Source organism: Halichoerus grypus, chromosome 6 (assembly GCF_964656455.1).
Source record: "Halichoerus grypus chromosome 6, mHalGry1.hap1.1, whole genome shotgun sequence".
Taxonomy (NCBI): domain Eukaryota; kingdom Metazoa; phylum Chordata; class Mammalia; order Carnivora; family Phocidae; genus Halichoerus; species Halichoerus grypus.
Genome location: NC_135717.1, coordinates 94917504 through 95470765, shown reverse-complemented (window position 1 = coordinate 95470765; position 553262 = coordinate 94917504). Strand labels below are relative to the sequence as shown.

The 553262-nt window shown below is 42.0% G+C and overlaps 9 protein-coding genes, 3 long non-coding RNA genes and 5 pseudogenes across 33 annotated transcripts; 9 read left to right on the top strand and 8 right to left on the bottom strand.

The window, feature by feature from the left end:
- Window positions 1-1473: 1473 nt before the first annotated feature.
- On the bottom strand, window positions 1474-7279 carry SPX (spexin hormone). The gene is made up of 6 exons (XM_036119167.2): window positions 7274-7279; window positions 6802-6882; window positions 6554-6608; window positions 5801-5863; window positions 4731-4814; window positions 1474-2798 (listed from the first exon to the last, which is right to left on the bottom strand). Exons 1-6 carry the CDS (start codon window positions 7277-7279, stop codon window positions 2740-2742), a joined length of 348 nt encoding a protein of 115 aa, XP_035975060.2. The 3' UTR covers window positions 1474-2739.
- Window positions 7280-13020: 5741 nt separating this feature from the next.
- Window positions 13021-26091, bottom strand: GOLT1B (golgi transport 1B). The gene is made up of 5 exons (XM_036119203.2): window positions 25933-26091; window positions 20375-20466; window positions 18372-18550; window positions 17362-17443; window positions 13021-15459 (listed from the first exon to the last, which is right to left on the bottom strand). The coding sequence occupies exons 1-5, from the start codon at window positions 25955-25957 to the stop codon at window positions 15421-15423; spliced, it is 417 nt and encodes a 138-aa protein (XP_035975096.2). The 5' UTR covers window positions 25958-26091; the 3' UTR covers window positions 13021-15420.
- Window positions 26092-26209: 118 nt separating this feature from the next.
- On the top strand, window positions 26210-79212 carry RECQL (RecQ like helicase). 4 transcript variants are annotated; one of them, XM_078075728.1, is made up of 16 exons: window positions 26247-26317; window positions 33635-33677; window positions 46139-46310; window positions 47291-47488; window positions 48360-48539; window positions 50684-50790; window positions 57385-57583; window positions 65367-65533; window positions 66367-66463; window positions 67421-67569; window positions 67658-67775; window positions 68333-68471; window positions 70035-70126; window positions 77190-77409; window positions 77724-77853; window positions 78374-79212. In XM_078075728.1, the coding sequence occupies exons 5-16, from the start codon at window positions 48455-48457 to the stop codon at window positions 78515-78517; spliced, it is 1647 nt and encodes a 548-aa protein (XP_077931854.1). In that variant the 5' UTR covers window positions 26247-26317; window positions 33635-33677; window positions 46139-46310; window positions 47291-47488; window positions 48360-48454; the 3' UTR covers window positions 78518-79212. The 4 variants fall into 4 exon arrangements, with proteins under 4 accessions (XP_035975090.1, XP_077931852.1, XP_077931854.1 ...); XM_078075727.1 differs by having other exon boundaries at window positions 46139-46460; XM_036119197.2 differs by lacking the exon at window positions 46139-46310 and having other exon boundaries at window positions 26210-26317; window positions 66382-66463.
- On the top strand, window positions 26265-147232 carry LOC118546527 (cationic amino acid transporter 3-like). Of its 5 annotated transcripts, XR_013449100.1 has the most exons (4): window positions 112165-112370; window positions 134805-138196; window positions 143250-143344; window positions 147021-147232. XR_013449100.1 is itself a non-coding variant. In XM_078075733.1 (3 exons), the coding sequence occupies exons 2-3, from the start codon at window positions 134992-134994 to the stop codon at window positions 136786-136788; spliced, it is 1764 nt and encodes a 587-aa protein (XP_077931859.1). In that variant the 5' UTR covers window positions 112165-112370; window positions 134805-134991; the 3' UTR covers window positions 136789-137929. The 5 variants fall into 5 exon arrangements, 2 of the variants coding, with proteins under 2 accessions (XP_077931858.1, XP_077931859.1); XR_013449099.1 differs by lacking the exon at window positions 143250-143344; XR_013449101.1 differs by lacking the exons at window positions 143250-143344; window positions 147021-147232 and having other exon boundaries at window positions 134805-136914; window positions 137131-137929.
- Window positions 77368-107778, bottom strand: LOC118552633 (pyridine nucleotide-disulfide oxidoreductase domain-containing protein 1). Its single transcript, XM_078075740.1, has 12 exons — window positions 107594-107778; window positions 96978-97055; window positions 94019-94139; window positions 91088-91203; window positions 88531-88604; window positions 86154-86254; window positions 85005-85140; window positions 83014-83136; window positions 80269-80405; window positions 79209-79511; window positions 78072-78312; window positions 77368-77466 (listed from the first exon to the last, which is right to left on the bottom strand). The coding sequence occupies exons 8-10, from the start codon at window positions 83092-83094 to the stop codon at window positions 79505-79507; spliced, it is 225 nt and encodes a 74-aa protein (XP_077931866.1). The 5' UTR covers window positions 83095-83136; window positions 85005-85140; window positions 86154-86254; window positions 88531-88604; window positions 91088-91203; window positions 94019-94139; window positions 96978-97055; window positions 107594-107778; the 3' UTR covers window positions 77368-77466; window positions 78072-78312; window positions 79209-79504.
- Window positions 147233-173491: 26259 nt separating the features above from the next.
- LOC118542154 (uncharacterized) lies at window positions 173492-174572 on the bottom strand. Its single transcript, XR_004920442.2, has 2 exons — window positions 174428-174572; window positions 173492-173915 (listed from the first exon to the last, which is right to left on the bottom strand). It is a non-coding gene; the product is annotated as an uncharacterized LOC118542154 (long non-coding RNA).
- A 133-nt stretch (window positions 174573-174705) lies between these two features.
- Window positions 174706-511343, top strand: LOC118527529 (ATP-dependent DNA helicase Q1-like). Of its 5 annotated transcripts, XM_078075738.1 has the most exons (13): window positions 174706-174799; window positions 185538-185709; window positions 186867-187057; window positions 194474-194672; window positions 202620-202786; window positions 203706-204895; window positions 205609-205764; window positions 206840-207045; window positions 207629-207720; window positions 498830-498965; window positions 503501-503604; window positions 503927-504024; window positions 504756-504842. In XM_078075738.1, exons 3-6 carry the CDS (start codon window positions 187007-187009, stop codon window positions 203784-203786), a joined length of 498 nt encoding a protein of 165 aa, XP_077931864.1. In that variant the 5' UTR covers window positions 174706-174799; window positions 185538-185709; window positions 186867-187006; the 3' UTR covers window positions 203787-204895; window positions 205609-205764; window positions 206840-207045; window positions 207629-207720; window positions 498830-498965; window positions 503501-503604; window positions 503927-504024; window positions 504756-504842. The 5 variants fall into 5 exon arrangements, 2 of the variants coding, with proteins under 2 accessions (XP_077931864.1, XP_077931865.1); XM_078075739.1 differs by lacking the exon at window positions 206840-207045 and having other exon boundaries at window positions 204754-204895; XR_013449106.1 differs by lacking the exons at window positions 174706-174799; window positions 185538-185709; window positions 186867-187057; ... (4 more) ...; window positions 206840-207045; window positions 207629-207720 and adding exons at window positions 473106-473394; window positions 483562-483733; window positions 484892-485080; window positions 492671-492869; window positions 508636-511343 and having other exon boundaries at window positions 504756-504801.
- Window positions 174737-275156, top strand: LOC144382351 (cationic amino acid transporter 3-like). Of its 3 annotated transcripts, XM_078075731.1 has the most exons (3): window positions 174737-174832; window positions 271748-273257; window positions 273291-275156. In XM_078075731.1, the coding sequence occupies exons 2-3, from the start codon at window positions 271935-271937 to the stop codon at window positions 273762-273764; spliced, it is 1797 nt and encodes a 598-aa protein (XP_077931857.1). In that variant the 5' UTR covers window positions 174737-174832; window positions 271748-271934; the 3' UTR covers window positions 273765-275156. The 3 variants fall into 3 exon arrangements, with proteins under 3 accessions (XP_077931857.1, XP_077931855.1, XP_077931856.1); XM_078075729.1 differs by having other exon boundaries at window positions 271748-275156; XM_078075730.1 differs by lacking the exon at window positions 174737-174832 and adding an exon at window positions 246956-247067 and having other exon boundaries at window positions 271748-275156.
- Window positions 217486-237844, bottom strand: LOC144378790 (pyridine nucleotide-disulfide oxidoreductase domain-containing protein 1-like). Its single transcript, XM_078074162.1, is given in 13 exon segments — window positions 217486-218544; window positions 219041-219178; window positions 221289-221411; window positions 221978-222090; window positions 222968-223103; window positions 224133-224242; window positions 226749-226909; window positions 230002-230075; window positions 231929-232011; window positions 232014-232053; window positions 235067-235186; window positions 237156-237267; window positions 237802-237844. Coding segments are annotated over 12 exon segments (1425 nt in total). The 5' UTR covers window positions 237234-237267; window positions 237802-237844; the 3' UTR covers window positions 217486-218295.
- On the top strand, window positions 327871-330375 carry LOC118546521 (cationic amino acid transporter 3 pseudogene; annotated as a pseudogene).
- LOC118546524 (cationic amino acid transporter 3 pseudogene) lies at window positions 353351-401185 on the top strand (annotated as a pseudogene). Its single transcript, XR_013449098.1, has 2 exons — window positions 353351-353421; window positions 398421-401185. The product of XR_013449098.1 is annotated as a cationic amino acid transporter 3 pseudogene (transcript).
- On the top strand, window positions 371722-373705 carry LOC118546522 (cationic amino acid transporter 3 pseudogene; annotated as a pseudogene).
- On the top strand, window positions 396675-397140 carry LOC118546526 (ATP synthase F(0) complex subunit g, mitochondrial pseudogene; annotated as a pseudogene).
- Window positions 436398-437468, bottom strand: LOC118549785 (uncharacterized). The gene is made up of 2 exons (XR_004924227.2): window positions 437320-437468; window positions 436398-436801 (listed from the first exon to the last, which is right to left on the bottom strand). It is a non-coding gene; the product is annotated as an uncharacterized LOC118549785 (long non-coding RNA).
- On the top strand, window positions 437598-461219 carry LOC118527527 (cationic amino acid transporter 3 pseudogene; annotated as a pseudogene). 3 transcript variants are annotated; one of them, XR_013449103.1, is made up of 4 exons: window positions 437598-437692; window positions 437985-438063; window positions 440463-440560; window positions 458475-461219. The product of XR_013449103.1 is annotated as a cationic amino acid transporter 3 pseudogene, transcript variant X2 (transcript). The 3 variants fall into 3 exon arrangements; XR_013449104.1 differs by lacking the exon at window positions 437985-438063; XR_013449102.1 differs by lacking the exons at window positions 437985-438063; window positions 440463-440560.
- LOC118527530 (uncharacterized) lies at window positions 472079-473188 on the bottom strand. Its single transcript, XR_004913154.2, has 2 exons — window positions 473022-473188; window positions 472079-472503 (listed from the first exon to the last, which is right to left on the bottom strand). It is a non-coding gene; the product is annotated as an uncharacterized LOC118527530 (long non-coding RNA).
- LOC118527528 (pyridine nucleotide-disulfide oxidoreductase domain-containing protein 1) lies at window positions 504853-532713 on the bottom strand. Of its 5 annotated transcripts, XM_078075735.1 has the most exons (13): window positions 532530-532684; window positions 528123-528200; window positions 527901-527981; window positions 522419-522538; window positions 519322-519450; window positions 517400-517473; window positions 514349-514509; window positions 511723-511814; window positions 510364-510499; window positions 509383-509495; window positions 508677-508799; window positions 506432-506569; window positions 504853-505737 (listed from the first exon to the last, which is right to left on the bottom strand). In XM_078075735.1, the coding sequence occupies exons 4-13, from the start codon at window positions 522488-522490 to the stop codon at window positions 505489-505491; spliced, it is 1287 nt and encodes a 428-aa protein (XP_077931861.1). In that variant the 5' UTR covers window positions 522491-522538; window positions 527901-527981; window positions 528123-528200; window positions 532530-532684; the 3' UTR covers window positions 504853-505488. The 5 variants fall into 5 exon arrangements, with proteins under 5 accessions (XP_077931861.1, XP_077931860.1, XP_077931862.1 ...); XM_078075734.1 differs by lacking the exon at window positions 528123-528200 and having other exon boundaries at window positions 532530-532711; XM_078075736.1 differs by lacking the exons at window positions 509383-509495; window positions 510364-510499; window positions 528123-528200 and having other exon boundaries at window positions 532530-532713.
- Window positions 532714-553262: the final 20549 nt, after the last annotated feature.

The window sequence follows — 553262 nt, the reverse complement described above, 5'->3', positions numbered from 1 at the left end:
TCAAGGCACTTGGGGAGGTCCAAAGGGTGAGGATACACTTCTGTGAAGTCATGTGGGGGATACAAGTGCTGGCTTCACATGGTGGTTATAAGGATCAGATCATATTCGAAATAACTCTTACTAAAGGAATTCATAGTCCAGTAGGAGGGGACCAACTGGTTACATTCCCAACTTCCCTTTCTCCTGAGGCTGAAGCAAAACAATGTAACTCAAGGTGGATAGGATATAGACTTTCATTTCTCGAAACCAGATAAAGGGGAAATGTTAGTTGGAGGCTGATTTTTTTTTTTTTTTAAGATTTTATTTATTTATCTGAGAGAGAGAGAACGGGAGACAGAGAGCATGAGGGGGGGAGGATCAGAGGGAGAAGCAGACTCCCCGCCAAGCAGGGAGCCCGACGTGGGACTCGATCCCGGGACTCCAGGATCATGAACCGAGCTGAAGGCAGTCGCCCAACCACCTGAGCCACCCAGGTGCCTCTGGAGGCTGATTTTTAACGGGCGGGGGCCTCTGCTTTCTCTCCTTTCTTGGGGTCATAATGGTGCTGTCAGGGGAGAGGAGGTATCCACTGGGGAAACCCAGGGAAACAAAGAGTAATTGAGAGCCCAAGCTGGAAGGCAGATAGCCACAGGGGAGGAAGGATTCCCGCCCAAAGAGGGGAAGAGCTCCAGGAGCTGTGCTCAAAGGGGCTGCAAGTCCCACCTGAGGCAGCGATATTCAAGTACGTGGGTTTGCCTGGCGGGGGGGTATTTCCCAGTTTTAAAATACAAGCCATACAATGTGAACATCTTTTGTTCATTTCAATTTTGAAAAAGATAGAAATAAAGAGAATTGCAAAGATATCCCAAGAGAGACAGAATGTTATAGCAGCTGTATGCAACTACTATGCTTTTTTTGTTGTTGCTGTTTTAGGATTTTTTTTTATTATTATTTGAGAGAGAGGAGAGAGAGAAAGAATGAGTGGGGGGAGAGGCAGAGGGAGAGGGAGAAGCAGACTCCCCACTGAGCAGGGAGCCAGATACGGGACTCGGTTACAGGACCTGAGATCATGACCTGAGTCGAAGGCAGATGCTTAACCAACAGAGCCACCCAGGCGGCCTGCAACTCCCATGTTAATCAGCACATCTGTATGGCAGAACAACATTCAAGGAATTCAAGCACCTATAATACTTGGTATTATATACAATACTAATAGTCTTCCAATATGATACTGAATTATTTTAATAATTGTTGGCCATTTAGAAGGTTTTTAAAAACTCTGTTTTAGTGTGAAAGACTTGAGATTGTTCTATTTAGTTGTGGGAAGAATTGTTTCATGTGTTGGGGTTTTTTAAACAGTCTTGGAATAAGCATAATGTTTAAATAGCCAGTATGTACACCTCTATGTCAGAGGAGTAAAATCTCAATAAACTGGACATATGCACTATCTAGAAAATCCACTTAAATCAAATCATAATAAATGACAAGTGCCTATTATGATACCACATATTTTTTAATGCTAGCATATTATTTTTTGGAAGAGATCAGTGTGACAATGACTTGAATATAGTTTCATTATTCAGTTACGATACAAGATACAGACAAATCTTATAAGCAGGGTTTTGACTTCATAACACAGTGAAATTGTAACTCCTAGGTACAGATACATTCGCATAAAGATATCCTTTAGCTACTGAATAATGGCTATATACTGATGACAGTAAGAATTAACAATACTTTCCACTTATGACATTTATCAATAACAACTCTCAACTAACTAGGTCAAAAAAATTAACATGTTGATCATATTGTAACTCCAAATAAATAGGTTATTATGCTCACTGTGTGTGTGTGTGTGTGTGTGTGTGTGTATTTTTTCAGATAGTTTTAAAAGTCTTAGAAGGAGCAGATGAGGCATATCACCGAGTACTGATGTTATCGGGGTGCCTTTATCTAACGTTTTAATGTAAAATAAAGCCTAGAGCTCTAGTCAGAGTAAGCAGAGTCTTTGCGTCTGTTTAGCTGTGGAACATGAGTTACCTCTGAAAAACTGGTTTGTTCCTTTTGTACAATGTACAGAAGAGCAGAGTGTGTCTCCATCTGCTTATTTCCCAGTAACCCCCTGAATTCAGGGAGATCCCCAAAGAGCACAAAGGGGAGCACCCCACTATGGAACCTTCTACCAGCCTCACAGATCCCCCCTCTCCCTCCTTCAGCAACTACAGTGAAGTGTTCTTATCACGGGCTTCTTCCCAGTCACCTCCCTCCCTCTTCCCTTCTTAACAACTTCCGTCTCCAAGATGAACTGCTAAGAGAACACACTCTACTCTTTCCCATCCTGCCATGCTTCTCCCCTCACCCCCGATGGAGATGGGAAAAAGGCAGAAAAGGAGAGGGACATTCGCTGCTGAGTGCAAGACAATGCAAGGGGTAAAGGAATGAAAAAGCCAACAACTAAGACTCACTAGATCAAGATGGATACTTGTAACAAATAGAAAACACACTCTACAGAGTCTCTAGCCTTATAATTACAAATGGGAGTAAGACACAAGGTGACCTAAACAGGACCTGAAGCAATGAAAGAAGGCCATGATGTCCCCAGCTAAGAACCCTACATTACCTTTACTTCTGGAAAGAATAAAATTGGTTATGCATGTTCCTAACATTACAATGGAATTAAAAAGGGTCCAAGGGCTTTATTTACATGCTTTATGTATTCAGCAGGAATGGAACTGTATTCGAATGTAAGTTGGTCTATTTTCACCAGTTTAGTAGACTGTCTTCTAGGACTCTCGTTTGATCAAAGTTTTCTTCTCCAGCTGTAAGGAAAAAAAGGTGCATAAAATAAACAACTTCTCTGTGTTTTAAAAGGGGAAAAGATAAGATGAAGAGAACTTCAAGAAATAAACATTTAGTTTCCTAAATTATGTTAACTACTGCACTTTGCTACTGAGAATCCAAAAAAGTGTGTTTCGATTGATTTGGTTTAAAAATCTTCCTCCTCAGCTCAAGACACATAGGGGAACTCACATTTCACATCTGACTCTCCAGAATGAATGAAACTATAACTGATTCTCAAAGACTAAATTACCTTCATTCTTCATCCCAGTTCCAGTACATACCTGCTATGTAATAGTGGACAAGCTACTTCATCTTTCTGTGCCTCTATTTCCTCGCCTGGAGTGTGGATAATACTGTGCTTACCTCCCAGGGTCACTATGAGGGTTAAATGTATTAATGCATATCACATGCTGAGAACAGTGCCTGGCCCCCTGTATTATTGTAAGCCCTCAACAACTATTAGCTCCAGGTAGTAGTAGTAATAATAACAGGTAATCATAGTCCTAGCTCTAACATAACCACTCCTCCTGCGTTCTGCTATTCCACTGACTGCTCGCCCTATCTTTTTTTTTTTTTGAGATTTTATTTATTTATTTGAGAGAGAGCGCCCACGAAAGCACAAGTGGGGGGACGGGCAGAGGGAGAAGCAGACTCCCTGCTGAGCAGGGCTGATCCCAGGGACCCCGGGATCATGACCTAAGCTGAAGGCAGACGCTTAACTGACTGAGCCACCCAGGTGCTCCTCACCCTATCTTTTTGCTACAAGGGTCGTTCTCATTCCTGCTTCCCCTTAATCTGCTTTCTCGTCTGCCTGCCAGTAGCTGGCATCTCACGGGCATAAGTGCATGTAATCCCCTCTCCCCACCCACAGCTGCCCTGGCCTTGCTCTGAATTCAGAGGACCCCCAATGCCACTCTCTTGCATTTGCTTCTCATCGGTATCTTTTTCACAAGAAAACCATAAGCTTGAAGTGAGAAAGTACCCTTTGCTCTCTTCTCCCCGCATGGCCCCTTCCATACTGGGCACCGAGGATATATATATCTTCTCCATTAGCATAAGTCTCAGAGCACTAGGCCAGCAGCAACCTGTGCTTTGACCACCAGACCACTTGCTATATATTTTTAAAACATTTAAGCATTTAAATTATGTCACAGTATGGCATTACTACAATTTTGAGAGGGAAAACTCTAGGTCTGTTTATTATGCTTTGATGACCTCTATTGTTAATAGTAATTCAAATTATGTACCTTGTTTCAATCGGCTCTCATAGCAATCGTGCATATGGGTATCATTATTCCATTTTACCAATTATGATACTAAGACTCAGGATCATCCAGCTAGTAAAGCAGCAGAACCAGGATTTGAACCCTCTCTGCTACATACCCCAAAGCGCTGGCTTATCTATTACCAAGATGCTTTAATTCAACTAGTGGTTTCAGGGCCCCATGGACAGAGTGTCTCTATTTGAAAAGTACACCTAATCTTCATATAGAAGAAGCTGTATAATGAAAATCACACAGGCTTAGAATCAGAACTGGTCCATATCTATTAGGATGTACCATATAATATTGCTATATTTGCAAATAAAAATAAGTCATTTTCAGCAATTTCATTTGGTTCAGTCATTTGGTTCTAAGTGAAATAAGATTACAATAGGCTCTGGATTATGAAATTAATATGAAATTCCCCAGTGTCATCAAGGAAATGTTTTTATGTTCCTGGGGACTCGCTTTAATGAGAAATGTACTAGTGTTTATATAATAAACCTGTCTGAGTTTCTGGAGCCGGGGGCAACTGTTAATTATATTTAAAAATCTGAGTAAAAGCAACTTTGTTGTATTCAACACAGAATCCCAAAAGTGATTAAAGCTTCCCTGTCCTGCAGCTGAAATAAGTCACTATACTTGTACCTTCTTGTGGTTTCTGCAAGGAAGCCAAGAGCAGAGCTGCTGCTTCTGGAAGAGTTAGTAGTTGGGGATTTGGGCTGCGTCTCTCTGGAGAAACAAAAGTATATACAGGTTCTATTAGCATTTAAATATTCCTGTTCTGATATGCTCCAAATAGAAAAACCTTTATGAAATAGATTTTTGGTCCCTTAGCAAATCACCCCCCCCCCCACACACACACAGAAGACTGATTTTTAGGAATTTAAACATTTTATAGTTCCGGTGGATGTTACTTACAATTGGTTATGGTGTGTATTACAGGTATGGAAGAGATTTTAAACTCTACAGAGAATTTCACAAAAGGAGGGTAAATTAAGGTAAAGAACTCTGAATAATTTCACCCTTCAGAGCTTAAAATTGAATGTCTGGGCAGAAACATTGAGATGTAATGGATACTCCTGGGAGCCTGGGCTACTTCCTCTTCCATTCCGTCCAAAGCTGTTTGAAATAATAATTACATTCCTGGCCACGCGTAGGGCACATAACAGTCCCTGGCCCTATTCTTAATGGCCCCTACCTGTTAACAATTTCTGGTTTTTAACTGCTTTATAGCCCTTCTAGTAATGCAATAGGGGCGTACACTTGAAGTTTCCAGGTAAATCACTACTTTAATAACAACAAAAATATTTAAGAGGAAACCGTTTAAAGGTCTTGGCATAAACGGGGAGATACATTTTAGGGGCAGTTGCACCGTTCTCGCTCGCCCTCCTTCACTCCTGGAAGGTGAACCCCCAGGCCTGGCCTGTCCCTGGATAACTCCCCCGGGGACCTCTGCACACCCGGCGGCCAGAGGGCGGTCGGAACAGCCGAGACCGAGTTGTTCAGCTTCGGGAACCTCAGCTCCAGCCTCAGCCGCCCAATAGTGCAGGGCGCCGCGGCCGCCAGCTTAAGCTCGGCCCTGGCTGGCTCTCTCCCAGGGCGTCCCCGGAGTCGCGTCCCTCGCGGAGGGGAGCCGCTGTCTTGGGGCGCGCGCCCCGCCCGCTGGATCCTGCTGTGAGTCGCCGCACGGGCCTCCTCCTCCCTCGCTCACTCACCCGGCGGCGGCCGGTCGGAGAGGTCCTTCTTCCGGCTCTGATCCGAGATGAAGGGACGCCCCTCTGCAAAGGCGAGACGCGGGGCTCAGCGGCTGCCAGGTGCTCAACGATCCTGGTTAACCTGGGCTCCGCGCCGTGAGTCCCCAGGCCTGGAGGGGTGGGGCGGCGGCGGCGGCGGCGGCCGGGGTCCAGGCTGCACTGCCAGTTTTCCGGCGCTGGGAGTGCAACCCCAGGCTGCACCAAGCGCCCTGCCCGCGCCCTACCCCTGCGCTGCCCGCACCGAGCCTTGTCCCCTACCCCTGCGCTGCCAGCGCCGAGCCTCGTCTCCGCGCCTGCCCGCGCCCTGCCGAGCCTTGTCCCCGCGCCTGCCCGCGCCCTGCCGAGTCCTGCTCGCGCCCTGCCTGCACCTGCGGCGTCCTGCCCGCGCCCTGCCCGCCTCGGGGAATGGGCTTTGGAGCAGTGGTCGGGTTCAAGGGTCCTTGCGGTGTTTCCCAGGCTACTCCGGAGTCTTCCTGTGCGTCAAGAGCCAGCAACCCTCCAGCTCAGAATGGAAAGGTTCTAATAATCAGGGAATCTTTCTCTTCTACTGCCAGACCCCCCGCCCCTTTTCTTTGACCGAGACCAGGCTGACCTCGATTATTTAAGGGAACACACTCAATATTATTCTCTCCCCACACATCTATCCCGTGGATTCATGCACCCCGAAGGATCCTCCTTTATTGCTGTAGGAAGAGCAAAGTATTTGGAACATACGTGCACCCTTCAGGTAGAGCATAGATTGAGGAGTCCAGTTCCTTCTCTCGAGTCCCTACAACCCAGGGAGAAGAGAAAAGCAGTTAGCAAGACATTGTAGCCCAGTCCTCTGTTAGAAAAAAGAAAGGAAGAGAGGGAGGGAGGGAGAAGAAAGAGAAGAAACAAAAGGAAGGAAGGAAGGAAAGGAAAGGAAGGAAAGGAAGGAAAAGAAAGAACATCCAGGAGCCCCAGTTTTTGCGTTTGATTACCTGTGGTGCACTGCTGGAATTTCCTAAGAAAGAAAACACTAGAAAAAGAGTCAAGGTTGTTGCCACCAGACTTCTGAGTCCCTACAAGAGAAGATCAAAGAAAGTAATTTCTGTGCCTATAGGATCTTCTACTTCCGTGACACCTGGACAATTACAAACTTCCTAACTTTTCAATATGCTCTGTTTTAATAATACTTAGTATGTGGGGGAGAGGGGGATTCCCGAGGCTACCTTCTAGTTAATCCACAAGAGTTCTCTTCTTAAAAAAAAATTTAGAAATATGTTACTTTCATTACTTCACCCAAAATGAGTGATTTTTTTGTAGCAAAATCAAATGATTCTGGTATTTTAAGGCATATTGTTTAAATATCCTTTAGCCTATAAAATGCTTATTAAAGGTAAAATAGGTAAAAAGCTATAAAGCTTTTTATAAATAGCTTAAAAGTCTCGAGTAAATAAAACTTTTACTTACCTTCATGTTCAGCTCCTTTCCAGAACCTGCGATAACTGTAACTTTACCTGTCAGTTTTCTAATCCTTTTCTGAGAGTGGGGCTTTTAAATCTTAGTGTCAAGGACCCCTCCTGATCTTCAGTAGAGTTAGGGAGTCCATAGGGACTTCTTGTCAGTATTCAAGATTGAGAGGATCTGACAATTTTTCCACGGAGATTTGTTCGCAGGAAGTAAAGAAATGATTGATGAATGGACATCACTTATTTACATACTGACCACATCAGCCAGGAGATATTCTGAATATATCAGCATCATTGTTTTTGCTTTTCCCACTAGCTTCCCAAAGTATTTATTATTAGTAGTAGAGAAAATGATTAAAAAGCCCAGGCTGAATCAAAAGTAAATGAATAAATAAGTGAACTTGTCTTGGGTAGCTAGTTATCAAGCTATCACTGATGACTAAACATGAATCATTTGGGTAGAAATAAAAATGTTAGGGAATCTCAATGGAATTCAGCATCACTCCTTCACTTATGTATCCATTCAATTATTTAACAAACATTTATTGAATGCCTACTATGTATCAGACATTTTTCTTTCTAGTTCAAGGGATACAGCCATGCATTAAAAAGACACAGTCTTTGCTGTGATCAAGCTTATCTTCTGGTCAGGAGAGAAATTCTGTAAACTAGTCAACAGGTAAATTAGGTAATTTTAAAATGTTTTAAATGCTTTATAAAGTAAAAATAAGCGAGGTGATGTGATAAGTGGTGGGTTACTTTAGGGAAGGCAGCAATTGAGGGGGTTCTGGAAAGATCAGGTAGAGTCAGACATGAGATGAATCAGAGTGAGAATTAGTGAAACAGGCAGAGAAAGAAAAACAAAATCTTGGGATGGCAAAGAGCTTGGCTTGTTTGAGGAATAGGGAGACCAATGAGGGAGGCCAAACTGAGTGGTCATGGGGTGATAAGGGAGAGTACTTTGAAATGAGGTCAGAGAGGAAGAAATGGTTCATATGGAAACATGGTCATAAGCAAAAGATGATGATGGCTTAGACTTGGGGGGGACTTGCAGGGAATGGAGAGCTGTAAATGAATTTGGGATGTTTGTTGGAGGTAGAAAATTCAGAACCTGTGGATAAATGGGATAAGAGAGTATAAGAAAAACAAATCAAGGATGAGTCTTGGGCTTCTGGCTTAAACATTGGTTATGATAAAGCCATTTACTGAAATTGGGAGACTCCAGTTTAGAGAGGGGAATTAAATTTCAATATTAAGATTAAAACATACATTAAGGATCTAAGTTGAAGTGTGAAGTAGGCAGTTGGAAATGCAAAACTCTACACAGCTCAGCAAAGAGGTCACCAGCCTACAGATTTTTTCTAAGGGCAGAAATTGTCAAATTTAAGAATTGTAAGAATTTTAAGGCAGGAAAGGGATTGAACGAGAACACTTTGAGAGTGAATGGAATTAAAGAAGAGAAGCAGGGACAGAGCTATGAAAACAAACATGCAGAAATGAGCAAAGGGAGAGCCAGCAAAGCAAGTTGAGGTGAAGATACCAGAAAGAAAAGAGAAATTCCTGGAGACCATGAGGCCGTGGAAGCCAGCAGAATATCCAACGACGTTGAGAGGTCATGGTAGATGAGCACCAGCAAGTGTGCACTGGATTTGGAAATATGATGGTTTTTGAGGACATAAGCTAGATTGGAGTGGGTTGAAAGTGAATAGGATATGAGGAAATAAAGACAAGTGCAGATAGCATTTTTAGGTTAGCTTCACTACATTTCACTAAAAGGAGGCAAGGAAAAATGAAAAAAATTTTTTTTAAAGATTAGATGCTTGAGTGTGGTGGAAGTGTGCTATTATTTTTTGGCCTTTCAGTAACATCTGAACCCTTTCATTTTTAGGGAATTCCTAAAATTCCCTAAATTATGAATTATGGCATTATGAATCTTGGTGGGAGGCAAAGCCTTCCTTCTATTGTGCAAGGTGAAAATGTCAGACACTCATTTTCCCAGCCTCCCTGTCAGGTAGGATGTGGGCACATGACACAGGCTTCACCAGTCAGACCCACTTGGATGGGAAATCTGGAGCTAGGATGGAGGAAATGGGAATCAGGAGAGACATTTTCTGGTGCAGCAGTGGTTGCGGTAGGTTTGGTTTGCAGGGGCAATACTGCCTACAGTGCTCATGTAGATTCCAGGATGGGGACACCCCTGGAGTGTCCTGCTAAAATCAGGTTTGTTGGTTTCCTCTGATGTCAACTAACAAACCATTTGCAGAACACATATGTTGATGGAGATGATCAGGAGGAGACATTGATGATGCTGAAGAGAAAGTAACTGCTTTAAAGGAATGTGTAGAAGGCAAGAGGGAAGGGGTGCAAACTATGTCAATATCCAGGGGAAACAATTACATACACAGGCAGATACTGAACAAGGACCTGAGTACCCACCATAGGCTAAGGTAAGAAGATAGGCTAAGGTAAGGTAAGAAAGAGAATCCCTTTCCTCTAAAAGTTAGAGTAGTGCTCCTTAGGAATTAATATGCATGTGAATCATCTGGGAACCTTGTAAAGATACAGATTCTGATTTAGTACAGGTGGAGTGAGATCTGAACTTCTGCCTGTCTTTTTTTTTTTTTAAGGTTTTATTTATTTGAGAGAGAGCATGAGCAGGTGGGAGGGGCAGAGGGAGAGGGAGAAGTAGGCTCCCTGCTGAGCAGGGAGCCTGACCCTGGGACTCCTTCCCAGGACCCCGGGATCATAACCTTAGCCTAAGGTAGGCACTTAACCAACTGAATCACTGAAATTCTGCATTTCTAATAAACTCCCAGGTGACGCTGATGGATGTTACTCCACTGATCCTAGGACATTTTGAGTAGTAAAGCTTTAGCGGATATAAGTGATAAAAATGAAACTTTGAAAAAAAAAAGAAGATAGTAGGAAGGGAAAAATGAAGGGGGGGGAATCAGAGGGGGAGACGAACCATGAGAGACTATGGACTCTGAGAAACAAACTGAGGGTTCTAGAGGGGAGGGGGTGGGGGGATGGGTTAGCCTGGTGATGGGTATTAAAGAGGGCACGTTCTGCATGGAGCACTGGGTGTTATACGCAAACAATGTATCATGGAACACTCCATCAAAAACTAATGATGTAATGTATGGTGATTAACATAATAACATAAAATTTAAAAAAAAAATGACACTTTGGAGTCTGTGTGGCTGGGAGAATGGTTGGCCATAGAAGTGTCAAGGAGTATGGGGACAGAACAGATAAATTTGATTCAGGATTGAAGTTTGAGGGGCTGATGAGATCTATCTGGAAATACTTGTGTAAGAGAGATTGGGATTTGGGCGATTGATATTTAGACTTGCCAGCCTGTAAAGACATGAGGTTTGGTTAGTAAATGAGAATGGAATACAGAAAGTTGTCTGTAGGTAGAAATTTGTGCAGTATTTACTCCTTTTAAAGTATAAGTCCAAGCAAGAAGGAGCCAAAACCATTACTGCAGTGTTTCTCACAATGTTAGAAGAAGGGAAAGAATAAAAACCAAGGACTAATAGGTTAACACCAAAACTGGGTAAAATCTTAATATTTCTTTAAATATTAGACTTCAGGATTTTAGGATTTAATTTCAAGGGATTATAGCAACTTTCAAAAAAGGGCAATAAAAGAAATAAAATTATACATGTGTTTGTTTCAAATGAACTCGTAAGTGAAACCCAATTGCTAGGTAACCTAACAAGCAAAATGCCTATTTCCCCCTCTCCGTACCAAAAACACATAAACATTTTAGAAAGAGGGACAGGAAAATGATTCACCGATAAAACTGTGTCTTGAATTTACGATTTTAAGGAAAAAGGTATGATGTAGTTTGTTTATAAAAGTTTAGCTAATGAATTCACAAGCAGATGCTTTACGTCAAAGCTGCCATTTTCAGCATAATACACACAAACGAGGAGAATGGTTTTGACATATTATCAATATTGTAGTCTTATCAAAAGCAACATACTAGAATGCATTTGTCTAAAATGGCATTGCCTCTTAATACGATTTTGTTAAATCATAACACTTTAGGACTTTTACAGGTCCAAACTTAGAGATGGGCTAAGAAAAGTTATTTGATGAAAGCACTTGACAGATAAAACCATTGAATTTTGTCCTGCTGACATTATGATCAGGCAATGGGCATTGGACAAATTAAGATAAACATTTTTTAAAGGCATATTCAATGGAGACCATTTTGCCCGTATCACTGACGTTATCTGAATTCTTCCAGTTGACTGGATCATGCCCAGGTCCACTTATACAATAATGGTCACTGTTTAAATTGTATTTTACAAGGTTAGTGATTATTGTGTTTACATAGAAACTTGGGTAGTTACCTGGATAATATGGCTGTTATGATAATAAAAGATCCAAATTACTTCTTTGATGACAGAATAGAGGATTTTGGTATAATATGAATGAGGTCATTGGTTCATTCTCCTACTTTGGCTTTATTCAGTACCAGGGCCGGTCTACCCTATAGGCCGGCTGTCTCACAAACAGAAGTCATTTCCTCAAAGGGCTACCAGTCAGATTCAGCGGCACAGAGAAGGCCTGCTCTCCAAAATAAAACTCCCCATTCATTGGTCAGCGTCTACTGTCTTCCTTTTACTTAAGGCGTTGAACCTCGAGAATCTCTTTTCTGTAATCAAATAATACAAACAAGTGGAAAGTTCTATGAGAGGACAAGGATGGACCAGCTGTTTTGCTATAGTGGGTCAAGAAAGATAGGACAGATGTGGACTTTTGATTAGGTCTTGAGAGCTAGTAGAGGTAAGGTTGTGGAAAAGTGTGCCAGTTGTTGGATTTGGGGCATCCTACTTCTGTGTCCTACCTCCTACATGGGGTACAGGTAGCAGAAGGGTAGAGGTTGGAACCTTTCAGCACAGAGGACAAGGTTAGAAAGATACCCATTAAAAAAGACTTAAGACTTCTGGTTCACCAGACAATAGTCAAGACCTGCAGTTCAAGTATTGGATTCAACAAATACTTATTGGGTACTTTAAGTGGTAGACATGGCCAGTGATTTTTAGCCTTACCAAAATTTATAATCAAAACACTGAAGTGGTTTTGTCTGTCACAAATACTTATTGTATTATTCTTTTCATTATTATTATTAATTTTATTTTTATTATGTTCAGTTAGCCAATTCTTTTCATTTTGAGAAAAAAAATTTAAATATTTCTCCACTATTTCTAAATTCACTGCCCACTTTTTTACCTGAAGTCCATTTCTATTTATGATTACATTTAAACAATTTGGAAATGGAAAATGTGATGACCATTTTATAAAAAAAGGAAAACTGCATATAAGGCTAATTTTAAAAAAAGAGGTGAGTTATTGTGCAATGCTAAATTAATTTTTAGAATTTCATTATAAAGATACATTTGACCATGGTTAAGGACTGAATATGTATCTTCCCCAAATTCATATGTTGAAACCCTAACCACCAATATGAGGGTATTTGGAGGTGGGGTTTTGGGGAAGCATGATGGGATTGGTGTCCTTATAAGATGAAGAGACTAAAGCGCTCTCTGCCGTATGAAGATGCAGCAAGAAGGCAGTTCTGCAAGCCGCAAAGAGGGTCCTCACCAATAACTGAATCTACCCTCACCTTCTTTTTGGACTTCTCCACATCCACAACTGTGAGAAATAAGTGTTTAAGCTGCCCAGTCCACAGAATTTTGTTATAGCAGCCCAAGCTAAGACAACCACCAATTAATAAAAAGTACCCTTTTATTGAGAGGTAAGACAAGTGTATTTACAATATTCAATTGTTAGATCATATAATCTGACTGTGAGACTTTTTAAAGCAGCAGTATTCCAGAAATTACAATTTATAAGGGGAAAAGAAAAACATTGCAAGTATGTTTCTGTTACAGAAAATACATTTGAACAATGCCAGGTACACTTAAGGCTAAGTAGTATTAGACCTTTTGCTCCATCTTTATAGCAATAATCAAAGTACATTTTTGTCACAAAGACAGAAGGCTAATTTTGGAAAGAAACAATATAATGTACAGTGCTTTCTGTCAGAAGACTAATATGTTTAAAAATAGAGCCTCATCAGTGGTTCTGAGAAGAAATATACAATGCTGCCAAGCAGTCCCAAACTCACATTTGAAATTAACTGTGGACTCTTTGAAAACTGAAAACTGCTCCAGCCTCTCAATCTTACTAAGGACTGGGAGATTATCAAATCCTTTACACAACTTCTAATAACGCTTCTGAAGTAAGATTTTGAAAAAGAGATCCGTTACAGTGCAAAGAACATTTTGATAGAAATTCATGTCTACAAAGGAGTTAAATAATACAGATGTTCCTTACATTAACAGATACAGTTCTTGTTCTAAAAAGATAGAATTATCTAGCCACTGAAAATAATATGGATCAGTCAAAAATATGTATAAGAGTCCTACAGGGCAACTTGTATAAGTCGATCCCCAAAATATGTATATATTTGACACTCTCCAAATGAGGATATTACTTTTTTGAAGAACATTAGACACAACACTAGGTCTCTTATTATTCCATGAACTATTGAGGTAGGAGTCTCAGTTTGTCAATATCATCTAGTTTCACAGATTATGTCATAAGTCAAATGCCAGTACCAAAAGACAATAATCCACAAGACTGAACCATTAAACTATATACCAAGTTTTTCCTTCTTTAGACAAGCAAGGATGGGAGTTCTCTGTGCATTGAGATTTAACTAAAAATAAAATAAGCTGTGATATATTTTGTAGACATGTTTGTAAATAAAAATCACAAATTTCAGTTATGATTTTGTGCATTAAAAAGCTTTGCAACTGTTTAAAAAAAGTAAATAGTGCAATCATTAGTGGTAAAACAAATAGTACTATGGCTGTTGACATATGTTCTTATCTCTACCAAAAAAAGCTGCCACCTTGGAAAACTACTAATGAAGAAACGACCACTGTTTCTTCCTGCCAGTCAAGCATCAATGGTAGAAGAAAACAATATATTTTTTTAGTGTCATGTTTTTAAGAAACTATAGCCCATTTAATTACAGTAAACTACCTTTAGCATGTCAATTCAGATATTTTCTCCATGAACTCAAGATGAAGAGTGATCTTATGAAGCATTCATCATGCATTTTTATGTTAGGAAAAAGCTAAAAATAAAGGAAAACTCAGCTTTCATGAAAAGCCCTTAACAAATATAAGTTTAACCTTTTAACATGTTACATTTCAAACATTATCAATAGTTATTTAATTTATGAAAAGCAAAATGATAAAATCACTACTAAAATTAAAAAAAAAGAAAAAAAAAAAAGAAAAACTACACCATGACGGAAAAATCCATTTGGTTTGCATCGTTTGGTATCTTAAATAAAAGACTATTCAATGAAACAAGGCATGTAACAGACTACTTCATGGTTTTTGTTAGATGCTTACATATAACAAAGGATACAGATAATTAGGTCAGATTCTCAAGAAGTATGAGTAGTTCCGGAGTGTTTAGTTATAAAGAATGACCTTTGCATAACTGACAGTGAATATCTAGTTCAGATTTTCATCCGGCTTTAAAATATTAAGAATCAGAAGAACCACAAATGTTTTATTTTAACCATATGTTTACAAAAAAAAAGTGATTCATACATCAAAACTGGGTTTTCCTTGGTTTTAATACATTAAATGACATAATCCAATCTAACTCAGGCATCACTTTCAGACACACAGTGCAACTGAAAATACTTTTGCCATTCCAGTGGATATTTCTAAAAAGCAAAGACCTACGGGTGCTCCTGCGCCTTCAAAATAAGAAGAAAAGAAACAGGCCCCACAGTTCTCCAAGGATGGCTGTGTTTTGCACGTTGTGGATAAACAATAAAAATCGCCTTCAAGAGTTTCAATAAGTATTGTAACATAGATTCATCTCCTTTAGTTTGCTTGCTGACTTCTTAGATCACTTGATTAGAAGCCTGTTCTCATTGCCTCTTTGTTAACTGCTATTGGTACTTTGTAGACTATACGTTTTAAACTTCTGTAAAGAATATTACAAGCTATTTCATGTAATTTAATTTTGTGCTGAATATTCTTCAAAGGATTTTATAAATAATACAATATTTTAAATGAGTCTTCAATTCACTTGTTGTTATACCATATTGTTGCTTTCTCCAACTTTATCTACAAACTGCAAGGAGAAGAAAAACAGGTAATTAGAAGAAAGCCCAGATCTTTATAAAAACATTGTATCAACATTTTAAGTGTTGATTAAAAACCCAGCTTTATAAGATTTGTGGAAATTTAAGGTGTGACTGACAATGGTTAATCCAGTCCTACTCACCACAATCTCCTAACACGTAAATGTGTATAAAAAAATTTTCTTTGCTAAGGTTGTTTTTGCATGACATGTTATGCATATGACTTTAAGGGTACAACACGAGAAATGCAACACGATGAATAAAACAATTGGACAAAATGAAGTTAACACTGCTAGCTTAACAAAAAAATAAAAAAATAAATAAAAAACTGAAATGTCAGCCATTCATGCATCAATGAACCCAATAAGGTATTTCAACTGACCATTACTGAGGATCTCTTCTGGGCCTATGTAGTCTTTGAACAAACAGATTGAACTCCATTAAGTTCAGTAATTAACAGCTATTGACTAAAAATACTTTAAATGTGTATTCTGGACTTCAGACTGAAAGTGGCATGGGCATTAAAAACAGATGTAATGAGGCGAGCATAAATTTATAGGTACTGAATATAAATTTTCACACACATTAATGTAAGTTGTTATTCACTTTGGCTAGTCTACCCCAAACGTAAAGCAACTGGGCCTTCTTCAGCATTCCAGATGGTGATGCAAATATTGAAACAAAATCATTAGTGGAGATATATTAAAAGTTATATAACCCAAGTGGTCATAATACTATCAAAATCTAGCAATCATTTAACCCTTCCTTTCATTTCACTACTCACATTTTTACTGAACCATTTATTATAATGAAGTAATAATCATAGGAAACATAATTTACAGCACTGGGTGTCCACTTATGCAAATACTGAAGAATCCTTAAGTTAAGGACATGAATAATGATTACACAACTGTATAACTAGAAGTTTCGATAAATTCAGAAGCCATTCTAAGTAAAAACAACATTGACTACAGTATGAGTTTGGAGATTAATGTAAATGAAATCTGAACATAACCCCCTATAAGCTCACATTCCAACATTTTATATTATTATAAATAGGTGAATGGCATGCCAAAACTAAAAACTGCTTTGAAAGTACCATAGGCTCATTAGGATTTTAAGGTAAATTTACGTGGAAAGAAAGCACAACATTCTCTCTCCAAAGGTAACTTCAAACATCTAGGTTGTCTAGGCGGTAAAATTCTGAGTGTAAAATTGACTTGAGGTTGGAAATGAGATTTTGTCTTACAGCAAAACCCATTCTTCAGTGGGTAAGCCATCCTTTAGCTCTCTGAGAAACCAGTAAATGCTATGGATTATCTCTCTATAAACATCTACAAATGTCTGTAAACAACTTTAGGAAGTTGATCGCCCATCTTGGAGGAACAGATTTGATGAGATCATTCAAACTGTGGAGAGAGCTGGGAACAGAATTTTATCATCTGACTTCCAGTATAATCGTGCTTGATTTAATTGTCTTAATGCATGCTATTTGGTGATACAGTCTAAGAAAGAAAATATTATTAGATATAATGATGTCCTTTTTACATAATGGCTTCTAAAATTAGAAATCATATAAAAGTTAACTGAAAAGTGCCTTGAACTCTCAAAGAGAAAGGTAGCATAGCATATCAATCTGAGTTACATTTAAAAAAAATCGAGAATATTAAAAATGGATATAATGAAACAAAATTTCAGGTTTTTTACGTTAGCAATGATTATTTTCTCTGGTATTCATGGTAACCATGATCTATGGTGATGTAATAATTTATATCATAATAAAAAACATCAATTAATCAGGTATCAATTACTTGTACTTCTAGAGGTAAAGAACATCAAAAAGTATTATTTTGATGGTTTAAAAATTTTATTTCTAATACATGATAACTTACTGATCTAATTCCAGGTAAATTCAAGAGGGATCCAAGGACTGGCACTCTTCTAATAAAGCCAATGACCACAGGAAAGAAGCCCCTAGGAAGAAGGAAAAAAGGTTCTCAGAACTTACAGATTCTTTATTACCAAAATCAACTGCTAACCAGGTAAAAAGAAAGGATCCACTTAAAATTTTGAATGTTTTAGAGACTTTAAATTTCAAATGTTACCTTTAGTGGTAATGTTTCTTACCTCTCCCCGGATATGATCTCTTTCTTAATTATACTCCTATTGTATTGTGCTTATACATCTATAACACATTACTACTATATCCTGCTGGTATCTTTATAGTCTGTTTCCCATATCAGAAATGAGAGATTCTCTAAAGCAGATTTGACACTTAATTCAGTTTTATGTCTCCCGTGAATAACACAGTGTTTGGCAGACAGAAGATAAAGGATATACACTTTTTGAATAAATAATTAAACCAACCTTATTTAAAGGTATTTTCTCACACAGAATACTATTGTTTATTCACTTAGTAACTAGCATTTGTAAAATAGGACTGATCAAAATCTACCATAGTGTGTTCAGTACAAAATTTTCTAATGACTGTATGTACTAAAAGAATTGTCATCAAGTGGCAGTAACTATGCAGTATCAGGTTCTATGAATTAAAATGCTTTATGTATGTATGTATCACTGTTTAGTTGCTAAAAATAACAAAGTGCCTTAAATGCAAAGTGCCTTAAATAGAAAGACAGTGCCTTAAAATCCCAATAAAACCTACTGCATTGAAAATACAAGATAATGACCTTATTGGCAATCATCTACATTTAATAAACATTTTTATAGTTGACTGAATTAAAGAGATTCAATAAAAGATTCAATGCAAACAAAAATCCGCTTGAGAAAATTATGGTGTTTGTACTCATGCTGATGCAAATATCTGGGTTTTTGTAATAATTAATTATTTGACATACTGGTTTATTGAAAGAGAAAAAGTACAATAAAATAATTGCCTTACCTGAACAAGAGAAAGAATCCATAAATTTCAAAGATCATGCCTATCAAAGGCCAACCAATAAGGACTACAAATACTCCACCCAGGAAAAATCCTGTAGCTTTCATTTTATGTTTTTGGAAGAAGAATCTGAATGTTCTTTCTAAACCAATGACAAAAGCCAAGCCAGCCACAAATAAAACCTAGAAGAGAAAGAAAATGCGAGATAGAAAAAGTAGTTAAACATACTGCATAGATTTGAAAAGCAAGGTCAAAGCTAAATATAATAAAAAGCAGTACATCTGTCTCTTAGTGGGGGCAACTGGCTGAAGGAAACTATGATGCACGCCAAGAGGCAGAATCAAGGAGTGGGCTAAGCATGCAAAAGTTGGAGCTGGATTCCACTCTTCTCAGTCCTCTTCTATCTTGATTAGATGGAGAAAAAGAGAACCAAAGAAAGATCAGATGTTACCAATGGGCATGCACATATGCAGTGGTTCTCCCAGGTAAGCAAGATGGAGAGAGCTTTAGTTAAACAGAGGAGGGGCCGGGCAAAAGAGGAAGGCTGCCCATAAACACGTCACCCGAAAGTACTCCTGGTTCTGCACACTTCACCACAGGCTATAGGAGTGCCTATGGGTGGGAGAAATACTGATGTGGCCAAGCTGATAGAAGAAACCATGCAAAGCCAGGAAGGATTCTAGTCTTACTAATCTCAGAATCTCTGGTGGCAGCAGAAATAAAAATAAAGCCATATGTTCTCAAATATACATATATTTTGTATGTTTCCAGATAGTGAGCCAGAAATGGTCATTGATTAAAAGCTTGCTTCCCCCCAGGTTTTATTCCCAGTATCTTGCCTTTCTTTGTAACTATCTTTAATGAAAAATTTTTCACACAAGTATTGATTGAGCCTAATGGTTAAGCTTCATATTCTCAGATAGCAATGCTACTTATTTATTAATTAAAATACCAATTTTGAGGGCGCCTGGGTGGCTTGGTGGGTTGGGCATCTGCCTTTGGCTCAGGTCATGATCCCGGAGTCTTGGGATCAAGCCCTGTGTCAGGCTCCCTGCTCAGCCGGGAGTCTGCTTGGCCCCTCTCCCTCTGCCCTGCTCGTACGTGCTCTCTCTCTCTCTCTCTCAAGTAAATAAATAAATAAATAAAATCTTAAAAAAAAAAAAAACCAATTTTGAATAGTTTTGTTAACCTTTATATTTTCTAATTTCCAATTAAAAGCTCTATGGTAATATACATTTCAAATATATTTAATATTATTCAGTAACTTTGTTGTCTTCTTAAAAGGGTTATGATTTATTTCTAGAACTCCTGCACAACCTTCACACATGGACAACAAAGTACACATTCCAAATAAACAACACATATACCTTTCTCAGCAAGCTGACTGTTAATATACAGGCATATTAAGAGGTTTAAATGGTTTTTAAAAATCTGTTTATTTTATGCTATTGAACCAAATGTTTCAAGTCATATGTTTTAAGTCAAACATATTAATAAATTTACCAAGACATGGGGGCTACCAAGTCATCTATTTTGAACTCCTATCTAAAGGCAGCCTTGATTTAATCTATTGTATATTACATATCAAACACTCAACAGAGTAGTCACTCAAAAACCTCTTTAAGTGTTTACCTTTTACTTAAACAGGTTTTTTTTTTAAATTTTTTAAAAAGATTTTATTTCTATGATAGAAAGAGAGCGAGCAAAAGCAGGAGGAGAAGCAGAGGGAGAGGGAGAAGCAGGCTTCCCACTGAGCAGGGAGCCCCCGATGATGCGGGCTCGATCCCAGGAACCTGAGATCATGACCTGAGTGGAAGGCAGGTGCTTAATCAACTGAGCCACCCAGGCCTAAACAGGTTTTATTTCTGATGTAAACAGAGAAGATAATAGGAATCTTTACATGAGTAAGAGTGAATTATTTCCCCCCGATTTAACAGCAGGCAATAATTCATTTGTAATTAAAGTTTCCTTATGAATTTAGTTAAAATATATGTTGAAAAACTCACATTTCCAATAGCCAGTAGTGCTTTGTCAAAAAAGAGAATCATTCCAAAGAACAGGAAAAACACTCCAAATCCTGTTAATCCCATTCCAATTTCTGCAATATAAGTTATATAGTTAAGGGTAGAGAAAAATAAAAGTTACATTAAGATCCCGGTAAACTAAGTAAGAAAAATTTTCAGTTTTTCTTTTGGCTGATATAAGAAAATAGGTCCCCAACATTGCAGGTTAATTTTATGACATTTATTAAGATCTATAATAAATTAAACTAACATCAGCAAATAACTTCAAAATTTAAAATATAAATGGAAATCTCTAATCCTTATATGAGAGATAGCACTTCTCATAAACATATGCATGATAGAGGAAGATAATCAGGATTTTAAACCTTTGATTATATTTTTTCCCTCCCAAGAACGCCTCTGGCATCAGACATAAATATATGGGTTTTCTTTTACTATTTATCTCCTTTCATATCCTAGGACTATTATTTATATGCACAACATCTAGACTTACTTCTTTCCCCTCTTAAATTAATTCCTTCTTTAACCCAGTGGAAATGCTACCATAGGTCAGCACAATATACTTCACTCGATGATACACTGCTTCTCACAAGGGCAATATTTTGAGAATCACGTTGTCTCCTCAAAAGTTAATTTTCAAGAGGTTAGTCATCACTTTTAACTTCTTGATGATATGAATTTATCTTCTATAAATTATCTAAACCATGAATCCATTCACACACTTAGTGTCTAAGTCCTAATATCAGCTCTCCAAAAGTTTCAAAGAACAGTTTTACTTAATATTTTAATACGCTGGGGTTTTACTCTTTTCATTCAAAAACAAAGAACAGTTGATTAACTCCTAGATGCCAGCATCTCTTCTAGGTACCAAGTGTACGGTGGTGAATGAAGTGTAAGCATTGAAGTTTATGTTCATCCTTATATAAAACTCATAATTTTATTACCTTTACATTCTCTTGGTCTTATCTTTTTAGTCTGAGGATTCTTAACTTCTGTCAGTGCTAAAAGCATAAGCCACTAAGTCACCTCTTTGATTATTTTAGTTTTGCTTTCAGGAAATACTTACCAATCCTTATTTTACCCAGATACATATTATCTGCATGAAATAATGAAACAAGAGCAGAAACCACCATATTTTTGGAAACCCAATTCTAAATACACTATTAATGATTTCTGATCTGTGACTTAACTTTTTGGCCTCGGCTCCAGAAAGCCAAAACCTAGGTCACAGCTACTTAAAAAAAATTTTTAAGCCTTGTAAAATGTTCTGATGAGTTGAAAACTTCTATCATATATTTTTCTACATCTCCCACCTCCTCAATTTACAGTTAACTATTGCCTTCCATTCCAACTACCTTTTTCCCCAAAGTTAGTCTAAAAGAATTCAGGTCCTGGCATATAAATATACATTAGTGTATTCCACAGACACAAAATCCTATGAAAATGTGAGGCTAATACTTTCATCCCTTAAGAGACTTGACCAAAATAACTGTTTAGCTGTCAGACATAATTTCCTAGAGGAAAGTATGGACAAAAGAACAAGCAAAATTCCATTGTATAACTATTTAGTAGTTAGGATTTAGTCACTGGCAGTTGAGTGATTTGAATATGACTAATTTCTACCTTTTCATAAATTATCCTAATGATTACATAAAAATTTTGAGTTTTTTTTCAAGATTTTATTTATTCGAGAGAGAGAGAGACAGCGCAGGTGGGTGGAGAGGCAGAGGGAGAGGGAGAGCAAAGAATCTCAAGCAGGCTCCGCGCTGACTGGGGAGCCGGAAGAAGGGCTCAATCTCATGACCCTGAGATCATGACCTGAGCTGAAATCAAGAGTTGGACTGGCCACCCAGGCGCCCCCAAAATTTTGAGATGTTTGTTCATCAGAAGGAAATTATATGGAAGTACACCTACTATGTACTGAGAATTTGCCATGAATTATCCATTATGGGGTGCTTTACATACCTTATATAACTTAATCCTTCCCATACTACTGCAAGCTAGGTGTGATTACATCCTTTTAGAGATGGAGGAAATTGAGGTTTAGAGAAACGACTTTGCTTAGAGTCACACTTCTGGTTAAGCATTTGAACTCAGTCCCTGTGCTTAACTATTACATCATACTGCTTCCTACAGGATTTTTTTTTTTTTTTTCAGGTTAAATATGTTTGATTAAATGAAACTCAAGGACACTGGAGCATACTGAACTTCTGGGGGAAGTATCTTTAGGATCAAGTTTAATGGGTTAGCATCAAGTTTAATGGGTTAGTTTCTCATCTAACAACTAAGTAGGTGTTAGTAGAAGTATTAAAAATTGACTGCAGTGAAAAAAGACAGTATCTGGATATGGTTTCACATTCACTGAAATGTTTAACCAAACTGTGAGGTGAAAAGTAGCACTAGCCCCATATTTCACAGACTCAAGAGATTCGTAACTTACCCTTGCTCACAGAATCAGCAAATGTATGTATGTGTGTGCGGTGGAGGGGGGGCCCACAGGCGGTTGGGCAAGAAGAGTGGTGGTTGTGGGGAGTCAGGCTAGAATTCAAACTCAGTTTTTGGACTCCGCAACTTACAACTGTAACATGGGCACCAAAACATTTGGACTATTTCATCCAGTGTAAACCTAGGAGGAGACAGTTGCCTGTAACATATTTGCCAGAACTGGCACTGGCATGATGTTGCCAAGTATTTCCCGGCCTAAGTGGGCCAAAAGTCTCTCACTGGCCTCACTGTGTCCTTTCTCATCTCCCGAATTCCCATCTTCCCTGTACCTAAGCATTCATAAGCCCTCTGGTTAATAAAGCCCTACACAGAGCTGCCCGCTCACCACTGGAATCATACCCAGTAAAATAAATTTATCTTTCTCTGGTGCAACTATCCAATCTGCATTCCTCTTGCCTACGTATGTGGGTTTTTTTTTTTTTCAAAGAACAATCTGATAAAAGCAGTTCAATAAAATTTGTCTAAAATGAAAAAAAAAAATTGTGGAAATTTTACAAGGAAAGATGCTTAATCCAATAGCAATCACTATTAGCATTTTGATATCTTAGTTGAAAATTTTAATATTAGTTTTCTCTCTCCTACTGTACCTTTTTAAAAACAGAAAATTTCATAATAAAGAACTCAATGGAATATCAACCAAGTTGAACAACTCATGAACATCATGGTAGGATTTCAGGCAATTGACATAATGAAGTAAAGATCTAGAGGCAGCATGGGAACTACCCTACTCTGTTCCCCTCAATAAATCTTGTGTTTTTATGGAGGGAGGTGGGGAGAGTGCTATTATAGAACCCCTTAAAACAATCATGAATTGCTTTTTTATTCTGTTCAATGCTTGGTCACCCTCTCCCAGAATCAGAATCCCAGAATAATCTTGGCAAATCACTTGAATGATGGCCAATTTCTGTAGTTAAACACACACACAAACACCATCTGAAATCCAAAGAGCTTTTGGTTCACTAACCATTTTGTGTTCCAATCCACTGTCCTACCTAAAACATTTGGCAAACGAGCAACGAAGAATATAATTTCATCTTCTTCATCAATTTAATGAAGGAGAATGATCCCTATTCTGCCCATATTCCAACTCAATCCCCTTGTTCTGCATTTTGGAAGAATGTAAATCAGGCACTTGTCCCTATAAGAAGTCTTCAATAGAAGAAAATCTCTATGCAAAGGATAAATAGTTCAGATTTTTAATCTATGTAATAATTAGACTTAGATAGAAAGGAGAAGTAATAATCCTTCACAGTTAGAAAAGCTGTGTAGAGATTAAGTACTTTCTCTAATTAGTAGAATTAGAAACAAATTCTAGCAATTTAGGTATACAATTCTAATTTTCTTGGACAACCTAATTTTAAGTTTGGGATTCAATCAAGAGGAACAGAACACTATCACAAAGACAAGAGACTCTGAATATCCTACACAATCTCTCAAAAAAAAAAATCAATGCATAATTTTGTAGGATAAATTATCTACTGTTGTATCTATTCTTGCTATGAAAGAACTACATCATTCTAAGACAGATCTCAAATAAAATTTATATCCAGTTTTCTTAGTAGGGTACAGTGAACACAAAAGTTTCTGAGCCAGCAGACCTGGGATCAAGCCTTCTTTCTGTCACTTTCTTTATAACCACACATTGAGTTTCTTTCGAGCCTCTTTTAATTTATAAAAGAGATATACTTCTCCCTGCCTTATAGGGCTCTTATAAAAATTCAGTGTAATTATTTATATGAAGGTACTTGGTAAAATGAAAGAAGATGCCTTTATACAATTGCTAGTTTCTATTATAACAGTTAAAAAAAAAAAAAAAAAAAGGACTTTATGTGTCTTCTGATCAGAACAGGCCAATAGACCAAAATGGGTACCCTTCCTGGGCCAGTGCAGGTGGCTCCAAGGTGCAGACCCATCCAACCATAGGAAGAAGAGCCTGATTGGGGTGGTAGTGTATACAGAAGACCTTAGAAGTTCTGTCAAGTTCAAGTCAGCCATGACTTCAAACCTTAAGACTCCACTTTAAAATAGGGCATTTAAAATGAAATTCTATTTTTAATAGACTGTTTAGTTCTTAAAATCTTGAAAATCAAAGTAAGTGAAGCAGAATAAGAAACGAAGATCATAGCGGATAAAGCAAAGTGAGACAAAAAGACTATCATGACCATTAAAAGATAGGACCCACAGGGTTGGGCAGATATGTAAATACGAATATGATTAAGGCTGACAAAAGGGTAAAAAAAGTAGGAGTGTTATAATGAAAGAGAAAAGGAAACAGATAGCAATGCTAACCTTAGACATAAGCTAGGCCTGGAGAACTCTGTGGTAGGCAGAAAGAGATGCTAAAATAATAAAACAGGCCACAAAGCACATTATACAATATTAAGGAAAGAAATCGTTTAACTGAACACAAGGTGGCTTTTTACTCCTGCGGAAACATTAGGTGGTAGAAAAGTGAAGTTTCAAAGAATCTTTGGAAGGTCATTTCCAGAGGTGGCAAAAAGGCGAAATATTCAGAATATTTAAGTGTAAGCATATTTAAAAAAAACAAAAAACAAAAAAAAACCCCAAAACCTGTGATAGATGACACTTAAAATACCGCTTCCCAAACAACCGGCCAGTAACTTGTAGAGGACCCCAAGTTTGTCATGTGCACAAACATCCCCAAGGGTGAACCACGGGCACCGCGCATCAAACTTTCTCTTGTGGCCACCTGCAGGAACAAAGCGCCCTTCTTACTGAGAGTGGGAGCGGCGAGACCCTGGTGCAAGACAGGCACTCAGCAAAGACTTCCCCCTCCCCAGATCGGGCGTCTCCCTAGATCCCACTGACCCTCTTCCCAAGCCAGGTCTGCCACTGCGAATCCAGCTCCCGCCCCCTCAAGGCAGCCCTCCGCGCCCCGCATCCCTAGCTCAGTCCCGCAGGCCGCCGCCCCCAACGCGGAGCTTCATTCATTGACCCGGACAGAGGGGCGGGCGAGATGAGCTCGAGCAACAGTGTGCCAGGATCCAGGCGGGGATCCCGGGGCGAGTGCTTACTCTGGGTGTCTGTTAAGGAGATCATGGCTGCAGTAGTGAGGGCAGCGGCGACAGCACCTCTGGGCGCCCAAGGCGTGAAGCAAAGTCGGGAGAAAAGAAGCCGGGAAACAGCCCAGGGGAGAGCCGCCACGTCTTCCGGAAACACGCAGCGGCCCCTACCCCAGCTTCAAGACCGCTTCCCATTGGCTAATCCAGCCCCCAATATCAACCAGTCACCCGTAGTCTTGTTCGGTGACGCACATCGTGGCCACACCCCTTCACCAATTAGAGAAGGGTGTTACTTGCAATTGGTTGAGGAGACTTAACCGGAAGGGCGGATGCTCGCGGCTGGAGAAAAAGGAAAGACTGGTGGCGGGAAGTTTTCATTGGAGAGCGGCTGAAAACTGTAAGTAGTTGCCTCGATGGCCGGCGCTCTGAGGTCAGAGAATGAGGCGGCTGGGCTGGAGTGGGGTGAAGGGGTTCTTTAACCCCTTGGGGAGAGGTTCTGGGGTAAATGTGCTTTGAAAGGGCTAATTTTTTCTTTTCCTTCCTGACGGTGCGGCCGGTCTATCGCGGATCACTTCCGTTCACCGATATATTGGCAGGAGAGAAACGGGCGTTAATCCTCGCCCATCTCTGATGGAACTTGGTCCTTTAAGGGCACGTCGGACTGCCTACCCCTCTCTTTTTATCTCCAGCCTTTTTCTATGCAGGAAGCTTGGTTACCAGAGTCTGTATTTGGCAGTCACCGTCGGGGGACGCATAAGCATAGTGGAGGGTATTATTACATTGCTGTTGTTTTCTAAACGCAGGTGGTGGGGAGAGGGGGACGTGTGTCTGATTTAGCCTGTGGATGCCTCAGTAAATGCACCTCAGTGGCATTTACTCCAGTATCAATGACTGACTGTGACTTCGTGAAATATTTACTGTGGGTGCTGTCAAAAGTTCAGAAATAGCAGAGGTAAAACCAATGAATCACTGAAGTAGTAGTTTAAAAGTAAAAGTTTATTGTGCACACACCAAAGAGACAACTGTGGCACCAGGAGCATTCAAGCCAAAACGGGAATGAGGCTTTTGGTATTTTTACAAAGCGACTTATGTAGTAAGAAGTCTGTGATTATTTTTTCTTCACAGTGATTAGAATATTAATATTTTCTTAAGTGACAGGTAATTGGTTAGTGGTTACTTCATATCAACCTTGGGAAACAGTTTAAGTTTTGCTTATGATTTCTGGAGGCATAAAAAGGAAATTATCTGAGTCAAGTTAGTCTCACAAAATAAGCTCATTTGAGCTTTGTTTGACTAAACTGATTTTGTCTGCTCAGGGAATTTTCAAGACTGGTTTGCTTTTTATTTTAACAATCACCCCCTTTTGGTTATTCTGATCAACCAGTGTAGTATTATTTTCAGTTTCCTCTGTTGAGGTACTCAGGCTGAAGAATCACATTTTTGCTGTTGCCATTAGTTGAGTCATCAGGCTCAGGCCCTGTAGTCACCTTCTTCATCATTTATGTTGTTGATTTCATCCCGTTGTCTGATCCTGATGGGTACCATTTGGCCTGAGTGGCTGCTGACAGGTCTTTAAAACCCTTGAGAGTGTGCAGCCCATTAGAGAGGTAAATATGATTTAAGGAGAACAATAGCCAAGGACTGAAAAATTCCCAGAGGAGATTCCCAGGTGCCAACATTTAACCAACTAAATAAATCAACTGGGTTTCAATTTTTTAAAAGGTATTTACATAGGCATAACATGATGTATTAACCATCACATCTTCATGATGACTTAGGCCTGGATGAAGGCGAGGATGTTTTATTTTAGGAGGCAGGTAGCAGGTGAATTTCCACCTAAATTCGGCCTTTGTATGGTGTGAGAGGTATAGACAGTCAGATAATTTAATGAGAAATATTTCTATGGAAACAAAAGAAAAACAAAGATTAATATTCAAGAAAATTATAAATTCAGTGTCTTGAGTTTGGAGAGAAGCCATTTGAGAAAATTTCTAGATGTGTTCAAATTATCTTCAGATGGAGTGAGGGCAAGAGTGACAATCTGACAGATTCTCCTGGTTTGCAGTTTGAATATCTCTGGTGATCTCTCTGAGCATAGGCACATTGTCCTCCTCACATGAGCTCTTTTGGTGGTTTCTCTGAAGCTTATATCCAGTTGTCCAGCTTTAGCTTGCATGGCTTTGGGAAGAAGGCCATTTTATTTTGATATTGATTCCAAGTCAGAAGAGTGGAAGGAAATTGGAAGTGTTTGGAGAGTTCTGGAGAGTTTGGAGAGTTCTAGCCAAATGTTGGAGGAAACTAGAAGAATTCAGGATCTGGTCCAGTTTATAAGTAGAAAATAAAACCTTAAGGACAGTTAATAGCAGTAGAATCTGATATCCAGAAAGGTGTATTACTGAAACATAGTTTTTCTCTATAAACATCCCATTTCTATCAAGATAACTACTGTTAGACTAATTTGTTTGCAAATTGAATCTAGTTTCAATAAATTTGGCCTGATTATTTACATAAGTGCAGCAAAAATAGTGATCATATAAACCTTCGTGGAACTTTTCATAAAGAATCTTGAAAAGATTCATTCTTCTGCATGTGGCTGTCCAGTTTTTCCAATACCATTTGTTGAAGAGACTGTCTTTTTTCCATTGGACATTCTTTCCTGCTTTGTTGAAGATTAGTTGACCATAGAGTTGAGGGTCCATTTCTGGGCTCTCTATTCTGTTCCATTGACCTATGTGTCTGTTTTTGTGCCAGTACCAAGAGACCAAGAGAGACTATGGACTCTGAGAAACAAACTGATATTTATTTATTTATTTTTTTTAAACTGAGGGTTTTAGAGGGGAAGGGGGTGGGAGGATGGGTTAGTCCGGTGATGGTATTAAGGAGGGCACATATTGAATGGAGCACTAGGTGTTATACACAAACAAGGAATCATGGAACGCTACATCAAAAACTAATGATGTAATGTATGGTGATTAACATAACATAATAAAATTAAATTAAAAAAGAATCTTAAAAAGAAGAAAAAAAAGAATCTTAGATTGACCTTTTCAAGGCTCTTTGGGCTAAGCAGCTAAGCTAAGAATTGTCTAATTGTGTCCTATTACAAGGAGATCAGATGGAGGTTATATAAATACATATATTGTCATGAAAAATAAGAATAATAAGAGTTTCTAAATTCTGGCGGGATCAAGTAGGGAGAAAAAGATAAATGTTTCACCTGTTGATTACAAAAGTAGGTTTTACTGAATTGTAAGCTATAGATAGCTTAAAAGAGAGGAGAAATGGAGCCTTTTAAATCTGGAAAACAAAACATTGAAGAACCATCAATGTTTTAAGCGAAGTCATAAAAAATTATAATCATCTTCATTAGTTCATTGAGTCTCCTGTAATTCTTGTTCTGCTTCATCTTGGATTAATAACTTTATGAATCAGTTTTCCACTAGACTTTTAAACATTCTTACCCAGTTCAGTGTTAGGATTTTAAAATTAACAGAAACCTGTACTTGTCAGAGTCTTTTCCATGAATCTCTTTGGAGATGAAGCACTTTTGTAGGAATAGTTTTACAAAAACTTAACTTAAATCCATTTGAGTCTTAGCTAGACCACACATAAAATTCCTTTCTCGATTCCTTTTCCATAAGCCTTCTACAACTTTTTTTTTTTTTTTACAGATTTTATTTATTTATTTATTTGAGAGAGAGAGCACAGGAGAGCATGAACAGGAGGGAGGGGTAGAGGGAGGAGAAGCAGACTCCCCAATGAGCAGGGAGCCCGACGTGGGACTGGATCCCAGGACCCTGGGATCACGACCTGAGCTGAAGGCAGATGCTTAACCGACTGAGGCACCCAGGCGTCCTCTACAATTTTTTATATCCATCCAGTTTTTATTTCATCTTTTTCCTTTCTCATTCTGGAATTATCATTTTACTTACAGACAAAATTACTTTCCTTTTTCCCTTACCAAAACAACAACAAAACCCATATTCTTCATATCTTTTCTTGTCCAAAAAACATATTCTATTTTCTTCAACTACTTTTCATATACATTGTTTTCTTTCATCCTTATTATTTCTAGTAGCTTTAATTACATATATTAGAATTCTTAACTCTTATAATCTTTAATTCCTAGTAAAAACCAAGAAGTAAGCAATTGTGGACTGGCAAATTTATAAATACACAGTTACAAAAACTTTTTAGAGACATACATTTTTTTATTGTTTTTTAATGTGGCAAAGGACATAGTTATTAATAGACCCAAGTATCTTTTATCTCTCTGTAAAAATTAAAAAGCCAAAAGTTGGGGTTGTTCTGATGAATCCTAGGCTACTAAAGCCTGAGTGACTCTTTAAAGGCTGTATAAGCAAGCCAGGGTAGGGTAAAAATGTTGGGAGGTGCCAATAGAATATAGTGATTTCTGATAAATGAAAGGATAATTGGCATAGCTTGAATTTATTCAGAGAGTTTTGCTAGAAAATGAAGAACTAGATTTAGGTTACCTTGTAGCAGATGATGCAAATGGAAGTAGAAATTATATGCAAACAATAAATCATGGAACACTACATCAAAAACTGATGATGTAATGTATGGTGATTAACATAACATAATAAAAAATAGAAAAAAGAAATTAAACATAAATAAGAACCTTGCATAGTAGTACAAAGGAGATGCTTAATAAAAACCATTCATTCTAATGATAGATTTGAGTTCTTAGGTAGATTTGAGTCAGTGTAGTAGTACTGATAGATAACCATGACAGGAACCCATTCAAAGAGCAAACTTAAATGGGTTTAAATGGCATTTCCAAAACACCGATTTACCGAGGTCAATTTTAGTTGGCACCCAGACATGATAAAAAGTATATTGAATCATATAGCAATAATTGTTTCCTTTTTAACTTTTTTTTAATGCTTATTAGCTTCAGGGAAAAATTATTAGTTGAGGTTGTATATCTTTAGTAATTCTCTTATACCTGCTAATGATTCATTTTAACAAAAAGAGCAACTCCCAAGCTCCAGACCCCAGCAGGCAAAAATATCATTGGTTTATGTTTATTACAGTTATAGATGTGGTTATGTTTTACTTCCAGCAGGTGACAGGTTTTTTGTTTTTTTGTTTTTTTTCCATTTTTGGTAGTAATGTATAGTTTTATTTCAGTATAAGTTTAAATAAAATTAGTTTCCTTAAATAAAATATTAGTAATACTATAATACTGTACAGAAAAAAAAAAGCCCAAACTAGGTAAACTTATGTTTAGTATTTAATGATTCAGTATATTATCTCATTTTGACGTGAGTTAGGTATTCAAGAATATTCATTATTTAGTTTAACTTGGTACAAACTTTTCTGTTATTTACATTTGTTTAAATTATTTGTTTTTAACAATTATGCTTGGATTAGACATTAAACAGCTAACCATCATACTAAATTATTTTTCTTGTTGACGGATTTTGAAGACATGCTTGCTTTTATTAAGCCAACAAACTTAAACTAGGTTTTACTTTTCAAAGGTTATGTCAGGTCATGTGAACTTGAAAAACATTTGGGTTAGTTTTTATGTTTCTGAGGGTTTCAAGAATACTTACTTTATAAGTGCTTATTTTTCTTTAAGCCAATTAAATAAGAGCTCATTACACATTAGTTTTGGCAATACCATCTGAATTAGAAAAATATCACACCTCTGTAATGTGCATACATAGACATACATAAATATACAGATAGATGCAAACAGATCTTATAGCTTTTGTTTAAAAAAATTTAGTCTTGAGCTGACATAATAATGCAAAACTCACTAGTTTATAAAAGAACAGTTGGATCCAAATTGTGTTTCTGGCAAATGGACTAAGTTGAGGTTACTGCTTGTATAGCAAAGTGGTTTTTTCCAGTAAAGTTTTTTTGTTTGTTTGTTTGCATGATGTAAGGATCTTTTGTTTTATTTTTTATTTTTTTGTTTTTTTAAAGATTTTATTTATTTGATAGAGAGCACAAACAGGAGGAGCAGCAGAGGGAGAGGGAGAAGCAGGCTGTCTGCTGAGCAGGGAGCCTGATGTGGGACTCGATCCCAGGACCCTGGGATCATGACCTGAGCCGAAGGCAGATGCTTAACCGACTGAGCCACCCAGGCGCTCCTTTAAGGATCTTTTAAAGCTCTTTTTGCAGTCATTTTGTCTTTTAGAAGTTTCTGCTTATTAATCAAAGAATGCATTCCATTGTCACTGAGAGGTTTGAAATCCTCTCGTGTCAAAGGCACAGCTCAAGATCCACTTCTCTAAGTTGAAGTTGCCCTACGGTGGCCACTACAATTCCACAAGTTCACCCATTTTCCAAAAAGGCACAAAATCCTGGTCCATAGACCAGGTGAACCCCATCTTTGCCTTTAGATTCCCTAAGAGTTCTTAACTATGAGGGACCCAGTTTTCCAAAAAGTGTTCTAAAACACAGGGAACCAACCATGTGTTTCCCTGCCCTCCTCCCTTTGGAACAGAATAGGATGATTCATTAAGAAGCTTCAACAAATAAATGTAGTATGCAAATTAAAGTCAGTTCAAGATGTAGGGAACAGAGCTCAAATATAGGAGAGACTTACCTTCAGACTCTAGGGTCATTGAGAAAGCATTGAACTCAGTGGACTCTATCTGTTCCATCACCATAGGGGCCTCAGAGTTGAGGGGGATGATGGGAGGGGGTATCTTCTTTGGATCCCATTTTTACACCATAAATTGTCAAAAGTTTAGAAATAACAGAAGTAAAACTAAAACCAGTGAATCATTGAAGTAGTATTGTGCACACACCAAGAAGACAGTTTGCAAACCAGGAGCATTCAGACCAAAACATGGAAGGAAGCTCAGAGTTATGTTGTAAAGCAGCTTATATAGTGAGAAGTTCCTGCCCTCAAACCTCCTCTCCTTCCACTTGCTCATGTGTGCTCTTAAATTTTAGTCATTCAGAGGTATTTAGAGTTCCTTAATTACATATCATGTGTTTCCCCCACTTCTGACCTTTTCATATTCTCTCCTGAAATCTAATCCTTCTATAGAATACCAGTTCCTCTTTTAAGATTGAACCTAAATTGTAACTCTTTAAGCAGGTATTCAGTAAAATGTTGAATGATTAATTTGAGTTTTTATGTGGATGGATTTTCCTAATGTGGGGCATTTGAATCTCTTATTTATAAGATAGGTTTTATCATCCCAATTTTAGAGATAAGGAAAGAGGCTAAGAGGAACAGGTTGTTTAACTGCTAAGATCATGCAAAAATTTACTGCTAACACTCTTTAGCTTCAAAGCTTTGCTCTTTTTTGCTAATCACTTTGTATGTGGTATATAAGTGTTACTGATGTTATACTTGTTTATGTGATTTTTGGACACTTCTCTGAAATCTAGAGAATTCTCCATAAAAATCAGTGTGGGAATAATCACATAGTCCTTATTTTAAAAGTCACTACAATGGGGGCGCCTGGGTAGCTCATCCGTTGAGCATCTGACTCGATCTCAGCTCAAGTCTTGATCTCAGGGTCGTGAGTTCATGCCCGTGTTGGGCTCCACACTGGGTGTGGAGCCTACATTAAAAAAATAATAAAGGTATAAAAGTCACTACAATATATAATTTACTTTGTAACATTTTTCATGCTTAGTAGTGAAAAATTATTGTTGGTTAGGCATTATCCAATATAGTATGGTTTAAAAAATATTGCTGTGATTTTTCTTTCATTTTTAGAAAGACGTTTGGATCTCCAGTTTTAGAATGGCATCCATTTCAGGTTAGTGAAAATGATTACATTTTATAGTACATTCTGTTTTGTTTCTAATTGCATGGTCTTTGAAAAAAAATTGTTTTTCTCTGTACTTTCCTCTCTTTAAACTGCTCTAACAGGAAAGTTTTGATAAAAATAAAGAAACATAAATTATAAAAATATTTGTTTTAAAAATTCTGATTATTGAAATGATGTTTTGTGAGTTGTTTTTTTATTGTAAAACATACATACCAAAATTTACCATTTTAACTAATTTTAAGTATACAGTTCAATGGCAGCAATTCACATTATTGTATAACCATCACCAGTATCCATCTCCAGAACTTTTTCATCATTCCAAACTGAAATTCTGTGCCCATTTTATAATAATGCCCCCTTACTTCCTTTCCACCAATTGCTGATAACACTATTCATATTCTGTTTGTGTGAATTTGATTACCTCATGTAAGTGGACTCATACAGTATGAGTCCTTTAGTGTCAGGCTTATTTCCCTTAGCATAATGTCTTTGAGCTTCATCCATTTGTAACATTTTTCTTTTTAAGGTTGAGTAATATTACAGTGTATATATATATATCACCTTTTGTTTATCAGTTTGTCTGTCAGTGGACATCTGGGTTGTTTTATCTTTGGCAATTGTGAATAATGCTGCTATGAACATTGGAGTCCAAACGTGTTTGATTCTGTTTTCAGTTCTTTTGGGTATATACCTAGAAGTAGAATTGCTGAATCACATGGTATTTCTGTGTTTAATTTTTCAGGAACTGCCATGTTATTTTTCATACTCACTGTTCCATTTTACATTCCCACCAGCAATGCAAAAGGGTTCTAAGAATTATAGGAACCTAAGAAATCACAAAGTAGAAAATATAAATCACTCCAAATCCCTCTACTCAAATTAATACTGTAATATATAGATGTATTATTTTTCAACAAATATTTTTAGTTTGCAAAGAGTTTTTATTATTTTTTTAATGAAGTACAATTAATATATGTTACAGGAGTACAATGTATTCCCCAATTCTGTCTATTAATCAGGGCTTAGCATGGTAAGTGTAGTCACTGTCACCATACAACATCATTATAATATTATTGACTATATTTCAAAGCTGTATTTTTCATCTCTGTGACTTATTTATTTTATAGCTGAAGTTTGTATCTCTTAATCCCCTTCATCTATTTCACCATTCTCTCTACCTACCTCCCATCTGGCAACTTCCAGTTTATTCTCTGTATTTAAGAGTTTTTTGTTTGTTTGCAGATTTTATTTATTTATTTGAGAGAGAGAGGGAGGGAGAGAGCGAGCGTGCACAAGCTGGGGGGAGAGGCAGAGGGAAATGGAGAAGCAGACTCCCCGCTGAGCAGGGAGCCCAATGTGGGGCTTGATTCCAAGACCCTGAGATCATGACCTGAGCCGAAGGCAGAGGCTTAACCAACTGAGCCACTCAGGTGCCCCTGTTTGTTTTTATTATTCCACATGTAAGTTAAATCATATGGTATTTGTCTTTCTCTGACTTATTTTATTTAGCCTTGTACCTCTTAGGTACGGCTTGTTTCCATCTTGTTTCAAATAGCAAGCTCTCATTCTTTTTTTATGGCTGAGTAATATTCCATTGCATATATATACCACTCTTCTTTATCCATTTGTCGATAGATGGACACTGGATTGCTTCCATATCTTGGCTATTTTAACTAACACTGCAACGAATATACCTTATATCTTTTTGAATTAGTATTTTCATTTTCTTTGGGTAAATACCCAGAAGTAGAATTGCTAGATTAGGGCGCCTAGGTGGCTCAGTTGGTTAAGCGACTGCCTTCGGCTCAGGTCATGATCCTGGAGTCCCAGGATCGAGTCCCGCATCGGGCTCCCTGCTCAGCAGGGAGTCTGCTTCGCCCTCTGACCCTCCCCCCTCTCATGTGCTCTCTCTCTCTCTCATTCTCTCTCTCAAATAAATAAATAAAATCTTTAAAAAAAAAAAAAAGAATTGCTAGATTATATGGTATTTCTATTTTTAATTTTTTGAGGAACCTCCATGCTATTTTTCACAGTAACTATACCAATTTACATTCCCACCACAGAGTGTGAAGGATCTTTTTTCTTCACATCCTTGTCAACACTTGTTATTTCTTTGTTTTTGTTACTGTTATGTCATTTGAACTGGTGTGAGGTGATATCCCATTGTGGTTTTGATTTGCATTTCCCTGATGATTAGTGATGTTGAACATCTTTTCATGTATCTTTTTGCCATCTCCATCTTTAGAAAAATGTGTTTTCAGGTATTTTGTCTATTTTTTTATTGGATTGTTTGGGTTTTTTGGGTGTTAAGTTGTGTAAATTCTTTATGTATTTTGGATATTAATCCCTTATCAGATATATCATTCACACATATCTTCTATCATTTACTTTGTTTTATTGATGGTTTCCTTTTCTGTGCAAAAGCATTTTATTTTGATGTAGTCCCAATAGTTAATATTTGCATTTGTTTTCCTTGCATGAGAAGACCTATCCTTAGATAATGTTGCTAAGGGCAGTGTCTAAGAGTTTACTGTCTCTGTTTTCTTTTGGGAGTTGTATGGTATCAGGTCTCACATTTAGGTCTTTAATCCATTTTGAGTTTGTGTATTGTGTAAGAAAGTGGTCCAGTTTCATTCATTTGCATGTAGCCACTCAGTGTTTTGAACACCATTTATTGAAGAGACTATCTTTTCCCCATTGTATATTCTTGCTCCACTGTCATAGATTGATCAACCAAGTAAGTGTGGGTTTATTTCTGGGGTCTCTTGTCTGTTCTATCAATCTGTCTATTTTTGTGACAATAGCATACTGTTTTGATTACTACAGTTGTATTATCTTGAAATGTGGGATTGTCCAGCTTTGTCCTTGTGGTTCCATAATTTTAGGATTATTTGTTTTGGTTCTGTGAAAAATACTGTTGGAATTTTGGTAGAAATTGCATTTGTAGGTTGCTTTGGATATTATGAACGTTTGAATAATATTAATTCTTCCAATCTTGGAGCAGAAAATATCTTTCCATTTATTTGTGCTTTCTTCAATTTCTTTTAGCAGTGTTCTCTAGTTTTCAGTATATAGGTCTTTCACCTTTATGGTTAAATTTATTCCTGGGTATTTTATTCTTCTTGGTGCAGTTTTAAATGGGATTGTTTTCTTAATTTCTTTTTCTGCTACATTATTATTAGTTTATAGAAGTGCAACAGATTTCTGTATATTGATTTTGTATCCTGCAACTTGCCTGAGTTCATTTGTCACTTCTAATAGTGTTTTGGTTGAGTTTTTAGGGTTTTCTAGTTAGTATCATGTCACCTGCAAATAGTGACAGTTTTACTTATTCTGTACCAATTTGAATGCCATTTATCCTGTTTTTTTTTTTTAATTGATTGCTGTGTCTAGGACTTTCAGTACTATGTTGAATGAAAATGGTGAGAGTGAACATCCTTGCCTTTTCTTTTTTTAAATATTTTATTTATTTGAGACAGAGAGAGACAGAGTGTGAGAGCAAAGGGGAGTGGTAGAGGGAGAGGGACAAGCAGACTCCCCGCTGAGCAGGGAGCCTGATGTGGGGCTGGATCCCAGGACCCCGAGATCATGACCTGAGCTGAAGGCAGGCACTTAACCCACTGAGCCACTCAGGCACCCTGCCTTTTCTAACATTAGAGGAAAAGCTCTCAGTTTTTCACCATTTGAGTATAATGTTAGTTGTGGCTTTATCTTATATGGCCTTTATTATGTTGGGTATATTCCCTATAAATCCACTTTGTTGAGAGTTTTTATTATGAATGGATGTTGAATTTTGTCAAATACTTTTTCTGCATCTGTTGAGATAATCATATGATTTTTATCCTTCATTTTGTTAATATGGTATATATCACGTTGGTTGATTTGTGAATATTTAACCATTCTTGAATCCCTGGAATAAGTCCCACTTGATTATGATAAAAGACCTTTTAGTGTATTGTTGAATGTGCTTTACTAATACTTTATTCAGGACTTTTGCATCTATGTTTATCAGGGATAGTGGTCTGTAGTTTTCTTCTTTTTTGTAGTGTCTGTGTGGCTTTGGTATGAGGATAATGCCAACCCTGTAGAATGTATTTGGAAGCTTTACTTTCTTGTTTATTTTTTGGGATAGTTTGAGGAGAATAGGTATTAACTCTTCTTTAAATGCTTGGTAGAAAAAAAGATAAATGCTTGGTAGAATTCACTTGTGAATTCATCTGGTCTTGGACTCTCCTTTATTGGTAGTGTTTTGATTACTGATTTAAATGTGTTACCTATAATTGGTCTGTTTCTATTTCTTTCTGATCATTTTGGAAGGTTGTAAGTGTCAAGGAATTTATCCATTTCTTCTAGTTTGTACTATTTTTTAGCATATAATTTTTCATAATAGCCTCTTATAATCTTTTGTATTTCTGTGATGTCAGTTGTTACTATTGCATTTCTAATTTTATTTGGTTCTCTTTTCCCCCACCCCCTTCTCTCTCTGTCTCTTTTTTTTTTTATGAGTCTGGTAAAGGTTTATTAACTCTTTTCATCTTTTCAGAGAACCAGCTCATTGAAACCACTAGTTTTATGGATTTTTTTTTTCCTTTTTTGGGGGAAGGCCATCTCTATTTCATTTATTGCTCTTATGGTTTTTATTATTTCTTTTTACTAACTTTGGACTTCGTTCTTTTTCTAGTTCCTTTAGATTAAGGTTAGATTGAGATTTATCTTGGCTTTTGAGGCAGGCCTCTAGCGCTATAAATTTCCCTCTTAGAACTGCTTTTGTTGTGTCCCAAAGATTTTGGACCATTGTGTTTTTATTTTTGATTGTCTCAGTGTAGTTTTTGGTTTCTTCTTTTGTTTCCTTGTTGAACTGTTAGTTGTTTAGTAGCATGTTGTTAAGGCTCCATGTGTTTGTGGGTTTTTTGCCTATTCCCCCACCTTCTTTTTTCTTGTAATTGATCTCTGGGTTCATGCTGTTATAGTCGGAAAAGATGCATGATAAGATTTTAATCTTCTTAAATTTATTGTAGCTTTTTTGTGGCCTAACGTGTTGATTTATCCTGAAAAATGTTCCATGTGCACTTGAAAAGAATGTGTATTCTGCTGTTTTGGGTTGGAATGTTCTATATGTATGCTAGCTCCATCATTCTAATGTGTAATTCAAAGATACTATACCCTTATTGATTTTTTTTTGTCTCGATGCTCTATCTGTTGATGTCAGTGGCGTGTTCCAGTCCCCTATTATTATTGCATTACCATCAGTTTCTTTCTTTATGTCTCTTAATATTTGCTTTATGTGTTTAGGTGCTCCAATATTGGGTGCATAGTTATTTACAATTGCTATGTACTCTTTTTTTTTTTTTTTTTTTAAGATTTTTATTTATTTATTTGACAGAGACACAGCGAGAGAGGGAACACAAGCAGGGGGAGTGGGACAGGGAGAAGCAGGCTTCCCGCGGAGCAGGGAGCCCGATGCGGGGCTCGATCCCAGGACCTGGGAGCACGACCTGAGCCGAAGGCAAACGCTTAACAACTGAGCCACCCAGGCGCCCCACAATTGCTATATACTCTTGTTGGATTGATCTCTTTATCATCATATAATTCCATTCTTTGTATTTGTTTTTAAGATTTATTTATTTGAGAGCGAGACAGAGAGTGCACACCCATGCATACCTGTGCATATGCGAACAGGGGGAGGGGCAGAGAGAGAGAGAGAATCCCCAAGCAGACTTCCGCTGAGCACAGAGTCGACACGGCTCAATCCCAGGACCATGAAATCATGACCTGAGCCAAAATCAAGAGCCAGCTATTTAACCAGCTGAGCGACCCAGGTGTCCTCGTTCTTTGTTTTTTAATATACTCTTTGTTTTAAAGTCTATTTTGTTTGATATAATTATTGCTATTCCAGTTTGTTTGTTTCTGTTTGCATGGAATATCTTGTTCCATGTCTTTACTCACAGTCATTAAGTCTTTTTAGGTCTGAAGTGAGTTATAGGCAGCATATAGAAGGGTCTTTTTTTTTTTTGTATACATTCAGTCACCCTATGTCTTTTGATTTGAGCACAATTAGACCAGTCACATTTAAAGTAATTATTAATAGAGATGTACTTATTGCCATTTTGTTACTTGTTTTCTGGTTGTTGTAGTTCTTTGTTCCTTAATCTCTTGCTCTCTTTCCTGTGATTGATGACTTTCTTTAGTATTATGCTTGGCTCTCTTATTATTATTATTATTTACGTATCTATTAGAAGTTTTTGTTTTGTGGTCACCCAGAGGTTCATATATAACATCTTATGTGTACAGCAATTTTTATTAAGTTGATGGTCACTTAAGTTTGAACACATTCTAAAAGAACTTCAATTTTACTGCCCTTCCTCACATTTTATGTGTGTGTTGTTATATTTTACATCTCTTTATTTTGTGAGTTTCCCTTAACTAATTTTTTAGATTAAATTGATTTCACTACTTTTGTCTTTTAACCATAGTAGCTTTATAAGTGATTTCTCTACTATCTTACTGTATGTTCGATTTTACTCATAAGAATTTTTTCCCTTCATAATTTTTTTACTTGTAATTATGGCTTGTTCTTTCCCACTTAAAGAATTCTGTTCAACATTTCTTATAAGGCCAGTTTAGTAGTGATGAACTTTTTTACCTTTGTCCACAAACTCTATTTCTTCTTCATTTCTGAATGATGACCTTACTGGGTAGACTATTCTTCGTTGCAGGATTTTTCCCTTTCAGCACCTTGAATGTATCAGGCCACTCCCTTTTGGCTTGCAAAGTTTCTGCTGAAAAATCAGCTGATAGCCTTATGGGGTTTCCCTTCTATGTAACTTTTTGCTTCTCTTGCTCCTTTTAAAACTCTCTCTTTATCTTTAATGTTTGCCATTTTAATTTTTATATGTCTTGATGTGGCCCCCCTTGGGTTCATCTTGTTAAGGGCTCTCTATGCTTCTTGAACTTGGATGTCTGTTTCCTTCCCCAGGTTAGGGAAGTTTTCAGCTATTGTTTGTTTTAATAAATATTCTGCCCCTTTCTTCTCTGCTTTTGAGACCCCCTATAAATGCAAATGTTATTATGCTTGAGGTTATTGCAGAGGTCCCTTAATCTTATCTTGTGATCTCTTTATTCCCTCTACTATATTTTTTTAATTTCAGTTATTCTATTCTTCACCTCTAATTGGTTTCTTTTTGTATTTTGTATCTCTTTGTTGAGGTTCTCACTGAGTTCATCCACTCTTCTTTCCATTCCAGTGAGCATCTTTATGACCATTACTTTGAACTCTTCATTAGGTAGATTTGCTATATCCATTTCATTTAGTCCTTTTTCCGAGGTTTTGTCTTCTTCTGTTTGGAGCACATGCCTCTGTCTCATATTTTTGACTTTCTGTGTTTGTTTCTGTGAATGAGGTAGAACAGCTACTTCTCCTAAGTATGGTTGTCCTCTGTGCAGACTATGTGCCTGGTGACTTTCACTGGCTGGCTGGAGCTTTGGTGTGGGCCAGGGGTTCTGGGGCAGCCTGTGCTGGTGCTGCCTTTGGATGGCCAGAGCTAATGTGGACATTGGCTGGGACAGTCTCAGGCCTCTCCGTACAGATGGTGCCCTGGCAAGAGAGCTGAAGCTGAAGTGGGTACAATCCAGGCTGTATTAGGGTATTTAGCATGAGGGTGCCTGGCTGGAGCTGAAGTGGACATGAGCTGGTTGTGCTGAGGCACCTACACTTGTGGCATCTTGGCAGGGCTGCTGGAACAGAGGCAGAGTGTGTGGGGGGGAGGGTCCCAGGGCATTCCATGTAGGGGGTGCCCTGGCAGGGCAGTAGTAGCCAAGGTGAATGCAAGCCAGGGGTTCCTGTGGCACTCTGTGCAAGTGGCGCTCTTGTAGGGTGGCTGGAGTGGAAGAAAGCATGAGCAAGGAGGTCCTGGAGTGCTGTGCACCATGGTATCCTCGCAAGTTATCTGGAGCCGATATGGTGCAGGTCTGGATTGTTCCAGGGTGCTTTGTGCCTGTATCACTTCGCCAAGATGGCTGTAGCTGTAGTGAGTGCTGATCAGAAGTGTCCTAGCATGCATCGCACTGTGGCTGCCTTGGTAGGTTGGCTTGGGATGATGTGGGCTAGGGGCCCAGGGCTCACTGAGGCAGTAGGCCAGCTGGGGTGCCTGGACTGTGCTCCCATTCACATAATGAAGGTGGAGGGGAATGTAAACTCTGGCACTCACCAGCCCCTCCAATCCAGAGAGATTTCCAGCAGCTTCTCTGCCATTTAGTGGAATTCTAGGGCTGGATTTTTTATATTCTAGTTGTTCTTTTAAACTGCGGCTCTTTTTTCTGGTCCCAGGGGATCCAGGGCTGGTGTGGCCCGGGGCTCACTGAGGCAGCAGGCCAGCAACGGCATCTGAAACCTGCTCCTGTCTGTACTATCACGGTGTACTGGGAACGTAAACCATGGCACTTGCCAGCCCCTCAGATCGGAGCTGCCCCACCATTTGGTGTGTCCTAAGGCTGGTTCTTTTATATTCTAGTTTCCCTCTCAAACTGTGGCTTTTTTTTCTGTGTCCCAGGGCAGATGAAGTTCAGGCTCTTCCTGTGTTGCCATCTTGAATCAGAAGCTCTCTGTCAGGTGGGGCTTGATCAGAGAAGCAGAGGTACTCTGAGTGATGTAAGGGATTTACTAGAGGGATTTAACCTTATGTGATTATGTGAAGTGGTCAAGCTCTTCCCTGGCGTATGTTTGCCTGTGTGTTTGGCACTGGGCCTGAAGTCAGCAGAGCCAGCAGTCAGGAAGAGAAGGCAGATACACAGTGGGGAATGCAAAAACAAACTGCAGCCTGTGAAGATGAATCCTGTTTCTTAACAGAACCTGCATTAGTCTCATTGCCTCAAAGTCTCCAATTTGAACGATGCAAGAGACCTGCCAAAAAGCCAGTGTACCTGCCCATGGAGTTGCATACTGCTTGGCTGAGGACTTAGAGAAGCTGAAGGAGAACCCACAGGGTCTGGAGCAGCTGCAGACTCTGCTCTTTCCCCAAGGATATCTGGCAGCAGCCAGAGTTGTGGGCCCAGTGCTGCCCTGTGCCAGTGAGGTCACCAGGCCTGACCTTACACTAAGCTTTTTAAATTTGGAAAATAAGCCCACTGTTTCACTTCTGCCCTCCAAATCTCTCTGGCTGCCCAACAAAACACAACTGATCCTTTCCCCAAAGAGGGCACGTATTCTTGTTATTCGTCTTTGGATGCTGCTCATTTCTCCTCTTGCTCAATCACATCCAACTTGGTAATCCTCTAATGATTTCTCTGTACATGTGATAGCATTTTACTCACAGTAGAACTTCTATCAAAATTGGAGTCAGTCCTCTCAAAACCTGCTGCTGCTGCTTTATCATCTGAGTTTATGTAATATTCTAAATCCTTTGTTGTCCTTTCAACTATCTTCACAGGGACTAGATTCCATTTCAAGAAACCACTTTCTTTGCTCATTTAAAGTTTTGTCATGAGATTGCAGCAATTCAGTCACATCATCAGGCTCCACTTCTAATTCCAGTTCTCTTGCTGTTTCCACCAGTGACTTTCTCCACTGAAATCTTGAACCCTCTGTCATCCATGAGGATTGGAATCAACTTCTTCCAGACTCCTGTTAATGTTGATATTTTAACCTCTTCCCATGAATCATGAATTTTCTGAATGGCATCTAGAGTGATGAATCCTTTCCAGAGGTTTTCAGTTGATTTTGCCCAGATCCATCAGAGCAAGCATTATCTGAGACAGCTATAGCCTTATGAAATCTATTTTGTAAATAATAAGTCTTGAAAGTAAAAAATTACTTATTGATCCATGGGTTGCAGGTGGATGTTGTGTTATCAGGCATGAAAAGAAGATGAATCTCTCTGGACATCACCAGAGCTCTTGGGTGACCAGGTGCATTGTGAGTGAAAGAAATCTTTTTTTCCTGAGCGCTAGGGCTCAGCAGTGTGCTTACTCAGTAACCCATGTTATAAACAGATGTGCTATCATCCAGGCTTATAGAACACAGGCAGAGTAGAGTTAGCATAATTCTTTCCCCTACAATTTTTGGAATTATAAATGAGCATTTGCTTCAACTTAAAGTCACCAGCTGCTTTAGATCCTACCAGGAGAGTCAGCCTGTTCTTTGAAGCGTTGAAGCCAGGCTTTGACTTCTCCTCTCTAGCTATGAAAGTCCTACATGGCATCTTCTTCCAATAGAAAGCTATTTTGTCTACAATGAAAATCTGTTGTTTATTATAGCTACCTTCATTAACTATTTTAGCTAAATCTTTTGGATAACTCAGTGCATCTTATACATCAACACTTGCTTCTCTACCTTACACTTTTATGTTATAGAGATTAAACCTCATGAACCAACCTCTCCTAGCTTCATACTTTTCTTCTGCGCCTTCCTCACCTTTCTGAGCCTTCATAGAATTGAAGAGAATTAGGGCCTTGCTCAGGAGAAGGCTTTGGCTTAGGGGAATGTTGTGGCTGGTTTGGTCTTCTATCCAGACTACTAAACCTCTCTCCATATCAGCATTAAGGCTGTTTTGCTTTCTTACCTTTCATGTGTTCACTGGAGTTGCATTTTTAATTTCCTTCCAGAACTTTGCCCTTGCATTCACAACTCAGCTAACTGGCTCAAGAGACCTAGCTTTCAGCCTGTCTTGGCTTTTGACATGGCTTCCTCACTAAGCTTAATCACTTCTAGTTTTTTATTTAAAGTGAGAGATGGGCAACTCTTCCCTCCATTTGAACAGTTAGAGGCCATTGTAGGGTAACTTAGCTGGCCTGATTTCAGTTGGGATGTGCCCAAGGGAATAGGGAGGCCCATGGGAGAGGCAGGAATGGCTGGTTGGTGGAGCAATCAGAACATGTACCCCTTTTATTAAGTTTGCTGTCCTATCTGGGTGTAGTTTGTGGTTCCCCAAAGCAATTACAATAGCAGTATCAAAGAGTACTGATCACAGATTATCATAACAATTGTAATAATAATGAAAACGTTTCAAATATTGCAAACACTACCAAAATGTGACATAGAGACATGAAGTGAGCAAACACTATTAGAAAAATGGCGCCCAAGACCAGCTCAACACAGGTTGCCACAAACTTTCAATTTCTTAAAAAGCTCAATATCTGCAAAATGCAGTAAAGCGAAGCACAATAAAATGAGGGATGCTTATATATACTGGCAAGTGCAGCTCTTGGTGTGTTTCATGTCTTTTTATGCGTCACACTTTTGTACATCATTCTCTAGGGCTTCCTATTCTTTTTTTTTTTTTTAAAGATTTTATTTATTTATTTATTTGACAGAGAGAGACAGCTAGAGAGGGAACACAAGCAGGGGGAGTGGGAGAGGGAGAAGCAGGCTTCCCGCTGAGCAGGGAGCCCGATGCGGGGCTCGATCCCAGGACTCTGGGATCGTGACCTGAGCCGAAGGCAGACGCTTAACGACTGAGCCACCCAGGCGCCCCTAGGGCTTCCTATTCTTGAAGCACTGAGAGGTGGCAGGCAGATTTTTAGTGGGGCTTAGCAATCCCTTCCTTACAAGGCAACTCTCTCAGGAAAGACCATCACAGGCATTCAGACAAGAGGAGACTGAGAAAGAGGAGGAAGGGCAAGAGAGAATGGCAGAATTTAGTGGTTTAAGGTCCCCTGCCTGCTTCATTGGAATCTGCCCAGATGTTCCCTTCCTAATTGCAGTCTCACTTCTTCCTAATAAGTGCCCTTAACTTTAACATAAGAGTCTGTGCAAGGCTGGGAGTTCAGTTTGCATTGTAATTCAGCCACTTGCAGAATGCTGGTATTCAGTGATCTTGGCCCGGTAGCTACAGGAGATAAGGGGTTCTTTTAGGACAGTCATAGAGACTTTGAGGTCCCTTTATGCAGATCCTGCATTTCTTCAGCTTCTTCAGCATATTTAGGAGCAATCAACCCCATTATTCTCACAAAAAATGTTCTGTGACAGCAAACACTTGGTCACCCAGAGCCTTTTCCTCTCTAGATACTTAATTATTAGTGTCTAGATTATAATTTACATAACTTTGTCTACTGCGTGCCATGGAATACCACTGTCCCTTTTACCACTGCAGGCAAGGGTCATTAATGCCTTTAAATCTTTAAATCAGAGACTATTCTAGGTGGCATAGAAGCAATTTAGAGAACCTACTTTTAACTTTCTTTTCTCTGGAACAACATTTGGTGTTGGTTAGGGTTCAGAGAAGCTGAATCATTATGAGTGATATAAGGGATTTATTATAGGAGTTAGCTCCTACGTGATCACAGGACGTGGTTAAGCAGTCCCTTACTGGTCCTGAAGTCAGCAGTGCCAGCAGTAGGGACAGGAAGATGGAGTGTGAGTGTGGGAGGGTAAAGAAGAGCTGAAACCAATGAGGACAAAGTGGAACCTGTCTGTCTCTCGCTTGCACTCATGTCGGTGTGTCATTGCCTCCAAGGCTCTGACTGCCAGGATGCTGGTGCCCTGCGGAAGGGCTGGTGCGCTTGCCATAGAAAATGACAGAACGTGGCCAACAATTCAGAGAAGCTGAGGAAGCTGTGGGCCAAGCTGCTGCCCCAAAGAGATTGAGCAGGAGCTGGAGGAACTGGCTTCTGCCCGATGCCAAGAAGGTGAATGAGCCCCAACAGCACCTGACATTACACCAGCCGTCTGAACGTAAAGCTGCTGCTGTTTCATTTCTGCCTTCCAAGTCTGAAGCGGAGTTCACTTGTGGCCAGTCCTAACCCAGAATCCTGGAAGGAAGTGAATGCTGGTAGTTGGTACAATACAAATCCACCAGAATATTCTATTTTAAATCATAACCGTAAGATTTCATCTTATGAAAATTTCAGGCCTTCAAGCTGGATTAATGCAGGCTGATGTTTTAGAAAGCACCAAGGACATCTTTAAAAAATTTTTAGTTTCTATTGTGGTGGTGTCGAAAGTAATCTCACTTTGACTTTAATACTCGGATTGCTTAGAATCATACTTAAGGCTGCTTTATAAATTATTTATGATGGAATTATAATGTCATTTCCAGTAGCACACTTGATTTCTCTTTTAGTTGTTACATCAGCTTGTTTATAATCACCGACTCCTTATCATGCCAACTATATGAACCCAAATATGAGTGTTTTTGTGAAATAATATCTAAGTAGTTAGGGGATTACTTTAAAATGCCTTCCTTTTGTTTCAAAGTCTGGTCACTTTACTTAAATGACTTAGGAGATTGTTGGACCACTGTCCCACAATACAATAAAAGTAATAATGATCATTTATTAAATGCATAACTGTGTGCCAGGTACTATGTTAAGAACTTTCCATATGTTATCTCACTTAATTCTTTAAAACAATACTATGAAAGCTAGATATTACCTAGATGGGGAAATTTTCCAGATGGGGAAATTGAGGCTCGCTTAAGTACTTAGCCTGAGCTAAGAAGAGGACCTAAGATTTAACTCAGGTCGTGTGACTTCAACACATATGCCCTTAACCACCCTGCTCTACTACTATAAGTTTGTCTGTAATTTCAATGGTGAGCAATATCCAAAAATCAGTAGGGAAACCTAAAACTATTTAGTCATTGTATCTTTTTTTTCCTTCCTTATAGGTCTAACTGAAGAATTGGATTCTGTAACCAATGAACTACATGCAGTAGACATTCAAATTCAGGAACTTCTGGAAAGGCAACAAGAGCTTATTCAGAAAAAGAACATTCTAACAAACCAAATAAAGCAGAATTTAGAGGCTTCTGGTGCTGGGGAAAGCAGTGAATGGGATTCTTCACCTGCTGCTTGGAATAAAGAAGGTTTACTCTGTTTTTCTTTGCTAGTTTTGTTTCTGCTCGTTTCTTCATGTAGGAGTTAAATCATTGTTCCTGGACCAGTGCTTTCCACTGGCTTAGAGGGAAACTGGCCACTCTTTAAGCGGCATGGGAAACCAGTATGCAAACCATTCTTACCCATGTTCTTTTTGAATGAAGCTTTATTATTCAGACTTCATTATTTTTTTCCAAATCTGGTTCTAGCAGCATCAATCAATGCTTGGAAAAAGATTTTTAACTAAATTTTCTAAATTTTAACTAGAAAAAAATTAAACCACTAAGAAAAAAAGGTAGGTTCAAACTTCTTGCCAGAGTCTAGTTCATTTTCCTGCCCACCTTTCTTGATTCAAGATCTTGCCAAGCATCATGTTTATCACTGGCTATCACATTATAATGGAATACTATGACTCTCAAATTGCAATGCTTTTATGGGCCCTGCTTTCCAGGGATTCACTTCTAAACAAGATATTTATATAAAAAAATTCCACATAATTGTTAACTTGATGATATTTGAGATTATTATGATCCTATGAATTCCCTGATCAACATTCAGACTGTTTTTTGAATACCTGTCAAGTACCTTCCTCTTATGTGTAGGTTAATTTTCAACTGGCAAATGTTTTCATTTTTTCTGATGTACTGTTTCTTATCATATAACATTAAATGTGTTTTTGCTTAGCTTCATGAGCTAAACTAATCCCAAAATTGTTAGTATAAAAGTTAAATTGTTAATAGTATTTAAAATCATATAAATTCTTACTTGTTTTTCTCTAGTATAAAAGCAGCCATTCATGTTTGTATCTCATTTATAATCCTAAATAGTTCTAATGTATTAAACTTATTTTTCTCTGTCTAGATTTTCCCTGGTCTGGTAAAGTTAAAGATGCTCTGCAAAATGTCTTTAAACTGCAGAGGTTCAGACTGCTTCAACTTGAAACTATTAATGTAACAATGTCTGGAAAGGAGGTATTTCTTGTTATGCCTACGGGAGGTGGAAAGAGCTTATGCTACCAGTTACCAGCATTATGTTCAGATGGTATGTATTAATAAAGATTCATTTAAATTGAAGAAATGCCATTTCTCTTTTAATTCCTTAAAAAAGTCATTTCTAATCATACCTATGTAAAAATCAAGTGCAGTTTTATTTTATCTTTATGTTAATAGACATTTTAAAGGGTTCATTTAAAGAGGGTATGTTAAAGACTTTGAGTGGAATTAGTTCTTTTATCTCATTCTTAAAACATAATAAAAAAACATGTTGTAGGAGAAAAAGTACCAGAAAAGGAATCCCTGGGCCTGGATTCTACTCCCAGATCTTTATTGAGTGTCACTATGGTGTTAAGCACGGGAGATAACAGTAGTGAGAAAAACGGGCAAAGTTCTAGTTTTCACAGAGCTCACGGTGTAAAGTAGGGCTTTCTCAAACTGTAACATGTGTAAGAATCGCTGGTGATGTGATTAACATGCAGATTCTGAGTTTGTGTGGGACCCAAAATCTTGCAAGTCTAACAGGCTCCCAGGTGATACCCGTGTTGCTGTTTGGGAACTAGCAAGGGTATAGAGCAGGGGTCAGCAGACTTTCCCTTAGGGAGGCAGTCAGTAAATGGGATAGTTGTGGTCCATATGGTCTCTGTGGCATCTTCTGAACTCTGCCACTGTAGCATGAAAGCAGCCATAGACAACACGTAAACTAATGGATGTACCTGTGTTCCATTAAAATTTGAATTACCCAAACAAGCAGCTAGTCCTTAGTTTATTGACCCCCATTTAGAGAATATAGGTAATTGTAAGCAATTGCAATAAAGGTTTTGTGATTAAGATTTTAATAGGGAATTAAGTTAGTGCAAAGATCTGGCCTAGGGGCTGTTAGAGAAAGCTGTCCTGCCAACATGACATTTAAGCTAAAAGCTGAAGAATAAGTAGGCAAAGATAGGACAGGGGAGTAAGGAAAAGTGTTCATGCAGGGGAGCACTATTTCTGAGCTCAAAAGTAAGAACGTGCATGGTTGGGAGTATTCAGTAATGTGGAAGAATTTCAGTGTGGCAGGCAGTGAGGGGCAAGACTTGTGGAAAGAATCTTGATTATAAAAACTTCCTTAGATTAGTGGGAAACCAGTGAAGGGTTTTGTATAGATAAGAGACTAGTCAGAATTGTGCTTTAGAAGATAGAAGAATTCTAGAAATAATTAGGAGGTAGATTCAGTAGGACTTGTTTTCATTGGATCAGCAGGGTGGTGGGGGTGGTAAGAGAAGGGATAGTCTAGAATGATGTCCAAATTCTAGGCTGGGACAAATGGTGAAGTTGTTCACTGAAATAGGGTACATTTGGAGAAAGAACTGTGGGAATGGAGAGAGAGAGAAGAGGAGTTGAGGAAGTAGAACTAGTGAATGGGACATTCTTTGGAAAGAATTGTTATGCAGGAAAAAGAGAGGGGGCCCTAAATTAGCTGTCCAGGGTGTTTTAAAGATGAGGGAGACTTGCCCATGTTTAAATATAATGAGAACATACCACTGATGAAGGAGAATGTGAAAACACAGCGGAGACACTATTTGAGATGGCAAATCCCTGCTAAAGTCTGAATCTGAGTATATTTTTTAATTGGTCTGCTCTCTGTCTGAGGTTATTTTAAGGAACAAACTACAGAACATAAGTTAGTGATTCTAATAATGTAGAATAACTTACAGCTGTGCACAATTTCAGTAATAAGAGAAAGGGGATATACTATCAGCATTTCATTCAGTCAGTAAACTGTTCACTGATTTCTACTTGGCATGTATTAACCTGGTACAGTAAGTAGAAGAATACTCATGTCACTATCATTTGTAATTATACAGGTTGCTGTGTTTTCTTTGGAAAGCTTTGGAATAACTTTTTCCTCATATAACTGGACAGTATTTGACTAGATTTATAACATTTTGCTAATATGACCAATACTGATTGTTAAAATAAGTAAAAATTCAGAATGGTATCTATTTTTATTTTTATAGTATTGAATGAGGGAAGAGATTTCTGTCTAATCTTATATTTGCTTATTTGGCTAATGGTCATTTATATCTATCTCTTCTATTAATTAGAATGAAAAATAGGTAGTATATTGATGTTGTGATGCCCTCAGGTGAGTGGATGAAACTTATTCTAGAGGTAGTGTAAAATTTAAAGTAGATACTTTTTCTCTTTTAGGTTTTACCCTTGTGATTTGCCCATTGATCTCTCTTATGGAAGACCAGTTAATGGTTTTAAAACAATTAGGAATTTCAGCTACCATGTTAAATGCTTCTAGTTCTAAGGTATGCTTCTGCAGCTCTTTTTTTTTTTTTTTTTTTTTTAATTTAAACTCTTCACTGAAGTAGGAGCCTTGGTTACAACTGAGTTGGTTATAAAATTATAAAGTGATAACCATATGTGGAGTTGCAAACTACTGTTGATGGGCCAGTGTTAGCCCACTGCCTATTTTTATATGGTGTGTGAGCTAAGAATGGTGTGTGTATTTTTTTTTAATTTTCAGATTTTTATTTAAATTCTAGTTAGTTAACATACAGTGCAATATTGGTTTCAGGAGTAGAATTCAGTGGTTCATCACTTATATACAACACCCATCTTCATCATAACAAATGCTCTCCTTAATTGCCATCACCCATCTAGCGCATCCCCCACCCACCTCCCTCCATCAACCCTCAGTTTGTCAACCCTCAGTTTGTTCTCTATGGTTAAGAGTCTCTTATGGTTTGTTTCCCCCCTCCCATATGTTCATCTGTTGTTTCTTTTTTTTTTTTTTTAAATATTTATTTGTTTTAGAGAGTGAATGCAAGCAGGGGGAGGGGCAGAGGGAGGGAGAGAGAGAATGCTCAAACGGACTCCCTGCTGAGCACAGAGCTCGATGCGGCGCTCGATCCCACAACCCAGAGATCATGAACTGAGTGGAAACCAAGGGTCGGATGCTAAACCAACTGAGCCACCCAGTCACCCCTGTTTTGTTTCTTAGATTCCACATATGAGTGGAATCATATGGTATTTGTCTTTCTCTGATTGACTTATTTCACTTAGCATAGCACACTCTAGCTCTATCCACATCCTTGCAAATGGCAAGATTTCAGTCTTTCTGATGGCTGAGTAATATTCCATTATAAATATATGTATACACGCACACATACATACATGCACACCCCACATCTTCTTAATCCATTCATCAGTCGATGGACATTTGGTCTCTTTCCATAGTTTGGCTATTGTTGATAATGCTGCTGTAAACATCAGGGTGCATGTACCCCTTCGAATCTGTATTATCCTTTGGGTAAATACCTAGTAGCGCAATTGCTGGATTGTAGGGTAGTTCTATTTTTAACTTTTTGAAGAAACTCATGCTGTTTTCCAGAGTGGCTGCATCAGTTTACATTCCCACCAACAGTGCAAGAGGACTCCCCTTTCTCCACATCCTCACCAACACCTGTTGTTTTTTATGTTGTTAATTTTAGCCATTCTGACAGGTGTGAAGTGGTATCTCATCGTGGTTTTGATTTGTATTTCCCTGATGTTGAGTGATGTTGAGCATCTTTCCATGTGTCTGTTAGCCATCTGGATGTCTTCTTTGAAAAAATGTCTGTTCATGTCTACTGCCCATTTCTTAACCAGATTTTTGGGTATTGAGCTTGGTAAGTTCTTTATAAATTTTGGGTACTAACCCTTTATCAGATATATCATTTGCAGATATCATCTCCCATTCCGTAGGCTGCCTTTTAGTTTTGTTGGTTGTTTCCTTTGCTGTGCAGAAGGTTTTTATCCTGATGAAGTCCCAATAGTTCATTTTTCCTTTTGTTTCCCTTGCCTGTGGTGATGTGTCTGGGAAGAAGTTGCTATGGCTGATGTCAAAGACATTGCTGCCTATGTTCTCCTCTAGGATTTTGATGGTTTCCTACTCACAGTTAGGTCATTCATCCCTTCTGAATTTATTTTTGTGTATGGTGTAAGGAAGTGGTCCAGTTTCATTCTTCTGCATGTTGCTGTCCAGTTTTCCCAACACCATTTGTTGAAGAGACTCTCTTTTCTTCATTGGATATTCTTTCCTGCTTTGTCGAAGATTAGTTGACCATAGACCTGTGAGTCCATTTCTGGGTTTTCTGTTCTGTTTCATTGATCTATGTGTCTTTTTTTGTGCCAGTACCATTCTGTCTTGATGACTACAGCTTTGTAATATAACTTGAAATCCGGAATCATGATGCCTCCAGCTTTGGTTTTCTTTTTCAGAGTTGGTTAGCTCTTTGGGGTTTTTTGTGGTTCCATAAAAACTTTAAGATTGTTTGTTCTAGCTCTGGGAAAAATGCTGGTGGTATTTTGGTAAGGATTGCATTAAATATGTAGATTGCTTTGGGCAGGGTAGTATAGACATTTTAACAATTTTCTTCCAGTCCGTGAACATGGAATGTTTTTCCATTTCTTTGTGTCCTCTTCAGTTTCTTTTATAAGTCTTACATAGTTTTCAGAGTACAGATCCTTTACCTCTTTGGTTAGGTTTATTCCTAGGTATCTTATGGTTTTTGGTGCAATTGTAAATGGGATTGATTCCTTGATTTCTTTTTCTGTTGTTTCATTATTGGTGTATGGAAATGGAACGGATTTCTCTACATTGCTTTTATATCCTGTGACTTTGCTGAATTCTTGTATTAGTTCTAGCAATTTTTTGGTGGAGTCTTTTGGGTTTTCTACATAGAGTATCATGTCGTTTGTGCATAGTAAAAGTTTGACTTCTTCCTTGCCGATTTGGATGCCTTTTATTTCTTTTTCTTGCCTGATTGCTGAGGCTGGGACTTCTCTTACTATGCTAAATAGTAATGCTGAGAGTGGATATCCCTATATTGATCCTGACTGTAGGGTAAAGCTCCCAGCTTTTCCCCACTGAGGATATTAGTTGTGGGTCTTATCTTATATGGTCTTTATGATGGTGAGGTGTGTTCCATCTATCCCTACTTTATTGAGGGTTTTTATCAAGAATGGATGCTATATTTTGTCACATGCTTTTTCTGCATCTATTGAGAGGATGATATGGTTCTTACGCTTTCTTCTATTAATGTGGTGTATCACGTTGATTGATTTGCGAATATTGAACCACCCCTGCAACCCAGGAATAAATCCTACTTGATCATGGTGAATAATTCTTTTAATGCACCATTGGATTCAATTGCTAGTATCTTGTTGAGAATTTTTGCATCCTTGTTCAGGGATGTTGGTCTGTAATTCTCCTTTTTAGTGGAGTCTTTGGTTTTGGAATCACGGTCATACCGGCCTTGTAGAATGAGTTTGGAAGTTTTCCTTCCATTTCTGTTTTTGGAATAATATGAGAAGAATAGGTACTAACTTTTCTTTAAATGTCTGGTAGAATTCCCTTGGAAAGCCATCTGGCCTTAGACTTTTGTTTGTTGGGAAATATTTGATTACTCATTCAGTTTCTTTGCTGGTTATGGGTCTGTTCAAGTTTTCTGTTTCTTCCTGTTTCAGCTTTCATAGTTTGTATGTTTCTAGGAATTTGTCCATTTCTTCCAGATTGCCCAGTTTGTTGGCCTATAATTTTTCATAAATTCTCTTATAATTGTGTTTCTGTGGTGTTGGTTGTGATCTCCTCTTTCATTTGTGATTTTATTTTGGGTCCTTTCTCTTTTCTTTTTGATAAGTCTGGCTAGGGGTTTATCAATTTTATTAATTTTTTCAAAGAACTGGCTCTTGGTTTTGTTGAACTGTTCTGTTTGTCATGTTTTCATTTTCATTTGCTTCCATGTACTTTTTAATTTTGTCTTAAATTTCCTGGTTGAACAATTCATTCTCTAGTAGGATGTTCTTTAACTTCCATGTATTTGTGGTCTTTCCAAATTTTTTCTTGTTGTTGACTTCAAGTTTCAGAATGTTGTGATCTGAAAATCTGCATGGTATGATCTCAGTCTTTTTGTACTTGTTGAGGGCTGATTTTGACCCAGTATGTGGTCTATTCTGGAGAATGTTCCATGTGCACTTGAAAAGAATGTGTATTCTGCTTTAGGATGAAGTGTTCTGAATATATCTGTTAAGTCCATCTGGTCCTGTGTGTCATTCAAAGCCATTGTTTCCTTGTTGATTTTCTGTTTAGATGATCTGTCTTTTGCTGTTAGTGTCCTCTACTATTATTGTATTATTGTCAATGAATTTCTTTATGTTTGTTATTAATTGATTCATATATTTGGGTGCTCCCAAGTTGGGGGCATATTTAAAATTGTTAGATATTCTTGATGGATAGACTCCTTAATTATGATATTAGTGCCCTTCTTCATCTCTTGTTACAGTCTTTGGTTTAAAATCTAGTTTGTCTGATATAAGTATGGCTAATCTGGCTTTCTTTTGACGTCCATTAGTATGTTAGGCATTTCTCCATTCCCTCTCTTTCAATAGGCAGGTGTCTTTAGGTCTAAAATGAGTCTCTTGTAGGCAGTGTATAGATGGGTCTTGTTGTTTTATCCATTCTGATACCCTGTGTCTTTTGATTGGAGCATTTAGTCTATTTACATTCAGAGTGATTATTGAAAGATATGAATTTAGTGCCATTGTGTTACCTGTAAAGTTGGTGGTTCTGGTGGTGTTCTCTGTTCCTTTCTAGTCTTTGCTGCTTGGTATTTATAAAAGTATATATAAACTTTGAAGATTTATTTATTTCAGAGAGAGAAGGTGCATGCGGGCGCAGGCAGAGGAGCAGAGGGAGAGGGAGATGGGGAGCACAGTCCCCACTGAGTGTGGAACCTGGCATGGGGCTCGATCCCACAATCCTGAGATCACGATCTGAGCTAAAACTAAGAGTCAGACACTCAACCAACTGAGCCACCCAGGCACCTCTTGATTTTTATATTTTTGAATGTTTAAAAAAATGAAAAGAATGAGAGTACTTCGTGAAGTGTGAAAATTATATGAAATTTAGATTTCAGTGTCCATAAAGTTTTATTGGAACACAACCATGCTTATTCATTTACACATTGTCTACCACTGTTTCACACAATAATGGCAGAGTAGTTGTGATATTGTATGGCCCACAAAACCTAATATTTACTACCTGGCACTTTACAGCAAACATTAGCTGACCTGTTTTAGATTTTCTGTTAGAAAATGGTAAGCAAGAATTTCTAATTATGGGATATAATTAAATACAAACGGTGCATTACTAGCAAGGTACCCTTTCCCTGTGGAATTTCGTCTGTTTGGGAATGGACTCTTACCTTCATCTGTTGAATAAGCATTTCTCACCTATTCTTTTTTACAAAGGATATTACTGAAATTTTCAAAAGATAGAAAAGTAGAATCATAATACAACTGCCAAGTACCCATTAGCCACCTTTAACAGTTATCAGCATATGACCAATTTTTTTTCATTTGTATACCTGGAGTTTACCCCCCCCCTTGGTTTGTTTGTTTCTTTCTTTCTCTCCCTCCCTCCCTCCCTCCCTCCCTTCCTTCCTTCCTTCCTTTCTTTCTTTCCTTTCTTTCCCAGACATTATATCATTTCAGTTGTAACTCCTTCAGTATGTATGAGAAAGATATAATTAAAATGACATCATCACACCTAAAAAATTTAGTGTTGATTCATTAACATCATCAAGTAAAAATATTCTCATCAAATTTTTTTTTTTTTAAATCATGTTCCAGAATAGATTGATGGAGTATGCTGTATTTTATTGATTTTTCTGTAGGTTCCCCTTATTTCTTGTTTGTTTCCCATGCAAATTTAAATTATTTGTTGAAGAAATCAGGGTCTTTGTCTTGTAGTTCACTACATTTTGGTTTTCTGATTACCTCTTTGTGATGTTCAATTTGGTTTTTTTTAAGTATCATTATAAACTTATGGACATTTAACATATTTGATAGATCTTAATCCATATTATTCTTTATTATGCTGAAATAGTCCTGTCTTTGGGCAGTGAGCCCCTCTTCAGGTTGGCTCCTGAATCTTTTTTCTTCACCCCATAGTTTTTGACTCCTTGCTTGCTTTTAGGAGAAGTTACTCCATGCTCATTTTGCATATTTCCTTCCAGACCTGGTGTCAGCCATATCTCCAGGTAGCCATGCTTCCTTTAGTTTTTCCCATCTATTTCTGTTTTATTTAAACTCTCATGTCTGAACTACTGTCTCATTCAACAAAATGAATGTGGAGAACATTGCTTTCTACTACTGTATGTCCTTAACCCTGAAAAAGAGAGTAATAATAATAGAAAGCAGCTAGAAGTTGCAGATAACTAGAGGTTCATGCCACATCACTGCTATTTGAAAAATTGGAGAGAAAAAAAGAGAAAGGATGGGTCAAGGTCAAGTCCAGTTTTCTGTTTGCTCTCACTAGCAGTTCATAGGCTGTGAATACAACTTTTCTTAACCTTGCTTCTCCACTTACTCTGCCAGAAGTTCTGGAGAGTCAGGGATTTTTTTTTTTAAGATTTTATTTATTTATTTATTTGATAGAGCAGGAGTTGGGGGGGGAGGGGCAGATGGAGAGGGACAAGCAGACTCGGCACTGAGCGCAGAGCCGACCCGGGGCTTGATCCCATGACCCTGAGATCATGACCCGAGCTGAAATCAAGAGTCTGACACCCAACCCACTGAGCCACAGGTGCCCCAGAGTGTTTTCATTTTTATTTTTTGTTCTGTTTTTTTGTCAAATGAGATCATTCTTTTATCAGCATTTGGATACAAGTAAACATGTAAAATGCTATTTACAGCTGCCCTGAAGTTTAGTACTGGGACATAGGCTCAGTTTTAATGAATGCAACATCTGCTAAAACAGTCCAAGGCTGTGGCTTGAGTAACGAGCATCTTCATTTACTGCTTAGTATCCCAGTCTACTAGCTTAGTTCCATCATTGTGTCTGTTTTTGCTTTCAATAGGAGCATGTGAAATGGGTTCATGCTGAAATGGTAAATAAAAACTCCAAGCTAAAGCTAATTTATGTGACCCCAGAGAAAATCGCAAAAAGCAAAATGTTCATGTCGAGACTAGAGAAAGCCTATGAAGCCAGGAGATTTACCCGGATTGCTGTGGATGAAGTTCATTGCTGTAGCCACTGGGGACATGATTTCAGACCCGGTATGTATGATGTATCTAGAACACTCCTTGATACTAGGGACTATTTTCTTACTCACTTACATGATGGAAATCCTTGCTTTCATTAAAATTATTTCGTCAGCCAGTTATTACTCATTTTCTCCTGCCTTAATATAAGGAGAACCAAGAGGCAGAGTCTTCAATGTCTTTACTACCCTCCAGGGTAGCGCTTAGTCTGATTGCCTTTATCCCTTGAAATGCTTGTTTCTCAGCAACATGATTCTCTCCCACTTTTAGCCATAAAGGTTTACTGGCACTGGGTTCTCCCTCACATCCATTGAGGAATTCATATCTGCTTTGGAGCTGTCTTCTTTAGTCGTCAGTCAGGGTCTCTGGCATCCACTTCCAGGTCTATACCCAACTATCACCACTGGGTTACAGTGCTGTGGGGTATTTTAGTAACCCCATTCTTTACTCCTCCAACCTAATCCTGCAGTCATAGCCGGAAGCAGATCACCCAGACTTGCTCTGTGCAAAACAACCTTAAATTTAAGAAATCCTGGGCGCCTGGGTGGCTCAGTTGGTTAAGCGACTGCCTTCGGCTCAGGTCATGATCCTGGAGTCCCTGGATCGAGTCCCGCATCGGGCTCCCTGCTCGGCAGGGAGTCTGCTTCTCCCTCTGACCCTCCCTCCTCTCATGTGCTCTCTCTCATTCTCTCTCTCTCAAATAAATAAATAAAATCTTTAAAAAAAAAAAAAAAAAAAAAAAAAAAAAAAATTTAAGAAATCCTGCTCATGATTTCAACCACAGTTCTTTTTGAACCTGCTTTCACACACATATGGACCCCTAGGGTCCCCTTTAATCCCTCCGTGTATTTGTCCACGGCTCTAAATGCCACCTGATGGTCACTCTCTCCTCCTTCCAGACTCTGCTGTTGCCACTTCTGTTTCTCGTGGATTGCCTGGCATTTTACCTGCCTCAGGCTCTGTGCCAGACTGAGCTGCTGGACCCCTCCCGGCTTCTGCTTCCCCCATTCGTGCTGTTTTAATACTAAACACTGCTGGGAAAAAATTGCACAACTGCATTCATTTCCACCTCAGGTCGCTGTCATCAGACCCCGCTGTGCTTTTACTTGTTCCTGATGCGTCTCCTGTAAGCATTTCTCCCAGCAAGCTTTTCGTGCCTTTAACTTCCCTTTAGGTCCTACCTCCTACTTAGTGGACGCCTCCTGGTCCCCAGGAAATAGGTGCCAGCAGGTCTGGAGGTCTCCTCTTTCTCTTTCCATACATTAGTAATCTTGTTTTCTCTTCTTAAGGTAAAAGAGACCATTTCTTGTAAGGGTTACCGTGACTCCTCCCACTTCATCCTTTCCTGCCTTCTTAAGATCTCGCTCTGTCAAAGTCTTCACTCCTGCATTGTTTTTTAAAATTTTTTAAATTTAAAAATTTTTTTAAAAAAAGATTTATTTATTTATTGAGAGAGAAAGAGTGAGTGAGAGAGAGAGAGAGAGAGAAAACACAAGTGGGGGGAGGGGCAGAGGGAGAAACAGGCTCTCCGCTGAGCAGGGAGCCCGATGGGGGCTCGATCCCAGGACCCTGGGATCATGACCTGAGCCGAAGGCAGACGCTTAACTGACTGAGCCACCCAGGCACCCCATCTTTTTTTTTTTTTTTTTTTAAGATTTTATTTATTTATTTAACTTGAGAGAGGGAGAGAGTGAGTAAGCAAGTGAGTGGGAGGGGGAGGAGCAGAGGGAGAGGGAAAAGCCAACTCTGCCCTGAGCCCGGAGCGCATCACTGAGCTCCAGCTCACAACCTGAGATCATGACCTGAGCCGAAATCAAGAGTCAGACACTCAACTGAGCCCCCAGGTGTCACTCCTGAATCTTAAGACTCTCTAAAAACAAAGAAACTGAAATAGCCTTTGACCTTTCCCACCCCTTTATGGTGTTGTCCTATTTCTGCTCTTCCTTTCGCCTCATCCTCTAAACTCACCATCTGTTTCTCACCTTCCTTCCTTTCTGAATTCACTGAGTCGCTTCTGCCTCACAGGTGACTGTGGCCCCCCACTCCTCACTGGCTTAATCCAGGGGGCTCGTCTGCATTCCTCTTCCCGATTAACTTCCGGAGCAGGAGGAGCGTTTCCTGGTTCACCTGTCTCCTTGCCCCTTGCCCCCATGGTTACTGCGGTTACTGTGACAGAGGCTTTGACGTGGTTCCTCTGCATTCTCACTGCCTTCGTTCTTCCTTTGCTGCCACCCTGAATGTTAGTGTTCCCTGTGGTTCTGATCTCTTCTCACCTTTTCTTACACTTCCCCAGACATGGTGGACTCGTGGCCTGAAGACACGGTTCTCTACCTTGAGAATTATTGGGGGCACAGTTATTTTTTTTAATTTTGATTTAAATGCCTTAGGCAGTATATATATTGTCCTTTAAACTGGAGACCCTACCATGTTAATCAGACTACTCCAAAGAGTTGTTATCTGTAGCTACTGAAAATATCAGGTTTCTCACCTTTGCCCTGTCTTTCCAGCCTCAGTGGTCTGATCACTTCGGATGAGAACCCTTGCTTGTGTGTTACCATCACTTGCATTGTCTCTGCAGATAAGCTGCCACCTGTCATCAGTTGTTCCCGTATCTAGTCCTCTTCCTTCTCAGCTGCAGATTTATGTTCCTAATTGTTTATTGGAAATGTGTACCCATTTTTTTTTATTATTATGTTATGTTAATCACCATACATTACATCATTAGTTTTTGATGTAGTGTTCCATGACTCATTGCGTATAACATCCAGTGCTCCATTCAATACGTTCGCTCTTTAATACCCATCATCAGGCTAACCCATCCCCCCACCCCCCTCCCCTCTAGAACCCTCAGTTTGTTTCTCAGAGTCCATAGTCTCTCATGGTTCGTCTTCCCCTCCAATTTCCCCCCCTTCATTCTTCCCTTCCTACACCCATTTTTAAAAATGTTTAATTGAGATATAATTGACATACAACCTTGTATTAGTCTTAGTTGTATAAGACAGTTGTATAACTAAAAGTTTGTACCTTTTGACCCCCTTCACCCATTTTGCCCACCCCCATCCCTCACCTCTGGCAACGACCAGTGTGTTCTCTGTATCTTTGAGGTTGTTTTTTTTAAAGATTCCACATATAAGTGATATCATATTAGTGTTTGTCTTTCTCTTACTTATATCACTTAGCATAATGCTCTCAGGGTTCATCCATGTTGTTGCAAGTAGCAGAATTTCCTTATTTTTTAAGGCCAAATAGTATTGCATTGTGTGTCTATGTATATATACATATCGTATTTTCTTTATTCATGTGTCAGTGCACGCTTAGATTGTTTCCATGTGTTGGCTATTATGCGTAATGCTCCAGTGAATATAGAGGTGTAGATATCTTTTCAAGATAGTGGTTTTGTTTCCTTTGGATAAATACCCAGAAGTGGAATTGTTGGGTCATATGGTAATTTTATTTTTAAATTTTTGAGGAACCTCCACACTTTTTTTTTTCCTTTTTTAAACATTTATTTATTTATTTTAGAGAGAGAGTGCATGCTTACAGTAGTGGAGGGAGGGGCAGAGAGAAGCAGACTCCCTGCTGAGCACGGAGCCCATCGTGGGGCTTGATCTCCTGACTCTGAGATCATAACCTGAGCCGAAATCATGAGTCAGATGCTTCACCGACTGAGCCCCCCAGGTGCCCCCGATACTGTCTTCCATAGTGGCTATACCAATTTACATTGCTACCAACAGTGTACCAGGGCTCTCTTTTCTCCCACACTTTGTTATTTCTTATATTTTTGATGATAGCCATCCTAACAAGTGTGAAGTGATATTTCATTGTGGTTTTGATTTGCATTTCACTGATGATAAGTGATGCTGAAGACCTTTTCAGGTACCTATTGGCTATTTGTATGTCTTCTCTAGAAAAATATCTATCCAGATCCTCTGCCTATTTTTCAATCAGATTTTTGGGTTTTTTTTCTGCTGTTGAGTCGAATGAGTTCTTTGTATAGTTCTTATGTTAACCTTTTATCATATAGTTGCAAATATTTTCTCCTAGTCTATAGGTTTCTTTTTCGTTATGTTGATAAGGAAATTCTGCTACTTGCAACAACATGGATGAACCCTGAGAGCTGTACAAAAGCGTTTTATAGTTTTATGTAGTCCCGCTTACACATTTTTGCTTTTGTTTCCTTTGCTTTTTTGATGTCAGATTCAGTAAATCGTTGCCAAGTCAGTGTCTCGAGCTTATTCTCTATTTTTTTTCTGGTAGTGTTATGTTTCCAAGTGTTATGTTCAAGACTAATCCATTTTGAGTTGAGTTGTATATGGTATAAGGTTTCAGTTTCATTTCTTTTGCATGTGGCTCTCTAGTTTTCCCAATACCATTTATTGAAGAGTCTGTTGCTTCTCCATTGTATATTCTTGATGCCTTTGTCATAAATTAATTGACCGTATATGTGTGGGTTTATTTTTGGGTTCTTTATTCTGTTTTGTTGATCCATGTTTGTGTTTTAATGCTAATACCATACCATTTTGATTACTGTAACTTTGTGATATGGTTCGAAATCAGGAAGTTTGATGCCTCCAGCTTTGTTCTTCTTTCTTAGGATTGCCTTGGCTATTGGGGTCCTTTTGTGGTTCCATACAAATTTTAGGTTGTTTCTAGTTCTGTGAAAAATGCCACTGGACTCTTGATAGGGATTGCATTGAATCTGTTGATTGCTCTGGGTATATGGATATTTTAACAGTGCTAAATCTTCTAGTTCATAGACACAGAATATCTTTCCATTTATTTGTGTTATTTTCAATTTCTTGTATCAGTGTCTTACAGTTTTCAAGTGTATAGGTCTTTTACTTCCTTGGTTACGTTTATCCTTTGGCATTTTATTCTTCTTGATGCAATTATAAATGGAATTGTTTTCTTAATTTCTCTTTCTAATAGTCTGTTATTAGTATATAGAAACACAACAGGGGCACCTGGGTGGCTCAGTTGGTTAAGTGTCTGCCTTTGGCTCAGGTCATGATCCCAGGGTCTTGGGATTGAGCCCCACGTCAGGCTCCCTGCTCAGTGGAGAGCCTGCTTCTCCTTCCGCTTCTGCCACTCCCCCTGCTTGTACTCTCTCTCTCTCTGTCAAATAAATAATCTTTAAAAAAAAAAAAACACACACAACTGATTTTTGTGTATTCATTTTGTGTTCTACAAATTTTCTATATGTAATTGCATGTCATCTGCAAATAGTGACAGTTGGAACTTATTCTGTTTCAATTTGGATGCCTTTTATTTTTCTTGCCCAATTTCTCTGGCTAGGACTTCCAGTACTATGTTGAATAAGGGTAGTGAGAGTGCGCATGCTTGTCTTTTTGCTAAACAGGAAGACAAGGTTGGAAGTAATAAGCTTGAGAGGAGGGTCTTTGTGGAGCTGAAACTCTGACCTCTAAGGAGCCACAGCTCCCTGGTGCTGGTGTCTCTTAGAGGAGGCAGAGGTGGGGGGGGACCTGTGATGAAGCGGGTTCTCCAAAGCTTGGAAAAACAGCCAACTGTATTCAGCTGCTCCTATGAAGATATAGTGCTGCTGTAGGGATGAAGACACCTTCTGGGGTGATGTTCTTGAGAACACAAGTAAACCTACAGGAAGCAAAAAGGAAGGAACAAGACCCTTCTTCCTCCCCCAGCCTCGTACTCTGTCCTTCTAGGGCCAGCTGGCAAAGCAGATATGGAGTGTGCAGATTGCCCGCTCCAGTGCCGCAGAGCAGGTTATAGAAGGGTGGAGTTGGAGCTAAGAACAAATAATGTAATAGTGGCACATCATGCTTGGTTCATCCTACCTCTGCAGATCCAATCCATCACCAAGTCCTGTCAATTCTACCTCTGAACTGAATCTCAAGTTTGTCCACTTCTCTTTGTCAGTACTGCTGTCTCTTAGGTCCACTTGGGTTCCTTTCCACTGGCCTACTACAATGGCTCCCTCACTAGTCTGTGATTCCAGTCTTACTCTTTTATAGTTCATTCCCCACACAGTAACCAAAGTGGTCTTTTCTACGTATAAATCAAACCCTGTACTTCCCTTCCTAAACTACCTGGCAGATCTTCTTTGTACTTAGAAAAAATTCCATATTCTTAACTGGGGTCCATAAGGCGATATGTGGTCTGTCCCCTTTGTCTCTACCCGATTTCCTGTTCTTCCTTCCTCCCTCCTTATATTCCTACTACACTGGGATTACCACTATGAGCTCTTCTCACTCTCTGATAATAACATACTTACTGGTTTACTCTGTTTTGTCTGGTTTCTTTGCTTGAATTGTACTTCCATTGGCATAGCATCCTTGTTTTGTTTACCACTTAATCTTCAGTACCTGGAGACATGCTTGACACGAATGGATGAATCTTGGATTCTTTCCCTCCCCTTTCCTCCCCCTGCTCCCCACTCCCATCTCCCCCAGGGCCCATATCCCAATAGTCACCAGAACCTATGGGGTTCTAGTTCTTGGGTTTCTACTGTGAATGGCAGGTGATGAGGGATTTATGTTAGGAAGCAAACCCTGTACAATGGTGTGAGGACGGGGGATGTAAAGGATGGAGGATCAGAGAAAAGTCACTGGTTTCCTGAAGCACTGGTGTGGGAGATCAACTAGAGCTTGTAGGGGAGTCCAACTGGCATGGCCAATGCCAGAGGGAGCCACAAAGGGGAAGCTCGTGAGAGGTCTCTGGTAAGCTCTCTCTGAATAGCTGTCAGCGCTGTGGGTCTGCTGCCAAGCATGTAGTGGGGCCTGTTGGTGGGCAAGGCCTACAGTTGGGAAGAAGTGCAAAAAAAAACTAGGATAAGCTAGAACTGGCTGGGCACCTCGCATCTGTCCCTCTTCCCATCTGCCTGGAAAGATCTTCAGAGAATCATGGTAGCTGGTTCACTTCTGCCTGCCCCACCTTGCACAAGGTCCTCTTTTGGGCCAGCCCTCACCTGGAGCCATACAGAGAACATGGTTCCCAGCTTCCTAGAGTCGACAGGAGATGCACCCAGCTCGACACCCTGTGAGTTAGCCCGACGGACCTGCTGGCTGTTGTCTGACTATGACAGGTCATTTCATGCCCGTGTCTTTGCAGTATATGTCCGTGTCTCTGCCTGGTGGTTTCTTCTGCCCTTCCTAGTGAGCTGGTGTCCTTCAAGACCCAACTCAAATGTTACCTCCTTGAAACCTTCACGACTTCCCCAACAGCAACCTTCTCTGTTTTCATAGTAGTCCTCTAGCTTTGCATTTAGCAGTTTTGACCACAGTTCCTTTCCACTTTCTCCAAGTAGTTCAAGTACTTAAGGACAGCTCTTCTAGTGATGGAAACGTTCATGACAAATATGAGCCCAGAATGGTTTCCCAGAAATAAGTTCTATAAAACCCAGCGCATTCACCAAAAGCTTTCTGGTGTGATTTTGCCACACTTGGAGGATAATGGTGGTAGCAGGAGTTTGGCTGATGGCCTCTTTTACCTCTTGTCAGTTGTAAGAGATTCCACACGCTATGGCCACTCCCACTGTCTCTTGGAGCCACTGGTCAGAGGGTGCAGACCAGCGCACAGCTTACTGGAAATGTGTTAGTATTCCCTCTCTTCAACAGCGAGTTCGCCTGCGGGCCAGAACAGTGTTTCTGAGAACCAGTTAGAAGTAGCCTGCCTACTCTGAAAGGCCAGGCAGCAACGGCAGATTAGATATCTCAAGCTGGGGAAAGAAAATCCAGCAACCATTGCTTAACTGCGTAATGGTAAGATGTCATTTACTCCTTACGCGTAGGAAGTGGGTCACTTGGTGTTTTCTCTTTTCCAGATTACAAGGCACTTGGTATCTTGAAGCGGCAGTTCCCTAACACCGCACTAATAGGGCTGACTGCAACCGCGACAAGCCATGTTCTGAAGGATGCCCAGAAAATACTGTGTGTGGAGAAGTGTTTTACTTTCACGGCTTCTTTTAATCGGCCGAATCTTTATTATGAGGTAACTTCTATGTCAGTTTATTACTTTCGTGAAGGATTGCAATGGAGGTTACCTTTTCATTATGTTTATTTACATGAGTAACAGTTAACTCTTTTTAAAAGTTTTTAAAATCAGGAGGCGATTATAAGCAGATCAGTAATTAATGCTTTCTTCATGTATCTCTGTTGCTGCATAATCCTTTGCTGGGTTAAATAAAAGATATCGCCTTGTGAAATGGATGCACATTCTTGCAGGGATGGAGAGAAGGTGTAGATTGATACCAAGGACCCTAATGACATTTCTTGAAGTTACTTACAAAATAATACATTACTATGCCATTAAAGATTTGCTGATACTCCATTTAGATTATATAGCTTAACAGCTAATTTTTCCCTTCTTTCTAATCCTTTTAAAAGAATAGATAATATTTTTCTGAGTTTTCACTGAAATTATTTATACCATGGTTTATGTTTTTATGAAAGTAGCATCAGAAAATAGGGGCGCCTGGGTGGCTCAGTCAGTTAAGCTTCGAACTCTTGATCACAGCTTAGGTCTTGATTTCAGTTGTGAGTTCAAGCCCCACATTGGACTCCACACTGGGCGTGGCGCCTACTTAAAAAAACAAAAACAAAAACAAAAAAACCCAGAAAATAAAAAGGTCTCCTTCTTTACAAATTGTTTGCTGCTTCTGTGCCTCTTCTTCCCCAGTAAATTCAAAACCAAGAATCAAGAAGAGTCAGGGAGGTGAATATAAGAATAAGAGAAAAAGCTCTGTGCCCATAAAAGCATGGTACCCTGAAAGTTGTAAGTAAACAGCTACATGGATGGTGCTCATTAATTTATTCTGTAATAAGTTAGCTTTTTCTCAGATTCGGCAGAAGCCCTCCAACACTGAAGATTTTATCGAGGATATTGTAAAGCTCATTAATGGGAGATACAAAGGGCAATCAGGTAATATATAAAAACAAACCAACTTTGAAGACTGAGAGAGAACTTTTGAAAAGTAATTAATATTACACTGATCTACTGATACATGATTAGCAACCAAAAATATTAGTGCATGGCAGAAGATACTTGAAAATGGTATGATAAAATTCATTTGCTTGGTCATCTTAGAAATTGGGTGTGTCATTTGCTCATGGGACAGATTATGAGTCATAAAACTTTGTTTTTGTTTATTTGCACCTAACTGCTTTAAACAGTGGACCTAATGATATAATGCATATTTATATACACATGTAGTAAGTATCCACTGTGTATAAGATAGAAGGTTAAGCAGTGATTTTCTGAAGGGATGTAATATACAGTCCTTCATAGCAAAGGACACATTAAGGAATAAATAGTACATATTGAATGAGTTAACTGTAGATGGAACTGAGATTATTTGTCTATGTGTTCCAGGATTAATGCATAGACAGGTGTTCCTGAAGCACAGAGTCTGTGTAAAAGTGAGCCTTTCAAAGCTGTTCTACAGATTTTCAGGAGATATTAATGGTGCCCTGGGTGAAAGGAGCTCCAGGGTCAAATTTGAGAAAGACTGCAGCTCTTTATCCCTCCCGGAGCTTCACAGGGTGTATCAGTCAGCACATGAGAAGTTCTGGCCAGCCCCGCAAATAGAGAAATCTGTTACCTGTGTTCAGTGCAGGTCCCCAGTCACTTGCACATAAAACTTTTCACATCATACTCGAGAGAAGAAAGAGGTGATGGGAACCAAGACTGGTGGCCCGGGGCTTATTTGTGCTTTAGAGCAAGCTGCTGATCAAATCTTGAATTATATGAGAAAGTCATTAGGTGTCAGGACCTTTGAATTTTTTCTAAATCTTTTTCTACCATGCGTTATATTAATCAGTATCTTGAATGTGTGTTAAAAATTATATATATCTAACAATTGAACATATTTTACTACAGGAATTATATATTGCTTTTCTCAGAAAGACTCTGAGCAAGTTACAGTTAGTTTACAGAAACTGGGAATTCAAGCAGGAGCGTACCATGCCAATATGGAACCGGAAGATAAGACCAATGTTCATCGAAGATGGTCAGCCAGTGAAATTCAGGTTAAGTATATATCTTCAATAGAGGCCTAGTTAACATTAAAAATATTTTAACTTGATTTAATTAACATAAAATGTTAAAACATTTTAGGTAGTAGTGGCCACAGTTGCATTTGGTATGGGAATTGATAAACCAGATGTGAGGTTTGTTATCCATCATTCAATGAGTAAATCTATTGAAAATTATTACCAAGAGAGTGGACGTGCAGGTATGTACAACTCTTATCCAGAAGTAAATTTTAACAAAGCTTTTCTAAAAAACACACTATAGATGATGTTTAATGATTCTGTATTTTTAACCTTCTTTATTAGCTAGTATTTTAGAACAATGAAGTCATTTTTGTAGTTTTTTAATTTTTAGTTTTTATTTTTTTTTGCAGTTTTATACTTAATTGTACCTGTGTACCTAAGTGCTTATCTTCCTTGTATGGGAGTGTTATGAATTGTTTCCTATGTTTGCTAAGATCATTTGATGTCCATCTTTGCCTTCTGAATTTTTAATTAGTGATTTCAAGTTTATAACTTCAGTAACTAGATTATGCACATATTTTTTTAAGTTATAAAGCTGATTGTTGATAAGTCTCTTTAGTCATTTTTTTTCTTTTTATAATTTGAGGGCAGCTGTTAAAAATTAACTTTCATTTCTCTGAAATTTCTAGATGCGATACATGTACACTGTGAAGCATTGTCAGCTGATTTTATACATATTATTTTTGCATATTTTGAAATTTTCAAGTAATCAATCTCAAGATTTCTCACACTATAGGTCGAGATGACATGAAAGCGGACTGTATTTTGTATTATGGCTTTGGAGATATATTCAGAATAAGTTCAATGGTGGTGATGGAAAATGTGGGACAACAGAAGCTTTATGAGATGGTGTCATACTGTCAAAACATAAGCAAGTAAGCCACATACATTTTTATAACTTGTTATTTAAACATAAGCACTATATGAAAGTCTATGAAATTACTTTGAGTACTTGCTCAGTAAGTAAATACACTGGTAGAATATCAAGTACAAACCTGTAAAAGCAAATGTCAGTACATGAACCCTCAGGATCTGCCTTAATTCAAGAAGAGATATTCTCTCTCTCTCCCTGATAATCCTCCAAAACTATTTTTTATTGTTTTGTTTTTAAAGTAAAACAAGCATATTGAGATGCTGATTTTAATTAAAGAATAACTGACACTACGTTTTAGGTATACAACATAGTGAATCAGTATTCATATACATTACGAAATGGTCACCACAGTAAGTCTAGTGACCCTCTGTCACCCTACAGAGTTGTTACAATATTAAGGACTATATTCCCTCGGCTGTGTATTACATCCCCCAGTCATATTTATTTTATAACTGGAAGATTGTACCTCTTAATCCCCTTCACCTTATTTTATCCATCCCCCTTTTATTGAAAGTTTTGATACAAATGAGTCCAAGCCTTTTCTCTCTGGCTCTGGAATATAGCTACATGCTTTACTAATTTTGAAAAGGTATACATGATAGGCATTTTGAGAGCTGAGCTTGGCTCGGTAACAGGTACCATCTCACCAGCTGATGAGCTGATGAAATAGTTGAGAACAGGGTTAAGTTTCTCCTTAAGAAATAAATTTAAATCTATTTAGGGTGGTTTTAGTTAGACCATATAGTTCCCTGATGGCTTTTCAGTGTTAGTCCTATTTTTGTACTCTTATTGCCCATCCTAAAAAGGACTCACAAATTTTGAACTTATAAGCAGTTATTGGACTGTGACAGAAAATGTCATTTCTTTCCTACAGGTGGTGCAACAATCTCGTTAAAGAAATAAGAAAATGAAAATTTCCTTAGATATCCAATAGACTCCCAAGAAGCATATTTTGGGGTTTAGAGTCAAATACAAGAAACTGCTACAATACAAGAAACTGCTTTGCTATCAGGGAAAGTCTCTTAATTTTTGCACACTATTGAATCTCAAAGGGAATCTTAGACAACTTCTGGAAGAAGTATTTATCAAATACATATGGAAAAAATTATATGTGGTAGGCAGAAGAACAGTCTCCCAGAGACTAGGGTATAACCCTGGGTTGTTTCGATGGGTCCAGTATAATCACAAGGGTCCTAAATGTGGAAGGAAGCAGGGAAGGTCAGAATGATACTTCACTGGCTTTGAAGATGGAGGAAAGGGAGGCATGGCCAAGGAATTCACGCATTCTCTAGAAACTGGAAGGGACAAGGAAACAGATCTTCCCTTAGAGCCTCCAGAAGAAATCCATCCCTGATGACACCTTGATTTTAAGCCAGAGAGACCCATGTCAGACTTCTATAGAAATTTAAGATAATAAATTTTTGTTGTTTTAAGCCACTAAGCTTGTGGTAATGTTATGACAGCATTAGGAAACTAATATAATGTATAACTCTGTGTTTTGAAATAGGGATTCTTAAAACTTCTTAGGTCATTTAATAATTTGTATCTCTAAATGTGTTTGCAGGTGTCGCCGTGTATTGATAGCTCAACATTTTGATGAAGTGTGGAATTCAGAAGCATGCAACAGAATGTGTGATAATTGTTGTGAAGACATTGGTGAGTTCACAGGTTTTCTAATTGAAGTAGTGTTACGTTAGCGTCAGGTGTACAACGTAGTGATTCCGTAAGTCTGCGCACTGTGCTGCCCACTACAAGTACAGCTACCGTCCGTCACCGTGCAGTGCTGTTACAGTACCTTTGACTATATATTCCCTGTGCTGTACCTCTCACCGCATGACTTACTCATTCCATAACTGTAAGCCCGTACTCCCACTGCCCTTCATCCATTTTACCCATCCCCCCACCTCCCTCCCCTCTGGCAAACATCGGTTTGTTCTCTGTATTTGTGGGTCAGTTTCTGCTTTCTGCTTATTCCTTTGTTTTGTTTCTTAGATTCTACATATAAGTGAAATCCTATGGTATTGTCTTTGTCTGACTTATTTCACTTAGCATAATACCCTTTGTCCATTCGTATTGTTGCAAATAACAAGATCTCATTCTTTTTTATGGCTGAGTAATACTGCATTGTGTATATATACCACAGTGGCATATCAGTGGACACTTGGGATGCTACCATATCTTGGCTATAAATGTAATGGTACATATATCTTTTCAAATTAGTGTTTTCGTTTTTGGGGAGGGTAAGTATCAGGTAGGGGAATTACGGGATCATGTGGTAGTTCTGTTTTTAATTTTTTGAGGAACCTCCGTACTGTCTTCCACAGTGGCTGCATCAGTTTGTATTGCTGCCAGTGGTGTACAAGGGTTCCATTTTCTCCACATCCTCACCAACACTTGTTGTTTCTTGTGTTTTTGATTCTAGCCATTCTTATAGGTGTGAGGTGATATCTCACTGTGGTTTTGATTTGTATTTCCCTAATGATTAGTGATGGTGAGCATCTTTTCATGTGTCTGTTGGCTGTTTGTAGGTCTTATTTGGGAAAATGTCTATTCAGGTCCTCTGCCCATTTTTAATTGGATTATTATTGTTGTTTTTTGGTTTTGAGTTGTGTAAGTTCTTTATATATCTTGGATACTAAACTTTTATCGGATATGTCATTTGCAAATATCTTCTCTCATTCAGTAGATTGTCTTTTAGTTTTGTTCATGGTTTTCTTCACTGTGCAAAAGCTTTTTGGTTTGCTGTGGTCCCAGTAATTTATTTTTGCTTTTGTTTCCCTTGCATGAGGAGACATATTCAGAAAAACGTTGCTATGGCCAATGTCAGAGAAATTACCGCCTATGTTCTCTTCTGGCATTTTATGGTTACAGGTCTTACATTTAGGTCTTTAATCCATTTTGAATTTGTTTTTGTATATGGGAAGAAAGTGGTCCAGGTTTCCCAACACCATTTATTGAAGAGAGTGTCTTTTTCTCTATATTCTTTCATCCTTTGTCATAGATCGACCAGATATACAAATGTGGGTTGATTTCTGGGCTATTCTTTTTCATTGATCTGTGTCTATTTTTGTGCCGGTACCATATCGTTTGATTATTACAGGTTCGTAGTATATCTTGAAATCTGGGATTTGAACTAGCTTTGTTCTTTCTCAAGATTTCTTTGAGGTCTTTTGTGGTCCCATACAAATTTTAAGATTATTTGTTCTACTTCTATGAAAAATGGTGTTGGTATTTTGATAGAGATGACAGTGAATCTGTAGATTGCTTTGTGTAGTAGGCATTTTACCAGTATTCTTCCAATCCATGAGCATCGAATATCTTTCCATTTGCTTGTGTAGTCTTCAATTTCTTTCATCAGTGTTTTATAGTTTTCAGAGTATAGGTTCTCTTGCTTCCTTGGTTTAAGTTTATTCTTGAGTATTTTATTATGTTTGGTGCAATTGTAAATGGAATTGTCTTTTATAATTTATCTTTCTGCTACTTCGTTATTAGCATATAGAAATGTAACTGATCTCTGTGTATTTTGTATCCTGCAACTTTACTGAATTCGTTTATTCTAATAGTTCAGTTGAGTCTTTAAGGTTTTCCATGTATAGTATCATGTCACCTACAAATAGTTTTAACTTCTTCCTTACCAATATGGGTTTATTTCTTTTTCTTGCTGTGGCTAGGACTTCTAGTACTGTGTTGAATAAAAGTGGACACCCTTGTCTTGCTCCTGACCTTGGAGAAAAAGCTCTCAGTTTTTCACCATTGAGTGTAATGTGAGCTCTAGATTCTTCATGTATGGCCTTTATTATGTTGAAGTATGTTCCCTCTACACCTGCTTTATGGAGGTTTTATCATGAACAGATGTTGAATTTTGTCAGATGCTTTTTTTGCCTCTATTCAGATGATACATGGTTTTTATTCTATCTCTTATAAATGAGTATCACATTGATTGATTTGCAAATATTGAACCATCCATGTATCCCGGGAATAAATATCACTTCATTCTGGTGAATGATCCTTTTAATGTGTTGTTGAATGTGGTTTGCTAATATTTTGTTGAGGAATTTTGCATCTGTGTGCATAGGTGATATTGGCCTGTAGCTTTTTGTGTGTTGTCTTTGTCTGGTTTGGTATCAGGGTAATTATGGCCTCATGGAATGTATTTGGAAGCTTTCCTTCTTCTGTTTTTTGGTATAGTTTCAGGAGATGTATGTTTGGTAGAATTCATCTGTGAACCCATCTGGTCTTGGACTTGGCTTTTCTTTTTGCTTCCATTTTGCATGTTTTTCCATCCCTTCACTTTTAATCTGTATGTGTCTTTAGGGCTGAAGTAAGTCTCTTATAGGCAGCATATAGATGAGTCTTTTTTTTTTTTAAAGTTTTATATATTTATTTGACAGAGAGAGCAAGAGAGCGAGAGAGAGCAGGAGCAGAGGGAGAGGGAGAAGCAGGCTCCCCACTGAGCAAGGAGCCCGATGCGGGACTCCATCCCAGGACCCTGGGATCATGACTTGAGCCAAAGGCAGACGCTTAACTGAGCCACCCAGGCACCCCGAGTCTTGTTTTGTATATCATTCCAGCACCGTGTTTTTTGAGTGGAACATTTAGACCATTTACATTTAAAGTAATTATTGATAGCTGTTTACTTATTGCCATTTTGTTGTTTTCTGGTTGTTTTGTAGTTTTCTTTTCTTGCTTTCTTTGTGATTGATGACTTTCTGTGGTGTTATGTTTGGCTTTCTATTACTTTTTTTCCCACATTTTTTTAAGTTTGCCTTTTTATTGTTTTATTTTTAAAATTTTTTAAAAAGTAATCTCTATGCCCAGTGTGGGGCTCAAACTCACAATCCTGAGATCAAGAGTTGCATCCTCCACTGATAAGCCAACCAAGAGCCCCTATTTTTTTAATTTCTTATTTCTTTTATTTGAGTTAACGCAATGTTACATTGGTTTCAGATGTACAACATAGTGATTCAGCAACTCTGTAAGTTATGCTGTGCCCATCAGAAGTGTAGCTACCATCTGTCACCACATAACACTATTGCAGTACCATTGACTATATTCTGTATACTGTATTTTTTCCCTTTATCTATTACAGGTGTTGGGTTTGTGGTTACCATGAGGTTCATATATAACATTCTAAGTATAAAGCAGTGTATATTAGATGATGGTCATTTAAGTTTGAACACATTCTAAAAGAACTTCTTTTTCACACCCCCTCCATGGTTTATGTATATGTTGCCATGTATTACATCTTTTTATTGATAATTTCCCTACATCTAATTATGGCCTTTTCTTTTCCACTTAAAGAAGTCCCTTTAGGATTTCTTATAAGGCCAGTTTAGTGGTGATGAACTCCTTTACCTTTTGTTTGTGAACTCTCTCTCTTCTTCAATTCTGAATGATAATCTTCCTGGGTATTCTTGATTGTAGGTTTTTTTCCTTTCAGCACTGTGAATGTATCGTGCCACACTCTTCTGGCCTGCAAAGTTTCTGCCAAAAAATCAGCTGATAGCCTTATGTGGTTTTTCTTTTATGTAACTTTTTGTTTCTCTCTTGCTTTTACACTTTTCTCTTTAATCTTTGACATTTTAATTTTGTGTTGTGGACCTTCTTGAGTTCATCTTGTTAAGGGGCTCTGTGTGCTTCCTGAATCTGGGTGTTTGTTTCCTTCCTTGGGGAAGTTTTCAGCTATTTCTTCAAATTTTCTGCCCCTTTCTCTTTTCTGTTTCTGGGACCTCTATAATATGAATGTTCACTTGATATTGTCTAACAGATCCCTTAACTTATCCTCATTTTTAAAAATTATTTATTTTTGCTGGGTGCTGTCCATTACCCCACCTTCCAGATCATTGATCTGTTCTTCTGCATCCATTAATCAACTGTTGATTCCCTCTAATGTATTTTTCATTTCAGTTGTTATATTTTTCAACTCTGGTTCTTTGTAGTTTCCAGTTTTTTGTTGAAGTTCTTAGAGTTTTTTCATCCTTCAGTCCAGCAAGCATTTTTAAGATCATTACTTTCAACTCTTCGTCATGCATATTATCACCATTTCATTAAGTTCTTATATTGAGGTTTTGTCTTGTTTTTTGATTTGGAGCATATTCCCTTGTTTCCCCATTTTGCTTGACTTTGTGTTTGTTTCCATGAATGAGGCAGAACTGCTGCTTATCCCAAAGTTGAAGGAATGGTCTTGGTGTGTGGTTGTCCCCTGTGTATGTAGATAGTACATGTCCGGTGATTTTTGTTGACTGGCTGGAGCTGTGGCTGGCATGGGCTAGAGGTTGCAGGGGACCCTGTAGTGGGGTCACCTTGGTGGGATGGCTGGAGTTTAAGTGGGTGTGGGCTGGGGCATTTCTGAGTCTCTTTGCCGAGGGTACCGTGGCAGGACAGATGAAGCTAAAGTGGGTGCAAGCCAGGGGTGGTCCTGGGGTTCTCCATGCATAGGGCACCCTGGCAGGATGGCTGAAACCGAAGTGGGTGTAAATTGGGGTATTCTGGCATGCACAGAAGGTGCCCTGGTTGGGGCAGCTGGAGCTGCAGCGGGTTGCTGGCTGAGGAGATCCCTGGGTGCTTCGTGCAGGGGACAACCTGGCAGTCAGCTGTAGTTGAAAGGGCTGGGGCATTCACAGGGCTCTTTGCACAGATGGTGCCCTGGAAGGACAGCTGAAGTGAGTGCAAGCCAGGTTGTCCTGGCAGGGAAGCTGGGGGATGGCCTAGAAAGCTGTCTGAAGCCAAAGTCGTGCAGGCCTGGAGTGTTCTGAGGTGCTTTGTGGAGCTGTAGTGAGCACTGACCAGGGCTGTCCTCGTGTGCACCACCATGGGGCTGCCTTGGTGGGACAGCTGGGGCTGGTGTGCTTTGGGGGCCCAGAGCTCACTGAGGTGGTAGGCTGATAGGGCGCCTGGGCCATGCTCCCATCTATGCTGTCAAGGTGGTGGGGGACATAAACTGTGGCATTCACTGGACCCTCCAACCCACAGATAGTTAGCATGGTTCAAGGGCTATTTCCTTTATATTCTGGTGGTTCTTTGAAGCCATGGCTTTTATTTTCTGTGGCCCAACATAGATGAATCTGTTCCTGGTACCTCGTTACTATCCTCTGCACTGCAGTTTGCAGCATCGGGGGTGGGGTCACCCTTTGTTACCACCTCTCAGTCTCTCTCGCTGTTCTCTAGGTGGTCTGTGTTGTTGTACAGAAGCTGTTCAGTGAGCTCTCAGTTGTTCTTCAGGAGGAATTGCCTATAAATAGGTGTAGATTTGGTGTGCCCATGGAGGGGAGTTCAGGATCTTCCTGTGTCACCATCTTAGACTGGAACACTCCCTAGTTCATTGTTTTTAAATTTTTATAGGCTAATATATATAGCTAGGACTACATGGGGGCAATATTAGACCCCAAAATGGATTAAGCAAGCTGTGAATAGCATTTTCTAGGTTCAAAAGCAACAATTCAAAAGTTTGGTTTTTTTTTTAATATTTTTATTTATTTGACAGAGACAGACACAGCGAAAGAGGGAACACAAGCAGGGGGAGTGGGAGAGGGAGAAGCAGGCTTCCTGCTGAGCAGGGAGCCCGATATGGGGCTCGACCCCAGGACTCTGGGACCATGACCTGAGCCAAAGGCAGATGCTTAACGACTGAGCCCCACCCAGGTGCCCCGTTTTTTGTTTTTGTTTTTTTTTTAAAGATTTTATTCATTCATTTGACAGAGACAGCGAGAGAGGGAACAAAGCAGGGGGAGTGGGAGAGGGAGAAGCAGGCTTCCCACTGAGCAGGGAGCCCAATGTGGGGCTCGATCCCAGGACCCTGGGACCATGACCTGAGCTGAAGGCAGATGCTTAACAACTGATCCACCCAGGTGCCCTGCAACAATTCAGAAGTTTTAAAGCTAAGGTAAATAAAGGGAAAAGTGCTGTGTGGATGTATGTATCTTACATTGCTATATTATAGGCATGTTAAATTTTTAAGAAGTGAAGGAAAGTTTAAATTCTTCTGAATAGTAATGCTATTATAAGAAAAGGCTAGTCACCGATTGGGAAGAGAAATTTAATGCAAAAGAGAGATTATGGTCAATCATTTCTGATCTAGATAATGGCTAACCACTCAGACACTAATTTAGCAGTGTTTTGGTGCTGTATTTTCACTTTTTTTATCCTGTGTGTTGTGTCTGAAGAGTTGGACTAACCAGTTCTCTCAGTTTTGATGTCTTGGTGGGTGAAGGTCACTATAATTTTAACTTTGCAGCTAGAGAAACTTGTATATGAGTTTATTATACTGCATTATACTGACCACATTAACAAAAGTCTGATACATATATAAGTCGGGTGCTAAAATCAGTAATTAGGAGTATCTGAGCAGGACATTCTTGTCTCTAAATCAGAGTGCGGAGGAAGCCATAGTTTTCAAAATGTTGCTTAATGAGCACAAATCAGGTAAATATGAAAAACAGACGGATTCTCTTATAACTCTGTCATGTATGGCATACACCGTAGTTCCTAGAGCATACCCCAAGGCCTTCTGGTAACCAGCTTATTGTCTTTACATTACTGTAAATTCAATAATGTCTTACAGAGACTCTAACTTAGTTTAGTGATAGACTTAGGGAATAGCCTAGTTCTAATGCAGAACAAAACAGTTTAGGGTGGCTGATGTGGATGACTCATTTTAAACCACTTCAACTAGCCTGTGCTTGCTGTAATTTCTAAATCCCAGTTGCCTGTCTCATTACAGCATGTGAAAGAAAGAATGTCACAGCACACTGCAGAGATCTAATCAAGATCCTGAAGCAGGCAGAGGACCTGAATGAAAAGCTCACGCCACTGAAACTGATTGATTCTTGGATGGGAAAGGGTGCAGCAAAATTGAGAGTGGCAGGTGTTGCTCCGCCCAAACTTGCTCGTGAAGACCTGGAGAAAATTATTGTACATCTTCTTCTACAGCAGTATCTTAAGTATATACAAATCCATTTCTTGTCCTTTGGTGTTGTCTTTATGATTGTTTCTCATAACTGCAACAGAACAAGTAGTTTTCCAGTTGTTTCATATAAAACTCTTAAATGCCATATAAAATTTACCTAGTAAACTCCAACTTTAACTGATCACTGTTTGTCAAAAAAAGTGCAATTTATAGAAAGTATTTGTTTTGTGCAAGTTTCAGTCCCTATCAGTGTATTGAAATTATTAAAATTTATGGATTTTTTTTAATAAATTTGTTTGTTTATAATTTCTGCAAGCCTTTCTGAGTGTCAGCCTTTACTTTCCACAGAGAAGATCACAGTTTCACAGCGTTTGCTACCATCTCATATTTGAAAATAGGACCTAAAGCCAATCTTCTGAACAGTGAGACACATGTCATTGCTATGCAAGTAAAGAAGCCCATGCAGAGCTGTTTCAGGGTAACTAGCTATTCCTTTCTATATACTGAAAAAAGCACATGAGAGCTTATGGGATGCTCTAACTAGTACTGTCCTGGGCCCAGTGGAACATAAGAGATAAGCAGTTTTCTTCTTAGAATCTGAGCATGGAAGAGAGAAAACAAACCTTTACTTTCTGTAGAGATGGTAACTAATAGTTTAAACTAGTCTCCCTTTTAACATAGACTAGAGTTTCCAACCTTTTAGAATGTGAAGAGTCCGTTTTAGTGTTGTTTAATTTGTGATGCATCCTGCCCTCACAATGTTGGCTGTGGATCAACACTGGTTGAGAAGTCGGCCTGAGCAGCAGAGGTCGAGAACCAATGACCCTCACACACTCAGTACTCTCAAGCCTGCAAAAATATGCTGTGTACCACTGTGTCTCTGACAGCATATCCCTTCAGCGTAGGGCTCCTATGAAGGACCAGTGGGATTATTAATCTGAAAAGAAAATGGAACAGCTGAGTTGTGACCAGAGTGTTTGCTTTGTTTTTATTTGCAGATTGAATCATCTCAAACTTGTCATTCTGAAGGAGCTGATAAAAAAAGGGAAGAAAAAAATTCAGGTAACTTCAAGAAGTCTGCAGACATGCTCCAGCAATCTAAGAATACAGGGACTAAGAAAAGAAAAATTGATGATGCATGAGTGTTTCTAAATTATCCAAGAAAACAGTTTATACATGTATACACCATTATTTTGTAGTTAAAAGTTAAAGACAATTTTATTAATATTTTATACATATGGAACTTACCTCTGAAGTATTGAAGACTTGAAAATTTGAGATCATGACTTATATAAATTTACAGTATGAAAGAAAAATAATTTTAATGTAAAATATTTAAGAATGAGTTCACATATCTTAAATCCTTTATCCCTTCACATACCTTTTGATAGTAATGTTATATGGAGTATTTTACATAGGCTTATCACAGAAAGGGAGTGATTTCAGCTCGTAACAGCTGTAGAATCCAAATGTAAAAGGAATAAGGTATCAATACTAATGATATTAGCAAGGAAGCTATTGCTATATCTCTAAGTAAAACAAAACAATAAGCCTCTTGAAACCATAACCCTCTCATATTTCATAATCATAGAATGAGTCTGGCATACCAGACCAAGCTGTTGGCCAATACTTGATAACAGCCTAGCTAAATCTGCTCCAAGGCTAAATCAGGATTAACTTAAATCCTTACACTTATATAAGTGGTCATTTTTCTGTTGGAAAAAAGTAACTGTATATTAGTTGATCTTTGCAATTTTATTTATACTTTAGTACTTTCTCACTGGAATCATTATCACTTCTGTATTCTTAATTTCATTAAATCAGTGCATTTACCTTATTGTGACTTTCATGTGTTGTTTCGAACTTCATTTTGATTAAAAAAGGCATTTTAAGAACTACATAATCTTCTAAATCAGTATTTGGATCTAGCACATCTCCATATGATGAAAGATCCGTCTGATTTAAAATTAAGTTTTCAAATGCTTCTTCTAAATCAGTTTCACCAATTAAGACAGCTCCCATCATTCGCCCATTCTGCATGACAACTTTGACGTATTCTTGTCCTTTTCGTACATCTCAGCATTAATTCATGATCTGAACCTAAGCCCTGTGCGTTTTATCTTCCAGCATTACGACCTGTACACAGAGATGATAAAAGTATTCTAGTAAGTACCAAAAAGGAAACATGATATGCAGTTACACTGTGTTAACCTAGAATGGCCAGCACAAAAATCTATTCACAAAATTTTACAGCTAGAAGTGTCAGTGGAGAGGTGGGTCACAAAGAAAACATTTGAATGACATTGCATTTATTGTACAGATGACACTACCCCACAATCTCTATGATCATTAAAAGTATCTAGTGAATTAAATATGTAGGATCTGGACTATATTAGCCTAGAGTCATGACTTAAAGATTTAATAAGGAACTGAGTTAGATCTTTCACGAGCAAATTAATCTCCTTAAACTTTAGGTATGTGTGTTCCTCCTCATCAGTAAATTATGAAGAAAAGACTTGGCTCAGAGTAATGTAACGAGGAGTAAATAATATGCAAGGCAAAGCACCTGGTTCATTCTTGAGTATGATAGCTATTAGTTCCCCTCACAAAGCAAGAATGAATCTCAAATAAATGCAGAAATGCATCAACAGGGAACAAATCTGAAAGAGACTCCCCCCCCCTTAACTATAAAATAGTATAGCAAGAAGGTAGGTAATGATTAGTAATTAAGACCAGTAATAATACCAGGTTTGATTTGCAAGAACTAGGAAACTGGTGATTTTTTCTAAAATGATGAAAACCATGTAAATTCTTATTCAATGAGAAAACCAGATAATTAGTTACAAGACTAACAAGCAGAAAAAGTCACTAATCTGCTTATCTAGAATCTTACCTATAGTTTAAAAATTTTGTTACATGAGCAAAAAGTTCAAAGCTGAAGTTCATGTCAGTAGATTCTCCTAAACTAGCTGCAGCCATGCACTTTGCTGCATACCATCCCATCTGTCTAGCCTGCGTCCACAGCCTCATCTGCAAGAAAAAAATGTTATGACATAAAAGTTTTCATTGTTCTACTTTAACAATACCTTACAAAATTTCTTAAAGGGGTTCACTGTTGACAGTCCTTGACATTGGCTAGATCTAGCGAGCTAGAGGACTAGTTGGATTGTCTCTGGCATAGATAAGCAGTCACCAATCCACACTAACCAAACTTGATTTTGCTATTTGATATTACTGCCTTTAAAATTAAAGGATGATACCAAATCTGTATGTTTCAATAAACGATTACATATAGATACAACATTTCAGGGTATACCAGGTAAGAATACTACTAATTAATAGCAGTCTCTTTTTTCAGAGTAAGTTCGTCATCAGAAGTAGAGATGACAAATTATCATTGAAAAATTCATTCCTTTTCCTAATCCTTAGTTTTTTGTGCTAGATAGTTAAGGCCTCCCATGCAGTTAAACCTCAGTGGTCAGGCAGATCGATATAATAGGTGATGCCCAGCCTCAGGAAATCTTAACTGATTTCAGCAACTAATGCTGGGAATTCATTTTTGTTTGAGAGAGAAAGAGAGAGCGAGCTCAAGCAGGGGGAGAGGCAGGCAGAGGGAGAAGCAGGCTCCCCGCTGACCAGGGAGCCCGATGTGGAGCTCGATCCCAGGACCCTGGGATCATGACCTGAGCCGAAGGCAGACGTTTAACCGACTGAACCACGCAGACGCCCCTGGAAATTCGTTTTAAATTTTCCTTACAACATTGCTAATTTCTCCTCTACTGTATTTATTTTTATTGTATTTCTACAAAGTTTTGGGAATCGCTGCTAGAACACTTGCCTTGAGAGCCAAGAGATTTAAATACCAACTCTTGTACATATTTAACTTTTTATTTTTATTTAATTAACTGAAACTTGATTTCTTTACCTGAAACATAAATGTACACCATCTATTCCATGGCTACTGAGAGAATTAAATAAGCTAACCTACACCCCTGTGTATAACTAATGTCCTTTTGTGTGCAAAAATACCACCACAATCATGGATGTGATTTTCAAGCATTTCTGGTAGAAGTGATAATGTATATATTTTTTGAGAGACAGAGAGAGAGAAAGAAAGAGTGCGAGCAGGGAGGGGCAGAGGGAGAGAATCCTAAGCAGGTTCAATGCCCAGTGCAGAGCCCGACATGGGGCCAGATTCCCCGACCCTGAGATCATGACCTGAGCTATGAAACAAGCATCACTTGCTTAACCAACTCAGCCACCCAGGTACCCTGATAATTTTTTTTCTTTTAATTCCGTCTCCTGTGTATAAACAAGATCGGTTTGATGAAGTGAAAGGGGGTCTGTGGGAAGGGAGCAGAGCAAACTGAGCACAACACTCGAGAACGGCTAATGGAGGCGGCCGGCAGTGTTACACTGTTGGACCGTTATTAATGTCTACCAGCCTCTGAGTCCCTCCAGTTTGGGTCTTGGATCATGTAAAACTAATTAGTGTACTTATTGCTTCTACAAATTAAGACATGAGGTCTATTAGATTCACTCAGAACAAGAGACCTCTGTTTTGTTTTCGGATATTGCCTGTAGCAGAGTATGACACATAATAAGGATATAATTTATCCTAGAGGGTTTAAAGTGTTCAAAAAAATCCCACAAACGCCAGTTCCTGAGAGTTGAAGACATATATGCCACAGAATGATTACAGAAAAAAACTGAAAACAAGCTAGCACTTTAGAAACAGGCCAAAAGCACTCTTCCTATGACTGTTATCTCTGTAAAAACAAAGTATTGAAGGTGCCTCTTAGAATGCATCTGGCCCTTCCGCTACTTCACACTCCACAGTTAATCTGAAGAAGGAGAATCTCTACCTGTGGAGCTAGTCTTTCACCAAGTGTTGCTTGGTTCTTTTATCTGTAACATCTACCTGTGTCTCTACTCCTCCTAAGACCACCTCGCCTACGGCCGAGGTCTGAATATCTTCCTCAAGGATTTCTGCTCCACCGTGAGGAGGCGGGCAGCACCATGAGGGCAGGAGGACGTGGACATCCAGTTGGACGGAGTTGTGCGGCTGAGGAAGAATGGTCGCTTGAGGAAATTTTTTCAGTCATAATTCCCACAGGGACAGAACTGGGTCATCAGGATCACAAGGGGTCATCATCTATACGGTTTATACCTCAGTATGTTATTTATTCATCTAAAGCTGCTCTGTCTAGTCTGGTAGCCACTAGACACAGGGAGCTATTTAAACTTAAATGTAAATAAAATTCAGTTCCTCGGTCTCACTCAGCACATCTTAAGTGCCAACAGAGACATGTAGGCTGGTGACTACCTGACTGGACACTGCAAACGTATAGAACGTTTCTGTCATCACAGAGTTCCACTGGACAGTGCTGGTAAGTATTTGAAGATGAAAAAGTCATAGCCCATAATTCTTTTTCAATTACAAGACATACCAGTGTGTTCCATCACTATATAATAACTTACCAAAAGGGAAACATTCTTTTTTTTTAAATGTCTAGGATAGCCTCCTACTTAAAGTAGCAAAGTGGGAAAACCAGAAATTTGGATTTGCTGGTAGTGACTCACTCCTTTACCGTCAGATGGAATCTGATACAAGGTGTGATGGTGGATGCCGGCTTACCTGCTGCCACACCGGGCTGGGCCTCCAGGACGCAGTGCAGATGTCACCCGCAGCGTAGACATCAGAGAGAGACGTGTGCATGTGAGCATCCACCTTCAGGCCTCCATCTTCTCCTAGATCAAACTAAACAGGGTTCCTGATAAGCATATGTGGGAAGAAAAAGGAAAGAGGTCTTTTCTGTTCTAAAGTAAAAGAACAAGTCAAATTTTTACACCTCGGTATGCTGATCTTCGGTGAGAGAGTAAAAAACAGCTGCCAACTTTAGACAACTCAGCTGAATTTCCAGGGAATCAAAATCCTACTAGGACAGCCCAACTAAAAAATTCTTAGACTTTTAAGATCAAGAACACTCAGTAACCATATGATTACCCCACTCATAATTACAATATTACTCAGTTTTCTGAGCTTCAAATGCTAAAAGGCAGAAAATATAAGATAGTTTCTCTAAAAGAATCATTTGTAAGATTTTATAGGTGTCTGTCTCATCAACCTTTAGACAAGTGAACTGTGCATTATGTTCCATTTATGAGGACACTGATGCTGGGACGTTTACTGCTTAAGGACTTAAGGCAATACGAAATACTGTAAATCAAAACATGACTGTAAACGAAATTGTTTTCAGCTTCCTTAAGTTACAGTTTTACACTAAGACAATGAACAGTTAAAAATAATCATAGCAGGACAAAAAATTTCACCTTACATTGTTGCCACAGAGAAAAGGTTCTATATTTGGTGTTAACTCCTAGTACTGACAATGAAATCACAGCCGTTTTTCTTTTCATTAGTCAATTCCACATATATATACCTCTTAAAAAAAGAACCACAAAACAAAAACAAAAAAAAACCCTTTAATCTCAAATGTAATCACCTTCAGCTGTCCATAGAATTATGTGATAATGCCTAGAAGAAAGAAAGAAGGCAGGAGAGGACTTTAAAACAACACTCCTTAAGGGGCACCTGGCCTTCTCAGTTAATAGAGCATGCGACTCTTGATCTCATTTTGAGTTCTAGCCCCAGGTTGGATGTAGAATTTACTTTAAAAAAAAAAAGGAACCATGACAGACCCTGGGAAACAAACTGAGGGTTACAGAAGGGAGGGGGGTAGGGGGATGGGGTAGCCGGGTGATGGGTACTGAGGAGGGCACCTGGGATAAGCACTGGGTGTTATATGCAACTAATAAATCGTTGAACATTACGTCAAAAACTAATGATGTACTATATGTTGGCTAATTCAACATTAAAAAAAACCCTTAATTTTTATAAGGCACATTTGCTAAAACAATTACAATGTAATCAACATTATCTCCTTGTTTTGGGTATGACAAAATTATGACATTCTAAACATTTTTCCTTCAAATTTAGACACAGAACTTCTAACAAAGTAAATTTAAATTGATAATCACTTTATAAATTATTTCTTTAAAAATACTAATACATTATACTCCACTGAGAGTTTAGTCCAACGAGATAACTCACTTTTCAATGTTTTCCCTTTACTACTCATATTCAAACTCTAACACTACCTTTTCCCATGGAAACATTCAAAGAATTCAAAAACAGTGGAATATCTCATATGCTAGTTCGGCTGAGTGTATTTCTTCCAATGGTGATAGTTCTCACAGAAAGTGTGGAATAGGAATTAGTCTGTTTCTTAATCCCAAATTTATAGATTTTTAATCTGTTTGATTTGGGGGAAGTCACTTCACCTCTGAGAGCATAAAGGTTTTTTTGGTTTAGATTTGTTTTGATCTGCAAGATACTCTGATTGACTCACAGAGCTGTGGTGGTCATAGCACCGTGAGTCCCATGTATTAGGAAACTTGAAGACTAAGTAATGAAAAGGAAATGACTTATTAAGTAATGGTTTCATTTTTACTTTTTATGTTTAAATTTCATATGGAAATCTTAAGTTTTTTAATATAGGAAGACTAAGTAAGTTTTCTTCCTTTTAAATTAGTGGTTATTGTATTTTTTCTTATTTTATTACTTACCTTTATCAGTTGTGACTGACTGATTACAATGGTCTCTGGGAAAAGGCAACGACTTTTTCTTAGAAATTCTAAATTCTTCCTGAAGGTAGATTTTCTTTACTTCACATACAGTTTCGATGTGAATCTTACGAGAAAACTAAAAGCAATGCTGATCACCATAACACATCCCCCCCAAAATTACAATACACTCGTAGAAACATACAGAAAAATAATTCTTACAATATAAATGGAAACACACTGGATGCCCCAAAATAAGCCTCTCACGATTTTTGTGCATGAAGGGAGTGAGGGAAATCCATTCAGAACTTAAGAGAACAAGTAGTTGCATTGGCAGGTAACACCAAGGGTATACTTTTTAGTATAAGCTTCATTGATAATTTCAAATGCAGTCTTTAAAAATTACAACTGCTAGAGACTATAAAAACCTCTTGAGGGCAGTCTATGCCGACTTACTGTTATATCCAGAACCTTAGGAAAGTGCCAAGTACATAGCAGATAATGTTTACTGAACCAAACTGCTGAAGTTCTCAGGTTAAAAATACTATTAATCTTTGGATCTGAAGATGCAGGAAAAAAATGATTTTGTATAATTTCTATCACAAAAATTAGATATGCCGTGAAGCCAGCTCCCCTCCAAACTACCCAAGGCTGAAAAGAGATCATACACAGTAATGAGGACTCTATATATGCTTCTTACAGTACTTAAATATCACAGCCTTTTACTATTTAAATATAATGTATCTAATAAATAAAATGAGTAAAAGCAAGTCATCTGCTTATCCAATTAGGGTGTTAAATACATATTTTATTTAGAATTCATCTAATAAACTTTGAAATATTATAATGCATGTGAAGTGACCTTTGAGAAAGGATTAATTTAAAATAGGACAGCTATATTCACTGTAGTCCGGGTCTGGAAATCTCTCTGCCTGGGGAACTAAAAAGAAGGGCATGAGTCAGTTTTAGATGAGTGAAATACTTAACTGGTAAGGAACTGGGCCACATGCCATTGGTCCTGTCTGTCCTAGCATTTTGGATTTTAAGTAAAATGACCTAGCAGTTGTTTTGACTTACTTGTAATCAGTCTTTAATGAATGGTTCAAGAATTTAAAATTGCATCTTAGGTTTAATTAGTATATGAACACATACCTCTTTTGTACCTTTAAGATTCAAGCCTTCATGCCAATCAGGTCACAAGGCACTGCCCATATTACCAGCACCAGCTTTGGTTTGTGTTTCCTTTTTCCTTCCTGAAAAGATAAACGCAATTCAAAATTCAAATGATCTAAAAACTGCCAGGCAGAGAAGTATGCTTTTTGTTTTCAAGTTTTTAGGCAATGTTATGATTCTCATATGTTTATACAGCATGACTAAACTAAGTTATGTGTTTTGATCGTTTTATTCATTATTTTAATATTTTGTGATAAACAGTTATAAAATGGATCTTTCAATCAAGTGTTTATTGTATATACAATGTGTTTTTGCATGTTATATACATGGTTAATATGAAAGGTACAATCTATCCGATAAAGTGTTGATATCCAAAACATATACTCATACAACTCAGTAACCAAAAAAAAAAAACCCCAAAAACAAAACAAAAAAACCAACCAAAATAAAAATGGGCAGAGGACCTGACAGACATTTTCCCAAAGACATATAGATGGTAACAGACACATGAAAAGATGCTCAACAACACTAATCATCAGAGAAGTGCAAATCAAATCCACAATGAGATATCACCTTACACCTGTTGGAATGTCTAGAATCAAAAAGACAAGAAATAACAAGTGTTGGTGAGAGTGTGGAGAAACAAGACCCCTTGTGCTCTGCTGCTGAGAATACAAACTGGTACAGCCACTGTGAAAAACAGTATGGAGATTCCTCAAAAAATTATTAGAATGACCAGTAACTCCACTCACGAGTATTTACCCAAAGAAAAAAAACACTAATTCAAAAAGATATGCACCCCTATGTTAACTGTAGCATTATTTATAACAGGCAAGATATGGAAGCAATCCAAGTGTCCATCCATAGGTGAATAAAGATGTGGTATATATGTGTATGGTGTGTGTGTGTGTACTATTATTCAGCCATAAAAAAGCATGGGATCTTGCCATTTGCAACAATATGGATGGACCTAGAGAATATTATGCTATGTGAAATTTAAATCAAAAAAGACAAGTACCCTATGATTTCACTCATATGTGGAATTTAAGAAACAAAATAAAAAAGAGACCAAAAAAACCCAGATTCTTAAATTCAGAGAACTGGTGGTTGCCAGAGGGGACGTGGGTAAGAAGTACGAACCTCCAGTTATAAGTAAGTCACGGGGCTGTAAAGTACAGCACAGGAAAGATAGTCAGTGGTACTCTAGTAAGTGTGTACAGTGACAGAGGGTAACTAAGCCTACTGAGGTGACCACGTCATAATGTATAAAAATATTCAATCACTATTGTTGTACACCTAAAACTAATATAATGTATGTCAAATATAATTCAATAAAAAAATTAGCCATCAATTTTTAAAATTTTGTCAATTTTTAGCATCCTCAAAACTTAAAAAATTCTTCTTGAATTTTATAAGCCAAAAGTTAAAAACAAACAAAAAACTCTTTTAAAATAAAAAAACTGAGGTCTGTATTTCTTTTATAACTCACTTGCATTTTTTGTAAAATTACCTTAGGTGCTGTCCAACTGCAGCATGTTTGCAAAGGTGCAGATGGGCTGCTTCATTTAATTCACTAAGTTTCCAGTTTTACTTATACATATTTTTCATGAAAAAAAAAAATCCTAGAAAATCTAAGTCATGTAGAATATAGAAATAAATATTATCTATATTCCTATCTCCCCCAACTATAATATTTTGCTCAATGTCCTTATGGCCTTTTTCTATATGGCTTTCATCTGTGAATTAATGAACCAGATGCTATATCTTCAGTTGTATACCTGGTTCTTTTATGTGCAATTCTAGCCCCTGATTTTTCAGCAATGAGCTCTGAAGTCAAGAATTCAGCTGCTCCTGCATCAAAGAACTAAAGTTTCAATTTCCAAAAAGCCAAGAGCTGAGAGTACCACAGATCTTGAAATAGGGAGTCATGGGCCAGACAGGTAACCATATAAATGAGTGAAGCAGGATGGGTATAAACAATAAAAAGTGGTGGGGGCTGTGACTAGAAATCTCTAAAAGTGTGCACTTTAGAGATTTAGAAATCCCTAAAGTATGAAAAAATGTTTTTCAAGATAGTCCATGCTTACCAAACACCTCTATGGGTCACACCTCTCCAGTCACCTGTGTGTGACCCCTTGAGACAGAAAACATTCCCTAAACTCATGTTTGGCAATGACATTTCTACAACTATGAATTCCATGAAAGCCAAAAATATAAAGTGGACATTTTCCTTGAAAATATATGAAAACCAATTACATTTATCTTTGAATTTCAGAATACCAAGATGTTTCTAGTCTGCCAATAATCACATGAATCACAGAGCAGTGTTTAAATAGGATTTAAAATATATACTTACACCAGTTCAAGTGCAATGCCGCCATTCCCTATGATCATTATTCTTTGAGCTTTAGTAAGCTGTTCCTGAAATTCCTGTATTAAAAAGAAAAGGAGACAGTGTTCACATGTAAATAGTGGGCAAAACTTGAAGCAAGAAGCTTCAGTGATAATATTCTCAAAATGTAGGAATTTTATCTGATTTACAAAGGAACAAAATAAATCTCTTTCCCACTCTGCCAGGACGGACCCTCCCAATATTACAAATGCTCTCTGTTTCACCCAAGCTGTCTTCATAGCAATGCCTCTGCTGATTTTCCTTGCCTTTTAGGTCAGTACATTTAGAGTAGTTCAGAATTCCAGCAAGCGGCACGACCTCTAGTTCAACACATTCCTAACTCCTTGATCAAATCAATTTACTAACAGGACACTGGTCTGTATCCTACATACAGGGTTATTCCTTTTCGTCTAGTCCTTCAGTTGACACTTTCCCTGGAGTCACTCAACACTCAAAACTTGCATGAATGAGCAGCACAACAGCTTGGTGGTTAAGAGTCCCTGGCTCTAGGAGTTAGTAACTGCCCGCAGTTATTAACTTGGGCAAGTTGCTTAACCCCTCTGTGCCTCCGGTTCTTCAACTATAAATGGAAACAAGAAGTGACTCTATCTCATTAGGCCTCTGCAAGCATTAAGATAATGTAAATAAAGCTGTTAGGAGCAGGCACAATAATGTCTAACATTTATCAGAAAAAAATGTTCCGTCTTATCATTATAAGACAACTAACTGATGCCTTTACCACCTTCCTCCTCTGCCCCCTAAAAAAGATCATAATGAGCTTAGAGAAGCCATGGTCATTTTTTTTTTTAAAGATTTTATTTATTTATTTGTATGAGAGAGAGCGAGAGCACGCGCGAGCATGAGCGGGGGGAGGGGCAGAGGGAGAAGCAGGTTCCCCGCTGAGCAGGGAGCCCAATGCGGGACTCGATCCCAGGATCCTGGGATCATGACCTGAGCCGAAGGCAGACGCTTAATGACTAAGCCACCCAGGTGTCCCAGCCATGGTCATTTTTGTGGCACTTTCAAAAGTACAGAATAGTCCCACTACTTCAGGATGACATCTAAATAGCCAAATTCCTCTTCCTACTATGTCAAGTTCTATTAAATTCTATTTCTACTAAATTTCTATTAAATTCACCCAAAACTTTACTGTAATAATCAATAAATAATGCCTGAAATTGACTTGTTTAAAATGCTACAAGAAAAAAAAAGTTAATTTTAGTTTGTCCTTCACTGAGGACAGTAAATAATTTAAGAAAGGTGTTAAAAACGCTGGACATGGAGATAAGTGGCATGAGTTTAAATTGTACTTCTGGGGGCGCCTGGGTGGCTCAGTCGTTAAGCATCTGCCTTTGGCTCAGGTCATGATCCCAGGGTCCTGGGACTGAGCCCCGCATCGGGCTCCCTGCTCAGCGGGAGGCCTGCTTCTCCCTCTCCCACTCCCCCTCTACTTGTGTTCTCTTTCTATGTCTCTCTCTGTCAAATAAATAAATAAAATCTTTAAAAAAATAAATAAATAAAAATAAATTGTACTTCTGATAGACTTAACAACTACTTTAGTATAGGTAAAAAATTAATTTCTCCATCAGAGTTTCCTATTTGTAAAATGGGAGTAATACTGTCACACAGGATTATCATAAGCAGTTAGGTCATGTATGTAGAGGGCTTAGCTGGAACATAGTTATGAACTCAGTCTTTGATAATAGGAACCTGAAATGTTTACAATTATAATTAAATTATAATTTATAATTAAGTTTTCTAGTTTTCTCTAAATTCCTATTTAATTAAGAACAGGCTGAAAGAAAACATCAATTTTCAAGAATATAAAATATTATTAATAAATGTAAAATTATGACCCTATGAGACAGAACTACAACAGTGAGCTTGAGGTAAGACAGAATATTATAATCAGAAACCAGGAAGAGTTTCTTGGCAAGAAGGGTCACTGAACCCCAAAGCCCTGAAATCCATTACCAGAAGTTGTAGAAGGTTCCACAGAGTTTCACCTTATTAAGATAGTTTACTATAGTTCCTGAGCACAACAATAAACCAAATGAATTTTTCAGTTCTGGGATTCTGTCATGATTCTGTACCACAAAGATCTTCTGAATATAAATTTTTTTTGCTAAGGGGTAAGTTCACTAAGTTTGGGATATGCTTTACCTTTTTGGAAAAAGATCATTACATTATTTAGATTGCAAATCACATATTCCCAATCAAAGTACAGTAATGAATGTGTGTATAAGTTATAACCTTCAGCTTAATTGTTGTATCTGGGATACATGCACAATGGAAAAAACACAGAACACCAGCATGAACTAAAAAAAACCCAAAAATTATCAACCAAAGCCAAACTGAAATTGGCAATAACATTATAAATACTTCCTGGTTTATGGATCATAAAACAAACCTCTTCTATAATTTAGGAATTAACACTGTAAGTGGAATAGTTTGATTCAAATATAGAAAAGTCAAAGAAATATGCATGTTCCTTTCCCATGAACCAACCTCAAAATGTTACCTGAGCACTCTGTGTACCACGGATTCCTAATACGTAAGGATTTTCTTCACGTATCAACTTTGGTTTCGCTCCAGCACACAAACAGAGCTTCTTATACACATGCTGACTGCCATCTCCTGTTAAAATGCATTGTAAAAACACAGAGCAAGGAAGGGGAGAGGAGAAACATATTCATCTATGGGTACAATTTCATTTTAAATAAAAAACTCAATATAAGGAAAGCAAAAAATACATTAAGGTTGCCTCTTGGTGACACTCAATACTTTGTTACAGCAACTGCAAATCAAAGTAAACATGAGAATGCATTCAGTCAGTCATTCACCATCATTTCAGGGCCATGAACCATTCTGGGAATTTGGCGAAAACTAGTCTTTCTCCCCCTGGAAAAAAAGGTACATTCATACCAGATTTTGCATAAAACGTAAGGAATCTCATGATATTCAGGGAGGTATGTTGACCTCAGGTTAAAAACTAAACATTCAGAAATTTTAAAATTGAGCATTCTGATATTATACCTGGGGCAGGCCTTAATGAATATTTCTGATCTCAGTGGAAGTTACTGTAGGAAGATCTAGTAATTCTAATGGTATCAGACCTTAATAGGTGGTATGGGTACAGGGGGGGTACAGTGTGGTAGGAAAGAGTACATCATCTAAAAACATTAGAAGTGCTAAAAACACAGTATTTATATGCTTAAGTACAAATAACAATCACTTCACCAGCAAACATGCTCTTTGGGGATATTTTCATATATATTTCATGTATTTTCACATGAAAAATGTGTTAACCTTAAATCCTAGCATGTACTGGTTTTAAAGTTATTTAAATTAATTTTTAATGACATCATTGAGTCTAAAACTACATATTTGAGATCAACTATTTTTGTTCCTTAATATCGAATGAAAACCTACATTGAAGTAGTAGCCTTCAGAAGGTACATATCTATAAGTACATATGACTGAGAGATGCCAGACTTTGTCAGAGTGGTTTAGAGCTTAACACTGTGCCATGTGTTTGATTTATAAAACATGGCAAATCATAACTGTAGCACTTGATACCCACTGAGACATTGGTTACCCGTTGTAACTCTTCAGCTGCTTAACAAAAACATAAAGCCAATAATTCCACACAGTATAATGCATACAGGAATTCTACACAAGTCTTCCTGCAGATAATATGGTTAGAATTTTATCTGGCAAACAGTAGTTATAGACCCTGACCAAATCTAAAAATAATTTGCATTTAGCTACTGTTAAAACACATACAAGAACTCTTTTCATTGGCTACTATTATGTTTTTGGAAGTAGACATGAAGATAAAACACATAATCTCTAATTCATTAAAGAATATAAAGGACAGATAATACAAACATCTCATTTAGGACACTTCAACATGGTAATGGGCGGCACTCTAATTTATTCAATGCCCGAATATAAATTCCCTCACAATTAGTACACATTTGAGCACACTCTATTTGCAAATTAACTGACATGGATGTTATATAGGATATGTACTACTATAAATATTAGAAATTCATCCTGGTTTTAGGATTCAGATTAATTTTTTCTCATAAAATTCAGTACTTATTTTTTCCTGTCAAATTATTTGTGTTCTGAATGTATTATAAGTGTGTTTTCTCCCTAAGGGAGAACTCACAAATGAGAGCTGCTCTAGGGAAACAACCGCAAACTCCACTTCCCATCTTGCCTGAAGCTCATCTGAGGATATTGTTGATCATCTGACAACACCCTTTTCTGAGCCCGCCTTATTCAGTCCCATGTCCAGTGGGTTACTGGGTCCTGCTGAGTTTACAGTAGAAATCTCACTCATATCTGGGCCATTCTTTCCACTACACTGTCCCTGTCTTAGTTCAGGCCTTCTACCATTCTGGATGATTGCAACCACCTTCTGATTTGGTTGCTGGCAACCAGCCCCTCACTCCACCCCACTTCATCCTCAACACTGCTGTCAGATCTACCTTCCTAAAAGAGTATCCATGGTATCACCCTGCCTCCACCTAAAATGTCTTCATTTCTCCATTGATTACAAAATAAATTCTTGGCATGATATAAACAGCTCTTCACACTCATTTCTTTGGCCTCATCTGCCAATCTCCTTTCCTTGTCCCCACTGCAGTCCCTCTGAGTGTCACTCTTCTACATGCTCCTTTCCTTTTCTTTGGGCCTTTGAATAAGCCACCTCCTTTTCCTACAATGCCCCTAATTAAAAACTCTTAATTCACCCACCTTTTAAACCCTATTCAAATATTACTCCCTCTGTGAAGTCCTCGCAAGTCTCTAATATCAGAGATTATTTCATTATTATCACCAGCTCTTTGATATCAAAGAGTTCAGTGACTGCTTTTCACGTCCCTATACTTATACGTGTGCATGTGTATATTCGCTACGACACTGGGCGCTCCCAGGGCAGGTTCACTGTAATATTCCTGTTGTCTCCCAGCACTTACCGTGGTGCCCAGAACACAGCAGACACTGTAAGTGTTAATGCTCATGTAAAATGTAAAAGCTAAAACGCAAACTAATTATAGAATCATAATAAACTCACAACAAGTATAAATTTTCCCAGTAATAATATAAATCACTAAACTTTATATGCTAAGGACCTTAGTGGTGGTGGCGGTACAGACGGGGTCAAAAGAAAGCAGGCAAAAGCTCATCGAGATTGAACAGTGGGCTGACATTAAGAAAGAAATCCTCGGGCGCCCAGGTGGCTCAGTAGGTTAAGCATCTGCCTTCAGCTCAGGTCATGATCCCGGGGTCCTGGGATTGAGTCTCACATCGGGCTCCCTGCTCCTCAGGGAGCTTGCTTCTCCCTCTCCCCACTCCTCCCCTCCCCACTCATGCTCTTTCTCTCTCTTGCTCTCTAATAAATAAAATCTTAAAAAAAAAAAAAAAAAAGAAATCCTCTTACATGTTCTTTACTCTTTAGTTGCTTTACTCTGGATTCTATAATCTTAATATTGGGAAAACGATTTTCTAACATGGTTTTCGGTTGCTCTTCAACATCAAAACTCCTCCAATACTTTAGAGACCTGTATTAGATCAGAAAGGTAAAAATATTTGTTTAAAAAATATTTCAAAAATTTTAAATAATAAAAATACTTTCATTTGTTTTTCTACACTACTTACTTCATATTCATAAAACAAAGTCGGCCAATTGCACTATATACAGTGTAAAGAGGGCTAACTCCACATTTTAAGACTTGAACTCAAATATTAGTCCTCCCTCTCGGGCAAGTCAGCCAGGTCACTGCGCCTTAGTCTCCTAGCCTGGAAAATGAGGGCTGACTCTACTCACTTCTGCATACTTTTACCACACACCTTGTTGATTCCTTTATCCTTACAGTTTTCTCTGTCCACTTACTAGCCAACTTTATTGTGATCTAGCCTTTAGACTCTTTCCTGTTGTCTAAACCCAAGAGCATCCTCTTGGACTCACTTCTCTTCCTGTGCAGCCATGACTCCACTGTAGATCATTTCATGTTTTGCCCAAACTTTTACTTCCTTGCTTTCTTTTCTTTAACCATTAATTACCCTGAAAACCCCCCACCACAGACTGAACTGCCTGCTTTTTCCAGTCCTATACCCAGTGTGCTGTGGAAGGACCACACCTTGCAGACTGGCATTTGACCTCAGCTGCCCCCTAAATACTACTGGGAAATCCTACTACATGGCCCTAGTGGTTCTCAAACTGTTTAGTCTCAAGACCCCTTTACACACTTACAGATGACTGAGGACCCCAAAGAACTTTTGTCCATGTGAGTTAAACCCAGTGATACCTGCTACATTAGATATGAAAACTGAGAAAAATGTAAAATATTTAATTTAATTAGAAGTATAATAAATCCGGGGTGCCTGGGTGGCTCAGTCGGTTAAGCGTCTGCCTTCGGTTCAGGTCATGATCTCAGGTCCTGGGATCGAGCCCCACATCAGACTCCCTGCTCAGTGGGGAGTCTGCTTCTCCCTCTCCCTCTGCCTGCCACTCTCCCTGCTTGTCCTCACTCTCTCTGTGTCAAATAAATAAATAAAATCTTAAAAAAAAAAAAAAGAAGTATAATAAATCCAATACATGTTAAACAGATATAATATCCTTTTAATAAAAAATAACATTTTTTTTTCCAAAACAAAAGAAATTAAGTGAGAAGAATGGCACTGTTCCACATTTTTGCAAATATCTTTAATGTCTGGTCTTAATAGAAGATCTGCTTCTCCATTCAAACTATTACAATATGTTAATCTCGTTGACGTATATGCAGCTTTTTCAGAGAATGTATATTCTTCTTTGACGTTACACTAAAACTCAACAAGCGTGATTTCTTAAAGATTAGTTGCAATGGAGAATTTGAAACCATATCAAAGAATTTTTCGTCCTCTGTTCCTGTGAAATCCACTGGTCTATCCTGCACTTTGAATGGATCTTGTAACATCACATTCGTCATCTGGACAACAGTGGTTCCCTAAGTTACGGAGATCTGCCCAATGTTAACACATTTTATATCACTACAATACCAAAAGATCACATTATTATCACCAACAATCTCATCAGAAACGTCTTTAAGTACCACGAGGCTCACAGTGAGGAAATGAGTTTTCCAAAGTTCTAATTCTGGCTGGAAAGCTCTAATTTTGTCCTATTGGCAACAAATACTATCACCTGTGTTCCTTGAAGTGACAGGCTCACTTCACTCATTTTCCAAATATGAATCACTATAGTGTGTCAGTTGTTCTTTCAAGTAAAGCTGGTGTCTGTAAGAGTAATTAGCTCCTCTTGTAACCCAGCAACAGCACAACTGCTTTTCCTTGAGACAACACTACTCCTGTATGTAGAACAAGTGCTTTATGCCTACAACCCATTTCATCATACAGAGTATTAAAAACGTACACTTATGAGTCAGGACTTAATAAAACATTTTTTACTGGCTCTAATTTATTTAACTGAGTGCGTGGCAGTGAAGAATACAATGACCGCCAGTCCAGTTTAGCCACCGTTGCTCTTATACCATCGGTGCTTAAGTGTCAATATAGTGACAACTTGTATCAAAGACTGTGGGTAGTATTCTTCACTGAAGTATGGGAAGAAAACAGTTACTTATTTAACTTTTTTGCATAGGCATTATAACATTCATAATTAGAGCACTATAGCATATGCATATAATTTATAAACATATAAATATACATATATTAGGATTTTAGCAAACACTCTTTAACAGGTGACATACCAGATCAAAACTGTTTAGAGATTGGGGTGCCTCAGTTGGTTGAGCTTCTGACTCTTGATCTAGTCTCAGGTCTTGATATCATGGTTGTAAGTTCAAGCACCACTTTGGGTGTGGAGCCTACTTAAAAAAAAGTCTGTTTAGAGATCACTCTTCTATGATACTATGACCCAAATGATCTTAGACTTCTAATGTAATGTTATAATGTGTGTAATATACATTTATGGAACTACAAAGTGTTCTCAGATGCTTATTACACATGTGAAACATTAATTATCTGCAAATGTGGCTGAGAAGCACTTTTCTGATTTTCAGACACACACATTTATACACATACATCTATTTATAATAATGATATACCCATATATATGTACCCATAGTTAGATTTGCATAGCATTTTTCCTCAAAAGAACTTTAAAATTTTCTAAAAAGTAATTCTGAGTGCGAGGAAAAGATGGGGGAAAAAAAGACAAATTCAACATCATTTAGGTGCTTTTGATACTTAATTCTAAACTTTGAGCTTTGATCTTAAAATGACTATCAAAAGAGTATTTGTCATTTTAAACACTTAAAAACTATAACTACACTAAATGCTAGTCCAGTTACTGAAATTTAAAAACATTAATACTAAGAAAGTTATACAAAAGTTCTTACCTGCTTGAAATTTGTAACCGCTTTAATAACAGAAGCTGTTACCAGGAGAATATCTTCTGATGGAAACTGGATAGCCAACTTATTAAAAAAAAAAAAAGTTGGGAGAAAATATATGATAAATAACTTTAGGTACTTTAGGTATTAATATATATGCCATGGAGGGTGAGACAGGGATAATGCAATTTTAATAATGTTATTAACCTAGGAAACTATAAACTCACTTTTCCTCATCTAAAGGTCTCCATTATTCTGTGTCTTCTTATTTATGGGGTAGTGGTGAGTAATGTCCAACTCTGATACTGATAAAACAAGTAATACATTTACACTAAACACTAACAAAGACCTCCTGAACAAGAAAAATGATACAAAGAGGTATTCCTTATTTAAAGTTGTCATGTAGAGAATGAGAAAAAAAAATTTTCCTAATTAACGGTTAAACCAACTTCTATTTCTTTTAAAATAATGTTTTCATTTCCCTTCAGTGGGATGAAATTATACAGCAAACCCTTACTAGTAAGTACTCAGAATCTTAGCCTGACTTTTCCCAAGTGTTCTGGCATTGCTATTCTGCCTCTTCCAAATGCCCAACCAGTATACACTCTGGGAAAACAAAACCATTTTAGTAGTAGCTTCAACAGAATTTAGAGGCCAAACTTGCCATTTTTTCCCATCATTTTCCCTGGTTACAACCTCTCTCTTTCTCACTTTAAACTTCTTGAAAGAATCTTCTTAAATCACACTCCGGTTCCTCAACTCCACCACATTCTATTTCTTTCCCTACTATACCATTAAAACTGACCATGTTCAACCAAAAAACTATTAGAATGAACAAATGAATTCAGTAAAATTGCAGAATACAAAATTTACATACAGAAACCGGTTGAGTTTCTATACGCCAATAATGAGCCATTGGAAAGAGAACTTAAGAAAACAACCCCATTTACAATTGCATCAAAAATAATAAAATACTTGGGAATTTATCCAAAGATGTAAAGACCTGTAACTATAAGCCACTGATGAAAGAAACTGAAGAAGATATACATAAATGGAAAGATCTATCATGCTCATGGATTGGAAGACTTAATATTGTTAAAATGTCCATACTACCCAAAGCAATCTACAGATTCAATGCAATCCCCATCAAAATACTAATGGCATTTTCCCCAAAACCGGAACAAAGAATCCTAAAATTTGTATGAAGCCACAAAAAGACCCTGAATAGCCAAAGCAATCTTTAGAAAGAAGAACAAAGCTGGAGGTATTATGCTCCCTGATTTCAAATCAAACTACAAAGCTGCAATGATCAAAACGGTATGGTACTGGCATTAAAAAAAAAAAAAGGACACACAGAGCAATGGAATGGAACAGAGAGCCCAGATATAAGCCCACATATAGATGGTCAATTAATCTATGACAAGGAGGCAGGAATACACAATGGGGAAAAGAAAGCCTCTTCGTAAATAATGTTAAGAAAAGTGGGGAGGGGCGAAAGATGGCGGAGGAGTAGGGGACCCTATTTCAGATGGTCCCCGGAATTGAGCTGGATATCTACCAGACCACTCTGAGCACCCACGAAACCAGCCTGAGATGTAAGAAGATCTGGATCTCTACAAACAGAATATCACAGGCGGTTGGTTTTGAGGTACGAAGCAGAGAGCCGTGATTCTGCGGGCAGATATCGGAGGATAAACGGCAGCGGGACGGTGCCTGGACGTGGGGATCCTACACCGCTAGTGAGCGACAGCCTCACGCGCTGCTGACGGGCACAGACTCGCAGACCGGTAGCAACAGGGAAAGGACTCTGGGGCCGCCCCCGGGGTGGAAAACCAGACCGGGCGGGGTCGCGCGCACGCGAACCGCAGCCCCCCCCCCCCCGACAGAAACCTGGAGCGACGGTCGCGGGCACGCAAACTGCAGCCTCCGAGACGGAAACCCGGTGCGCTGGGGTCGCGCCGGTGAACTGCAACCCCTGGGGTGGAAACCCCGAGTGGCAGGGTCGGGCGCCCGCGAACTGGGAGCGGCCAGCAGTTTTAGAAGCACAAAGGGCAGAGACGTGCCCCGACCTGGAGGCAGGACTGGGAGCGCTGCGGAGGGGCGCACAACCCAGGCCGCTGCAGTTTATAGCAGCACGGACAGAAACGGAGACAGTGTGGCCTGGAGAGCTCACTGAAGAACAGACTGAGGTCTCTCTGCTCTGAGGCAGAGGGTTGGAAACGGTCTCTTCTGCTCTGACTCGTGGAAGAGACTCGGAAAGCTGCCAGGGAAAGCCGCCAGAGAAAAGCCCCCAAAACTGATTCCTGCTGAGCCCATCCCCTGCCACAGGGGCACAGGGCAACTCCGCCCAAACAGGGTTGCCTGAGTAACAGTGCGGCAGGCCCCTCCCACAGAAGACAGGCTGGGAAAACAAGAGGCCAGCAACCCTAAGGTCCCAAGAAAACAGGTGCCTCTTGCTTGGGTTCTGGTCAATAATTTGGACTCTATACATTCCCTCAAACACCCATCAACAGAATGACTAGGAGGAGGAGCCCCCAAAACAGAAAAGACTCAGAGATTATGACTTATGCTGCAGATTTACAAATGGATGCAGATATAACCAAGATGTCGGAGATGGAATTCAGGCTAGCAATTGTGAAGACAATGGCTAGAATGGAGAAATCAATTAATGGCAACATAGAGTCTCTAAGGGCAGAAATGAAAGCTGAACTGGCAGAACTTAAAAATGCTATCAATGAGATCCAATCCAATCTAGATAATCTAACAGCTAGGGTAACTGAGACAGAAGAGAGAATAAGCAACCTGGAAGACAATATAATAGATAAAAAGGGAAAAGAGGAGGCCAGGGAAAAACAACTCAGAATCCATGAAAATAGAATCAGAGAAATAAGTGACACCATGAGGCGTTCCAATGTCAGAATAATTGGAATCCCGGAGGGAGTGGAGAGAGAGAGAGGGCTAGAAGATGTATTTGAGCAAATCATAGCTGAGAACTTCCCTAATCTGGGGAATGAAACAAACATTCGAGTCCTAGAGGCAGAGAGGACCCCTCCTAAGATCAAGGAAAACAGGCCAACACCCCGGCATGTAATAGTAAAACTTGCAAATCTTAGAACCAAGGAAACCATCTTAAGGGCAGTTAGGGGGAAGAGATTCCTTACGTACAGAGGGAGGAACATCAGAATAACGTCAGACCTATCCACAGAGACCTGGCAAGCCAGAAAGGCCTGGCAAGACATATTCAGGGTACTAAATGAGAAGAACATGCAGCTAAGAATACTTTATCCGGCAAGGCTTTCATTTAGAATGGATGGAGAGATGCAGAGCTTCCACGACCAGCAGAAGTTGAAAGAATATGTGACCACTAAGCCGGCCCTGCAAGAAATATTAAGCGGGGTTCTATAAAAGGAGAAAGACCCCAAGAGTGATCTACAACAGAAATTTACAGGGACAATCTATAAAAACAACGTCTTCACAGGCAACATGATGACAATTAATTCATATCTTTCAATAATCACTCTCAACGTGAATGGCCTAAACACTCCCATAAAACGGCACAGGGTTGCAAACTGGATAAAAAGACAGGACCCATCCATATGCTGTCTACAAGAGACTCATTTTGAACCTAAAGATAAATCCAGACTGAAAGTGAAGGGATGGAGATCTATCTTCCATGCCAGCGGACCTCAAAAGAAAGCTGGGGTAGCAATTCTTATATCAGACAAATTAGATTTTAAACTAAAGTCTGTAATAAGAGACACAGAAGGACACTATATCATTCTTAAAGGGTCTATCCAACAAGAAGATCTAACAATTGTAAATATCTATGCCCCCAACATGGGGGCAGCCATCTACATAAGCCAACTGTTAACCAAAATAAAGAGTCATATTGATAACAATACGTTAATTGTAGGAGACCTCAATACTCCACTCTCAGCAATGGACGGATCATCTAAGCAGAAAATCAACAAGAAAACAAGAGCTTTGAATGATACATTGGACCAGATGGACCTCATAGATATTTACAGGACATTCCACCCTAAAACAACAGAATACTCATTCTTCTCGAGCGCACATGGAACTTTCTCCAGAATAGACCATATACTGGGTCACAAATCAGGTCTCAACTGATACCAAAAGACTGAGATTATTCCCTGCATATTCTCAGACCACAATGCTCTAAAACTGGAACTCAACCACAAGAAAAAATGTGGCAGAAATTCAAACACTTGGAAGCTAAAGACCACTCTCCTCAAGAATGTTTGGGTCAACCAAGAAATCAAAGAAGAACTTAAACAATTCATGGAAATCAATGAGAACGAAAACACATCGGTCCAAAACCTATGGGATACTGCAAAGGCGGTCCTAAGGGGGAAATACATAGCCATCCAAGCCTCACTCAAAAAAATAGAGAAGTCCCGAATTCACCAACTAACTCTACACCTTAAAGAACTAGAGAAAAAGCAACAAACGATGCCTAAGCCACGCATTAGAAGAGAAATAATTAAAATTAGAGCAGAAATCAATGAATTAGAAACCAGAAACATAGTAGATCAGATCAATGAAACTAGAAGCTGGTTCTTTGAAAGAATTAATAAGATCGATAAGCCACTGGCCAGACTTATCCAAAAGAAAAGAGAAAGGACCCAAATTAATAAAATTATGAATGAAAGGGGAGAGATCACGACTAACACCAAGGAAATAGAAACAACTATTAGAAATTATTATCAACAACTATATGCCAATAAACTGAGCAATCTGGATGAAATGGAGACCTTCCTGGAAACCTATAAGCTGCCAAGACTGAAACAGGAAGAAATTGACAACCTGAATAGGCCAATAACCAGTAACGAGATTGAAGCAGTGATCAAAAACCTCCCAAAAAACAAGAGTCCAGGGCCTGATGGATTCCCTGGGGAATTCTACCAAACATTCAAAGAAGAAATAATACCTATTCTACTGAAGCTGTTTCAAAAAATAGAAACAGAAGGAAAACTTCCAAACTCATTCTATGAGGCCAGCATTACCTTAATCCCCAAACCAGGCAAAGACCCCATCAAAAAGGAGAATTTCAGACTGATATCCCTGATGAATATGGATTCCAAAATCCTCAACAAAATCCTAGCTAATAGGATCCAACAATACATTAAAAGGATCATCCACCACGACCAAGTGGGATTTATCCCCGGGATGCAAGGGTGGTTCAACATTCGCAAATCAATCAGTGTGATAGAACACATTAATAAGTGGAGGGAGAAGAACCATATGGTCCTCTCAATTGATGCAGAAAAAGCATTTGACAAAATACAACATCCTTTCCTGATTAAAACTCTCCAGAGTATAGGGATAGAGGGAACATTCCTCAAGCTCATAAAATCCATCTATGAAAAACCCACAGCGAATATCATCCTCAATGGGGAAAAGCTGAGAGCCTTTCCCTTAAGATCAGGAACATGTCAAGGGTGCCCACTCTCACCACTGTTGTTCAACATAGTACTAGAAGTCCTAGCAACAGCAATCAGACAACAAAAGGAAATAAAAGGTATTCAAATTGGCAAAGAAGAAGTCAAACTGTCTCTTTTCGCAGACGACATGATACTTTATGTGGAAAACCCAAAAGACTCCACCCCCAAATTACTAGAACTCATCCAGCAATTCAGTAATGTGGCAGGATACAAAATCAATGCACAGAAATCAGTTGCTTTCTTATACACTAACAACGCAACTGTAGAAAGAGAAATTAAAGAAACGATTCCATTTACAATAGCACCCAAAACCACAAGATACCTCGGAATAAACCTAACCAAAGAGGTAAAGGATCTATACTCTAGGAACTACAAAACACTCATGAAAGAAATTGAAGAAGACACAAAAAGATGGAAAAATATTCCATGCTCATGGATCGGAAGAATAAACATTGTTAAAATGTCTATGCTACCCAGAGCAATCTATACCTTCAATGCCATCCCGATCAAAATTCCAATGACATTTTTCAAAGTGCTGGAACAAACAATCCTATAATTTGTATGGAATCAGAAAAGACCCCAAATCGCCAAGGAGATGTTGAAAAAGAAAAACAAAGCTGGGGGCATCACGTTGCCTGATTTCAAGCTATATTACAAAGCTGTGATCACCAAGACAGCATGGTACTGGCACAAAAACAGACATATAGACCAATGGAACAGAATAGAGAACCCAGATATGGACCCTCAACTCTACGGTCAAATAATCTTTGACAAAGCAGGAAAAAACATGCAATGGAAAAAAGACAGTCTCTTCAATAAATGGTGCTGGGAAAATTGGACAGTGACATGCAGAAGAATGAAACTCGACCGTTCTCTAACACCATTCACAAAGATAAACTCAAAGTGGATGAAAGACCTCAATGTGAGACAGGAATCCATCAAAATCCTAGAGGAGAACATAGGCAGTAACCTCTTTGACATCGGCCACAGCAACTTCTTTCAAGATACATCTCCAAAAGCTAGTGAAACAAAAGCAAAAATGAACTTTTGGGACTTCATCAAGATAAAAAGCTTCTGCACAGCAAAGGAAACAGTCAACAAAACAAAGAGGCAACCCACAGAATGGGAGAAGATATTTGCAAATGACACTACAGATAAAGGGCTGGTATCCAAAATCTATAAAGAACTTTTCAAACTCAACACCCAAAAAACAAATAATCAAGTCAAAAAGTGGGCAGAAGAGATGAACAGACACTTCTCTGAAGAAGACATACAAATGGCTAACAGACACATGAAAAAATGTTCATCATCATTAGCCATCAGGGAAATCCAAATCAAAACCACGCTGAGATACCACCTTCCACCAGTTAGAATGGCAAAAATGGACAGGGAAAGAAACAACAAATGTTGGAGAGGTTGTGGAGAAAGGGGAAACCTCTTACACTGTTGGTGGGAATGCAAGTTGGTACAGCCACTTTGGAAAACAGTGTGGAGGTTCCTCAAAAATTTAAAAATAGAGCTACCCTATGACCCAGCAATTGCACTACTGGGTATTTACCCCAAAGACACAGATGTAGTGAAAAGAGGGCCATATGCACCCCAATGTTCATAGCAGCAATGTCCGCAATAGCCAAACTGTGGAAAGAGCTGAGATGCCCTTCAACAGATGAATGGATAAAGAAGATGTGGTCCATATATACAATGGAATATTACTCAGCCATCAGAAAAGATGAATACCCAACTTTTACATCAACATGGATGGGACTGGAGGAGATTATGCTAAGTGAAATAAGTCAAGCAGAGAAAGTCAATTATCATATGGTTTCACTTATTTGTGGAACATAAGGAATAACATGGAGGACATTAGGAGAAGGAAGGGAAAAATGGGCAGGGGGAATTGGAGGGAGAGATGAACCATGAGAGACTATGGACCTGAGAAACAAACAGGGTTTTAGAGGGGAGGGGGGAGGGGGGATTGGTTAGCCCAGTGATGGGTATTAAGGAGGGCACGTACTGCATGGAGCACTGGGTGTTATACGAAAACAATGGATCATGGATCACCACATCAAAACTAATGATGTATTGTATGGTGACTAGCATAACATAATAAAATTAAAAAATAATAATAATAATAATAAAAGAAAGAAAAGTGGGCAGTTTATGTGCCGAAGAATGAAACCAGACCATTATTTTACACCATACAGAAAAATTAATTCAAAACGAATTAAGGACTTGAATATAAGATGTGAAACCATAAAACTCCTAGAAGAAAACATAAGCAGTAAGCTCTTTGACACCAGTCTTAGCAATATTTTTTGAACCATTTTCCTCAGGCAAGGTAAAACAAAAAGCTAAAAAGCTAAAACAAACAAATGAAATCACATCAAACTAAAAAGGTTTTGCAGGAGAAGGAAACCATCAACAAAACAAAAAGACAACCTACTGAATGGGAGAGGATATTTGCAAATCATACATCCTGTAACAGTTTAATAACCAAAATATGTATTTTAAAAACTCATACAACTTAATTTAAAAAACCCAATTAAAAAATGGGCAGAATTTGAATAGACATTTTTCCAAAAAAGACATACAGATGGCCAACAGACATACGGAAACGTTCACAATCACAAATCATGGAAATCAAAACTACAATGAGATACCACCTCACACCCGTCAGAAATAACAAGTGTCAGTGAGGATGTTGAGAAAAAGGAATCATTATGCACCATAGGTAGGAATGTAAATTGGTGCCGCCACCACGGAAAACAGTATGGAGGGTCCTCAAAAAATTAAAAATAGAACTACCATATAATCCAGCAATTCCACTTCTGGGTATTTACCCGAAGAAAACACGAACAGCAATTCAAAGAGATATATGCATTCCTATGTTCACTGCAACATTATTTGCAATAGCCAACCTAGAGAAATAACCTAAGTGTCCATTGATAGGTGAATGGATAAAGATGTGGTATGTATATATTCAATGAAAATATTAAGCCATAAGATAAATGAAATCTTGCCATTCATCACAACATGAACGGACCTAGAGAAATAGGTCAGAAAAAGATAAATACTGTACGATTTCAATATTTGTGGAATCTGAAAAACAAAACAAACAAAACAGCCTCACAGATAAAGGAAACAAACTACTGGTTACCAGAGTGGAATGGGGTTGGGGCAGAGCAGGTGAAATAGGCTAAAGAGATTAAGAGGAACAAACTTCCAGTTATAAAATACATAAGCCAGAGGGATGTAATGTACAGCATAGGGAATACAGTCAATAATACTGCAATAACCTTGTACGGTGATGGATGGTAACTATGCCTACTGAGGTGATCATTTCATAACGCATAAAAATATCCAAACATTATCATGTACATCTATGAGACTGTATGTCCATACTTCAATTAAGACAAAAAAAATGAGCATCTTCAATTCACCTATACATCCTTAAAACCCACCAGATTCTTTTTAACATCACCTTATTTGAGCTTTCTGTAATACTTAATAATATTACCACTCTCTCCACCTTTCTTTTCTGTATATGTTCTGTAATTTATTTCCCCACTTTCTCTTTTCATTGCTACACCTAGCCCTCAAAACGTTTTTTTAAGTAATCTCTCTGTCCAAAATGGAGCTTGAACTCACCACCCCAAGACCAAGAGTCGCATGCTCTACCAACTCTGCCAGCCAGGCACCCCTCAAAACTTCTTTGTACTACCAAAATCACCTTTCTTTTTTTTTTTTTTTAAAGATTTTATTTATTTATTTGAGAGAAAGAGAGCACATGAGACGGGGGAGGGTCAGAGGGAGAAACAGACTCCCTGCCGAGCAGGGAGCCCGATGCGGGACTCGATCCTGGGACTCCAGGATCATGACCTGAGCCGAAGGCAGTCGCTTAACCAACTGAGCCACCCAGGCGCCCCCAAAATCACCTTTCAATTAGCCATCCAGTCTCATTTTAACCAGTGCCCCTGCCTCAAACACACTGCAACTAATCATCTTTCAAAATGTATTATTTGACCATGTTAGGCCACTGCTCAAAATCATCTCATTACTTGTAAGTTCTTGTTAAATTCTTAGCAAGACTTATGAGACCCATTATTATCTGGTCTCTGCCAACCTTCCTACCTTCATCTCTGGTCACCTCCCCCACACACCATGTTCTTTAAGCTTTGCTGCTCTCAGGTAATGCCATGCTTTTCCACATGAGATAATATCCTTGCCTTCCTTTGGCATGTCTGGCTTTTCCTGTCTACCTGGTGAACTTTTACTTTCTTCTATACTGAGACAAAAGGATACCTTACCTCTAATTTACACCCTACCAATTCCACAGGCACCCCTAAGCTGGCAAACACACTGATGAAATGATTTATTTACATGTCTCTTCCATTAGACTGTGAGTCCCTATAAAGGAAGTACATTGCTCTATTTATAATGGACTAACCAGCCCTTAGCACAGTACCTGGATCACAGTTGTTTATTTGGTGAAAAAATGGAAAATACACAACTAAAGATGAGAAGTTTGAAACATCTCTTGAATTTCTTCCACGACTTCTGTGACTTCAATGATTGCTTATGTTTACTTTATATCAACGAAACAGTCCTTTTTGGAATATATAGGTATATATTTGGTCTGATTATTCACTAGAACCAGAAAAGCACTCCCCAGCTACATTTAATCTCTTGCTGGTTGTTTTACAAAACATTACTAGAAATGAAATCTCTTCTGGGAATTCGAAGTATAGGAAACAACGTAAAGATTTATCTATTATTTACAATGAACTGAGGACCTGGCTTCTACGTAGAAGCTGAATTCAATCAGCTAATTAAAAAAGGAGGCTGAATTTTCTGACCAAGTACTTACTAGTTTTAAGCCCTGTTGCTGCTCTGACATAACTAGGACCAGAGCCTGGTTCGGTCAGCTTTGGGGTTCCCCCCTCAAAACCTTGCTCCCAACTCCTCCCTGTGCCTAAGGCGAAGCTTGAGAGGTACTAAGAACTTCATTCAAGGGCCACCACGCAGTCTCTTAATATCTGAAAGCAAGAATGAGTGCGAGGAAAAGGAAGCGGCTAACGAGGGATCTGGAAGGACACGGGGAGGGGCGGGAGGGTGCTCTGAACGCCACCGCCTCCGGGGTCGGAGAAGCCAGCCTACCTGCTCAGCACAGGTGACAGCCGCGATGCCACCGCCGACCACCGCAAAATTCCCTGCCACCGAGGGAGGGCGCGCTGCCTCTATGCTTTCCGACTCCTAGTGCTTTACTGACAACCAGGGCGTGAGCCACGGGAGCTTGGACTCTGGGAGCGGAAGTCAAACTGGGCGGCCACTTCCGGTGCCGGTGCCTGAGCTCGAGAACCTGAGCTACGGGTGCCCAGCAGCTCATACTTAATGTGCTTGCGTTTGCGCTTCAGATTGTGATTTAGAAGCACAAAGACGTCTCTTTGATTCCAGGGTTTTGTTTTACTGCCACTACACCTGAGTGTGTTTTTTGCACGTAGATTTGATAAAGAGAAGACAAGCAAAACAAAAACAAAGTAAAGAGGATGGGTCGCCAAGAGAAGCTTGGTCAATTGTCTGAACACAGGACAGAGCATTCTCAGAATAAATGAACTGCCCTGAAGTTTTCACTACTCATTCTTGCGAGAAATTTGACATAGGCCTAGCTTTTAAACTCTTACGCCAGAGGCAATATCATCCTTCCCTACCTTTTGCCTAGCAATCCAAGATTTTGTATTTTGGAAGCACATTTCATCATAACGTAGTAAAGCAATACTACTGAATTATTCTCTGAGAAATTATTTCCATTTCCATTTACTGCCCAGAAGTCCCCTAGAGCTTTGGATTCATTTTCCAGGGTCAAGATCCTCCTATACATTATGAAAGCTACCCCTTTAGGGAGGGCAAGGAGAACAGACTGGAACTCAAGCTCCCAGAGAAATGGAGAAAGGCCATTGGACTGGAATTATTGTTTAATTACATCAGTGTTTAAGTATTTCCCATTTTAGTGTGTAAGGCAACATTTTAACATCAACTACATTGAAAGTAAGAGAAATTCAGATTTTCTGATAAATAAATAAAATATTTCCCGCGTCTAGTTATTATAACACTTTGTATTTATACTTTTTGTTTATTGAAATCCCTTGTAGTTCCTGTAAAATAAATGAAGGTATAAAAAAGGTAAAGCATATTTTCTTCCAAATCAATAAAAGACTAAATTATGGTATCAAATGGATGTGGCTAATTTATTTTAGTTGACATAAAATACTGACATTAGAAATAGGTATTATGCTAAGTGGAATAAGTCGATCAGAGAAAGACAATCATCATATGGTTTCATTCATATGTGGAATATAAGAAATAGTGCAGAGGATCAGGGGAAGGGAGGGAAAACTGAATGGGAAGAAATCAGACAGGGAGCCAAACCATGAGAGACTCTTGACTCCAGGAAACAGACTGAGGGTTGTGGAAAGGGAGGTGGGTCCGGGGATGGGGAAACTGGGTGATGGGCATTAAGGAGGGCACTTGATGTGAAGAGCACTGGGTGTTATATGCAACTAATGAATCATTGAACACTACAACAAAAACTAATGATGTACTAGATGTTGGCTAATTGAATTTAAATTTAAAAAAAGAAATAAGTTGTATCAAAGAATTTTATCTGTTTTAAAAAGAAAAAATTATGTTGTTTCAAATAATACTGCAAATACTGCATTATCTTACCCATTAATTTTTTCAAGTACACATTAACCTGAGACAGATTTTTATGAAAGTTTAAGCATAAATTTCTCCTCTTTGGTCTTGAAAATACTTTCTGGTTTACATGAAACGTTAAAATTCCAGCTGTCCAAATCACCTGCAATCAAATCATATTTGGCAGAAACAACGATTCACATTGAACATGCCAACTCAAACACATTACGCTAAAGGTGAAAAGAAATTCGCATTTTGCCATTAGACTTGGGGGACACAAGTTTAACCAATTCTGGTTTGGTTCAGCTGAGGTCATTTATTGTAGGGTTACATTTTTTTTTTTTAGATTATTTATTTATTTTAGAGGCAGGGAGGGGCAGACAGAGAGGGAGAGAGAGAATCCTCAAGTCTACTTCCCGCTGAGCAGGGAGCCTGACCTGGGGCTTGATCCCAGGACTCTGAGATCATGACCTGAGCTGAAATCAGGAGTTGGCCACTTGGCTGACTGAGCCACCCAGGTGCCCCTCCCTGTATGGGTCACATTTTGAAGAACAGCTGTTTAAAAAAATACTTGTAAAACAACAACAACAAAAAGCTGTTATTATTGTGGCTATGAAATTGCATTCACAAAAGGAAAAGTTTTTCCTCAGAAAGATGAAACACTTGTTTAAAGACACATATCAGCTGGCTGTGCAATGATTCACTTTTTGACATGTTTGAAGTAATCTAATGTATTACCAGTTATGGAACAGTTAGTGTGTGGTGTTTGTAGAAAACTGGACACCCATTTATTTCCTCCTTTCTTTAGCTCCACCCATCTGCCCCAGGAACCTACACTATCTTTATATATATATATAAAGATATTATATATATATATATCAATACTCCATTTGAGAAGGAATATTAATTATCAGATGGCATGACTTACAGAATCATAATGTAATGATTTTCCTCACATTAAAAGATAATTCAAAAATGTGTCAAAATATTATACAAACCTAATCATATTGCAAAACATAAATATCTCCTTTAACGATATTCCTATTTTCCTTTTACATCTCTAGGTCCTTTTGTTCTCTGTCCTATGATGATCTACTTGCTTTTGCCTGCCCCTAAATGCACTCGTTTCTCAAAACTCTATCGTCTGTGAAGTTCTCTTCCCTTTCTCTACTACCTTTACAACACCTCTGCTCCTTGTTGCCTATTGAATATACGTCTTCCCTTCTTTTTTTACTAACAGAATCCTAATTTTGTTTAAATAAACAATGTGCTACCTAAAAATCTCTGTCTTTCCATACCCTTTTGCTGCTGAGGTAGCCCAGTGATAGTGTTCTGGCCACCGAGTAAGTAGAAATCAGGCAGGGTTTTAGGAAACCTTTGTCCTCCTGATACAAGTACTGCTAGTTCTTTCTTTTCTTTCTCCTTCTTCCTGTCTGGAATGTGGATGTGAGATTAGGGGTAGAGCAACCGTCTTGCAACCATGAGATCAGAAGTATGAAGATGAAGATCTATTTGCTAATGATGTGCAGGGGAGAGATGGAAAGACCCTTCTCTAAGACTTAATTGAGACCCTTTTAAGACTCTGGATTGCCTACCTCCAGGCCTCTTGTTGCCTGAGACAAATAAATCTCTGTATGTTTAAGCCACTACTAGTTTTCTGTGCTTATTGCTGAAAATAATCCTAACCTAGCCCCCTTATATTTTATTTATTACCTAAGGACAAAAACATTTGATTCACTCCTGTTGTATCTTCAAGCTGTATTTATTCCTATTGCTTATCTTGGATTTCCTTTCAGGGTGCTGTTTGTACAGAACTGAAGGGAATATTTTATATCATTTGCAAAGTCAAACAAATCACTTTTATTTCAAAGGAATTCAATGATTTATTGTGGCATCTCTCACTGTGATTTATCTGCAACATTTTGCTGTAGGCATGATGTGATTCATAATTTGGGGACCTTGCTGATAGTTGATTTCCTTATCTGATTGAGATATCAAATAGTTGTATTTGATATATAGTGTTTATGTTATATAAGTATAAATATAAATATAACTGTTTCCAAGTCAATGGCTTTGTTTTCCTCCCAGTTGTTATGGATTCTATTTAATAATTTAATGTAGCAAATTTCTAAGTCTGAATATATTTCTTCAGTTTCATAAAAGTTTGTATTAATCATTATTAGCCAAATATGCTCAATAAGCACAATAATTTTTACTTTTGTAATAAAAAACGTTATGAAGTGAATTAAGAGAAGTACATTTAGGTTATACAAATGCAAATCAGCATGATCATTCTAATGTCATTTAAAAGTTTAAAAATCATTAGACTTTCACTGATTTATTCATTTAACAAATATTTACTGAGCATCTGCTATGAGCCAGATATTGTTTCAGGCCCCTGGGATATATCTGTGAATAAAACAAGCAAAGATTTCTGTCCTACCAGGGAAAGACAGACAATAAAAAAATAATATAAAGTTGTCCGTTTAAAAGTGCTAAGTGCATGGAGAACAGAACAGGAAAAGTGGGATCAATATGTGTGGAGGTGTGCCTTTACAATTTTCATTAAAGTCAGTAGGGCAGTCTCATTGAAAAGATGATATTTGAGCTAAGACATGAAGGCAGTGAAAGAGCCATGCGGATGTCTGGGAGAAGAGCATTATAAGTGATGGGGCAAGGACAAGGTGGTGGGCAGTAAGGGCAAAGGCCCTGAAATGGGAACATATCTGGCATGAACAAGGCATTGCCAGAAGGCCAATCTGGCTGGAGCAGAGCCCTGAGAGGGAAAGAGTAAGAGAGAATCAGCAAAAGGGTGGACAGATTAAGTAGATGTTTGTAGGCCATGTGAGAACTTTGGCATATTTAATGAACTGAAGAGTCATAGCATTGCTTTGAACACAGGAGTGACATGCTCTGAAGGCAAGGTCAAAAGCAGAGAGACAAAATGCAGCAGGTGACAGGAAATGGTGGCTTGCACCACCTCCTTTCTACTTTCACATCCTTCCCAGGCCCCTTCTGCCCTTTGGCCCCAACTCCCTGAGGCCCAGCCTTGTTAGTGCTCACACTCTTGAGGCCCCTCCTCCATGAGGACCTTGCCTCCCCAGGGCCTCAGCTCCCTGAGGGCACCCTGTCAGCACCACTCCTTGTGCTGACTCTGCTTGGCCAAGTTCCTTCCCTCTTCCTGGGTTTGACTTAAACTTTCTTCCTAAGTGTTTTTCCTCTGAGGCAGAAAAAGCCCACGGTAAGTGATTTCTCCTGTTTATAGAGTTGGCAGGAAAACTGAGACAGAGCCAGGGAGGAAGAAGGCTGGGCTAGGAATGCCACTGGCTATAGAAGCTGTGTAGGGTTGGAGCAGAGGGTATTTCATGGCACCAGGGCTAGACTTGGGTTTGGGGCCTGTAGACCAGCACCTTGGGAGTTTGGGAAGGGCAGGTAGGTTTGCTGGGGTCAGAGTGATGTGGAGGTCTACACTCTGTTCTCTTCCAGACCAGAAAGTTTCTCAGCTCTGATGAGCAAAATATAAGTTAGGGGAGGTTATTCCTTGGTGCTTCTCCTCCAGCATCCTTCCCACCTGTTTGCCTGCCCCCCTTCTTGGTCTTTCCTTTCTGACCTGGTGCAGAGCTTGCTTTTTTCATCTTTGTCTTTCCATAGGTCCCAAAACATAGTATGCTTAGACATGTTCCTTGAATGAATGAAGATTTTTCCATCAGTCTTTCCTGACTCCTTCATGTTTTGCTTCATTTCTCGCTGGAGATTCTGAAAGTCTCTGTGTCATATCTTCTTAGGGAGGACATTGGTGTGCACTTTGCAGAACAGCAGGTCCAGTGTGATAAGGTGGTCCCCCATCACCAGAGAGGATTTGAGGGTCTTTGTCCTCCAGGCTCAAGGAGCTAAATATCTATTTTACAGCTGCTGAAGGTATCGTCTGGCCTTTCTTATATAATTAAAAAAAATTGTGGTGGGGATGGATTATAGGCCAGGTCTGGCTATAGGAAGAAATATTACCACCAAGTTCCCCTGCAGTGTGGCTGCCTCATGGTCATTAAAACACTGAGTCACCAAGAGGCAGCTTGCTGTTATCAGAAAACTCATTTATAACTCTTTAATTTTGAAGGCCTTTGGAACCTTAAACTGTTCTTCACCCTCCAGCTTCCGCATTGCTACACTGCGGGTAGCACCCCAACACCAGAAGCCCAGACACCACTTACCCATGCATGACACCTGTTTTATTGAGTATAAGTGGCAAATGTTGATTTCCAGGTTGTCTTTCTCTTGTCCTCTAGCAGTTCTTGGGCTATTTCTCTCCATCATCAATTGATACCTGTTATGTGCTTCCAGAAGGCAGATTCATTTTAACCTTAGTTAAAGCAAAATCATGTGTAAAGGTCAATTTCTTCACCAAGTATATTCCAAATTGATAAATATAATTTTTGGATTGTATTCATTTGCTTTATCCTTGTCTCTTTTTTCTTTGATTATCACAGAAATCACAAAGCAGAGTGGGGATGAGAAAGAAATAGGAAGAGGGATACAGAGTGTCCCTCGAAAGTGGTGGCAGAGGCTCTTTGTTGTAGATTATGTTGTCTGAGTTGGGATGAGGCAAGTGGGTCTTGGTGGAGAAGTCATATGCATCTATATTTGGAGAATAGCTCAGGACTTTGAGGCACGATACAACTTTCATATAACTCAGATGATTTGGTGTCTTTCCTGCAATAAAACAAAACAAGCAAAGTGAAACGAAACAAAATAAAAGGGTGTGTATTGGGAGGAGGTACATGGAGGAAGGAACCAAGGGCTCTGACCACTCACAACTGCTAGTCTAAAATGGAAATAGAGGATAATTATGGATGGGATAAGTGGATGGATTTCTAGATTCTGTGCTTACAAGGAGAGGAAGGATTTGGGGGAAAAACAAAGCTGTTCAGCAAGGTTTCTTGGAAAAAATGACTGTGGATCAGTGCTCCACTACATTATAGTTGTAGTTTGGAAAATGAGGTGGACAGGCAGATGCATTTTCTTCTACTGCTTTCTCCTGAGGACTTTCATTAGGTGTTCTGTGTTTGGCAGGATTCAGAATTGAGAAAATGGAGTGGAGAATCATAGGGAGAAGTAGAAAAGAAAGTGATTTTCACTGTTGACATCAGTGTACCCCATCATTTTCTAATCCCTTAATTGCACAAGCTTCCTGGCTTTCTCAGCTCTCTTTCTGCTTCCTGTTTGGAAAATCTCATTCTGATTCTGCCTGGTAGCCCATCTAGTTTCTGAAGACCTCTAGAAGCAGAAGCTCAGGCTGTTCTAATTTGTCAAGTGATCATCTTGTTTTGGAGTGACAGAGAGGTTAAGATTTTCCAACACTGGATTCTGACTGAATCTGAACCTGTAAATGTGTCAAGTCATGTTGAGAAACATTGCATTTCACTCTGTCTTCTCTGTAGTTATCCCAGAAGCACTAAGAAAAGACACCTGTTCACAACCATCCCAGAATGATACTAGATAATATGGAGTCTATACAGCCTCTAGAGAAGCTCTGGCTATCTGATTGTTTACCCAAATAATGGTGCAATGATACTAGTATAGTGTGTGCATGGAGCAGGGACTGCATATATTTTGTGGGAAGGAAGCAAAATGTTTTGGTCTCCATCTACATAGATTTTGGGCTACATTTGGATGGATGGATTTTGTCTACAGACTGTTGGTCTGGTGTGTGTTAATCTGCACCAGGATGGGTTTTCACTGACTTGGAATTCAGCCTCTGCCAGACTAGGATGGGATTTGGGAGCTGTAGTGCTGGGTCTGGTAGGGTAGGTAGGTGAGGTGGAGGAGGTGGCTGTGTTTCCTCTTGGTCTAATGAGCAGGCAGTCTGAGGCTGCCATGCCTTCAAGTTCAAGTCTTGGTTGCACCTAGTAAATATTACTTGCAGAACTTGGGTTTCTAGCCTCATGGAGGTTTTAACCTAAGGAGTTTTTATTTTAGAAAGGGAGACAAAGGCTTCTTCCATGTAACATGCAAACAGAATACAGTACAAAGTAAGATCATAGGTGGGAGGATGCCTGGTAAATGATTTGTTTGGTGAGGTTGTTCTCAGAAGACTCCTGGGAGATAAGTTGGGATATTTATTTTCTTTGGCATGAGCTGAATTTGGTTACCTCAGCTTTCTTTCCAGCCTTTCTGGGAAGTTATCTGACCTTTACTTTTCTTTTCCTAGGAGACAAATTATACATTTATTATTACTGCAATGGTTTTTCCCTTCTTTTTCTGCACAGACCAGGACTGAGAATTATTATTATTAGTATCATTATTATTAATATTATATCTTAGTATCTTGAGCTGTATTAATATCTGTAGCAAATATTTAACTGCATCTGTCTAATTGGGTAAACTGGATTTAATGGCACAAGGTGTGGTGGAGTTTGTTTTGTGTTTTTGGTGGGGGGCATGGAAGGAAGGCCTAGAGAGGCTCTATTTATTGGATCACGGCCAAGCTGAAGATGCAGCTTGAACTGATGTTTTCCTGGGAAACATTTATACACAATGCCAAGATGAGGTAATTCCCGCCTCTGCCATGCAGCCTTCTCAGGCTGACCCACAGTGCATAGAAGATTCTCACTAGTTTTGCCAACACTGGAAAATGTGATACTTAGTACTCTTACCTTTCATCAGCCATGTGGGATTTTGACATGCCCTTGCCTTGACTGTTCATTTCTTCCTTAGGAATATCCTTCCTGGTTCATAGTTCATCTATCTTTTACTTACTTTGGCAAGTGGGGAGGTGTTCATGAAATGCACTAAATTATAAGTTCCCAGAGAGGAGAATTCTGTATATGCCAACATTGTCTTCCACTGTGTGTAACTGAGTACATGATGATTTGAGGGTAATTGTGGTGGTATTGATAAGTTAGGGGGAAGAAAAATGTTGCGTTTGCTTGAGTTCTTTTGCACAGAGAATCACTGTACTTCTTGAATTTTCTAATTTGGAATTTGCATTTGTATTCATTTATACTTAGTTCAAATCTGATCTTTAATAAACGAAATCTAGTCTTTCTCACTTAGAAACTTGTGTGGTTTCTACTTGAGGGACCATCCCATTTCTCTGTTTAGACCCAATCCAAAGTATACTGAGCATATCTGTGTAGTTATTTACAGGTAGTACAGGAAGAATGGCAGCAAATACAGAAATAGCTTTTCTCTGGGAGCTTACACTATAAGGATACTTCCCTATCCTCCTGAAACAAGTGAAATCCTGTTCTACACACCAGTCAATCCTTCGACTGTTGTCCCACTCCTCCCTTCTGCAGGCTAGCCTTACATGTAGTTATTGCAGTTTGAGTATCGTGTCCTGTTGCCTGATGCCAAAGCATTAGGTGACTTGTTTTCCAAATAAAGTAAAGCAAGAAAGAAGTAAGAAAACTCTGCATTGTCTGTCTGTTCAGTTGTCATACATCAAGGTCATGAACTGGAGCAAATCATAAATGCCAAAGATAATACACTTTGTCTCAGCTGACTTGTGATACTTCCTTTGTACTTTCACTTTGTTGTGGTGAAAGAGACTTTGACCTTGGTTCTTGTGTCAGATCTCTGACATCCAGACTGGGCTGTAGAGCCTGGAGGTACTTCCTTGGCTGTGGCCAGTTAACTCTTTGTACCTCAGGCTCTAGCTGGGGAATGAAAAGCAAGCTGGCAGAAGCTCTGCTCCTGGGCTCCACCTCACCACCTACTACTCCTACCCTCTTCCCTAACTGGGATTTCTCCCAGTGCTTAGTTCTAGGCCCTGAGTTCTGCCACTGGACATTAATGAGGGGAGAGCAGGGGGCAAGTGGAGCATACTGGAGAGATCCGATATCTACCTGTAAGAGTGACCAAGCCAATTCTGGAAGTAAAGTCGTGTTGAACAGGGTTTGGGAAGAGTGTTTTTAGGCAGAGAGGGACAGTCTGTGAGAGGGCTGATGTTAATGCCAGCAAGATGTGCATTTGTGGGGAAAGATTTGTCCTGTTCAAGCAGGAACCACAGAAAAGGTTAAAAGTAGGAAAGTGGTAAAAATAGTTAAAAAAAAGAATTAGAAATATAATCTTAGAAGTTTGGATTTGATAGAGAGCAGGAAGCTATAGATGTGTTTGGGAGTGTGTGTGTGTGTGTGTGTGTGTGTGTGTGTGTGTATCTTTTTAAGACTTGAGGAAAGTGTCCTTTTCCAGAAGGACAATAGAGAGTACTCAAACTTCAGTTATGTGGTGCAATGTAGTAGTCAGGAAGAATGTGATTTAGGGCTTTATCCTGTTTCAAGGAAGGGCAGCACTCTCTGATTGCTGCTGGGTGATTCCAAGTGAGAGATGAGAGTATCTGGTTGTTAGAGTTACCAATTTTATGAACCAGGAGGGTGGACCAAGGAGTATGTCAGGAGGCAGGTCCTAGATATGCAGTATTTGCAAACCATAGGAACCTACTAGGTAGAGGGAGTATGGACAAGGTGCTAAGTGTCTATGTGACTTCATGTCCATTGAATTGAATTGCAAAGATCTGAATCCAATGATTTCAGTTGGAATTCCTTAGATTTATTTAAAACTTTTATGTAATTACCCCCGAATAAAGCCATTAGAGACTGCTTTGTTAATCACCTTGTTTCTGGACATAATTAGGGTTTTCTTTGTTTTGAAACTAAAATAGAAAGGCAGTCCCTTATCTTCTCTGTAGATCCTCCTATACTAATAGCATTTTCACAATGCCCATTATTCCTTATGTCAAGTCCATATTTGTTAATAACTTAAAAAAATATAGTGAGGTGATCCAAAAAGAAACAAGGAGGTCTGCAATGATGCCTGATGTCCATTGGTCTTTGTGATTATTTCTATGAGTGATCAATAAATATTAACAATGCTCTAGGTGCTGTGTGCTCAGGGCTAGTCACATGCATGGGTCACAATGGGGAACACCAATGCCCATTTTAGTCCAAGGAGGGTGTCTTCTATTTGGCATCTAGAGATCTATTGTCCTTTATTTCCACTAAAAGCCAAGCAAAAGGAAAAGGGCTAAAGTTTTGGGCAGGAATTAACAATTAGCTGTAAAATTCTATCTGGGGACTATTGGAATAGGTATGGGGATGCTTTGGAATCTTTCTTGGCATCTAAAAGGATGGTCTGGAGACATTTTGGCCCCAGATTAGTTTTGGATTTTATCAGGACATGGTTTAGATGGAGCTTTCAGATTCAATGGTCCCAATACTTCTAGCTCCAGCCTATCACTATGTATTCAGGAGGAAAGGGAAGACGTCAGCAGAAGGTCACCTAGTCACAAAGAGAAGAACTGACTCAAATACTCAAATACTTTATTAGCCATGCCCAGCAGCCTGACTCTTTGTGGAGATAGGGTGCTGCAGGAGCAAGACCATGGTCTTCCAAGTGACAAAGAACCAAGATCAAATTCCAGCTCTTTTTGTACTGGCTATATGAGCTTGGGACACTTGTCTAACTTCTCAGTCTGTGAAATGGAATAATAATGCTCATGTCATTGGGTTGTTATGGGGGTTAAATGAAATAACATCTGTGCATTATTTGCAACTCAACAAATTCTGGTTCTCTTTCACCCCTCTCTCCATATAGCCCTAAATGTTGCACATATACCTTGATATCCCTATTTGCCAGATACCATTTTTCTCTGCCTCCAGCCTCTGCCCATGTTCCCCAATGCTTCTAGAGTTCAAGCCTTGGTCCCTGGTATATTAGTTTGTGTTAGTCCAACAAAATAACAATAAGAGGCAGAGTTTTTATAAGCATACTAACATGAACCAATGTTGGACCTTCTTTCCAGGAATTTTTGCTTGCTGAGTACTGATGTTCAAAAATTGTAAGATACCTAGGAATAAACCTAGATCGATTGATTTTATCATTAGATTCAGGTTACACATTTTGGGCAGGAATATTATATAAGAACATTGTTAAATGCAATTAGTGCCATATAGGCAGGGAATACATCTTTTTCCTCTCCATTGTGTACATAGCATCAAGCACTAGGACTGGCATTTAGAAGGTGCTTAATATTTATTAAATGAATGAATGATGAATGACATAAGACTTTCACTGCTACTTAGGTCTATTATTATTCTACTAGATAACAGGAGAATGAGCAGCCTTCTCCAATATTATAGTCCCATTTTTATAATACATGTTTGAAGGTTAAGTGTAACCCAAGACCTCTATAAAGAGCCCACAGGAAGGGAAATGAAATGGGGATGATGATGTGAGGCAAACAGTGGAGTCTCTTTACCCTAGGGTGGGTGGTGATCATACTATGTTGAGAGTGGAGAATGAATAAGGTGGTCCTTAGTGGAAAGAAACAGAACCTAGGAGTCCATGGCCTGTTGCCTTGCTGAGATAAATTAGTTATTTTGATTTCCAGATTTTATATCTTTCCCTCCCCTAACTGCCATTTGAATCCTAAGATGCCGTAGTGAAAATTGATTTCTGTCTTTCCTCCTCTCCTGCTTTCTCAGCAGGGACAGCCCCATGAGTCTCTCCTTCTCTACCTTCCACCTCCCACCACCCCCCTCCACACACATAAGTGTATGTTTTCTAACATTTATATTCAGTGTTTGGGCAGCCATTCACTCCAGATTATTTGTTGTTGAGAAACTGTATAACTCCTGGGACTTCTTACTTGGATGTAGAAGCTTTCATCCCTGTTCCCCAGAGGAAATGAGGTTATGAGAGGTATTTTTTGCCTCACAGAAATGTGTTTTTAGGCTTCCCTTTGAGGATTCATTTCTCTCTAGCTCTGAGTATTTCAGACATTTCTGACAGTTTTTCCTGAGGCATCTGGGGCTTGGGACTGGATTCATCTATTTAATTCTGCACTGGTGAGTGCCTGACTCACATGGTTTCTGTCCCCTTCCTGAGAGTTTACCTATCCTTGTCTTTGCGGTCCTTAATTTCACTAGGTTCCAGAAAAAAGCGCTGTTTATCTCCATGTCAGCTCTTGATTATCCACAATACTGGTGGGCATAACCTAAAATAATGGATGATACTAAAATGACTTTTATTTCATTTTCAAGTGATGGAGTCCTGCCTGGAGATAATCTAGACCATGAACAGCTTCAGTGAAAGCAATTTGTCATGTTACTGTCCCATGGGTGGCTATATGGCATCTCTTCTTTGGCATCTAGTGAGGGAAGCACCTAGAAGCACGGAGTTTGTTCAGCTCATTATGTTGTCAGAACCACCAGCCATCTCCTGAGAGCTCTGTGCAAATTGTCTCCATGCCTTGTTTTCAAACTTTGGAGGAGGTCTTTCTTTAGATCCCAATACTTAGTTCAAAGAACTTGAAAATCGGTATACAACATGTGAAACTCTCAGTTTTTCTAGGGTTTCCATCACACCCAGAGTAAGAGCCAAAGTCCTCACAGTGACTCTCAGACCGTCTGTGAAGGACCTGGCTTCCTGCTTTCTCTCTGATCTCATCCCCTACTGCTCAAATTAGTCAAATTCATAGGGACAGAAGGTAGAATAGTGGTTGACAGGGGCTGCTGGGAGGGATAGATGGGGAGCTAGTGTTTAATGGCTATAGTGTTTCAGCTGAGGAAGATGAACAAATTCTGGAGATGGATGGTGGTGATGGTTGCACAACAGTGTGAAGGGGAATCTGTCTTGGACCACCCATTTTAAAATCACAACACCCCTTCTGAGCACCTTCTAAGATTTGCTTGCTTTCCTTTTCTCTGTAGTACTGATTGCAAATCTAACACAATATATACTCGTATTACTAATGTGGTTTGTTTTTTTGCTTCTTACTGCAAGAATGTAAGCAACATGAGTGGAGGGACTTTTTTTTCTTTGCTTTATCCATAATACTAAATAAATAGGGAGTAGTTTACTTATTGAATTAATAAATGACAGACCATGTTTGGACACAGACTTCTAGAGAAGGCACAAACAGAGAGAGAAAATGGGAAAATTACATATTTCATTTGTTTTGTAAACTATTTTTTGACCCTTGAATATGAGACACAGCCCCAGTGTTCATGGGGGGCTTTCATTCTGTTTACCATTGCCTACGTATTCTGAACTGTTTCTATGATAGAAGTGTTGGTTACACATGTGAAGCAACTGGTATCCAAACTATCTTTGAAGCTATTCAGGAGAGGCCACAGGGCCAACTTCCTGATTGGCAGGAGTATTAACCCCCTACCATGGAAACCAGTGGAAGTTACTGCCTTGGAAAAAAGTTTTGAAAATGAAGGGTCGAGAGTGAGGGCAGTACCATTCTTAGAGACAGAGGAGGGAGCACAATGACCTCTAAGACTAAGGAGAGTTGGGGGGGGGGTGCGGAGCAAGATGGTGGAGGAGTAGGAGACCTGGATTTCCTCTGGTCCCAGGAATTCAGCTGGACAGGGATCAAACCATTCTGAACACCTACGAACTCAACAGGAGATCGAAGAAAAGAATAGCAACAACTCTCTGAACAGAAAAGCGACCACTTTCTGGAAGGTAGGACGTGTAGAGAAGTGAATCCGAGGTGAATTTCTGGAGGATAGACAGTGGGGGAGGGGCCTCCGTTGGCCGCTTCTGGCAAGTGATAGAACCGCGGAGCACAAAATCGGAAATTTTAGAAGTCAGTTCTGCAGAGGGACGTCGCTCCAGTGGCTAAGGGGGGGGTGGGACCCTTACTGGGACATTGTGGTGTGAGGACCCTCAGGGTCACAGAAAGACCGGGGGTCCCTGAGTGTGGCAGAGCTCCCAGGTATCGGAGCACGGAAGCCGGCTGCAGAGACGGAGCCGAGGTGTGGGCTCTCAGCTCGGGGTTGCCATAAGCCCTGATCCACGGCACAGTCGGGCCACTGCTCCTCCAGCAGGGACCCAACAAGCGGCAGATCCTGGGAGACTCACCTTCCTCCCCCGGGAGGAGCGGCACGGGAGTGCTCCTCAGGGATCTACTGGGTTTGGAGACTCCACACCGAGTGGGGTGCCAGAGACAGAAACGCGCGGTCACAGGCCGGGTGAGCACGGAGTGCGGCCGGAGACCGGGGAGACGGGAGTGATTGACTGCTTTTCTCTGAAGGCGCACTGAGGAGCGGGACCCTGAGTTCTCGGCTCCTCCGGGTGGAAATTGGGAGGCCGCCATTTTCACTCTCCTCCTCCAAAGCTATACGGAAAGCTTGCAAGGAACAAAAGCTCCTGAGAGCAAACCCGAGCAGATTACTTAGCCCAGACCGGCAAGGGCGGGGCAATTCTGCCTCCGGCAAAGACATTTGGGAACCATGGCAACAGGCCCCTCCCGCAGAAGATCAGCAAGAACAGCCAGCCAAGACCAAGTTTACTGATCAATGAGAACAGCAGAACTCCAGCGCTGGGGGAATAATGCACATAGAACCATGGCTTTTTTCCCATGATTCCCTAGTCTTTCAAAGTTAATTTTTTTAACTGTCTTTTTTTTTCTTTTGAATTTTATTTTTCCCTATTTCAACCAACATCTTATCAATCCCTTATTTAAAAATCTTTTTTCTTTTTCATTTTTAGAGTCATATTCTATCCTTTCATAGTAGTTACCCTTATTTTTGGCATATATATATAAGTTTTTCTCTCTTTAAAATTTTGAGATACAGTTTCTTCTAACAGATCAAAATATACCCTAAATCTCTAGTGTATGGCTTTGTTCTAATCTCCTGCCTGATCACATTCTCTCCCTTTTTTTTTTCTTTTTTTTTAAAATCCTCTTCTTTCTTTTTTCAAACAACTTCTTATCTAAAATTCCTTTTATAAAATTTTTTATAATTTTCATCTTTACAGTCATATTCCATCCCTTCATTGTATCAACCCTTATTTTTGTACATATATAACTTTTTCTTTCTTTAAAATTTTGGGAGGCACTTTCTTGTAACAGACCAAAATACACCCAAAAGCTAGTGTGTGGCACTGATCTATGCACCAGCATGATCATATTTGATCACATTCTATTCTTTTTGTTTTGTTCTGGTTTTGTTTGTTTTTATCTTTTTCTTGTTCTTTTTTCTTTCTTTCCCTTTCTTTTCCCCCAGCTTCAGGTCTTTTCTGATTTGTTTAGAGTATATTTTCTGGGGACATTGTTACCCTGTTAGCATTTTGTTCTCTCATTCATCTATTCTCCTATGGACAAAATGACAAGATGGAAAAAAATCACCTCAACAAAAAGAACAAGAGGTAGTACCGACTGCCAGGGACCTATTTAATACGGACATTAGTACGATGTCAGATCTAGAGTTCAAAATCATGATTTTAAAGATACTAGCTGGGCTTGAAAAATGCATGGAAGTTATTAGAGAAACCCTCTCTGGAGAAATAAAAGAACTAAAATCTAACCAAGTCGAAATCAAAAAGGCTATTAATGAGGTGCAATCAAAAATGGGGGCGCTAACTGCTACAATAAATGAGGCAGAAGAGAGAATCAGTGATATAGAAGACCAAATGATGGAAAATAAAGAAGCTGAGAAAAAGAGAGATAAACAACTACTGGATCACGAGGGCAGAATTCGAGAGATAAGTGATACCATAAGACGAAACAAGATTAGAATAATTGGGATCCCAGAAGAAGAAGAAAGAGAGAGGGGGGCAGATGGTATATTGGAGCAAATTATAGCAGAGAACTTCCCTAATTTGGGGAAGGACACAGGCATCAAAATCCAGGAGGCACAGAGAACCCCTCTCAAAATCAATAAAAATAGGTCAACACCCCGACATCTAATAGTAAAACTTACAAGTCTCAGAGACAAAGAGAAAATCCTGAAAGCAGCTCAGGAGAAGAGATCTGTAACCTACAATGGTAGAAACATTAGATTGGCAACAGACCTATCCACAGAGACCTGGCAGGCCAGAAAGGACTGGCATGATATATTCAGAGCACTAAATGAGAAAAATAGGCAGCCAAGAATACTATATCCAGCTAGGCTGTCATTGAAAATAGAAGGAGAGATAAAAAGCTTCCAGGACAAACAAAAACTAAAGGAAATTGCAAATATGAAACCAGCCCTACAAGAAATATTGAAAGGGGTCCTCTAAGCAAAGAGAGAGCCTAAAAGCAACATAGACCAGAAAGGAACAGAGACAATATACAGTAACAGTCACCTTACAGGCAATACAATGGCACTAAATTCATATGTTTCAATAGTTACCCTGAATGTAAATGGGTTAAATGCCCCAATCAAAAGTCACAGGCGGGGCGCCTGGGTGGCTCAGTTGGTTAAGCGACTGCCTTCGGCTCAGGTCATGATCCTGGAGTCCCGGGATCAAGTCCCACATCGAGCTCCCTGCTCAGCGGGGAGTCTGCTTCTCCCTCTGACTCTCCTCCCTCTCATGCTCTCTGTCTCTCATTCCCTCTCTCAAATAAATAAATAAAATCTTTAAAAAAAAAAAAGTCACAGGCCATCAGATTGGATTAAAAAACAAGACCCATCGATATGCTGTCTGCAAGAGACTCATTTTAGATGCAAAGACACCCCCACATTGAAAGTGAGGGGGTGGAACAATATTTACCATGCTAATGGATACCAAAAGAAAGCTGGGGTGGCAATCCTTATATCAGACAAAGTAGATTTTAAACCAAAGACTGTAATAACAGATGAGGAAGGACACTATATCCTACTGAAAGGGTCTATCCAACAAGAAGATCTAACAATTGTAAATATCTATGCCCCTAACATGGGAGCAGCCAATTACATAAGGTAATTAATAACAAAAGCAAAGAAACACGTTGACAACAATAAATAATAGTGGGGGACTTTAACACCCCCCTCACTGAATGGACAGATCATCGAAGCAAAAGATCAACAAGGAAATAAAGACTTTAAATGACACACTGGACCAAATGGACTTCACAGATATATTCAGAACATTCCATCCCAAAGCAACGGAATACACATTCTTCTCTGGTGCCCATGGAACATTCTCCAGAATAGATCACATCCTAGGTCACAAATCAGGTCTCAATCAGTACCAAAAGATTGGGATTATTCCTTGCATATTTTCAGACCACAATGCTTTGAAACTAGAACTCAATCACAAGAGGAAAGTCAGAAAGAACTCAAATACATGGAGGCTAAAGAGCATCCTACTAAAGAATGAATGGGTCAACCAGGAAATTAAAGAAGAATTAAAAAAATTCATGGAAACCAATGAAAATGAAAACACAACTGTTCAAAATCTCTGGGATGCAGCAAAGGTAGTCCTAAGAGGAAAGTGTATAGCAATACAAGCCTTTCTCAAGAAACAAGAGGGGCGCCTGGGTGCCTCAGTCATTAAGCGTCTGCCTTCGGCTCAGGTCATGATCCCGGGGTCCTGGGATCGAGCCCCGCATCAGGCTCCCTGCTCAGCAGGAAGCCTGCTTCTCCCTCTGCCTGCCACTCCCCCTGCTTGTGTTCCCTCTCTCACTGTGTCTCTATCTGTGAAATAAATAAATAAAATCTTAAAAAAAAAAAAGAAACAAGAAAGTTCTCAAATACACAAGCTAACCCTACACCTAAAGGAGCTGGAGAAAGAACAGCAGATAAAGCCTAAACCCAGCAGGAGAAGAGAAATAATAAAGATCAGAGCAGAAATCAATGAAATAGAAACCAAAAGAACAGTAGAACAGATCAACAAAACTAGGAGCTCGTTCTTTGAAAGAATTAACAAGATTGATAAACTCCTGGCCAGACTTACCAAAAAGAAAAGAGAAATGACCCAAATCAAACAAATCATGAATGAAAGAGGAGAGATCACAACCAACAGCAAAGAAATACAAACAATTATAAGAACATATTATAAGCAACTCTACGCCAGCAAATCAGATAACCTGGAAGAAATGGATGCATTCCTAGAGATGTATCAACTACCAAAACTGAACCAGGAAGAAATAGAAAACTTGAACAAACCTATAACCACTAAGGAAATTGAAGCAGTCATCAAAAATCTCCCAACAAACAAAAGCTCAGGGCCAGATGGCTTCCCAGGGGAATTCTACCAAACATTTAAAGAAGAATAAATACCTATTCTTCGGAAACTGTTCCAAAAAATAGAAATGAAAGGAAAACTTCCAAACTCGTTTTATGAGGCCACCATTACCTTGATCCCAAAACCAGACAAAGACCCCATCAAAAAGGAGAATTACAGACCAATATCCTTGATGAACATGGATGCAAAAGTTCTCACCAAAATACTAGCGAATAGGATGCAACAGTACATTAAAAGGATTATTCACCATGACCAAGTGGGATTTCTTCCTGGGCTGCAAGGTTGGTTCAACATCCACAAATCAATCAATGTGATACAATATATTAATAAAAGAAAGAACAAGAACCATATGATCCTCTCAATAGATGCAGAAAAAGCATTTGACAAAGTACCGCATCCTTTCCTGATCAAAAGTCTTCAGAGTATAGGGATAGAGGGTACATACCTCAACATCATAAAAGCCATCTATGAAAAACCTACAGTGAATATCATTCTCAATGGGGAAAGACTGAGAGCTTTCCCCCTAAGGTCAGGAACACAGCAGGGATGTCCACTATCACCACTGCTATTCAACATAGTATTAGAAGTCCTAGCCACAGCAATCAGACAACAAAAAGAAATAAAAGGCATCCAAATCAGCAAAGAAGAAGTCAAACTCTTACTCTTTGCAGATGATCTGATACTTTATGTGGAAAACCCAAAAGACTCCACGCCAAAACTGCTAGAACTCATACAGGAATTCAGTAAAGTGGCAGGCTATAAAATCAATGCACAGAAATCAGTGGCATTCCTATACACCAACAACAAGACAGAAGAAAGAGAAATTAAGGAGTCCATCCCATTTACAGTTGCACCCAAAACCATAAGATACCTAGGAATAAATCTAACCAAAGAGGCAAAGGATCTGTACTCAGAAAACTATAAAATACTCTTAAAGAAATTGAGGAAGACACCAAGAAATGGAAAAACATTCCATGCTCATGGATTGGAAGAACAAATATTGTGAAGATGTGAATGCTACCTAGAGCAATCTACACATTTAATGCAATCCCTATCAAAATACCATCCACTTTTTTTCAAAGAAATGGAACAAATAATCCTAAAATTTGTATGGAACCAGAAAAGACCCCGAATAGCCAGAGGAATGTTGAAAAAGAAAAGCAAAGCTGGTGGCATCACAATTCCGGACTTCAAGCTCTATTACAAAGCTGTCATCATCAAGACAGTATGGTACTGGCACAAAAACAGACACATAGATCAATGGAACAGAATAGAGAGCCCAGAAATGGACCCTTAACTCTATGGTCAACTAATCTTTGACAAAGCAGGAAAGAATGTCCAATGGAAAGAAGACAGTCTCTTCAACAAATGGTGTTGGGAAAATTGGACAGCCACATGCAGAAGAATGAAACTGGACCACTTCCTTACCCCACACACAAAATTAGACTCAACATGGTTGAAAGACCTAAATGTGAGACAGGAGTCCATCAAAATCCTAAAGGAGAACACAGGCAGCAACCTCTTTGACCTCAGCCACAGCAACTTCTTCCTAGAAACATTGCCAAAGGCAAGGGAAGCAAGGGTAAAAAAGAACTATTGGGACTTCATCAAGATAAAAAGGGTTTGCACAGCAAAAGAAACAGTCAACAAAACCAAAAGACTACTGACAGAATGGGAGAAGATATTTGCAAATGACATATCAGATAAAGGGCTAGTATCCAAAATCTATAAAGAACTTATCAAACTCAACACCCAAAGAACAAATGATCCAATCAAGAAATGGGCAGAAGACATGAACAGATATTTTTCCAAAGAAGATATCCGAATGGCCAACAGACACATGAAAAAGTGCTCAACATCGCTCAGCATCAGGGAATTCCAAATCAAAACCGCAATGGGATACCACCTCACACCAGTCAGAATGGCTAAAATTAACAAGTCAGGAAACAACAAATGTTGGCATGGATGCGGAGAAAGGGGAACCCTCCTACACTGTTGGTGGGAATGTAAGCTGGTGCAGCCACTCTGGAAAACAGTATGGATGTTCCTCAAAAAGTTGAAAATGGAGCTACCATATGATCCAGCAATTGCAGTACTGGGTATTTACCCCAAAGATACAAATGTAGGGATCTGAAGGGGTATGCGCACCCCGATGTTTATAGCAGCAATGTCCACAATAGCCAAACTGTGGAAAGAGCCCAGATGTCCATCAACAGATGAATGGATAAAGAAGAGGTGGTATATATATACAATGGAATATTATGCAGCCATCAAAAAGCATGAGATCTTGCCATTTGCAATGACATGGATGGAACTGGAGGGTATACTGAGCGAAATAAGTCAATCAGAGAAAGACATGGAACATATGACCTCACTGATATGAGGAATTCTTAATCTCAGGAAACAAACTGAGGTTTGCTGGAGTGGGGGTGGGTGGGAGGGATGGGGAGGCTGGGTGATAGACATTGGGGAGGGTATGTGCTATGTAGCGCTGTGAATTGTGCAAGTCTGTTGAATCACAGATCTATACCTCTGAAACAAATAAGGCAATATATTTTTTTAAAAAAAGAAGAAGATAGCAGGAGGGGAAGAATGAAGGGGAGGAAATCAGAGGGGGAGACGAAACATGAGAGACTACGGACTCTGAGAAACAAACCGAGGGTTCTAGAGGGGAGGGGGTGGGGGGATGGGTTAGCCTGGTGATGGGTATTAAAGAGGGCACGTTCTGCATGGGGCATAGGGTGTTATGCACAAACAATGAATCATGGAACACTACATCAAAAACTAATGATGTAATGTATGGTGATTAACGTAACAATAAAAAATTAAAAAAAAAAGACTAAGGAGAGTGGGTAGGGCTGGCTGGGAAAGCAAGACAGCCTGCTCTTCAGGGAGTGGATTGCTGGACTTGACAGGAGTTCTTCCAGGAAACATGGGATGGAACTTGTGTTTTAGAGTTTGGAAGGAGCTCAGAGACTGAGAGAAACACAGGGACGAGGTGAGAGGGAAGGGGGAGCCAGGGCATTATGAAATCCATACAAGCTGGCTTAATGTTCCCTGGCCCATGTCTGCATTTCTTTAAGCACCTCCCCTGACCAAGCACCTCTTTTGGGAGAGACTGTTGGCTAATGAAACTGAGATTCGTAGACCCAGGTCCCTCATCAGGAAATGTCCTGAGGACACTCTTGAACTAGATGACGGTGCATGTTCTAGTCTCCTGTTTACGCCTCTGTTTGGCCCTTTCTCTTTTTCCACAACACTTCTTCAACTAATCTCAAGTTATAATAGTTATTTAATACATCTCTATATTCATTTTCTCTGTCCTAAATGCCTCTTTTGGTTGCTTGCTACAATTATGAGCAAATCCTTGTCCTGTGTAAGGAGGGTTGGAGATGGGAGTGTGGAATCCAGAATGAAGAGGCATTTAGATCCTGGCCCTGCCCTCTGGAAGCTCTTAGATTATAATGGAATTTAAGGAACACACTCAGGACTGACAGATAGGGAAAATTGGTTTCAGCTGACCAACAGGATGGACTGCAAGTGCTGGTGGGAAGGGGAGGAAGGTTGGAGATAGAGATCAGTCAGGATGGCTTAGGAAAGTCTTCCTAGATCCAGGGTGGGGAAAGGTTGTAGAATAGGGCTGAGAGAGGCTTCAGGGTCAAGACGGTACAGAAAGGAGTGAGGAGGGCATCCCTGGCAGGGTAGGTCACTTACCCAGGCCACAGGCTCATCCCAGGAAGGGTAAGTCAGGATGTGAGGAGCTGAGTTAGGAAGGAGGTGATGTATCTGAAAGTAGGGGGAGAATCGGGTGGGGCTCTGACAGCTGGGTCAGAGAGTATGGACTGAATATAAACCATTGGAATAATTATAGATTATTGCATGATAATGGGCATATCTGAACATGGTGTTTGAGGACGATGATTCTCTGTGTTGTTATAAACTGGATTTCTGGTAGGCTCTCTCAGGATTCCCAATCATGGGTGTGCTTTCTCTTCTATATGTTTGGTTGATGTTCATTTCTGCCTACTCCTGTGGAGTCATAAAACATGATTATTTAATTCCCAGATGTTTTGTTCTTTGGGTTGCTTCTCTGGTATCTTGATACTTTGTCTGTAGGCCCACTGTCCCTCATCTTCAGAAAAAGTGGGAAGAGCACAAGGACCACCCTGCACAACACAGTTGAGAGAAATAGAAATTATCAAGCATTACCAGTCTCTGACCTTGCCATTCAGATGGTCCTCCTCTAGGATTCCTGCTCAGGGTCCATGATGGATCTCAGAAGGTGTATGACATTTTTTTGAAGTGACCAACCTCAGAGAGGTGTGTGATTCAACAAATGTTTAGAACCACTGTTGTGGTCTTTGTTGAGTGGTAGGTGGCTGGGTATGGTTCCCCAGAGAGAGAAACATGGCAGAAGCATCCTTAGTGCCAACTACAGGAGCCTCCAAAGACAGTTGAAGGGGCTGGAAGAGAGAGAGGAATTAGGAAAAGGGAAATGGGTTCAGAGGGAAATAGTAGGACAGGTGCCCCATCATCTCTGTTCTTCACCCTCTTTCAGCAGGTATTCCTTCTTTGTATTCTCCATATCCTGCAGTTACAGGATTCCAGTTCCCCTTCAATTTAAATCTACTGAACGCCTGCCATTTATCAGGCTCTGTACCAGGTCCTCTGCTGCAATTACTGTGTTGAACCTGCAGTGCACAGAGTGGAGTCAGTCCCTCCCTCAGTCATGGTGTGTTCCCATCATCACTTCCTGTCAGGCCCCTTTTCTTTCTTTCCTTTTTTTCTTTTTTTTAAAAATTTTTTCATTATGTCTAGTTAGGCCCTTTTCAATGCATTTATTATCCTGTTTCATCCTTATCTCTATTTTCATTTCCCCTCTGCATTGGAAGCATTTGCTTTAGTGTATTTAACAAATGCTCTTCCAGTCCGTGTTCTATATTTGTTTTAGATCCATTCATCCATTCAACAACTACAGTGCCCAGTTGTGTGTGTATTCTGAATTATACTAAGATTGTGCTTCAGGGTGGTCCGCAGTGACGCTCCCACCAGCAATGTGTGATAGTTTGTATCTTCTTATGGAATTCTCATGTTGACCCAGTGAGGGAGGTCAGGTAAGGTTCCTAGTGGATGAAGAGACTGAGGCTTAGAGATATTAAGGAAATTACCCGAGTTCATGTCATCACGAGAAATGGCCAGGGCTCACAGCCAGCATTTCTGACCAAGTGTTCATTGTTCTTATCTCTATAGTACCCAGCACTGCCTGCTCCAGATGGGGCATCTGTAGACTAAGATACTATTATTATTATTATTATTATTATTATTGTATTGAGCCTTGCATTTCTCGATACCTGGTTTAACACAGTAAGCCTAGGACCCCCATGTGTTAGCACCAGCATGGATGAGGAAGTCTAATTAGAGTCCTAGCATTTTAATGTGAATCATATGGAATAAAACTGTTTTCATTGTCTCATGAGGGTTGGCTAACAAGCTCGAGCTTTAGTGGATGATTTTGAGCCTGCACATTTATAAAGACTGACTGATTTTCAATGTTTGGTTACTTTGGACCAGATTTCAATATGAAGTACTAGGTAGATGATATTAATTCCATGTTGTCTGCTAGGCACTGAGCTACGTACTTACAGACAACATTTCACTTACTTCTCACAGCTGTGCTGTGACTTATTTACTTTTACTCCCATATGACTGTTGTGGAAACTAAAGCTCAGAGAGGTAAACTAATTTGTCCAGAGTCACCGGGGGTGAGATTGAGGTGTGATTTGAACCTGAACAGTCTACCTACAGAGCCTTACTCCTAACTTCTGAACTGCACTGCATTCCTGTGAAGGAAGCTTTTAGAATCTCTTCCCCTTGAACTTGAGGACAATTTCTTCTCAGTTGGGTTTTTTAGAGCAATCATTGGAAGTACAGGGCTACTGGACAAGAATCTCCAGAGGGAGAGGATCTGAAGTTTGAAAATGTCCCCAGGTGTCCTCATTATGTCTTCCTCTATCCCTAAAGTGAGAACCTCTGCCTTAGGACATCCTACCTGGATTATAGGGCCTGGGCATGATGCCTTCAAAAAAGTAGGGCTTCTCTACCTGGGTGTGGGTGGTTGGTTGCCCATAACCCCAGGCAGCCTGATATTTTTAACAAGTGTCCCTAAAGGCAAATGATTCTTTATCACTCTGTGTGACTCATAACCTGCCATGAATGATGGGCAGTCAAGGATTTATCACAGTTGGTTTTCCCTTCACACTATGCATTTTGCTCGCCTTCTATGAGGAAGGTAATACCATGTATATCTTTACCTGAGCCTACGTTATAAAGGTTTCTTGGCTACAAAGTATGTATCTATCTCCATGACCAGTAGATAGGGATTCTGGATTATGGCCTCTTTTAGGTTTCTCTTCTCAGCATGTTCATTTGTTCAACAAATACTTATTGAGTACCTACCTCACAGTCTGATGGAGGAGACCAGCAGCTGACCTGGAATTTGGATACATGAGGATCAATGGCACATGGGGGAAGCTGGTCCTAGGAGAGCACATAGGAAGGGCACTGTAAGGGTCAGGGGAGGCCTCCTGAGGAAGCAAATGCTCAGCTGGAAACTGAAAGAGAAGTGGGGGTTAGCTAAGTGAAGGGGCCAAGAGGGCATTAGAGGCAAGGGAACAGGGTGAGTGTTGAATTTTGTGGCTGGAGCAGGAACTGGGCAGGGGATGAGGCTGGAGGAATAAGCACAGGTCATATTATAAACAAAGGAAGGACTATGAAGGAAGGGAAGTGTGGAACCACGGAAAGGTTTGAAGCCTGGTTGTGGGTTGGGAACACCTCAGATAGTATAAAAAGATTCCATGAGTTAAGAATTGACACTCAGGGGTGCCTGGGTGGCTCAGTCATTAAGCTTCTGCCTTCAGCTCAGGTCATGGTCCCAGGGTCCTGGGATCGAGCCCCAAATCGGGCTCCCTGCTCAGTGGGGAGTCTGCTTCTGCCTCTCCCACTCCCCCTGCTTGTGTTCCCTCTCTCGCTGTCTCTCTCTCTGTCAAATAAATAAATAAAATCTTAAAAAAAAAAAAAGAATTGACACTCATTGTCTATCTCCTGTGCTTGTTGGTAAATCATAACATTGGAACTGGTGAGTGGCAAGTAAGGAGTCTAGATGGATTTGTAGACAAAAGGTCTGACCCATAACCCAGGGGTTCCTTTTGATCATCTATAGAGAAGACTTCTTAATTTAGTCTTGAAATTTCTGCCTTTAAAAACTTCTGAGAACATTTCTTAAAATTCTCTTAAAACTGAAGCAGGAGTAAGGAGGAGAGTGGGGCTGCATGACTTTGTTTTCTCTGTTCTCCACTTCTCATTTCCTAGGCATTGCTGTAAATTGTTCATCCAGAGGCTTGCTTCCCTTGTGGAAGGGGCCATTTGAAGAGAAGTAGGGGAGGAGGGGTAAGAGGGAGCCACACACAGGATTCCTTCATTAAGAAAACATTCAGACAACAGTTTGAATGAGTTAAAAATAACTCCTTGTGAAAAATTCATTGGAAGTTACAAGTGAGTGTTTTAATACAAGCTCACAGAGCAGGACAGACCAGGCCCCTGGCAGCTGACGTCCCAGATGGCTCAGGGTGTGTAGAGAGCACAGTGTGGCCAATGAGGAGACTGTCTGCAGAAGTGAGCTCACCTTCTCTCCTGGAACCCAGAGAGGGAGGAGACAGAAGGAATTGTTTTGGTTGAGAGCAACTGAGCTAAGTGACTCATTTCTTTTCTCCCTACCTATCACACTGTCATAACTGTGGACATAAAAAAGGTAGCTAATTTTTATCTGGTTGCTTTGGGGGCTATTCACAAAATAGCCTTTCTAGCTCCTCTCCCTTCTCAGTCATGGACCCTGGGTTGGCTGTTGCCCCCATTTCTCCAGTGTTTCCTTCCCAGGCAGCCTGGTCCTCTCCTTCTTGCAGGTAGTTATGAAGACCCTGCCCCTTTCTCCCTCCTCCTCTCTGTTCACAGTGCCCCTGTGGGCCTAGGTGGGTAAAGGGAAGGGATGCACTCTACATTCTTGGTCATCAGTACAGCTGAATGGATGATGCAGAATGAGGAGAAAGGGGGCCAAATTGGCATCTAACCTTGGGTAGCGGATTTGGGGTCTAAGAGTTTTAAGACAGAGACCAATATTTGTATTTAAACTCTGATGATATATAAAGAATGGGTCTTTCATTGCAAAGTGGTATCTAGTCCATGAATTAATGTGTCATAACTCATGCTCAATCAGCGCATACACATCCTGTGTATGAATTCTTGCACAATACATTCATGCTCTGTTGTGTCTTACTGCCTAATTAGCACACGAAGCTACATGACTTATGAACTCAAAGGGGATTATGTTATGTGGTGTGTAAAAAAGGAAAATGTTGGGGGCCTGGGTGGCTCAGTCGGTTGAGAGTCTGACACTTGATATCAGCTCAGGTCTTGATATCAGGGTTATGAGTTTGGGCCCCGTGTTGGGCTCCATGCTGGGCATTGAGCCTACTGAAAAATAAAATTAAAAAAAAAACAGCAGAATGTTAGGAGGTATTTGGTACCTTTTCTGGAGGGAAAGCAGGATTGATTTTTCTATGGTGTCTTTTAGTGTCAGTTTCTATGACACTTTGGCTGCAACAAGTTACATGTGACTTTTGAGTTTTGGTTGGTTGGTTGAACACCATTGTTCGGTAAATATTTATTTTTTCTCTAGGCATTCTGGAAGGACAGCATTTACCAGATGAAAAATGAAGCAGCAGCTCTGAAGCCTGAGCAACGGACCTCAGCAGCCTCAACCCAACTTGGCTTAACTCAGCCTCACTGAACCAGATCCAACACTCTTGGCTCCCTGGGCTTGCTACAGCTCTCTGATCCTTAGAATCTTCTCAGTTCCAGCTAGAATGCTACGTCAGGCACTTCGCAGATTTGGTCAAAAGCTGGTACGCAGACGTCCGCTGGAGAAAAAAGTGTATCCCTCTAAATCTGGCATAAAACTGAGCACTCTGGACTTTGTGGCCCTTGGTGTGGGCCACACAGTGGGTGTTGGTGTGTATTTCTTGGCTTCGGTGGCCAGTAATCAAGCAGGACCATCCATTGTGATCGGCATTTTGGTGGCGGGCCTGACATCGTTGTTGGCTGGGCTGTGCTATGCAGAGTTTGGTGCCCGGCTTCCCCGTTCTGGCTCTGCGTATCTCTACACCTATGTCACTATGGGTGAACTCTGGGCTTTCATCACTGGCTGGAACCTTATCCTCTCCCTTGTTGCTGATGCAGTTATTGTGGTCCATGCAGGGACCTTAGCTTTTAACATCTTGTATGGGGACCAGATCTCTGAGACCCTGCATGAGAGCATTTCACAACATGTTCTCCAATTCATTGCAGGCAATCTAGGCTACTTTGCTATGATCCTACTGTTGTTTATCATAGAAATTCAATATCTGCTGTATCATGAGTACCACATAATTTTCAAACTGCTTACATTGGTAAAACTTTTGGTTCTCAGTTTTGTCATCATCTCTGGCTTCATGAAGGGGGACCTGCACAACTGGAACCTCACAGAAGAGGACTACATACAGGCTGGACTCAATGACACCTTTAGCTTGGGCCCTCTGGGCTCTGGTGGATTCGTGCCTTTTGGCTTTGAGGGGATTCTCCGTGGAGCAGCTACCTGTTTCTATGCTTTTATAGGCTTCGACAATATTGTTACCAAAGTTGAGGAAGCCCAGACTCCCAAGTGTTCCATCCCCAAGGGCATTGTGATTTCACTGCTCATCTGCTTTTTGGTGTATTTTGGAGTCTCTGTGGCACTTACACTCATGGTGCCTTACTACCAGCTTCAACCTGGGAGCACCTTGTCTGAGGCATTTCTCCATATTGGCTGGGCAACTGCCTATTATGTTGTAGCTTTTTCGGTTTTCTTTAATATTGTTACTGGCAATTATATGAACTTTACATTACCCGTACGTCAAGTGATATATATGATGGCAATGGATGGTCTCCTGTTCCCTGTTCTTGCCAGGTTCCTTTTCAGCACATATGGCCGCTTCCTGACCACTGTGATCTTTGTCACTACTGGAGTAATCATGGCATTCCTCTTTGGACTCACTCATCTTCTGGACCTCAGGTCACTTGGGACCCTGATATCTTATTCCCTGGTAGCTTTTTGTGTTCTCATCATCAGGTATCAGCCTGAGTGGACGAATGAAGAAAATGAAGCACAGGTGCAGGAGGAGAATTTGGGAAATGAAGCGCAGATGCAGGAGGAGAATGGCCCTGCAGCAGAGAAGCTGACTCTACAGGGACTATTCTTTCCAGGCAGCCCCACCCCCACTCCACTCTCTGGCCGGATTGTCGTTCTTTGCTCCTCACTGCTTGCTCTGCTGCTGACTCTTCTCTGCCTGGTGCTGGCCCAGTGGCCAGGTCTGCTCTCTGGAGACCCAGCGCCGATCACAGTGGTTGTGCTGCTCCTGGGGCTCATCACTGGGATCACTGGGGTCATCTGGAGGCAGCCACAGAGCTCCACTCCCTTTCCCTTTAAGGTCCCTGCTGTGCCTCTCCTCCCACTCCTGAGTATCTTTGTGAATGTTTACCTTATGATGCAGATGACAGCTGCCACATGGGCCCAATTTGGTGTCTGGATGCTTATTGGGTTTGCTCTCTACTTGGGGTATGGGATCTGGCACAGCCTGGTGGCTTAACCCCACTTAAAGGCCCAAACTGTAGACTCAGCAGTGAACTGAGCAGTGCCAGTACATATTCGGTTTGACATCATCACACCTGAATGCAGTCTGGTCCCCTGCACAATAATGGGGAGTACTCTTGGGGTGCCTGGGTGGCTCAGCCGTTGGGCGTCTGCCTTCGGCTCAGGTCATGATCCCAGGGTCCGGGGATCGGGCCCCGCATCGGGCTCCCTGCTCGGCGGGAAGCCTGCTTCTCCCTCCCCCACTACCCCTGCTTCTGTTCCTGCTCTCGCTAACTCTCTCTCTGTCAAATAAATAAATAAAATCTGTAAAAAAAAAATAATGGGGAGTACTCTTGAGCACATGGAAATCTAGGGCTCCTATGAGCTATTGATGAGGAACACTAATAGAGCTCTGTATTTATGGTAGAGTGAAGGTTGTGTCTTTGCTCTTCCGTCCCTTTTCTTCTTTACTTTCTACTTTTTAATTATGTCTATAGCTGCTCGCTGGCTTTTAAAAAATTAGTATTAAAAGAAACTTGAAAAAGTGTTTTCCTTTTCTTTGGTTAAATATCCACTAGTGAAGGAGGTGTCTAGCTGGCTCAGTCAGTAGAGCATGATTCTTGATCTCAGGTTGGTGAGTTTGAGCTCCACATTAGCTGTAGAGATCACTTAAAAAAAAATCCAGTAGCAGAATTATTAGATCCTATGGTAGTGCTGTTTTAATTTTTTGAGGAATCTCCACACTGTTTTCCGTAATGCCTGGACCAATTGACATTCCTACCAACAGTGCATGAGGATTCCTTCTTCTCTATATCTTTGGCAACACTTGTTATTCTTGTCTTTTTGATTTTAGCCATCCTGACAGGTATAAAGTGACATCTGATTGCACTTTTTTTAGAGTTTAATATGTTTAATTTTTTTATGTTCAGTTAGCCAACATATAGTACATCATTTGTATTTCCCTGATAATTAGTGATACTAAACATCTTTTCATGTGTCTGTGGCCATCTGTATGTCTTCTTTGGAAAAATATCTATTCAGGTCCTCTGTCCATTTTTTAATTGGATTTTTTTGGGGTTTTTTGTATTGAGTTGTATAAGTTCTTTATGTATTTTGAGTATTAACCCTTTATTAATATATCATTTGCAAATATCTTCTCCCATTCAGTAGATTGCCTTTTTTTGTTATTGATGTTTACCTTTACTGTGTAAAGGTGTTTTTGTTTCGCGAACTGGAAAAGATACATGCACCCCTATGTTTATTGCAGCATTATTTACAATAGCCAGGATATGGAAGCCACCCAAGTGTGCATCAGTAGATGAATGGATAAAGAAGATGTGGTCTATCTGCATATCCAATGGACTATTGCCCAGCCATAAAGAAGAATGGAATCTTGCCATTTGTAACAACATTGGATGGACCAGGTGGGTATAATACTAATTGAAATATGTCAGTCTGAGAAAAACAAATGCCATATGTTTCACTCTTATGTAGAATTAAAGAAATAAAAAAATTAAAATGATAAAAGAAAAAAGAGAGACAAATAACAATACCAAAACAAAAGCAAAAACAAAAACACAACACCCTAGACCCCTATTAAATAAAGGGAACAAACTTGTGGTTGACAAAGGGGAGATGGGTAGGAGAATGGGTGATTTAAATAAAGGGAATTAAGAGTATGCTAATATTGATGAGCACTGAGAAATATGTGGAATTGTAGAATCATTGTATTGTACACCTGTGAATAATACATTAACACTGCATGTACATTATACTTACATTAAAAAAAAAAAGAAACTAGAAAAAGACCAAAAAAAAAAAAAAAGATGAAATATGGCCCTTGCCATTAAGCAGCTTATATTCTAATACAAGGGGTAAAGCATAGCTGTAACACAAAGTAGAAAGTGTTGTCATAAGTAATATAAAAATAAAATGTCTTGGGAATTCAGAGTGGAAGATGATCATTTGTGGCTGGCACAGAGGTGAAAGTTGATTGGTGAAATCAGAGAACGCTTTGTAGAGGAATGGTTTTGAGTTGGCTCACTTCAGGGATGGGATTTGCCACATCTGGGCAGCAGGGAAAGAGTGTAGGCAGTGAGAACACCAGGAGGAAAAGCAGAGGAAAAGGAAGCAGCGTTCAGAGCACACTGAGCAGGCTGTGTAGCTTGAGCCTTGGCTCTGTGAGGGGGCAACAGAGCATGCACAGGTGGATTGGAGCAGAGCTTTCCTCTGAGCACAGAGCACTTTGGCTTTGAACCCACTGCCCATGCTGAAAATCCCTGGGTTGGTACTTTTCTTAGCAACATCTGCATTCTTGGACTTTAAAATTTCTCTACTGTTGTCTGCTTTGGTCCACCTCCGCAGAAAGTGCACAGTTGAGAGCCATGTGTCCTGGGTTCTGGTCTTGTTTCCACCACTAACTAGCAATGTGACCTTGAGCATGCCTCTCAGTTCCTTCCATGCTCTGCTTACTTATCTGTAACATGGGAGGTCACAACTCATCATCTCTCATGTTCCATTTCCTTAAAAAATTCTAGGATTTCCTCTGGTTCTCCTGTCCTGTTATTCTCTTAACTAGGTCTCTCTCCTGCACATGATCTGTACCCGCATCCTTCCCGCCTTTCTCTACAACCTATTATTGGAGCTGTAGAGGTCCAATGAATAACACCCCATTTCCCCCTCCTGTGTTTGGAACCTATTGATAATCACGACCTAGAGAGAGATGAGTAAACCATCAGCTGTATAGCTGCAGCCTAATTGGCTTGCTAATCCTGCATCACTAAATTAGACAGACTTACTCCTCATCACAAGAAGTCCTGAGATCCCTCGCCTGCCATCACAGGAGAGAGTCTGCTTTTATTAGTCTTTCTCTTCTATCAGGATGAATTACATGTGGCCAGTGGGCAGGTTTGTTCTGGACCAAAAAAAGAAACAAGAAAACATTGGAAGAAGCTAACCAGGCATGCTTGGTGTTATGTCTTCACTTCATTAATCAAGGTCCCAGTGAGAGAGGGCCCCATGGAGAGCGGCGAGGAATAGTACTCTGCTCAGTGGTGTTCAAACTTCAGAGGGTGCCATGACACCTGGAGGGCTTGTGAAGACAGATTGCTGGGCCCCTGTCCCCAGCGTTTGGAATTCAGGAGGTCTGGGTGGGCCCCAGAACTTGTACTTCTAACAAGTTCCCAGGTGATGCTGATGCCGCTGGTCCACAGACCACACATTGAAAAGCAAAGCTCCACCTGAAGCCTCTTCACATGTAAAGATGAAGTGAAGGAAACAAAGGTGCCTTTGTACACTCACCTTCATTTAATGAAACATTTATATTAAAATACCATCGTTAATCCTTTCACAGTGGGCAAATTATAATCATTTCACAATTATATGTATATCAAATTAACACCACGTACACTTTAAATATCTTACAATTTTATATGTCGACTGCACACTAATAAATCTGAAATTAAAAAAAAATAGCATACCACAATTATGTGTGTGTCTTTCTTTTCTTTTTTTTGTTCTTTATTAGACACCATAGGTACATAGTGTGTCCTGTTCACTCCCCCAGAGCATCCAGCTGGGGACAAGGAACATAATGAGCATTTGATAAACTCATGTTAAATTGAATTGAGCCTTACACATTTCACTGGTACAGAAAATTCTCCTTCCTTTCAGGCTAGCACTGTGCTACTTCTTTAAAATTATCTTCTGAGAGACTTCCTTGAAAAACAGCATTTCTTTCCATCCAGAATTGTCTGTACCCAACATCTAGAACTGTACCCAGGCACTTCTAATTTTGCTTTCATGTGGCTATGCCTGAGTTCCTGTGACTATCCTATCTGTTCCATCACAGTACAATCTTGCTCAGGGCAAGGAGTAGGTTCTACATTTCCTCTAGATCCAACAGTAAGAACAGTGTTGTTCATTCAAAGAGCAACAGGGAAAATACAGACCTGGGGCAGGAGAAGGCCTGACATGACCTCCCCTAGTCATGCTCCATCTCCTCCCATGGGATGTAGGGAGGGGTTACAAGGAGTGAAATTGATATAAGACCCAACCAGTTCTTCCTGATTCCAGGGAATCCCTGAAGAGGAGACTAGCTCCAGCGTGGGCACAGCAGGCATCCTTCTTGACGCAGTCAGTTTTATGCTTTGGTATAGGAGGACCAGAGTTTTTCTATTGTATTTATGCATGGGGCCTGACCTGGGAGGGAAGGAGAGAAGATACTTTCTTATCTGCTGAATTTCTCATCTTCCTAAAGGATGTAGGTGGTTGCAGGGAAGACTGCCAGAGGCAAGATTACCCATATACTTACCTACTCCTTTAGATGCTTCTTTGAGGGACTGGTGCAAAAACCTTGTGAGAGCATCTACGATTCTTTGGGGAGAGAGAACTGATACCATACGTGGGGAGAAAAATGGACTGAAATAGGAGGGTTAATAACTGGATAGGAATTGAGGCATCATTATTCTGGAAGGGAAGGTATGAGTTGAAACTGAGAAAGAGGTATCGGTCAAGAAACACTTCCTGGAGAAGGTTGTCAATGGAGCAATTTAGGAAATAAAAGAGAGATAGGTGAGTTGGAAAAGAAATGGGACAGTAATTCTAGTTACATGGACCTTTAAGAATCATGAATTAATGAAACTCTTGTGATGGATATGTTTTCTCACATATGAAGGGAATTTATGAGCCAGCCAGCTTTGTACTGTGTATCATGCCATGGAGTGAGATTCCTGAATCAGGAACTGATGAGATATGATTCTCATTGCCATCCGGAGGATATACAGAGAGAAAGGTGCGGACAGATGTACTCTTCCAGGGAGACCGTTGTAGCAACTGCCACAGTCATATAGATCCTGCTCTTCAAAGTGTGGTCCATGGACCAGAAGCCAGGGTGTCCCCTGGGAGCTTCTTAGAAATGCAGATTCTCAGGCCCCCATGCAATGTGCTGAATCAGAATCTGCATTTTTAGCAAGCTCCCAAGTGACTCGTAAGGTCTTTTAGGTTTGAGAAGCACTCACCTTAAATGTTGGATGACAGGTGTCTGGCCTCAGATGAGCACTATGGAAGGTGTGAAAACTTTGGAATTGGGAGTCAAGAGGAGGGGCCTAGGCTGGGGAAGTTGAATTTGGGGAAGAGGGAGAAGCGTGGGGTCTGACTGCCCTCCTGTCCCCAGGCCTCCCTCACCAGTCACTATGGCAGGGTTTAGCACTCTGCCCACTGTGGGAAAAAGCCCGCGGTGCCCTGGCTCAAGTCTGCCTGGTCCTCAGGGCTCCTCTGTGGCAAGTATTGGGTGGGTGGCAACCACTGCCAATTCTATTTCCTCTCCTTCATATGATGGCCTGAAAGGGACTGGGAAGGTCATATTAGTCATGCCCTGACTCCGGGCAGTACTGTCCCTTAATCAAATGAGTGATAAAGTGATGACACTAATTGAGGAGGCTCTGGAGGTTGGGGGATGAAATAGGAGTTCTTAACTATCTGTCCTGGAAATTAGGATACTTTCATCTTTCAAATGCTTTCAGGAGAAACAAGATGTCTACATAAGGGGTTATACCCTAATAGGGACCAAATTATGCTTTTTAAGGGATCTTTGATGATTCTTTTTTTGAAAAGATTTTATTTATTTATTTATGAGAGAGAGAGAGAGAGTGAGAAACACCATGAGAGGCGAGAGGGTCAGAGGGAGAAGCAGGCTCCCCACCGAGCAGGGAGCCCGATGTGGGACTTGATCCCAGGACTCCAGGATCATGACCTGAGCCGAAGGCAGTCACTTAAGCAGCTGAGCCACCCAGGTGCCCTCTTTGATGATTTTTAATGGGTTAATAACAAACTATATGAGACCTATAATTCCAGAGACCTGGACTGATAGGCAATGGAACAACATTACCAGGTGGGCATTGGAGAATTTTCTTAGCCTTTCGCGGGTTTGTGTACCTCATCCCCTATAAAAATAGGTGGTAGATAGAGGCCAATATTGAAGGAAAACAGATAAGAGATTGAACATAAGGAAGAATTTTCTAAGATTAGAGAGTGACGGGGGAGACGGGAGGGCGCAGGCTCTCTGGCCGAGCGCATGGTTCCTCACTTGGCTGTGGAATGTCTCAGATGGGCTCCTGTCCAGAAACAGGGAAATGTACACAATGAACTCTCAAAATCTTTGTTATCTCAAGAATTCTCCATTCACCTTCTTAAATGAATGCCTGGGGTGGATGTGTGGTGTATGTGAGGTGGTGAAGCATGGGGATGATGAATGACAGAAGAAAAAACACAGCCTTATTAGAGCACTGAAATCTGCTATCAGTTCTCCTAAATCTCCTTGGATTTAGGAGAATATATAGGACATTAGGGCTCAAATAGAGTTTTAGGTTTACAGGTCCTTCCTCTCTCCATGTATTCATTTTGTGCCATAGGAGATTTTAAAATCTCCTAAGGGAAAGGAACATCTCTCTTATGTATTACTTCTTTCTATGTCCACAGCCTCACAATGATGATGATGAACTTATAATAGTTACCATTTGCTGAGTACCCCAAACACTTTACATAATCACCTATTTCATACAAAGTTGAATGAGGTGAGTGATATTATGCTCATTTTACACAAGTTGAAACTAAGGCTCAGGGAGGTTAAGTCATTTGTGCAAAATGAGTAGTGAAGCTAGGATTTGTACCAAATTTGAACAAAGTCTTCTGCCTGTAACCCTTGAGCTATACTCAGCACGGAGTGTCAGCCAGTGAGGGACTGATGATCATTGAAACTTGATGGCATAGAGGTAGTTGAAAGACTGGATAATTCCCAATAGTGAATAATGAAAAACCAATTTCTATTGTTTGTGGCATGTAGTCAGAGACACACTTAGTGACACATGCAGCTCAAAGTCAGACCCTCTCTCCTTCACCTTCACTGGGGCCCACCCTGCAGTCAGGTGCTTGCAGGGTGAGCAAGAGGGTGAGGCTGGGCGTGTGTATATATATCTAAAGCACCTCATTGAAAGCCATGTGTGTGTACCAAATATATGGACAGTTGTGTTTGAATTTGAGTGGAAATGTGCACCAAGGAGTGGGGTATGTTTCTCTCGGTACATCTACAAACATGGGCATATATTTTAGACTTACTGGGTATGGTGTGTGTGTGTGTGTGTGTGTGTGTGTGTGTGTGTATGCATGTGCGTATGCATGTGCGTGTAGACAAATCCTGAAGGAGTTCAATCAGCACTAAGGAACCAGCTGCCTTCCACCCCTGGCCATGCTTGGTGTGTTTGTACCAAACCCAGGTATTTATTTTTCAGCACCTCTCAAGGAAACCTCAATGAGTTTCCTTCTGGTAAGTTCATGGCTAAGACGCTGGGCTGCTGTGGGGCCCTGTACATCTGCTATGATCAGAAGAGGTTTGCAGAGAAAGAGAAACAGCAGCTGCAAGGAAATCCCCTCCTGTTTTCTACCCTCTAACCTAATACACAGCTGCAGTTATATGTACACCACCCACATAACCACTTCCCCTCTCCTAGAACGCCCTCATGGAAGGTATACTAAGAGAAGCCATTTTATTTACCTTTTATTTCCAAATGTGACTCACTATTTGAGCCACTCCCAGAAAGAGGAGAATTAAAAATTATACTAATTAAAGTATCTAGAGTGGAGATTGTGAGAAACTAGGCATTTGTGGAACTAATTTCATAAAAATGCAATGACCACTGACAGAAGCAAGGATGGTAAGGGGAGTTGAATGTCTCTGTTACTTCTTTAGAAAACCTGAAGCAAAGCTCCTGGAAGCTGGAGGCAGGATGACCTGTAGGTGACCTGAAGGCAGACACAGCCCAGGAACCCCTCCTCCACCTTCCAATGCCAGTGCTTGGGAGACTATTTTAGGAGGGTTTTTTATGACAAACTGTAGTTTACATCTGACATTTCACAGTGTCTCTTATGCAGAGAAGGAGGAAATACAGATATTTATTGACATGTAGTGTCGGAAGATCTAGGAAAATTGACGATGAAGATGGAAGGAGGAGGGGTTTATCTCTTTCCCCAGGTATGCAAATTACCTAACTTAATTTTGTAGCATATGCTTTTCTGCGCTTTGTGCTCCTCTGGGTAATGAGATTAAGGAATCCTTTCATTCTTATTAAATAACTCAGTGGGCGGAGAGAAGAGATGAGAGATACTTAGATGGAGGCATAATGGGTATCCTGTCCCATTTGAACCATTACCCCTTCAAGAAGATCATGTGCAAGAGAAGTGGGGATAAATGGAACCTGAGCTGGGACCCAGGTCCTTGTATTCAAAGCCTTCGGCTTCTGCAGTTTTATCTTAAATTTCACTGGTCCTTGCATTTCACTATCTCATGATGAACAGAAGTTTAATATCAAATAATGCCCAAAGTCATGAAATCCTTCCCAGTGGCTATGTCTTTCCTTGGAATTCTGTCCTCCCAATCTCTGACTACTAAAATCCCACATAATCATCAAGGTCCATTTTATTTATTATTTTTTAAAGTTTTATTATTTATTTGACAGACAGAGACAGCGAGAGAGGGAACACAAGCAGGGGGAATGGGAGAGGGAGATGCAGGCTTCCCGCGGAGCAGGGAGTCTGATGTGGGGCTCGATCCCAGGATCCTGGGATCATGACCTGAGCCGAAGGCAGATGCTTAACGACTGAGCCACCCAGGTGCTCCCAAGGTCCACTTTAAATGTTACCTCTGTCCATGCCTTCCTGGATTATCTGCCTCTGAGGGAACTTACTTCCTTTGATCTCCTCTATTCCTTTGTGTCACTCTTACCATAGCTGTCTCTCTGCACATTGTCTTCATTTGTAATTACCCTGTGTCTTCTCTTTCTCCCTCACTCAACTGTAAGCTTCTGGAGTGGGGAAACTGTGCCCTGCATATTTTTATATTCTCTCCACTGTGCTTAACGCACAGCTAAAGAATTAGCTAAATAACTTTCATGTGTGGTATAAAATGGGGGGAAAGAGCCCATGAAGAGAGATGTAGAGGTAGAGGTATTATGAATACTGACGAAGGATATTACTGTGATTGTAGATCTGCACATGATACTTTCAGGTATGGATCATCATATTAGGAAATGTTGATCCCACCAGTAGATTTATTCCCATATAATATATTTATTCATTGTTCATTTTTTCTCTCATTCAAATTTAGAGCTTTTCCTAGAGGGAAATAGACAATAAGCAAGAAAACAAATGTTCAATAATTCCAGAGTGTGATGAATCCACAAAGGAAATAAACAGGGTCTTGTGATAAAGAATAACAGGGAATTTTGTTTAGATAGGGAGGCCAGGAACGGCCTTTATGGTCACTGTCATATATTTACCCTACTACGATTATGAGTTAATTCAATTCCTAATCTGAAGAACAATAATAATAAAATCAATAACAGAAGGAGAATAGAAGCCTTCCCACCAGGGTGTGTGTTTGTCAACCCAATCTTAGGACTGATTCGTTCTCCGGTCTAACATCCAACCTCCCCCCTGCCTTGGGAAGAGAGGAAGTCAGGGCCCTCCCCTTGCCTCAGGATGGACCCTGTCCCCACTTCTCCAGCCTAGAAGTCTGCAAGCAAAACAGGGGTTAAGACCTTTGATCTTGCTAGAGAATTGGAGACATATCAAAGCAGAGGACTCTGAAATAATGCCCAAGGATGTGAGGTTCTGGGGAAGAGATGGAGACAGAAGTTCACGAAGAGAGAGGCAAATTGCTGCCACAGAGACTCCCTCCCACCTCCCACCTCCCACCTCAGTCTCAGTGGGTCCTGGGCTCTCTACTCCTTGGGGGAGATGGTCAGGGCTTTTGGACTTTTGGGGAGGGGAAGTTATTCCCTGAATGAGTTTAGAGACCAGTCATCCTTGGATCCCTGCTCCAAGGCTGAATACCCCCTTGGACTGTGAGGAGAAGGCAGTCTGCCAGTATCCCAGCAGCCTCAGCTAGCTCTTTCATTACCAGCATCTTCCTTGGACTACTTTCCTGTTCCCTCCTCCTGACACAAGTTGGTAGCATTAGCTTCTGTCTCTTGCAGAGCCGGGGTCCTATTTGGGAAGGGGGTTTGGGAATGGGTAAGAGGAATCTGAGACTGGTAACTGGAGCTTTTACACTTGTCTCCTGTACCCTCCCTCACCTCCCTAAGCCCAGCTTCTCAATGGGCCATTTCACACTTATTACACACCTGCTGTGTGCACGGAGCTCCAAAGTGTTCTCTGGCCATTCTCACCCCAGTAACTGCTACCTTCTCCTTGCAGCCCACGCAGATGCTCAGCTGCCCTTCGGTTGAACTCCAAGCCCAGAAGCCTCCTCTGAAGCCTGGGATCTGGCACCTAGACATTTGGGACAAACCACGGAGAAGCTGAAGAAGTGGGGAGAAGGGGAAGGTTGGGAGAGAGCCCCACAATTTCCCGGGACAATATGATTACTTACAGCAGCAAGAACGATTAAAGCGAGAGGAGAGGAAGAAGTTCCCTGGAGCAGACAGTGCTGCTTATTTTCTGAAGCAAATCCTGGGCCTGATACAGGGAGAGACAGCATGAAAAGGGACCCATAGAGGGAGATCCTCTCCCCAGGAGTGTTGGGGTTCAGCAAGGTGTGGCAGGGGAAGTGGAGACCACGTAGAGCAAACAGGCAGAACACAATGTGAGGCTCTGGGGGGATCTTTGGCTTCCACGTGGAGGTGCAAGTCCTTTCCCACACACAGGGTCATTGCTAAACCATGCACCCTCAGCTGGGCTCTCAGATATCATTGATCTGGGGGGAGAAAAGACACAGAGGCTGCATGAGGTCCTTTCTCTCCCACAAACCCACTCTGGGAGCTGAGAGGGAGTCTCCCTCCAGCTGGAGTAGAGGCCGAGGTGGTGGGACAACCTGATGGGGGAACAGTCACCTTTTGCCTCTGTCGTCTAATGAGAAGGAGTGGTTTTGGGGTGACCAGGTCATCACGCCCTCCCGAGGCCCCAGGGCTGCCAAGGGTCCCTTCTAACCTGGGCAGAGCCAAGCTGTGTGGGGCCCTGGCCACCCCTGAGGCCACTCAGGAGGGGGCGGGCCTCACCGTGGTGGGTGGGGCTTCTCCCAGGTGGACTGAAGTGCCTAGCAGGATTTCCCCTGGTCATCCTGTTCCTCTGTGCACCTCTGCGCATCACTTTGCTGTGACCTTACCGGACCTCACCGGGTCTGCGTGCAGGAAGAGAAGGGAGACGGTAGGCAGAGGGCAGGAGGAGAGAGAAGGGGGCAAATGTCCTTCCTTTCATTGGGCTCTGAGACCTGCTCTAGTCCCTAGATTCTGAAGGGTGGGAGAGGTGTGAAAAGAGATGTAGAAATGACTCGAAAGGGGGCAAAGTGGTAGGATGCAGCAGGCTGGAGAGATGGAGGTAATGGAAGGTGGAGCCCACTGGGAGGTGGGATTGTCTAGGGAGGTGAGCCAGGAGGGGAGGGAGGCAGGCTGGGTTGGGTGGAAGGTTGTCCAGGTGGAAGGGGACAGAGTGGGAGGTGGGCAGGGGAGGGGTCAGAGGGATGGGGGTGGGCAGGGATGAGGTGGAGGCACCAGGATGGGGCAATTCCATATGGAAACACAGAGATGGTCAGGGCGACCAGTTGTCTGGAAGGAGGACTGCAGGAGGATCCCACTGGGAGGAGAGGAAGCAGACAGCAGTTCAGCAGCCGTCAGAGCCTGGGAAGATGTAGGGAGTCAAGGCTGTGGCAGGGAAACAAGGGTGTTTGTGGGTCCTTGGAGGGTCCCAGGAAGGTGAAAGTAAGACCTCCAGAGCCACTTCCCGCTCAGGCTGAGGCCTGATTCTGGAGGGGAGCTGAGGAGGCCACCTGAGCAGCAGGGGCAGGGCAGCCATCCCAGCTCCCCTTGGCCCAAGGCACCTGCAAGTGTTGCTCATCTGGGTGGGAGGGACTGGGCTGCTTTCCAGTCTGAGCACAGAATCTAGTGGGGTTCTTCCAAAGGGTCATTTAGTATTTGTGGGGCAAAACAATCTCTCCCTTGACTGCTTAGCACAGCAAGTCCTGTCCTATAACTGTGTCCCGCACTGTCTGTCCATAAAGAATGTCTCAGAATGGGTGTAATTCAGGGACATTAGGGATGACTTTCTGCAGGACAGCTCCTTAGGGGCTGATTAACCATTCATATCCATCTGATGGGAGGGCCTAGTGCTCCATCCCAAAGTTTTTCACCATGGTCAGCTGCATTAAAGGTTATTAGGGAAAAGGCCACCTGCAAAGGGACAAGAGGCCCTAGGGACCAGGAGAGGTGGGGGCAGGGCCAGGGGCAGGGGAGTCAGATGGAGTTGGCCTAGTCAGAGATCAAGTTTCCCCAGGTTTGGTTTGGGCACCTGGGGTCTGATGCTGAAGGAGATGGGGTTTCCATATCAGGGACAACAGGACTGGAAGGGTATTGGGAAGATGCTCACCACAGGGGCTGGGGAATGGAGTGGGGTGGCTGTCCATGGTGGCCACATTGCTGATGGAAGCTTTACCTGTCTTAATCTTCACAGAGGTATTAGGTAAATTTTAATGATCCCACCTTATACATGATGAAACTGAGGCTCAGAGAGGTTATGTCAAGGGTCAAAAATAACACAGCAAATGAAGAGGCAAAGGCAGGATTTGAACTCAGGTCCTTCACTCCTGAGCTCTTGCTCTTTCCCCCACATCACTGGGCAGAAGGTCTTACTCTTTTATGTGTCTGCCTCAGCTGCAGGCCAGGGGGTGGGGGTGAGGTGGGGGTGGCAGGTAGGTGCTCAAAAGTGTCTGTTGTGTGAAGGAAGGAGTCATCTCTGCAGGTTGCACTCCCACAGCGTGGGCCACAGTCCCAGAGACTCTGGTGGCAGGAAGGGGATAGAGCAGAGGAGCTCCAGTGTGGGCCAGGAAAGTGGAAATAGCTTTCCTGTGGGTTTCCCTGCTTTCCCTGGACATTCTAGACCTCTAGGATCTAGAGGGCTAGCTCTGGATCCTTAGAAGAAAGGACTAGAGTGGTGTGTATGTGTGCATATGTGTGTTTGATGAGTGTATGAGAGTGTGTAAGTCTGGATGTGCATGCCGGTCTGTAAATGTATGAGTGTGTGAGGATGTGTCTTTGTGTTGCATACATGTGAGAATGTTTGTGATGTATGGGTGTGTATATGTGTGTATTTTGAAGGTATGTGTCTGTGTGTATGTATGAGTGTGAGCATCTGTGTGTGTATCTGCATGTGTGCGTGTGTGTGCGTGCGTGCGTGTGTGTATGTGTGTGTGTGTGTGTGTGTGTGTGTGTGTGTGTGTGTGTGCTGTCCCAGGGGAGCCTGAAGACTCATAGCTGAAGGTATCCCTGATTTGATTTGTGGAAATCTCCACCAGGTTCCAGGCTGTGCTATGGGGTGGGGGAGGGGGAAGGCCAGGAGAGGAAGGCTATTACTGCTGAGGGTGTGGGGGATGGGGAGCCTGAGCAGTGGGGGTCTCTGTCCTGCCAGGCGCAGGGGGATGGCATCAGGGTCCCAGGTCTGAGGCTGGGTGGAGACTGGGTCCTGAAGCCTGTGCTCAGGGCTGCATGGGAAGAGCTCAGAGGCCCTGCTCTGACCAGGGAAGGTCATAAAGAGGGGGCCAAGGTGGGAGGTGGGCAGACACCCCCATATCCATGATTTGGGAATGATAGAACCAGGCTGCAGTTCCTAACTTAGGCTCCACTCATTCTGCCTGAGGTCCATAGAGTCCCCAGAAGTCCTTGTGTGCCACCCGCTGAGGCTGGCATGACCAGAATCACAGTGGAAACTTCTGTCTCTAGTCAGTACCACCCAGTCAGGTCCAGAACAAGTCCTTGTCTCTTGGAGGCCTCTGGTGAGGCTATGTGTGCATTCTTATGGAATTTCACATAAGCTGAGGCATTTAGACCCCTTGTGCTGGGAAGTCTTACTGTGAATCTGACTCATCTTGTTGCCCTTTGTGCCTTATAAGCCCAGGCTGAGTTTGTGAAATTGGAGCCCAGCACCCCTCTCCGCTAACACGGAAGGAGTTTCTTCTGGTCAGGGAAGTGGGTCAGGGGGTAGGGACGCTTTGAGGATGAGGGGTAAAGCCTGGTGGATCACAGATGGTCAGAATTTTCCTGGGTAGGAAGCGGTGATCAATGGGGCAGATTCAGAGAAGAGTGCTCAGGGACCACCAATTTTCTGTCTGCTTCCCCTGTTACTCCATGAAGTGCTGGGGGAAACTAGAAACAGAGGTTGTGGTAGGAGGGACCAATATTAGAATGGGGAAAGTGTTTCTCTGTCTGCAGCTTTGAGGAGACTCTGGAAACACAGGACAAAGAGCAAATTAGGAATGAGGAGATGGTATTTTTTGATGACAGAACCATCTTAAAAACACACTAACATCCCCCTTTTCCCCTCTTCAGTGGGTTCAGATTTTGGACCCCGGGTAAGCAACCAGGCCCCATCCCCCACTGGCCCAACTCCCACCTTGTACTGCTCTGTCAGCCCTGCCTGCTCCTGCCTGCTGGTTACCAGGTCCACGTGGACTCCTGAACTTGGCCTCTCGCTCTGTCACCTGCCCCTCCAGCTGTCGCTTCACCTGCATCAGGTGATCCCTCTCTTGCTGGCTGTCATGCAGCTAGTTCAATGGGGTGTGGGAGTGTGGGGGCAGGATGAGGAGGGGTTTGTGCTTGTGAAGCCTCCACTCTAAGGTGCCATGCCATCGCTCTGCAGATGCATTCTGGGGCTGGGAAGTTACAGCAGTACTGGCTATAAGGAGGTGAGTCGGGGAGGCTTGGTGCACCACTAAATCCTGCCGTCCACCCATCGCGCACACCAGCTCTGACCCTCTTGGAAGAAATCTTTCTCAATCCCAATCCATCTCAAAAGGGATGGCTCCCCTAATTTTATTCTATTCTGGAGTCAGACAGAAGTGAGTTTAAATCTCCAATACAATTTTTACTAGCTGTGTCACCTTGAATGAATTACTTAACTTCTCTGAGTTCTGTTCTCATCTGTAAAGTGATTCCCTAGCTTAAGTTTTGAAAGGTAATGGTAATGAGAATAACGAATATAAAAACAGAACACGGGGAGGAGCTCCCACATCTCTGACTTATGTACCATATAAACATCTTCTTTCTATTCTCGTGGGGATTCCAGGACATAACAGTTGGGAGAAGGAATCCTCAAAAAGTACTTATGAATTCTTGAGTGACATTAGCCTGGGTGGCTTGCTTTCCTGACCTACATGTTTGTGTCTATGTTAGATCAAGATTATCTCAATGGCAAGACTGTAACTCCCAGTGAGGTCTTCAGGTGAGGTCACCACCGAGGGAAGGGTGAAGTGAGAAGGGGTCCCTTGCCTTGTTGCCCCCCCAATTCCTTGCCCAGGAGCAGCTCTGTTGCTCTGTTCTCACCTGCAGCACAGTGGCCTTGGGGACAACCAGCATGATGTCAGTGCCACCATCAGTCTTCTTCAGAGTCACCTGTTCATCCATGGGCCTTGGCTCTTGGAACTGGAAACGGGACTCTGCCCATATACTCAGCCCTGGCAGTTCACATATCGGAACTGGTAGAGCTGGGGCTCTGGGTCTGGGCAGGTAGCTGGCTGTGGAAAGAGGAACAGATCCAGGGTCCCAATATGATCCCAGGCCCTCGAGTGCTTGGCAGGTCCCCCCATCCCCTTGATGTATCTTATCACCCACTGTCCTTGGCTCTAACCCCTTGTTCCCTGTTACGTATACTGCTTTCTTTCCTCTCCCCCTTCTGCAGGCTATTTCTATTCTCTGGGGCTACTATTCTCCATTCTTTCTGCTTAGCCCTGTCCTTCCTCTCATTCCCAAACCTACCCTCCTTAATAATAATAATAATAATAATAATAATAATAATAATCGTTACCACTTACTGAGTGCCCACCATGTACCAGACATATGCTAACCTTTACCCACATCACTTTAAACCTTCATATTGTCCCTATAAACCAGGCATCCCCTTTTACTGTTAAGATAACAGACATAGATTAAGTAACTTGTCCAAGATCAGACTTGGTAGGAGCAGGACTAGTGGCTCTCTACAGTTCCTTCCACCTCTAAGTCCTTGATTCTGTAATAATCCCATGATTCTATATCTGCTGAACCCTGAGGGATAGAGTTCTTATTTTATTTATTTGCACTTATATTTCCTTGTCCTCTGTGCCTAACTTTTGTTTCTGAGCCCTCTACCCTCCTCTAAACCTCTATCCCCTTGGCTCCTGCCTCCCTGTTTTCCATCTTTTCTTGTACCTTAGAAGTGTACGCTGGCATGGACTAAAGACCACACGAATGTATGGTGATCCCAAACACAGGCAGCCTCCACCTGGGAGAGCCCATGGTGGGAGAGGGGTATGCTGATGGAACTACCAGCAACCAACCCATGGTCCATAAATCTGAGCCAAAAGGGGTTCCAGGGAGACCTTGCAGATGCCAATCTAGTCAGTGGCACTGGGCATGGTGCCTGGAGAAAGGGCATAATGACATTTCACCTTGGTGTTGGGGAGGTAGGTCCAGGCTCCATTCAGAAAGTTAACTCCACCTCAGGATGATGCCAGGCTTAGTGATGCCTCTTCCATCCTGCCCTCAGATAGCTGCCCTCTTATGAAACAAAGGGTTATTATTCTAAAATCTCTCCAAATCATCTCTTCTTCGTCCCAGCTCCACCCCCTCCCACCCACAGCCCCTGCCACTGCACCTAGAAATGAAGGCATATCTGGTTTCCAGCCCCTGAGGGTTACAGGACCCTTTAGATATCATTCTAGTCTTAGGACATAGGTCTGGCCTTCTGAGTCAGTCCCCATCCTGTCTCACTCTGTACTCTCTCTAGGCTCTTCCTAGTGTTAAGATCTCTCTCATTTCTCCTCCCTTTCCATAGCCCCATTGACTAACTCTCAGTATCCCAGGCTCTGGCCCCTCAGACCCTCCTTTTCCTCCTCCTAACATCCTTGAGCATTCCAAATTCTTCAGCCTCCAGCTCCCCATTCCATCCCCCCACATCTTTTGGCTATTGAATTCAAAATCCTACTGAAGTGTGGGGCCTGCTCATTCTGAGCAGCTCTCCTTGCCCACTCCAACTGTATCCAGGAATGATTTATAACACTGAAAACAGCCACTAATGTCTGAAAGTAATGACGGAGTCTTCAGATGGATAATGGCTGGGGGATCCAACAGCCCAATCCTTAGACCCCAGAGGTCTCAGGTCTCCTCCCTCTCCCAGTTGTCTACCCCATGCACTGAAGGGAAAAAAAAAAAAAGCTTCTGCTCTCATTCAAGAGACAAATGGAAAGGGAGGATATAGGGAAAGGAAGGCTCTGTCTCTCAACTTCATTGCTCCAGGAAGTCAAGAATTCTGGAGGGGGCTGCTTCAAGGGTGGAGTGAAACCCTCAGCAGGAACTTGGTGGTGTGGGGAGATGGAATGTGGGAGCCTGGAGTGGGGAAAGCCCCTCCCCTGGGTAGGGGAAGACTGGAAGGTGGGAAGTAAGGGGCCCTGAGAGGGGGAAAAGTATATATGATGCTGAAAAGGAAGAGAGAGTTCAAAAAGAGCCTAACATTCTCTAGATCAGGTCTTGCCAGGAGCAGGACTAGAAACCTATGGTTTGACTAAATGTTAACCCAGCTCTAGTTTTTCCCTCCCATTTTCTCTCTGCCCCCTTTAGCCTCAATTCTCAGTGCTTGGATGGGTAATTGGAGGCATACTATAAGATGGGATGGAGAGGAAGAGGTGTTGCAAGTTAGGGGGGAAAGTTAATTGAGAACTATGGGGGTGGAGTGAGGAACAACAACAATCACGAGAACTCAGCCCAGGGCTGTGAGATGGTCTTTGTCATTGCTCTTTTCCAGCCACTAATCTTCATCCTATGTCAACCGAAGAGGACAGCGTCCAATCAGCCATGACCACTAGTCACGTGCACACCCCCAAGCATCATAACCCTGTGCCAGGCTAAAGCTGGGGGTGTGGGGGGGCAGGGAAGGTGGAACTTTAAAAGACAACAGGAACTCAATAGAGGAATGGTGGGCCACCTCCACAAAAAGAAGGGACTTCTCCCTCCAAAACAAGAATTGGATTGAGAACAAAAAGTTTCTTTGGGTTTTCATCTCTGAAAAATCCCTAGTTAAAAATAATCCATGTTTTCTCCAAATACAATTTTTCTGGCTTTCTAAGTGGGGATGACTTTCCCCACAGATCTAAGCCTGGGGAACTCCAAATACTGCTCACTAATAAAATCCATAATAGCTGGAAACATTCATCAGAGGTGTAACAAAGCTCATGGTGGGGGAAGAGTTAGGGCTCTAAGGCCTTCTGTATAATGCCTTAAAGGGGGCAGAATGCTTTGGTGTGCATTCTCCCATTTGCTTTCCACAACAGGTTGGGGGATAGTTATTATTGTTACCCACACTTTACGGATGAGGAAACTAAAGCCCAGGATGGTTAAGAACTGGTCGAAAGCATCAAAGCGATGAGATGGTAGATCTCCACTGGTGCTGCAGGACTCCAAGGGCAGTGCTCTTGCCACTACGTCACAGCTACTACTATTTAGGGGATGGGGAGCTACTAGCGGGGGTAGCAGTTTCTTCTTTGCTTCCACCTCAGGGACAGCCCCTGTAAAAACTGTGTGTTGTGCATTGCTTTTTTTTTTTTTTTTTTGCCAACTTGGTTTCAGTGCCAGGGGCCCACCAATGCTCACACACCTGGACTGGGCTCCCATAGAGTGGCCTCTAGGTCTAGGAAGGGGATCCATTGCCTAAGATGGTGGTGGTGATGGGGAGGTGAAGAAAGAATGAAGTTGAAAATGGAGCCTGATATAATTCAGGAGCAGTCACAGCTCATGAACAAGCCACTTGAGGGCCTGGTTTGCCCAAGCCTTTTAACTGGTTTAAATGACTTAGGATAACACCTGTTGTTGCTCCTGTCTTTATTTAGAAGTAAAGGATTCACACTCCTCCCACAACCCAAGTCAAGTTATGGACTTGGGCATCCTTCTCTCCCCACCCCCCCACCTCCGACCACTCCCTTCCCAGACCCTCCAGATCATCTGAGGCGTTCCAATGATCTCTCTCCCTGTCTCAGTATTCAGGGATTACAGTTGAAGGATTGATTTGCTCTTCCTGGGTGCCTGCTTTAATTCTCTGCTGTACGAAGTTATGGAGCCTCTGCTTTCCCTAAGTTTTTTGGTTGTATTTTGCTTTTATGACTAAATAGGGTGTCTGGGTGCCTTTCATCTGAAGATCTCCAAGCACTTAACAGTAAGTCACCGGGCTACACAAACATTAAGGTGACATGTCTGTGTCATTAGTCAGGATTTGTCTTCCCTCCAAAATAAAGGTCTGAAAGAAAATGTGGTCACAGCTAGAGTTAAAATTAATAACAATTTCCAGGTGTTGGTTGCTTTCAATGTGTTTATGCTAAGAATTTTTCCATTTAATACAACAGGCTTATGTAGTAGGCCCTCTTTTTATCCACATTTTACATGTGGTACTAACTCCCATTGTTCTAGGAAACAGTTCTATTCATCAAGGGACAAATGTTCGCTGAGCATTCGTGTCTAAGGCGCAGGTGATGTGAAACAGGTTCATTCTGATGCGGTTCTGAGATATCAGTGAGGTGAGGTCCAGAGCCAATGACCAGGAAGGAATTCTTGAGGTGTCTTTGGTGCAAAATGGTTTATTAAAGCATGGGGACAGGACCCGTGGGCAGAAAGAGCTGCTGCACCGGGGTTGTGAGGGGTGGCTGATTATATACTATGGGGTTGGGGGAGGTGAGGAAAAAGGGAGGTTTTTCAGATGCTAAAGAAGACTCACAGGATACCGGAGGCCTTGCCATTGTCAAGTTAAGGTTGTTTACCCATCTAGTCAGGCATTAACATTAAGATAGCTGGGAATTTCCTAGAGGAACATGACACTTTAATTGTATTTACATTCCCTTCTGGAAGCTATTGTTAAGGCTTTTGTAAGTAAACTGAGGGAGACTCAGGTCTTGCAAGATTGTGATCTCTACACGTTAACTATTTGTTTTTCCTTCAGTGCAGCCAGGAGTGCCTGAGGCATGTCACATATATCCCATGGGGGGGGGCGGGGATTGTGGGGTGTTAGCTTCTGCTTTGTCCTCAGCTTGCCTTCTGTTCCCTCAATTCAGCAACTATGTCTGTGAGGTACTGTGCTGGGTATTCAATGAATTTTGTTGAAAGAATGGACGTAAAATAGAGATCCTTGAAGGATGGATTGGATTTGGATAGTGTGGCAGGAGAAGGTCTGGGAAGGCTGAGCTTATTCCAGGCTGAAGCAAAGATTCAGAGATGAGAATCTGTAATGTTTATGGGAACCTGTGAGGTCATGTAAGTACAGCATATCAATTTTAGCTTTTTGTTTCAAACCCGGAGTATTGGCAATGACTGCCTGAAATGTGTTGAGAAGGATTCTGAGGAAAGAGTGCTGGGATTAATTAGTAATGTCTATCATGTACCCTAAATGGAGGGGAGCAGTTGTAATAGATTCACATATTGTTTGAAATTATTTACTTTCTCTTTGGCTGCCCATTGCCATGTGACTTGAAGTATCTCCTGCAGGAGTATATATATCTCATTTCATTGACTTTGGACTTGGCCATGGTTGATATTTTGGCCAATGGGATTAATAACAGGACCCCATGGGCATATGATTATTTGAACAACTGGAAAATGGGATCGATTCCCCAACAATTGTATAACTCCACTAGCACCTTGACCAATTCTATGTGGCTGGGATGATGAAATAATTCCCTAAAAGCCAGAGCATATCCCACTCCATAGGGTTAACTATAGACTTGTGGAGATAATGGATGACCCCACTTTCTTTATGATTGGATTGGATGATGCACCTGGGGATGCCCTTATCTCTTAACAAGTCTTCTCCCACTTGCCAGTGATTCCCTGTAATTAGGATATTGATGATTTACCTCAACCAAAAAGGGCTTCTTAATGGTTTTGTCTCATACTCATATTTATCCTAGAAGCCGTCTCTATGGATGTACAATTGAAACAAAGGCTTTAGCTGAGCATACAACAGTGCTCCTGGTAAAAGGAGCCTCCAAGCTCACTTCGGGACAGTCCCTGACTGCAATGACTTCCACACCAGGTTCAGAATGTCTTAGAGACCAAAGGCCACCAATAGGTGTTGGGAAGCTTAGTTATTAAGCACAGGCAATGCTTGTAGATATGCCTGAAATAATACTAGAAACCTGTCAGACTTTAAACACAGCTACCCTTATGCCTGGACCTGACCATTGTACTTCTATAGAGCATAACTGTTCAGAGGTTATTGAGTTGACCAGATTTAAGATGCCCCAATTAAAATTGTGAATGACAGCTGGTTTACTGATGACAATAGTTTCATGGAAAAAGGAATAAGTGGGCGCCTGGGTGGCTCAGTCATTAAGCGTCTGCCTTTGGCTCAGGTCATGATCCCAGGGTCCTGGGATCGAGTCCCATATCGGGCTCCCTGCTTGGCAGGAAGCCTGCTTCTCCCTCTCCCACTCCCCCTGCTTGTGTTCCTGCTCTCACTATCTCTCTCTCTGTCAAATAAATAAATAAATAAAATCTTAAAAAAAAAAAAGAAAAAGGAATAAGAAAAGCTGGGTATGCTATAGTCAGTCTAACTCAGACTGTTGAGGCCAGAGCTCTGTCAGGAAACACGTCTGCCCCTAAAGCAGAATTAATAGCACCCACCTGTGCTTTGCTATTGATAAAAGCCTTAAAAATATTTATACTGACTTCAAATATGTCCTTCTAGTCTTACATGCCCTTGGAGTAATTTCTTTAAAGAAAAGGGGATTATTATCAAGCCGTAACTCCCCAACCAAATATGGGCCTGAAATTATTGCATCTTCAAAAAAATGGCCCTCCAAAATTGAGTAGCCCTTAAAATCCTGACTGCAGTTCAAGGAGGCGCAGTGTTAGATGGCTGGCTTCTGGCTGGGACCCAATGGCTATGCAGCTCTAACCTGTGGCCATGGCTTCCTCCAGGCTGGATAGGCCACTGTACTCTGGGTTTTGCCCGGATGCACAGATGCATTATTAAAACCTTTACCAACCCGGCTAACCCTTGAGATTTAAAACCATGGTGGACGTGTTCCGTGTCTCATTGGTATAACCACTTAGCATCCATCCTTGTTACCTCTTTGAGACTGAGAATGTTGTGTGACACATGGAAACTCTTAAGTACATGGTCAAAGCCCTAAATGATACCCAAACCAGTATTCCTCTACTAAATACTGAAATGACTCAAATGCATAAAGCAGGTCTACAAAATAGAATGGCATTAGGTGTTTTAACTGCTGCACAAGGTGGAACTTGTGCTAGTATAAAGACAGAATGCTGTGTGTACAGTCCAGATTACCAGAAAAGACTTCTGGGTTTCTACCTGACATGAATACTCAAATTGGTGCTTTATTTATTTATTTATTTTTTAAAGATTTTATTTATTTGACAGAGAGCGAGAGAGGGAACACAAGCAGGGGGAATGGGAGAAGGAGAAGCAGGCTTCCCGCCGAGCAGGGAGCCCGATGTGGGGCTCCATCCTAGGACCCTGGGATCATGACCTGAGCTGAAGGCAGTTGCTTAACCAACTGAGCCACCCAGGCGCCCCTCAAATTGGTGCTTTAAATGATCTCTTTCCTTTAGTGATTGCTTTAAACTCATGGACTGGAAGAAAATTATCAAAGGTCAACTATCAAAGATCTTCTATTCAGACTTCTCTTTCTCATTATAATATTAACATTATTTTGTTGCCATTCCTGGTGTCTCCCTGCCTACTGTCAAGACTCCTTCACCGCCATAACTTCCAGCTAACAGATGATCTTTTCTACTCACGGAGGTTCATCTGTGTTGACCGCATTGGATTCAGCTGCCTCCCCTTCCATAACTCCCCTCTACATTTCCCAACTGACCAATATTGACCCATAGGTAGGGACATCTCTATGCCCCTATTCAGCAGGAAGACGTTACAGAAGATGAGACCTTCCACCTTCAACGACCTTAAAGATTTAAGGGTCAAAATTGTTAGGGGGGGGAAGGATGAGGGAGCAGAAGGCTAGCTGAGGACAAAGCCGAAGCTGGCACCCTACACCCCCCCCCCCCCATGTGGTATGTGTGACATTCCTCAGGCACTCCTGGCTGCCCTAAAGGAAAAACAAATGGTTAACTGATAGAGATCACAGTCTTGCAGGACAGGCGTCTCCCTCAGTTTACAAAAGTCTTAGCAATTTACAAGAAAGGATAAAGCATTTCTATCAATGGCCTAGCTTCCAGAAGGGAATGTAGATACAATTAAAGTCCTTATAATCTGCAACCCATTGACAGATACTTGAAGCTGGCAAAGTGTAATGTCTCTCCAGGAAGCTCCCAACTATCTTACTGGTAATGCCTTATTAGAAGGAAAAACAACCTTAACTTGATAATGGCAAGGCCTCTGGTATCCTGTGAGTCTTCTTTAACATACAAAAGTCCTTTTGAAAACTCCTTTTTCCTTACCTTCCCCAACCCCATAGTATATAATCAGTCACCCCTCACAACCCAGGTGCAGCAGCTCTTTCTGCCCACAGGTCCTGTCCCCGTGCTTTAATAAACCGCCATTTTGCACCAAAGACGTCTCAGGAATTCTTCCTTAGTCGTCGGCTCTGGACATCGGCTCCCCACTGAACCTCACTTATATCCCAAAACCCCATCAGGATGTGAACAGATGTGACTTTGCCATGTGTGTATGTGTGAGTTTCCACTTTCTTGTTCTTCTTCTCTGCTACCAGAAGAGGCATATTCCACATGAGAATCGTTCCTTCTGCCTGGGTCCTGGAATGGGAAGACCCATGGAGCAGCGCTGTAGCCTGCCCAGAGCCTGCATGTACAGAAGTCAGAAATAAACTTGTTGCCGTAGGCCACTGAGATTTGGGGATTGGCTGTTAATGCAGCAAAGTTGACCAGTGCCTCCCAAGGGAGATTTTCATGTTGTTTCCTTTGTGGTTTGAGACATAGGACCATAAACACACTGACCTTGAAGGCAGGTTGGAAGCAACCCTAGTTCCCTGAATCACCACTTGTCAGAGAACTGCCTGCTAATCAGGAACATGTATTTTGGACTCTACTTGACCAATAAATCTATAGCTGTTTGTTACAACACTAAAATTTTGGGCTCTAGGTTGTATAGTAGTTAATGTTTTCCTAACCAATATGTCAGGTTAAAAGGTCTGGACTTGATTCTTATCAGGAATAGGAAGGTTGGGACATCTGAGTGGCTCAATCGGTTAAGTGTCCACCTTGGGCTCAGGTCATGATCCCATCGTCCTGGGATCACGTCCCACATGGGGCTCCTTGCTCAGCAAGGGAGCCTACCTCTCCCTCTACCATGCCCCCTGTTTGTGCTCTTTCTCTCTGACAAATAAATAAACAAAATCTTTAAAAAATTAAAAAAAAAAAAGGGAATAAGGGATGCCTGGGTGGCTCAGTCGGTTAAGCATCTGCCTTCAGCTCAGGTCATGACTCCAGTGTCCTGGGATCAAGTCCCACAATGGGCTACTTGCTCAGCAGGGAGCCTGCTTCTCCCTCTGGCACGCCCCCTGCTTGTGCTCTCTCTCTCTAATAAATAAATAAAATCTTTTTTTTTAAATGAGAAAATTTAACAAAAGGAATAGGAAGGTAGTTGCTGATGATTTTTTTGAGAAGGGGAATAATAATGTGAGGACCAGTGGAAGCTACAGTTACAAGGGGTGAAGAATATGAATGAGGTTGTGAGATCTTGGAACTGTTGGTGTCGGCAGAATATAGGTGAACTCTTGACTGAGGCTGAGGGAAGGTGGACATGATTTTGAAAGTCTCTCTAGAGGCTGTGGAAGGAGCTGCTGCAAAATGAATGCTATCTTCCTCAAGTTAAAATCTGTTTGCTCTTTTGTAGAGGTCCTGGCTCTGGTATTGCTAGTCCAGTGCCTGAAACGTAATAAATGCTGAGTGGATGCTGGTCCTGGGCTCCCCACTAGCTGAGTGTCTATGGTGTGGAGAGGGCTCTTTCACACACAGAATCATTACAATAACCATGCAAGGTGCTGGCCAATTTTATAGGTGAAGAAATGTAAATTTCAAGAGTTACTTGCTCAAGTTGTCTTGAACAATCTTATTCTGAAACCCATATCTTTTCCAATATAACAGGATGTTTTCTCAGAAAATCATAATGGCTAGTATTTACTGAGTGTCTGCCTGTGCCAGATGCTCTGCTGGGTGCTTTACAAACATGCAGAAGCAGCTGGTATATCAGATATTGTAGGCTGTTACTAGTGTTTCTAAACTGTGGCCTCTGTGGGAAGTAGGCATCCTCATCCGCTCAGGCTGCCATAACAAAATATTGTAGGCCAGGGATTTATTTTTCACATTTCTGGATGCTGGGAAGGAAGTCCAAGATCAAGGTACTGGCTGATTTGGTTCTTGATAAGGACTCTCTTCCTGGCTTGTAGACAGCCGATTTCTCAGTGTGTCCTCACATGTCCTCACATCTCTGGTCTCTACTTGTCAGGGCACCAAATCCATTATGTGGGCCCCACCTTCGTGACCTCATCTAACCCTGATTGCCTCCCAAAAGGCCCATCTCCAAATCCCATCACATTGTGCTTTAGGGCTTCAACATACACATTTGGGGTGGACACAAACATTCAGTCCTTAACAGTAGGAAAAACATTAACATAATTTTAGGGCAAAGTCCAATTTTTTTGGATTTTTTTTTAAGGCTCCTTATTCATTTTCTTTTGTCCTCTTGGTTCTTTGGACTGAGTGGAAGGGTGGTTTCAGGTTCTCCCTAATGCCCTGCCCCTGCAGCTCCCACTTCACCCCACAGACCCATGGGCCCACTCTAATCTCATGGTGTTCAGATCACCTTGGTCCTTCCTTTATTAGTGGGGAGCAAGATGCGGTTTCGAGCACCCCCCATCCATTTATTCACATTCCTTCATTCGTATTTATTTATTCAACAGATTTTTAATAAGCATGATGTGTCACCTGTTAGAATAATAGCCAATGACACTTGTAGCTCCCTGGTTTCAAAGGCCTTTTACATTCTTGGACTCTTTTGATCCTCACAACAATTACTATGAAGCGGGTCATATTATTACTATGAATTTGTATCATTGAGAAAACCCAGGCTGAGAAATGCTAAATAATTTGCTTAAAGTCACACAGCAGGACGAGATTCAAATAAAAGTTCTCTGATTTCCCAGTCCTCTTCTCTGCCTTCCATGCATCACAGTCCAAAGTCTACAGTGCCTCCTGCCTCGTGGCTTGCCAGCTGTGGTCTCATTACTTTGATTTGTGCATTATTTAGGGTGTATCTAACAGCTACAAAGGACAGCCCTCAGATCACAGTGGCTTCACACGATAAAGATTTAGGTATCATATAGTCCAGTGTAGAGATCTGTGGTCAGGTAACTCAGGAATCCAGACCTGCTCAAGCTGTGGATCTGCCATCTCCAACATGTGGCTTCAGGTGATGCAGGTGTCACCTGCCAGGAGAGGGGGAAGGCATGTGGAGAAGGCACAATCACTCTCAGCTTCCTCAGCCTGGACGTTTATAGTCCGTCAGTGATGAGCAGTCATATGGCCTCACCTCACTGCAGAGGGGCTAGAGATCAAGTTTAGCCGCTCTCTATCAACACTGAATTGACGTACCATTCTAAATTTGATAGAATTGTACTAGGAGAAAGAGGCCTCTGGAGAGAATGGCCCTAATCTGCCCACATATTCATGCCTCTACTTGTCTCTCATTCATTCCACCAGAACTCACAGAGCACCAACTTTGTGAGCCACTCATAATCAAAGATCTCCTGGCCAAAGAACAGATTAGAGCCCCATCAACCAAAATGGTGGTGGGACATCAGGCCACAGGCTGATTGATGATGGAAGTGGTCTTTTCCTTTCAACAGGGTCTTTGTTACTCTTATAGTTTTTCTTTATTTTTATATTCTATTGAAAAGTTTGAAAATGTTTACACTATCACAAAATACACAGAGGTTTGTTGTGGTCACAACGTATGTAGTTGGTTTCATGTACTTAAGAGTTCTATCACCTGTCTAGCACTTTCAAAATACTTCTATCTGGGAAACTGTGGTGAGCACAGCCTATTTGCTTCCTGGGCCTCCCCAGTACAAAGGGAAGGGAGAGGGTTAACTCTGGAGCTTGGGAGAACAGGAAGGAGACAGCTCAGATATCCTGCTGAGAACTCACTCTCATCTGCTAGATGGATAGACTCCAGAGTTATTTAGAAGGTAGCCTGGGCAGGATGTGGGGGTACTGAAGGAGAGGAGGCAGGACATTTTGATTTGTGACATCATTTGGATGCTTGTGGATGTGTGACCCTAAAAAAGCTCAACTTTTAGCTTTTTAAAAAATTTGTCACTTCAGTCACTTAATGCATGCAACAGAGTCCCTTGTCCCATCCATAACCCAGGGAGAAGGAAGAGTCATGTCTAGGTGGAAGGGGTCCCTCCTTGAGATGAGGACCTTGGCAGGAGGAGCAGGTTTGGGTGGGTCTGGGTGGGATTGGGATGGGGGTTCCTCTACTTCTGGACATAGAGATTTTGAAGTACTTCCTGGTCTTCAGAAAGCCATTCCTTGTGCCGCGGAGCTCAGCCTGATGTGGGAAACAAAGGCAAAAGAAAAACTAAATTTCCTTACTACTTATAGTCCATTGACAAGTCCCTGAAACAGGCAGAGTGACATTCCTCTAGGAACTCAGCTGCCTGGATGCTAATACTTTGCTAAGGGCAAAAGACAAAGCCCACTACTTCCCTTCACAATCTGGCCCTGGGCACAAGCCACATGGTGGTGGCCATCAACCTGGCCTCTTGCCCATCCATTATAGCCTCAGCTGCCAGGCTGCCACAGGTATTACAAGGAACTTCTACGAGATTTCACGTCCCCCAGTTCCGTTCCCAAGGCTAAAGTGGTGGAGGGTCATATGGACAGAACACACTCCGGGTGGGAAACCGTTGCCAACATATACCCTTTAATGGTGGAAGGGGGTGTCTTTGCCTTGGGGAGGACCACTGAGGCACGAGGCTGTAGTCCACGGAGGAGGAGCACCTTAGTGTGCGCTTGGGCTCCGGGCAAGGAGGAGACAGCAGTGGTTGCTATGGTGTGAAGGAAGACTCCCTACCAGATCCTAGGGTGTGTTTCTTCCTCTCCCTCCATGTCTGTGCACAGCCTGTGGACGTGTGCATGTTTCCTACCATGGCTGTACCCGCAGGTGGGAGTGTGGGCAGGGCTCTGATCCCAGAGGTGGGGAGGAGAGGGGGCAGGAAGTCTGAAAAAGATGGAGAATTTATGAACTGCTTTTTGTGGGGAGACAGTCTCGATGAAGAAAATTCAATTTTCTGCAGCTCAGAGAGTCAATATGTTAAATCTCGGAGAAGCTGAGGAGTGACAGCAGAATGACAAAGTCAGTGGGACATGCTTTGGGGCGGGGGGAAGCTGTCTATCCGTGTCTGCAGTGAAGCTGCCTCCTCTCTGTACGCTTGAACTGCAGCTGGGGGACAGGATGGAGGCAGATAGCTGAGTTCCGCAAACTGCCCCTTTCTCCTCCACCTCGGTGTCACCACAAGTGACGATTAGCTAAGCTGCTGGCTGTGTAATTGGTGTGTGCCCGCATCCCTGGGGTCCGATGTGTCAGTAGTGGACCCTGTGGTATGCCGGGATGAGATCATGCCCGGGGCTGGTCGCACAAGCTAATGCATTAATGCTCCTCTGGTATCTAGGAATGAGGAGGATCTGAGGGAGTTGGTGGTGCGGGTGTCTCAGAGGCCAGGAGCCCAGCTCTTCAGAGCCCAGAGACCCACGTTGGGCTGCCCATCACTCGAAAAGCCGATACTGAAGACAAGTTTTTTTTTTTTTTTTTTTAAAGATTTTATTTATTTGATAGAGAGACACACAGTGAGAGAGGGAACACAAGTGGGAGAGGGAGAAGCAGGCTTCCCACTGAGCAGGGAGCCCGATGCGGGGCTCAATCCCAGGACCCTGGGACCATGACCTGAGCTGAAGGCAGACGTTTAACAACTGAGCCACCCAGGCGCCCCTGAAGACAAGTTTTGATTGCAAAGGAATATGAGCTTTATTCAGGAAGCCAGCCACCTGGGGAGAAAGCCGACTCTTGTCCAAAGGCCAACTCTGAGGTTTCTGCCTGGCCCAGGTGTTATCAACGGAGATTAGGGCAGGTAATCAGTAACGAGAGTATAGTGGTCTGTAAAACTTCCTGATTGCAAGCACACTCGATGGTGCCAGCTAAGACAGTATCTCAGTGCCCCGAGGTTATGCAAGACTCTCTGGTTTTGATTTCATGGTGTGCAGAAGGGCTCTGTTCTTTTCTAGGAAATAATGCATGATCTATAGGGATACTAAGAGAGATTAATCATCATATGGGCCAAGGGTGCTGGCTAAAGCTTAAAGACTACTAGGTTGACTGGAGGGTCCCAGGTGGCTACAAGAGGTCCCCTAAGATTCTGCCAGACTGGGGGCACTCAGGCTGGTGTGCAAAGTGAGGGGTCAGAGATCTGGGAGCCCCGGCTGAAGAGAGAGTGTGTGGTTGGTGAGGTGAAGGTACAAGTGGCTGGGCTCTTGGGGTTGGGTGTCCTGGTGTCCTGAGCTGGGCTGGGTGGAGGTGGATGGAGGGGAGGACACCCCCCTCAGCTTAGGGAGGACTCCAGGCTCAGGGCCTGTCTTAGAGCACATTCTCTCCAGATGGCCCAGAGGGGAAGGGAGGAGAATGGGGAGCAGACACATCAGACCAGTCCAGCCTCATTCCTTCCCCTCTACCCTCCCACACCTCCCTAAGCCCAGCTTCTCAATCGGCCATTTCATACTTATTACACATCTGCTGTGTGCACAGAGCTCCAAAGTGTTCTCTGGCCATTCTCACCCCAGTAACTGCTACCTTGCAGCCCACGAAGATACTCAGATTCCTCAGCCCCTGGGTTGAACTTCAAGCTCAGAAGGCTCCTCTGAAACCTGGGATCTGGAACCTAGATATTTGGGACAAAGCACGGAGAAGGTGAAGAAGTGGGAGGAAGGGGAAGGTTGGGAGAGAGCCCCACAATTTCCCGGGACAGTAGATTACTTACAGCAGCAAGAACGATTAAAGCAAGAGGAGAGCAAGAACTTCCCAGGAGCAGACAGAGCTGCTTGTTTCCTGAAGCAGAAATCCTGGGCCTGATACAGGGAGGGACAGCATGAAAAGGCACCCATAGAGGGAGATCCTCTTCCCAGGAGTGTTGGGGTTCAGCAAAGTGTGGTGGGGGAAGGGGAGACCGCTTACAGCAAACAGGCAGAAAAGGGGGTGAGACTCTTGGGGGATCTTTGGCTTCCAAGTGGAGGCAGGAGTCCCGTCCCGCTCACACAGGGTCATTGCTAAAGCATGCGCCCTCTGCTGGGCTCTCAGATGTCAGTGATCTGCGGGGCATAGAGATGCAGAGGCTGTGCAGGGTCCTGTCTCTTCAGCAACCCTGCGCTGGGAGCTGAGGGGGAGTCTCCCTCCAGCCGGAGTGGAGGCCGAGGTGGTGGGACGACCCGATGGGGAACAGTCACAATTTGCCTCTGTCGTCTCCTGAGACGGAGTGGCTTTGGGGTGACCAGGTCATCAGGCCATTTGGAGGTCCCAGGGGTGTCAAGGGTCCCTTCCAAACTGTAGCAGAGCAGAGCTGCGGGCTGACTAAGCGCCCCCTCTCCGAGGCTACTCTGGAGGGGGCTGGGCTCGCGGTGGTGGGCGGGGCTTCCCCAGGTGGGACTGAAGTGCCTGGCAGGTTGTCCCTGTTCAACCTCTTCCTCTGCGCACCCCCGCCCGTCACTCTGCTGATGGGGAGATGTCTCTTCAGCTCAGCACGCGACCTGGTCGGCCTGCAGGAAGAGGGGGGAAGACAGGCAGAAGGCAGGAAAAGAGAGAAGGGGGCAAATGTCTTTCCTTTCATTGGGTTCTGAGACCTGCTCTAGTCCCTAGATTCTGAAGGGTTGGAGAGGTGTTGAAAGCAGATGTAGAAATGACTCGAAATGGGGCAAAGTGGTAGGATGCAGCAGGCTGGAGAGATGGAGGTAATGGAAGGTGGAGCCCACTGGGAGGTGGGGTTGTCTGGGGAGGTGAGCCAGGAGGGGAGGGAGGCGGGCTGGGGAAGGTAGAAGGTTGTCCAGGTGGGAGGGGACGGAGTGGGAGGTGGGCAGTGGAGGGGTCAGAGGGATGGGGGTGGGCAGGGGGGGAGGTGGAGGCACCAGGATGGGGCAATGCGAGATGGAAACTCAGAGATGGTCATGGTGGCGAGTTGTCTGGAAGAGGACTGGACACATCCCAGTGGGAGAAGATAGAGAGCAGTTCAGCAGCAGTCAGAGCCTGGGAGGATGTAGGGAGTCAAGGCTGTTGTGGGGAAACAAGGGTGTTTGTGGGTCCCTGGAGGGTCCCAGGAAGGTGAAGGTAAGACCTCCAGAGCCACTTCCCACCTCAGGCTGAGGCCTGACTCTGGAGGGGAGCTGAGGAGGCCACCTGAGCAGCAGGGTTAGGGGTGAGATCCCTGCTCCCCCTTAGCTTAAGGCACCTGCAGGGGCTGCTCATCTGGGTGGGGGTGGCCTGGACTGCTTCCCAGCTCTGAGCACAGAATCTATTGGAGTTTCCTCTGAGCGATTGTTTAGTATTCATGGGGTGATGCAATCTCTCCCACATCTGCTTAGCACAGCAAGCCCTGTCCTACAACTGTCTCCTGCACTCTGTCCATAAAGAGTATTTTAAAATTGGTGTAATTCAGAGAAGTAAAGACCATTTTCCATGGGACAGCTCTGTGGAGGCTGGTTAAACCTTCCTGTCCATCTGATGCACAGGCACAGTGCTCCATCCGGAACATTTGGGCCGTGCTCAGCCACAATAAAGGTTATTATGGAAAATGCAACCTGTAAAGGGGTAAGAGGCATGATGGACCAGGAGAGGTGGGGGTGGTTGGGGCAGGGGAGTCAGATGGAGCTGGCTTAGTCAGAGATCAAGTTTCCCTAGGTGTGGGCAACTGAGGGTCTGAGGTTGAAGGAGATGGGGTTTCCATATCAGGGACAGCGGGACTGGAAGGGTGTTGGGGAGATGCTCACCACAGGGGCTGGGCAATGGAGTGGGGTGGCTGTCCATGGTGGCCACATTGCTGATGGAAGGTTTACCTGTCTTAATCTCACACATTAGGCAAATTTTATTAATCCCATTTTATAGGTGATGAAACTGAGGCTTAGAGAGCTATGTCAAGGGCCCAAAGTAACACAGCAAATGAAGAAGCAAAGGCAGGATTTGAACTCAGGTCCTTCACTCCTGAGCTCTTGCTCTTCCTCACACTCCTGGGCAGAAGGACTTACTCTTTTATGCGTCTGCCTCAGCTGCAGGCTTGGGGGTGGGGGGTGAGGTGGGGGGTGGCAGGTAGGTGCTCAAAAGTGTTTGTTGTGTGAAAGACTGACTCATCTCTGCAGGCTGCACTCCCACAGCGTGGGCCACAGTCCCAGAGACCCTGGTGGCAGGAAAGGGATAGAGCAGAGGAGCTCCAGTGTGGGCCAGGAAACTGGAAATAGGTTTCCTGTGGGTTTCCATGATTTCCCCGGACATTCTAGATCTCTAGGATCTAGAGGACTGGGCTCTGGGTCCTTGGAAGGCATAGAGTAGTGTGTATGTGTGCACATGTGTGTTTGATGAGTGCATGAGAGTGTGTAAGTCTGCGTGTGCATGCCTGTCTGTAAATGTATGAGTGTGTATGTGTCTTTGTGTTGCATACACGTGAGAATGTTTGTCATGTATGGGTGTGTATATGTGTGTATTATGAGGGTATGTGTCTGTGTATGTCCGAGTGTGAGCATCTGTGTGTATCTGCATGTGTGCGTGTGCGTGTGTGTGTGTGTGTGTGTGTGTGTGCGCGCGCTGTCCCAGGGGAGCCTGAAGACTCCTAGCTGCAGATGTCTTTGATTTGTGCACATTTCCAGCAGGTTCCAGGCTGTGCTATGGGGAAAGGGAGGGAGAAGACCAGGAGAGGAAGGCTGTTAGTGCTGGGGTGTAGGGGATGGGAGCCTGAGCAGTGGGGGTCTCTGTCCTGCCAGGCACAGGGGGATGGCATTAGGGTCCTGGGTCTGAGGTTGGGTGGAGACTGGGTCCTGAGGCCTGTGCTCAGGGCTGCACGGGAAGAGCTCAGAGGCCCTGCTCTGACCAGGGACGGCCATAAAGATGGGGGGCCAGGATAGGAGGGAAGCCAGACAGGGGAGGGTTCAGCCCTGCTCTCTCCCCACTCCCACCCCTGGATTTGGGAATGATGGAACCAGGCTGTAGTCCCTAACTCTAGACTCCACCCATTCTGCCTGAGGGCCTTAGAGTCCCTAGAAGTCCTTGCATGCCACCTTCTGAGGCTGGGATGACCTGAATCACACTGGAAATTTCTGTCTCTACTCAGTACTACCCAGACAGGTCCAGAACAAGTCCTTGTCTCTTGGAGGCCTCTGGTGAGGCCCTGTGTGCATTCTTACTGAATGTCACACAAGCTGAGGCTTTCAGACCCATTGTGCTGGGAAGTTCTAACTCAAATCCTACTGTGGCACTTCATGCTCTATAACCCCAGGCTGAGTTTTTGATATTTGAACCCACATCCCCACCCCCAAGCATGGAAGTAGTTTCTTCTGGACAGGGAAGAGGGTCAGAGTGTGTGGATACTGAGAGGATGTGGGGTAAAGCCTGGTGGATCACAGATGGTCAGACCTTTCCTGGGCAGGAGGGCGACGATCAGCAGAGCGGATTCAGAGAAGAGAACTCAGAGACCTCCAGTTACAACACTCCTACTTTACAGACAGGAGCCAGAGGCCCTCGGGGTGGGAATACTCAGTATCCCTTGCTCCGTGATGGCTGCCTCTGGAAATCCCAGGCCCCTGAGTACCTGGTCTAGGAGTCCTTCTTGTGCCCCATTTGGAGGCCCGTAGACTCTGTTCCTATTTTCTTCGCTTTATGGGATGGGAAGAGGGGGAGAATACTTCAGCTAGACTGGGGTGCTGTCCCCCTTCCTCTATTGACTCCTTTCCAGCCTTCCCAGCTGGGCTTCAGGGCCTCCCGCCCACTGACACCTGTTCCTGGTCCTTTCCGCCCTCCCTCCACGGGCTCCCTGGATCTGGTCTCTCAGCTCCACCTTGCCAGACAGCCCAGTATTCAGCTTCCTGGCCCGCTCCTAGCCTCCTAGTCTGTCCCCAGTCTGACCCATCTTCTCTCCTCCTCTCCCTGCAAACCAGCCTCTCAATCCCTTGCAAAATTATCCCATACTCTCCTCCTCTGGGAAGTCTTCCATGATTAATTCTCCTGGTTCTGGATCCCACACTATTTCTTTCTAAACCACTGCCAAGGTACCTGCAGGCCTGTCCTTGTTCTTCTGTCTTCTCTTTCCTGTCTGTGTGCCTTGTCCCTGCTCCCCGCTTTGATCGCCTCCCCCCAACATGAAGCTGTGCCCCCCACAGGCAAGGCTGGGTTTTCTCCTCCTTCCCAGGACTCCCCAGGACCCTCACCAGGAGGGTGAGGACTGCACTGGAGAATTGCCTGAGCCCCTCCTCATTTTCTGTGTTCTGGGAATAGCAGAGATAATGGTGTCCAACTGGGTCTCATCCCGAGGAGGGAGGTGGCAGTGCGGACCCTCCCCTGTCTCTATGCTAGTGTTTTATTCAGGTTTAGGCCTCAACCCAGCCCCCTGTCCTCCTCCTGTTCCTGGTGGCCTCTGACCCAGTGCCCAGGCCTCTGGAGACGGCTGCCCTGGAGCCCCTGGGATGCTGGGCCTGGTTGGGGAGCGGCAGGCAGTCCACCGAGATTTCTCAACTTGGGCTTCACACCCTGACCACCTGCTTCCTGGTTGGGTCTCTGCACACCTGTTTTCTCTCCCAGGCTCCTCTCCCCCCTCCCTTTCCTCCTCCACTCCCTCCTCACACAGCCCATCTCTCCCCACAGCCTGAGTTCTTTTGGCAAGCTCTGCCTTTCCTGAGATCCTTGGGGTTGGCGTCCTGGGTGGGGAAAATGTTGGGTGGGTGGAGATGTGGGTGGAGAGGGTCGTGGCTCTGGGGAGGCACCAGGTCTAGCTCTGGACCCGGCAATGCGTTGGCCGCCACCTTGTGGCCATCCCAAGAACTGCAGGGTTGGGGTCCTGCTGAGAGGGGGGAAGGAGGGGAATGCCCCCCTGGGTGTGCTTTAGGAGGGGAGCAGGCCTCACTGACACTGGAGCCTTCCTCAGGGAGCCTTTGAATTCTTAACTGACAGGGAAATAGAAACCTGGGGGAAAATCCAAGTAGGAAGGACAGGTCTAGAGGGAGAGAGATCACTGAAACTCTGTTCTCAAGTCTCAAACCTACTAGTCAAATTCTCCCCGAGCCCTAAAAGGGAATCGATCTGAAACTAAAGCAGGAGGAGTTGACATCTGACCCGAGAAGAACTTCCCAAGCAATCCCGAATCTAATCTAATGTCTGCCTCAATAACACAGATAAATCTTGTATAAAACTTTCACACAATACATTTTAGACCCAAGTGGATTTTTGAAAATTTATCAACAGTTTTGGATTGTCTGTGCTGTTGTTCTCCATTCCCAGTGGTCACAGAATATAGGAATTTACAATCTGGGGTAGAAGTGGAATCTTACAGAGATTTATCCTGCATTATGGTCTTGGGCTATTTCTTATCCCATTTAGGGGGTTTGACAGTTTGGAGGAAGCTAGGGGTAGATTTTCCCATTCATTACCGTCTGGGGATACAGATCTGCTCTCCGCTCTCTGCAGTGACCCTGTAGTTGTCCCTACACAGAGAGGTCCTGGCTTAAGTCTCCTAGAGCCATTTTCGACCAGACCTTAAGAAAGTTCTCAACCTGCTGCAGATAGGTTTAGTGAACCTAAAGCAAGAGACTGGCATTTGGCCTCTCTGTTTGGGCACACATAACAGGAGTGAGCTGTCCTACAGTGTTTGCTCCTATTGTTTTTTATGGGGTGAGTTCTCCAAGGATATTTAGTGGATGCATGTTTTGAAGGAGAGATGTAAACAAACTCTTGTGGGTTTCTTGTCTTCAAAGTTCCTCACTTGGCAAAGAATACCCAGAGTGCTGAGTTTAGAAGGGGCTCAGAGATTTGACAATGTGGCTTGGGGCTTTTACAGTCAGTTTCTGGGGTACGTAAATGAAGAAGGGTCTTTCTTTTCTCCTTTTCCAAATAACAGGAAAAGAGATCATTTAAAGCTGGATGTGCTGAGGTTAAACTTAGTAAAGGGCTTCCTGACAGCACAACATGACCAACTCATTTAGTTTAGAGGCCATTCTGGCCTTCCTCCCTGGCCTTCATTTCTGCTGCCCTGCATCGGGTGCGAAGGCCAAGTGTCATTATGGCATCTCTTACTGCATCAACTTCCAGAGTTGACTATCTCCCTCTCCCTTCAAGTCCATCCCTCTTGCAGCTGTATTCTCAGGAAAAAAAAAAAAAAAAAGGGAAGTCCTTTTCTTTGGTTAAAAATGCTTTCTTTGGTTAGATAGAAGCAGTCTTCCCAAGCCTCCAAACAAGTTCCCTTGGGGTTTTTTGTGCTTCTTCTTCTTCTTGGGGTTTTTTGTGCTTCTTCTTCTTTTTTAAAATATATTTATCTGAGAGAGAGAGAGAGAGCGCTCAAGCGAGAGTGAGCAGGAGGAGGGGCAGAGGAAGAGGGAGAGACTCCCAGATTCATCTTGAACCCAAACACGACATTCTAAACGAAGTTGTTTTCAATAGACTGTTTAATTTTTAAAATCTTGAAAATCAAAGTTAGTTAAACAGAATAAGAAACTCAAAGCGTGGCAGATAAAGCAAAAACAAAAGACTATCATGACCATTAAAAAAGACAGGACCCACATGGTTGGGCAGACATGTAAATACAAAAATTCTTAAGATTGACAAAACGGTAGAAAAGTGGAAATGTTATAATGAAAGAAATGTTAACAAATAGCAATGCTAACCTTAGAAATAAGATAGGCCCGGAGAACTCTGTGGTACGCAGAAAGATGCTAAAATAATAAAACAAGCTACAAAGCACAATATACAACATTAAGGAAAGAAATCGTTTAACTGAACACAAAGTGGCATTTTACTACTGCGGAAACAGGTGGTAGAAAAGTGAAGTCGTTTCAAGGAATTTTTGGAAAGCTGTTTCCAGGGGTGGCAAAAAGGAATAAAAATATTTAAGTATACGCATTATTTATAAAACATCCAAAACCTAGAATAGGTGACATTTAAAATACCGTCTCCCAAACAAACGGCCAGTAACTTGTAGAGGACCCCCAGTCTGTCATATGCACAGACGTTCCCAGAAGCGAACCACGGGCACCGCGCATCAAACTCTCTCTTGTGGCCACCCGCAGGAACAACGCGCCCATCTAACTGGGAGTGAGAGCGCGCGACCCTGGTTCAAGACAGACGCTCAGAAGGCTTCCCCCTCCCCAGATCCCACCGACCTCCTCCTCCCAGGCCAGGTCTGCCACTGCGAATCCAGCTCCCGCCCCCTCAAGGCAGCCCTCCGCGTCCCGCATCCCTAGCTCAGTCCCGCAGGCCGCCGCCCCCAACGCGGAGCTTCATTCGTTGATGACCGGGTCAGTGGGGCGGGCGAGACGAGCTGGAGCAACGAGGATCCAGGCGGGGATCCCGGGGCGAGTGCTTACTCTGGGTGTCTGTTACGGAGATCATGGCTGCCGTAGTGAGGGCAGCGGCGACAGCACCTCGGGGCGCCCAGGGCGTGAACCAAAGTCCGGAGTTTTAAAAGAAGCCGGGAAACAGCCCAGGCGAGAGCCCACGGGTTTTCCCGAAAGACGCTCGCACCCCAGCTTCAAAACCGCTTCCCATTGGCTAAGCCCGCCCCCAATATTGCCCAGTCACCCGCAGTCTTGTTCGGTGACGCAAATCGTGGCCACACCCCTCCACCAATTAGAGAAGCGTGTTACTTGCGGTTGGTTGAGGAGACCTACCCCGCTCGCCGCTGGAGAAGAAGGAGAGAGTGGTGGCGGGAAGTTCTCATTGGAGAGCGGCTGAAAAGTGTAAGTAGTCGTCCCGAGGGCCGGCGCTCTGAGGTCAGAGAGAGAGGCGGCTGGGCTGGAGTGGGGTGAAGGGGTTCTTTAACCCCTTGGGGAGAGGTTCTGGGGTAAATGTGCTTTGAAAGGGCTAATTTTTTCTTTTCCTTCCTGAGGGTGCGGCCGGTCTATCGCGGATCACTTCCGTTCACCGATATATTGGCAGGAGAGAAACGGGCGTTAATCCTCGCCCATCTCTGATGGAACTTGGTCCTTTAGGGGCACGTCGGACTGCCTACCCCTCTCTTTTTATCTCCAGCCTTTTTCTATGCAGGAAGCTTGGTTACCAGAGTCTGTATTTGGCAGTCACCGTCGGGGGACGCATAAGCATAGTGGAGGGTATTATTACATTGCTGTTGTTTTCTAAACGCAGGTGGTGGGGAGAGGGGGACGTGTGTCTGATTTAGCCTGTGGTACCTCAGTGGCATTTACTCCAGTGTGAATGACTGGCTGTGACTTCGTGAAATATTTGCTGTGGGTGCTGTCAAAAGTTCAGAAATAGCAGAAGGAAAACCAAAGAATCACCGAAGTAGTAATTAGTAAAAGCCTGTTGTGCACCCACCAAAGAACAGCTGGGGAAGCAGGTGCACTCAAGCCAGAACAGGGAATGAGGATCAGGGGTATGTTGTTACAAAGCAGCTTAGAGAGTAAGACGTCAGTGACTCTTTCCTCTTCACAGTGATTAGAATATTAACGTTTTCTTAAGCGGTAGGGAATTGATTAGTGGTTACCTCATCAATTTTGGGAAACTGTTTTTGCTGATGTTTTCCAGAGGTATACACAAGTAATTATCCAGGTGAAGTTAGTCTTACAACATAAGCTAAAGTAAGCTTTGTATGACTAAAGTGGTTTTCTCTGCTCAGGGAATTTTTAAGGCTAGTCTCTCTTAGGTTTTTTTTTTTTTTTAAACAATTCTCCCCTTTTGAACATTAGCTCAGCAGGGTGAGAGAATGACCAACCAGTATAGTATTATTTTTCAGTTTCCATCATTGATGTCGTCAGGCTGAAGAATCACATATTTGCTGTTGCCATTAGTTGAATCATCATGCTGAGGGCCATGTAGTCACCTTCTTCATCATTTATGTGGTTATTGTTGATTTCATCCAGTTGTCTGATCCTGATGGATACCATTTGGCATATGAGTGGCTGCTGACAGGCCTTTAAAACCCTTAGGGTTAGACAACGTATTAGTTAAATAAGATGACTGAAGGAGAACGATAGCCAAGGACTGAAAAATTCCCAGAGCAGATTCCCAGGTGCCAAGATTTAACCCACTAAATAAATCAAATGGATTTCAGTTTTTAAAAAGTTATTTACAGGGTGCCTGGGTGGCTCAGTTGGTTAAGCAACTGCCTTCGGCTCAGGTCCTGATCCTGGAGTCCCAGGATCGAGTCCCGCATCGGGCTCCCTGCTCAGCAGGGAGTCTGCTTCTCCCTCTGACCCTCCCCCCTCTCATGTGCTCTCTCTCTCTCATTCTCTCTCTCAAATAAATAAATAAAATCTTTAAAAAAATAAAAATTAAAAAATAAAAAGTTATTTACATTAGCATACCATGATGTTTTAACAATCACTTCCTCATGATGACTTAGGACTGGTTGAAGGTGAGATTGATTTATTTTAGGAGGTCGTGTGACAGGTGAACTTCCACCCAAATTAGGCCTCTATGGTGTGAGCAGTGAGGTAATTTAATGAGAGGCGTTTCTATGGAAACAAAAAGGTTAATAGTTCAAGCAAATTATAAATTCACTGAGTTTGGAGATCAGCTAGTTGAGATAATTTCTAAATATTGGGCTTAAAACATCTTCAGATGGAGTGAGGGCAAGAATGGCAATCTGACAGATTTTCCCGGTTTGCAGTTTGAATGTCTCGTGATCTTGCTGCATGGCCACAGAGCAACAGACACAAAGATTGCCCTCCCATGGGTTGTTTTGGTGGTTTCTCTTAAGTTCATGTCAAGTTGTCCAGCTTTAGCTTGCATGGCTTTGGGAGAAGCGCAGTTTTATTTTCATAGTGATTCCAATTCAGAAGAGTGGGAGAAAATTGGAGATGTTAGTTCAGAGAGTTCTAGCCAAATATTGGAGGAAGCTAGAATTCAGGATCCAGTCCAGTTTGTGGGTAGAAAACAAAACCTCAAGGACAGTTAACAGCAGTAGAATCTGATATCCACAAGGGTGTATTACTGAAACCTCATTTTTCTCTTTGAAATTGTCCTTGTTTTTATCAAAGAGGACCACAGTCAGACTAACTTGTTTGTAAATTCAGTCTAGTTTCAAAAATTTGGCCTGATTATTTACATAAGTGCAGCAAGAATAGTGATTGACCAAATAGGCGCTTTTAAATCTGCTGTGCTGGAACTTGTGTCCTAGTAAAAGGAGAACAGATCGAGCTTATGTAAATACATATATTGTCATGAAAAATAAGTATATTCAAAAAGAATTTCTGAATTCTGGAGGGATCAAGTAAGGAGAAAAAGATACTTGTTTCAACCTTTGTTTACAAAAGTATATTTTACTGAAGTGCTGTAAGCCGTAGATAGCTTAAAACAGAGGAGAAAATAGGGCCCTTTATATCTGGAAAACAAAACATTAAAGAACTAGCAATGTTTTAAATGACGTCATAAAATTATAATCATCTTTAGTTCAGTCTCCTGTAATTAATTCTTGTTTTGCTTCAACTTGGGTTAGCAACACTATGAATCAGTTTTCCGTTAGACTTTTAGAAATCCTTACCCGTTCAGTGTTATGATCTTAAAGTTATCAGAAACCTGTAGTTGTCAGTCTTTTCCATGACTTTCCTTACAGGTGAAGCACTTTTGTAGGAACACTTTTATGAAAATAACAGAGTAAAACAATAACTGCCAAGGAGTGAAAAAAGATTTAAAAATAGCCATGGTTAAAGATCTCGTGAGAGTTGACACAAACACACAAACACACACACGCACACACAAATGGAATTGACAAATAAAATTGGTTATTTTTGTGATCTGTAGTATTTTAAGATAATAGCTGGAATTATGACTAGATAACATTATACCAGGACATGTCAAATTTTTAGGAATTTCATATAATCTTTGAATTAGTTATTTAATAATATACCCCATATAAATTATGATCTAAGATAAAACATTATTTTTTGACAGTGTTTCCCATGCAAATATATCAAGTAAGTCTACATAAATTAACATTTCTCTTTTTACTTCATTCAAAAGTTGATTTGGGGAAGTTTGTTGAAAATGTCAAAAGATTGAAAACATTTGGTCAAATAGAATCATAGGTCACTCTTAAATAATACTTAGTTACCCATTCAAGCAGAATGACAATGAAAAGATTTCAAAGGCAGAGACTCCTGTGGTGCTCTCTGTAAGTAGTGCTGTCACTGAGTGGCTGGAGTTGAAGAGAACCTGAGTGAGGAGGTCCTGGAGTACTGCGCATTATGGTGTCCTAGCATGTTATCTGGAGCCAACATGGTACAGGTCTGGATTATTCCAGGGTGCTTTGTGCCTGATGACTTTGGCAAGATGGCTGTTGCTGTAGCGAGCACTGACCAGGGGTGTTACAGCGTGCATTGCATTGGGGCTGTCTTGGTAGGTTGGCTTGGGATGATGTGGGCTAGGGAACCAGCGCTCACTGAGGCAGTAGGCCGGCTAGGGTGCCTGGACTGTGCTCCCATCCATGCTATGAAGGTAGAGGGGAATGTAGAATCTGGTACTCACCAGGCCCTCCAATCCAGAGAAATTTCCAGCAGCTTCCTTACCATTTGGTGGAGTTCTAGGGCTAGATACTTTATATTCTAGTTGCTCTTTTAAACCGTAGCTTTTTTCCTGTGCCCTAGGGGGTCCAAGTTTGATGTGGTTTAGAGGCCCAGGGCTCACTGAGGCAGCAGGCCAGCTGTGGCATGCATAACCTGCTCCTGTCTGTGCTGTCAAGATGTACTGGAAACAAACCATGGCACTTGCCAGCCTCTCAGATCTGGAGAGAGTTCTAGTTGCTGTCCTGCCATTTGATAGGGTCCTAAGGCTGGTTCCTTTATATTCTAGTTTCCCTCTCAAACTGGCTTTTTTTCTGTGTCCCAGGGCAGATGAATCTGCTCATAGCCCCTCAGTGCTATCCCTCCCACTGCAGTTCCACAGCATCTGGGGTGTGTGTGTGGGGGGTTCCTTTGTTAGAGTGTGTCTGTCTGCCTTGTTGTTCTTTTTTTTTTTTTTTTTTTTTTTTTTTTTTTTAAGATTTTATTTATTTATTTGACAGAGAGAGAATGAGAGAGACAGAGCACATGAGAGGGGGGAGGGTCAGAGGGAGAAGCAGGCTCCCTGCTCGGGACTCGATCCAGGGACTCCAGGATCATGACCTGAGCCGAAGGCAGTCGCTTAACCAACTGAGCCACCCAGGCGCCCTGCCTTGTTGTTCTTTATGTGATCTTTGTATCTTTTGTTGTGCTGAAGCTGTTCAGTCCATCCCCAGTTCTTCTTTAGGAGGAATTGCTCTGTTAATAGGTGTAGATTTGTTGTGTCTGTGGAGGAGATGAGTTCAGGCTCTTCCTGTGTTGCCATCTTGAATCGGAAGCTCTCTGTCAGGTAGGGCTTGATCAGAGAAGCAGAGGCACTCTGAGTGATGTAAGGGATTTACTTGAGGGATTTAACCTTATGTGATTATGTGAGGTGGTCAAGCTCTTCCCTGGCGTCTGTTTGCCTGTGTGTCTGGCACTGGGCCTGAAGTCAGCAGAGCCAGCAGTCAGGAAGAGGAGGCAGATACACAGTGGGGAATGCAAAAACAAACTGCAGCCTGTGAAGATGAATCCTGTTTCTTAACAGAACCTGCATTAGTCTCATTGCCTCAAAGTCTCCAATTTGAACGATGCAAGAGACCTGCCAAAAAGCTGGTTGCATACTGCTCGGGTGAGGATTTAGAGAAGCTGAAGGAGAACCCACAGGGTCTGGAGCAGCTGCAAACTCTGCTATTTCCCTGAGGATATCTGGCAGCAGTCAGAGTTGCAGTTATTTGTTTGGAAAATAAGCCCACTATTTCACTTCTGCCCTCCAAATCTCTGGCTGCCCAAGGAAGCACAACTGTCCCTTGTACAACCAAATATAAATTAATCCTCTCCTCAAAAGAGGGCACACGTTCTTGTTATACATCTTTGGATGCTGCTCATTCCTCTTCTTACTGAATCACATTCTTTTTGATAATCCTCTAACTTAAATCCTGAGATATGAAGTCAGCTATTATTAACATTTTATTTTAGATGTTGGGAGAATAGGAAAAGGGACCCAAATACATAGATATATACATACATACCCACCACCACCACCAACAAAATAAGGAAGAAATACTTATAGTTATTATAGTCCTGTTTCTCATCTGGTCATGTGGTCATTAGGTGTTATTTTATAACTGTCTTCTTCAGTTTCCCATTCCTTATTCCTTTGCTCTCAGCAGGCACCTCATCGAGTCACAAATGTCTGGTGTGTGGACTTGCCTTAGCAGTTTGCTTGTATTTGGCTTTTGAGTTTTCCACTAACTTTAATCACAGGACATGGGAATACCAGAAGGTACCCTAGGGGATCCCCTACATTTCAGACCTACTCCTCCGTACTTCAGTAGTGTCACAGCAATCCTATTTCTCTTGAAGAGTCAGACTCACTCACCCCAGCCAGTACAGTAACCTGCTTCTTTGCCTGTTGATTCATTGGCATGAGGAGCTCGAAGTGGTCAAGAGGCAGTCCACTTCCATTTAAATGGAGCCATTGCTTTTTCCCCTGGCGGAAGCATTCCTTCCTTGCTGAGACCTCTAAACCAGCAAAGTTCAAAAGTTTCAGGGAGGGAAAGCAACATTTCACTAGAGGATCACTAGAGGCTAAAAATAAGAGGAGCCACTCCCATTTCCACCCCGATTCCTAGGCCCAAGCATCCTTCTGTGGAACAAACAGCCTATTTTGGTAGGTAAGGGCAATTATACTGGCTTCCACTTGGTCTTTCTTACCATAATAGTCCTTACTTATAGGCCAGGGGACCAATATGTGGATTTGGTTAGTTGCTGACTTTCTCTGTTCTAATAATACAACCTGGAACTGGGGAAATAATCACAGGGTGGGTTAGAGAACCTCCTGAGCCCACTGTGTGATGGACTGAGCAAAAGTGCACTGATCACGTGACTTGCATAAGTCCAGTCCCTGTTCTGACTGGTAGAGCACCATGGCATTTTAATCATCCAGGAACTGTCAGTTCTGAGTTAATGTCCAATAATTTCTGAGAAGTTATTTTCCTTTCCCAAATACACAATTACCCTGATAAGTTGCTCTGGAGAACACTAGTGTGAAGATTTCCTACATAATTTTTTAGTTGTGTAATAGAGGCCTTCCTCAAAGGGCCCCAACCTCCACTTTATTCAAGGGACTCTGGGTCTATAAATTGGCTCATTTCTGGGAACTGGTTGAAGGACTATGACACTTGTAGTGATTCAAGTCAAACTTACGGGTACTGGAATCAGGGCTTTGTATTCTGCATTTTTAAATCAAGTAATCTGTTTCAGAGTCATCATGATCAACTAGCCAATGCCAGAATTCTCTTTGGGTCAGACTATCCTGATTACTGTGTTGCTCTGTTGCATGTTATAGCAACCACATGTACCTTTTCTTTGGTTGTGAACTGAATTGCTACCATTTAGCCCCCATCCCTTGGAATCCATCATTCTCATTGATTCAGGTAGTTTAGTTCAAAGACAGTACTTCCCCTCGTCATTCTTAGCTTACAGAAAACAGCCACTAAAAGCTCTTCAGGGATGCTGGGACTCCCTCCTCTGGATCTTCCCTGGGGACAGCAAGAGAGTAGATGATCAGGTAGACTGAGACTCTGGCATTCCCATCGCCCTAAGCATCTGGATTCCTCCTTTAGGGTATAGCCAGGGAGTTCTAGCCCTTCAGTGTCTTTGGAATCTACCCCTGTGTCATTCCAGCCCAACTTTCTGATACTCATTTTTGGAGCCAGGTTTCTAGCAAGCAACTAAATAAATTATTAGAGCCACTCCTGGCCACTATATTTAACACAATAAACCAGAATTTCATATTGAGTCCATATCAGTAAATTTAGGTTCGTTCAAGATTTTATTCTGTTCACTCTGGCTTAGTACCCTTAGGATCTCTTCCCACAATTATTTCTTACTTTTTTGGTGATACAGGCATACCTCAGAGACCTTACAGTTTTGTTTCCAGCCACTACAATAAAGCCAGTATCACAACAAAGCAAGTCAGAGAGTTATTTGGTTTCCCAGTACATATAAAAGTTATATTTACACTAAACTGTGGTCTATTAAGTATGCATTAGAATGTCTTAACAATGTTCATACCTTAATTAAAACCATGTTATTACTGAAGAATGCTAGCTATCATCTGAGCTTTCAGTGAGTGTGATGTTTTTTGCTGCTGAAGAGTCGTGCCCTGATGTTGATGGCTGCTAACTAATCAGGGTGGCGGTTGCTGAAAGTTGGGGTGGCTGTGGCACTTTCTTAAAACAAGAAAGTTTGCCACATCATAAACTTTTCCTCCCATGATTTTTCTGTACACGTGATAGCATTTTGCCCACAGTGGAACTTCTTTCAAAATTGGAGCCAATCCTCTCAAAGCCTGCTGCTTCTTTATCAACTAAGTTTATGTAATATTCTGAATCCTTTTTTGTCCTTTCAACAATCTTCACAGCATCTTAGGAAACCACTTTCTTCACTCATCCATAAGATGACTCCTCTCTATTAAAGTTTTATCATGAGGTTGCAGCAACTAACTTCAGGCTCCACTTCTCATTCTGGTTCTCTTGCTATTTCCACCATATCTGCAGTGACTTCCTCCACTGAAATCTTGAACCTCAAGGTCATCCATGAGAGTTGGAATCAACTTCTTCTGAACTCCTGTTAATGTTGATGTTTTGACCTCTTCCCATGAATCACAAATTTTCTGAATGGCATCTAGAGTGGCAAGCCCTTTCCAGAAGGTTTTCAGTTGACTTTGCCCAGATCCATCAGAGCAATCCCTATCTGTGGCAGCTGTAGCCTTATGAAATGTATTTTGTAAATAATAAGACTTGACAGTCAAAAATTACTTATTGACCCATGGGTTGCAGATGGATGTTGTGTTATCAGGCATGAAAATAAGATGAATCTCTTTGGACGTCTCCATCAGAGCTCTTGGATGACTGGATGGATTGTCAATGAAAAAAACAATGTATTTTTTTCTGAACACTAGGTCTCAACAGTGGGCTTAAAGTATATAGTAAACACATTTAAATAGATGTGCTACCATCCAGGTTTACAGAACACAATTTAGCATAATTCTTGCCCCTATGATTTTTGCAATGGTAAGTGAACATTGGCTCCATTACTTTGTAACGAGAGTGAGCCTATTCTTTGAAGCTTTGCAACCAGGCATTGACTTCTCCTCTCTAGCTATTAAAGTCCTAGGTGGCATCTTTTTTCCAATATAAGACTATTTTTTTTTTTTTTTAAAGATTTTATTTGACAGAGAGAGAGAGAGAGACAGCGAGAGAGGGAACACAAGCAGGGGGAGTGGGAGAGTGAGAAGTAGGCTTCCCGCAGAGCAGGGAGCCCGATGTGGGGCTCGATCCCAGGACCCTGGGATCATGACCTGAGCTGAAGGCAGACGCTTAACGACTGAGCCACCCAGGTGCCCCTCCAATATAAGACTATTTTGTCTGCAGTGAAAATCTGTTTAGGGTAACCACTGTCATTCATTATCTTAGCTAGATCTTCCAGATAGCTTGCTAAGCTTCTATATCAACACTTGCTTCACTTTACACTTTTATGTTATAGAGATGATTTCTTTCCTTAACCTCATGAACCAACCTCTTCTAGCTTCATACTTTTCTTCTGCACCTTCCTCACCTTTCTGAGCCTTCATAGAATTGAAGAGAGTTGAGGCCTTGCTCTGGATTAGGCTTTGGCTTAGGGGAATGTTGTGGCTGGTTTGATTTTCTATCCAGACTACTAAACCTCTCTCCATATCAGCATTACGACTGTTTCTCTTTCTTATCGTTCATATGTTCACTGGCACTTTTAATTTCCTTCCAGAACTTTGCCCTCGCATTCACAACTTGGCTAACTGGCTCAAGAAGCCTAGCTTTCAGCCTGTCTTGGCTTTTGACATGGCCTCCTCACTAAGCTTAATCGTCTCTAGATTTTTATTTAAAGTGAGAGATGTACAACTCTTCCTTTCATTTGAACAGTTAGATGCCATTGTAGGGTAACGAACTGGCCTAATTCCAGTATAGAAGTGTCTAAGGGGATAGGAAAGGCCATGGGAGAGAGACTGGGGAATAGCTGGTTGGTAGAGCAATTAGAATACGTACACCATTTATTAAGATTTCTGTCCTACATGGGTGTAGTTTGTGGTTCCCCAAAGCAATTATAATAATAGTATCAAAGAGCACTGATTACAGATTACCATCACAATTGTAATAATAAAAAGGCTTCAAATATTACAAGAATTACCAAATGTAATAGAGAGACATGAAGTGAGCAAAGGGTGTTAGAAAAATGGTGCCCATAGACCAGCTCAACACAGGTTGCCACAAACTCAATTTCTTAAAAAGCTCAATTTCTGCGAAACAGTAAAGCAAAGCACAATAAAATGAGGAATGCTTATATATATTGGCAAGTGCAACTCCTGGTGTGTTTCATGTCTTTTCATGTGTCACTCATTTGTACATCATTCTCTAGGGCTCCCTATTCTTGAAGCGCTGAGAGGTGGCAGGGCAGATTCTTAGTGGAGTTTAGCAATCCCTTGTGAGGCAACTCTCTCAGGAAAGACCATCACAGGCATTCAGACAGGGGAAAGCTGTCTGAGAAAGAGGAAGAAGGGCAAGAGAGACTCGGCAGAATTTAGTGGTTTAAGGTCCCCTGCCTGCTTCATTGGAATCTGCCCAGATGTTCCCTTCCCAATTGCAGAGTCTCACTTCTTTCTAATCAGTGCCCTAACTTTAACATAAGAGTCTGTGCAAGGCTGGGAGTTCAGTTTGCATTGTAATTCAGCCACTTGCAGAATGTTGGTATTCAGTGATCTTGGCCCGGTAGCTACAGGAGATAAGGGGTTCTTTTAGGACAGTCATAGAGACTCTGAGGTCCCTTTTTGCAGATCCTGCATTTCTTCAGCTTCTTCAGCATATTTAGGGGCAGATAATCAACCCCATTATTCTCACAAAATTGTTCTGTGACAGCAAACACTTGGTCACCCAAAGCCTTTCCCTCTCTAGATACTTTATTATTAGTGTCTAGATTATAATTTACATAACTTTGTCTACTGCGTGCCATGGAATACCACTGTCCCTTTTACCGCTGCAGGGAAGGGTCACTAATACCCTTAAATCTTTAAATCAGAGATTATTCTAGGTGGCATAGAAGCAATTTAGAGAACCTACCTTTAACTTTCTTTTCCTCTGGAACAACATTTGGTGTTGGTTAGGGTTCAGAGAAGCTGAATCATTATGAGTGATATAAGGGATTTATTATAGGAGTTAGCTCCTACGTGATCACAGGACGTGGTTAAGCAGTCCCTTACTGGTCCTGAAGTCAGCAGTGCCAGCAGTAGGGACAGGAAGATGGAGTGTGAGTGTGGGAGGGTAAAGAAGAGCTGAAACCAATGAGGACAAAGTGGAACCTGTCTGTCTCTCGCTTGCACTCATGTCGGTGTGTTATTGCCTCCAAGGCTCTGACTGCCAGGATGCTGGTGCCCTGCGGAAGGGCTGGTGCACTTGCCATAGAAAATGACAGAACGTGGCCAACAATTCAGAGAAGCTGAGGAAGCTGTGGGCCAAGCTGCTGCCCCAAAGAGATTGAGCAGGAGCTGGAGGAACTGGCTTCTGCCCGATGCCAAGAAGGTGAATGAGCCCCAACAGCACCTGACATTACACCAGCCGTCTGAACGTAAAGCTGCTGCTGTTTCATTTCTGCCTTCCAAGTCTGAAGCGGAGTTCACATGTGGCCAGTCCTAACCCAGAGTCCTGGAAGGAAGTGAATGCTGGTAGTTGGTACAATACAAAGCCACCATAACATCCTATTTTAAGTCATAACCATGAGGTTTCATCTTATGAAAATTTCAGGATTAAAGCCGGACACTGATTAATGCAGGCAGATGTTTTAGAAAGCACCAAGGACATCTTTAAAAATTTTTTTAGTTTCCATTGGTGTGGTGTCAAAACAAATCTCACTTTGGCTTTAATACTCAGATTGATTAGAATCATATATTAAGGCTGCTGTATAAATTAGTTATGATGGAATTGTAATGTCAATTCCAGTTCTCTTTTTATTGTTACATCAGCTTGTTTATAATCACCAGCTCCTCATCATGCCAACGTATGAACCCAAATATAAGTGTTTTTGTGAAATAATAGCTAAGTAGTTAAGGGGATTACTTTTAAATAGCATTCTTGGGGCACCTGGGTTGCTCACTTGGTTAAGCATCTGACTCTTGATATTCGCTTAGGTCATGATCTCAGGGTTGTGAGATTGGGCCCCGTGTTGGGCTCTGCACTGAGCGTGGAGCCTGCTTAAGGTCTTTCTCTCCTTCTTCCTCTGCCACTCCCCGCTCACACTCTCCCTCTCTGCCTCTCTAAAAAAAAAAAAAAAAAAAATTAGCTTTCTTTTGCTTTAAAGTCTGGTCACTTTACTTAAATGACTTAGGACCACTCCCTACAACAGAATAAAAAATAATAAGGATCATTTATTAAATGCATAACTTTGTTCCAGGTACTATGTTAAGAACTTTCCGTATGTTATCTCACTTAATTCTTTAAAACAGTACTATGAAAGCTAGGTATTATCGCCTTTTACAGATGGGGAAATTGAGGCTCAGTTAAGTACTTAGCCTGAGCTGGGATGAGGACCTAAGATATAACTCAGGTCGTGTGACTCCAACACACATGCCCTTAACCACCCTGCTCAACTACTAAGTTTGTAATTTCAAGGGTGAGGAATATCCAAAAATCAGTAGGGAAACCTAAAACTAGTCATTGTATCTTTTTTTCCTTTCTTATAGCTTTGAGGAATTGGATTCTATAACCAATGAGCTACATGCAGTAGACCTTCAAATTCGGGAACTTCTGGAAAAGCATCAAGAGCTCATTCAGAAAAAGAACATCCTAACAAACCGAATAAAGCAGCATTTAGAGGCTTCTGATGCTGGGAAAAGCAGTGAATGGGATTCTTCCCCTGCTGCTTGGAATAAAGGTTTATTCTGTTTTTCTTTGCAAGTTTTGTTTCTGCTTGTTTCTTTACGCGGGAGTTTAATCATTGTTCCTGGATCAGTGCTTTCCAGCGGCTTAGAGGGAAAATTGGCCACTCTTCAAGTGGCATGGGAAACCCGTAGGCAAACCATGTTCTTTTTAAATGAAGCTTTTCTTATTCAGACTTCATAATTTTTTTCCAAATATGGTTCTAGCAGCATCAATCAATGCTTGGAAAAAGAAGATTCTTTTTTTTTTTTTAAAGATTTTATTTATTTATTTGACAGAGAGAGACAGCGAGAGAGGGAACACAAGCAGGGGGAGTGGGAGAGGGAGAAGCAGGCTTTCCCGCGGAGCAGGGAGCCCGATGTGGGGCTCGATCCCAGGACCCCGGGATCATGACCTGAGCCGAAGGCAGACGCTTAACGACTGAGCCACCCAGGTGCCCCTGGAAAAAGAAGATTCTTACCTAACTTTTCTAAGTTTTAACTAGAGAAAAATTAAACAAGAAAAAAAGATTCAAACTTCTTGCCAAAGTCTAGTTTATTTTCCTGCCCTAGTGAACACAACTTTCTTGATTCAAGATCTTGCTAAGCATCATGTTTATCACTGGCTATCACATTATACTGGAATACTATGACTCTCAAATTGCAATGCTTTTGTGGGCCTTGCTTTCCAGGGATTCACTTCTAAACAAGATATTTACATAAATTCTACGTAATTGTTAACTTGATGATATTTGAGATTTTTATGATATTTTGAATTCCCTTATCAACATTCAGACTGTTTTTTGAATACTTATCAAGCACCTTCCTCTTCTTTGTAGGTTAACTCTCAACTGGCAAATACTTATGTTTTTTGATATACTGTTTCTTATCATATATCATTAAATGCATTTTTGCTTAGCTTTATTAAACTAATTTTGAAATTGTTATTTCTGCTCTAATGTTTATTATTTCCCTTCTGCTGGCTTTAGGCCTTATTTGCTGTTCCTTTTCTAGCTCCTTTAGGTGTGAGGTTAGGTTATGTATTTGAGACTTCTTGCTTCTTGAGTTAGGCCTGTATTAGAATATACTTCCCCCTTAGGACTGCCTTTGCTGCATCCCAAAGATTTTGGACTGTCGTGTTTTCATTTTCACTTGTTTCCATATACTTTTATTTCTTCTTAAATTTCCTGGTTAACCCATTCATTCTTTAGTAGGATGTTCTTTAACCTCCATGTATTTGTGATCTTTCCAAATTTTTTCTTGTGGTTGACTTCAATATTCATAGTGTTGTGGTCTGAAAATATGCATGGTATGATCTTGATCTTTTTGGACTTGTTGAAGGGTGATTTGTGACCCACTATGTGATCCATTCTGGAGGATGTTCCATGGGCACTTGAAAAGAATGTGTATTCTGCTGCTTTAGGATCCAATGTTCTGAATATATCTGTTAACTCCCTCTGGCCCAGTATGTCATTCAAAGCCATTGTTTCCTTGTTGATTTTCTGCTTACATGATCAGTCCATTGCTGTAAGCAGGGTGCTAAAGTTCTTTAGTAATATTATGTTATTATCAATGAGTTTCTTTATATTTGTTAAGTGCTTTACATATTTTGGTGCTGCCAAGTTGGGGGCATAAATATTTACAATTGTTAGATCTTCTTGATGGATATACTACTTAATTATGATATAATGGCCTTCTTCATGTCTTGTTCAGTCTTCAGTCTAAAATGTAGTTTATCAAGGGCGCCTGGGTGGCTCAGTCGGTCAGACATCTGCCTTTGGCTCGGGTCATGATCCCAGGGTACTGGGATCGAGCCCCACATGAGGCTCCCTGCTGAGCCTCCCTCTGCCACTCTCCCTGCTTGTGCACTCTCTCTCTCTCAAATAAATAAAACCTTTAAATAAAATAAAATAAAACCTAGTTTGTCTAGGGGTGCCTGGATGGCTCAGTCAGTTAAACATCTGACTGTTTTTTTTTTAAATTTTTTATTGTTATGTTAATCACCATACATTACATCATTAGTTTTAGAGGTAGTGTTCCATGATTCATTGTTTGTGCATAACACCCAATGCTCCATGCAGAACGTGCCCTCTTTAATACCCATCACCAGGCTAACCCATCCTCCCAACCCCCTCCCCTCTAGAACCCTCAGTTTGTTTTTCAGAGTCCATCGTCTCTCATGGTTCATCTCCCCCTCCGATTTCCCCCCTTTATTCTTCCCCTCCTGCTATCTTCTTTTTTTTTTCTTCTTAACATATATTGCATTATTTGTTTCAGAGGTACAGATCTGAGATTCAACAGTCTTGCACAATTCACAGCGCTCACCATAGCACATACCCTCCCCAGTGTCTGTCACCCAGTCACCCCATCCCTCCCACCACCCCCCACTCCAGCAACCCTCAGTTTGTTTCCTGAGATTAAGAATTCCTCATATCAGTGAGGTCATATGATACATGTCTTTCTCTGATTGACTTATTTCGCTCAGCATAATACCCTCCAGTTCCATCCGCGTTGTTGCAAATGGCAAGATCTCATTCCTTTTGATGGCTGCATAATATTCCATTGTATATATATACCACATCTTCTTTATCCATTCATCTGTCGATGGACATCTTGGCTCTTTCCACAGTTTGGCTGTTGTGGACATTGCTGCCATAAACATCGGGGTGCACATACCCCTTTGGATCCCTACATTTGTATCTTTGGGGTAAATACCCAGTAGTGCAATTGCTGGATCGTATACAAGCTCTATTTTCAACTTTTTGAGGAACCTCCATAGTGTTTTCCAGAGTGGCTGCACCAGCTTGCATTCCCACCAACAGTGTAGGAGGGTTCCCCTTTCTCCGCATCCCCGCCAACATCTGTCATTTCCTGACTTGTTAATTTTAGCCATTCTGACTGGTGTGAGGTGGTATCTCATTGAGGTTTTGATTTGGATTTCCCTGATGCCGAGCGATGTTGAACACTTTTTCATGTGTCTGTTGGCCATTTGGATGTCTTCTTTGGAAAAAATGTCTGTTCATGTCTTCTGCCCATTTCTTGATTGGATTCTTTGTTCTTTGGGTGTTGAGTTTGATAAGTTCTTTATAGATTTTGGATACTAGCCCTTTATCTGATATGTCATTTTGAGGGACTCCTGTCTCACATTTAGGTCTTTCAACCATTTTGAGTCTATTTTTGTGTGTGGTGTAAGGAAATGGTCCAGTTTCATTCTTCTGCATGTGGCTGTCCAGTTTTCCCAACACCATTTGTTGAAGAGACTGTCTTTTTTCCATTGGGCATTCTTTCCTGCTTTGTCAAAGATTAGTTGACCATAGAGTTGAGGGTCCATTTCTGGGCTCTCTATTCTGTTCCATTGATCTATGTGTCTGTTTTTGTGCCAGTACCATACTGTCTTGATGATGACAGCTTTGTAGTAGAGCTGGAAGTCCGGAATTGTGATGCTGCCAGCTTTGCTTTTCTTTTTCAACATTCCTCTGGCTATTCGGGGTCTTTTCTGGTTCCATACAAATTTTAGGATTATTTGTTCCATTTCTTTGAAAAAAGTGGATGGTATTTTGATGGGGATTGCATTGAATGTGTAGATTGCTCTAGGTAGCATTGACATCTTCACAGTATTTGTTCTTCCAATCCATGAGCATGGAACATTTTTCCATTTCTTTGTGTCTTCCTCAATTTCTTTCATGAGTATTTTATAGTTTTCTGAGTACAGATCCTTTGCCTCTTTGGTTAGATTTATTCCTAGGTATCTTATGGTTTTGGGTGCAACTGTAAATGGGATGGACTCCTTAATTTCTCTTTCTTCTGTCTTGTTGTTGGTGTATAGGAATGCCATTGATTTCTGTGCATTGATTTTATAGCCTGCCACTTTACTGAATTCCTGTATGAGTTCTAGCAGTTTTGGGGTGGAGTCTTTTGGGTTTTCCACATAAAGTATCAGATCATCTGCAAAGAGTGAGAGTTTGACTTCTTCTTTGCCAATTTGGATGCCTTTTATTTGTTTTTGTTGTCTGATTGCTGTGGCTAGGACTTCTAGTACTATGTTGAATAGCAGTGGTGATAGTGGACATCCCTGCTGTGTTCCTGACCTTAGGGGGAAAGCTCTCAGTTTTTCCCCATTGAGAATGATATTCGCTGTGGGTTTTTCATAGATGGCTTTTATGATATTGAGGTAAAACATCTGACTCTTTCAGCTCAGGTCGTGATCTCAGGGTCGTGAGATCCAGCCGCATATCAGGCTCCACACTCAGTAGGGAGTCTGCTGAGATTGTCTCACTTCCTCTGCCCCTCCCCGCACGCACGCTCTCTCCCCTCTCTCTCTCTCTAAAATAAATAAATATTTTTTAAAAAGTCTAGTTTGTCTGATATAAGTATGGCTACCTCAGCTTTCTTTTGATATCTATTAGCATGATAGATGGTTCTCTATCCCCTCACTTTCAATCTGTAGGTGTTGTTAGGTCTAAAATGAGTCTCTTGTAGGCAGCATACAAATGGGTCTTGTTTTTTTTTTATATCCATTCTGATTCCCTGTGTCTTTTGATTGGAGCATTTAGTCCATTTACATTCTGAGTGATTATTGAAAGATATGAGTTTAGTGCCATTGTGTTACCCGTAAAGTTGGTGTTTCTGGTGGTGGCCTATGTACCTTTCTAGTCTTTGTTGCTTGGTTTTTTATATTTTTGAATGATTAAAAAAACCAAAAGAAGAAGCATACTTTGTGAAGTGTGAAAATTGTATGAAATTTAGATTTCAGTGTCCATAAAGTTTTATTGGAACACAACCATGCTTGTTCATTTACGTGTTGTCTACCACTGTTTTACACAATAATGGCCGAGTAGTTGTGATATTGTATGGCCCACAAAGCCTAATATTTACTATCTGGCACTTTACAGTAAACATTAGCTGACTTGTTTTATATTATCTTTTAGAAAATAGTAAGCAAGAATTTCTAATTATGCAAGATAAGTAAATATAAACGGTACATTACTAACAAGATACCCTTTCTCTGTGGAATTTCATCTGTTTGAGAATGGACTCTCTTACCTTCATCTGTTGAATAAGCATTTCCTAGCTATTCTTTTTTTAAAAAGATGTTATTGAAATTTCCAAAAGTATAGAAAAGTAGAATTGTAATAAAACTGCCAAGTATCCATTAACCACTTTTAACAATTATCAACATATGATCAATCCTTTTTCATTTATATACCCGGAATTTTCCCTCCCTCCTCCCTCTTGGTTTGTTTATTTGAAACAATTCTCAGACATCATATCATTTCAGTTGTAACTCCTTCAGTATGTATCAGAAAAATATAATGACATCATCACACCTAAAAAATTTAATATTGATTCATTAAAATCATTAAGTAAAAATATTCACATTTCTCGGTCTCATCAAAACTTACTTTCCTTTTTTTAAATTGTGGTCCAGAATAGATTCATGGTTTATGTTGTATTTTGTTGATATTTCTGTAGGTTTCCCTTATTTCCTCTTTGTTTCCCATGTAAATTTAAATTATTTCTTGAAGAAATCAGGGTCTTTGACTTATAGTTTGCTATATCCTGGTTTTTCTGATAACTTCCTTGTGATGTTGTTCATTTTGTTCCTTTTAGTTAGATTTAGAAGCTTGACTGTATTTGGCCTTTTTCTTTTTTTTTTTCAAGAGTATATTTCGCATGGCACGATTCAGCAGGTACATCATAACCTGGTTATTTTGTGTGATGTTAAGCTCGGACAGTGGGTTCGGGTGATATCTGCCTATTCTATTATTGTCAAGTTCTCTGTCACCTCTTCATCTAATGGCTTTAGAGCTGCTGATGATTATTGCCTGCCTTAAATAATGGCTTTAATTAGGGGCTTCCAAAGTGATGATTTCTCATTCTGTCACTCCTTATATCAGCTAGACTTTTTCTATAAAGAACTTGTTCCTTGTTAACTCTTTGCAGATCAAAAATTCTTTCCCTTTCTTTACTGTTTTTCAGAAAGAGATGCTTTCCTGACATTTCTAACTGGGGTCAATAAGGTCTTTTTTTTTTTTTAATATCATTATAAACTTATGGATATTTAACATATTTGATGGATTTTAATCCATATTATTCTTTGTTATGCTGAAATAGTCCTGTCTTTGGGCAGTGAGCATCTCTTCAGGTTGGCTCCTGAATCTTTTTTCTTCACCCCATAGTTTTTGACTCCTTGCTTGCTTTTAGGAGAAGTTACTCCATGCTCATTTTGCATATTTTCCTCTGGACCTGGTGTCAGCCAAATCTCCAGGTAGCCGTGGTTCCTTTAGTTTTTCCCATCTATTTCTGTTTTATTTAAATTCTCATGTCCGAACTGCTCTCCTATTCAACAGAATGAATATGGAGAACATTTTTTTCTACTACTGTACTTCCTTAACCCTGAAAGAGAGAGTAGTAATAATAGAAAGTAGCTAGAAGTTGCAGATAATTAGACGTTCATGCCACATCACTGCTGTTTGAAGAATTGGAGACGGAAAAAAGAGAAAGGATGGGTCAAGGTCAAGTCCGGTTTTCTGTTTGCTTTCACTAGCAGTTCATAGGATGTGAATATAACTTTTTTTTTTTTTTCACCTCTCCATTTCTGAGGAAATAGCCTTATATTTGCTTCCCTAAGATTTCTGGGGCATTTAAGGACCAGTTGAAATATTTAATACACTTTAGCCATTTCTTAATAAACTTAAGGATATCTCAAGGAATTTGCTGGGACAATGAAAGCAGTTTGAACATTGTCTATCACATCCACAGTTGTTTCTTTATACTTGTTTTGTTCCTAATTAGGTTAGAAAGAAAAATATGACCCCTAATGTGCTCAGTATTTTATGAAATAGAGCACTAAGAACCCAATAATTGTGAGCTTTTAAGATATATTTTTATTATATAAAAGTGTATATTTTATATTACAAAATCTTAATGAATAGGATGCTTTACAAAACCTAAAGAGATTGAGTAGATTTGATAGCATCATTAAAGTAACTAGCTAATCAAGAATAAATTTTGTTCAGGTATATGAAGTGATCACAAATACAATGTTAAAATTAATAAAACCCAACTTTATAATCATCCCTGTTGCATTTAGTTCATATTTTGGCATTTATTATGAACAATTTAGAATTATGTCTTCGTAGAGTAAATACTTGGAGTGTTCTCATTTTTATTTTTTGTTCTTTGTTTTTGTTTTTTTTTGGTTTTGTCAGATGAGATTATTCTTTTATCAACATTTGGGTACAAGTAAACAACTAAAATGCTATTTACAGTTGCCCTGAATTTAGTACTGGCACATGGTCTGTTTTAATGAACTCAACATCTGCTAAAACAGTCCAAGGCTGTGGCTTGAGTAACGAGCATCTTCATTTACTGCTTAGTATCCCAGTCTACTAGCTTAGTTCCATCATTGTGTCTGTTTTTGCTTTCAGTAGGAGCATGTGAAATGGGTTCATGCTGAAATGGTAAATAAAAACTCCAAGCTAAAGCTAATTTACGTGACCCCAGAGAAAATCACAAAAAGCAAAATGTTCATGTCGAGACTAGAGAAAGCCTATGAAGCCAGGAGATTTACCCGGATTGCTGTGGATGAAGTTCGTTGCTGTAGCCACTGGGGACATGATTTCAGACCTGGTATGTATGATGTATCTAGAACACTCCTTGATACTAGGGACTATTTTCTTACTCACTTACATGATGGAAATCCCTGCTTCCATTAAAATTATTTCCTCAGCCAGTTATTACTCATTTTCTCTTGCCTTAATATAAGGAGAACCAAGAGGCAGAGTCTTCAATGTCTTTACTCCCCTCCAGGTAACGCTTAGTCTGATTGTCTTTATCCCTTGAAATGCATGTTTCTCAGCAACATGATTCTCTCCCACTTTTAGCCATAAAGGTTTACTGGCACCGGGTTCTCCCTCACATCCATTGAGGAATTCGTATCTGCTTTGGAGCTGTCTTCTTTAGTCGTCAGTCAGGGTCTCTGGCATCCACTTCCAGGTCTATACCCAACTATCACCACTGGGTTACAGTGCTGAGGGGTATTTTAGTAACCCCATTCTTTACTCCTCCAACCTAATCCTGCAGTCATAGCCGGAAGCAGATCACCCAGACTTGCTCTGTGCAAAACAACCTTAAATTTAAGAAATCCTGCTCATGATTTCAACCACAGTTCTTTTTGAACCTGCTTTCACACACATATGGACCCCTAGGGTCCCCTTTAATCCCTCCGTGTATTTGTCCACGGCTCTAAATGCCACCTGATGGTCACTCTCTCCTCCTTCCAGACTCTGCTGTTGCCACTTCTGTTTCTCGTGGATTGCCTGGCATTTTACCTGCCTCAGGCTCTGTGCCAGACTGAGCTGCTGGACCCCTCCCGGCTTCTGCTTCCCCCATTCGTGCTGTTTTAGTACTAAACACTGCTGGGAAAAAATTGCACAGCTGCATTCATTTCCACCTCAGGTCGCTGTCATCAGACCCCGCTGTGCTTTTACTTGTTCCTGATGCGTCTCCTGTAAGCATTTCTCCCAGCAAGCTTTTCGTGCCTTTAACTTCCCTTTAGGTCCTACCTCCTACTTAGTGGACGCCTCCTGGTCCCCAGGAAATAGGTGCCAGCAGGTCTGGAGGTCTCCTCTTTCTCTTTCCATACATTAGTAATCTTGTTTTCTCTTCTTAAGGTAAAAGAGACCATTTCTTATAAGGGTTACCATGACTCCTCCCACTTCATCCTTTCCTGCCTTCTTAAGATCTCACTCTGTCAAAGTCTTCACTCCCTAAAATCAAAGATAGAAACTGAAATAGCCTTTGACCTTTCCCACCCCTTTATGGTGTTATCCTATTTCTGCTCTTCCTTTCGCCTCATCCTCTAAACTCACCATCTGTTTCTCACCTTCCTTCCTTTCTGAATTCACTGAGTCACTTCTGCCTCACAGGTGACCGTGGCCCCCCATTCCTCACTGGCTTAATCCAGGGGGCTCGTCTGCATTCCTCTTCCCGACTAACTTCCGGAGCAGGAGGAGCGTTTCCTGGTTCACCTGTCTCCTTGCCCCTTGCCCCTGTGGTTACTGTGGTTACTGTGACAGAGGCTTTGACGTGGTTCCTCTGCATTCTCACTGCCTTTGTTCTCCTTCCTTTGCTGCCACCCTGAATGTTAGTGTTCCCTGTGGTTCTGATCTCTTCTCACCTTTTCTTACACTTCCCCAGACATGGTGGACTCGTGGCCTGAAGACACACAGTTCTCTACCTTCAGAATTATTGGGGGCACAGTTATTTTTTTTAATTTTGATTTAAATGCCTTAGGCAGTATATATATTGTCCTTTAAACTGGAGACCCCACCATGTTAATCAGACTACTCCAAAGAGTTGTTATCTGTAGCTACTGAAAATACCAGGTTTTTCACCTTTGCCCTGTTTTTCCAGCCTCAGTGGTCTGATCACTTCGGATGAGAACCCTTGCTTGCGTGTTACCATCACTTGCATTGTCTCTGCAGATAAGCTGCCACCTGTCATCAGTTGTTCCTGTATCTAGTCCTCTTCCTCTTCAGCTGCAGATTTATGTTCCTAATTGTTTATTGGAAATGTGTACCCATCTTAAAAAAATTTTGAAATATTATTGATATGTAACATTGTTTTAATTGTATAAGGTAGATAATTGATGTGTGTATATACTGAGATGTGATTATTACAGTATGTTCACTTATATCCTTCACCACACATAGTTACAAAATATTTTTGGTCCTCATGAGAACGTTTTAGATTTATTCCCTTAGCATCTTACGAAAATATAGTACAGTATTGTAACTATAGTCAGTAGGTTGCACATTACATCCCCAAGCCTCCTTGTATGTTTAGAAGTTTGAATCTTTTGATCCCCTTCACCCATTTTGCCCATCCCCATCCCTCACCTCTGGCAACCACGAGGGTGTTCTCTGTATCTTTGAGTTCTTTTTAAGATTCCACATATAAGTGATATCATACAGTGTTTGTCTTTCTCTGACTTATATCACTTAGCATAATGCTCTCAGGGTTCATCCATGCTGTTGCAAATGGCAGAATTTTCTTATTTTTTATGGCCAAATAATATTCCATTGTGTATGTATGTATATATACATACCATATTTTTTTATCCGTGTATCAGTGCACACTTAGATTGTTTCTGTCTTGGCTATTATAAATAATGCTGTAGTGAACATAGAGGTGTAGATGTCTTTTCAAGATAGTGATTTTGTTTCCTTTGGATAAATACCCAGAAGTGGAATTGTTGGATCATATGATAGTTTTAGTTTTAATTTTTTGAGGAACCTCTGTACTGTCTTCCATAGTGGCTGTACCAATTTATATTGCTACCAACAGTGCACCAGGGTTCTCTTTTCTCCCACGCTTGTTATTTCTTGTGTTTTTGATGATAGCCATTCTAACAGGTGTGAGGTGATATTTCATTGTGGTTTTGACTTGCATTTTACTGATGATTAGTGATACTGAACACCTTTTCATGCACCTGTTGGCTATTTGTATGTCCTCTCTAGAATAAAATGTGTTCCCAGATCCTCTGCCTATTTTTCCGTCATATTTTTTTGAGGTTTTTTGCTATTGAGTTGAATGAGTTCTTTGTATAGTTTTTATGTTAACCCTTTATCAGATAGTTGCAAATATTTACTCCTAGTCCGTAGGTTGCCTTTTCATTATGTTGATGGTTTCCTTTGCCGTACAGAATCATTTTCTAGTTTGATGTAATCCCACTTATTTTTGCTTTTGTTGCCTTTGCTTTTGATGTCAAATCCAATAAATGATTGCCAAGATCAGTGTCGGGAACTTATCCCCTATGTTTTCTTCTAGTAGTGTTATGGTTCCAGGTCTTATGTTTAAGGCTTTAATCCTTTTGAAGTTTATTTTTGTATATGGTGTAAGGGTCCAGTTTCATTCTTTTATATGTGGCTGGCTAGTTTTCCCAACACCATTTATTGAAGAGTCTTGCTTCCCCATTGTATAGTCTTGATTCCTTTATCATAAATTAATTGACCATATATGTGTGGGTTTATTTCTGGGTTGTCTGCTCTGTTTTGTTGATCCATGTTTCTGTTTTTATGCTAATACCATACTGTTTTGATTACTATAGCTTTGTAATAGAGTTTGAAATCAGGAAGTTCAATGCCTCCAGCTTTTTCTTTCCCAGGATTGCTTTGACTATTGGGGCCTTTTGTGGTTTTAGGATGGTTGTTTCTAGTTCTGTGAAAATGCCTTTGGATTCTTGATAGGGATTACATTGAATCTATAGAATCTATAGACTGCTCTAGGTATATGGAAATTTTAACAGTGTTAAGTCTTCCAGTTCATGGATACAGAATATCTTTCCATTTATTTGTGTATCACACAATTTCAATTTCTTCAATTTCTTGTATCACTGTCTTATAGTTTTTAGATGTATAGGTCTTTTACCTCCTTGGTTAAATTTACCCCTCGATATTTTATTCTTCTTCATGTAATTGTAAATGGAATTGTTTTCTTTTCTCTAATGGTTTGTTATTAGTATATAGAAACACAACTGATTTTTGTATAGTGATTTTGTGTTCTGTTACTTTAGTGAATTTTAGTTCTAATGAGTTTTTGGTGGAATCAAGATTTCCTGTGTATAATTTCATGTCATCCGCAAATAGTGATGGTTTTATTTATTCTGTTTCAATTTGGTGCCTCTTATTTCTTTTTCTTGCCTAATTTCCATGGCTAGGACTTCCAATGGTATGTTAAATAACACTGGTGAGAGTGGGCATCCTTGTCTTGTTCCTGAACAGGAAGAAAAGGTTGGAAGTAATAAGCTTGAGAGGAGGGTCTTTGTGGAGCTGAAACTCTGACCTCTGAGGAGGCACAGAACCCTGGTGCTGGTGTCTCTTAGTGTGGGGGGACCGGTGATGAAGCGGGTTCCCCAAAGCTTGGAAAAATGGTCAGCTGTATTCAGCTGCTCCTATGAAGACATAGTGCTGCAGTAGGGATGAAGAAACCTTCTGGGGTGATGTTCTTGAGAACACAAGCAAGCCCACATGAAGCAAAAAGGAAGGAGCAAGACCCTTCTTCCTCCCCCAGGCTTGTACTCTGTCTTTCTAGGGCCAGCTGGCAAAGCAAAAATGGAGTGTGCAGATTCCCCACTCTAGCACCACAGAGCAGGGTACAGAAGGGTGGATGGAGTTGGAGCTGAGAACAAATAATAGCTCAAACTCTGGTACTTCTCTTCCTAAACTACCTGGCAGATCTTCTTCTTCTTCTTCTTCTTTTTTTTTTTTTTAAAGATTTTATTTATTCATCAGAGAGAGAAAGAGAGACAGCACACACAAGCAGGGGGCGCGGCAGGCGGAGGTAGAAGCAGGCTCCCGCTGAGTAAGGAGCCTGACGTGGGGCTCAATCCCAGAACCCTGGGATCATGACCTGAGCCAAAGGCAGACACTTAACTGACTGAACCACCCAGGCATCCCATAGATCTTTGTACTTAGAATAAATTCCATATTCTTAACTGGGGTCCATAAGGCAATATGTGGTCTGTCCCTGTTTGTCTCTACCCGATTTCCTATTCTTCCTTCCTCTCTGGTCATACTCCCACTACACTGGGCTTACCACTATGAGCCCTTCTCACTCTTGGATAATAATGTACTTATTAGCTTACTCTTTGTTTTGTCTGGTTTCTTTGCTTGAATTGTACTTCCATTTGCATAGCATCTTTGTCTTGTTCACCACTTAATCTTCAGTGCCTGGACAGCAAAGGAAACAGTCGACAAAACCAAAAGACAACTGGCAGAATGGGAGAAGATATTTCCAAATGTCTTATCAGATAAAGGGCTAGTATCCAAGATGTATAAAGAACTTCTCAAACTCAACACCCAAAGAACAGATAATCCAGTCAAGAAATGGACAGAAGACCTGAACATTTCTCCAAAGAAGACATCCAAATGGCCAAAAGACACATGAAGAAATGCTCCACATCACTCAGCATCAGGGAAATACATATCCAAACCTCACACCAGTCAGAATGGCTAAAATTAGCAAGTCAGGAAATGACAGATGTTGGCGAGGATGTAGAGAAAGGGGAACCCTTGTGCACTGTTAGTGGAAATGCAAGCTGGTGCAGCCACTCTGGACAACAGTATGGAGGTTCCTCAAAAAGTTGAAAATAAAGCTCCCCTAGGCCCAGCAATTGCACTACTGGGTATTTACCCCAAAGGTACAAAAGTAGTGAAACAAAGGGGTGCCTGCGCCCCAATTTTTATAACAGCAGTGTCCATGGTAGCCAAACTATGGAAAGAGCCCAGATATCCATCGACAGATGAATGGATAAAGAAGATGTGGTATATATACACAATGGAATCCTACTCGGCCGTCAAAAAAATGAAATCTTGCCGTTTGCAATGACGTGGATGGAACTAGAGGGTATTATGCTAAGTGAAACAAGTCAGTCAGAGAAAGACAACTATCATATGATCTCACTTATATGTGGAAGTTAAGAAACAAAACAGGATCATAGGGGAAGAGGGGGAAAAATCAAACAAGATGAAATCAGAGAGGGAGACAAACCATAAGAGACTCTTAATCATAGGAAACAAACTGAGGGTTGCTGGAGGGGAAGGAGGTGGGGGGATGGGGTAACTGGGTGATAGACATTAAGGAGGGCACGTGACGTAATGAGCACTGGGTATTATATAAGACTGATGAATCACTGACCTCTACCTCAGAAACCAATAATACATTATATGTTAATTGATTGAATTTAAATTAAAAAAATGAAAAAAAAGTCTTTAGTGCCTGGAGACATGCTTGACAGGAATAGATGAATCTTGGACTCTTTCCTTCCCCCTGCTCCTCACTCTGCCTCCTTTAGGCCCATATCCCAATTGTCACCAAGACTTACGGGGCTCTGGTTCTTGGGTTTCTATTCAGTCTCTTCCTTCTGCTCTATCCTCATTGTCATGCGTTGTTTCCTATTCTTACTGGGTCTCTGGTCTGCTGCTGCCATCTTTGAACTAATCTTCCTTTCTTTAGTCTTTGCCTCTTCCAGCCCATACTTTGCACTGCCACCAAAAGATGAATCTATTTATATCCCTTGTGCGCTTTAAAAATTACATGGTGACTCATTTCCTATAGAATAAAGTCCTAGCTCCTTAGAATCAATGGACCATGTTGTTCCCAGTCTTACTTAAGCCTGCCTTTTTATGCTCTTCAGGGTAACGGTATCAGTCAAGGTGCAGGCAGGGAAGCAGAGCTACTGTGAATGGCAGGTGATCAGGGATTTATGTTAGGAAGCAGACCCCGTACAATGGTGTGAGGAGCAGGGGATGTGAAGGATGGAGGATCAGAGAAAAGTCCCTGGTTTCCTGAAGCACTGGTGTGGGAGATCAACTGGAGCTTGTAGGGGAGTCCAACTGGCATGGCCAGTGCCAGAGGGAGCCACAAAGGGGAAGCTCGTGAGATGTCTCTGGTAAGCGCTGTCCTCTGAGTAGCTGTCAGCACTGTGGGTCTGCTGCCAAGCATGTAGTGGGGCCCGTTGGTGGGCAAGGCCTACAGTTGGGAAGAAGAACTGAAGGAAGAGTGGAAAAAAACCAGGACAAGCTAGAATTGGCTGGGCACCTCTGCATCTGTCCCTCATCCCATCTGCCTGGAGAGGTCTTCAGAGAGTCATGGCAGCTGGTTCACTTCTGCCTGCCCTACCTTGCACAAGGTCCTCTTTTGGGCCAGCCCTCACCTGGAGCCATACAGGGAACGTGGTTCCCAGCTTCCTAGAGTGGACAGTAGATGCACCCAGCTCGACACCCTGTGAGTTAGCCCGATGGACCTGCTGGCTGTTGTCTGACTATGACAGGTCATTTCATGCCGGCGTCTTTGCAGTGAATGTGCTTTGTCCCTGCCTGGTGGTTTCTTCTGCCCTTCCTAGTGAGTTTCTCATGTCCTTCAAGACCCAACTCAAATGTTAACCTGCTTGAAACCTTCACGACTTCCCCAACCACAACCTTCTCTGTTTTCATAGAAGTCCTCTAGCTTTGCATTTAGCAGTTTTGACCACAGTTCCTTTCCACTTTCTCCAAGTAGTTCAAGTACTTAAGGACAACTCATCTAGTGATGGAAACATTCATGACAAATATGAGCCCAGAATGGTTTCCTGGAAATAAGTTCTATAAAAACCAGCACATTCACCAAAATCTTTCTGGTGTGATTTTGCCACACTTGGAGGATAGTGGTGGTAGCAGGGGTTTGGCTGATGGCCTCTTTTACCTCTTGTCAGTTTTAAGAGATTCCACACGCTATGGCCACTCCCACTGTCTCTTGGAGCCACTGGTCAGAGGGTGCAGACCAGCGCACAGCTTACTGGAAATGTGTTAGTATTCCCTCTCTTCAACAGCGAGTTCGCCTGCGGGCCAGAACAGTGTTTCTGAAGAACCAGTCAGAAGTAGCCTGCCTACTCTGAAAGGCCAGGCAGCCAACTGCAGATTAGATATCTCGAGCTGGGGAAAGAAAATCCAGCAACCATTGCTTAACTGCTTAATGGTCAGATGTCATTTACTCCTTAAGGGTAGAAAGTGGGCCACTTGTTTTTTTCTTTTCCAGATTACAAGGCACTTGGTGTCTTGAAGCGGCAGTTCCCTAACACCGCACTAATAGGGCTGACTGCAACCGCGACAAGCCATGTTCTGAAGGATGCCCAGAAAATACTGTGTGTGGACAAGTGTTTTACTTTCACGGTTTCTTTTAATCGGCCGAATCTTTATTATAAGGTGTGTAACTTCTATGTCAGTTTGTTACTTTTGTGAAGGATTGCAGCTGAGGTTGCCTTTTCATTATGTTTATTTACATGAGTAGCAGTTAACTCTGTTTAAAAGTTTTTAAAATCAGGAGGTGATTATAAGCAGATCAGTAATTAATGCTTTCTTCATGTATCTCTGTTGCTGCATAATCCTTGGCTGGGTTAAATAAAAGACATCGCCTTGTGAAATTGATGCACATTCTTGTGCAGGGATGGAGGGAAGGTGAAGATTGATACCAAGGACCCTAATGACATCTCTATTGAAGTCACTTAAAAATAACTCAACATGGGGCGCCTGGGTGGCTCAGTTGGTTAAGCGGCTGCCTTCGGCTCAGGTCATGATCCCAGGGTGCTGGGATCGAGCCCCACATCAGGCTCCCTTCTTGGCGGAGAGTCTGCTTCTTCCTCTCCCACTGTCTGCCGCTCTGCCTACTTGTGTTCTCTATCTCTCTGTCAAATAAATAAATAAAATCTTTTTAAAAAATACAACATTAATACGCCATTAAAGATTTGCTAATATTCTCTTTAGATTATATAACTTAACAGCTGTTTTTTCATTGTTTCTCATCCTTTTAAGAATAGACAATATTTTTCTGAGTTTTCACTGAAGTTATTAATGCCATGTTTTATGTTTTTATAAAAATAGCATCAGAAAATAAAAATGTCTCCATCTTTTTAAGTTGTTCACTGCTTCTGTGCCTCCTCGTCCCTGGCAAATTCACAACCAAGGATCAAGAAGAGCCTGGGAGGTGGCAGGGTCAGAGGAGGTGAATATAAGAGTAAGAGAAAAAGCACTGTGCCCATAAAAGCATGGCACCCTGAGAGTTGTAAGCAAATGGCTACATGGATGGTCCTATTAATATACTGTGTGATAAGTTAGCTTTTTCTAGATTCGGCAGAAGCCCTCCAACACTGAAGTTTTTATAGAGGGTATTGTAAAGGTCATTAATGGGAGATACAAAGGGCAGTGAGGTAATATGAAAACAAACCAACTTTGAAGACTGAGAGAGAACTTTTGAAAAGTTATGAATATTACACTAATCTACCAATGAATGATTAGCAGCCAAAAATATTAGTATATGGCAGAAGATACTTGAAAATGGTATGATAAAGTGAATTTGCTTGGTGATCTTAGAAATTGGGTGTGTCATTTGCTCATGGGACAGATTATAAGAGTCACACTGTTTGATTTATTTTTGTTTATTTACACCTAATAGCTTTAAGTAGTGGACCTAATGACATAATGCTAATTATCAACAGCACATGTTTAGTAAGTATCCACTGTGCATAAGATAGAAGGTTAAACGTTGATTTTCTGAAGGAATGTAAAAAACAGACCTTTAATAGCAAAGGACACATTAAGGAATAAATAATACATATTGAATGAATTAACTGTAGATGGAGTTGAGAGTATTTGTCTATGTGTTCCAGGATTAATGCATAGACAGGTGTTACTAAAGCACAGAGTTTGTGTAAAAGTAGCATTTCAAAGCTCTTCTACAGATTTTCAGGAGATATTAATGGTGTACTGGGTGAAAGGAGCTCCAGGGTCAAATTTGAGAAAGACTGCAGCTCTTTATCCCTCCCGGAGCTTCACAGGGTGTATCAGTCAGCACATGAGAAGTTTAGGCCAGCCCTGCAAATAGAGAAATCTGTTACCTGTGTTCAGTGCAGGTCCCCAGTCACTTGCACATGAAACTTTTCACATCATACTCGAGAGAAAAACTAGGTAATGGGAACCAACACTGGGGGCCCAGGGCTTATTTGTGCTTTAGAGCAAGCTGCTGATCAAATCTTGGATTATACCAGAAAGTCATATATGTTCAGGACCTTGGAATCTTTTCTAAATCTTTTCCCCCCATGCATTGTATTAATCAGTATCTTGAATGTATGTTAAAAAATTATATATATCTAACAGTTGGACGTATTTTACTACAGGAATATATTGCTTCTCTTAGACTCCAAGCAAGTTACAGTTAGTTTACAGAAACTGGGAATTCACGCAGGAGCGTACCATGCCAATATGGAACCAGAAGATAAGACCAATGTTCATCGAAGATGGTCAGCCAGTGAAATTCAGGTTAAGTATATATCTTCAATAGAAGTCTAATTAACATTTTAAAATATTTTAACTTGATTCAATTAACATATAATGTTAAACATTTTAATTACTAGTGGCAACGGTAATTAAACAGGTTGCATTTGGTATGGGAATTGATATAGCAGATGTGAGGTTTGTTATTCATCATTCAATGAGTAAATCTATTGAAAATTATTACCAAGAGAGTGGACGTGCAGGTATGTATAACTCCTATCCAGAAGTACCTTTTAACAAAGCTTTTCTAGAAAACACACTATAGATGAGGTTTAACGATTCTGTGTTTTTATTAGCTAGTATTTTTAGAACAATGAAGTCTTTTTTTGCAGTTTTATACTTATTTGTACTTATGTACTTAAATGCTTATCTTACTTATATGGGAGTGTTATGAATTGTTTCCTGTGTTTGCTAAGATAATTTGATGTTCATCTTTGCCTTCTGAATTTTTAATTAGTGGTTTCAAATTTATAACTTCAATAACTAGATTATTTATGCACATATTTTTTAAGCTGATTGTTGATGTTTCTTTAGTCATTTTTTTCTTTTTATAATTTGAGGGCAGTTGCTACAAATTACCTTGCACATCTCTGAAATTTCTAGATGTGATATATTTAGACTATAAAGTGTTGCCAGCTGATTTTATATATATTATTTTTGCATATTTTGAAATTTTCAAGTAATTATGCAATCTCAAGATTTCTCACACTATAGGTCGAGAGGACATGAAAGCAGACTGTATTTTGTATTATGGCTTTGGAGATATATTCAGAATAAGTTCAGTGGTGGTGATGGAAAATGTGGGACAACAGAAGCTTTTATGAGATGGTATCATACTGTCAAAACATAAGCAAGTAAGCCACATACATTTTTATAACTTGTTATTTAAACATAAGCACTATATGAAAGTCTATGAAATTACTTTGAGTACTTGCTCAGTAAGTAAATACACTGGTAGACTATCAAGGACAAACCTGTAAAAGCAAATGTCTGAAGGGTGGGAACCAGTACATGAACCCTCAGGATCTGTCTTAATTCAAGAAGAGATATTCTCTCTCCCTGATAATCCTCCAAAACTATTTTTTATTGTTCTTTCTTTTTTATTTAAGTAAAACAACCATATTGAGATGATTTTTTTTAATTGAAGAATAATTGACATACAATATTGTATTAGTTTCAGGTATACAACATAGTGAATCAGTATTCATATACATTTTGAAATGGTCACCACAGTAAGTCTGGTGACCCTCTGTCACCCTACAGAGTTGTTACAATATAATGGACTGTATTCCCTCTGCTGTATATTTTATCCCCTGATTATTTTATAATTGGAAGATTGTACCTCTTAATCCCCTTCACCTATTTCACCCATCCCCCTTTTATTGAAAGTTTTGATCTAAATTGACAGTGCGTCCAAGCCTTTTCTCTCTGGCTCTGGCATACAGCTGCGTGCTTTACTAATTCTGAAAAGGTGTATACGGTTGGCATTTTGAGAGCTGAGCTAGGTAACAGGTACCATCTCACCAGCTGATGGGTTGATGAAATAGTTCAGAGCAGGGTTAAGTTTTTCCTTAAGAAGTAAATTTAGGGGTGTCTGGGTGGCTCAGTCGGTTAAGCATTTGCCTTTGGCTCAGGTCAGTGCCTCAGGGTCCCTGCTCAGCAGGGAGTCTGCGTCTCCCTTTCCCTCTGCCCCTCCCCCCACCCCACCTATGCCCGCTCATGCTCTCTGGCTCTCAAATAAAATCTTCAAAAAAAAAAAAAAGAGAGAGAAAGAGATTTAAATCTATTTAGGGTGGTTTTAGACCTTTAGGTCCCTTTTCAGTAGTAGTCATCTTTATACTCTTATTGCCATCCTAAAAAGGATTCAAAAATTTTGAACTGATAAGCAGTTACTGGACAGTGACAGAAGATGTCATTTCTTTTCTATAGGTGGTGCAACAATCTAGATAATAAGAAAATGAAAATTTCCTTAGATATCCAATAAACTCTCAAGAAGCGTATTTTGGGATTTAGAGTCAAACTGATACTGTAAAATACAAGAAAATGCTTTGATATCAGGAAGATTCTCTTAATAGCTGCAAAATACTGAATCTCAAAGTGAATCCCAGACAACTTCTAAAAGCAATGTTTATCAGGTACATATGGAAAAAATTGTATGTAGTAGGCAGAAGAATAGTTCCCCAAAGCTGTCTACATCCAAATTCCTGGAAACTGTAATTTACCTTCCATGGCAAAAGAGAATTAAGATTGCAAATGTGAATTAAGGTTGCTAATCAGCTGAGCTTAAAATTGGGATATAACCCTGGGTTGTTTGGATGGGTCCAGTATAATCATAAGGGTCCTTAAATGTGGAAGGAAGCAGGAAAGGTCAGAATGATACTTGTTGGCTTTAAAGATGGAGGAAAGGGGGACATGAGCCAAGGAATACACGAAGTCTCTAGAAACTGGAAAGGACAAGGAAAAGATTCCACCCTAAAGCCTCCAGAAGAAATCCATCCCTGCTGACACCTTGATTTTAAGCCAAGGAGACCCATGTCAGACTTCTAACCTGTAAAAATGTAAGATAATAAATCTGTGTTGTTTTAAGCCACTAAGTTTGTGGTAATGTTAATGACAGCAATAGGAAACTAATATAGTCTATAACTCTGTGTTTTGAAATAGGCATTCTTAAAACTTCTTAGGTCATTTAATAATTTGTATCTCTAAATGTGTTTGCAGGTGTTACTGCATATTGATAGCTCAACATTTTGATGAAGTGTGGAATTCAGAAGCATGCAACAGAATGTGTGATAATTGTTGTGAAGACATTGGTGAGTTCACAGTTTTTCTAATTGAAGTAGTGTTACATTAGCGTCAGGTGTACAACGTAGTGATTCCGTAAGTCTGCGCACTGTGCTGCCCACTACAAGTACAGCTACCGTCCGTCACCGTGCAGTGCTGTTACAGTACCTTTGACTATATATTCCCTGTGCTGTACCTCTCACCGCATGACTTACTCATTCCATGACTGTAAGCCCGTACTCCCACTGCCCTTCATCCATTTTACCCATCCCCCCACCTCCCTCCCCTCTGGCAAACATCGGTTTGTTTTCTGTATTTGTGGGTCAGTTTCTGCTTTTTCTTTGTTTATTCCTTTGTTTTGTTTTTTAGGTTCTACATACAAGTGAAATCCTGTGATATTTGTCTTTAACTTATTTCACTTACTACAATATCCTCTAGGCCCATTCATATTGTTGCAAATGGCAAGATCTCATTCTTCTTTATGGCTGAGTAACATTCCATTGTATATACATACCACATCTTCTTTATCCATCCCTCAATGGACACTTGGGTTGCTTCCATATCTTGGCTATAAACATAGGAGTGCATATATCTTTTAAATTAGTGTTTTCAATTTCTTTGGGTAAATACCCAGTGGAATTACTGGATCATATGGTAATTCTATTTTTAATTTTTTGAGGAACCACCATACTGGTTTCCACAGTGGCTGCACCAGTTGTATTCCCACCAATGATGCAAAAGGTTTCCCTTTTCTCCCCATCCTCATCGGCCCTTGTTGTTTCTTGTCTTTTGGATTTTAACCCTTCTGCCTTGTGTGAAGTGATATCTCACTGTGGTTTTCATTTGTATTTCCCTGATGTTTAGTGATAGTGAGCATCTTTTCATGTTTCTATTGGCTATTTGTATGTCTTCTTTGGAAAAATGTCTATTCAGGTCCTTTGCCCATTTTTTAATTGGATTATTTGGGGCTTTTTTTGGTGTTGAGTTATTAAGTTCTTTATCTATTTTGGATACTAACCCTTTATTGAATATGTCACTTGCAAATATCTTCTCCCATTCAGTAAGTTATTAGTTTTGTTGATGATTTTCTTCATTGTGTAAAAGCTTGATGATCTTCTTCATTGTGCAAAAGCCTTTTATTTTGGTGTGATCCCAGTAATTTATTTTTGCTTTTGTTTCTCTTGTGTTAGGAGACGTATCTAGAAAAATGTTGCTATGACCAATGTCAAAGAAATTACTGTCTATGTCCTCTTCTGACATTGTATGGTGTGAGGTTTCATGTTTAGGTCTTTAATCCATTTTGAGTTTGGTTTTGTATATGGTATAAGAAAGTGGTCCAGTTTCATTGTTTTGCATGTAGCTGTCCAGTTTTCCCAGCACCATTTATTGAAGAGACCATCTTTTTCTTTCTTGTATTTTCTTGCATCCTTTGTCATAGATTAATTGACCATAGAAGTGTGGGTTTATTTCTGGGCCCTCTATTCTGTTCCATTGATCTGTGTCTATTTTTGTGCCAGTAAGATACTGTTTTGATTATTACACTGGTGGTATATCTTGAAATGTGGGATTTGAAATCCAGCTTTGTTCTTCTTAAGATTTCTTTGGCTGTTTGAGGTCTTTTGTGGTTCCACACAAATTTTAGGATCATTTGTTCTAGTTCTGTGAAACATGCTGTTGGTATTTTGATAGAGATTGCACTGCATCTGTAGATTGCTTTGTGGAGTAGGTATTTTACCAGTATTCTTCCAATCCATGAGCATCGTCTTTCCATTTGCTTGTGTAATCTTCAATTTCTTTCATCAGTGTTTTATAGTTCTCAGAGTACACGTTCTTTTGCCTCCTTGGTTAAGTTTATTCCTGGGTATTTTATTATGTTTGGCACAGTTGTAAATGGAATTGTGTTTTTAATTTATTTTTCTGCTACTTCATTAGTGTATAGAAATGTAGCTGATTTCTGTATATTAATTTTGTATCCTGTAACTTTACTGAATTCGTTTATTCTAATACTTTTTGGTGTAGTCTTTAGGGTTTTCTTTGTATAGTATTATGTCACCTGTAAATGGTGGCATTTTAACTTCTTCCTTACCAATATGGGTTTCTTTTATTTCTTTTTCTTATCTGATTGCTGTGGCTAGGACTTCCAGTACTATGTTGAATAAAAGTGATGACAGTGGACATCCTTGTTTTTGCTCCTGATCATGGAGCAAAAGTTGCCACTTTTTCACCATTGAATGTAGGCTGCAAAATCTTCAAGTATGGCCTTTATTATGTTGAGGTATGTTCCCTCTAAACTCACTTTGTTGAGTTTTTATCATGAACAGATGTTGAATTTTGTTAAATACTTTTTCTGCATCTATTGAGATCATATGGTTTTTACCCTTCCTCTTATAAATGTGTAATTGATTTGCAAATATTGAACTATCCATGTATCTACAGAATCACTTCTACTTGATTGTGATGAATAATCCTTTTAATGTATTGCTAAAAGTGGTTTGCTAATATTTTGTTGAGGATTTTTGCATCCATGTGCATTGTGGATACTGGCTTATAGTTTTCTTTTTGTCTGTTGTCTTTGTCTGGTTTTGCTATCAGGGTAAGTCTGGCCTCATGGAATGTATTTGGAAGCCTTACTTCCACTTCTATTTTTTTGGTATAGCTTGAGGAGAATAGGTATTAACTCTTTTTTGAGTGTTTGGTAGCATGTACCTAAGAATCCATCTGGTGTTGGACTTTGTTTGTTGGTAATTTTTTGATTATCACTTCCATCTTGTTACTAGTAATTGGTCTATTCAGACTTCTATTTCTCCCTTATTCAGTTTTGGAAAATTCTATGTTTCTAGGAATTTATCCATTTATTCTAGGTTGTCCAATTTGTTGGCATATGATTTTTCATAATACTCTCTTACAGTCCTTTGTATTTCTGTGGTGTCAGTTGTTACCTCTCTTTCATTTCTGATTTTATTTGGCTCCTCTCATTTTTTCTTGGTGAGTCTGGGTAAAAGTTCATCAATTTCATTTATCTTCTCCAAGAACCAGCTCTTGGTTTCCTTGAACATCTTTTTTTCTTTAGTCTCTATTTCATTTACTTCTGCTTTGATCTTCATTATATCCTTCCTACTTATGTTGGGTTTTGTTCTCTGCTTCCTTTGGGTATGAGGTTAGATTGTTTACTTGAGATTTTTCTTGTTGCTTGAGGTAGGTTTATATTGCTATAAATTTACCTGTCATAGAACTGCTTCTGCTGTGTCCCAAAGATTTTGGACCATTGTGTTTTCATTTTCATTTGTCTCCATGCATTTTTTAAATTTCTTCTTTGTTGACCCATTGGTTGTGTAGTAGCGTGTTTTTTAGCCTCCACGTGTTTGTGTTTTTTCCAGTTTTTTTCTTGTGATTGATTTCTAGTTTCATACTGTTGTGGTCGGAAAAGATGCATAATATAATCAGTCTTCTTAAATTTATTGAGACTTGTTTTGTTCCCTAATGTGATCTGTTCTAGAGAATGCTCCATGTGCACTTGAATGTGTAATCTGCTATTTTTGGATGGAATGTTTGTATATATCTGTTATGTTCATCTAGTCTAACATGTCATTCAAAGACAGTATCCTTTATGACTTTCTGCTTGGATGATGTATCCATTGATGTAAATGAAGTGTTTAAGTTCCCTATCATTATTGTGTTACCATCCATTTCTCCCTCTATCTGGTTGTGTTTACTTTGTGTATTTTTTTCTTAGCATTTTTTTAAGTTTTTATTTATTTAAGTAATCTCTACATCCAGTGTGGGGCTCAGACTAACTGACCCCAAGACCAAGAGTCACATATTCTTCCTACTGAGTCAGCCAGGCGCTCCTGCTTGATATATTTAGATGCTCCTATGTTGGGTGCATAGGTATTTACAATCCTTATATCCTCTTGTTGGATTGGTACCTTTATCATTACATAATGTTCTTCTTTGATTCTTGATACAGTCTTAGTTTTGTTTGTTTGTTTGTTTTTTAAAGATTTTATTTATTTGACAAAGAGCACACAAGCAGGGGGAGCAGCAGAGGGAGAGGAAGAAGCAGACTCTCCGCTGAGCAGGGAGCCCGATGCGGGGCTCGATCCCAGGACCCTGAGCCAAAGGCAGACGCTTAACTGGCTGAGCCACCCAGGTGCCCAATACGGTCTTGGTTTTAAAGTCTATTTTGTCTGATGTATGTACTGCTACTCCGGTTTTTCTTTTTGCTTCCATTTGCATATGTTTTTCCATTCCTTCACTTTCAGTCTGTATGTGTCTTTAGGCCTGAAGTAAGTCTCTTGTAGGCAGCATATACATCTGTCTTTGTTTTTTTAATCCATTCCATCACCCTGTGTCTTTTGAGTGGAACATTTAGACCATTTACATTTAAAGTAATTATTGATAGTTACGTACTTACTGCCATTTTGTTGATTGTTCTTTGGTTGTTTTTGTAGTTCTTCTCTGTTCCTTCCCTTGTTCTCTTTCTTTGTGATTGCTGACTTTCTGTAGTATTTTGTTTCACCTTCTCTTTTATTCTTATTCTTTTTCATTTCTTTTTACTTTTTTGAGTATAGTTGACACACAATATTATATTAGTTTCGGATGTACAACATAGTGATTCAGCAACTCTATACATTATGCTGTGCCCATCACAAGTGTAGCTACCATGTGTCACCATGCGACACTGTTACAGTACCATCGACTATATTCTGTATACTGTACTCTCCCCCCCCTTTTTTTTTTTTTTACCTATTCTAGGTTTGGCGTTTGTGGTTATATATGAACTTTGGGTTCATATATAACATCCTAAGTATAAAGCAGTCTATATTGAGTTGATGGTCACTTAAGTTTGAACACATTCTAAAGGAACTTCTTTTTTATTCCCCCCTCCATGGTTTATATATATGTTGCCATGTTTTATATCTTTTTATTCATAATTTCCTTTAGCACTTCTTGTAATGCCAGTTTAATAGTGATGAATTCCTTTAACTTTTGTTTTGGAACTCTTTATCTCTTCTTCAATTCCAAATAATCTTGCTGGTTATCTTTTTTTTTTTTTTTAAGATTTTATTTATTTGACAGAGAGAGAACGAGCCAGAGAGAGGCAGAGGGAGAGGGAGAAGCAGACTCCCTGCTGAGCAGGGAGCCTGACACAGGGCTCGATCCCAGGACTCTGAGATCATGACCTGAGCTGAAGGCAGCAGCTTAACCAACTGAGCCACTCAGGTGCCCCTTTGTGGGTATTTTGAGTGCAGGGGTTTTTGTTTTGTTTTTTTCCCTTCAGGCCTGCAGTTTCTGCTGAAAAATCAGTTGATAGCCTTGTGGAGTTTCTCTTGAACATAACTTTTTGTTTCTCTCTCACTGCTTTTACAATTATCTCTTTAGCCTTTGACATTTTAATTATGTGTTGTGGTGTTGAGCTTCTTGAGTTTATCTTCTCAAGGGGCTCTACGTGCTTCATGAATCTGAATGTCTGTTTCCTTCCCTAGGTTAGGGAAGTTTCCAGCTATAATTCTTCAAATAAATTTCCTACCACCTTCTCTCTTCTCCTTCTGGGACCTCTATAATATGAATGCTTGTTCACTTGATGCTGTCCCACAGATCACTTAACGGAACCTCATTTTAAAAAATTCTTTATTTTTGGGGGGCACCTGGCTGGCTCAGTTGAAGGAGGATGTGACTCTTGATCTCCGGGTCGTGAGTTCAAGCCCCATGTTGGGCATAGAGTTTACTTAAGAAAAAGAAATAAGAATTAAAATATTTATGTCTGCTGTCAGCTTGGGTGCTTTCCATTACCCCATCTTCCAGATCATTCTTCTGCATTCATTAATCTACTTGTGATTCCTTCTAGTGTTTTTTCTTTTCAGTTGTATTCTTCAGCTCTGGTTTTTTATATTTTCCAGGTCTTTGTTGAAGTTCTCACTGAGTTCTACTCTTCTCTCCAACCCAGTGCCCATCTTTATGATCATTACTTTAAATTCTTCTTCAGGCACATTGCTTATCTCTGTTTCATTTCTTTCTTTTTCTGAGGTTTTGTCTTGTTCTTTCATTTGGGGCATATTCCTTTCCCCATTTTGCTTGACTTTGTGTCTTTCTATGAATTAGGCAGAACAGCTACTTTTCCTAAACTTGAAGGAACGGTCTTGGTATGTGGTTGTCCCCTATGTAAACTGTATATACCTGGTGACTTTTACTGGCTGGCTGGAGCTGTGGCTGGCATGGGTTGGGGATTGCAGGGTGCTCCATACTGGGGCTGCGCTGGTGGAATGGTTGGAGATTAAGTGGGTGTGTGCTGGCGGTGGGTCCTGAGGCTTTTTGCAGAGGGTGCCCTGGCAGGACAGCTGAAGGTAAATGTGTTCAAGCTGGTGGCTCTCCACACAGAGGATGCTCTGGCAGGACAGCTAATGCTGAAGTGGGTGCCAGCTAGTGTGGTCCCTGGGCTCTGTGCACAGTGGCACCCTGCAGGACACCTGAAGCTGAAGTGGTTGTAAGCTGTGGGTGGTCCCAGGGTTCTCTGTGCAGAGGACACCCTAGGAGAATGGCTGAAACTCAAGCGGGGGTAAGCTGGGGTGCTCTGGAGTGTGTGGAAGGTGCCCTGGGGGGGCAGCCGTAGCTGAAGTGGTTGCTGCCTGGTGGGTCCCTAGGTGCTTTGTGCAGGGCGCCAACTGGGAAGGATAATTATAGCTGAAATGGGCATGGACTGGGATTGCCCTAGGGTTCTCTAGACGGTGCACTGGAAGGACAGCTGAAGCAGGTGTAAGCCAGGTTGTGCTGGCCAGGCAGCTGGATCTGAAAAAAGGCATCAGCCAGGGGTGCCCTAGAAAGCCATCTGAAGCCAAAGCAGTGCAGGCCTGCAGTGTTCCAGGGTGCTTCGTGCCTGCCTCAGTGTGGCAAGACAGCTGCAGCTGTAGTGAGCACTGACCAGGGCTGTCCTCGTGTGCACCACCATGGGGCTGCCTTGGTGGGACAGCTGGGGCTGGTGAGGTTTGGGGGCCCAGGGCTCACTGAGGTGGTAGGCTGATAGGGCGCCTGGACCCTGCTCCCATCTATGCTGTCAAGGTGGTGGGGGAACGTAAACTGTGGTACTCACTGGACCCTCCAACCCAGAGATAGTTAGCAGGGTTCAAGAACTATTTCCTTTATATTCTGGTTGCTCTTTTAAGCCATGGCTTTTATTTTCTGTGGCCCAGGTAGACAAATCTGCTCCTGGTACCTCGTTACTATCCTCTGCACTGCAGTTTGCAGCATCGGGGGTGGGGTCACCCTTTGTTACCACCTCGCAGTCTCTCTCGCTGTTCTCTAGGTGGTCTGTGTTGTTGTACGGAAGCTGTTCAGTGAGCTCTCAGTTGTTCTTCAGGAGGAATTGCCTATAAATAGGTGTAGATTTGGTGTGCCCATGAGGGGAGTTCAGGATCTTCCTGTGTCACCATCTTAGACTGGAACATTCCCTAGTTCATTGTTTTTAAATTTTTATAGGCTAATATATATAGCTAGGACTACATGGGGGCAATATTAGACCCCAAAATGGATTAAGCAAGCTGTGAATAGCATTTTCTAGATTCAAAAGTACTCAAAGTTTTAAAACAAGGTAAATAAAAGGAAAAGTGATACGTGTATGCATCTATTTTATATTGCTATACTAAGGGCATGTTTTTAAGAATTGAAGGGAGAGGTGTAAATTCCTCTGAACAGAAATACTATTTATATAAGAAAAGGCTAATCACTAATACTTTATAGCCCCTGATTGGGAAGAGAAATTTAATGCAAAAGAGAGATTATAGTCAATCATTTTTGAACCAGAGAATGGCTAACCACTCGTAAGACACTAATTTAGCAGTATTTTGGTGCTGCATTTTAACTTTTTTCATCCTGTGTGTATGTTGTGTCTGAAAAGCTGGACTAACCAGTTCCCCCTCACAGAGTTCTGATGCCTTGGTGGGTGAAGGTCATTACAATTTTAACTTTGCAACTAGAGAAACTTGTATATGCATTTATTATACTGCATTATACTGACCACATTAACAAGAGTCTGATATATATAAATTAGGGTGCTAGAATCAATAATTAGGAATATCTGACCAGGACATTCTTGTCTCTAAATCAGAGTACCGAGGAAGCCCTAGTTTTCAGACTATTGCTCAATGAGCACAAATCCAGTAAATATGAAAATAGCAGGAGGGGAAGAATGAAGGGGGGGAAATCGGAGGGGGAGGTGAACCATGACAGACTATGGACTCTGAAAAACAAACTGAGGGTTCTAGAGGGGAGGGGCGTGGGGGGATGGGTTAGCCTGGTGATGGGTATTAAAGAGGGCACGTTCTGCATGGAGCACTGGGTGTTATACGCAAACTAGAATCATGGAACACTACATCGAAAACTAATGATGTGATGTATGGTGATTAACATAACAAAAAAGACTGAAAAAAAAAAGACTAGACTGATTCTCTTATAACTCTCAGTCATGTCTGGCAGACACCCTGGTTCATAGAGCATACCCCAACACCTTCTGGTAACCAGCTTATAACTTAGTGATAGACTTGAGGAATAGCCTAGTTTGGGTTCAGAACAAATTAAATCAGTGTTGAGGGTGGCGCATGTTGATGGCTCATTTTAAGCCAGTTTAACCACTTAGACTAGCCTGTCCTTAATTTCTAAATCCCAGTTGCCTGTCTCATTACAGCAGGTGAAAGAATATAACAGCACACTGCAGAGATCTAATCAAGATCCTGAAGGAGGCAAAGGATCTGAATGTAAAGCTTACTCCACTGAAACTGATTGAGAGTGGTAGGTGTTGCTCCTCCCAAACTTCTCATAAAGACCTGGTGAAAATTACTGCACACCTTCTTCTATAGCAGTAGCTTAAGTATATACAATCCATTTCTTGTCCTTTGGTGTTGTCTTTATAACTGCAACAGAACAAGTGGTTTTCCAGTTGTTTCACGTAAACTTTTAAATGCCATATAAAATTTACAAATACAATTTATAGAAAGTGTTTTGTGCAAGTTTCATATCAGTATATTAAAATTATTGCACTTAATTATAATTTTTTTTAATAATTTCTTAAAACCTTTCTGATTGTTGGCCTACACCTTCCACAGAGACTTCATATTTGAAAATAGGATCTAAAGCTAATCTGAATAGTGATGCACATCTTATCACCATGCAAGTAAAGAAGCCCATGCAGAGCTGTTTCAGGGTAACTGGTTATTAATTTCTATATAGTGAAAAAACACATTAAAGCTTATGGGATAGTACTGTCCTGGGTCCAGAACATACCTTTGTTTTCTGTAGAGATATTAGGGAACAGAATTTAAACTAGTCTATTAATTTTAATATAGACAAGCGTTTCCAACCTTTCAGAAGAGGAAAAATCCATTTTAGTGTTGTCTAATTTGCGATGCACCCTGCCCTCACAACATTGGTTGTAAGTCGGCCTGTGCAGCAGAGGTCGAGAACCAACGACTCTCCCACACTCAATACTCTCAAGCCTGCAAAAGCATGCCACATACCGCTGTGTCTCTGACAGCATATCCCTTCAGGATAGGGCTCATATTTGAGTAGATACTTGGAAGATACAAAACAAGACCACTAGACACTTAACTGAAGAGCTGATATAGAAGAACCAGTGGTATTATTAATCTGAAGAGAAAATGGAACCACTGAGTTTTGACCAGAATGTTTGCTTTGTTTTTATTTGTAGATTAATTCTGAAGGAGCTGATAAAAAGAGGGAAGAAAAAAATCCAGGTAACTTTCAGAAGTCTTAAAACATGCTTTAGCAATCTAAGAATAAATTGATGATGCATGAGATAGGTGTTTATTTTCCAAGAAAACAGTTTATAACAATTTTATTAATATTTTATACATATGGAACTTATCTCTGAAGTACTGGACTTAAGTATTTTACATTTTTCTCATTTCATACTGTCAGTTATTTGAACTTGAGTATTTCACATCAAAAATTATCTTAAACTCTTATGCCTTGATATGTTTATTTTCTTTTGATATAACCAACATTTGATAGTGAAGTTATCATATGGAATATTTTACAAAGGCTTATTACAGACAGGGAGTTATTTCAGCTCATAACACCTGTAGAATCCAAACGTAAACACAATAAGGTATTAATATAAATCTGAAACCATAACCCTCTGAGATTTCACAATCAGAGTGACTCTGGCATGCCAGACGAAGTTGTTGGCTAAGTAGATAACAACTTAGCTAAATCAGAAATGAGTAACTTAAATCCTTACATTTACATAAGTGGTCAGTTTTGTGTTATAAAGTTCAAATACTTTACATATATTTTCCCACTGAAATCATTATCACTTCTGTTTTTTTTTAATTTTTTTATTGTAATGTTAATCCCCATACATTACATCATTAGTTTTAGATATAGTGTTCCATGATTCATTGTTTGTGCATAACACCCAGTGCTCCATGCAGAACGTGCCCTCCTCAATACCCATCACCAGGCTAACCCATCCTCCCACCCCCCTCCCCTCTAGAACCTCATTATCACTTCTGTATTCTTCATTTAATCAGTGCATTTACCTTATTGTGACTTTGTGTTATTTGGAACTTTCTGTAGTTCTTGAAATGCCTTTTTTAGTCAAAATAATCTTCTAAATCAATATTTGGATCTAGCAGATCTTCTCTATATGATGAAAGATTGGTCTGATTTAAAATTAAGTTTTCAAATGTTTCTTCTAAGTCAGTTTCACCAATTAAGACAGCTCCCATCATTCGCCCATTCTGCATGACAACTTTGACGTACTCTTGTCCTTTGGTACATCTCAGCATTAATTTGTGATCTGAACCTAAGCCCTGTGCGTTGTATTTTCCCAGCAATACAACCTATAGGTGGGGATAAAAACATGATTCTAGTGAGTACCAAAAAGGAAACACTATATGCAGTTATACTGTGTTGTTACTCTAGAAATCTACTCACAAAAATGAGTGGCACTGCATTTATTGTACAGATGACACCACCACACAATCTCTGAACATTAAAAATATCTAGGATCTGGACTGCATCAGCTTAGAGTCATGAAGAATATGCAAGGCAAAGCACTGGGTTCATCGCTGAGTATGACAGCTATTGGTTCCCCCCACAAAGCAAGAATGAATCTCAAAATGTACTCAAACAGGAAATAAGCCTAGAAGAGACTTTCCCCCCCCCTTAACTATGAAACAGTATAGCACAGGAAGGTAGGTAATGATTAGGAATTAAGACCAGCAATAATACCAGGTACTGATTTCCAAGAAATTTTGTAAAATAATAATTATTTACATGGTTTTAGTTATAAGACTAACAAGCAGAGAAAGGCACTAATTTGCTTATCTATCTTACCTTATAGTTAAAAAATTTTGTTACATGAGCAAAAAGTTCAAAGCTGAAGTTCATGTCAGTAGAATCTCCTAAACTAGCTGCAGCCATGCACTTCGCTGCATACCATCCCATCTGTCTAGCCTGCATCCACAGCCTCATCTGAAAGAAAAAAATGTTATGACATAAAAGTTTTCATTGTTCTACTTTAACAATACCTTACAAAATTTCTTAAAGGGGTTCACTGTTGACAGTCCTTGAGATTGGCTAGATCTAGCGAGCTAGAGGACTAGTTCGATTGTCTTTGCCATAGAAGCAGTTACCAATCCACACTAACCAAACTTGATTTTGCTATTTGATATTACTGCCTTTAAAATTAAAGGATGATACCAAATCTGTATGTTTCAATAAACGATTACATATAAATACAACATTTCAGGGTATACCAGGTAAGAATACTACTAATTAAGCAGTGTCTTTTTTCAGAGTAAGTTCATCATCAGAAGTAGAGATGACAAATTATCACTGAAAAATTCATTCCTCTTCCTAATCCTTAGATTGTGGTGCTAAATCGATGTATTAGTTGGTTGTCCAGCCTCAGGAAATCTTATCAGATTTCAGCAACTGATGCTGGGAATTTTAAATTCTTCCCTTACATTATTAATTTCTCCTTTACTGTATGTTTATTTCTACAAAGTTTTAGAAATCCCTGATAGAACACTGGCTGTGAAAGTCAAGACACTGACTCTTCTACATATTTATTTTATTAACAGCTTTAACTTCTTCACCTGAAACAAATGTACACCATCATCTATTTCATGGCTATTGAGAGAATTAAATAAGCTAACCTACACCCCTGTAACTAATGTCCTTTTTTGTGCACAAATACTACCCCAATCATTTCTAGTAGAATGGATAGACTTTTTAATTCCGTCTCCTGTGTATAAACAAGATCGGTTTGATGAAGTGAAAGGGGATCTGTGGGAAGGGAGCAGAGCAAACTGAGCACAACACTCGAGAACGGCTAATGGAGGCGGCCGGCAGTGTTACACTGTTGGACCGTTATTAATGTCGACCAGCCTCTGAGTCCCTCCAGTTTGGGTCTTGGATCATGTAAAACTAATTAGTGTATTTATTGCTTCTACAAATTAAGACATGAGGTCTATTAGATTCACTCAGAACAAGAGACCTCTGTTTTCTTTTCAGATATTGCCTGTAGCAGAGTATGACACATAATAAGGATATAATTTATCCTAGAGGGTTTAAAGTGTTCAAAAAAATCCCACAAACGCCAGTTCCTGAGAGTTGAAGACATATATGCCACAGAATGATTACAGAAAAAAACTGAAAACAAGCTAGCACTTTAGAAACGGGCCAAAAGCACTCTTCCTATGACTGTTATCTCTGTAAAAACAAAGTATTGAAGGTGCCTCTTAGAATGCATCTGGCCCTTCCGCTACTTCACACTCCACAGTTAATCTGAAGAAGGAGAATCTCTACCTGTGGAGCTAGTCTTTCACCAAGTGTTGCTTGGTTCTTTTATCTGTAACATCTACCTGTGTCTCTACTCCTCCTAAGACCACCTCGCCTACGGCCGAGGTCTGAATATCTCCCTCAAGGATTTCTGCTCCACCGTGAGAAGGCGGGCAGCACCGTGAGGGCAGGAGGACGTGGACATCCAGTTGGACGGAGTTGTGCGGCTGAGGAAGAATGGTCGCTTGAGGAAATTTTTTCAGTCATAATTCCCACAGAGACAGAAATGGGTCATCAGGATCACAAGGGGTCATCATCTATACGGTTTATACCTCAGTATGTTATTTATTCATCTAAAGCTGCTCTGTCTAGTCTGGTAGCCACTAGACACAGGGAGCTATTTAAACTTAAATGTAAATAAAATTCAGTTCCTCGGTCTCACTCAGCACATCTTAAGTGCCAACAGAGACATGTAGGCTGGTGACTTCCTGACTGGACACTGCAAACGTATAGAACGTTTCTGTCATCACAGAGTTCCACTGGACAGTGCTGGTAAGTATTTGAAGATGAAAAAGTCATAGCCCATAATTCTTTTTCAATTACAAGACATACCAGTGTGTTCCATCACTATATAATAACTTACCAAAAGGGAAACATTATTTTTTTTAAATGTCTAGGATAGCCTCCTACTTAAAGTAGCAAAGTGGGAAAACCAGAAATTTGGATTTGCTGGTAGTGACTCACTCCTTTACCGTCAGATGGAATCTGATACAAGGTGTGATGGTGGATGCCGGCTTACCTGCTGCCACACCGGGCTGGGCCTCCAGGACGCGGTGCAGATGTCACCCGCAGCGTAGACATCAGAGAGAGACGTGTGCATGTGAGCATCCACCTTCAGGCCTCCGTCTTCTCCTAGATCAAACTAAACAGGGTTCCTGATAAGCATATGTGGGAAGAAAAATGAAAGAGGTCTTTTCTGTTCTAAAGTAAAAGAACAAGTCAAATTTTTACACCTCGGTATGCTGATCTTCGGTGAGAGAGTAAAAAACAGCTGCCAAGTTTAGACAACTCAGCTGAATTTCCAGGGAATCAAAATCCTACTAGGACAGCCCAGCTAAAAAATTCTTAGACTTTCAACATTAAGAATACTCAGTAACCATGGGACTACCCCACTCGTAATTACAATATTCCTCAGTTTTCTGAGCTTCAAATGCTAAAAGGCAGAAAATACAAGATAGTTTCTCTAGTAGAATCATCAACCTTTAGACAAATGAATTGTGCATTATGTCCTATTTATGAAGACACTTACGCTGGGACGTTTACTGCTTAAGGACTTTAGGCAATACGAAATACTGTAAATAAAACATGAATGTAAACTAAATTGTTTTCAACTTCCTTAAGTTACAGTTTTACACTAAAACAATGAATAGTTATAAATCTCATACTACTTTAAAGATATTCACAGCAGGACAAAATAGTTCACCTTACATTGTTGCCACAGAGGAAGGGTTCTGTATTTGGTGTAACTCCTGTAGCACTGACAATGAAATCACAGCCGTGTATCTTTTCATTAGTCAATTCCACATATACAGGCCACACCTCTTTAAAACAAACAAACCAACCAACCACTTCACTCTCAAATGTAATCACCAGCTGTCATTAGCATTATGTGAATATAATGCCTAGAACAAACAGTGAAAGAAAAAAGCAGGAGAGGACTTTAAAATGTACCCCTTAATAATTTTATAAGGCACATTTGCTTAAACAATTATAATGCAATCAGCACTACCTCCTTGTTTTCAGTATAGTTACAAAATTACGGCATTCTAAACATTTTTCCTTCAAATTTAGACAGAGAACTTCCAACAAAATGATTTTAAACTGACAATCACTTTATAAATTATTTCTTTAAAACTATTAAGCTATTATACTCCACTGAGAATTTAGTCCAAATAGACTACTCACTTTTCAGTGTTTTCCCTTACTATTCCTATTCCAACTCTAACACTACCTTTTCCCATGGAAAGATTCAAAGAATTCAAAGACAGTGGAATGTCTTATATGCTAGTTCTCACAGGAAGTGTGAAATAGGGATTAGATCTGTTTCTTAATCCCAAATTTATAGATTTTCAATCTGTTTGATTTTGGGGAAGTCACTTCATCTTCTGAGAGTATCAAAGTTTTTTTAGTTGATAACTGTTTTGATCTGCAAGATATTCTGATTGACGCACAGAGTTCTGGTGGTCAAAGCACCAGGAGCCCCATGTAAAATGTAAAGCTGAATACAAACTATTAGGAAACTTGAAGACTAAGTAATGAAAACAAAATGACTTACGTTATTAAGTAATTGTTTCATTTTTACTTTTTATGTTCAAATTTCATATGGAAATTCAAGTTTTTTAATATAGTAAGATTAAGTAAGGTTTTTTCCTTTTAAATTACTGGTTATTGTATTTTTTTCCTTATTTTATTACTTACCTTTATCAGTTGTCACTGACTGATTAGAATGGTCTCTGGGAAAAGGCAAGGACTTTTTCTTAGAAATTCTAAATTCTTCCTGAAGGTAGATTTTCTTTACTTCACACATAGTTTCAATATGAATCTTATGAGAAAACTAAAGAAATACTGGTCACCATACAATTCCCAAAAAACGACTTAGGTCGCTAATGATTATAAAAAATTACAATACACTTATAGAAACATATAGAAAAAATAATTCTTATAATATAAATGGAAACACACTGGATGCCCCAAAATAAGCCTCTCAATTTGTGTGTGTGAAGGGAGTGAGCAGAAATCCATTCAGAACCTAAGAAAACAACCAGTTGCACTGGCAGGGCATGCTTTTAAGTATAAGCCTCAGTGATAATCACAAATATAGTTGTTAAAAAATTACACTGCTAGAGACTATAAAAACCTCTTGAGGGCAAGTCCATGCCGACTTACTATGATATCCGAGAACCTTAGTAAAGTGCCAAGTACAAAGGAGATAACGTTTAGTGAACCAAACTGCTGAAGTTCTCAGGTTAAAAATACTATTAATCTTTGGATCTGAAGATGCAGGAAGAAGTGATTTTGTATAATTTCTATCACAAAAATTAGATATGCCATGAAGCCAGCTCCTCTCCAAACTACCCAAGGCTGAAAAGAAATCATACACAATAATAAGGACTCCATGTATGCTTCTTACAGTATTTAAGTATCACAGCCTTTTAACTATTTAAAAATAAATATCTAATAAATAAAATGAGTAAAAGCAAGTCATCTGTTTATCCAATTAGGGTGTTAAATATGTATTTTATTTAGAATTCATCTAATAATCTTCAAAATATTATAATGCATGTGAAGTGACCTTTGAGAAAAGATTAATTTAAAATAGGACAGTTATATTCACTGTAGTCCGAGTCTGGAAATCTCTCTGCCTGGGGAACTAAAAAGAAGGGCACGAATCAGTTTTAGATGAATGAATACTCACTTACCTGTGGTAAGGAATCGGGCCAAGTGCCATTGGTCCTGTCTGTCCTAGCACTTTGGATTTTAACTAAAGTGACCTAGCAGTTTGACTTATTTGTGACCAGTCTTTAACGAATGGTTTAAGAATTTAAAATTGCATCTTAGGTTTAATTAGTATATGAACACATACCTCTTTTGTACCTTTAAGATTCCAGCCTTCATGCCAATCAGGTCCCACCAGCACTAGTTTTGGTTTGTTTTCTTCCTGAAGAGATAAACTCAACTCAAAATTCAAATGACCTAAAAACTGCCAGGCAGAGACGTGTACTTGGGTTCTCAAGCTTTTAGGCAAGGTTATGATTCTCATACGTACATATATACAGCATGACTGAACTAAGTTACCTGTATTACTTTATTATTTTAATATTTTGTGATATAGAGCTATAAAATGGATAATCTTTCAACCAAGTGTTGAGTATAAACACAGCGTGTTTTGGGGATGTTATATATATATCCCCAAATATATGTTAATATGAAGGGTAAGATCTGATAAAAGGTTGATTCCAAAATACATAAAGAACTCCTCCAGGGGCGCCTGGATGGCTCAGTCGTTGTTGGGTGTCTGCCCTCGGCTCCGGTCATGATCCCAGGGTCCTGGGATCGAGCTCCGCATCGGGCTCCTTGCTCCGCGGGAAGCCTGCTTCTCCCTCTCCCACTCCCCTTGCTTGTGTTCCCTCTCTCACTGCGTCTCTGTCAAAAAATAAATAAAATCTTTAAAAAAAAAAAAAAAAAAGAACTCCTACAACTTTGTAACGAAAATACAACCAAAATAAAAAATGGGCAGAGGGCCCGAACAGACAGGTTTCCAGAGACATACAGCTGGCTAACAGGGACATGAAAAGATGCTCAACATCACTAATCATCAGAGAAGTGCAAATCAAAACCACAAGGAGGTATCACCTTACACTTGTAGAATGGCTAGAATCAAAAAAAGACAACAAGTCTTGGCAAAAATGTGGAGAAATAAGTTCCCTCATGCACTGTTGGTGGGAATGCAAATTGGTACAGCCACTGTAAAAAACAGTATGGAGTTTCCTCAAAAAATTAAAAATAGAATTACCAAAAAAAAAAAAAAAAATTACCATATGATCCAGTAATTCCACTACTGGCTATTTATCCAAAGAAAACAAAAACACTAATTTGAAAAGGTATGTGTAGCCCTATGTTAACTACAGCATTATTTACAACAAGCAAAATATGGAAGCAATCCCAAGTGTCCATCAACTGACAAATGGGTAAAGAAGATGTGGGGTATATATGCGATGGAATATTACTCAGCCATAAAAAAGGATGGGATCTTGCTATGTGCAACAACATGGATGAACCTAGAGGGTATAATGCTAAGTGAAATAAGTCAAAGACAAAGACAAATGCCATATGATTTCACTCATATGTGGAATTTAAGAAACAAAATAAACAATAAAGAGACAAACCAAAAACCGGACTCTAAATGGTTGCCAGAGGGGAGGTGGATGGGGGTATGGATGAAATATAGGGGATTAAGAGTATACTTATCATGAGGAACACTGAGAAATGTATAGAATTGTTGAATCATTTTATTGTACACCTGAAACTAATATAACACTGTATGTTAACTATACTTCAGTAAAATTGTTTTAAATAAACACATGCAAGTTAAACTAGGAAAAATATTTATTTTTATTATTCAGTTGTATACCTAGTTCTTTTATGTGCAATTCTAGCCTCTGGTTTTTATTATTTTTATTATTATATTTTATAAAATATATTTTAAAACAACAAAATAAATAAAACAAAGCAGAAACAGGCTCAGATATAGAGAACTGGTGGTTGCCACAGGGCTGGTGGTGGTGCGCAGGCAAAACAGGTGAAGAGTGAAGTAGTAAGAAGTACAAACTTCCAGTTAGAAATAAGTCATGGGGCTGTAAAATACAGCACAGGAAATATAGTCAGTGGTACTGTAACAAGTTTGCACAGTGACAGGGTAACTAAACCTACTGAGTGGACCAAGTCATAATGTATAAAAATACTGAATCACTACTGTTGCACACCTGAAACTAATATACTGTAGTCCGTTACAATTCAATAAAAAAATTAGCCATTCTGTTTTTAAACATTTTGTCAATTTTTAGCACCCTCAAGACTTACAGAATTCTTTTCGAACTGTATAAGCCAAAAGTTAAAAAAAAAAAGCTCTTAAAAAACTAGGTTTGTTGTATTTTTTTCTTTTCTTCTAAAGATTTTATTTATTTGCTAGAGAGAGAGAGAGAGCGCGTGCGTGTGCACACACACACACACACACACACACACAAGCTGAGGGGAGGGCGAAAGGGAGAAGGAGAAGCAGGCTCCCCGCTGAGCAGGGAGCCCCGATGCAAGGCTCTATCCCAGGACCCTGAGATCATGACCTGAGCCAAAGGCAGATGCTTATTGACTGAGCCCCACAGGTGCCCCTGTATTTCTTTTTTAATTCATTGCATTTTTCGTAAAATTATCTTAGCTCCTGTCCAGTTGTATCATCTGTTTGCAAAGATGCAGATGGGCTGGTTCATTTAATTCACTTTAAATTTCCAGTTTTAATTATATATATTTGTCATTTAAAAAAAATCCTGGAAAATCTAAGTCATAAGATATAGAAATAAATATTATCTATATTTCTATCTCTCAACTATAATATTTTGCTCAATGTTCTTATAGCCTTATTCTATATGGCTAAAAAGTTAAAACAGTTTCATCTGTGAATTAATGAACAAGATGCTGTATTTACCTTCAGTTGTATACCTAGTTCTTTTATGTGCAATTCTAGCCTCTGGTTTTTCAGCAATGAGCTTTGAAGTCAAGAATTCTGCTGCTCCTGCATCGAAGAAAGTATTCCCAATAGCTTTATCTTTAATGGCCCAAATGATTTCACAGCCTTCAATTTCATACCTAAAAGGAATATTAAAGTTACTCAGAGCAATTCTGAAAGTCTGAATAGAAATCTCTGTATTTGGGGCGCCTGGGTGGCTCAGTTGGTTAAGCGACTGCCTTCGGCTCAGGTCATGATCCTGGAGTCCCGCATCGGGCTCCCTGCTCGGCAGGGAGTCTGCTTCTCCCTCTGACCCTCCCCCCTCTCATGTACTCGCTCTCTCTCATTCTCTCTCTCTCAAATAAATAAATAAAAAATCTTTAAAAAAAAAAAAAAAAAAAAGAAATCTCTGTATTTGCAAATAACAATTATCTGTGAAGGTAAAAGTAAAGAAAGTATTTTACGACAAACTGAGCAAGAATGATTATAAGGAGCAATGTAATACTCCATCAGGATCAACAGTTAAAGTAGAATAAGTAATAAAAGAAATTTAACCAGTTTATTGAAAGAACATAAAAATGACAAACATATGTAACTATCAGGTAAAATTTCATTACAGTGAGCATCACCTCTTAAGTGCTCAATTTCCCCAACATAGTTATTGTATGAATGTTCCCCAGGGTTCCATAAATGAGCAGTGCTTTTTTGACGTGGGTATAGTGTAATCAATAATGGATGGATGGATGGTATACAGTTAAAATACTGAAAATACCTCACTTCTTTGGTAACAAGTATTTCGTGTACTCAAAGCACAACATTATGGAAGGAGATAGAAAAAGGAGAGAATCAGAGTTATCAACTAAAATTTTAATTCTATTATAAAGGAACCACTACTCTGCAGTCCTCTCCCTTTGCCTCAGAAATTTCCAAGCCATCCAGCCAAAGAAAGATCCGGTTCACAGAAAAATCAAGGAAAAAGAAATGGTCGTGGTCTATACAGGCCAACACCACTCATGAGGGGCCGGAGCTCCTGCACAGTTTTCTCTCTAGGTTTGCTCACCGAGAATGTGGTTTGCTTAGTATTCATTTCACCAAGGCCCTGAAGTCCATTAGATTTTTCTGCTATTAGTACTTGTTTTGGTACAACTGATGAACTGGGACAATCCTAGACAAACAGGATATACGGTCATCCTAACTATACTAGGATTTTCTTTGAACCTGTAGTGATACTAAGAGTATCGTGTGCTAAGAACTGTTAATGCTGACTTATGGTCAGAGTATCACCATCTTTATGTCACAGATGCTATAACATAACACGTGGACTTTTCAAACTAATCAATAAGTAGATGATACAAAAAAGAAGGTTTAGTGTACATCTGACTTCAGGTCACCTGATGTTCATGCTTTCTGACAATATGGTCAAGGATCCCCCTGCCCCATCTAATGAGCCTTTATTTTTCCTGCTCCCCTATGGCAGAAACAAATATTTATAGTTACTAAATTTCACATTCTTTGGAGAATATTCTATTTTATCCTGCTCAGGTCATATAGGATTGCTGATGAGCAGAAAGTAGAATATACATTCAGTAATAAATTTCATATCTTAATTTACATATAGGCACATCATGAAATACTTTCTTTAGCTGTTATAACTTAGAAATTCCTCTACCATTTTTTAAAAATTTTTAAGTAATATAACAGTATGATGCATATCAGTATAGCTTAAAATACTGATGCTTGACTAGTAGGCCACAGTAATAAGTAACCATGAGAACCCCTGTACATGCCCTACCTCACAGGACACCCCGTACTCCCCTCAGCCTATGAACTATGCCCTCAGCAAGATGCATCACCACAGAGGTATCCTCACACATAGCGGAACTACTTTCATTTTTAAAACCACTCTTAAAAAAACAAACAATGAAATACGGTTTTGTGAAATTATTTTTTAAAAAAGTCCTTTTAAAAAGGAAAGGATTAACCTACACTAAGTAAAGAAGAAAAATACACTGAAGAAAATGAGCATTTGCCTTGGGGGAACATGAGGGCTATTGAAGAGCAGAAAGGGTTTGTGTGTGTCATTTCTCATGAGATGACAAACACCTGATCATCAGTGGACCTAAGCTGAGATAACAGCATTATATGTGGCCTTTCTTTAGGAGTTTTATTGAATTATATAGTCTATCTCCAACTTAAAGAAAATGAGGAACAGGATTAAATGTTCTAAGACTATGAAGATTTCTGAATGTAGGAAAATTTTCCAATGTAAAGAATAATAGTATTAAGTTATACTTTCGGTGATCGCTACTGGAGAAAATTTGTCATGTGCGTCCTCCTTTCTCTTGCCCCTGTTTGGTTTTGACTTGTCCAGTTTTTGTTTGTTTTTCTCTGCAGTTCTCCATAGTGCCACAAACTTCATAATTATAAGAATGACTGCCGGCCCCTAGTACTCAGGCAATTTAGGAACTCTTATAAGCTTCCACTGGGATCCACCACCCTGTCCGAAAAAGGAGCAAAAACCTAGTCCAAGAGTTAGAATGGACAGGGCTTTGGCAAATTCATCATTTTGATACAAATTTGTCCTCTTTGTAGTTGGGCTCAACTTTCTGCCTGAAAATGTCCAGACTATTCCATATCAGCCATCCGCTGAAAGATAAAATCACAAAGAAAATCTATGCTCTGTAGACCAAAGCAGGATATTGATTCCTCAATGTTCTCTGAACTTGAAATATCATCTTAAGATAGTATTTTATATTAATTTATGTGTTCACCATTTTCCAACTTCCAAAAAACCAAGAGCTGAGAGTACCACAGATCTTGAAATAGGGAGTCATGGGACAGACAGGTACCTATATAAATGAGTGAAGCAGGATGGGTATAAACAATAAAAAGTGGTGGGGGCTGACTAGAAATCTCTAAAACTATGCACATTTAAATTGTTTTTCAAGATAGTCCATGCTTACCAAACACCTCTATGGGTCACATCTCTCCAGTCACCTGTGTGTGACCCCTTGAGACAGAAAACATTCCCTAAACTCATGTTTGGCAATGACATTTCTGCAGCTATGAATTCCATGAAAGCCAAAAATATAAAGTGGACATTTTCCTTGAAAATATATGAAAACCAATTACATTTATCTTTGAATTTCAGAATACCAAGATGTTTCTAGTCTGCCAATAATCACATGAATCACAGAGCAGTGTTTAAATAGGATTTAAAATATATACTTACACCAGTTCAAGTGCAATGCCGCCATTCCCTATGATCATTATTCTTTGAGCTTTAGTAAGCTGTTTCTGAAATTCCTGTATTAAAAAGAAAAGGAGACAGTGTTCTGTAAGTAGTGGGCAAAACCTGAAGCAAGAAGCTTCAGTGATAATATTCTTAAAATGTAGGAATTTTATCTGATTTACAAAGGAACAAAATAAATCTCTTTCCCACTCTGCCAGGACGGACCCTCCCAATATTACAAATGCTCTGTTTCACCCAAGCTGTCTTCATAGCAATGCCTCTGCTGATTTTCCTTGCCTTTTAGGTCATCACATTTAGAGTAGTTCAGAATTCCAGCAAGTAGCACGACCTCTAGTTCAACACATTCCTAACTCCTTGATCAAATCAATTTACTAGCAGGACACTGGTCTGTATCCTACATACAGGGTTATTCCTTTTCGTCTAGTCCTTCAGTTGACACTTTCCCTGGAGTCACTCAACACTCAAAACTTGCATGAATGAGCAGCACAACAGCTTGGTGGTTAAGAGTCCCTGGCTCTAGGAGTTAGTAACTGCCCGCAGTTATTAACTTGGGCAAGTTGCTTAACCCCTCTGTGCCTCCGGTTCTTCAACTATAAATGGAAACAAGAAGTGACTCTATCTCATTAGGCCTCTGCAAGCATTAAGATAATGTAAATAAAGCTGTTAGGAGCAGGCACAATAATGTCTAACATCAGAAAAAAATGTTACGTTCTTATCATTACAAGACAACTAACTGATGCCTCTACCACCTTCCTCCTCTGCCCCCTAAAAACGCTCACAATGAGCTTACTACTGAAATTGACTTGTTTAAAATGCTACAAGAAAAAAAAGTTAATTTTAGTTTGTCCTTCACTGAGGACAGTAAATAATTTAAGAAAGATCTGTTAAAAACACTGGACATGGAGATAAATGGCATGAGTTTAAATTGTACTTCTGATAGACTTAATAACTACTCTAGTATAGGTAAAAACTTAATTTCTCCATCAGAGTTTCCTATTTGTAAAATGGGAGTAATACTGTCACACAGGATTATCACAAGCAGTTAGGTAATGTATGTAGAGGGCCTAGCTGGAACATAGTTATGAACTCAGTCTTTGATAATAGGAACCTGAAATGTTTACAATTATAATTATAATTTATAATTAAGTTTTCTAGTTTTCTCTAAATTCCTATTTAATTAAGCACAGGCTGAAAGAAAACATCAATTTTCAAGAATATAAAATATTAATAAATAAAATTATCACCCTATGGGACAGAACTACAACAGTGAGCTTGAGGTAAGACAGAATATTATAATCAGAAACCAGGAAGAGCTTCTTGGCAAGAAGGGTCACTGAACCCCGAAGCCCAGAAATCCATTACCAGAAAAAGTTGTAGAAGGTTCCACAGAGTTTCACCTTATTGGGATAGTTTATTAGGGCTCCTGAGTACAACAATAAACCAAATGATTTTTTCAGTTCTGGGATTGTGATGATTCTGTACTACAAAGATCTTCTGAATATTAATTTCTTTGCTAAGGGGTACGTTCAGTAAGTTTGGGATATGCTTTACCTTTTTGGAAAAAGATCATTCATTATTTAGATTGCAAGTCACATATTCCCATTCAAAGTACAGTAATGAATGTGTGTATAAGTTATAACCTTCAGCTTAGTTGTTATATCTGGGATACAATGCACAATGGAAAGAACACAGAACATCAGCAAGAACTAAAAAAACAAAAATTATCAACCAAAGCCAAACTGAAACTGGCAATAACATTGTAACTACTTTCTGGTTTATGGATCATAAAACAAACCTCTTCTATAATTTAGGAATTAACATTGTAAGTGGAATACTTTGATTCAAATATAGAAAAGTCTAAGAAATATTCACATTCCTTTCCCATGAACCAATCTCAAAATGTTACCTGAGCACTGTCGGTATCACGGATTCCTAATACGTAAGGATTTTCTTCACATATCAACTTTGGTTTCGCTCCAGCACACAGAGTTTCTTATACACATGCTGACTGCCATCTCCTGTTAAAATGCACTGTAAAAACACAGAGCAAGGAAGGGGAGAGGAGAAACATATTCATCTATGGGTACAATTTCATTTTAAATCAAAAATTTGGGGTGCCTGGGTGGCTCAGTCGTTAAGCGTCTGCCTTCGGCTCAGGTCATGATCCCAGGGTCCCTGGATCGAGCCCCGCATCGGGCTCCCTGCTCAACGGGGAGTCTGCTTCTCCCTCTCCCTCTGCTCCTCCCCTGCTCGTGCTCGCTCACTCTCACTTGTTCACTCTGGCTCGCTCACTCTCTCTCTCAAATAAATAAAATATTTTTTAAAAATTAAAAATTCAGTAAGAGGAAAGCAAAAAATACATTAAGGTTGCCTCTTGGTGGCACTCAATACTTTTGTTACCGCAACTGCAAATCAAAGTAAACATGAGAATGCATTCAGTCCAGTCATTCGCCATCATTTTAGGGCCATGAACCATTCTGGGAATCTGTGAAAACTAGTCTTTCTCCCCTGGGAAAAGAAGGTACAGTCACACCAGATTTTGCATAAAACTTAAGGAATCGCATGATATTCAGGGAGCTATGCTGACCTCAAGTTAAAAACTAAACATTCAGAAATTTTAAAATTGAGCATTCTGATATTATACCTGGGGCAGGCCTTAATGAATATTTCTGATCTCAGTGGAAGTTACTATAAGGAAGATCTAGTAATTCTAATGGTATCAGACCTTAATAGGTGGTATGGGTACAGGGGGGGTACAGTGTGGTAGGAAAGGGTACATCATCTAAAAACATTAGAAGTACTAAAAACACAGTATTTATATGCTTAAGTACAAATAACAATCACTTCACCAGCAAAAATGCTCTTTGGGGATATTTTCATATAAGTGAAAAATGTGTTAACCTTAAATCCTAGCATGTACTGGTTTTAAAGTTATTTAAATTAATTTTTAATGACATCATTGAGTCTAAAACTACATATTTGAGATCCACTGTTTTTGTTCCTTAATATCGAATGAAAACCTACATCTAAGTAGTAGCCTTTAGAAGGTACATATCTATAAGTACATATGACTGAGAGATGCCACCTTTGTCGGAGTGGTTTAGAGCTTAACACTGTGCCATGTGTTTGATTTATAAAACATGGCAAATCATAACTGTAGCACTTGATACCCACTGAGACATTGGTTACCCGTTGTAACTCTTCAGCTGCTTAACAAAAACATAAAGCCAATAATTCCACACAGTATAATGCATACAGGAATTCTACACAAGTCTTCCTGCAGATAATATGGTTAGAATTTTAGCTGGCAAACAGTAGTTATAGACCCTGACCAAATCTAAAAATAATTTGCATTTAGCTACTGTAAAAACACACACAAGAACTCTTTTCATTGGCTACTGTTAAATTTTTGGAAGTAGACATGAAGATAAAACACATAATCTCTAATTCATTAAAGAATATAAAGGACAGATAATGCAGACATGATCTCATTTAGGACACTTCAACATGGTAATGGGCGGCACTCTGATTTATTCAAATGCCTGAATATAAATTCCCTCACAATTAGTACACATTTGAGCACACTCTATTTGCAAATTAACTGACATGGATGTTATATAGGATATGTACTACTATAAATATTAGAAATTCATCCTGGTTTTAGGATTCAGATTTTTTTCTCATAAAATTCAGTACTTATTTTTTCCTGTCAAATTATTTGTGTTCTGAATGTATTATAAGTGTGTTTTCTCCCTAAGGGAGAACTCACAAATGAGAGCTGCTCTAGGGAAACAATGGTAAACTCCACTTCCCATCTTGCCTGAAGCTCATCTGAGGATATTGTTGATCATCTGACAACACCCTTTTCTGAGCCCGCCTTATTCAGTCCCATGTCCAGTGGGTTACTGGGTCCTGCTGAGTTTACAGTAGAAATCTCACTCATATCTGGGCCGTTCTTTCCACTACACTGTCCCTGTCTTAGTTCAGGCCTTCTACCATTCTGGATGATTGCAACCACCTTCTGATTTGGTTGCTGGCCACCAGCCCCTCACTCCACCCCACTTCATCCTCAACACTGCTGTCAGATCTACCTTCCTAAAAGAGTATCCATGCTATCACCCTGCCTCCACCTAAAATCTCTTCATTTCTCCATTGATTACAAAATAAATTTCTTGGTATGATGTAAACAGCTCTTCACACTCTTATTTCTTTGGCCTCGTCTGCCAATCTCCTTTCCTTGTCCCCACTGCAGTCCCTCTGAGTGTCACTCTTCTACGTGCTCCTTTCCTTTTCTTTGGGCCTTTGAATAAGCCACCTCCTTTTCCTACAATGCCCCTAATTAAAAACTCTTAATTCACCCACCTTTTAAACCCTATTCAAATATTACTCCCTCTGTGAAGTCCTCGCAAGTCTCTAATATCAGAGATTATTTCATTATTATCACCAACTCTTTGATATCAAAGAGTTCAGTGACTGTGCTTTTCACGTCCCTATAGTTATATGTGTGCATGTGTATATTCGCTACGACACTGGGCGCTCCCAGGGCAGGTTCACTGTAATATTCCTGTTGTCTCCCAGCACTTACCGTGGTGCCCAGAACACAGCAGACACTGTAAGTGTTAATGCTCATGTAAAATGTAAAAGCTAAAACGCAAACTAATTATAGAATCATAAACTCACAACAAGTATAAATTTTCCCAGTAATAATATAAATCACTAAACTTTATATGCTAAGGACCTTAGTGGTGGTGGCGGTACAGACGGGGTCAAAAGAAAGCAGGCAAAAGCTCATCGAGATTGAACAGTGGGCTGACATTAAGAAAGAAATCCTCGGGCGCCCAGGTGGCTCAGTCGGTTAAGCATCTGCCTTCAGCTCAGGTCATGATCCCGGGGTCCTGGGACTGAGTCCCACATCGGGCTCCCTGCTCCTCGGGGAGCTTGCTTCTCCCTCTCCCCACTCCTCCCCTCCCCACTCATGCTCTTTCTCTCTCTTGCTCTCTAATAAATAAAATCTTAAAAAAAAAAAAGAAAGAAATCCTCTTACGTGTTCTTTACTCTTTAGTTGCTTTACTCTGGATTCTATAATCTTAATATTGGGAAAACGATTTTCTAACATGGTTTTCGGTTGCTCTTCAACATCAAACTCCTCCAATACTTTAGAAACCTGTATTAGATCAGAAAGGTAAAAATATTTGTTTAAAAAATATTTCAAAAATTTTAAATAATAAAAATACTTTCATTTGTTTTTATACACTACTTACTTCATATTCATAAAACAAAGTCGGCCAATTGCACTATATACAGTGTAAAGAGGGCTAACTCCACATTTTAAGACTTGAACTCAAATATTAGTCCTCCCTCTCGGGCAAGTCAGCCAGGTCACTGCGCCTTAGTCTCCTAGCCTGGAAAATGAGGGCTGACTCTACTCACTTCTGCATACTTTTACCACAGCTTGTTGATTCCCTTATCCTTACAGTTTTCTCTGTCCACTTACTAGCCAACTTTATTGTGATCTAGCCTTTAGACTCTTTCCTGTTGTCTAAACCCAAGAGCATCCTCTTGGACTCACTTCTCTTCCTGTGCAGCCATGACTCCACTGTAGATCATTTCATGTTTTGCCCAAACTTTTACTTCCTTGCTTTCTTTTCTTTAACCATTAATTACCCTGAAAACCCCCCACCACAGACTGAACTGCCTGCTTTTTCCAGTCCTATACCCAGTGTGCTGTGGAAGGACCACACCTTGCAGACTGGCATTTGACCTCAGCTGCCCCCTAAATACTACTGGGAAATCCTACTACATGGCCCTAGTGGTTCTCAAACTGTTTAGTCTCAAGACCCCTTTACACACTTACAGATGACTGAGGACCCCAAAGAACTTTTGTCCATGTGAGTTAAACCCAGTGATACCTGCTACATTAGATATGAAAACTGAGAAAAATGTAAAATATTTAATTTAATTAGAAGTATAATAAATCCAATACATGTTAAACAGATATAATATCCTTTTAATAAAAAATAACTTTTTTTTTTCCAAAACAAAAGAAATTAAGTGAGAAGAATGGCACTTTCACATTTTTGCAAATATTTTTACTGTCTGGTCTTAATAGAAGATCTGCTTCTCCATTCAAACTATCACAATATGTTAATCTGGTTGACGTATATGCAGCCTTTTCAGAGAATGTATATTCTTCTTTGACGTTACACTAAAACTCAACAAGCATGATTTCTTAAAGATTAGTTGCAATGGAGAATTTGAAACCATATCAAAGAATTTTTCGTCCTCTGTTCCTGTGAAATCCACTGGTCTATCCTGCACTTTGAATGGATCTTGTAACATCACATTCGTCATCTGGACAACAGTGGTTCCCTAAGTTATGGAGATCTGCCCAATGTTAACACATTTTATATCACTACAATACCAAAAGATCACATTATTATCACCAACAATCTCATCAGAAACGTCTTTAAGTACCACGAGGCTCACAGTGAGGAAATGAGTTTTCCAAAACTCTAATTCTGGCTGGAAAGCTCTAATTTTGTCCTATTGGCAACAAATACTATCACCTGTGTTCCTTGAAATGACAGGCTCACTTCACTCATTTTCCAAATATGAATCACTATAGTGTGTCAGTTGTTCTTTCAAGTAAAGCTGATGTCCGTAAGAGCAATTAGCTCCTCTTGTAACCCAGCAACAGCACAACTGCTTTTCCTTGAGACAACACTACTCCTGTATGTAGAACAAGTGCTTTATGCCTACAACCCATTTCATCATACAGAGTATTAAAAACACGTACACTTATGAGTCAGGACTTAATAAAACATTTTTTACTGGCTCTAATTTATTTAACTGAGTGCGTGGCAGTGAAGAATACAATGACCGCCAGTCCAGTTTAGCCACCGTTGCTCTTATACCATCGGTGCTTAAGTGTCAATATAGTGACAAGTTGTATCAAAGACTGTGGGTAGTATTCTTCACTGAAGTATGGGGAGAAAACAGTTACTTATTTAACTTTTTTGCATAGGCATTATAACATTCATAATTAGAGCACTATAGCATATGCATATAATTTATAAACATATAAATATACATATATTAGGATTTTAGCCAACACTCTTTAACAGGTGACATACCAGATCAAAACTGTTTAGAGATCGGGGTGCCTTGGTTGAACTTCCGACTCTTGATCTAGTCTCAGGTCTTGATCTCATGGTTGTAAGTTCAACACCACTTTGGGTGTGGAGCCTACTTAAAAAAAGTCTGTTTAGAGATCACTCTTCTATGATACTATGACCCAAATGATCTTAGACTTCTAATGTAATGTTATAATGTGTGTAATATACATTTATGGAACTACAAAGTGTTCTCAGATGCTTATTACACATGTGAAACATTATCTGCAAATGTGGCTGAGAAGCACTCTTCTGATTTTCAGACACACACATTTATACACATACATCTATTTATAATAATGATATACACATATATTTGTACCCATAGTTAGATTTGCATAGCATTTTTCCTCAAAAGAACTTTAAAATTTTCTAAAAAGTAATTCTGAGTGCGAGGAAAAGATGGGGAAAAAAAAGACAAATTCAACATCATTTAGGTGCTTTTGATACTTAATATAATTCTAAACTTTGAGCTTTGATCTTAAAATGACTATCAAAAGAGTATTTGTCATTTTAAACACTTAAAAACTATAACTACACTAAATGCTAGTCAAGTTACTGAAATTTAAAAACATTAATACTAAGAAAGTTATATCAAGATTCTTACCTGCTTGAAATTTGTAACCACTTTAATAGCAGGAGAAGCTGTTACCAGGAGAACATCTACTGATGGAAAGTGAACAGCCAACTTATTAAAAAAAAAAAGTTGGGAGAAAAAATATGACAAATAATTCAGATGTTAGTACATATGCCATGGAGGGTGAGACAGGGATAATGCAATTTTAATAATATTATTAACCTAGGAAACTGTAAACTCACTTTTCCTCATCTAAAGGTCTTCATTATTCTGGGTCTTCTTTTTTTTTTTTTTTAAAGATTTTATTTATTTATTTGAGAGAGAGAGAATGAGAGAGAGCACATGAGAGGGGGGAGGGTCAGAGGGAGAAGCAGACTCCCTGCCGAGCAGGGAGCCCGATGCGGGACTCGATCCAGGGACTCCAGGATCATGACCTGAGCCGAAGGCAGTCGCTTAACCAACTGAGCCACCCAGGCGCCCTCTGGGTCTTCTTATTTATGAGGTAGTGGTGAGTAATATTCAACTCTGATATTGATAAAATGAGTAGTACATTTACACTAAACACTAACAAAGACCTCCTGAACAAGAAAAATTATATAAAGAGGTATTCCTTATTTAAAGTTGTCATGCAGAGAATGAGAAAAAAAAAAATTACCTAATTAACAGTTAAACCAACTTCTATTTCTTTTAAAATAATGTTTTCATTTCCCTTCAGTGGGATGAAATTATACAGCAAACCCTTACTAATAAATACTCAGAATCTTAGCCTGACTTTTCCCAAGTGTTCTGGCATTGCTATTCTGCCTCTTCCAAATGCCCAACCAGTATACACTCTGGGAAAACAAAACCATTTTAGTAGTAGCTTCAACAGAATTTAGAGGCCAAACTTGCCATTTTTTCCCATCATTTTCCCTGGTTACAACCTCTCTCTTTCTCACTTTAAACTTCTTGAAAGAATCTTCTTAAATCACACTCCGGTTCCTCAACTCCACCACATTCTATTTCTTTCCCTACTATACCATTAAAACTGACCATGTTCAACCAAAAAACTATTAGAATGAACAAATGAATTCAGTAAAATTGCAGGATACAAAATTTACATATGGAAACTGGTTGAGTTTCTATACACTAATAACAAGCCACTGGAAAGAGAAATTAAGAAAACAACCCCATTTACAATTGCATCAAAAATAATAAAATACTTGGGAATAAATTTATCCAAAGAGGTAAAGACCTGTAACTTTAAGCCACTGATGAAAGAAACTGAAGAAGATATACATAAATGGAAAGATCTATCATGCTCATGGATTGGAAGACTTAATATTGTTAAAATGTCCATACTACCCAAAGCAATCTACAGATTCAATGCAATCCCCATCAAAATACTAATGGCATTTTTCCCAGAACTGGAACAAAGAATCCTAAAATTTGTATGAAGCCACAAAAAGACCCTGAATAGCCAAAGCAATCTTTAGAAAGAAGAACAAAGCTGGAGGTATTATGCTCCCTGATATCAAATCAAACTACAAAGCTGTAATGATCAAAACGGTATGGTACTGGCATTAAAAAAAAAAAAAAGGACACACAGAGCAATGGAATGGAACAGAGAGCCCAGATATAAGCCCACATATAGATGGTCAATTAATCTATGACAAGGAGGCAGGAATACACAATGGGGAAAAGAAAGCCTCTTTGTAAATAATGTTAAGAAAAGTGGGCAGTTTATGTGCCGAAGAATGAAACCGGACCATTATTTTACACCATACAGAAAAATTAATTCAAAATGAATTAAGGACTTGAATATAAGATGTGAAACCATAAAACTCCTAGAAGAAAACATAAGCAGTAAGCTCTTTGACACCAGTCTTAGCAATATTTTTTGAACCATTTTCCTCAGGCAAGGTAAAACAAAAAGCTAAAAAGCTAAAACAAACAAATGAAATCACATCAAACTAAAAAGGTTTTGCAGGAGAAGGAAACCATCAACAAAACAAAAAGACAACCTACTGAATGGGAGAGGATATTTGCAAATCATACATCCAGTAACAGGTTAATAACCAAAAAATATATTTTAAAAACTTATACAACTTAATTTAAAAAACCCAATTAAAAAATGGGCAGAATTTGAATAGACATTTTTCCAAAAAAGACATACAGATGGCCAACAGACATACGGAAACGTTCACAATCACAAATCATGGAAATCAAAACTACAATGAGATACCACCTCACACCCGTCAGAAATAACAAGTGTCAGTGAGGATGTTGAGAAAAAGGAATCATTATGCACCATGGGTGGGAATGTAAATTGGTGCCGCCACCATGGAAAACAGTGTGGAGGGTCCTCAAAAAATTAAAAATATAACTACCATATAATCCAGCAATTCCACTTCTGTGTATTTACCCGAAGAAAACACGAACAGCAATTCAAAGAGATATATGCATTCCTATGTTCACTGCAACATTCTTTGCAATAGCCAACCTAGAGAAATAACCTAAGTGTCCACTGATAGATGAATGGATAAAGATGTGGTATGTATATATTCAATGAAAATATTAAGCCATAAGATAAATGAAATCTTGCCATTCATCACAACATGAACGGACCTAGAGAAATAGGTCAGAAAAAGATAAATACTGTACGATTTCAGTATTTGTGGAATCTGAAAAACAAAACAAACAAAACAGCCTCACAGATAAAGGAAACAAACTACTGGTTACCAGAGTGGAATGGGGTTAGGGGCGGAGCAGGTGAAATAGGCTAAAGAGATTAAGAGGAACAAACTTCCAGTTATAAAATACATAAGCCAGAGGGATGTAATGTACAGCATAGGGAATACAGTCAATAATACTGCAATAACCTTGTACGGTGATGGATGGTAACTATGCCTACTGAGGTGATCATTTCATAATGCATAAAAATATCCAATCATTATCATGTACATCTCAGAGAATACTGTATGTCCATACTTCAATTAAGACAAAAAAAAATGAGCACCTTCAATTCACCTATACATCCTTAAAACCCACCAGATTCTTTTTACATCACCTTATTTGAGCTTTCTGTAATACTTGATAATATTACCACTCTCTCCACCTTTCTTTTCTGTATATATTCTGTAATTTATTTCCTCACTTTCTCTTTTCATTGCTACACCTAGCCCTCAAAACGTTTTTTTAAGTAATCTCTCTGTCCAAAATGGAGCTTGAACTCACCACCCCAAGACCAAGAGTCGCATGCTCTATGAACTGAGCCAGCCAGGCACCCCTCAAAACTTCTTTGTACTACCAAAATCACCTTTCAATTAGCCATCCAGTCTCATTTTAACCAGTGCCCCTGCCTCAAACACACTGCAACTAATCATCTTTCAAAATGTATTATTTGACCATGTTAGGCCACTGCTCAAGATCATCTCATTACTTGTAAGTTCTTGTTAAATTCTTAGCAAGACTTATGAGACCCATTATTATCTGGTCTCTGCCAACCTTCCTACCTTCATCTCTGGTCACCTCCCCCAAACACCATGTTCTTTAAGCTTCGCTGCTCTCAGGTAATGCCATGCTTTTCCACATGAGATAATATCCTTGCCTTCCTTTGGCATGTCTGGCTTTTCCTGTCTACCTGGTGAACTTTTACTTTCTTCCATACTGAGACAAAAGGATACCTTACCTCTAATTTACACCCTACCAATTCCACAGGCACCCCTAAGCTGGCAAACACACTGATGAAATGATTTATTTACATGTCTCTTCCATTAGACTGTGAGTCCCTATAAAGGAAGTACATTGCTCTATTTATAATGGACTAACCAGCCCTTAGCACAGTACCTGGATCACAGTTGTTTATTTGGTGAAAAAATGGAAAATACACAACTAAAGATGAGAAGTTTGAAACATCTCTTGAATTTCTTGCACGACTTCTGTGACTTCAATGATTGCTTATATTTACTCTATATCAAGGAAACAGTCCTTTTTGGAATGTATATAGGTATATATTTGGTCTGATTATTCACTAGAATCAGAAAAGCACTCCCCAGCTACATTTAATCTCTTGCTGGTTTTTTTACAAAACATTACTAGAAATGAAATCTCTTCTAGGAATTCAAAGTATAGGAAACAACGTAAAGGTTTATCAATTATTTACGATGAACTGAGGACCTGGCTTCTACGTAGAAGCTGAATTCAATCAGCTAATTAAAAAAGGAGGCTGAATTTTCTGACCAAGTACTTACTAGTTTTAAGCCCTGTTGCTGCTCTGACATAACTAGGACCAGAGTCTGGTTCGGTCAGCTTTGGGGTTCCCCCCTCAAAACCTTGCTCCCATCTCCTCCCTGTGCCTAAGGCGAAGCTTGAGAGGTACTAAGAACTTCATTCAAGGGCCACCACGCAGTCTCTTAATATCTGAAAGCAAGAATGAGTGCGAGGAAAAGGAAGCGGCTAACGAGGGATCTGGAAGGACACGGGGAGGGGCGGGAGGGTGCTCTGAACGCCACCGCCTCCGGGGTCGGAGAAGCCAGCCTCCCTGCTCAGCACAGGGACAGCCGCGATGCCACCGCCGACCACCGCAAACTTCCCTGCCACCGAGGGAGGGCGCGCTGCCTCTATGCTTTCCGACTCCTAGTGCTTTACTGACAACCAGGGCGTGAGCCACGGGAGCTTGGACCCTGGGAGCGGAAGTCAAACTGGGCGGCCACTTCCGGTGCCGGTGCCTGAGCTCGAGAACCTGAGCTACGGGTGCCCAGCAGCTCATACTTAATGTGCTTGCGTTTGCGCTTCAGATTGTGATTTAGAAGCACAAAGACGTCTCTTTGATTCCAGGGTTTTGTTTTACTGCCACTACACCTGAGTGTGTTTTTGGCACGTAGATTTGATAAAGAGAAGACAAGCAAAACAAAAACAAAGTAAAGAGGATGGGTCGCCAAGAGAAGCTTGGTAAATTGTCTAAACACAGGACAGAGCATTCTCAGAATAAATGAACTGCCCCGAAGTTTTCACTACTCATTCTTGCGAGAAATTTGACGTAGGCCTAGCTTTTAAACTCTTACGCCAGAGGCAATATCATCCTTCCCTACCTTTTGCCTAGCAATCCAAGATTTTATATTTTGGAAGCACATTTCATCATAATGTAGAAAAGCAATACTACTGAATTATTCTCTGAGAAATTATTTCCATTTCCATTTACTGCCCAGAAGTCCCCTAGAGCTTTGGATTCATTTTCCAGGGTCAAGATCCTCCTATACATTATGAAAGCTACCCCTTTAGGGAGGGCAAGGAGAACAGACTGGAACTCAAGCTCCCAGAGAAATGGAGAAAGGCCATTGGACTGGAATTATTGTTTAATTACATCAGTGTTTAAGTATTTCCCATTTTAGTGTGTAAGGCAACATTTTAACATCAACTACATTGAAAGTAAGAGAAATTCAGATTTTCTGATAAATAAATAAAATATTTCCCGCGTCTAGTTATTATAACACTTTGTATTTATACTTTTTGTTTATTGAAATCCCTTGTAGTTCCTGTAAAATAAATGAAGGTATAAAAAAGGTAAAGCATATTTTCTTCCAAATCAATAAAAGACTAAATTATGGTATCAAATGGATGTGGCTAATTTATTTTAGTTGACATAAAATACTGACATTAGAAATAGGTATTATGCTAAGTGGAATAAGTCGATCAGAGAAAGACAATCATCATATGGTTTCATTCATATGTGGAATATAAGAAATAGTGCAGAGGATCAGGGGAAGGGAGGGAAAACTGAATGGGAAGAAATCAGACAGGGAGCCAAACCATGAGAGACTCTTGACTCCAGGAAACAAACTGAGGGTTGTGGAAAGGGAGGTGGGTCCAGGGATGGGGAAACTGGGTGACGGGCATTAAGGAGGGCACTTGATGTGGTGAGCACTGGGTGTTATATGCAACTAATGAACCATTGAACACTACAACAAAAACTAATGATGTACTAGATGTTGGCTAATTGAATTTAAATTAAAAAAAAGAAATAGGTTGTATCAAAGAATTTTATCTGTTTTAAAAAGAAAAAAAATATGTTGTTTCAAATAATACTGCAAATACTGCATTATCTTATCCATTAATTTTTTTAAGTTCACATTAACCTGAGACAGATTTATATGAAAGTTTAAATTTCTCCCTTTGGTCTTGAAAATACTTTCTGGTTTACATGAAACGTTAAAATTCCAGCTGTCCAAATCACCTTCAATCAAATCATATTTGGCAGCAACAACGATTCACATTGAACATGCCAACTCAAACACATTAAGCTAAAGGTGAAAAGAAATGCGCATTTTGCCATTAGACTTGGGGGACACAAGTTTAACCAATTTCTGGTTTGGTTCAGGTGAGGTCATTTATTGTAGGGTTACATTTTTTTTTAGATTATTTATTTATTTTAGAGGCAGGGAGGGGCAGACAGAGAGGGAGAGAGAGAATCCTCAAGTCTACTTCCCGCTGAGCAGGGAGCCTGACCTGGGGCTTGATCCCAGGACTCTGAGATCATGACCTCAGCTGAAATCAGGAGTTGGCCACTTGGCTGACTGAGCCACCCAGGCGCCCCTCCCTGTATGGGTCACATTTTGAAGAACAGCTGTTTAAAAAAATACTTGTAAAACAACAAAAACAAAAAGTTGTTATTATTGTGGCTATGAAATTGCATTCACAAAAGGAAAAGTTTTTCCTCAGAAAGATGAAACACTTGTTTAAAGACACATATCAGCTGGCTGTGCAATGATTCACTTTTTGACATGTTTGAAGTAATCTAATGTATTACCAGTTATGGAACAGTTACAGTGTCTGGTGTTTGTAGAGAATTGGACACCCATTTATTTCCTTCTTTCTTTAGCTCCACCCATCTGCCCCAGGAACCTACACTATCTTTATATATATATATAAAGATATTATATATATATATATCAATGCTCCATTTGAGAAGGAATATTAATGTCAATTATCAGATGGCATGACTTACAGAATCATAATGTAATGATCTTCCTCACATTAAAAGATAATTTAAAAATGTGTCAAAATATTATACAAACCTAATCATATTGCAAAACATAAATAACTCCTTTAACGATATTCCTATTTCCTTTTACATCTCTAGGTCCTTTTGTTCTCTGTCCTATGATGATCTACTTGCTTTTGCCTGCCCCTAAATGCACTCGTTTCTCAAAACTCTATCGTCTGTGAAGTTCTCTTCCCTTTCTCTACTACCTTTACAACACCTCTGCTCCTTGTTGCCTATTGAATATACGTCTTCCCTTCTTTTTTTACTAACAGAATCCTAATTTTGTTTAAATAAACAATGTGCTACCTAAAAATATCTGTCTTTCCATACCCTTTTGTTGCTGAGGTAGCCCAGTGATAGTGTTCTGGCCACCGAGTAAGTAGAAATCAGCCAGGGTTTTAGGAAACTTTGTCCTCCTGATACAAGTACTGCTAGTTCTTTCTTTTCTTTCTCCTTCTTCCTGTCTGGAATGTGGATGTGAGATTAGGGGTAGAGCAACCATCTTGCAACCATGAGATCAGAAGTATGAAGATGAAGATATATTTGCTAATGATGTGCAGGGGAGAGATGGAAAGACCCTTCTCTAAGACTTAATTGAGACCCTTTTAAGACTCTGGATTGCCTACCTCCAGGCCTCTTGTTGCCTGAGACAAATAAATCTCTGTATGTTTAAGCCACTACTAGTTTTCTGTGCTTATTGCTGAAAATAATCCTAACCTAGCCCCCTTATATTTTATTTATTACCTAAGGACAAAAACATTTGATTCACTCCTGTTGTATCTTCAAGCTGTATTTATTCCTATTGCTTATCTTGGATTTCCTTTCAGGGTGCTGTTTGTACAGAACTGAAGGGAATATTTTATATCATTTGCAAAGTCAAACAAATCACTTTTATTTCAAAGGAATTCAATGATTTATTGTGGCATCTCTCACTGTGATTTATCTGCAACATTTTGCTGTAGGCATGATGTGATTCATAATTTGGGGACCTTGCTGATAGTTGATTTCCTTATCTGATTGAGATATCAAATAGTTGTATTTGATATATAGTGTTTATGTTATAGAAGTATAAATATAAATATAACTGTTTCCAAGTCAATGGCTTTGTTTTCCTCCCAATTGTCATGGATTCTATTTAATAATTTAAAGTAGCAAATTTCTAAGTCTGAATATATTTCTTCAGTTTCATAAAAGTTTGTATTAATCATTATTAGCCAAATATGCTCAATAAGCACAATAATTTTTACTTTTGTAATGAAAAACGTTATGAAGTGAATTAAGAGAAGTACATTGAGGTTATACAAATGCAAATCAGCATGATCATTCTAATGTCATTTAAAAGTTTAAAAATCACTAGACTTTCACTGATTTATTCATTTAACAAATATTTACTGAGCATCTGCTATGAGCCAGACATTGTTTCAGGCCCCTGGGATATATCTGTGAATAAAACAAGCAAAGATTTCTGTCCTACCAGGGAAAGACAGACAATAAAAAAATAATATAAAGTTGTCCATTTAAAAGTGCTAAGTGCATGGAGAACAGAACAGGAAAAGTGGGATCAATATGTGTGGAGGTGTGCCTTTACAATTTTCATTAAAGTCAATAGGGCAGTCTCATTGAAAAGATGATATTTGAGCTAAGACATGAAGGCAGTGAAAAAGCCATGCGGATGTCTGGGAGAAGAGCATTATAAGTGATGGGGCAAGGACAAGGTGGTGGGCAGTAAGGGCAAAGGCCCTGAAATGGGAACATATCTGGCATGAACAAGGCATTGCCAGAAGGCCAATCTGGCTGGAGCAGAGCCCTGAGAGGGAAAGAGTAAGAGAGAATCAGCAAAAGGGTGGACAGATTAAGTAGATGTTTGTAGGCCATGTGAGAACTTTGGCATATTTAATGAACTGAAGAGTCATAGCATTGCTTTGAACACAAGAGTGACATGCTCTGAAGGCAAGGTCAAAAGCAGAGAGACAAAATGCAGCAGGTGAGAGGAAATGGTGGCTTGCACCACTTCCTTTCTACTTTCACATCCTTCCCAGGCCCCTTCTGCCCTTTGGTCCCAACTCCCTGAGGCCCAGCCTTGTTAGTGCTCACACTCTTGAGGCCCCTCCTCCATGAGGACCTTGCCTCCCCAGGGCCTCAACTCCCTGAGGGCACCGTGTCAGCACCACTCCTTGTGCTGACTCTGCTTGGCCAAGTTCCTTCCCTCTCCCTGGGTTTGACTTAAACTTTCTTCCTAAGTGTTTTTCCTCTGAGGCAGAAAAAGCCCACGGTAAGTGATTTCTCCTGTTTATAGAGTTGGCAGGAAAACTGAGACAGAGCCAGGGAGGAAGAAGGCTGGGCTAGGAAAGCCATTGGCTATAGAAGCTGTGTAGGGTTGGAGCAGAGGGTATTTCATGGCACCAGAGCTAGACTTTGGTTTGGGGGGTGTAGACCAGCACCTTGGGAGTTTGGGAAGGGCAGGTAGGTTTGCTGGGGTCAGAGTGATGTGGAGGTCTACACTCTGTTCTCTTCCAGACCAGAAAGCTTCTCAGCTCTGATGAGCAAAATATAAGTTAGGGGAGGCTATTCCTTGGTGCTTCTCCTCCAGCATCCTTCCCACCTGTTTGCCTGCCCCCCTTCTTGGTCTTTCCTTTCTGACCTGGTGCAGAGCTTGCTTTTTTCATCTTTGTCTTTCCATAGGTCCCAAAACATAGTATGCTTAGACATGTTCCTTGAATGAATGAAGATTTTTCCATCAGTCTTTCCTGACTCCTTCATGTTTTGCTTCATTTCTTGCTGGAGATTCTGAAAGTCTCTGTGTCATATCTTCTTAGGGAGGACATTGGTGTGCACTTTGCAGAACAGCAGGTCCAGTGTGATAAGGTGGTCCCCCATCACCAGAGAGGATTTGAGGGTCTTTGTCCTCCAGGCTCAAGGAGCTAAATATCTATTTTTACAGCTGCTGAAGGTATCGCCTGGCCTTTCTAATATAATAAAAAAAACTGTGGTGGGGATGGATTATAGGCCAGGTCTGGCTATAGGAAGAAATATTACCACCAAGTTCCCCTGGAGTGTGGCTGCCTCATGGTCATTAAAACACTGAGTCACCAAGAGGCAGCTTGCTGTTATCAGAAAACTCATTTATAACTCTTTAATTTTGAAGGCCTTTGGAACCTTAAACTGTTCTTCACCCTCCAGCTTCCCCATTGCTACACTGCGGGTAGCACCCCAACACCAGAAGCCCAGACAACACTTATCCATGCATGACACCTGTTTTATTGAGTATAAGTGGCAAATGTTGATTTCCAGGTTGTCTTTCTCTTGTCCTCTAGCAGTTCTTGGGCTATTTCTCTCCATCATCAATTGATACCTGTTATGTGCTTCCAGAAGGCAGATTCATTTTAACCTTAGTTAAAGCAAAATCATGTGTAAAGGTCAATTTCTTCACCGAGTATATTCCAAATTGATAAATATAATTTTTGGATTGTATTCATTTGCTTTATCCTTGTCTCTTTTTTCTTTGATTATCACAGAAATCACAAAGCAGAGTGGGGATGAGAAAGAAATAGGAAGAGGGATACAGAGTGTCCCTCGAAAGTGGTGGCAGAGGCTCTTTGTTGTAGATTATGTTGTCTGAGTTGGGATGAGGCAAGTGGGTCTTGGTGGAGAAGTCATATGGATCTATATTTGGAGAATAGCTCAGGACTTTGAGGCACGATACAACTTTCGTATAACTCAGATGATTTGGTGTCTTTCCTGCAATAAAACAAAACAAGCAAAGTGAAACGAAACGAAACAAAAGGGTGTGTATTGGGAGGAGGTACATGGAGGAAGGAACCACGGGCTCTGACCACTCACAACTGCTAGTCTAAAATGGAAATAGAGGATAATTATGGATGGGACAAATGGATGGATTTCTAGATTCTGTGCTTACAAGGAAAGGAAGGATTTGGGGGAAAAACAAAGCTGTTCAGCAAGGTTTCTTGGAAAAAATGACTGTGGATCAGTGCTCCCCTACATTATAGTTGTAGTTTGGAAAATGAGGTGGACAGGCAGATGCATTTTCTTCTACTGCTTTCTCCTGAGGACTTTCATTAGGTGTTCTGTGTTTGGCAGGATTCAGAATTGAGAAAATGGAGTGGAGAATCATAGGGAGAAGTAGAAAAGAAAGTGATTTTCACTGTTGACATCAGTGTACCCCATCATTTTCTAATCCCTTAATTGCACAAGCTTCCTGGCTTTCTCAGCTCTTTCTGCTTCCTGTTTGGAAAATTTCATTCTGATTCTTCCTGGTAGCCCATCTAGTTTCTGAAGACCTCTAGAAGCAGAAGCTCAGGCTGTTCTAATTTGTCAAGTGATCATCTTGTTTTGGAGTGACAAAGAGGTTAAGATTTTCCAACACTGGATTCTGACTGAATCTAAACCTGTAAATGTGTCAAGTCATGTTGAGAAACATTGCATTTCACTCTGTCTTCTCTGTAGTTATCCCAGAAGCACTAAGAAAAGACACCTGTTCACAACCATCCCAGAATGATACTAGATAATATGGAGTCTATACAGCCTCTAGAGAAGCTCTGGTTATCTGATTGTTTACCCAAATAATGGTGCAATGATACTAGTATAGTGTGTGCATGTAGCAGAGACTGCATATATTTTGTGGGAAGGAAGCAAAATGTTTTGGTCTCTACCTAGATTTTGGGCTACATTTGGGTGGATGGATTTTGTCTACATACTGTTGGTCTGGTGTGTGTTAATCTGCATCAGGATGGGTTTTCACTGGCTTTGAATTCAGCCTCTGCCAGACTAGGATGGGTTTTGGGAGCTGTAGTGCTGGGGCTGGTAGGGTAGGTAGGTGAGTTGGAGGAGGTGGCTGTGTTTCCTCTTGGTCTAATGAGCAGGCAGTCTGAGGCTGCCATGCCTTCAAGTTCAAGTCTTGGTTGCACCTAGTAAATATTACTTGCAGAATTTGGGTTTCTAGCCTCATGGAGGTTTTAACCTAAGGAGTTTTTATTTTAGAAAGGGAGACAAAAGCTTCTTCCATGTAACACGCAAACAGAATACAGTACAAAGTAAGATCATAGGTGGGAGGATGCCTGGTAAATGATTTGTTTGGTGAGGTTGTTCTCAGAAGACTCCTGGGAGATAAGTTGGGATATTTATTTTCTTTAGCATGAACTGAATTTGGTTACTTCACCTTTCTTTCCAGCCTTTCTGGGAAGTTATCTGACCTTTACTTTTCTTTTCCTAGGAGACAAATTATAGGTTTATTATTACTGCAATGGTTTTTCCCTTCTTTTTCTGCACAGACCAGGACTGAGAATTATTATTATTAGTATCATTATTATTAATATTATATCTTAGTATCTTGATCTGTATTAATATCTGTAGCAAATATTTAACTGGATCTGTCTAATTGGGTAAACTGGATTTACTGGCACAAGGTGTGGTGGAGTTCGTTTTGTGTTTTTGGTGGGGGGCATGGAAAGAAGGCCTAAAGAGGCTCTATTTGGATCATGGCCAAGCTGAAGATGCAGCTTGAACTGATGTTTTCCTGGGAAACATTTATACACAATGCCAAGATGAGGTAATTCCCGCCTCTGCCATGCAGCCTTCTCAGGCTGACCCACAGTGCATAGAAGATTCTCACTAGTTTTGCCAACGCTGGAAAATGTGATACTTAGTACTCTTACCTTTCATCAGCTAGTAAGCCATGTGGGGTCTTGACATGCCCTTGCCTTGACTGTTCATTTCTTCCTTAGGAATATCCTTCCTGGTTCATAGTTCATCTATCTTTTACTTACTTTGGCACGTGGGGAGGTGTTCATGAAATGCACTAAATTATAAGTTCCCAGAGAGGAGAATTCTGAATATGCCAACATTGTCTTGCACTGTGTGTAACTGAGTGCATGATGATTTGAGGGTAATAATGGTGGTATTGATAAGTTAGGGGGAAGAAAAATGTTGTGTTTGCTTGAGTTCTTTTGCACAGAGAATCACTGTACTTCCTGAATTTTCTAATTTGGAATTTGCATTTGTATTCATTTATACTTAGTTCAAATCTGATCTTTAATAAACGAAATCTAGTCTTTCTCACTTAGAAACTTGTGTGGTTTCTACTTGAGGGACCATCCCATTTCTCTGTTTAGACCCAATCCAAAGTATACTGAACATATCTGTGTAGTTATTTACAGGTAGTACAGGAAGAATGGCAGCAAATACAGAAATAGCTTTTCTCTGGGAGCTTACACTATAAGGATACTTCCCTATCCTCCTGAAACAAGTGAAATCCTGTTCTACACACCAGTCAATCCTTCGACTGTTGTCCCACTCCTCCCTTCTGCAGGCTAGCCTTACATGTAGTTATTGCAGTTTGAGTATCGTGTCCTGTTGCCTGATGCCAAAGCATTAGGTGACTTGTTTTCCAAATAAAGTAAAGCAAGAAAGAAGTAAGAAAACTCTGCATTGTCTGTCTGTTCATTTGTCATATATCAAGGTCATGAACTGGAGCAAATCATAAATGCCAAAGATAATGCACTTTGTCTCAGCTGACTTGTGATACTTCCTTTGTACTTTCAATTTGTTGTGGTGAAAGAGACTTTGACCTTGGTTCTTGTGTCAGATCTCTGACATCCAGACTGGGCTGTAGAGCCTGGAGGTACTTCCTTGGCTGTGGCCAGTTAACTCTTTGTACCTCAGGCTCTAGCTGGGCAATGAAAAGCAAGCTGGAAGCATCATCAGGCAGAAGCTCTGCTCCTGGGCTCCACCTCACCACCTACTACTCCTACCCTCTTCCCTAACTGGGATTTCTCCCAGTGCATAGTTCTAGGCCCTGAGTTCTGCCACTGGACATTAATGAGGGGAGAGCAGGGGGCAAGTGGAGCATACTGGAGAGATCCGATATCTACCTGTAAGAGTGACCAAGCCAATTCTGGAAGTAGAGTTATGTTGAACAGGGTTTGGAAAGAGTGTTTTTAGGCAGAGAGGGACAGTCTGTGTGAGGGCTGATGTTAATGCCAGCAAGATGTGCATTTGTGGGGAAAGATTTGTCCTGTTCAAGCAGGAGCCACAGAAAAGGTTAAAAGTAGGAAAGTGGTAAAAATAGTTAAAAGAAAGAATTAGGAATATAATCTTAGAAGTTTGGATTTGATAGAGAGCAGGAAGCTATAGATGTGTTTGGGAGTGTGTGTGTCTGTGTGTGTGTCTTTTAAGACTTGAGGAAAGTGTCATTTTCCAGAAGGACAGTAGAGAGTACTCAAAGTTTAGTTATGTGGTGCAATGTAGTAGTCAGGAAGAATGTGATTTAGGGCTTTATCCTCTTTCAAGGAAGGGCAGGACTCTCTGATTGCTGCTGGGTGATTCCGAGTGAGAGATGAGAGTATCTGGTTGTTAGAGTTACCAATTTTATGAACCAGGAGGGTGGACCAAGGAGTATGTCAGGAGGCAGGTCCTAGATATGCAATATTTGCAAACCATAAGAACCTACTAGGTAGAGGGAGTATGGACAAGGTGCTAAGTGTCTATGTGACTTCATGTCCATTGAATTGAATTGCAAAGGTCTGAATCCAATGATTTCAGTTGGAATTCCTTAGATTTATTTAAAACTTTTATGTAATTACCCCGAATAAAGCCATTAGAGACTGCTTTGTTAATCACCTTGTTTCTGGACATAATTAGGGTTTTCTTTGTTTTGAAACTAAAATTGAAAGGCAATCCCTTATCTTCTCTGTAGATCCTCCTATACTAATAGCATTTTCACAATGCCCATTATTCCTTATGTCAAGTCCATATTTGTTAATAACTTAAAACAATATAGTGAGGTGATCCAAAAAGAAACAAGGAGGTCTATAATGATGCCTGATGTCCATTGGTCTTTGTGATTATTTCTATGAGTGATCAATAAATATTAACAATGCTCTAGGTGCTGTGTGCTCAGGGCTAGTCACATGCATGGGTCACAATGGGGAACACCAAAGCCCATTTTAGTCCAAGGAGGGTGTCTTCTATTTGGCATCTAGAGATCTATTGTCCTTTATTTCCACTAAAAGCCAGCAAAAGGAAATGGGCTAAAGTTTTGGGCAGGAATTAAAAATTAGCTGTAAAATTCTATCTGGGGACTATTGGAATAGGTATGGGGATGCTTTGGAATCTTTCTTGGCATCTAAAAGGATGGTCTGGAGGCATTTTGGCCCCAGATTAGTTTTGGATTTTATCAGGACATGGTTTAGATGGAGCTTTCAGATTCAATGGTCCCAATACTTCTAGCTCCAGCCTATCACTATGTATTCAGGAGGAAAGGGAAGACATCAGCAGAAGGTGACCTGGTCACAAAGAGAAGAACTGACTCAAATACTCCTTTATTAGCCATGCCCAGCAGCCTGACTCTTTGTGGAGATAGGGTGCTGCAGGAGCAAGACCATGGTCTTCCAAGTGACAAAGAACCAAGATCAAATTCCAGCTCTTTTTGTACTGGCTATATGAGCTTGGGACACTTGTCTAACTTCTCAGTCTGTGAAATGGAATAATAATGCTCATGTCATTGGGTTGTTATGGGGGTTAAATGAAATAACATCTGTGCATTATTTGCAACTCAACAAATTCTGGTTCTCTTTCACCCCTCTCTCCATATAGCCCTAAATGTTGCACATATACCTTGATATCCCTGTTTGCCAGATACCATTTTTCTCTGCCTCCAGCCTCTGCCCATGTTCCCCAATGCTTCTAGAGTCCAAGCCTTGGTCCCTGGTATATTAGTTTGTGTTAGTCCAACAAAATAACAATAAGAGGCAGAGTTTTTATAAGCATACTAACATGAACCAATGTTGGACCTTCTTTCCAGGAATTTTTGCTTGCTGACAAATTTGGTTGTAAATCAAAGCCAAGGGAGTTCTAGCCTCCTACCCACTCCTCTGATCTAATGTTCCTGATTTGGAGCTAGATCACTCTGAGCGGGATTTTGTTCTAACCAAAAGTGATGGCAAGCTTGTTTATAAAAGACATTTAGGGAACGAGAAACCATAACCTTTAGTACTGGGACATTGTTTTCCTCCTACCTTTTCAATTTGACAAAGATCAAACCTACAGAAGTTGTAAGAATGGTAGCATTAATACCCCTTTATCTTTCAATGAGATTGAGCAGTTGTTAATATTTTGTCGTATTTGCTTGCTCCCTCTGATGTGTGTGTATGTGTGTAATTATGTGTACGAAATATGATCTATATGAAAGTTTACTAATTACTCAATTTTTTATAGAAAAATATCTCTCCCTGATCCAGGTGCAATCCAGGGCTCTGCACCGCATCTCATGGTCGGGTCTCTTTATGCTCCTTTAATCTGCAACAGTTCCTCAGCCAGACATTCCTGACATTTACAGTTTTGAATAGCATAGGTCAGTTGTATTATAGAAAGTCAACGTTCTGTGGAAAATTGTTTTGTAGATAGATCGTTTTTTAATTTCAAGCTTTTTATTTAAATTCTAGTTAGTTAAGACATATGGTAAAATTGGTTTCAGGTGTAGAATTTAGTGATTCATCACTTACATCTAACACCCAGTGATCATCACAACAAGAGCCCTCCTTAAAACCCATCATCCATTTAGCCCATCCCCCACCCACCACCCTCCAGCGGTTTGTTCTCTCTCATTAAGAGTCTCTTATAAACAAACAATGAATCATGGAACTAATGATGTAATGTATGGTGATTAATATAACAATAAAAAATTTTTAAAAAGTCTCTTATGGTTTGCCTCTCTCTCTTTTCATCTTATATTATTTTTCCTTCCTTTCCTCTATGTTCATCTGTTTTGTTTGTTAAATCCCACATATGAGTGAAATCATATGGTATTTGTCTTTCCGTGACTGACTTATTTCGCTTGGCATAATACCCTCTAGTTCCATCCACATCGTTGCTAATGGTAAGATTTCATTCTTTTTGATGTTGGAGTAGTATTCCATTATACACACACACACACACATGCACACACACACACACACATCTTCTTTATTTATTGATGAACATTTGGGCTGTTTCCATAATTTGGCTATTGTTGATAATGCTGCTATAACCATCGGGGTGCATGTTCCTCTTCAAATCAGTATTTTTGTATTCTTCGGGAAATACCTGGTAGTTCAATTGCTGGATTGAAGGGTAGTTCTATTTTTAACTTTTTGAGGAACCTCCATACTGTTCTCCATAGTGGCTACACCAGTTTGCATTCCCACCAACAGTGTAGGAGGGTTCCTCTTTCTCCACATCCTCGCCAACATCTGTCTTTCCTGACTTGTTAATTTTAGCCATTCTGATTAGTGTGAGGTGGTATCTCATTGTGGATTTGATTTTTATTTCCCTGATGATGAGTGGTGTTGATCATCTTTTCATGTGTCTCTTAGCCATCTGGATGTCTTCTTTGGAAAAATTTTTGCCCATTTCTTGACTGGATTAATTTTTTGGGGGGTGCTAAGTGTGATAAGTTCTTTATAGATTTTGGATACTAATCCTTTAGCAGATATGTCCTTTGCAAATACCTTCTCCCAATCTGTAGGTTGTCTTTTAATTTTGTTGATTGTTTCCTTTGCTGTGCAGAAGCTTTTTATCTTGATTAAGTCCTAAGAATTCATTTTTGCTTTTTATTCCTTGCCTTTGGAGACGTGTCTGTAAGAAGTTGCTATGCCTGAGGTCAAAGAGGTTGCTGCCTGTGTTCCTCTGTAGAATTTTGATGGACTCCTGTCTCACATTTAGGTCTCTCAACCATTTTGAGTCTATTTTTGTGTGTGGTGTAAGGAAGTGGTCCAGTTTCATTCTTCTGCACGTTGCTGTCCAGTATTCCCAACACCATTTGTGGAAGAGACTGCCTTTTTTCCATTGGATATCCCCTCCTACTTTGTTGAAGATTATTTGACCATAGAGTTGTGGGTCCATTTCTGGGTTTTCTATTCTATTCCACTGATCTAGGTGTCTGTTTTTGTACCAGTACCATACTCTCTTGGTGACTATGGCTTTGTAATATACCTTGAAATCCAGAATTGTGATGCCTCCAGGTTTACTTTTCTTTTTTAAGACTACTTTAGCTCTTCGGGTCTTTTGTGGTTCCATACAAATTTTAGGATCCTTTGTTCTAGCTCTGTGAAAAAATGCTGGTGGCATGTTGATAGGGATTGCATTAAATGTGTGGATTGCTCTGGGTAGCATAGACATTTTATTTTATTTTTTTAAAAGATTTTATTTATTTATTTGACAGAGAGAGACACAGCAAGAGAGGGAACACAAGCAGAGGGAGTAGGAGAGGGAGAAGCAGGCTTCCCGCTGAGCAGGGAGCCCGATGCGGGGCTAGATCCCAGGACCCTGGGACCATGACCTGAGCCGAGGGCAGACGCTTAACCGACTGAGCCACCCAGGCGCCCCAGCATAGACATTTTAACAATGTTTGTTCTTCCAATCCATGAGCATGGACTGTTTTTCCATTTCTTTGTGTCCTTTTCAATTTCTTTCTTAAGTGTCCTATAGTTTTCAGAGTACTGATGTTCAAAAATTGTAAGATACCTAGGAATAAACCTAGATCGATTGATTTTATCATTAGATTCAGGTTACACATTTTGGGCAGGAATATTATATAAGAACATTGTTAAATGCAATTAGTGCCATGTAGGCAGGGAATACATCTTTTTCTTCTCCATTGTGTACATAGCATCAAGCACTAGAACTGGCATTTAGAAGGTGCTTAATATTTATTAAATGAATGAATGATGAATGACATAAGACTTCCACTGCTACTTAGGTCTATTATTATTCTACTTGATAACAGGAGAATGAGCAGCCTTCTCCAATATTATAGTCCCATTTCTATAATACATGTTTGAAGGTTAAGTGTAACCCAAGACCTCTATAAAGAGCCCACAGGAAGGGAAATGAAATGGGGACGATGATGTGAGGCAAACAGTGGAGTCTCTTTACCCTAGGGTGGGTGGTGATCATACCATGTTGAGAGTGGAGAATGAATAAGGTGGTCCTTAGTGGAAAGAAACACAGAACCTAGGAGTCCATGGCCTGTTGCCTTGCTGAAATAAATTAGTTATTTTGATTTCCAGATTTTATATCTTTCCCTCCCCTAACTGCCATTTGAATCCTAAGATGCCGTAGTGAAAATTGATTTCTCTCTTTCCTCCTCTCCTCCTTTCTCAGCAGGGACAGCCCCATGAGTCTCTCCTTCTCTACCTTCCACCTCCCACCACCCCCCTCCACACACATAAGTGTATGTTTTCTAACATTTATATTCAGTGTTTGGGCAGCCATTCACTCCAGATTATTTGTTGTTGAGAAACTGTATAACTCCTGGGACTTCTTACTTGGATGTAGAAGCTTTCATCCCTGTTGCCCAGGGGAAGTGAGGTTATGAGAGGTATTTTTTGCCTCACAGAAATGTGTTTTTAGGCTTCCCTTTGGGGATTCATTTCTCTCTAGCTCTGAGTATTTCAGACATTTCTGACAGTTTTTCCTGAGGCATCTGGGGCTTGGGACTGGATTCATCTATTTAATTCTGCACTGGTGAGTGCCTGACTCACATGGTTCCTGTCCCCTTCCTGAGAGTTTACCTATCCTTGTCTTTGCAGTCCTTAATTTCACTAGGTTCCAGAAAAAAGCGCTGTTTATCTCCATGTCAGCTCTTGATTATCCACAATACTGGTGGGCATAACCTAAAATAATGGATGATACTAAAATGACTTTTATTTCATTTTCAAGTGATGGAGTCCTGCCTGGAGATAATCTAGACCATGAACAGCTTCAGTGAAAGGAATTTGTCATGTTACTGTCCCATGGGTGGCTATATGGCATCTCTTCTTTGGCATCTAGTGAGGGAAGCAGATAGAAGCACGGAGTCTGTTCAGCTCATTATGTTGTCAGAAGCACCAGCCATCTCCTGAGAGCTCTGTGCAAATTGTCTCCATGCCTTGTTTTCAAACTTTGGAGGAGGTCTTTCTTTAGATCCCAATACTTAGTTCAAAGAACATGAAAATTGGTATACAACATGTGAAACTCTCAGTTTTTCTAGGGTTTCCATCACACCCAGAGTAAGAGCCAAAGTCCTCACAGTGACTCTCAGACCCTCTGTGAAGGACCTGGCTTCCTGCTTTCTCTCTGATCTCATCCCCTACTGCTCAAATTAGTCAAATTCATAGGGACAGAAGGTAGAATGGTGGTTGACAGGGGCTGCTGGGAGGGATAGATGGGGAGCTAGTGTTTAATGGCTATAGTGTTTCAGCTGAGGAAGATGAACAAATTCTGGAGATGGATGGTGGTGATGGTTGCACAACAGTGTGAAGGGGAATCTGTCTTGGACCACCCATTTTAAAATCACAACACCCCTTCTGAGCACCTCCTAAGATTTGCTTGCTTTCCTTTTCTCTGTAGTACTGATTGCAAATCTAACACCATATATACTCGTATTACTAATGTGGTTTGTTTTTTTGCTTCTTACTGCAAGAATGTAAGCAACATGAGCGGAGGGACATTTTTTTTCTTTGCTTTATCCGTAGTACTAAATAAATAGGGAGTAGTTTACTTATTGAATTAATAAATGACAGACCATGTTTGGACACAGACTTCTAGAGAAGGCACAAACAGAGAGAGAAAATGGGAAAATTACATATTTCATTTGTTTTGTAAACTATTTTTTTACCCTTGAATATGAGACACAGCCCCAGTGTTCATGGGGGCTTTCATTCTGTTTACCATTGCCTACGTATTCTGAACTGTTTCTATGATAGAAGTGTTGGTTACACATGCGAAGCAACTGGTATCCAAACTATCTTTGAAGCTATTCAGGAGAGGCCACAGGGCCAACTTCCTGATTGGCAGGAGTATCAACTCCCTACCATGGAAACCAGTGGAAGTTACTGCCTTGGAAAAAAGTTTTGAAAATGAAGGGTCCAGAGTGAGGGCAGTACCATTCTGAGAGACAGAGGAGGGAGCACAATGACCTCTAAGACTAAGGAGAGTGGGGGGGGGTTGCGGAGCAAGATGCTGGAGGAGTAGGAGACCTGGATTTCGTCTGGTCCCAGGAATTCAGCTGGACAGGGATCAAACCATTCTGAACACTTACGAACTCAACAGGAGATCGAAGAAAAGAATAGCAACAACTCTCTGAACAGAAAAGCGACCACTTTCTGGAAGGTAGGCTGTGCAGAGAAGTGAATCCAAGGCGATATTCGGGAGGATAGACGGCAGGGGAGGGGGCCTTCATCAGTCGCTTCTGGCAAGTGATAGAGCCGCAGAGCACAAAATCGGATTTTAGAAGTCGGCTCCGCTGAGGGACATCGCTCCAGTGGCTAAGTGGGGGGTGGGACCCTCGCTGGGACATTGTGGTCTGAGGACCCTCGGGGTCACAGAAAGACCGGGGGTGCCTGAGTGTGGCAGAGCTCCCAGGTATCGGAGCGGGGAAGCCGGCTGCAGAGACGGAGCCCAGGCGTGGGCTCTCAGCTCGGGGTTGTCATACACCGTGATCCCTGGCACAGTCGGGCCACTGCTCCTCCAGCAGGGACCCAACAAGGGGCAGATCCGGGGAGACTCCCCTTCCTCCCCGGGGAGGAGCGGCGTGGGAGCGCACTGCAGGGATCTGCGGGGTTTGGAGACTCCACACAGGGTCGGGTGCCAGAGACAGAAACGCTCGGTCACAGGCCGGGTGAGCACGGAGTGCGGCTGGAGACCGGGGAGACGGGAGTGACTCACTGCTTTTCTCTGGGGGCACACTGAGGAGCGGGGCCCTGAGTTCTTGGCTCCTCCGGGCGGAGATTGGGAGGCCGCCATTTTCACTCTCCTCCTCCAAAGCTGTACCGAAAGCTTGCAGGGAACAAAAGCTCCCGAGAGCAAACCCGAGCAGATTACTTAGCCCGGACCAGGCAAGGGCGGGGCAATTCTGCCTCCGGCAAAGACATTTGGGAACCACGGCAACAGGCCGCTCCCCCAGAAGATCAGGGAGAACAGCCAGCCAAGACCAAGTTTACCGATCAATGAGAATGGCAGAACTCCAGCACTAGGGGAATACTGCACATAGAATCCATGGCTTTTTTCCCATGATTCCCTAGTCTTTCAAAGTTAATTTTTTTAACTGTCTTTTTTTTTCTTTTGAATTTTCTTTTTCCCTTTTTGAACCAACATCTTATCAATCCCTTTTTTAAAAAACATTTTTATTTTTCATTTTTAGAGTCATATTCTATGCTTTCATAGTAGTTACCCTTATTTTTGGCATATATATATAAGTTGTTCTCTCTTTAAAATTTTGAGATACAGTTTCTTCTAACAGATCAAAATATACCCTAAATCTCTAGTGTATGGCTTTGTTCTAATCTCCTGCCTGATCACATTCTTTCCCTTTTTTTTTCTTTTTTTTTAATCCTCTTCTTTCTTTTTTCAAACAACTTCTTATCTTAAATTCCTTTTATAAAATTTTTTATAATTTTCATCTTTACAGTCATATTCCATCCCTTCATTGTATCAACCCTTATTTTTGTACATATGTAAGTTTTTCTTTCTTTAAAATTTTGGGAGGCACTTTCTTCTAACAGACCAAAATACACCCAAAATCTAGTGTGTGGCACTGATCTATGCACCAGCCTGATCATATTTGATCATATTCTATTCTTTTTGTTTTGTTCTGTTTTTGTTTGTTTTTATCTTTTTCTTTTTCCTTTCTTTCCCTTTCTTTTACCCCAGCTTCAGGTCTTTTCTGATCTGTTTAGAGTATATTTTCTGGGGATATTGTTACCCTGTTAGCATTTTGTTCTCTCATTCATCTATTCTCCTATGGACAAAATGACAAGATGGAAAAAATCACCTCAACAAAAAGAACAAGAGGTTGTACCGACTGCCAGGGACCTACTTAATACGGACATTAGTACGATGTCAGACCTAGAGTTCAGAATCATGATTTTAAAGATACTAGCTGGGCTTGAAAAATGCATGGAAGTTATTAGAGAAACCCTTTCTGGAGAAATAAAAGAACTAAAATCTAACCAAGTCGAAATCAAAAAGGCTATTAATGAGGTGCAATCAAAAATGGGGGCGCTAACTGCTACGATAAATGAGGCAGAAGAGAGAATCAGTGATATAGAAGACCAAATGATGGAAAATAAAGAAGTTGAGAAAAAGAGAGATAAACAACTAATGGATCATGAGGGCAGAATTCGAGAGATAAGTGATACCATAAGACGAAACAAGATTAGAATAATTGCGATCCCAGAAGAAGAAGAAAGAGAGAGAGGGGCAGAAGGTATATTGGAGCAAATTATACCAGAGAACTTCCCTAATTTGGGGAAGGAAACAGGCATCAAAATCCAGGAGGCACAGAGAACCCCTCTCAAAATCAATAAAAATAGGTGAACACCCCGACATCTAATAGTAAAACTTACAAGTCTCAGAGACAAAGAGAAAATCCTGAAAGCAGCTCGGGAGAAGAGATATGTAACCTACAATGGTAGAAACATTAGATTGGCAACAGACCTATCCACAGAGACCTGGCAGGCCAGAAAGGACTGGCATGATACATTCAGAGCACTAAATGAGAAAAATAGGCAGCCAAGAATACTATATCCAGCTAGGCTGTCATTGAAAATAGAAGGAGAGATAAAATGCTTCCAGGACAAACAAAAACTAAAGGAAATTGCAAATATGAAATCAGCCCTACAAGAAATATTGAAAGGGGCCCTCTAAGCAAAGGGAGAGCCTAAAAGCAACATAGACCAGAAAGGAACACAGACAATATACAGTAACAGTCACCTTACAGGCAATACAATGGCACTAAATTAATATGTTTCACTAGTTACCCTGAATGTAAATGGGCTAAATGCCCCAATCAAAAGGCACAGGCTATCAGATTGGATTAAAAAACAAGACCCATCGATATGCTGTCTGCAATAGACTCATTTTAGATGCAAAGACACCCCCAGATTGAAAGTGAGGGGGTGGAACAATATTTACCATGCTAATGGACACCAAAAGAAAGCTGGGGTGGCAATCCTTAGATCAGACAAATTAGATTTTAAACCAAAGACTGTAATAAGAGATGAGGAAGGACATTATATCCTACTTAAAGGGTCTATCCAACAGGAAGATCTAACAATTGTAAATATCTATGCCCCTAACATGGGAGCAGCCAATCACATAAGGTAATTAATAACAAAAGCAAAGAAACACGTTGACAACAATACAATAATAGTGGGGGACTTTAACACCCCCCTCACTTAAATGGACAGAGCATCAAAGCAAAAGAACAACAAGGAAATAAAGACTTTAAATGACACACTGGACCAAATGGACTTCACAGATATATTCAGAACATTCCATCCCAAAGCAATGGAATACACATTCTTCTCTAGTGCCCATGGAACATTCTCCAGAATAGATCACATCCTAGGTCACAAATCAGGTCTCAACCAGTACCAAAACACTGGGATTATTCCCTGCATATTTTCAGACCACAATGCTTTGAAACTAGAACTCAATCACAAGAGGAAAGTCGGAAAGAACTCAAATACATGGAGGCTAAAGAGCATCCTACTAAAGAATGAATGGGTCAACCAGGAAATTAAAGAAGAATTAAAAAAATTCATGGAAACCAATGAAAATGAAAACACAACTGTTCAAAATCTCTGGGATGCAGCAAAGGCAGTCCTAAGAGGAAAGTATATAGCAATACAAGCCTTTCTCAAGAAACAAGAAAGGTCTCCAATACACAACCTAACCCTACACCTAAAGGAGCTGGAGAAAGAACAGCAGATAAAGCCTAAACCCAGCAGGAGAAGAGAAATAATAAAGATCAGAGCAGAAATCAATGAAATAGAAACCAAAAGAACAGTAGAACAGATCAACGAAACTAGGAGCTGGTTCTTTGAAAGAATTAACAAGATTGATAAACCCTTGGCCAGACTTACCAGAAAGAAAAGAGAAATGACCCAAATCAACAAAATCATGAATGAAAGAGGAGAGATCACAACCAACACCAAAGAAATACAAACAATTATAAGAACATATTATGAGCAACTCTATGCCAGCAAATTAGATAACCTGGAAGAAATGGATGCATTCTGAGAGATGCATCAACTACCAAAACTGAACCAGGAAGAAATAGAAAACCTGAACAGACCTATAACCACTAAGGAAATTGAAGCAGTCATCAAAAATCTCCCAACAAACAAAAGCCCAGGGCCAGATGGCTTCCCAGGGGAATTCTACCAAACATTTAAAGAAGAATTAATACCTATTCTTCTGAAACTGTTCCAAACAATAGAAATGGAAGGAAAACTTCCAAACTCGTTTTATGAGGCCACCATTACCTTGATCCCAAAACCAGACAAAGACCCCAACAAAAAGGAGAATTACAGACCAATATCCTTGATGAACATGGATGCAAAAGTTCTCACCAAAATACTAGCCAATAAGATGCAACAGTACATTGAAAGGATTATTCACCACGACCAAGTGGGATTTCTTCCTGGGCTGCAAGTTTGGTTCAACATCCGCAAATCAATCAACGTGATACGATACATTAACAAAAGAAAGAACAAGAATCATATGATCCTCTCAATAGATGCAGAAAAAGCATTTGACAACGTACAGCATCCTTTCTTGATCAAAAGTCTTCAGAGTATAGGGATAGAGGGTACATACCTCAACATCATAAGAGCCATCTATGAAAAACCTACAGTGAATATCATTCTCAATGGGGAAAGACTGAGAGCTTTCCCCCTAAGGTCAGGAACATGGCAGGGATGTCCACTATCACCACTGCTATTCCACATAGTATTAGAAGTCCTAGCCACAGCAATCAGACAACAAAAACAAATAAAAGGCATCCAAATCGGCAAAGAAGAAGTCAAACTCTCACTCTTTGTAGATGATCTGATACTTTATGTGGAAAACCCAAAAGACTCCACCCCAAAACTGCTAGAACTCATACAGGAATTCAGTAAGGTGGCAGGCTATAAAATCAATGCACAGAAATCAGTGGCATTCCTATACACCAACAACAAGACAGAAGAAAGAGAAATTAAGGAGTCGATCCCATTTACAATTGCACCCAAAACCTTAAGATGCCTAGGAATAAATCTAACCAAAGAGGCAAAGATCTGTACTCAGAAAACTATAAAATACTCATGAAACAAATTGAGGAAGACACCAAGAAATGGAAAAACATTCCATGCTCATGGATTGGAAGAACAAATACTGTGAAGATGTGAATGCTACCTAGAGCAATCTACACATTTAATGCAATCCCTATCAAAATACCATCCACTTTTTTTCAAAGAAATGGAACAAATAATCCTAAAATTTGTATGGAACCAGAAAAGACCCCGAATAGCCGGAGGAATGTTGAAAAAGAAAAGCAAAGCTGGTGGCATCACAATTCCGGACTTCAAGTTCTATTACAAAGGTGTCATCATCAAGACAGTATGGTACTGGCACAAAAACAGACACATAGATCAATGGAACAGAATAGAGAGCCCAGAAATGGACCCTCAACTCTATGGTCAACTAATCTTTGACAAAGCAGGAAAGAATGTCCAATGGAAAAAAGACAGTCTCTTCAACAAATGGTGTTGGGAAAATTGGACAGCCACATGCAGAAGAATGAAACTGGACCACTTCCTTACCCCACACACAAAATTAGACTCAACATGGTTGAAAGACCTAAATGTGAGACAGGAGTCCATCAAAATCCTAAAGGACAACACAGGCAGCAACCTCTTTGACCTCAGCCGCAGCAACTTCTTCCTAGAAACATCGCCAAAGGCAAGGGAAGCAAGGGTAAAAAAGAACTATTGGGACTTCATCAAGATAAAAAGCTTTTGCACAGCAAAAGAAACAGTCAACAAAACCAAAAGACAACTGACAGAATGGGAGAAGATATTTGCAAATGACATATCAGATAAAGGGCTAGTATCCAAAATCTATAAAGAACTTATCAAACTCAACACCCAAAGAACAAATGATCCAATCAAGAAATGAGCAGAAGACATGAACAGATATTTTTCCAAAGAAGACATCCGAATGGCCAACAGACACATGAAAAAGTGCTCAACGTCGCTCGGCATCAGGGAATTCCAAATCAAAACCTCAATGGGATACCACCTCACACCAGTCAGAATGGCTAAAATTAACAAGTCAGGGAACGACAGATGTTGGCATGGATGCGGCGAAAGGGGAACCCTCCTACACTGTTGGTGGGAATGCAAGCTGGTGCAGCCACTCTGGAAAACAGTATGGAGGTTCCTCAAAAATTTGAAAATAGAGCTACTATACGATCCAGCAATTGCACTACTGGGTATTTACCCCAAAGATACAAATGTAGGGATCCGAAGGGGTATGTGCACCCCGATGTTTATAGCAGCAATGTCCACAATAGCCAAACTGTGGGAAGAGCCAAGATGTCCATCGACAGATAAATGGATAAAGAAGAAGTGGTATATATATACAATGGAATATTATGCAGCCATCAAAAAGCATGAGATCTTGCCATTTGCAATGACGTGGATGGAACTGGAGGGTATGCTGAGCGAAATAAGTCAATCAGAGAAAGACATGTATCATATGACCTCACTGACATGAGGAATTCTTAATCTCAGGAAACAAACTGAGGGTTGCTGGAGTGGGGGTGGGTGGGAGGGATGGGGCGGCTGGGTGATAGACATTGGGGAGGGTATGTGCTATGGTGAGCGCTGTGAATTGTGCAAGACTGTTGAATCACAGATCTATACCTCTGAAACAAATAATGCAATATATTTTTTTAAAAAAAGAAGAAGGTAGCAGGAGGGGAAGAATGAAGGGGAGGAAATCGGAGAGGGAGCCGAATCATGAGAGATGATGGACTCTGAAAAACAAACTGAGGGTTCTAGAGGGGAGGGGGTGGGAGGATGGGTTAGCCTGGTGATGGGTATTAAAGAGGGCACGTTCTGCATGGAGCATTGGGTGTTATGCACAAACAATGAATCATGGAACACTACATCAAAAACTAATGATGTAATGTATGGTGATTCACATAACAATAAAAAATTTAAAAAAAAGACTAAGGAGAGTGGGTAGGGCTGGCTGGGAAAGCAAGATAGCCTGCTCTTCAGGGAGTGGATTGCTGGACTTAACAGGAGTTCTTCCAGGAAACATGGGATGGAACTTGTGTTTTAGAGTTTGGAAGGAACTCAGAGACTGAGAGAAACACAGGGACGAGGTGAGAGGGAAGGGGGAGCCAGGGCATTATGAAATCCATACAAGCTGGCTTAATGTTCCCTGGCCCATGTCTGCATTTCTTTAAGCTCCTCCCCTGACCAAGCACCTCTTTTGGGTGCTGTTTGCTAATGAAACTGAGATTCACAGCCCTAGGTCCCTCATCAGGAAATGTCCTCAGGACACTCTTGAACTAGATGATGGTGCATGTTCTAGTCTCCTGTTTATGCTTCTGTTTGGCCCTTTCTCTTTTTCCACAACACTTCTTCAAGGAATCTCAAGTTATAGTAGTTATTTAATACATCTCTATATTCATTTTCTCTGTCCTAAATGCCTCTTTTGGTTGCTTGCTACAATTATGAGCAAATCCTTGTCCTGTGTAAGGAGGGTTGGAGATGGGAGTGTGGAATCCAGAATGAAGAGGCATTTAGATCCTGGCCCTGCCCTCTGGAAGCTTTTAGACTCTAAAGGAATTTAAGGAACACACTCAGGACTGACAGATAGGGAAAATTGGTTTCAGCTGACCAACAGGATGGACTGCAAGTGCTGGTGGGAAGGGGAGGAAGGTTGGAGATAGAGATCAGTCAGGATGGCTTAGGAAAGTCTTCCTAGATCCAGGGTGGGGAAAGGTTGTAGAATAGGGCTGAGAGAGGCTGCAGGGTCAAGACTGTACAGAAAGGAGTGAGGAGGGCATCCCTGGCAGGGTAGGTCACTTACCCAGGCCACAGGCTCATCCCAGGAAGGGTAAGTCAGGATGTGAGGAGCTGAGTTAGGAAGGAGGTAATGTATCTGAAAGTAGGGGGAGAATCAGGGTGGGGCTCTGACAGCTGGGTCAGAGAGTATGGACTGAATATAAACCATTGGAATAATTATAGATTATTGCATGATAATGGGCATATCTGAACATGGCGTTTGAGGATGATTCTCTGCGTTGTTATAAACTGGATTTCTGGTAGGCTCTCTCAGGATTCCCAATCATGGGTGTGCTTTCTCTTCTATATGTTTGGTTGATGTTCATTTCTGCCTGCTCCTGTGGAGTCATAAAACATGATTATTTAATTCCCAGATGTTTTGTTCTTTGGGTTGCTTCTCTGGTATCTTGATACTTTGTCTGTAGGACCACTGTCCCTCATCTTCAGAAAAAGTGGGAAGAGCACAAGTACCACCCTGCACAACACAGTTGAGAGAAATAGAAATTATCAAGCATTACCAGTCTCTGACCTTGCCATTCAGATGGTCCTCCTCTAGGATTCCTGCTCAGGGTCCATGATGGATCTCAGAAGGTGTATGACATTTTTTTGAAGTGACCAACCTCAGAGAGGTGTGTGATTCAACAAATGTTTAGAACCACTGTTGTGGTCTTTGTTGAGTGGTAGGTGGCTGGGTATGGTTCCCCAGAGAGAGAAACGTGGCAGAAGCATCCTTAGTGCCAACTACAGGAGCCTCCAAAGACAGTTGAAGGGGCTGAAAGAGAGAGAGGAATTAGGAAAAGGGAAATGGGTTCAGAGGGAAATAGTAGGACCCCATCATCTCTGTTCTTCACCCTCTTTCTAGCAGGTATTCCTTCTTTGTATTCTCCATATCCTGGCAATTACAGGATTCCGGTTCCCCTTCAATTTAAATCTACTGAACGCCTGCCATTTATCAGGCTCTGTACCAGGTGCTCTCACAACATTATCTGCTGCAATTACTGTGTTGAACCTGCAGTGCACAGAGTGGAGTCAGTCCCTCCCTCAGTCATGGTGTGTTCCCATCATCACTTCCTGTCAGGCCCCTTTTCTTTCTTTCCTTTTTTTCTTTTTTTAAAAAAATTTTTCATTATGTCTAGTTAGGCCCTTTTCAATGCATTTATTATCCTGTTTCATCCTTATCTCTATTTTCATTTCCCCTCTGCATTGGAAGCATTTGCTTTAGTGTATGTAACAAATGCTCTTCCAGTCCGTGTTCTATATTTGTTTTAGACCCATTCATCCATTCAACAACTACAGTGCCCAGTTGTGTGTGTATTCTGAATTATACTAGATTGTGCTTCAGGGTGGTCCCCAGTGATGCTCCCACCAGCAGTGTGTGATAGTTTGTATCTTCTTATGGAATTCTCATATTGACCCAGTGAGGGAGGTCAAGTAAGGTTCCCAGTGGATGAAGAGACTGAGGTTTAGAGATATTAAGGAAATTACCCGAGTTCATGTCATCACGAGGAATGGCCAGGGCTCACATCCAGCATTTCTGACCAAGTGTTCATTGTTCTTATCTCTATAGTACCCAGCACTGCCTGTTCCAGATGGGGCATCTGTAGACAAAGATACTATTATTATTATTACTATTATTATTATTATTATTATTATTGTATGGAGCCTTGCATTTCTCGATACCTGGTCTAACACAGTAAGCCTAGGACCCCCCATGTGTTAGCACCAGCATGGATGAGGAAGTCTAATTAAAGGTCCTAGCATTTTAATGTGAATCATATGGAATGAAACTGTTTTCATTGTCTCATGAGGGTTGGCTAACAAGCTCGAGCTTTAGTGGATGATTTTGAGCCTGCACATTTATAAAGACTGACTGATTTTCAATGTTTGGTTACTTTGGACCAGATTTCAATATGAAGTACTAGGTAGGTGATATTAAGTCCATATTGTTTGCTAGGCACTGAGCTACGTACTTACAGACAACATTTCACTTACTTCTCACAGCTGTGCTGTGAGTTATTTACTTTTACTCCCATATAACTGTTGTGGAAACTAAAGCTCAGAGAGGTAAACTAATTTGTCCAGAGTCACCGGGGGTGAGATTGAGGTGTGATTTGAACCTGAACAGTCTACCTACAGAGCCTTACTCCTAACTTCTGAACTGCACTGCATTCCTGTGAAGGAAGCTTTTAGAATCTCTTCCCCTTGAACTTGAGGACAATTTCTTCTCAGTTGGGTTTTTTAGAGCAATCATTGGAAGTACAGGGCTAGTGGACAAGAATCTCCAGAGGGAGAGGATCTGAAGTTTGAAAATATCCCCAGGTGTCTTCATTATGTCTTCCTCTATCCCTAAAGTGAGAACCTCTGCCTTAGGACATCTTACCTGGATTATAGGGCCTGGGCATGATGCCTTCAAAAAAGTAGGGCTTCTCTACCTGGGTGTGGGTGGTTGGTTGCCCATAACCCCAGGCAGCCTGATATTTTTAACAAGTGTCCCTAAAGGCAAATGATTCTTTATCACCCTGTGTGACTCATAACCTGCCATGAATGATGGGCAGTCAATGTTTTATCACAGTTGGTTTTCCCTTCACACTATGCATTTTGCTCGCTTTCTACAAGGAAGGTAATACCATGTATATCTTTACCTGAGCCTACATTATAAAGGTTTCTTGGCTACAAAGTATGTATCTATTTTCATGACCAGTAGATAGGGATTCTGGATTATGGCCTCTTTTAGGTTTCTCTTCTCAGCATGTTCATTTGTTCAACCAATACTTATTGAGTATTGAGTACCTACCTCACAGTCTGATGGAGGAGACCAGTAGCTGTCCTGGAATTTGGATACATGAGGATCAATGGCACATGGGGGAAGCTGGTCCTAGGAGAGCACATAGGAAGGGCACTGTAAGGGTCAGGGGAGGCTTCCTGAGGAAGCAAATGCTGAGCTGGAAACTGAAAGAGAAGTGGGGGTTAGCTAAGTGAAGGGGCCAAGAGGGCGTTAGAGGCAAGGGAACAGGGTGAGTGTCGAATTTTGTGGCTGGAGCAGGAACTGGGCAGGGGATGAGGCTGGAGGAATAAGCACAGGTCATATTATAAACAAAGGAAGGACTATGAAGGAAGGGAAGTGTGGAACCACAGAAAGGTTTGAAGCCTGGTTGTGGGTTGGGAACACCTCAGATAGTATAAAAAGATTCCATGAGTTAAGAATTGACACTCAGGGGTGCCTGGGTGGCTCAGTCATTAAGCTTCTGCCTTCAGCTCAGGTCATGGTCCCAGGGTCCTGGGATCGAGCCCCAAATCGGGCTCCCTGCTCAGTGGGGTGTCTGCTTCTGCCTCTCCCACTCCCCCTGCTTGTGTTCCCTCTCTCGCTGTCTCTCTCTCTGTCAAATAAATAAATAAAATCTTAAAAAAAAAAAAAAAGAGTTGACACCCATTATCTATCTCCTGTGCTTGTTGGTAAATCATAACATTGGAACTGGTGAGTGGCAAATAAGGAGTCTAGATGGATTTGTAGACAAAAGGTCTGACCCATAACCCAGGGGTTCCTTTTGATCGTCTATAGAGAAGACTTCTTAATTTTGTCTTGATCTTTCTGCCTTTAAAAACCTCTGAGAACATTTCTTAAAATTCTCTTAAAACTGAAGCAGGAGTAAGGAGGAGAGTGGGGCTGCATGAGTTTGTTTTCTCTGTTCTCCACTTCTCATTTCCTAGGCATTGCTGTAAATTGTTCATCCAGAGCCTTGCCTCCCTTGTGGAAGGGGCCATTTGAAGAGAAGTAGGGGAGGAGGGGTAAGAGGGAGCCACACACAGGATTCCTTCATTAAGAAAACATTCAGACAACAGTTTGAATGAGTTAAAAATAACTCCTTGTGAAAAATTCATTGGGAGTTACAAGTGAGTGTTTTAATACAAGCTCACAGAGCAGGACAGACCAGGCCCCTGGCAGCTGACCTCCCAGATGGCTCAGGGTGTGTAGAGAGCACAGTGTGGCCAATGAGGAGACTGTCTGCAGAAGTGAGCTCACCTTCTCTCCTGGAACCCAGAGAGGGAGGAGACAGAAGGAATTGTTTTGGTTGAGAGCAACTGAGCTAAGTGACTCATTTCTTTTCTCCCTACCTATCACACTGTCATAACTGTGGACATAAAAAAGGTAGTGAATTTTTATCTGGTTGCTTTGGGGGCTATTCACAAAATAGCCTTTCTAGCTCCTCTCCCTTCTCAGTCATGGACGCTGGGTTGGCTGTTGCCCCTATTTCTCCAGTGTTTCCTTCCCAGGCAGCCTGGTCCTCTCCTTCTTGCAGGTAGTTATGAAGACCCTGCCCCTTTCTCTCTCCTCCTCTCTGTTCACAGTGCCCCTGTGGGCCTAGGTGGGTAAAGGGAAGGGATGCACTCTACATTCTTGGTCATCAGTACAGCTGAATGGATGATGCAGAATGAGGAGAAAGGGGGCCAAATTGGCATCTAACCTTGGGTAGCGGATTTGGGGTCTAAGAGTTTTAAGACAGAGAAACCAATATTTGTATTTAAACTCCGATGATATATAAAGAATGGGTCTTTAATTGCAAAGAGGTATCTAGTCCATGAATTAATGTGTCATAACTCATGCTCAACCAGCGCATACACATCCTGTGTATGAATTCTTGCACAATACATTCATGCTCTGTTGTGTCTTACTGCCTAATTAGCACACGAAGCTACATGACTTATGAACTCAAATGGAATTATGTTATGTGGTGTGTAAAAAAGGAAAATGTTGGGGTGCCTGAGTGGCTCAGTCGGTTGAGAGTCTGACACTTGATATCGGCTCAGGTCTTGATATCAGGGTTATGAGTTTGGGCCCCATGTTGGGCTCCATGCTGGGCATTGAGCCTACTGAAAAATAAAATTAAAAAAAAAACAGCAGAATGTTAGGAGGTATTTGGTACCTTTTCTGGAGGGAAAGCAGGATTGATTTTTCTATGGTGTCTTTTGAGGTCAGTTTCTATGACACTTTGGCTGCAACAAGTTACATGTGACTTTTGAGTTTTGGTTGGTTGGTTGAACACCATTGTTCAGTAAATATTTATTTTTTCTCTAGCCATTCTGGAAGGACACCATTTACCAGATGAAAAATGAAGCAGCAGCTCTGAAGCCTGAGCAACGGACCTCAGCAATTCCAATCCAACTTGGCTTAACTCAGCCTCACTGAACCAGATCCAACACTCTTGGCTCCCTGGGCTTGCTACAGCTCTCTGATCCTTACAATCTTCTCAGTTCCAGCTAGAATGCTACATCAGGCACTTCGCAGATTTGGTCAAAAGCTGGTATGCAGACGTCCGCTGGAGAAAGAAGTGTATCACTTTGAATATGGCATGAAACTGAGCACTCTGGACTTTGTGGCCCTTGGTGTGGGCCACCCAGTGGGTGTTGCTGTGTATTTCTTGGCTAATGAGGTGGCCGGTAATCAAGCAGGACCATCCATTGTGATCAGCATTTTGGTGGCAGGCCTGACATCGTTGTTGGCTGGGCTGTGCTATGCAGAGTTTGGTGCCCGGCTTCCCCGTTCTGGCTCTGCGTATCTCTACACCTATGTCACTATGGGTGAACTCTGGGCTTTCATCACTGGCTGGAACCTTATCCTCTCCCTTGTTGCTGATGGAGTTATTGTGGTCCAGGCCTGGACCTTAGGTTTTGACATCTTGTATGGGAACCGGATCTCTGAGACCCTGCATGAGAGCATTTCACAACATGTTCCCCAAGTCATTGCAGGCAATCTAGGCTACTTTGCTATTATCCTACTGTTGTTTACCATAGAAATTCAAGATCTGCCGTATCATGAGTACCACATAATTTTCAAACTGCTTACATTGGTAAGACTTTTGGTTCTCAGTTTTGTCATCATCTCTGGCTTCGTGAAGGGGGACCTGCACAACTGGAACCTCACAGAAGAGGACTATGTAAAGGCTGGACTCAATGACACCTTTAGCCTGCGCCCTCTGGGCTCTGGTGGATTCGTGCCTTTTGGCTTTGAGGGGATTCTCCGTGGAGCAGCTACCTGTCTCTATGTTTTTATAGGCTTCGACAGTATTGTTACCAGAGTTGAGGAAGCCCAGACTCCCCAGCGTTCCATCCCCAAGGGCATTGTGATTTCACTACTCATCTGCTTTTTGGTGTATTTTGGAGTCTCTGCGGCACTTACACTCACGGTGCCCTACTACCAGCTTCGACCTGGGAGCACCTTGCCTGAAGCATTTCTCCATATTGGTTGGGCAACTGCCTATTATGCTGTAGCTGTTTCAGTTTTCTTTAGTATTGTTACTGGCAGTGATACGAACTTTACATTCCCCATATGTCAGGTGATACATGTGATGGCAAAGGACGGTCTCCTGTTCCCTGTTCTTGCCAGTTTCATTATCAGCACATATGGCCACATCCTGACCACTGTGATCTTTGTCACTATGGCAGCAATCATGACATTCCTCTTTGGACTCACTGATCTTCTGGACCTCAGGTCACTTGGGACCCTGATATCTTATTCCCTGGTAGCTTTTTGTGTTCTCATCATCAGGTATCAACCTGAGTGGATGAATGAAGAAAATGAAGCACAGGTGCAGGACGAGAATGGGGGAAATGAAGCGCAGATGCAGGAGGAGAATGGACCTGCAGCAGAGAAGCAGCCTCTACAGGGACTATTCTTTCCAGGCAGCCCCACCCCCACTCCACTCTCTGGCCAGATGGTCGTTGTTTGCTCCTCACTGCTTGCTCTGCTGCTGACTCTTCTCTGCCTGGTGCTGGCCCAGTGGCCAGGTCTGCTCTCTGGAGACCCAGCGCCGATCACAGTGGTTGTGCTGCTCCTGGTGCTCATCACTGGGATCACTGGGGTCATCTGGAGACAGCCACAGAGCTCCACTCCCCTTCCCTTTAAGGTCCCTGCTGTGCCTCTCCTCCCACTCCTGAGTATCTTTGTGAATGTTTGCCTTATGATGCAGATGACAGCTGGAACCTGGCTGAGATTTGGTGTCTGGATGCTGATTGGGTTTGCTTTCTACTTGGGGTATGGGATCTGGCACAGCCTGGTGGCTCAACCCCACTTAAAGGCCCAAACTGTAGACTGAGCAGTGAACTCAGCAGTGCCAGTACATATTCGGTTTGACATCATCACACCTGAATGCAGTCTGGTCCCCTGCACAATAATGGGGAATACTCTTGAGCACATGGAAATCTAGGGCTCCTATGAGCTATTGATGGGGAACACTAATAGAGCTCTGTATTTATGATAGAGTGAAGGATGTGTCTTTGCTCTTCCCCCCCTTTTCTTCTTTACTTTCTACTTTTTAATTATGTCTATAGCTGCTCGCTGGCTTTTACAAAATTAGTATTAAAAGAAACTTGAAAGAGTGTTTTCCTTTTCTTTGGTTAAATATCCACTAGTGAAGGAGGTGTCTAGCTGGCTCAGTCAGTAGAGCATGATTCTTGATCTCAGGTTGGTGAGTTTGAGCTCCACATGTAGAGATCACTTAAAAAAAAATCCAGTAGCAGAATTATTGGATCCTATGGTAGTGCTGTTTTAATTTTTTGAGGAATCTCCACACTGTTTTCCGTAATGCCTGCACCAATTGACATTCCTACCAACAGTGCATGAGGATTCCTTCTTCTCCATATCTTTGGCAACACTTGTTATTCTTGTCTTTTTGATTTTAGCCATCCTGACAGGTATAAAGTGACATCTGATTGCACTTTTTTTAGAGTTTAATATGTTTAATTTTTTTATGTTCAGTTAGCCAACATATAGTACATCATTTGTATTTCCCTGATAATTAGTGATACTAAACATCTTTTCATGTGTCTGTGGCCATCTGTATGTCTTCTTTGGAAAAATATCTATTCAGGTCCTCTGTCCATTTTTTAATTGGATTTTTTGGGTTTTTTTTGTATTGAGTTGTATAAGTTCTTTATGTATTTTGAGTATTAACCCTTTATTAATATATCATTTGCAAATATCTTCTCCGATTCAGTAGATTGCCTTTTTTTGTTATTGATGTTTACCTTTACTGTGTAAAGGTGTTTTTGTTTCGCGAACTGGAAAAGATACATGCACCCCTATGTTTATTGCAGCATTATTTACAATAGCCAGGATATGGAAGCCACCCAAGTGTGCATCAGTAGATGAATGGATAAAGAAGATGTGGTCTATCTGCATATCCAATGGACTATTACCCAGCCATAAAGAAGAATAGAATCTTGCCATTTGTAACAAAATTGGATGGACCAGGTGGGTATAATGCTAATTGAAATATGTCAGTCTGAGAAAAACAAATGCCATATGTTTCACTCTTATGTAGAATTAAAGAAATAAAAAAATTAAAATGATAAAAGAAAAAAGAGAGACAAATAACAATACCAAAACAAAAGCAAAAACAAAAACACAACACCTTAGACCCCTAAATAAAGGGAACAAACTTGTGGTTGACAAAGGGGAGATGGGTAGGAGAATGGGTGATTTAAATAAAGGGATATAGAGTATGTAATATTGATGAGCATTGAGAAATATGTGGAATTGTAGAATCATTGTATTGTACACCTGTGAATAATACATTAACACTGCATGTTCATTATACTTACATTAAAAAAAAAAAAAGAAAAAAAGAAAGAAATTAGGGCGCCTGGGTGGCTCAGTCGTTAAGCGTCTGCCTTCGGCTCAGGTCATGATCCCAGGGTCCTGGGATCGAGTCCCACATCGGGCTCCCTGCTCGGCGGGAAGCCTGCTTCTCCCTCTCCCACTCCCCCTGCTTGTGTTCCTGCTCTCGCTATCTCTCTCTCTGTCAAATAAATAAATAAAATCTTTAAAAAAAAAAAAAAAGAAATTAGAAAAAGACCAAAAAAAAAAAAAAAAAAGATGAAATATGGCCCTTGCCATTAAGCAGCTTATATTCTAATACAAGGGGTAAAGCATAGCTGTAACACAAAGTAGAAAGTGTTGTCATAAGTAATATAAAAATAAAACGTCTTGGGAATTCAGAGTGGAAGATGATCATTTGTGGCTGGTACAGAGGTGAAAGTTGATTGGTGAAATCAGAGAACACTTTGTAGAGGAATGGTTTTGAGTTGGCTCACTTCAGGGATGGGATTTGCCACATCGGGGCAGCAGGGAGAGAGTGTAGGCAGTGAGAACACCAGGAGGAAAAGCAGAGGAAAAGGAAGCAGTGTTCAGAGCACACTGAGCAGGCTGTGTAGCTTGAGCCTTGGCTCTGTGAGGGGGCAACAGAGCATGCACAGGTGGATTGGAGGAGAGCTTTCCTCTGAGCACAGAGCACTTTGACTTTGAACCCACTGCCCATGCTGAAAACCCCTGGGTTGGTACTTCTCTTAGCAACATCTGCATTCTTGGACTTTAAAATTTCTCTAGTTGTCTGCTTTGGTCCACCTCCGCAGAAAGTGCACAGTTGAGAGCCATGTGTCCTGGGTTCTGGTCTTGTTTCCACCACTAACTAGCAATGTGACCTTGAGCATGCCGCTCAGTTCCTTCCATGCTCTGCTTACTTATCTGTAACATGGGAGGTCACAACTGATCATCTCTCATGTTCCATTTCCTTAAAAAATTCTAGGATTTCCTCTGGTTCTCCTGTCCTGTTATTCTCTTAACTAGGTCTCTCTCCTGCACATGATCTGTACCCGCATCCTTCCCACCTTTCTCTACAACCTATTATTGGAGCTGTAGAGGTCCAATGAATAACACCCCATTTCCCCCTCCTGTGTTTGGAACCTATTGATAATCACGACATAGAGAGAGATGATTAAACCATCAGGTGTATAACTGCAGCCTAATTGGCTTGCTAATCCTGCATCACTAAATTAGACAGACTTACTCCTCATCACAAGAAGTCCTGAGCATCCCTCGCCTGCCATCACAGGAGAGAGTCTGCTTTTATTAGTCTTTCTCCTCTATCAGGATGAATTACATGTGGCCAGTGGGCAGGTTTGTTCTGGACCAAAAAGAAAAAAAAGAAAAAAAGAAAAAAAGAAACAAGAAAACATTGGAAGAAGCTAACCAGGCGTGCTTGGTGTTATGTCTTCACTTCATTAATCAAGGTCCCAGTGAGAGAGGGCCCCATGGAGAGTGGCGAGGAATAGTACTCTGCTCAGTGGTGTTCAAACTTCAGGGGGTGCCATGACACCTGGAGGGCTTGTGAAGACAGATTGCTGGGCCCCTGTCCCCAGCGTTTGGAATTCAGGAGGTCTGGGTGGGCCCCAGAACTTGTACTTCTAAGTTCCCAGGTGATGCTGATGCCGCTGGTCCACAGACCACACATTGAAAACCAAAGCTGGCTCAGTTTGGCCTGCTCAGAACTGAATTCCTGAATCAGGAACTGAACACCTGAAGCCTCTTCACATGTAAAAATGAAGTGAAGGAAACAAAGGTGCCTTTGTACACTCACCTTCATTTAATGAAACATTTATATTAAAATACCATCGTTAATCCTTTCACAGTGGGCAAATTATAATCATTTCACAATTATATGTATATCAAATTAACACTATGTACACTTTAAATGTCTTACAATTTTATATGTCGACTGCACACTAATAAATCTGAAATTAAAAAAAAAAGCATACCACAATTATGTGTGTGTCTTTCTTTTCTTTTTTTTTGTTCTTTATTAGACACCATAGGTACATAGTGTGTCCTGTTCACTCCCCCAGAGCATCCAGCTGGGGACAAGGAACATAATGAGCATTTAATAAACTCATGTCAAATTGAATTGAGCCTTACACATTTCACTGGTACAGAAAATTCTCCTTCCTTTCAGGCTAGCACTGTGCTACTTCTTTAAAATTATCTTCTGAGAGACTTCCTTGAAAAACAGCATTTCTTTCCATCCAGAATTGTCTGTACCCAACATCTAGAACTGTACCCAGGCACTTCTAATTTTGCTTTCGTGTGGCTATGCCTGAGTTCCTGTGACTATCCTATCTGTTCCATCACAGTACAATCTTGCTCAGGGCAAGGAGTAGGTTCTACATTTCCTCTAGATCCAACAGTAAGAACAGTGTTGTTCATTCAAAGAGCGACAGGGAAAATACAGACCTGGGGCAGGAGAAGGCCTGACATGACCTCCCCTAGTCCTGCTCCATCTCTTCCCATGGGATGTAGGGAGGGGTTACAAGGAGTGAAATTGATATAAGACCCAACCAGTTCTTCCTGATTCCAGGGAATCCCTGAAGAGCAGACTAGCTCCAGCGTGGGCACAGCAGGCATCCTTCTTGACGCAGTCAGTTTTATGCTTTGGTATAGGAGGACCAGAGTTTTTCTATTGTATTTATGCATGGGGCCTGACCTGGGAGGGAAGGAGAGAAGATACTTTCTTATCTGCTGAATTTCTCATCTTCCTAAAGGATGTAGGTGGTTGTGGGGAAGACTGCCAGAGGTAAGATTACCCATATACTTATCTACTCCTTTAGATGCTTCTTTGAGGGACTGGTGCAAAAACCTTGTGAGAGCATCTACGATTCTTTCGGGAGAGAGAACTGATACCATACATGGGGAGAAAAATGGACTGAAATAGGAGGGTTAATAACTGGATAGGAATTGAGGCATCATTATTCTGGAAGGGAAGGTATGAGTTGAAACTGAGAAAGAGGTATTGGTCAAGAAACACTTCCTGGAGAAGGTTGTCTATGGAGCAATTTAGGAAATAAAAGAGAGATAGGTGAGTTGGAAAAGAAATGGGACAGTAATTCTAGTTACATGGACCTTTAAGAATCATGAATTAATGAAACTCTTGTGATGGATATGTTTTCTCACATATGAAGGGAATTTATGAGCCAGCTTTGTACTGTGTATCATGCCATGGAGTGAGATTCCTGAATCAGGAACTGATGAGATATGATTCTCATTGCCATCCGGAGGATAGACAGAGAGAAAGGTGCGGACAGATGTACTCTTCCAGGGAGACCGTTGTAGCAACTGCCACAGTCATATAGATCCTGCTCTTCAAAGTGTGGTCCATGGACCAGAAGCCAGGGTGTCCCCTGGGAGCTTCTTAGAAATGCAGATTCTCAGGCCCCCATGCAATGTGCTGAATCAGAATCTGCATTTTTAGCAAGCTCCCAAGTGACTCGTAAGGTCTTTTAGGTTTGAGAAGCACTCACCTTAAATGTTGGATGACAGGTGTCTGGCCTCAGATGAGCACTATAGAAGGTGTGAAAACTTTGGAATTGGGAGTCAAGAGGAGGGGCCTAGGCTGGGGAAGTTGAATTTGGGGAAGAGGGAGAAGCGTGGGGTCTGACTGCCCTCCTGTCCCCAGGCCTCCCTCACCAGTCACTATGGCAGGGTTTAGCACTCTGCCCACTGTGGGAAAAAGCCCGCGGTGCCCTCGCTCAAGTCTGCCTGGTCCTCAGGGCTCCTCTGTGGCAAGTATTGGGTGGGTGGCAACCACTGCCAATTCTATTTCCCCTCCTTCATATGATGGCCTGAAAGGGACTGGGAAGGTCATATTAGTCATGCCCTGACTCCGGGCAGTACTGTCCCTTAATCAAATGAGGGATAAAGTGATGACACTAATTGAGGAGTCTCTGGAGGTTGGGGGATGAAATAGGAGTTCTTAACTATCTGTCCTGGAAATTAGGATACTTTCATCTTTCAAATGCTTTCAGGAGAAACAAGATGTCTACATAAGGGGTTATACCCTAATAGGGACCAAATTATGCTTTTTAAGGGATCTTTGATGATTCTTTTTTTGAAAAGATTTTATTTATTTATTTATGAGAGAGAGAGAGAGAGAGAGAAACAGCATGAGAGGCGAGAGGGTCAGAGGAAGAAGCAGGCTCCCCACCGAGCAGGGAGCCCGATGTGGGACTTGATCCCAGGACTCCAGGATCATAACCCAAGCCGAGGACAGACGCTTAACGCCTGAGCCACCCAGGTGCCCCTACACGGCTGCAGTTATATGTACACCACCCACATAACCACTTCCCCTCTCCTAGACACCCTCATGGAAGGTAAACTAAGAGAAGCCATTTTATTTACCTTTTATTTCCAAATGTGACTCACTATTTGAGCCACCCCCAGAAAGAGGAGAATTAAAAATTATACTAATTAAAGTATCTAGAGTAGAGATTGTGAGAAACTGGGCATTTGTGGAACTAATTTCATAAAAATGCAATGACCACTGACAGAAGCAAGGATGGTAAGGGGAGTTGAATGTCTCTGTTACTTCTTTAGAAAACCTGAAGCAAAGCTCCTGGAAGCTGGAGGCAGGATGACCTGTAGGTGACCTGAAGGCAGACACAGCCCAGGAACCCCTCCTCCACCTTCCAATGCCAGTGCTTGGGAGACTATTTTAGGAGGGTTTTTTATGACAAACTTTAGTTTACATCTGACATTTCACAGTGTCTCTTATGCAGAGAAGGAGGAAATACAGATATTTATTGACATGTAGTGTCAGAAGATCTAGGAAAATTGACGATGAAGATGGAAGGAGGAGGGGTTTATCTCTTTCCCCAGGTATGCAAATTACCTAACTTAATTTTGTAGCATATGCTTTTCTGCGCTTTGTGCTCCTCTGGGTAATGAGATTAAGGAATCCTTTCATTCTTATTAAAGAACTCAGTGGGCGGAGAGAAGAGATGAGAGATATATAGATGGAGGCATAATGGGTATCCTGTCCCATTTGAACCATTGCCCCTTCAATAAGATCATGTGCAAGAGAAGTGGGGATAAATGGAACCTGAGCTGGGACCCAGGTCCTTGTATTCAAAGCCTTCAGCTTCTGCAGCTTTATCTTAAATTTCACTGGTCCTTGCATTTCACTATCTCATGATGAACAGAAATTTAATATCAAATGATGCCCAAAGTCATGAAATCCTTACCAGTAGCTATGTCTTTCCTTGGAATTCTGTCCTCCCAATCTCTGACTACTAAAATCCCACATAATCATCAAGGTCCATTTTATTTATTATTTTTTCAAGTTTTATTATTTATTTGACAGACAGAGACAGTGAGAGAGGGAACACAAGCAGGGGGAATGGGAGAGGGAGATGCAGGCTTCCCGCGGAGCAGGGAGCCTGATGTGGGGTTCAATCCCAGGATCCTGGGATCATGACCTGAGCCGAAGGCAGATGTTTAATGACTGAGCCACCCAGGTGCTCCCAAGGTCCACTTTAAATGTTACCTCTGTCCATGCCTTCCTGGATTATCTGCCTCTGAGGGAACTTACTTCCTTTGATCTCCTCTATTCCTTTGTGTCACTCTTACCATAGCTGTCTCTCTGCACATTGTCTTCATTTGTAGTTACCCTGTGTCTTCTCTTTCTCCCTCACTCAACTGTAAGCTTCTGGAGTGGGGAGACTGTGCCCTGCATATTTTTATATTCTCTCCACTGTGCTTAATGCACAGCTAAAGAATTAGCTAAATAACTTTCATGTGTGGTATAAAATAGGGGGAAAGAGCCCATGAAGAGAGATGTAGAGGTAGAGGTATTATGAATACTGACAAAGGATATTACTGTGATTGTAGATCTGCACATGATATTTCAGGTATGGATCATCATATTAGGAAATGTTGATCCCACCAGTAGATTTATTCCCATATAATATATTTATTCATTGTTCATTTTTTCTCTCATTCAAATTTAGAGCTTTTCCTAGAGGGAAATAGACAATAAGCAAGAAAACAAATGTTCAATAATTCCAGAGTGTGATGAATCCACAAAGGAAATAAACAGGGTCTTGTGATAAAGAATAACAGGGAATTTTGTTTAGATAGGGAGGCCAGGAACGGCCTTTATGGTCACTGTCATATATTTACCCTACTACGATTATGAGTTAATTCAATTCCTAATCTGAAGAACAATAATAATAAAATCAATAACAGAAGGAGAATAGAAGCCTTCCCACCAGGATGTGTGTTTGTCAACCTAAGCTTAGGACTGATTCGTTCTCTGGTCCAACATCCAACCTCCCCCCTGCCTTGGGAAGAGAGGAAGTCAGGGCCCTCCCCTTGCCTCAGGATGGACCCTGTCCCCACTTCTCCAGCCTAGGAGTCTGCAAGCAAAACAGGGGTTAAGACCTTTGATCTTGCTAGAGAATTGGAGACATATCAAAGCAGAGGACTCTGAAATAATGCCCAGGGATGTGAGGTTCTGGGGAAGAGATAGAGACAGAAGTTCACAAAGAGAGAGGCAAATTGCTGCCACAGAGACTCCCTCCCACCTCCCACCTCCCACCTCAGTCTCAGTGGGTTCTGGGCTCTCTACTCCTTGGGGGAGATGGTCAGGGCTTTTGGACTTTTGGGGAGGGGAAGTTATTCCCTGAATGAGTTTAGAGACCAGTCATCCTTGGATCCCTGCCTCAAGGCTGAATACCCCCTTGGACTGTGAGGAGAAGGCAGTCTGCCAGTATCCCAGCAGCCTCAGCTAGCTCTTTCATTACCAGCATCTTCCTTGGACTACTTTCCTGTCCCCTCCTCCTGCACAAGTTGGTAGCATTAGCTTCTGTCTCTTGCAGAGCCAGGGTCCCATTTGGAAAGGGGGTTTGGGAATGGGTAAGAGGAATCTGAGACTGGTAACTGGAGCTTTTACACTTGTCTCCTGTACCCTCCCTCACCTCCCTAAGCCCAGCTTCTCAATGGGCCATTTCACACTTATTACACACCTGCTGTGTGCACGGAGCTCCAAAGTGTTCTCTGGCCATTCTCACCCCAGTAACTGCTACCTTCTCCTTGCAGCCCACGCAGATGCTCAGCAGCCCTTCGGTTGAACTCCAAGCCCAGAAGCATCCTCTGAAGCCTGGGATCTGGCACCTGGACATTTGGGACAAACCATGGAGAAGCTGAAGGAGTGGGGAGAAGGGGAAGGTTGGGAGAGAGCCCCACAATTTCCCGGGACAATATGATTACTTACAGCAGCAAGAACGATTAAAGCGAGAGGAGAGGAAGAAGTTCCCTGGAGCAGACAGTGCTGCTTATTTTCTGAAGCAAATCCTGGGCCTGATACAGGGAGAGACAGCATGAAAAGGGACCCATAGAGGGAGATCCTCTCCCCAGGAGTGATGGGGTTCAGCAAGGTGTGGCAGGGGAAGTGGAGACCACGTAGAGCAAACAGGCAGAACACAATGTGAGACTCTGGGGGGATCTTTGGTTTCCACGTGGAGGTGCAAGTCCTTTCCCACACACAGGGTCATTGCTGAACCATGCACCCTCAGCTGGGCTCTCAGATGTCATTGATCTGGGGGGAGAAAAGACACAGAGGCTGCACGAGGTCCTTTCTCTCCCACAAACCCACGCTGGGAGCTGAGAGGGAGTCTCCCTCCAGCTGGAGTGGAGGCCGAGGTGGTGGGACAACCTGATGGGGGAACAGTCACCTTTTGCCTCTGTCGTCTAATGAGAAGGAGTGGCTTTGGGGTGACCAGGTCATCAGGCCCTCCCGAGGCCCCAGGGCTGCCAAGGGTCCCTTCTAACCTGGGTAGAGCCAAGCAGTGTGGGGCCCTGGCCACCCCTGAGGCCACTCAGGAGGGGGCGGGCCTCACCGTGGTGGGTGGGGCTTCTCCCAGGTGGACTGAAGTGCCTAGCAGGATTTCCCCTGGTCATCCTGTTCCTCTGTGCACCTCTGCGCATCACTACTGTGACCTTACCGGACCTCACCGGGTCTGCGTGCAGGAAGAGAAGGGAGACGGTAGGCAGAGGGCAGGAGGAGAGAGAAGGGGGCAAATGTCCTTCCTTTCATTGGGCTCTGAGACCTGCTCTAGTCCCTAGATTCTGAAGGGTGGGAGAGGTGTGAAAGCAGATGTAGAAATGACTCGAAATGGGGCAAAGTGGTAGGATGCAGCAGGCTGGAGAGATGGAGGTAATGGAAGCTGGAGCCCACTGGGAGGTGGGGTTGTCTAGGGAGGTGAGCCAGGAGGGGAGGGAGGCAGGCTGGGTTGGGTGGAAGGTTGTCCAGGTGGAAGGGGACAGAGGGGGAGGTGGGCAGGGGAGGGGTCAGAGGGATGGGGGTGGGCAGGGATGAGGTGGAGGCACCAGGATGGGGCAATTCCAGATGGAAACACAGAGACGGTCAGGGCGACCAGTTGTCTGGAAGGAGGACTGCAGGAGGATCCCACTGGGAGGAGGGGAAGCAGACAGCTGTTCAGCAGCTGTCAGAGCCTGGGAGGATGTAGGGAGTCAAGGCTGTGGCAGGGAAACAAGGGTGTTTGTGGGTCCTTGGAGGGTCCCAGGAAGGTGAAGGTAAGACCTCCAGAGCCACTTCCCGCTCAGGCTGAGGCCTGATCCTGGAGGGGAGCTGAGGAGGCCACCTGAGCAGCAGGGGTAGGGCAGCCATCCCAGCTCCCCTTGGCCCAAGGCACCTGCAAGTGTTGCTCATCTGGGTGGGAGGGACTGGGCTGCTTTCCAGTCTGAGCACAGAATCTAGTGGGGTTCTTCCAAAGGGTCATTTAGTATTTGTGGGGCGACACAATCTCTCCCTTGACTGCTTAGCACAGCAAGTCCTGTCCTATAACTGTGTCCCGCACTGTCTGTCCATAAAGAATGTCTCAGAATGGGTGTAATTCAGGGACATTAGGGATGACTTTCTGCAGGACAGCTCCTTAGGGGCTGATTAACCCTTCATATCCATCCACTGCCTAGTGCTCCATCCCAAAGTTTTTCGCCATGGTCAGCTGCATTAAAGGTTATTAGGGAAAAGGCCACCTGCAAAGGGACAAGAGGCCCTAGGGACCAGGAGAGGTGGGGGCAGGGCCAGGGGTGGGGGAGTCAGATGGAGCTGGCCTAGTCAGAGATCAAGTTTCCCCAGGTTTGGTTTGGGCACCTGGGGTCTGATGCTGAAGGAGATGGGGTTTTCATATCAGGGACAACAGGACTGGAAGGGTATTGGGGAGACACTCACCACAGGGGCTGGGGAATGGAGTGGGGTGGCTGTCCATGGTGGCCACATTGCTGACGGAAGCTTTACCTGTCTTAATCTTCACAGAGGTATTAGGTAAATTTTAATGATCCCACCTTATACATGATGAAACTGAGGCTCAGAGAGGTTATGTCAAGGGTCAAAAATAACACAGCAAATGAAGAGGCAAAGGCAGGATTTGAACTCAGGTCCTTCACTCCTGAGCTCTTGCTCTTTCCCCCACATCACTGGGCAGAAGGTCTTACTCTTTTATGCGTCTGCCTCAGCTGCAGGCCAGGGGTGGGGGTAAGGTGGGGGGTGGCAGGTAGGTGCTCAAAAGTGTCTGTTGTGTGAAGGAAGGAGTCATCTCTGCAGGTTGCACTCCCACAGCGTGGGCCACAGTCCCAGAGACTCTGGTGGCAGGAAGGGGATAGAGCAGAGGAGCTCCAGTGTGGGCCAGGAAAGTGGAAATAGCTTTCCTGTGGGTTTCCCTGCTTTCCCTGGACATTCTAGACCTCTAGGATCTAGAGGAGTAGCTCTGGATCCTTAGAAGAAAGGACTAGAGTGGTGTGTATGTGTGCATATGTGTGTTTGATGAGTGTATGAGAGTGTGTAAGTCTGGATGTGCATGCCGGTCTGTAAATGTATGAGTGTGTGAGGATGTGTCTTTGTGTTGCATACATGTGAGAATGTTTGTGATGTGTGGGTGTGTATATGTGTGTATTTTGAGGGTATGTGTCTGTGTGTATGTATGAGTGTGAGCATCTGTGTGTGTATCTGTGTGTGTGTGTGCGCGTGCGTCCATGTGTGTGTGTGTGTGTGTGTGTGTGTGTGTGTGTGTGTGTGTGTGCTGTCCCAGGGGAGCCTGAAGACTCATAGCTGAAGGTATCCCTGATTTGATTTGTGGAAATCTCCACCAGGTTCCAGGCTGTGCTATGGGGTGGGGGAGGGGGAAGGCCAGGAGAGGAAGGCTATTAGTGCTGAGGGTGTGGGGGATGGGGAGCCTGAGCAGTGGGGGTCTCTGTCCTGCCAGGCGCAGGGGGATGGCATCAGGGTCCCGGGTCTGAGGCTGGGTGGAGACTGGGTCCTGAGGCCTGCACTCAGGGCTGCATGGGAAGAGCTCAGAGGCCCTGCTCTGACCAGGGAAGGTCATAAAGAGGGGGCCAAGGTGGGAGGTGGGCAGACAGACACCCCCATACCCATGATTTGGGAATGATAGAACCAGGCTGCAGTTCCTAACTTAGGCTCCACTCATTCTGCCTGAGGTCCATAGAGTCCCCAGAAGTCCTTGTGTGCCACCTGCTGAGGCTGGCATGACAGAATCACAGTGGAAACTTCTGTCTCTAGTCAGTACCACCCAGTCAGGTCCAGAACAAGTCCTTGTCTCTTGTCAGCCTCTGGTGAGGCTATGTGTGCATTCTTATGGAATTTCACATAAGCTGAGGCATTTAGACCCCTTGTGCTGGGAAGTATTACTGTGAATCTGACTCATGTTGTTGCCCTTTGTGCCTTATAAGCCCAGGCTGAGTTTGTGAAATTGGAGCCCAACACCCCTCTCCGCTAACACGGAAGGAGTTTCTTCTGGTCAGGGAAGTGGGTCAGGGTGTAGGGATGCTTCGAGGATGAGGGGTAAAGCCTGGTGGATCACAGATGGTCAGAACTTTCCTGGGCAGGAAGCGGTGATCAACGGGGCAGATTCAGAGAAGAGTGCTCAGGGACCACCAATTTTCTGTCTGCTTCCCCTGTTACTCCATGAAGTGCTGGGGGAAACTAGAAACAGAGGTTGTGGTAGGAGGGACCAATATTAGAATGGGGAAAGTGTTTCTCTGTCTGCAGCTTTGAGGAGACTCTGGAAACAGGACAAAGAGCAAATTAGGAATGAGGAGATGGTATTTTTTGATGACAGAACCATCTTAAAAACACACTAACATCCCCCTTTTCCCCTCTTCAGTGGGTTCAGATTTTGGACCCCGGGTAAGCAACCAGGCCCCATCCCCCACTGGCCCAACTCCCACCTTGTACTGCTCTGTCAGCCCTGCCTGCTCCTGCCTGGTGGTTACCAGGTCCACGTGGGCTCCTGAACTTGGCCTCTCGCTCTGTCACCTGCCCCTCCAGCTGTTGCTTCACCTGCATCAGGTGATTCCTCTCTTGCTGGCTGTCATGCAGCTAGTTCAATGGGGTGTGGGGGTGTGGGGGCAGGATGAGGAGGGGTTTGTGCTTGTGAAGCCTCCACTCTAAGGTCCCATGCCATCGCTCTGCAGATGCATTCTGGGGCTGGGAAGTTACAGCAGTACAAGCTATAAGGAGGTGAGTCGGGGAGGCTTGGTGCACTACTAAATCCTGCCGTCCACCCATCGCGCACACCAGCTTTGACCCTCTTGGAAGAAATCTTTCTCAATCCACATGTCAAAAGGGATGCCTCCCCTAATTTTATTCTATTCTGGAGTCAGACAGAAGTGAGTTTAAATCTCCAATACAATTTTTACTAGCTGTGTCACCTTGAATGAATTACTTAACTTCTCTGAGTTTCTGTTCTCATCTGTAAAGTGATTCCTTAGCTTAAGTTTTGAAAGGTAGTGGTAATGAGAATAACGAATATAAAAACAGAACACAGGGAGGAGCTCCCACATCTCTGACTTATGTACCATATAAACATCTTCTTTCTATTCTCGTGGGGATTCCATGTGTTTAGAGCGTTCTAGAAGGCAAGAATTTACCTAAGTCACAGACAAGCTACTCATTCTCACCTCCTGAACCTTCCTGAAGTCTGTCGTCTTGTCTGAGGAGTGTGTGTGCTCCCCACCTGTCCCTGTCCCTTCTCTTCCTTCAGGAAGTCCTCTTTGCCAACATCTGTCCTGCCCTCTAATTCTTCCCTATTTGGTCTATTTGATCCAAGAGAAAAAGAATACAAGCCACATACATACTTTTAAATTTTCTAGTAGGCACTTAAAAAAAGTAGTAACCGTTGAAATTCATTTTAATGATATTTTATCTAACCCAGTCTATCCAAAATATTATCTTTTCAACATGTAGTCAATATAAAAAAACATTGAGATCTTTTACATTTTTTAGAATATGAAGACTTCAAAATCCTTTGTGTATTTTACCCACACAGAACATCTCAGTTTGGACCAGTCACATTTCAGGTGCTCAAGAGCCACCTGTGGGCAGCGCCTCCAGTATGGGACGGTGCAGGGCTGTGGCCCTACTATCTGCTCCCACTCCTCACCTCTACTGGAAGTAGGCCTCATCCTCCCCTTCCTCTGAACATTCCTTCCCTGGAGTGGCCTCCCTTATCCTTTGGATCTTCCTCTAGGGCCTAGGACAGGACATAACAGTTGGGAGAAGGAATCCTCAAAAAGTACTTATGAATTCTTGAGTGACATTAGCCTGGGTGGCTTGCTTTCCTGCCCTACATCTTTGTGTCTATGTTAGATCAAGACTATCTCAATGGCAAGACTGTAACTCCCAGTGAGGTCTTCAGGTGAGGTCACCACCGAGGGGAGGGTGAAGTGAGAAGGGGTCCCTTGCCTTGTTGCCCTCCCAATTCCTTGCCCAGGAGCAGCTCTGTTGCTCTGTTCTCACCTGCAGCACAGTGGCCTTGGGGACAACCAGCATGATGTCAGTGCCACCATCAGTCTTCTTCAGAGTCACCTGTTCATCCATGGGCCTTGGCTCTTGGAACTGGAAACGGGACTCTGCCCATATACTCAGCCCTGGCAGTTCACATATCGAAACTGGTAGAGCTGGGGCTCTGGGTCTGGGCAGGTAGCTGGCTGTGGAAAGAGGAACAGATCCAGGGTCCCAATATGATCCCAGGCCCTCGAGTGCTTGGCAGGTCCCCCTGTCCCCTTGATGTATCTTATCGCCCACTGTCCTTGGCTCTAACCCCTTGTTCCCGGTTACGTATACTGCTTTCTTTCCTCTCCTCCTTCTGCAGGCTATTTCTATTCTCCGGGGCTACTATTCTCCATTCTTTCTGCTTAGCCCTGTCCTTCCTCTCTTTCCCAAACCTACCCTCCTTAATAATAATAATAATAATAATAATCGTTACCACTTACTGAGTGGTACCACCATGTACCAGACATATGCTAACCTTTACCCACATCACTTTAAACCTTCATACTGTCCCTATAAACCAGGCATCCCCTTTTACTGCTAAGATAACAGACATAGATTAAGTAACTTGTCCAAGATCAGACTTGGTAGGAGGCAGGACTAGTGGCTCTCTACAGTTCCTTCCACCTCTAAGTCCTTGATTCTGTAATAATCCCATGATTCTATATCTGCTGAACCCTGAGGGATAAAGTTCTTATTTTATTTATTTGCACTTATATTTCCTTGTCCTCTGTGCCTAACTTTTGTTTCTGAGCCCTCTACCCTCCTCTAAACCTCTATCCCCTTGGCTCCTCCCTCCCTGTTTTCCATCTTTCCTTGTACCTTAGAAGTGTACTCTGGCATGGACTAAAGACCACACAAATGTATGGTGATCCCTAACACAGGCAGCCTCCACCTGGGAGAGCCCATGGTGGGAGAGGGGTATGCTGATGGAACTACCAGCAACCAACCCATGGTCCATAAATCTGAGCCAAAAGGGGTTCCAGGGAGACCTTGCAGATGCCAATCTAGTCAGTGGCACTGGGCATGGTGCCTGGGGAAAGGGCATAATGACATTTCACCTTGGTGTTGGGGAGGTAGGTCCAGGCTCCATTCAGAAAGTTAACTCCACCTCAGGATGATGCCAGGCTTCGTGATGCCTCTTCCATCCTGCCCTCAGATAGCTGCCCTCTTATGAAACAAAGGGTTAATATTCTAAAATCTCTCCAAATCATCTCTTCTTCGTCCCAGCTCCACCCCCTCCCACCCACAGCCCCTGCCACTGCACCTAGAGATGAAGGCATATCTGGTTTCCAGCCCCTGAGGGTTACAGGACCCTTTAGATATCATTCTAGTCTTAGGACATAGGTCTGGCCTTCTGAGTCAGTCCCCATCCTGTCTCACTCTGTACTCTCTCTAGGCTCTTCCTAGTGTTAAGATCTCTCTCATTTCTCCTCCCTTTCCATAGCCCCATTGACTAAGTCTCAGGATCCCAGGCTCTGGCCCCTCAGACCCTCCTTTTCCTCCTCCTAACATCCTTGAGCATTCCAAATTCTTCAGCCTCCAGCTCCCCATTCCATCCCCCCACATCTTTTGGCTATTGAATTCAAAATCCTACTGAAGTGTGGGGCCTGCTCATTCTGAGCAGCTCTCCTTGCCCACTCCAACTGTATCCAGGAATGATTTATAACACTGAAAACAGCCACTAATGTCTGAAAGTAATGACGGAGTCTTCAGATGGATAATGGCTGGGGGATCCAACAGCCCAATCCTTAGACCTCAGAGGTCTCAGTTCTCCTCCTTCTCCCAGTTGTCTACCCCATGCACTGAAGGGAAAAAAAAAAGCTTCTGCTCTCATTCAAGAGACAAAGGGAAAGGGAGGATATAGGGAAAGGAAGGCTCTGTCTCTCAACTTCATTGCTCCAGGAAGTCAAGAATTCTGGAGGAGGCTGCTTCAAGGGTGGAGTGAAACCCTCAGCAGGAACTTGGTGATGTGGGGAGATGGAATGTGGGAGCCTGGAGTGGGGAAAGCCCCTCCCCTGGGTAGGGGATAGACTGGAAGGTGGGAAGTAAGGGGCCCTGAGAGGGGGAAAAGTATATATGATGCTGAAAAGGAAGAGAGAGTTCAAAAAGAACCTAACATTCTCTAGATCAGGTCTTGCCAGGAGCAGGACTAGAAACCTATGGTTTGACTAAATGTTAACCCAGCTCTAGTTTTTCCCTCCCATTTTCTCTCTGCCCCCTTTAGCCTCAATTCTAAGTGCTTGGATGGGTAATTGGAGGCATGCTATAAGATGGGATGGAGAGGAAGAGGTGTTGCAAGTTAGGTGGGGAAAGTTAATTGAGAACTATGGGGGTGGAGTGAGGAACAACAACAATCATGAGAACTCAGCCCAGGGCTGTGAGATGGTCTTTGTCATTGCTCTTTTCCAGCCACTAATCTTCATCCTATGTCAACCGAAGAGGACAGCGTCCAATCAGCCATGACCACTAGTCACTTGCACACCCCCAAGCATCACAACCCTGTGCCAGGCTAAAGCTGGGGGTGTGGGGGGGGGGCAGGGAAGGTGGAACTTTAAAAGACAACAGGAACTTAGTAGAGGAATGGTGGGCCACCTCCACAAAAAGAAGGTACTTCTCCCTCCAAAACAAGAATTGGATTGAGAACAAGAAGTTTCTTTGGGTTTTCATCTCTGAAAAATCCCTAGTTAAAAATAATCCATGTTTTCTCCAAATACAATTTTTCTGGCTTTCTAAGTGGGGATGACTTTCCCCACAGATCTAAGCCTGGGGAACTCCAAATACTGCTCACTAATAAAATCCATAATAGCTGGAAACATTCATCAGAGGTGTAACAAAGCTCATGGTGGGGGAAGAGTTAGGGCTCTAAGGCCTTCTGTATAATGCCTTAAAGGGGGCAGAATGCTTTGGTGTGCATTCTCCCATTTGCTTTCCACAACAGGTTGGGGGATAGTTATTATTGTTACCCACACTTTACAGATGAGGAAACTAAAGCCCAGGATGGTTAAGAACTGGTCTAAAGCATCAAAGCGATGAGATGGTAGATCTCCACCGGTGCTGCAGGACTCCAAGGGCAGTGCTCTTGCCACTACGTCACAGCTACTACTATTTAGGGGATGTGGAGCTACTAGCGGGGGTAGCAGTTTCTTCTTTGCTTCAACCTCAGGGACAGCCCCTGTAAAAACTGTGTGTTGTGCATTGCTTTTTTTTTTTTTTTTTTTTTTTTTTTTTTTTAGCCAACTTGGTTTCAGTGCCAGGGGCCCATCAATGCTCACACACCTGGACTGGGCTCTCATAGAGTGGCCTCTAGGTCTAGGAAGGGGATCCATTGCCTAAGACGGTGGTGGTGATGGGGAGGTGAAGAAAGAATGAAGTTGAAAATGGAGCCTGATATAATTCAGGAGAAGTCACAGCTCATGAACAAGCCACTTGAGGGCCTGGTTTGCCCAAGCCTTTTAACTGGTTTAAATGACTTAGGATAACACCTGTTGTTGCTCCTGTCTTTATTTAGAAGTAAAGGATTCACACTCCTCCCACAACCCAAGTCAAGTTATGGACTTGGGCATCCTTCTCTCCCCACCCCCCCACCTCCGACCACTCCCTTCCCAGACCCTCCAGATCATCTGAGGCGTTCCAATGATCTCTCTCCCTGTCTCAGTATTCAGGGATTACAGTTGAAGGATTGATTTGCTCTTCCTGGGTGCCTGCTTTAATTCTCTGCTGTACGAAGTTATGGAGCCTCTGCTTTCCCTAAGTTTTTTGGTTGTATTTTGCTTTTATGACTAAATAGGGTGTCTGGGTGCCTTTCATCTGAAGATCTCCAAGCACTTAACAATAAGTCACCGGGCTCCACAAACATTAAGGTGACATGTCTGTGTCATTAGTCAGGATTTGTCTTCCCTCCAAAATAAAGGCCTGAAAGAAAATGTGGTCACAGCTAGAGTTAAAATTAATAACAATTTCCAGGTGTTGGTTGCTTTCAATGTGTTTATGTTAAGAATTTTTCCATTTAATACAACAGGCTTATGTAGTAGGCCCTCTTTTTATCCACATTTTACATGTGGTACTAACTCCCATTGTTCTAGGAAACAGTTCTATTCACCGAGGGACAAATGTTCGCTGAGCATTCGTGTCTAAGGCGCAGGTGATGTGAAACAGGTTCATTCTGATGCGGTTTTGAGATATCAGTGAGGTGAGGTCCAGAGCCAATGACCAGGAAGGAATTCTTGAGGTGTCTTTGGTGCAAAATGGTTTATTAAAGCGCGGGGACAGGACCCGTGGGCAGAAAGAGCTGCTGCACCGGGGTTGTGAGGGGTGGCTGATTATATACTATGGGGTTGGGGGAGGTGAGGAAAAAGGGAGGTTTTTCAGATGCTAAAGAAGACTCACAGGATACCCGAGGCCTTGCCATTGTCAAGTTAAGGTTGTTTACCCGTCTAGTCAGGCATTAACATTAAGACAGCTGGGAATTTCCTGGAGGAGCCTGACACTTTAATTGTATTTACATTCCCTTCTGGAAGCTATTGTTAAGGCTTTTGTAAGTAAACTGAGGGAGACTCAGGTCTTGCAAGATTGTGATCTCTACACGTTAACTATTTGTTTTTCCTTCAGTGCAGCCAGGAGTGACTGAGGAATGTCACATATATCCCATGGGGGGGGCGGGGATTGTGGGGTGTCAGCTTCTGCTTTGTCCTCAGCTTGCCTTCTGTTCCCTCAATTCAGCAACTATGTCTGTGAGGTACTGTGCTAGGTATTCAATGAATTTTGTTGAAAGAATGGACATAAAATATAGATCCTTGAAGGATGGATTGGATTTGGATAGTGTGGCAGGAGAAGGTCTGGGAAGGCTGAGCTTATTCCAGGCTGAAGCAAAGATTCAGAGATGAGAATCTGTAATGTTTACGGGAACCTGTGAGGTCACGTAAGTACAGCATATCAATTTTAGCTTTTTTTTTTTTTAATTTTTTTATTGTTATGTTAATCCCCCAACTTTAGCTTTTTGTTTCAAACCCGGAGTATTGGCAACGACTGCCTGAAATGTGTTGAGAAGGATTCTGAGGAAAGAGTGCTGGGATTAATTAGTAATGTCTATCATGTACCCTAAATGGAGGGGAGCAGTTGTAATAGATTCACGTATTGTTTGAAATTATTTACTTTCTCTTTCCCTGCCCATTGCCATGTGACTTGAACTATCTCCTGCAGGAGTATATATATCTCATTTCATTGACTTTGGACTTGGCCATGGTTGATATTTTGGCCAATGGGATTAATAACAGGACCCCATGGGCATATGATTATTTGAACACCTGGAAAATGGGATCGATTCCCCAACAATTGTATAACTCCACTAGCACCTTGACCAATTCTATGTGGCTGGGATGATGAAATAATTCCCTGAAAGCCAGAGCATATCCCACTCCATAGGGTTAACTATAGACTTGTGGAGATAATGGATGACCCCACTTTCTTTATGATTGGATTGGATGATGCACCTGGGGATGCCCTTATCTCTTGACAAGTCTTCTCCCACTTGCCAGTGATTCCCTGTAATTAGGATATTAATGATTTACCTCAAACAAAAAGGGCTTCTTAATGGTTTTGTCTCATACTCATATTTATCCTAGAAGCCATATCTATGGATGTACAATTGCAAACAAAGGCTTTAACTGAGCATATAACAGTGCTCCTGGTAAAAGGAGCCTTCAAGCTCACTTCGGGACAGTCCCTGACTGGAATGACTTCCACACCAGGTTCGGAATGTCTTAGAGGTCAAAGGCCACCAATAGGTGATGGGAAGCTGACTTATTAAGCACAGGCAGTGCTTGTAGATATGCCTGAAATAATACTAGAAACCTGTCAGACTTTAAACACAGCTACCCTTATGCCTGGACCTGACCCTTGTACTTCTATAGAGCATAACTGTTCAGAGGTTATTGAGTTGACCAGATTTAAGATGCCCCAATTAAAATTGTGAATGACAGCTGGTTTACTGATGACAATAGTTTCATGGAAAAAGGAATAAGTGGGCGCCTGGGTGGCTTAGTCATTAAGCGTCTGCCTTCGGCTCAGGTCATGATCCCAGGGTCCTGGGATCGAGTCCCATATCCGGCTCCCTGCACGGGAGGAAGCCTGCTTCTCTCTCTCCCACTCCCCCTGCTTGTGTTCTTGCTCTCGCTATCTCTCTCTCTGTCAAATAAATAAATAAATAAATAAAATCTTTAAAAAAAAAAAAGAAGAAAAAGGAATAAGAAAAGCTGGGTATGCTATAGTCAGTCTAACTCAGACTGTTGAGGCCAGAGCTCTGTCAGGAAACACGTCTGCCCCCAAAGCAGAATTAATAGCACCCACCTGTGCTTTGCTATTGACAAAAGCCTTAAAAATATTTATACTGACTTCAAATATGTCCTTCTAGTCTTACATGCCCTTGGAGTAATTTCTTTAAAGAAAGGGGGATTATTATCAAGCCATAACTCCCCAACCAAATATGGGCCTGAAATTATTGCATCTTCAAAAAAATGGCCCTCCAAAATTGAGTAGCCCTTAAAATCCTGACTGCAGTTCAGGGAGGCCCAGTGTTAGATGGCTGGCTTCTGGCTGGGACCCAATGGCTATGCAGCTCTAACCTGTGGCCATGGCTTCCTCCAGGCTGGATAGGCCACTGTACTCTGGGTTTTGCCCGGATGCACAGACGCATTATTAAAACCTTTACCAACCCGGCTAACCCTTGAGATTTAAAACCATGGTGGACATGTTCCGTGTCTCATTGGTATAACCACCTAGCATCCATCCTTGTTACCTCTATGAGACTGAGAATGTTGTGTGACACATGGAAACTCTTAAGTACATGGTCAAAGCCCTAAATGATACCCAAAACAGTATTCCTCTACTAAATACTGAAATGACTCAAATGCATAAAGCAGGTCTACAAAATAGAATGGCATTAGGTGTTTTAACTGCTGCACAAGGTGGAACTTGTGCTAGTATAAAGACAGAATGCTGTGTGTACAGTCCAGATTACCAGAAAAGACTTCTGGGTTTCTACCTGACATGAATACTCAAATTGGTGCTTTATTTATTTATTTTTTTTTTAAAGATTTTATTTATTTGACAGAGAGCGAGAGAGGGAACACAAGCAGGGGGAATGGGAGAGGGAGAAGCAGGCTTCCCGCCGAGCAGGGAGCCCGATGTGGGGCTCCATCCTAGGACCCTGAGATCATGACCTGAGCTGAAGGCAGTTGCTTAACCAACTGAGCCACCCAGGCGCCCCTCAAATTGATGCTTTAAATGATCTCTTTCCTTTAGTGATTGCTTTAAACTCATGGACTGGAAGAAAATTATCAAAGGTCAACTATCAAAGATCTTCTATTCAGACTTCTCTTTCTCATTATAATATTAACATTATTTTGTTGCCATTCCGGGTGTCTCCCTGCCTACTGTCAAGACTCCTTCACCGCCATGACTTCCAGCTAACAGACGATCTTTTCTACTCAAGGAGGTTCATCTGTGTTGACCGCATTGGATTCAGCTGCCTCCCCTTCCATAACTCCCCTCTACATTTCCCAACTGACCAATATTGACCCGTAGGTAGGGACATCTCTATGCCCCTATTCAGCAGGAAGACGTTACAGAAGATGAGACCTTCCACCTTCAACGACCTTAAAGATTTAAGGGTCAAAATTGTTAGGGGGGGGAAGGATGAGGGAGCAGAAGGCTAGCTGAGCTCAAAGCCGAAGCTGGCACCCTACACCCCCCCCCCCCATGTGGTATGTGTGACATTCCTCAGGCACTCCTGGCTGCCCTAAAGGAAAAACAAATGGTTAACTGATAGAGATCACAGTCTTGCAGGACAAGCGTCTCCCTCAGTTTACAAAAGTCTTAGCAATTTACAAGAAAGGACAAAGCATTTCTATCAATGGCCTAGCTTCCAGAAGGGAATGTAGATACAATTAAATGTCCTTATAATCTGCAGCCCATTGACAGATACTTGAAGCTGGCAAAGTGTAATGTCTCTCCAGGAAGCTCCCAACTATCTTACTGGTAATGCCTTATTAGAAGGAAAAACAACCTTAACTTGATAATGGCAAGGCCTCTGGTATCCTGTGAATCTTCTTTAACATACAAAAGTCCTTTTGAAAACTCCTTTTTCCTTACCGTCCCCAACCCCATAGTATATAATCAGCCACCCCTCACAACCCAGGTGCAGCAGCTCTTTCTGCCCACAGGTCCTGTCCCCGTGCTTATTAAACAGCCATTTTGCACCAAAGACGTCTCAAGAATTCTTTCTTAGTCGTCAGCTCTGGACATCGGCTCCCCACTGAACCTCACTTATATCCCAAAACCCCATCAGGATGTGAACAGATGTGACTTTGCCATGTTTGTATGTGTGAGTTTCCACTTTCTTGTTCTTCTTCTCTGCTACCAGAAGAGGCATATTCCACATGAGAATCATTCCTTCTGCCTGGGTCCTGGAATGAGAAGACCCATGGAGCAGCACTGTAGTCTGCCCAGAGCCTGCATGTACAGAAGTCAGAAAGAAACTTGTTGCCATAGGCCACTGAGATTTGGGGATTGGTTGTTAATGCAGCAAAGTTGACCAGTGCTTCCCAGGGGAGATCTTCATGTTATTTCCTTTGTGGTTTGAGGCATAGGACCATAAGCACACTGACCTTGAAGGCAGGTTGGAAGCAACCCTAGTTCCCTGAATCACCACTTGTCAGAGAACTGCCTGCTAATCAGGAACATGTATTTTGGACTCTACGTGACCAATAAATCTATAGCTGTTTGTTACAACACTAAAATTTTGGGCTCTAGGTTGTATAGTAGTTAATGTTTTCCTAACCAATATCTCAGGTTAAAAGGTCTGGACTTGATTCTTATCAGGAATAGGAAGGTTGGGACATCTGAGTGGCTCAATCGGTTAAGTGTCTGCCTTGCGCTCAGGTCATGATCCCATCGTCCTGGGATCACGTCCCACATGGGGCTCCTTGCTCGGCAGGGAGCCTACCTCTCCCTCTACCATGCCCCCTGTTTGTGCTCTTTCTCTCTGACAAATAAATAAACAAAATCTTTAAAAAATTAAAAAAAAAAAAGGGAATAAGGGATGCCTGGGTGGCTCAGTCGGTTAAGCATCTGCCTTCAGCTCAGGTCATGATTCCAGTGTCCTGGGATCAAGTCCCACAATGGGCTACTTGCTCAGCAGGGAGCCTGCTTCTCCCTCTGCCACGCCCCCTGCTTGTGCTCTCTCTCTCTAATAAATAAATAAAATCTTTTTTTTTAAATGAGAAAATTTAACACAAGGAATAGGAAGGTAGTTGCTGATGATTTTTTTGAGAAGGGGAATAATAATGTGAGGACCAGTGGAAGCTACAGTTACAAGGGGTGAAGAATATGAGTGAGGTTGTGAGATCTTGGAACTGTTGGTGTCGGCAGAATATAGGTGAACTCTTGACTGAGGCTGAGGGAAGGTGGACATGATTTTGAAAGTCTCTCTAGAGGCTGTGGAAGGAGCTGCTGCAAAATGAATCCTATCTTCCTCAAGTTAAAATCTCTTTGCTCTTTTGTAGAGGTCCTGGCTCTGGTATTGCTAGTCCAGTGCCTGAAACCTAATAAATGCTGAGTGGATGCTGGTCCTGGGCTCCCCACTAGCTGAGTGTCTATGGTGTGGAGAGGGCTCTTTCACACACAGAATCATTACAATAACCATGCAAGGTGCTGGCCAATTTTATAGGTGAAGAAATGTAAATTTCAAGAGTTACTTGCTCAAGTTGTCTTGAACAATCTTATTCTGAAACCCATATCTTTTCCAATATAACAGGATGTTTTCTCAGAAAATCATAATGGCTAGTATTTACTGAGTGTCTGCCTGTGCCAGATGCTCTGCTGGGTGCTTTACAAACATGCAGAAGCACCTGGTGTATCAGATATTGTAGGCTGTTACTAGTGTTTCTAAACTGTGGCCTCTGTGGGAAGTAGGCATCCTCATCCGCTCAGGCTGCCATAACAAAATATTGTAGGCCAGGGATTTATTTTTCACATTTCTGGATGCTGGGAAGGAAGTCCAAGATCAAGGTACTGGCTGATTTGGTTCTTGATAAGGACTCTCCTCCTGGCTTGTAGACAGCTGATTTCTCAGTGTGTCCTCACATGTCCTCACATCTCTGGTCTCTACTTGTCAGGGCACCAAATCCATTATGTGGGCCCCACCTTCGTGACCTCATCTAACCCTGATTGCCTCCCAAAAGGCCCATCTCCAAATCCCATCACATTGTGCTTTAGGGCTTCAACATACACATTTGGGGTGGACACAAACATTCAGTCCTTAACAGTAGGAAAAACATTAACATAATTTTAGGGCAAAGTCCAATTTTTTTGGATTTTTTTTTAAGGCTCCTTATTCATTTTCTTTTGTCCTCTTGGTTCTTTGGACTGAGTGGAAGGGTGGTTTCAGGTTCTCCCTAATGCCCTGCCCCTGCAGCTCCCATTTTACCCCACAGACCCATGGGCCCACTCTAATCTCATGGTGTTCAGATCACCTTGGTCCTTCCTTTATTAGTGGGGAGCAAGATGTGGTTTCGAGCACTCCCCATCCATTTATTCACATTCCTTCATTCGTATTTATTTAGTCAACAGATTTTTAATAAGCACGATGTGTCACCTGTTAGAATAATAGCCAATGACACTTGTAGCTCCCTGGTTTCAAAGGCCTTTTACATTCTTGGACTCTTTTGATCCTCACAACAATTACTATGAAGCGAGTCATATTATTACTATGAATTTGTATCATTGAGAAAACCCAGGCTGAGAAATGCTAAATAATTTGCCTAAAGTCACACAGCAGGACGAGATTCAAATAAAAGTTCTCTGATTTCCCAGTCCTCTTCTCTGCCTTCCACGCATCACAGTCCAAAGTCTACAGTGCCTCTTGCCTCGTGGCTTGCCGACTGTGGTTTCATTACTTTGATTTGTGCATTATTTAGGGTGTATCTAACAGCTACAAAGGACAACCCTCAGATTACAGTGGCTTCACACGATAAAGATTTAGGTATCATATAGTCCAGTGTAGAGATCTGTGGTCAGGTAACTCAGACCTGCTCAAGCTGTGGATCTGCCATCTCCAACATGTGGCTTCAGGTGATGCAGGTGTCACCTGCCAGGAGAGGGGGAAGGCATGTGGAGAAGGCACAATCACTCTCAGCTTCCTCAGCCTGGACGTTTGTATTCCGTCAGTGATGAGCAGTCATATGGCCTCACCTCACTGCAGAGGGGCTAGAGATCAAGTTTAGCCGCTCTCTATCAACACTGAATTGACGTACCATTCTAAATTTGATAGAATTGTCCTAGGAGAAAGAGGCCTCTGGAGAGAATGGCCCTAATCTGCCCACATATTCATGCCTCTACTTGTCTCATTCATTCCACCAGAACTCACAGAGCACCAACTTTGTGAGCCACTCATAATCAAAGATCTCCTGGCCAAAGAACAGATTAGAGCCCCATCAACCAAAATGGTGGTGGGACATCAGGCCACAGGCTGATTGATGATGGAAGTGGTCTTTTCCTTTCAACAGGGTATTTGTTACTCTTATAGTTTTTCTTTATTTTTATATTCCATTGAAAAGTTTGAAAATGTTTACACTATCACAAAATACACAGAGCTTTGTTGTGGTCACAACGTATGTAGTTGGTTTCATGTACTTAAGAGTTCTATCACCTGTCGAGCACTTTCAAAATACTTCTATCTGGGAAACTGTGGTGAGCACAGCCTATTTGCTTCCTGGGCCTCCCCAGTACAAAGGGAAGGGAGAGGGTTAACTCTGGAGCTTGGGAGAACAGGAAGGAGACAGCTCAGATATCCTGCTGAGAACTCACTCTCATCTGCTAGATGGATAGACTCCAGAGTTATTTAGAAGGTAGCCTGGGCAGGATGTGGGGGTACTGAAGGAGAGGAGGCAGGACATTTTGATTTGTGACATCATTTGGATGCTTGTGGATGTGTGACCCTAAAAAAGTTCAACTTTTAGCTTTTTAAAAAATTTGTCACTTCAGTCACTTAATGCATGCAACAGAGTCCCTTGTCCCATCCATAACCCAGGGAGAAGGAAGAGTCATGTCTAGGTGGAAGGGGTCCCTCCTTGAGATGAGGACCTTGGCAGGAGGAGCAGGTTTGGGTGGGTCTGGGTGGGATTGGGATGGGGGTTCCTCTACTTCTGGACATAGAGGTTTTGAAGTACTTCCTGGTCTTCAGAAAGCCATTCCTTGTGTGGAGCTCAGCCTGATGTGGGAAACAAAGGCAAAAGAAAAACTAAATTTCCTTACTACTTATAGCCCACTGACAAGTCCTTGAAACACGCAGAGTGACATTCCTCTAGGAACTCAGCTACCGGGATGCTAATACTTTGCTAAGGGCAAAAGACAAAGCCCACTACTTCCCTCCGCAATCTGGCCCTGGGCACAAGCCACATGGTGGTGGCCATCAACCTGGCCTCTTGCCCATCCATTATAGCCTCAGCTGCCAGGCTGCCACAGGTATTACAAGGAACTTCTACGAGATTTCACCCTCCCCCAGTTCTGTTCCCAAGGCTAAAGTGGTGGAGGGTCATATGGGCAGAACATACTCCGGGTGGGAAACCGTTGCCAACATAGACCCTTTAATGGTGGAAGGGGGTGTCTTTGCCTTGGGGAGGACCACTGAGGCACGAGGCTGTAGTCCACGGAGGAGGAGCACCTTAGCGTGCGCTTGGGCTCCGGGCAAGGAGGAGACAGCAGTGGTTGCTATGGTGTGAAGGAAGACTCCCTACCAGATCCTAGGGTGTGTTTCTTCCTCTCCCTCCATGTCTGTGCACAGCCTGTGGACGTGTGCATGTTTCCTACCGTGGCTGTACCCGCAGGTGGGAGTGTGGGCAGGGCTCTGATCCCAGAGGTGGGGAGGAGAGGGGGCAGGAAGTCTGAAAAAGATGGAGAATTTATGAACTGCTTTTTGTGGGGAGACAGTCTCAATGAAGAAAATTCAATTTTCTGCAGCTCAGAGAGTATGTTAAATCTCGGAGAAGCTGAGGAGTGACAGCAGAATGACAAAGTCAGTGGGACATGCTTTGGGGCGGGGGGAAGCTGTCTATCCGTGTCTGCAGTGAAGCTGCCTCCTCTCTGTACGCTTGAACTGCAGCTGGGGGACAGGATGGAGGCAGATAGCTGAGTTCCGCAAACTGCCCCTTTCTCCTCCACCTCGGTGTCACCACAAGTGATGATTAGCTAAGCTGCTGGCTGTGTAATTGGTGTGTGCCCGCATCCCTGGGGTCCGATGTGTCAGTAGTGGACCCTGTGGTATGCCGGGATGAGATCATGCCCGGGGCTGGTCGCACAAGCTAATGCATTAATGCTCCTCTGGTATCTCGGAATGAGGAGGATCTGAGGGAGTTGGTGGTGCGGGTGTCTCAGAGGCCAGGAGCCCAGCTCTTCAGAGCCCAGAGACCCACGTTGGGCTGCCCATCACTCGAAAAGCCGATACTGAAGACAAGTTTTTTTTTTTTTTTTTTTTAAAGATTTTATTTATTTGATAGAGAGACACACAGTGAGAGAGGGAACACAAGTGGGAGAGGGAGAAGCAGGCTTCCCACTGAGCAGGGAGCCCGATGCGGGGCTCAATCCCAGGACCCTGGGACCATGACCTGAGCTGAAGGCAGACGTTTAACAACTGAGCCACCCAGGCGCCCCCGAAGACAAGTTTTGATTGCAAAGGAATATGAGCTTTATTCAGGAAGCCAGCCACCTGGGGAGAAAGCCGACTCTTGTCCAAAGGCCAACTCTGAGGTTTCTGCCTGGCCCAGGTGTTATCAACGGAGATTAGGGCAGTTAATCAGTAACGACAGTATAGTGGTCTGTAAAACTTCCTGATTGCAAGCACACTCGATGGTGCCAGCTAAGACGGTATCTCAGTGCCCCGAGGTTATGCAAGACTCTCTGGTTTTGATTTCATGGTGTGCAGAAGGGCTCTGTTCTTTTCTAGGAAATAATGCATGATCTATAGGGATACTAAGAGAGATTAATCATCATATGGGCCAAGGGTGCTGGCTAAAGCTTAAAGACTACTAGGTTGACTGGAGGGTCCCCCGTGGCTACAAGAGGTCCCCTAAGATTCTGCCAGACTGGGGGCACTCAGGCTGGTGTGCAAAGTGAGGGGTCAGAGATCTGGGAGCCCCGGCTGAAGAGAGAGTGTGTGGTTGGTGAGGTGAAGGTACAAGTGGCTGGGCTCTTGGGGGTGGGTGTCCTGGTGTCCTGAGCTGGGCTGGGTGGAGGTGGATGGAGGGGAGGACACCCCCCTCAGCTTAGGGAGGACTCCAGGCTCAGGGCCTGTCTTAGAGCACATTCTCTCCAGGTGGCCCAGAGGGGAAGGGAGGAGAATGGGGAGCAGACACATCAGACCAGTCCAGCCTCATTCCTTCCCCTCTACCCTCCCACACCTCCCTAAGCCCAGCTTCTCAATCGGCCATTTCATACTTAGTACACATCTGCTGTGTGCACAGAGCTCCAAAGTGTTCTCTGGCCATTCTCACCCCAGTAACTGCTACCTTGCAGCCCACGAAGATACTCAGATTCCTCAGCCCCTGGGTTGAACTTCAAGCCCAGAGGGCTCCTCTGAAACCTGGGATCTGGAACCTAGATATTTGGGACAAAGCACGGAGAAGGTGAAGAAGTGGGAGGAAGGGGAAGGTTGGGAGAGAGCCCCACAATTTCCCGGGACAGTAGATTACTTACAGCAGCAAGAACGATTAAAGCAAGAGGAGAGCAAGAACTTCCCAGGAGCAGACAGAGCTGCTTGTTTCCTGAAGCAGAAATCCTGGGCCTGATACAGGGAGGCACAGCATGAAAAGGCACCCATAGAGGGAAATCCTCTTCCCAGGAGTGTTGGGGTTCAGCAAAGTGTGGTGGGGGAAGGGGAGACCGCTTACAGCAAACAGGCAGAAAAGGGGGTGAGACTCTTGGGGGATCTTTGGCTTCCAAGTGGAGGCAGGAGTCCCGTCCCGCTCACACAGGGTCATTGCTAAAGCATGCGCCCTCTGCTGGGCTCTCAGATGTCAGTGATCTGCGGGGCATAGAGATGCAGAGGCTGTGCAGGGTCCTGTCTCTTCAGCAACCCTGCGCTGGGAGCTGAGGGGGAGTCTCCCTCCAGCCGGAGTGGAGGCCGAGGTGGTGGGACGACCCGATGGGGAACAGTCACCATTTGCCTCTGTCCTCTCCTGAGACGGAGTGGCTTTGGGGTGACCAGGTCATCAGGCCATTTGGAGGTCCCAGGGGTGTCAAGGGTCCCTTCCAAACTGTAGCAGAGCAGAGCGGCGGGCTGACTAAGCGCCCCCTCTCCGAGGCTACTCTGGAGGGGGCTGGGCTCGCGGTGGTGGGCGGGGCTTCCCCAGGTGGGACTGAATTGCCTGGCAGGTTGTCCCTGTTCAACCTCTTCCTCTGCGCACCCCCGCCCGTCACTCTGCTGATGGGGAGATGTCTCTTCAGCTCAGCACGCGACCTGGTCGGCCTGCAGGAAGAGGGGGGAAGACAGGCAGAAGGCAGGAAAAGAGAGAAGGGGGCAAATGTCTTTCCTTTCATTGGGCTCTGAGACCTGCTCTAGTCCCTAGATTCTGAAGGGTTGGAGAGGTGTGAAAACAGATGTAGAAATGACTCGAAATGGGGCAAAGTGGTAGGATGCAGCAGGCTGGAGAGATGGAGGTAATGGAAGGTGGAGCCCACTGGGAGGTGGGGTTGTCGGGGGAGGTGAGCCAGGAGGGGAGGGAGGCGGGCTGGGGAAGGTAGAAGGTTGTCCAGGTGGGAGGGGACGGAGTGGGAGGTGGGCAGTGGAGGGGTCAGAGTGATGGGGGTGGGCGGGGTGGGAGGTGGAGGCACCAGGATGGGGCAATGCCAGATGGAAACTCAGAGATGGTCAGGGCGACCAGTTGTCTGGAAGGAGGACTGGAGAAGGATCCCACTGGGAGGAGGGGAAGCCGACAGCTGTTCAGCAGCTGTCAGAGCCTGGGAGGATGTAGGGAGTCAAGGCTGTGGCAGGGAAACAAGGGTGTTTGTGGGTCCTTGGAGGGTCCCAGGAAGGTGAAAGTAAGACCTCCAGAGCCACTTCCCACTCAGGCTGAGGCCTGACCCTGGAGGGGAGCTGAGGAGGTCATCTGAGCAGCAGGGATGGGTGCGAACCCATCTCTCCCTTAGCCCAAGGTACCTGCAGAGGGTGCCCATCTGGGAGGGAGCAGGCTGGGCGCCTTCCCAGCTCTGACCTCAGAATCTAGTGGGGTTTCTTTGGAGCGATTGTTTAGTAATCGTGGAGCGACTCAATCTCCCACAGCTGCCTAGCAATCCCTCTAATATAACTGTCTCCCACATTGTCCATGAAGAATGTTTTAAAATTGGTGTAATTCAAAGAAGTAAAGTAGGACTTTCCATGGGACAGCTCTATGGAGGCTGATTAACCCTTCATGGCCATCTTATGCGCAGATACAGCGCCCCATCAGGAACATTTAGGCTCTGGTCAAATAACATTAAAGGTTATTATGGCAAATGAACCCTGTAAAGGGGCAAGAGGCATGATGGAATGGGAGGGGAGAGATCAGTTTTAGGGCAGGGGAGTAGAATGGAGCTGGCCAAGTCTGAGATCAAGTTTCCCCAGGTTTGGGCACCTGGGGTCTGATGCTGAAGGAGATGGGGTTTCCATATCAGGGACAGCGGGACTGGAAGGGTGTTGGGGAGATGCTCACCACAGGGGCTGGGCAATGGAGTGGGGTGGCTGTCCATGGTGGCCACATTGCTGATGGAAGGTTTACCTGTCTTAATCTCACACATCAGTCAAATTTTATTAATCCCATTTTACAGGTGATGAAACTGAGGCTTAGAGAGCTATGTCAAGGGCCCAAAGTAACACAGCAAATGAAGAAGCAAAGGCAGGATTTGAACTCAGGTCCTTCACTCCTGAGCTCTTGCTCTTCCTCACACTCCTGGGCAGAAGGACTTACTGTTTTATGCATCTGCCTCAGCTGCAGGCTTGGGGGTGGGGGGTGAGGTGGGGGGTGGCAGGTAGGTGCTCAAAAGTGTTTGTTGTGTGAAAGACTGACTCATCTCTGCAGGTTGCACTCCCACAGCATGGGCCACAGTCCCAGAGACCCTGGTGGCAGGAAGGGGATAGAGCAGAGGAGCTCCAGTGTGGGCCAGGAAACTGGAAATAGCTTTGCTGCAGGTTTCCATGATTTCCCCGGACATTCTAGATCTCTAGGATCTAGAGGACTGGGCTCTGGGTCCTTGGAAGATATAGAGTAGTGTGTATGTGTGCACATGTGTGTTTGATGAGTGCATGAGAGTGTGTAAGTCTGCGTGTGCATGCCTGTCTGTAAATGTATGAGTGTGTGAGTATGTGTCTTTGTGTTGCATACACGTGAGAATGTTTGTGATGTATGGGTGTGTATATGTGTGTATTCTGAGGGTATGTGTCTATGTGTATGTATGAGTGTGAGCATCTGTGTGTATCTGCATGTGTGTGTATGAGTGTGTGTGTGTGTGTGCGCGCACGCGCGCGCGCTGTCCCAAGGGAGCCTGAAGACTCCTAGCTGCAGATGTCTTTGATTTGTGCACATTTCCAGCAGGTTCCAGGCTGTGCTATGGGGTAGGGGAGGGAGGAGACCAGGAGAGGAAGGCTGTTAGTGCTGGGGTGTGGGGGATGGGAGCCTGAGCAGTGGGGGTCTCTGTGCTGCCAGGCACAGGGGGATGGCATCAGGGTCCTGGGTCTGAGGTTGGGTGGAGACTGGGTCCTGAGGCCTGTGCTCAGGGCTGCACGGGAAGAGCTCAGAGGCCCTGCTCTGACCAGGGAGGGCCATAAAGATGGGGGGCCAGGATAGGAGGGAGGCCAGACAGGGGAGGGTTCAGCCCTGCTCTCTCCCCACTCCCACCCCTGGATTTGGGAATGATGGAACCAGGCTGCAGTCCCTAACTCTAGACTCCACCCATTCTGCCTGAGGGCCTTAGAGTCCCCAGAAGTCCCTGTGTGCCCCCTGCTGAGGCTGGATGACCAGAGTCACACTGAAAATCTCTGTCTCTGGTCAGTGCTACCCAGACAGGTCCAGAACAAGTCCTTGTCTGTTGGAGGACTCTGGTGAGGCCCTGTGTGCATTCTCACTGAATTTTACAGAGTGAGGCTTTCAGACCCCTTGTGCTGGGAAGTTCTTACTGAGTCTAAATCAAGTCCTCTTGTTGCACTTTGTGCCCTATAAGCCCAAACTGAGTTTCTGAAATTGGAGCCCAGCACCACAACCCCGAGCATGGAAGGAGTTTCTTCTGGACAGGGAAGTGGGTCGAGTGTAGGGACACTGAGAGGATGTGGGGTAAAGGCTGGTGGGTCACAGATGGTCAGACCTTTCCTGGGCAGAACAGTGATCAGCAGGGCAGATTCAGAGAAGGGAGCTCAGAGCCCACCAGTTTTCCCGGTTTCCCCTGTTACTCCAGTGCCAGGGGAACTGGAAACAGGGGCTGTGGGAGGAGGGAGCAGATTGGAACAGGGAAACGGCGTCCCTGTCTGCAGCTGTGAGGAGCCTCTGGAAACACAGGGCAGAGAGCAAATGATGAATGAGGAGAAGTTCCTCTCGCAGCTCAGGAAGGAGCAGGGGAGGGGCAGGGGCTGTGGGACTCTGAGGAGCAGAGGGGGGCGTGTGCCGAGGACGGGGGTGTGCGCAGCACGGTGTGCGTGGCCTACATGTCTGTGCTCCGTGGCGAACAGTCCTCCGTGCCCCAGTTCTGTGTGTAAGCATATGTCACATGGGGAAGGGGGAGCTCTGACATCGTGTGTCAACCCAGGGCTGTGAGCTGGCCTCCCGCTGGGGCCTATGAAGTATGCTTTGCCCTTAGGAGCAGGGGTCAGCCCCGATGGGAAGACCCTGGACTGGGAATCAAGAACACATGGGTTCCAGTTGGCTCTAGTTCTCAGCTGGGCCCCTGTGAGGCATCACCTCTGGGAGCTGGGATGGCACCTGCTGTCCAACCATAAGGAAAAGCGAGGTGGCCCTCCTGTGTCAGCAGCCCCAGGGCTGGGGACCAGAAAAGGGAAGGGGGCTGGAGCGGGGGATGGCAATCCAGGGGCTGAGGGAATAAGGGATGCCAGCAGGAAGGGCGGCAGGAGGGGTTTCCTGAATTGGAAATTCCTGGGCTCTTGCTGGAGCCCCAGACCCCCCAGCCTGGGCAGCCCAGCCCTGTCTCAGCGGCCAGGGCCCAGGGCTGGCTCTGCAGGGAGCGCCGCTCTCTGCCGCCCTCTTGTGGCCGCCGAGCCCTTCGCAGACGCTGCTGAGCGGCTGCCCCTCATGTCCTCAGGGCTGGGTCCCTTGCCCCCAGATGGAAATTGCATTTATTAGGAAAAGAGATCTTTGGTGTCCCAAGTGCGTCTTTTCCCCCATCTCCTCTGGTTTCTGGGGGCACTCAGGACCTCCTTAAGGCTGGGAAAGTCTTCCTGAGATTTCACCCCCTTTGCCATTGCCCGAAGTGTTAAGTTGTGGTTTTGAGAATGTGCGGTGGAGACAAAGGGTTGAGATGAAGATATTGAGCAGAGAGGCCTCATGGCCTAATAAGCCTGCATAGTAGGCAGGGAGGCTACCAGCATCTGAATTCCTGGAGAATGTTCTGTGAGGAACGGAGCGCTGCAATTGGAGCCAAAGCTCCATCCTAGTGGGCCAGCAGTCCATCTTCCACACAAAGAGCCACCTGCCTTGTTCCCTCCACACCATCCATGCCCAGGACTACGGGTCAACCTTGGGTGGCAGAGAATGGGAGAGATGGACACCAGGACGGGGATGGAAAAGCCCAGTAAATTCAAGCCAAGAAAGTCCAATAGAACGAAAACAGATTCAACAGAGACAGTGGGCAGCTGAACAGAGACAGGGAGACAGAGACAGAGGCAGGAGAGAGGAAAGAGAGGAGCCTCCAGAGGTCAGAGCTAAAGATCCAAGACAGGCACAGTGAGACACCCAGAGGGCAGAGATAGCAGAGACAGATGGACTCAGAGACAGGAGATGGGCCCAGGCTCAGGGGGTGGGAAAACCATGCACCCAGAGCCAAAGATAGATCCATGGACACGGGGCCAGGGTGAGGACACAGCCAGAGAAGTGCGTACAGAGAGGGAGGGAGAGGGAGACAGAGTAGGGAAAGGAGGAGGTGGGGACAGCGGGGAGGCAGGCAGAAGGGGCAGATAGAGGGGGCGGGGGATGTGCAGACTCTGAGTCAAGGGCTCTGCTGGCCCCTCAGGACCTGGGGCGCTGGTGGGAGGAGAGTCTTGTGTGTGTGTGTGTGTGTGTGTGTGAGGAACCCAGCAGTTCAGAGCTCTAGTCACAAGGCCAGAGTCTTCTGGTGCTGAAGGGACCCCCCCACCCCTCCCTCTGCAGCCCCTGCTCTGAGCAGTAGCGGGGAGGGGAGACAGGAACCAGATGCAAATTAGAGACAGACTGAGCTGGGAAAGAAATGGCAGAGCCCAGACTGAGATCAGAGGGAGAGAAGCTGAGAGTGAGAAAGGGAGCAGAGAAAGGGACAGAGGACAGAGAGGGACAGAGGTGGAGGACACTGCTGGAGGCAGGGGTGCAGGAGAGATGGGGGAGGGAGGGCACCTCTCACTGCAGGAGGGAGGGGTCAGGGGGAGCAGGGCTGTGGAGAAGCAGATCAAGGGCAGGGGGGAGGCAAGCAGGGCTCCTGTCTCCCCAGAGAGTTGGGCTGGGGTGACACAACCCTGGGGTGAGGTGAGGAGGGGGTCCTGAGTGCTTCTCAGGGTGACCTTGTCCCTCTCTCCTGTGTTCAGTGCAGTGGGTCTATCCCTCCTGCCTGTCCCCTTCCCAGTGGCACTGACAGCCGCCCCTGCAGGAGGCTGGCTCCTGCTGGCTTCCTCTGTGGGGATCCCTTCCCAGCCTGCAGGGCTGCTCTGAGCCTCCTCACCAGGGGCACATGGGTATCCTTTAGGGCGGGTCTCAGTGTTGAGAATGGCCCAGTGTTCTCCGAGGCTGGAGAAGGTGAGGACCCAGCTGGGAAGCAGTATTTCCAGTGGAAAACCAGGTGGATGTGGGCAGACACAGTGGAGGACGCGCCTCCTCCCACATGGCTCGGAAGCGTCATCGTGAAGGTCACACTTGCAGCCTTGACAGAAGGGGACATTCCTGGTGGCTGCTGGAGCCCCAGTGTTATTTTTCTGTGTGTTCATTACAACCAGGTAGCAGGGCTCCCAGGAGAACCTCTAGCCTGGTGCTCGAGGGGGAGGCCTGACATTGGCCTGAAATACTTGGTCGAGGGGTCCTGTCCATGGGGAGCTGACAGTCCCCTCCCTGCTCACTCATATGCACAGTAACCTGGTGACACTCACCCAACACAGACCTACAGGTGCAAAGGACCAGGGTGAATTCAGAATCAGAGCCAGTGAGTCCATCAGGGAAGGCTGCCTGGAGGAGGGGAGTCATGAGCGGGTGTAGAAGGAGAAACCCAGCAGGGCAGGGATGGAGGGGGAGAAGAGGAAGAGAACCCTCTGTTGCTTCTGAAGCAGGATGAGCCAACCCTAAGCCAGGCAGGAGCCAGCTGTGCTGGCCTGGAATAAACAGCTGGATTGGGGAACCAGCAGGAAGGGGCAGGGAGGGAGGCAGATGTGCAGAGCCAGGCTGGGGGTTCTGAAGTTGCTGGGATTGGAATTGAGGCCACTGGAGGGAGCCCTGAGATGTGCTAGGCAGTGATGTGTATGTGCACAGTTGTCTGGAGAAGTGAGTGCCCGAGTGAGCATGTCCTCTGTGTGCGTGTATGTGTGTGTGTGTGTGTGTGTGTGTGTGTGTGTTAGTGGGGGGAGATGTACATCCAGGAGGCTCTGTGCTCCAGGCTCCTGTGTGTCCATCTGTCTGGGTGATGGCATGTTATTCTGTCTGAGCTCCTTTGTTCATTTGTGTGTCTCCATGTGCTCATGGGTGAATGGTGTCTCAGTTGTTTTTGTGTATTTTATTTGGCTGCAGTGGTGGAGGGCAGCGTGTGTGTGTGTGTGTGTGTGTGTGTGTGCGCGCACGTGTGTCTGCAGGAGGAGTGGTGCCTGCGGGAGCCCTGGCTGCCCAGGCATCCCCTGCTGTCTCTCTCCCTGCACGGGCTCCATCTGCCCCCGCTGAGGTCCTGACAAGGAGGCAAACAGCAAAATGACAAAGTGCTCTGCCCGCAGAGACCAGCATCATTGTCAACCCGGTGCAGACTCTCCCTGCAGGGGAGAAACCCACAGAGGAGCCTGAGGACCAGGGTCAGACACCGGTCCTGCAGACACAGGCTGCTCCAGGGGCAGGTGCACCCACAGACAGTAACGCACAGAAGGACACACACTCACTGGCTCACGACCTCCCTTTCCCTTCCCCTCCTCTGATCCCTGTGGCCCTGCCTTCCATCACCTCCAGATGCCTGCCAGGGTTTGGGGTGATGGGGCTGGGGCGCTCGCAGGATTCCTGGAGCCAATCACCAGATAATTGTTCCTTTTCCCTTGGAGGGTGTGTGTGTGTGTGTGTGTGTGTGTGTGTGTGTGTGTTAATGCAAGTTTGTGCCCACACCATTGTGCATAGGACTCCTCTTTCATTCCTTCTGCAGTCCAGGTTTATCCTCTGTCCTTCTCTCTCCATCCTGGGCTGACTTCTGCCCCCCCCGTGGGCCTGTTGCCTCTACCCCTGGGTCCCTTATGTGCCTCAGGCCCACATCTCCTCCACAGGCTCCCTCCCTCCCTCCTGCTTCCATCCTTTCCCTGGACTTTATCTTTCCTCCCCATGCCCCCGCTATCGTTCCCTTCCTGGTGCCCTAGACTCTGCAGCCTGGTTCCTCCCTGTCACCGCCCTTCTGTCTTGTCCACACCTGCCTTGTCTTCCCCTGCAGATTTCACTTCTACCTTCCCTTGCTCTTCCCTTGCCCCACCACCTCCCAGTTTCCCTCCAGGCCCTCCCTGTGTTTCTGCACTGGTTCTTTTTGTACTGGCCCTTCTCCCACTCAGTTTCAAGAATTGTCCCAGGGCTTTGTCCTGCCCCTTCACGGGGCTCTCCTGCCTCTCCCCCAGAGTCCCAGTGTGGCCTGTCTCCTCCCCTCCCTCCCTGTCCTGAAGCTGCAGGCATGGTCTTCTGACTCCCAGCCTCTGCCAGGACTTCCCTGGTGATGGGGGGCGGTGGGGAAGCAGGTCTGGGGCTGAGTTTGATCCCAGCCTGTTCCTCCCCATGTAGCCTCCTCACCTGCACTCACTCACCTGTCACAGGTGGGGAATACCTGTTGGGGCTGCAGGAGATCCTCCCCGGGGCTGCAGTGAGCATCAGCGCTGTGGTAGGAAGGCCACAGACTCGGCACACAGTGTGCGCTCAGCAACTGTGAGCTCTTCGTGTCTGCCCTGCCTCACTCTGCTCCCCTGGCCCCTTAGCCTGGGGGCAAAAAAAATGTTTAGAACAAAGAAGAGTGAAAGTAATAGACTGTAAGCCCAAACTGACTGAATATCAGCAATTCCATATGGTTCAGCCTAACACATGCTCTAAGCTCTGAACACAGGAGATGCCCATGAGTGTGGACAAGAAGGGAGGATGGAGACTGAACTGAACCACAGGACACAGGAAACCATGTGAATGAGCAAATTCAAATCCAGGGAGGATGGAAGTATTGCCCAAAGTCCACCTGCCTCCATCCTGCGGTGGCCACGCGGGCCGCCCTCTGTCCCTGCGGTCATGGGCCTGTGTGTGCTGGGAGCTGCAGGGGGTCTGCGAGTCCAGCTCCCGCAGGACTCTCCCCTCCAGACAGGACCCCTGCTCCTGGAGCCTCAGACCCACAGCCTCCTCTCCCCTCCCTGCATGGCAGGTGCATGCGCGCACACACACACACACACACACACACACACACACACACGGGCCCTGGGGGTTCTGCAGGAAAGCACTGCCCCCTACACATGGATTCCCTCCAGCTGCCTGCTGAGCTGACACTAAGCTCACGGCGCAGTGGAGGCTCAGGTGCTGCCCCTGCTTGGGCTTCTTAGTTTCCTCCTTTCTCCCTGGGAGCAGAAGCAGTGAGTCCCACACTCCACCCTCTCTGTGTGTGCTGGGCACCCAGGGAGACCCAGAGGGAGGAGCAGAGGCCCTGGCCGGGGAGAGCTCCCTGACAGCTGGGAGAAGAGGCTGACAGCAGGACAGAGAGACTCAGCACTCCGGGAGCTCCCTCAGCACATGTGTGTGAGCTGAGTGGGTCAAGGGCAAGTGCACCAGGCCCCATGACTCGGATGATGGGAGACGGGCAATGACCACAGGAGGGAAGATGGAGGCAGACACAGAAGTCTAGAAGGTTTCCGAGGAGACAAGGAGAATGATGTCCAGCTGGTTAGCAGGAGCAGGAACATGGAGAAGAGAGGATCAGAGAAGTCAGATTTCTCAGGAAGTGCATGACCTTGGGGGAGGGAGTATGAACCCAGGAGACAGATGAGGGGGGAGTGTGTGCTGGTGTGTGTGTGTGTGTGTGTGTGTGTGTGTGTGTGTGTGCTTGCTGGGAATGTGTGTCAGGGAGGCAGAGGGATGGAGGAGGCAGGGGCCACAATGTAAAATGTCCAGGGTTGTAGCTCCACAGTGACCCTGGGATGGGTGGCAGGATGCAGGGTGTGAGGCTGACTCCTGGCCTTGATGTGACCTCTTAAGCTGTGAGGCTGATGAGCCTGGACCACACAGGCTAGGGAGCCATGACAGCGGCCAGGGCCTGGACAGGTGGGGACGAGGCCCCTGGGGGTCAGGAGACAGAAAGAGGGAGAGGGAGACAGGGATGGGGTAGGGAGGGGCCACGGGAAGACTGAAGGCTTTGAGACCTTTCTCCTGGCTCTCCCTTCACCCACCCCTTCCATGGACTCAATTCTATGGTTAAAGCTCAGAGATCTTCCATAAATGATGTGGTTCACCCTCTCATCTTCAGAGGATAAGGTATTCTGTCCCCACTTCCCAGCTGAGGCCTCAAGTTGGCCAAGCTCCTCTGGGCAGGACATGCTGAGAAGGGCCCCAGGGGGCAGGTCTTTGGCCCTCCGGGGAGAACCTTCTCCCTTCCACACCTGGACCCCAAGCCTGGCTGCTTCCCAGGGCCAAGCCTACAAGAGGGGGCCACACATGCAGTCATGTGATTCTCTGCTTTGCCCCTCACCTGCTCTGTGACTTGAGGCAAGTTACTTACACTTCTCTGCCTTGGTTTCATTATCTGTAAATTATCAGCACTGATAGCTGCTTCTGTAGCCTGTTATTGAGGAGAAAATGAGATTCATGCCAAAGAACCATGCATAGTTGTAAATGTTTATAAATTTGAGCACTTTAGGCCTTTTAATCCATCCTCATCCTCTTATTTGATGTCTTCTCAGCTTCTTCTCTGCAGACCTGCTGAGCACACCTGCCTCTTGTCTCCCAGCCCTTTTTACCCCCAACCTCTCAATCTGCATTTCCTTCCCTCTGATCTTGCTTTGTATTCTCCATCTCTGCTCCCATCCTCCTTTCCAGAGTCCCTCAGCACTGGAGGATCTGGCTATGCTCTGTTAACTTGCATCCACCCGACCCCCTTTTTTTGTCTTCTAGTGTTTCTTACCAGTGTGTCTTCTCTTCTCATATCCCAGAGAACAGGGTCCTGTCTTCTCCTCGTATTGATGCTTTCCTTCCCTCTGGGCTGGATTCACAGGGGGAGTCCAAACAATGGACCCCAAGAGGCGCAGAGAGCTGGAGATCCAGCAGGAGTGGGAGGCCTTGGGGGACAGGACAGCAAACTGGACATCTGCATGTGGGTCTTCCCTCCAGGCTGTGACATCCTTCCTCAGAATGTTTGCCATGACTGGGGGAGGGAAAGTCATCACCCTCCTGCAGCTCAGTGTGAGAGGGGAATTCATTCCCTAATGTTTAGAGAGATTACATTTCCTTCCCTGATGTGAGACCTCTCATCTGGAGGTCCATCCCACCGGCAAAGGAATAATAGTCAAGAGAGGGCTTTCTTGTTTGGGTGTGATAAGTGTGTATGCTCTGATTCTAACATTTACCCAATATAGCTCTAAGGAAATCATTTCTTAACGTGTATTCTAAATTTTATTGCTAAAATTAAGTCCATTTCTCTAGTGAAGGCAGTTTCTCAAGTCCAGGATCTCATTCAATGTGTTTCTTTCTTTCTTTCTTTCTTTTTTTTTTTTACATTTTTAAAGAATTTTATTTACTGATTTGAGAGAGAGAGAGAGCAGAGCAAGAGAGAGAGCACAGGAGTAGGGGGGAGGGCAGAGGGAAAGGGAGAAGCAGGGAGGAAGGGAAAAGCAGGCTCCCAGACTTGATCCCAGGACCCTGGGATCATGACCTTAGCCTAAGGCAGATGCTTAACTGACTGAGCCACCCAGGTGCCCCTTGTTCAATGTGTTTCTAAAAGATGTATGTCCCTGGGGGAGAAGGAGAGTAATGGGCAGTAATTTGGAAGAGAAATGTAATTACTAGCTCCTGGCTTGAATTAAATGAAAGTTCTGGACATTCTGAACTTTATAATTGCCCATGGGAGTGGGATTAAGCTCCTGGGTTTTGCTCCCTGGTCTCCTCTGCAGGATTTCTCTGGAAGGTTCCTTCTCCACCTTCCTTCCTGCTGCTAATGAGACTCCTTGGGCTCTAGCTGTCATCAGACATCTGGCCTCTAGGACCTTCAAATGTGGCGGCAGGGAAGGGGGCTAGGAGAACAATTCCCCTTTAGATAGCTTGAGTTAATGTTCTTAGATTCTCCCCTGCCCTGAGAAGAGCTGGGGGAGCTAGTCTTTGCAGAGCCCCAAGAAAGCCAGGGGGAAAAGGCAGGGCCCAGGTGCCATGCTAAGTCTTAAGTCTTTACGCACATGGCTGGGTGCATCATCACTGGTCCCTTAAAATGGAGATTCAATCATGTACACTGGCCTCAAGGTCGCTATTGTCTGCCTCAGTTTCTCCTTTTGTGGGTTTCATATGTGTATTTCTGGGGGCCCTTTAGTGAGGAGCTGCTTGAAGGCATTGATCCTGACTGCTCAGAAGGTATCTACAGTGTTGACCCCAAATGAATGGACAGTCACTAGTAGGTTATTTTGCTCATCCTGTGCGTGGTGCTTCTTCAGCTCTCGATGCAGACCCAGTCCCAGGCTTGAACCTCTGCTCCCGCTGCCCCATGAGATCCCTAACCAGTCTGTCCAGCACCTTCTCCAGAGCTTGTCAGGATTCCTTGCCTGCCTGCCTCAGTTTCTCTTTCTCCTTGGCCCCCACTCCCCTGCACTGGGTCTGCCAGGCTGCATGAACTCTGAGAAATCAGGGCTCTCCCCCTGTCTCTGGCTCATACCTCTGCCTTTTCCCCTCTTCCCCCCTCCCCCCCTCAAGGTTAGACATTTCATGTGACATCACCTGGATGGGCTTACCTGCCAGGTCCCCCCACATGTCCCCTCCTCCAAGAGAGACTTGGCCCCAACTCTGCATCCTCTGCATTCCACCCCAGCCCTGAGCCAGTATTTTCTTTTTCTTTTTAATTTAAATATTATAATTGGGTCCCCACAAAATGAGGGATGAAAGGTGGGAACATGCAGGGGACAGAGGAACCAGATGACATGGCCAGGGCCACAGCTTGTCTCCTGTGGGAGTTGGATGAAAAAAGAAGTCAGGGATGGAGTAGGGTGGACGAGGGATGGGGGGACTGTGGCTGCCTTCTCCCCACTTCCAGGAAGCATTTGTAGTCCCTGGATCCCCTGTTTACCCTGGCATGCTAAATTTCCATCTCTTATCCTGCCTCTTGTCCTAGTGGCTCCCTGTTTTGCTCCCCCTGACTTGTTTTACCCTGACAGATTTTCAAATAGAATAGGGTTTAGGGCCTGAGCCCAAACAACCCCACTTTATTGAGGTACTACATTTGCCTTCCCTGCTTCTGCCCCTTGTGCAATCTTACCTTTTCCCCTCTCTGGGACAGAATGTTTGATGCCCCTCCTTCCTTTCTCTCTCTCTCCCTGAAATTTAAAAAAGCACCAACTCCCCAGGGAGGCACAACAGCCAGGAGTGGGAGGGGTGAGGAAGGAGAGCAGGAGCATCAGGGAGAAGGCTCACAGACCTGGAAGGGCCGGGCAGGGGGTACAGAGAGGAGAGGGGGTGAGGGCGGTGGCCGCTCCTGTCCTCTGCCACCCCTGCCCACTGTCCGGGGGGCTTCAGCATCACCAGGGGACAGGTGTGTGGGGTCAGGTCTGATAAGCAGAAACGAGGAGCAGGAAAAACTAATCCTGAAAACCTAGTGATTTCCCCTAAGAAACATCTCCTCCTCCTTTCCTTCTGGAGGCTTCTTGGTTGGTGGGGAAGGAGTGAGGAGATGGTGCGGAGAGAGAGGGGAAGAGGAGAGGGTGGCAGGGGACTTTCCTCCGCTTTCCATTCTCCCTGCCTGCAAGGTGGGGCTCCCCAGGGCTGGGAGGGGAGTGGCTGAGAGCTCACGGGCGCCCCCTCTGCCCTGAGAGGGAGCCCACAGCTGAGGGGTGTCACTGCCAGTGTCCCCAGTGTCCCCACTGCTGTCCTAGCACAGACCTCGGGGGTCCCTTGGCTGCAGAGCTCACAGACATGGTGACGCCATGGCAGCGCCCCCACATGTGGTCGGGAACAGCAGCCGCCCTGGGCATCGTGCCACACACAGGACGCTGCACCTTCTCCTCTGTCCTACTGTGTGCGCCCGCAGTGGGTCCTTCGCAGCAAACCTGCCTCACCTGTGTCCCATGTGAAGGGCCGCGTGTGGAGGGCACGAGTCAGCCTGAATGTTGAGGTGGTCCTGCGGGAGAAGCTCTCCCACACTGGGAGCAGCTGTAGGGCTCGTGCACTGCGCCCTCCTGCCCCGTGTGCGCACGTGGGAGCTCACAGGGTCCTTGTGCTTGCGGTGCTGCAGGCACACCGGGCTCAGGCAGGCCTCCAGGCCCAGGGCCACAGCTTGTTTGGGCTCCAGGGGGAGGCATCGAGGAGGCCTTGCGGACCCTGTCACAGGCGTGCTTCCCCTGGATGTGCTTTCCCCAGGCGGTTCTGGTCACTCGCCACCCCTGGCTTCTGGGGCCCCTGAAGCTACTCCACCCCCCGACCCCCCCACCCCTGCACTCGCTTCTCCCCCTCCCCCAGAGGTTCCGCTCAGCTGGGGACGCTCAGGAGGCTCGGGGGCAGCACGGTGGGCATCTCCATAGCACCTGGGGGACCCGGGCAGCCTTAGCTCCCGCGTGGGTGCTTCTGCCTCCGGAGCCTAGAGGTGTTCTGAATTCTTTGCTGCGAGGGCGCAGGCGTATGCTCCCTTGTTATTTGTCCTCTTCTCCCAGGCAAATGCAACCTGGACATGGCAGCTGTGGAGGCTGGGGCTATGTAGGCGGTGGCAAGGCTGGGGGTATGGTGGCAGCAGAGACGGGGCAGCCTGGGCAGTGGGCGAGGACACCAGCGGGGACTTCAGAACTGCTGCGCCCACTGGGAGGCTGCAGCCAGGCCCAGGGCAGCAACAAGACAGACCCGATCCCTTCAGGGACCTGCTGCTACCCTTCTCTCCTTCCATCCACCTCTACCCACTTTAAGGAACTACTTTAGGGTTTAGAGGACTATCAACACTCTCAGGTAGAGGCAGTGGTACCCCTTTTCCTTGAGACCCATGGCTTGTGGGCCCATCACTTGTGCGTTCAGCCTGGCGTCTCTAGGTAGACCCCATCTTCTCCAGCTCTGAGAAGTCTTGCTTCTGTTTCAGGGTCTTGGAAGCCCTACATAATGATTGTCTAGAACACGAAGCTTTGTAGGCAGGGACTACATCATTACTTCCTCCAGCACAAGCCTCAATGCACATTCAGTTAGAATATGCTATGAACACTGAATGATGATCTTAGGAAATCCCTCCTGGTGAAGCTTAAGCCAGTTTTCCCTTTCAGTTTTATTCCTGGAGTGATGGGAAACCGGGGTGAAGGGGTAGTTATGGATGGTGGTGGTAGAGAAATCTGTATGGGATTCTGGGAGAGGCAGCTGAGGGTAAGGATGCTTCTATCCTGTTCAAAGGACTGCTGGATGGGCTCTATAGCTGGATCTGTGATTGGCTTCTAAATCACCAAAGGCTGGCCTCCACTGGGCTCCCCACACTCTCCTCCTGCCAGCTAGACCTCCTCCATACCCAGGACCCTGGAGAACTTGTTTCCTTCTAAATACACATCTTGCTGCCAACAAAGTTTCCAGCAAAATCCCATTTAAGCCTCAGTCCACCTACTCTACAATGCAGGGCCCCCCCAGTCTTCCATTGTCCACCTCTAGCTTTCCCCCAGGATTCTAAATAACCCACCCCCTTCACCCTCCCCCATCCTTCCCCGGGCCCTCCTCCCAAGGGCTCCACCTCCGGAGGGCCCCGCCTTGCCAAGGCCCCACTCCCTGAGGGCACCCAGTGAGCTCCACTCCAAGTCTTCACTCTGCTTGGCCAAGCTCCTTCCCTGTCCCTGGGTTTGGTTTGCACTTTCTTCTCAGGTCTTTCACCTCTGAGGCAGTAAAAGCCCATGGGTAAGTGATTTCTCCTGTTTATAGAGTTGGCAGGAAAACTGAGATGGAGCCAGAGAGGAAGCATGGGCGTGGAGCTTGGAGTGCCACTGGCTGTCTAGCCCTATGGGGTTGAGCAGATGGTATTTCATGGTTCCAGAGCTAGACTTTCAATTGGGGGAGGCAGACCATTGCACCTTGCGACTTTGGGAAGGGCAGGTAGGTTTGCTGGCGTCAGACTGATTTGGAAGCCTACACATTCTCCTCCAGACCAGAAAGGTTCTCAGCAATGCTGAGGAAAATGTGAGTTAGGAGAGGTTATTCCTTGGTGCTTCTCCTCCAGTGACCTTCCCACCTCTTTGCCCTGGCCTTTCCTTTCTGACTTGGTGCAGAGCTTGCTTTCTTCATCTTTGTCTTTCCCACAGGGCCCAGAACATAGTATGCTTAGACATGTTCATGGAATGAATGACGATTTTTTCATTGGGCTTTGCTGCCTCCTTCATGTTTTCCATGCTTTCTCACTGGAGATTCTGAAAGTCTCTGTGCCGAATCTTCTTAGGAAGGACACTGATGTGCACTTTGCAGAACAGCAGGTCCAGTTTGATAAGGTGGTCCCCCATCACCAGAGAGGATTTGAGGGGCTTCTTCCTTCATGATCAACGAGTTAGGTATCTATTTTTACAGCTGCTAACAGTATCTCCCTGCCTTTCTTATCTAATTTTTTTTAAAGATTTTATTTATTTGTTTGACAGAGAGAGAGACAGTGAGAGAGGGAACACAAGCAGGGGGAGTGGGAGAGGGAGAAGCAGGCTTCCCACTGAGCAGGGAGCCCGATGAGGGGGCTCGATCCAGGACCCTGGGATCCTAACCTGAGCTGAAGGCAGACGCCTAACGACTGAGCCACCCAGGTGCCCCTCTTATCTAATTTCAAAAAAGTTGTGGTGGGGATGGATTATAGGCCAGGTCAGGCTGTAGGACAAAAGATTACCAAGTTCCCCTGGGGTGTGGCTGCCTGGTGGTCTTTAAAACACTGTATGAAGGCTTCTCTGAGGTCCCAGTTTATTGTAAACGAGCCAGTGATAAATAACCCTTGAAACTCAATGTCTCTGTTATTTCTCTTGGAATCTATGAATTACATGTACATTACGGGCATATTTATTGATCGATAAAGGCTTGAAGGAGAAGCCTGGAATAGGACTGGCTTCCTGTGTCTTTAAGAGGCAGTTTCTGTTATGGAAAACCATACTTAAAACTCTTTAATTTCAAAGGCCCTTGGAGTCTTAAACTGTTCTCTCCCTTCCCTCCTCCCCATGGCCATGTACACTGTGGGCAGTAACCCAACATCAGAGCCCAGACAACACTATTTGTTGTCTGATACCTGTTTTATTGGTTACATGTGGAAAATGTTGATTTCTAGGTTGTCTTTCTCTTGCCCTCTAGCAGTTCTTGGGCTACTTCTCTCCATTATCAATTGCTACATGTTAAGTGCCTCCAGAAGGCAGATTTGTTTTTATCTTAGTTCAAGCAAAATCATGTGGAAAGGCCAATTTACCTCACCAAGTATATTCCAAACTGATAAAATAAATTTTGAATTATATTCATTTGGTTTATCCTTGTCCCTTTTTTTTCTTTTATCGTCACATAAATCACAAAGTAGAGTAGGGATTAGAAAGAACTAGGGAAGAAGGATACAGAGTGTCCTGGAAATAGTGGAGGCTCTTTGTTGTAGATTATGTTGCCTGAGCTGGGGTGAGGCTGGTGGGTCTTGGGGGAGAAGTCATATGGATTTATATTTGGATAAGAACTCATGACTTTGAGGCAGGATACAACATTCATGAGACTCAGATGATCTGGTGTCTTTCCTACAACAAACCAAAGCAAAACAAATTAACTTTCCAAGGGAGATGGTGTGGATACATAGGGCTCTGAGAGGAACCAAGCACAGTCTGGTGCGAGAGGACGGAGAGACAGAGACAGCCGAGTCCTTACATGGGAGGACAGAAGGACACACTTAAAGATACGAAGGAAGATAATCAGAGAGCCAGTTGGCCTTTCTTAAGCCAACTTGTGTGCAGCATATTCCTGAGGGTCTATCTTGGGAGGAGGTACATGGAAGAAGGAGCCGTGGGCCCTGACCACTCACAACTGCTAATCTAAAAGTGGAGACTGTGTATAGTGATGGATGGAATCACTGGATGGATTTCTAGATTCTCCTCTTATAAGAAAAGGAAGGACTTGGAGGGAAAAAATAAGGCTGTTTAGTAAAACTTGTTGGAAAAAAATGATGTGAATCGTGCTCATTGTAGACCAAGTCCATCCTACATTACAGTTTTAGATTGGAAAATGAGGTGGACAGGCAGATGGATTTCCTTCTACTGCTTTCTCCTAAGGACTTTTATTAGGTGCTTTGTGTTGACAGGATTTGGGGTTGAGAAAATGGAATAGAGAATCAAAGGGGGAAGTAGAGAAGACAACAGTTTTCACTGTTGACATCAGTGTATCCCATCACTTTCCAAGCCCTTAATTGCACACCCTTCCTGGCTATCCCAGCTCTCTTTCTGATTCTTGTTTGAAAATTCTCATTCTGATTCTTCCTGGTAGCCCATCTAGTTTCTGAAGACCTCTAGAAGCAGAATCTCAGACTTTTCTGATTTGTCAGGTTGATCATCCTGTTTTGGTGTGGTAGAAATGTTAAGAATTTCCAACACTGGATTCTGACTGAAACTAAACCTGTCATTGTGTCAAGTCATGAATGAGGAACATTGCATTTCACTCTGTCTTCTCTGCAGTTATCCCAGAGGGACTAAGAAAAGGCACCTTGTTCAGAGCCATCCCAGAATGATACTAGATAATATGGAGTCTATACAGCCTCTAGAGAAGATCTGGTATATGATTGTTTACCCAAATAATGGTGCAATGATACTAGTGTGGTGTCTGCAAGTAGCAGGGACTCTATATGTATTGTGGGAAGGAAGCAAAAATGTTTTGGTCTTATCTACATAGATTTTGATCTCCATTTGGCTGGATAGATTTGATATACATGCAGTTGATCTGTTGTGTGTTAGTCTGCATCAGAATGTATTTCACTGACTTGGAATTCAGCCTCTGCCAGACTGGGATGGAATTGGAGAGGTGTAGTGCTGGGGGTGGTAGGGTAGGTAGGTGAGTTGGACGAGGTGGCAGTGTTTCCTCTTGGCCTAATGAGCAGACAGTCCAGGGGCTGCCATGCCTTCAAGTTCAAGTCTTGGTTGCACTGAGTAATATTTACTTGCAGAATTCAGATTTCTAGTTTCTGGGAGAGAACCTGAAGCAGGTTTTACCCTAATGAGGTTTTATTTTAGAAAGGGGGACAAAGGCTTCTTCCAAGTAACATGCAAACAGAATGCAGTACAAAGTAAGATCATAGGTGAGAGGATGCCTGGTAAGTGATCCCTTTGGTGAGGTTGTTCTCAGAAGACTCCTGGGAGATAAGTTGGGATATTTGTTTTCTTTAGTATGAGCTGAATTTGGTTACTTCAACTTTCTTTCCACCTTTCAGGGAAACTATCTGACCTTTCCTTCTCTTTCCCCAGGGGAGAAGTTACACATTTATTACTATTGCAGTGATTTCTCTCTCTTTTCCTTTTCTGTACAGGCCAAGACTGAGAATTGTTATTATTATCATTATTATTATTATGTCTTAGTATCTAGATCTGTATTAATATCTGCGACAAGTATCTAACTGGATCTGTCTAGTTGTGCAAACTTGATTTGTTGGTTTATGGTATGGTGGAGTTTTTTATGTTTTTGGTGAGAGGAATGGAAGAAAGGCCTAAAAGAGGCTCTGTTTATTGGGCCACGGCCCAAGCTGGAGTTTTACCTGAACTGATATTTTCCTGGGAAACACTTATACACAATACCAAGATGGAGTAATTCCCTCCTCTTCCATGCAGTCTTCTCAGGTTGACAAATGATGCACAGAAGATAATCATAAATCTTGCCAACATGGGAAAATGGGGTCCTTCCTACTCTTATCTTCCATCAACTAGGAAGCCATCTGGGTTCTTGACATGCCCTTACCTTGACTGTTTATTTCTGACTGAGGAATACTCTTCCTGGTTCATAGTTTATGTATCTTTTACTAATTTTGGCAGATGGGGAAGTGTTCATGAAATGCCCTTCATGGTAAATTCCCAACAAGGGGAATTCTCTGTTTGCCATGATTGTCTTGCACTATGTGTAATTGAGCATGTGATGATTTAATAGACATGGGGGGAAGAAAAATGTTGCTTTTGCTTGAGTTCTTTTGCACAAAGAATCAGTGTGGCACCTGGATTTTCTAATTTGGAACTTACCTTTGTACATTTACACTTAGTTGAAATCTGATCTTTAGTAGATTGAATCCAGTCCTTCTTACTTAGAAACTTTTGGTGGTTTCTACTTGAGGGACCATCAAATTTTTCACTTTAGCCCCAACTCCAACTGCACCAAACCTATCTGTATAGTTATTTACAGACAGTACAGGAAAAATGGTAACAAATACAGAAATATCTTTTGTCTGGGAGCTTACACTATAAGGATACTTCCCTATCCTCCTGAAACAAAATATTACATATACAATTACCATATGATTCAACAATCCTACTGCTGGTTATACATCCCACAGAATTGAAAGCAGGGACCCGAAACGATAACTGTATACCCGTATCCATAACAGCATTACTCATAACAGCTAAAAGGTGAAACAACTCACATCCTTGCAGTTTAGTTGGATTGGACATGAGTTTTTCTGGAGACCTATGATGGAATTTTGTTTTGGAGTTTGGAAGGAGCTCACAGACTGAGAGAAACACAGGGAGGAGGATGGAGGGAAGGGGGCACTGGGAGCACTAGGGAATTCATACAGCCTGGCTTCATGTTCCCTGGCCTTTCTCTTGCATTTTTTAAGCACCTCTCCTGAGCAAGCACCTCTTTTGGGAGAGACCGTTTCCTAATTAAACTGAGATTCACTCCCAAGCCCTTTCATTTCATTAGGAAATGTCTTCAGGTATCGAAACAGATGATGGTGCATGTTTTAGTTTCCTGTTTACACCTCACTTTCTATCTTGGCAAAAAAAAAAAAAATCCTTCTTCTAGGAATCTCAAGATATAGTGGTCAATCAATACATTTATATGTTCATTTTCTCTGTCTTAAATGCCTCTTTTGCTTGCTTGGTATAATCATGAGCAGATCCTTGACCTGGGTAGTGAAGGTTGGGGGTGGGAGTGTGGAGATCAGGAAGAGGAGGTATATGGATCCTGACCCTGCCCTCCAGAGCTTTTAGACCATAAAGGAATTTGAGTGAGGCACTTGCACACCAGGAAACAGAAAGGGAAAATTAGTTTCAGCTGGGCATCAGGATGAGCTATAAGTGCTGGCAGGAAGGGGAGGAAGGTTGGAGATGAGGATCAGTCAGCATGGCTTAGGAAAGGCTTCCTAGATCTTGGGGAAAGGTTGTAGAATAGGGTTGAGAAGATCTAGAGGGTCAGACTGGACAGAAGGAGTGAGGAGGGCATCTCTGGCAGGGCAGGTACTTACCCAGGCCACAGGCTCATCCCAGGAAGGGTAAGTCAGGATGTGAGGAGCTGAGTTAAGAAGGAGGTGCTGGTCCTGAGGGTAGGGGGAGAATTAGGGCAGGGTTCTGACAGCTGGGGCAGAGAGTCTAGACTGAACAGAAACCACTGGAATAATTGCAGATTATTTCATGGAGGTAGGTCATTTCTGCACATGGTGTTTGAGGATGATGTTTCTCTGTGTTCTTATAAGCTGGATTTGTGGTAGGTTCTCTCAGGATTCCCAATCATGGATTTGCTTTCTCTTCTGTAAGGTTGCTTGTTCATTTGTTTGTTCTGCCTGCTTCTGTTGGAGTCATAAAATATGATTATTTAGTTCCAGGATGTTTTGTTCTTTGGGTTGCTTCTCTGGTATCTTCATACTTTGTCTGTAGGCCCACTGTCCCTCATCTTCAGTAAATGTGGGAAGAGTGCAAGGACCACCCTGCACAACACAGTCGAGAGAAACAGAAATTATCAAGCATTACCCCTCTCTGATCCTGCCATTCAGATGATCCCCCTCTGGGATTCCTGCTTAGGGTCCATAGGTGGATTTTAGAAGAAGGCATGACATTTTTTTGAGGTGATCAACCTCAGAGGGGTCTGTGACTCAACGAATATGAAGAACCACTGTTGTGTCTTTGTTGAGAGGGAGGTGGCTGGGGTGGTTCCCCAGAGAGAGAAACATGGTACAGGCATCCTTAGTGCCAACCACAGGAGTCTCCAAAGACAGTTGAAGGAGCTGGAGGAGAAAGAGGAATTGGAAAAAGGGAAATGGGTTCAGAGGGAACTAGTAGGAGAGGTGCCCCATCTTCCTTGTTCTTCACCCTCTTTCTAGCAGGTATTCTTTCTTTGCATTCTCCATATCCTGGCAATTACAGATTCCTGTTCCCCTTCATGTTAAATCTATCAAGTGCCTGTCATTTATCAGGCTCTGTACCAGGTGCTCTCACAACATTATCTCCTGCAATCCTTTCTTGAACCTGAAGTTCACAGAGTAGAGTCAGTCCCTCCCTCAGTCATGGCATGTTCGCACCATCACTTCCTGCCAGCCCCTTTTCAATGCATTTTATTTTCCCCTTTCATCCTTATCTCTATTCTCATTTCCCCTCCTCATTGGAGGCACTTGCTTTAGTGTATTTAACAAATGCTCTTCCAGTCCATGCTCTATATGTGTAGTTAGATATATTCATCCACTCAATAAATACAGTGCCAACTCTGTCAGGCACAGTTGTAGGTGTGGGAAATACAGCTAGGATCAAGACAGGAAAAAAGTCCTGCTTTCATGGAGCTTACATTATTTTATAGTGAGATAACTCATAAACAAATAAGTAAAACATATACTACCTTAAATACTGACAAGTGCTATGGGAAAAGAAGGGCAGGGGATGAAGTCCCTTGTGTGTGGTTAGTAGGGGACTACAGTTGTATGTGGAGTGATTCAGGAAGGCTGTGCTACAAATGTACTATTTTACCCAATGCAGTTAAGAAAGCAATCATGTAGATATCTGGGCTAGAAGTGGTGCAGTTATAGGGGACAGTCAGTGCAAAGGCCCTGAGGTAGGGTCTATGTTAGGAGGCCAGAATGGTTAGGAGGCCAGTGGCTAGAGAGGAATGTGTGGAGGGAGAGAGAAACAGAAAGCTGAGAGGTAGCTGGGTCAGTAACAAATACTGTAGGACTTTATAGGCCATTGTAAATGCACACTTTAGCTTCTACTCTGAATAAAAAAAAGAAACCAGTGGAAGATTTTGGTCAGAGAACATGTTATTTTTAATAGATATATGTGTATACTTGACAAATATACAGTATTTTTGGCTTATAAGTATACATAAATGACATTGAGCTATATCCCTCATCCTGCTTTTACCTTTCCTACTTGTCATTGTGTCTGAGATCTTCCCAAGTTGTGTGTGTAAATCTGCTTTATTATCTCTGACTGCCGTGTCATATTTCATTGTGCACACACGGCACATTTTACTTATATACTCCTCTAGGAACAGACGCTGGCACAGCTCCCACTTCCTGCCACCACAAACAGTCCTGTGAGGAACGTGCTCACATGGGCCCCTTATGGACTCAGGAGAGAGTGTCCTTGGGGTGTGCACCTCGCAGAGGGATCGCGGGGCGGGAGGGTGTGTGCGTTCTTAATTCCACTGAGATTGTGCTTCAGGATGGTGCCCCAGTGACGCTCCCACCAGCAGTGTGGGATGGTTTGTATCTCCTCACTGAATTCTCATGCTGATCCAGTGAGGGAGGTCAGGTGAGGTCCTTGTGAGTGAGGAGACTGAGGCTTAGAGAGAGTGAGCCAATTCCCCAAGTTCATGTAGTCACATGGAAGGGCCAGGGCTCTTCCTTCATTATGTTCCTTCATTAAAATAATATGTTTGACATATTGAAACCATGGTTTGAGCAAGAAAAATAAATAACTCCTTGTGAAAAATTCATAGGGGGTCACAAGTGAGTGTTTTAATACAAGCTCACAGAGCAGGGCAGGGTCTCCAGGCCCTGGCAGCTGACATCCCAGATGGCACAGGGTGAGTATAGAGCAGTGTGGTCAGTGAGGAGACTGTCTGCAGAAGTGAGCTCACCTTCTCTCCCGGAACCCAGAGAGGGAGGGGACAGAAGGAACTGTTTAGGTCGTGAGCTACTGAGCTAGGTGACTTACTTCTTTTTTATATACTCATCACACTCTCATAACTGTGGAAATGAAAATTGTAGTGAATTTTTCCTGGGTGCTTTCAGTGATGGTTATTGAATGTCAAAATTCACAAAACCACCTTTCTGGGTCCTCTCCCTTCTCAGTCATGGACCCTGGGTTGGCTGCTGCCCCCATTTCTCCAGTGTTTCCTTCCCAGACAGCCTGGTCCTCTCTTTCTTTCAGGTGGTTATGAAGGCCTTGCTCTTTTCTCCCTCTTACTCTCTGTTCACAGCACGCCTGTGGGTCTAGGTGGGGAAAGGAAAGGGATGGACTGTACATTCTTGGTCATCAGCATAGCTGAATGGATGATGCAGAATGAGGAGAAAGGGGTGGCAAAGTGCCATCTGACCATGGTTAGCTGATGTTGGAGCTAAGACTTTTAAGACTGGAGGACCAATATTTAAATTTTGAACTCAGATGATATTTAAAAATGAGTCTGTAATTGCAATGAGGCCAGCTAGACCGTGAATTAATGTGTTATAACTCACACTCAAGCACCACACACACATCCGATGTGTAAAATATTGCACATACATTCATTTCCTGTTGTGTCTTACAGCTTAATTAGTACATGAAACAACATATGTTAGATGAACCCAAATGGATTATCTTATGTAGTGTATAAAAAAGCAGAATGTTGGGAGGTATTTGGCCCTTTCTCTGGGTGGAAAGCAGGGTTGATTTGTCTATGATGTCTTTGGTGTCCGTTTTTGTGATATTTGGGCTGCAACAGGTCACGTGGGACTTCTGAGCTTTGGTTGGTTGATTGAATACCATTGTTCAGCAAATATTTATTGTTTACTAGGCATTTTGGAGGGACAGCACATACCAGATGAAATATGAAGCAGCAGCTTTGAAGCCTGAACAAAGGACCTCAGCAGCCTCAACCCAACTCAGCTTAACTAGCCTCACGGAATCCGATTGGAGACCCGTGGCTCCCTGGGCTTGCTACAGCACTGATCCTAGAATCCTCTTCAATTCCAGCTAGAATGCTGCTTCAGGCACTTCACAAATTTGGTCAAAAGCTGGTACGCAGACGTCCACTGGAGCAAGATGTGGCTGAGCCTGCCCCTGCCAGAAGCCTGAGCACTCTGGATTTAGTGGCCCTGGGTGTGGGCCACACAGTGGGTGTAGGTGTCTATGTCCTGGCTGGGGAGGTGGCCGGCAATCTAGCAGGACCTTCCACTATGATCTGCTTTTTGGTGGCGGGCCTATCTTCTGTGTTGGCTGGACTGTGCTATGCAGAGTTTGGTGTCCGGGTTCCCTACTTTGGTTCTGCATATCTCTACAGTTATGTCACTGTAGGAGAACTCTGGGCTTTCATCACTGGCTGGAACCTCATCCTGTTCTTTGTTACCAGTACAGCCATTGTGGCCTGTGCCTGGTCTTTAACTTTTAACAACCTGCCTGGGAACCAGATCTCTCAGACGCTACTTGAGAGCATGTCACCACATGTCCCCCAGGTCTTTGCAGAATATCTAGACTTCTTTGTTGTGGTCCTTATGTTGTTGCTCATTGGATTGCTGACTCTGAGGATTAGTGAATCTTTCCAGGTTACCAAAGTGTTCACATTGGTGAAAGTTTTGGTTCTCAGTTTTGTCATCATCTCTGGCTTCATAAAGGGGGACCTGCACAACTGGAAGCTCACAGAAGAGGACTACGTACAGGCTGGACTCAATGACACCTCTAGCTTGGGCCCTCTGGGCTATGGAGGATTTGTGCCTTTTGGCTTCCAGGGGATTCTCCATGGAGCAGCTACCTGTTTTTATGCTTTTATAGGTTTCGACAGTATTGTTACCAGAGTTGAGGAAGCCCAGACTCCCCAGCGTTCCATCCTCATAGGCATTGTGATTTCACTGCTCATCTGCTCTTTGGTGTATTTTGGTGTCTCTGCGGCACTTACGCTTATGGTGCCTTACTACCAGCTTCGACCTGGGAGCACCTTGCCTGAGGCATTTCTCCATATTGGTTGGGCTCCTGCCTACTATATTATAGCTTTTGGATTCCTTTGTAGTCTTTCTGTCAGCCTCTTGGGCTTTATGCTCCCCATACGTCAGTTGATATATGTGATGGCAAAGGATGGCCTCCTGTTCCCTGTCCTTGCCAGGATCGATACTGACACATACACACACATTGTGGCCACTGTGATATTTGGCATTATTGCAGCAATCATGTCAGTCTTTTTTGGACTCACTGATCTTGTGGACCTCAGGTTAATTGTGACTCTGCTTACTTACTCCCTGGTGGCTTTTTGTGTTCTCATTATCAGGTATCAACCTGAGAGGAGGAATGGGGGAAATGAAGCACAGATGCAGGAGGAGAAAGGACCTGCAGCAGAGAAGCTGACTCTACAGGGACTATTTTTTCCAGGCAGCCCCACCCCCACTCCACTCTCTTGCCGTGTTGTCTATGTTTGCTCCTCACTCCTTGCTCTGCTGCTGAATCTTCTCTGCCTGGTGCTGGCCCAGTGGCCAGGTCTGCTCTCTGGAGACCCAGTGCTGATCACAGTGGTTGTGCTGCTCCTGGTGCTCATCATTGGGATCACTGGGATCATCTGGAGACAGCCACAGAGCTCCACTCCTCTTCCCTTTAAGGTCCCTGCTGTGCCTCTCCTCCCACTGCTGAGCATCTTTGTGAATGTTTGCCTTATGATGCAGATGACAGCTGCCACCTGGGCCCGAGTTGGTGTCTGGATGCTGATTGGGTTTGCTTTCTACTTCGGGTATGGGATCCAGCACAGCCTGGTCACTTAACTCCACTTACGTTAGGGACAAAACTGTAGACCTTGACCAGTACATATTTGGTTTGACATCATCACACCTGAATGGAGTCAGGTCCCCTGCACAATGATGGGGAGTACTCTTGAGCCCATGGAAAACTAGGACTCCCATGGGATATTGGTAGGGGAAAGTTAATAGAGCCAAGCTGTATTTATTGTGGACCGCAGGATTGTTTTTCCTTGCTTTTTTTTTTTTTTTACTTGTCTACTTTTCAATTATGTCTGTAGCTGCTTGCTGCCTTTAAGATAATCATCATTAAAAGAACCTAGACAAAGTGTTTTGGTTTTCCTTGGGTAAATACACAGTAGGTAAAGTACTGGATCATATGGTAATTCTATTTTAAATTTGTTGAGGAACTTGCATACTGTTTTCCACAGTGACTTGAGCAGTTTACATTCCTACCAACAGTGCATGAAGGTTCCTTTTTGCCCACACTCTTGCCAACACTTGTTCTTTCTTGTGTTTTTTATTTTAGCCATTCTGAGAGGCATAAAGTAATCTCTCATTGTAATTTTGTTGTTTTTTTTTAAGATTGATTTATTTATTTGAGAGAGAGAACATGCAAGCAAGGGGAAGGAGCAGAGGGAGAGAGAGAATCTCCAGCAGAATCCCCATTGAGTGTGGAGTCCAACGTGGAGCTCTATTCCACAACCTTGAGGTCTTGACCTGATCCGAAACCATGAGTCAGATGCTTAACCGACTGAGCCACCCAGGCACCCTATGCACTCCTATGTTTACTGCAGTGTTATTTATAATAACCAGGATAGGGAAGCAACCCAAGTGTCCATCAAAAGATGAATGGATAAAGAAGATGTGACACACACACACACACACACACACACACACTCACACACTGGAATATTACTGCATCATAAGAAAAGAATGAAATTTTGCCATTTGTAACAAAAAGAATAAACCTAGAGGGTATAATGGTAAGTAAAATAAGTCAATATTGGAAAGACAAATACCATGTTTTCACTCTTAGGTGGAATTTAAAAAATAAAACAAATGAGCAAACAAAGAAAAAAAAAGAGACAATAAAAACCATCTCAGACTCTTAAATACAGAGAATAAACTGGTGGCTGCCAAAGGGGAGGTGGATGTGAAGATGGGTGAAATAGATGAAATAGATGAAGAGTACACTTATCTTGGGGCTCCTGAGTGGCTCAGTTGGTTAAGCATCCAACTCTTGATTTTGGCTCAGGTCATGATCTCAGGGTTGAGAGATCAAGTCCTGCTTTGGGCTTTGTACTCAGCACAGAGTCTACTTGTCTCTCTCCCTCTGCTCCTCCCCACCACCCAGTCACACTTGCTTTCTCTCTCTCTCTCTCTCTCTCTCTCACTTGCTCTCTCAAATAAATAAATATTTTTAAATAGAGCATACTTATTTTGATGAGCCCTGAGAAATGTATAGAATTGTTCAATCATTATATTCTGTATCTGAGGGTAATATAATGAAATGACAATTTATGTTAATTATACTTCAATAGAAAAAGAAACTAGGAAAAAACCAAAGAAAAGATGAAATATGGCCCCTGCCCTTAATAAGCTTATATTCTAATACAAGGAGTAAAGCATAGCTCTAACACAAAGTAAAAAGTGTTGTGTCTTGTGAATTCAGAGTGGAGGATGAGCATTTGTGGCTGGCACAGTGGTGAGGGTGAGGGTTGATCAGTGAAATCAGAGAAGACTTTGTAGAGGAATGACACTTGAATTGACTCTCTTCAAAGACAGATGGATTTGCCACATGGGCAGCAGGGAGAGACTGTAGGCAGAGAGAAAAATACTAGGGAAAGCACAGGAAAACAAAACAGCATCCAGAGCACACTGAGCAGGCTGTCACTTGAGTCTTGGCTGTGTGAGGGGCAACAGAGCATGGACAGGTGATTGGAGCCAGAGCTTTCCTCTGAGCACAAAACACTTTGGCTTTGAACCCACTACCCATGCTGAAAATCCCTGGGTTGGTACTTCTCTTAGCGACATCTGTATTCCTGGACTTTAAAGTTTCTCTGCTGTTGTCTGCTTTGGTCCACCTGCTCAGAAAGAGCACAGAGCTACGTGTCCTGCGTTCTGGTCTTGTTTCCGTCACTAACTAGCAATGTGACCTTGAGCAAGCCTCTCAGTTCCTTCCAGTCTTTGTTTATTTATTTGTAACTCTAGAGGTCAGGATTGATCATTTCTAAAGTTCCATTTACTTAAAAATTCTAGGATTTCCTCTGGTTCTTCTGTCCTGTTATTCTCTCAACTAGGTCTCTCTACTGCACACGATCTGTACCTGCATCCTGCCCACTTTTCACTACAACCCATTGTTGGAGCTGTAGAGGTACAATAAATAACACCCCATTTTCCCCTCCTATGTTTGGAACCATTGATAATCATGACATAGAGACAGATGCTTAAACCGTCAGCTGTAGATCTTCAGCCCAGTTGGCTTGCTAATCCCGCAGCACTGAATTGGAAAGATTTACTCCTCATCACAAGTAGTGCTGAGCACCACAGGAGAGAGCTTACTTTTCTTAGATTTCTCATGTATGAGCAGGTTGAAATGCATATGTCCAACAAAAGAACTGGAAGGGGCTGATCTGGGCATGCTTAGTGCTGTCTGTTCAACTTGACAATCAAAGTCACAGTGAGGAGAGTGCTGAATAGAGGCCAGGAACAGTATTCTGCTCAGTGGAACTAAACTTCACCAGATATCACCTCACTTGGAGGGCTTGTGCAAACAGATTGCTGGGCCCTTCCACCAGTGTTTGGAATTCAGGAGGTCTGGGTGGAGCCCAGAAACTGTACTTCTAACAAATTCCCAAGTGATGCTGATGCTGCTGGTCCAGGGACCACACTTTGAAAATCAAAGTTCTGGTTGAATCCCCTCCATATGTAAAAATAAGTGAGGGAAACAAAGGCACCCTTGGAACACTTAACTTCATTTAATGAAAGATTTAGATTAAAATTCCATGGTTAGTACTTTCACAGTGGGGAGATCATAGTGAATCATTTCACAATGTATATGTATATCAAATCACCAAAATGTATACTTTAAATATCTTACAGTTTTATATGTCAAATATAACTTAATGAAGAGGAAATAAAAAAATAAAATACCACAGTTGTCTGTGTGTCTTTACTTTCTTTATTTTGTTTCTAGATTATAGAATTTAGGTAAGGAGACTATCTAATTAACTCCCCCAGCGCATCCAGCTGGGAGCCAGGCACATAATGAGAATTTAATAAATTCATGTTAAATTGAATTGAGCCTCAAACATTTCTTTGGTACAGAAGATTCTCCTGTGTTTCAGGCTAGCACTGTGCTAGTCCTTTAAAACTATCTTCTGGGAGACTTCTTTGACAAACAGCATTTCTCTCCATCTGGAACTATATCTAGAAGTGTATCTAGATCTGTACCCAGCATCTAGAACTGTACCCAGACACTTCTAGTTTTGCCTTTCTGTGGCTATGCCTGAGTTCTGGTGACTAGTCTGACTGTTCCATCAAAGTGGACTCTTGCTCAAGGCGTGGAGTTGGTTCTCCCCTTCCTCTAAACCCAACAGTAAAAACATTGCTGTTCATTCAAAGAGTAACAGGGTTAATACAACCCTGGGGCAGGACAATGCTTGACAAAACTTTCCTTGGTCCCTTCATCTATCTCCATGGGGTTTTGTGGGGAGGCTGAAGTAGGAAACTGATAGAAGGCCCAACCTAATCTACCTGCAACCAGAGAATCCCCGAAGATGAAACTGGATCCAGTGTGGGCACAGTAGGCATCCCTTGAAGCAATGAAAGTTTTATGGTTGGCATAAAAGGGCCGGTGTTTTTCTATTGTATTTATATATGGGGCCTGCCCTGGGAGGTAAGGATAGGAAGCTACTTTCTTACATATGGAATTTCTCATTTTCCTAGGAGAGAGTAGGTGACTCCAGGGAAGCCTGCTAGAGGCAGGATTACCCATATACTTACCCACTCCTTTAGATGCTTTTCTGAGAGCCTGGTGCAAAAACTTTGTGAAGGCATCTAAGATTTTCTGGGGAGACAGAATTTACACCTCAAATGGGGAGAAAAATGGACTGAAATAGGAGGAATTAGTGATTAGTGATTGAGGCATCATTACTCTGGAAGGGAAGCTATGAGTAGAAACTGAGAAAGACGTATTTTTCAAGAGACATTTCCTGGAAGACGATGCCTATAGTGCAATTGGGGAAACAGAAGAGGGACAGGTGAGTTGGAAAAGAAATGGGATAGTAATTCTAGCACATAGACCTTTAAGAGTCATGAAAGAATGAGACTCTTGTGAGGGATGTGCTTTCACATTTGAGGGGAATTTATGAGGCAGGTTTGTATTGTGTATTGTGACAGGGAGCGAGATTCCTGAATCAGGAAGGGATGAGATATGATTCTCATTGTCATCTGAAGGATGGACAAACAGAAGGATGAGGACAGATAGACTCTTCCTGGGAGACAGTTGTAGCAATGTTACAGTCATCTAGATTCTGCTCTTCAGAGTATGGTCCATGAACCAGCAGTGTGGGTGTCACCTGGGAGTTTCTTAGAAATGAACACTCTCTGACCCCCACCCAACCTAATATTCAGAATCTGCATTTTTACTAGGCTCCCAAGTGATTTGTATGGTCTTTTGAGTTTCAGAAGAACTGGCCTGAGGTGATCAATGATAGGTATCTGGACTCAGAGGGACACTATGGAAGGTCTGAAAACTTTGGAACTGGGAACACAAGGGGAGGGGCCTAAGCTTGGAAATTGAATTTGGGGAAGACAGAGAAGTATGGCGTCTGACTGCCCTCCTGTCCCCAGGCCTCCTCCCATGCCAGTCACTATGGCAGGGTTTAGCACTCTGCCCACTTTAGGAAAATACCTGTTGTGCTCATGCTGGTGTCTGCCTGGTTCTTAGGGGCTCCCCTGGTGCAAGCATTGCATGGGTTGGGACTGCTGCCAATTCTGTTACCCCTACTTCGTTTGATGGCCTGAATGAGAGAAGTGAGGTCATATTAGTCAGGCACAGCCTCAGGGTCTTACTGTCCTTTAATCAAATGAGTGATAACATGATGATACTAATTGAGGAGGCTATGGAGGTTGGGGGATGAAATGGTAGTTCTATTATCCTGTCCTGGAAATTAGGTTACTTTCATCTTTCAAAAGCTTTAGGAGAGACCAGATGATAGTATAAGGGGCTCTACCCTGGTATGGACTAAAGTACTGCTTTTTAGGGTGTCATTTGATGATTTTTAATGGGTTAGTAACAAACTATATGAGACCTATATTTCCAGAGACCTGGACCTATAGGCAATGGAACAATGTTACCAGATGGGGTTTGAGAATTTTCTTAACCTTTTGAGAGTTTGTGTACTTCATCTCCAATCAGAATGGGTGAAAATAGAGGCAAATATTGCAGGAAAACAGGTTGAGATTGAACACGAGGAAGATTTATCTGAGATTAGAAGGTGATGGGGGAGATGGGAGGGTGCAAGCTCTCTGGCCATGCACATGGCTGTCTCACTTGGGTTTGAAATGCCTCCAATATGCTCCTGCTGAGAAACAGGAAAATGAACAAAATGAACTCTCAAAATCTTTGTTATCCCAAGAATTCTCCAGTCAACTTCTTAAATGAAAGGCTGGGGTGGATTTGTGATGTCTGTAAGGTGGTGTGGTATGGGGATGATGAATGACAGAAAAAAATAAACCAATCTTAGAGCATTGAAATCTGGTAGCAATGTTAAAAAAGGGCTTTGATTTGGGAGCATAAGTTGCATGTTAGGGCTCAAAAAATAGTTTTAGATTTCTAAGTCCTTCCACTCTCACGTTATTTTTCTTATTTTTTGATGGAGACTTAAAAGTCTGCTAAGGCAATGACTAGAAGAAGGAATTCACAGCAAAAGAAGGAACCAGAGGCAGTGTTCTCTGCCACGGAGCTAATCGATATGGATATAAGTAGGATGTCAGAGATGGAATTCAGGATAGCAATTATAAAGTTAGGCTTTAAAAGTAAAAGTAAAGCTAGGGGCATCTGGGTGGCTCAGTCGGTTAAGCGTCTGCCTTTGGCTCAGGTCATGATCTCGGGGTCCTGGACTCTAGCCCAACATCGGGCTCCGTGCTCAGTGGGAAGCCTGTTTCTCCCACTCCGCGCCCCCCGCTTGTGCTCTCTCTCTCTCCTCTCTCTCTCAAATAGTAAATAAAATCCTTAAAAATATTTTTAAAAAATAAAGCTCAGATTGAAAAAAGCATAAGTGACAGTACAGAATCCCTAAGGTGGAAATGAGATCTAATCAGGCCGAACTAAGAAATGCTATGAATGAGATGTAGTATAAATTGGATGCTCTAACAGCTAGGGTCAATGAGGCAGAAGAGAGAATAAGTGATCTAGAGGACAGGCTGATGGAAAGGAAGGAAGTTGAGGAAAAGAGAGAAAAACAACTAATAGACCACAAAGAAAGGCTTCGAGAATTTAATATGCCTTGAAACGAACGAATGTCAGAATTATTGGGATCCCCGAGGGGGTGGAGAGACAGAGTGAGGGCTAGAGGTGTATCTGAGCAAATCATAGCTGAGAATTTCCCTAATCTGGGGAAGGAAACAGCATTCATGTCCAAGAGACAGAGAGGACCCCTCCCCAAATCAATAAAAATAGATCAACACCCCCACATATAATAGTGAAGCTTGCAAATCTTAGAGCAAAAGAAGCTATCCTGAGAAAAGATTGGGAGAGGAGGTTCCTTACATATGGAGGGAGGAACGTCAGAATAACATCAGACCTATCCACAGAAACCTGGCTGGCCAGAAAGGGCTAGCAAGATATATTCAGGGTAATAAATGAGAAGCACATGCAGCCAAGAATACTTTATCCAGCAAGGCTGTCATTCAGAATGGAAGGAGAGATAAAGAGCTTCTAGGACAGACAAAAACTGAAAGAATATGTGACCAAAAAGCCAGCCCTGCAAGAAATATTAAGGGGGATACTGTAAGTGAAGAGAGACCCCAAGAGTAACATAGACTAGAAAGTAACAGAGACAATCTACAGAAACAGGAATGTCACAGGCAATACAATGGCACTAAATTCATATCTTTTAGTAGTTACTCTGAATGTAAATGGGCTAAATGTGCCAACCTAAGGACACAGGTGTTATATTGGATAAAAAAGCAAGACCCATCCATGTGCTATCCACAAGAGACTCATTTTAGACCTAAAGACACTTCCACACTGAAAATGAGGGGGAGGAGAACCATTTACCATGCTAATGGACCTCAAAAGAAAGCTGAGGTAGCAACCCTCATAACAGACAAATTAGATTTTAAACCAAAGACTGTAGTAAGAGATGTAGATGGACACTATATCATACTTAAAGGGTCTATCCAAAAAGAAGATCTAACAATTGTAACTATCTATGCCCCCAATGTGGGAGCAACCAATTATATAAACCAATTAATAACCAAAGAAAGAAACATATTGATAATAATACATTCATAGTAGGGGACTTCAACACCCCACTCACAACAATGGACAGATCATCTAAGCAGATCAACAAGGAAACAAGGGCTTTCAATGACACACTGTACCAGATGGACTTCACAGATATATACAGAACATTCCAACAGAATAACAGAATACACATTCTTCTTGAGTGTACATAGAACATTCTCCAGAATAGATCACATACTGAGTCACAAATCAGGTCTCAACCAATACCAAAAGATTAAGATTATTCTCTGCATATTTTCAGACCACAATGCTTTGTAACTGTAACTCAATCACAAGAAGAAATTTGGAAGGAACTCAAACACTTGGAGGTTAAAGAGCATCCTGCTAAAGAATGAATGGGTCAACCAGGAAATTAAAGAAGAAATTTAAAAATTCATGCAAACTAATGAGAATGAAAACATATTGGTTCAAAACTTTAGGGATACAGCAAAGGCTGCCCTAAAAGGGAAGTACATTGTAATCCAAGCCGCTCTCAAAAAATTAGAAAAATCCCAAATACAAAAGCCAACGTTACACCTAAAGGAACTGGAGAAAGAACAGCAAATAAAGCCTAAACTAAGCAGAAGAGAAATAATAAAGATTAGAGCAGAAATCAATGAAATAGAAACCAGAAGAACAGTACAACAGATCAATGAAACTTGAAGCTGGTTCTTCGAAAGAATTAATAAGATCCATAAACCCCTGGCTAGACTTATCCAAAAGAAAAGAGAAAGGACCCAAATTAATAAAATCATGAATGAAAGGGGAGAGATCACAACCAACACCAAGGAAATACAGACAATTGTTAGAACATATTATCATAGTTTATATATAATATGTTAGAACATATTATATGCCAACAAATTAGGCAATCTGGAGAAATGGATGCATTCCTTGAAATTTATAAACTACCAAGACTGAAAAAGGAAGAGATAGAAAATTTGAACAGACCAATAACCAGCAAGGAAATTGAAGCAGTAATCAAAAACCTCCCAAAAAATCAAACAAACAAACAAAACAAACAAACAAAAAAAAAAACAACAAAAAAAACCCCTAAGAATCCAGGGTCAGATGGCTTCCCAGGGGAATTTTACCAAACATTTAAAGAAGAAATTATATCTATTCTACTGAAGTTGTTTCAAAAAATAGAAATGGAAAGAAAACTTCCAAACTTGTTCTATATGGTTAGCATTACCTTGAACCCAAAACCAGACAAAGACCCCACCAAAAAGGAGAATTACTGACCAGTACCCCTGATTAACATGGATGCCAAAATTCTCACCAAGATATTCACCAATAGAATTCAACAGAACATTAAAAGGATTATTCACTGCAACCAAGTGGAATTTATTCCTAGGCTGCAAGGTGGTTCAACATCCACAAATCAATCAATGTGATACACTATATTAATAAAAGAAAGGACAAGAAACGTATGATCCTCTCAATTCATGCAGAAAAAGCATTTGACAAAATATAGCATCCTTTCTTAATTAAAACTCTTCAAAGTATAGGGATAGAGAGAACATACCTCAATATCATAAAAGCCATCTTTGTAAAGCCACAGCAAATATCATTCTCAATGGGGAAAACCTGGGAGCTTTTCCCTTAAGGTCAGGAACATGACAGGGATGCCCACTTTCACCATTATTGTTCAACATAGTACTAGAAATCCTAGCCTCAGACAACAAAAAGAAATAAAAGGCATTCAAATTGGCAAAGAAGTCAAACTCTCTCTCTTCACAGACAACATGATACTCTATGTGGAATACCCAAAAGACTCCACCCCGAAATTGCTAGAACTCATACAGCAATTCATCAACATGGCAGAATACAAAATCAATGCACAGAAATCAGTTGCATTTCTATACACTAACAATGTGATGAAGAAAGAGAAATCAAGGAATTGATCCCATTTGCAATGGCACCCAAAACTGTAAGATACCTAGGAATCAACCTAACCAAAGGGGTAAAGGATCTGTACTCTAGAAACTACAGAACACTTATGAAAGAAATTGAGGAATACACAAAGAGATGGAAAAACATCCCATGCTCATGGATTGGAAGAATAAATATTGTTAAAATGTCTATGCTACCCAGAGCAATCTACACATTCGATGCAATCCCTATCAAAATATCATTGACATTTTTCACAGAACTGGAACAAACAATCCTAAAATTTGTATAGAATCAAAAAAGACCCCAAATAGCCTGAGGGATGTTGAAAAAGAAAACCAAAGCTGGGGGCATCAGAGTGCCTGACTTCAAGCTATGTTACAAAGCTGTGATCATCAAGACATCATGGTATTGGCACAAAAACAGACACATAGATCAATGGAACAGAATAGAGAGCCCAGAAATAGAGAGCTCAACTCTATGGTCAACGAATCTTCGACAAAGCAGGAAAGAATATCCAATGGGAAAAAGACAGTCTCTTCAATAAATTGTTCTGGGAAAATTGGACAGCCACATGATAAACTCAAAATGGATGAAAGACCTCATGTGAGACAGGAATCCATCAAAATCCTAGAAGAGAACACAGGCAGCAACCTCTGTGACCTCAGCCGCAGCAACTTCTTTCAAGACACGTCTCTAAAGGCAAGGGAAACAAGTAAATCAGTTTGTTCCCCGCTGTCAGTTTTTATCGGCGGCTCCTGTGGGCAAGTCTGTAGTGGGTGGTTTAAGTCCAGGAGAGCCTGCAGGCCCCTCCATGTTGATTTGGGTGGGATTTAGCTTGAATCTCATGAGGAAGGGGCCCAACAGCTTGGGGTGATTTTGCTCCTTGATAGTGAGGGTGAAAGGAGCAGGAGCCTATGGTGCCCCAGGCACTGAGGATGGCATGGGTGTGGCTTATGTAAGCCCCGCCCACGCTGGTGCAGCAAGTGGAAGAGAAAGAGGCGGTGGCACAAGGGCGCCTTCAGAAAGGTAAGAGGCAGATCCAAAATTTAGACTCACATTCCTTTTTTCTTTTGGTCTCCTGTCTCTCCCTCTTGCAAAACAGGTTTTTGTTTTTGTTTTCCTGATTGCTTTTCACTTGCCTGCACCATTTACTTAAACTATGTCCTAATGGACTTACTTTGGGAAGAGAAGGAATATTCCCATATTCCTGGGCAAGAGTTCAGAAAGAACACAGAAGAAGCAAAACTTTGACTACATGAAGCCCAGGGAACCTCTGTTGTCATTCCTTTACTCCAAAAGGTGGGGGCTTTACTGACTGAACCAAGCAGCTTCCTAGTGCCTGGTTCCTCGCCCAAAGTCAGAGTTCCACTGACTGAACCAAAGGGCTCCCTAGACAAGCTGAGAGAACTAAACCCAAACCAAACCACCTACTGGACGCAACACAACAAGGAAGAGATCCAAGAGAGCCATTTCATGGCCATCTTTCCTCTCTCTGAGCTTAACATGCATGGCAAGCTGTATCTTTCTCTTAGTCATGGGTTCCTGGCTACGTTCCTTCTACTTACTCAAAATTTGGCCCAATGGGCTACTTGGTGGGATAGAGGTGAACTTCCCATTTTATACAAGTTTAACACAGCACAACACAACACAACCTACCCCCCCACACACACACCAGATCTGTTCCAAATTCCAAATAAATTGACCATTATTCAAGTCCCTTTCAGTTTCTCAGAAAACTGTGCGTTCTTAATGGGAAAATCAGGGACAATGAAACAAAAACACACAGTGCTTCACAAATGAGAAACCTGCCTAAGTGTACACTCTGAGGGACTTACCTGGCCCAGAAGCTTCTCAGTTCCCCAAATGCTCCTTTCCACTTCTTTCCACTCCAACGAATAAGTGAAATTGGCAGCTAGCATGGGTCAGGAATCAGTAGGGAGCTTCCCTGAGACAAAAATAATCTGGGCAGCTGCAGGGATAGACCCCTCAGATTCCCTCCCAGAGACCGACTAGCCTAGAGCAGCTAACCGCCTTTGGTCTTCCGAGTTACTAATCTGGGAAACGAAGGAGGAAGCTCTTGACTACTACTGGCCAACTGCTCTACCTTGAGATTCCCAGGGAACTGGAAGCCACAGGGGCACTGACTCCTGGCTGGCTTGCCAAAATTTGTTACCAAAACCCAAGTTCAGTTGCACATCACTCCAAAAGCCAATACTCAAGAGAGGAGTTTTTATTGGAAAAGAATATGAGCTTTATTTAGGAGGCTGGCCACCTGGGAAGAAGGCAGACTCTTGCCCAAAGGCCAACTCTGAGGAGTCTGCCTGGCTCAGGTATTTTTTATTTTTATTTATTTATTTTTTAAAGATTCATTTATTTATTTGAGAGAGAGAGACACACACACAGAGAATGCACACATGAACAGAGAGGGGCAGAAGGAGAGAATCCTCAAGCAGATGCCTCTCTGAGTGCAGAACCTGAGATGAAGACAGAAATCAAGAGTGGAAGCTCAACCAACTGAGCCACCCAGGTGCCCCCTGGTTCGGGTGTTTTTAAAGGAATTTAGAGCAATTAATTAGTAAAAGCAGTACAGTGGTCCATAACATTTCTTTTTATTATTATGCACAGACTCTGGGGTACCAACTACTGAGATAATGCTGGGAGGTTGTGCAAGGGGGTCTGGTTCCTAGTGCTCGGTGGTGGTGGTTTGTGTTGTGCAAGTCTCTGAATTCTGTTTCATGATGCACAAAAGGGCTCTGTTCTATTCTAGGAAAAGATGCATGATCTATAGGGATACCAAGAAAGGTTAATTAATCAATCATGTGGGCTCAGGGTGCTGGCTAAAGCTTAAAGACTAGTAGGGCAACTTACCCTGGGATGGATACCTGGGGGGTGATTAATCCTTCATGTCCATCCAACGTGGGGGCTCAGCACCCCATCAAAAATATTTGGGCCGTGGTCATCTGCATTAAAGTTTATTACAGAAAACCCAATGTGCAAATGGGTGGGAGGTATGATGGAGCAGGGGGGACAGAGTCCAGGGTTGGGGCAGGGGATTCCTATGGAGCCAGCCAAGTCAGAGTTCAAGCAAGTATCCTAAGGAATGGGCAACTGAGGGTCTGAGGCTGAAGGACACTGGGTTTCTGTGTCAGGGACAGCAGGACTGGAAGGGTGCTGGGGAGATGCTCACCACAGGGGCTGGGAAATGGAATGGAGTCACTTTCCACAGGTGGACACATTGCTGATGGAAGCTTTACCTGACTTAATCCTCACAGAATTATTAGGTAAATGTTAGAAACCCCACCTTACAGGTGATGAAACTGAGGTTCAGAGAGGTTATGTCAATTGCACAAAGTAACAGCATATGAAGAGGCAAAGGCAGGATTTGAACTCAGGTTCTTGACTCCTGAGCTCTTGCTCTTTCCCCCACACCCTTGGGCAGAAGGTCTTACTCTCTTATGTGTCTGCCTCAGCTGCAGGCCTGGGGGTGCGGGGTGAGGTGGGGGGTGGCAGGTAGGTGCTCAAAGTGTCCGTTGTGTGAAGGACTGAGTCATCTCTGCAGGTTGCACTCCCACGGCGTGGGCCACAGTCCTAGAGACCCTGGTAGCAGGAAGGGGGAATAGAGCGGAGGAGCTCCAGTGTGGGCCAGGAAACTGGAAATAGGTTTCCTGTGGGTTTCCCTGCTTTCCCGAGACATTTAGATCTCTAGGATCTAGAGGACTGGGCTCTGCATCCTTAGAAGAAACGAACAGAGTGGTGTGTATGTGTGCACAGGTGTGCCTGTGTGTGTGAGAGTGTGTAAGTCTGCGTGTGCATGCCTGTCTGTAAATGTAGGAGTTTTAAGTGTATGAGCCTGAAGACTAATAGCTAAAGATGTCTTTGATTTGTGCACATTTCCAGCAGGTTCCAGGCTGTGCTGTGGGGTGGGGGAGGGAGGAGGCCAGGAGAAGAAGGCTGTTAGTGCTGGGGTGTAGGGGCTGGGAGCCTGAGCAGTGGGGGTCTCTGTCCTGCCAGGCACAGGGGGATGGCATCAGGGTCCTGGGTCTGAGGTTGGCTGGAGACTGGGTCCTGAGGCCTGTGCTCAGGGCTGCACGGGAAGAGCTCAGAGGCCCTGCTCTGACCAGGGAGGGCCATAAAGATGGGGGGCCAGGATAGGAGGGAGGCCAGACAGGGGAGGGTTCAGCCCTTCTCTCTCCCCACTCCCACCCCTGGATTTGGGAATGATGGAACCAGGCTGCAGTCCCTAACTCTAGACTCCACCCATTCTGCCTGAGGGCCTTAGAGTCCCCAGAAGTCCTTGCATGCCACCTTCTGAGGCTGGGATGACCTGAATCACACTGGAAATTTCTGTCTCTACTCAGTACTACCCAGACAGGTCCAGAACAAGTCCTTGTCTCTTGGAGGCCTCTGGTGAGGCCCTGTGTGCATTCTTACTGAATGTCACACAAGCTGAGGCTTTCAGACCCATTGTGCTGGGAAGTTCTAACTCAAATCCTACTGTGGCGCTTCATGCTCTATAACCCCAGGCTGAGTTTTTGATATTTGAACCCACATCCCCACCCCTAAGCATGGAAGTAGTTTCTTCTGGACAGGGAAGAGGGTCAGAGTGTGTGGATACTGAGAGGATGTGGGGTAAAGCCTGGTGGATCACAGATGGTCAGACCTTTCCTGGGCAGGAGGGTGACGATCAGCAGAGCAGACTCAGAGAAGAGAACTCAGAGACCTCCAGTTACAACACTCCTACTTTACAGACAGGAGCCAGAGGCCCTCGGGGTGGGAACACTCAGTATCCCTTGCTCCGTGATGGCTGCCTCTGGAAATCCCAGGCCCCTGATTACCTGGTCTAGGAGTCCTTCTTGTGCCCCATTTGGAGGCCCGTAGACTCTGTTCCTATTTTCTTCGCTTTATGGGATGGGAAGAGGGGGAGGAATACTTCAGCTAGACTGGGGTGCTGTCCCCCTTCCTCTATTGACTCCTTTCCAGCCTTCCCAGCTGGGCTTCAGGGCCTCCCGCCCACTGACACCTGTTCCTGGTCCTTTCCGCCCTCCCTCCACAGGCTCCCTGGATCTGGTCTCTCAGCTCCACCTGGCCAGACAGCCCAGTATTCAGCCTCCTGGCCCGCTCCTAGCCTCCTAGTCTGTCCCCAGTCTGACCCATCTTCTCTCCTCCTCTCCCTGCAAACTAGCCTCTCAATCCCTTGCAAAATTATCCCGTACTCTCCTCCTCTGGGAAGTCTTCCATAATTAATTCTCCTGGTTCTGGATCCCACACTATTTCTTTCTAAACCACTGCCAAGGTACCTGCAGGCCTGTCCTTGTTCTTCTGTCTTCTCTTTCCTGTGTGCCTTGTCCCTGCTCCCCGCTTTGATCGCCTCCCCCCAACATGGAGCTGTGCCCCCCACAGGCAAGGCTGGGTTTTCTCCTCCTTCCCAGGACTCCCCAGGACCCTCACCAGGAGGGTGAGGACTGCACTGGAGAATTGCCTGAGCCCCTCCTCATTTTCTGTGTTCTGGGAATAGCAGAGATAATGGTGTCCAACTGGGTCTCATCCCGAGGAGGGAGGTGGCAGTGCGGACCCTCCCCTGTCTCTCTCCTAGTGTTTTATTCAGGTTTAGGCCTCAACCCAGCCCCCTGTCCTCCTCCTGTTCCTGGTGGCCTCTGACCCAGTGCCCAGGCCTCTGGAGACGGCTGCCCTGGAGCCCCTGGGATGCTGGGCCTGGTTGGGGAGCGGCAGGCAGTCCACCGAGATTTCTCAACTTGGGCTTCACACCCTGACCACCTGCTTCCTGGTTGGGTCTCTGCACACCTGTTTTCTCTCCCAGGCTCCTCTCCCCCCTCCCTTTCCTCCTCCACTCCCTCCTCACACAGCCCATCTCTCCCCACAGCCTGAGTTCTTTTGGCAAGCTCTGCCTTTCCTGAGATCCTTGGGGTTGTCCCTCCAGTCCTTAGGGCAGAGTCCCTCGCCCCCTGGTGGGTGTTGTGCAGATCAGGAGAAGGGATGTTTGATCATCCAACCTCATCTTCACCCCCATCTCCTCTGGTTTCTGGGGGCACTCAGGACCTCCTTAAGGCTGGGATAATGTTCTTGAGATTTCACCTTCTTTGCCATTATCTGAGGTTTTAGTTCTGCTTTGGGGGATGTGCGGTGTAGACAAGGGGCTGAGATGCAGATATTGAGCTGAGAGAGCAATTTGTCTTCCTCCTTGGGTTCCATCTACAGCCTCAGCTCCCAGCGTCGTCGGGAGTTTTCAAAGAAAGACAGTTGGGGCAACGACATCCTGGCGAAAATTGGTCTGGAGCAGACCAGGCATTATGAGTCTAGGCTTCTGCGAATTTGCACCTGAGCTCAGTCCATCAGCCTCAGCAGGAGATGGATTGGCAGGAGGCAGGAAGCAAGAGACAGGGATGCTGGGGGGAGATGGCATATGTGACAGATGCTGACAGGACTCCTTATCTCTAGCTCTGGAATCCCCTCCCCCCCCCCCACCAGGGTGCCCTTGGCCCTCCCCTGCTAGTGCTCAGTGCTCATTAGTGACTGCCTGTCTTTGGGGAGACACCCAGGGAGCCAAGTTGCATTGGGTGGGCAAGGGGGCAGAGGAGGAGGGAGGGACAACAGGTAGATGAGGGAGGAAGAAGAGGTGGGATGACTGGGATTTGAGCTGGGGTCCCATGATCACTGGGGTTCTGGGAAGGCTTGGCAGAGGAAACTGTACTGGGGGCAGATACTGAGGGGCTGGGGGTGAGGGAGTGGGGGTGGGGTGGGAAGGAATATTGAGAGGGATTGAATTCCACTGATTTTGGGAGACCTAGTAAAATAGGAGCCCCTGACTTCGTGGAGAGCTTCCCTGTGTGTGCGGGGAAGGGTTACAGGTGCCATGAGGGGCTGAAAGAGGGATACACGTATTTTCTGTTCCCCTTCCTGTACTGGAGGACCTGCGGCATCTCCTCCCTGGACTGGTGGCCCCACGTGTGCCTGTCTGAGGGCTGCAAGGAGCCGCTGGGCAGTGCTGGCCCGGGATGCAGAGGCAGAGCTCCCAGGGAGGACACCTGCATCCGTAGTCCTGGAGCATGTTCTGTGAGGAGCAGAGCGCTGCAGTCATCTGTCAGCCATCCACCTTCCACACAGAGGGCTGCCAAGCGAGTCCCCTCCCTGCCCTATGTGCCTGCCCCGCCCTGGATCCATGGATCTGTTGGAGGTCGAAGCAGAGAAGGGGGAGATATACACAGAGGGAGAGAAAGGTCCAGTAAATTCGTGCCAAGAACAATGGATGAGGGATGAGCCCGTCCAAGTACCTGGAGAGTACAAAACACCCATAAACAGAGTCAAAAGAAACAGACAGCAGAAGTGGAGTGGAGAGACAAGGAGACAGAGCCAGAGACAGGAGAGAGGAAAGAGAGGAGCCTCCAGAGAGCAGAGTGAAAGATCCAAGACAGACACAGAGAGACACCCAGAGGGCAGAGATAGCAGAGACAGATGGACTCAGAGACAGGAGATGGACCCAGGTTCAGGGGGTGGGAAAGCCATGGACCCAGAACCAAAGACAGATCCACGCACACGGGGCCAGAGTGAGGACACAGCCAGAGAAGTGCACACACAGAGGGAGACAGAATGAAAAGGAGGAGGTGGGGGTAGCGGGGGAGGCAGGGAGAAGGGGCAGGTAGAGGAGGCAGAGGGTGGGGTGCAGACTCTGAGTCAAGGGCTCTGCTGGCCTCTCAGGACGTGGGGCGCTGGTGGGAGGAGAGGCTCTTGTGTGTGTGTGTGTGTGTGTGTGTGTGTGTGTGTTTGTCAGGAACCCAGCAGTTCAGAGCTCTAATCACAAGGCCAGAGTCCTTTGGTGCTGAAGGGACCCCCACACCCCTCCCTCTGCAGCCCCTGCTCTGAGCAGTAGGGGGGAAGGGGGACAGAAACAAGATGCAAGTTAGAGACAGACTGAGCTGGGAAAGAAATGGCAGAGCCCAGACTGAGATCAGAGGGAGAGAAGCTGAGAGTGAGAAAGGGAGCAGAGAAAGGGACAGAGGACAGAGAGGGACAGAGGTGGGGAAGGACACTGTTGAAGGTAGGGGTGCAGGAGAGACGGGGGAGGGAGGGCGCCTCTCACTGGGAGAGGGAGATGGGGGCAGGGGGAAGCAGGGCTGTGGAGAAGCAGGTCAGGGACAGGGGGTAGGCAAGCAGAGCTTCTGTCTCCTCAGAGAGCTGGGCTGGGCTGACACAACCCTCGGGTGAGGTGGGGAGGCGGTCCTGAGTGCTTCTCAGGGTGACCTTGTCCCTCTCTCCTGTGTTCAGTGCAGTGGGTCTATCCTCCTGCCTGTCCCCTTCCCAGTGGCACTGACAGCCGCCCCTGCAGGAGGCTGGCTCCTGCTGGCTTCCTTTGTGGGGATCCCTTCCCAGCCTGCAGGGCTGCTCTGAGCGTCCTCACCAGGGGCACACGGGTGTCCTTTAGGGCGGGTCTCAGTGTTGAGAATGGCCCAGTGTTCTCTGAGGCTGGAGAAGATGAGGACCCAGCTGGGAAGCAGTATTTCCAGTGGAAAACCAGGTGGATGTGGGCAAATACAGTGGAGGACGCACCTCCTCCCACATGGCTTGGAAGGGTCATCGTGAAGGTCACACTTGCAGCCTGTGACAGAAGAGGACATTCCTGGTGGCCGCTGGAGCCCCAGTGTTATTTTTCTGTGTGTTTGTTAAAACCAGGTAGCAGGGCTCCCAGAAACGGGCTGTTGGAGGGGAAGGCCTGACATTGGCCTGAAATACTTGGTCAAGGGGTCCTGCCCTTGGGGAGCTGACAGTCCCCTCCCTGCTCACTCATATGCACAGTAACCTGGCGACACTCACCCAGCACAGAACCACAAGTGCAAAGGACAAGGGGAATTAAGAATCAGAGCCAGCGAGTCCATCAGGGAAGGCTGCCTGGAGGAGGGGAGTCATGAGTGGCAGTAGAAGGAGAAACCCAGCAGGGCAGGAATGGAGGGGGAGAAGAGGAAGAGAACCCTCTGTTGCTTCTGAAGCAGGATGAGCCAGCCCTAAGCCAGGCAGGAGCCAGCTGTGCTGGCCTGGAATAAACAGCTGGATTGGGGAACCAGCAGGAAGGGACAGGGAGGGAGGCAGATGTGCAGAGCCAGGCTGGGGGTTCTGAAGTTGCTGGGATTGGAATTGAGGCCACTGGAGGGAGCCCTGAGATGTGTTAGGCAGTGATGTGTATGTGCACAGTTGTCTGGAGAAATGAGTGCCCGAGTGAGCATGTCCTCTGTGTGCGTGTGTGCGTGTGTGTATGCGCGTGCTCCCTCCTTTACTCCTTTACCAATTCTGCCAAGTCCTTTCCTCCCCCCTTCACACCTCTTTTGTGGCTGACTCCAGCTTCCCCTCTCTGTGCAAGCTGCCTCTACCCCTGGGTCCCTCTATGTGTCTCATTCTCATCTCTCCTCCACAGGCTCTCTCCCTCCCTCCTGCTTCCATCCTTTCCCCTGGACTTTATCTTTCCTCCCCATGCCCCTGCTATCGCTCCCTCCCTGTGTACTACACTCTGTAGCCTGGTTCCTCCCTGTCACCGCCCTTCTGTTCTGTCCACACCCGCCTTGGCCTCCCCCTGCAGATTTCACTTCTACCTTCCCTTGCCTCACCAGCTCCCAGTTTCCCTCCAGGCCCTCCCTGTTTCTGCACTGGTTCTTTCTTGTACTGGCCCTTCTCCCACTCATTGACCACAGGAGGGAAGATGGAGGCAGATACAGAAGTCTAGAAGGTTTCCGAGGAGACAAGGAGAATGATGTCCAGCTGGTTAGCAGGAGCAGGAACATGGAGAAGAGAGGATCAGAGAAGTCAGATTTCTCAGGAAGTGCATGACCTTGGGGGAGGGAGTATGAACCCAGGAGACAGATGAGGAGGGAGTGTGTGCTGGTGTGTGTGTGTGTGTGTGTGTGTGTGTGTGTGTGTGTGTGCTGGGAATGTGTGTCAGGGAGGCAGAGGGATGGAGGAGGCAGGGTCTGCTGGATGCAGGGCCACAATGTAAAATGTCCAGGGTTGTAGCTCCACGGTGACCCTGGGCTGGGAGGGCAGGACACTGGGAGGGAGGCTGACTCCTGGCCATGATGTGACCTCCTAGGCTGTGAGGATGACGAGCCTGGACCGCACAGGCTATGGAGCCATGGCTGGGGGGAGACAGCGGCCGGCGCCTGGATAGATGAGGAAGAGGCCCCTGGGGGTCGGGAGACAGAAAGAGGGAGAGGGAGACAGGGATGGGGTGAGGAGGGTCATGGGAAGACTGAAGGCTCTGAGACCTTTCTCCAGGCTCTCCCTTCACCCACCCCTTCCATGGACGGAATTCTGTGTTTAAACCTCAAAGACCTGCCATAAATAATGTGGTTAACCCTCTCATCTTCACAGGGTGAGGTATTCCTTCCCCACTTCCCAGCTGAGGCCTCACCTTGGCCAAGCTCTCCTGGGCAGGACATGCTGAGAAGGGCCCCAGGAGGCAGGTCTTTGGCCCTCCGGGGAGAACCTTCTCCTTCTACATCTGGGCCCCAAGCCTGGCTGCTTCTCAGGGCAGAGCCTGCAGGAGGGGCCCCACAGTGCAGTCATGTGATTCTCTGCTCTGCCCCTCACCTGCTCTGGGACTTGAGGCAAGTTACTTACCCTCTCTGTGCCTTAATTTCATTACCTGTAAAATAGCAATATTAGTGCCTGCTTCTGCAGCTTGCTGTTAAGGATAAAACGAAATTTATGCAAAAGAACTGTGTACAGTTTTAATAATTTCTAGGTTCTGCCTCAGTGTGTTTCCTAAAAGATATTTGTCCATGGCAGACTGGGAGGGTAAAGGGTTCAAAGTGGAGGAGAAATGTAATTACCGGCTCCTGGCTTTAATCACATGGTAACCTTGTCCATTCTGAACTTTATTACACTTCTAAGTGTCCACGGGAGTGGGATGAAACTGGTGGATTTTGCTCCCTGGTCTTCTCTGCAGGATTTCTCTGGAAGGATCTCTTTCCACCATCCCTCCTGCTATTACAGAGACTCCTTGGACTCTAGCTGTCACCAGACATCTGGCCTCCGGGACCTTCAAATGTGGCTGTAGGGAAGGGGGCCAGGAGAACTATTCCCGTTTAGATTGCTTGAGTTAATGTTCTTAGGGTCTCCTCTGGCCCTGACAGGAGCTGGGGGAATTGGTCTTTGCAGACCCCCAAGAAAGCCTGGGGAGAAAGGCAAGGTCCAGCTTGCCATGCTGTCTTAGGTCTTCACACACTTGGCTGGTTGCTTCATATCTGGGCCCTTAAAACCTAGATTCAAGCATGTACACTGGCCTCAAGGTCTCTATTCTCTGCCTCAGTTTCTCCTTTAGTGGGTCTCATGTGTGTATTTGTGGGGGCCCTTTAGTGAGGAGCTGCTTGAAGGCATTGATCCTGACTGCTCAGAAGGTATCTACAGTGTTGACCCCAAATGAATGGACAGTCACTGGTAGGTTATTTCTTTCATACTGTGCGTGGTGCTTCTTCAGCTCTCAATACAGACCCAGTCCCAGGCCTGAACCTCTCCTCCCTCTCCTCCATGAGATCCGTAACCAGTCTGTCCCAGCACTTTCTCCAGACCTTGTCAGCCCCCCTTGCCTGACTGCCTCAGTTTCTCTTTCTCCTTGGTCCCCACTCCCCTGCACGGGGGTGTCAGGCTGCATGAACTCTGACAAATCAGGGCTGAGCTCAGGCCTCTTGTGATGGCAGCATTGTGGGGGGAGGGAAGGGGAGGCGGTGTCCTTATCCATGTGGGGCCTCTGGGACCCCAGGTGCGCACAGGGAGGGAGCCTGGGGCAGCCCTGGCAGCAGCCTCGCCCTCTCAGCTTTCTGGGCCCATCCAGCAGCAGCAGCTCCTGAGAGGCGCCCGGGCTCAGCAGGAACCAGGTGAGAGGGAAGAGGCTCCGGGAGCCAATATGCAGCCCCCTCCCTGGCCTGGCTCCCCTTCCTGATGCACACCTGCCTCCTTCTCTCTGTCTGCTCCCTCCCCCTCCTCCCTGCAGCCCTGGCCTCTTCCTTCCATCTTGGCCTCCTTCACCTTAATCTCTGTCAGCACATCTGCCTGTCTGTGGGCCTGTCTGTCTCTCTGAGTCCAGATAGTTTGTGTTCTGAGATGTCCCAGGACTGGGTCTGCCCTCAGCTCTCCCTTCTAGCTGTCCCCCTCCCTGCGTCCTTCCCTCAGTGTCTGAGGGTCTCTCTTCCCATCACATCTGTCTGAGTCTCACCTTTCAGTGTCTCTCCCACCCCTGCATCCCCTCCTGTCTGTCTGCTGTGCTGCCTCCCCCAGCCTGGTCCCTCTCTGCCCTCCCTCCCAGCTCTCTCCCTGCTCCTCTTATCTCTGTGTCTCTCAGCCTCTTCCCCTGTCTCTGGCTCATACCTCTGCCTCCTCCCCTCTTCCCTCATCCCACCCCTCAATGTTCAGATACTTCAGGAGAAATCACTCAGATGGGCCAGAACCATCAGTTCCCCCCATCTGTACCCCTCTTCCATGAGAAACTTATGGTCCCAACTCTGTGTCCTCTGCATCCCCCCAACCCTGGGCCAGTTCTTTTCCTTACCTGGTGATTGGGGGCCCTGGCATATTCCTCAGCCTCCCACCCTCTACCCAACAGGCAGTGAGTAGCACAGGGAGAAAGGGGAAGACGTTGCTCTGGGGACTAGATGCAAGGATAGACAGACCTTCCCCTGCACCTGCCCTTCTTGCCCTAAAGCAGATGCACATCTGGGACAATCCCAGCTTGAGACAAGGAAGACAACCTAGGACTGTTGGAACAGACACAAATCGAACACCCAGATGTCCTTCCCCTCCTGTTCTATCACGACAATCATCCTTTCAATCCTGCCTGTCTCCTTTGCCTCTAGGAATTCTGGCTCTGTACCCTTGGCTGGGCCACTCATCCCCTACCCAGCATTGCACCTGGGACACAGCAGGTGCTCAATTAGTGCCCTTGGCCCATGTGTACTGGAGATGTGTTAGGGCAGGGTCAATGTGATTTGCAGGTTTTCCTCAGTTGGAGGTTCTTTCTGAGATCTGGGGCAATTCTTTCTGCTCCAAATTCAATGCTCTCTTTTTGAATCATTCTTACAGACTCTGTCCCTTTAGGGACCTACTGCTACCCTTCTCTCCCCTCCCTCCACCTCCACCCCAGTCTTTATGGAACCTACTTTAGGGTTTAGAGGAATCTCAGCACTATCTAGTAGAGGCAGTGGTACCCCTTTTCCTTGAGACCCATGGCTTCTTGGGCCCATCACTTGTACATTCAGCCCTCTGTCTCTAAGTAGACCCCACCTTCTCCAGCTCTGAGAAGTCTTGCCTCTGTTTGAAGGTTGATGTTCTGGGAAGGAGAAGCACCTTCCTTTGGTCACTGTTTCAAAGACTTGGAAGTCCTATGTTTTTATGTCCAGAGCAAGAAGCTCTCTATGCAGAAACTATATATTTTCCTTTACTTCCTCCAGCACAGGGCTCAATGCACATTCAGTTAGAATATGCTATGAACACTGAATGATGATCTCAGGAAATCCCTTAGGTGAAGCTAAGACTTAGGCCTTTTGATTTTATTCCTGGAGTGATATGAAACATGAATGAGGGGAAAGAGATGGATGGTGGTGGTAGAAGAACCTAGTAGGAGATTCTGGGAGAGGCAGCTGGTGAGGGGGTTTAAAGAACTCCTGAGGGTCATCCAGGTGGCTTAGTCAGTTAAATGTCAGACTCATGATTTTGGCTCAGGTCATGATCTCAGGGCTGTGAGACTGAGCCCCACATCGGGCTCCATGGAGACTGCTTAAGATTCTCTCTCTCTCTCCCCCTCTGCACCTCTCCCTGCTCACACTCTTTCTCTCTCAAAGGAAAGGAAAGGAAAGGAAAGAAAAAAAAGAAAGAAAAGAAAAGAAAGGAAGGAAAGAAACTCACTTCTGACTGGGTTCTTTAGCTGGATCTGAGACTGGCCTCCAAATATCCACAGGCTGTGCTCTACCGGGCTCCCTACACTCTCCTCCTTCCAGCCAGGACCTCCTCCATACCCAGGACCCTGGAAAGCTTGTTTACCTCTAAGTTCACATCTTCCTGCCAACAAAGTCTCCAACGAAGTCCCATTTAAGCCCTCAGTCAACCACCTCACCCAGACAGGGCCCCACTAGTCTTGCATTGCCCACCTCTGGCTTTTCTCCTGGATTCTCACTATGCCACCTTCTTAACACTTTCCCACTGTTCCCAAAGCCATGACCTCCCCGAAGCCATGGCCTCCCAGAGGCTCCGCCTCCCTGAGTGCCCCTCCTCCTGCTGCCTCTGCTAAGCTCCACTCAAGTGCTGACTTGGCTTGGCCAATCCTTTCCCCGTCCCTGGGTTTGGCTTGCGCTTTCTTCTCAGGTCTCTCTCCTCTGAGGCCAAAAAAGCTCATCGGTAAGTGATTTCTCATTTTTATAGAGTTGGCAAAAAAACTGAGACCGAGCCAGAGAGGAAGAAGCCTGGGCTTGGAATGCCACTGGCTATAGAACCCCTGTGGGGTTTTAGTAGAGGGTATTTCATGGCTAGACTTTGGATTGGGGGGTGCAGACCAGAGGCCTTATGAGTTTAGGGAGGGCAGGTAGGTTTGCTGGGGTCAGAGTGATGTGGAGGTCTATACTCTGTTCTCCTCCAGATCAGAAACGTTCTTAGCTCTGCTAAAGAACATATAAGTTAGGGGTGGTTATTTCTTGGTGCTTCTCCAGGGTCCTTCTTAGCTCTTTGCCCTGCCCTATTCCTGGCCTTTCCTTTCTGACCTGGTGCAGAGCTTGCTTTCTTCATCTTTGTCTTTCCCACATGGCCTAGCACATAGTATGCTTAGACATGTTCATGGAATGAATGAAGATTTTTTTCATTGGGCTTTGCTGCCTCCTTCATGTTTTCCATGCTTTCTCACTGGAGATTCTGAAAGTCTCTGTGCCGAATCTTCTTAGGAAGGACACTGATGTGCACTTTGCAGAACAGCAGGTCCAGTTTGATAAGGTGGTCCCCCATCACCAGAGAGGACTTGAGGGGCTTTCTTCCATGCTCAAGGAGCTAGATATCAGTTTTTACAGCTGCTGAAGGTATCTCCCTGCCTTTCTTATCTAATTTAAAAAAAGTTGTGGTGGGGATGGATTATAGGCCTGGTCAGGCTGTACGAGGAAAGATTACCAAGTTTCCCTGGGGTGTGGCTGCCTAGTGGCCTTTAAAATACTGGGTCTCCAGGAGGGAGTTTGCTGTTATCAGAAAACGTGTTTGCAACTCTTTAATTTTAAAGGCCTTTAGAATCTTAAACTGTTCTCCCCCTTTCCCCCCTCCGCACAGCCATGTACACTGTGGGCAGCATCCCAACGCCTAAAGTCCAGACAACACTTATCCATGCATTATATGTGGCAAATGTTGATTTCTAGGTTGTCTTTCTCTTGCCTTCTAGCAGTTCTTGGGCTACTTCTCTCCATTATCAATTAATATGTATTATGTGCTTCCAGAAGGCAGGTTCATTTTAATGTTAATTTATGCAAAATCATGTGGAAAGGCCAATTTCTGTCACCAAGTATATCCCAAATTGATAACTATGAATTTTGGATTATATTCTTTTGGTTTATTCTTCTCCCTTTTTTCTTTTATTGTCACAGAAATTACAAAGCGAGTGGGGATTAGAAAGAACAAGTCTAGGAGTAGAAGCAGAAGCTCAGACATTTCTCATTTGCCAGTTAGATCATCTTGTTTTGGTGTGATAGAAATGTTAAGAATTTCCGAAAGTGGATTCTGACTGAAACTAAACCTGTAAATGTGTCAAATCATGAATGAGGAATATTGTATTTAACTGTCTTCTCTGCAGTTATCTTAGAGGGACTAAGAAAAGTCACCTTGTTCACAACCATCCCAGAATGATACTAGATAATATGGAGTCTATACAGCCTCTAGAGAAGCTCTGGTATATGATTGTTTATCCAGATAATAGTACAATGATACTAGTGTGGTGTCTGCACATAACAGGGACTCCATAGGTATTGTGGGAAGGAAGCAAATGTTTTTTTCTACATCTACATAGATTTTTGTCTGCATTTGGGTAGATGGATTTGATCTACATACAGTTGGTCCTGTGTATGTTAGTCTGCATCTAGATGCATTTTAGTGACTTGAAATTCAGCTTCTGCCAGACTGGGATGGAATTTGGGAGTAGTAGTGAAGGGGGTGGTAGGGTAGGTAGGTGAGTTAGAAGAGGTGGCTGTGTTTCCTCTTGGCCTAATGAGCACAGACAAGTTCAAGTCTTGGTTGCACTTAGTAATAAGGCTTACGATTGACTGATTCTCATGGTTCCTTCCCCATCTGACATTCTACCCTAATCTGTCTTTGCAGTCCTTAATTTCACGAGGTTCCAGAAATGTGCCCTTTATCTCCATGTCAGTTCTTGATTATCCACAGCAATGGTGGGAATAACCAAAATAGTGAATGATACTGAAATGACTTTTGTTTAAATTTTAAGTGATCCAGTCCTGCCTAGAGTTAATCCAGAAAATGAACAGCTTCAGTGAAAACAATCTATCATGTCACTCCCGATGGGTGGCTGTATGGCATCTCTTCCTTGGCATCTAGAGAGGGAGGCAGATACAAGAACTCAGTTTGTTCAGCCCTTACTGTTGTCAGATACACTAGACATCTCTTGAGAACCTGCAAACCTGTCTCCATGCCATGTTTTCAAACTCTGGAGGAGGCTTTTCCTTAGTTTGAGAGACCAATAATTAGTTCACAGAACATGAAAATCAGTAGGCAACATGTGAAACTCTCAGTATTTATAGGGTTTCCATCACACCTAGAGCAACAGCCAAAGTCCTCACAGTGATGCTCAGGCCATATGTGAAAAATCTGGCTTCTTGATTGCTCTCTGATCTCATCCCCTACTGCTTCTCCCTCAGTGACTGTGTTCTGCCCCCACAGGCTTCCTTGTTACTCCTCAAAAATAGTCAAGTCCCACTTCACACACAGTAGGATGGCTGCTATTAAAAAGCAGAGGATAACGAGTGTTGGCGAGGATGTGGAGAAATTGGGACACTTGTGCATTGCTGGTGGGAATGTAAAATGAGGCAGCTGTTGTGGAAAACAATATGGGGATATCTTAAAAAATTACATACAACTACTATATGATCCAGTGATCCCACTTCTGGGTATATATCCCAATGAATTGAAAGCAGAGACTCAAAAAGACATTTGTACACCCATATTCATAACAGCATTATTCACAACAGCTAATAGGTGAAACAACCAGCACGGTCATCAGTGTATGAATGGAGCAACAAGATGTGGAATATACATACAACGGAATATTGTTCAGCCTTAAAGAGGAAGGACATTCTGACACATGCTACAACATGGATGAACCTTGAAGGTATTATGCTAAATGAAATAAGTTGGTCACAAAAGGACAATATTGCATGATTCCACTTAGAGGTACCTAGATTAGTCAATTCAGAGAGACAGAAAGTAGAATGGTGGTTGCCAGAGGCTGCAGGAAGGAACAGTGGGGAGCCACTGTTTAATGGGTACAGAGTTTCAGCTGAGGAAGATGAACAAATTATGGAGATGGATGGTGGTGATGGCTGCACAACAGTGTGAAGAAGAGGCTGTCTTGAACCCCCCATTTTAAAATCACAAAACCCACTCTGAGCACATCCTAACCTTTTCTTACTCTGAGCACATCCTAACCTTTTCTTACTTTCCCTTTCTCTACAGCATTGATTGCAAACCCAATACAAAATATATTTTTATTACTTGTTTAGTTTTTGCTTCCTACCACAGGAATGTAACCAACTTGGGTGGAGGGATGTTTGTGTTTTCTTTGCTTTATCCACAATGCTTAATATTTGGGGACCAACTGAGGGTTGCTGGAGGGGAGGTGGGTGGGGGGATGGGATAACTGGGTGATGGGCATTAAAGAGGGCACAGGATGTAATTTCACCAGGTTTAATGCCCACAGGATGGGCATTAAAGAGGGCACAGGGTGTTATATGAAACTGATGAATAACTGAACTCTACATCTGAAAGTAATGATACACTATATGTTAGTTAATTGAATTTAAATAAAATTAGATAAAAATTTTTAAAAAATATACTAAAACGCCCTGCAGAAAATCATGCCTGTACTGGGTAGGGTTGTCAGATAAAGTAATTGATTTGCCCAATTAATTTGAATTTCAAATAAACAGTGAATAATTTTTTATATAAAAAAATATTTGGGGACCAGTATATTTGCTGAACGAATAAATGAATGACCATGATTGGGAACAGCATTCTAGAGAAGGCAGAAAGAGAAAGAGAAAATGGGCACATCCCATTCTTCATTTGGTTTTGTTAACTAAATTTTTCTACCCTTGGATATGAGACTCAACCCCAGCAATCAGGTGGCTTTTGCTCTGTTTACCTTTTCGTATCTATTCTAAACTGTTTTGACTTTGAAAGTGTTGGTGTACACATGCACTACACTTACTATATTTCAAGCTCTCGTCCAGAACGCAAAGCCTCTACTCTCGTATTCATGACTGCCCTCTACCTGATTTGCAGGGATGCTTGAGTTAGGACTTCAGAAACCCTAAGGAACCTCAGCTATCCAAAAAGCTTTATACTTGTATGTTTGGGAGCTACTGGTTTGTTTGGGTCCAGAGATTTCATTCTCTGGAATTTTTTTTTTATGTTATGTTAATCACCATATATCATTAGTTTTTGATGTAGTGTTCCATGATTCATTGTTTGCGTATAACACGCAGTGCTCCATTCAATATGTGCCCTCTTTAATACCCATCACCAGGCTAACCCATCCCCCCACCCCCTCCCCTCTAGAACCCTTGGTTTGTTTCTCAGAGTCCGTAGTCTCTCGTGTTTCGTCTCCCCCTCCGATTCCCCCCTTCATTTTTCCCTTCCGACTATCTTCTTTTTTTTTTTTTTTTTAACATATAATGTATTATTTGTTTCAGAGGTACAGGTCCGTGATTCATCAGTCTTACACAGTTCACAGCACTCACCATAGCACATACCCTCCCCAATGTCTATCACCTAGCCATCCCATCCCTCCCACCCGCACCACTCCAGCAAGCCTCAGTTTGTTTCCTGAGATTAAGAAATCCTCATATCAGTGAGATCATATGATATATGTCTTTCTGATTGACTTATTTCGCTTAGTATAATACCCTCTAGTTCCATCCATGTCGTTGCAAATGGCAAGATTTCAGTTTTTTTATGGCTGCATAATATCCCATTGTATATATATACCACATCTTCTTTATCCATTCATCTGTTGATGGACATCTTGGCTCGTCCCATAGTTTGGCTATTGTGGACATTGCCGCTATAAACATCGGGGTGCACGTACCCCTTCAGATCACATTTGTATCTTTGGGGTAAATACCCAGTAGTGCAATTGCTGGGTCGTATGGTAGCTCTATTTTCAACTTTTTGAAGAACCTCCATACTCTTTTCCAGAGTGGCTGCACCAGCTTGCATTCCCAACAAGAGTGTAGGAGGGTTCCCCTTTCTCCGCATCCTCGCCAACATCTGTCATTTCCTGACTTGTTAATTTTAGCCATTCTGACTGGTGTGAGGTGGTATCTCATTGAGATTTTGATTTGGATTTCCCTGATGCTGAGCGATATTGAGCACTTTTTCTTGTATGTGTTGGCCATTTGGATGTCTTCTTTGGAAAAATGTCTGTTCATGTCTTCTGCCCATTTCTTGATTGGATCATTTGTTCTTTGGGTGTTGAGTTTGATAAGTTCTTTATAGATTTTGGATACTAGCCCTTTATCTGGTATGTCATTTGCAAATATCTTCTCTCATTCTGTCGGTTGTCTTTTGGTTTTGTTGACTGTTTCCTTTGTTGTGCAAAAGATTTTTATCTTGATGAAGTCCCAATAGTTCATTTTTGCCCTTGCTTCCCTTGCCTTTGGTGATGTTTCTAGGAAGAAGTTGCTTTGGCTGAGGTCGAAGAAGTTGCTGCCTGTGTTCTCCTCTAGGATTTTGATGGACGCCTGTCTCACATTTAGGTTTTTCATCCATTTTGAGTCTATTTTGTAAGGAAGTGGTCCAGTTTCATTCTTCTGCATGTGGCTGTCCAATTTTCCCAACACCATTTGTTGAAGAGACTGTCGTTTTTTCATTGGACATTCTTTCCTGCTTTGTAGAAGATTAGTTGACCATAGAGTTGAGGGTCCATTTCTGGGTTTTCTATTCTGTTCCATTGATCTATGTGTCTGTTTTTGTGCCAGTACCATACTGTCTTGATGATGACAGCTTTGTAATAGAGCTGGAAGTTCGGAATTGTGATGCCACCAGCTTTGGTTATCTTTTTCAACATTCCTTGGGCTATTCGGGGTCTTTTCTGGTTCCATACAAATTTTAGGATTATTTATTCCATTTCTTTGAAAAAAGTGGATGGTATTTTGATAGGAATTGCATTGGATGTGTAGATTGCTCTAGGTAGCATTGACATCTTCACAATATTTGTTCTTCCAATCCATGAGCATGGAACATTTTTCCATTTCTTTGTATCTTCCTCAATTTCTTTCATGAGTATTTTATAGGTTTCTGAGTACAGATCCTTTGCCTCTTTGGTTAGATTTATTTCTAGGTATCTTATGGTTTTGGGTGCAGTTGTAAATGGGATCAACTCCTTGATTTCTCTTTCTTCTGTCTTGTTGTTGGTGTAAAAAAATGCAACTGATTTCGGGACGCCTGGGTGGCTCAGTCGTCAAGCGTCTGCCTTCGGCTCAGGTCATGATCCCAGGGTCCTGGGATCGAGCCCCACATCGGGCTCCCTGCTCTGCGGGAAGCCTGCTTCTCTCTCTCCCACTCCCCCTGCTTGTGTTCCCTCTCTCGCTGTGTCTCTCTCTGTCAAATAAATAAATAAAATCTTTAAAAAAAAAAATGCAACTGATTTCTGTGCATTGACTTTATATCCTGCCACTTTACTGAATTCCTGTATGAGTTCTAGCAGTTTTGGGGTGGAGTCTTCTGGGTTTTCCACATAAAGTATCATATCATCTCCAAACAGTGAGAGTTTGACTTCTTCTTTGCCGATTCGGATGCCTTTGATTTCTTTTTGTTGTCTGATTGCTGTGGCTAGGACTTCTAATACTATGTTGAATAGCAGTGGTGATAGTGGACATCCCTGCCATGTTCCTGACCTTAGGGGGAAAGCTCTCAGTTTTTCCCCATTGAGAATGATATTTGTTGTGGGTTTTTCATAGATGACTTTTAGGATATTGAGATATGTACCCTCTATCCCTACAGTCTGAAGAGTTTTAATCAAGAAAGGATGCTGTACTTTGTCAAATGCTTTTTCTGCATCTATTGAGAGGATCATATGGTTCTTGTTCTTTCTTTTATTAATGTATTGTATCACATTGATTGATTTGTGGATGTTGAACCAAACTTGCAGCCCAGGAAGAAATCCCACTTGGTCATGGTGAATAATCCTTTTAATGTACTGTTGGATCCTATTGGCTAGTATTTTGGTGAGAATTTTTGTGTCCATGTTCATCAGGGATATTGGTCTGTAATCCTCCTTTTTGATGAGGTCTTTTTCTGATTTGGGGATCAAGGAAATGCTGGCCTCGTAAAATGAATTTGGAAGTTTTCCTTTCATTTCTATTTTCTGGAACAGTTTCAGAAGAATAGGTATTAATTCTTCTTTAAATGTTTGGTAGAATTCCCCTGGGAAGCCATCTGGCCCTGGGCTCTTGTTTGTTGGGAGATTTTTGATGACTGCTTCAATTTCCTTAGTGGTTATGGCTCTGTTCAGGTTTTCTATTTCTTCTTGGTTCAGTTTTGGTAGTTTATACATCTCTAGGAATGCACCCATTTCTTCCAGATTATCTAATTTGCTGGCATATAGTTGCTCATAATATGTTCTTATAATTGTTTGTATTTCTTTGGTGTTGGTTGTGATCTCTCCTCTTTCAGTCATGATTTTATTTATTTGGGTCATTTCTCTTTCCTTTTTGGTAAGTCTGGCCAGGGGTTTATCAATCTTATTCTTTCAAAGAACCAGCTCCTAGTTTCATTGATCTGTTCTACTGTTTTTTTGGTTTCTATTTCATTGATTTCTGCTCTGATCTTTATTATTTCTCTTCTCCTGCTGGGTTTAGGCTTTATTTGCTGTTCTTTCTCCAGCTCCTTTAGGTGTAGGGTTAGGTTGTGTATTGGAGACCTTTCTTGTTTCTTGAGAAAGGCTTGTATTGCTATATACTTTCCTCTTAGGACCGCCTTTACTTCATCCCAAAGATTTTGAACAGTTGTGTTTTCATTTTCATTGGTTTCCATGAATTTTTTTAATTCTTCTTTAATTTCCTGGTTGACCCATTCATTCTTTAGGAGGATGCTCTTTAGCCTCCTTGTATTTGAGTTCTTTCTGAATTTCCTCTCGTGATTGAGTTCTAGTTTCAAAGCATTGTGGTCTGAAAATATGCAGGGAATGATCCCAATCTTTTGGTACCAGTTGAGATCTGATTTGTGACCTAGGATGTGATCTATTCTGGAGAATATTCCATGGGCACTAGAGAAGAGTGTGTATTCTGTTGCTTTGGGATGGACTGTTCTGAATATATCTGTGAAGTCCATTTGGTCCAGTGCATCATTTAAAGTCTTTATTTCCTTGTTGATCTTTTGCTTAGATGATCTGTCCATTTCAGTGAGGGGGTGTTAAAGTCCCCTACTATTATTGTATTATTGCTGATGTGTTTCTTTGATTTTGTTATTAATTGGCTTATATAATTGGCTGCTCCCATGTTAGGGGCATAGATATTTACAATTGTTAGATCTTCCTGTTGGATAGACCCTTTAAGTAGGATATAGTGTCCTTCCTCATCTCTTATTATAGTCTTTGGTTTAAAATCTAATTTGTCTGATCTAAGGATTGCCACCCCAGCTTTCTTTTGGTGTCCATTAGCATGGTAAATGATTTTCCACCCCCTCACTTTCAATCTGGAGGTGTCTTTGCATCTAAAATGAGTCTCTTGCAGACAGCATATCGATGGGTCTTGTTTTTTTTATCCAATCTGATACCCTGTGTCTTTTGATTGGGGCATTTAGCCCATTTACATTCAGGGTCACTATTGAAAGATATGAATTTAGTGCCATTGTATTGCCTGTAACGTGACTGTTACTGTATATTGTCTGTGTTCCTTTCTGGTCTATGTTACTTTTAGGCTCTCTCTTTGCTTAGAGGACCCGTTTCAATATTTCTTGTAGGGCTGGTTTTGTGTTTGCAAATTCTTTTAGTTTTTGTTTGTTCTGGAAGCTTTTTATCTCTCCTTCTAGTTTCAGTGACAGCCTGGCTGGATATAGTATTCTTGGCTGCATATTTTTCTCGTTTAGTGCTCTGAATATATCCTGCCAGTCCTTTCTGGCCTGCCAGGTCTCTCTGGATAGGTCTGTTTCCAATCTAATGTTCCTACCATTGCAGGTTACAGACCTCTTCTCCCGAGCTGCTTTCAGGATATTCTCTTTGTCTCTGAGACTTGTAAGTTTTACTGTTAGATGTCAGGGTGTTGACCTATTTTTATTGATTTTGAGGGGGGTTCTCTGTGCCTCCTGGATTTTGATGCCTGTTTCCTTCCCCAAATTAGGGAAGTTCTCTGCTATAATTTGCTCCAATATACCTTCTGCCCCTCTCTCTCTTTCTTCTTCTTCTGGGCTCTCTCGAATTCTGCCCTCATGATCCAGTAGTTGTTTATCTCTCTTTTTCTCAGCTTCTTTATTTTCCACCATTTGGTCTTCTATATCACTAATTCTCTCTTCTGCCTCATTTATCCTAGCAGTTAGAGCCTCCATTTTTGACGGCACTTCATTCCTAGCCTTTTTGATTTGGACTTGGTTAGATTTTAGTTCTTTTATTTCTCCAGAAAGGGTTTCTCTAGTATCTTCCATGCTTTTTTCAAGCTCAGCTAATATCTTTATAATCGTCATTCTGAACTCTAGTTCTGATATCTTACTAATGTCTGTATTGATTAGGTCCCTGGCAGTCAGTACTGCCTCTTGTTCTTTTTTCTGAGGTGAGTTTTTCTGTCTTGTAATTTGTCCAGAGCAGAATAGATGAATGAAAGAACAAAATGCTAACAGGGTAACAACAACCCCAGAAAAATATACACTAAACAAATCAGATGAGACCTGAAACCAGGGGGAAAAGAAAGGGAAAGAAAGAAAAATAAAAAGAATAGATCAAATATGATCAGGCTGGTGAATAGATCAGTGCCACACACTAGATTTTGGGTGTATTTTGGTCTGTTAGAAGAAAGTGCCTCCCAAAATTTTAAAGAAAGAAAAACTTATATATGTACAAAAATAAGGGTAAATATGATGAAGTGATGGAATATTACTGTAAAGATGAAAATTATAAAAGATTTTATAAAAGGAATTGATAAGAAAAGAAGTTGGTTGAAAAAAGAAAGAAGAGAAATTTAAAAATAAAAAGGGAGAGAATGTGATCAGGCAGGAGACTAGAACAAAGCCATACACTAGAGATTTAGGGTGTATTTTGGTCTGTTAGAAGAAACTGTATCCCAAAATTTTAAAGAAAGAACAACATATATATACCAAAAATAAGGTTAACTACAATGAAGGGATAGAATATGACTCTAAAAATGAAAAATAAAAAATATTTTTAGAGAAGGGATTGATAAGATGTTGAAAAAGGGAAAAAGAAAAATTCAAAAAAAATAGAAAAAGTAAAAAAAGAAAATTAAAAAAATTAACTTTGAAAGACTAAAGAATCATGGTAAAAAAGCCATGGATTCTATGTGCAGTATTCCCCTAGCGCTGGAGTTCTGCCGTTCTCATTGATCGGTAAACTTGGTCTTGGCCGGCTGTTCTTGCTGATCTTCTGGGGGAGGGGCCTGTTGCCGTGGTTCCCAAATGTCTTTGCCGGAGGCGGAATTGCCCCGCCCTTGCCGGTCTGGGCTAAGTAATATGGTCAGGTTTGCTCTCCGGACCTTTTGTTCCCTGCAAGCTTTCCGTTCAGCTTTGGAGGCCGAGAGTGAAAATGGCAGCCTCCCAATCTCCGCCCCGGAGGAGCCGAGAACTCGGGGCCCCGCTCCTCAGTGAGCCCCCAGAGAAAAGCAGTGAGTCACTCCCCTCTCCCCGGTCTCTGACCGCACTCTGTGCTCACCCGGCCTGTGACCGAGCATTTCTATCTCTGGCACCTGACCCCATGTGGAGTCTCCAAACCCAGCAGACCCCTGCGGTGTGCTCCCCGCCGCTCCTCCCGGGGGAGGAAGGTGAGTCTCCCCAGATCTGCCGCTCGTTGGGTCCCTGCTGGAGGAGCAGTGGCCCGACTGTGCCGTGGATCACGGTTAATGGCAACCCCGAGCTGAGAGCCCGCGCCTCGGCTCCGTCTCTGCAGCTGGCTTCCTGCTCCGATACCTGGGAGCTCTGCCACACTCAGGCACCCCCGGTCTTCCTGTGACCCCGAGGGTCCTGAGACCACACTGTCCCGCGAGGGTTCCACCCCCCACTTAGCCACTGGAGCGACGTCCCTCAGTGGAGCCGACTTCTAAAAGTTCTGATTTTGTGCTCTGCGGCTCTATCACTTGCCAGAAGCGGCTGACGGAGGCCTACTCCCCCGACGTCTATCCTCCCGAATATCGCCTCGGATTCACTTCTCTGCATGTCCTACCTTCCAGAAAGTGGTCGCTTTTCTGTTCAGAGAGTTGTTGCTATTCTTTTCTTCGATCTCCTGTTGAGTTCGTAGGTGTTCAGAATGGTTTGATCCCTAATTAGCTGAATTCCTGGGACAGGTGAAATTTAGGTCTCCTACTCCTCTGCCATCTTGCTCCTCCCCTATCTGGAAATTTTAAGGAGGATGAGAGAACTTACATAATTTGGGATCATGAAGTTGCTGTGTATGGATACAAAGGGATTGCTATAATCTCTGGAGATGTTGCATTTAAGGTCTACTTCTTAGAAACTTTGAGAACTTGAAAATAATTCTTGAACAGCTTCATTACCCTTTCTTTCAATTCTATATCAAACTTCTAGCAAAGCAACTGGTATCCAAACTATCTTTGAAGCTCTTCAGGAGGAGCCACAAGGCCAACTTCCTAATTGACAAGAGTGGTAACACCCAACCACAGGAATTAGTGGAACTTACAGCCTTGTAAAAATGTTTTGAAAAGAAAAGGTCCAAAGTGGGGGCAATGCACAATGACTTCCAGAACAAAGGAGAGTGGCGGGGGGGTGGGGGGCGTGTCAATTCTGGTTGGAAAACAAGAAAGCCTGCAATTTAGTGGATGTATGTTGGACTTGACAGTTCTTCTGGGAGACTTGGTTGGGAACTTAGTTTTGGAGATTGGAACGATCTCAGAGACTGAGAGAAACACAGGGAGGAGAGGGAGGGAAGTACAGCCAGAGGCATTAGGGAATTCATACAAGCTGGCTTCATGTTCCCTGGACCCTCTTTGTATTGTTTCATCACAACCCCTGAGTGGGGACCTCCTTTGGGAGAGACTGTTTCCTAATTAAGCTGAGATTCAAAGACCCAGGGCATTCACTGGGAAATGTCCCAAGGAAACAATCTTGAAATAAATACTGGTACATGTTCTAGTCTCCTGTTCTCACCTGGGATTGGCCCTTTATTTCTTCCAAAGGAAAAAATCCTATTTCTAGGAATTTCAAGATATACTGGTCAATTAATACATCTATATATTCATTTTCTCTGTCCTAAATGCCTCTTATGGTTGATTGGTACAATTATGAGCAGATCCTTGACCTGGGTAGTGAGCGTTTAGTGTGGGAGTGTGGAATTCAGAAGGAGGAGGTACATGGATCCTGGTCCTGCCCTCTGGAAGCTTTTAGACCGTTAAGGAATTCAAGTGACAAACACAGAACACCAACAGACAGAAAGGGAAAATTATTTCAGCTGAGCATCAAGATGATTTGACAGGAGGGGAAGAAGGTTGGAGATGGGGATCAGTCAGGAAGGTTTAGGAAAGGCTTCCTAGACAGGGGGACAGGATGTAGAATAGGGTTGAGAAGATCTAGAGGATCAAGACAGGACAGAAAGGAGTGAGGAGGGCATCACTGGGAGGGCAGGTACTTACTCAAGCCAAAGGCTCATCCCAGGAAGTGTAAATCAGGATGTAAGGAGCTAAGTTAGGAAGGAGGTAATGGGCCTGAGGGTAGGGGGAGAATTAGGGCAGGGCTCTGACACCTGAGTCAGAGTCTGGACTGAATAGAAACCACTGGAATAATCTCAGATTATTTCATGGAGAAAAGCCATTTCTGAACATAGCATTTGTGGATGATGTTTGTCTGTGTTGTTATAAGCTGGATTTGTGGTAGGCATTCTCAGGATTCCCAATAATGGGTTTGCTTTCTCTTCTGTGCATTTGGTTGTTCATTTGTTTATACTACCTCCTTCTGCTGGATTCATAAAATATGATTATTTAATTCCCAGGTGTTTTGTTTTTTGTGTTCAGTCACTGTTATCTTCATACTTTGTCTTTGGCCCACTTTCCCTCATCTTCAGTAAAAGTGGAAAGAGCACAACGACCACCCTGCACAACACAGTTGAGGGAAACAGAAATTATCATGCAACCCTTCTCCGACACTGCCATTCAGATGGTCCTCCTCTGGGATTCCTGCTCAGGATCCATAGATGGACTTCAGAAGAGTGTATGACACTTTTTTTGAGGTGACCAACCTCAGGTGGGTCTGTGACTCAACAAATGTGAAGAACCACTGTTGTGTCTTTGTTGAGAGGTGATTGCTGGGATGGTTCCCCAGAGAGAGAAACGTGGCCGAAGCATCCTCAGTGCCAACTGCAGGAGCCTCCAGGAAAGTTGAAGGGGCTGGAGGAGAAGAATTGGGAAAAGGGAAATGGGTTCAGAGGGAACTAGTAGGTTCTTTCTTTGTATTGTCCATATCCTGGTGATTACAGGATTCCGGTTCCCCTTCAATTTAAATCTACTGAACGCCTGCCATTTATCAGGCTCTGTACCAGGTGCTCTCACAACATTATCTCCTGCAATCCTGTGTTGAACCTGCAGTGCACAGAGTGGAGTCAGTCCCTCCCTCAGTCATGGTGTGTTTGCACCATTGCTTCCTGTCAGGCCCCTTTTCAATGCATTTTATTATCCCCTTTCATCCTTATCTCTATTCTCATATCCCCTCCTCACTGGAGGCACTTGCTTTAGTGTATTTAACAAATGCTCTTCCAGTCCATGCTCTATATGTGTATTTAGATATATTCCTCCATTCCACAAATACAGTGCTATGTGTCAGGCACAGTTATAGATGCGGGGAATATAGTCAGGAGCCAAACAGTTTAAAAAGTCCTGCTTTCAAGCAGCTTATATTCTTATGGAGTGAGATATAATGAACAAATAAGTAAGACATACAGTACCTTAATTAGTGACAAGTGCTACGGAAAAATGAAGGGCTGGGGATAAGGTCTGTTGTGCATAGTTAGGAGTAGATTGCAATTGTTACGTGGGGTGAATCAGGAAGGCCATGCTTTAAACGTTCCATTTCACCAAATACAGTGAAGGGAAGAACCATGTGGATATCTGGGTGAGAAGTAGTGCCTTTATGGGGACAGCCAGTGCAAAGGCCCTGAGGTAGGGTCCTGCCTGGTAAGTTAGGAGGCCAGAAGGTTAGGAGGCCACTGACTAGAGAGAAATGTGTGGGAAGAGACAGAAACAGAAGGCTGAGAAGTAGCTGGGTCAGTGACAAATACTGTAGGACTCTGTAGGCCATTGTAAATGCAGACCTTGGCTTTACTCTGAATGAAAAGGAAACAGAAAAAGGTTTTCAGCAGAGGAATGATGTGATATTTTTAATAGATGCATGTTAATCCTTCACAAATGTACAGCGTTTTCTGTTTTTTTAAAGGTACATAAATGGCATTGTTCTGTACACCTCATCCTGCTTTTACTTTTCCTACTTGTCATTGTTTCTGAGATCTACCCAAGTTGCTCTCTGTAAATCTGCTTTATTATCTCTGACTGCCGTGTCATATTTCATTGTGCACACACGGCACATTTTACTTATATATTCCTCTAGGAACAGACGCTGGCACAGCTCCCACTTCGGGCCACCACAAACAGTCCTGTGAGGAACGTGCTCACATGGGCCCCTTATGGACTCAGGAGAGAGTCTCCTTGGGGTGTGCACCTCGCAGAGGGATCGCGGGGTGGGAGGGTGTGTGCGTTCTTAATTCCACTGAGATTGTGCTTCAGGATGGTGCCCCCGTGACGCTCCCACCAGCAGTGTGGGATGGTTTGTATCTCCTCACTGAATTCTCATGCTGATCCAGTGAGGGAGGTCAGGTGAGGTCCTTGTGGGTGAGGAGACTGAGGCTTAGAGAGAGTGAGCCAATTCCCCAAGTTCATGTAGTCACATGGAAGGGCCAGGGCTCACATCCAGCATTTCTGACATAATGGTCATTGCTCTTACCTCTACAGTACCCAGAACTGCCTGTTCCAGAAATAAGGCATCCACAGGCAAAGATGTTATTATATTTATTATTTTAATTTTTATTACTATATCTGAGCCTTGCATTTTTTGCTGCCTGGTCTAACTCAATGAGCCTAGGACCACCACATGTTTAGTACCACATGGATGAGGGTGCCTAATTAGAGTCCTAAGTGTTTCAAAGTGAATTATATGGAATAAAACTGTTTCCATGTCTCATGAGGGCCAGCTAAAAGGCTCAAGTTTCAGTGGATGATTTTGAGGCTAGACCTTTATAAAGACTGATTTTCAGAGTTTGGGGACATTGGATCAGATTTCATTTTTAAGTGTTAGGTAGATGATATTAAGTCCCTACTGGCACTGAGCTATGTACTTGACAGGCATCCTTTCACTTACTCCTCACAACTAAACTAGGAGGGATTTACTTTTACTCCCACTTGGCTATTGTGGAAATTAAAGCCCCAAGAGGAAAACTAATTTGTCCAGAGTCACCAGGTGGGAGGTTGAGGTGTGATTTGAACCTGAACAGTCTACCTGTAGAACCTTACTCTTAACTACTCAACTGTGCCTTCTCTCTGTGAGGGAGGATTTTATAACCTCTTCCGCATGAACTCGAGGACAATTTCTTGTCAGTTAGGTGGTTTAGAACAGTCAGTCATGGGAAGTACAGGGCTAGTGGACAAGAATCTCCAGAGGGAAAGGATCTGAAGTTTGAAAATGTTCCCCAGGTGTCTTCATTAGGCCTCCCTCTGTCCCCGGAAGTGAGAACCTCTGCCTTAGGACATCCTACCTGGATTATAAGGCCTGAACATGATGCCTTCAAAAAGGTACAGATTCTCTAACTGGGCATGGGTGGTTGGTTGTCTATAAGCCCAGGCAGCCTGATATTTTTAAACAAGTGTCCTCAAAAGCTAACAATTCTTTATCACCCTGCAGTCAACATTTTATCACAGTTGGTTTTCCCCCCATACTTTTCATTTTGCTCACCTTCTGCTTGGAAGATAATTCCATTTATATCTTTACCTGATCCAGGTTTGTAAAGGCTGCTTGGCTAAAAGTCTATATCTCAAAGTCAAGTAGGTAGGAATTCTAGATTATGTGCTCCTTCAAGTATCTCTTCTAGTTTGGTCATTTGTTCAACAAATACTTATTGAGCACCTAACTCACAGTCTGATGGAGGAGACAGGCGGCTGACCTGGAATTTGGATACATTAGGATCAATGGCACATGGTGAAGCCCAGTGCTAGGAGAGCACATGGGAAGGGCAGTGTAAGGGAAGCTTCCTGGGGAAGCAACAGCAGAGCTGGGAACTGAAAGAGAAGTGGGGGTTAGCTAAGTGAAGGGGCCAAGAGGGCATTAGAGGCAAGGGCACAGGGTGAGTATCAAATTTCACAGGTGGAGCAGGAACTGGGCAGAGGATGAGGCTGGAGGAATAAGCACAGGTCAGATTATTAAGGAAGGAGGGACTATGAAGGAAGGGCAGTGAGGAACCACTGAACAGTTTGAAGCCTGGGGATGGATGGGGGACACCTCAATCACATTTATAGGGTAGAAAGGATCCATGAGTTAAGAACTGACCCTCCCTATCTATCTCATATGCTTGTTGGTAAATAATAACATTGGAACTGGTAGGTGGCAAATAAGGAGTCTAGATGGATTTGTAGATAGAAGGTCTGACCCATAACCCAAGGGTTCCTTTTGATCATCTATAGAGCACACCTTTCAATTTTGACTTGATCTTTCTGTCTTTAAAAACCTATGACATCATTTCCTAAAATCCTCTCAAAACCAAAGCCTGAGTAGGGAGGAGAGTGGGGGCTGTATGATTTTGTTCTCTGTTTTCAACTACTCATTTCTGGGGCTTTGCTGTGAATTGTTCATGCAAAGCCTTTCTCAAATGGAGGGGACAATTTGAATAGTAGCAGGAGAGGAGGAGGTAGGAGATACTACATGTAGGGTTTGTTCATTAAAAAATATATATATTTGATATATTCAGACAATGGTTTGTGGCAGTTAAAAATAAATCCTTGTGAAAATTAACAGACAGTTACAAGTGAGTGCTTTAATACAAGCTCACAGAGCAGGGCAGATTCTCCAGGCCCTGGCAGCTGACGTCCCAGATGGCTCAGGGTGTGTAGAGAGCAGTGTGGCCAGTGAGGAGACTGTCTGCAGAAATGCGCTCACCTTCTCTTCTGGAACCCAGAGAGGGAGGAGACGGAAGGAATTGTCTTGGTTGTGAACTACTGAGCTAGGTGACTCATTTCTTTTCTCCCTACTATCACACTTCACAGCTGTGGATATAAAAACTGTAATTAATTTTTGTCTGGCTGCTTTGGGTGAGGTTTATTAAATGTCAGAATTCATAAGACTACTTTCCTGGCTCCTCTCCCTTCTCAGTCATGGACCCTGGGTTGGCTGCTGCCCCCATTTCTCCAGTGTTTCCTTCCCAGGCAGCCTGGTCCTCTCCTTCTTGCAGGTGGTTATGAAGGCCCTGCCCCTTTCTTTCTCCTCCCCTCTGTTCACAGCGCCCCTGTGGGCCTAGGTGGGGAAAGTGAAAGTGTGGCCATTAGCACAGCTGAATGGATGATGCAGACTGAGGAGAAAAGGGGTCACAGTGCCATCTGACCTTGACTAGCTGATGTAGGGGCTATCAGTTTATGACTGGGGGTCCAAATTTATATTTTAACCTCAGATGTTATTTTCAAAATGGGTCTGTAATTGCAACGAGGCTGACCAGTCCATGAATTAACCTGTCATAACTCACACCCAAGCACCACTCACACATCCCATGTGAGAATTACTCTACAGCGATTCATGCCCTGTTGTCTTATAGCTTAATTAGTACATGACGCTACATGAGTTAGATGAACCCAAGTTGGAATATATCAAGTGGTATGTTAAAAAGCAGAATGTTGGGAGCCATTGGCCCTTTTACTGGAAGGAAGGCAATATTGATTTTCCTCTGATGTCTTTGGTGTCGGTTTCTATGATATTTGTGCTGCAGCAACTTCTGAGCTTTAGTTGCTTGGTTGAACACCATTGTTCAGTAAATATTTATTGCTTACTTAGGGATTATGGAGGGATAGCCCATAACAGAAAAAATATGAAACAGTAGATTTGAAGCCTGAGCAACAGAACTTGGCAGCCCCAACCCAACTCAGCTTAACTCAGCCTCATTGAACCTGATCCCAGACTCTCCACTCCCGGGCTTGCTACAGATCTCTGATCCTAGAATCCTCTTCACTTCCAGCTAGAATGCTGTGTCAGGCCCTTCGCAGAATTTGTCAAAAGCTGGTACGCAGACGAATGTTGGAGGAAGACGTGAATGAGATGGCCCCTGCCAGAAGACTGACCACTCTGGATTTAGTGGCACTGGGTGTGGGCTGCACAGTGGGAGTAGGTGTGTTTGTCCTGGCTGGTGAGGTGGCTAGAGATATAACAGGACCATCCATTGTGATCTGTTTGTTGGTAGCCAGCCTATCTTCTATATTGGCTGGGCTGTGCTATGCAGAGTTTGGTGTCCAGGTTCCCTATGCTGGCTCTTCATATCTCTACACTTATGTCACTATGGGTGAACTCTGGGCTTTCATCACTGGCTGGAACCTTATCATCTTCTTTGTTGCTCATACAGCCACTGTGGCCCGGGCTTGGACCTTAGCTTTTGACAATCTGCTTGGGAACCAGATCTCTCAGACCCTGCATGAGAGCATCTCACCGAATATTCTCCAGGTCCTTGGAGAAATTCTAGGCTTCATTGTTGTGGGCCTTATGTTGTTGCTCATGGAATTGCTGACACTGAGGAATAGGTGGATTTTCCTGGTTTCCAAAGTGTTCACATTGGTGAAACTTTTGGTTCTCAGTTTTGTTATCATCTCTGGCTTCATGAAGGGGGACCTGCACAACTGGAAGCTCACAGAAGAGGACTACTTAAAGGCTGGACTCAATGACACCTCTAGCGTGGGGCCTCTGGGCTCTGGAGGATTCATGCCTTTTGGCTTCAAGGGGATTCTCCGTGGAGTAGCTATCTGTTTCTATGCATTTATTGGTTTCAGCATTATTATTACCAGAGTTGAAGAAGTCCAGAATCCCAGGCGTTCCATCCCCATGGGAATTGTGATTTCACTGCTCATCTGCTTTTTGGTGTATTTTGGAGTCTCTGCGGCACTTACACTCATGGTGCCCTACTACCAGCTTCGACCTGGGAGCACCTTGCCTGAGGCATTTCTCCATATTGGCTGGGCAACTGCCTACTATATTGTAACTTTTATATTCCTCTGTAGTCTTTCTGTCAGCATCTTTGGCTTTGTGTTCCCCATTCGTAATCTGATATACATGATGGCACAGGACGGCCTCCTGTTCCCTGTCCTTGCCAGAATCCAAACCAGCACATACATGCCCAATGTGTCCACTGTAATCTTGGGCATTATCATAGGAATCATGGCATTCTTCTTTGGACTCACTGATCTTCTCGATCTCATGTCAGTTGGGGCCCTGCTAGCTTACTCCCTGATGGCTCTTTGTGTTCTCATCCTCAGGTATCAGCCAGAAAGGAGGAATGGGGTAAAAGAAGCACAGGTGCAAGAGGGGAACAGACCTGCAGCTGAGGCGCTGACTCTACAGGGACTATTTTTTCCAGGCAGCCCCACCCCCACTCCTCTCTCTGGCCAGGTTGTCTATGTTTGCTCCTCACTGCTTGCTCTGCTGCTGACTCTTCTCTGCCTGGTGCTGGCCCAGTGGCCAGGTCTGCTCTCTGGAGACCCAGCGCCGATCACAGTGGTTGTGCTGCTGCTGGTGCTCATCACTGGGTTCACTGGGGTCATCTGGAGACAGCCACAGAGCTCCACTCCTCTTCACTTTAAGGTCCCTGCTGTGCCTCTCCTCCCACTCCTGAGCATCTTTGTGAATGTTTCCCTTATGATGCAGATGACAGCTGCCACCTGGGCCCGATTTGGTGTCTGGATGCTGATTGGGTTTGCTATCTACTTTGGCTATGGGATCCAGCACAGTTTGGTCCCTTAACCCCACTTCAGTTAGGTCCAAAACTGTAGACTCAGCAGTGAACTCAGCAGTGCCAGTCTGTATTGAGTTGACATTATCACACCTGAATGTAGTCTGGCCCCCTGCAATAATGGAGTACCTTTGAGCACATGGAAAGCTTGGCTTCCCATGGGTAGCTGGTGGGAGAACACTAATACGGCTCTGTATTTATTGTGAAATGAAGGATGTGTCTTTGCTCTTTCTCCTTTTTTGTTTGTTTTTTTTTTTTGGTCTACTTTTCAATTGTGTCTGTGCTGCATACTGGGTTTTTAAAAAGTTATTATTAAAAGAAACTAGAAAAAGTGTTTTTGTTTTCTTTCAGTTAATATCCAGTAGTGAAAATACTGGATAATATGGTAGTTTTATTTTTAATTTTCTGAGGAACTTCCATAATGATTTCCATAATGGCAGCAACAATTTACATTCCCACTGACAGTATATGAGGGTTCATTTTTCTCTACATCCTCATCAACATTTGCCATTTCTTGCCTTTTTATTTTAGCCATTCGGTCAGGTGTAAAGTGATATCTCAGTGTAGTTCTAATATACATTTCCTGATGAATAGTGATGCTGACCATTTTTCATGTGTCTGTTAGCCATCTGGTATGTCTTCTTTGGAAAATGTTTATTCAAGCCCTCTGTCCAGTTTTTATTGGGTTATTTGGGTTTTTTTGGTGTTGAGTTGTATACGTTCTTTATATACTTTGGATATTAACACCTTTTTACATATATCTAGTGTCCTGTGGTTAAGTTGATGCTGGATAAAAAAAGAAACCCAACAAAAAAGTGAAAGCGGCTGAGCTGGGTATGCTCATTGCTGTCTCTTTAGCTCACTAATCAAAGTCACGGTGAAGGGGGATGTGAAGACAGAGTCTAGGAATACCACTCTGCTCAGTGGTGCTCAAATTTCAGCAGGTGCCACCTCACCTGGAGAGCTTGTGAAAACAGATTGCCGGGCCCCACCCCCAGCCTTTGGAGTTCAGTAGGTCAGGGTGGCGCCCAGAACTTGTACTTCTAACAAGTTCCCAGGTAAGGCTGATACTGCTGGTCCAGGGAACACAATTGAAAACCAAAGTTCCAGCTGAAGACCTTGAGAATGTAAAGATTAAGTGAAGGAAACAAAGGTGCGCTTTGAATATTTACTTTCATTTAATGAGACATTTAGATTAAAATATCATCCATTAATCCTTTCCCAGTGGGGATATCAGAGTGAATCATTTCACAATGTATATGTATATCAAATCACCACAATGTACTCATTAAATATCTTACAATTTTATATGTCAATTATACCTCAATAAAGCTGAAATTTTAAAAATGAAATACCACAGTTATCTGTGTATCTTTATTTTCTTTATGATTGTAAATCATAGGTAAGGAGTGTATCTTGTTTACTGCTGAGAACATCCAGCTGGGGCCAGGCACATAATGAGCATTTAATAAATTCATGTTCAACTGAATTGAGCCTTACACATTTCTTTGAAACAGAAAATTCTCCTTCCTTTTAGGCTAAGGCTATGTTATTCCTTTAAAACTATCTTCTGGGGAAACTTCCTTGACAAACAGAATTTCTCTCCATCCAGAACTAAATCTAGAACTGCCCCTAGACCTGTACCGAGCTATCGCAAGTTTTGCCTTTGTGTGGCTATGCCTGAGTTCTGGTGACTATCCTGTCTGTTCCATCAGAGTGGAATCTTGCTCAAAGCAAGGAGTAGGTTCTCTCCTTCCTCTAGACCCAACATTAAGAACAGTGTTGTTCATTCAAAGAGCAACAGGAAAAATACAGACCTGGGGCAGGAGAGTACCTGACATGACCTCCACTGGTCCTGCTCCATCTCTTCCCATGGAATATGGGGAGGGGCCAGAAGTAGTGAAATTGATAGAAGGCCCAACCTGCTCTGACTCCAGGGAACCCCAGAAGATGAGACTGGCTCCAGTGCGGGCATAACAGGCATCTTTCTTGATGCAGTCTATGGTTGGAACAGAAGCACTAGTGTTTTTTCTGTTGTATTTATGCATGGGGCCTGCCCTAGGAGGGAGGGCTAGGAAGCTACTTTCTTACTCGCGGAATTTCTTGTTTTCCCAACAGGGAGTAGGTGACTCCAGGGAAGCCTGATAGAGGCAGGATTACTCATATATTTACATACTCCTTTAGATGCTTCTTTGAAGGACTGGTGCAAAAACCTTGTGAGAGCATCTAAAATATCTTGGTAAGAGAGAATGTACACCCCAAATGGGGAGGGAAATGGACTGACATAGAAGGAATTAATAACTGGATAGGGATTAAGGCATCATTACTTTGGAAGGAAACGTATGAGTAGAAACTGAGAAAGAGGTATTAGTCAATGGACACTTCCTGGAGGAGGATGCTTATGGTGCAATTTGGGAAATAAAAGAGAGACAGGTGAGTTGGAAGAGAAATGGGACAGTAATTCTAGGCACATGGACCTTTAAGAGTCATGAAAGAATGAGAGTCTTGTGAGGGATGTGTTTTTTCACATTTGAAGGGAATTTATGAGCCAGGTTTGTATTGTGTATTGTGCCATAGAATGAGATTCCTGAATCAAGAAGGGATGAGATATGATTCTCACAGCCATCTGGAGGATAGACAGACAGAAGGATGTGGACAGATAGGCTCTTCCTGGGAGACATTTGTAGCAACTGCTATATCATCTAGATCCTTGCTCTAGCAGCATGGGTGTTACCTGGGAGCTTGCAGAAATGCAAATCCTTAGGTCCCAACCCAGACCTACTGAATCAGAATCTGCATTTTTAGTCGGCTCCCAAGTGATTTGTATGTTCTTTCAGGTTTGAGAAGCACTGGCCTGAGGTGATCAATGATAGGTGTCTGGTCTCAGAGGGACACTATGGAAGGTCTGAAAACTTTGGAATTGGGAGTACAAGAGGATGAGCCTAGGCTGGGGGAGTTGAATTTGGGGAAGAGGGAGAAGTATAGGCATTGGCTTCCTTCTTGTCTCCAGGCCTCCCATACGGCTCACTATGGCAGGTTTGGGCACTCTGCCCACTTTGGGACACTGCCTGTTGTGCCCTCCCAGGAGCCTACTTGGTCTTCAAAGGCTCCCTTGGGACAAGAATTTCATGGTTGGAGACTGCTGCCCATTCTCTTACCCGTTCTTTATATGATGGCCTTAAAGGGACTGGGGAGGTCATAATAGTCATGCCCCAACTCGGGGTTGTACTGTCCCTTAATCAAATGAGTGATAATGTGATGATACTAATTGAGGAGGCTCTGGAGGTTGGGGGATTGAAATAGGAGTTCTTAAGTATCTGTCCTGGAAATTAGGATACTTTCATCTTGCAAAAGCTTTAAGGAGAGACCAGATGACTGCATGAGCAGTTATACCCTGATAGGGACCAAATTAATGCCTTTTAAGAGATCTTTTAATGATTCTTCATGGGTTAATAATGAACTATATGAGACCTATAATTCCAGAGACCTGGAGTGATAGGCAGTGGAACAATGTTACCAGGTGGACATTTGAGAATTTTCTTACACTTTTGAGGGTTAGTGTACCTGCTCCCCAATCAGAATGAGTGATAAAGACAGGCCAATATTGAAGGAAAACAGATTGAGATTGAACATAAGGAAGAATATTCTGAGATTAGCAAGGTGATGGGGGACATGGGAGGGTGCAGGCTCTCTGGCCGTGTGCATGGCTGTCTCATTTGGCTGTGGAATGCCTCAGATGGGTCCTGCCCAGAAACAGGGAAATGTACACAATGAACTCTCAAAATCTTTGTTATCCCAAGAAATCTCCAGTCAACTTGTTAAGTGAAAGCGTGGGGTGGACGTGGGGTGTATATAAGGTGGTGAGGCATGGGGATGATGAATGACAAAAGAAAAAACATTAGAGCACTGAAATCAGCTAAAAATCGTAATCAGGTCTCAGATTTAGGAGAATAAGTTGCATGTTAGGGCTCAAAGAAGAATTTTAGGTTTCCATGTTCTTCCTCTCTCCATGTATTTATATTATCTCATTGATGAGATTTAAAAACCTCCTACGGGAATAGAACATCTCTTTTATGTATTACTTCTTTATATCTCCAATGCCCACAGAGTGATGATGAAAATAATAGCTACCATTTACTGAGTACTATGCCCTATGCTTTGTTCCAAGCACTTGACAAAATCACCTATTTAATACAAAAGTTGTAGGAGTTGAGTATCGTTATGCTCACTTTACAAAAGCTGAAACTGAGGCTCAGAGAGGTGCAAAGTGCAGTGAAGTAATTTGTGCAAAGTGAGTACTGAGTTTGAGCAAAGCTCATGCTGGTAACCCCTCCCTGAGCTATCCTCTGCACGGAGTAGCCACTCAGTGAGGGATAGATGATCATTGAAACTTGATGGCATAGAGGTAATTGAAAGACAATGGATAATTCCAAATAGTGAATAATGAATAAACAATTTCTATTTGTTTGTGGCATGTAGTCAGAGTCACACTTAGTGACACATGCAGCTCAAACTCAGACCCTCTCTCATTCACCTTCACTGGGGCCCATCCTGCAGTCAGGAGCTTGGAAAGGGGAGAGGCTGGATATATTATATTGATAAAGCACCTCATTGAAAGTCATGTGTGTGTGCCAGATATATGGACATATGTCATTGAATTTGAGTGGAAATAAGCACCAAGGAATGGGGTACGTTTTCCTCGGCAGGTCTATAAATATGACCGTATTTGTTAGGTATGATGTGTGTGCCTGTGTGTGTGTGTGTGTGTGTGTGCATGCACAAATCCTGAAGGAGTTCAACCAGCTATAAGGAACTAGCTGCCTTCCTTCCTTGGCCCTGGTTTGTGTGTTTATACCAAATCCTGATATTAACTTTTCACCTACTTTCAAGGGAACCTCAATGAGTTTCTTTCTGGGAAGTTCATGGCTAAGAGGCTGGGCTGCTTTGGGGCCCCTATACATCTGTTATAGTCAGGAGAGGTTTGCAGAGAAAGAGAAACAGTGGCCAAAAGACAATCCCCTCTTGACTTTTCTTTCTAGCCTAATACATAGCCACCCTTGTATGTATACCACCCATGTAACCACCTCCCCTTCCTAGAATCCCCTGATGAAAAGTACTAAAAGAAACTATTTTATTTACATCTTTGCTTTCAAATGGGACTTTCTATTTGAGCCATCCCAGAAAGAGGAGAATTAAAAATTATATTAATTAAGGAATGTAGATTGAGATTGTGAGAAATGGGTGATTTGTGAAACTAACTTCATAGAAAGCAACGAGCTTTGACAGAAGTAAGTTTGGTAAGAGGAGTTGAATGTCTCTGTTTCCTTTTTTACAAAACCTGAAGCAAAACTCCTGGAAGCAGGAGGCAGGATGACCTGCACATGGTTGGAAGGCAGACAAAGCACAGGGACTCCCTCCTCCACCTTGCAATGCCAGTGCTTGGGAGACTGTTTTATGAGGGATTTTTATGACAAACTTTACATCTGACATTTAATAGCATCTCTTGTCCAGTGAAGGAGGAAATATAGATATTTATTGACATATAGTGTCTAAAGAGCAAGGAAAATTGACTATGGAGATGGAAGGAGGAGGGGTTTCTCTCTTTCCCTCAGGTATGCAAATTACCCAACTTAATTTGTGTGGTATATACTTTTCTGTGCTTTGTGCTCTTCTCAGTAATGAGATTAAGAAATCCTTTCATTGTTAATAAGGAACTCAGTGGAGGGAGAGAGGAGATGAGAGGCATATAGATAGAGGCATAATTGGTACCCTGTTCCATTTGAACCATACAGACCTTCATAAGATCAGGTGCAAGAGAAGGGGGGATAAGTGGACCCTGGGACCCAGGTCCTGGCCTTGTCTTCCCTATAGAAAGCTTCCAGCTTCTGCAGTTTTACCTTGAATTTCACTGATCCTTGCATTTCACTCTCATGATGATCAGAAGTTCAACATCAAATGATGCCCAAAGTCAAGAAATCCTTCCCAGTAACTATGTCTTTTCCTTGGAATTCCATCCTCCCAATCCTACGCAATCATCCCAGTCCAAATTTAAATGTTACTTCTTGCATACACCTTCCTGGATAACTCGCATCAGAAGCAGTATATTTCCTTCGACCACCTTTACTCCTTTGTGTCAATCTACCATAGTCATCTCTCCACACACTGTCTTCAGTTGTAGTTACCCTGTGTCTTCCTTGTCCCTTACTCAACTCTAAGCTTTTGGAGTGGGGAGACTGTGCCCTGTATACTTTTATATTCTCTCTTCCAGGCACAACACAGAGCCTAAGAATTGTTAAATAACTTTCACGTAAGGTATACAGTTATAGGGAAAGAGACCGTGGGTAGAGATGTAGAAGTAGGTGCATTATGAATATTGATTAAGGATATTATTGTTAATATAGGCCTTGTCATAATACTTTCAGGTATAGATCATATTATTAGGAAAATTTTATCCAACCAGTAGATTTATTCCCATATAATATGTTTATTCATCATTCATTCTTTCCATCATTCAAATATAGAAATTTTCCTACTGGGAAATAGACGATAAGGAAGAAAAAGGAGTTTAAAAAATTACAGTGTGATGAACAGTGAAAGGAAATAAACAGGGTCTTGTGATAAAAAAAATAACAGGGAATATTCTTTTGATAGGGAGGATAGGAAAGGCCTTTATGGTCACTGTCATATATTTACCCTACTATGATCCCGACTTAACTGAATTTTATTTTTTTTAAGATTTATTTATTTATTTATTTATTTGACAGAGAGAGACACAGTGAGAGAGGGAACACAAGCAGGGGGAGTGGGAGAGGGAGAAGCAGGCTTCCCGCGGAGCAGGGAGCCCAATGCGAGGCTCGATCCCAGGACCCTGGGATCATGACCTGAGCTGATGGCAGATGCTTAACAACTGAGCCACCCAGGCGCCCCTAACTCAATTTTAATCTGAAGAGCAATAATAATAAAATCAGTCACAGAATGAGAAGAGAAGCCATTCCACCAGGGAGTGTGTTTGTCAACCCAACCTTAGGATTGGTTTCTCTTTGGTCCAACTTCCCAATCTCCCTGCTGCCTTGGGAAGAGGGGAAGTCAGGGCCCTCCCCTTGCCTCAGGATGGACCCTGCTCCCTCTTCTCCAGCTGAAGATTTGGCAAGCAAAGCAGGAGTTACAAGCTTTGATCTTGCTAGAGACTTGGAGACAAATCAAGACAGAGGCCTCTGAAATAAAGCCCCAGGATGTGAGGAGTTGGGGAAGAGACGGAGACAGAAGTTCACAAAGAGAGAGGCTAATTGTTATCACAGAAACTCCCTCTCACCTCCCACCTCAGCAGGTTCTAGGCTCTGTTCTCCTTGGGGGAGATGGTCAGGGCTTTGGGGCTTCTGGTTGGGGGGAGATATCCCTTGAGTGACTTTCAAGGTCCCTACCCTCTGCCCCCAGTCATTCCTGGATCCCTGCTCCAAGGTTGAAGACAACCCAGGCTGTGAGGAGCAGGCTGTCCACCAGTGTCCCAGCAGCCTCAGCTAGCTCTTTCATTACCAGGGCCTTCTTTTGACTAATTTCCTGCCTCCTCCTCCAGCCACAGGTTGGTAGCATTAGCTTCTGTGCCTTGCAGATCAGTGGTCACATTAGAAAAGGCTTGGGAGTGGGTAACAGGAATCTGAGACTGGTACCTGGCACTTTTACACCCACTCACACTTTCCTGACTGCTTCCTATTGGGACGTGTTTTGGTCAGTAGTTCAAGACTAATGTTTCCCCTTCTCATGAAGGCCTTGACCTTGGTGGAGTTGGGGATAATGTTCTATCATTTCATTCCCTGCACTTGTGCTTCTTCAGTCTTTTGACGCTCCCCCTGCAACCTGTCCCTTTGTCCCTCCCAACCTTTTCACTCATCTCTACCCCCTGCCTGGTCAGTTCTTCCTGCCTTCTGTCTATGTCAGTTTGCTTCTTGTTTTCCTCTCAACCTTCTCTTTCTATGATTCCAACCTTGAAGAGATGTGAAGATGAGATTTAAGGGCAGCATCTTTGAGGGAGTGGGCTTTGGACACAGCAAGAGGCATGGTGGTCAGACATCAGGAAGAACCTAATAGACACTGACGAAGTGGCTCAGTGCTTCCTGACCCATTTTCCCTAATGGATGGGGTGAGGTGCAAGTGACAGAGACTTAAATAAAATTGCTTGGATTAAGGGGTCAACAAGCCCTCTTTACCTGACGTGTAGACTTAACAATATCCTAATTATGAGGAATCATTGGCAAGTGGGAGAAGATCCGTTTGGGGACATGGGTGTCCCCAAGTGCATCCTCTCTCTAGTCATAAGCAAAGTGGGGCCATCTACTCCTTCCACAAGTTCACAGTTAACCCCAGGGAGTGGGGTACACTCGGGCTTTTAAGAAGTGATTTTGTTATTCCAGTCACATAGAACTATTAAAGGTGATAGTCGAATTACACAATTGTCAGGGAGTCTAACCTATTTTTATGTTGTTCAAGTAATCATATGCCCATGGGGTCCTGTCATTATCCCCACAGAGTGACAAGCATGAAAATTGCCTACACATGAACTATTACGGCAATTTCTCTGAAGTGTACCTCAAATTGTCTAGCTTGGGCAAACAGCAAACATTCAAAGACAGTTAAGCAGACCTAGAATTTAACATTCACAAAAGTGTGTTTAAAACATAACTTTTCTCTCTAAAATCACCCTCATTTCCAAAGAAAGCCAAATTGAGAACTCATTTGAAAAACAAGCCCAATTTTAACAAAGCTGGCCTAATTATTTAAATAAGCTCAGCAAGAATAGTGATAGACCTTATAGATTCTTTCAAACTTGCTTCACTGGAACTTTCAGAAGGAATCTCTAGATTGAACTTTCAATAGCCTCTTGAAGCTAGAAGCCAAACCTGCCATCAGACTTGCCTGCAATACCTGTAGATTTGTGTGAATTCCTCTTCTCTAGGTCCCCCAAATATCCTGAGATTTCCTGCACTTGCCAGGAAGTGACATTCTTTACTCACCTGGTAAGGCTGCTGGGCACTCTGTAAGCAAGGGATCTGGCCAACTTTTCCAAGGGGCTTTTTGACTCTAAAGTAACCTTAGTTCCTTAACGCTGTCTAGTCTATCTGAGTCTATGCTTGTCTCTCTCAAATATGACATTCCATTCATGAGCCTCGGTAAAGTAACGAATGTTTCCACTGGTGTCCTGTTACAAGGAGAACAGATTCTTATTGAACTTCTGGAAACAAATACAATTGTCATAAAAGAAGGAATACTCACTGACAATTTCTGAATCTGGAGCATTCAGGTGGAGAAAAATGTTAAAGGTTTCAATTTGTTCACAAGAGAATATTTTATCATGTTTCTGTAAGTCATGGGTATCTTAAGAGAAAGTCTATTTAAATCTGATAGAGCCAACATAGAGAACTAGCAACATTTCAAACAAGAGTCACAAAAACTATGACCATCTTCCTCAATTTATTCAGCCCCATGTTCCTAATTCTCATTCTGTTTGAATGCAGCTTTTCCATTAGTTCCAGAAAATCTTACCCAGTTTAGTTTTATGATTTTAAAGATATCAAAACCCTGTATTTGTCAAAAGTCCTTTCCATGAATCTCTTTGAAGAGGAAACACATTTTGCAAGAGCATCACAACAATAAATGTAAATAACAGAAGACTCAAAAATGGACATGGTAAGAGTTCACTATAATGCAGTTGTCAGGAAATCTGGTTATTTATGTGACACACAACATTTCAATAATAGAATGTCAAGTGATGACTCTATACCAGGACATATTCCCAGCCTGCAGGGCGGCTCTGAGCCTCCTCACCAGGGGCAAATGGGTATCCTTTAGGGCGGGTCTCAGTGTTGAGAATTGCCCAGTGTTCTCCGAGGCTGGAGAAGAAGGTGAGGACCCAGCTGGGAAGCAGTATTTCCAGTGGAAAACCAGGTGGATGTGGGCAAACACAGTGGAGGATGCACCTCTTCCCACATGGCTCTGAAGAGTCATTGTGAAGGAGACACTTGCAACATGTGACCGAAGGGGACATTCCTGGTAGCTGCTGGAGCCCCAGTGTCATTTTTCTGTGTCTGTTATAACCAGGTGGCAGTGCTCCCAGGAGCATTCCCAGCCTGGTGCTGGAGGGGGAGGCCTGACATTGGCCTGAGATACTTGGTCAAGGTGTCCTGCCCTTGGGGAGCTGACTGTCCCCTCACTGCCCACTCATATGCAGAGCAACCCGGTGACACTCACCCAGCACAGACCCACAAGTGCAAAGGACTAGGGCAAATTCAGAATCAGAGCTGGTTAGTTCATCAGGGTAGGCTGCCTGGAGGAGGGGAGTCATGAGTGGGTGTAGAAGGAGAAACCCCCCAGGGCGGGGAATGGAGGAGGAGAAGAGGAAAAGAACCTCTCTCTGTTGCTTCTGAAGCAGGATGAGCCAACCCTAAGCCAGGTAGGAGCCAGCTGTGCTGGCCTGGAATAAACAGCTGGTTTGGGGAACCAGCAGGAAGGGGCAGGGAGGGAGGCAGATGTTCCGAGCCAGGCTGGGTGTTCTGAAGTTGCTGGGCTTGGAATTGAGGCCACTGGAGGGAGCCCTGAGATGTGTTAGGCAGTGATGTGTATGTGCACAGTTGTCTGGAGAAGTGAGTGCCCGAGTGAGCATGTCCTCTGTGTGCGTGTATGTGTGTGTGTGTGTACGTTTCTCTAGTTCTAGCATTTACCAACCATAGCTCTAAGGAAGTCCTTTTTAAGTGTCTTCTAAATTTCTTTTGCTGAAATTAAGTCCATCTCTTTAGTGGAGGCACTATCTAAAGTCCAGGATCTGGTTCAAAGTGTTTCATAAAAAAATGTGTGTCCATGGGGGAGGAAGAAGGTAAAGGGTAGAACTTGGAAAAGAAATTTAAGTACCCAGCTCCTGGCTTTAATTACTTGGAAGCCCTGGACATTCTGAACTTTATTACACTCTAAGTGTCCATGCAGGTGGAATGACCTGGTGTGTTTTGCTCCGTGGTTTTCTCTGCTGGACTTTCTCTGGTTCCCTGTCAACCTTCCCTCTTGTTGCTAATGAGACTCCTTGGGCTCTAGCTGTAACCAGACATGTGGCCTCTGGGACCCTCAAATGGGGCTGCAGGGAAGGGGGCCAGGAGAAAAATTTCACTTTAGATTGCTTGAGTTAATGTTCTTAGGGTCTCCTCTGGCCCTGAGAGGAGCTCGAAGAGCTAGTCTTTGCAGAGCCCCAAGAAAGCCTGTAGAAAAAGCAGGGTCCAGCTTGCCAAGTTAATTCTTACATCTTCACACACTTGGCTGATTCCTTCATCACTTGTCCCTTAAAACCTAGATTCAAGCATGTACACTGGCCTCAAGGTCTCTATTGTCTGCCTCAGTTTCTCCTTTTGTGGGTGTCATATGTGTATTTCTGGGGCCCTTTAGTGAGGCTCTGCTTGAAGACATTGATCCTGACTGCTCAGAACGTGTCTACACTCTTGACCCCAAATGAATGGACAGTCACTAGTAGGTTATTTTGCTCATACTGTGTGTAGTGTTTCTTCAGCTCTCAATACAGACCCAGTCCTAGGCCTGAACCTCTCCTCCCACTCCTCCATGGGATCCCTAACTAGTCTGTCCCAGCACCTTCTCTAGACCTTGTCAGCCTCCCTTGCCTGCCTGCCTCAGTTTCTCTTTCTCCTTGGCCCCCACTTCCCTGCACTGGGTGAGCCAGGCTGCATGAACTCTGAGAAATCAGGGCTGAGCTCAGGCCTCTTGTGATGGCAGCATTGTGGGGGGAGGGAAGGGGAGGCGGTGTCCTTATCCATGTGGGGCCTCTGGGACCCCAGGTGCGCACAGGGAGGGAGCCTGGGGCAGCCCTGGCAGCAGCCTCGCCCTCTCAGCTTTCTGGGCCCATCCAGCAGCAGCAGCTCCTGAGAGGCGCCCGGGCTCAGCAGGAACCAGGTGAGAGGGAAGAGGCTCCCGGAGCCAATATGCAGCCCCCTCCCTGGCCTGGCTCCCCTTCCTGATGCACACCTGCCTCCTTCTCTCTGTCTGCTCCCTCCCCCTCCTCCCTGCAGCCCTGTCTGCTTCCTTCCATCTTGGCCTCCTTCACCTTCATCTCTGTCAGCACTTTTGTCTGTCTGTGGGCCTGTCTGTCTGTCTCTCTGACTCCAGATATTCTGTGGTCTGAGATGTCCCAGGACTGGGTCTGCCCTCAGCTCTCCCTTCTGGCTGTCCCCCTCCCTGTGTCCCTCCCTCAGTGTCTGAGGGTCTCTCCTCCCTTCACATCTGTCTGAGTCTCACCCTGAGACTCACACTGAGACTCACACTCTCACACTGAGCATTTCAGTGTCTCCCCTGCATCCCCTCCTGTCTGTCTGCTGTGCTGCCTCCCCCATCCCTGGTCCTTCTCTGCCCTCCCTCCCAGCTCTCTCCCTGCTCCTCTTATCTCTGTGTCTCTCAACCTCTTCCCCTGTCTCTGGCTCACACCCCTGCCTCCTCTCTTCCCTCCTGCCCCCTCAAGATTCAGACACTTCATGTGACATCACCTGGATGGGATCTAACTGCCAGGTACCCCATTCTGTCCCCCTCCTCCAGGAGATACTTATGGCCCCAACTCTGCAATCTCTGCATTACCCCCAGCCCTGGGCCAGTTCTTTTCTTGGAGATTATCTGGGGGCCCAGGTATTTTCCCACAGCCTCTCAGCCTCTACCCAGCAGGCAGTGAATAGCACAGGGAGAAAGGGGAAGGGATTACTCTGGGGACCAGAATTAAGGATAGACAGACCCTCCCCCTGCACCTGCCCTTCTTGCCCTCAAGCAGATGCACATCTGGGGAAATTCCAGCTTGAGGCAGGGGAGACAGCCTAAGACTGTTGGAACAGACACAGACCAAACACCCAGATGCCCCTCCCCTACTCTTCTGTCATGACAGCCATCCTGCCAATCCTGCCTGTCTCCTTTGCCTCTAGCTCTAGCAGTTATGGCTCCGTAGTCTTGGCTGGGCCACTCATCCACTACACAGCGTAGCATCTGGAACACAGGAGGTGCTCAGTTATCGCCCTTGGTCCATGCCTCCTGGAGATGTGTTAGGGCAGGATCAATGTGATTTGTAGGTTTTCCTCAGTTGGAGTTTCTCCCTGAGATCTGGAGCAATTCTTTCTGCTCCTATTTCAATGCTCTGTCATCGTATATTTTGTATAGGCTCTGTCCCTTTAGGGATCTGTTGCTACCCTTCTCTCCTCTCCCACCACTTCCACCCAGTCTTTCAGGCACTTAATTAGAGTTTAGAGGCATCCAGCACTATCAAGTAGAGGCAGTCATCGTGCGCTTTTTCCTTGAGACCCATGGCCCATCACTAGTGCATTTAGCCCTTGGTCTCTAAGTAGGCCCCACTTTCTCCATCTCTAAGCTAAGCCACTTCCTTCAATTTTTCCCACCCTTCCCATGCCCAAGGCTCTCTATGGCCCCAACTCCCTAGGCCCAGCCTTGCTAGCACTCTGCCTCCCATGGGGCCCCACCTCCTTCAGGGCCCTGCCTCCCGAGGGCCCCACCTCACTTCGGGCACCCTGTGAGCTCCACTCCAAGTCCTCACTCTGCATAGCAAAGTGCCTTACCTTTCCCTGGGTTTGGCTTGCACTTTCTTCTCAGGTCTTTCTCCTCTGAGGCCGGAAAAGCCCATGGGTAAGTGATTTCTCCTGTTTATAGAGTTGTCAAGAGAACTGAGACAGAGCCAGAGAGGAAGAAGGCTGGGTTTGGAGTGCCACTGGCTGTCTAGCCCTATGGGGTTGAGCAGACGGTATTTCATGGTTCCAGAGCTAGACTTTCGATTGGGAGTGCAGACCAGAGGTCTTGTGAGTTTGGGAAGGGCAGGTAGGTTTGCTGGGGTCAGAGGGATTTGGAGGCCTACACTCTGATCTCTTCCAGACCAGAAAGGTTCTTAGCTCTGCTGAGGAATATATGAGTTAGGGGTGGTTATTCCTTGGTGCTTCTCCTCCAGTTCCTTCCCACCTGTTTGCCCTGCCCTCCTTCCTGGTCTTTCCTTTCTGACCTGGTGCAGAGCTTGCTTTCTTCATCTTTGTCTTTCCCATAGGCCCCAGCACATAGTATGCTTAGACCTATTCTTTGAATAAATGAAGAATCTTCCACCTGGCTTTGCTGTCACTTTCATATTTTGCCATGCTTTCTCATTGGAGATTTCAAAAGTCTGTGTCGTATCTTCTTAGGAAGGACATCGGTGTGGGCTTTGCAGAATAGCAGGTCCAGTTTGATAAAGGAGTCCCCTATCACCAGAGAGCATTTGAGGGTATTCTTCCACCAGCTGTTTTTACAGCTGCTGAAGGTATCTCCCTATCTAATTTTTCTTATCTAATTTAAGAAAATTGTGGTGGGGATGGATTATAGACCAGGTCAGGCAGTAGAAGGAAAGATTACCAAGTTCTCCTGGGGTGTGTCTACATAGTGGTCTTTAAAACATTGGGTCTCCAAGAGGCAGTTAACTGTTATCACAAAACATTTGCAACTTTTAATTTTAAATGCTCCTGGAGTCTTAAACTGTTTCCCCCCCTTCCTTCCTCCCCACCACCATGTACACTGTGGGCAGTACCCCTACACCAGAAGCCCAGACAACACTTATCCATGCATGAAACCTGTTTTCTGGATTATATGTGGCAAATATTGATTTCCAGGATGTCTTTCTCTTGCCCTCTAACAGTTCTCGGGCAACTTCTCTCCGTTATCAATTGATTCGTGTAATGTGCTTCCGGAAGGCAGATTCATTTTAACCTTAGTTTAAGCAAAATCATGTGGAAAGGTCAATTTCCTTCACTCAGTATACTACAAATTGATAAATATGATTTTTGGATTGTATTCTTTTGGTCTATCCTCGTCCCTTTTTTCTTTTATTATACAGAAATCTCAAAGCAGAGTGAGGATTAGAAAGAACAAGGGAAGAAAGATAAATAGTGTCCCTCAAAAAGTGGTGGTTAAGGCTCTCTGTTGTAGATTATGTTGCCTGAGCTGGGGTGAAGCAGATAGGTTTTGGTGGAGAAGTCATAAGGATCTATATTTGAATAAGAACTCAGGACTTTGGGCCACATGGGTGGCTCAGTCAGTTAAGTGTCTGCCTTCACTCAGGTCATGACCTCAAGGTCCTGGGATGGAGCCCCACATGAGGCTCTCTACTCAGCAAAGAGCCTGCTTCTCCCACTCCCTCTGCCTGCCACTCTGCCTACTTGTTCTCTCTCTTTCTTTCTCTCTCTCTCTGTCAAATACATAAATACAATCTTTAAAAAAAAAAGAATTCAGGAGTTTGAGGCATGATACAAAGTTCATATGACTCAGATGATCTGGTGACTTTCCTACAACAAGACAAAGCAACACATATAACCTTTCCAAGGTAACAGGTGGTTGTATGGAGCAGCTACCTAAGGCTCTGAGAGGAACCAAGCACAGTCTGGTGAGAAAGGACAGAGATACCGAGATAGCCTAGTCCTTGCATAAGACAGAAGGACACATTTAAAGATATGAAAGAAGATAACCAGAGAGATAGTTGGCCTTTCCTAAGCCACCTTGTGTGCAGTGTATTACTGAGGGTGTGTACTGGGAGGAGGTACATGGAAGAAGGAGCCATGGGCTCTGACCACTCACAACTGCTAGTCTAAAAGTAGAGACAGAGTATAATGATGGATGGGACCACTGGATAGATTTCTAGATTCTCTTCTTATAAGGAAAGTAAGGATTTGTGGTGGGAGACAAAGCTGTTTAGAAAGTCTTCTTGGAAAAAAAATGAGTGTGGATCAGTGCTCATTGTAGACAAAGGCCATCCTACGTTACACTTGTAGTTTGGAAAATAAGATGGACAGGCAGATGGATTCACTTCCACTGTTTTCTCCTGAGGACTTTTATTAAGTGTTCTGTGTTGACAGGATTAAGGGTTGAGAAAAGAGAGTAGAGAACCATAGGGGGAAGTAAAGAAGAAATTGACTTTCACTGTTGACATCAATGTATCACATCACTTTCTAATCCCTTAATTGCACACCCCTCCTGGCTTTCCCAGCTCTCTTTCTGATTCTTGTTTGGAAAATCTAATTCTGGTTCTTCCTGGCAGCCCATCTAATTTCTGAAGACCTCTAGAAGGAGAAGCTCAGGCTTTTCTCATTTGTCAAGATGATCACCTTGTTTTGGAGGGAAAGAAATGTTAAGAATTTCCAAAACTGGATTGTGTCTGACTCTAAACCCAGAAATGTGTCAAATCATGTGTAAGGAAAGTTGCACTTGTCTTTGTCTTCTCTGAAGTTATCCAGAGGTACCAAGAAAAGCCACCTTGTTCACAACCATCCCAGAATGATACTAGATTATCTGGAGTCTATACAGCCTCTGGAGAAGTTCTAGCTCTCCGATTGCTTACCTTATAATGGTGCAATGATACTAGTGTTGTATCTGCTTGTAGCAGGGTCTCCATAGGTATTGTGGGAAAGAAGCAAAAATGTTTTTTTCTATATCTACATAGATTTTGGTCTACATTTGGGTGGATGGATTTGATCTACAAACTGTTGGTTTGCTGTGTATAAGTCTACATCAGGATGGGTTTTCACTGGCTTTGAATTCAGCCTCTGCCAGACTAGGATGGGATTTGGGGGGTGTAGTGCTGGGGCTGGTAGGGTAGGTAAGTGAGTTGGAGGATGTGGCTGTGTTTCCTCTCGGTCTAATGAGCAGACAGTCTGGCAGCTGCCATGCCTTCAAGTTCAAGTCTTGGTTGTACCTAGTGATATTTATTTGCAGAATTAGGATTTCTAGTCTCGTTGAGAGTACAAGAAGTAGGTTCTACCCTAGGGAGTTTTTATTTTAGAAAGGAAGACAAAGTCTTCTTCCCAGTAACATGCAAACAGAATAAAATAGAAAGTAAGATCAGAGATAGGAGGATGCCTGGTAAATGATCCATTTGGTGAGGTTGTTCTCTGAAGACTCCTGGGAGATACATTGGGATACTTATTTTCTTAAGTATGAGCTGAATTTGGTTACTTCAGCTTTCTTTCCAACCTTTCAGGGAAGCTATGTGGTCTTTCCTTCCCTTTCGCCCATGGAAGAAATTATACATTCATTACTACTGCAGTAGTATCTCTCTTTTTTCCTTTTCTACACAGACCAAGACTGAAAATAATAATAATTAATAATAATAATTACATATAATAATAATTACATATTAATTATATGTAATTAAATAATAATAATAATAATTATTATTATTATATCTTAGTATCTAGATCTGCACTAATATCTGTAGCAAATATTTAACTGGATCTCTCTAGTAGGACAAACTGGATTTACGGGCTCAATGTGTGATGGAATTTGTTTTGTGTTTTTAGTTGTGGCAGGGAAGGAAGGCTCTATTTTTTGGATCATGGCCAAAGCTGAAGATGTAGCTTGAACAGATGTTTTCCTGGGAAACAGTTATACACAGTGCCAAAATGGGGTAATTCCTTCCTCTTCCATGCAGCCTCCTCAGGCTGGCAAATGGTGCACAGAAAATACTCACTAGTCTTGCCAACACGGGAAAATGAGGTCCTTACTACTCTTACCTTTCATCAACTAGTTAGCTGTCTGGGATCTTGACATACCCTTGCCTTGACTCTTCATTTCTGATTGCAGAATATCTTTCCTGGTTCATAGTTTATGTATCTTTTCCTTATTTTGTTAGGTGGGGAGATGTTCACGAAATGCCCTTAATTTTAAGTTCCCAGAGGGGTGAATTCTCTATTTGCCACCATTATCTTGTACTGTGAGTAACTGAGTGTGTGATGATTTGGGGGTAATGGTGGCAGTGTTATAATTTAGGGGGAAGAAAAATGTTGCTTTTACTTGAGTTCTTTTGCACAAAGAATCAGTGTGGTGCCTGAATTTTCTAATTTAGAATTTGCCTTTATATTCATTTATACTTAGTTGAAATCTGATCTTTAATAGATTGAATCTAGTCTTTCTTAGAAACTTTTTGTGGTTTCTACTTGAGAGACCATCCAATTTCTCACTTTAGACCCAACCGGAATGTATACAGAACCTATCTGTATGGTTATTTACAGACAGTACAGGAAAAATGGTAGCAAATACAGAAAATTATTTTTTCTGTGAGCTTACACTATAAGGGCGTTTTATGGATACTTCCCTTTCCTCCTGAAACAAGTGAAATCCTATTCTACACAGCATTCAATCTATTGAGTATTGTACACTCCTCCCTTCTGCAGGGTAGCCTTACATGTAGTTGTTGCAGTTTGAGTATCATGTCATGTTGCCTGATGTCAAAGCATTAGGTGATTTATTTTCCAAATAAAGTAAAGCAGTGCAAGTAATAAAACTCTGTATTGTCTGTCTGTTCAGTTGTCACACATCAAGGGGATGACACTGGAGCAAATCATAAATGACACAGATAATGCACTTTGTCTCAGCTGACTTGTGATACTTCCTTTTTACTTTCACTTTGTTGTGGTGAAAGAGACTTTGACCTTGGTTCTTGTGTCAGATCTCTGACATCCAAACTGGGCTGTAGAGCCTGGGCGTATTTCCTTGGCTGTGGCCAGTTAGCTCTTTGTGACTCAGGCTTCAGCTGGTGAAGGAAAAGCAAGATGAAAACATCATCAGGCAGAAGTCCTGCTCCTGGGCTCCACCTCATCTCTACCACTCCTGTCCTCTTCCCTAACTGGGTGTTAACCCAGTACAGAATTCTAGTCCAGTGAGTTATACCCCTGAACATTAATGAGGGGAGAGCATGGGGCAAAGCACACTAGAGAGATCATATATCTATCTGTAGTTGTGACCAGAGAAGCTTCCAGAAGGAGGGTCATGTTGAACACGGTTTGGAAAGAGCATGTTCTAGTCAGAGAGGAACAGTTGGTGTGAGGGCTGATGTTAATGCTAGCAAGATGTGCATGTGTGGGGAAAGATATGTGCTGTTCAAGCAGGAGCCACAGAAAAGGTTATAGTAGGAATAAGTGGTAGAACAACAGTGAAAAGAATGCCTTGTAAATACAATCTTGGAAGACTGGACTTAATAGAGAGGAGGAAACTGCAGGTCTGATTGGGAGTGTGTGTGTGTGTGTGTGTGTGTGTTTCGGTCTGTCTGTCTTTTTAAGAGTTGATGTAAGTATCATTTTCCAGAAGGAGGGCAGAGAGCACTCACACTTCTGTTTTCTCATGCAATGTAGTAGTCAGGAAGAATGTGATTTAGGGCTTATCCTGCTTCCAGAAAAGACATCACTCTCTGATGGCTGCTGGGTGAATTTGAATGAGAGCTAAGAGGATCTCATTGTTTAGAGTTACCAATTTTCTGGCTCAGGAGGGTGGTCCAGGAAATACGGTAGGTGGCTGGCCCTGGATATGCAACATTTGTAAAGGGTAGGAACCTACTAGATAGAGGTCAAGTGTGGACAAGGTGCTAAGTGTCCAAGTGGCAACATGTGAAACTCTCACTTTCTTTAGGGTTTCCATCATACCCAGAGTAACAGCCAAAGTCCTCACAGTGACTCTCAGACCTGACATGAAGGATCTGGCTTCCTGCTTTCTCTCTGACCTCATCCCCTACTGCTTCCCCCTCACTCACTATGTCCTGGTCTCCCAGGCCTCCTTTGTTATTCCTCAAAAACAGCCAACTACCACTTCACACCCATTAGGATGGCTGCTATTAAAAAACAAAGGATATGGAGTGTTGGAGAGGATGTGGAGCAACTGAGATTCTTCTGCATTGCTGGTGGGAATGAAAAATGGTACAAGCGCTATTGAAAAAAGTATGGTGATTTTTAAAAAAAATATATTAAATATGCAATTACCATATGATCCAACAATCCTATTTCTGGGTATATATCCCACAGAATTGAAAGCAGGGACTCAAAAAGATTTTGTATACCCATATTCATAACAGCATTATTCCAAAATTCTAAAATGTGAAACAACCTACATGACCATCAATGGATGAATGGACAAAAAAGATGTAGGATATATACACAATGGAATATTATTTAGCCTAAAAGAGGAAGGTCATTCTCTATATGCTACAACATGACTGAACCTTGAGACATTATGCTAAGTGAAATAAGCAGGTCACAAAAGGGCAATATTGTAGGATTCCACTTATATGAGTTACCAAGACTAGTTAAAGTCAGAGAGACAGGAAGTAGAATGGTGGTTGCCAGGAACTGCAGGGAGGGAAGAATGCGGAGCTACTCTTTAATGGGTACAGAGTTTCAGCTGAAGAAGATGAACAAGTTCTGGAGATGGATGATGGTGATGGTTGTACAACAGTGTGAAGTGAGGCTGTCTTGGACAACCCATTTTAAAGTCACAACACTGATTCTGAGCACATCCTAACCTTTTCTTGCTTTCCTTTTCTCTGCAACAATGATTGCAAATCCAACACGATATATATTCATGTTCCTTGTGTGTTTATTGTTTGATTCCTATTGCAGAAATGTTAACAAACTGAGTGGAGGGATTTCTGTGTTTTTGTTTGCTTTATTTCCACTGCTGAATAAATGGGGAGCAGTCTATTTGTTGAATGAATAAATGAAAGAACATGATTGAACACAGACTTCTAGAGAAGACAGAAACAGAAAGAGAAAATGAGAAGATTCCTTTTTTCATTTGGTTTTGTAAACTAATTTCTTCTATACTTAGATATGAATTTGACCCCAGTGTTCATGGTGGCTTTTGTTCTGTTTACCTTTTCATATGTATTCTGACCTCTTTCCACTATGGAAGTGTTGGTGTACACATGCACCATACTTACTATTATTTAAAGCTCTTGCTCTGAACTCAAAGCCTTGAGTATTCCTTGTATTCCTGACTGCTCCCTTCCAGAGTTGCAGGGCTGCTTGAATTAGAAAATCAGTAACTCTGGGGAAGCTCAGCTCTCCAAAAAGGTTTATACTTGTTTGTTTGGGAGCCACTGGTTTGATTGGCTCTGGAGTTTTCATTGTCTGTAAATTTTAAGGAGGACGAGAGAATTCATACACTTTGGGAGGAAGGAGCTGTGCTTGGACACAGAGGATTGGTGTAATCTCTGGAGATGTTGCATTTAAAGTCCACTTCTCTGAAACTTTGAGAACTTGAAAATAATTATTGAACAGACTCATTAGCCTTCCTCTCAAGTCTCTATCAAACTTCTTACAAAGCAACTGCTATCCAAACTATTTTTGAAGTTATTTAGGAGGAGCTACAAGGCCAATTTCCTGATGGCAGGAGGGTTAACACCCATCCATAGGAACTAGAGAAACTTACTGCCTTGGAAAAATGTTTTGAAAAGGAAAGGTCCATAGTGAGGGCAATACACTTCTCAGAGACAGAGGAGTGACACAATGACTTCCAGGACAAAAGAGAGTGGGTGTAGCTGGCTGGGAAAGCAAGACAGTGTGCAATTTAGTGGGTGGATTGTTGGATTTGACAGGAGTTCTTCTTGACCACATGGGATGGAACTTTTGTTTTGGAGTTTGGAGGGAGCTCAGAGACTAAGAGAAATGCAGGGAGGAGGAGAGAGGGAAGGGGGAGTCTGGGGCATTATGGAATTCATACAAGCTGTCTTCATGTTCCCTGGCCCCTGTCTGCATTTCTTTAAGCATCTCCCCTGAGCAAGCACAATCTTTGGAAGAGACCGTTTCCTAAATAAGCTGACATTCATAGACCCAGAGCCCTCCTTAGGAAATGCCCTCAGAAAATGCACTTGAAATAAATGATGGTGCATGTTCTAGTCTATTTATATCTCTGTTTGGCCCTTTCACTCTTTTTATAAATAAACTTTAAAAAATCTTCTAGGAATATCAAGATATAGTAGTCAATCAATTCATCTATATATTCATTTTCTCTGTCCTAAATGCCTCTTTTGTTTGCTTGCTACAATTATGAGCAGATCCTTGTCCTGTGTAGTGAGGGTTGGAGATGGGAATGTGGAATCTAGAATGAGGAAGCATACAGATCCTGGTCCAGCCCTTGGAAGCTTTTAGACTATAAAGGAATTTAAGTGACAAACCCAGGACACCACCAGACAGAAAGGGAAAATTAGTTTCAGCTGAACATCAGGACAGGCTGTGAGTGCTGGTGGGAAGGGGAGGAAGGTTGGAGATGGGGATCAGTCTGGATGGCTTAGGAAAGTTTTCCTAGATGGGGAGGGGGAAGGTTGTAGAATAGTGTTGAGAAGAGCTAGAGAGTCAAGATTGGGCAGAAAGGAGTGAGGAGGGCATCCCTGGCAGGACAGGTACTTACACAGGCCACAGGCTCATCCCAGGAACAGTAAGTCAGGATGTGAGGAGCTGAGTTAGGAAGGAGGTAATGGGCCTGAAGGTTGGGGTAGAATTAGGGCAGGGCTCTGACAGCTGGGTCAGAGAGGCTGGACTGAATATAAACCATTGGAACAATCACAGATTATTGCATGAGGAAAGGTCATTTCTGAACATGGCATTTGAGGATGATGTTTCTCTGTGTTGTTACGAGCTGGATTTGTGGTAGTCTCCCTCAGGATTCCCAACCATTGGTTTGCTTTTTCTTCTATAATTTTGCTTGTTCATTTGTTTGTTCTGCCTGCTTCTGTTGGAGTCATAAAATATGATTATTTAATTCCCAGATGTTCCATTCTTTAAGTTGTTTCTGTGGTATCTTCATATTCTGTAGGCCCAATGTCCCTTATCTTCAGTAAAAGTGGGAAGAGCATAAGGACCTGCACCACATAGTTGAGAGAAACAGAAATTATCAAAAGCATTACCCATCTCTGACCCTGCCGTTCAGATGGTCCTCCTCCAGGATTCCTGCTTAGGGTCCATGATGGAGTAAATAAGGAGTCTAGATGGATTTGTAGACAGAAGGTCTGACCCATAACCCAAAGGTTCCTTTTGATCATCTATAGAGAAGACTTTTCAATTTTGACTTGATCTTTCTGTCTTTAAAAACCTCTGACAACATTTTCTAAAATTCTCTCAGACCAAAGGCTGAGTAGGAAGGACAGTGAGGGCTGCATGACTTTGTTTTCTCTGTTCTCCACTACTCATTTCTGGGGCATTGCTGTGAATTGTTCAACAACAGCCTTGCTCCCCTTGAGGATGGGAAAATTTGAATTGCAGCAGGGGAGGAGGGGGAAGGAGGATCCACATGCAGGGTTTGTTCATTAAGAAAATAGAGTTGATATATTCAGACAATGGTTTGTGGGAGTTAAAAAAAAAACTCCTTGTGAAAAATTAACAGACAGGGTGGGGTGACATTCAGTGGCCATCCGGGGCGATGGACCTTCCAGCTTGGAACCATGGCCCAGTTTGTCCGTAACCTCGAGGAGAAGGCCCCGGCGCTGGTGAACACTGCTGTGACTTACTCAAAGCCTCAACTGGCCACATTTTGGCACTATGCCAGGGTTGAGCTGGTTCCTCCAACCCCTGTTGAGATTCCTACAGCTATTCAGAGCTTGAAAAAAATAGTCAAGAGTGCTCAGACTGGTAGCTTCAAACAGCTCACAGTTAAGGAAGCTCTGCTGAATGGTTTGGTGGCCACCGAGGCGTGGACGTGGTTTTATGTCGGCAAGATCATAGGCAAGCGTGGCATCATTGGCTATAATGTTTGAAGGCTAATCTTTAACATCTGTTTATATGTGACTTATTATTTGAGTGTTCTTGGACCATGTGTGATCAGACTGGTATTTGAATAAAAGAAGATAATGTATCAAAAAAAAATTTAACAGATAGTTACAAATGAATATCTTAATACAGGCTCACAGAGCAGGGCAGATTCTCCAGGCCCTGGCAGCTGACATCCCAGATGGCTCAGGGTGTGTAGAGAGCACAGTGTGGCCAGTGAGGAGACTGTCTGCAGAAGTGCGCTCACCTTCTCTCCTGGAACCCAGAGAGGGAGGGGACAGAAGGAATTGTCTTGGTTGTGAACTACTGAGCTAGGTGACTCATTTCTTTTCTCCCTACCCATCACACTTTCTCTTCATACCCATCACACTTTCATAAAAAAAGGTAGTGAATTTTTACCTGGTTGCTTTGGGTGAGGTGTATTGAATGTCAAAATTCACAAAATAGCTTTTCTGGCTCCTCTCCCTTCTCAGTCATGGACCCTGGGTTGGCCGCTGCCCCCATTTCTCCAGTGTTTCCTTCCCAGACAGCCTGGTCCTCTCCTTCTTGCAGGTGGTTATGAAGGTCCTGCCCCTTTCTCCCTCCTCTCTGTTCACAGCGCACCTGTGGGCCTAGGTGGGGAAAGGGAAGGGGTGGACTGTACATTCTTGGTTATCTGCACAGCTGAATGGATGATGCAGACTGAGAAGAAAGAGGGCCACAGTACCATCTGACCTTGGTTAGCTGATTTTGGGACTAAGCGTTTTAAGACCGGTGGACCAATATTTGTATCTTAAACTCAGATGATATTTAAAAAATGGGTCTGTAGGGGCGCCTGGGTGGTTCAGTCGTTAAGCATCTGCCTTCGGCTCAGGTCATGATCTCAGGGTCCTGGGATCGAGCCCCGCATCGGGCTCCCTGCTCTGCGGGGAGCCTGCTTCTCCCTCTCCCCCTCCCCCGTGCTTGTGTTCCCTTTCTCACTGGGTCTCTCTCTGTCAAATAAATAAATAAAATCTTAAAAAAAAATGGGTCTGTAATTGCAACAAGGCCCACTAGTTCCATGAATTAATGTGTCATAACTCATGCTCAAGCACCGCACACGCATCGTGTGTGAATTACTGCACAATACATTCATGCCCTGCTGTGTCTTACAGCTTTAATTAGTACATGAAGCTACATGATTATTCCATGTGGTGTATAAAAAAGGAGAATGTTGGGAAGTATTTGGTCCTTTTTCTGGGGTGGGGAAAGCAAGGTTGATCTTTCTATGATGTCCTTTGGTGTCATTTTCTGGGATATTTGGGCTGCAACAGGTGACATGTTATTTCTGAGTTTTGGTTGGTGGGTTGAATAATAGGTTCAGTAAATATTTATTGTTTACCATGTCTTAGGCATTATGGAGGGAGAGCACATACCAGAAGAAATATAATGCAATAGCTTTGAAGTCTGCACAACCAATCGAGGCATCCTCAACCCAACTTGGCTTAACTCAGCTCACTGAATCTGATTTGAGACTTAAGGATCCCTAGGCTTGATACAGCTCTTTGTAGCTCTTTGCAGCTCTTCACAGCTCCTAGGATCTTCCTAAATTCCAGCTAGAATGCTGCGTCAAGCACTTCACAGATTTGGTCAAAAGCTGGCGCACAGACCTACACTGCAACAACCTGGGGCTGAGCCTGCCCCTGCCAGAAGACTGAGCGCTGTGGATTTAGTGGCCCTGGGTGTGGGCCGCACACTGGGTGCAGGTGTGTATATTCTGGCTGGTGAGGTGGCTAGGGATCAAGCAGGACCATCGATTGTGATCTGCTTGTTGGTGGCGGGCCTATTTTCTTCACCGGCTGTGCTGTGCTATGCAGAGTTTGGTGCCCGGCTTCCCCATTCTGGCTCTGCGTATCTCTACAGTTATGTCACTGTAGGTGAACTTGGGCTTTCATCACTGGCTGGATCCTCATCCTCAACAATGTTGCTGGATTAGCCATTAGGATCTGGGCCCGGACCTTAGCTTCGGACAACCTTTTTGGAAAGAAGATCTCTCAGACCTTCCAGGAGACCATTTCATCACCATTTCCTGGTGTCTGCAGAAATTCTAGGCTTCTTTGTTATGTTCCTTGTGTTACTGCTCTTGGAATTGCTGACTCGGAACGTTAGGCAGCTTTCTCTGATTACCAAAGTGGTCACAGCGGTGCACCTTTTGGTTCTCAGTTTTGTTATCATCTCTGACTTCATGAAGGGAGACCTGCACAACTGGAAGCTCACAGAAGAGGACTACATACAGGCTGGACTCAATGATACCTCTGGCTTGGGCCCTCTGGGCTATGGAGGATTTGTGCCTTTTGGCTTCCAGGGGATTCTCCGCGGAACAGCTACCTGTATATATGCTTTTACAGGTCTCAGCATTATTATTACCAGAGTCAAAGTAGCCCAGACTCTCCGGCATTCCATTCCCATGTTCATTGTGATTTCACTGCTCATCTGCATTTTGGTGTATTTTGGTGTCTTTTTGGTGCCTTACTACCAACTTCGACCTGGGAGCACCTTGCCTGAAGCATTTCTCCATATTGGCTGGGCCCCTGCCTACTATGTTGTAACTTTTGCATTCCTCTGTAGTCTTTCTGTCAGCCTCTTGGGCTTTATGTTCCCCATACATCAACTGATCTCCATGATGGCACAGGATGCCCTCCTGTTCCCTGTCCTTCCCAGGATCCAAACCAGCATATACATACCCATTGTGGTCACTGTGATCTTTGGCATTTTTGCAGCAATCACAGAATTCCTGTTTGTATTCGCTGATCTCCTGGACCTCATGTCAGTTGGGGCCCTGCTAGCTTACTCTCTGCTGGCTTTTAGTGTTCTCATCCTCAGGTATGAGCCTGAGAGGAAGAATGGGGGAAATGAAGCAGAGGTGCAGGAGGAGAATGAGGGAAATGAAACAGCGGTGCAGGAGGAGAATGAGGGAAATAAAGCAGAGGTGCAGGAGGAGAATGAGGGAAATGAAGCAGAGGTGCAGGAGGAGAATGAGGGAAATGAAACAGAGGTGCAGGAGAATGGGGGAAATGAGGCACAGGTGCAGGAGGAGAATTTGGGAAATGAGGCGCAGGTGCAGGAGAAGAATTTGGGAAATGAAGCGCAGATGCAGGAGGAGAATGGCCCTGCAGCAGAGAAGCTGACTCTACAGGGACTATTCTTTCCAGGCAGCCCCACCCCCACTCCACTCTCTGGCCGGATTGTCATTGTTTGCTCCTCACTGCTTGTTCTGCTGCTGACTCTTCTCTGCCTGGTGCTGGCCCAGTGGCCAGGTCTGCTCTCTGGAGACCCAGCGCCGATCACAGTGGTTGTGCTGCTCCTGGTGCTCATCACTGGGTTCACTGGGGTCATCTGGAGACAGCCACAGAACTCCACTCCTCTTCCCTTTAAGGTCCCTGCTGTGCCTCGCCTCCCACTCCTGAGCATCTTTGTGAATGTTTGCCTTATGATGCAGATGACAGCTGCCACCTGGGCCCGATTTGGTGTCTGGATGCTGATTGGGTTTGCTCTCTACTTCGGCTATGGGATCCGGCACAGCCTGGTTGCACAAGCCCACTTCAGTTAGGGCCAAAACTGTAGACTTTGAACTCAGTAGTGCCAGTCTGTATTTGGTTTGACATCATCACACCTGAAAGCACTCTAGACCCTCTGCTCAATAATGAAGAATATTCTCAAAGTCACAGTTAGGGGTGGGTGGAGAGAAGCCAGAAATAGTACTCTGCTCAGCGGTGCTCAAACTTCAGCAGACATCACCTCACCTGGAGGACTTCTGAAAACAGATTACTGGGCCCTGCCCCCAGTGTTTGAAATTCACTAGGTCTGAGTGGGGCCCAGAATTTCTACTTCTAACAAGTTCCCAGGTGATGCTGATGTTGCTGGTCCAGGGACCACACTTTGAAAACCAGAGCTCCAGCTAAAGCCTCTCCGAATGTAAAGATGAAGGGAGGGAAACAAAGGTGCCCTTTTAACACTTATCTTCATTTAATGGAACACTTAGATTAAAATATCATGGTTAATCCTTTCACAGTGGGGAAATCATAGTGAATCACTTTATAATGTATATGCATATCAAACCACCACAATATATACTTTATATTATCTTACAGTTTTATATGTCAGGTGGACCTCAAGAAAGCTGAAATAAAAAAATAAAATACCACAGTTATCTGAGTGTCTTTATTTTCTTTATTTTGTTCCCTGATTGTAGACCACAGGTAAGGAGTGTATCTTGTTCACATTTCCAGAGCATCCAGCTGGGGGTCAGGCATATAATGAGCATTTAATAAATTTATGTTAAATTGAATTGAGCCTCACACATTTCTTTGGTACAGAAAATTCTCCTTCCTTTTAGGCTAGCACTGTGCTTCTTTAAAACTATCTTCTGAGAGACCTCCTTGACAAACAGTATTTCTCTCCGTCCAGAACTGTCTGTACCCAACATCTAGAACTGTACCCAGGCACTTCTAATTTTGCCTTTGTTTGGCTATGCCTGAGTTCCTGTGACTATCCTGTCTTTTCCATCAGAGTGGAATCTTGCTCAGGGCAAAGAGTAAGTTCTCCCCTTCCTCTAGACTCAACCTTAAGAACAGTGCTGTTCATTCAAAGAGCAACAGGAAAAATACAGCCCTGGGTCAGGAGAGCACCTGAAAGGACCTCCCTTGGTTCAGCTCCATCTATTCCCCTGCAATCTGGGGAGGGGCCAGAAGTAGTGAAAGTTACAGAAGGCCCAACCTGCTGACTCCAGGGAATCCCTGAAGAGGAGACTGGCTCCAGCGTGGGCACAACAGGCATCCTTCTTGATGCCAGTTTTATGCTTTGGTATAAGAGGGCCAGTGTTTTTCTATTGCATTTATGCATGGGGCCTGCCCCAGGAGGGAGGGATAGGAAGCTACTTTCTTACTTGTGGAATTTCTCATGTTCCCAACAAGGATTAGGTGACTCTAGAGGCAGGATTACCCATATACTTACCCAATCCTTTAGGTGTTTTTTGAGGGACCGATGCAAAAACCTTGTGACAGCATCTAAGATCATTTAGAGAGAGAGAATTTACACCCCAGATGGGGAGAAAAACCCACTTAAATAGGAGGAATTGAGGACTAGATAGGGATTGAGGCATCATTACTCTGGAAGGGAATGGATGAGTAGAAACTGAGAAAGAGGTATTGGTCAAGAGAGACTTCGTGGAGGAGGATGCCTATGGAGCCATTTGGAAAATAAAAGAGAGAGAGGTGAGTTAGAAAAGAAAAGGGGACAGTAATTTTAGGCTACACAGACCTTTAAGAGTCATGAAAGATGAGACTCTTGTGAGGGATATGTTTTTTTCACGTTTGAAAGGAATTTATGAGCCAGGTTTGTATTGTGTATTGTGCCATGGAGTGAGATTCCTGAATCAGGAAGGGATGAGATATGACTTTTGCAGCTATCTGGAGGATAGACAGACAGAAGGATTTGGACAAGTAGACTCTTCCTGGGAGATGTAGCAACTGCTACAGTCATCTAGATCCTTGCTCTTCAGAGTATGGTCCATGGACCAGCAACATTGTTGTCACCTGGGAGCTTATTAGGAATGCAGAATCTTAGGCTCCAACCCAGAACTACCAATACAGAATCTGCCATTTCAAAAGGCTCCTAAATGATTTGTATGGTATTTCCAGTTTGAGAAGCACCAGCCTTAGATAACTGATGATAGGTGTCTAGCCTCGGATGAACACTACGGAAGGTGTGAAAACTTTGGAATTGGAAGTCAAGAGGAGGGGTCTGGAAAACTGAATTTGGGGAAGTGGGAGAAGTGTGGGGTCTGACTGCCCTCCTGTCTCCAGGCCTACCACATCAGTCACTATGCCAGGTTTTGGCACTTTGGGAAAATGCCTGCTGACCTCATGCTAGAGTCTGCCTGGTCCTCGGGCTCCCCTGGGGCAAGCATTAGGTGGGTGGGGACTGTTGCCAATTCTGTTATCCCTACTTAATATGATGGCCTGAAAGGGACTGGGGAGGTCATATTAGTCATGCCTCACCTCAGGGTCATACTGTCTTAAACAAATGGGTGATAACGTGATGATACTAATTGAGGAGACCATGGAGGTTGGGGGATTAAAATAGGAGTTCTTAATGATCTGTCCAGGATATTAGTATACTTTCATCTTTCAAAAGCTTTAAGGAGAGACCAGATGATGGCTTAACAGGTTATACCCCAGTAGGGACCAAATTAATGCTTTTTTAGGGATTTTTAAATTATTTTTAATGGGTTAATAACAAAATATATGAGACCTATAATTCCAGAGTCCTAGACTGATAGGCAAAGGAATAATATTACCAGGTGAAAATTATGAGATTTTAAGAATTTTCTTACACTTTTTAGGGTTTGTGTACTTTATTCTCAATCAGAATAACTGATGAAAAGAGGCCAACATTGAAGGAAAACAGATTGAGATTGAACATGAGGAAGAATTTTCTGAGATTAGAGGGTGATGGGGGAGATGGGAGGGCACAGGCTCTCTGGCTTTGCACATGGCTGTCTCACTTGGGTTTGGAATGCCTCAGATGCACTCCTTTCAGAAACAGAAATGTACCAAATGAACTCTCAAAATCTTTGTTATCCCAAAAATTCTGCAGTCCACTTCTGAAATGAAAGACTGAGGTGTATGTAATGTGGTGAGGCATGGGGATGATGAATGACAGAAGAAAAATAGCAATCTTATTAGAGAATTGAAATCTGCTAAAAAATTTAAAATAGGACTTGGATTTAGTAGAATAAGTTGCATGTTAGCTCTCAAATAAGAGTTTTAGGTTTCCATATCCTTATACTCTCCATATATTTATCTTGACTCATTGATTAAATTTTAAAACCTCCTAAGGGAAAAGAACATCTCTTTTATGAATTACTGTTTATTTCTCCAATGTCTCCAAATGATGATGAAAATAATAGCTTAATTTGCTGAGTACTATGTCCTACACTTTTTTCCAAACACTTTACATAATCACCTATTTAATACAAAAGTTGTATGAGGTGAGTGTCGTTATGCTCATTTTCCAAAAGTTGAAACTAAGACTCAGAGGGGTTAAGTCATTTGTGCAAAGTGAGTAGTGAAGCTCGGATTTGTACCAAGTTTGAGCAAAGCTCCTGCCACTAACCCCCAAGGTATATTCTGCATGGAGTAGTGGCTCAATAAGGGATAGATGATCATCAAAACTTGAAGGCATAGAGGTAATTGAAAGACAGTGGATAATTCCAAATAGTGAATAATGAAAAGTAATTTCTATTTGTTTTGTGGAATGTCATCAGAGAAACACTTAGTGACACCTACAGCTTATACTCAGACATTCTCTCCTTCACTTTCACTGTACCCCACCCTGCAGTCAGGGGCTTTGAAAGGGAGCAAAGCTAGGTTAATATATTCATAAAGCACCTCATTGAAAAGTCATGTGTGTGTGCCTATTCTGTGGACATATGTGTTTGAATTTGAGTGGAAATATGCCCAAGGAGTGGGGTATGTTTATCCTGGTAGGTCTATAAGGATAAGCGTATTTGTTGGACTTTTTTGGGTATGGTGTGTGTGTGTGTGTGTGTGTACACAAATCCTGAAGGAGTTCAACCAGCTATAAGATACTAGCTGCCTTCCATCACTGGCCCTGGTTGGTGTGTTTGTATCAAAACCTGATATTTATTTTTCATTATTTTCAAGGAAATCTCAATGAGTTTTCTTTCTGGGAAGTTTATGACTAAGATTCTGGGCTGCTGTGGAGCCCCATACATCTGCTACAATCAGAAGAGGTTTGCAGAGAAAGAGAAACAGCAGTTACAAGGCGATCCCCTCCTGTCTTTTACTTTCTAGCCTAATACACAGCCACCCCTTATGTACACCACCCATGTAACCACTGCCCTCTCCTGGAACCCCCTGATGGAAGGTACTAAGAGAAGCCATTTTATTTATTTCTTTGCTACCACATGGGACTCTATTTGAGCCACCCCAGAAAGAGGAGAATTAAACATTATACTAATTAAGGAATAGAGTTGAGATTATGAAAATTATGAAATTATTATGAAATTATGAGATTATTTTAATTATGAAAATGAGATTAGTCATTTGTGGAACTAATTTCATAAAAAAGCAATGAGCTTTGACAAAAGCAAGATTGGTAAAAGGAGTCGAATGTCTCTGTTTTTTTTTAAATTTATTTTTATTTTATTATGTTATGTTAGTCACCATACAATACATCATTAGTTTTTGATGTAGTGTTCCATGATTCATTGTTTGCGTCTAACACCCAGTGCTCCATGCAGTATGTGCCCTCTTTAATACCCATCACTGGGCTAACCCATCCTCCCACCCCACTCCCCTCTAGAACCCTCTGTTTGTTTCTCGGAGTCCATAGTCTCTCATGGTTTGTCGCCCCCTCTGATTTCCCCCCCTTCATTTTTCCCTTCCTTCTCCTAATGTCCTCCATGCTATTCCTTATGTTCCACAAATAAGTGAAACCATATGATAATTGACTTTCTCTGCTTGACTTATTTCACTTAGCATAATCTCCTCCAGTCCCATCCATGTTGATGTAAAAGTTGGGTATTCATCCTTTCTGATGGCTGAGTAGTTTACTCTTTACTTTGTTTCCCTCTTTAGAAAACCTGAAGCAAAGCTCCTGGAAGCAGGAGGCAGGACGACCTGTACGGGGTTTGAAGGCAGACACAGCCCAGTAGCCCCTCCTCCACCTTCCAATGCCAGTGCTTGGGAGACTGAGGGATTTTTATGACAAACTTTACTTTACATCTGATATTTCACAGCATCTCTTGTCCAGAGAAGGAGGAAATATAGATATTTATTGACATATAGTGTCAGAAGATCAAGGAAAATTGACTATGGAAGTGGAAGGAGGAGGGGTTTCTCTCTTTCCCCAGATATGCAAATTACCTAACAATTTGCATAGTATATCCTTTTCTGTGCTTTGTGCTCTTCTTAAGTAATGAGATTAAGAAATCCTTTCATAGTTTTTTTTTTTTTTTAAAGATTTTATTTATTTATTTGACAGAGAGAGGCACAGCGAGAGAGGGAACACAAGCATGGGGAATGGGAGAGGGAGAAGCAGGCTTCCCACCGAGCAGGGAGCCCGATGTGGGGCTCGATCCCAGGACCCTGAGATCATGACCCGAGCTGAAGGCAGACACTTAACGACTGAGCCACCCAGGCGCCCCAGAAATCCTTTCATAGTTAATAAAGAATTCAGTGGGTGGAAAGAAGAGATGAGAGATAAATGGATGGAGGAATAATGGGTACCTTCTCCCATTTGAACTGTACACCCTTCAGTAAGATCAGGTGGAAGAGAAATAGGGATAAATGGAACTGAGCTGGGACCCAGGTCCTGGCTCCTGTCTTCCGTATTGAAAGCCTCCAGCTTCTGCAGTTTTACCTTGAATTTCACTGCTCCCTGCGTTTCATTCTTTCATGATGAACAGAAGTTCAATATCAAATGATGCCCAAAGTCAAGAAATCGTTCTCAGTAGCTATGTGTTTTCCTTGGAATACCATCCTCCCAATCTCTTTCTACTGAAATCCTACACAATCATCACAGTTCAGTTTAAATGTTACCTCCTACCCACACCTTCCTGGATAATCTGTAAGGAGCAATTTATTTCCTTTGGCCTCCTCTACTCTTTTGTGTCAGTCTTATTGTAGCTCTGTACTCCTTGGGGGAACTGTCAGGTCTTTTGGACTTTTGGGGAGGGGGAAGATAACCCCTGAGTGACTTTAGAGTCTCCCACTCTCTGCCCCAATCATTCCTGGATCCCTGATCCAAGGCTGAAGACAACCCAGGTTGTGAGGAGCAGGCAGTCCACCAGTGTCCCAGCAGCCTCAGATAGCTCTTTCATTACCAGTGTCTTCCTTTGACTACTTTCCTGCCCCCCTGCTGGCACAAGTTGGTAGCATTAGTTTCTGACTCTTGCAGAGGAGTGGTTGCATTAGGAAAGGCTTGGGAGTGAGTAAGAAAAATCTGACAGTGGACCCTGGGCTTTTATACCCACTAACCCTTTCCCAACCCTGCTTCCTGTTGGAATAACACCTTTTGGTTGCTAGCTCAACAGTAATGGTTTCCCTTTTCACAAAGGCCCTGCCCTCCTTGGTCATGCTGAAGGACCCTTCAGACTGTTGAGAGGGTCTTATGTAGGTTACCATAATTGAAGTTGTAGCTTTCACTCTCTTTAGTCTTCCCTCACCCCATTGGGACCAGTTTCTCTGCAAGTGGTATCCTGTACAAGGGTAAAGGTTGTACTTATGCTTTAAGAGGAACCCTACCTCGGGCGCCTGGGTGGCTCAGTTGGTTAAGCGACTGCCTTCGGCTCAGGTCATGATCCTAGAGTCCTGGGATCGAGTCCCGCATCGGGCTCCCTGCTCAGCAGGGAGTCTGCTTCTCCCTCTGACCCTCCCCCTCTCATGTGCTCTCTCTCTCTCTCTCTCTCTCTCTCAAATAAATAAATAAAAAAAAAAAATCAAAAAAAAAAAAAAAAAAAAGAGGAACCCTACCTCTCTGCTCCATAGTCCAGAATTGTGCCTAGAGGACTCACACTGCTTTCTTTTGAAGAGATCTTGTTGGAGTAGGAAGAACTACACTTCCTTCTAGCTGCTCAGAGCATACACAAGACACTCTTCTGTTCCTCAGAGATTGACAGGCACTGTGGAGTAGTTGTACATACATATCCCTTGAAGTCAAATAACCAAGTTCTCGTTCCTTTTTTTATGTCTTTATTTAAATTCCAGTTAGTTAACATACAGTGTAATATTAGTTTCGGGTGCACAATATAGTGATTCAACACTTCCATACATCACCCGGAGCTCATCACAGAAAGTACTCTCCCTAATCCCCATCACCTATTTTATCTATTCTCCCAGTCACCTCCTTTCTAGTAACCATGAGTTCATTCTCTATGGTTAAGAGTCTATTTCTTGGTTTGCCTCTCTCTCTTTATTTTTCCCTTTGCTCATTTGCTTTGTTCCCTAAATTCTACATATGAGTGAAATCATATGGTATTTGTCTTTCACTGAGTTACTTATTTCACTAAACATAATATTTTCTAACCCCATACAGGTTGTAGCAAATGGCAAGATTACATTTTTTTTTTTTATGGCTGAGTACTATGCCATTGTATATATATACTACATCTTCTTTATCCATTCATTAATTGATAGACAACTGGACTGTTTCCATAGTTTGGCTATTGTAGGTAATGCTGGTATAAACATAGGGATGCATGTATCCTTTTGAATTAGTATTTTTCTATTCTTTGGGTAAATACATAGTAGTGCGATTGCTGGATTGTAGGGTAGTTATATTTTTAACTTTTTGAGGAAACTCCAAACTGTTTTCTACAGTGGCTGCTCCAGTTTGCCTACCCACCAACAGTGCACCAGGTTTCCCCCTTCTCCACCACCTCAACAATACAAGAAACAAAACAATGTTTCTTGTATTGTTGATTTTAGCCATTCTGACAGGTATGGGATGATATTTTATTGTAGTTTTGATTTGCATTTCCCTGATGATAAGTGATTTTGAACATCTTTTTATGTGTCTGTTAGCCATCCATATGTCTTCTTTGCAAAAATGTCTACTCATGTCTTCTGCCCATTTTTAATTGGATTATTCACTTTTTGGGTGTTGAGTTTTATATTTCTTTTTATATTTTGGATACTAACCTTTTATCAGTGTGTCATTTACAAATATCCTCTCCCATTCTGTAGGTTGCCTTTCAGTTTAGATTGTTTCTTTCATTATGCAGAAGTTTTTTATTTTTATGTAGCTCCAATGGTTTATTTTTGCTTTTATTTCCCTTGCCTCAAGAAACACATCTAGAAAGAAGTTGTTACAGCCGATGTCAAAGAAGGTACTGCCTGTGTTCTCTTTTGGGACTTTTATGGTTTCAGGTCTCACATTTGGGTCTTTAATCCATTTTGAATTTCCTTTTGTTTATGGTGTAAGAAAGTGGCCCAATTTCATTCTTTTGCAGGTGGCTGTCCAGTTTTCACAATATCATTTGTTGGAGACAGTCTTTCCAATTAGATATTCTTACTGCCTCGTCAAAGATTAACTGATCATATCATTGTGGATTCATTTGTGGGTTTTCTATTCTGTTCTATTGATCTATGTGTCTATTTTTGTGCCAGTGCCATACTGTTTTGATTACTACAGTTCTTAATATAACTTGAAGTCCAGAATTGTGATGCCTCCCACTTTTCTTTCCTTTTTCAAGGGTGTTTTGTCTATTTGGGGTTTTTTGTGGTTCCATACAAATTTTAGGATTCTTTGTTCTAATTCTGTGAAAAATGCTGTTGGTATTTTGATAGGGATTACATTAAATGTGTAGATTGCTTTGGGTAGGATAGACATTTTAACAATATTTGTTCTCCCAGTCCATGAACATGGAATGTCTTTCCATTTCTTTGTGTCATCTTCAATTTCTTTCATCAGTATTTCATAGTCTTCAGAGTACAGGTCTTTCACCTCTTTGGTTAGGTTTATTGCTAGATATCTTATTGTTTTTGGTGCAATTGTAAATGGGTTTGACTCCTTAACTTCTCTTTCTGCTGCTTCATTATTGATGTATAGAAATGCAACAGATTTCTGCACATTGATTTTGTATCTTGAAACTTTATTGAATTTATTTATCAGTTCTAACATTTTTTTGATGGAGTCTTTCGAGTTTTTTATATATAGTATCACGTCATCCGCAAAGAGTGTGAAAATTTTACTTGTTCCTTGCTGATTTGGATTCCTTTCATTTATTTTTGTTGTCTGATTGCAGTAGCTGGACTTCCAGTACTATGTTGAATAAAAGTGGTGAGAGTGGACTTCCCTGTCTTGTTCCTGACCATAGAGGAAAATCTCTCAGTTTTGCCCCATTGAAGATATTAGCCATGGGCTTTTCATATATGGCCCTTATTATGTTGAGGTATGTTCCCTCTAAACCTATTTTGTTGAGGATTTTTATCATGAATGGATATCATACTTTGTCAAATGCCTTTTCTGCATCTATTAAAATGATCATATGGTTCTTATCCTTTCTTTTATTAATGCGATGTATCAGGTTGATTGGTTTGTGAATATTGAATCACCCTTATAACCAGGAATAAATCCCACTTGATTATGGTGAATGATTTTTTTAATGTATTGTTGGATTCCATTTGCTAGTATTTTGTTGAGGATTTTTGTACTTATGTTCATCAGAGATATTGGCCTGTAGTCCTCTTTTATTGTGGTGTCTTATCTGTTTTTGGTAACAAGGTAATACTAGCTTAATAGAATGAATTTGGCAGTTTTTCCTTCTTTTTTTATTTTTTGGAATAGTTTGGGAAGATAAGTACCAACTCTTCTTTAAACATTTGGCAGAATTTACCTGTAAAGCCATCCAGTCCTGGACTTTTGTTTGTTAGCAGTTTTTTGATTCCTGATTCAATTTCTTTGCTGGTTATTGATCTGTTTAAGTTTTTTAATTTTTTCCTGTTTCAGTTTTGGTAATTTATATGTTTCTGGGCATCTATCCATTACTTCTAGTGTATCCAATTTGTTGGCATATAGTTTTTCACAATATTCTCTTACAATTTTTTTTTTTTTTTGAATTTCTGTGCTGTTGGTTATTTCTCCTCTCTCCTTTCTGGTTTTATTTATTTGGGTTCTTTCTCTTTTCTTTTTGATAAGTCTGGCTAGAAGTTTATCCATTTTATTAATTTTTTCAAAGAATCAGCTCCTGATATCATTGATCTGTCCTATTATTTCTTAGTTTCTATGTTATTTATTTCTGCTTTGATATTTATTATTTCCTTCCTTCTGCTGGCTTTAGGCTTTGTCAAATAGTCAAGTACTTGTCCAAGCTGGGCCACTTGCTGTGCCTGAAGCAGAAGGTATATCTTCTTACATCTGCACTAAGGCCAGTGCCCGAAATGAGCTGTAGTGTATTTTAGATCTGTCAAGGGGCTTCATGCTATGCATGCAGGGAAATGAGGTAGAAAAGAATGAACACTGCTTGGAAGAGGGAAAGGAAAAGTGAGGCCACAACATACATGGAGTCAAGGAAATTGTGAAGCTGCCTGCTGAACCCAGGGAGCCCAGATTTACAGCTGGGACAGAGTTCATAATCTGTAAGCTGTACTAATTTTCTAGTTCCTAGCTGAAGGGCCTTTCTGGAGTCACTCCCTCAGAGGGCAGCGGCATTATTCGATGATAATAAGAATGGCAAAAGATGGAGCAGAAGAGGATGGAAGATAGAGAAAGGAAGAGGGTCCAATTATCTCTTTTCATTCACTGGATTAGGGGTGAGAGAGAAGGAGAGGCTTCAGTCAGAATCACGGTATCCATTAACTGCTATGCTTTCATATTTTGCCCTTTTCAACCACAATCTGCCTTTTCCTTGGCACCCCCAGTCCTTGCCTCCCACCCATTAGCTGCTACAAGGAGCTAGAGAACTTGGAGTGAATGACAATATGGAGAAACAACCACAGCCTGAAGATCTAAGTGGCTCTAAAGAAGATGGGTAAGAAAATCAATGCATAATAAAAACTGCAGGTGAAGCCACATTGATGGAGGGCAGGTGGCTCTCTCTTCCTGCCCTCATTAGTCTCTCTGGGCTCAAGGCTTTCATCTTTATTTTTTTTTTTTAAGATTTTATTTATTTAGTTAAGAGAGAGAGCACACAAGCAGGGGGTAGGGCCAGAGGGAGAGGGAGAAGCAAACTCTCCACTGAGCAGAGAGCCCGACTCGGGGCTCGATCCCAGAACCCTGGGATCATGACCTGAGCTGAAGGCAGATGCTTAACTGACTGAGCCACCCAGGCACCCTCAAGGTTTCCGTCTTAGCCCAGTGTCCTCTTCTTCCTTCTTTCCATCTACTTTTACTGGCTTAGGGAGGGTTGTTTGCCTTTGGGGTGGAAAAATGGAGCAAGGAACGCAGAAGAGAAGAAAACAAAGTATATTCAGGGTGTATGTGTGGGTGCTGGGATAAGAGGTGACGAGGGATAAGGTAAGAATTATAAGAGAGAAACTTTGAATGGAAATGAGTTTAAATTGCACCATAAAGTACTGCCCTTAGTCAAAAAAAAAACCTTAAAAATGGAAGTAGAAAGGCCCCATGTGAAATGTGTCAAGTTACCCTCTCTGAAGGATATTAAAGAAAAAAGTATAAGCAATCTTTCTGGAAGGGCTGGATTGGAGATATGGCTTGCATAATGAAATAATATATGTATAAGAACCTACTACTGGAACATAGTAGGGATATAACAAGTATTACTTTTCTTGTTTCTTAGAAGCAAGGGATGGAGGAAAAGACATTTTAGAGGTCCATGTTGGCTTGAGAATGTGTGGAAAAATTCTGTGCCTATGAATGGTTTTGGCTCTTACTATCTTCCCATCCACACAGTCAAGAAGTTGTTTCTGATATCAAACTTCACCCCATTCTATTGAAATTAAAGCGTTTGATCAGTTAATCAACCCTTTATTCCTTAGTGTTTAATGAGCACTAGCTATGTGCCAGACACAGGAGCACAGTCTATTTATGATACAGGGTTTAACTATTATACACATAGAGTGGAACAGAAATTCAGTATGGAGTGGGGTTCTCAAATGGTAACAGATATATGAGAGTGCTTTGAAATTGTGAAGTATGCCACAGTTTGTAACGGTTATTGACGAACAGATTTATTTCAGGATTTGAATTCCTGCATTCCACTATGAGAAAAAGAGGTCCTGGGGGGTGGAACCCATTCAAAGCAGGCCAGTTCTGTTGGGAACAGTGCTCCTTTCTGGGGAGTTATGGGGGCCTATGATTACAGTGCTAACTGGTGGAGGATTGAGAAGGGAGCAGAACACTTCCTCCTACCCCCACACCTAGCCTCAGTCTTATCTGCTATGAGCCTCTTCTCCTTGTTTGCTTTCCATTTTCTCTCTTTAGCAAGCCATCTTTCCTATCCTCCAAAGCATTAAAAAAGTTCCTTCATTTCAGGATAGCTTCCAAGATTAGAGGAGAGCTGGTGACTTCCTTGGGCTCACTATGGCAGAATTGGACCCCTGCCTCCAGCCTCATACTATATCCCTTCCCGGCTCTTTGTCTCTATTCTCAGTTACACTTACTTCTGATTTCTGTGGGATGTTATTTAATATTTTGGCCTTCTTATTTTTCTTTTTTGATTTTTTGGGTTCTTCTTTCCTTCATTTGTTATATCATTATTACCATATTATGAGACTTTAACATGCAGGATGGCCATCTGTGTAATTTCTTTTTGTATAACCCAGCCCAGAAGTATGTGTAGACAGATGATGAAGAGAAGCTTAATGACTGTGCTCCTATGTTAGGTTACCTCTTAGATCTCTATATCGTACATTCCCACCTTCATGATCTTCCATCCATTACTGTTCCTATCTCCCCAGGTTGCCTACTCTGTTTTTTATAACTCTGTAGCTTGAACTCTTTTTATGCTTCATTCTGAACATAAAACTTTCAAAAATTATTGAGGGGGAGGAGGCATATCAGGCTACACAAGTAGAGTCTGACAGACACATACATGAAATTGCAAAGTGGGCACCAGATACTAATAGTACATAATGTAAAAGAGAGCTTGGAATTGGAAATTTGACTTACTTAGGGAGGGGACTTCTGGTGGAAGAGAATACCAAGCAGGGTTTGAAAGAAAGGAAGGGATAGACCTAGGTAAAAAAGAGAAAAGTATGTGCCAGACAGAGGTCAGTGTGATGGTTTGGAGGCAGAGAATAAAACAGGTTGCTTTGCTTAAGGCAAAGAGGGCATTGTGGAATTGCAGCCTGAAGCTTAAACTCTAAAGCTTAAGCTGAGAGATAATGATTTAAGATTAGGGATGATTGTGAAACACCAATGGCCCTTGAGAAGAAGAAAGATCAGGATGATGGTGAAGGTTATGTCTGATGAGTGTGGAATGACCAGATGGAAGCCAGAGGCTCTTAGTAAGCTTCTCCCGTTGTCCTGATTCTGACCAGAGACCTGGTCAATGACCGGGCTGGGCTGTGCGGAGAATGGGTGAAGGGTAGAGGGTGAAGATACAGGGAGCACATTGTTTCCCCAGAACTTTCCTCACAGACTTCTCCTTCAACAAAACCCGCTGTTTCTAGCTTCTGCTGACTCATCCCTTCCTTTACCTGTCTCCCTATTGGAGGAGCTCTCCTGGCCCCTGTGAAGATTTGCTGCGGCTGCTTGAGGTGGCGGTGATAGGAGAGGAGGCCTCTGCCTCTGCTGGGCCAGGACTCCTGGGTTTTCCCTTTTGGGCTTTTTTGTCTGTTTTTTTTTTTTTTTTTTTTTTTTTTTTTTTACCCTTACCTGAATCTAAAGAAAAACTGAAAGAAACTTTTTGTCACTTCCCCTCCTTCTGGGATGGATGACCCTTGACTTTTCAACTGCACAGAGAGGTGCTGGACTTTCCTGAGCATTCCATGGCCACATCATTGCTCAGGTCACTGTCCTGTGATTTCGTACAATATCTGTGAGATGTTGGGAGAGGTGATGGTTGAGGTTGATGAGAAGAATGGGCGCCTTGAAGGGAAGCTGAGACCCTATGACCTAATACCCTAGAAGGCTTAAACATTTTCAGAAAAGATTAATTGATAATGTCAGGCCTAGGAAATGGGAGGATGGAGAAAATCAACTCTCCAGACCTGGAGTTCTGGGACTAATTTTCTAGCTTGGGGAATACTCGGTAAAAGTTGAGTGAGAAGCTTCCTAGAGATTGGGGGTTGGGATATAACAAATGTAATTATAAGTTACATAAATTATGGAGAGAAAGCCAGCAGTGATTGAGTAGGTTAGTGCTTCTCTCTCAGTTGTGTTCCTAAGACCTACACAGGCTAAAGCTGGAAGGCTCAAAGGAGGTTATTCCATACAACCTGCCATCTTACCAGAATCAAACTGAAATAAATGAAGAAACAAATATTTACTGAGCATTTATTTATAGGTGCTAGGCACTGGTTTACTCTTTCTAAATGTTTTCTCATGAAGTTCAATCCTCATAAAACCCTGCATAGCAGGTTCAGAATTTAAGGTCTCAGCTAATAACTGGTGGAGCTAGGAGGCAAACTCACTTCTAACTTCAGAACCATCGTTTGTTCTAGAACACTACAGTGCATTTTCATTCTAGAAATTCAATTGTTCAGTTGGCTGGTATGGTGTCTCTAAATATATTATATGCACAGTCATGTGTATAAGGCACTGTGCTAAATGCCTTGGGGTGACAAAAAGAAAAGCAGTGTCCCTACCTTCCAGTGCTTGAAGTCATTTGGGGAGATTAAATGTATATCATATATAATACATATAATTGAGTAGTATAATTAATATATTATATATAATATATAACACTTACAGTGTGTATTTAAGTATAGCATTGGCAAACTATACATCGAGGCAGTAAGACAATGCCCAGATACAGACAATTAAATGCTACTAGAATTTTGAGAAAGGAGGGAGAATTGTGATAGGGAAATCTTCATGGAAGTGGTAGGATTTTAAGGAAAAATGTAAGACTATACAGAACATTCTACATGAATGGAATGACACAAAGTTATGGGAGCAGGAAAGCAAAAAATATTTTTTGGGGGGAGATTCTGGGGATACTAAACAGAGCTTTCTCTGAACTTCTAAGGTCAAAGGTGATATATATTCACATTTGCTTTCTCAACATGCCAAAAATACAGTAGCTAGATGTTAAATTCATATTTGTTGAATAAGTGAATGAGTGAATGACTCATTTATCTGGCACAGAACATTCATGTGCGGATCTTTTAAGAGATATGAATAGAACTGTAGACTGTAGTGGAGGGGATGAACTGACATGCAAAGAGGTTTAAATGAGATTATTCTTGAGGCAGTGGGAAGTAAGCCTGGAGAAGAGACAGAGGCAGGGAGACCAGTCAGGATGCTAATGTGGAAGTCTAGATGAGAAATGCTACAAAACTAAACCTAGGATAATGGCACAGGAATAGACATGAAAGGGTGGAGGTACCAGCATTGTGAAATCATGATGAACAGACCCAGTCACTGAGGGACTTTGATGGGCTAGTGGTGGGGAGGGCAGATAAGATGGGGGAAGAGGGAAAAAGAAAGAGGAGTCAAAGATGAAGCAGGAGGTTCTCATATCTTCTGATTAGTAGAATAGTGGTGCCTCTGACAGAAAAAGAACAAGTTAGAAGAGGCTGGTTTTGGAAGGAATATGAACTACATGTTAGATTAAATTGCTGGTAGAACCACCCTAGGAAAATTCATCATACATTGGAAGTGGAAGAGTAAAGAGAATGTGGTCATGTCTGGAAGGACAGATTCAGAATTCACCCACATATAAATAATCATTGAAGCTAAGAAAATGGATGAGATAATTGAGAAAAAAAAAAAGTGTCCACAGGAAAAACTAGAAAGTTGGAGGTATCTTTGAAAAGGAGAGAGTACATTATAGGGCCACCTCTAATGTCTTCTGGTGTTGTCACCAGTTTACTTGTCTTGTTTTTGAGACGTGAGGTTAAATAACTCTATAGAAATATAAAAGACCCTCTGCTTACCTTCTCTTACAGATCTCTTCACTGAATTCTGGATCTTGACCAGGATAGTAATAAGCCAAATGTTCCCAGAAAATTTTTAGCTCATCTGGCTGAAACAGAGTCTATTCTAAATACATGTGTCTATTTTCTCAATTTTCAAATCCGTAGAGAAGTAAATACTTGGACAGTTCTGTTTAGGCTAGCTTGAAGTGCTCATGCTTCGATGCTCTTTTACACCTATTTATGAAAGACAAGAAACTTAGTCTGGGAAGTGGGTGAGTGGGGTGGACAGGGATTTGCTCCTGAGCCCCAGATGCTTCAGCTGAGTTTTTCACAATACCCCACCCTTTTTAGTTTTCATCCAGAGATCTCAAAGCTCGAACAAGCCTTTATTCTTCCCTGACCCCCTGAATCATCTTCTACTTCCACTTTCCCAGATGGGGGTGGGGGCAGTGGGATGCCACATTTGGAGATGGGTGCTTGGTAGGTGGGTGGGGAGGTGAGGGAGCAGCGGTGGGGATCTAGTTGCCCCTTCCCAATCACACAGTGGGGCTAGGGGCAGGCTTCAAAGTGGTTTTATGTAGTTTGGTTTCAACTTGTCCTTCTACGGTTGTTATATGACTGAAGAGATTCAGATAAAAAGGCTGAGCTGGAGAAACTGAAGAACAAATGAAGCCATAAAAGATGCCAGTAAAATTCCTGACAGCTCAGAATAGTCTTTGGAGCCTCTCTGAAGAATCTCTGCACAATCTGGAAAGGGTAATTAAGTCTCACAGCCCCCACAGGGGACCAGGGCTGGATCAGGGCAGCACGAAGGTTAGGAGAAGGGAGCACTGAGAGATTTCCTTTCTCTCTTTCTTCTCTTAAGGGGCCCTGGTGTTCAAACATCCAGTTTGGAGACTGAATTAAGACTGAGAGGGAAAAGGGGAATGGATAATGGGAAATACTGATATTTTGTAAGAACCCTTCTTTTTAGGGAGTGTTTGAGAACCTGGGAGCAGGATAAGTGATGAGGAATCTGAATCAGAGGACATTAAAAATGGAGGCTCTGGGACATGAAAATAGGGGGTACTACCCATAGGAGTGATATGAAGAATGGGTCTAGATAGGGGTGAAGGCACCTGGCCTGAGAGAATGGCAGAGGGTGAGCAGATCTGCACTGGGGGCTTATGAAGCTAAAGAATCTGTATTTGGGGAGCAATAGAACAGGAATTCTGGATGGCAGGAACTGTGTGGCAATAGGGAGAAGGGGTCAGAGGGGTGGTGAGGTTGGATGGTAGGAGTTAGGAGGAGCATCTGTGCAAGAGAAGAAGAGGGGTGATGATAAGGGAAGGTACCTCAGCTGAGGTGAGTGGTTAGAAAGCCTTTTTTCCCCAAACCGGCAATTCTTCTGTTCTTTGCTCCAAATGAATTGGTGTATTGGTCATAAAGAAATCTTTTTTTTTTATTATGTTATGTTAATCACCATACATTACATCATTAGTTTTTCTTCTTTTTATTTTTTTATGTTAATCACCATACATTACATCATTAGTTTTTGATGTAGTGTTCCATGAGTCATTGTTTGCATATAACACCCAGAGCTCCATGCAGTACGTGCCCTCTTTAATACCCATCACCAGGCTAACCCATCCCCCCACCCCCCTCCCCTCTAGAACTCTCAGTTTGTTTCTCAGAGTCCATAGTCTCTCATGGTTCGTCTCCCACTCCAATTTCCCCCCCTTCATTCTTCCCTTCCTGCTATCTTCTTTTTTTTTTTTTTTTTTAACATATAATGTATTATTTGTTTCAGAGGTACAGATCTGTGATTCAACAGTCTTACACAATTCACAGCGCTCACCATAGCACATACCCTTCCCAATGTCTATCACTCAGCCACCCCATCCTTCCCACCACCCACCACCCCAGCAACCCTCAGTTTGTTTCCTGAGATTAAGAATTCCTCATATCAGTGAGGTCATATGATACATGTCTTTCTCTGATTGACTTATTTTGCTCAGCATAATACCCTCCAGTTCCATCCAAGTTGATGCAAATGGCAAGATTTCAGTCCTTTTGTTGGCTGCATAATATTCCATTGTATATACACACCACATCTTCTTTATCCATTCATCTGTTGATGGACATCTTGTCTCTTTCCATAGTTTGGCTATTGTGGACATTGCTGCTATAAACATCAGGGTGCACGTACCCCTTCGGATCACTACATTTGTATCTTTGGGGTAAATACCCAGTAGTGCAATTGCTGGGTCGTAGGGCAGCTCTATTTTCAACTTTTTGAGGAATCTCCATACTGTTTTCCAGAGTGGCTGCACCAGCTTGCATTCCCACCAACAGTGAGGAGAGTTCCCCTTTCTCCGCATCCTCGCCAACATCTGTCATTTCCTGACTTGTTAATTTTAGCTATTCTGACTGGTGTGAGGTGGTATCTCATTGAGATTTTGATTTGGATTTCCCTGATGCCAAGTGATGTTGAGCACTCTCTCATGTGTCTGTTGGCCATTTGGATGTCTTCTTTGGAAAAATGTCTGTTCATGTCTTCTGCCCATTTCTTGATTGGATCATTTGTTCTTTGGGTGTTGAGTTTGGTAAGTTCTTTATAGATTTTGGATACTAGCCCTTTATCTGGTATGTCATTTGCAAATAACTTCTCCCATTCTGTCGGTTGTCTTTTGGTTTTGTTGACTGTTTCTTTTGCTGTGCAAAAGCTTTTTATCTTGATGAAGTCCCAATAGTTCATTTTTGCCCTTGCTTCCCTTGCCTTTGGCGATGTTTCTAGGAAGAAGTTGCTGCGGCTGAGGTCAAAGAAGTTGCTGCCTGTGTTCTCCTCTAGGATTTTGATGGACTCCTGTCTCACATTGAGGTCTTTCAACCATTTGGAGTTTATTTTTGTGTGTGGTGTAAGGAAATGGTCCAGTTTCATTCTTCTGCATGTGGCTGTCCAATTTTCCCAACACCATTTGTTGACGAGACTGTCTTTTTTCCATTGGACATTCTTTCCTGCTCTGTAGAAGATTAGTTGACTGTAGAGTTGAGGGTCCATTTCTGGGCTCTCTATTCTGTTCCATTGATCTATGTGTCTGTTTTTGTGCCAGTACCATACTGTCTTGATGATGACAGCTTTGTAATAGAGCTGGAAGTCCGGAATTGTGATACCGCCAGCTTTGCTTTTCTTTTTCAACATTCCTCTGGCTATTCGGGGTCTTTTCTGGTTCCATATAAATTTTAGAATTATTTGTTCCTTTTCTTTGAAAAAAGTGGATGGTATTTTGATAGGGATTGCATTAAATGTGTAGATTGCTCTAGGTAGCATTGACATCTTCACAATATTTGTTCTTCCAATCCATGAGCAATGTTTTTCCATTTCTTTGTGTCTTCCTCAATTTCTTTCATGAGTATTTTATAGTTTTCTGAGTATGGATTCTTTGCCTCTTTGGTTAGATTTATTCCTAGGTATCTTATGGTTTTGGGTGCAATTGTAAATGGGATGGACTCCTTAATTTCTCTTTCTTCTGTCTTGTTGTTGGTGTATAGGAATTCCACTGATTTCTGTGCATTGATTTTATATCCTGCCACTTTACTGAATTCCTGTAATGAGTTCTAGCGGTTTTGGGGTGGAGTCTTTTAGGTTTTCCACATAAAGTATCATATCATCTGCAAAGAGTGAGAGTTTGACTTCTTCCTTGCCGATTCGGATGCCTTTTATTTCTTTTTGTTGTCTGATTGCTGTGGCTAGGACTTCTAATACTATGTTGAATAGCAGTGGTGATAGTGGACATCCCTGCCTCGTTCCTGACCTTAGGAGGAAAGTTCTCAGTTTTTCCCCATTGAGAATGATATTTGCTGTGGGTTTTTCATGGATGGCTTTTATGATATTGAGGTATGTACCCTCTATCCCTATACTCTGAAGAGTTTTAATCAAGAAAGGATGCTGTACTTTGTCAAATGCTTTTTCTGCATCTATTGAGAGGATCATATGGTTCTTGTTCTTTCTTTATGTATTGTATCATATCGATTGATTTGTGGATGTTGAACCAACCTTGCAGCCCAGGGATAAATCCACTTGGTCGTGGTGAATAATGCTTTTAATGTACTGTTGGATCCTATTGGCTAGTATTTTGGTGAGAATTTTTGCATCCATGTTCATCAAGGATATTGGTCTGTAATTCTCCTTTTTGATGGGGTCTTTGTCTGGTTTTAGGATCAAGGTAATGGTGGCCTCATAAAACGAGTTTGGAAGTTTTCCTTCCATTTCTATTTTTTGGAACACTTTCAGAAGAGTAGGTATTAATTCTTCTTTAAATGTTTGGTAGAATTCCCCTGGGAAGCCATCTGACACTGGGCTTTTGTTTGTTGGGAGATTTTTGATTACTGCTTCAGTTTCCTTAGTAGTTATAGGTCTGTTCAGGTTTTCTATTTCTTCCTAGTTCAGTTTTGGTAGTTTATACATCTAGGAATGCATCCATTTCTTCCAGATTATCTAATTTGCTGGCATATAGTTGCTCATAATATGTTCTTGTAATTGTTTGTATTTCTTTGGTGTTGGTTGTGATCTCTCCTCTTTCATTCATGATTTTATTTATTTGGGTCCTTTCTCTTTTCTTTTTGGTAAATATGGCCAGGAATCAATCTTATTCTTTCAAAGAACCAGCTCCTAGTTTCATTGATCTGTTCTACTGTTCTTTTGGTTTCTGTTTCATTGATTTCTGCTCTGATCTTTATTATTTCTCTTCTCCTGCTGGGTTTAGGCTTTATTTGCTGTTCTTCCTCCAGCTCCTTTAGGTGTAGGGTTAGGTTGTGTATTTGAGACCTTTCTTGTTTCTTGAGGAAGGCTTGTATTGCTATATACTTTCCTCTTAGGACTGCCTTTGCTGCATCCCAAAGATTTTGAACAGTTGTGTTTTCATTTTCATTGGTTTCCATGAATTTTTTAAATTCTTCTTTAATTTCCTGGTTGACCCATTCATTCTTTAGTAGGATGTTCTTTAGCCTCCATGTATTTGAGTTCTTTCTGAATTTCCTCTTGTGATTGAGTTCTAGTTTCAAAGCATTGTGGTCTGAAAATAGGCAGGGAATGATTCCAATCTTTTGGTACCAGTTGAGACCTGATTTGTGACCTAGAATGTGATCTATTCTGGAGAATGTTCCATGGGCACTAGAGAAGAATGTGTGTTCTGTTTTTTTTGGGATGGAATGTTCTGAATATATCTGTCAAGTCCACTTCAGTGAGGGAGGTGTTAAAGTCCCCTACTATTATTGTATTGTTGTCAGTGTGTTTCTTTGCTTTTGTTACTAATTGGCTTATATAATTGGCTGCTCCCATGTTAGGGGCATAGATATTTACAATTGTTAAACATTCTTGTTGGATAGACCCTTTAAGTATGATATAGTGTCCTTCCTCATCTCTCATTATAGACTTTGGTTTAACATCTAATTTGTCTGATATGAGGATTGCCACCCCAGTTTTCCTTTGGTGTCCATTAGCATGGTAAATAGTTTTTCCACCCCCTCACTTTCAATCTGGAGGTGTCTTTGGGTCTAAACTGAGTCTCTTGGAGACAGCATATCGATGGGTCTTGTTTTTTTTTTTAATCCAATCTGATAGCCTGTGTCTTTTGATTGGGGCATTTAGCCCATTTATATTCAGGGTAACTATTGAAAGATATGAATTTAGTGCCATTGTATTGCCTGTAAGGTGACTGTTACTGTATATTGTCTGTGTTCCTTTCTGGTCTATGTTACTTTTAGGCTCTCTCTTTGCTTAGAGGACCCCTTTCAATATTTCTTTTTTTTTTTTTAAAGATTTTATTTATTTATGTATTAGAGAGCAAGCAAGAGAGAAACAGCATGAGAGGGGAGAAGGTCAGAGGGAAAAGCAGGCTCCCCGCTGAGCTGGGAGCCTGATGTGGGACTTGATCCCAGGACTCCGGGATCATGACCTGAGCCGAAGGCAGTCGCTTAACCAACTGAGCCACTCAGGCACCCTTCTTTCAATATTTCTTGTAGGGCTGGTTTCGTGTTTGCAAATTCCTTTAGTTTTTGTTTGTCCTGGAAGCTTTTTATCTCTCCTTCTATTTTCAATGACAGCCTAGCTGCATATAGTATTCTTAGATGCATATTTTTCTCATTTAGTGCTCTGAATATTGCCAGGTCTCTGTGGATAGGTCTGTTGCTAATCTAATGTTTCTACCATTGTAGGTTACAGACCTCTTCTCCCGAGCTGCTTTCAGGATTTTCTCTTTGTCTCTGAGACTTGTAAGTTTTACTATTAGATGTCGGGGTGTTGACCTATTTTTATTGATTTTGAGGGGGGTTCTCTGTGCCTCCTGGATTTTGATGCCTGTGTCCTTCCCCAAATTAGGGAAGTTCTCTGCTATAATTTGCTCCAATATACCTTCTGCCCCTCTCTCTCTTTCTTTTTCTTCTAGGCTCCCAATTATTCTAACCTTGTTTCGTCTTATGGTATCACTTATCTCTCGAATTCTGCCCTCATGATCCAGTAGTTGTTTATCTCTCTTTTTCTCAGCTTCTTTATTTTCCATCATTTGGTCTTCTGTATCACTGATTCTCTCTTCTGCCTCATTTATCCTAGCAGTTAGAGCCTCCACTTTTGATTGCACCTCATTAATAGCCTTTTTGATTTCAACTTGGTTAGATTTTGGTTCTTTAATTTCTCCAGAGAGGGTTTCTCTAATATCTTGCATGCTTTTTTTTAAGGCCAGCTAGTATCATTATAATCATCATTCTGAACTCTAGTTCCAACATCTTACTAATGTCCATATTGATTAGGTCCCTGGCAGTCGTTACTGCCTCTTGTTCTTTTTTTTTAGGTGATTTTTTCGTCTTGTCATTTTATCCAGAGGACAATAGATGAATGAGATAACAAAATGCTAACAGGGTAACAACGACCCGAGAAAAATATACACTAAACAAATCAGAAGAGACCTGAAGCTGGGGGAAAAGAAAGAGAAATAAAGAAAAAAGAAAAAAAAGAATATGATAAAATATGATCAGGCTGGTGAATAGGTCAGTGCCACACACTAGATTTTGGGCGTATTTTGGTCTTTAGAAGAAACTGCCTCCCAAAATTTTCAAGAAAGAAAAACTTATATATGTACAAAAATAAGGGTAAATACAATGAAGGGATGGAATATGACTGTAAAGATGAAAATTATAAAAGATTTTATAAAAGGAATTGATAAGAAGTTGGTTGAAAAAAGAAAGAAGAGGAATTAAAAAAAAAAGGGAGAGAATGTGATCAGGCAGGAGGATAGAACAAAGCCATACACTAGAGATTTAGGGTATATTTTGGTCTGTTAGAAGAAACTGTATCCCAAAATTTTAAAGAGAGAACAACTTATATATATACCAAAAATAAGGTTAACTACTATGAAGGGATAGAGTATGACTCTAAAAATGAAAAAGAAAAAAGATTTTTAAAAAAGGGATTGATAAGATGTTGGTTGACAAAGGGGAAAAGAAAAATTCAAAAAAAAAAAAAGAAAAAGAAAATTAAAATTAAAAAAATTAACTTTGAAAGACTAAAGAATCATGGTAAAAAAGCCATGGATTCTATGTGCAGTATTCCCCTAGCGCTGGAGTTCTGCCATTCTCATTGATTGGTAAACTTGGCCTTGGCTGGCTATTCTCCCTGATCTTCTGGGGGAGGGGCCTGTTGCTGTGGTCCCCAAATGTCTTTGCCGGAGGCGGATTTGCCCCGCCCTTGCCCAGTCCGGGCTAAGTAATCTGCTCGGGTTTGCTCTCGGGAGCTTTTGTTCCCTGCAAGCTTTCCGTTCAGCTTTGGAGGATGACAGTGAAAATGGCAGCTTCCCCATCTCCGCCTGGAGGAGCCGAGAACTCAGGGCCCCACTCCTCAGTGCGCCCCCAGAGAAAAGCAGTGAGTCACTCCCCTCTCCCCGGTCTCCGGCCGCACTCCGTGCTCACCCGGCCTGTGACCGAGCATTTCTATCTCTGGCACCCGACTTGGTGTGGAGTCTCCAAACCCAGTAGATCCCTGCGGTGCGCTCCCATGCAGCTCCTCCCGGGGGAGGAAGGGGAGTCTCCCCGGATCTGCCGCTTGTTGGGTCCCTACTGGAGGAGCAGTGGCCCGACTGTGCCACAGATCACGGTTTATGGCAACCCCGAGCTGAGAGCCTGTGCCTCGGCTCCGTCTCTGCAGCCGGCTTCCCTGCTCCGATACCTGGGAGCTCTGCCGCACTCAGGCACCCCCGGTCTTTCTGTGACCCCGAGGGTCCTGAGACCACACTGTCCCGCGAGGGTTCCACCCCCCGCTTAGCCACTGGAGCGACGTCCCTCAGTGGAGCCGACTTCTAAAAGTTCCGATTTTGTGCTCCGTGGCTCTATGACTTGCCAGAAGCAGCCGACGGAGGCCCCCTCCTCAGACGTCTATCCTCCTGAATATCGCCTCGGATTCACTTCTCCGCACGTCCTACCTTCCAGAAAGTGGTCGCTTTTCTGTTCAGAGAGTTGCTGCTATTCTTTTCTTCGATCTCCTGTTGAGTTCGTAGGTGTTCAGAATGGTTTGATCCCTATCTAGCTGAATTCCTGGGAACAGACGAAATTTAGGTCTCCTACTCCTCCACAATCTTGGTCCTCCTCCTGGTCATAAAGAAATCCTATGAGCTGATGTGACTTAGAGGTGGGAGGGAAGGAAGTGGTGAAGGGAGTGTGAGGGGGAACTGGAGAGACAGCCAGTTTCTATGATGATGGCCAAACTCTTCATTTCTGTTCTGATTTCTGCAGCAGGTCAGGATAAGCTGTAAGGGAGAACTTTTCCACCTCTTCAAAAGAATCAAGATCTAGAGTGGGCAGGGAGGTTGGTGAGGGTAGGGATCTTTGGTAGGGGTAGAGTCTCTAGTTCCATGATTAACTGAGTTATCTCCTCTGATATCTCTAGTTACATTTAGGAAGTCTGTGGATGGAAAGATGCAGCAGAAGCCAGAGACTGTTCTTACCAGTGGGGTGGTCTGGGGTTTCAGGGAGTCCTTCAAGCAGTGCCATCCTGATCTGAGTATAGCCAGATAGGCCTCTCCTCTGAAACCAGCAACCAAGTTTGGGTAGCTACAGTCCAATGATCCTTCCTGAAATTTACCTCGCAGCAGTACGAACCTATTTCTGAGTCTCTTCAGCTCTTCAAGGAGCCTCAACACAGTCTGGCTGCTGTTGGACATTGGGCATTGAATCACGGGAGAAGAGCTTGATGACAGTAGGTGGGTAGAAAAGGCCAGTGAAGAAGCTGTTTGCTTCTATGGTTCAAGATTCACAGGCATAAGACCTAGATACTGTAAAGCTCCTGGCTGTACAATTTTGTTTACTTTCCCTGGGAGGGTTTGAGAACTCGAGTGACTTACCAAAAGACACCTAGCATATCAAGGATTCAAACTTGCTTTCTGTCACAGAATACCCTGGCTTTTGCTCCCTTCTTACCCCCTTTATAATCAGGTCTGAGTTGAAGTGGGTGCTCAGGTCCCCAGCATAATGAGATCATATCTTAGGCATAGTAGCTTCTGTGTGCTCCCCAAATTCCTTCTGCCTGCCTGACTTGTCTAGGGACTTCAGAGTATGGCAGCTGTCCAAGCTGGCTCCTTCATCCATGGAGATTTGCTACAGGATATTTGCTGAAAAAACATGTCTCCTGCTTGTCTGTCCTGTACTCAGTTCTTCTTAGTCATCATATCCTTAGCATCTAACTTGGCTCCTGACTTAGAGGGTCCCTGAGAAGGTACCACCTTCAATAGTAGGCACCAACTGTGAGGCTATAAGGGAATGCCTCTTGTGCAGAAATTTCCTCATACTCTCTCTTTTCGCCATGACCCTGCCCCCATTCTGGTTCCACTGGGATCCTGGTGGCCCTAGTTCTCTTTCTCCTATGCCCCTCAAAGCCTGTTTCTCCTCTGCTGGTATACTGTAGCTCCTGCACCTTTTCCTATGTCCCCTGTACTGTCTCCTCACAATGTCCTCAGCCCTGCCTAGGCTCCTTTTCTCTCTCCATCCCCTTTCCTTCATCAAATATTTATTGAGTACTTATTATGTGCCATGTCCTCTGGTTGGTTCTGAGGGCACACAGGCTGAGCAATTTGAGGAAGCACAAAGTACTACAGCAATTTTTATATAATGTGACAAGTGAAGCTCCCAGGCCTTCTTCCAGAGTCCTCTTTTGTTTGTGACAAGTTGGATTGACTCAAATCCCTTAGTAGTGCATTCCAATGCTTCACAGTTCCTACAGGTGGTAAGTTCTTCCCAATGCCTAGACTTAGTTACTCTGCAGGTAAGATCATTCCCTGGGCTTCTGTTTACTTACTCACTTATATATATATATATATATTTTAAATGAGCACCATAATACTAGTGCCAACTTTCCCCATTCCTATACAGGATGGTTGTGAAGACTGGTTGAAATAATGGCTGTAAAATTTCTCTAAATAAATTTTGTGAATGTTAGGTAGTGAGTCCCTCTTAACTTCTCAGTAGAGAGTCTTTTTCACCTATGAATAGTAACAGCTCAAAAGATAATTTTAAATAATTATGAGTTGTATCAACCTTTAGTCTCTTTTCTATTTACTCATTTGTAGATGGCAATTCTTTGACCTCTGTTGCCAATGAGATCCATGTCTCTTTATTTTTTTATTATTTTTTAATTTAAATTCAGTTAGCTAACATATGGTACATCATTAGTTTCAGATGTAGCGTTCAATAATTCATCACTTGCATATAACACCGAGTGCTTATCACATCACACGCCCTCCTTAATGTCCATCACCCAGTTAACCCATCCCCCCATCCATCTCCCCGCTAGCAGCCCTGTTTGTTTCCCAGAGTCAAGAATCTCTTATGGTTTGTCTCCATCTCTGATTTCTTCCCATTCAGTTCTCTCTCCCTTCCCCTATGATCCTCTATGCTATTTCTTATATTCCACATATGAGCGAAATCGTATAATTGTCTTTCTGATTGACGTATTTCATTTAGCATAATACCCTTCAGTTCCATCCACACTGATGTAAATGATAGGTATTCATCCTTTCTGATGGCTGAGTAATATTCCATTGTATATATAAACCACATTTTCTTTATCCATTCATCTGTTGAAGGACATTTCAGCTCCTTCCATAGTTTGGCTATTGTGGACATTGCTGGTATAAACATTGGAGGGCAGGTGCCCCTTCGTCTCACTACATCTGTATCTTTGGGGTAAATACCCAGTTGTGCAATTGCTCGGTCATAGAGTAGCTCTATTTTTAACCTCTTGAGGAACTTCCATACTGTTTTCCAGAGTGGATGTACCAGTTTGCATTCCCACCATCAGTGTAAGAGGATTCCCCTTTCTCCACATCCTCGCCAACATTTGTTGTTTCCTGTCTTGTTAATTTTAGCCATTCTAACTGGTGTAAGGTGGTACCTCATTGTGGTTTTTTTAAATTAAGATTTTATTTATTTATTTGAGAGAGGAAGAGGGAGGCAAGAAGCACAGAGGGAGAGTGACAGGGAGAAGCAGACTCCCCACTGAGCAGAGAGCCCAGGGTGGCGCTCAATCCTAGGACCCTGAGATCATGACCTGAGCCGAAGGCAGACGACCAACTGACTGAGCCACCCAGGTGCCCCTCATTGTGGTTTTGATTTGTATTTCTCTGATGACAAGTGATGTTGAGCATTTTTTTCATGTGTCTGTTGGCCATTTGTATGTCTTCTTTGGAGAAATGTCTGTTCATGTCTTCTGCCCATTTCTTGACTAGATTATTTGTTTTTTGGGTGTTGAGTTTGAGAAGTTCTTTAGAGATCTTGGATACCAGCCCTTTATCTGATATGTCATTTGTAAATATCTTCTCCCATTCCATCGGTTGCCTTTTGGCTTTGACTGTTTCCTTTGCTATGCAGAAGCTTTTAATCTTGATGAAGTCCCCGAAGTTCATTTTTGCTTTTGTTTCTTGTTGCCTTTAGAGATGTGTCTTGCAAGAAGTTGCTGTGGCCGAGGTGGAAGAGGTTGCTGCCTGTGTTTTCCTCTAAGATTTTGATGGATTCCTTTCTCACATTTAGGTTTTTCACCCATTTTGAGTTTATCTTTGTGTAGATCCATGTCTCTTTAAAAACTTCCTTGAAGAAAACAAATTCTCTTCAATGTAGTAATAGGCATTGTGGGCAGACTTCAGAAAGGAGCCCTTAACCACCTAAGTATGAGGACATAAGTAATAGGAGAAATCCTCCCCAGTCACAACGCAATTCCTTGCATTACCATTGGAGACCAGGGGATTGCTATGATGGCTGGGGAGGAGCCCGAGGAATACATAAGTGCTACGACACTTGATCCTAGATGATGGATTTCCAAAAAGAAATTAAGAGTCTGTTTAGGCTGCCCTGAGTCAGACAATATCATCAAGCTCTGCTCCTATTACTGATTTAAAAGCAGCTGGCTGGATTCACCATTACCTACAGAGGGTGGTGGCAGAGAGCAGGGCAGAAGCTGATCAGGGGTAGAGACCTTCTCTGGATGGGAAGCCAGCCTCTTCTCAGCTCCTTGAAGCCCTTGCTGACTGGGCTTACCCTTATGGGTAGGTTGCAATGGGGTTTCACTCTGGTGCTTCCCCATTGGATGGATCAGTGAAATGGGTTTCAGGCAACTGCCTGACTTCTGCAACTTTTCCTTTCTCCTCTATCTGCATCCAGACTGATCCAAAGAAAGGTTTTTGGTTTTCCAATCTCCCTTCTCAGCATCCCCCCCAGCCCCAAGACGTACACCATAATCCTGTCAGGAATTTCTTCCAATTATCTAGCTTGAGGCTCATCGTTTATTTATAGGCAAGCCTACTTCACAGCCTGTGCCTGGTAGAAACATTTGCACATTGCACTGGTGTTCTGTTGTGTAGCCCCTTCTCTAGCCAAAGCTGCACTTCCCATCCCCCCACTCCCAACCCTGGTTTGGTCTGTGTCTTCCGTGCCTCTGACTTTAGGCAGAGCAGTTTCTTTGCTTCTCTGTCCTCTTCCAGTAATCACCACTATTTTCTTCTTGGGAATATTTCCAATTTTAATGGTTGGTAGATTCTTTTCACAGTTTTTTCATTCTCTACCAGTTCAACTCATCCCCTTTTCCCCTCATTTCCTTGTGGAATTAGAAAACAGCTGTGTACCCCTTAGGACTCTGAGCCTGGGCATTTTCAGAGCTCACCTTTCCTCATTGTTAGCCTGGTTCTTTCATCTGCTGGCTGCAGAGCAAGGGGATCCACGCATGGCACCCACAGAGCAGCTCCTAGTGACTCAAGCTGAGTGGTTGAGCTCAAAGGCACAACAGAAACCCATCTGTAATGTGGTTGTTTTTCTTTCAAATCCTTAAGAACATAAGTGACCTGTCTTATGGTAATAGTGAAATGGGAGGGGCGGGGTGGGACTGAGAGGTGGTTCCAAATTTTAGTTTGACTTCAGGAGGCCCATTTTTCAGCATCTCCTCAGCCTACAGTGGGCTTGGATCTTATTCATATTTAGATAGTAGCACCAACTTCTTATGGCCTCCGCCTCCACTATGATTTTTTATTGTGGTATAATGTACGTAACATAAAATTGAGTATTTTAACCATTTTCAGGTGTGCAGTTCAGTGGCACTAAGTACATTCACACTGCTGTGCAACTGTCACCACCCTCCATCTCCAGAACTTTTTCATTTTCCTAAACTAAGACTGTGTCCCTATTGAACAGTAATTCCCCATTCCCCTGTTGCCCCAGCCCCTGGCATACCTTTACTGTGATATTACTTAGTTTCTTAAAGCACCATTCTGACCACAGAGCCTCTACTTCTTCTATGAAATCTCAGCAACTCAGACTGAATTTCAAGACCCTTCACTGGTGCCTACAGACTCACTCCAATGAGCCCCTATCATTTCTTGGCCCAGAATTCTGCTCTGAGACGTGAATCTGGGCTCATGCCCTTCTTTCCCACCTGATCCTTTGCACATGTTGGTCTTGAGTCTTCCCTGCAGTCCAGTTGGCCCTTACCTTCATATTCTGTTCATAAGTCTCCTGTTTTAAGACAACCTCCCTGATGTCCTAAGATGTCCAGGCTCTATTATACAACTCCCCTTTCCAATCTCTGTAGTATTCTGCCTGGTTGCTCTTACCCTGTGTCTTTGTTCCCTTTCAGACTGGAGGCCACCTCAGGGCAGGAGGTGAAATCCATTCTGGGTTCATGTACTCTGTTTTAGGTCCTCGACACTCAGAGCATGGTCTGGGTTCTAGGGCATTAGCCTCACTCCAGAGCTTGTTAAAAACGCAGAATCTCAGGCTCCATCCCAGACCTACTGAGTCAGAGTCTGCATTTTTAACAGGATCCCCAGATTACTGACATGTACATTAAGTGAGATAAGCACTGCTGGAGGAGGGCTGATAAGTAATTTATAATTTATATTTATATTGTATAATTTATAATTTATATTGTAGGTGTGTGTGCTTTTTAGGGTATGACGGATTATAAAGGAACTGGAGGGCGAAGTAGCTGGGGGTGAGGAAGAAGAGGTGATATGTTGAGTGGGAAAATGATGTAATGAGAGGTTTCCCCCCAGAGTCATGGAAAAGATTCCTCTGAGTTTTTCCCACATTTTTATGGGTCTCTGGATTTTGCTCTACTTGTGGAGACATGTATTTCTTGGTCTTCTCTTAGAGGTGATTTCTAGAGCAAAGGCCTTCAGATTACAGCCTTAGCAAAGAACTCATGTGTATCTCTTCATCTTTCCAAAAATATTTACCCTCAGAAGCAGTGCCCTTTGAACTTTACCACATTCTATGATCTAGTCCTTGAGTATCACTGCATAACAGGGAGTGGTAGGGTGAGCCTTTGGGGCCTAGTGGTCAGGACCAGGAGGGAGTGCAGCCCAGGCCTTTCAGAATATAGTTTCCAGGAATTTCAGTCATTCAGAGTGAATAATAAGACCCCTTCACCTCTCTCTTCTCTGGGAGGCAGCATGGGATTGGACATTTCATCTCTCATCAGGATATCTCTCTTGTACTTTGAATCAGACCTGGGACCTGAGAACCACTGCTCCAGCATTCAGTGCAGTATTTCAGTGTCCTAAACTTGTCCATTTTCTCCATCAGGCTGAAGGTTTCCTTTAAGGAATCCTACCTTTCTACTTCAAAAGTTATCTAAGATATGGACTTATTTGCACACAGTTCCATTACTGGAGAGGTTATTAGGTTTTTTTTTTTTTTTAATTCCTTAATTTCTAGATCAGGTTGTGTTGGTTCAGTTGAGTAGGACTTCTGAGGCTGGAGCTTTGAGTCTCTATTCTGTCTTGGGCTTCTTTCTGGAGCTGACTCAATGTTTTGAATACTCGAAGGTGGGGGATATTGCTGATGACTGGGATATGGAGAAATCATGAAATTCTAGCCAGGAGAAGCTATCTCAGAAATCTAAGTGTGTACGTTGTTATTTCTTTTCCAACAGGCTGCATATTTTTTATGACCAATTATTCCATTTGTAACAATGCTGAGATAACAGATCCTACCTCATGATCCATGGCACACACCAGGCACTCATGGGAGCCAGAAGATACCACCCCTTATGCAATTGGATGGCCAGAGCGCTTGGACCAAGACTCAGTTCTAGCAGGAGACAGACAGGAGTGCTAAGGGAATCTTTGTGATAGGAACGGTGTGAAATACTGGAAGCCAAGCATGGAGGGGACTGCAGTTTTCAAACTGCAGAATCTTTCCCATCTATCTGCCCTCTTACTATTTTCTGTTTTTTTTTTTTTCCCCTGCTTATTAATTAAGGGTTAGATATTTGAAGCCAGCAGGCCTAAGTTTGAATCCTTGCTCTACCACTTAGTATTTTATTACTTAGATTCTTCTATCTTGTTTTCCCATCTGTAAAATGGGGATACTAAGACCTATTTCTTAGATGAGTTTTAAGGGTTAAATAAGAGAATGTCCATCTCTGTGCTCTCTGGCCCATGGACAGAGACACACAGTTATGGTTTAAGGAACAGATAATGAAAATGAGGTAGAGGCAGAGAGAACATGAAAGATATGCACATGGAGAGGAGTAATGAAAGGTAAGAGAATGAAGAGAGATAAAGTCAGATGGAAAGGCAAAGACATGAGTGAAAGCCAAACGAGACTGTCAGAGGACAGGGGTAGATGTTTCATTTGTAGAAGCTGGGAATAAGATCCCAAGCCAAGATCCTGCTTTCTTCTTGCCCTTTGCTACTGGGGGACTCAAGTTCTAAGTCCCGGTCCCCCTCCTGCACCTCCCTGCAATGTGATCATCACAGATCTGGCTCTACTCTGAAGCCTGAACAGCCCTGCCCTGTGCTTGTCCACATATCTTGGCCTGCACCATCATAGTTACCCAAGTCCATAGGGATTTTTCATTTCGAACACAACTGTTTGGAGTGCAAAAGCATCATGGCGTCAGCCAGTCAGTGCAATAACCAGGGGTAGTTTTATAGTCACTCCCAGTGATGATAATAGCACTTTCATGTATCCCTGGCTGCAACAGGCAATTTTCTTTCAAAGATTGTTTTTTTTCTGGAGCCCGGGATTTCTACTCTTGCCTCCATCCTCTGGGATATTAAAACAGGGTCAGTGGCTTGGCAGGCTGACTAATTTCTGGTCATTTCCTAGCTCCTCTTTTCACCCTCCCTTGTTGTCACTTCTCCCATCTTGGCATCCCTCTACCTCTGCACCCCATCTAGTTAGGCTACAGGGAAATGGCTTCTGTGGCCCTCCCTACTGAGTAGTATTGTCATGTGTCTAACCTGAAGAGTAGAAGCTGAGTGGGGTGCAGCTGAAGATCCAAGAGAGGATTCACCTTCTAAGCCTCACCCCTGTTCTCCGTGGCCCCCACTCCCCCATGCTGTTCTGAGATGGAGCTGTCAGTTCCTTTCCACAAAAATATTTGAGCTTATTTTCCAGGTGGAACATTGTGAAGAAATTGGTGAATTGAACTAAGTTTAACATTAAGGAATTTTTCTCTGCTAGAGACTGGGGGTGGGGTGAGGCAGCTAGTGTAATGTCTTTTTCTGGAAAATTCAGAAAAATTCCCATATAGATTAAGGGCTGGGTGAGGAGAAATCTGGCATATGGGCAAGGGATATGGCAACCTTTGGATCCCTGCTTCCCTAAAGAGGGATTCTGACTCTGCTCTTGCTGCCAAAAGTAGTCTCTTCCATTGTTTGCTGGTGTGGCAGTTGCTGGCCAGCAAAATTGCTTCCCTATTTCACCCAGGTAGGGTTATTCTTAGAAGAAATAACTAAACCTGCTTTTGGGGGCCGCCCATTTGAGGAATTTTCTATTCCCTTCCTTGGCCCATGGTCTGATGCCAAAATCCTTTCTGAAGTCTAATTCCTGTTCCTCTTGCTTTGCCAACAGATCAAATCCTCTTGAAAATCAACATGACACCACACACTCCCCCTCCTCACTCATACCATCTCTTGTTTTTATTAAATAAAAGTGGAGCTATAAGATGTGATTGGCCTGGATCCTGGCTTCGTAAAACAAAACTAACACCCTCTTTATCAAGGGGCTCAAGTATCCAGAGATGTCTTAGGCTGTTTTGCCATCATGTAAATGTGAATCAATATTCAATAAGCCCTTGATGCACTTCACTAGTGGTTTACTTAATACCGGCTCCTAGTACAGTAAGTGGCATTGATATAGGGAGGGCTTTTTATTTTACTTTATTTTTTATTTTTAAAATTTTTTTTATTGTTATGTTAATCCCCATACATTACATCATTAGTTTTAGATATAGTGTTCCATGATTCATTGTTTGTGCATAACACCCAGTGCTCCATGCAGAACGTGCCCTCCTCAATACCCATCACCAGGCTAACCCATCCTCCCACCCCCCTCCCCTCTAGAACCCTCAGTTTGTTTTTCAGAGTCCATTGTCTCTCATGGTTCTTCTCCCCCTCCGATTTCCCCCCCTTCATTCTTCCCCTCCTGCTACATTCTTCTTCTTCTTTTTTTCTTTCTTAACATATATTGCATTATTTGTTTCAGAGGTACAGATCTGAGATTCAACAGTCTTGCACAATTCACAGCGCTTAGGGAGGGCTTTTTAAAATAGCACAGCAGTCCTCACCTTCTGGATACTGGACCTGGCTTCCCCTAGGAGAGAAGACTCAAGGCACTGAACATGCAGGAAAGTCATCTTGCCAGGCTTGCTGCCTCAGCATAGACTCTCCTATAACCTAGCTTAAAAAAGAAAACAGATTCTATGTGTTTTATAGCAACCAGTGTAAGATATTCTAGAGGTTAATAGGCCCACACTATTAGGAAGTTTTCCACTATGTCTGGTCTGATTGCCTCCCCACTTCCAATCAATTAGTCAAATTGAAACCAACTGAAGGACAGAATTGATTCCACCATTAACAGGTAGGAGTAGACTCTCCAGTGCTCTCAGAGCCTGCAGGGGTTAGTAATAACACCTCATTTCTCTGAGCCCCTGTGTTTGCTGCAGGGGAAGACTGATGGCCGCCTGGCCCCCTGGTGGATGCATGGTAGATCTGGGTTTCTCTGTGCCTAGTGATTGAGAGTTTGGTAGGAAACTGAATAACACAGATAAATCTTCTATAAAAATTACACATAATATATTTTAGATCCAAATGGATTTTTGAAAATTTATCAACAGTTTTGGATTGTCTGTGCTGTTGTTCTCCATTCCCAGTGGTCACAGAATATAGGAATTTACAATCTGGGGTAGAAGTGGAATCTTACAGAGATTTATCCTGCATTATGGTCTTGGCTAGGTCTCATCCCATTTAGGGGGTTTGACAGTTTGGAGGAAGCTAGGGGTAGAAGATTTTTCCATTTTACTGTTTGGGGATACAGATCTCTCCGCTCTCTGCAGTGACCCTGTAGTTGTCCCTACACAGAGAGGTCCTGGCTTAAGTCTCCTAGAACCATTTTAGACCAGACCTTTAGAAAGTTCCCAACCTATTGCAGATAGGTTTAGTGAACCTAAAGCAAGAGACTGGCATTTGGCCTCTCTGTTTGGGCACACATAGCAGGAGTGAGCTGTCCTGCAGTGTTTGCTCCTATTGTTTTTTATGGGGTGAGTTCTCCAAGGATATTTAGTGGATGTTTTGAAGGAGAGATGTAAACAAACTCTTGTGGGTTTCTTGTCTTCAAAGTTCCTCACTTGGCAAAGAATACCCAGAGTGCTGAGTTTAGAAGGGCCTCAGAGATTTGATAATGTGGCTTGGGGCTTTTACAACCAGTTTCTGGGGTACCTAAGTGAAGGAGAAGGGTCTTTCTTTTCTCCTTTTCCAAATAACAGGAAAAGAGATCATTTAAAGCTGGAGGTGCTGAGCTTAACTTAGTAAAGGACTTCTGAACAGTAAGTACAACATGACCAATTCATTTAGTTTAGAGGCCATTCTGGGCTTCCTCCCTGGCCTTCATTTCTGCTGCCCTGCATCGGGTGCGAAGGCCAAGTGTCATTATGGCATCTCTTACCACATCAACATTCAGAGTTGACTGGATGGGTCTCCCTACCTCCCTCTCCCTTCATGTCCATCCCTCTTGCAGCTGCATACTAAAAAAAAAAAAAAGAAAAAATTGTGACGTGCTTTTCTTTGGTTAAAAATGCTTTCTTTGGTTACATAGAAGCAGTCTTCCCTGCCAAGCCTCCAAACAAGCTTCCATTGTTTTGTTTTTTGCTTCTTCTTCTTTTTTTAAATATATTTATCTGTGAGAGAGAGAGATCACATGCTCATGAGCAGGGGAAGGGCAGGGGATGAGGGAGAGAATCCCAAATAGACTCAACTTGAATCCAACCTTAAGACTACACTTTAAAATACAACACTCTAAATGAAGTTGTTTTCAATAGACTGTTTAATTTTTTAAATCTTGAAAATCAAAGTCAGTTAAGCAGAATAAGAAACTCAAAGCGTGGCAGATAAAGCGAAGACAAAAAGACAATCATAACCATTGAAAGGATAGGACCCACATGGTTCGGCAGATACGTAAATACAAAAATTCTTAAGATTGACAAAACGGTAGAAAAGTAGAAGTCTTATAAAGAAAGAAATGGAAACAAATAGCAATGCTAACCTTAGAAATAAGATAGGCCCGGAGAACTCTGTGGTAGGCAGAAAGATGCTAAAATAATAAAACAAACTACAAAGCACAAAATCGTTTAACTGAACACAAAGTGGCATTTTACTACTGCGGAAACAGGTGGTAGAAAAGTGAAGTCGTTTCAAGGAATTTTTGGAAAGCTGTTTCCAGGGGTGGCAAAAAGGAAAATAATAAAAATATTTAAGTATACGCATTATTTATAAAACATCCAAAACCCAGAATAGGTGACATTTAAAATACCGTCTCCCAAACAAACGGCCAGTAACTTGTAGAGGACCCCCAGTCTGTCATATGCACAGACGTTTCCAGAAGCGAACCACGGGCACCGCGCATCAAACTCTCTCTTGTGGCCACCCGCAGGAACAACGCGCCCATCTAACTGGGAGTGAGAGCTGCGCGACCCTGCTTCAAGACAGACGCTCAGAAGGCTTCCCCCTCCCCAGATCCCACCGACCTCCTCCTCCCAGGCCAGGTCTGCCACTGCGAATCCAGCTCCCGCCCCCTCAAGGCAGCCCTCCGCGTCCCGCATCCCTAGCTCAGTCCCGCAGGCCGCCGCCCCCACCGCGGAGCTTCATTCGTTGATGACCGGGTCAGTGGGGCGGGCGAGACGGGCTGGAGCAACGAGGATCCAGGCGGGGATCCCGGGGCGAGTGCTTACTCTGGGTGTCTGTTACGGAGATCATGGCTGCAGTAGTGAGGGCAGCGGGGACAGCACCTCGGGGCGCCCAGGGCGTGAACCAAAGTCCGGAGTTTTTAAAAGAAGCCGGGAAACAGCCCAGGCGAGAGCCCACGGGTTTTCCCGAAACACACTCCTACCCCAGCTTCAAAACCGCTTCCCATTGGCTAAGCCCGCCCCCAATATTGCCCAGTCACCCGCAGTCTTGTTCGGTGACGCAAATCGTGGCCACACCCCTCCACCAATTAGAGAAGCGTGTTACTTGCGGTTGGTTGAGGAGACCTACCCCGCTCGCCGCTGGAGAAGAAGGAGAGAGTGGTGGCGGGAAGTTCTCATTGGAGAGCGGCTGAAAAGTGTAAGTAGTCGTCCCGAGGGCCGGCGCTCTGAGGTCAGAGAGAGAGGCGGCTGGGCTGGAGTGGGGTGAAGGGGTTCTTTAACCCCTTGGGGAGAGGTTCTGGGGTAAATGTGCTTTGAAAGGGCTAATTTTTTCTTTTCCTTCCTGAGGGTGCGGCCGGTCTGTCGCGGATCACTTCCGTTCACCGATATATTGGCAGGAGAGAAACGGGCGTTAATCCTCGCCCATCTCTGATGGAACTTGGTCCTTTAGGGGCACGTCGGACTGCCTACCCCTCTCTTTTTATCTCCAGGCTTTTCTATGCAGGAAGCTTGGTTACCAGAGTCTGTATTTGGCAGTCACCGTCGGGGGACGCATAAGCATAGTGGAGGGTATTATTACATTGCTGTTGTTTTCTAAACGCAGGTGGTGGGGAGAGGGGGACGTGTGTCTGATTTAGCCTGTGGTACCTCAGTGGCATTTACTCCAGGGTGAATGACTGGCTGTGACTTCGTGAAATATTTGCTGTGGGTGCTGTCAAAAGTTCAGAAATAGCAGAAGGAAAACCAAAGAGTCACCGAAGTAGTAATTAGTAAAAGTCTGTTGTGCACCCACCAAAGAACAGCTGGGGAAGCAGGTGCACTGAAGCCAGAACAGGGAATGAGGATCAGGGGTATGTTGTTACAAAGCAGCTTAGAGAGTAAGACGTCAGTGACTCTTTCCTCTTCACAGTGATTAGAATATTAACGTTTTCTTAAGCGGTAGGGAATTGGTTAGTGGTTACCTCATATCAACTTTGGGAAACTGTTTTTGCTGATGTTTTCCAGAGGTATACACAAGTAATTATCCAGGTGAAGTTAGTCTTACAACATAAGCTAAAGTAAGCTTTGTATGACTAAAGTGATTTTCTCTGCTCGGGGTATTTTCAAGGCTGGTCTCTGTTTTCTGTTAGGATATGGCATGTTCTTTCTTTTCTGAGCATTTCCACATAACTTTGTCTATGATGCTCTTCTTCCAACTAATTTTCCCGAGCTAAATCCTCACTGACCTTTGGGTTCAACCAGCCATCACCTCCCCTAAGAAGCTTTATAGAATATCCTTAAGATTGAGCTGAGTGTCCTCTCTATATGTTCCAATAGCAACTTGTCATCCCCTGAATTTAGACTTATATACCTTATTTTATTTATTTATTTATTTAATTTTTTTTAAAAGATTTTTTATTTTTTATTAGAGAGAGAGAGTACAAGCAGGGGGAGCGGCAGGTAGAGGGAGAGGGAGAAGCAGGCTCCCCGCTAAGCAGTGAGCCCGACGTGGGACTCAATCCCAGGCCCCTGGAATCACGACCTGGGCCAAAGGCAGCTGCTTAACCTACTGAGCCACCCAGGCGCCCCTATCACCTTATTTTAAAACTACCTGCTACCCCACCTGACCCTCACCCCCACTATTGTGAACTCCTTAATCTCAGGGATTATTACTAGACTCCCTTTGTATCCACAATCTTCAGTTAGTAGTGAGTGCTCACTGTAGATGTCCTGAATGAATTAGTAATTAGGTGGAGCATGAGACTGCCTGGAAGTCCCCTAAAGACTTTATTGATTTCATTTTCCAGGGTCAAGATCCTCCTATACATTATTAAACTTACCCCTTTAGGGAGAGGAAGGAGAAGAACAGACTGGAACTCAAGCTCCCAGAGAAATGGAGAAAGGCCGTTGGAGTGGAATTATTGTTTAATTATATCAATGTTTATTTTTCATTTTAGTGTCTAAGGCAACATTTTAGCATCACCTACATTGAAGATAAGAGAAATTCAGATTGTTTTCTGATAAATAAAATATTTCCCACATCTAATTATTATACTGGGGAAGAGAAAATAGTAACGCTTTGTATTTATACTTTTTGTTTATTGAAATCCCTTGTAGTTCCTGTAAAATAAATGAAGGTATAAAAAAAGGTAAAGCATATTTTCTTCCAAATGGAAAAAAGACTAAATTTTGGTATCAAATAGATATGGCTGATTTATTTTAGTTGACATAAAATACTGACATTAGAAGTAGGTATTATGCTGGGCGCCTGGGTGGCTCAGTTGGTTAAGCGACTGCCTTCAGCTCAGGTCATGATCCTGGAGTCCTGGGATCGAGTCCTGCATTGGGCTCCCTGCTCAGCAGGGGGGTCTGCTTCTCCCTCCAATCCTCTTCCCTCTCGTGCTCTCTGTCTCTCATTCTCTCTCTCTCAAATAAATAAATAAAATCTTTTAAAAAAAAGAAATAGGTATTATGCTAAGTGAAATAAGTCAATCAGAGAAAGATAATCACCATATGGTTTCACTTGTATGTGGAATATAAGAAATAGTGCAGAGGATCGTAGGGAAAGGGAGGGAAAACTGAATGGGAAGAAATAAGAGAGGGAGCCAAACCACGAGAGACACCTGATGCCAGGAAACAGAGTTGTGGAAAGGGAAGTGGGTGGGGGGTATGGGGTAAGTGGGTGATGGACATTAAGGAGGGCACGTGATGTGATGAGCACTGGGTGTTATACACAACTAATGAATCATTGAACACCACCAAAAACTAATGATGTACTAGATGTTGGCAAATTGAATTTAAAAAAGGAAAGGTTGTATCAAAGAATTTTATCTGTTTTAAAAAGAAAAAATTATTTTGTTTCAAATAATACTGCAAATACTGCATTATCTTATCCATTAATTTTCTTTTAAGTTCACATTAACCTGAGACAGATTTATATGAAAGTTTAAACATAAATTTTTCCTCTTTCGTCTTGAAAATACTTTCAGGTTTACATGAAACTTTAGAATTCCAGCTGACCTTCAATGAAATCATATTTGGTAGCAACAATGTTTCACATTGAACATGCCAACTCAAACACATCAAGGTAAAAGTGAAAAGAAATTCACATTTTGCCATTAGACTTGGGGGACACAAGTTTAACCAATTTGGTTTGGTTCAGGTGAGGTCATTTATTGTAGGGTCACTTTTTCTTTTAGATTATTTGTTTGTTTGTTTGTTTATTTAAGGGGGGAGGGTAAGACAGAGGGAGAGAGAGAAAATCCTCAAGTCGACCCCCCGCTGAGCAGGTTGCCTGACCTGGGGCTTGATCCCAGGACTTTGAGATCATGACCTGAGCTGAAATCAGGAGTCGGCTGCTTGGCTGACTCAGCCACCCAGGTGCCCCGTATGGGTCACATTTTAAGAACAGCTGTTTAAAAAATTTTATACAACACTAAAAAAAAAAAAAAAAATGTTGTTACTATTGTGGCTATGAAATTGCATGCACAGAAGGAAAAGTTTTTCCTCAGAAAGATGAAACATTTGTTTAAGGACATATCAGCTGGCTGTGCAATGATTCACTTTTTGACATGTTTGAAGTAATCTAATGTATTACCAGTTATAGAACAGTTACAGTGTCTGGTGTTTGTAGAGAACTGGACACCCATTTATTTCCTCCTTTCTTTAGCTCCAGCCATCTGCCCCAGGAACCTACACTATTTTTTTTTTTTTTTTTTGGTATGTATCAGTGCTCCATTTTTTTTTTTTTTAAGATTTTATTTATTTATTTGACAGAGAGAGACACAGCGAGAGAGGGAACACAAGCAGGGGGAGTGGGAGAGGGAGAAGCAGGCTTCCTGCTGAGCAGGGAGCCCAGTGTGAGGCTCGATCCCAGGACCCTGGGATCATGACCTGAGCCGAAGGCAGACGCTTAACGACTGAGCCACCCAGGCGCCCCAGTGCTCCATTTGAGAAGGAATATTAATGTCAATTATCAGATGGCTTACAGAATCATAATGTAATGATCTTCTTCACATTAAAAGGTAATTTAGAAATGTGTCAAAAAATTATACAAACCTAATCCTATTGCAAAACATAAGTAACTCTTTTAACAATATTCCTATTTTCATTTTACTTCTCTGGGTCCTTTTGCTCTCTGTCCTACGATGATCCACTTGCTTTTGCCTGCCCCTAAATGCACTCATTTCTCAAAACTCTCTTGTCTGTGAAGTTCTCTTCCTTTGCTATACTGCCTTTTTAACACATCTGCTCCTTGATGCCTATTGAATATACGTTCTTCCCTTCTTCTTTACTAAGAGAATCCTAATTTTGTTTAAATCAGCAATGTGCTACCTAAAAATCTCTGTCTTTCCATACCGTTTTGCTGGTGAGGTGGCCACAGGACACCGTTCTGGCCACCGAGTAAGTAGAAATCAGCCAGGGATTTAGGAAACCTTTGTTCTCCTGATACAAGTACTGCTAGTTCCTCCTTTTCTTTCTCCTTTTTCCTGTCTGGAATGTGGATGTGAGATTAGGGGTAGAGCAACCGTCTTGCAACCATGAGATCAGAAGTATGAAGATGAAGATCTATTTGCTAATGATGTGCAGGGGAGAGATGGAAAGACCCTTCTCTAAGACTTAATTGAGACCCTTTTAAGACTCTGGGTTGCCTACCTCCAGGCCTCTTGTTTCCTGAGACAAATAAATCTCTGTATGTTTAAGCCACTACTAGTTTTCTGTGCTTATTGCTGAAAATAATCCTAACCTAGCCCCCTTATACTTTATTTATTACCTAAGGACAGAAACATTTGATTCACTCCTGTTGTATCTTCAAGCTGTATTTATTCCTATTGCTTATCTTGGATTTCCTTTCAGGGTGCTGTTTGAAAGTGTACAGAAGTGAAGGGAATATTTTATATCATTTGCAGAGTCAAACAAATCACTTTTATTTCAAAGGAATTCAATGATTTATTGTGGCATTTCTCACTGTGATTAATCTGCAACATTTTGCTGTAGGAATGATGTGATTTATAATTTGGGGACCTTGCTGATAGTTTGATTTCCTTATGCCATTCCTGACCACAACTGATGTCAGTTCATGTTGCATATCTAAGCCATATTTATCTTTTTGTGAATTTACTTCGTGAGAGGGCGTGACATATTTTGTTAGACACAGATTTCAATTTGCTACCCTTTCTATATTGAGGTTGCTTAGCAGTGAGCAAGAAGTAGGCCGCTACGCAGACTAACTTATCACCTGTATGTATCCATATGTATGTCCACATCTGGATCTATATCTGCATGTCTGTCTTTATGTCTAGATCTGATTAAGATGTTAAATAGTTGTATTTGATATATAGTGTTTATGTTATATAAACATAAATATAACTGTTTCCAAGGCAATGGCTTTGTTTTCCTCCCAACGGTCATGGATTCTATTTAATAGTTTAATGTAGCCAATTTCTAAGTCTGAATATATATATATATATATAAAATTTGTTTGGAACTAGAAAAGACCCCAGATAGCCAAGGGAATGTTGAAAATGAAACCAAAACTGGTGGCATGACAATTCCAGACTTCAAGCTCTATTACAAAGCTGTAATCATCAAGACAGTATGGTACTGGCACAAAAAGAGACACATAGATCAATGGAACAGAATAGAAAACCCAGAAATGGATCCTCAATTCTGTGGTCAACTAATCTTTGACAAAGCGGGAAAGAATAGCCGATGGAAAAAAGACAGTCTCTTCAACAAATGGTGTTGGGAAAATTGGACATCCACATGCAGAAGAATGAAACTGGACCATTTCCTTGTGCCATACACAGAAATAGACTGAAAATGGATGAAAGACCTAAATGTGAGACAGGAATCCATCAAAATCCTTGAGGAGAACACAGGCAGCAACCTCTGTGCCCTCGGCCACAGGAACTTTTGCTAGATACTGCTCCAAAGGCAACGGAAACAAAGCAAAAATGAACTATTGGGACTCAAGATAAAAAGCTTTTGCACAGCAAAAGAAACGGTTGACAAAACCAAAAGAAAACCGACAGAATGGGAGAAGATATTTGCAAATGTCTTATCAGATAACGGGTTAGTATCCAAGATCTATAAAGGGCTTCTCAAACTCAACACCCAAAAAACAGATAATCCGGTGAAGGAATGGGCAGAAGACATGAACAGACATTTCTCCCAAGAAGACATCCAAATGGCCAACAGACACATGAAAAAATGCTCCACATCACTCAGCATCAGGGAAATAGAAATCAAGACCACAATGAGATACCATCTTACGCCAGTCAGAATGGCTAAAATTAGCAAGTCAGGAAAGAACAGATGTTGGTGAGGATGTGGAGAAAAGGGCACCCTCCTACACTGTTGGTGGGAATGCAAGCTGGTGTAGCCACTCTGGACGACAGTATGGAGGTTCTTCGAAAAGTTGAAAATAGAGCTACCCTAGGACCTAGCAATTGCACTACTGGGTATTTACCCCAAAGATACAAATGTAATGAACAAAGCAAAGCCAATTAACACTCCATGGGAGATGGTGGTGGTGTGGAGCAGCCACCTAGGGCTATGAGAGGAACCAAGGACAGTTTGGTGAGAAAGGACAGAGAGACAGCCAAGTACTTACATGGTAGGACAGAAGGACACATTGGAAGATGTGAAGGAAGATAACCAGAGAGATAGTTGGCCTTACGTAGGCCACCTAGTGTGCAGTCTATTACTGAGGATGTGTATTGGGAGGAGGTACATGGAAGAAGGAGCCGTGGGCTCTGACAATCACAACTGCTAGTCTAAAATGGAGACAGAGTATAGTGATAGATGGGACCACTGGATGGATTTCTAGATTCTCTGCTTACAAGGAAAGGAAATATTTAGGGGAAAAAACAAAGCTGTTTAGTCAAGATTCTTGGAAAAAGTAGGTGTGGATCAGTGCTCATTTTAGACAAAGGCTATTCTACGTCATAGCTGTAGTTTGGAAAAGCAGGTGGACAGGCAGATGGATTTCCTTCTACTGCTTTCTCCTGAGGACTTTTCTTTTTTTTTTCTTTTTAAGAGAGAGAGTGCACAGGGAAGCGGAGAAAGGGGAAGTGGCTGGGGGGGTGGGGTGGGGAGAGAGAGAGGATCTTAAGCAGTCTCTATGCCCAGGGTGGGGCCTGACACAGGGCTCCATCCCATGACCCTGAGAACGTGACCTTAGCCCAAACCAAGAGTTAGATGCTTAACCAACTGAGCCACCCAGGCAACCATCTCCTGAGGACTTTTCTTAGGTGTTCTGTGTTGATAGGATTCAGGGTTGAGTAAAGGAGAGTAGAGAATTGTATGGGGAAGTAGAAAAATCGATTTTCACTATTGACATCAATGTATCATATCACTTTCTAATCCCTTAATTGCACGCCCTTCCTGGCTTTCCCAGGTCTCTTTCTGATTCCTGTTCAGAAATTCTCATTCTGATTTCTTCCTGGTAGCCCATCTAGTTTCTGAAGACCTCTAGAAGCAGAAGCTCAGGCTTTTCTGATTTGTCAAATTGACCATCTTGTTTTGTTGTGATAGGAATGTTAAGAATTTCGAAAGCTAGAATCTGACTGAAACTGAACCTGTCAATGTGCCAAATCATGGATGAGGAAGGTTACATTTAACTCTGTCTTCTCTGCAGTTATCCCAGAGGGACTAAGAAAAAGCACCTGTTCACAACCATCCCAGGATGATACTAGACAATATGGAGTCTATACAACCTCTAGTGAATCGCTGGTTATCTGCTTGTTTACCCAAATAATGGTGTAATTTTACTAGTGTAGGGTGTGCATGTTGCCGGGACTCCAGAGATATTGTGGGAAGGAAGCAAAATAGTTTTGGTCTCCATTTATGTAGATTTCAGTCTACGTACAGTTGGTCTGGTGTGTGTTAGTCTGCATCAGGATGGGTTTTCACTGATTTGGAATTCAGCCTCTGCCAGACTGGGATGGGATTTGGGAGGTGTAGTGCTGGGGGTGGTAGGGTAGGTAGGTGAGTTGGAGGAAGTGGCTGTGTTTCCTCTTGGTCTCATGAGCAGGTTTTTTTGGGGGAGGCATACCTTCAAATTCAAGTCTTGGTTGCACCTAGTAATATTTACTTGCAGAATTAGGATTTCTATCCTCATTGAGAAAACATGAAGCAGGTTCTACCTTGAGGAGGTTTTATTTTAGAAAGGGAGACAAAGGGCTTCTTCCAAGTAACATGCAAACAATACAGTACAAAGTAAGATCATAGGTGGGAGGATGCCTGTAAGTGATCCATTTGGTGAAGTTCTCAGAAGACTCCTGGGAGATAAGTTAGGATATTTATTTTTCTTTGGTATGAGCTGAATTTGGTTACTTCAGCTTTCTTTTCAACTTTTCAGGGAAACTATCTGACCTTCCCTTTTCTTTCCCCAGGAGAGAAGTTACACATTTATTACTACGGCAGTGGTTTTGCTCTACTGGCCTTTTCTGCACAGACCAAGACTGAGAATTACTGCTATTAATTATTATTAATATTATATCTTAGTATCTACATCTGTATCAATATCTGTAGCATATATTTACCTGGATCTGTCTAGCTGGGCAAACTGTATTTATTAGTTCAAGGTGTGTTGGAGTTTGTGTTCTTGGTGGTAGGGCAGGGAAGGACGGCCTAAAAGAGGATCTATTTATTGGATCATGGCCCAAGCTGAAGATGTAGCTTGAACTGATGTTTCCCTGGGAAACATTTATACACAATGTCAAGATGGGGTATTTACACCTCTTCCATGCAGACTTCTCAGGCTGACCCACAGTGCATAGAAGATTCTCACTCAGTCTTGCCAACACTGGAAAATGGGGTCCTTCCTACTCTTATCTTCCATCAACTAGGAAGCCATCTGGGATCTTGACATGCCTTTGCCTTGACTGTTCATTTCTGATTGAGGAATACCCTTCCTGGTTCATAGTTCATGTACCTTTATTTATTTTGGCAGGTAGGCAGGTGTTCCTGAAATGCCCTTAATTGTAAGTTCCCAGAGAGGGGAATTCTCTATTTGCCACCATTGTCTTGCATTGTGTGTAACTGAGTGCATGATGATTTGGGGGTAATAGTGGTGGTGTTGATAATTTAGGGGAAATAAAATGTTGCTTTTGGATGAGTTCTTTTGCACAAAGAATCAGTGTGGTGCCTGAATTTTCTATTTAGAATTTGCCTTTGTATTCATTTATACTTAGTTGAAATCTGAACTTTCATAGATTGAATCCAGTCTTTCTCACTTAGAAACTTTTTGTGGTTCCTACTTGAGGGGCCATCCGATTTCTCACTTTAGACCCAACCCAAAGTATACTGAACCCATCTGTGTGGGAATCTGAAGATAGTAAGGAAAAATGGTAGCAAATAGAGAATTTTTTTTTCTTCTGGGAGCTTACTGTATAACGGCATTTCTCCAAATAAAGTAAAGCAGTGAAAGTAATAAAACTCTGTGTTGTCTTTTCAGTTGTCACACGTCAAGGGGATGACAATGGAGCAAATCATAAATGTCACAGATAATGCACTTTGTCTGAACTGACTTGGGTTACTTCCCTTGTACTTTCACTTTGATGTGGTGAAAGAGACCTGGACCTCAGTTCTTGTGTCAGATCTCTGACATCGCCAAACTGGGCTATAAATCCTGGGGGTACTTCCTTGGCTGTGGCCAGTTAACTCTCTACCTCAGGCTTCAGCTGGGGAAGGAAAGGCAAGCTGAAAGTGTCATCAGGCAGAAGCTCTGCTCCTGGGCTCCACCTCATCACCTGCTACTCCTGCCTTCTTCCCTAACAGTGATTGCTCCCAGTGCAAAGTTCTAGGCCCTGAGTTATGCCTCTGAACATTAATGAGGGGGAGAGCAGGGACAAGGAGAGCATACTAGAGAGATCAGATATTTCTCTCTAGAGAAAGCTTGGGGAAGGAGGGTCCTGTTGAACAGGGTTTGGAAAGAGTGTGTTCTAGGCAGAGAGGTTCAGTCCGTTTGAGGGCTGATGTTAATGCCAGCAAGATGTGCATGTGTGGGTAAAGATTTGTCCTGTTGAAGCAGGAGCCATGGTAAAGGTTAATGGTAGGCGTAAGTGGTAGACGAACAGTGAAAAGAAAGACAGAAATATAATCTTAGAGGTTTTGACTGAATAGAGAGCAGGAAACTGCAGGTTGGTTGGGAGTGTGTGTGTATTGGGCGGTGGGGCGGTTTGTGTGTGGTTCTTTTTAAGACTTGAGGAAAGTGTCATTTTCCAGAAGGAAGGTAGAGAGCACTCACACTTCAGTTATCTGGGGCAGTGTAGTAGTCAGGAAGAATGTGATTTAGGGCTTTATCCTGCTTCAAGGAAGGGCAGCACTCTCATATGGCTGTTGGGTGAATCTAAGTGAGAGCTGAGAGGATCTCATTGTTCCGAGTTACCAATTTATGGACCGAGAGGGTGGACCAGGAAGTATGGCAGAAGGCTGACTGTGGATATGCAGTGTTTGTAAACTGTAGGAACCTACTAGATAGAGGTCTAGTGTGGACACAGTGCTAAGTGTCTAAGTGATTTCATGTCAGTTGAATTGAATTTAGGGCTAGGTTGGCAAACCACAAATATCTGATATCAATGAGTTCAGTTGTAGTTTCTTAGATTTGTTCCAAATTTATATGCAATTTCCCTGAATAAAGTCAGGAACCTTAGAGGCAGCTTTGTCAATCCCCTTTTTTCTGAACATATTTGGTTTTTTTTCCATTTGAAATTAAAGCGTAAAGGCAATCCTTTATCTTCTCTGTTGATCTTCCTATAGTAATAGCATGTTCAGAATACCCATTATTCCTTATCTCATGTCCATATTCATTAATAACTTTAAAAAAATAAGAAGGGGTGCCTTGGTGGCTCAGTCGGTTTAAGTGTCCCAACACTTGATCTCAGCTCACGTCTTGATCTCAGGGTGGTAAGTTCAAGCCCCACGTTGGGCTCCATGCTAGGCATGGAGCCTACTTAAAAAAAATAATAATGAAGAGATCTAAAACAGACCAAGAGGTCTGTACTGATGTCTGATGTCCACTGGCCTTTGTGCTTATATCCATGGGTGATTAATAAATATTAACAATGCTCTAGGTGCCGCGAGCTCTGAGCTAGTCACAGACGAGGGTCACAATGGGAAACACCAATGCCCATTTTTTTTTTTTTATATTTTACTAGGCCAGGTGTCTGGTTGTCAACAATAACCAAGCCAGAATGATCAGTCTTACATAGCTGAAGTCCTATTACCAGCATCACTCTGGCATTTTAGCTCTGGAAGGGGGTTAATCATATTTTGGATGACTGGCGAGCTGACGTTATTCTGGTACTGGTTTTTCTGGGTTAAGGATATAGAGGACATTGCCATTCTCTGGCAAACATTCCAAGTCTGCTCATGATTGGCAGCCAAGTCTAGGGAGCAAAAGGCCAAGGGAATTAGAAGGCTTAAAAAGATGTTTTGTTGGGGTGCCTGGATGGCTCAGTTGGTTAAGTGTCTGCCTTCAGCTCGGGTCATGATCTCAGGGTCCTAGGATCCAGCCCCACCTCAGGATCCCTGTTCAGTGGAGAGTCTGCTTCTCCCTCTGCCTCTCCCCCCTCCCCCCACTTGTGCTCTCTCACTTTCTCTCTGTCAAATAAATACATAAAAAATATTTTTTAAAAAAAGTTTTGTTGAACTATCCTCATTAAGCTGGCACCATCTATCTGCCTTCCTACCCGCCTTTGTCCCAGTTGGGGCTGTCCTTTGTGACAGATGTTTCCTAATAGTATATACAGGCAGCATCTGGAAGCCTTGGATGATGGCTGAGGTTTGGGAAGACCAAACCTGGAGGCATCCACATTGTCAGGGAGATTGTAACCATCTTCCTGCCATTGGGCTCCCATTTTAGAAAATGCCTGCTCCCCCTCCCCATCTTTTTTTACACAGTGAGAATCAAGGTTTCATTTTTTAGTCTAGCACTCCTTAAATGCACTGAACATGGGTTTTCATTCTTCTTTTTGGTTCTAGAGATCTTTTATGCTGTATTTACACTAAAAGCCAAGCAAAAGGAAATGGGCTAAAGTTGTGGGCAGGAATTACAATTACATGTAAAATCGTATCTGGGAACTATTGGAATAGGTACAGGGATGCTTTGGAATCTTTATTGACATCTAAACAGATGGTCTGGAGACATTTAGGCCCAAGATTAGGTTTGGATTCTAGCAGGAAACAGTTTAAATAGAGCTCTCCGATTTAATGATCGCAGTACTTCTAGCTTTGGCCCATCAGTGTCTATTTGGGAGGAAATGGATGACATCGGCAGAAAGTGACCTAGGCACAAATATGAGAACTGGTTCAAATAGTCCTTTATTAGCCATGCCCTATAGTCTTAACTCTTTGTGGAGATAGGGTGCTGCAGGAGAAAGAACATGGTCTTTGAAGAAACAAAGGACCAGGTTGAAATTCCAGCTTTTCTTTGTACTGGCTATGAGCTTGGGGCAGTTGTCTAAGCTCTCAGTCTGTAAAGTGGAATAATACTTACGTCCTTGGGTTGTTATGCAGGTTAATGCAATAACATCTGTGCATTACTTGCAGCTCATCAAATTCTTTTTCACTCCTCTGTCCATGTAGCCCTAAGTCTTGCACATATATATGGTACCCCTATTTGCCAGAAACCATTTTTCTCTGCCTCCAGGCTTTGTACCTGTTCGCCTCTTAGAGTTCAGGCCTAGGGCCTTGGTGTATTAGTTTGTGGTAGTCCCACAAAATGACAATAAAAATTTGGAGTTGTTATAACCATACTAACATGAGCCAACGTGGTTTCTTTCCAGGCAGTTTTCTTGCTGACAGTTTTGGTTGTAAATCAAAGACAAAGGAGTTCTATCTTCCCACCCACTCCTCTGATCTAATGTTCCTGATTTGGGGCTAGATCATTCTGGGTGGAATTTTGTTCTAACCAAAAGTGATGGCAAGCTTGTTTATAAAGGACATTTAGGGAAGGAGAAACCATAACCTTTACTACTGGGACATTGTTGTTTTCCTCCTACCTTTTTAGGTTGATAAATATCAAACCTACAGAAAGTTTTAAGAATAGTAGTATTAACACTCCTTTATCTTTCAATGAGATTGAGCAGTTGTTACTATTTTGGCACAGTTGCTTGCTCTCTCCAATGTGTGTGTGTGTGTGTGTGTGTGTGTGTGTATGAAATATGGTCTGATTCAAAGTTTACTAATTTCCTTATTTTTTATCCTAAAATTTTTCTCCCTGATCCAGGTGCAATCCAGGGCTCTGCATTGCATCTCTGTCATTTCTCTTTATTCTCCTTTAATCCACAACAGTTCCTCAGCCTGCCATTCCTGACATTGACAGTTTTGAACAGCACAGGTCAATTGTTTTATAGAAAGTCAACTATCTGTGGAAACCTGTTTTGTAGACTGATCATTTTTTATTTCAAGTTCTTATTTAAATTCTAGTTAGTTAACACATATGGTAAAATTGGTTTCAGGTGTAGAATTTAGTGATTCATCACTTACATCTAACACCCAGGGCTCATCACAAGAGCCCTCCTTAAAACCCATCATCCCTTTAGCCCATCCCTCACCCACCTCCCTCCAGCAACCTTCAGTTTGTTCTCTACTATTAAGAGTCTCTTATGGTGGGGCGCCTGGGTGGCTCAGTCGTTAAGCGTCTGCCTTCAGCTCAGGTCATGATCCCAGGGTCCTGGGATCGAGCCCCTCATCGGGCTCCCTGCTCTGCGGGAGGCCTGCTTCTCCCTCTCCCACTCCCCCTGCTTGTGTTCCCTCTCTCGCTCTCTCTCTCTGTCAAATAAATAAATAAAATCTTAAAAAAAAAAAAGTCTCTTATGGTTTGCCGCTCTGTTTTCATCTTATTTTATTTTTCCCTTCCTCTATGTTCATCTGTTTTGTTTGTTAAATCCCACATATGAGTGAAATCACATAAAGTATTTGTCTTTCCTTGGGTTACTTATATCTTATAAGTATAAGGGAGGGAGAAGCAGACCCCCGCGGAGCAGGGAGCCCAACGTGGGGCTCGATCCCGGGACCCTGGGTTCATGACCTGAGCCGAAGGCAGACGCTTAACGACTGAGCCATCTAAGTGCCCCAGTATTTGTCTTTCTCTGACTGACTTATTTCCCTTAGCATAATATGCTCTAGTTCCATCCACATTGTTGCAAATGGCAAGATTCCATTCTTTTTGATGTTGGAGTAATATTCCATTGTGTATATACATACACACATCTTCTTAATCCATTTTTCAGTTGATGGACATTTGGACTCTTTCCATAATTTGGCTATTGTTGATAATACTGCTATAAACATCAGGGTGCATGTTCCCCTTCGAATCAGTATTTTTTTATCCTTTGGTAAATATCTAGTAGTACAATTGCTGGGTAGAAGGGTAGTTCTATTGTTAACTTTTTGAGGAACCTCCATACTGTTCTCCAGAGTGGTTGCACCAGTTTGCATTCACACCGACAGTGCAAGAGGGTTCCCCTTTCTCCACATCCTAGGCAACACCAGTTGTTTTCTGTGTAGTTAATTTTAGCCATTCTGACAGGTGTGAGGTGGTATCTCATCGTGGTTTTGATTTGTAATTCACTGATGATGAGTGATGTTGAGCATCATTTCATGTGTCTTTTAGCCATCTGGATGTCTTCTTTGGAAAAATGTCTGTTCATGTCTTCTGCTGATTTGTTAACTGGATTATTTATTTTTTGGGTGTTGAGTTTGAGAAGTTCTCTGTAGATTTTGGATACTAACCCAGATATCAGATATGTCCTTTGTAAATATCTTCTCCCATTCCGTAGATTGTCTTTTATTTATTTATTTTTTTTATAAAGATTTTATTTATTTATTTGACACAGAGAGATAGATAACGAGAGAGGGAGAAAGAGCACAAGCAGGGGGAGCGGCAGGCAGAGGGAGAAGCAGGCTTCCTGCACGAGCAGGGAGCCCGATGCGGGGCTCGATTCTAGGACTCTGGAGTCATGACCTGAGCTGAAGGCAGCGGTTTAACCAACTGAGCCACCCAGGCGCCCCTCCATAGATTGTCTTTTAGTTTTTTTTTTTTTTTTTTTTAAGGCTTTATTCATTTATTTGAGAGACTGAGGGGGGCGGAGCGCACAAGTTGGGCAGGGAGGGGCAGAGGGAGAAACAGACTCTCCACTGAGCAGGGAGACTGATGCCGGACTTGATCCCAGGATCTTGAGATCATGACCAGAGCGGAAGGCAGCCACTTAACCAACTAAGCCACCCAGGCGACCTATGTCTTTTAGTTTTGTTGATTCTTTCCTTTGCTGTGCAGAAACTTTTTAACTTGATGAAGTCCCAATAGTTCATTCTCATTCCAAAAAGCAAAACAAAAAAACCCTTCTTCTAGGAATCTCAAGATATAGTAGCTAATCAATACAGCTATATATTCATTTTCTCTGTCCTAAATGCCTCTTTTGGTTGCTTGCTACAATTATGAGCAGATCCTTGTCTTGTGTAGTGAGGGTTGGAGATGGAAGTGTGGAATCCAGGGACGCCTGGGGTGGCTCAGTCTCGGTTAAGCGTCTGCCTTCGGCTCAGGTCATGATCCCAGGGTCCTGGGATTGAGTCCCACCCACATCGGGCTCCTTGCTCAGTGGGGAGCCTGCTTCTCCCTCTGCCTGCCGCTCCCCCCCTGCTTGTGTGCGCGCTCTCTCTCTCCCTCTGGCAAATAAATAAATAAAATATTAAAAAAAAAAAAAAGGAAGTGTGGAATCCAGAATGAGGAGGCATATAGATCCTGGCCCAGCCTTCCAGAAGCTTTTAGACTATAAAGGAATTTAAGTGACACACCCAAGACACCACCAGATAGAAAGGGAAAATTAGTTTCAGCTGACCATCAGGACAGGCTGTGAGTGCTGGTGGGAAGGGGAGGAAGGTTGGAGTTGGGGATCAGTCGGGATGGCTTAGGAAAGGCTTCCTAGATGCGGAGTGGGGAAAGGTTGTAGAATAGGGCTGAGAAGAGCTAGAGGGTCAAGACTGCACATGAGTGAGGAGGGCATCCCAGGCAGGGCAGGTAACTTACCCAGGCCAAAGGCTCATCCCAGAAAGGGTAAGTCAGGATATGAAGAGCTGAGTTGGGAAGGAGGTGATGTATCTGAGGGTAGGGGGAGAATTAGGGCAGGGCTTTGACAGCTGGGTCGGAGAGTCTGCTGAATATAAACCATTGGAATAATTGCAGATTATTGCACAGAAAAAGGGCATTTCTGGACATGGTGTTTGAGGACAATGTTCTCTTTTTTGTTATAGGCTGGATTTCTGGTAGGCTCTCTCAGGATTCCCAATCATGGATTTGCTTTCTCTTCTATATGTTTGGTTGATGTTCATTTGTTTGTTCTGCCTGCTCCTGTGGAGTCATAAAACATGATTATTTAATTCCCAGATGTTTTGTTTTTTGGGTTGCATCTCTGGTATCTTCTTACTTTGTCTGTAGGCCCACTGTCCCTCATCTTCGGTAAAAGTGGAAAGAGCACAAGGATCACCCTGCACAACACAGTTGAGGAAAACAGAAATTATCATGCAACCCTTATCCCACACTGCCATTCAGATGGTCCTCCTCTGGGATTCCTGCTCAGGGTCCATAGATGGACTTCAGAAGAGTGTATGACATTTTTTTTTGAGGTGACCAACCTCAGGTGGGTCTGTGACTCAACAAATATGAAGAACCACTGTTGTGTCTTTGTTGAGAGGTGGTTGCTGGGGTGGTTCCCCAGAGAGAGAAACGTGGCAGAAGCATCCTTAGTGCCAACTACAGGAGCCTCCAAAGACAGTTGAAGGGGCTGGAGGAGAAGAATTGGGAAAAGGGAAATGGGTTCAGAGGGAACTAGTAGGTTCTTTCTTTGTATTCTCCATATCCTGGTGATTACAGGATTCTGATTCCCCTTCAGTTTAAATCTACTGAGACCCTGTCATTTATCAGGCTCTGTACCAGGTGCTCTCACAACATTATCTCCTGCAATCCTGTGTTGAACCTGCAGTGCACAGAGTGGAGTCAGTCCCTCCCTCAGTCATGGTGTGTTTGCACCATTGCTTTCTGTCAGGCCCCTTTTCTTTTTCTTTTTTTTTTTTTTTCTATCATGTTATGTTAATCACCATACATTACATCATTAGTTTTTGATGTAGTGCTCCATGATTCATTGTTTGCCTATAACACCCAGTGCTCCATGCAGAATGTGCCCTCTTTAATACCCATCACCAAGCTAACCCATCCCCCCACCCCCCTCCCCTCTAGAACCCTCAGTTTGTTTTTTAGAGTCCATAGTCTCTCATGGTTCGCCTCCCAGGCCCCTTTTCAATGCATTTTATTTTCCCCTTTCATTCTTATCTCTATTCTCATTTCCCCTCCTCACTGGAGGCACTTACTTCAGTATATTTAACAAGTGTTCTTCCAGTCCATGTTCTACATTGGTTTTAGATACATTCACCCATTCAACAACTACAGTGCCCAATTGTGTGTGCATTCTTAGTTCCACAAAGATTGCGCTTCAGGGTGGTCCCCAGTGACGCTCCCACCAGCAGTGTGTGATAGTTTGTCTCTTCTTATTGAATTCTCATGTTGACCCAGTGAGGGAGGTCAAGTAAGGTTCCCAGTGGAAGAAGAGACTGAGGCTTAGAGAGATTAAGCAAATTACCCAAGTTCATGTAGTCACAAGGAAGGGCCAAGGCTCACATCCAGAATTTCTGACATAGTGTTCATTGATCTTATCTCTATAGTACCCAGCACTGCCTGTTCCAGATGGGGCATCTGTAGACAAAGATAATAATAATAATAATAATAATAATAATTATTATTATTATATTGAGCCTTGCATTTCTCGATGCCTGGTCTACCACAGTAAGCCTAGGACCCCCTCATGTGTTAGCACCAGCATGGATGAGAGTGTCTAATTAGAGTCCTTAGCATTTCAAGGTGAATCATATGGAATAAAACTGTTTTCATTGTCTCATGAGGGTTGGCTAACAAGCTCGAGTTTTAATGGATGATTTTGAGCCTGCACATTTATAAAGACTGATTGATTTTCAATGATTTCAGTATTAAGTACTAGGTAGATAATATTAAATCCATATTGTTTGCTACGCTTTGAGCTAAGTGCTATACAGACATCATTTCCCTTACTCCTCATAGCTGCCCTGTGAGGTATCTACTTTTACTCCCATTTGACTGTTGTGACAACTAAAGCCCCAAGAGGTGAACTAATTTGTCCAGAGTCACCAGGTGGGAGGTTGAGGTGCGATTTGAACCTGAACAGTCTACCTGTAGAGCCTTACTCCTAACTAGTAAACTGTACTGTCTTCCTGTGAAGGAAGCTTTTAGATTCTCTTCCCCTTGAACTTGAGGACAATTTCTTGTCAGTTAGGATGGTTTAGAACAATCATGGGAAGTACAGGGCTAGTGGACAAGAATCTCCAGAGGGAGAAGATCTGAAGTTTGAAAATGTCCCCAGGTGTCTTCGTTATGCCTCCCTCTGTCCCCTGAAGTGAGAACCTCCGCCTTAGGACATCCTACCTGGATTATAGGGCTTGAGCACGATGCCTTCAAAAAAGTAGGGATTCTCTAACTGGGCATGGGTGGTTCATTGCCTGTATTTTTAAACAAGTGTCCTCAAAGGCAAACAATTCTTATCACTTATGTGTGGTTTTTACCTGCCATGAATGATGTATGGTCAAGGTTTTATCACAGTTGGTTTCCCCTTCCCACTATCCATTTTGCTCGCCTTCCACAAGGAAGGTAATACCACGTATGCCTTTACCTGAGCCAGGTTTATAAAGGTTGCTTGGCTACAAAGTATCTATCTATCTCCATGACCAGTAGATAGGAATTCTGGATTATGGCCTCTTTCAGGTTTCTCTTCTCAGCATGGTCATTTATTCAACAAATATTTATTGAGCACCTAACTCACAGGCTAATGGAGGAGACAGGCAGCTGACCTGGAATTTGGATACATTAGGATCAGTGGCACATGGCGGAAGCCGGGTGCTAGGAGAGCACATGGGAAGGGCAGCATAAGGGTCAGGGGAGGCTTCCTGGGAAAGCAACTGCGGAGCTGGGAACTGAATGAGAAGTGGGGGTAGCTAAGTGAAGGGGCCAAGGGGGCAGTAGAGGCAGGGGAACAGGGTGAATGTCGAATTTCGCAGCTGGAGCAGGAACTGGGCAGGGGATGAGGCTGGAGGAATAAGCACAGGTCAGATTATGAAGGAAGGAAGGAAGGTCTATGAAGAAAGGGCAGTGTGGAACCACGGAAGGGTTTGAAGCCTGGTCATGGGTCGGGAACACCTCAAATAATGTAGAAAGATTCCATAAGTTAAGAATTCACCCTCCTTATCTTGTGTGCTTGTTGGTAAATCATAACATTGGAACTGGTGAGTGGCAAATAAGGACTCTAGATGGATTTATAGACAGAAGGTCTGGCCCATAACCCAAGGGTTCCTTTTGATCATCTATAGAGTAGACTTTCCAATTTTGACTGATCTTTCTGTCTTTAAAAACCTCTGACAGCATTTCCTAAAATTTTCTCAAAACCAAAGGCTGAGTAGGAAGGAGAGTGGGGGCTGCATGACTTTGTTCTCTCTGTTGTCCACTTCTCATTTCTGGGCATTACTGTGAATTGTTCATCCAAAGCCTTGTTCCCCTTGTGGAGGGAGCCATTTGAATAGCAGCAGGGGAGAAGGGGGAAGATGGAACTGCATGCAGGATTCTTTCATTAAGAAAACATTCAGCAGCAGTTTGAGTTAAAAATAACTCCTTGTGAAAAATTCATAGGGGGTCACAAGTGAGTGTTTTAATACAGGTTGACAGAGCAGGGCAGATTCTCCAGGCCCTGGCAGCTGACATCCCAGATGGCTCAGGGTGTGTAGAGAGCACAGTGTGGCCAGTGAGGAGACTGTCTGCAGAAGTGCGCTCACCTTCTCTCCTGGAACCCAGAGAGGGAGGGGACAGAAGGAATTGTCTTGGTTGTGAACTACTGAGCTAGGTGACTCATTTCTTTTCTCCCTACCCATCACACTTTCTTTTCATACCCATCACACTTTCATAAAAAAAGGTAGTGAATTTTTACCTGGTTGCTTTGGGTGAGGTGTATTGAATGTCAAAATTCACTAAATAGCTTTTCTGGCTCCTCTCCCTTCTCAGTCATGGACCCTGGGTTGGCTGCTGCCCCCATTTCTCCAGTGTTTCCTTCCCAGACAGCCTGGTCCTCTCCTTCTTGCAGGTGGTTATGAAGGTCCTGCCCCTTTCTCCCTCCTCTCTGTTCACAGCGCACCTGTGGGCCTAGGTGGGGAAAGGGAAGGGGTGGACTGTACATTCTTGGTTATCTGCACAGCTGAATGGATGATGCAGACTGAGGAAAAAGGGGACCAAATTGCCATCTGACCTTGGGTAGCAGATTTGGGGGCTAAGAGTTTCAAGACTGAGAGACCAATATTTGTATTTTAAACTCTGATGATATATTAAAAAATGGGTCTCTATTTGCAACGAAGCCCTCTAGTCCATGAATGAATGTGTCAAAACTCACAGTCAAGCACCGCACACACATCCTACCTGTGAATTCTTGCACAATACATTCATATCATGTTGTGTCTAACCATCTAATTGGTACATGAAGCTACATGACTTATGAATACAAAAGGGATTATGTCACATTGTATGGAAAAAAGGGAATGTTGGGGTGCCTGGGTGGCTCAGTCAGTTGAGAGTCAACTCTTGATATCGGCTCGGGTCTTCATATTAGGATTGTGAGTTACGGCCCCATGTTGGGCTCCTTGCTGGGCATTGAGCCTACTGAAAAATAAAATTAAAAGAAAAAATTGAATGTTGGGAGGTATTTGGTACCTTTTTTTGGGGGGGGGGGAAGTAGGATTGATTTTTCTGTGATGTCTCTTGGTGTCAGTTTCTGTGATACTTGGGCTGCAACAAGTTACATATGACTTTTGAGTTTCAGTTGGTTGGTTGAACCATTTACCATTGTTCAGTAAACATTTGTTTCCCTAAGCATTATGGAAGGATAGCATGTACCAGAAGAAATATGAAGCAGCAGCTCTGAAGCCTGAGCAACGGACCTCAGCAGCCCCAACCCAACCTGGCTTAACTCAGCCTCACTGAACCAGATCCAACACTCTTGGCTGCCTGGGCTTGCTACAGCTCTCTGATCCTTAGAATCTTCTCAGTTCCAGCTAGAATGCTACGTCAGGCACTTCGCAGATTTGGTCAAAAGCTGGTACGCAGACGTCCGCTGGAGAAAAACGTGTATTACTTTAACTCTGGCATAAAACTGAGCACTCTGGACTTTGTGGCCCTTGGTGTGGGCCACACAGTGGGTATTGGTGTGTATTTCTTGGCTACTGAGGTGGCCAGTAATCAAGCAGGACCATCCATTGTGATCTGCTTTTTGGTGGCGGGCCTGACATCGTTGTTGGCTGGGCTGTGCTATGCAGAGTTTGGTGCCCGGCTTCCCCGTTCTGGCTCTGCGTATCTCTACACCTATGTCACTATGGGTGAACTCTGGGCTTTCATCACTGGCTGGAACCTTGTCCTCTCCCTTGTTGTTGATGGAGTTATTGTGATCCAGGCCTTGACCTTAACTTTTGACATCTTGTATGGGAACCGGATCTCTGCGACCCTGCATGAGAGCATGTCACAACATGTTCCCCAAGTCACTGCAGACAATCTAGGATACTTTGCTATGATCCTACTGTTGTTTACCATAGAAATTCAAAATCTGCTGTATCGTGACTACTACATAATTTTCAAACTGCTTACATTGGTAAAACTTTTGGTTCTCAGTTTTGTCATCATCTCTGGCTTCATGAAGGGGGACCTGCACAACTGGAACCTCACAGAAGAAGACTATGTAAAGGCTGGACTCAATGACACCTTTAGCTTGGGCCCTATGGGCTCTGGTGGATTCATGCCTTTTGGCTTTGAGGGGATTCTCCGTGGAGCAGCTACCTGTTTCTATGCTTTTATAGGCTTCGACGGTATTGTTACCAGAGTTGAGGAAGCCCAGACTCCCAAGCGTTCCATCCCCAGGGGCATTGTGATTTCACTGCTCATCTGCTCTTTGGTGTATTTTGGTGTCTCTGCGGCACTTACACTCATGGTGCCTTACTACCAGCTTCAACCTGGGAGTACCTTGCCTGAGGTATTTCTCCATATTGGCTGGGCCCCTGCCTATTATGTTGTAGCTTTTTCGATTTTCTGTAGTGCTATTGGCAGTTATTTGAACTTTACACTGCCCATACGTCGGATGGTACATATGATGGCAAAGGACGGTCTCCTGTTCCCTGTTTTTGCCAGGATCCTTTTCAGCACATATGGCTACTTCCTGACCACTGTGATCTTTGTCATTACTGCAGCAATCATGGCATTCTTCTTTGGACTTACTGATCTTCTGGACCTCAGGTCAATTGGGACCCTGACATCTTATTCCCTGGTAGCTTTTTGTGTTCTCATCATCAGGTATCAGCCTGAGTGGACGGATGAAGAAAATGAAGCACAGGTGCAGGAGGAGAATTTGGGAAATGAAGCGCAGATGCAGGAGGAGAATGGCCCTGCAGCAGAGAAGCTGACTCTACAGGGACTATTCTTTCCAGGCAGCCCCACCCCCACTCCACTCTCTGGCCGGATTGTCGTTGTTTGCTCCTCACTGCTTGTTCTGCTGCTGACTCTTCTCTGCCTGGTGCTGGCCCGGTGGCCAGGTCTGCTCTCTGGAGACCCAGCGCCGATCACAGTGGTTGTGCTGCTCCTGGTGCTCATCATTGGGATCACTGGGGTCATCTGGAGACAGCCACAGAGCTCCACTCCCCTTCACTTTAAGGTCCCTGCTGTGCCTCTCCTCCCACTCCTGAGCATCTTTGTGAATGTTTACCTTATGATGCAGATGACAGCTGCCACATGGGCCCAATTTGGTGTCTGGATGCTTATTGGGTTTGCTCTCTACTTCGGGTATGGGATCTGGCACAGCCTGGGCCCTTAACCCCACTTAAGGGCCCAAACTGTAGACCTTGAACTCAGCAGTGCCTGTATATATTTGGTTTGACATCATCACACCTGAATGCAGTCTGGTTCCCCTACACAATAATGGGGAGTACTCTTGAGTGTATGGAAATCTAGGGCTCCTTTGAGATATTATTGGGGGAACACTAATAGAGCTCTGTATTTAAGGTATGGTGAAGGATGTGTTTTGCTCTTTTTCCCTTTTTTTTTACGTTCTGCTTTTCAATTGTGTCTATAGCTGCTCGCTGGCTTTTACAAAATTAGTATTAAAAGAAAATTGAAAAAGTATTTTCCTTTTCTTTGGTTAAATATCCACTAGTGAAGGAGGTGCCTAGCTGGCTCAGTCAGTAGAGCATGACTCTTGATACCAGGCTGGTGAGTTTGAGTCCCACATTGGCTGTAGAGATTACCTAAGAAAATACACAGTAGCAGAATTACTGGATCATATGGTTGTTCTGTTTTAAATTTTTTGAGGAATCGCCATACTGTTTTTCACAATGCATGCGCAGTTGACATTCCCACCAACAGTGCATGAGGATTCCTTTTTCTCCATATCTTCGCCAACACTTCTATTTCATGTCTTTTTGATTTTAGCCATCCTGACAGGTATAAAGTGATATCTGATTGCAGTTTTAATTTGTATTTCCCTGATGATTAGTGATGTTAAGCATTTTTTCATGTGTCTCTTGGCCATCTGTATGTCTTCTGTAGATAAATATTCAGGTCTCTGCCCATCTTTTAATCGGATTATTTGTTTTTCTGGTGTTGAGATACAACTGTAGATTCATGAAAGAATGGGACTCTTGTGAGGGATGTGTGTTTTCACATTTGAAGGTAATTTATGAGCGAGGTTTGTATTGTGTACTGTACCATGGAGTGAGATTCCTGAATCAGGAAGGGATGAGATATGATTCTCAGACAGATAGACTCTTCCTGGGAGACAGTTGTAGCAACTGCTACAGTCATGTAGGTCCTGCTCTTCAAAGTATGGTCCATGGACCAGCAGCGAGGGTGTCCACATGGGAGTGTCTTAGAAATACAGAATCTCAGGCCCCAATGCAGATGTGCTGAATCAGAATCTGCATTTTTAACAGGCTCCCAAGGGATTTGTATGCTCTTTCAGGTTTGAGAAGCACCGGCCTGTGATGATTGATGATAGGTGTCTGGCCTCAGATGAGCACCATGGAAGGTGTGGAAACTTTGGAATTGGGAGCATAAGAGGAGGGGCTTAGGCTGGGAAGTTGAATTTGGGGAAGAGGGAGAAGTGTGGGGTCTGACTGCCCTCCTGTCCTCAGGCCTCCCTCACCGGTCACTATGGCAGGGTTTAGCACTCTGCCCACTGTGGGAAAAAGCCGGCGGTGCCCTCACTCAAGTCTGCCTGGTCCTCAGGGGCTCCCATGGTGCAAGCATTGGGGGGTGGGGACTGCTGCAAATTCTGTTACCCCTACTTCATATGATAGCCTGAAAGGGACTGGGGAGGTCATATTAGTCATGCCCCGCATCAGGGCTATACTGTCCCTTAATCAAATGAGTGATAAAGTGATGACACTAATTGAGGAGGCTCTGGAGGTTGGAGGATGAAATAGTTCTTAACTATCTGTCCTGGAAATTAGGATACTTTCATCTTTCAAATGCTTCAGGAGAGACCAGATGTCTACATAAGGGGTTATACCCTGGTAGGGACCAAATTAATGCTTTTTAAGAGATCTTTTGATGATTTTTAATGGGTTAATCACAAACTATATGAGACCTATAATTCCAGAGACCTGGACTGATGGGCAATAGAACGATGTTAGCAGGTGGGCATGCAAGAATTTTCTTAGGCTTTCGAGGGTTTGTGTGCCTCATCCCCTATAAGAATGGGTGATAAATAGAGGCCAGTATTAAAGGGAAACAGATGGAGATTGAACATGAGGAAGAATTTTCTGAGATTAGAGCGTGACCATGGGAGATGGGAGGGCGCAGGCTCTCTGGCCGAGCGCATGGCTGTCTCACTTGGGTGTGGAATGTCTCAGATGGGCTTCTGCACAGAAACAGGGAAATGTACACAATGAACTCTCAAAATCTTTGTTATCCTAAGAATCCTCTAGTCAACTTCTTAAATGAGAGGCTGGGGTGGATGTGTGGTGTATGTAAGGTGGTGAGGCATGGGGATGATGAATGACAGAAGAAAAAACACAATCTTATTAGAGCACTGAAATCTATCATTCTAAATCTGTGGATTTAGGACATTATATTAGACATAGGACTCAAATAGAGTTTTAGGTTTACAGGTCCTTCCTCTCTCCATGTATTTATTTTGTGTCATAGAACCTCATTGAAAGTCATGTGTGTGTGTCTACTATATGGCTATATGTGTTTGAATTTGAGTGGAAATGTGCACCAAGGAGTGGGGTATGTTTCTCTCAGTACGTCTACAAACATGGGCATACTTTTTAGACTTTGGGTATGGTGTGTGTGTGTGTGTGTGTGTGTGTATGCATGTGCGTATGCATGTGCGTGTAGACAAATCCTGAAGGAGTTCAATCAGCACTAAGGAACCAGCTGCCTTCCACCCCTGGCCATGCTTGGTGTGTTTGTACCAAACCCAGGTATTTATTTTTCAGCACCTCTCAAGGAAACCTCAATGAGTTTCCTTCTGGTAAGTTCATGGCTAAGACGCTGGGCTGCTCTGGGGCCCTGTACATCTGCTACGATCAGAAGAGGTTTGCAGAGAAAGAGAAACAGCAGCTGCAAGGAAATCCCCTCCTGTTTTCTACCCTCTAACCTAATACATGGCTGCAGTTATATGTACACCACCCACATAACCACTTCCCCTCTCCTAGAACGCCGTCATGGAAGGTACTAAGAGAAGCCATTTTATTTACTTCTTCCCTTCTAAGTGGGACTCTGTATTTGAGCCACCCCAGAAAGAGGAGAATTAAAAATTATACTAATTAAAGTATCTAGAGTGGAGATTGTGAGAAACTGGTAATTTGTGGAACTAATTTCATAAAAATGCAATGACCACTGACAGAAGCAAGGATGGTAAGAGGAGTTGAATGTCTCTGTTAACTTCTTTAGAAAACCTGAAGCAAAGCTCCCGGAAGCTGGAGGCAGGATGACCTGTAGGTGATTTGAAGGTAGACACAGCCCAGGAATCCCTCCTCCACCTTCCAATGCCAGTGCTTGGGAGACTATTTTAGGAGGGTTTTTTAGAACAAACTTTAGTTTATATGTGACATTTCACAGCATCTCTTGTCCAGAGAAGGAGAAAATACAGATATTTATTGACACAAAGTATCAGAAGATCTAGGAAAATTGAGTATGGAGATGGAAGGAAGAGGGGTTTCTCTCTTTCCCCAGGTATGCAAATTACCTAACTTAATTTGTGTAGTATATGCTTCTCTGCCCTTTCTGCTGCTCTGGGTAAGGAGTTAAGAAATCCTTTCATTCTTATTAAAGAACTCAGTGGGCGGAAAGAGGTGATGAGAGATATTTAGATGGAGGCATAATGGGTACCCTGTCCCATTTGAACCATTACCCCTTCAAGAAGATCGAGTGCAAGAGAAGTGGGGATAAATGGACCCTGACCTGGGACCCAGTTCCTGGCTCCTGTCTTCTGTATTCAAAGTGTCCAGCTTCTGCAGTTTTATCTTAAATTTCTCTGCTCCTTGCATTTCAGTCTCTCATGATGAACAGAAGTTTAATATCAAATGATGCCCAAAGTCAAGAAATCCTTCCCAGTAGCTATGTCTTTCCTTGGAATTCTGTCCTCCCAATCTCTGACTACTAAAATCCTACATAAATATCAAGGTCCACTTTAAATGTTATCTCTGCCTACGCCTTCCTGGATTATCTGCCTCTGAAGAAATTTATTTCCTTTGATCTCCTCTACTCCTTTGTGTCATTCTTACCATAGCTGTCTCTCCGCACACTGTCTTCATTTGTAGTTACCCTATGTCTTCTCTTTCTCCCTCACTCAAGTGTAAGCTTCTGGAGTGGGGTGACTGTGCCCTGCATATTTTTATGAATTCTCTACACTGTGCTTAACACAGAGCTGAAGAATTGCTAAGTAACTTTCATGTGTGGTATAAAATAGGGTGAAAGAGCCCATGAAGAGAGATGTAGAAGTAAAGGTATTATGAATACTGACAAAGGATATTACTGTGATTGTAGGTCAGCACATGATACTTTCAGGTATGGATCATCTTATTAGGAAATTTTTATCCCACCAGTAGATTTATTCCCATATTATATATTTATTCATCATTCATTCTTTCTCTCATTCAAATAAAGGGTTTTTCCTAGAGGGATATAGATAATAAGCAAGAAAACAAATGTTCAAATAATTCCAGAGTGTGATGAACCCTCAAAGGAAAGAAACAGGGTCTTGTGATCAAGAATAACAGGGAATTTTGTTTAGATAGGGAGGGAGGTTAGGAAAGGCCTTTATGGTCCCTGTCATATATTTACACTACTATGATTATGAGTTAATTCAATTTCTAACAAATAAAATCAGTAACAGAAAGGGAATAAAAACCTTCCCACCAGGGTGTGTGTTTGTCAACCCAAGCATAGGATTGGTTCCTCTTTGGTCCAACTTCCAAACCTCCCTCCTGCCTTGGCAAGAGGGGAAGTCAGGGCCATCCCCTTGCCTCAGGAGGGACCCTGGCTACTAGGTTGACTGGGGGAGCTCAGGCAGCTTCAAGAGGTCCTCTAAGATTCTGCCAAAATGGGGGCATTCAGGCTGGTATGCAAGGTGATGGGTCAGAGATCTGGGAGCCCTGGCTGAAGAGGGTGTTTATGGTTGGTGGGGTGGGGCACAGTGGCTGGGCTCTTGGGGGTGGGTGTCCTGGTGTCCTGAGCTGAGCTGGGTAGAGGTGGATGGAGGGGAAGACACCCCCCTCAGCTTAGGGAGGACTCCAGGCTCAGGTGGCCCAGAGGGGAAGGGAAGAAAATGGGGAGCAGACACATCAGACCAGTCCAGCCTCATTCCTTCCCCTCTACCCTTCCTCATCTCCCTAAGCCCAGCTTCTCAATGGGCCATTTCATACTTACTACACATCTGCTGTGTGCACAGAGCTCCAAAGTGTTCTCTGGCCATTCTCACCCCAGTAACTGCTACCTTGCAGCCCACGAAGGGGAAGAAGGGGAAGGTTGGGAGAGAGCCCCTCAATTTCCTGGGACAGTATGATTACTTACAGCAGCAAGAACGATTAAAGCGAGAGGAGAGCAAGAACTTCCCAGGAGCAGACAGTGCTGCTTGTTTTCTGAAGCAGAAATCCTGGGCCTGATAAAGGGAGGGACAGCATGAAAAGGCACCCATAGAGGGAGATCCTCTTCCCAGGAGTGTTGGGGTTCAGCAAGGTGTGGCGGGGGGAAGGGGAGACCGCTTAGAGCAAACAGGCAGAAAACGAGGTGAGACTCTTGGGGGGACATCTTTTGGCTTCCACGTGGAGGTGCGAGTCCCTTCCTACACACAGGGTCATTGCTAAAGCATGCGCCCTCTGCTGGGCTCTCAGACATCAGTGATCTGTGGGGAGAAAAGATGAAGAGGCTATGCAGGGTCCTTTCCTGCAAACCTGCTCTAGGAGCTGAGGGGGAGTCTCCCTCCAACGGAGTGGAGGCCGAGGTGGTGGGATGACCCGATGGGGAACAGTCACCATTTGCCTCTTTCCTCTCTTGAGTTGGAGTGGCTTTGGGGTGACCAGGTCATCAGACCAGCCAGAGGTCCCAGGGCTGCCAAGGGTCCCTTCGGACCTGGGGCATAGAAAAGCTGTGGGGGACCCGGCTCCGCCGCCCCCCATCCCCCAGTCAGGAGGGGCGTGGCTTGCCATGGTGCGCGGGGCTTCCCCCAGGTGGGAATGAAGTGCCTGGCAGGTTTCCCCTGGTCAACCTATTCCTCTGTGCACCTCTGCGCATCACTTTGCTGATGGGGAGATGTCTCTTCAGCTCTCTTAACACCGGACCTTACCGGGTCTGCGCGCAGGAAGAGAGGGGAGAAGGCAGGCAGAGGGCAGGAGGAGAGAGAAAGGGGCAAATGTCCTTCCTTTCACTGGGCTGTGAGACCTGCTCTAGTCCCTAGATTCTGAAGGGTTGGAGAGGTGTGAAAACAGATGTAGAAATGACTCGAAATGGGGCAAAGTGGTAGGATGCAGCAGGCTGGAGAGATGGAGGTAATGGAAGGTGGAGCCCACTGGGAGGTGGGGTTGTCTGGGGAGGTGAGCCAGGAGGGGAGGGAGGCAGGCTGGGGAAGGTAGAAGGTTGTCCAGGTGGGAGGGGACGGAGTGGGAGGTGGGCAGTGGAGGGGTCAGAGGGATGGGGGTGGGAGGTGGAGCCACCAGGATGGGGCAATGCCAGATGGAAACTCAGAGATGGTCAGGGCGACCAGTTGTCTGGAAGGAGGACTGGAGAAGGATCCCACGGGGAGGAGGGGAAGCAGACAGCAGTTCAGCAGCAGTCAGAGCCTGGGAGGATGTAGGGAGTCAAGGCTGTGGCAGGGAAACAAGGGTGTTTGTGGGTCCTTGGAGGGTCCCAGGAAGGTGAAGGTAAGACCTCCAGAGCCACTTCCCGCTCAGGCTGAGGCCTGACCCTGGAGGGGAGATGAGGAGGTCACCTGAGCAGCAGGGATGGGTGCGAACCCATCTCTCCCTTAGCCCAAGGCACCTGCAGAGGGTGCCCATCTGGGAGGGAGCAGGCTGGGCGCCTTCCCAGCTCTGACCTCAGAATCTAGTGGGGTTTCTTTGGAGCGATTGTTTAGTGATCATGGAGTGACTCAATCTCCCACACCTGCCTAGCAATCCCTGTCATATAACTGTCTCCCACATTGTCCATGAAGAATGTTTTAAAATTGGTGTAATTCAAAGAAGTAAAGTAGGACTTTCCATGGGACAGCTCTATGGAGGCTGATTAACCCTTCATGGCCATCTTATGCGCAGATACAGCGCCCCATCAGGAACATTTAGGCTCTGGTCAAATAACATTAAAGGTTATTATGGCAAATGAACCCTGTAAAGGGGCAAGAGGCATGATGGAATGGGAGGGGAGAGATCAGTTTTAGGGCAGGGGAGTAGAATGGAGCTGGCCAAGTCTGAGATCAAGTTTCCCCAGGTTTGGGCACCTGGGGTCTGATGCTGAAGGAGATGGGGTTTCCATATCAGGGACAGCGGGACTGGAAGGCTGTTGGGGAGATGCTCACCACAGGGGCTGGGCAATGGAGTGGGGTGGCTGTCCATGGTGGCCACATTGCTGATGGAAGCTTTACCTGTCTTAATCTCACACATCAGTCAAATTTTATTAATCCCACTTTACAGGTGATAAAACTGAGGCTCATAGAGATAAGTTAAGGGCCCCAAGATAACAGAGGTTATTAAGAGGCAAAGCAGAATTTGAATTCAGGTCCTTGATTCCTGAGCTCTTAATCTTTTCGACCACACTGTTGGGTAGAAGGTCCCACCTGGTGGGGGGTGGCAGGTAGGTGCTCAAAGTGTTTGTTGCGTGAAGGACTGAGTCATCTCTGCAGGTTGCACTCCCACGGCGTGGGCCACAGTCCTAGAGACCCTGGTAGCAGGAAGGGGGAATAGAGCGGAGGAGCTCCAGTGTGGGCCAGGAAACTGGAAATAGGTTTCCTGTGGGTTTCCCTGCTTTCCCGAGACATTTAGATCTCTAGGATCTAGAGGACTGGGCTCTGCATCCTTAGAAGAAACGAACAGAGTGGTGTGTATGTGTGCACAGGTGTGCCTGTGTGTGTGAGAGTGTGTAAGTCTGCGTGTGCATGCCTGTCTGTAAATGTATGAGTTTTAAGTGTATGAGCCTGAAGACTAATAGCTAAAGATGTCTTTGATTTGTGCACATTTCCAGCAGGTTCCAGGCTGTGCTGTGGGCTGGGGGAGGGGGGAGGCCAGGAGAGGAAGGCTGTTAGTGCTGGGGTGTGGGGGATGGGAGCCTGAGCAGTGGGGGTCTCTGTCCTGCCAGGCACAGGGGGATGGCATCAGGGTCCTGGGTCTGAGGTTGGCTGGAGACTGGGTCCTGAGGCCTGTGCTCAGGGCTGCACGGGAAGAGCTCAGAGGCCCTGCTCTGACCAGGGAGGGCCATAAAGATGGGGGGCCAGGATAGGAGGGAGGCCAGACGGGGGAGGGTTCAGCCCTGCTCTCTCCCCACTCCCACCCCTGGATTTGGGAATGATGGAACCAGGCTGCAGTCCCTAACTCTAGACTCCACCCATTCTGCCTGAGTGCCTTAGAGTCCCCAGAAGTCCTTGCATGCCACCTTCTGAGGCTGGGATGACCTGAATCACACTGGAAATTTCTGTCTCTACTCAGTACTACCCAGACAGGTCCAGAACAAGTCCTTGTCTCTTGGAGGCCTCTGGTGAGGCCCTGTGTGCATTCTTATTGAATGTCACACAAGCTGAGGCTTTCAGACCCATTGTGCTGGGAAGTTCTAACTCAAATCCTACTGTGGCACTTCATGCCCTATAACCCCAGGCTGAGTTTTTGATATTTGAACCCACATCCCCACCCCCAAGCATGGAAGTAGTTTCTTCTGGACAGGGAAGAGGGTCAGAGTGTGTGGATACTGAGAGGATGTGGGGTAAAGCCTGGTGGGTCACAGATGGTCAGACCTTTCCTGGGCAGGAGGGTGACGATCAGCAGAGCAGATTCAGAGAAGAGAACTCAGAGACCTCCAGTTACAACACTCCTACTTTACAGACAGGAGCCAGAGGCCCTCGGGGTGGGAACACTCAGTATCCCTTGCTCCGTGATGGCTGCCTCTGGAAATCCCAGGCCCCTGATTACCTGGTCTAGGAGTCCTTCTTGTGCCCCATTTGGAGGCCCGTAGACTCTGTTCCTATTTTCTTCGCTTTATGGGATGGGAAGAGGGGGAGGAATACTTCAGCTAGACTGGGGTGCTGTCCCCCTTCCTCTATTGACTCCTTTCCAGCCTTCCCAGCTGGGCTTCAGGGCCTCCCGCCCACTGACACCTGTTCCTGGTCCTTTCCGCCCTCCCTCCACAGGCTCCCTGGATCTGGTCTCTCAGCTCCACCTGGGCAGACAGCCCAGTATTCAGCCTCCTGGCCCGCTCCTAGCCTCCTAGTCTGTCCCCAGTCTGACCCATCTTCTCTCCTCCTCTCCCTGCAAACCAGCCTCTCAATCCCTTGCAAAATTATCCCATACTCTCCTCCTCTGGGAAGTCTTCCATGATTAATTCTCCTGGTTCTGGATCCCACACTATTTCTTTCTAAACCACTGCCAAGGTACCTGCAGGCCTGTCCTTGTTCTTCTGTCTTCTCTTTCCTGTGTGCCTTGTCCCTGCTCCCCGCTTTGATCGCCTCCCCCCAACATGGAGCTGTGCCCCCCACAGGCAAGGCTGGGTTTTCTCCTCCTTCCCAGGACTCCCCAGGACCCTCACCAGGAGGGTGAGGACTGCACTGGAGAATTGCCTGAGCCCCTCCTCATTTTCTGTGTTCTGGGAATAGTAGAGATAATGGTGTCCAACTGGGTCTCATCCCGAGGAGGGAGGTGGCAGTGCGGACCCTCCCCTGTCTCTCTCCTAGTGTTTTATTCAGGTTTAGGCCTCAACCCAGCCCCCTGTCCTCCTCCTGTTCCTGGTGGCCTCTGACCCAGTGCCCAGGCCTCTGGAGACGGCTGCCCTGGAGCCCCTGGGATGCTGGGCCTGGTTGGGGAGCGGCAGGCAGTCCACCGAGATTTCTCAACTTGGGCTTCACACCCTGACCACCTGCTTCCTGGTTGGGTCTCTGCACACCTGTTTTTTCTCCCAGGCTCCTCTCCCCCCTCCCTTTCCTTCCTCCACTCCCTCCTCACACAGCCCATCTCTCCCCACAGCCTGAGTTCTTTTGGCAAGCTCTGCCTTTCCTGAGATCCTTGGGGTTGGCGTCCTGGGTGGGGAAAATGTTGGGTGGGTGGAGATGTGGGTGGAGAGGGTCCTGGCTCTGGGGAGGCACCAGGTCTAGCTCTGGACCCGGCTATGCATTGGCCGCCACCTTGTGGCCATCCCAAGAACTGCAGCGTTGGGGTCCTGCTGAGAGAGGGGAAGGAGGGGAATGCCCCCCTCCGGGTGTGCTTTAGGAGGGGAGCAGGCCTCACTGACACTGGAGCCTTCCTCAGAGAGCCTTTGAATTCGTAACTGACAGGGAAATAGAAACCTGGGGGAAAATCCAAGTAGGAAGGACAGGTCTAGAGGGAGAGAGATCACTGAAACTCTCTTCTCAAGTCTCAAACCTACTAGTCAAATTCTCCCTCCCCAAAAGAACCCTAAAAGGGAATCAACCTGAAACTAAAGCAGGAGGAGTTGACATCTGACCCGAGAAGAACTTCCCAAGCAATCCCGAATCTAATGTCTGCCTCAATAACACAGATAAATCTTGTATAAAACTTTCACATAATACATTTTAGACCCAAGTGGATTTTTGAAAATTTATCAACAATTTTGGATTGTCTGTGCTGTTGTTCTCCATTCCCAGTGGTCACAGAATATAGGAATTTACAATCTGGGGTAGAAGTGGAATCTTACAGAGATTTATCCTGCATTATGGTCTTGGGCTATTTCTTATCCCATTTAGGGGGTTTGACAGTTTGGAGGAAGCTAGGGGTAGATTTTTCCATTCATTACTGTCTGGGGATACAGATCTGCTCTCCGCTCTCTGCAGTGACCCTGCAGTTGTCCCTACACAGAGAGGTCCTGGCTTAAGTCTCCTAGAGCCATTTTAGACCAGACCTTAAGAAAGTTCTCAACCTGCTACAGATAGGTTTAGTGAACCTAAAGCAAGAGACTGGCATTTGGCCTCTCTGTTTGGGCACACATAACAGGAGTGAGCTGTCCTACAGTGTTTGCTCCTATTGTTTTTTATGGGGTGAGTTCTCCAAGGATATTTAGTGGATGCACGTTTTGAAGGAGAGATGTAAACAAACTCTTGTGGGTTTCTTGTCTTCAAAGTTCCTCACTTGGCAAAGAATACCCAGAGTGCTGAGTTTAGAAGGGGCTCAGAGATTTGACAATGTGGCTTGGGGCTTTTACAGTCAGTTTCTGGGGTACGTAAATGAAGAAGGGTCTTTCTTTTCTCCTTTTCCAAATAACAGGAAAAGAGATCATTTAAAGCTGGATGTGCTGAGGTTAAACTTAGTAAAGGGCTTCCTGACAGCACAACATGACCAACTCATTTAGTTTAGAGGCCATTCTGGCCTTCCTCCCTGGCCTTCATTTCTGCTGCCCTGCATCGGGTGCGAAGGCCAAGTGTCATTATGGCATCTCTTACTGCATCAACTTCCAGAGTTGACTATCTCCCTCTCCCTTCAAGTCCATTCCTCTTGCAGCTGTATTCTCAGGAAAAAAAAAAAAAAGGGAAGTCCTTTTCTTTGGTTAAAAATGCTTTCTTTGGTTAGATAGAAGCAGTCTTCCCAAGCCTCCAAACAAGTTCCCTTGGGGTTTTTTGTGCTTCTTCTTCTTCTTGGGGTTTTTTGTGCTTCTTCTTTTTTAAAATATATTTATCTGAGAGAGAGAGAGAGAGCGCTCAAGCGAGAGTGAGCAGGAGGAGGGGCAGAGGAAGAGGGAGAGACTCCCAGATTCATCTTGAACCCAAACACGACATTCTAAACAAAGTTGTTTTCAATAGACTGTTTAATTTTTAAAATCTTGAAAATCAAAGTTAGTTAAACAGAATAAGAAACTCAAAGCGTGGCAGATAAAGCAAAAACAAAAAGACTATCATGACCATTAAAAAAGACAGGACCCACATGGTTGGGCAGATATGTAAATACAAAAATTCTTAAGATTGACAAAACGGTAGAAAAGTGGAAATGTTATAATGAAAGAAATGTTAACAAATAGCAATGCTAACCTTAGAAATAAGATAGGCCCGGAGAACTCTGTGGTAGGCAGAAAGATGCTAAAATAATAAAACAAGCTACAAAGCACAATATACAACATTAAGGAAAGAAATCGTTTAACTGAACACAAAGTGGCATTTTACTACTGCGGAAACAGGTGGTAGAAAAGTGAAGTCGTTTCAAGGAATTTTTGGAAAGCTGTTTCCAGGGGTGGCAAAAAGGAAAATAATAAAAATATTTAAGTATACGCATTATTTATAAAACATCCAAAACCTAGAATAGGTGACATTTAAAATACCGTCTCCCAAACAAACGGCCAGTAACTTGTAGAGGACCCCCAGTCTGTCATATGCACAGACGTTTCCAGAAGCGAACCACGGGCACCGCGCATCAAACTCTCTCTTGTGGCCACCCGCAGGAACAACGCGCCCATCTAACTGGGAGTGAGAGCTGCGCGACCCTGGTTCAAGACAGACGCTCAGAAGGCTTCCCCCTCCCCAGATCCCACCGACCTCCTCCTCCCAGGCCAGGTCTGCCACTGCGAATCCAGCTCCCGCCCCCTCAAGGCAGCCCTCCGCGTCCCGCATCCCTAGCTCAGTCCCGCAGGCCGCCGCCCCCACCGCGAAGCTTCATTCGTTGATGACCGGGTCAGTGGGGCGGGCGAGACGAGCTGGAGCAACGAGGATCCAGGCGGGGATCCCGGGGCGAGTGCTTACTCTGGGTGTCTGTTACGGAGATCATGGCTGCAGTAGTGAGGGCACCGGGGACAGCACCTCGGGGCGCCCAGGGCGTGAACCAAAGTCCGGAGTTTTTAAAAGAAGCCGGGAAACAGCCCAGGCGAGAGCCCACGGGTTTTCCCGAAACACGCTCCTACCCCCGCTTCAAAACCGCTTCCCATTGGCTAAGCCCGCCCCCAATATTGCCCAGTCACCCGTAGTCTTGTTCGGTGACGCACATCGTGGCCACACCCCTCCACCAATTAGAGAAGCGTGTTACTTGCGGTTGGTTGAGGAGACCTACCCCGCTCGCCGCTGGACAAGAAGGAGAGAGTGGTGGCGGGAAGTTCTCATTGGAGAGCGGCTGAAAAGTGTAAGTAGTCGTCCCGAGGGCCGGCGCTCTGAGGTCAGAGAGAGAGGCGGCTGGGCTGGAGTGGGGTGAAGGGGTTCTTTAACCCCTCTGATGGAACTTGGTCCTTTAGGGGCACGTCGGACTGCCTACCCCTCTCTTTTTATCTCCAGGCTTTTTCTATGCAGGAAGCTTGGTTACCAGAGTCTGTATTTGGCAGTCACCGTCGGGGGACGCATAAGCATAGTGGAGGGTATTATTACATTGCTGTTGTTTTCTAAACGCAGGTGGTGGGGAGAGGGGGACGTGTGTCTGATTTAGCCTGTGGTACCTCAGTGGCATTTACTCCAGTGTGAATGACTGGCTGTGACTTCGTGAAATATTTGCTGTGGGTGCTGTCAAAAGTTCAGAAATAGCAGAAGGAAAACCAAAGAGTCACCGAAGTAGTAATTAGTAAAAGTCTGTTGTGCACCCACCAAAGAACAGCTGGGGAAGCAGGTGCACTGAAGCCAGAACAGGAAATGAGGATCAGGGGTATGTTGTTACAAAGCAGCTTAGAGAGTAAGACGTCAGTGACTCTTTCCTCTTCACAGTGATTAGAATATTAACGTTTTCTTAAGCGGTAGGGAATTGATTAGTGGTTACCTCATCAATTTTGGGAAACTCTTCTTGCTGATATTTTCCAGAGGTATACACAAGTAATTATCCAGGTGAAGTTAGTCTTACAAAATAAGCTAAAGTAAGCTTTGTATGACTAAAGTGGTTTTCTCTGCTCAGGGAATTTTTAAGGCTAGTCTCTCTTAGGTTTTTTTTTTTTTTTTTTTTTTTTTTAAACAATTCTCCCCTTTTGAACATTATCTCAGCAGGGTGAGAGAATGACCAACCAGTATAGTATTATTTTTCAGTTTCCATCATTGATGTAGTCAGGCTGAAGAATCACATATTTGCTGTTGCCATTAGTTGAATCATCATGCTGAGGGCCATGTAGTCACCTTCTTCATCATTTATGTGGTTATTGTTGATTTCATCCAGTTGTCTGATCCTGATGGATACCATTTGGCATATGAGTGGCTGCTGACAGGCCTTTAAAACCCTTAGACAACGTATTAGTTAAATAAGATGACTGAAGGAGAACGATAGCCAAGGACTGAAAAATTCCCAGAGCAGATTCCCAGGTGCCAAGATTTAACCCACTAAATAAATCAAATGGATTTCAGTTTTTAAAAAGTTATTTACAGGGTGCCTGGGTGGCTCAGTTGGTTAAGCAACTGCCTTCGGCTCAGGTCCTGATCCTGGAGTCCCAGAATCGAGTCCCGCATCAGGCTCCCTGCTCGGCAGGGAGTCTGCTTCTCCCTCTGACCCTCCCCCCTCTCATGTGCTCTCTCTCTCTCTCATTCTCTCTCTCAAATAAATAAATAAAATCTTTAAAAAAATAAAAAGTTATTTACATTAGCATACCATGATGTTTTAACAATCACTTCCTCATGATGACTTAGGCCTGGTTGAAGGTGAGATTGATTTATTTTAGGAGGTCGTGTGACAGGTGAACTTCCACCCAAATTAGGCCTCTGTATGGTGTGAGCAGTGAGGTAATTTAATGCGAGGCGTTTCTATGGAAACAAAAAGGTTAATAGTTCAAGCAAATTATAAATTCACTGAGTTTGGAGATCAGCTAGTTGAGATAATTTCTAAATATTGGGCTTAAAACATCTTCAGATGGAGTGAGGGCAAATGGCAATCTGACAGATTTTCCCGGTTTGCAGTTTGAATGTCTCGTGATCTTGCTGCATGGCCACAGAGCAACAGACACAAAGATTGCCCTCCCATGGGTTGTTTTGGTGGTTTCTCTTAAGTTTATGTCAAGTTGTCCAGCTTTAGCTTGCATGGCTTTGGGAGAAGCGCAGTTTTATTTTCATAGTGATTCCAACTCAGAAGAGTGGGAGAAAATTGGAGATGTTAGTTCAGAGAGTTCTAGCCAAATACTGGAGGAAGCTAGAATTCAGGATCCAGTCCAGTTTGTGGGTAGAAAACAAAACCTCAAGGACAGTTAACAGCAGTGGAATCTGATATCCACAGGGGTGTATTACTGAAACTTCATTTTTCTCTTTGAAATTGTCCCTGTTTTTATCAAAGAGGACCGCAGTCAGACTAACTTGTTTGTAAATTCAGTCTAGTTTCAAAAATTTGGCCTGATTATTTACATAAGTGCAGCAAGAATAGTGATTGACCAAATAGGCGCTTTTAAATCTGCTGTGCTGGAACTTGTGTCCTATTAAAAGGAGAACAGATCGAGCTTATGTAAATACATATATTGTCATGAAAAATAAGTATATTCAAAAAGAATTTCTGAATTCTGGAGGGATCAAGTAAGGAGAAAAAGATACTTGTTTCAACCTTTGTTTACAAAAGTATATTTTACTGAAGTGCTGTAAGCCGTAGATAGCTTAAAACAGAGGAGAAAAGAGGGCCCTTTATATCTGGAAAACAAAACATGAAAGAACTAGCAATGTTTTAAATGATGTCATAAAATTATAATCATCTTTAGTTCAGTCTCCTGTAATTAATTCTTGTTTTGCTTCAACTTGGGTTAGCAACATTATGAATCAGTTTTCCGTTAGACTTTTAGAAATCCTTACCCGTTCAGTGTTATGATCTTAAAGTTATCAGAAACCTGTAGTTGTCAGTCTTTTCCATGACTTTCCTTACAGGTGAAGCACTTTTGTAGGAACACTTTTATGAAAATAACAAAATAAAACAATAACTGCCAAGGAGTGAAAAAAAGATTTAAAAATAGCCATGGTTAAAGATCTCGTGAGAGTTGACACAAACACACAAACACACACACGCACACACAAATGGAATTGACAAATAAAATTGGTTATTTTTGTGATCTGTAGTATTTTAAGATAATAGCTGGAATTATGACTAGATAACATTATACCAGGACATGTCAAATTTTTAGGAATTTCATATAATCTTTGAATTATTTATTTAATAATATACCCCATATAAATTATGATCTAAGATAAAACATTATTTTTTGACAGTGTTTCCCATGCAAATTAATATATCAAATAAGTCTACATAAATTAACATTTCTCTTTTTACTTCATTCAAAAGTTGATTTGCGGAAGTTTGTTGAAAATGTCAAAAGATTGAAAACATTTGGTCAAATAGAATCATAGGTCACTCTTAAATAATACTTAGTTACCCATTCAAGCAGAATGACAATGAAAAGATTTCAAAGGCAGAGATTCCTGTGGTGCTCTCTGTAAGTAGTGCTCTCACTGAGTGGCTGGAGTTGAAGAGAACCTGAGTGAGGAGGTCCTGGAGTACTGCGCATTATGGTGTCCTAGCATGTTATCTGGAGCCAACATGGTACAGGTCTGGATTATTCCAGGGTGCTTTGTGCCTGATGACTTTGGCAAGATGGCTGTTGCTGTAGCGAGCACTGACCAGGGGTGTTACAGCGTGCATTGCATTGGGGCTGTCTTGGTAGGTTGGCTTGGGATGATGTGGGCTAGGGAACCAGCGCTCACTGAGGCAGTAGGCCGGCTAGGGTGCCTGGACTGTGCTCCCATCCATGCTATGAAGGTAGAGGGGAATGTAGAATCTGGTACTCACCAGGCCCTCCAATCCAGAGAAATTTCCAGCAGCTTCCTTACCATTTGGTGGAGTTCTAGGGCTAGATACTTTATATTCTAGTTGCTCTTTTAAACCGTAGCTTTTTTCCTGTGCCCTAGGGGGTCCAAGTTTGATGTGGTTTAGAGGCCCAGGGCTCACTGAGGCAGCAGGCCAGCTGTGGCATGCATAACCTGCTCCTGTCTGTGCTGTCAAGATGTACTGGAAACAAACCATGGCACTTGTCAGCCTCTCAGATCTGGAGAGAGTTCTAGTTGCTGTCCTGCCATTTGATAGGGTCCTAAGGCTGGTTCCTTTATATTCTAGTTTCCCTCTCAAACTGTGGCTTTTTTTCTGTGTCCCAGGGCAGATGAATCTGCTCATAGCCCCTCAGTGCTATCCCTCCCACTGCAGTTCCACAGCATCTGGGGTGTGTGTGGGGGGGTTCCTTTGTTAGAGTGTGTCTGTCTGCCTTGTTGTTCTTTATGTGATCTTTGTATCTTTTGTTGTGCTGAAGCTGTTCAGTCCATCCCCAGTTCTTCTTTAGGAGGAATTGCTCTGTTAATAGGTGTAGATTTGTTGTGTCTGTGGAGGAGATGAGTTCAGGCTCTTCCTGTGTTGCCATTTTGAATCGGAAGCTCTCTGTCAGGTAGGGCTTGATCAGAGAAGCAGAGGCACTGTGAGTGATATAAGGGATTTACTTGAGGGATTTAACCTTATGTGATTATGTGAGGTGGTCAAGCTCTTCCCTGGCGTATGTTTGCCTGTGTGTCTGGCACTGGGCCTGAAGTCAGCAGAGCCAGCAGTCAGGAAGAGAAGGCAGATACACAGTGGGGAATGCAAAAACAAACTGCAGCCTGTGAAGATGAATCCTGTTTCTTAACAGAACCTGCATTAGTCTCATTGCCTCAAAGTCTCCAATTTGAACGATGCAAGAGACCTGCCAAAAAGCTGGTTGCATACTGCTCGGGTGAGGATTTAGAGAAGCTGAAGGAGAACCCACAGGGTCTGGAGCAGCTGCAAACTCTGCTATTTCCCTGAGGATATCTGGCAGCAGTTAGAGTTGCAGTTATTTGTTTGGAAAATAAGCCCACTGTTTCACTTCTGCCCTGCAAATCTCTGGCTGCCCAAGGAAGCACAACTGTCCCTTGTACAACCAAATATAAATTAATCCTCTCCCCAAAAGAGGGCACACGTTCTTGTTATACATCTTTGGATGCTGCTCATTCCTCTTCTTACTGAATCACATTCTTTTTGATAATCCTCTAACTTAAATCCTGAGATATGAAGTCAGCTATTATTAACATTTTATTTTAGATGTTGGGAGAATAGGAAGAGGGACCCAAATACATAGATATATACATACATACCCACCACCACCACCAACAAAATAAGGAAGAAATACTTATAGTTATTATAGTCCTGTTTCTCATCTGGTCATGTGGTTATTAGGTGTTATTTTATAACTATCTTCTTCAGTTTCCCATTCCTTATTCCTTTGCTCTCAGCAGGCACCTCATCGAGTCACAAATGTCTGGTGTGTGGACTTGCCTTAGCAGTTTGCTTGTATTTGGCTTTTGAGTTTTCCACTAACTTTAATCACAGGACATGGGAATACCAGAAGGTACCCTAGGGGATCCCCTACATTTCAGACCTACTCCTCCGTACTTCAGTAGTGTCACAGCAATCCTATTTCTCTTGAATAGTCAGAATCACTCACCCCAGCCAGTACAGTAACCTGCCTCTTTGCCTGTTGATTCATTGGCATGAGGAGCTCAAAGTGGTCAAGAGGCAGTCCACTTGCATTTAAATGGAGCCATTGCTTTTTCCCCTGGTGGAAGCATTCCTTCCTTGCTGAGACCTCTAAACCAGCAAAGTTCAAAAGTTTCAGGGAGGGAAAGCAACATTTCACTAGGGGATCACTAGAGGGTAAAAATAAGAGGAGCCACTCCCATTTCCACCCTGATTCCTAGGCCCAAGAATCCTATCTATGGGACAAACAGCGCCGTTCACTATTTTGGTAGGTAGGGGCAGTTATGCTGGCTTCCACTTGGTCTTTCTTACCATAATAGTCCTGACTTAATAGGCCAGGGGACCAATATGTGGATTTGGTTAGTTGCTGACTTTCTCTGTTCTAATAATACAACCTGGAACTGGGGAAATAATCACAGGGTGGGTTAGAGAACCTCCTGAGCCCACTGTGTGATGGACTGAGCAAAAGTGCACTGATCACGTGACTTGCATAAGTCCAGTCCCTGTTCTGACTGGTAGAGCACCATGGCATTTTAATCATCCAGGAACTGTCAGTTCTGAGTTAATGTCCAATAATTTCTGAGAAGTTATTTTCCTTTCCCAAATACACAATTACCCTGATAAGTTGCTCTGGAGAACACTAGTGTGAAGATTTCCTACATAATTTTTTAGTTGTGTAATAGAGGCCTTCCTCAAAGGGCCCCAACCTCCACTTTATTCAAGGGACTCTGGGTCTATAAATTGGCTCATTTTTGGGAACTGGTTGAAGGACTATGACACTTGTAGTGATTCAAGTCAAACTTATGTGTACTGGAATCAGGGCTTTGTATTCTGCATTTTTAAATCAAGTAATCTGTTTCAGAGTCATCATGATCAACTAGCCAATGCCAGAATTCTCTTTGGGTCAGACTATCCTGATTACTGTGTTGCTCTGTTGCATATTATAGCAACCACATGTACCTTTTCTTTGGTTGTGAACTGAATTGCTACCATTTAGCCCCCATACCTTGGAATCCATCATTCTCATTGATTCAGGTAGTTTAGTTCAAAGACAGTACTTCCCATTGTCATTCTTAGCTTACAGAAAACAGCCACTAAGAGCTCTTCAGGGATGGTGGGGCTCCCTCCTCTGGATCTTCCCTGGGGACAGCAAGAGAGTAGATGATCAGGTAGACTGAGACTCTGGCATTCCCATCCCCCTAAGCCTCTGGATTCCTGCTTTAGGGTATAGCCAGGGAGTTCTAGCCCTTCAATGTCTTTGGAATCTACCCCTGTGTCATTCCAGCCCAACTTTCTGATATTCATTTTTGGAGCCAGGTTTCTAGCAAGCAACTAAATAAATTATTAGAGCCATTCCTGGCCACTATATTTAACACAATAAACCAGAATTTCATATTGAGTCCATATCAGTAAATTTAGGTTCGTTCAAGACTTTATTCTGTTCACTCTGGCTTAGTACCCTTAGGATCTCTTCCCACAATTATTCCTTACTTTTTTGGTGATACAGGCATACCTCAGAGACCTTACAGTTTTGTTTCTAGCCACTACAATAAAGCCAGTATCACAACAAAGCAAGTCAGAGAGTTATTTGGTTTCCCAGTACATATAAAAGTTATATTTACACTAAACTGTGGTCTATTAAGTATGCATTAGAATGTCTTAACAATGTTCATACCTTAATTAAAACCATGTTATTGCTGAAGAATGCGAGCTATCATCTGAGCTTTCAGTGAGTGTGATGTTTTTTGCTGCTGAAGAGTCGTGCCCTGATGTTGATGGCTGCTAACTAATCAGGGTGGCGGTTGCTGAAAGTTCGGGTGGCTGTGGCACTTTCTTAAAACAAGAAAGTTTGCCACATCATAAACTTTTCCTCCCATGATTTTTCTGTACATGTGATAGCATTTTGCCCACAGTGGAACTTCTTTCAAAATTGGAGCCAATCCTCTCAAAGCCTGCTGCTTCTTTATCAACTAAGTTTATGTAATATTCTGAATCCTTTTTTGTCCTTTCAACAATCTTCACAGCATCTTAGGAAACCACTTTCTTCACTCATCCATAAGATGACTCCTCTCTATTAAAGTTTTATCATGAGGTTGCAGCAACTAACTTCAGGCTCCACTTCTCATTCTGGTTCCCTTGCTATTTCCACCATAACTGCAGTGACTTCCTCCACTGAAATCTTGAACCTCAAGGTCATCCATGAGAGTTGGAATCAACTTCTTCTGAACTCCTGTTAATGTTGATGTTTTGACCTCTTCCCATGAATCACAAATTTTCTGAATGGCATCTAGAGTGGCAAGCCCTTTCCAGAAGGTTTTCAGTTGACTTTGCCCAGATCCATCAGAGCAATCCCTATCTGTGGCAGCTGTAGCCTTATGAAATGTATTTTGTAAATAATAAGATTTGAAAGTCAAAAATTACTTATTGACCCATGGGTTGCAGATGGATGTTGTGTTATCAGGCATGAAAATAAGATGAATCTCTTTGGACGTCTCCATCAGAGCTCTTGGATGACTGGATGGATTGTCAATGAAAAAAAAAATGTATTTTTTTCTGAACACTAGGTCTCAACAGTGGGCTTAAAGTATATAGTAAACACATTTAAATAGATGTGCTACCATCCAGGTTTACAGAACACAATTTAGCATAATTCTTGCCCCTATGATTTTTGCAATGGTAAGTGAACATTGGCTCCATTACTTTGTAACGAGAGTGAGCCTATTCTTTGAAGCTTTGCAACCAGGCATTGACTTCTCCTCTCTAGCTATTAAAGTCCTAGGTGGCATCTTTTTTCCAATATAAGACTATTTTGTCTGCAGTGAAAATCTGTTTAGGGTAACCACTTTCATTCATTATCTTAGCTAGATCTTCCAGATAGCTTGCTAAGCTTCTATATCAACACTTGCTTCACTTTACACTTTTATGTTATAGAGATGATTTCTTTCCTTAACCTCATGAACCAACCTCTTCTAGCTTCATACTTTTCTTCTGCACCTTCCTCACCTTTCTGAGCCTTCATAGAATTGGAGAGAGTTGAGGCCTTGCTCTTGATTAGGCTTTGGCTTAGGGGAATGTTGTGGCTGGTTTGATTTTCTATCCAGACTACTAAACCTCTCTCCATATCAGCATTACGACTGTTTTGCTTTCTTATCATTCATATGTTCACTGGCACTTTTAATTTCCTTCCAGAACTTTGCCCTCGCATTCACAACTTGGCTAACTGGCTCAAGAAGCCTAGCTTTCAGCCTGTCTTGGCTTTTGACATGGCCTCCTCACTAAGCTTAATCAGTTCTAGATTTTTATTTAAAGTGAGAGATGTACAACTCTTCCTTTCATTTGAACAGTTAGAGGCCATTGTAGGGTAACGAACTGGCCTAATTCCAGTATAGAAGTGTCTAAGGGAATAGGAAAGGCCATGGGAGAGAGACTGGGGAATGGCTGGTTGGTAGAGCAATTAGAATACGTACACCATTTATTAAGATTTCTGTCCTATATGGGTGTAGTTTGTGGTTCCCCAAAGCAATTATAATAATAGTATCAAAGAGCACTGATTACAGATTACCATCACAATTGTAATAATAAAAAGGCTTCAAATATTACAAGAATTACCAAATGTAATAGAGAGACATGAAGTGAGCAAAGGGTGTTAGAAAAATGGTGCCCATAGACCAGCTCAACACAGGTTGCCACAAACTCAATTTCTTAAAAAGCTCAATTTCTGCGAAACAGTAAAGCAAAGCACAATAAAATGAGGAATGCTTATATATATTGGCAAGTGCAACTCCTCGTGTGTTTCATGTCTTTTCATGTGTCACTCATTTGTACATCATTCTCTAGGGCTTCCTATTCTTGAAGCGCTGAGAGGTGGCAGGGCAGATTCTTAGTGGAGTTTAGCAATCCCTTGTGAGGCAACTCTCTCAGGAAAGATCATCACAGGCATTCAGACAGGGGAAAGCTGTCTGAGAAAGAGGAAGAAGGGTAAGAGAGACTCGGCAGAATTTACTGGTTTAAGGTCCCCTGCCTGCTTCATTGGAATCTGCCCAGATGTTCCCTTCCCAATTGCAGAGTCTCTCTTCTTTCTAATCAGTGCCCTTAACTTTAACATAAGAGTCTGTGCAAGGCTGGGAGTTCAGTTTGCATTGTAATTCAGCCACTTGCAGAATGCTGGTATTCAGTGATCTTGGCCCGGTAGCTACAGGAGATAAGGGGTTCTTTTAGGACAGTCATAGAGACTTTGAGGTCCCTTTATGCAGATCCTGCATTTCTTCAGCTTCTTCAGCATATTTAGGAGCAGATAATCAACCCCATTATTCTCACAAAATTGTTCTGTGACAGCAAACACTTGGTCACCCAAAGCCTTTCCCTCTCTAGATACTTTATTATTATAGATTATAATTTACATAACTTTGTCTACTGCGTGCCATGGAATACCACTGTCCCTTTTACCACTGCAGGGAAGGGTCATTAATACCCTTAAATCTTTAAATCAGAGATTATTCTAGGTGGCATAGAAGCAATTTAGAGAACCTACCTTTAACTTTCTTTTCCTCTGGAACAACATTTGGTGTTGGTTAGGGTTCAGAGAAGCTGAATCATTATGAGTGATAAAAGGGATTTATTATAGGAGTTAGCTCCTACGTGATCACAGGACGTGGTTAAGCAGTCCCTTACTGGTCCTGAAGTCAGCAGTGCCAGCAGTAGGGACAGGAAGATGGAGTGTGAGTGTGGGAGGGTAAAGAAGAGCTGAAACCAATGAGGACAAAGTGGAACCTGTCTGTCTCTCGCTTGCACTCATGTCGGTGTGTTATTGCCTCCAAGGCTCTGACTGCCAGGATGCTGGTGCCCTGCGGAAGGGCTGGTGCGCTTGCCATAGAAAATGACAGAACGTGGCCAACAATTCAGAGAAGCTGAGGAAGCTGTGGGCCAAGCTGCTGCCCCAAAGAGATTCAGCAGGAGCTGGAGGAACTGGCTTCTGCCCAATGCCAAGAAGGTGAATGAGCCCCAACAGCACCTGACATTACACCAGCCGTCTGAACGTAAAGCTGCTGCTGTTTCATTTCTGCCTTCCAAGTCTGAAGCGGAGTTCACTTGTGGCCAGTCCTAACCCAGAATCCTGGAAGGAAGTGAATGGTGGTAGTTGGTACAATACAAATCCACCATAATATTCTATTTTAAATCATAACTGTAAGATTTCATCTTATGAAAATTTCAGGATTAAAGCCGGACACTGATTAATGCAGGCAGATGTTTTAGAAAGCACCAAGGACATCTTTAAAAATATTTTTAGTTTCCATTGGTGTGGTGTCAAAACAAATCTCACTTTGGCTTTAATACTCAGATTGATTAGAATCATACATTAAGGCTGCTTTATAAATTAGTTATGATGGAATTGTAATGTCAATTCCAGTTCTCTTTTTATTGTTACATCAGCTTGTTTATAATCACCAGCTCCTCATCATGCCAACATATGAACCCAAATATAAGTGTTTTTGTGAAATAATAGCTAAGTAGTTAAGGGGATTACTTTTAAATAGCATTCTTGGGGCACCTGGGTTGCTCACTTGGTTAAGCATCTGACTCTTGATATTCGCTTAGGTCATGATCTCAGGGTTGTGAGATTGGGCCCCGTGTTGGGCTCTGCACTAAGCATGGAGCCTGCTTAAGGTCTTTCTCTCCTTCTTCCTCTGCCGCTCCCCGCTCACACTCTCCCTCTCTGCCTCTCTAAAAAAAAAAAAAAAAAAAAATTAGCTTTCTTTTGCTTTAAAGTCTGGTCACTTTACTTAAATGACTTAGGACCACTCCCTACAACACAATAAAAAATAATAATGATCATTTATTAAATGCATAACTTTGTTCCAGGTACTATGTTAAGAACTTTCCATATGTTATCTCACTTAATTCTTTAAAACAGTACTATGAAAGCTAGGTATTATCGCCTTTTACAGATGGGGAAATTGAGGCTCAGTTAAGTACTTAGCCTGAGCTGGGATGAGGACCTAAGATATAACTCAGGTCGTGTGACTCCAACACACATGCCCTTAACCACCCTGCTCAACTACTATGTTTATAATTTCAAGGGTGAGGAATATCCAAAAATCAGTAGGGAAACCTAAAACTAGTCATTGTATCTCTTTTTCCTTTCTTATAGCTTTGAGGAATTGGATTCTATAACCAATGAGCTACATGCAGTAGACCTTCAAATTCGGGAACTTCTGGAAAAGCAACGAGGTCATTCAGAAAAAGAACATCCTAACAAACCGAATAAAGCAGCATTTAGAGGCTTCTGATGCTGGGAAAAGCAGTGAATGGGATTCTTCCCCTGCTGCTTGGAATAAAGGTTTATTCTGTTTTTCTTTGCAAGTTTTGTTTCTGCTTGTTTCTTTACGCGGGAGTTTAATCATTGTTCCTGGATCAGTGCTTTCCAGCGGCTTAGAGGGAAAATTGGCCACTCTTCAAGTGGCATGGGAAACCCGTAGGCAAACCATTCTTACCCATGTTCTTTTTAAATGAAGCTTTTCTTATTCAGACTTCATAATTTTTTTCCAAATATGGTTCTAGCAGCATCAATCAATGCTTGGAAAAAGAAGATTCTTACCTAACTTTTCTAAGTTTTAACTAGAGAAAAATTAAACAAGAAAAAAAGATTCAAACTTCTTGCCAAAGTCTGGTTTATTTTCCTGCCCTAGTGAACACAACTTTCTTGATTCAAGATCTTGCTAAGCATCATGTTTATCACTGGCTATCACATTATAATGGAATACTATGACTCTCAAATTGCAATGCTTTTGTGGGCCTTGCTTTCCAGGGATTCACTTCTAAACAAGATATTTACATAAATTCTACATAATTGTTAACTTGATGATATTTGAGATTTTTATGGTATTTTGAATTCCCTTATCAACATTCAGACTTTTTTTTTTTTTTTAAGATTTTATTTATTTGACAGAGAGAGAGAGACACAGCGAGAGAGTGAACACAAGCAGGGGGAATGGGAGAGGGAGAAGCAGGCTTCCCGCGGAGCAGGGAGCCCGATGCGGGGCTCGATCCCAGGAACCTGGGATCATGACCTGAGCCGAAGGCAGACGCTTAACGCCTGAGCCACCCAGGCGCCCCAGACTGTTTTTTGAATACTTATCAAGCACCTTCCTCTTCTTTGTAGGTTAACTCAACTGGCAAATACTTATTTTTTTGATATACTGTTTCTTATCATATATCATTAAATGCATTTTTGCTTAGCTTTATTAAACTAATTTTGAAATTGTTATTTCTGCTCTAATGTTTATTATTTCCCTTCTGCTGGCTTTAGGCCTTATTTGCTGTTCCTTTTCTAGCTCCTTTAGGTATGAGGTTAGGTTATGTATTTGAGACTTCTTGAGTTAGGCCTGTATTAGAATATACTTCCCGCTTAGGACTGCCTTTGCTGCATCCCAAAGATTTTGGACTGTTGTGTTTTCATTTTCACTTGTTTCCATATACTTTTATTTCTTCTTAAATTTCCTGGTTAACCCATTCATTCTTTAGTAGGATGTTCTTTAACCTCCATGTATTTGTGGTCTTTCCAAATTTTTTCTTGTGGTTGACTTCAATATTCATAGTGTTGTGGTCTGAAAATATGCATGGTATGATCTTGATCTTTTTGGACTTGTTGAAGGGTGATTTGTGACCCACTATGTGATCCATTCTGGAGGATGTTCCATGTGCACTTGAAAAGAATGTGTATTCTGCTGCTTTAGGATCCAATGTTCTGAATATATCTGTTAACTCCCTCTGGCCCAGTATGTCATTCAAAGCCATTGTTTCCTTGTTGATTTTCTGCTTACATGATCAGTCCATTGCTGTAAGCAGGGTGCTAAAGTTCTTTAGTATTATTATGTTATTATCAATGAGTTTCTTTATATTTGTTAATAAGTGCTTTACATATTTTGGTGCTGCCACGTTGGGGGCATAAATATTTACAATTGTTAGATCTTCTTGATGGATATACTACTTAATTATGATATAATGGCCTTCTTCATGTCTTGTTCAGTCTTCAGTCTAAAATGTAGTTTATCAAGGGGCACCTGGGTGGCTCAGTCGGTCAGGCATCTGCCTTCGGCTCGGGTCATGATCCCAGGGTACTGGGATCGAGCCCCACATGGGAGCCTCCTCTCCCTCTGCCACTCTCCCTGCTTGTGCACTCTCTCTCTCTCAAATAAATAAAACCTTTAAATAAAATAAAACCTAGTTTGTCTAGGGGTGCCTGGATGGCTCAGTCAGTTAAACATCTGACTGTTTTAAAAAAAAATTTTATTGTTATGTTAATCACCATACATTACATCATTAGTTTTAGATGTAGTGTTCCATGATTCATTGTTTGTGCATAACACCCAATGCTCCATCCAGAACGTGCCCTCTTTAATACCCATCACCAGGCTAACCCATCCTCCCACCCCCCTCCCCTCTAGAACCCTCAGTTTGTTTTTCAGAGTCCATCGTCTCTCATGGTTCATCTCCCCCTCCGATTTCCCCCCTTTATTCTTCCCCTCCTGCTATCTTCTTCTTTTTTTTTTTTCCTTAACATATATGGCATTATTTGTTTCAGAGGTACAGATCTGAGATTCAACAGTCTTGCACAATTCACAGCGCTCACCATAGCGCATACCCTCCCCAGTGTCTATCACCCAGTCACCCCATCCCTCCCACCCCACCCCCCACTCCAGCAACCCTCAGTTTGTTTCCTGAGATTAAGAATTCCTCATATCAGTGAGGTCATATGATACATGTCTTTCTCTGTTTGACTTACTTCGCTCAGCATAACACCCTCCAGTTCCATCCGCGTCATTGCGAATGGCAAGATCTCATTCCTTTTGATGGCTGCATAATATTCCATTGTATATATATACCACATCTTCTTTATCCATTCATCTGTTGATGGACATCTTGGCTCTTTCCACAGTTTGGCTATTGTGGACATTGCTGCTATAAACATCGGGGTGCACATACCCCTTCAGATCCCTACATTTGTGTCTTTGGGGTAAATACCCAGTAGTGCAATTGCTGGATCGTATAGTAGCTCTATTTTCAACTTTTTGAGGAACCTCCATACAGTTTTCCAGAGTGGCTGCACCAGCTTGCATTCCCACCAACAGTGTAGGAGGGTTCCCCTTTCTCCGCATCCCCGCCAACATCTGTCCTTTCCTGACTTGTTAATTTTAGCCATTCTGACTGGTGTGAGGTGGTATCTCATTGAGGTTTTGATTTGGATTTCCCTGATGCCGAGCGATGTTGAGCACTTTTTCATGTGTCTGTTGGTCATTTGGATGTCTTTGGAAAAATGTCTGTTCATGTCTTCTGCCCATTTCTTGATTGGATTCTTTGTTCTTTGGGTGTTGAGTTTGATAAGTTCTTTATAGATTTTGGATACTAGCCCTTTATCTGATATGTCATTTGCAAATATCTTCTCCCATTCTGTCGGTTGTCTTTTGGTTTTGTTGACTGTTTCTTTTGCTGTGCAAAAGCTTTTTATCTTGATGAAGTCCCAATAGTTCACTTTTGCCCTTGCTTCCCTTGCCTTTGGCGACGTTTCTAGAAAGAAGTTCCTGAGGCTGAGGTCGAAGAGGTTGCTGCCTGTGTTCTCCTTTAGGATTTTGAGGGACTCCTGTCTCACATTGAGGTCTTTCAACCATTTTGAGTCTATTTTTGTGTGTTGTGTAAGGAAATGGTCCAGTTTCATTCTTCTGCATGTGGCTGTCCAATTTTCCCAACACCATTTGTTGAAGAGACTATCTTTTTTCCATTGGCCATTCTTTCCTGCTTTGTCAAAGATTAGTTGACCGTAGAGTTGAGGGTCCATTTCTGGGCTCTCTATTCTGTTCCATTGATCTATGTGTCTGTTTTTGTGCCAGTACCATACTGTCTTGATGATGACAGCTTTGTAATAGAGCTGGAAGTCCGGAATTGTGATGCCGCCAGCTTTGCTTTTCTTTTTCAACATTCCTCTGGCTATGCGGGGTCTTTTCTGGTTCCATACAAATTTTAGGATTATTTGTTCCATTTCTTTGAAAAAAGTGGATGGTATTTTGATGGGGATTGCACTGAATGTGTAGATTGCCCTAGGTAGCATTGACATCTTCACAGTATTTGTTCTTCCAATCCATGAGCATGGAACATTTTTCCATTTCTTTGTGTCTTCCTCAATTTCTTTCATGAGTATTTTATAGTTTTCTGAGTACAGATCCTTTGCCTCTTTGGTTAGATTTATTCCTAGGTATCTTATGGTTTTGGGTGCAACTGTAAATGGGATGGACTCCTTAATTTCTCTTTCTTCTGTCTTGTTGTTGGTGTATAGGAATGCCATTGATTTCTGTGCATTGATTTTATATCCTTCCACTTTACTGAATTCCTGTATGAGTTCTAGCAGTTTTGGGGTGGAGTCTTTTGGGTTTTCCACATAAAGTATCAGCTCATCTGCAAAGAGTGAGAGTTTGACTTCTTCTTTGCCGATTTGGATGCCTTTTATTTCTTTTTGTTGTCTGATTGCTGTGGCTAGGACTTCCAATACTATGTTGAATAGCAGTGGTGATAGTGGACATCCCTGCTGTGTTCCTGACCTTAGGGGGAAAGCTCTTAGTTTTTCCCCATTGAGAATGATATTCGCTGTGGGTTTTTCATAGATGGCTTTTATGATATTGAGGTAAAACATCTGACTCTTGATTTCAGCTCAGGTCGTGATCTCAGGGTCGTGAGATCCAGCCGCATATCAGGCTCCACACTCAGTAGGGAGTCTGCTGAGATTCTCTCACTTCCTCTGGCCCTCCCCGCCCGCACGCTCTCTCCCCTCTCTCTCTCTCTAAAATAAATAAATATTTTTTAACAAGTCTAGTTTGTCTGATGTAAGTATGGCTACCTCAGCTTTCTTTTGATATCTATTAGCATGATAGATGGTTCTCTATCCCCTCACTTTCAATCTGTAGGTGTTGTTAGGTCTAAAATGAGTCTCTTGTAGGCAGCATACAAATGGGTCTTGTTTTTTTTTTTATATCCATTCTGATTCCCTGTGTCTTTAGATTGGAGCATTTAGTCCATTTACATTCTGAGTGATTATTGAAAGATACGAGTTTAGTGCCATTGTGTTACCCGTAAAGTTGGTGTTTCTGGTGGTGGCCTATGTACCTTTCTAGTCTTTGTTGCTTGGTTTTTTATATTTTTGAATGATTAAAAAAACCAAAAGAAGAAGCATACTTTGTGAAGTGTGAAAATTGTATGAAATTTAGATTTCAGTGTCCATAAAGTTTTATTGGAACACAACCATGCTTGTTCATTTACGTGTTGTCTACCACTGTTTTCACACAATAATGGCTGAGTAGTTGTGATATTGTATGGCGCACAAAGCCTAATATTTACTATCTGGCACTTTACAGTAAACATTAGCTGACTTGTTTTATATTATCTATTAGAAAATAGTAAGCAAGAATTTCTAATTATGCAAGATAAGTAAATATAAACGGTACATTACTAACAAGGTACCCTTTCTCTGTGGAATTTCATCTGTTTGAGAATGGACTCTCTTACCTTCATCTGTTGAATAAGCATTTCCTAGCTATTCTTTTTTTAAAAAGATGTTATTGAAATTTCCAAAAGTATAGAAAAGTAGAATTGTAATAAAACTGCCAAGTATCCATTAACCACTTTTAACAATTATCAACATATGACCAATCCTTTTTCATTTATATACCCGGAATTTTCCCTCCCTCCTCCCTCTTGGTTTGTTTATTTGAAACAATTCTCAGACATCATATCATTTCAGTTGTAACTCCTTCAGTATGTATCAGAAAAATATAATGACATCATCACACCTAAAAAATTTAATATTGATTCATTAAAATCATTAAGTAAAAATATTCACATTTCTCGGTCTCATCAAAACTTACTTCTTTTAAATTGTGGTCCAGAATATTCATGGTTTATGTTGTATTTTGTTGATATTTCTGTAGGTTTCCCTTATTTCCTGTTTGTTTCCCATGTAAATTTAAATTATTTCTTGAAGAAATCAGGGTCTTTGACTTATAGTTTGCTATATCCTGGTTTTTCTGATAACTTCCTTGTGATGTTGTTCATTTTGTTCCTTTTAGTTAGATTTAGAAGCTTGACTGTATTTGGCCTTTTTCTTTTTTTTTTCAAGAGTATATTTCGCATGGCACGATTCAGCAGGTACATCATAACGTGGTTATTTTGTGTGATGTTAAGCTCGGACAGTGGGTTCGGGTGATATCTGCCTATTCTATTATTGTCAAGTTCTCTGTCACCTCTTCGTCTAATGGCTTTAGAGCTGCTGATGATTATTGCCTGCCTTAAATAATGGCTTTAATTAGGGGCTTCCAAAGTGATGATTTCTCATTCTGTCACTCCTTATATCAGCTAGACTTTTTCTATAAAGAACTTGTTCCTTGTTAACTCTTTGCAGATCAAAAATTCTTTCCCTTTCTTTACTGTTTTTCAGAAAGAGATGCTTTCCTGACATTTCTAACTGGGGTCAATAAGGTCTTTTTTTTTTTTTTAATATCATTATAAACTTATGGATATTTAACATATTTGATGGATTTTAATCCATATTATTCTTTGTTATGCTGAAATAGTCCTGTCTTTGGGCAGTGAGCATCTCTTCAGGTTGGCTCCTGAATCTTTTTTCTTCACCCCATAGTTTTTGACTCCTTGCTTGCTTTTAGGAGAAGTTACTCCATGCTCATTTTGCGTATTTTCCTCTGGACCTGGTGTCAGCCAAATCTCCAGGTAGCCGTGGTTCCTTTAGTTTTTCCCATCTATTTCTGTTTTATTTAAATTCTCATGTCCGAACTGCTCTCCTATTCAACAGAATGAATATGGAGAACATTTTTTTCTACTACTGTACTTCCTTAACCCTGAAAGAGAGAGTAGTAATAATAGAAAGTAGCTAGAAGTTGCAGATAATTAGACGTTCATGCCACATCACTGCTGTTTGAAGAATTGGAGACGGAAAAAAGAGAAAGGATGGGTCAAGGTCAAGTCCAGTTTTCTGTTTGCTTTCACTAGCAGTTCATAGGATGTGAATATAACTTTTTTTTTTTTTTCACCTCTCCATTTCTGAGGAAATAGCCTTATATTTGCTTCCCTAAGATTTCTGGGGCATTTAAGGACCAGTTGAAATATTTAATACACTTTAGCCATTTCTTAATAAACTTAAGGATATCTCAAGGAATTTGCTGGGACAATGAAAGCAGTTTGAACGTTGTCTATCACATCCACAGTTGTTTCTTTATACTTGTTTTGTTCCTAATTAGGTTAGAAAGAAAAATATGACCCCTAATATGCTCAATATTTTATGAAATAGAGCACTAAGAACCCAATAATTGTGAGCTTTTAAGATATATTTTTATTATATAAAAGTGTATATTTTATATTACAAAATCTTAATGAATAGGATGCTTTACAAAACCTAAAGAGATTGAGTAGATTTGATAGCATCATTAAAGTAACTAGCTAATCAAGAATAAATTTTGTTCGGGTATATGAAGTGATCACAAATACAATGTTAAAATTAATAAAACCCAACTTTATAATCATCCCTGTTGCATTTAGTCCATATTTTGGCATTTATTATGAACAATTTAGAATTATGTCTTCGTAGAGTAAATACTTGGAGTGTTTTCATTTTTATTTTTTGTTTTTGTTTTTGTTTTTTTTTTGTCAAATGAGATTATTCTTTTATCAACATTTGGGTACAAGTAAACAACTAAAATGCTATTTACAGTTGCCCTAAATTTAGTACTGGCACATGGTCTGTTTTAATGAACTCAACGTCTGCTAAAACAGTCCAAGGCTGTGGCTTGAGTAACGAGCATCTTCATTTACTGCTTAGTATCCCAGTCTACTAGCTTAGTTCCATCATTGTGTCTGTTTTTGCTTTCAATAGGAGCATGTGAAATGGGTTCATGCTGAAATGGTAAATAAAAACTCCAAGCTAAAGCTAATTTACGTGACCCCAGAGAAAATCACAAAAAGCAAAATGTTCATGTCGAGACTAGAGAAAGCCTATGAAGCCAGGAGATTTACCCGGATTGCTGTGGATGAAGTTCGTTGCTGTAGCCACTGGGGACATGATTTCAGACCCGGTATGTATGATGTATCTAGAACACTCCTTGATACTAGGGACTATTTTCTTACTCACTTACATGATGGAAATCCTTGCTTTCATTAAAATTATTTCCTCAGCCAGTTATTACTCATTTTCTCTTGCCTTAATATAAGGAGAACCAAGAGGCAGAGTCTTCAGTGTCTTTACTCCCCTCCAGGTAACGCTTAGTCTGATTGCCTTTGTCCCTTGAAATGCATGTTTCTCAGCAACATGATTCTCTCCCACTTTTAGCCATAAAGGTTTACTGGCACCGGGTTCTCCCTCACATCCATTGAGGAATTCGTATCTGCTTTGGAGCTGTCTTCTTTAGTCGTCAGTCAGGGTCTCTGGCATCCACTTCCAGGTCTATACCCAACTATCACCACTGGGTTACAGTGCTGTGGGGTATTTTAGTAACCCCATTCTTTACTCCTCCAATCTAATCCTGCAGTCATAGCCGGAAGCAGATCACCCAGACTTGCTCTGTGCAAAACAACCTTAAATTTAAGAAATCCTGCTCATGATTTCAACCACAGTTCTTTTTGAACCTGCTTTCACACACATATGGGCCCCTAGGGTCCCCTTTAATCCCTCCGTGTATTTGTCCACGGCTCTAAATGCCACCTGATGGTCACTCTCTCCTCCTTCCAGACTCTGCTGTTGCCACTTCTGTTTCTCGTGGATTGCCTGGCATTTTACCTGCCTCAGGCTCTGTGCCAGACTGAGCTGCTGGACCCCTCCCGGCTTCTGCTTCCCCCATTCGTGCTGTTTTAGTACTAAACACTGCTGGGAAAAAATTGCACAGCTGCATTCATTTCCACCTCAGGTCGCTGTCATCAGACCCCGCTGTGCTTTTACTTGTTCCTAATGCGTCTCCTGTAAGCATTTCTCCCAGCAAGCTTTTCGTGCCTTTAACTTCCCTTTAGGTCCTACCTCCTACTTTGTGGACACCTCCTGGTCCCCAGGAAATAGGTGCCAGCAGGTCTGGAGGTCTCCTCTTTCTCTTTCCATACATTAGTAATCTTGTTTTCTCTTCTTAAGGTAAAAGAGACCATTTCTTGTAAGGGTTACCATGACTCCTCCCACTTCATCCTTTCCTGCCTTCTTAAGATCTCGCTCTGTCAAAGTCTTCACTCCCTAAAATCAAAGATAGAAACTGAAATAGCCTTTGACCTTCCCCACCCCTTTATGGTGTTATCCTATTTCTGCTCTTCCTTTCGCCTCATCCTCTAAACTCACCATCTGTTTCTCACCTTCCTTCCTTTCTGAATTCACTGAGTCGCTTCTGCCTCACAGGTGACCGTGGCCCCCCATTCCTCACTGGCTTAATCCAGGGGGCTCGTCTGCATTCCTCTTCCCGACTAACTTCCGGAGCAGGAGGAGCGTTTCCTGGTTCACCTGTCTCCTTGCCCCTTGCCCCCGTGGTTACTGTGGTTACTGTGACAGAGGCTTTGACGTGGTTCCTCTGCATTCTCACTGCCTTTGTTCTCCTTCCTTTGCTGCCACCCTGAATGTTAGTGTTCCCTGTGGTTCTGACCTCTTCTCACCTTTTCTTACACTTCCCCAGACACGGTGGACTCATGGCCTGAAGACACACAGTTCTCTACCTTGAGAATTATTGGGGGCACAGTTATTTTTTTAAATTTTGATTTAAGTGCCTTAGGCAGTGTATATATTGTCTTTTAAACTGGAGACCCCACCATGTTAATCAGACTACTCCAAAGAGTTGTTATCTGTAGCTACTGAAAATACCAGGTTTTTCACCTTTGCCCTGTCTTTCCAGCCTCAGTGGTCTGATCACTTCGGATGAAAACCCTTGCTTGTGTGTTACCATCACTTGCATTGTCTCTGCAGATAAGCTGCCACCTGTCATCAGTTGTTCCCGTATCTAGTCCTCTTCCTCTTCAGCTGCAGATTTATGTTCCTAATTGTTTATTGGAAATGTGTACCCATCTTAAAAAAATTTTGAGATATTATTGATATGTAACATTGTTTTAATTGTATAAGGTAGGTATTTGATGTGTGTATATACTGGGATGTGATTATTACAGTATGTTCACTTATATCCTTCACCACACATAGTTACAAAATATTTTTGGTCCTCATGAGAACGTTTTAGATTTATTCCCTTAGCATCTTACAAAAATATAGTACAGTATTGTAACTATAGTCAGTAGGTTGCACATTACATCCCCAAGCCTCCTTATATATTTAGAAGTTTGAATCTTTTGATCCCCTTCACCCACTTTGCCCACCCCCATCCCTCATCTCTGGCAACCACGAGGATGTTCTCTGTATCTTTGAGTTTTTTTTTTAAGATTCCACATATAAGTGATATCATACAGTGTTTGTCTTTCTCTGACTTATATCACTTAGCATAATGCTCTCAGGGTTCATCCATGCTGTTGCAAATGGCACAATTTTCTTATTTTTTATGGCCAAATAATATTCCATTGTGTATGTATGTATATATACATACCATATTTTCTTTATCCATGTATCAGTGCACACTTAGATTGTTTCTGTCTTGGCTATTATAAATAATGCTGTAGTGAACATAGAGGTGTAGATGTCTTTTCAAGATAGTGATTTTGTTTCCTTTGGAGAAATACCCAGAAGTGGAATTGTTGGATCATATGATAGTTTTAGTTTTAATTTTTTGAGGAACCTCCGTACTGTCTTCCATAGTGGCTGTACCAATTTATATTGCTACCAACAGTGCACCAGGGTTCTCTTTTCTCCCACGCTTGTTATTTCTTGTGTTTTTGACGATAGCCATTCTAACAGGTGTGAGGTGATATTTCATTGTGGTTTTGATTTGCATTTTACTGATGATTAGTGATACTGAACACCTTTTCATGCACCTGTTGGCTATTTGTATGTCCTCTCTAGAATAAAATGTGTTCCCAGATCCTCTGCCTATTTTTCCGTCATATTTTTTTGAGGTTTTTTGCTATTGAGTTGAATGAGTTCTTTGTATAGTTTTTATGTTAACCCTTTATCAGATAGTTGCAAATATTTACTCCTAGTCCATAGGTTGCCTTTTCATTATGTTGACGGTTTCCTTTGCCGTACAGAATCATTTTCTAGTTTGATGTAATCCCACTTATTTTTGCTTTTGTTGCCTTGGCTTTTGATGTCAAATCCAATAAATGATTGCCAAGATCAGTGTCGGGAACTTATCCCCTATGTTTTCTTCTAGTAGTGTTATGGTTCCAGGTCTTATGTTTAAGACTTTAATCCTTTTTAAGTTTATTTTTATATATGGTGTAAGGGTCCAGTTTCATTCTTTTGTATGTAGCTGTCCAGTTTTCCCAACACCATTTATTGAAGAGACCATCTTTTTCTTTCTTGTATTTTCTTGCATCCTTTGTCATAGATTAATTGACCATAGAAGTGTGGGTTTATTTCTGGGCCCTCTATTCTGTTCCATTGATCTGTGTCTATTTTTGTGCCAGTAAGATACTGTTTTGATTATTACACTGGTGGTATATCTTGAAATGTGGGATTTGAAATCCAGCTTTGTTCTTCTTGAGATTTCTTTGGCTGTTTGAGGTCTTTTGTGGTTCCACACGAATTTTAGGATCATTTGTTCTAGTTCTGTGAAAAATGCTGTTGGTATTTTGATAGAGATTGCACTGCATCTGTAGATTGCTTTGTGGAGTAGGTATTTTACCAGTATTCTTCCAATCCATGAGCATCGTCTTTCCATTTGCTTGTGTAATCTTCAATTTCTTTCATCAGTGTTTTATAGTTCTCAGAATACACGTTCTTTTGCCTCCTTGGTTAAGTTTATTCCTGGGTATTTTATTATGTTTGGCACAGTTGTAAATGGAATTGTGTTTTTAATTTATTTTTCTGCTACTTCATTAGTGTATAGAAATGTAGCTGATTTCTGTATATTAATTTTGTATCCTGTAACTTTACTGAATTCATTTATTCTAATACTTTTTGGTGTAGTCTTTAGGGTTTTCTTTGTATAGTATTATGTCACCTGTAAATGGTGGCATTTTAACTTCTTCCTTACCAATATGGGTTTCTTTTATTTCTTTTTCTTATCTGATTGCTGTGGCTAGGACTTCCAGTACTATGTTGAATAAAAGTGATGACAGTGGACATCCTTGTTTTGCTCCTGATCATGGAGCAAAAGTTGCCACTTTTTCACCATTGAATGTAGGCTGCAAAATCTTCAAGTATGGCCTTTATTATGTTGAGGTATGTTCCCTCTAAACTCACTTTGTTGAGTTTTTATCATGAACAGATGTTGAATTTTGTTAAATACTTTTTCTGCATCTATTGAGATCATATGGTTTTTACCCTTCCTCTTATAAATGTGTAATTGATTTGCAAATATTGAACTATCCATGTATCCACAGAATCACTTCTACTTGATTGTGATGAATAATCCTTTTAACGTATTGCTAAAAGTGGTTTGCTAATATTTTGTTGAGGATTTTTGCATCTATGTGCATTGTGGATACTGGCTTGTAGTTTTCTTTTTGTCTGTTGTCTTTGTCTGGTTTTGCTATCAGGGTAAGTCTGGCCTCATGGAATGTATTTGGAAGCCTTACTTCCACTTCTATTTTTTTGGTATAGTTTGAGGAGAATAGGTATTAACTCTTTTTTCAGTGTTTGGTAGCATGTACCTAAGAATCCATCTGGTCTTGGACTTTGTTTGTTGGTAATTTTTTGATTATCACTTCCATCTTGTTACTAGTAATTGGTCTATTCAGACTTCTATTTCTCCCTTATTCAGTTTTGGAAAATTCTATGTTTCTAGGAATTTATCCATTTATTCTAGGTTGTCCAATTTGTTGGCATATGATTTTTCATAATACTCTCTTACAGTCCTTTGTATTTCTGTGGTGTCAGTTGTTACCTCTCTTTCATTTCTGATTTTATTTGGCTCCTCTCATTTTTTCTTGGTGAGTCTGGGTAAAAGTTCATCAATTTCATTTATCTTCTCAAAGAACCAGCTCTTGGTTTCCTTGAACATCTTTTTTTCTTTAGTCTCTATTTCATTTACTTCTGCTTTGATCTTCATTATATCCTTCCTACTTATGTTGGGTTTTGTTCTCTGTTTCCTTTGGGTATGAGGTTAGATTGTTTACTTGAGATTTTTCTTGTTGCTTGAGGTAGGTTTATATTGCTATAAATTTACCTGTCATAAAACTGCTTCTGCTGTGTCCCAAAGATTTTGGACTATTGTGTTTTCATTTTCATTTGTCTCCATGCATTTTTTAAATTTCTTCTTTGTTGACCCATTGGTTGTGTAGTAGCGTGTTTTTTAGCCTCCACGTGTTTGTGTTTTTTCCAGTTTTTTTCTTGTGATTGATTTCTAGTTTCATACTGTTGTGGTTGGAAAAGATGCATAATATAATCAGTCTTCTTAAATTTATTGAGACTTGTTTTGTTCCCTAATGTGATCTGTTCTAGAGAATGCTCCATGTGCACTTGAATGTGTAATCTGCTATTTTTGGATGGAATGTTTGTATATATCTGTTATGTTCATCTAGTCTAACATGTCATTCAAAGACAGTATCCTTTATGACTTTCTGCTTGGATGATGTATCCATTGATGTAAATGAAGTGTTTAAGTTCCCTATCATTATTGTGTTACCATCCATTTCTCCCTCTATCTGGTTGTGTTTACTTTGTGTATTTTTTTCTTAGCATTTTTTTAAGTTTTTATTTATTTAAGTAATCTCTACATCCAGTGTGGGGCTCAGACTAACTGACCCCAAGACCAAGAGTCACATATTCTTCCTACTGAGTCAGCCAGGCGCTCCTGCTTGATATATTTAGATGCTCCTATGTTGGGTGCATAGGTATTTACAATCCTTATATCCTCTTGTTGGATTGGTACCTTTATCATTATGTAATGTTCTTCTTTGATTCTTGATACAGTCTTAGTTTTGTTTGTTTGTTTGTTTTTTAAAGATTTTATTTATTTGACAGAGAAAGAGCACACAAGCAGGGGGAGCAGCAGAGGGAGAAGAAGAAGCAGACTCTCTGCTGAGCAGGGAGCCCGATGCGGGGCTCGATCCCAGGACCCTGAGCCGAAGGCAGACGCTTAACTGGCTGAGCCACCCAGGTGCCCAATACGGTCTTAGTTTTAAAGTCTATTTTGTCTGATGTATGCACTGCTACTCCAGTTTTTCTTTTTGCTTCCATTTGCATATGTTTTTCCATTCCTTCACTTTCAGTCTGTATGTGTCTTTAGGCCTGAAGTAAGTCTCTTGTAGGCAGCATATACATCTGTCTTTGTTTTTTTAATCCATTCCATCACCCTGTGTCTTTTGAGTGGAACATTTAGACCATTTACATTTAAAGTAATTATTGATAGTTACGTACTTACTGCCATTTTGTTGATTGTTCTTTGGTTGTTTTTGTAGTTCTTCTCTGTTCCTTCCCTTGTTGTCTTTCTTTGTGATTGCTGACTTTCTGTAGTATTTTGTTTCACCTTCTCTTTTATTCTTATTCTTTTTCATTTCTTTTTACTTTTTTGAGTATAGTTGACACACAATATTATATTAGTTTCGGATGTACAACATAGTGATTCAGCAACTCTATACATTATGCTGTGCCCATCACAAGTGTAGCTACCATGTGTCACCATGCGACACTGTTACAGTACCATCGACTATATTCTGTATACTGTACTCTCCCCCCCCCCTTTTTTTTTTTTTTTTTACCTATTCTAGGTTTGGCGTTTGTGGTTATATATGAACTTTGGGTTCATATATAACATCCTAAGTATAAAGCAGTCTATATTGAGTTGATGGTCACTTAAGTTTGAACACATTCTAAAGGAACTTCTTTTTTATTCCCCCCTCCATGGTTTATATGTATGTTGCCATGTTTTATATCTTTTTATTCATAATTTCCTTTAGCACTTCTTGTAATGCCAGTTTAATAGTGATGAATTCCTTTAACTTTTGTTTCAGAACTCTTTATCTCTTTTTCAATTCCAAGTAATAATCTTGCTGGGTATCTTTTTTTTTTTTTTAAGATTTTATTTATTTGACACAGAGAGAGAGAACGAGCCAGAGAGAGGCAGAGGCAGAGGGAGAAGCAGACTCCCTGCTGAGCAGGGACCTGACACAGGGCTCGATCCCAGGACTCTGAGATCATGACCTGAGCTGAAGGCAGCAGCTTAACCAACTGAGCCACCCAGGTGCCCCTTTGTGGGTATTCTTGAGTGCAGGGGTTTTTGTTTTTTTTTTTTCCCTTCAGGCCTGCAGTTTCTGCTGAAAAATCAGTTGATAGCCTTGTGGAGTTTCTCTTGAACATAACTTTTTCTTTCTCTCTCACTGCTTTTACAATTATCTCTTTAGCCTTTGACATTTTAATTATGTGTTGTGGTGTTGAGCTTCTTGAGTTTATCTTCTCAAGGGGCTCTACGTGCTTCATGAATCTGAATGTCTGTTTCCTTCCCTAGGTTAGGGAAGTTTCCAGCTATAATTCTTCAAATAAATTTCCTACCACCTTCTCTCTTCTCCTTCTGGGACCTCTATAATATGAATGCTTGTTCACTTGATGTTGTCCCACAGATCACTTAACGGAACCTCATTTTAAAAAATTCTTTATTTTGGGGGGGCACCTGGCTGGCTCAGTTGAAGGAGGATGTGACTCTTGATCTCCGGGTCGTGAGTTCAAGCCCCATGTTGGGCATAGAGTTTACTTAAGAAAAAGAAATAAGAATTAAAATATTTATGTCCGCTGTCAGCTTGGGTGCTTTCCATTACCCCATCTTCCAGATCATTCTTCTGCATTCATTAATCTACTTGTGATTCCTTCTAGTGTTTTTTCTTTTCAGTTGTATTCTTCAGCTCTGGTTTTTTATATTTTCCAGGTCTTTGTTGAAGTTCTCACTGAGTTCTACTCTTCTCTCCAACCCAGTGCCCATCTTTATGATCATTACTTTAAATTCTTCATCAGGCACATTGCTTATCTCTGTTTCATTTCTTTATTTTTCTGAGGTTTTGTCTTGTTCTTTCATTTGGGGCATATTCCTTTCCCCATTGACTTTGTGTCTTTCTATGAATTAGGCAGAACAGCTACTTTTCCTAAACTTGAAGGAACGGTCTTGGTATGTGGTTGTCCCCTATGTAAACTGTATATACCTGGTGACTTTTACTGGCTGGCTAGAGCTGTGGCTGGCATGGGTTGGGGATATCAGGGTGCTCCATACTGGGGCTGCCCTGGTGGAATGGTTGGAGATTAAGTGGGTATGGGCTGGGGGTGGGTCCTGAGGCTTTTTGCAGAGGGTGCCCTGGCAGGACAGCTGAAGGTAAATGTGTTCAAGCTGGTGGCTCTCCACACAGAGGATGCTCTGGCAGGACAGCTAATGCTGAAGTGGGTGCCAGCTAGTGTGGTCCCTGGGCTCTGTGCACAGTGGCACCCTGCAGGACACCTGAAGCTGAAGTGGTTGTAAGCTGTGGGTGGTCCCAGGGTTCTCTGTGCAGAGGACACCCTAGCAGAATGGCTGAAACTCAAGTGGGGCTAAGCTGGGGTGCTCTGGAGTGTGTGGAAGGTGCCCTGGGGGGGCAGCCATAGCTGAAGTGGTTGCTGCCTGGTGGGTCCCTAGGTGCTTTGTGCAGGGCGCCAACTGGGAAGGATAATTATAGCTGAAATGGGCATGGACTGGGATTGCCCTAGGGTTCTCTAGACGGTGCACTGGAAGGACAGCTGAAGCAGGTGTAAGCCAGGTTGTCCTGGCCAGGCAGCTGGATCTGAAAAAAGGCATCAGCCAGGGGTGCCCTAGAAAGCCATCTGAAGCCAAAGCAGTGCAGGCCTGCAGTGTTCCGGGGTGCTTCGTGCCTGCCTCAGTGTGGCAAGACAGCTGCAGCTGTAGTGAGCACTGACCAGGGCTGTCCTCGTGTGCACCACCATGGGGCTGCCTTCGTGGGACAGCTGGGGCTGGTGAGGTTTGGGGGCCCAGGGCTCACTGAGGTGGTAGGCTGATAGGGCGCCTGGACCCTGCTCCCATCTATGCTGTCAAGGTGGTGGGGGACATAAACTGTGGTACTCACTGGACCCTCCAACCCAGAGATAGTTAGCAGGGTTCAAGAACTATTTCCTTCATATTCTGGTTGCTCTTTTAAGCCATGGCTTTTATTTTCTGTGGCCCAGGTAGACAAATCTGCTCCTGGTACCTCGTTACTATCCTCTGCACTGCAGTTTGCAGCATCGGGGGTGGGGTCACCCTTTGTTACCACCTCTCAGTCTCTCTCGCTGTTCTCTAGGTGGTCTCTGTTGTTGTACAGAAGCTGTTCAGTGAGCCCTCAGTTGTTCTTCAGGAGGAATTGCCTATAAATAGGTGTAGATTTGGTGTGCCCATGAGGGGAGTTCAGGATCTTCCTGTGTCACCATCTTAGACTGGAACACTCCCTAGTTCATTGTTTTTAAATTTTTATAGGCTAATATATATAGCTAGGACTACATGGGGGCAATATTAGACCCCAAAATGGATTAAGCAAGCTGTGAATAGCATTTTCTAGATTCAAAAGTAACTCAAAGTTTTAAAACAAGGTAAATAAAAGGAAAAGTGATATGTGTATGCATCTATTTTATATTGCTATACTAAGGGCATGTTTTTAAGAATTGAAGGGAGAGGTGTAAATTCCTCTGAACAGAAATACTATTTATATAAGAAAAGGCTAATCTCTAATACTTTATAGTCTCTGATTGGGAAGAGAAATTTAATGCAAAAGAGAGATTATAGTCAATCATTTTTGAACCAGAGAATGGCTAACCACTCGTAAGACACTAATTTAGCAGTATTTTGGTGCTGCATTTTAACTTTTTTCATCCTGTGTGTATGTTGTGTCTGAAAAGCTGGACTAACCAGTTCCCCCCTCACAGAGTTCTGATGCCTTGGTGGGTGAAGGTCATTACAATTTTAACTTTGCAACTAGAGAAACTTGTATATGCGTTTATTATACTGCATTATACTGACCACATTAACAAGAGTCTGATATATATAAATTAGGGTGCTAGAATCAATAATTAGGAATATCTGACCAGGACATTCTTGTCTCTAAATCAGAGTACCGAGGAAGCCATAGTTTTCAGACTATTGCTCAATGAGCACAAATCCAGTAAATATGAAAAGAGCAGGAGGGGAAGAATGAAGGGGGGGAAATAGGAGGGGGAGGTGAACCATGAGAGACGATGGACTCTGAAAAACAAACTGAGGGTTCTAGAGGAGAGGGGCGTGGGGGGATGGGTTAGCCTGGTGATGGGTATTAAAGAGGGCACATACTGCATGGAGCACTGGGTGTTATACGCAAACTAGAATCATGGAACACTACATCAAAAACTAATGATGTGATGTATGGTGATTAACATAACAAAAAAGACTGAAAAAAAAAAAAAGATAGACTGATTCTCTTATAACTCTCAGTCATGTCTGGCAGACAGTCTGGTTCATAGAGCATACCCCAACACCTTCTGGTAACCAGCTTATAACTTAGTGATAGACTTGAGGAATAGCCTAGTTTGGGTTCAGAACAAATTAAATCAGTGTTGAGGGTGGCGCATGTTGATGGCTCATTTTAAGCCAGTTTAACCACTTAGACTAGCCTGTCCTTAATTTCTAAATCCCAGTTGCCTGTCTCATTACAGCAGGTGAAAGAATATAACAGCACACTGCAGAGATCTAATCAAGATCCTGAAGGAGGCAAAGGATCTGAATGAAAAGCTTACTCCACTGAAACTGACTGAGAGTGGTAGGTGTTGCTCCTCCCAAACTTCTCATAAAGACCTGGTGAAAATTACTGCACACCTTCTTCTATAGCAGTAGCTTAAGTATATACAATCCATTTCTTGTCCTTTGGTGTTGTCTTTATAACTGCAACAGAACAAGTGGTTTTCCAGTTGTTTCATGTAAACTTTTAAATGCCATATAAAATTTACAAATACAATTTATCGAAAGTATTTGTTTTGTGCAAGTTTCATATCAGTATATTAAAATTATTGCACTTAGTTATAATTTTTTTTTTTTTATAATTTCTTAAAACCTTTCTGATTGTTGGCCTACACCTTCCACAGAGACTTCATATTTGAAAATAGGATCTAAAGCTAATCTGAATAGTGATGCACATCTTATCACCATGCAAGTAAAGAAGCCCATGCAGAGCTGTTTCAGGGTAACTGGCTATTAATTTCTGTACAGTGAAAAAACACATTAAAGCTTATGGGATAGTACTGTCCTGGGTCCAGAACATACCTTTGTTTTCTGTAGAGATATTAGGGAACAGAATTTAAACTAGTCTATTAATTTTATTTTATTTTATTTTTTTTTAAAGATTTTTTTTTATTTATTTGACAGAGAGAGACACAGCGAGAGAGGGAACACAAGCAGGGGGAGTGGGAGAGGGAGAAGCAGGCTTCCCACTGAGCAGGGAGCCCAATGTGGGGCTCGATCCCAGGACCCTGAGATCACGACCTGAGCCGAAGGCAGACGCTTAACGGCTGAGCCACCCAGGCGCCCCATAGTCTATTAATTTTAATATAGACAAGGGTTTCCAACCTTTCAGAAGAGGAAAAATCCATTTTAGTGTTGTCTAATTTGCGATGCACCCTGCCCTCACAACATTGGTTGTGAAGTCGGCCTGTGCAGCAGAGGTCGAGAACCAACGACTCTCCCACACTCAATACTCTCAAGCCTGCAAAAGCATGTCACATACCGCTGTGTCTCTGACAGCATATCCCTTCAGGATAGGGCTCATATTTGAGTAGATACTTGGAAGATACAAAACAAGACCACTAGACACTTAACTGAAGAGCTGATATAGAAGAACCAGTGGTATTATTAATCTGAAGAGAAAATGGAACCACTGAGTTTTGACCAGAATGTTTGCTTTGTTTTTATTTGTAGATTCATTCTGAAGGAGCTGATAAAAAGAGGGAAGAAAAAAATCCAGGTAACTTTCAGAAGTCTTAAAACATGCTTTAGCAATCTAAGAATAAATTGATGATGCATGAGATAGGTGTTTATTTTCCAAGAAAACAGTTTATAACAATTTTATTAATATTTTATACATACGGAACTTATCTCTGAAGTACTGGACTTAAGTATTTTACATGTTTCTCATTTCATACTGTCAGTTATTTGAACTTGAGTATTTCACATCAAAAATTATCTTAAACTCTTATGCCTTGATATGTTTATTTTCTTTTGATATAACCAACATTTGATAGCGAAGTTATCATATGGAATATTTTACAAAGGCTTATTACAGACAGGGAGTTATTTCAGCTCATAACACCTGTAGAATCCAAACGTAAACACAATAAGGTATTAATATAAATCTGAAACCATAACCCTCTGAGATTTCACAATCAGAGTGACTCTGGCATGCCAGACCAAGCTGTTGGCTAAGTAGATAACAACTTAGCTAAATCAGAAATGAGTAACTTAAATCCTTACATTTACATAAGTGGTCAGTTTTGTGTTGTAAAGTTCAAATAATTTACATATATTTTCCCACTGAAATCATTATCACTTCTGTATTCTTCATTTAATCAGTGCATTTACCTTATTGTGACTTGGTGTTATTTTTGTGACTTGGTGTTATTTGGAACTTTCTGTAGTTCTTGAAATGCCTTTTTTAGTCAAAATAATCTTCTAAATCAATATTTGGATCTAGCAGATCTTCTCCATATGATGAAAGATCGGTCTGATTTAAAATTAAGTTTTCAAATGTTTCTTCTAAGTCAGTTTCACCAATTAAGACAGCTCCCATCATTCGCCCATTCTGCATGACAACTTTGACGTACTCTTGTCCTTTGGTACATCTCAGCATTAATTCGTGATCTGAACCTAAGCCCTGTGCGTTGTATTTTCCCAGCAATACAACCTATAGGTGGGGATAAAAACATGATTCTAGTGAGTACCAAAAAGGAAACACTATATGCAGTTATACTGTGTTGTTACTCTAGAAATCTACTCACAAAAATGAGTGGCACTGCATTTATTGTACAGATGACACCACCACACAATCTCTGAACATTAAAAATATCTAGGATCGGGTGCCTGGGTGGCTCAGTTGGTTAAGCGACTGCCTTCGGCTCAGGTCATGATCCTGGAGTCCCGGGATCGAGTCCCGCATCGGGCTACCTGCTCAGCAGGGAGTCTGCTTCTCCCGCTTCCCCCTCTTGTGCTCTTTCTCTCTCTCACTCACTCTCTCAAATAAATAAAATCTTTAAAAAAAAAATATCTAGGATCTGGACTGCATCAGCTTAGAGTCATGAAGAATATGCAAGGCAAAGCACTGGGTTCATCGCTGAGTATGACAGCTATTGGTTCCCCCCACAAAGCAAGAATGAATCTCAAAATGTACTCAAACAGGAAATAAGCCTAGAAGAGACTTTCCCCCCCCCTTAACTATGAAACAGTATAGCACAGGAAGGTAGGTAATGATTAGGAATTAAGACCAGCAATAATACCAGGTACTGATTTCCAAGAAATTTTGTAAAATAATAATTATTTACATGGTTTTAGTTATAAGACTAACAAGCAGAGAAAGGCACTAATTTGCTTATCTATCTTACCTTATAGTTAAAAAATTTTGTTACATGAGCAAAAAGTTCAAAGCTGAAGTCCATGTCAGTAGATTCTCCTAAACTAGCTGCAGCCATGCACTTCGCTGCATACCATCCCATCTGTCTAGCCTGCGTCCACAGCCTCATCTGCAAGAAAAAAATGTTACGACATGAAAGTTTTCATTGTTCTACTTTAACAATACCTTACAAAATTTCTTAAAGGGGTTCACTGTTGACAGTCCTTGAGATTGGCTAGATCTAGCGAGCTAGAGGACTAGTTCGATTGTCTTTGCCATAGAAGCAGTTACCAATCCACACTAACCAAACTTGATTTTGCTATTTGATATTACTGCCTTTAAAATTAAAGGATGATACCAAATCTGTATGTTTCAATAAACGATTACATATAAATACAACATTTCAGGGTATACCAGGTAAGAATGCTACTAATTAAGCAGTCTCTTTTTTCAGAGTAAGTTCATCATCAGAAGTAGAGATGACAAATTATCACTGAAAAATTCATTCCTCTTCCTAATCCTTAGATTGTGGTGCTAAATCGATGTATTAGTTGGTTGTCCAGCCTCAGGAAATCTTATCAGATTTCAGCAACTGATGCTGGGAATTTTAAATTCTTCCCTTACATTATTAATTTCTCCTTTACTGTATGTTTATTTCTACAAAGTTTTAGAAATCCCTGATAGAACACTGGCTGTGAAAGTCAAGACTTTGACTCTTCTACATATTTATTTTATTAACAGCCTTAACTTCTTCACCTGAAACAAATGTACACCATCATCTATTCCATGGCTATTGAGAGAATTAAATAAGCTAACCTACACCCCTGTAACTAATGTCCTTTTTTGTGCAAAAATACTACCCCAATCATTTCTAGTAGAATGGATAGACTTTTTAATTCCGTCTCCTGTGTATAAACAAGATCGGTTTGATGAAGTGAAAGGGGGTCTGTGGGAAGGGAGCAGAGCAAACTGAGCACAACACTCGAGAACGGCTAATGGAGGCGGCCGGCAGTGTTAACACTGTTGGACCGTTATTAATGTCTACCAGCCTCTGAGTCCCTCCAGTTTGGGTCTTGGATCATGTAAAACTAGTTAGTGTACTTATTGCTTCCACAAATTAAGACATGAGGTCTATTAGATTCACTCAGAACAAGAGACCTCTGTTTGTTTTCGGATATTGCCTGTAGCAGAGTATGACACATAATAAGGATATAATTTATCCTAGAGGGTTTAAAGTGTTCAAAAAAATCCCACAAACGCCAGTTCCTGAGAGTTGAAGACATATATGCCACAGAATGATTACAGAAAAAAACTGAAAACAAGCTAGCACTTTAGAAACAGGCCAAAAGCACTCTTCCTATGACTGTTATCTCTGTAAAAACAAAGTATTGAAGGTGCCTCTTAGAATGCATCTGGCCCTTCCGCTACTTCACACTCCACAGTTAATCTGAAGAAGGAGAATCTCTACCTGTGGAGCTAGTCTTTCACCAAGTGTTGTTGGTTATTTTATCTGTAACATCTACCTGTGTCTCTACTCCTCCTAAGACCACCTCGCCTACGGCTGAGGTCTGAATATCTTCCTCAAGGATTTCTGCTCCACCGTGAGGAGGCGGGCAGCACCGTGAGGGCAGGAGGACGTGGACATCCAGTTGGACGTAGTTGTGCGGCTGAGGAAGAATGGTCGCTTGAGGAAATTTTTTCAGTCATAATTCCTACAGAGACAGAACTGGGTCATCAGGATCAGAAGGGGTCATCATCTATACGGTTTATACCTCAGTATGTTATTTATTCATCTAGAAGCTGCTCTGTCTAGTCTGGTAGCCACTAGACACAGGGAGCTATTTAAACTTAAATGTAAATAAAATTCAGTTCCTCGGTCTCACTCAGCACATCTTAAGTGCCAACAGAGACATGTAGGCTGGTGACTACCTGACTGGACACTGCAAACGTATAGAACGTTTCTGTCATCACAGAGTTCCACTGGACAGTGCTGGTAAGTATTTGAAGATGAAAAAGTCATGGCCCATAATTCTTTTTCAATTACAAGACATACCAGTGTGTTCCATCACTATATAATAACTTACCAAAAGGGAAACATTCTTTTGAAATGTTTAGGATAGCCTCCTACTTAAAGTAGCAAAGTGGGAAAACCAGAAATTTGGATTTGCTGGTAGTGACTCACTCCTTTACCGTCAGATGGAATCTGATACAAGGTGTGATGGTGGATGCTGGCTTACCTGCTGCCACACCGGGCTGGGCCTCCAGGACGCGGTGCAGATGTCACCCGCAGCGTAGACATCAGAGAGAGATGTGTGCATGTGAGCATCCACCTTCAGGCCTCCGTCTTCTCCTAGATCAAACTAAACAGGGTTCCTGATAAGCATATGTGGGAAGAAAAATGAAAGAGGTCTTTTCTGTTCTAAAGTAAAAGAACAAGTCAAATTTTTACACCTCAGTATGCTGATCTTCGGTGAGAGAGTAAAAAACAGCTGCCAAGTTTAGACAACTCAGCTGAATTTCCAGAGAATCAAAATCCTACTAGGACAGCCCAGCTAAAAAATTCTTAGACTTTCAACATTAAGAATACTCAGTAACCATGGGACTACCCCACTCGTAATTACAATATTCCTCAGTTTTCTGAGCTTCAAATGCTAAAAGGCAGAAAATACAAGATAGTTTCTCTAGGAGAATCATCAACCTTTAGACAAATGAATTGTGCATTATGTCCTATTTATGAAGACACTTATGCTGGGACGTTTACTGCTTAAGGACTTTAGGCAATACGAAATACTGTAAATAAAACATGAATGTAAACTAAATTGTTTTCAACTTCCTTAAGTTACAGTTTTACACTAAAACAATGAATAGTTATTTATGCTTGAGAATTAGAAATCTCATACTACTTTAAAGATATTCATAGCAGGACAAAATAGTTCACCTTACATTGTTGCCACAGAGGAAGGGTTCTGTATTTGGTGTAACTCCTGTAGCACTGACAATGAAATCACAGCCGTATATCTTTTCATTAGTCAATTCCACATATACAGGCCACACCTCTTTAAAACAAACAAACAAACAAACCACTTCACTCTCAAATGTAATCACCAGCTGTCATTAGCATTATGTGAATATAATGCCTAGAACAAACAGTGAAAGAAAAAAGCAGGAGAGGACTTTAAAATGTACGCCTTAATAATTTTATAAGGCACATTTGCTTAAACAATTATAATGCAATCAGCACTATATCGTTTTCAGTATAGTTACAAAATTACGGCATTCTAAACATTTTTCCTTCAAATTTAGACAAAGAACTTCCAACAAAATGATTTTAAACTGACAATCACTTTATAAATTATTTCTTTAAAACTATTAAGCTATTATACTCCACTGAGAATTTAGTCCAAATAGACTACTCACTTTTCAGTGTTTTCCCTTACTATTCCTATTCCAACTCTACCTTTTCCCACGGAAAGATTCAAAGAATTCAAAGACAGTGGAATGTCTTATATGCTAGTTCTCACAGGAAGTCTGAAATAGGGATTAGATCTGTTTCTTAATCCCAAATTTACAGATTTTCAATCTGTTTGATTTTGGGGAAGTCACTTCATCTTCTGAGAGTATCAAAGTTTTTTTAGTTGATAACTGTTTTGATCTGCAAGATATTCTGATTGACGCACAGAGTTCTGGTGGTCAAAGCACCAGGAGCCCCATGTAAAATGTAAAGCTGAATACAAACTATTAGGAAACTTGAAGACTAAGTAATGAAAACAAAATGACTTACGTTATTAAGTAATTGTTTCATTTTTACTTTTTATGTTCAAATTTCATATGGAAATTCAAGTTTTTTAATATAGTAAGATTAAGTAAGGTTTTTTCCTTTTAAATTACTGGTTATTGTATTTTTTTCCTTATTTTATTACTTACCTTTATCAGTTGTCACTGACTGATTAGAATGGTCTCTGGGAAAAGGCAAGGACTTTTTCTTAGAAATTCTAAATTCTTCCTGAAGGTAGATTTTCTTTACTTCACACATAGTTTCAATATGAATCTTATGAGAAAACTAAAGAAATACTGGTCACCATACAATTCCCAAAAAACGACTTAGGTTGCTAATGATTATAAAAAATTACAATACACTTATAGAAACATATAGAAAAAATAATTCTTATAATATAAATGGAAACACACTGGATGCCCCAAAATAAGCCTCTCAATTTGTGTGAAGGGAGTGAGCAGAAATCCATTCAGAACCTAAGAAAACAACCAGTTGCACTGGCAGGGCATGCTTTTAAGGATAAGCCTCAGTGATCATCACAAATATAGTTGTTAAAAAATTACACTGCTAGAGACTATAAAAACCTCTTGAGGGCAAGTCCATGCCAACTTACTGTGATATCCGAGAACCTTAGTAAAGTGCCAAGTACAAAGGAGATAATGTTTAGTGAACCAAACTGCTGAAGTTCTCAGGTTAAAAATACTATTAATCTTTGGATCTGAAGATGCAGGAAGAAGTGATTTTGTATAATTTCTATCACAAAAATTAGATATGCCATGAAGCCAGCTCCTCTCCAAACTACCCAAGGCTGAAAAGAAATCATACACAATAATAAGGACTCCATGTATGCTTCTTAACAGTATTTAAGTATCACAGCCTTTTAACTATTTAAAAATAAATATCTAATAAATAAAATGAGTAAGAGCAAGTCATCTGGGGCGCCTGGGTGGCTCAGTCGTTAAGCGTCTGCCTTCAGCTCAGGTCATGATCCCGGGGTCCTGGGATCGAGGCCCACATCGGGCTCCCTGCTCCGCGGGAAGCCTGCTTCTCCCTCTCCCACTCCCCCGGCTTGTGTTCCCTCTCTCGCTCTCTCTCTCTCTGTCAAATAAATAATTAAAAAAAAAAAAAAGAGCAAGTCATCTGTTTATCCAATTAGGGTGTTAAATATGTATTTTATTTAGAATTCATCTAATAATCTTCAAAATATTATAATGCATCTTTGAGAAAAGATTAATTTAAAATAGGACAGTTATATTCACTGTAGTCCGAGCCTGGAAATCTCTCTGCCTGGGGAACTAAAAAGAAGGGCATGAATCAGTTTTAGATGAATGAATACTCACTTACCTGTGGTAAGGAATCGGGCCAAGTGCCATTGGTCCTGTCTGTCCTAGCACTTTGGATTTTAAGTAAAGTGACCTAGCAGTTTGACTTATTTGTGACCAGTCTTTAACGAATGGTTTAAGAATTTAAAATTGCATCTTAGGTTTAATTAGTATATGAACACATACCTCTTTTGTACCTTTAAGATTCAAGCCTTCATGCCAATCAGGTCCCAAGGCACTGCCCATATTACCAGCACCAGTTTTGGTTTGTTTTCTTCCTGAAGAGATAAATTCAACTCAAAATTCAAATGACCTAAAAACTGCCAGGCAGAGACGTGTACTTGTGTTCTCAAGCTTTTAGGCAATGTTATGATTCTCATACGTACATATATACAGCATGACTGAACTAAGTTACCTGTATTACTTTATTATTTTAATATTTTGTGATATAGAGCTATAAAATGGATAATCTTTCAACCAAGTGTTGAGTATAAACACAGCGCGTTTTGGGGATGTTATATATATATCCCCAAATGTATGTTAATATGAAGGGTAAGATCTGATAAAAGGTTGATATCCAAAATACATAAAGAACTCCTACAGGGGCGCCTGGGTGGCTCAGTTGTCGTTGGGTGTCTGCCTTCGGCTCCGGTCATGATCCCAGGGTCCTGGGATCGAGCCCCGCATCGGGCTTCTTGCTCCGCGGGAAGCCTGCTTCTCCCTCTCCCACTCCCCTTGCTTGTGTTCCCTCTCTCACTGTGTCTCTGTCAAAAAATAAAATCTTTAAAAAAAAAAAAAAAAAAGAACTCCTACAACTTTGTAATGAAAATACAACCAAAATAAAAAATGGGCAGAGGGCCCGAACAGACAGGTTTCCAGAGACCTACAGCTGGCTAACAGGGACATGAAAAGATGCTCAACATCACTAATCATCAGAGAAGTGCAAATCAAAACCACAAGGAGGTATCACCTTACACTTGTAGAATGGCTAGAATCAAAAAAAGACAAGAAATAACAAGTCTTGGCGAAAATGTGGAGAAATAAGTTCCCTCATGCACTGTTGGTGGGAATGCAAATTGGTACAGCCACTGTAAAAAACAGTATGGAGTTTCCTCAAAAAATTAAAAATAGAATTACCAAAAAAAAAAAAAAAAAATTACCATATGATCCAGTAATTCCACTACTGGCTATTTATCCAAAGAAAACAAAAACACTAATTTGAAAAGGTATGTGTAGCCCTATGTTAACTACAGCATTATTTACAACAAGCAAAATATGGAAGCAATCCCAAGTGTCCATCAACTGACAAATGGATAAAGAAGATGTGGGGTATATATGCGATGGAATATTACTCAGCCATAAAAAAGGATGAGATCTTGCTATGTGCAACAACATGGATGAACCTAGAGGGTATAATGCTAAGTGAAATAAGTCAAAGACAAATGCCATATGATTTCACTCATATGTGGAATTTAAGAAACAAAATAAACAATAAAGAGACAAACCAAAAACCGGACTCTAAATGGTTGCCAGAGGGGAGGTGGATGGGGGTATGGATGAAATATAGGGGATTCAGAGTATACTTATCATGAGGAACACTGAGAAATGTATAGAATTGTTGAATCATTTTATTGTACACCTGAAACTAATATAACACTGTATGTTAACTATACTTCAGTAAAATTGTTTTTAAATAAACACATGCAAGTTAAACTAGGAAAAATTTTATTTTTATTATTCAGTTGTATACCTAGTTCTTTTATGTGCAATTCTAGCCTCTGGTTTTTATTATTTTTATTATTATATTTTATAAAATATATTTTAAAACAACAAAATAAATAAAACAAAGCAGAAACAGGCTCGGATATAGAGAACTGGTGGTTGTCACAGGGCTGGTGGTGGTGCGCAGGCAGAACAGGTGAAGAGTGAAGTAGTAAGAAGTACAAACTTCCAGTTATAAATAAGTCATGGGGCTGTAAAATACAGCACAGGAAATATAGTCAATGGTACCGTAACAAGTTTGCACAGTGACAGGGTAACTAAACCTGAGTGGACCAAGTCATAATGTATAAAAATACTGAATCACTACTGTTGCACACCTGAAACTAATATACTGTAGTCCGTTACAATTCAATAAAAAAATTAGCCATTCTGTTTTTAAACATTTTGTCAATTTTTAGCACCCTCAAGACTTACAGAATTCTTTTCGAACTGTATAAGCCAAAAGTTAAAAAAAAAAGCTCTTAAAAAACTAGGTTTGTTGTATTTTTTTCTTTTTTTCTAAAGATTTTATTTATTTGCTAGAGAGAGAGAGAGAGCGCGTGCGTGCGCACACACACACACACACACACACACAAGCTGAGGGGAGGGGGAAAGGGAGAAGGAGAAGCAGGCTCCCTGCTGAGCAGGGAGCCCCGATGCAAGGCTCTATCCCAGGACCCTGAGATCATGACCTGAGCCAAAGGCAGATACTTATTGACTGAGCCACCCAGGCGCCCCTGTATTTCTTTTTTAATTCATTGCATTTTTCGTAAAATTATCTTAGCTCCTGTCCAGTTGTATCATCTGTTTGCAAAGATGCAGATGGGCTGGTTCATTTAATTCACTTTAAATTTCCAGTTTTAATTATACATATTTGTCATTTAAAAAAAATCCTGGAAAATCTAAGTCATAAGATATAGAAATAAATATTATCTATATTTCTATCTCTCAACTATAATATTTTGCTCAATGTTCTTATAGCCTTATTCTATATGGCTAAAAAGTTAAAACAGTTTCATCTGTGAATTAATGAACAAGATGCTGTATTTACCTTCAGTTGTATACCTAGTTCTTTTATGTGCAATTCTAGCCTCTGGTTTTTCAGCAATGAGCTTTGAAGTCAAGAATTCTGCTGCTCCTGCATCGAAGAAAGTATTCCCAATAGCTTTATCTTTAATGGCCCAAATGATTTCACAGCCTTCAATTTCATACCTAAAAGGAATATTAAAGTTACTCAGAGCAATTCTGAAAGTCTGAATAGAAATCTCTGTATTTGCAAATAACAATTATCTCTGAAGGTAAAAGTAAAGAAAGTATTTTACGACAAACTGAGCAAGAATGATTATAAGGAGCAATGTAATACTCCATCAGGATCAACAGTTAAAGTAGAATAAGTAATAAAAGAAATTTAACCAGTTTATTGAAAGAACATAAAAATGACAAACATATGTAACTATCAGGTAAAATTTCATTACAGTGAGCATCACCTCTTAAGTGCTCAATTTCCCCAACATAGTTATTGTATGAATGTTCCCCAGGGTTCCATAAATGAGCAGTGCTTTTTTGACGTGGGTATAGTGTAATCAATAATGGATGGATGGATGGTATACAGTTAAAATACTGAAAATACCTCACTTCTTTGGTAACAAGTATTTCGTGTACTCAAAGCACAACATTATGGAAGGAGATAGAAAAAGGAGAGAATCAGAGTTATCAACTAAAATTTTAATTCTGTTATAAAGGAACCACTACTCTGCAGTCCTCTCCCTTTGCCTCAGAAATTTCCAAGCCATCCAGCCAAAGAAAGATCCGGTTCACAGAAAAATCAAGGAAAAAGAAATGGTCGTGGTCTATACAGGCCAACACCACTCATGAGGGGGCCGGAGTTCCTGCACAGTTTTCTCTCTAGGTTTGCTCACCGAGAATGTGGTTTGCTTAGTATTCATTTCACCAAGGCCCTGAAGTCCATTAGATTTTTCTGCTATTAATACTTGTTTTGGCACAACTGATGAACTGGGACAATCCTAGACAAACAGGATATACGGTCATCCTAACTATACTAGGATTTTCTTTGAACCTGTAGTGATACTAAGAGTATCGTGTGCTAAGAACTGTTAATGCTGACTTATGGTCAGAGTATCACCATCTTTATGTCACAGATGCTATAACATAACACGTGGACTTTTCAAGCTAATCAATAAGTAGATGATACAAAAAAGAAGGTTTAGTGTACATCTGACTTCAGGTCACCTGATGTTCATGCTTTCTGACAATATGGTCAAGGATCCCCCTGCCCCATCTAATGAGCCTTTATTTTTCCTGCTCCCCTATGGCAGAAACAAATATTTATAGTTACTAAATTTCACATTCTTTGGAGAATATTCTATTTTATCCTGCTCAGGTCATATAGGATTGCTGATGAGCAGAAAGTAGAATATACATTCAGTAATAAATTTCATATCTTAATTTACATATAGGCACATCATTATTATGAAATACTTTCTTTAGCTGTTATAACTTAGAAATTCCTCTACCATTTTTTAAAAAATTTTAAGTAATATAACAGTATGATGCGTATCAGTATAGCTTAAAATACTGATGCTTGACTAGTAGGCCACAGTAATAAGTAACCATGAGAACCCCTGCACATGCCCTACCTCACAGGACACCCCGTACTCCCCTCAGCCTATGAACTATGCCCTCAGCAAGATGCATCACCACAGAGGTATCCTCACACATAGCGGAACTACTTTCATTTTTAAAACCACTCTTAAAAAAACAAACAATGAAATACGGTTTTGTGAAATTATTTTAAAAAAAAGTCCTTTTAAAAAGGAAAGGATTAACCTACACTAAGTAAAGAAGAAAAATACACTGAAGAAAATGAGCATTTGCCTTGGGGGAACATGAGGGCTATTGAAGAGCAGAAAGGGTTTGTGTGTGTCATTTCTCATGAGATGACAAACACCTGATCATCAGTGGACCTAAGCTGAGATAACAGCATTATATGCGGCCTTTCTTTAGGAGTTTTATTGAATTATATAGTCTATCTCCAACCTAAAGAAAATGAGGAATAGGATTAAATGTTCTAAGACTTTGAAGATTTCTGAATGTAGGAAAATTTTCCAATGTAAAGAATAATAGTATTAAGTTATACTTTCGGTGATCGCTACTGGAGAAAATTTGTCATGTGCGTCCTCCTTTCTCTTGCCCCTGTTTGGTTTTGACTTGTCCAGTTTTTGTTTGTTTTTCTCTGCAGTTCTCCATAGTGCCACAAACTTCATAATTATAAGAATGACTGCCGGCCCCTAGTACTCAGGCAATTTAGGAACTCTTTTATAAGCTTCCACTGGGATCCACCACCCTGTCCGAAAAAGGAGCAAAAACCTAGTCCAAGAGTTAGAATGGACAGGGCTTTGGCAAATTCATCATTTTGATACAAATTTGTCCTCTTTGTAGTTGGGCTCAACTTTCTGGCCTGAAAATGTCCAGACTATTCCATGTCAGCCATCCGCTGGAAGATAAAATCACAAAGACAATCTATGCTCTGTAGACCATAGCAGGATATTGATTCCTCAATGTTCTCTGAACTTGAAATATCATCTTAAGATAGTATTTTATATTAATTTATGTGTTCACCATTTTCCAAGTTCCAAAAAACCAAGAGCTGAGAGTACCACAGATCTTGAAATAGGGAGTCATGGGACAGACAGGTACCTATATAAATGAGTGAAGCAGGATGGGTATAAACAATAAAAAGTGGTGGGGGCTGTGACTAGAAATCTCTAAAACTGTGCACATTTAAATTGTTTTTCAAGATAGTCCATGCTTACCAAACACCTCTATGGGTCACATCTCTCCAGTCACCTGTGTGTGACCCCTTGAGACAGAAAACATTCCCTAAACTCATGTTTGGCAATGACATTTCTACAACTATGAATTCCATGAAAGCCAAAAATATAAAGTGGACATTTTCCTTGAAAATATATGAAAACCAATTACATTTATCTTTGAATTTCAGAATACCAAGATGTTTCTAGTCTGCCAATAATCACATGAATCACAGAGCAGTGTTTAAATAGGATTTAAAATATATACTTACACCAGTTCAAGTGCAATGCCGCCATTCCCTATGATCATTATTCTTTGAGCTTTAGTAAGCTGTTTCTGAAATTCCTGTATTAAAAAGAAAAGGAGACAGTGTTCTGTAAATAGTGGGCAAAACTTGAAGCAAGAAGCTTCAGTGATAATATTCTTAAAATGTAGGAATTTTATCTGATTTACAAAGGAACAAAATAAATCTCTTTCCCACTCTGCCAGGACGGACCCTCCCAATATTACAAATGCTCTCTGTTTTACCCAAGCTGTCTTCATAGCAATGCCTCTGCTGATTTTCCTTGCCTTTTAGGTCAGTACATTTAGAGTAGTTCAGAATTCCAGCAAGCAGCACGACCTCTAGTTCAACACATTCCTAACTCCTTGATCAAATCAATTTACTAACAGGACACTGGTCTGTATCCTACATACAGGGTTATTCCTTTTCATCTAGTCCTTCAGTTGACACTTTCCCTGGAGTCACTCAACACTCAAAACTTGCATGAATGAGCAGCACAACAGTTTGGTGGTTAAGAGTCCTTGGTTCTAGGAGTTAGTAACTGCCCGCAGTTATTAACTTGGACAAGTTGCTTAACCCCTCTGTGCCTTCGGTTCTTCAACTATAAATGGAAACAAGAAGTGATTCTATCTCATTAGGCCTCTGCAAGCATTAAGATAATGTAAATAAAGCTGTTAGGAGCAGGCACAATAATGTCCAACATCAGAAAAAAATGTTACGTTCTTATCATTACAAGACAACTAACTGATGCCTCTACCACCTTCCTCCTCTGCCCCCTAAAAAAGCTCACAATGAGCTTACTACTGAAATTGACTTGTTTAAAATGCTACAAGAAAAAAAAGTTAATTTTAGTTTGTCCTTCACTGAGGACAGTAAATAATTTAAGAAAGATCTGTTAAAAACACTGGACATGGAGATAAATGGCATGAGTTTAAATTGTACTTCTGAGAGACTTAATAACTACTTTAGTATAGGTAAAAACTTAATTTCTCCATCAGAGTTTCCTATTTGTAAAATGGGAGTAATACTGTCACACAGGATTATCATAAGCAGTTAGGTCATGTATGTAGAGGGCTTAGCTGGAACATAGTTATGAACTCAGTCTTTGATAATAGGAACCTGAAATGTTTACAATTATAATTAAGTTATAATTTATAATTAAGTTTTTCTAGTTTTCTTTACACTCCTATTTAATTAAGAACAGGCTGAAAGAAAACATCAATTTTCAAGAATATAAAATATTATTAATAAATGTAAAATTATCACTATGGGACAGAACTACAACAGTGAGCTTGAGGTAAGACAGAATATTATGATCAGAAACCAGGAAGAGTTTCTTGGCAAGAAGGGTCACTGAACCCCGAAGCCCAGAAATCCATTACCAGAAAAAGTTGTAGAAGGTTCCACAGAGTTTCACCTTATTGGGATAGTTTATACAACAATAAACCAAATGATTTTTTCAGTTCTGGGATTGTCATGATTCTGTACTACAAAGATCTGAATATTAATTTCTTTGCTAAGGGGTACGTTCAGTAAGTTTGGGATATGCTTTACCTTTTTGGAAAAAGATCATTCACTATTTAAGATTGCAAATCACATATTCCCAATCAAAGTACAGTAATGAATGTGTGTATAAGTTATAACCTTCAGCTTAGTTGTTATATCTGGGATACGATGCACAATGGAAAGAACACAGAACATCAGCAAGAACTAAAAAAACAAAAATTATCAACCAAAGCCAAACTGAAACTGGCAATAACATTATAACTACTTTCTGGTTTATGGATCATAAAACAAACCTCTTCTATAATTTAGGAATTAACATTGTAAGTGGAATACTTCGATTCAAATATAGAAAAGTCTAAGAAATATTCACATTCCTTTCCCATGAACTAACCTCAAAATATTACCTGAGCACTGTCTGTATCACGGATTCCTAATACGTAAGGATTTTCTTCACATATCAACTTTGGTTTCGCTCCAGCACACAAACAGAGTTTCTTATACACATGCTGACTGCCATCTCCTGTTAAAATGCACTGTAAAAACACAGAGCAAGGAAGGGGAGAGGAGAAACATATTCATCTATGGGTACAATTTCATTTTAAATCAAAAATTTGGGGCGCCTTGGTGGCTCAGTCAGTTAAGTGTCTGCCTTTGGCTCAGGTCCTGATCCCAGGGTCCCTGGATCGAGCCCCGCATCAGGCTCCCTGCTCAATGGGGAGTCTGCTTCTCCCTCTCCCTCTGCTCCTCCCCTGCTCATGCTCGCTCACTCTCTCTCTCAAATAAATAAAATATTTTTAAAAAATTAAAAATTCAGTAAGAGGAAATCAAAAAAATACATTAAGGTTGCCTCTTGGTGGCACTCAATACTTTTGTTACCGCAACTGCAAATCAAAGTAAACATGAGAATGCATTCAGTCCAGTCATTCACCATCATTTTAGGGCCATGAACCATTCTGGGAATCTGTGAAAACTAGTCTTTCTCCCCTGGGAAAAGAAGGTACAGTCACACCAGATTTTGCATAAAACTTAAGGAATCGCATGATATTCAGGGAGCTATGCTGACCTCAAGTTAAAAACTAAACATTCAGAAATTTTAAAATTGAGCATTCTGATATTATATCTGGGGCAGGCCTTAATGAATATTTCTGATCTCAGTGGAAGTTACTGTAGGAAGATCTAGTAATTCTAATGGTATCAGACCTTAATAGGTGGTATGGGTACAGTGGGGGTACAGTGTGGTAGGAAAGGGTACATCATCTAAAAACATTAGAAGTGCTAAAAACACAGTATTTATATGCTTAAGTATAAATAACAATCACTTCACCAGCAAACATGCTCTTTGGGGACATTTTCATATAAGTGAAAAATGTGTTAACCTTAAATCCTAGCACGTACTGGCTTTAAAGTTATTTATATTAATTTTTAATGACATCATTGAGTCTAAAACTACATATTTGAGATCCACTGTTTTTGTTCCTTAATATCGAATGAAAACCTACATCGAAGTAGTAGCCTTTAGAAGGTACATTCTATAAGTACATATGACTGAGAGATGCCAGACTTTGTCAGAGTGGTTTAGAGCTTAACACTGTGCCATGTGTTTGATTTATAAAACATGGCAAATCATAACTGTAGCACTTGATACCCACTGAGACATTGGCTACCCGTTGTAACTCTTCAGCTGCTTAACAAAAACATAAAGCCAATAATTCCACACAGTATAATGCATACAGGAATTCTACACAAGTCTTCCTGCAGATAATATGGTTAGAATTTTATCTGGCAAACAGTAGTTATAGACCCTGACCAAATCTAAAAATAATTTGCATTTAGCTACTGTAAAAACACACACAAGAACTCTTTTCATTGGCTACTGTTAAATTTTTGGAAGTAGACATGAAAACACATAATCTCTAATTCATTAAAGAATATAAAGGACAGATAATGCAGACATGATCTCATTTAGGACACTTCAACATGGTAATGGGCGGCACTTTGATTTATTCAAATACCCGAATATAAATTCCCTCACAATTAGTACACATTTGAGCACACTTCTATTTGTAAATTAACTGACAGGGATGTTATATAGGATATGTACTACTATAAATATTAGAAATTTATCCTGGTTTTAGGATTCAGATTTTTTCTCATAAAATTCAGTACTTATTTTTTCCTGTCAAATTATTTGTGTTCTGAATGTATTATAAGTGTGTTTTCTCCCTAAGGGAGAACTCACAAATGAGCGCTGCTCTAGGGAAACAACGGCAAACTCCACTTCCCATCTTGCCTGAAGCTCATCTGAGGGTATTGTCGATCATCTGACAACACCCTTTTCTGAGCCCCCCTTATTCAGTCCCATGTCCAGTGGGTTACTGGGTCCTGCTGAGTTTACAGTAGAAATCTCACTCATATCTGGGCCGTTCTTTCCACTACACTGTCCCTGTCTTAGTTCAGGCCTTCTACCATTCTGGATGATTGCAACCACCTTCTGATTTGGTTGCTGGCCACCAGCCCCTCACTCCACCCCACTTCATCCTCAACACTGCTGTCAGATCTACCTTCCTAAAAGAGTATCCATGGTATCACCCTGCCTCCACCTAAAATCTCTTCATTTGTCCACTGATTACAAAATAAATTTCTTGGTATGATGTAAACAGCTCTTCACACTCTTATTTCTTTGGCCTCGACTGCCAATCTTCTTTCCTTGTCCCCACTGCAGTCCCTCTGACAGTGTCACTCTTTCATGTGCCCCTTTCCTTTTCTATGGGCCTTTGAATAAGCCACCACCTTTTCCTACAATGCCCCTAATTAAGAACTCTTTTAATTCTTTAAGAGTTAAACCCCATTCAAATATTACTCCCTCTGTGAAGTCCTCATCAATCTCTAATATCAGAGCTTAGATAAGAGTTCAGTGACTGTGCTTTTCACGTCCCTATACTTATACATGTGCATGTGTATATTCGCTACGACACTGGGCGCTCCCAGGGAAGGTTCACTGTAATATTCCTGTTGTCTCCCAGCACTTACCGTGGTGCCCAGAACACAGCAGTCACTGTTAAGTGTTAATGCTCATGTAAAATGTAAAAGCTAAAACGCAAACTAATTATAGAATCATAATAAACTCACAACAAGTATAAATTTTCCCAGTAATAATATAAATCACTAAACTTTATATGCTAAGGACCTTAGTGGTGGTGGCAGTACAGACGGGGTCAAAAGAAAGCAGGCAAAAGCTCATCGAGATTGAACAGTGGGCTGACATTAAGAAAGAAATCCTCGGGCGCCCAGGTGGCTCAGTCGGTTAAGCATCTGCCTTCAGCTCAGGTCATGATCCCGGGGTCCTGGGATTGAGTCCCACATCGGGCTCCCTGCTCCTCGGGGAGCTTGCTTCTCCCTCTCCCCACTCCTCCCCTCCCCACTCATGCTCTTTCTCTCTCTCGCTCTCTCTCTCTAATAAAATCTTAAAAAAAAAAAAAAGAAAGAAAGAAATCCGCTTACGTGTTCTTTACTCTTTAGTTGTTTTACTCCAGATTCTATAATCTTAATGTTGGGAAAGCGATTTTCTAACATGGTTTTCGGTTGCTCTTCAACATCAAACTCCTCCAATACTTTAGAAACCTGTATTAGATCAGAAAAGTAAAAATATATGTTTAAAAAATATTTCAAGGGGCGCCTGGGTGGCTCAGTCGTTGGGCGTCTGCCTTCGGCTCAGGTCATGATCCCAGAATTCTGGGATCGAGCCCCACATCGGGCTCCCTGCGCAGCGGGAAGCCTGCTTCTCCCTCTCCCACTCCCCCTGCTTCTGTTCCCTCTCTTGCTGTGTCTCTCTCTGTCAAAAAAAAAAAAAAAATATTTCAAAAATTTTAAATAATAAAAATACTTTTTGTTTTTATACACTACTTACTTCATATTCATAAAACAAAGTCGGCCAATTGCACTATATACAGTGTAAAGAGGGCTAACTCCACATTTTAAGACTTGAACTCAAATATTAGTCCTACCTCTCGGGCAAGTCAGCCAGGTCACTGCGCCTTAGTCTCCTAGCCTGGAAAATGAGGGCTGACTCTACTCACTTCTGCCTACTTTTACCACAGCTTGTTGATTCCCTTATCTTTACAGTTTTCTCTATCCACTTACTAGCCAACTTTATTGTGATCTAGCCTTTAGACTCTTTCCTGTTGTCTAAACCCAAGAGCATCCTCTTGGACTCACTTCTCTTCCTGTGCAGCCATGACTCCACTGTAGATCATTTCACGTTTTGCCCAAACTTTTACTTCCTTGCTTTCTTTTCTTTAACCATTAATTACCCTGAAAACCCCCCACCACAGACTGAACTGCTTGCTTTTTCCAGTCCTATACCCAGTGTGCTGTGGAAGGACCACACCTTGCAGACTGGCATTTGACTTCAGCTGCCCCCTAAATACTACTGGGAAATCCTACTACATGGCCCTAGTGGTTCTCAAACTGTTTAGTCTCAAGACCCCTTTACACACTTACAGATGACTGAGGACCCCAAAGAACTTTTGTCCATGTGAGTTAAACCCAGTGATATCTGCTACATTAGATATGAAAACTGAGAAAAATGTAAAATATTTAATTCAATTAGAAGTATAATCAATACATGTTAAACAAATATCCTTTTAATAAAAAATAACAATTTTTCCAAAACAAAAGAAATTAAGAAGAATGGCATTGTTTCACATTTTTGCAAATATCTTTACTGTCTGGTCTTAATAGAAGATCTGCTTCTCCATTCAAACTATTACAATATGTTAATTTGGTTGGAGTATATGCAGCCTTTTCAGAGAATGTATATTATTCTTTGATGTTACACTAAAACTCAACAAACGTGTTTTCTTAAAGATTAGTTGCTATGTAGAATTTGAAACCATATCAAAGAAATTTTCATCCTGTTACTAGGAAATCCACTGGTCTATCCTGCACTTTGAATGGATCTTGTAACATCACATTCGTCATCTGGACAACAGTGGTTCCCTAAGTTACAGAGATCTGCCCAATGTTAACACATTTTATATCACTACAATACCAAAATATCACATTATTATCACCAACAATCTCATCAGAAACGTCTTTAAGTACCACGAGGCTCACAGTGAGGAAATGAGTTTTCCAAAACTCTAATTCTGGCTGGAAAGCTCTAATTTTGTCCTATTGGCAACAAATACTATCACCTGTGTTCCTTGAAGTGACATGCTCACTTCACTCATTTTCCAAATATGAATCACTATAGTGTGTCAGTTGTTCTTTCAAGTAAAGCTGGTGTCTGTAAGAGTAATTAGTTCCTCTTGCAACTCAGCAACAGCACAACTGCTTTTCCTTGAGACAACACTACTCCTGTATGTAGAACAAGTGCTTTATGCCTACAACCCATTTCATCATACAGAGTATTAAAAACACGTACACTTATGAGTCAGGACTTAATAAAACATTTTTTACTGGCTCTAATTTATTTAACTGAGTGCGTGGCAGTGAAGAATACAATGACCGCCAGTCCAGTTTAGCCACCGTTGCTCTTATACCATCGGTGCTTAAGTGTCAATATAGTGAGAAGAGTAACATCAAGTAACATCTTCCATCCCTCAGTAATTTTTTCAAAAGTTCATCATTCTAATGTTTCACAAACACATTCCACCCTCTGCATTCCCAGCAAATCACCTTACCTCTAGGCTTAAAGAGACTACTAAGAACTCTTACTACTTCTTTCCCACCATCTATACATTTCTCAGCTATAGTCTGCCTTCCTTGACCCATTTCTATTTTCAAGGTGAATCCAGTAATCTGTGCTCTATATCCCATCATCTCTCACCTCCTCAGGACTTTTATTATGTATTCCTTATTTTTCTTTATCTTCATTCCTACTGGCTTCTTAATCTCAACAGGTAAACATGCTGAAGTGTTTTCCACCTTAAAAGAATAAAACTCAATGCTAGTCCTCATGTCCTCTATTTGCTGCCACCCCATCTTTTTTCCCTTTGCAGCTAGATTTCAAAAGAGAAAAGTTTATGGTTACTGTCATTTTAGAGTTACCCCCTACTAATTTCTGAAGATAGTGTAAACTGTCTCAAAGTCACCAATGATTTACTAGATATGGGCACTTTTGAGTCCTTGTCTTGTCTGACTATTCTGTTGGATCTGACGTCTTTGACCACTCCTCTTTTTTTTTTTTTAAATAAAGATTTTATTTTATTTATTTGTCAGAGGAGAAAGAGAGAGATCATGCACAAGCAGGGAGAGCTGCAGGCAGAGGGAGAAGCAGGCCCCCCGCGGAGCAGGGAGCCCGATGCGGGACTCGATCCCAGGACCCTGGGATCATGACCCGAGCTGAAGGCAGACGCTTAACTGACTGAGCCACTCAGGCGTCCTGTGACCACTTTAATTAAACGTTTGCCTTCCATGGCTTCAGGGATACTTCTTTTTCATAGTTTTCCTCTTCAATCTAGACTAATAAGGCTGGCCATTTTCAGGTCTTCTGTTCTCTCTGATCTTCCTTTAAATGTCAGTGTTCCACAGGACACTGCTGCTGGGCTCTTTTACTGTATGTATTTTTCCTGGGAGACTGAATCCCATGCATATGACTCAGCTGACACTGAGACGATGATGAATACTAAATTTCTGTCTCCAATTCAGTGTTCTCACCTGCTGAAAACAGTTTGGCATCATCTAAAAGTTTGGCATCATCTAAATTTGGATAAAATACAATTCCGTACCATAGCATACAAGCCCATCATGGTCTGGCCCCTGCCTACTGGTTCGACCTCACACTTTACACTCCAGCAGCACTGAATTGGTACCTGTTAGAGCATATTACACAGCAATATACTTTCATGCACTTTGGCACATGCCTGCCTCTATTAAACCTCTTACAAACATGGGAAAACCTACTATTCTTTCAGTCTCAGTTTCAATGCACCCTCCTATGTAAAGCCTTCTGGATTCTCAAAGGCAGGCTTTGGCACTCATTCATAATATATTTATAAAAATAATTATGCATATATTGCAATATGACCTCAGTTTTGATTTTTTTTGCCACTATCAGTATAATTACCATATTGTATGATAACTATGTCTTATAGATTTATTGCCCCAATAGAAAGGAATTATTCTGAGAAAGTGCTACTCATTAACCATGAGGGCTATAGAGCCAAAGGGCCTGTATTCAAAACCTATCTATACACATCTCAGAAATTTACCCAACCTCACTGTGACTCATTTACCTCATCTGTAAGTGGGGATAATATATGAATCTACTTCATAGAGTTACTTAAGGATTAAATTAATACATTAAAAACATTTAGAAGAGTGTCTGGTGCATAGTAAATACTCCAGAAGTAATGTGAGTTATTATTAGTAATCTTTTTTCTCTTTAGAAATTACAGAAGCCACAAAAACATGTTCTTTAACATTAAACAAACAATACCTAATATAAAATAAAATGTGCCTCTTTCCCGTTCTCTGAATCTCACACTACCCCACCGTTACTGCTGTCCCCTGACTCCGGAGATAACCAATAGTAATTTTTTGTGTATGTTCTATACTTTCAATCTCTGTAACTGGGTACCTAGCATACTGGTTGATATATAATATAAATGCTCAATAAATGATAAAAAGGATGCAATTTCCTACTTCTGAATTTTAAGAACTGACATTTGCATAATATTTGTTACTCTAATGTTACTTTCACATATATTAGTATGTCTTAAACTCCCAACATATACAACCTTAATACTTCCTAAGCAAGGAAGGTATTATCTTAATATTACAAGTGAAGCAACTGAGATACAGAGATTTGCCAAGGCTATGCAGCTAGGTAAATAAATTAGGCCTAGAACCCAAGATTTTTTTTCTTCTATTGTACAAAATTTACAAAATTAGCAAAACTGAACTCAAGTCTTACAACTGTGGGATAGTTACACCAAATTCAGTCTTCTGGAAAAACACTTATAAGATCCAGCTATACATCTTTGTCTTATGTATGTGCTCTTAGCCTATAATTGAATATATATATTTTTTCTTTTACGAGATTAATAGCCATAATTTATTATCTGGTTCTCTCAATCCCGTAAGTCCTTTGGCTGTACCTAGGTAGTAAGATATCTTAGGTATCTCTAAGTAGGTTATAAACAAGCAACATATTACACTAAATTACCCTTGGTCTTAGCAGTTTACAACATGAGAAAGTTTTATTTTATTATCAGGATGTAAGGGAAAACTTGTATTAAAGACTATGGTAGTATTCTTCACCGAAGTATGGGAACAAAAGATTTACTTAATTATTTTGCATAGGCATTATAACATAATTATAGCACTACAGTATAGGCATAATTTATAATATGTAAATATACATATATTAGGACATAAATCAAAACATTTTGATGTGAGGTACCACTTTAAAAATGTTTAGCGATCACTCTTCTATGATACTATGACCCAAATGATTTCAGACTCCTAATGTAATGGTATGATGTGTGTAATGTAAATTCATGGAACTACAAAGTGTTCTGAGATGCTTATTACACATCTGAAACATTAATTATCTGCAAGTGTAAACTTGGCCAAGAAGCACTTTTCTGATTTGCAAACACACATTTATTCAGGCACAACTGTATACAGCTGTATACATACAGCTGTGTATATACATATATATATATAATGATATCCAAATATATTTGTATTCATATTTATATTTGTATAACATTTTTCCTTAAAAGAACTTGAAAATTTTCTGAAAAGTAATTCTGAGTGGGAGGAAAAGATGGGAAGAAAATAAAGGACTAGAAATTAAACATCATTTGGGTGCTTTCAGTATTCAATATAATTCTAAACTTTGAGCTTTGATTTTAAAATGACTATCAAAAGAACATTTGTCATTTTAAACATTTAAAAACTATAATTACACTACTATGCAAGTTACTGAAATTTAAAAACATTAATACTAAGAAAGTTATACAAAAGTTCTTACCTGCTTGAAATTCGTAACCGCTTTAATAACAGGAGAAGCTGTTACCAGGAGAATATCTTCTGATGGAAACTGAATAGCCAACTTATTAAAAAAAAAAAGTTGGGAGAAAATACATGATAAATAACTTTAGGTACTTTAGGTATTAATATATATGCCATGGAGGGTTAGACAGGGATAATGCAATTTTAATAATGTTATTAACCTAGGAAACTATAAACTCACTTTTCCTCATCTAAAGGTCTTCATTATTCTGTGTCTTCTTATTTATGGGGTAGTGGTGAGTAATGTCCAACTCTGATACTGATAAAACAAGTAATACATTTACACTAAACACTAACAAAGCCTCCTGAACAAGAAAAATGATACAAAGAGGTATTCCTTATTTACTTAAACTACATTATATACCAATTTAAAGTTGTCATGCAGAGAATGAGAAGAAAATATTTTCCTAAATAACAGTTAAACAAACTCCTATTTATTTTAAAATAATATTTTCACTTCCCTGCCGTAGGATTATATTAGAGCAAATCCTTACTAATAAATACTCAGAATCTTAGCCTGACTTTTCCGAAGTGTTCTGGCATTGCTGTTCTGCCTCTTCCAAATGCCCAACCAGTATACACTCTGGGAAACAAAACCATTTTAGTATTAGCTTCAACAGAATTTAGAGGCTTAACTTGCTCTTTTTTTCATGATTTTCCTCTGGCTACATACAACCTTTCTCTCACTTTAAACTTCAAAGAATTTTTTTTTAAGATTTTATTTATTTATTTGACAGAGAGAGAGTGAGAGCATAAGGCAGGAGACAGAGGGAGAGGGAGAAGCAGGCTCCCCGCTGAGCAGGGAGCCTGATGCAGGGCTCTCCTGGGATCATGACCTGAGCCGAAGGCAGACGCTTAACCAACTGAGCCACTCAGGTGCCACTTGAAAGAATTTTCTTAAATCACACTCTGGTTCCTCAACTCCACCAAGTTCTATTTCTTTCCGTACTACACCATTAAAACTGAGCACATTCAGCCAAAAAACTATCAGAATAAACAAACGAATTCAGTAAAATTTCAGGATACAAAATTGATGCACAAAAAGTGGTCGAGTTTCTATACACTAATAATGAGCTATCAGAAAGAGAAATTAAGAAAATAATCCCATTTACAACTGAATCAAAAAGAATAAAATACCTAGGAATAAATTTAAGCAAAGAAGTGAAAGACCTACATTCTGAAAACTATAAGCCACTGACAAAAGAAATTTAGGCAGACATAAATAAATGGAAAGATCTATCATGCTCATGGATTTAATATTGTTAAAATGTCCATACTACCCAAAGCAATCTACAGATTCAATGCAATCCCCATCAAAATACCAGTGGCATTTTTCACAGTACTGGAAGAAAGAATTCTAAAATTTGTGTGGAACTGCAGAAGACCCCAAATAGCAAAGCAATCTTGAGAAAGAAGAACAAAGCTGGAGGTATTATGCTCCCTGATTTCAAACCCCTACTACAAAGCTGTAGTGATCAAAATAGTATGGCATTGGCACAAAAACGGACACACAGATCGATGGAATGGAACAGAAAGCCCAGATATAAGCCCACACATAGATGGTCAATTAATCTCTGATAAAGGAGGTAAGAATACACAATGGGGGAAAAAAGTCTCTTCATAAATAATGTTGGGAAAACTGGACAGCTTACATGCCAAAGAATGAAACTGGACCACTATCTTACGCAGTATACAAAAATAAATTCAAAATGGATTAAAGACTTGAATATAAGACTTGAAACCATAAAACTCCTAGAAGAAAACATAAGCAGTAAGCTCTTTGACACCAATCTTAGCAATATTTTTTGAACCATTTTCTTCAGGCAAGGTAAAACAAAAAGCTAAAAAGCTAAAACAAATGAAATTAAATCAAACTAAAAAGCTTTTGCAGAGAAAAGGAAACCATCAACAAAACAAAAGGACAACCTACTGAATGGGAGACAATATTTGCTAGTCACATATCCAATTGGGGTTAATATCAAAAACACAATAAAAAATTACACAACTTAATATAAAAAAATTTAAAAATGGGCAGAACTTGAAAAGATATTTTTCCAAAGAAGACATACAGATGGCCAATAAACACATGAAAACATGCTCAATGTCACTAATCATCAGGGAAATGCAAATCAAAACCACAATGAGCTATCACCTCACAACTGTCCAATTGGCTATTATCAAAAAGATAAGAAATAACAAGTGTTCTTGAGGATGTGGAGAAAAGGGAAAGACTGTACACTGTTGTTGGGAATGTAAAATAGTGCATCGCCTATGGAAAACAGTGTGGAGGTTCCTCAAAAAATTAAAAATAGAACTACCATATGATTCAGCAATTCCACTTCTAGGTATTTAGGAGAAGAAAACCGAAACACCAGTTTAAAGAGATATATGCACTCCTATGTTCACTGCAGCATTATTTACAACAGCCAAGATATGGAAGCAACCTAATTGTCCACTGATAGATGAATAGATAAAAAAGATGTGGTATAAATATATTCAATGAAATATTATTCAGCTATAAAAGAAATCTTGTCCTTTGTGACAATATGAATGGACCCAGAGAGTATTATATTAAGTGAAATAAGTCAGAGAAAGACAAATACTATATGATTTCACTTATTTGTGGAAACTAAACAACAAAACAAACAAAGCAAAAGAGACTCATAGATACAGGAAACAAACTGTTGATTACCAGAGTGGAAAGGGGTTGGGGGTGGAGGGGAGTTGGGCAAAATATATTTAGGGATTAAAAGGAACAAACTTCCAGTTATAAAATAAATAAGTCGTAGGGATGTAATGTACACCATAGAGAATATAGTCAATAATATTGTAATAACTTTGTATAGTGACAGAGGGTAATTATGCCTATTGAGGTTCCCATTTCATAATGTATATCCAATCACTATGACATACACCTAAGACAATATTGAATGTCAATAATTCAATAAGGAAAAAAAGAACATCTTCAATTCACCTATACATCCTTAAAACCCATCAGATTCTTTTTAACATCACCTTATTTGAACTTTCTATAATACTTGATAATATTACCAATCTCTCCACCTTTCTTTTCTTTGTATATTCTGTAATTTATTTCCCCACTTTGTTTGCATTGCTACACCTGGCCCTCAAAATTTCTTTATAGTACCAAATTCACCTTCCAATTGGCCTTCCAGTTTCATTTTAACCAGCTGCCCTTGCCCCAAACACTTTGGAACAAATCACCTCTCAAAATATTTCATTTGACCACATTAGGCCACTACTCCAAATCATCTCACTACCTGCAAGTTCTTGTTAAATTCTTATCAAGACTTATATGACCCTTTACGATCTGGTCTCTGCCAACCTTCCTACCTTCATCTCTGGTCACCTCCCCCAAACACCACCTACTTTGAGCTTTGCTGCTCTCAGGTAATGCCGTGCTTTTCCACCTGAGATTATATCTTTGCCTCCCTTAGCACCCTCTGGTTTTTCTTGTCTACCTGGTGAACTTTTACTCAATCTTCTATACTGAGACAAAAGGACTCCCCCTCCCCAATTTACACCCTGCCAACTCCACAGGCACCCCTAAATTGGAATGATTTATTTACATGTCTCTTCCACTAGATCGTGAGTTTTAAAAAAGGAGGTAGCATGCTTTGTTTATACATAACTAATCAGCCCTTAGTACAATGCCTGGATCATAGGTGTTTACTTGGTGAAAAAATGGAAAAAACACACCTAAAAATTAAAAGTTTGTAAAAAAAAATTTGAATTTCTTGCACTACTTCTGTGACTTCAATAATTGCTTCTGCTTACTTTATAACAACAAAATAATCTAGTCCTTTTTGGAGAGAGAGAGAGAGAGTGTGTGTGTGTGTGTGGTCTGATTATTCACTAGAATCAGAAAAGCACTCCCCACCTACATTTAATAACTTGCTCGTTGTTTTACAAAACATTACTAGAGATGAAATCTCTTCTACCTTGTATAGGATAGAAATATAGGAGAAAGTATAGGAGAAAACCTAAGAGTTTATCAGTTATTTACGATGAACGATGAACTAAGGACCTGGCATTTACCTGGAAGCTGAATTCAATCAGCTAATTAAGAAATGGGGCTGAATTTTCTGAACAAGTACCTATTAGTTTTAAGCCCTCTTGCTGTTTATGATTTTTAAAATTTGACAGAGAGAGACACAGCGAGAGAGGGAACACAAGCAGGGGGAGTGGAGAGGGAGAAGCAGGCTTCCCGCAGAGCAGGGAGCACAATGCGGGGCTCGATCTCAGGACCCTGGGACCATGACCTGAGCCGAAGGCAGACGCCCAACGAATGTGCCACCCAGGCGCCCCGCCCTTTTGCTGCTCTGACATAACTAGGACCAGAGTCTGGTTCAGTCAGCTTTGGGGTTCCCCTCCCAAAACCTTGCTCCCCACTCCTCCCTATGCCCAAAGCTAAGCTTGACAGGTACTAAGAACTTCGTCCAAGGGCCACCACGCAGTCTCTAACATTTGAAAGCAAGGAGTGCGGGGGGGAAAAGGAAGCGGCTAATGAGGGACATAGGCGAAGGGCAGGAGGGTGCCGCCTCCGGGGTCGGGGAAGCCAGCCTACCTGCTCAGCACAAGTGACACCCGCGATGCCACCGCCGACCACCACAAACTTCCCCGTCGTCGAGGGAGGGCGCGCTGCCTCCATACTCTCGAACTCCTAGTGCGTTACTGACAAGCAGTGGGCGAGCCCCAGGAGCTCGTACTCTGGGAGCGGAAGTCAAACAGGCCGGCTACTTCCGGTGTCGGTGCCTGAACCTGAGAATCTGAGCTACGGGTGCCCAGCAGCTCATACTTAGTGTCCTTGCGTATCCTGTTCGGACAGTGATTCCGAAGTACAAAGATGTCTCTGATTCCAGGGTTTTGTTTTACTGCCACTACACCTGAATGTGGTTTTTCCACTTAGATTTGATAAAGAGAAGACACAAAACAAAATAAAATAAAACAAAGAGGATGGGTCGCCAAGAGAAGCTTGGCAAATTGTCGAAACACAGACCAGAGTTCTCACAGGACAGAGCATTCTCAGAATAAATGAACCACCCTGAAGTTTTCACTATTCATTTTTGCAAGGAGTTTAACATAGATTTAGCTTTTAAACTCTTATGCTGGGCGCCTGGGTGGCTCAGTTGGTTAAGTGAATGCCTTCAGCTCAGGTCATAATCCCAGGGTCCTGGGATTGAGCCCTGCATGGGGCGGCTCCCTGCTCAGCGGGGAGCCTGCTTCTCTCTTCTGCTCCCCCTGCTTGTGCTCTCTTTCTCACTCCGTCAAACAAATAAATAAAATCTTAAAAAAAACCCCAAAACCCTCTTATGCGTGGACAATATCATCCTTCCCTACTTTTTGCTCAGCAATCCAAGATTTTATATTTTGGAAGCACATTCTTCATGGCATATTAAAGCAAAGCAAAGCAATACTACTGAATTGTTCTCTGAGAAGTTATTTCCATTTACAATTTTGACCTCAGCTAAAATTTCCAGTAGTATAGAGAATTGCTGGCCATTTTGTCAAAATAAATGAACATTCCTCCCAAGTGTCTAGTAAATAGTATGTGTGAAGGCTGAATTAAATATTCCCAATCTTAATTTTACTGCTAATACCTTTCTTTGTGATATTCATTTGTTTTGAGAAATGGCTAAATTTAAAAAAAAAAAATTTTTTTTACTATATTCACATTAGAACAGTATACACTATTTTCATTATTTTGTTATTTGCTATTGCCTTTACTGTCTCATATAATATTTTCCCTTAGTGTTTTACTATAATATTAAGAAGGTACAATTTCTCTAAATGGCTCACGCTGAAACTGGTAATTACAACCCCCTCCCCTTTAATTCTTTAAACTCTGGAAATAACCATTCTATATAAATAAGAAAACCTACCATATAATTACAGATATTTACTGATATCCTAGTAATTGTTGTGTTTTAATAAATAGTAGGGAGTTCAATAGTGATTCTAATTCCTATTACCAGCTTAGAAAACCAAACAAAACATTTCTTGGAGGAGGATATGGTACTTTAAGCCCATTGAAATTTAGTCTTGTTTACTTCTGTAGCTTCTTATTTTCACATGATCTCACTCACACTGTGCTCTATCTGGATTGAACCACACTGGCAGCATCCAGGACATGGCATGTTCTTTCTTTTCTGAGCATTTGCACATAATTTTTTCTATAATGTTCTTCCTCCAACTGATTTTCCCTAGCTAAATCCTCACTGACCTTTGGTTTCAACCAGCCATCACCTTCCCTAAGAAGCTTTATTGAATGTCCTTAAGACTGAGCTAATTGTCCTTTCTATATGTTCCAATAGCACCTTGTCATCCCCTGAATTTAGACTTACATCACCTTATTTTAAAACTACCTACTATCCCACCTGACTCTCACCGGCCACCACCATAAACTCCTTAATCTCAGGGATTATTACTAGGTTCCCTTTATATCCCCAATCTTCAATTAGTAGTGAGTGCTCACTGTAGATGTCCTGAATGAATTAGTAATTAGGTGGAGCATGAGACTGCCTGGAAGTCCTCTAAAGACCTTTAGATTCATTTTCCAGGGTCAAGATTCTCCTGTATATTATGAAAGCTAGTTCCTCTTTAGGAAGAGCAAAGAGAAGAACAGCCTGGAACTCAGAGGAAATGGAGAAAGGCCACTGGAATGGAATTATTGTTTACTTATCTTGATACTTAACTATTTTCCATTTTAGTGTATAAGGCAATATTTTAACATCAGCTACACTGAAGATAAGAGAAATTCAGATTGTTTTCTGATAAATAAGTAAAATATTTCCCACAGCTAGTTATTATACTAAAGGAAGAGAAACGAACGACACTTTGTATTATTACTTTTTGTTTATTGAAATTGTAGTTCCCATAAAATAAATGGAAGTATAAAGACGATAAAGCATATTTCCTTCCAAATGAGAAAAATGCTAAATTATGGAATTAAATGGATGTGGCTTATTTTAGTTGATATAAAATACCGGCATTAGAAATAGTTGTATCAAAGAATTTTATCTGTTTTAAAAAGAAAAAAATTATGTTTCAAATAACACTGCAAATACTACATTATCTTCTCTATTAATTTTGTTTTTAAGTTCACATTAACCCAAGACAGATTTATGTGAAAGTTTAGGCAAATTTCTCCTTTTTAGTGGGTTTTTTTTTAAAAGATTTTATTTATTTATTTGACAGAGAGAGAGAGAGAGAGCGCGCGCGAGAGCAAGAACACAAGCAGGGGGAGCGGGAGAGGGAGAAGCAGGCTCCCTGCAGAGCAGGGAGCCTGATGTGGGGCTCAATCCCAGGACCCTGGGATCATGACCTGAGCCGAAGACAGACACTTAACGACTGAGCCCCCCAGGCGCCCTCCTTTTTAGTGTTGAAACTCCTTTCACGTTTACATGAGACTCTGGAATTTTAGCCATCAAAATGATCTTCAATCAAAACACATTTGCTAGCAACAATGATTCGCATTCAACATGCAAGGAAATTCACATGTCATCATTAGATTTGGGAGACACAAGTTTAATCAATTTCTGATTTGGTTCAGATGAGGTTATTTATCATATGGATCACATTTTGAAGAACAGCTGTTTAAAAAAAAAACACACTGTATAACACCAAAAAAAGTTGTTATTATTGTGGTTATGAAATGGCGTTCATAAAGGGAAAAGTTTTTCTTCAGGAGGATGAAACACGTGTTTAAAGAGACACATCAGCTGGCTATGCAATAATTTCCTTTTTGACATGTTGAAGTAATCTAATGTATTACTAGTTATAGAATTTTTACAGCATCTGGTGTTTGTAGAAAATTGGACACCCATTTATTTCCTCCTTTCTTTAGCCCCAGACATCTGCCCCAGGAACCTACACTATCTTTTTTTGTATTTATCAATGCTCCATTTGAAAAGGAATGTTAATGTCAGTTATCAGATAGCCATGACTTATGGAATCATAATGTAATGATCTTCCTCATATTTAAAAGTAATTTAGAAATGTGCCATAACATTATGCAAACCTAATAATATTGCAAAACTTGGATAACTCTTTTAACAATATTCCTATTTTCCTTTTAAATCTCTAGGTCCTTTTGCTCTCTGTCCTATGATGATCCATTTTCTTTCACCTGCCCCCAAAAGCACTTGTTTCTCAAAGTTTTATTATCTCTGAAGTTCTCTTCCCTCTCTCTACAGCCTTTATAACGCATCCGCTCCTTGTTGGTTACTGAATATACATTCTTCTCCCTCTTCCTTACTAACAGAACCCTAATTTTGTTTAAACTGACAATGTGCTACCAAGAAATCTCTATCTTTCCATACCTTTTTTGCTGGTGAGGTGGCCATGGGACATAGTTCTGGCCATGGAGTAAGTAGAAATCAGCCAGGGATTTAGGAAACCTTTGTTCTCCTGATACAGGTACTGCTAGTTCCTCCTTTTCTCTTTCTCCTTCTTCCTGTCTGGAATGTGGATGTGAGATTAGGGGTAGAGCAACCCTCTTGCAACCATGAGATCAGAAGTATGAAGATGAAGATATATTTGCTAATGATGTGCAGGGGAGAGATGGAAAGACCCTTCTCTAAGACTTAATTGAGACTCTTTTAAGACTCTGGATTGCCTACCTCCAGGCCTCTTGTTGCCTGAGACAAATAAATCTCTGTATGTTTAAGCCACTATTAGTTTTCTGTGCTTATTGCTGAACATAATCCTAACCTAGCCCCCTTTTATTTAGTTAACTAAGGACAAAAACATTTGATTCACTCCTGTTATATCATAACTTCAAGCTGTATTTATTCCTATTACTCATCTCTGATTACCACACAATGTGGCATTTGAAAGTGTACAAAAATGAAGGCAATATTTTATATCATTTGCAAAGTCAGACAAATTGCTTTTAGTTCAAAGGTCTGAGATTTATTGTGGCATTTCTCACTGTGATTTATCTGCAACATTTTGCTGTAGGTATGACATGATTTATAAATTGGGGACCCTGCTGATGGTTGATTTCCTTATGCCATTTCTGACCACAATTGATGTCAATTCATGTAAATCATTCCTGCAAATCCAGTTCAAATTAATCTTTTTGTAAATTTACTTTGTGAAAAGGTATGTCATATTTTATTAGACACAGATTTCAATTTCCTACTCTTCCTATATTGAGGTTGCTTAGCAGTGAGCAAGCAGTAGGCCACTGTGAAGACTAACTTATAATTAATAATGTACATATCTCTATGGATGTTCACATCTAGATCTATATCTGCATATCTATATATATTTTAAGGTTTATTTATTTATTATATACATAGAGAGAGAGAAAACGAGTGGGGGGGCAGAGGGAGAGAATCTCTAAGCAGCTTCCCCACTGAGCATGGTGTGGGACAGGGGCTCAATCCCATGAGATCATGACCTGGGCCAAAACCAAGAGTCGGATGCTTAATCAACTGAGCCACTCAGGTACCCCTGCATATTTATAATTATGTCTAGATCTGACTGAGATATCAAGTAGTTAACTTAAATACAACTGTTTCTAAGGCAATGGCTTTGTTTTCCTCCCAATCATCATGGATTCTACTTATTTTCATGTAGTAAATTTCTAAGTCTAAATATATTCCTTCAGTTTCATAAAAGTTTGTATTAATCAAAATTAGGCAAGTATGCTCAATAAAGTCAATAATTTTTACTTTTGTAATGAAGAACATAAAATCAATTAATAAGTGAACATTTGGGTTATCAACACAATCATTCTAATGTTATTTAAAAGATTAAAAATCATCACATTTTCACTGACTTATTCATTCAAGAAATATTTACTGAACATCTGCTATGAGCCAGACATTGTTCTGGGCACTTGGAATATATCTGTAAATAAAACAAACAAAAATTTCTGCCCTACCAGGGGAAGACAGACAATAAAATAAATAAAATATACAGGGTTGTATGTTTAAAAGTGCTAAATGTATGGAAAACAATTAGAACAAGAAAAGTGGGATCAGTAATATGTGTGGAGGTGTGCTGTTACAATTTTCATCAAAGTCACAACGGAGGTCTCATTGAAAAGGTGACGTTTGAGCCAAGACATGAAGGCAATGAAAAAGCCATGCAGATGTCTGAGAGAAGAGCATTATAAGTGGTGGGGCAAGGACAATGTGGTGGGCAATAAGTGTAAAGGCCTCTAAATGGGAACATATCTGGCATGAACAAGGCATTGCCAGGAGGCCAATCTGGGTAGAACAGAGCCCTGAGGGGGAAAGAGTAAAATATGAGGTGAGAAAGGATCAGGGAAGAGGTAGACAGATTAAGTAGAGCTTTGTAGACCATGTGAGAATTTTGCCACTTATTTAATGAAATGAGGAATCATTGCAGGGTTTTGAACATGCTCTGAAGGCAAGGTCAAAAGCAAAGAGAAAAAAATGCAGCAGGTAAGAGAAGATGGTGGCTTGTATCAGGAAGAAGCATTTGGATTCTGAATATATTTTGAAGAAAGAATCAACAGGACTTGGGGAGGTTGACTATATACTTTTTATCATGTATACTAGACATTTCTAAAACGGAAAAGGGATGCCATTAAGAATTCCGCCAAGACAAGAGACATAAACCAGAACTGTCCTGGACAAAACTGGACATAAAATCATTAGTAATTAGTGACCTTGAAAGAGCTTCCCCTCCTCACCATTTGCAGAACAATTTCTTCTCTTCTTTCCTCTCCAGTCAAACTTTGGCCCATAATCCACAAAATTTAATCCATTTTGCAATTGTTTATCCTGGGTCAGAAAAAATGTCCTCTGGGAAAAATCAGCATTGAATTCTGGGAGAGAAATGTAGGAAGATAAAGAGAAGCAAATATTGCTCCAGAGTTTTTTACTTAAGTAGCCAGAAGGATGATGGGATGATATGCCATCCACTGAGATGGGGAAACCTGAGGTGGAAAAGGGTCTTTTTTTTTTTTTTTTTTTTTTTTGAGAGAAGGCAGAAGGGGAAAATTTATTCTGTTTTGTATATGTTAAGTTTGATATGTCTATTATTTCAGAAGTTTGTTAGTAATATCCAGGCTGTTTGGGAATGGTCAGCCTGTAGGGAGTATTTATAAGCCATTAAACTAGATGAGCTAACTGAGGAAGTAAATATAGATGAAATAGAGAAGACAACCAAAGACTGAGCCATGAGGTATTCCAGTGTTAGAAGATCATGCAGAAGAAGGGGGTCCATCAGAGGAGACAGAAATAAATCACCTATAAGTTAGGAGGAAAACCAAGAAATGTGGTGTCCTGGAAGCCAAATGAAGAGAGTTTACAGGAGAAAGGAATGTTAGACTTGTCAAATGCCCCTGATAAGTCAAATAAGAGAAGACTGAAAGATGTCCATTAGATTTCGTGATGGAAGGTCATTGGTAGGTTAACCATATGTTATCATTAAAACTTGACTTTTAATGATAAGAGGGTAGGTATTAATTATGATGCAAACACAATAAATTATGATGCAAAGACAATAAACATAGGTCAGAACTGATCTGGGCAAGACTGGACATAAGTTCACCCTAATCATTTGTGACCTCTTTACAGAAATACTACTTCTTTTCTCCTTTTCTCTTAAATCTGCTCCAGTCAGGCTCTTGCACCCACATTCTATAGAAACTGATCAGTTTTGCAATTATTTATCTGAGATCAAAAACAAATGCCTTCAGACAAAAGCAGCACTGAATGATTGAATGCTAGAATTATATCACATTTCATCTTCTGCTAGATTTTGGTCAGCATACATATATACATAAATTTACTTCAGTGTGCAGGTTGATCTGATTTATCTAGATCAAAGGTCAGCAAACTTTCCTTGTAAAGGGCCAGATAATAAATATTTTGGCTTTGCAGAACATATGGTCTCTCTCATAACTACTCAACTCTGTCACTGAAGTATGAAAGCAGCCATAGACAATAAGTAAACAAATTAGCATGACTATTTTCCCATACAACTTTATTTATGGACACTGAAATTTGAATTTCATGTAATAGTTTCATACTTTTAAAAATTATGCATTTTATATTGAGATAGTGGAAGATACACTACAGAAAGATCCATGTACCCTTTACTCAGTTTCCCCCAAAGGTAATATTTTGAAAAGACAGTACAGTCTCACAACCATTTAGAACATTTCCATCACCACAAGGATCACTCATGCTTCCTTTTTACAGCCACATTCTCCTTCTCTACCACCCTCATCTACTCCTTAATCCCTGGTTAACCATTAATCTGTTCTCTACTTCTATAATTTCATTATTTAAAGAATGTTCTATAAATGGATTAAGACAATAAGTAAACTTTTAGGGTTGGCTTTTTTCACTCAGCATAATTCTCTGGAGAATCATCCAGGTTGTTGCATGTATCAATAGTTAAATGCTCTGTTTTAAGTGGAAACTCCCTTACCTCTTTAAATCTTTATAAAATAACCATTCTATATTCTGTGCCTGAAATTTCCAGTATCTGCTGTTCTCAGTGGTCTGCTTCTGTTTGTTATTTCTTCTGATTCTCACTCAAAGAGATCTACCTTCCCATTGTTTGTATAGCTAATTATTTTATCTTAATCATAAAACTAACTTGAGATACATTTTTTTCTCCAGGTAGGATTTCCTCCTTCAGTTGGCACCCGGGGGCACCACTGACTTGGAACCTTCATCTAGAATTTTGGCTCAGTGAAGGAGACTCATATTTAGCTTCCTTCTGTTGCTTTTGGACTAAGGTATAACATCCCAATACTAGTATTGCTCTTGTCTTCATCCTTAGAGCAACCTAGGTGCAGGGTGGGAGTGGGAGTGGGGTCATAAAGTTTTGCCATTCTTATAGACCTCCCCTATTTCTGTGGGGACCCATGCCATGTTGAAAAAAAATGTTTTCTTTCCAGAAGCTGGAGGTGTTCTGGAGAAGATATTGTGTAGTGAGAAAGTCTCTCAGCACTCTTATCTGACATAAGGCTAGAAGCAAAGCTCAACATTCTATTTCTATAAGTTTGTTGATTATCCTTAAATTTCAATACATACGTGCATTGTACTTTTCTAAAATGTGTATGCTTCCATTATCCTCCCAAATGATTCAGGAAATTTAGCATGATTTAACTTCTCTTTGATATGCACCAATTCCCATCTTTACACATAGTTTAGGTCATTGAGTAAGTATACCAGTTCATATAGTTTTTATTTTTTTATATTTTGTTTAAATTTTTTAATGAATTGTTTTAATAAATTATTTTAATGAATTCTTTTTATAAGTATCAAAATTATGCATGTATAGATGTCAATAATTTTTTAAAAACTTGCAACAAAAATAATAGTATTTGTCACTTTTCCCATTTCCAAATAACCCATCATCAAAGAAAACTATGTTTAGTATTTTTTATTTTTTGTTTTTTTTTTTCTGGCATCACTTTTTTTTATCTAAGTAACTGGCTTTATGCTTTTTATCTATTTCTTCCTGTGGAAGATGTAACTCTCAAATAATCCATTATACATACAACTACACATAAAATACTCCTTTTGATAGCATCCCAATATAGTCTGCCGGAGTCCAGCTCCAGCCGGGGTGGGTCTCTCGTAGGAAAGGACGGTGTCGGCGAATGAGGAGACACAGACACAGGATCAGGTTGCAAGCATCTCCTCCTGACAGCCTCAGAGGAACTTTATTGATATGTTAGGATTTTTTTGTTTTTCCATACTTTCGTAACATGTGATTATGTTTTTTTTACAATTTATCGAGATAATCTTAGATCATTTTCTGGATTACAGACTCAGCCTTCTTTCATTTTTCCTTTGTAATGATTAACATGACCTTTATTGATTTCCGCTTATTGACTTTCGCTAAAACTAAAAAACAATACGCAAAGAGAAAGGTGCTAGACAGAGCATGACCGTCTTGTTATTTTGTTCTATAGCGCAGGAAATATAGTGAACTGTGGAACAGCTTGAGCTGTTCCTTTCTTAGAATCTTGCCGCTTCTGAGGCGCCTGGGGGGCCTCGTGGAATTAGTTTCATTATGATTGCTTAGATAGGCATAACTAAGATGAGTAGTCACTTTATCATGAAACCCCAGAAATATTCCCACAATTACAAAGATTGCCATAAACAAAATGAAAGAGAGTAGCAGGAGCCAGCTGTGGAGTCTCCTGTTTTTCAGGATCGTCCCCCATACTTGGACCTTGTCAAACAGCATGAGTAGCTTGGCTCGTGCCAATAGTCAATTATAATTTTGATTAAATATGTATTCAATGTTTATATAGTTATGACTGTATAAATATTCAAAGCTGCTATTACACTATGATTACACTTCTTGTCTTGTACAACCTTTTTGTTTTTCCTGGAGTTCATAGTTGCCTTGCTTTTTTATTGGCTTAGTTTTCTTTGTTCCTATTTCTACTTTCTTCCCAAACTGTCCAAACAATGAAGATATGACAGGAATATACAAAAGTAACATATTAAGTACCTAATATGTGCTACTTACTGCCTTCATGAAGTTAACATTCTAGATCAGTAAGTTCAAACACTTAATATTCTAAATCACTAAGTACAAACACTTAATATTCCAGCTCAATAGTTTCAAACACATTAGTAATGTACTGGTTTTTGTTTTTCCTTAGAATTTTCCCTCCTTGAGCCATTCATTTCCCCTGATCCAGCTGAACTGAATTAATAAGAAACTTAGTAAAAGGGAGACAAACTGCAATAATGAATGAAGATGGTAGAAGCAGGTCCAAGTATATTAGGTGAAGTATATTAGGTAGTAGCAGGTCTAAGTAATTAAAAGAAATACACTTAGACTGAACTCACCAGTTAAAAGATACAGATTGATCAATAGGGCAAATAATCCAAATGTACAGTCTTCACAAAAGAAACACCAAATATAAGGACATGCAAAGATCAAAAGTAAAAATATGAAAAAAATTTTATCAGGCAAATGTTAGCCAAGATGAAGTTGGTATAGTTATTTATATCAGATAAAACAAACTTCAAGATAAAAAATAACTATTAAGAATAGAATTGGGTGCCTGGGTGGCTCAGTTGGCTGTGTCTGACTCTTGATTTCCACTCAGGTCATGATCTCAGAGCTATGAGATGAAGCCCTGTGTTGGGCTCCTCACTGGGCACAGAGCCTGCTTAAGATTCTCTCTCTCCCTTTCCCTCTGTCCCCCACCTCAAAAAAAGAATAGAATAAATCATCACATAATGATAAAGATTTCAATACATTTGGAAAATGTAGAAATTTTAAACCTTAAAAAAACATGAATCACAATTAATAGACATTAGAGACATTGATATATCCACTATTGTACTGTCAAATGATAAAACTAAAACAATTTAGTGACAAGAGATGCCCTTTATTCAAGGAAAAGCAATTCGTGGGTTGAGGGATTACAGTGCTTCACAAGCAGTGGAACACTGTTCCCAAGGGATTTGGAGTAAGAGGGAGTTTTGTAGAACTTTAGAAGGGGCAACTTGGAAACAGGGCATGATTGGCTGGGAATTTAGGGTAGCAGGTTCTATCTTCTAGGGTAAGGTAACCTACTAAAGCTAAGTTGGAGGAATTGGTGTATTTTAGGATTCTTTGAGAGGTGTTTTCTGTGAGTGCAGGCTGATTTAGGTTTACATTTGTGATATTGGCCAGGTCACTGAGGTGACCTCCATTTTGTGGGGCCTGACATACAAATTAACTTTAAAAGTACTGAATGTCAGTACACTCTTCTGATTATTGATAAGTCAAACATATAGAAGGTTAGAAAGATTTAAAATATCTGAACAATACTATTAACAAGCTAGAGTGAATTAGAAGTTAGAAGTTAACAACAAAATATAAATACAAAATCCCCACGTTTGGAAATTTAAAAAAATGCTACCAAATAAGTCATAGGTTAGAAAAAACCATAACAAAAATTAAAAATGGGGTAGAACTGAATTGTAAGAAAATACTATTTATCAAAATATGTGGAACTTCAAGATAAATTTATAACTTTAAGGACTCACATTAGAAAAGAAGAAAGTATCACAATCAATAAACTAAGTATCTATCTTAAATAAGTCATAAGACATTTTTCCTGGCACATTCAAGGACTGAAGTCCAAGAGTACAAGTCACAGCACTGTAACATGGTAGAATCTTGGTCTTTATCCCTAATCCTTTGCTATGGCATTCATTAATGGGAAAGCACCAGCCCTCAGGGCCTGAGATCCAAACCTCACAGAACTTGGGGTCTGAGTCTTCACCTTAAAACTCTACCAAGAATGATTGCCTAAGGACTAAAAAGTAGCTGGTTTCCAGTGGAGCTTTGCAGGGCCTAGGCTACAGAGAATTAGTTTTAGATAAATTAACTCTTACTTCTTAAAGAGTGAGAAAGTCCAAAGTTGGTTCTCTTAGAAAACTAACAAAACAAATTCATAAATGTAACTCATTAACAGATTAAGAGAGAAAAACATATTATCATTTGATTAATGGTTGAAAAAAATCCAACAGGTAATCACGGTAAATATTTCAAATAACTTAGGAATAGAAGGTAAAGGACCTTAAACTTATAAAATTATCTATGAAATGATTAAATTTAACAAAATATATTTGTTATATTTATAAGAATAATTATGAAACTTTATTTAGAAATATTTTTAAAATTCCAGATAGATATACAATGATCATAGTTAGGGCTAAATATCATACTGATGGAATTTCCCCACAAAATTGATCCATAGATTTAATACAATTCATAGATATGAAACTTGATGATTATTCTGATTTTATATGGCCAAGTAAAAGGTCACAAGCAGGGTGCTTCTAAGGAAAGTCTGTGAGGAATAAGACTTAGTTTATTATTCTAATAATTATTATAAAGACATGGTAATAAACACAGTGTGGTAATAGTGCAGAAATAAATTGACAAATAGAATAAAATGAGAGCCTAGAAAGAGGCCCAAATGTGTTTGGAATTTTGGTATATGACTGTGATGTCATGAGAAATCAATGGGGAAATGAGAAATTCTCCAATAAATATATTGGATTACTATCTCATATCATATAGAAAAATCAACTCTAGATATATTAAAGATCTACATATCAAAAACAAAATTTTAAAGCATCATTTGAAAAAATTTAGTTTTTTAAAAAATATATTTTTGGGAACTTGGAGTTAGGATGGCTGGGGAGTAGGGAACCTTAATTTCGTCTGGTTCCTGGAATTCAGCTAGATAGTTATCAAATCATTCTGAACACCTACAAAATCAACCTTAGATCTGAGAAAAGAATTGCTGCAATTCTACAAATAGAAGAGTGACTACTTTTTGCAAGGTAGGAGGTGGAGATGTGAAACCAAGGTGATATATTAGAAGATAAACTGTGGGGGAGGGAGCCTCTGTAAGCCACCTACTGGAAAGTGATATATCAGTGGAGCACAAAATCAGAACTTTTAGAAGTCTGCTGTGGTGGGGGACATCCCTGCCTGGAAGGCTCAGGTGGTGAAGAGAGGTGGAATCCCAGGTGGGACAGCATGGTCTCAGGATCCCCGGGATCACAAAAAGAACAGGGGTGCTTGAGTGCAGCAGAGATCCCAGGCATTGGAGCAGAGACAATGCAGTGAGCCCAGGTGCCATCTTTTTGTTCGGTGTTGCCATAAACTGTGAACTGCTGCATGGTTGGGTAACCACTCTCCAAGCAGGGGCCCAGCAAGAGGCAGAAGCATGGTGAGACCCTCTTCACTGCCCCAGGAAGAGCAGCATGGGTGGGCACCACAGTAGTCTGTAAAGTGTGGCAACTTGAAGCAGGGTCGCATGCCTGAGATAAAAATACTTGGTCACAGCTGGGTGAACTTGGAGTTCAGAGGGAAACCAGGGAGATGAGCGATTGACTGCTTTTCTGGGAGGGTGCACTGAAGAGTGAGGGGTTTGAACTTTCAGCTCTGGGGCTAAAGATCGAGGCACTGACATTTATGTCCCTCAAATCAGTGCTGAAATCCTTCAGGGAACAAAAACCAAAGAGAGCAATCTGGAACCGCTTATTAGCCTGGCCCCCTGGAAAAGGTGGTGCAATTCCAACCACGGCAAAGACACCTGAGAATCAGAGCTACAAGCCCCTACCCCAGAAGACCAGCAGGAACATCCAGCTAATACCAAGTTTACCGATCATAGAGAACTGCAAGACTCCAGTGCTAGGGGAAAATAGTATATAGCAGTTGTGGTTTTTTCTTATGATTCTTTTGTCTTTCAGTTTCAATTTTTATCCTTTCCAGCTATTTTCTTATTCTATCAATTCTTTTTTTAAGTCTTTTTTAATTTTTATTTTTATATTTACATCATATATATATTTTTCATTTTTGGTTTCCATTCATTATAGTCAATTTTATTTTTGTATAAATATATATATAAGTTTTTCTTTCTTTCCTATTTTGGGATCTAGTTTCTTCTAACAAACAGAGCTGGATCTAGTTTATTGTTCTGTTCACCTTCTGTTTGACTTTATTCTCAGTATTTTTTTCTCTCTCTCTCTTTTTTTTTTTGTTTCTGTTCTTTTCTGATTTGTTTAGTGTATATCTTTCTGGTGTCATTGTTGCTATTTTTGTATTTTTTCTCTTTCATCTATTCTTTTCTGGACATAATGACAAGATGGGAGAACTCACCACAAAAAAGAGAATAAGAAGCAGTACTTACTGCCAGAGATCTAATCAATATGGATATAAGTAAGGTGTTGGAATTAGAATTCAAAAAAACGATTATAAAATTACTAGCTGGGTTTGAGAATAGCATAGAAGACTCTAGAGAATCCCTTACCAGAGAAAGAAAAGAACCAAAATCTAATCAGTTTGAAATGGAAAAGAGTATTACTGAGATGCAATAAAAAAATGGAGGCTCTTACTGCTAGAAATAAGAGGCAGAAGAGAGAGACAGTGATATAGAAGACAAAATGATGGAGAATAAGGAAGCTGAAAAAAAGAGAGATAAACAACTACTGGATCATGAGGGGAGGATTCAAGAGATCAGTGATACCATAAAGTGAAACAATATTAGAATAATTAGGGTCCCAGAGGAAGAGGAAAGAGAGAGAGAGGGAGAGAGAGAAAGGCAGGTTTATTTGAACGAATTCTAGCTGAGAACTTCCCTAATCTGGGGAAGGAAATAGGCATTCAAGTCCAGGAGGCACAGAGAAGACCCCTTGAAATCAAAAAAATAGGTCAACACCCTGACATATAATAGTGAAGCTCACAAATTTTGGAGATAAAGAGAAAATCCTGAAAGCAGCAGCAGCTCAGAACAAGAGGTCCTTAACATACAAAGGTAGAAATAAGGCTGGCAGCAGACCTGTCCACAGAGACCTGGCAGGCCAGAAAGGACTGTCATGATATAGTCAAGGTGCTAAATGAGAAAAATATGCAAGCAAGAATATTTTATCCAGCTAGGATGTCATTCAAAATAGAAGAAGTAATAAAAAGCTTCCAGGACAAAAAGAAACTTAAAGAATTTGTGATCACTAAACCAGCCCTGCAAGAAATATTAAAGGGGATCCTTTAAGTGAAGACAGAGCCTAAAAGTAACAATGACCAGAAAGGAACAGAGATAATATACAGAAATAGAATTTACAAGTAATACAATGGCACTGAATTCATGTCTTTCAATAATTAGTCTGAATATAAATGGGCTAACTTATCCAATTAAAAGACACAGGGTATCAGATTGGATAAAAAAAAAAAAAAAAACAAGACCCATCAATAACTTATCAACAAGAGACTCATTTTAGACCCAAAGACATTTCCAGATTGAAAGTGAGGGGGTGGAGAATCATGTCATGCTAATGGACATCAAAAGAAACCTGGATAGCAATCATTATATCAGACCAATAAGATTTGAAACCAAAGACTATAATAAGAGATGAAGAGGGACACTATATCATAATTAAAGGGTTTATCCAACAAGAAGATCTAACAATTGTAAATATTTATGCCCCTAACTTGGGAGCAGCCAATTATATAAGCCAATTAATAACAAAATTAAAGAAACACATTGATAATAATACAATAATAGTAGGGGACTTTAATACCCCACTCACAGCAATGCACAGATCATCTAAGCAGAAGATTGACAAGGAAACAAGGACTGTGAATGACACACTAGACCAAATGGACTTCACAGATATATTCGGAGTATTTCATCCTAAACCAACAGAATACACATTCTTTTTGGGTGAACATGGAACATTCTTCAGAATAGATCATGTTCTGGGTCACAAATCAGGTCTCAACTGGTACAAAAAGATTAAGATCATACTATGCATATTTTCAGACCACAGTGCTTTAAAACTTGAACTCAATCACAAAAGAAAATTTGGAAGGAACACAAACACTTGGAGGTTAAAGAGCATTCTAGTAAAGAATGAATGAGTCAACCAGGAAATTAAAGAAAAATTTAAAAAAATCCATGAAAACAAATGCAAATGAAAACACTACTCTACAAAACCTTTGGGATGCAGCAAAGGCAGTCATTAAAGTGAAGTGTATAGCAATACAAGTCTTTCTCAAGAAACAAGAAAGGTCTCAAATACACAAGCTAAACTTACACCTACAGGAGCTGGAGAAAGAACAGCAAATAAAGCCTAAATCTGGCAGGAGAAGAGAAATAATAAAGATCAGGGAAGAAATCAATGATACAGAAACCAAATGAACAGTAGAACAGATCAATGAAAGTAGGAGCTGGTTCTCTGAAAGAATTAGTAAGATCAATACACTCCTAGCCAGACTTATCAAAAAGAAAAAAGAAAGGACCCAAATAAATGAAATTATGAAGGAAAGAGGAGAGATCAGAACCAACACCACAGAAATACAAACAATTATAACATGAGCAACTATATGCCAACAAATTAGGCAATCTGGAAGAAATGGATGCATTCCTAGAAACATATAAACTACCAAAACTGAAACAGGAAGAAATAGAAAACCTGAACAGACCCATAACCAGCAAAAAAATTGAAGCAGTAATCAAAAATATCACAACAAACAAGAGCCCAGGACCAAATGACCTCCCTGTGGAATTCTACCAAACATTTAAAGAATAATTAATTCTTATTCTTTTGAAGTTGTTTCAAAAAATAGAAATGGAAGGAAAACTTCCAAACTCTTTCTATGAGGCCAGCATTACCTTGATCCCAAAACCAGACAAAGACCCTATCAAAAAGGAGAATTACAGACCAATATCCCTGATGAAATGGATGCAAAAATTCTCACCAAGATCTCCAATTGGATCCAACAGTACATTAAAATGATTATTCACCATGACCAAGTGGGATTTATTCCTGGACTGCAAGGGTGGTTCAACATCCACAAATCAATCACTGTGATACACTACATTAATAAAAGAAAGGACAAGAACCATATGATCCTCTCAATTGATGGAGAAAAAGCATTTGACAAAACATAGCATCCTTTCTTGACTAAAACTCTCCACAGCGTAGGGATAGAAGAAACATACCTCAATTTCTTAAAAGCCATATGTGAAAAGCCCACAGCAAATATCATTCTCAATGGGGAAACCCTGAGAGCTTTTCCCCTAAGGTCAGGAACACGACAGGGATGCCCACTCTCACCACTGTTGTTCAACATAGTACCTGAAGGCCTAGCCTCAGCAATCAGACAACAAAAAGAAACAAAAACATCCAAATTGACAAAGAAGAAATCAAACTCTCACTCTTCACAGATGACATGATACTCTGTGGAAAACCCTAAGGAGTCCACCCAAAATTTGTTAGAACTCATACAGGAATTCAGCAAAGTGGCAGGATATAAAATCAATGTGCAGAAATCAGTTACATTTCTATTCACTAACAATGAGACAGAAGAAAGAGAAATTAAGGAATCGATCCCATTTATAACTGCACCAAAGCTAGCATAAGATACCTAGGAATAAACCTAACCAAAGAGGTAAAGGATATGCACTCTGAAAACTATAGAACACTTAGGAAAGAAACTGAGGAAGACACAAAGAGATGGAAAACATTCCATACTCATGGATTGGAAGAATAAATATTGTTAAAATGTGTAGAGCCATCTACACATTGAATGCAATCCCTATCAAAATAGCATCATCATTTTTCACAGAGCTTGGAACAATAATCTTAAAATGTGTATAGAACCAGAAAAGATCCTGAATAGCCAGAGGAATGTTGAAAAAGAAAACCAAAGCTGGGGGCATTAAAATGCCAGACTTCAAGCTGTATTACAAAATTGTAATCATCAAGACAGTATTGTACTGGCACAAAAACTGACACAGATCAATGGAACAGAATAGAGAGCCCAGAAATGGACCCTCAACTCTATGGACAACTATTCTTTGTCAAAGCAGGAAAGAATGTCCAATGGAAAAAAGACAGTCTCTTCAACAAATGGTGTTGGGAAAATTGGAGAGCCACATATAGAAGAATGGAACTAGACCATTTTCTTACACCATACACAAAAATAAACTCAAGATGGATGAAAGACCTAAATGTGAGACAGGAGTCCATCAAAATCCTAGAGAAGAACACTTGACCTCAGCCGCAGCAACTTCTGGATGGACACATCTCCTAAGGCAAGAGAAACAAAGCAAAAATGAACTATTAGGACTCAAGATAAAATGCTTTTTGGTCAACAAAACCAAAAGACAATGGACAGAATGGGAGAAGATATTTGCAAATGTCTTATCAGATAAAGGGCTAGTATCCAAAATCTATAAAGAACTTCTCAAACTCAACACCCAAAAAACAAATAATCCAGTCAAGAAATAGGCAGAAGACATAAACAGACATCTCTGTAAAGAAAACATACCAATGGCCAACGGACACATGAAAAATGCTCAACATCACTTGGCACCAAGGAAATAGAAATCAAAAACACAATGAGGTACCACCTCATGCCAGTCAGAATGGCTAAAATTAACAAGACAGGAAACAATAAATGTTGGCGAGGATGTGGAGAAAGGGGAACCCTCTTACACTGTTGGGACAAGCTGGTACAGCCACTCTGGAAACAGTATGGAGGTTCCTCAAAAGGTTGAAAGTAGAGTTACCCTAGGACCCAGCAGTTTCACTACTGGGTATTTACCCAAAGGTTACAAAAATAGTGATCCAAAGGGGTACCTGCACCCCAATGTTTATAGCAGCAATGTCCACAATAGCAAAACTATGGGAAGAGCCCAGATGTCCACTGACAGATAAATTATAAAGAAGAAGTGGTATATATATATGAAGGAATATTACTCAGTCAGCAAAAAATAAAATCTTACCATTTGCAATGATGTGGATGGAACTAGAGGGTATTATGTTAAGTGAAATAAGTCAATCAGAGAAAGACAATTATCATATGATCTCACTCATATGTGGAATTTAAGAAACCAAACAGGGATGCCTGAGTGGCTCAGTCGGTTAAGCATCTGCCTTTGGCTCAGGTCAAGTCCCGCATCAGGCTCCTTGCTCAGCGGGGAGTCTGCCTCTCCCTCTCCCTCTATTCCTCCCCTTGCTTGTACTCTGTCTCTCTCTGTCAAATAAATAAACAAAATCTTTTTTTTTTAAGAGTCTCTTATGGTTTGTCTCCTGCTCTGATTTCATCTTATTTTATTTTTCCTTCCCTTCCCTTCCCTTCCCTTATGATCCTCTGTTTTGTTTCTTTTTATTTTTAAGATTTTATTTATTTATTTGTCAGAGAGAGAGAGAGAGCACAAGCAGGGGGAGTGGCAGGCAGAGGGAGAAGCAGGCTCCCCGCTGAGCAGGGAGCCCAACGTGGGGCTTGATCCCAGGACCCTGGGGTCATGACCTGAGCTGAAGGCAGACACTTAACTGACTGAGCCACCCAGGCACCCTGAGACTCTTAATCATAGGAAACAAACTGAGGGTTGTTGGAGGGGAGTTTGGGGGGGTTGGGGTAACTGGGTGATGGGCATTAAGGAGGGCATGTGATGTAATGAGCACTGCATGTTATAGGCAGCTGATGAATCACTGAACTCTACCTCTGAAACTAATAATATACTATATGTTAACTAATTGAATTTAAATAAAAAATATTTTGGACAGGGTTTTCTTGTCACAAATAGGCATTGGCAATACATTTTTAAAAACTGAAAAATTTGACTATACTAAAAGTAAAAATTTTTGTTCATCAAAAGCCAAGATAAAGAATGAAATGACAAGTAACAAAGTAGGGGAAAAAATTTACAATGCCTACAACTAATAGATTAGGATCAGTAATATACAAAGAACCCCTACTCATCAATAAGAAGAGCACAAGCAGCCCAATAGAAAAATAGACCAGAGAAATGAGCAGGCATATCACAGAACATACACATATAGCCAATAAACATATAAAGAAAATGTTCAGTCTTCTTTATTAATCAGGGAATTACACGTCACAATCATGAGACACCATTTTATACCCATCCTTTTGAGAAAAATGAAAAAGTCTGAAAATACCAAGTCTGTATTTCAATAACATCTTCCATGCATTGTTGCTGAGTATAAAGTAATATAAGTACTAGCAAAGAGTTTGGATTTACCTTCTAAATTTGAACATTCACATATCATCAGTTGCATCCTTCCACAGGTAAGTCCATTTTCAAAAGAAGTTTTTTCACTTGTATAACAAGAGATCTTTTTTTTTTTTAAGATTTTATTTATTTATTTTGACAGAGAGAGAAACACAGTGAGAGAGGGAACACAAGCAGGGGGAGTGGGAGAGGGAGAAGCAGGCTTCCTGTGGAGCAGGGAGCCCGATGTGGGGCTCGATCCCAGGACCCTGGGACCATGACCTGAGCTGAAGGCAGACGCTTAACGACTGAGCCACCCAGGTGCCCCTAACAAGAGATCTTTTTTTTTTTTTTTAATTTTTTTTATTGTTATATTAATCCCCATACATTACATCATTAGTTTTAGATATAATGTTCCATGATTCATTGTTTGTGCATAACACCCAGTGCTCCATGCAGAACGTGCCCTCCTCAATACCCATCACCAGGCTAACCCATCCTCCCAACCCCCTCCCCTCTAGAATCCTCAGTTTGTTTTTCAGAGTCCATTGTCTCTCATGGTTCTTCTCCCCCTCCGATTTCCCCCCCTTCATTCTTCCCCTCCTGCTACATTCTTCTTCTTCTTTTTTTCTTTCTTAACATATATTGCATGATTTGTTTCAGAGGTACAGATCTGAGATTCAACAGTCTTGCACAATTCACAGCGCTTACCAGAACACATACCCTCCCCAGTGTCCATCACCCAGTCACCCCATCCCTCCCACCCCACCCCCCACTCCAGCAACCCTCAGTTTGTTTCCTGAGATTAAG

Coding starts and splice junctions, on each gene's coding strand:
- RECQL (XM_078075726.1), top strand. Junction 47,489..48,359: donor TGCTGCTTGGAATAAAGAAG/GTTTACTCTGTT, acceptor TTCTCTGTCTAG/ATTTTCCCTGGTCTGGTAAA. Junction 65,534..66,366: donor GGCCGAATCTTTATTATGAG/GTAACTTCTATG, acceptor TTCTGTAATAAG/TTAGCTTTTTCTCAGATTCG.
- LOC118527528 (XM_078075734.1), bottom strand. CDS start 532,613: ATGGAGGCAGCGCGCCCTCCCTCGACGACGGGGAAGTTTGTGGTGGTC. Junction 522,539..527,900: donor CGGTTACGAATTTCAAGCAG/GTAAGAACTTTT, acceptor GATCTAATACAG/GTTTCTAAAGTATTGGAGGA. Junction 505,738..506,431: donor CAAAATTTTTTAACTATAAG/GTAAGATAGATA, acceptor CCCCACCTATAG/GTTGTATTGCTGGGAAAATA.
- LOC118546527 (XM_078075732.1), top strand. CDS start 134,992: ATGCTACGTCAGGCACTTCGCAGATTTGGTCAAAAGCTGGTACGCAGA.
- LOC144382351 (XM_078075729.1), top strand. CDS start 271,935: ATGCTACATCAGGCACTTCGCAGATTTGGTCAAAAGCTGGTATGCAGA.
- LOC118552633 (XM_078075740.1), bottom strand. CDS start 83,094: ATGCACACGTCTCTCTCTGATGTCTACGCTGCGGGTGACATCTGCACT. Junction 80,406..83,013: donor CCAGCCCGGTGTGGCAGCAG/GTAAGCCGGCAT, acceptor TTTTTCTTGCAG/ATGAGGCTGTGGACGCAGGC.
- LOC118527529 (XM_078075738.1), top strand. CDS start 187,007: ATGCTGGGAAAAGCAGTGAATGGGATTCTTCCCCTGCTGCTTGGAATA. Junction 187,058..194,473: donor CCCTGCTGCTTGGAATAAAG/GTTTATTCTGTT, acceptor TGCTTTCAGTAG/GAGCATGTGAAATGGGTTCA. Junction 194,673..202,619: donor GGGACATGATTTCAGACCTG/GTATGTATGATG, acceptor TTTCTTTTCCAG/ATTACAAGGCACTTGGTGTC.
- SPX (XM_036119167.2), bottom strand. Junction 6,609..6,801: donor ATTCCAGCAGTGCACCACAG/GTAATCAAACGC, acceptor CCTGGGTTGTAG/GGACTCGAGAGAAGGAACTG. Junction 2,799..4,730: donor CTTGCAGAAACCACAAGAAG/GTACAAGTATAG, acceptor TTTTCCTTACAG/CTGGAGAAGAAAACTTTGAT.
- GOLT1B (XM_036119203.2), bottom strand. CDS start 25,957: ATGATCTCCTTAACAGACACCCAGA. Junction 20,467..25,932: donor CTCCTTAACAGACACCCAGA/GTAAGCACTCGC, acceptor CTTATATTGCAG/AAATTGGAATGGGATTAACA. Junction 15,460..17,361: donor ATTTACCTGGAATTAGATCA/GTAAGTTATCAT, acceptor TTCTCCTTGCAG/TTTGTAGATAAAGTTGGAGA.